This window comes from Zalophus californianus, chromosome 2 (genome assembly GCF_009762305.2).
Source record: "Zalophus californianus isolate mZalCal1 chromosome 2, mZalCal1.pri.v2, whole genome shotgun sequence".
NCBI classification, from domain to species: domain Eukaryota; kingdom Metazoa; phylum Chordata; class Mammalia; order Carnivora; family Otariidae; genus Zalophus; species Zalophus californianus.
In genome coordinates, this window is record NC_045596.1 from 124,922,650 (window position 1) to 125,499,365 (window position 576,716).

A 576,716-nucleotide genomic window follows, 5' to 3' on the forward strand; every position below is an offset into this window, starting at 1 on the left:
GAATTATTTTTTTTTAAAGCAAATGGAAGAAACAGTTCAAAATCTGAAAGTGGTTGCCTCTGGGAAGCTGGAATCAGGGATGCTGTGGGAGTAGTCCCGAGATAAGTCTGTAGTTCTATGTAAAAAAATGTATATGTATTATTTTGAAATTGCTGATATTTGTCAGTTTTGGCTTATGAAAATGGCAATTACACATGGCTCAACTTAATAAAAATTAAAATAGAAACAAATTTTAAATAAATAAGTAAATAAACTACTGAACAGAATAATGATAGTTTACAAAACAGTCCAAAAAACTCTGCTTTAATCTATCTTATTTGTACCTTAAAAGTCATATAGAAATAGTCTTATTGTTTTAATTTAATCTATATTGTGCCCTTGTATAAAAATTTCATTTATAAGATTTGACCTCATTTTGTCATTTAAATTCAAGCAGAAACAGATTTGACCAAATACCAACAGAAATATACAATTCCTTTTCATTCTAGTTGAATTTTCCTTAGTCCAGTTATAAATACATTATTTTCTTTTATTTAATCACCATGATGCTTTCTGGTAACTCTATATTAGAAAATATCTGTTGAGTAAAAAGCATTGCTTAGAGAAGTCTGCAAATGGTTTTGTTTCCTCCCAGTAAGAGTTAATTGTAAGATCAAAATTTTTAAACATTTCTTTTTTATAAATATAAAAATTTGTTAATTGAAGAAAAGACTCTGTTGAGCCTTTGTTAGCCCCAGTAAAAAAGCTGAAAATGTGTGAGTTAATATACTGTGACTATGGAGCTTAGGTACTAGTAACAAGGGGGAAAATGAGTATTATTCTAGGCCACCATCCATTTTTAGTAACTATATTTCTAGCTATTATTTTCCCTATTGAAAATGTACATTAGGATTTGATGTGCTCGCCATGGTGTACAGAATGCTAATACTTTCTAATTATAGGCTGTTTCCTAAAAATCAGGTAGATGCTGCAAGTAATGTCCAATAACCTGCACCTGAAGGGTAGCCCTATTAATTCAATATTGCTGAGAAGGCAAGTGGTCAGTGGAAGATATCACTCCTCATGGCTCTTTTATCTTACTTTTGATTTCCTTTTCAATATGTTCCTCTGACTGAACACTTTCAATTATTTAGTCCTCAAATTTCTTTAGATTCAGACTTAAAGACCTTTTGAAAATTTAAGTATTAGAATCTTAGACTATCTCTCCCAGAATATGAAAATCTCAATGGATATTCGTAAGAAGCAAGAGTAAGGAAGTAAATCAGATTAGATAAGGCTGTGGATAGGCAAATTATTATGGTAAGGAAGCAATGCACACAGCAGAAAAAGCAGAGGCTTTGGAGCCAGCCCACCAATTCAAATCCTGCTTTGGGTACTTTAAATTAAGCTACAATTGCCTCGTCTCTTGTAATGTGATTATAATAACAACCTAACTCATAAGATTTTTTGTGAGGAATAATGATATCGTTTCCAGTACATCTTTGCACTTGGTAAGTTCTCAGTGAATAGTAGGAATTATGTAAATTATTCCATTAAGTTTACTTATGTTTTTCTTTTAGATGACTTATGTTTTTCATCCTAAAATCAATCCGCTGGGACAAGAACATTAAAATTACACACAATGAACTTATTGTGGTAGTGATAAAGGTTTTCCTTGCTTAAATAAAACAAAACAAAATTCTTAGGCTTCTGTTGAAATTTTTAGTTTTCAATGAGGTTTTGCAAAATGTTACAAATACCAAATGGCTATAGTGGAAAAGTAGTTTCAGCCTTAAGGTAAATTTGGCTTCCTACTGCCAAAGAAAAGGGGAAGCCGACTGTCCCACAGAGGCTTTATGGGGAGACATTCATTACCCCTGTTTTCTCCATGCTGCAAGGGATGATCATCTAACTTTCATGCTCAGACATATACTTGTTATGGATAAAATGTTTGAGAGTCACAATTGCCGAGATGTAATTATGGTAGATGGACTTCTTTTTTCTTTAAAAATTGTCTTTACAATATTGCAGAACAAGTAGAGATGACTCTAATATTCCATAATTTGTATAGCTGACTTGCTGTATCTTTGAAGGTTTCAACACAGTTCTGAAAGAACTCTGCAAAATTAGACGTATCCCCCTCCTTGTCTCCAAATCACTGTGTATGACAGAAACGTGATTTTATCCATCTCTCAAGTACAGAATCGTATTAAGCAGTTCATGTATAAAATGGAATGCCGATTTATTAATTTACAATGAATGATCTCTGCAATGTAACTAAAATATTCAAAATCCTTGCATGTAGACCTACATTCAAGCCAAATACGTATTAGAAGTTTTCTTGGAAAGCAGAAATCAGACCAAGAGTAATTAAACTAGAGGAAATAATACCATATGAATCCAGTCTTTAACAATATGCTTCCTTGACAGCATATCCCCACCTACCTATTGTCCCAATGGCACTGCTGTGTTCCCATCAAAGTCTTCAGCAGAGTTTCTAGAATTGTCACAGCTTGTTCTCTCCCCATCCTCTCATTCTTTCTTGAACCTACTCCAATTAGGCCTCCATGTTGCCAAATTGAATGGTCAATTCTCAGTCTACTCTAGCTTGATCTTTCAACTGTGTAAAACTATGTAAAACACAATGATGACATCCTCCTCCTTGAGCATTCCTGCACCGTTTTCCCAGCCATAACACTCCTGGTACCATATCCCCTTGGTTTTCCAACACCATGCTGATTCTCAAGGACTTTTAAACCTTTATTTTGAAACGATTTTATATTTACAAAAAAGTTATAAGAATAGTATGCCCTTCAACCAGATACACCAACTGCCAACACTTTGCCACACTTTATCATATTCTCTCTCATTCATTTTCTCCCCTGAACCGTTTGACAATAGATTAGAGACCATAGGTCCCTTAACTTCTTTGCTTCTCTGTGTAATTCCTCAGAACCAGGATATGTTTTAACATAATTATAGTATAATAATCCAAATCAGGTATTGTAATATTTTTACAATACTATTCTGTATTCTACATCAGAATTAATCAAATTTCACCAGTTGTCCTAATAATACCCTTTATAATATTTTTTTTTCTGGTCTGGCATCCAATCCAGGACCATGACTGCATTTACCTGTTACACCTCCTTTAATCAGGAACTCTTCCTTAGACTATATTTGTCTTTCATGACATTGACTTTTTTTAATTATCATTTCAGTCCTTTTATTTATTTTATTTTTTTATTATGTTCAGTTAGCCAACATATAGTACATCATTAGTTTTTGATGTAGTGTTCATTGATTCATTAGTTGTGTATAACACCTAGTGCTCATCACAACACGTGCCCTCCTTCATACCCATTATCCAGCTACCCATCCCCCCACTCCCTCCCTTCTGTAACCCTCACTTTGGTCCCCGGAGTCCAGGGTCTCTCATGGTTTGTCTCCCTCTCTGATTTCTTCCCATTCTGTTTTCCCTCCCTTCCCCTGTGGTCCTCCACACTATTCCTTATGTTCCACATATGAGTGAAACCATATGATAATTGTCTTCCTCTGCTTGACTTATTTCACTTAGCATAATCGACATTGACTTTTTGAAGAATACAGGCCAATTACTTTACAGAATGACTTTTCTTTTATGATTACATTTAGGTTTGCATGTTTGGTAAGAATATTACAGAAATGGAAGTGTGTCATCTTCAGCACATCTCATTAGGAGACACACAGTATTGGCTTGTTCCATTATTGATAACATTCTCTCTGATCATTTGGCTAGAGTGATATCCTCCAAGTTCTCCCTGTAGAGTTACTACTTTTCCCTTTACAATTAATAAGTAATTAATAAGGAGATACTTTGAGAATCTGTATATATTCTGCTTCTCATTAATTTTAAACTTTTAGTGTTAGTATTTGTTCATGATTCTTGCCTTAATTATTACTATCATGATTTCAAACTGGTGACTTTTTATCTTCAACTACATTTATTAGTTGGCATGCTCTTTGCTTTCAGGTTAAGCTTTCTATTTTCCCCCATCTATTTCATTAATCATTTTTATATCAGTTACGGAGTCATGAATTCATATTGTATTCAATGGGTTCGTTCAATGGGTTTATTCAACCCACTGTTTTCATAATTTGTTTTGCTGCTGAAATTGTTTCATCTATTGAGTCCCTTTTGGCTAGATATTTTTTTTCAAGTGTCTTGGCCTATCAATATTATAATAATTTAGGGCTAGTCCATAACTCTGGTCTCTTTTCTATATGCTCATTCTGGGTAATCTCATCTAATCCAATAGTTTAACCATCATCTTTATATTGAAGACCTTAACTTTATATCTCTAGCCCAACCCCTCCCCCTGAACTCTAGATTTGCATTTCCAATATCCTACTTCCCTCTCTAATATCTAATAGGCATCTCGAATGTAAACTACTCTCCACACCTGTGCATCACCCTCCTTGAGTATATCCCATCTCAAGCAAGTACAATTCTCCTGAACCAGAATTCAAGCTAAAATTTTTGGAGTTCTTCTTGGCTCCTCTGTTTTTCTCACATCCCACATCTGATCTATCAGCAAGTCCTATAGCCTCCAACTTCAGAGAACATCTACTACCTGACTGCTTAGCATCATTTTCATTGCTATCACATAAATCCTGGTAGTCATTATTTGTCACCTGGGTTATTGCAGTAGGCTCCTGAGTATTCTCTGTGCTTCCACTTTTACCTGTTTTCTACTATCTGTTCTTCAATCACTAGAGAGGTCATTTTAAAGTGTGTATTATGACACTACTCTGTTCAAAAGCTTCTAATGGATTCATATTCATTCAAATTAAAATTCAGGAATGTAATCATGGCCTGTAAGGTTCTGCGTAATTTGGCAGGTGATTATCTGTTTGACTTCATCTCTACCTCTCCCCTCTTTCCTTAGTACATTTCATCCATTCTTGTCTCCTTGCTCTTCCTCCAGCCTTCCAAGACAGATCATGCCTCAGGACCTTGGCATGTGCTGTCTCCTCTGCCTATTTGTCTTCTTTCAGACATTTGCATGGTTTTACTTCTCTCCATCTTCAAGTCTCCAGTCAGACGCCACCTCTTCAAAGAGGCTATTGCTGATAACTCACCAAAAATAGTACTCTTGTTTCTATTCCTTTGCTTTTTCCTTAACACATTTCTCCACATGATATATTTATTTGCTCTTTTTTTTTCAAAATGTCTATCTTCCACACTAGAATGTAATTCTGAAAGTAGAGACTTATCTTGATTTTTCAATGTTATGTTTTCTTGTCTATTGAAGAGTGACACATATTAGGCACTAAATTTTGGTTGAAGTAATGAAATATGTTGATGGAATTATGCTAAGATAGACTTATACAACGCTCTCTAGAGATAGTCCTGCTAATACATCCAAAATTCCTGGTGTTTGCTGGTGCCTGTCCCCAGGACAGACTTGGGTGGCACTACCAAAATGATTCTCCCTCTTCTGTGTTTCTTGCGGCCCCCAAATTCCCACCCCACTTCCTGAATGCATGGCACATTGTTTCTCTAGACTGGTCGATACATTTAGTCAGGTTATATATTTTGTCTTGCTGATCTGACAGTCATTTGGTCTATAAAATGATTTTGCCCAACTATGGTCTGTGATCTTATACTTTAACTCTCAAAATCTCACCTTGATGCCTGTTTTCCAAATTCTTGGTGACACCACATTATTGCTTCTTGTTCTCAAACTCACAAATTGTTCCTTGTGAACTCTGCTCACAGTATCATTTGTCACGTAGAAGAACTTGGCCAATTTTCCTTATATACAATAGCAGCTCTGGTTTGGATTTTGTTAGTTGGGTTGTGTTACATACTATCTAAAGAGAGTATCAGTATTCATCTTTGGAATCAGGACATGCAGAAGCAAGTTTATATATGTTCTTGATTATAAGTCATTTTTTTAGCCATAGATGGAACAATTCTTACATATTATTTTGGCATCACTTATGACAATCATTATAATGTACTGTACTCTACATCATATACACACATGTTTACATGTAAGTTTCCAAAAACCTTGTGGAAAGAGTAAAAATTTCCACTTTTATAGATGAAGAAATGGAATCTTGGCAGGTGTAAGTAATTTTTCCCAAGACCATTCAAATAGGACTATAAAAAAAAAAAAACTACTTATATTCAAACTCAATTCATCCAACTCCAAAGCCTGTTCTTTTACTACCATATCATATTATTTCTCTCAACATACTGAGTAAAGAGCCTGGCTCTTTACAACTGTGACCTCTCCAACCAACCTAGCAAATATTCTTGGTGCAAAGTTGCTTTCTCTTGAGTGCCTATGACAAGTGCCTGTGGATTTTTGTTTTATATGACTGAAGCACTTTACATTCTAAGCCAAGCAGAGTGTATAATATATGTAAGCCTCAAACCGCCAGTAATTCTGGGCAGGTTCAATCTTTATCTATTTCTGCTCTTTTCTTGTAATGAATTGATACAGGGCAGCGGTTATCAGCTGGGGGGCAATTTAGCTTCCCAAGGGCTTTTTAGTAATATTTGGAGACATTTTTGCTTGTTATAACTGTGGAATTACTACTGGCACCTATGAGGTAGAAGACAAAGATGATGCTAAACATCCTATAATACATAGAACAACCCTCCACAATAAAGAATTATCTGGCCCAAAATATGAAAAGTATTGAGGTGAGAAACTTCAATCTAGGACAATCATGATAACTCAAAAAGCCCAGATGTTAACAACAGGGTTTGAAGTTCAGACTCTTTCATTTATTAGCTTTCCTAAACATTACTTATATATCCACAAAATGAGAATAATAATATTTACCTGGCATGGAATACTGTGAGGTTTAAATAAGATCATGTCATATAAACAGCTAAGAGTACTGTTTGACACATGGCAAACACTCCATATATATTCATTATTGTTATTACTAGTAGGTGTTCTTTTTACCTCTGTGCCAGACAAGTGTTTCTCAGTTTTTCTTTGAGGGATACAACTTAACCTTGCCTCTCCAAAAGAATTGCTTCCTTGATCTAGGGAAAAACTGAATGTTGATGCTAGTAGAAGTACTTCTTCCTTTATACCACACCATGTCTGCTCCAAAAATTGAGCATCTGTGATCACTTTACACTTTTTCTGATCCTTTCTGTGAACTAGCAGATTGATTTTTAAGCTTATCCTGTTGACATTTTCAGTTTCTAGGAAGTAAGACATTTGTTTTTCTCTAAGCTTTGTCCCTGTGGATAACTCTACCCTGATGGCACCCATCTTTTAGGGATTGCAACAATCCTTCAAATAAACCTAAGTCCATCTGCTAAAGGGCCTAAAAAAGTCAGAAGTGTGATTAAAGGAAATTGAACCTTTTGGTCTCACCACTCCCTCTGGATTTTCTTTTTGTTTGGTTTTCTTGAAACTTCAAATTTCCCAAGGAACAAACACTGTTTCCTTCAGGTTAATGCATGTGTTCTCAATAACAAGAGAAATGGGGGAAAAAGGTGTTGGATAGAGAAAGTTATTACTGGAGAATGTGGGAGGATTAGCTATAGTGAAGAAGAAAAAATACTTCAGCCTAAAGAATTTTTTTAAAAACTTTTCACTCTTATGCTTTAATGTGTGGGTAATCCCATTTTCCTGTGGGAAGACAACTTGACAGAAATTTAGGTACAGATTAGGCTCAGATTTAGGTACTCCTAAATTTTTCCACTGGCTCAGCCTGGACTAATTATATGGTCTGAGCCTCAGTTAGTTTCTTCACCATATCTTGAAGATAATAATATATTCATAGGGTAATTTTGAGAACTAAGACCACCTACCTGCAAGGACCTAATGCATAGTAAGCACTCAACATTACTGTTATTTTACTTTTCTAATATTCCTTTTTGCTCAGAGTCTCTAACCTTCTTTGGGAAGAGGAATGCCTGATATGCTCCAACACAGAAACTTTATCAAAAATTTCTAATTACCTAAATTCTGATTTGTCAATGTTTTTTTTGTTTTGTTTTTTGTTTTGTTCTGTTTGTGTTTTTTAGTTTTTATTTGGTGGTGGTTCTTTCTTTTCTCACAGTTCTCTGATATAGAGCAAAATAAAAGATTTCTGTTGTTATTTTTCAAACTAACTCTTCTTACATGCAAATACTTTAAAGAGAAAATGTTTCTATTCCAGAAATAAATCTTAGGCATTCATTTGTGTGCTGGAGTCCAGATATCACTGCAAGTCCATACTATTAACTACCCCATCTAATCAAAGCACACAAAAATGATAGACTGTGAAAAACAGATTCACATCTCCCTGTACCAGCAACTGAATAGCAACTCAGAAAAATAAAGGGCTGAAGTTATAGGCTTGCTGGGCTCCAAGCCCTGAAGTACACAGAGGTCACCTAAAGGTGACTCTTGAGGGGTAGCAGGAACTGGAGTAGGGCCATCAAATCTGTAATGGGAGACTGGAAAGCTTCAGGAGTCACCTGAGGCTATAGGTTGTATAGAGCTGCACACTGTGTTGGAGGAAGGGACACACACCAATCCAATAACCTGGACTAGAGCTAACCAAGCATTAGGTAAACAACTGAATCCGTAATAGCTCCAAGATCATTTATATTTTGTTGCCATTCTGTCCCTGATGAAATGGGGGTCAGGGTAGGCAACCAGAAAATAACCAATTAAGTAGGGATGACTAAAGAAAGAGGGAGAAAAAGAAAAAGGAACGATAAACAATTAGAAACAATTCCTACTAAGAAGTGTCTGCATGATACAGGAATGTATAGAAAGCTAATACTATGTAACAATCCACAAACTCCACAAAATATGGAGATGGATTAACTAGTAGAAAAAAATTTTTAAATGATTATAAATAAGATAAAAGGAAAAAATAGTAAATATATTTTTTAAAAATACATTATGAAACAAAATCATGAATCAAGAATAAATGGGGAAAAAGAATAAATGGATATATATAAAAGAACCAGTGGCAGAAATCTGCAATTTAATGTTTATTATTTTTTTTAATTCCATGGACAAAATAATACTCTAGAATGTAGGGACAATTAAAAAGAGATTTACCGGGGCACCTGGGTGGCTCAGTTGGTTAAGCGCCTGACTTCAACTCAGGTCATGATCTCAAAGTTCTGGGATCAAGCCCTACATTGGGCTCTCTGCTCAGGGGGTAGTCTGCTTGTCTCTCTCCCTCTGCTTCTGCCCTTTCCCCCATTTGTGCTCTCTCTCTCTCTCTTGCAAATAAATAAAATCAAGAAAGAAAGCGAAAGAAAGAGTGAGTTACTAAATTGGAACATAAACCTGAGGAATTCTTTTGGAATACATTTTGGGAGATTAAAAAAAAACAGTAAAAGCAAAGCAGAGAAAGAAAGGGACATGAAGGATGCAATGAGGCAGCAATAAATTGAGGTCTCATAAGTTTGCCAAAGTTGAGAATAGAGATGACAGAGAGGCAATGTCTGTTTAATGTGGCTGAGAATTTTTCCACCTTTGAAGAATGATGAAAAATGTACATATAAAGCCAAGCCAAATAAATGAAAACAATTACTCCAAGAACACATCCTAGTGAAACTGCAGAATACCAAGAACAAATAAACAATCTTATAAGCCTTTGAGAAAAATAAAAATATTACCTAAAAGGAATGACAGACATAGAGCAGTGATCTCATTGGCAGGAATAAAAGGTAGAAAATGTTAGAATAAAATCTTCTAAGTACTGAAGGAAAATAACTTCCAATTTCACATTCTAGATCCAGCTGAAGTATCACTCAAAAGGGAGAGAAGTGAAGATATTTTCAGATATTCAACACGTAACAGAATTTACTACCCATAGGGCCTCATTGGAGAAACTACTAATGGGTACAATTTAACAAGAATAAAAGTTATTCCAGAAAGAAAAATACCACAAACATTAATAAAATATTTAACATAAAAATTACTATTTTTCTGGTCAAAATATATACAAATCTAGAATTCTAAAAGTAAATTCTGTACAATGAAGAGTGAAACTTGCTAAATGTTATTTCTCATGCAGGAGAATAGAAGTAATGAAAACTTTAAGCTCTGATAGAAAAATGCATTCAAGTATATACATTAATAACTATAAAGGCAATAAACCAGCAACAAAGCAAATTGATCAATCTAACAGAAGGCAGATAGGAGAAAAATCAGCAAAGGAAAAGCATAATAAATGGAAAACACAGAAAGTTAGAGATAATTCCAAATTCAACAACCTAAAATGTGAAGTGAGAGGTTTTTTAAAAATCATATCATACCTTTGAATACTACAATAACCTAAATATCATTAAGTTAAAGATTAAATAAAAATTAAAATTACAAAATATTTACAATGAATAACATAGAAATATTACATATCAAACCCAATAGATACAGCTAAAGTATTGGTTAGATAGAAATTTTAGACAAATTATTCTGCAATTATTATTATGCAATTATTCTAAAAACAAGAGGTATTAAAAACAATTAGCTACTGAAGCTATTAAAAGAAAAACAGATTATACATAAGGCAGAAATAAGGAAATAAAAGAAACAAGAGCAGACAATAATTAAATGGAAAAAAATTATAATCACAAAAGTAATAAAATGTTTCTTAAAAAGACTAATAAACAACCTCTAGCAAGGTTGATGTGGACACTTTACATTAATTTGTTTAATTCTAACGGAACCCTATGTGGTAGGTACTATATAAACATTAATATAGAAAGGAAAAGAAGAACATGGCTATAAATGTAATAGATATTTTACAAATAGTAGCAAATTTTTTGCCAGGACTTTAAAATTTGTCAGTGTCAATTACCAAAAGTAACTTACAAAAAAAACAAAAACAAAAAACAAAAAAAAAACACCACCCAATACCTATTTTAAAAAATGAAACTGGCAGTCTACAGTCTCTCCCTTAAAAAAGCTATTAGTAAGCTGAGGCAATTTTATATAATCATTTTATTAATTTCAAATCCTATCTTATATAAAAATTTTATATAATAGAATTAGGGAGTGGTTAACAAATTAATGTCAGGAAGCCAATGTAACTTTGAAAATAAGACCTGATAGAGAATACAAGAAAATCCAAAATTACAAATAATCACATGTGGTAACATAGATGAAGTAATCCTAAATACAATTTTTATAAATCAAATCCAGCAGTGTTTAATAAATACCTTATAACCAAGGAGGATTTCTCATAAGAACTCAAGAATGATTTAACATCAGAAAATACTGCAGGGGCGCCTGGGTGGCTCGGTCAGTTGAATGCTCCATTCTTGATTTCGGCGCAGGTCATGATCTCAGAGTCATGAGACTGAGCTCCATGCCGTGCTCTGCCCTGGACATGGAGCCTGCTTGGGATTCTCTCTCCCTCTCCCTCTGTCCCTCCCCACTCTTGTGCACATGCACTCTCTCTCTCTAAAAAAAAAAGGAAGAAGAAAATACTGTAAAGTAATTTATACATTGACATTAACCTGACAAATGAAAAACTAAGGAAAATATACATATATACAGTAAAATTTAAGAACTATTCTTATCCATCATAAATAAAGTACTGTTGCCTACTCTCACTCATCATTCATTATTATTCATCATTGTACTAAAGTTCCTAGCCAAGGAAAAGCTAGCAGAAAAATAAATAAATGCATAAAGATTGGTAAAGAATAAATAAAACAGGGACACCTCGGTGGCTCAGTCAGTTAGGCATCTGCCTTCCGCTCAGATCATGATCCCAGGCTCCTGGGTTCGAGTCCTGAATCAGGCTCCCTGCTCAGTGGGGAGTCTGCTTCTCCCTCTGCCTGCCACTCCCCTTGTTTGTGCTCTCTCTGACAGATAAATAAGTAAAATCTTAAAACAACAAAAAAAGAATAAATAAAACAATTACTTGTATAGAGCACATTTATCAATAAAGAGGATATATGATAATTTCTAAACAAACAATTAGAGCTCACAATAAGGTTCAGTAAGATGGTTAGAAGGTCAATATATAAGATCAAAAAGAATGTGTATGTTTTAATATATTAAATATATGAAATAAAAAACCCATAACCAATTAAAATTATAACAGAAAATGATACTGATTATAATAGCAACAAAATTATAATATGCCTAGGAAAACACCTAACAAAAATATGTAAGCCCGTATTTATTTCCTAAGGCCACCTTAACAAAGTAGCATAAATTAAGTGGCTTAAAATAACAGAAATTCTCAAGGATCTAGAGCCTAGAGGTCTGAAATCACAGTATTGGTAGAGCCACACATGCTCTCTTTAAACTCTCAAAGGGAGGATGCTTTGCCTGTTCCATCTTCTGGTAGCCCCGGGTGCTCCGTGGTTTGTGCTGCATACCTCCAATCTTTGCCTCCATTTACACATGGTGCTTCCCCTAGGTCCCTGTGTCTTCACATGACTGCTTTCTTATAAGAACAATCGTACTGGATTACCGTCCAGCTCAATTCCTGTGTGACTTTATTTTAACTAACTACATCTGTAATGACCCTATTTCCAAGTAAGATCACATTCTGGGTGCTTTGAAAATAAGAAGTTAAGGGGCGCCTGGGTGGCTCAGTCGGTTAAGCATCCAACTCTTGATTTCACCTCAGGTCATGATCTCATGGGTTGTGGGACCGAGCCCCACACTGGGCTCCGTGCTCAGCAGGGGAGTCTGCTTGAAGGTTCTCTCCCTCTGCCCCCCCCTCAAATAAATAAATATGTCTTTAAAAAAAAGAAGAAGAAAATAAGAAGTTAGGATTAAGGGGGTTAAGATTTCAACAAATATTTGCAGGGGCACAATTCAACTTATAACAATCCCCAAAATCAAACTATGATTTTTTTTAAAGATTTATTTATTTGAGAGAGAGAGAAAGCATGGTGGGAGGGGCAGAGGGAGAGAGAGAATCCTTGAGAAGACTCCCCACTGAGCAGGGAGCCAGATGTAAGACTCCATCCTAGGATCCTGAGATCATGACCTGAGCTGAAATCAAGGGTCAGCTGCTTAACCAACTGAGCCACTCAGGCGCCCCTCAAGCCATTATTTAAGGACACAGAAGACCTGTGTCTAAGATGCAAATACAAAGACCATTAGAACAACCTGTCTTCAAATTGAGCATCAATTCTCCTACTTACTTGGCTTAGCAAGGAAAACTGCATGCCACGGGGAACGGAGAGAAGAGGATGGGTTTGGGGGCTTTTGACAGGATTTGGGCTTATGTTGGTGATTTGGGAGAGAGCTTAAGGAAGTGAGGGTTTGCTCTGGACTGGATGATGTCAGAAAGCAGAGGTAAGTGCTTGGGGGCTGTGAGTTATTGGAAATCTTGACTTTATCCAAGAGGTGTGAGAAACAAAGAAGTAATTCTGTAACTGGTAAATTAACAACATTCACATGTTATCTGGGAAGGGGATGTTAGGTCATCTTTGTGGTTTGCATGGTATCCTTATTTTTGTCTGTGTCATTAGGTAATTGCCTTGTTTTAGTCTTGCTCCATCACAAGCTCGGTGACCTCATGTGATGAGGTTCTGTGACATATTTGCCACCATCCAGATGTCACCAGGCAGTCACCAGCTGATGGCTATTTTAATGTTCTTTCCTTCATTTTACCTGAACTAGTGATGAAATGCACCATGATTATGAATGAGAATATTATAAAAATATCAATTCTACCCAAATAATTGATGAAATCACTTTGTAGAGTAAATAGACACAGTAAGGAGGACTATGGCAAATTAAAAAGTGCATGCTCCTGGCTAAAAGCATTAGCATTTGCGAAAGGACAAACAATTCATCCTTGGAACTGTTTCAGTCTCCATTCTATAATTAAGGTGGCCACACATTCTAGTTTGCTGGAAACCGTGTTGACTTACACCTATTGTCCCAGCTTCCAATCTAGTTAGGATTTTCCTCAGATTTTTCATTTTTTACTGAAGTATTCATTTTAATAAATATATTAAAAAATAAGCCAAAATTAGTTTGGTGAAGCTCCCCTGTGCACTTCCAGCTTCTGTCATAGTTATCATCTGGCAGTACGTGATGTTTATGTGCAGCAAATAGCTTCATTCAATATGAGGTTAATTCAAGAAATCAGTCTTCAATGACCCATCTCTCTTTTCCAAAGCTTTTCCAGAAATAATACAATTTACATCTTCCATTCAAGAACAGAATGCAGAGTACTCCCTGATAAAGCGAAGTGCGTGCCACAACAACAGCAGCTAGACCCAGCAATTTCTTTTGGTACCCAGCTACATTAGGGAAAGGGTTTTTTGGCGGGGGGAGGACTGAGTATATTTTTATTTACTAAGGACGCTCATCAGGGTGGTCTTGGAAATAGAAATGTAAATTAAACTCACTTTGTTATTTTTAGCAATAGCCTGGCTTTTAGTTGTACTTTCCCAGCTTACTGAGGTATAATTGGCAAATAGAATTGTAATGTACTTAAAGTGTACAATGTGGTGATTTGACATGGGCATACATTGTGAAAGGTTTCCCACACTCAGGTGGGGGATGTATTTGATGCCACCGCCCCTGCAGCCCACATGGTATACCAGAGAGTTGTGCTCTGGCCCCTGTCAGGGTTTCCAAGATGCACTGAACTTCCAGGCCTTGAGCTAGTGGAGTCAGTAAGAAACACGGCAAATTACAGACTAGGTGTATGTGAAACGTGTAAAGGAAATGGAGACTGAGCAGGCAACAGGAAAGAGCAGAGAGTGGCTTTATAACTTACACTTATTTTTGGTAGCATGTATTTATTCAGTCATTTATGTATTATTATGGACTCACAGAGATTTTTTAACCTTAGGGTTAAAATTCAATACTATTATTAGAGCTTGTTCTAGAATTTAGAATTTTTTATTCTAAATCATTACACTTTGCTTATTTGTAACCTCAGAAAGTGAGAAACTTAACTCATAATCTGCAATGTATTTACTTCTTTTTTTTTAATTTTTTTTTTATTGTTATGTTTGTTCGTGCCTAGTATACCTGTAAAATGGCTTCAGAATTGCTAACCCGTATCTTGTACGGTAACATTTTAATTTTGCAACAAACATTTTTTAATAGCCATCGACTCAAGAAATCTTTAACATTCAGTTAAAAATTAAGGACTGAGGGATGCCTGGGTGGCTCAGTCAGTTAAGCGTCTGCCTTCGGCTCAGGTCATGATCCCAGGGTCCTGGGATCGAATCCCATGTCAGGCTCCCTGCTCAGCGGGGAGCCTGCTTCTCCCTCTGCCTCTGCCGCTCCGCCTTCTTGTGCTCTCTCTCTCTCTATCTCTCTCTCTGTCAAATAGATGAATAAAATCTTTAAAAAAATTAAGGACTGAGTTTATTTCTCAAAATTTTTTCCAGTAGTTATTTTAAGAAGACTATGCCCAAAGATGATGACTTAAAATGTACAGACTCAGAAGATACCTTTAAGTATAATACCGTGAAGTAGGACATCGATTTAGATTCATTACTAAATGGATTTTTACTTATTTTCAAATCCAAGTTTTCTTTCACATGTTCTCCAAATTAAGTGATATCTATTAATGTGTTAACTCTATTGGCAGAAAGAGACAATATACAAAGTATATTAATATCATCAGATCTTATAAAGGGAAATATCAGGTAAGATAATTGTAAAAATGGTATGATTTTTTTCAATGTTTCATGGAATTAAAGTAAAGCTTTTTTGAAATTTTATTCTCAAAGGTGAGGCATCTGTTATTTTTTAAGTGCTTTTGTAAATTAAGTTAAAAAGTTCAACATTAAAAAATACAGCTTTTGTTTTTGCAAAATATCAGTAATAATATCAATATACATTTTGTGAAGAATGGGATTACGGCAAAAACAATGTCCTTACAAAATTAAGAAATATTTGGGGCAGAAATATTCTTGGAATTGATTGTAGTACACCCATAATTTAAAATGCAAATAAGCTGCAGTTGTGGAATTTCTCTCTCTCTCTCTCTCTCTCTCTCTCTCTCACACACACACACACACACACACACACACACACACACACTGGTGAACTGAGTTAGAATAACCTTACTACAGGGGCGACTGGGTGGCTCAATCGTTAAGCATCTGCCTTCAGCTCAGGTCATGATCCCGGGGTCTCAGGATCAAGCCCCGCATTGGGCTCCCTGCTCAGCAGGAAGCCTGCTTCTCCCTCTCCCACTCCCCCTGCTTGTGTTCCCTCTCTCTGTGTCTCTGTGAAAGAAAGAAAGAAAGAAAGAAAGAAAGAAAGAAAGAAAGAAAGAAAGAAAGAAAGAAAGAAAGAAAGAAAGAAAGAAAGAAAGAAAGAAAGAAAGAAAGAAAGGAAGGAAGAAAGAAAAAGAAAGAAAGAAAGGAAGAAAGAAAGAAAGAAAGAAAAAGAAAGAAAGAAAGAAAGAAAAGAAAAGAAAGAAAGAATAACCTTACTACAAAGTTTGGGGAATGAAGACAAGATTGAACCCGAAGCCATACTTCGGCATAGCGGTATGTACTTTCTCTCACTCCTGCCCATCATCAACCTGATTTCAGAAATGTTTTGCTTTTAAAGAATGACTTTGTAAATCAATGCTGTGAGTCCTCTAGATTTTCTTCATTTTCTTCAAAATCAATATGAAATCTTTACTAAAAATATTCAACAAAGGGAGTTGTCAAAAAATGCTATCTTTGATTTTATTGATTTGCACTGTATCAGGAAACAAAACTAGTCAACAGGAAGACACTGACATTTATTCATATAAAAGCAAGAGTAGCTTAAATAATATGTAAGATTTAATTCTGAAATTCTATAGTTTTGCTTTGGAGTATCTCGACTGGTAGGAACACTATGTTATGGGAGTTCTAATATTTAATTGAATAAGTTATGTTCTGGGATTCAATGAAACTGAAAAGATGCCTATGATTTTACACCATCTAAAGTTGATAAAACATTCAAAAATCATCTTAACATATTTGATACTTTTTTTCATGTAAAAATATTAAAGAATGGACTCTAACTGGAGGCTAACTATGAATATCTGTGAAAATATTGGGGTTGAAATATTTATGTATACTAATACAAAAAATTTTATGCTTGAGAATATTCTCCATTTAGCAGAATTTGCTTTGAGTTTACCTAATATGATCTACAGAGAAGATTCAATAGAAGGTGTCTATTTTAAATTTGTTAACCATAAATTGCAAAGTAGAAGTCTATTTCAGGCAGTTTTATGAAAAAAAAATTAGTAAAAAGAATGAGACTATATTTGAGAGAAATACCAATGGCATTGTAGCTATTGCCAATTCTTTAAAGTACATGATTTAAAAATGTGAATTAATGCTGAAGGAGGATCCAGTATTGCCCTGACTGACACCATTTTGCCTTCCACTTGTTCCTCTTAATTGCTTTGTTTTTCCCTCCAGCTTACCTGTTAACTCAGGCGAGGGACCAGGAGGACAAAACATCCAGTGATGGGAACTGAAACTACACCCTCAAGCAACAACAGCTACCCTAAGGCCATCAAGACCCTGTGTGATTGACCCCAAGACAATGATCAACCTAACTTCTGCTGCTCAGATGCATATACCCAGCCATCTTTGTTCCTCGTTTTTCCTGTATAAACTTAGCCTATTCACAGCACCTTGGAGATAGTTCTTGGGACACTAGTCTGCTGTCTTGTTGGTGTGGGCCTCCCTGAATTAAATCCCTTTCTTGTTTCACCACCACTGGTGCTTCTGCCCTTAGATTTTGTCAGTGGCAAGTGGTCAAACCTGGTCTGTTTGGGACCCCCGGGTCCAGGTGCTCCCGCACCCTAGGGCTCTGGTAACAATACCAAGAACAGTTATGCTGCGTATCTTCTTTTTAATGTTCAAATAATCAATAAAAAGGTGTTTTTGTATGTTGCATTAAGGCATGTAGATGTATGCTATTTTTAAGAAAGAATTTTATTTTTTGAAAATAGTTTTTAATAGAGTTATTGTATAGGTCCAATATAATAAAATTAAGAATTTTGTGGGGAAAAAATAATTTTAGTTATTTTTGGTGCCCCTTTTACTCTCACAGTTGTCTCAGTTTAGATAACACATTTTTCATCAGCCTTTTTGTGACCTGCTACTGTCTCTATATTTGCCAGTGTTTGGTGTAGGATCAAAGTCGGAAGCCTTTCCTATCTCAGTAAAACCCTTGCTAGCCTGTTCAGCTTGATTGGGCAGTCTGGTGTAAATCCTCTTAATTCAATGAACATTTCTCAAAAACTTGTGCTGGGTTTAGGGATGTGCTATAATCTTTGCTCTCAGGAGTCTTTTTTTTTTTAATTTTTTTCTTTTTCTGGTGAGTTAAAAGTTATGCACATGAAACAGTTCACTGAGACCAGGATAAATCAGTGCAAAATATTATCAAGAACAAAAATAAATGATGCAGACAAATTCAAGCTGGCGGAAGGGAATAAAAACACTAAGGATGACAGTTTTCTAGGAAAGATTTGAAAAGGTAGCTCTAGGACTGGTTGTCTAGACGACTGGCTAAATTTCGAACAGACAAGGAGAAAATGGGACAGGTGCCATGAACTAATGGAGGAGGCTTTCTTTGGGTAGACGAGGCAATGAGGTAAAGGTATATTGTAAGTAGCACAGAGCACCAGGTTAAAGACTTGAACTTCAGCTGAGGGTCTAGAAAGTCATGAACAACAGATGTGTAAGAGACCTAAGTAGAAGGGCCAAGCAATGCTAGGTGGATTGGAGAATGGGGACACTGACATCGGAGAAAATTCAGAGACGTATTAAGAAGTTTAGATTAGAGGTGATAAGGTCCTGGACTAGCAGAATGAATGTGAACATGAAAAAGAAAGGGACAAATCCAGAAAATGTTTTGAAGAGAAGGGAACTGGCTAACTATCTTATATAAGAAATATGAGTTTTTTAAAGAAATGTAATTCTTTGAGATTTAGCTCCGAGAATTGGTATCGGCTAGCCTGGGAGTCAAGATTCAACACGGACTTCCCTTCCATACAACCTGAACTAGTATGCTGTATTGATACAATCATCAGGTCACTAGATGTGCAGTAGGAAGGCGGCTCACTTAGTATCCATCCTAACAAACACACAGAATAAAATTTCTAACAGGGATTTCTTGTGTTCAATGAAGTCAGTAGTAAACCGTGACATGAATGTTGCCAGGATGCCCCTCACCTGGTCTGCACAATGTCAGAATCGGCCAGCATTAGTCACTCACGGGCAGTTCATGGGCCTCGTTAAAATGCAAACAAGGTAATACATGAAGCCATTAGGATCTATTAACACCTTGAACCGATTTAATTGATCAAATTAGCCAACCTATTCTCAAGCCTGAGGAAAAGAAGGATGCTAGCAAGGACAGCAGGGAGATTTTTTACGTGGGAGAAGAGAGACGATCAGAGAAGTCAGAAGGAGGCATCTGTAAGGCAGGGCCAGCGTAGGTTGCAAAGTTGCCTTGTTCTGGCCTGCACTGTGGGTCCTTCTTTCTAGAAAAATTATCCTCATTTTGTCTTCTGGGGATGTAAGAAGGAATAGGATAAAGAAGACCGGCCTGGAATCAGCAGATGCTATGTCAATCCAGCGCAGACGCTACATTGCTGTGTGTTCTCACTGCACCCTCCACTTAAGTTTTGATTTTTATAAAATGAGGTCTTTAGACCATTTAAGTAATGCCTGCTCAGCGACTCAATTCTATAAAATAGGTACCTTTTTATTTTCACAGTGTTTGTTTGTTTTTTGGTTTGTTTTTTTTTTTTTTTTTTTGGTGGTGGTATTTTTCTTCTAGTAAAGGGAGTATTATAAATAAACTCACACTTTTATCAAGAATATCACCTAGTTAAGATTCTGAAGTACCAATGATGTTTCAAAGACATATGTTCAGACTTTTTTACAGATTAGCCTGATATCTTGGTTTATGATGAAAATCTATAGGACCTATATTTGCATAAGGCAATCTCAGTTTTTCTTAAAGCTATATTTCACTTATTACAGAGTCCACATTGTCTGTTGCATTAGTCATCTAACTATATGAGGGATTCCACTTCCAGGCTAACCATTATATCATCATTGGAACAGTACTACATTTACAAATAGTTTAGTCTTTAATAGACATGTCAAAATGCAGAAGATGAAATTGATAAATCTCAGCCTATTCTATCCCTTTCATTCTCGTGGATTATAAGCCACTGTCAAGCTTCTGGAGTTTCATCGAATTATCATCCTGCTATCAAAAATAGAGTTACTTTTCTGATATCCTTGGCTTTTCTTTTATAGAGAATTACTTATAGAAATACCATTTAAGATATCAAATATGTGGGGCACCTGGGTGACTCGGTCGTTGGGCGTCTGCCTTCGCCTCAGGTCGCGATCTCAGGGTCCTAGGATCGAGTTCCGCATCGGGCTCCCTGCTCGGTGGGGGGAGCCTGCCTCTCCCTCTCCCACCCCCCTGCTTGTGTTCACTCTCTCGCTGTCAAATAAATAAATAAAATCTTTTAAGAAAAAAGATATCAAGTATGTTTTCAATGAAGATGAAGCCGCAGTTATATGCAGAGGAAAAGTGGAACTGGGGGGCGCCTGGGTGGCTCAGTTGGTTAAGCGACTGCCTTCGGCTCAGGTCATGATCCTGGAGTCCCGGGATCGAGTCCCACATCGGGCTCCCTGCTCGGCAGGGAGTCTGCTTCTCCCTCTGACCCTCTTCCCTCTCGTGCTATCTCCCATTCTCTCTCTCTCAAGTAAATAAATAAAATCTTAAAAAAAAAAAAAAAGAAAAGTGGAACTGGGATTGCTTGGGACAATGTGACATGTCAGGAGATTGCCTACCTGGCATTTATGCTGACGTAGTACATCCAAAATGTTCAATTTGAAAAATGCATCCGAATTTTTAAATACCTTAATATTGGTAGAATCTTCATGGACTAGCATTAGTAAGTGAAGAAGGAGGGAAGAAAGGAAGACAGGAAGGAAGGAAGGAAGGAAGGAAAATATATGGGTCAGGTTCTCAGTTTCAGATGACAGGGCAACCGTAGCTATATTCACCAGAAAGAGATTTATTAAGAGAGATAGACAACTCAAAAAATTGTTGGCACTGCAGAAGAAACAGATTGAAGGGGTTTCATGAGTCACTCTTTGTATCACCCCAGGAACAAGCTTGCCAAAATCGGGAAGCTCTGAATCAGGAAGCTACCCTACAGCCACTGACCTCAGAACCACCAGGCCAGGTCACTGCTGTGAGGAACCCTAACACGGTAAGTGCTTTGTACTTACTCTTTGCCCCTATCCGACTCATTTCTGAAGCAAAATTTTGTATGGGGAGGCTGAAAATATAGTTTTTGCATTATTATTATTACTATTATTATTATTATATTGGAAATGTGTATTTCACGATGTAGAATACTAGCCAAATGTACAGAGACTGCTCAAAAAAATTGGAAGAGACACAAATCAGAGTCCAATGTGAAATATGCTTAATAACCCCCAAACTTGAATGTTTAAGTATTAATTGCAGAAGGAGATAGCAATTTTGAAGGGAGGAGGCTTCAGCTACCACATTTGTTCAACTTTCTGCAAACCTATTTAGAATTCTGGTTCTTTACATTTTATCTTTCTGTTTTCTCTTAGCTGTTTAAAAGTCTTTTAGAATGAGAATTTTTGTTTTTTCCCCTCCTTTAGAGAGAGAGACGGAGACAGAGAGCATGAAGAGGGGTAGTGGGAGGGGCAGAGGGAGAGAGAGAACCCCAAGCAGGCTCCAGGCCCAGCACGGAACCTCAAGTGGACCAGTCCCTGGATCTGAGATCATGACCTGAGCCAAAATCAAGAGTTGGACACCTAACCCACTGAGCCACCCAGGCGCCCCAGAATGAAAATTTTTAATTCTTCAATATTCTTCCCATTGGAATAAAATGAAGAATTACTTCTGAAATGATGTCAGTCCCACACCATTTTATTGTATTTCTTTTCTTGATTATTTATATAGAAAAGTTTGGAAATGGTACAATTCTGTGTCTCCCTCCACTGTTCTGCAAGTATTAGTTTCTGGTAGCCTATTTCTCCAGACTGGAAATGAGTGGTCTTTTATATAAAAAGAATGGTTCCTATCAACATATTACTGAAAATTATTTACTTGACATGATTTTTATTTGAATAACAAAACCAAAACAAAAATAAAACCCCAAGTTCTTCAATTTCAGGAAAGAAAAAACACATACCTGAGAAATTTAAAAAACAAAAAAGGTTTCCCTTTAAATTGATGCTAGATGTTTGCAGGATTCTTGATGAATTTATTTAAAATCTAGAATTTAAAATCTAGATTAACATCACAATATTGGAAAACTAAAAAAAAAATCTAGATTACTTGGATACTTTTATAATAGAATGTTAAACCAGAATGATGACCATCCAAGTTAAGGCATTTGAAATTTTTCTTGTTCCCTAAAATAAGGAGGAATGCAATTTAATCCCTTTAGCAGCGAGGGGACATATTCTCTTCTTGCATATCAAATAGGCTACATTTCCTAGCCCCCTTGGATTTCAATGGGGCCAGGTGACAAGTTGTCTCCAATAGAATGTGAGCAGAGGTAATGTGTTCCAAGTTCAGACTAAAGCAGTTAAGAAATGGGTATGCTTTCTCCACATTCTCTTTTTGTCTACTGCCTGGATGTGAAGACTGCAGTAGTGGCCCTCAAGAGTGGCAAGGCTATTAAGATGGAAAAAGCCTGACTCTCTAGAAGACTGCATGGGGCAGAGTCCCTGCTGACTCAGGCTGGCCACTGAAGTAAGCAAAAAAGATATTATTACTTTAAGCCTGTGGGATTTTTAGGATTGTTTTTCAAAGCTGTTAACCTACCCTTTGAACATAGTGTGTTTGGGAGAAAGTAGTTAATATAAAAATTTGGTCTGCCTACTGTTGAAATAAATTCCGAGGCCCAAGATGGAGCTGCTCCTGCCTGGACCACCATGTCAGCAAACTGAAACTTAGATAACTTTCAGGCCCCTATAAATGCTCCACTAGACCAGAGAAACAGTCAGCCAATACCCAAATGCCAAGCCAAGTCTGGGCTCAATACTTATTTCCTTGTTCCTTTCCACCCCCAACAAGGTTGACTATGTGGCCCCAGCCGATATCTCCTATTTTTCTCTTCTTTGCTCTTTATTCTTTATCCTGGAAAAGCCTCTTGCCCTCCACCCCATTTTGCAGTTCTCTGAAGGAGATGATTCACTTCATGGAGTGTTAAAGTTTTATCACCTACATTGTCTTCTTTAATCGTTTTTTTCACACTGATAAGAGTTTCCATCATTCATATTTATGCAAAAGTATACTGCAAGTACCGAAGCATATTGCAAACTTAATATATGATTGTTATTAACAGCTTTAATAAAAATATTCATAGTTAGAGAGAATTCAGTATTGCAGTAGTGTGTTTTGGAATGGAAGTTGGGAATAGGAATGGATAGACAAAGAAGAATCCACTGAAATCTGACTTTTCTGAGAGGTAGTCCATGTTGCGAGATCATAGCTGCATGATTATTCTAATAGCTGAATTTATTAAGAAAAATACAGATTCATAAGAGAATGCAAAACATAAGACATAGATGACTTAAAAGAGGTAACAAACCTGAATCTTGACTCTTCCTTGTTTCTGGATTTTTTTTTCTTAATGCACTTTTATTTAATTTGGCTTAGCTATTTTAAAGATTGTATTACTCTAGTCAGAAGCAGCATTTTAGAACTCAGCTGGGTCACAGGGACTTTCTCACCACTCCATCCTAATTTGCAGTTTTGCTATAATAAAAGCCCTAAATATATTGCTACTGTCTAGACGTTTTATCTGAAACAAGTGTCCTTTGTAGTCTCAGAGGACTTTTCTATTTTATTTCCAGTAAATCAAAGTCTGTGAAGAGCTTTGGCTCTTATTAAGACATACCCTTCACAGTCCAGTGACTGCCAACAGTGGCAAGCCATTGACAGTTCATTTACATATAAGTGATGACTTCCATCAGGTAGTTGGCTCAAAAACACAATGGACATTTAGAGCATATCCAATATTTCTTGTTCTTTGATGAGCACCAAGTGCCAATTTTTATATAGAAACTGACTATTGAGAAGTGAAGCCTTCTTTTCCCTGACCTTACACTGTCTTCTGGGCTCTAGAGTGACATATTGTCACTGAACTTTAATGGAGGATCACACCTCGAAAAGACATTCAGTAGCCCTACCTCAGTTTGCTGAAAGTCAAGAACAATAGTCAAATGTAGGAAATAGAAGACAAGAACAATCATCACACTTTGTTAAAGGAAAAATAAACTTCTATATCCTGCCCCCAATTGTCGTAATCATAATTTTTATATTTTATTTTTATAAGGTAACTTGGATATTTTTATATTCATTGCTTTCTCTTATAAGTATATTTGCCGTTTGAATTAGTGACACTCACTAGGAAATCCTGTATTTTAGTTTGTAGGTGCCTTTCATTATAATTCTATGTTTTTGCTCCCAAATTTTTTTTTAATCGTGAAAGCAGAAATCTAGCCAAATTTTTATCCTAATAATGCTATAAAAAGGAGCAGGCTGATGATCTGTTACTATGCTGGAACTCAACTCATGTGTGATTTTTTTCCTTTTTTTTTTTTATTGTGCACTTTCCAGATTTCAACACTGAAAGTATTGAAATAAAAACTTTTTTCTTTAAAATGAAACCCTCTCAATTACCAACAGAGAGAATATGGATAATTTAATTTCATAAATACGCTAATGTCTACATTTTAGCTCGCCATCGCTTATTCCCCCCATCAAATGTTTTACTGCAAACATTTTCTGGTTAGAGGATCAGCATGTTTTTTAACCCAGCTTGGTTCTGGTTTTGGTGAGGCCATGACTTAACATGATTCCTGTAACTGGCTTTTCTAAAGATTTTATTCTAATAACTTCCATATGGATTCTACCCTAAACCCTATTGCATAAAGTAGCCTGAGAGAGATTTTAGTCTTAAACCGGAGTCGATTACAGAAGTAATAGATCAGAGGTAAGAACTGAAAAAATGAAACACACGCAGTTCCTGCCTCTATTCATATCTAGTCTCCACATTAGGTACAGGTTCTGTTCCTTCACTATCCTTCACTTGTTTCTCCAACCCCATTCATAGAAGGAGGGGGCGGGGGGAGAGAGGGATTGATGGACAAATGATGGATAGACAGATTAAAATGAAATGCAAGATTCTTAAGAAATTAGTGTTAGCCGCTGTGCTTCAAATCCTTTCCGAACTAAGGCAGGTAATTCAGGAGCACTTAAACTGACTTCAAGTTTTTCACTCAAGTGAGGAATGAGAATAGGGAAAAATAATAGTATGACCACACTAATAAAGTCATATAGTTTAAAACATATTCTGAGAAACCATATCCAAAAAACTTAAGTGAGTTTTTAGAAATAAAAGTCTTAAATTTTCTTCATGGCATTTATTGGTAATGGAACACAAGAAATTAAAGTCCAATGAAAGGAATACTTGATACTAGGTGGTTTCAACTTCAGTGTGATAAAACAGTAGCTTTTAATGAAGAAGATCCAATGAATGGTTCAACCAAAGATATTTAGAAATTATAAAATGACTTGTTGAAATCTTTCTTTCGCTGTCCAGAGATGCTTGTCATTTTTTTCCTGGTGATATATAATTAACCCATGGCTGATGTTAACATATCTCTTTGGGTAGATAGGTTAAACTCTTAAGATAATAAAATTGTATTGAAACATTATTCTGCTTCTGGTGATAAATGTCTCATTTTTCTTTCTCTTATAGATCTGGATACTAACTTTCCAACAATCCGGATGTTAGCTCTCTTGAGTATTGGATGTCCATTCACTATAAGACAAATATACAATTACATCAGTCAATTTTGAATTAATATAGCAATGTGTCATGCTTTTGAAAACATAAAAATCACATGAAATAAATTACAGTTGTGCTAGAACATTCAGAAGATTTGACTTGGACACATTTCCTTCAGGTGTTTTGCACTACATTCTATATCATGCCAAGACACTTAGCAAGGGTTACTGTGAGACCAAACAGCTGAGAGAGGGATGGCAGAACCTGGATTCCATCAACATACAGCTTGAAATAAATTAGATGCAACGTGTGTTTGACCATAAAAGCAACAGTATTGATTTTTTTTTTGCAATACAATATACTCAGCTCTGATACTGATAGTCAAATCAATATAAACCACTATTCATATAGATTGCTTATACTAGGTCCATCCTTAGGTATAAAATGACTTTCCAAATGAGAAATAAAAGCCATAGATATACTATGTCCACCATTATACACAGCACTAATTTACAGATAGGGCAGTGTATTTTTGCCTTTTGAGACCTTTCATTGTTACAAAACAAAAACATGACTGAAAAATAGTTTGTTATGAAAAGAACAATGCACATTTATACTAAAAGGAATTTAATGACTTGATGTGTTGTAAAAGAAGAATCAGGGCATTGTTGCTGTTTTTTATGTTTATCTATATTGTCATCAGACAAATAGCAAGGCTTATAATAACAAAACTAAATTATACTACATTCAGAGTACTTATAAAATAATTAGTAATTATCATTGCAACTGTGATCATTGGCAACCACCAACTGGTGTTCTAATCTAGTAGTCATACAAGATCAGCATGTTAGTTCTAAAGATCAGATCTTAGGAAAAAATGATCTCCTATTGTGATCTTTCTTAAAATTATATACAATACCAACCATACATTTCATCAGACAGAAGATATTTAAAACATAGGATTTCTCAAAATAGGTAAAATAGAAAAAAGTGAATATAATGGCCCAAGCTCTTGTTCTTATACATTTGTCAGTCAATCCAGATTTAATACTCAATCTTAGTTTCCTTATTTTTGAAATGGGGATAATATCTATCTTGTCTGGTTGTTGAAAGGATCCAAAAAAGATAACATGTGTAATAATACTGTATTAATATTGACTCATCAATTATAACAAATATACCATACTAACTCAGGGTGTTAATAATAGGGAATGGGAGAAGGGGGCTGCAGGTGAGGGGGGATATAGGAACACACTCTACTTTCCACCATTATTCCTAAAAACCTAAAACTCCTCAAAAAAATAAAGTCTATTAGTTTATTTTTTTTATTTTTTTAAGATTTTACTTATTTGTTTGACAGAGAGAGAGACAGTGAGAGATAGTGAGAGGAGGAACACAAGCAGGGAGAGTGGGAGAGGAAGCAGGCTTCCCGCGGAGCCGGGAGCCCGATGCGGGGCTCGATCCCAGGACCCCGGGACCATGACCTGAGCCGAAGGCAGACGCCCAACAACTGAGCCACCCAGGCGCCCTGAGTCTATTAGTTTTAAACAAGATATGTCTGACACTTCATAAGTATTCAAAATATAGTTGCTGTATTATTATTATTTATATCATGATGTTATAATATATAGGCTTTATAAAGGTATTTCACTAATAATTGTGTGAGATAATAGAAAAATACATATATTGGTCTCTGTCCCTGGTTCTTGGCACGGAGCTCCTAAAACCCTTGTAATTTTCTAAGTGATAAGAGCACTAGGAGCCTCTTTTGTTCTCCTGAGGTGACTCTAGGTGAGCTCCTTGATGAGGGGTGGTCACTGGAAAGAACAAGCCATGATTAGAAGCCTGGAACTTTCAGTACCCTCTTCTGAGAGAAGGAAGGAAGAGGGGCTGAAAATGGAGTTAATGATGGATCATGCTTACTTCAGAAAACCTCCATAAAAATCCCAATAGTAGGGCATTCTGAAAGCTTCTAGGTTGATGAACGTATCCACACCAGAGCGTGACTATACCCCAACTCCACAGGGACAGAAGCTCTACACCCAGAATCCTCCCAGATCTCGTCCTATGTATCTCTTCATCTGGCTGTTCAACTGTGTCTTATCAATCCTTTAATAAACTGGTAAACGTAAGTGTTTCACTGAGTCCTAAGAGCTGCTCTAGTAAATTAATCAAAACTAAGGAAAGGGTTGTGGGAAACTCTGATTTCTAGCCAAGTTGAACAGAAGTTGTGGGTAACCTGGGAACCTACTACGTGCAATCTGCATCTGAAGTAGGGGGCAGGCTCTTGGGATTGAGCCCTTAACTGTGGGATATGATGCTCTCTCCAGATAGATAGTGTCAGAATTGAATTAACTAACAGGACACCCAGCAGGTGTCCAAGAATTACTTGTTGGTGTGGGGGCAAAGAAAACCTCACACACTGATGACTAGATTCTTGGTGATCAGAAGTGGGATTGGGAGCCAAATCCTAAATTGTAGCATCCATTATTTCACAAATATTTCAATTAAACAAAGAATCATTTAATTTTAGAGAGAATAAAAATATACATGACATATTTTTAATCTTTCAAAGTAAATATTCTTGACCTTCATTTTTGTCATATGGCAGAGAACAATCCTTTTGACTTAAAAAGTCAAATCCTGAATTAATTATTATATATATTTTAGTCGCATTGCTAAGCTGGAAGAGAAGGAAGAAAATGCAGAGGCCAAAAACAAAGTATAATCAGTAAACTTAGTGGATATTTGAAAGCCAAAACCAGTTTTGTTTTGGTTTGGTTTGGTTTGGTTTTTTTGGTCTGAGGTTTTCTGCAGAACCCTGTGTACTTGAACTTCATTCAGCCTTGTAAGAGGAGTGGGGACAGGAGATAGAGCACAGGGTCCACCCAAAATGGAGAGTTCAGCAGGAGACCACAGTGGAGGGCTTGGGCCTCAGAGGGATAGGGTATCAGAGTAGGCAGGATGAGGTTAAGAGAGAGAGAGAGAGAGAGAGAGGAGGGAAGGGAAGGGAAGGGAAGGGAAGGGGAGGGGAGGGGAGGGGAGGGGAGGGGAGGGCAGAGGGAGGTGAAGAGAAGGAAAAGAAAAAAACACTTCAGAGAAAAACAGCAAGGAAACTTTCTTATCTCTAGGAGGCTGGGTAAATAGAGCAGAACCCCAAACCTGGCCCTGGTTTGATGTTCCAGTTCCTATCACCTGTGTGTCCAAAAATATCTCAATAAATTTAGGGTTTGTTGGGCTCCAAGAACAAATGAAAAACCTCTACAGAAGAAAGCAACTTCAACCAAGGCTTTTAAAATATGTCACAGAAACATATTTAGTAAATACCTATATGTTACAATGTTGCTTTAAATGGAAAAGCAGATTACAAAGCAGTATCTACAATATGATCCCAGGTTTTTAAAAAAGTTATATGCATAGGAAAACACCCATAATATTATATAGCAGAATATTAATAGTGGGTGGAATTATAATTTAGTTTTAGTTCTGTTTATCCATATTCTCAACAGTAGATATTATCTATGTAAAAATAACAATTTTAGAGATTTTTCGAGTTTCTAGATTGGAATATATGGTGGACAGTCATTTTTACTGTAGATAATGAATAAATAATCAGAAGTTAGATATCTTTGTTTATACTAGAATAATTTAAAGAAATGATTTTATATTGAAAAAGTATTCAAATTAAAAAGATAATATGCTAAAAATACGCATTTCATAGGCTGCATTTTCAGAGAAGAATACTAAAATTTTCTCAAAGATTCAAAGTATGCTTTGTGATCTGTTTTCTTTTCAACCACCTCCAGACTCTCATGCTCAAGTCTATTTCATTATTTCTCATACAATCTCTCTGACCTCTTCAAGGTTATTTATTATTCTACACTATTGGCTACTTCTTGTGAACGCTTCAAAATGAATCTTTGTAGAGCAACTTGTAAAGAAAACGAATACGGATTGTGTAAAAAGTAAAATATACATTTAGGTCATTGTATCCATGGAGCCTTATTTGCACAGGGTCATGCTAAGTGCTAGGAGCTAAGACCTCTCTGAGTCTCCATTTCCTAACTCAAAAACAATAAACAAACAAAAAAAACCCCTGCAATTATTATGTTACTCATCGAGATTTAGTTAGAAAAAATAAAAATGAAAGCAACTACATAACTTGGTATTATGGCCCTGCCTGCCAGATTCTTGTAGTCAATATATAGCAAAAGTATCATCGTAGATGACAAATGATTAGGGACATATTTGAGTAGTTACATTTGATGCTAGTATACAGCAGGGGCCCAAGTGTGAAACTACATTTTGTGCACCTTAGGACTTCAAACAGGAGTATGCCCAGCAGACTGGCAGAGCAAATCCTCCATGGACCCCTTTGCAAAGAAAGACCAAGAAATCCTCTTGGGGAAAAACTCTTAATAGAAGAAGAGTTAGCTGAGTATTTTCATCTTGATGGAATAAGACAGTGGCAGCTGCCTGGGATGGGTGTATTTATGTAATCTGAATTGCCTCTTGTTAAGATGATTTTGCTTTGACTCTTCCACTCCCCTGTTCCCTATCCAGCTACGCCCCCGTCCCCGTCCCCCCCCCCCCCGCCCCCCGGGGAGATTCTGGCCAACAACTTTTGTGAGAAAGGCCCCAGTGAGAAAATGGCAGAGCTAACAAATCGGTTTTCTTACACCATGTCCTGGGGTACTGAGAGCACAGGGTATCCGTGCTGAGAGGGAGGGAACAGTGGTACAAAGTCCGGGAAAGAAGCTTTCTCCTTCAGCCGGTTGGAATCAGGGCAGCATGGTCTGCGCAGGTGCTGATGGCAAGGGCAGCAGCAAGACACCTTCAGCAGGTCTCCTGCACTGCAGACTGACAGCAGAATGCGGAATGCTGTGCTACCGCCTCGGGTGGCGTATTTATGAGCGTACATGAAATGTCCTCGAAACAACCACGGTTATGGGGACTGCCTTCAAAGAAACTAGAGCTTGCATAAGTGTAGGTAGAAAATTCTGTGTGAACACTTTTCTACATAGTGTTTCGTATATAATGTCTACATATACACGTGTGCCTATACGTAGTTGGATATTACTTTGAAATATTAAATGTTTGCTTCCGACTCTTCACCGCTCCTAGCTCCTGGCTCTGCCATTACAGGCAACAGTGATGGTTTTCTTGAGGGTGACTGAAAATAAATCACCTCGTTTCTAACATGTATCAATTTTGAAACAAGGAAAAAATTATAAATTGCTAATAAACATTCCATTCTTGAGTTTTTGAACAGTCAGCTTCCTCTTTGTAATCTCTAAAGATCGAAAACATCGCTATTTACTAAGCATATCTATTTATAATGAGGTGAGTTATTTTGCGACATTCTACATATGCACTGCCCAGCAGCAGAAGAATCCTAGAACAAACAGGACAATGACATTTCAAGGAGGAGGTTCTAAAACACAAAGGAAAAACAATACTTTCAAAAGCAAGGCTTCCACTTGGAAGAGTACAGCTTTGCTCAAAATGTATAGCATTTGGGGGATCCAAGACACCAGAATCTGAAGAACTTAGCACATGGAGTCTTTTCCAAGTTACAGAGAATAGGAATTGGACTAGCAAACTGGTGGAAAACAAAAGAGGAGCTACTGATGCTCTCATGAGAAAGGGTCAGGCACCCTAACCCTCTGCACCTTGCCCTGGGGAAATGGAAAAAAGGAAATCTCAATGACCAAAAGCACATAGAGTTTGCGGAAAGATTTAGAGTAAAGGGTTTTGTTTTGTTTTGTTTTGTTTTGTTGTGTTGTGTTGTGTTTTTAAAGGTTTTATCTATTCACCTGACAGAGAGATAGAGAGAGAGCACAAGGAGGCATAGTGGCAGGCAGAGGGAGAGGGAGAGTAAAGGGGTTTTGTTGAAGGGGCTGCCATCCTTTTGAAAAAACCAAGTGGCCAATATGGTGCTGCCAACAGGAGCTGTGGAGAGGGTTTAGATAATGGTCGTGCAGTCTTACAGAACAAACAGCAGCCCAATGTGGTATGAGGAGAGCTACTGAGATGGCTGAGGTTCCCACGTGGGACTTTTGAGAAGACTGGCTGACTGAAGGAGGCAGAGGTCAGGACAGCCAGGGAACTGAGTATATGCACTTCTCTACTGGAGTTATGGCAGAGACTGAGGACGGATGCCCGTGAATGATTCCCAGGGTTCAGGCGGCATGAGTTAGACTTCAGGAGGCCAGCAAAGAGAAGAGATCACACTGAGGATGTCTGTCACAAGATGAAAGGAGATGGGGAGCAGTGCTGTTATAAGTGGGGGCCTGGCACAGAGTAAGTAAGAATCAAGGACACAATTCGATGGTATCTATAGGCAATAAGAGCAACATAAAAACATGAAAGTTAGAGATGTAGCTTATAGAATACTAAGAGGAAAGCAGTCTGATTACTAATAGGGAAATCTTTTCTATGTGAAAGACTTGAATATGAAACTCTACTTACTGTGCAATCTGAAAATATGAATTTCATCAAAATTGGCATCAACTCATTGAAGGGGGAGAGGGAAAAGGAGCTGACCTAAGTAACTTGAGAAAACAATGTTTTGACTGGAAACTGGAGGCTAATAACAAAATGCAAATGGACAGATGCAGATGGATACATACAGAAATAATTATAACTATGTTTACAAACTTGGCTTAGTATTCATATTATATTTCCTAGATCTGTCTACTGAGGGATCCCGGAAACCTTAGCAACAATGAACACATCCAGTGCCCAGACTTTGGTTTCTAAAGACTATTCTCCAATAAAAGGAACCAAGAGTTGGACTGCCTGGGTGGCTTGGTTGGTTAAGCATCTGACTCTTGATTTCAGCTCAGGTGATGATCTCAGGGTTGTGAGATTGAGCCCTGCGACGGCCTGGAGCAGCGGAGCCTGCTTAAGATTCTCTCTTTCTCTCTTCCTCTGCCCCTCCTACTTCTTTCTTCACACACACCGCCCCCCCCACCAAAAAAATAAAGGAACCAAGAGTCCTTGGAGAAATGGCCATCTCTAGGGCAAGCGCAGGGACGAAATGAGTCTGCAGAATCTTGTAATGCCAGAAAGTAAGGAAGTGCTCAGAAAACAAAAAGATAGCAGGAGGGGAAGAATGAAGGGGGGTATGTCAGAGGAGGAGACGAAGAACCATGAGAGACGATGGACTCTGAAAAACAAACTGAGGGTTCTAGAGGGGAGGGGGGTGGGGGGATGGGTTAGCCTGGTCATGGGTATTAAAGAAGGCACATTCTGCATGGAGCACAGGGTCTTATACGCAAACAATGAATCACGGAACACTACATCAAAAACTAATGATGTAATGTATGGTGATTAACATAACATAATAATAAAAAAAAAGAAAACAAAAGGATGGGGGTATTTCAAAGGGTGGAAGGAACCAACCTGAAAAATCACCCAATGTCTGAAACTGGAACAATTTGAACAACAACAACAAAAGAATGTATATTAGATTATAACTCAAAGTATAAAAGAAATATACATGAGTACATGTAAATAAATGATTGAATAAATGGGGGGAGAAAAAATCTTCATTACATAACAATTCTACATAAGTTATATAGATATTCCCACTTTCCAGAGGAAATGTTTCATTTCCCACCCATACCTCCTTGAGTGTGAGCTGGATTTAGTTATGGGATTTCAGAAAATAGACTGCAGAAAGTGGGTCGGGGGGAAAGTAACTAATAGTGAGTGGAGAAACCTGGCAAACACTACCTTGGCCAGTTGATCAAGGTTTATATCACCAGGTTAATAAGTCATATTGGTGGCATGTTCCTGCTAATATGATGTGATGAGAAGGGCATTTCACCTCTGTGATATTCTTTCAAAAAACATATAACCTCAGCATTTAAAAACAATAATGACAATGAGAATAATAGCTTCCATTAATGTACATTTATTCTTTGCCAGGCACTGTGCTGAGTGCTTTACTCATATTATCTCAATTTATCTTTCTACCAATACCAGATGCTATCATTATTATTTATAAGAAATTAAGACTCATAATACTAACATGTCTCATTGGGCTATAGGTAATGTTTGATCCACATATGAATTGCAGAACCTTTTATAACTTACTGGAAACCATAGCACTATTTAAATCACTCATTTTTAAAGTAGGTCTATGTTACATTATATTATTATCTGTCTTTTTTTTAAAGATTTATTTATTTATGTATTTAGGTGGGGGGAGGGGGGAGAGAATCCCAAGCAGACTGCACTGACCGCAGGGCTGGATACGGGACTCCATGACCCTGAGATCATGACCTGAGCAGAAACCAGGAGTTGGATGCTTAGCCAACTGCACCACTCAGGCACCTCTATTGTTTGCCTTTTTATATGTTTGTCCTGTATCTTCAAAATACCAGTAATTTACTTCTTTGTGTCACTGCATTAGTCTCTAAGAGAGTGTCTTGCAGATTAATTAGTGTTCAATAATTTTGATAATGCTTATTTTTGTTTTACAAAAATGACTTCGTATTATGCATATTTTTCTTTCTTCACTCAAGAAGAATTCATGGAAATCTCTCCAAGCTAACTAGTACAGTTCCAATTCATTATTTTATGTGGTGCATAGTATTCTGTGATAGGAATGTACCATAACATTGCTTAATGGATTAGTTTACTTTGTTCCTCAGTTTTTCTAAATAAAAAAATGCTTAAAATAAGCATGCTTGTTTATTTAGTAGTGCTTTCATTTCCATGTGGTAGATTCCCCCAAGATGTAGTGCAGTCAAAAGTATATTTTTAATTTTAATTGATATTGCCCACATGCTTTCTAAAATATTATGAAATTCATACTACCAGCAACATGTGACATTACTTCTTTGCTCACAACCTAGCCAGCAATAGCCACTATTGTTTTATTTCACTTTGTTTTAATTGTGGCCAGTCTAAAGACTGCTAATCCACTGAGTTTCTTGATTTACTAGTGACTTTGAGCAACTTTGCATATATTCAATGGCTGTTGGATTTTTTTGTGAATGGTTTCTCTGCATCTTTTGTCTATTTTGCTATTAGAGTATCCTCTGTTTATTATTTATTTATTAATTTGAGAGAAAGAGCGTGCTCACAGGCATCTGCATGCATGTGGGGGGAGGGGCAGAGGGAAAGAATCTTGAAGCAGATTCCACACTGAGCACAGAGCCAGACCTGGGGCTCGATCCCAAGATCCATGAGATCACGACCCCAGTCAAAACCAAGGGTCAGCTGCTCAACCTACAGAGCCTCCCAGGCACCCCAGATTGTCCTCTTTTGCTCAATTTTAAATAGCTCATCAAAATAAATCTCTGTCTTCTAAAATGCAGTTCTACTCCAAATCAAATTTTTAAATAGATTTGTTTATGGTATTTTTTCATAGAAATGTTTGAGATTAAAAAAAAGAAAACAAAGTCATTTTTCTTCTGCTTTATATTCTTTATTGAATATCTTTCTTGCTCCTAGCTTGAATATATAGTTCTCTAGATTTCCTTGAAGCTTGATTAATTGATTGATTGATTGATTTAGACTGGTTGTTAAATTTTCTCAATTGCTTCTTTCAGTATCTATTGATAATATCATATAATATTTTCCCTAAAAGTATTTATATAATAAACTATGGGAATAGAATTCTGAATTCTTAGTATGGTGTTATCCTTATATTTGGAACAGAATGTGTTTGCACTTAGGGTAATATCCTTCAAGAGATGGCTGGGACAACTTCCTTTTCTCCAAGTACTCAGTGCTCATAACTACTAAGACAAAGAAAGCATGCCAACCTCTTCCACCTTTAGAAACTTTCTTTGGATCTTTCAGGCCCAATTATAAGAAATCCACTCTCAGTAAGAGCCCTTCAGCCAGGTTCATATAATAGTGGCCAGGACCGTTTCCATTACCTGGATCTCATCCTCTGCCCAGTGGCAAAGTGATACAGCTTTGAAGCAAAGACATGAGAGATGAAAATACAAGGGCAATTTTAGAGTTTTCAATTGGAAATTCTTTGTCATATTTTTTCAAGGTGATAGAAAAAGACAAAGTAATAAAAGCCAAAGACTATACAATCTGTGTAAAAGGCACAAATATGAAATTTCTCTGAGCCGGGTTACATCATTTTTTCTGTGGGAGTCATGGTAGTGAATCAAGGCAAGAGCTTAATATTCCAAATAACATGAGATTAACACAAGAAGAAGGCCTGTCCAGAAAACACATATTAAAACCTAGAAAAAAATGTGTACAAATGCATTTTACCCTAGATGTTCTCCATAATTTAGTACATCCCTTGAGCATCATTTGCTTTCCATCTCCCTGTCAAAAGGAGCGTGCTGATCCTGAGCTACCACCGCAAGCCATCAGTCTTCAGGAGGCCACAATACTCATCAGAGCCCCTCTCCTCCTGTCCTGGCTGCAGCAAGCAGAAGCAGTTGGATTCTTTTATTTCAAAACAGCAAAACACCAAAAAGGAAGTTGAAAGAATCCCACTCTTTACTATCCAAGCCACACACAAGCCTTCCTGACATCCTGTAACCGTGCGCCTTGCACCAAGTAGAAAATAAACTCCAAGCAGCCCGTAAAACAAAACAAAAAACAAAAGTGGTATGATATTACTATAATAATATACGAGAAAATACTCAAGTGTTTCATTATTCATTTTAGTCTACTTTGGGACAAAGCAGAGTGAAGATTCAAATTGCCCAATTGCCTCTGAGAAGAAACAATCACAATAAAATTAAAGTTTCCCAATATCTGTGCACAATGGAAAAGAGCAAAGAAGGTTCAGACCATGTGTGTCATAATCTATTGCACTCTAATTGAAATCCAATTGATCTTAACAGGATTTAGATAAGGACATTTAATGGACAAACTTTTCAAAGCAGGATGGTCAATATCTCACCAAGAAGTGATAAAAATTCTTGTGACATTTTTAGTACAGAGTTAAGAGCATGAACTTTGGGATCAGAAAGACGAAAATTCAAATACTGGCACTTTTAACTTAGCACCTTATGGTCTTAAGAAAGATGAGTTTACATTTCTTCATCTGTAAAATGAAGAGAACAGTACCTACTTCAAAGAAATAGTATAGGCATTTAATGAGGAAAGACACATAAAGCATTTGATTTATATTTGAATGTATCATAATTTCTTAAATTGTATCTGTTATTATCCCCTTCTCTTCTTTTTTGTCCTCCTCTACTGAGATGGAGATTAGTTTATCACCATCTGCCCTACCATTTATTTATTTATTTATTTATTTGGTATTTTGTCGTTGTTGTTTTTAATAGTGTGTGTGCTATGTGAATGCCACTTCCAGACAAACAAACAACCCTTTTCCAATGGACCACCATATTGTTTCCTCTAACCTTTTCCTATAGACATATTCTGTATTTACCACTAATCTGCCTACATTCTGATGTGAAAACCCCTGATAATATAATTCTTCCTCCTTTCCTAATTGGTTTTTAACACACAATGCTACTTCCCGCACCCACATACATCACCCAATTAAATTCCAAGGAATATAAATTCTTCATTTTGTTCATTATTCTTAGGTAAATCAGATAGATAAACCTATCTGGTGTTTCCAAGAGGTCTGCAAAACCATCCAATCTTCCTGCCCTTCCACCTCTCCCTTCTTATATGGGCATGACTCTGGAAATCTTAAGACAGCATCTGATGGAGTGCTTCAAAGTTCCTTCTCCCAGAACTTGAAGCTAGGCAATGACACATTCTGAGTAAACATATTTATTGACTATATAATCCCTTTCCATACAGGGTCTACATCTGTGAAAAGGCTTAGAATTGGGTATGTTCACAGAGTAAATATGCTCACAGTTATGTTTTGCCACTTGATGTCACTCTGTCACATCTAAGCAAATATGGGGCCACTTCCTATCACCAAAATGCACTGCAGTTTAGGCACTTGTCCCACGCCTGAGAAATAACTAATAGTTGCCACAGTAGAAGCAAATAATAAGGATTAATCTCCAGTGTAAGACCAAGGCTGGCTCTAAGTATCCTCTGATGAGGATAGAACACCCTTATCTCCACCAACCACGACCTCATTGGATAGGTCTCCTCTTCCAAAGGACAGAGATAGATATACCTGCAGTGTTTCTGTCTCCAAGAGTATTCAGCTTTCCAAGCTCCGTCATGCCAGAGGTTGATGGAATCACTTCTTTTATCTCCTTGTATTGTATTGGTATCACTAGCAACAACTCAGATGGGTCTCTGATTTTATAATGAAAACCAAGGTTAGTCAATATATCTTTCCTATATAAAGCTACTATGCAAACATGATCCAGCTGTCCCTCATTCTCTAAGATTCATTCTACTATTACTGAAAAACCACGGAAACTAATTTTCAGCCTGAGAATCCAGCAACTATTTCTCATTAAGTCCACCCCAGAAAGAATTTTGTGGAACTGAGCTCATGAAAAACCCCAGTTCTAAGCCTTCCAGATTCACACTCGGCATTTCTGCTTCCAAAGATGGCCATGCCTAGAGATTTAACATATTCTACCCATGACAAAGTCTTTTTCTCCATTTGTTATTTCTCATGAATTTCTTAAGTTTAAAAAAAAATTACACTTAGCCTGAACCAATGATTAAAAACAACCAAAACAAATCTTGCTTAATTACAAGTTCCACAGCAGTGAGCACAATCTCATACTCGCAGAGATCCACATCTATCTGACATGAACATTCTCTGAACAGAAGATTTTTTTAAGTAGACTCTACACCTGGCATGGAGCTCAATGCAGGGCTTGAACTCATGACCCTGAGATCAAGACCTGAGCTGAGATCAAGAGTTGGATGCTTAACCAACTGAGCCACCCAGGGGTCCCTGTACAGAAGAATTTTTAAGTCCTTCAGAAACTAGGTCTCCATTGAGACTTGGTTAAAACTCATGTCCCATTGGAAATTTAGTAAAGTACTTCTTTAGACTTCCTCAATTCAGTAAATTCATATGGTGCTGAATACATTTGCTTCTCTTTCAGGCATATCTTGTCTTGAGCAGGACATTCTCAACAAAATTATAATTGGCACAAATTCAGTTTTCTTGACATTCCTCTCCTTTATGCTATCCTTTAATCAGAAAAATAAAAATGGTGAAATATACTCTTGGCTCGAGTACAAAGTAATTTTAATGCTGAGCAGAAGTTGGATTTAAAATTCTGGGTTATAGATCCCACAGTGTAACTCATATATAAGCCAGGGATCGATGTGACTCCATTTCTGGCATAATCTAAGGTAATGATGAAGAATTCCAAATTTTACTCAGTCTCAATAAAATGTCCCAAATGTAGTTTCTTAAAATTATTTTAAAGTAATCTTTAGACATCTTTTTGACAGTCAACACTTTTGCACATCCATTTGAAACTCCCTTTAAAAAATATTCTCTCTCGGGATGCCTAGATGGCTCAGTCGGTTGAGTGTCCAGCTCTTGGTTTTGGCTCAGGTCATGATCCCAGGGCCCTAGCATCAAGCCCGCATCAGGCTCTGCGCTTAGTGCAGAGTCTGCTTGTTCCTCCCCCTTCCCCTCTGCTCCTACCCCACTCCCGCTCATGCATGCACATGCACACTCTTTCTCTCTCTCAAATAAATAAATAAATTCTTAAAAATCTATTCTCTCTGTTTGTTTCTCTACTCATCAGTGCTCCTCAACACCAATCCTACGAATCTTTTTGGTCACTCTAACAAAATTTAACCACATATGGCAACTGCTAAAAAATCTATCCTTCTGTCTCTCTTTTATCCAAACTTCAATAAATGTCCCCATAGTCTTGATCTTTCCCTATTTCTCTTCTTCTATTCCCATGCTGTTAATGTGTTTATGCTCCTGAAATGCTGCTTGTACCTTACAATTCTACCTTCTTCATGTATGTCTCTAGAAAAGCATTTTTCTTCTACTATGATTGATTTTTTAGACAATAATCAGCCTATTCCCACCCCCTTGAATTCTGGAGAATAAAATACTCTAACATTGTAACTGCTAATGTTTCAATGGTTGTATAGAAAAGGAAACCCAGGCTTAGAGGGACTAAGTAACTTGCCCAATTAAGAGGTAGATTATGAAGGACTACTCAAGTCAACATCACTCAGAGTTTCATTTAGACAGGCAGCATTAAATGGTGGTTATGAAGACCAACTCCAGGCCATACTGTCCAGGTTGGAATCATCAATCTGCAGCTTACCATCAGTGTGGCCTTGAAAGAATCTCTCTATGCTTCATTTTTCACATTTTTTAAGTGGGGATAGTGACCATATTGCTATTTATAATTTTTGTGATGATTAAATGAGTTAATACATGGGCAAAACACACATAGTAAATGAGTTAAATGAGTAAAACACATAATAAATACTAAATTATTATTATTAACCACTATACTGTATTGCTTTTCAAATTCAAAAAAGAATTTTTAAATAAGTGTAAATTTGTTAGTCAAAATAATATGTGATTAGTCTACAACTCAGGTTATAAATGGGGACATACTTGGCTTATTTACCAAAGGAATAATTCACTAACTTGACTCTCCATGTCAGATACTTTAGTAGTTAAACCCTCAATCTGAGTTTGAAATATGTAACAGATGCTTAATGATGATAATGATGATGATAGCAATAATTGCTAACGTTTATTGAGATTTACTGGGCACTAGGTGCTTATTTGATGCTATAGTACGTACTTTAATCATCCCTATTCACAAATGAGGAAGTTGAAGCTAACAGGTTGAGTATCTTGTTCAAGATCAAGAAGGTACTAAATATCAAAGTTTGGGCTTTAACCTATTAAGGTAATTACAGAGCTTATACAGCCTAACGTTCACAACCAAAACACAATTGAATATTACATAAATTTTCAGATAAATATGTTTCAATTATTTGTAAGTCTAATTGTATATCTTTGGTTTATCTTCAGATTGTATTACATTTGATATTCTAATGAAGTTGTGCTGTTGGTTACAGAGTCATATATCTGTTACTGATAATGAACTTTGGGTACAAAAAAATTATTTAATATAAAATTTTTCCTAAATCTTAGAGTAAAAAGAACTCCAGATGATGTACCTGCTAAACCTATGGGCATGGATAATATGTATAAATTTAAATGTAATTTTACCAAGAACTCTGTAAGGTGGCCCCATTCTAGAAGGAAGAAAGCCATAGCCCAGAAAGGTTAATAAGTCACACAGACAGTAAGTGGCAGAATGGAGATTTGAATGCAGGTTGTTTTCTGATCACGAAGTAATTTCCATGGAACCAAGTAGTCTTCCAAAGTAGGTATTGTTGCTTAAATTTATGTTATGACTTCAATTTTTTTCTTATAAACAAATCTAACTTTAATAAAATCAATCTGTAATCATACCCTCAACTGCATCATTTTTCCTTGATTTATTCTATTGTCACAGTTCCCTGGTTTTGAGAGACAAAATTAGTGGTGTTACACCTAGAATTTTTATAATTCAGCATTTACTGTATTGGTAGTGAAAAAATTACATATATTATCCATCAGATCATATCTGGTAGCACAGGAATATTGTGTACCAGTCTAGACAGTTTCATGCCTGAGACTATAATGCAATCTGTCCCTATAAGATACAATAAGCAGAATAGGTTTATTCTGTTTCTTCTCAGAAGGACTGCAAAAACAAAGACCTTGTGTTAAATCTCCAGAAAGAAAATGTTGACTAGACTGATGATGTGAAAGCAAATTCAATAACTAAATGTAAGATGTTTTCAAAAATACCCTGGATCTTATTTTGTGTCAGACACTGTTCTAAGCATTTTATGTGCACTGTGTAATTTATTTCTTATCACAACTCTATGTGACAGGTGCCATTATAATCTCAATTTTATACAGGAGGAAACTGAGGCACAGAAATTTTAAGTAAATTTCCCACAGTCACAAGGTTAGTAAATCCTATTTCTGTACCTCAAACCCAAGCAGTAGAGGTGAGGTGACTGACTCCAATATATAAGAACAACAGCATCAGCAGCAACAGCAATGAGTCAGACACCTAGATAAGCACCTCACATGTATTTTTTCATTTATTCTTGATACCAACCCTATGAGATGCTACTATTGAAATTCTCATTTCACAGATGAGAAAGCCATAGCAGTTAAATAATTGTACAGAATCACATACTTATTAAATGGCAAGATTAGGATTTGAATCTAGCTAGTCCACAGACTCCATACTTTGGCCTTTGTCTGAATATTAATTACCTGCATAGATATTTAATTGATACACATTTATATTTTACACAAATATTTTTACACACATTATGATCTTAGCTCCAGGAATTTAAATGTAAAATAATTACACAAGTACTTATATACATTTTCTATTCTTAGATACTGATTCTGCAGTGGATACCGGGGATGGACTCCTCCCTTCAAGCTTCCTTCTAGATTTAGAGCAACTGGAAATAAAAACCTTATTTCTGACATGTCCTTGAAACTAAGACTCTGGATATTATCTTCTACCAATTAGCTACACTTTCAAGGATCTGGAAGGTGAAAGGCATGTGAAGATATTTTTTCTACCTGTTTTTTTTTTTTCACCTCTCTGCTAGCAAAGTAAAAAAAAAAAAAAAAAAAAGTGGGTTCCTTCCACTGCATTGTTCCAAAGACTATTACCTAGATTCTTGAGAAACTAGAAGAATTTGGAACGGTAACAGTAATCCACCTAATTTCACATCCTGATTTCTGGATCAGCTATTGGATGTTTTTGAATTCGCAACTCCAGCGGCAACACTGCCAAGGTGGGAGCTTCCATGGTGGGTCAGGTCTTTACTGCTCTGAGAGCCAATCCTAGAAGTCCAAACTAAAGTCCATCCCTGTACCCTCCAGCGATTTTTGTTAAGTACTTAATTTATTGTATCAAATCCATTTCTTCTTAAAATATCTAGCGTGCTTTTCATTTCCTCTGCTGAGCCTTGAGATACAGTATTCACTGTGAACTGTATGATTGCTCTCTGGAGCAATTCTTGGAACCGATGCCTTTTAGAGACTGTGGGGCTATTGTACCTTACACTTTTGTCTTTTCATGCCTTCCAGTCCTTCCTCCTCGCCTCATCCTCCTTTCCTTCATAAGCCTGTCCATTCACTGCTTCTAAACCATTTACAAGAACCCTTTGATAGTCGAGCCTAATATACCCTTTGCTTCCAGTTCAGGAATATTAGTATCATTTTGAAAGAAAAAGAAAATTCAGGAAATAAAACATTCAAAATCAAATCGATTTTGGTTTGTTTTAAGCCACTTAAAACAATGATGTTTCTGGGGCGCCTGGGTGGCACAGTCAGTTAAATGTCCGACTTTTGGTTTTCTGCTCAGGTGGTGATATCGGGGTCATGGGATCCAGACCCCCATGTGCCTCCATGTTAAGTGTGGAGTCAGCTTGGGACTCTCTCTCCTTCCACCTCCCTCCCTTCTCTCTATCAAATAAATAAATATTTTTTAAAAACACAGTGATGTTTCTGATGAAAGGAAGTTTTGTTTGTTTACTTGTTTTTCTCTCCTCTGGTATATTTAAACTGAGAAATAGGTCCTGGTACTTAGCTCCCATCCTCTTGCCACTTTTCACCATTGGTGCAACACCCTTTGCTGCTGCTATTGTTACTGCTTCACCCTTCTCCTAAAAATTGTTTCAAAAAAGATTGTAGGGGAGCGCCTGGGTGGCTCAGTCGGTTGTGTCTGCCTTTGGCTCAGGTCATGATCCCGGGGTCCTGGGATCAAGCCCTGAGTTGGGAATCCCTGCTCAGTGGGGAGCCTGCTTCTCCTTCGCCCTTTGCCTCTACCCCCTGCTCATGCATGCCCGCGCTCTCTCTCTTTCAAATAAATAAATAAAATCTTAAAAAAAAAAAAAGATTGTAGGTACTGTACTTGATGCTTGGTGTTTGCCACAAATATAAATGTCTTCAAAACTAGAGATCAAAATCATGCCAAGTCCCTTGCCTCTGCCACAATTTTATACAAAATCCTTCGGCAAAAACCGGTTTTAAAAATCCCATCAATTTTTTTCTAGGATACTCTCTATTAGCAATAAAGTTTAGCCTAAGTGTTTAGCCTAGGAGTAGTCATCAAGAAAGCGCCAAATCCATTCAGTTAAAAAGCTCAATAACTTCATATCAAAGAAGAAATACTGGTACCAGAGCACCTTGCTGAATTTGTACTCAGCTGCACACTAAAATAAATACCATACATATTTATACGTGATGGTTGTTGGGAAGAATATCAGAAGGGTAAACAACATTTGGGAAAACCAACAGCCATTTGTTTCTTTGTACCTGACCAAAAATATGTTCAGCTGGTATTTGTGCTACTACATAGATGGGCGCCTACAACCCATCTGATACTTCTGCTCTCATCCTCCTTCCCTGCAGAAGGGAAGGAGAAGACAGATCAAAAACAATGCCTAAGTCCCGAAATGCCACAGCCAAACCAGAAAAGTATCCTAACAAAAGAGAAAGTCCCTGTCACTGGGAACTGGGTTAGCTCCTACTTTTTGTTTCTGGACGGCAAATGGGAAGTGTTTTGTAGAAAAAACAAATATTAAGTAAAATACAATTCCCACTCTCAAATTGTTTTAAACCCTAGTTTGAAAGTTAATCAGGTTAATGCACTTCTGTGGGAAGAACTGGGACTTTTTGAACTGGTTTTTTTCCAGATCTTTTACAAAAATAGAAATAAAATTCCCATTACTATTTTCTTGCTATTCCATTGTGTTTTTACTACATATTGTAATTCATTGATTTTTTCCTCCCAGTTTATGCTTCTTTAAATTCAGATCGGAGGCATGGAAATTCCTCAGCGAATAGTATTTGATGCCACAAGACTATTTTAATTTAAATTTATTATAAATAATCATTCAATGAAACAAACAAATGTCTATTGCATTTTCAATGATAGAGCCAGCAGGGGAATATTTGAGTATTTTATTTCCAATGATTTATTACTGAACATTCACAGACGTACTAAAAATGTAAAAGAATTATACAGTTAAAACCAGTTAGAGTCTACAATTAATATTTTACTATATTTTCTTTATTATGTATCTCTCTACTTATCTGCCCTGTTTGGGGATTATGTAATCGGATAGTAAGAGGAATCAGCTGAAACGCCTTTAAAAAGGGCATAACTGAATAGAAGTCTCCCCACCCTTAATAATGTTTTCAACATTTTGACTTCGCTTTTTCCTTTCTAAAACTACTATAAAAATGTGGATAATGTTTGAAGTGAACACTGGGATTATGACTCATATCTCAAATGTTTTCTGCAGGTTTTCTCATATTTTTCAATAAAGTAGGATTTGTTGAGCAGTAGAGGACAAAAGGTTATCATTGAGTATCAGACTAATACATAAAGCTCCTTACATGCCATCACACTGCCCTCGATTTTTAAATAATGGGATTTTATAAAAAGACTGAATAAAGGACTCTAAAGCGATAAACTACAGAGAGATCCTAGATGCTATTGCCAAAAACAGATAGCACTCAATTAGTTTTTTTAAAGGCATTCTTATCACATCTTCTCCTAATATTAGCTTTCTCAATAAACAATAGCCTGCTGCAATATTGCCAGGGTTGCCCAGCTGAGATGACAATGTGCAATGGCAGATGATCGGGACCATCAAATTGTTGATGTTATTCACAAATGGCACTCACTGGCCCTTCGGTTTTTAAGACTATTCTATGACTCTAACATGAAACCAGATTAATATTTATGTGGTAAGAGAGATGAGAAATGCATTTTCCTGCAATAAAAAAGGAACTAAAAATATTTTGTGGGTCCATTTTCAGCTACTAACTTTTATCTAATTGAGTTTGAGATGTACATAAAAAGCAACAGACACAAATCTTTCTGCTTTTTAAATAGGCCTTAAATCTTGTATGACTATTCAAGAACTTAGTTAAGGTTTTCAGGTTGTATTTGCTATAAACAAAGGAAAAATAGATAGGGAAAAAAATCTCTATAATTTAATGTACTAATGCCACCATTCACACTAGGTTATGCCAGTCTCTGTTTTTTAAACATATTAATTAGTACATTAAACTACTAATCAAATTAAAGTTTAGAATATTATATAATCTGTTCTTTTTATCCAGAATATAGAAAATTTCTAGTTTTCAAACTAAAAAAAAGTCAGTATTTTAAACCATCTAATTAAAAACTATATTTTCAAGATATTTGGGCACATTGGCCCATTTGACAGTATTGAATTATTTGACTTTCTGAAAGGAAATTCAAATTTTATTTAGATTCTAGAGGCAAAGTAAGACATGTCAAAATCTTTGTAACATTATAATATCTCCAATTCAAGACAGAAAGCAATTACTAGCTTATGATAAACAAAAATTTTCTTAACACTATCTGTAATGCCTTAAAAAGTGTGGCCTCTTCCTATCTTTCCAGTCTCTTCTGGAATGATGTTCACAGAGTTTCCAGATGAGTCAACTACCTAGTTTTCTCCCACCTTAATGAACTGCCTCTTCTCAGCCTTTTAAGGATTCTTCCTCCTTCTCTTTGACTTGGTATCATATTCTGTGCCTTGAACACTCCTCTATCTTCACCCCCTTGATGGCCTTATCCAATCCCCTGTCTTTAAATATCATAAATTTGTTAATGGTGATCAAATTTATGTCACCAGCTTCAATAGCTCCCTAAACTCCAGATTTGGTATGAAAGGGGGCTCTAGGATTCACTACATATCAGGCGGGGAAAAATGAACCCTTTCAGTGATGTGCTGCTCTAGTAAGAACAGATTTTACACATCTCTTCCCAATTCTGCATTCAGTGACATCCAATTAGTAGCCTGAAATTGGCCATAATGGGACTATTTCGCCCATGAAAACCAGCAAATGGTACAAATCCTTACCCCTCCAGAACTTAGCAGCACACAAGTGCCTGTGATAGTCTGGAAAGGCCCCAGAAAATGAGGGCCAAGAAAATGCTGAGTAATTAAAATGCCCTTTTTTGGGGGGGGGGATTATTTTGGTTATTCCTTGAAGATCATTTTCTAAATCTATTGTTTCATTTTATTTAAAATATCTTTATACACACAAAGTTCCAAATCCTGATCAGCAGCTAGATTTGGTGGTCTTGGGGTATTTAACCTATTCATTCAGGTGGAATAAAAAGACTGGAGCAATATGTGAAAATAGAAGAAACAAACTTAATTACTTTAATTAAATTTTACTAATAACTATTTTACTAATAATTATTATCTAGATTGGGATCTTATGGTACTGCTACCTCTAACTCTCTCCCAGTGCAGATATTTAGATCCAGGAAGAGACACTTAACACAAGTTGGCCAATCAAATTTTTTTCTTCTGGAACTTGTAGGCCAGTTAGCTCTTGATAGCCAAGTTGGAAAGTCATATTTATATATTCCATCTGACATTAGTGCTGTGAAGAGCAATATGGTGTAGAGCAGGGGAAATCACAAAGCAACAGGGAGAATAAGGCAAATATGCAAAGAGAAACAGCGCCAAGAGAACTCGTGGTCCAGGAAAGAGATGGCAACTTGACATTTCATACCCCATAATCCCATGTAGCATGGCTATTCTCCCTGCAGTTGGGTTTCATGTGCTTCTGTTCTGTTCTTTAAATAAACACTCTTTTAGCTTAGAAGTTCTTCTTATTAAAAACTGCCTTTTAAGATTTAGTTGAGGGGCGCCTGGGTGGCTCAGTTGGTTAAGCGACTGCCTTCGGCTCAGGTCATGATCCTGGAGTCCTGGGATCGATTCCCGCGTCGGGCTCCCTGCTCAGCAGGGAGTCCTTCTCCCTCTGACCCTCCCCCCTCTCATGTGCTCTCTCTCTCTCATTCTGTCTCAAATAAATAAATAAAATCTTTAAAAAAAAAAGATTTAGTTGAGAAAAAAAATATTTCATTAACAGCCAGATATGGTATTAAATTGACCTCTTGCAATCACCACTTAGGTGTGTAATCATCATCTCAAAATTTACATGTAGAAGTGAATTCCTGAATTTCACCCAAAGCTGCTTCATTCAAATTTCATCTTCTTCTTCAGCTCAGTAAATGTCTCCATCTTTTTTTAGTTGTTCAAGCTAAAATCATTAGATTTTGACTTCTTTTCTCTCTCATAACTATATCCAATCCCATAGTACATCCTGCTGGCTCTATCTGCTGAATATATTCAAAATCGGAGTACTTCTCATCATCTCCATTGTCACCAAGCTCTTCCAAGCCATTATTCTCTCCTGCCTGGATTATTGCAATAGCTCCTAATAGTCCTTGCTTCTGCCTCTCTCAGCCTCCACCCTCCCCCAAGTCTATTTTCTACACAGCAGCCAGAGTAAATCATCTCACTCTTCAGATCAACACTACATTAAGCTTCCCATTTCCCTCAGACTAAAAGCCAAAAAACCATATAATGACCCTTCCCTTTAAACTCTGTAACCTCACCTCCAACTATTCACCTCCCTATTTATTTCCTTCCAACTACATGTTCTCCCCTGCTTTCCTGAAACACTCTGGACACCCTTCTTTTCAGGCTCTTTGCCTTTATTGTTCCATTTGTTTCTTAGAATTTCTCCTCAATTATCTGCTCAGTTCAATTCCTCAACACCTTCAGGTGTTTGCTCAAATGTCACCTTATGAATGAGATTTTCTTGGCCATTCGATTTAAACTGAGGTACCACCTTCCCCCTGGGACATCTTAGCCCCTTTCTAGTCCCTTTCTGACATATAATTTACGAGCATATAACACAGTATATATTTAATTCATTTTGTTTGTTTCTCTCCATTAAAATATAAACTCTCTGCTGGCAGAAATTTTTGACTATTTAGATCACAACTGCATCTCCCTGTGCCTAGAAAGGCTCCTTGCATATAGTAGATGCTCAATAAACCCTTGAATAAATGAATGAGTATATTCAGATAATAAATAAAAATACTTGTGGGGGTGAAGTTGGGAGAATAGCTGAATTACACAAACTATTTGCCTCCACTGCCCTAATTCAATGGAATATTGCCAGCTCTTTGTTTTGTTCTATTTAGATTCTGCATCTGTGTAGATTTCGTTTCCAAAATTTGTGGATGTATAGTAATTTAGTCAGGAAAAAAGTTGTTTCCATGGATGCCTGGTAAACTGATTACAATGAAACTGGCACTGAGTTCTATAATATGACACCATGGCATATTATAATTCTAATTTACACTATAAAGTTTTTCTAGTGACAGAATGGGTACTTTCTCAGCTCTTTTTTTTTTTTTAAACAGAACTTAGATAAAAAGCCCATGTTGTATCTGGCATCTGGTCACTCATAGCAATCTTCTCAGATAAAAACACAATGTCAGTGAGAAGAAAGGAAAAATATCCTGCAGAATAGAAGGGAATAATCCCTTGCAAAACTGTCTCTGGATGCTAATGAACCAACAATAAAGGCCCTATTATGAAATTGTTTTGAGTGATATTGTTCACATTAAGTTTCAGTGATGCCAAAGGCAGAATCACCCTGAGGCTTGGATACATCAGTTAGGATGACACATATTTAAACTCATCAATTTTAATAATGTTTGGTGCATCTAGTTTATATCAGAACGAAAAACTGGAAACGAGTTTTATTTTTAGTCTTATTTTTACATTATTGATCATATTCTTGAACAGAAAAAAAAGGAAAATTATACTGAGGCATCAATACCCTGAAATACACACAAACATATATCCTAATGAGACAATACTAGCATTTAAATAATGTGGAGTCCCCCTACCCGTCTCCAGGCTGAAAAAGTAACATGTTTTTGTTTTGAATTTCTCGTATCCTCATACTCTAAGATCTTGAACTCTGGTTAGATTGGTAATTGCTTCCATTGCCATATGTAGACACTTTAAATAATGATGTAGGTGATTGGAACTGGAGACAAAAAGCATAGTCAATATATTTTGACTTGCTCATAAATCTAGGAAATTTAGAAAATCTGTGGTCATTAAGTAATGTTTGAAATCATATGTAGATAATGAATTCCTCTATGGCCCTCCAAGGATAATACAGACTCCAAATTAGACACTAGAATTTTTTACTACATGACTATGATACTGAGATCAGATGGTCAGTGTTTTGGCATATTTAATAAAAAACGTTTGACACAATTCTGTTTTTTAAATGTACAATTAAAGTTATGTCGCAAACTGAGTAGCTGATTTCAGAAATTTTTAAGTGTTCAGCTATAAAACTGAGTATTAAATTTGAACAGCTGGATCTTTTTGGCCAACTCTACTGAAGGGATGGGCTAAACTCTGCCATGATTAATCCTCACATCTTTGTAGAACATTCTGGAATATATCTTATATTAGAAATTCTTATAAAGTTACAATTTCTGTGAATGTGAAGATCATGTAGGACAGATGATGAAAAGTATGTCTTCTAATAAAATTTGAGACCTCAGAAGAACACTAGAGATTCATTTTGCTCAATTTTTTCATTTTCCAGATAAGAAGTCCAAATCCAGAAAAGCAAAGTAATATGGATTCATATTAGTAGTTATAATTGCATAATGTGACTAAAGGGGATCTGAATATGCTATCCCAAAATATGTCAGCCTGGCAAAAGGATGATTTTGAGCTAAAGGCAAGTGAGAAGAAACAGATGCAGGAAAAACTCTCTGCTCTCCCCCTTTCTGCCTAAAAGCAGGATGTAAGTTTCCTTTGGTAAAGGTGTTCTCCTCCCTTCTCCTATAATAGGAAGAGGAGAATGATTCTCAAATAAATCCAAGTTTTTCAAGTTTCTCTATGTCTACTGTAATTCAAAGTGCAATCATCAACCACTTCTACTATTGCATTACCTGAGCACTTTGAAGCATGCCTAGCACACACTAAATGCCCAATAAATATATTTTAATAAATAAATGATTGGCAGAACTGGATTCCTCTCATTTGTTTTGCTTATCCTCTAATTCAGTTTCCAAGGGGCACAGGGATCTTTCCAGTTCTCTGAAATTACCATGTCATTCTCCTATTTAAAACCCTTATTGGCTTTCTATCACTTTTTGAAAAAAAATTAATAAGCCTTAAAAGGTCCTGCATGATTGGATTGGTTAATGCTCTATCTTGTACAAAACAAGATGAGAAATGTGAGTCTGTGCACCTGTAATTTATTACCACCATATAGGATTTGCACTGTGATGTCAACGCCCACATTGAATAATTGGGAACTGTGAGTGTGCCATACTTCAGTGGAGGCAAGAAAAGAGAATATTGGGGTAAAGGTGATCCCACATGGCACATACTTTTTAAAATAAAATTTTGGGGTATGAATATTTTCAGACACAAATAGAACCTACAAGTTCATATACTTATCATGTAGATTTAACAATTATAAATATTTTACATTCCTTTTTTATAGCTAAAAGTATTTTAAGGGAAATGTTAAACCTCACGTCACTTTATTTCACACCTTCGATGGGTACCTTAATAATATGCACACTTCCTTGTAAACTATAATGTCACTATCACATCTAACATTATCTGATTCAAAAGTCATATTCAAAAATTTACAATTTTTTCAAAAAATGTCTTTTTTTTTTGCATATGAGTTATTAGAATCAGGATCCAAACAAGATCCATACATCGTGTTTGTTTATGTCTCCCAAATCTCTGAATAATCTGAGGCAGTCCTCTTTCCCATCTTTTTAAAATCTTATCCAATTGACTTGAAGATACAGGGTTTATTGTCCTATAGAATCTCCTGTATTCTAGATGTTTCAGTTTGATTCCTTTGTGGTCTCATTTAATTTGTTACCACAAAATTTTCTATAAATTGAAAGTTATCCCAAAAGAAGTTAATAAAATCAGATTTAATGTCCTCCTGCAAATCTTCCCACCAAAAACAATGAAATGATGCTGTGTATTTTACATAACATCACAGAGGAGGCACGTAACATCTAATTCTTCTTCTTAGTGATACTAAAATAAGCGTCGGTTCAAGTGGCGACAGACTGACCCCTCTATTATAATATTACCAATCACGCTTTTACCCCATAGCTTCATTCGTTGATGATCTTTGTCTGAATTAGTTTTTAAGGGTTTACAAAATGATAATTTTCTAATTCTATCAATTCTTCCATAGTTATTTGTTGCAATATCTTGTAAAAACCACCACAAAAAAAAAACCTTTCCCTTGTCAACTAAGGCTATTTGTTTATTCTAAAATATGGTTCATATGGATAAAGCAGGATGATGATCTTTGTCTGAATTAGTTTTTAAGGGTTTGCAAAATGATAATTTTCTAATTCTATCAATTCTTCCATAGTTATTTGTTGGAATATCTTATAAAAACCACCACCACCACAACAAAAAACTTTCCCTTGTCAACTAAGGCTATTTGTTTATTCTAAAATATGGTTCATATGGATAAAGCAGGATTAATCCTAATTGTCTTCCCTTAATTGAGAATAGCTGCTGGTCCAGGACCTAGTCTGTGTAGGTGTGTTTATGTTTCTATAGCTTTATTGAGATATTTCACATACTATAAATTCACAGTATACCGTTCAATGGTTTTCTCTCACAGAGTTGTGCAGTCATCATCATAATCAAATTTCAGAACATTTTCTTTCTTTTTTTTAAGATTTTATTTATTTATTTGAGAGAGAGAGAATGAGAGATAGAGAGCACGAGAGGGAAGAGGGTCAGAGGGAGAAGCAGACTCCCTGCTGAGCAGGGAGCCCGATGTGGGACTCGATCCCGGGACTCCAGGATCATGACCTGAGCCGAAGGCAGTCGCTTAACCAACTGAGCCACCCAGGTGCCCCAAATTTTAGAACATTTTCAACATTCCTGAAAAACTCCTGCCCATTAGCAGTCACTTCCCATTTTCCCCACTCTCTAGTCTTAAGGAACCACTAATGTGTCTGTATAGACTTGCCTGTTCTGGCTATTTCACATAAATGGAATCATGTAATGTGTCACTCTTTGTGACTAGTGTCTTTCACTTAGCATAACATTTTCAAGGTTTATCTATATTGGGCCATGTATCAGCAATTCACTCTTTTTAATCGCTGAATAATATTCTATAGTATTGATAAAACATTTTGTTTATCCATTTGGGTGCTATTAACAATAATACTGCTATGAACATCTGTATGTGAGTTTTTATATGGGCTTATCTTGGGTAGATATCTAAAAGTTGAATTGCTGGGTCATATGGAAATTCCACGTTTATCCTTGTGAGTAACTGCCATACTGTTTTCCAAAGTGGTTGTATAATTTTACATCCTCACCAGCAATATATGAGTGTTATGATTTCTCCATCTCTTTAACAACAATCATTATTATCTGTCTTTTTATTTTAGCCATCCTAGTGGGTATGAAGAAGATTTTAATTATGATTTTGACTTTCACTTCCCTAATTACTAAAATTGCTGAGGATATTTTCATATGCTTACTGACCATTTGTATATCTTCTTTGGAGAAAAATTTATTCAATTCTTTGCCTATGTTTTATTTTGCCACAGTACTATGGAATCACAACCCACTGTTACAACCTTATTTAACCTTAGTTACTACTAAAAATCCTATCTCCATATATATTTACATTGGGGGTTAGGGCTTCAACATATGAATATGGAAGGAACACAATTAAATCCATAGCAATCATGCTGGCTTGATTACTGTTGCTTTGCAGTTAATTTTTAAATCATGAATTCTCCAATTCCAGCAAGTGGTCCATTGACTTTCTATTCTTTATTTCATTATTTCCGCTCTAATATGTTTTTTTCCTTCCATTTCTAGATTCTTAGGGTGGAAAGATAGATTATTGATTTGAGATCTTTCTTCTTTTTAAATACAGACATTTCAATCCCTATCAAAATACCATCAACTTTTTTCAAAGAAATTGAACAAATGAACCTAAAATTTGTATGGAACCAGAAAAAACCCTGAATAGCCAGAGGAATCTGGAAAAAGAAAAGCAAAGCTGGTGGCATCACAATTCTGGACTTCAAGCTCTATTACAAAACTGTAATCCTTAAGACAGTATGGTACTGGCACAAAAACAGACAAAAAGATCAATGGAACAGAACAGAGAACCCAGAAATGGACCCTCAACTCTATGGTCAACTAATTTTTGACAAAGCAGGAAAGAATGTCCAATAGAAAAAAGACAGTCTATTCAACAAATAGTGTTGGGAAAATTGGACAGCCACGTGCAGAAGAATGAAACTGGACCATTTCCTTACACTACACACAAAAATAGACTCAAAATGATTGAAAGACCTCAATGTGAGACAGGAGTCCATCAAAATCCTAAAGGAGAACATAGGTAGCAACCTCTTCAACCTCAGTCGCAACAACTTCTTCCTAGAAACATCGCAAAAGGCAAGGAAAGCTGGGGCAAAAATGAACTATTGGGACTTAAGATAAAAAGCTTTTGCACAGCAAAAGAAACAGTCAACAAAACCAAAAGACAACCGACAGAATGGGAGAAGATATTTGAAATGACATATGAGATAAAGGACTAGTATCCAAAATCTATAAAGAACTTATTAAATTCAATACCCAAAGAACAAATAGTCCAATCAAGAAATGGGCAGAAGACATGAACAGACATTTTTTCAAAGAAGACTTCCAAATGGCCAACAGACACATGAAAAAGTGCTCAGCATTGCTCGGCATCAGAGAAATCCAAATCAAAACCTCAATGAGATACCACCTCACACCAGTCAGAATGGCTAAAATTAATAAGTCAGGAAATGACAGATGTTGGCAGGGATGTGGAGAAAGGGGAACCCTCCTACACTGTTGGTGGGAATGCAAGCTGGGGCAGTCACTCTGGAAAACAGTATGGAGGTTCCTCAAAAAGTTGAAAATAGAGCTACCGTACAACCCAGCAATTGCGCTACTGGGTATTTACCCCAAAGATACAAATATAGTGATCTAAAGGAGTACATGCAACCCAAAGTTTATAGCAGCAATGTCCATAATAGCCAAACTATGGAAAGAGCCAAGATGTCCACCAATAAAGATTCCATAAAAATCAATGGAATATTATGCAGCCATCAAGAAAAAAAAAAACGAAACCTTGCCATTTGCAACGACATGGATGGAACTAGATGGTATTATGTTAAGCGAAATAAGTCAATCAGAGAAAGACATGTATCATATGATCTCACTGATATGAGGAATTCTTAATCTCAGGAAACAAACTGAGGGTTGCTGGAGTGGTGGGGGGGTGGGAGGGATGGGGTGGCTGGGTGATAGACATTGGGGAGGGTATGTGCTATGGTGAGTGCTGTGAATTGTATAAGACTGATGAATCACAGACCTGTACCTCTGAAACAAATAATACATTATATGTTAAAAAAAGAAGAAGAAGAAGAAGATAGTAGGAAGGGAAAAATGAAGGGGGGGAATCGGAGGGGTAGACAAACCATGAAAGACTATGGACTCTGAGAAACAAACTGAGGGTTTTAGAGGGGAGGAGGGTGGGGGGATGGGTTAGCCTGGTGATGAGTATTAAGGAGGGCACATATCGAATGGAGCACTGGGTGTTATACGCAAACAATGAATCATGGAACACTACATCAAAAACTAATGATGTAATGTATGGTGACTAACATAACATAACAAAATAAAATTTAGAAAATACATAAATATAGACCTTTGCAGCTATACGTTTCCCTCTAAACACCACTTTTGGTGTCCATCAGTTTCAGTAAGTTGTTTTCATTTTCAGTCATCTCAAAGTATTTTCTAAAATTTCACTTGTGATTTCTTCTTTAATACACTAGTTATTTATGAGGGTGATGTTTATTTTCCACACACTGTGAATTTCCCAAATTTTCTCAATGTTGACTTCTAATTTAATTACATTGTGGTCAAAGAACATACTTGGTATGATTTTAATACTTATAAATTTGTTGAGTCTTGTTTTATGGCCTAGCATATTCTCTATCCTGGAGAATGTTCTCATTGACCCTGAGAAGAATGAGTAACCTGCTGCTGTTGAGTGTTGTGTTCTACAGATGTCTGTAAAGTCTAGTTGGTTTTCAGCCTTAAGTTTTCCATTTCCATGTTGATCTGCCTAGTTTTTCTATCCATTATTGAAAGTGGGGAATTGAAGTCTTCAATTATTATTGCTGAATTACCTTTCTCCCTTCAGTTCTGTCACTTTTTGCTTCATGTAGTTTGGGACTCTTAACAGGTGAATATGTTATAGATCTTTGGCCAATGTTCTCGACAACATCTTATTAGCTATCAGCTTGTTTTTCTAACTTAAAAGCAATGATTCTATTAATATTTCCTGTTGAGGGGTGCCTGGGTTGTACAGTTGGTTAAGCATCCAACTCTTGGTTTTGGCTCAGGTCGTAATCTCAGGGCTGTGAGATCAGGCCCCACGTCAGGCTCCATGCTCAGCTTAGGGTCTGCTTGAGATTTTCTCCCCCTCTCCCTCTGCCCCTCCTGTTGGTGCTCTCTCTCTAAAATAAATAAATAAATATTTTAAAAATATATTTCTTATTGATCCTGATAACTACTTTATTCCTGATTAATAAAAATTAGTGGGGTTTTATTGTACATGTAAAATTTCTATACCCCAATACAAAATTTTCCATTAGGAAATGTGTGAAGTAGGCCATTTCCTGACATATATGATGCTATAGCTCAAATCAATCTTTCTCTTACAAAATAGATTCTTTAAAATAATCTAACTGACTTATAAATATAAAACACCACCATGATATAAATTTTTCTTAAGATTATGCAGTGGAATGAATAAAGGTTATCAAATCTAAACATTAAAATGGCAAAAATCATGCAAAAATTAAACGCAATCAAGAAGTGATCACAAAATGAGGGATGGATCACCTTTAAAAGGTGCTTGATAACTGATGCATAGGCTCTAAGAATACTTTGCAAGTATGTTCTATTAAAACACTGAAATTGTGGAGAAAGGGAGAGAGGAGATAGAAAACTCAGGCCCCATGCAACCTGGAGATTCTATGACCCCTTATTAAAGTAATGAAAATGCACATGGGGCAAATATCAACAGGGAGATATAAACAGGAATGAAAGGCTGAAGACAAAGCTAGAGCTACTAAAAGGTAATTTGTTAGTCTCTGTCATCTGTAACCAATATCCAAAGCTGTGCACAGAAGACAAGAGACAAGCCTTGACTCTCATAAGGTGAAGAGTTGGAGTTATCTCCATATAATGTTCCATATATATTATCTCCACATATAGTTCAACCTCAGTGAAAGGATGGACTAGAAAAAAATCTGTCCATGGGGAAAAGGAAAGGACATAAAAATGTGTCTGATATAACCTGGACACTAGGCAGAAAAAAAAAAAGAACTTCATTGAGAATTTATAACTATAGTTCTTTTCTCATGGGTTTAGGATTATAATTTATGCTAACTATATGGTTCCAGAAACTCCAAACTCAGAAATGAATTTATAGTTGTTCCAGGGTAAGGGTGTCCCAGAAACCTGGAAAGAAGCCATGGCAAATCTTTTCTAAGGGATTTATAGACTCATAATCCAAAATTTACATAATGCCCCAGGAAATAGGCAGCCATCAGAGAAAGCAGAACAACACATAGCAGATCTTGACTCCCAAGAACTTCAAATTTTACAAATATATGCGATATAATGAAAATTAATTAAAGTTTAAAGAAATAAGATTGAACTGAAAAGATGAACAAATAATAAAATACTATTAAAATACCAAGCGATGTGAAAAAGAGCTAAGTGGATTGCTAGAGATGAGAAATATAATAATTGCAATTATAAACTTCCATGTTGGTTATGATGCAAAAGTAGACATTGTTGAAGGAGAAGAGTAAACTAGAAGAAGAAATCGAGAAACTTAGCAAAACATGAAAGATAAGTTATGAGATGCAAAGAAAAGAATGAGAGTTTCCAATATAAACTTAAAGGAGTTTTAAAAAGAAAGTGTATAACAGAAAAGATGAAATGTTCTAAAGAACAGTGGGTTTTTAAGGATAGAATTTTTAAGAACATAATAAAATATAGAAATTTAAGACTCTGGTATCCCAAACAAGACAAATAATTTATCTACATCTAAATACCTCTTAGTGAAGCTGTAAGAAATCAAAGACCAAGAGAAGACATTACAAGAATGAGAAGACAACAGAGTTACATAAAAATGAGTGACAATATAAATGGCAGCAGGGAATGGTTGAGATACTGAGAGAAAATCACTACAGACCAAGAATTAAATACATAGCTTAACTATCATCCATGACCAAAACAGAAATAGAGTAATTTCAGATAAATAAAAATGAGAACATTTACCATCAACATAGGTTCTAAAGGACATTCTAAAGGATATATTTCTGGAAAAAGAAGGTTCCCAGAAGGAAGTTGGAGATGCAAGAGTTGATGAGCAAAAGAAATTAGGAAAAACAAAAAATCTAAACTAGTATTAGTGTATAAAACAATAAGCAGGTGAGTGTAAAAATATTGAATAATAGTTTCTAAGTCAATTTCCAATGCATTTCTCCCTTCTTATAGTATTGTTCTTGGCATGCATAATGCCATTTTTATTCAAATTGATTTTAATATAACCTCTTTTTATTTATGTCTTCTCTTTGTAAGCTTATGGATAATTTAACATAATCTTGATGGGAGGCCTACTGCATTTATTTTGATGGATACATTGAAGGCTTATTTAATTTGTTCTTATCTTAAATGTTCAGAAATTCTCTTTCCATTATTTCTTTCATAATATTCTCCCTTCATTTTTTTCATCTTTACTTTCTGAAATTCTAATATTTCAGTTTCGATTGATCCTCTAATTTTCTTACATTTTGTCCCCATTTTCTCTTTTCTTTTGTATTTTTGTGTACTTCATCCTTTTCTTTTGAGAGATTTATCTTACAAAGGTTTTTTTTTTAATGTTTATTATATTTTGGTTTCTAAGCAATGTTTTGGTTCTTTGTTGCTCTTGGCTTCATTTATGTACTTCCTTAAGTTTGTTCAGTCACTTCTTCTGGGCCCTTGACTACTTATTTTATGAAAAGCTCTGGTGGATCATCTCTCTTTCTTCCTAGAACAAACAAATGTCTTGGCATCTCTTGCACTGAGGTCTCAGGTTCCATGGCCTCCAAGGTGCCTGCCAAGGTGGGAGTCCCTACAGATTGGATGCCCAGGTCTCACTCAACTAAATCCAATCCCGTTACTTGCAAACTAACCTAAAGCTCATTGCGTCTGTCTTCCACAGCGGCAAATACATTACACTCTCTGAAGACTGAATCTGAAATATCTACTCTAAATAGTTTTGTATATCTAAACTCCTTATCTTGAGAAAGGACTAATCTGAATATTTTCACCTAGCTATTCATTAAGGTATGTCAAAGAAAGGGACTTAAATCAAATCTCTCTTCTAGAGAATTTGCAATTACACTGCCTTGAGGTCCATATCACTGTTTCCAGATAAGCTTATTTTGTTTTCTATTGGCTTACAATTTAACTGACACAGAAAAATATTAACAAGAAATCCCACCAAATAAAACCTAGCTAAGAGAACAAGAAAAGCACATGTCCACAAATAGGTATCTAAGGCTGCCCTGGTAAAATTTAAGAATTTAAAAGGGGCCAATTCAAATGGGAAAGATATCACAAAGCAAAACATATAAACATATCTATAGCTAACATTTGTTTTGATCGCACGTTCCTCTAGGAAACACATGGCAACTAGGAAGAAAATCCTATTTTCACTGCCAGCAGTTAAAGGACTAACCTGCCTTGGAATCCAAAGTATTAGGGGTGTTGCATGTGTTTTAAAACTCAGCAAGTGCCACTTTACAGGAATGGTAGAGATTCACATTTGCAGTAACGATAACTATTTCTATTATAGAAATATCATTTGCTGAATATAGCTTTCAGGCAAAAAAGACCAGTATGTGATTTAATAGACTTCAGGTTCTAATTAAGTGCTGCTCTTTGGAGAATGGTTTACATATGGGTACCCTGGATTTAATGTTTTATTTAAGTATAGCTTGTTTTGTATAACAAAGGATGGGAAACATAAAAGCATAAACTGAAAGGTATCCCAAGGGGTTATACATTGCTTCTCTTTAACCACTGGAGAATTGTACAACCCACCTGTCATGGGGTTGTCTGTTCTTTGCCAAAGAATGAGGGTGAATCTTAAATTATTCCAAGTAGCTCATTCGATTTCCTACAACCATTTCTATCAGGAGACAGAAAGTATTTTGGGAACAATAAAGTGCTATGCAAATGCAAGTTTTTATAATTAGTATTAAGACCTGTTCTCTATTCCCAGGAGGGGAAAATGACTAGACATTTTGCATCTTATAAAATTCTTGAAACCCTGAAAACACTAATATGTTATTCTTCAGCTTTCTCTATACAAATAAAACTCACATTTTACTTTTCCCTAATTAGCCTTACTTCTCGGTCTGATTTCATTCTCCCTATTGGACAATTGCCAAACATACCATGCCAGAAATAAAAGACAAGTAGTAAACTAGCAGAAAAGGGGGGGGAGATTTTGTTAAATTTTTGATATTTTCAACAGATAAAGGTCAACATCTAAATCAAGTCAATCATATCTAGTATTTACATTTTAATTTTTTTAAACTTTTAATTATGAATATTTTTAACATGAAAATTGAGAGACTACTATAAGGAATGCCTACATCACCAGGCGGTCAATTTGATTCAACAATTATTACTTTTTTCTTATGGTTGATTATCTATCACACACCCACATGCACACATACACAATTTACCAAATTGTTTTAAAGTAAGTAACAGATACTACCTAATAATAATAATAATACAATTATCTCAACAAAAACCCCCCAAATCTCATGCAATGTCCAGTCTGTGATCAAATTGCCATAGTTGTCCCTCAAATACCTTACCCACAATCTATATTTTATAGTTAATTCGTTTCTGGTATAGCTCTCCAATTTTATATCAAAAAAACAGCACATAAATATACATATACATATTTGTTACTTCAGTAGTTGATACACAATGTTACATTAGTTTCAGGTGTACAGCATAGTGATTCCACAGGTTTATACATTATGCTGTGCCCACCACAAGTGTAGCTACCATCTGTCATCACACAACTCTATTACAATACCATTGACTGTATATATAATATTATAATGTGAAAGGAAGCACACTGTATGCAATTCTACACCTTCTTTTGTTCATTTAAATTGTATTCTTGTGATCTCTGTATAACAGTGTATACCGGTCATCTTCATTTCTCTAACCTCATGGGGTTACTGTGACTATGGGTTAATATATGCAAAGTGCTTAGCACAATGCTCCTAAGACAGCAAGCTCTCCATAAATGATAACTGCTGTCCTTTTAGAGAGATTATATAAGAATCCTGGAATTAGCAGAGAAAAACACAGTGTTGTTTTAAGGGAAAGGTATGTATAAATATAAACACATATATGTAAATTTAATCCAAGATATTTGCTTATTTAATGAAATAGGCCTGCAGACCTTGGATTGGCTATCAAAAAGCAGTAGCACCCCCTTGTTGTTTATCATCTTCAACTTCAGAGGCTGAAAACCTTTACTATTCAACTCTCTAGCCTCCACTGCAGCTAGTGATGTCAGGGAACATTAGTATGGTCAATGAGAGTAGGTGAGCATCCCAGAGCTTCTTATCCTATAAAGAGGGAAAGTGCCACTGGGAAACTAGAAATAAGGTTTTTTGTTTGTTTGTTTGTTTTGTCCTTCCTTCATCTTTCTGCCTAGAACTCAGCTCTGTAGTCTAGTCTCATGATACATGAGCTATCTTAAGACCTTAAGACAAGAAGCTTGAAGACAAAGTCTCACAAGTTAAAGATGGAAGAATGGAAAATAGAAAAAAAGAAAAAAGAACAAAGAACAAAATGTGAGTCCCTATGGCTCTGCAGAGTTGCAGCACTAACTCTATATTGTCTACAGATTTCATGTTATAGGAGACAAATTTATATTTTTTGGAAGCTGCTTTTTCTCTGGTTTCTGCTTTTTTCAGCCAAATGCATTCTTAACAGATACAGATAGAAATCAAAATGAAAATCTTAACAGAATTCCTCAGAAAACATGTTTTTATTTTAAATTCCATTTTTGATCATTTATAGTTGAGAATATCAAAGAACATTCAGAAAAAGAATGATGCAGAACATGAATACTACCAGCCTTTCTTATATTAAGATACATTTGAAGCAAAACTAACTAAATTAGGGGCAACTGGGTGGCTCAGTTGGTTGAATGTCTGACTCTTGATTTTAGCTCAGGTCATGATCTTGCGGTGCTGGGACTGAGCCCTGTGTTGGACTCTGAGCTCAGTGCAGAGTCTGCTTCAGATTCTTTCTCCCTCTCCCTCTACCCCTCCCCTGCTCTCACACTCTCTCTCTAAAATGAACAAATAAAATCTTTTAAAAAATAACTAAATTAGTATATCATTGGGTGCCATATAAATGATACATCAGTGGAAGAGTATTAAAATTAATAAATATCTAAAAGTATAATACATGATAAATTAGGCCTGACCAAATGATGAAGAAGGAAGGGTGCATCCAATAATTTTTAAAAAGTCATCAATTTGAAAAAAATGAGACTTTCCCACAAATCTTCTCATGTAAAGCTTTACAGATTAAGTCTTGTGATAGGCTACATTTACAGAGAGAAACCAGCATGCCCTGTTCTGTGCTATTGCCATAAACTTCGCTCCAGCAATTTTAACATACGATAGAAGTGTTGAGTGGTTTGTCTTTTAACACCAACTCCTAAAATACTACCTGTGGGCTCAGTAAATGAACAATAAATAATTGAATGCCTACCTACTTAGGTGTTTCTGGTTGTGTCAAATTTATATGATAAGACACATCCACCCTCAGAAACCTTGCAACCAATAGAGATATGATGAGGTAACCCTCCAAAAAAAAAAAAAAAAATACTACAAGTAGAATGTGATAAATATCTTGAGATGGATGCAAACAAAATATTCTGTGAATGTACAGTATTCAAATGAAACCAAGAAAGAGGGAAATGTTTGTTTTTGTCAAATATGTGTATGAATATAATTTTAAAACTCATATATATGATTTTTATCACATGTATGATAAATATATAGTTTTTGTCTTTTACTGGGTGTTGGACTACTTTGAGATCCAACCCCTATTTACATAGACCAAAGTTTTGCACACAATTTCAGGAGATTTAAGGATTCCTTTGAAGTTTGACCATGAACAGTTAATTAAGAACCCTTGATCCAGATATTTGCAATAAGAATTTTATCACTATTTATGTAATAAGTAATCTGGTTGTATCCCCAAATAAATTAGCAAATATATAGAAATGTTTTTAACAGGACAGAATCAATGCTGCAGATCTATGATACAATAAATGTTAGGTATTAAAATACAGATATTAAACATTATATTTCAATGGTTAGGGAAGCATTTTGCTTGCAAAACAGGTTAATAGAGCATGATAATTTTACAGTGATAAAATTATTTCTAAATGATTACTTTTCAGCACTGCTAATGCAAATGACAATTTTTCCAACGATTACATCATGAAAACTTAGCATAATTTAAAGGTTACTTTTATAAGGGTTGATAGTTTCCAGGATATTGAGAGCATTTTGTCCATGTGATTTTGATTGAACACTAATTATATTTTAATGCAAAATTATAAATGTTGAATTAGATCATGTGGAAATGCACTTAAAACACTTCTGTGAAAGGGGGAGATTGATGCATTAACATAATTTGTGATTTTTCATAATGACTATATAGATAATTTGGGCTGAATAATCATGTTTGTAGTTGCTGTGACTGCTGACAGATACAGGCATGCAAGCAGAAAAAGAATAGGAATATATCTTTGAAATTCCGACTAGTGAATGTCATTAAGGCACAAACCAATATTTGGGTCCATGGGTCCCTCTTCTCTCAACAACTTTCCTTTTCCTATATTCTGTAGCAGAAAAATACCATTCTTACTATGGGTTCTATGAAAAGAATTATTCCTCATGATCTTCCGCCCATACCTTTGTAGCAATTCAAGGCAGAAGAAGCAGAGAGAGAAGTCTAAGGGCGCAAAATATATAAGGGAGTTTATGGTCAGGTGCATTCAACTGAAAAACAGTACTGTGCCTCTCAGAAATTTGCATTTGCAGGTTCTATACATCCTTTTGGTAGATGTCTGTTGGTTCTGAAAATGTTTCTTTAAACATATATCCCATATTAAACTCCGGGCTGTCACTGACTCTTTGGTCTTTGAAGGCAAGGAAGGAGAGTCTTGGCTTACAGAGGAGAGAGCCGCGACCCAATGGTAGTTCCTCAAGTTCAATTAAAAAAAAAAAAAAAAAAGTTTGTTTTTTTTTTTTTCCTGAAATGACCATATGGGCATCTAGACAGCATGCAAGAAAATTAGAAACTGCCTAACAATGCTTTAATCAAAACGTGAAACTATGTGGCTGTAACATATTTCTTAGCTACTTATTAGGATCTATCTCTGTTCGGAGTACCCCATATCATACAATTTAAAATAATTATGCCCCTATCTGTATGGTGACTCACAATGTACAAGGCATTTTCACAAACACGGTTTTCCATAAACCTCTTTTAACTTTTGAGTAGTTCTCTCCATTTTATAAATGAGGAAAGCTAGGTTTTCCAATGACAAATGCCTAGTAACTGGCCAAGCCAGGACGTTAATCAAGGTCTTTCAACTTGCTCGCGTTCTATTTCTATTTCAACACGGTTACTTGCACTTTGTGATACATAAAAGGTACTTCTTTTTTCATTTTTCATTATGAAATAATTTATCATAATTCTCAGAGGACATTCTTACTTGAAAATTCATCAAAAAATATATCCAGTATAAGCATTTTTAAATGAATGGAATATTTTGATTATCTTGTGCATTTTATTTCTTGAGACCGAATTTAGTTGGTGTTCAGTTCTTAAGAGAGATATTTATAGATCAAAACTACCTTTCCAGACTGCTGGTTTCTTTCCAAACAAAATTTCTTTTTACTTTTTTTCCTCTGGCACAAGTTTCTGCATGTAACAGCAGGAATACAAATTATGTCCAAAGCACTTACGTAGTTGGCAGAAGTATTTTCTCTTCTGCTATAAATTTATCAAACATTCTTCAAAACAGTAAATCCCTGAAAACAAGGGCCGAATTCCAAATAGGATCATCATAGTTATGCCATTTACAATGTTTTAGTTAAGAGAATCTTCAATTATCTATTGTAAAGATCCTAAGTTGGAGAGCAATAACAATTTGCTATGGATCTGAACTGGCAGACTAATTTTCAGCTTCAGCAACTCTATTTTTTTTTCTCAAAACTTTAGGCCAATTTTTCACTATGGGAAATGCATTGCTAATCAGTGATCAGTTCCTGCATGGGTCTTTTTGCACAACCTAAGAATATGCATGGCATTGCCAGCAGCAGCAGCATCACACTGGGAGTATAATGGGACAGATGGAGGAGAAAGAAAGAGCTTTCGGGAGTCAGAAGACAAAACTGAGTGCGTACAACATCATTTATAATGTCCTTATGTGTGCAAATTCAATTAGAGGTAAAATATTGATTAGGTAGTTGATGTCACAGATAATACATTATGGAAAAGTAATTAAACATTTTCAATTTTTTTAAATATTCACAACACTAGAGCGGAATTAAAGATGAATTCGTTAGGAAGTAAATGGTGCTGATATGAGAAATGAGTCAAATACGGACAAACAGCCAAAGCAGTATTTTTTGTTAACCGCGAAGTATTCAGCAAGCCTTTGTTAAGTGCCTAATATTCGTTAGGCGTTCTGTCAAGCAAAATAGATACAGTGATGGACACAGAGTAAGACATAGTTCCTTCCCACAAAGAACTCCCACATCTTCAGAGCAGTGAACAGACACTAGTTCTTTGAAACACCTTGCATCATTGCTCAAATTCACTCAGGATTTATCTGGAGTTATGGGGATATATGACTGGGTATGCTGAGGCAACTCTAGCTGCCACATCTATATTGACCAACCAACACACAAACTTGTTAGAATAGTAGTGCAAATGACCACCGTCAAAGCATGGATTTACTAAGACCTTTCCAGACTCTGAATAGTTGGCCTTTGTCCTTAATTTCTAAGCTGTGCTTGAAAATATTAACCAGATGGAACCTCAGAAAAGAGTTTCTGGGCTCTTGGCTGCTTATCAAATGAAAAGACCTCAAACAAAAGTTTAAATAATCTTAAATACTAAAATACTTAAATACCAAAAGCACTGAAATAAAAAGGAGGCGGAGATGTTATAAGAAGTTCCTATTTATGAATATAGAGGCGGGAGAGAATATAAGACATGCACATAGAGAAGGTAGTGTTTATGTCTTAGGGTACAGAATGAAGTCTAGCAGCTGGTGAAATCTCAAGGAAAAAATCAAATCAGATATGGAACAAAAATCAGTACAGTTTAGCAACCATAGATGGGAAAGTGGAGAATATAAAAAGAAGTAAAAGAATATAGTCTCCAAGGATAAGGAGAAAGAATAGTACAGAAAATGTGTACACAAATAAAGAGGGTTTCATAGCATATTTTTATGGAAAAGGACGAATTAACCAGTTAACAGCAATGCGTTCTTCTGTAGAAAAGGCAGAGAAATATATTTAACAGAAAGATATGGACATCAATCTATACCTTATGTAGAAGAATAATTTGAATAAACTAACACATTGAAATTCTTTGTTAATGTTTCCTATTATGAAAAAGCAATAATTCAGGAAATATATAAATACAATCTACCTTGAGACAGGAAAGTATGTTTTGGGATAAAATGACACATCATTCACTTAGGGGTTTCTGTCTGGCAGACCTGTATGTTCAGAAGAGAAGGAACATTAGGCCATATAAGAAAAGAGAGGGGAGTGGGGGAGAAGGAAGCTTCTAAGCAGCCTAAAAAGATAGGAAGATTGCATAAAATCACTATTTACTTGACAAACAGTTCCCAATACAGTGCCTGAAACATTTATTGATCAATGAATTAGTCAAAAAGGAACTTTCTGGGCCCTCATTCTGTAGCCTCTTAGCTTTTTTTTTCTTTTTTCATAACCATAATTTTTTAAAATTTTATTTTATTGTTATGTTAGTCACGATACAGTACATCATTAGTTTTTTTAAATTTTTTATTGTTATGTTAATCACCATACATTACATCATTAGTTTTTGATGTAGTGTTCCATGATTCATTGTTTGTGTATAACACCCAGTGCTCCACGCAGAACGTGCCCTCTTTAATACCCATCACCAGGCTAACCCATCCCCCCCACCCCCCTCCCCTCTAGAACCCTCAGTTTCTTTCTCAGAGTCCATAGTCTCTCATGGTTCGTCTCCCCCTCCGATTTCCGCCCCCTTCATTTTTCCCTTCCTGCTATCTTTTTTTTTAACATATAATGTCTTATTTGTTTCAGAAGTACAGCCCCTTAGCTTTTATTTTAAACCCTTTCCTAGCTTTGCCATCTGTTTTCTTAGCCCACAAGAGATTAAGAGATGGAGATAAGTAACCTGATAAAAATAAGAAATTGCTGACCTCCAGACACTGAAGGAGGAAATAGGAAATAAAATTTGAAAAAGCCTCAAGAAAACTCAAAATCAGTCACTTTGTGCTGGAATATACCCCTGAAACAACTCTGGAGAAAACGGTGTGCAGGACAGAAACTATTCCTTGCAATCATGAACTTGCTTTAGTCATCTATTCTTTCAATATATATTTACTGATCACCTACCTTAAGTGACCTACCTTCTCAGTCCTTTTCTCATTTTCACCCTATCAGGAGTCTTTTTAGATACCTATATTTTTTTTTCTGAACAACACCCACTGCTGCCATGAAAATGTAATACCACAAAATACACTATCTTTTTATGTATTGTGGCCCTTTGGAGGATCCCAAATCACTGTAATATCTAAGATTTTTTTCACCCCTCAAGAACCAAGGTTTGCCCCCTTGAAGGCAATATCACCCCCACAGAAGATGTAGCTCTACCTTGAGCCAGGCACTGAAGTATGTAATGGTGAACAAAATAGACAAGGTTTCCGCCCCTGTGGAAGTCACTGTCTAGAGGGAGATAATTAATAGAAGTTCAGTATAGTAACAAGTGCAAACATACAGTTCTGAGCCCATATTACTAGTCAGCTAGGTCAGAAAAGACTTCTTTGAGAAAGTGACACTTGAATTGAGATCTGAAGGATGGGTAGGATTATCTGGTGAAGAAGGAAAGGAAAAGCATCCAAGGTAAAGAGAACAATATGTACTAGGATTCTGTGGCAGGGGGCAGTATGGGAAGAGCAAGAGATTTAAAAAGACAAAAATGGATAGAACAATGAGAACATAATGTACAATGAGGCTGGCAGAGGAGGCAGGGAGGTTACAGGTCATATTAAAGCTTTTAGTCTCCATTCTAAGAGCAAGTTGAAAAAAAAATGAATGGCCTTGAGCAGAAGCAGAATCTGTAACGTAATCAGATCACAGTAATCACACACATACAAACTGAATTATGTTCAAAGTGTTCTATTTATGAACGCCTGGAATTATGGAAGTTGTAACATTTTCAATGTTTTCCATTAAAATGACTATGATTTAAAAATTAATGTTTCTATGGTAGATTTTAATTACCTAGGAAATTAGACCACATGAAACAGTTAATTCTCAACAATACCAGGAAAAGCAGGTATTTTTCTATTTAAAATCAGACCAACTCATTGTGACATATGGAGTAATAAAGAAAATGAATAATGAATGTGTGCAACAGATGATTATTATGTTTAAAGTATGACAACTAGAATGATTATAAAATAATTGATGAAGAATAAATTCTGATAAGAGGCATAAGACATGTCCTCCTGAAAGCTGTAAGAGCCTCCCCTGAACTTATTCACTATGCCATCCCTACTTAAATAAACAACAGCACTGCATCTCTTACCTTTGAATGCACGTGTTTCCTATCATATAAGAAATTCCCACCAGGGGCACCTGGGTGGCTCAATCTGTTAAGCATCTGCCTTCAGCTTGGGGCATGATCCCAGGGTCCTGGGATCGAGCCCCATGTTGAGGTCCCCACTCAGCAGGAGTCTGCTTCTCCCTCTCCCTGTGCCCTCTCCGCTGCTCATGGACTGTCTCTCTCTCAAATAAATAAATAAAATCTTAAAAAAAAAAGGAATTCTCATTAGAAACCACACCATTTTAAGAAATGACTTTAACAGTCACTCAAATCCTATTCTTTCATACTAGAACAACAGGAAGGGAGTCTTAAAGAGCTAAGAAATTTGTTTAAACTTAAGGTTCCATTAAGTTCCAAATACATCTTTGATTACTATCCTCAGTACGCTTGTACTTGTCTGTGTGTGTGCACATAATGTTGAATATTAGTTTATAAAAAATCAGAAATTATCCTTTGAGGCTTTTCTACATTTTAATTTTATTTTTTAAGATAATACCATAGTAGAGAAATGTAACCGTTGTTGTTTAAGAGCAAACTGTGTGCCCCAACTGATGTTCTCAGGCTGACCAGGAAGTATGTAATATGAAAAACCGGTAGAGAGGTCTAAAAGGTTTTTTTGTTTTTTGTTTTTATGCTGTTTTAGAAAAACCTCACTTTGCTCAACCTAGCTATTATTCAACACTTTGGTCAGATATGTGCACACAACACAACCTTTGAAAAATCACTTCCTGCGTTGCTTTTATTTTCCAAATGAGGTAGAGTTATATAAAGTGATCAACAGCATTCCACAACCCCCCTGAAATGACAGAAATACTGCTCCATGCCATTCTGGAATACGGGGGTGTGCTCCCATACCAGCAGAGGCCCTGAGCCAATTCCAGGGCCCTTGGAAACTATCCAGTTGGGTGAGAAGCCAGATCAGAAAATATTTACCGAGAAGATTCACAAAAGGTCAGTCAAGATGGGGCCTCCGAGGACATTACAAATGACTCTAGGATGGGCCCAAGGAGTCGTGTGTGAATTGAAGTACTGAAAGGCCTGGCAGGGTTCAGACTGTCGCCCATGCCAGCCATCCCACAGCCCAGAAATTCATGGCCTACACCAGAATGGGCTCCGCTCAGACATTCTGGCACTGCCTACGGCTGCACACTGAGTCATAGGATGTGGCAAATAGTCCAGCAATTATCATTCTGGCATCTCACAAAGCAAAACTCATGGGTTGCTTTTGTTCTCTTTTGTGGAGGCCAAGCTGACAAACAACAAAACAAAAGATGGCAGGAAACTTTTAAAAAGTTTCTTCACCAAATCCCTTTTTGAAGTCAATTAGAAATTTGTGTTGTGGCATTGAGTGTAACTATTTTATTTTATATATAAATAAAAGAAAGAGTGGTGTGTTAAAGGGCTTGTGAACAGCTCTGAGTGTTGCTTAATGATCTGGGATCCTGAAAATGTTCCCATCCTTCCCTGTGGACTTTCCTCCCCCATTTGTGAAGACTTTCCACCCTTCTTCTAAAGAAGTGCACATCTCTGTAGTGGAGAGGTAACACACAGAGGGTGAGTAGTCAGAGGCAACAGCTTTCATTGGGCTGCACCCTGCTGGCCCGTCCTATTCACACTTCATCTTGTAGCACACCCAGGCCTTCCAAGAGGACCAGCTCAACGGCGCTAAAAGGCACCAGAACACTCACATTTGCGCCCGAGCAATCCTTGAAATCACAATTTTTAACTATTACAGTTCATAGTACTATATTTATATAGCATAAAATGTGGTCCTACATTATTAAAATAAGCTTTCCCTCCTGTGGAGAAATTGGTCTGCAAATACAGAGCTGCCTGGATGATAGAGATAATATTTTCAGACATATTTTTCAGATATAATATTTCTATGTTCTATATCATAGCATATGATATATATATCATATGAAAATTCAATTTATATATGTAATATTTTCATTTTTTAATTAATAAACAGCTGGTTGGTGAGAGAAAATGTGTACTTTTATAAACTGGAATTCCAGACCAAGAGGATTAACAATAGCATTCACAGTATCACACATTTTTTTTTTTTTTAGTAGGCAAATTGCTCAGGTATCTCTGCCTTAATAAGAGCTATTTTCAATGACATTTAGGTTAAAATTAGCAAAAGTCAGACTTCTATCTTTATCTGGTAATATCTGATGAAGAAGAAATTTTGTGGCTTTAATTGACTCTCTTAAGGAAGTGAGCTTACTGGCCAGTCATCTCTGTAGGCCAAGGACCTATTCCAATCCCTCAACACAGTGGTCTTTATTGATTTCACCTCACTAGACTTAAATTTTTATATTGGAACTGTGTGTAATATCCTGGTGAACAAATGAGCAAAACCCTCCTTTATTGTTGTTCTAGAGCATGGGGAAAAAAGAAATAAAGAAAACTTAATTAATTATCTTTGTATGTTTCAGAAAGCTAAGAGGTATCCTCCCTGTTACCATGGATATGGGCATCCTGTTTATAATAATGGTCTCTTCAAAGAAATTGAAGCTCATTAAAATCACCAATTACACAGTAGCAGTTCTATTGCAATGTCCCATTAAATTTATAAAATTTATGTACCCTCAATATTTTGCTTTCAATAGTCTTTTGTAGCAGTTTTTTCCTACAATATGTTTTTCAACTGTCATTTTTAAATGATTAATATGTTAGTGTATTTTAAACAAAATACAGATTCTATTCATTACAGTTCTGTTGGAGAAAACATAATTGTTTAACAGTAAAATATGTTTTTATTTTTACACATATTGTGTTCATGGAAAATAGGTTAAAATCTGTCAGTAAAAAAGTCAATTGTAGCTAACATTTTTTGAGTGCTCAGTATGTGTCAAGCCTTCTTTTAGGTGATCTGTATACGTTAACTAATCTGTATTTTGGAATTTAGATTTGTTTGGCAGCCTTAACAGAGGTTGACGTAAGTAATATTGTTTTGACTATATAGAAAAGTGAAATTTATTGATTAAACATTCTACCCAAAGTATTGAAGAAAAAGGAAAGGAATTACTGAGATGTTTTCCCACTAGGTTAGTATGCTTCTAGTTCACCTTAAGATCTATTTTATTAAAGTAGTTCACACAGTGGCTGTACCAGTTTGCCTTCCCACCAACAGTGCAGGAGGGGAGGTCGGTGGGGGATGGGTGAAATAGGTGATGGGGATTCAGGAGGGCACTTGTCATGATGAGAACCAGGTGTTGTATGGAGATGTTGAATCACTATATGGTTCACCTGAAACTAACTGTAATTAAAATTTTCTAATAATCCATTTTATGAAGTTAAAAAAGTAGTTACGTTTACTAGGAAGTCTAATAACGAAGGTCGCCAACAATTACTAGGTATTTTTTTCAGGTATTATGCTACATTACTTTTGCATTATTCAATCGACAAATGCTCTTTTCAAGATTTTTATTTTATGGGTAAGGAAACTGGTGCTGAGGGAAGTAAATAATTTGTCCCAAGACACACAACTAATAGTGATAGAGGTGAGATTGAGCCCAAATTATTCTACTCTTCTACCCTCCAGAACCTAAGGTCTTAACTAAATTATCTATTTTTATTATTATATATAATAATATAAACTACATAGCCTTCCCTTACAGATAACTTCATATATATTTTTATCTTAATATCTTAATACATATAAAACTTAGTGTGTGTGTGTGTATATATATACACATGTATAACATATATATATTTCAGCCCCTCACTCTGCAACCAGGCTTGGGGAATAGAATAGGAACACAATGAAGGTGACCACAGTGGATATCATAATCTAAAAGTTATGTCTTTGGGTTCTATAGCAAAAAAGAAAATGTGAACCTAGGTCACTCCAGGCCTAAAAAATTCCTCAAGACTGAAAAATGACAAGACTAGTGAATTTTTCTTCATTAGAGCATTTAAGTTATGTTTTTACATTTTGAGCATGGAAAATCGAACTGTAGATACCTAGAGCCCTCTCAAAGGGACCTAACTCATATTTGCATTCTATCATCTTCTTGGAGTCCATGTACACTGACTGAACTTAAAGCTATATATTGATTTCCTTTAGTGTTGGTTGTAAGCAGTAGTAGTATCTCTGTAATGCAGACCTGCATTTCTAGTCCATTATCCAGAAGAATGAAGAATGGACTGAAAGAGATCAGGGGCCTCCTACAGGAATGGTGCCAGAAAGCTGTAGGAACTTGAGTTGACCTGTGGCACAGCAAAGGGAGTGACTGATTAGCAACCCTGCACAGGGGGTTTAGGAGTGCCGGGACCATGCTGAGCCTCTAGCGATCCATCAGCCAGGGCTACTGAGAACCATACATACACAACTCCTCAGGAAACTCTTCTGCATGCTTTATATCATGACCTTTTGAAGGAAAAATAAAGAGAAGTATATAAACAAAATTTTAAAAAATTCCATCTGGATATGGGGGACCTGGGTGGTGCAGTTGGTTAAGCCGCTGGCTCTTGATTTCAGCTCAGGTTGTGATCTCAGGGATCTGAGATAGGGCCCTGCACTGGGCTCCCTGCTCAGCATGGAGTCCACTTGGGACTCTCTCTCCCTCTCCCTCTGCCCCTGTATCCCCGCTCTAAAGTAAATAAATAAATCTTTTTTAAAAATTCTACCTGGATAATGAATAGGTGAGTGCTCATTATATTAGTTTCTGTATTTCTCTATGTTTTGAGATACTTTTAAATAAAAATATAACTTATTTACATGCTTACATTTTTAAATCAACTTCATTAAGTAACAGAGGATTTTGATTTCTATGATTATTAAACATTAAATTCTCCTTACAGAAATGAAGTAGTTTTGTTAAATTTAGTGAAATGTTGACATGTGAGAATTTCTTACCTTAAAATGACTAAACATTTCATACATCTGCAGATAGGTGCAAAATTGCTATCAACTCCCCTCTTCTGTTATAAAATTAATGAGTATTCAGTGAAGCCATAACAAAGTATTTTCCTCTAGGCATGTTATAAAAACATTTCTAGTTCTAGTATGAAGGCAAAATCTTGACTGAAATCCAGTGATTTAAAATATGCACATTTTTGAAGATGATGAATGTCACACAAAGTAATTCTTTTGATTTTTCTTATATTTAAAATCCCTGTCCTACCTTATAATGAATGTTTTCCTCAGGGAGGATTGAGGAACAATTAATGATTAAATTCAGAGTATTCTCATTTCATCCTACTACTTAAGGGTATGGAGCTCCAATAAATTCTGAGTATCACTAAAGGACTCAATTGATAACTACTGTATCTTCTTCACAAAGGACAATTTTGTTCAAAACTGATACCTCAAATTATTTGAGGAATAATTTTCTTTGCTTTCACAATGATAGTTTTTCTATGTTATATAATAATGCTGGGGTCTGAATCTTAGCCTCTGATTCATGGTACTTTCATTTTAGTCTTAATATAAGAGAAAAGTAGTGTTGGAAAATGAGATACCAGTCTGTGAACATGCATAGAGTCATACATTCATGAAATACATAATCATTGACGCATTCAGAGTTTGTCCATTATGCTCCTTATGAACAAAATTGAATACGTCCCATTTTCTTTTCCCCCCTCTCCTTTTAAGAGTCCCCATGAGCATTTTCTATATTTTATAGATACTTCTCAATTAAGTAATTAACATTTGTCACTAATATTTATAAATGAAAAAAATAACAATCCAAAAGTATTAACTGAGGACTTCTCCTTCTACCCATCAATAGTCCTATCTAGGAATTTCACTCTCACATTTATAGAATAAGAACCTGAGGTTTCAAATGTAAAATTTAATAAAATAGATAAAAAATGGTAATGGATTCTCACAGAACAGTAAGTCACATGGGGAAAAAACTGCAAATATCAGAATTATTAAAGCAAGAAAGACTCAGTTTGATAGATTCATGGAGAAAATTACATGAAACAGATCTAATAAAAACATATTTTATAATATGGATTCAACTAGATTTATGTTTTCTTTTATAATTCTTATTTTTCTACTTATATTTCATAGTATTTGTATCTGGTTGAAAATGAACTCATTTTACACAACTTCTAAAACTGCCAGTTATGTTGGAAAAAGAAATGGATACTTCGATTAAAAAGCCATCAGGCCACATTTTCATCATATTTTAAAATGCATGCAGAAAAGGACAGCCTTGACACTTGAAGTTTTGAGGTTACCTAGAAAAATTATACTGGAGTCACTGGTTTGTGAAGAAAGCTCAATCACCCTATCTTGCTCATCATTCTTTGTAACTGATGATATCACTATATGAAAAGGAGACTACCATAAACTGACTGGAATCTTGGGCATAATTCCTTAAACCTCAGTTTTCTGCTCTGCAAAATGAAAAAAGAAAAAGGTGTACTTATCTATATATCTGTCTATCTACTACCTATTACCTGCCTCAGTAAAATTGAAGTAATCACAGTCAGCAGTGTGTTTTATAATGCTCTCTTTGCATCACATGACAACTGCAAATATCCACAAAAACAGTAGGAGCATGAGGTCTGTCCTTGCCAGAACACCGAATGGCTGTTACCCTGCTTTATGGCTCCTGATTTTTTTAAAACAGCTGAAGTGTTTTCTACATTTCCCAGCTTAACAGTAATGTTCATCCTGAATCTATTGACCTATTGCAACCAGGCCAGGAACAAGATGGGTCAGGAAAGGGACTGATGCTAGCAGATTCCATCCTGGGATGTGTAAGGCCATAGGTAAAATAGTAGGAAATCCTGCAAGGGTAGCTTCTCACAAACTCCTCTATGGAGAGTCAGAGAGCTGGGTAGTAAGATTGCTGGCCTGGGTAAGAACCTGCTAGGAAAGTTAGTTTAGAAGCCTCCTAGTCAGATGATTGACTGGATCTGACCCATAAACAAATGGTTAGCACTAGCACCAGACAGATATTTCCTCATCCAGGGATGAAAAAAACAGGAAACATAATCACTCTCTCTGTCTCTGTCTACCAGTAAATACTGCAAAACCAAAGTCCTGAATTCTCAGAGGAAAACATATTCCTGATAAATTATCTACTGCTGTATTTAAAATGAAATTCTTGGATATTTTGGTACATGGTATCCGTAAAGTAGGAGCTGAGTCTTCATTGGTTTAAATGAAAGGTTATTTAGTATCTTATATGTGCCAGGTGTTTTCATAAGGCACTAGAATCTCTTATATGCATTAAAATCAACTGTGAGGTCTGAATAAAATAAGTGATGCCTGGGCCCCACCCCAGACTGTATTATCCAGTGCTGCCCAGGTGATTCTAACGTGCAGCCAGAGCTAACCACTTGGCTAGAAGTGTAGGCTACTGCTGTGAACACAGGGGCAAGGTTTCAGCCGTCGTGGAGCCATAGTTCTGGAGGTCAGAGTTGCATCATAAACAGAGAAGTAATATAATATTAGGTAGTGATAAAAGACATGATGAAAACAAAGCAACTCACACTTGAGAGAGACTGGAGGGCATGAAGCAGGACATTTTTGATTGGTTCGTTAAGAAGACTTCCTTAAAGAGGTGACATCTGAACTAAGACCTAATTATCAAGAAAAACCAGGCTTGCAAAGATCTGGGGTCAGAACTTCACAGGAGGAGGAAACAGGTAGTGTAAAGCCTTAAAGTGGTATGATTTTGATGGAGTTGGACAAAAGCAAGAACTCCGGTGAGCCTGGGATGAGTGGTGTGATAGAGATGAGAGAGGCAGGCCAGGGACAGATCAGAAAGGCCTCCTAGGCCTTGATAAGCATCCCAGATTTTTTTTTTTTTTTTAATTTACAGAAAAGACGTAGATTTTAGGCAGGGGAATAGCATGATCTGATTTACACAGAATAGACTATTTTGACTTTGTGTGGAAAACAGACTGTTGGGTGGGCAAGAGGAAGATTATTAAGAGACTTTCAGTGGTCCAGACTAGAAAGAACATAACTTGAACAAGAATGAAGGAAGCGGAGAGAGAGCAAGGAGCGTTCTGAAACCCTGCAAAGATCCTGATAAGTGATGAAGGTGGGTGGTGATGAGGTTCACTAGGCGATTCTCTCCATAACAGTGTATGTCAAAAATCTCTGGAATAAAAAGTTGTCTAAACGAATAAGATAACTGAGAGATTGCTGTAGGCTTTTGCGGGAAAAGATATTGACCTCGGTGTTTCCTTATGTATCCTAGTTTTATGACGGGGACAGAAAGACTTTCACTGGTTATGTGAGGACTTAAAGAATTTTCAAATTACTTCAGACAGACTTCAGCAGATGGAAAGAGCAATAAAAAAACTCAAGACTGGAAAAGTTGTGAATTATAGGTTTTTCCTTATTCAGTTCGGAGCCCAAAATCAAGGGTCTTGTTGGATAACATATTGTCAGAACACTCATGGAGCCTGATCTGACTTTTTCCCTAGCAGTGTTCCTGGTTTCCCTGCTTCCCCTGTCTTAGGAAATATGCTTCTTACGCCACATCCTTCAATCCACAATTTAGGTGGAATTTCTGATCAGGCTGATGATTGCTCAGATCTTCTAGGTTTCTCCCTAAAACGTGGAGCTAGACTCCCCGCATAACCCAGTGCTCCTCTCCCTGCACCTGGGAAATCTCCTCATGCCAACTGAGGACCTGCTGCATGGCCCATACGCCAGTGGGACTCAGCACCGGCTGCCTCCTCGTCTGGGCACTTTGGTTCCACTGGAACTGGTCCTACCTAACGATATTTCTGGGCGTTGCTGATTCTGTTAGCTTCAGTCCACTGGAATTTACTTTAGCAATCTTCTAGTGTGACTAAATTATAAACATAATTCATCAGACATCGCAGTGGATACTTTTGATGGATGTGTCACAGATTGGTATATAAAACCTGTTAGGCTCGACATCCACAATCTAATACTTAAACTTGTACAGTTGAGTCATCCCATCTCTGCTCTACAGGAGAGACACTTTACAGTCTCCTTTCTGGTGACTCACCCTTTAGGCCAGACTGTTCTAAGCTCCTGGGGATATGTTCAGATGTCAAATGCTAAGAAAGCATTCCCTATTTCCTTTTTTACTTTGTTTTCTTGTTTTGTTTTTTGTTTTTGTTTTTGTTTTTTATTGAAGGTACTTTGAAGTTTGCAGAAATAGAAACCTTAAGATTGTGGGAGTATATCAATAGTGATTTGGATTTGTGGGATGAGTGAGTGTCATTACCTACAGACACTTGAGCGTAGCATAGGCAATGATGATTTCTCTTAGCATCTAGAACTTCGCTAAATGGCTAAACAGTTTACACAGTTGGATACTCTGCTGTATTACTAATTCTTTTCCTTGAACATAAGCAAAGGAGCATAGAGAAACAGACTGGCCATTTTCTTTATAGAGAATTGAGAATAGAGAATTTCTTTATAGGGAACTGATGCTCTTCTGCCTCTTTTAGACTCATGTTGAATGCCCCAAATCACTCAATTATTCAATCAAGAAAGCTTACTACACTGTCCCATACCTAACAGTTTCTTTCCATTGCTTTCTTCATTATCATCTTCCATTCAGACATGTGAATATCCATTCCTGGCTTAACTATGATAAAAATCAATATATATAGATGTGTTTAACTTTATTAAAATATGCAGTTAGTAAAATGTCTTATAAGTCATGACACAATTAATAAAAATACACAAAAATTAACAGAGTATTCTAAGTAATTATTTGTAAATGCGTTTTCTACATTTTCCACAATGAGAAGGCGTTATTTTTATAACCCGAAAAACTGATTTTAAAAGTCCTGTGTGCATGTATAATTTATATACACCTTATTATTAAAATTACAGTAATTACCCCTTATCTGCAGCTTCATTTTGTGTAGTTTCAGTTACCTGCAGTTAACTGTGGTCTGGAAGAAGATGATCCTTCTGATGTATTGCAGAAGGTCAATAGTAGCTTAACACTACGTCACAATGCCTAAGTCATTCACCACACCTCATCTCATCAGTTACACATTTTAGCATCTCGCACCATCACAAAGCATAAAGTAAGTTATTTTGACAGCAATGGAAACAGACCACATTCACATAGCTTCTATTACAGTATATTGTTATCCTGTTTTGTTATTAGTTATGGTTGTTAATCTCTTACTGTGTCTAACTTATAAATTAAACTGCACAGATAAATATGTATAGGAAAAAACAGTATATACAGGGTTTGGTACTACCTGCGGTTTCAGACATCCACTGGGGATCTTGAAATGTATCCCCCATGGGAAAAGGGGGACTAAGTATATTTTTTAAAGATATATTTTTTAGAATATTTTATTTATTTATTTATTTATTTATTTATTTATTTATTTATTTATTTATTTATTTGAGAGAGAGAGAGCACGAGCCGAGTTAAGGGCAGAGGGAGAAGTAGACTCCCCAGTGAGCAGGGAGCCCGACGTGGCAATCGATCCCAGGACCCCGGGATCATGACCTGAGCCGAAGGCAGATGTTTAACCCACTGAGCCACCCAGGTGCCCCTAAGTATATATTTTTAAAGAGCAAAACATGAAAATACAGCAAAAAGTTTATAACAGTTATCTCTTGGTGGCATATTTTATAGGTGATCTTAAGGGTTCAATAAATATTTGTTGAGTAGAAGAATAACTTTTTCACCTTTCTAATTTTTAAAGAGTTTTTGGTAATAAGCCAATATTGCATTCTTCTTTAAAAAAATCAATAAAATGTAACTTTGTCATTGGTATTGGCCCATAAGAACTAATTTGTCCCCCCACTAAAAAAGATTTTTTAAATTTTACCAAGACTTAACACTGCAAATAAAAATATTATATCTATTCACAATATACAAGGATTACAATCCAAATAATTGTGTGTTGGCCTTGTATTTATTTATTTATTTCAGAAAGAGAGTGCACATGAGTGGAGTGGGGGGGGAAGAGGGGGCAGAGGGAAAGGGAGAGAAAATCCCAAGCAGACTCTGTGCTGCAGAGCACAGAGCCTGATATGGGGCTTGATCCCAGGACCCTGAGATCAAGATCTGAGCTGCACCAAAAGTTGGACGCTGAATGGATATCCCTACCCAGACACCCCTTGGCTTTGTTTTGAAACTGTTGTTTAAATCTTTTATTCTGATCTTTTTTTTTTAGGTTATATGTTTAATATCCTACATCACTTTAAGTATTTTGAAATCAAGGGCTTAAAAGTCAGGAACCATGAGCTAGTTTTATGTCAAAACACTACCACTTTCTATTTGTATATTTTAAGTACATTGCCTCTCTGTGAATCATTGTTCTTAGGCACGTGGATTTCTATGAGAATTAAATAATATCGCTTACATAAATTTAGGTAAATCACTTAGCACAGTGATTTGCATATAGGAAACATCCAGTACATGTGAAATGTAATTATTTTTCTTTTTGCTTCCTAATAATATAGTGTCTAGGGCACAGATGTTGATTTGAAGAATTCTGATTAACCTCAAACTTAAAGCCAGAAACCGAAACCACAAAGACTATGTTATTCTTAAACTGTGAATGTGGAAGAACACATCTCAGTATATTCTACCATGTGGCAGAACTATTTTACTACTGACATACATAGATTGTACATTACATAAGCACTTTTTTTTAGAGATAGAAATAGTTCTCTAAACTTCTGCTCATACCTATGACAATGTACAGTGATGTTTTTGCAAATAATTAGGCACCAGCATCTACTATAAAATTCTCCTTCTACTCATCTCCTCCACACTTTTCCCTCTTCTGCCTTTAAATTTTACTCTTAAAATCTCTTTCAAGTGCCCATTAGACAGACTGTAAGATGGAGGTTAGTATGTGTAATCATGAAAAGCACAAATGATTTATGATGTCAAAACATGATGTACTTTGCATATTGTTTAGTTCAGAGGTCCTAAGAGTCCACCTACATATTGGCTAGAAAGAAATCCACTCAGTGTTCAGCCTGCTCTATGACTCTGTTATGTCTCTTCATTGCTACAGTTCCTAGTACATAGTACCATAGTATGCACTTCAGAATATTCATCGAATGAACAAATAAATGAAGTTTTGAGCCTTTCCTTTAAATAAGGTCAGATGGCACCATTCACTTTTTTATTTTGCATAGATGTCTGTCAAACTTACTCTGAAAAAAAGGAAGCAAACCAGACCACCAAAAAATGGACAGTATATAATTGTGATGTGAATATTTAAAAGCATGTATGTGGTACTCATGGTCACTGAGTTCTTCCCATGATGAATAAAGGAAGTACAGTTAAAATTGTTGAAAGAGTGCTATTATTCGCAACATGCCACAAAGATTGTTTTTTAAATAAAATTATAAGTGGTTTGTAAAAACAGATGTCAATGTATTTTTTAAATAACTCCAGTATGCAGGTGTTTGCATATCAAATGAAACCTTGGAGCCTCTACGGTTTTTTTTAATTCATCACTCACTACCTTCCCACAATATGCAGTTATAAGCCAAATAAATTGTATTCATCAGTTGATTTTAAGTCTAAATTATCTATATTTATATAGAAACATCTGCTGCAAATTTTAAAGACTTTAAGAAGGAAAGACAACAATAGTTTCAGTACATGATTTACATACTTGTTTAAATTAATGTTAACATTAAAAGCATTTAAAATGTTCCAGGGTAAGCTTATTTAATGGGTTAATTTATTCTAATATTATATAATCAAAACAGGGTTCAGGCAAACTATATTTGAACTGAGATTAACATAATGACATACCTTTAATAGAAAGTCTTATCAGCTCCCTACAATTATCAAATGTTCTAATTTAACTGACAGTCAAACAATACAGAGGACAATTATAAAAATTCCAAAGTATTGTTGGAAAACATTTTTACCTCATTATACTTCAGTCTTAGGTGGAAAAGTCATTACCCTGGGGATATTAAATAATTTTCAGCTTAAACGAAGTTTACATCTAATACGGATCAGTTTCTGTCTCATGTGAGGTTTCATGATGAAGTATTATTTCTTACTATTTAATATGTGTCGTTGGAAAAGGAAAGGAACAGAGCTAAAAATACCCATGCAAAACAAGATTTGACAGGCCAAAACTGCATGGTCAGAGCCTTTCAGAAAGGTTGGAACCCAACGTGTCCACAGGCAAGAGCTTTTACAGCGCCAGGCTACCGCAGCCCCAGGCCTTTCCCTTACCTCCATTCTGAAGACAGAGCAGAAAGAGTGAGTGATACTGTTTTCGGTTTTAGAAAATATTCAAAGGACAAAACTAGCAGCCAATTTTTAAGTTTGAGGAAAACAGGGAGAAAAATAAAGACTAGTACAAAGACAGATGTGGTAATGCTTACTTTGTCCAGAAAAACTACTTTTCATAAAAAGCCAGGATGAGTTGGGGAGCATGTGTATGTGGTGATGGAGGGTGGACAGCAATGGGCCAGATGAGACTCTGAACCTGAATCATCATCACATTTATAATTAAGGTGATGACCTTGAACTAGCCACTTAGCCTCTGTGCCCTCTGCTCAATTCAAATGATTCTTTTCCACTACCTCCTAACTGGTTCCCTGTAAAAATGAAAAGGGAATTGGCAAAATGACATGTAATGTCCTTTCCAGGGCTTAAATATTCTAGTTACAAGTGGTTTTACAAAATACTGGAAGAAAATACTCCAAAATAATAATTACTCACAGTAATATTTTCCTTTTTCACAATTTTGCAAGTTATGTGTAATTTACCTTTATATTAAGTTCATACATAAAAATATTAATGTCTAGGACACTATGGTTGATCACTAATATAATGGAGCAATGTTTACTCCTTAATAAACAAGTGCACTATTTTAAATTATTTTGGAAGGGCCAGTTAAGCATACTATCAATGCATTACTTGAGGGCACCCTTTTCCTGTGAGCATGAAATAATTTAAAAGGCATCCTGACAGTTCTCTCAAGACATCCCAAGTCTCTGCATCAGGGCTTATAATCCTCTCTCTTGCAAAACCCTTACTATGCCCAACCTCTCGAGACTGCTCAGCAGAACAAGTGAGAACACAATATGCAATTGTTTTACATCTCTCATCACTTTATATCTTCTGCTGTAGTTAATTATGTATTGGTATCACTTCCCCAGCCTAAATCATAAACACAAGAGGAAGGCTGTTTTATTTACTTTTGAATTCTCCTCATGTCTATCACAGAGTATTGAACACAAGGCACTCAATAAAGATTTGTGGAGTGACTGAATATGCTCTTATTACCCTGGATTTTTGCCTCCATTATAGTTAAATTATATTTTATTTATTAATAAAAAGTTTAAATATTAAAGAACTGTGCTGCACTATAGTATAGCTGTAACATGTTACAGTAATCTTTGAAGGAATCCGGAAAGAGTAAACAAAAGTAACTTTAATATATTGATGGAAAAAAGTATTTACCTTTAACATGAAAAACAATAGCTTAAATGCTGTAGTAATACTTCGTGTATGATTCATATAACAAATAGTTAATGCATAAATGCCTACTATGTGCTAAGTGGGAATAAGGATAATTAAGTAAAGTGTGTTCTCAAAAGCTTATAGAACTATCAGAGGAAGAGATGTTTCAAAGAAGTATTATATTTTCACACCTGAAATGTAGTTTTAAATACAAAACCATTTAAATGGTTTTGTAAAATAAAATTAGAAAAAGGTTTCATTCATTTCTCCATTATTTGAAATGCTGTATTTTATTTTTATTTGATAAATATTCTTTTCACTATAGTTCAACACAGCAAAATCAAAATAATATAAAGATAAATTTATCAATGAAAAACAATGTAAACATAGACAAAACTTTTTGATTTTTAATATAAAGAATATAGCTTGCATATGGAAGTTCAAAATGATATTTTCCAAGTCCCTAATGATTTTTTGATTATTGTTAAACAAGAAATGTACAGTAAAACGTGTAAAATGTACAGAACAATTAGAAAATTCAGGCATACTAGAATAAAGTCCACTTGATTAACGCAATATAAGATTAAAATTTGCATATTTTTACATTCAATTGATGCAACCATGTATATATAATATACATATCATTCTATTATAAAATGTATTTTTTATTTCCCTATAAGTAAATACTCAGTAACCTAATTTTAATGGTTATATAGAACTTCATTTTATTCATGAACCACAGTATATTTAACCATTCCCCTATTACTGGGACTTTACATTGTTTCAACATGTGCAGTAATTACAAAATTGTAATTACTATCATACATACATCTATACACATGATTTCTTTAAGATAAATTATTATATACCTGAATTCTGAAAGAATAATCATAATTTAATATTTTCTTGATGATTCAAAATAAATCACCACATTTACTGCAGTATATAGTAAGGTGGTAAGTGCTTGCTTAGGTTTAGAATGTCTGAGCTGAAATCCTCGTGGCACTCCCCAGTAGCTGGATGATTTAAGGCAAGCTATTTAGGCTTTCTAAGATACATGTCCTCTGTAAAATGAGTTCAATAAAAACAACTATTATATAGATTATGAAGATGAAATGAGAAAATAATATAAAATGTATAGTTTTTAGTCTTATTTAAACAGTACAAAATGGGGACACCTGGGTGGCTCAGTCGGCTAAGTGTCCGACTCTTGGTTTTGGCTCAGGTAGTGATCTCAGGTTGTAAAATTGAGCCCCACAATAGGCTCTCTGGTCAGCATGGAGTCTGCTTAAGATTCTATCCCTCCCTCTCCCTCGGCCCCTCCCCCCTCTCATGTTCCTTCTCTCTAAAATAAATGAATAAATCTTTACAAAAATGAAGAGTACAAAATAAATAAATATGAATTAATATGACATTAAATGTCATTCTACCATCATAACAATCAGTAGATACCACAAACTGCTAAGCTGTTCAACCCTATTTACCCCTCACTCAACAAACTAAAATTACAATTGGTTTTCAGTTTTAAAATATTATATATACATATATATTTTATAAATTACATATAACAAGATCTGAGTGTCTGTATATATATATATATATATATGTATATACACACATGCATACATATAATTATTTATGTATTTATTTTTAGCACAGAGGATCTTATGAAGTATGAAACCTCTCTTAGGGAATATTTTGGAACTTTGAGAATGTGGTATCACTTATCATAATGATTGGGAGGAGATAAATTAGCTTGTATTGGGTAGGGGCCTGGGATACATTATTTCCTTCAATAAATGACACAGTATGTACAACAAAGAAATGTCCAATATCCTGCACAAATTTCAAATATTCTGCTATAACATTATGTAAGAAAATCACATTTATTTTTTACTGGTTTTATTGAGAAATAATTGACATGTATCACCATATAAGTTTAAGGCATACAGCATGATGAATTGATTTATATACATTGTGAAATGATTACCATAATAGATTTAGCTAATATCTATCTTCTGATATAAATACAGTAGAAGAAAAGGAAAAACAAGGAAAACAATTTCCTCCTTGTGATGAGAACTCTTAGGATTTACTCTCTTAATAAATTTCCTATATATCACATAGCTGTGTTAGCTATAGTAATCATGTTGTACATTACATCCCCAGTAGTCCAGTAGCCTGCCTAGTGCAACTGGATGAGTGGGAGACATATCTCTGATTTGATCAATGAAGTCCAAGAAAAAATGGAATTCACATAGAATGCATTCATTCCATTAAATGAGCAAGATCTAATTCATCACCCTAAAGAATTTGTAATAACTTTCCCACAGTTGCCCTCAGTTGAAAGAATTTGTAATAACTTGACCACTTTCACCAGATACAATATAGCATTCATTTTTATCTCTCTGTGAATCATTTCTGTGAGTATACCAAATGTTGGGAGTTTTAATTAAATGAACCATCATCTAAAAATAAAATACATTGTTCCACCAGCAATTACCCTCATGAAAACATAGTCACATAATTTGCCCTTAACAAGGAAAATCAAAGGGACACTAAATAACATAAAAGTGGAGATGCTGGCAGTTTATAGTTGGTAAAAAGGGAGATCAATGGGTATGTACCCAAACAACTTTATAAGTCCAACTAAATACAAAATATAGTTTTTAATGATATTATTTTCCTCAAGCAAGCAGGTAATCCATAGGCTAAGCAAGACATCGAACTAACCATAGTACATTTAAACTTATCCAAACTAGGGGGGTGGAGCAAGATGGCAGAGGAGTAGGAGACCTGGATTTTGTCTGGTCTCAGGAATTCAGCTGAATAGGGATCAAACCATTCTGAACACCTACGAACTCAACAGGAGATCGAAGAGGAGAGTAGCAACAACTCTCTGAACAGAGAAGCGACCACTTACTGGAAGGTAGGACGTGCCAAGAAGTGAATCCGAGGCAATATTCGGGAGGATAGACGGCGGGGGAGGGGGCCTCCACTGGCCGCTTCTGGGAAGTGATAGAGCCGCAGAGCACAAAATCGGAACTTTTAGAAGTCGGTTGGGCTGAAGGATGTCGCTCCAGTGGCTAAGCGGGGGGGGGGGGGGGGAACCCTTGCAGGACAGTGTGGTCTCAGGACCCTCGGGGTCACAGAAAAACCGGGGGTGCCTGAGTGCAACAGAGCTCCCAAATATTGGAGCAGGGAAGCCAGCTGCAGAGACAGAGCCGAGGTGCGGGCTCTCAGCTCGGGGTGGCCATAAACTGTGATCCACGGCCCAGTCGGGCCACTGCTCCTCCAGCAGGGACCCAACAAGCAGCAGAGCTGGGGAGACTCCCCTTCCTCCCCGGGGAGGAGCAGCGCAGGAGCGCACCGCAGGGATCTGCTGGGTTTGGAGACTCCACACGGGGTCGGGTGCCAGAGATAGAAATGCTCGGTCACAGGCCGGGTGAGCATGGAGTGCGGCCAAAGACCGGGGAGACGGGAGTGACTGCTTTTCTCTGGGGGTGCACTGAGGAGCGGGGCCCCGAGTTCTCAGCTCCTCCAGGTGGAGATTGGGAGGCCACCATTTTCACCCTGGTCCTCCAAATCTGTACCGAGAGCTTGCAGGGAACAAAAGCTCCTGAGAGCAAACCCGAGCAGCTTGCTTAGCCCGGACCAACAAGGGCGAGGCAATTCCGCCTCCGGCAAAGACATCTGGGAACCACGGCAACAGGCCCCTCCCCCAGAAGATCAGCACAGACAGCCAGCAATCCAAAACCAAGTTTACCGATCAAGGAGAATGGAGAACTCCAGCGCTAGGGGAATACTGCACATAGAATTCATGACTTTTTTTACTATGATGCATTAGTTTTTCAAAGTTAAATTTTTTAACTTTTTTAAATTTTTCTTTTTCCCTTTTTCAACCAACATCTTATCAATCCCTTTTTTAAAAAAAACATTTTTTATTTTTCATTTTTAGAGTCATATTTTATCCCTTCATAGTAGTTACCCTTACTTTTGGCATATATATATAAGTTGTTCTCTCTTTAAAATTTTGAGATACAATTTCTTCTCACAGATCAAAATATACCCTAAATCACTAGTGTATGGCTTTGTTCTAGTCTCCTGCCTGATCACAATCTCTCCCTTTTTTTCTTTTTTTTTTAAATCTTCTTCTTTCTTTTTTCAAACAACTTCTTATCTTATCAATTCCTTTCATAAAATCTTTTATAATTTTCATCTTTACAGTCATCTTCCATCCCTTCTTTGTATCAACCCTTATCTTGTACATATATGTCTTTCTTCCTTTAAAATTTTAGGAGGCACTTTTTTCTAACAGACCAAAACACGCCCAAAATCTAGTGTGTGGCACTGATCTATGCACTAGCCTGATCATGTTTGATCATATTCTGTTTATTTTGTATTGCTCTGTTTTTGCTTTTATCTTTTTCTTTTTGTTCTTTTTTCTCTTTCTTTTTTCTTTCTTTCCCTTTCTTTTCCCCTGGTTTCAGGTCTTTTCTGATTTGTATAGAGTATATTTGCTGGGGACGTTGTTAACCTGTTAGCATTTTGTTCTCTCATTCATCTATTCTCCTCTGGACAAAATGACAAGACGAAAAAAATCACCTCAGCAAAAAGAACAAGAGGTAGTACCGTCAGCCAGGGACTTACTCAAGACGGACATTAGTACGATGTCGGACCTAGAGTTCAGAATCATCACTTTAAAGATACTAGCTGGGCTTGAGAAAAGCGTGGAAGTTATTAGAGAAATGCTTTCTGGAGAAATAAAAGAACTAAAATCTAACCAAGTCAAAATCAAAAAGGCTATTAATGAGGTGCAATAAAAAATGGGGGCACTAAATGCTAGGATAAATGAGGCAGAAGAGAGAATCAGCGATATAGAAGACCAAATGATGGAAAATAAAGAGGCTGAGAAAAAGAGAGAGAAACAACTACAGGATCACGAGGGCAGAATTCAAGGGATAAGCAATACGATAAGATGAAACAACATTAGAATAATTGTGATCCCAGAAGAAGAAGAAAGAGAGAGGGGGGCAGAAGGTATATTGGAGCAAATAATACCAGAGAACTTCCCTAATGTGAGGAAGGAAACAGGCATCAAAATCCAGGAGGCACAGAGAACCCCTCTCAAAATCAATAAAAATAGGTCAACACCCCGACATCTAATAGTAAAACTTACGAGTCTCAGAGACAAAGAGAAAATCCTGAAAGCAGCTCGGGAGAAGAGATATGTAACCTACAATGGTAGAAACATTAGATTGGCAACAGATCTATGCACAGAGACCTGGTAGGCCAGAAAGGACTAGCATGAGATCTTCGGAGCACTAAAGGAGAAAAATATGCAGCCAAGAATACTATATCCAGTGAGGCTGTCATTTAAAATTGAAGGAGAGATAAAAAGCTTCCAGGACAAACAAAAACTAAAGGAATTTACAAACACGAAACCAGACCTACAAGAAATATTGAAAGGGGTCCTCTAAGCAAAAAGAGAGCCTAAAAGCAACATAGATCAGAAAGGAACACGGACAATATATAGTAACAGTCACCTACAGGCAATACAATGGCACTAAATTCATACCTTTCAATAGTTACCCTGAATGTAAAAGGGCTAAATGCCCCAATCAAAAGACACAGGCTATCAGATTGGATTAAAAAACAAGACCCATCCATATGCTGTCTGCAAGAGACTCATTTTAGACCCAAAGACACCCCCAGATTGAAAGTGAGGGGGTGGAAAACCATTTACCATGCTAATGGACACCAAAAGAAAGCTGGGGGGGGGGGCAATCCTTATATCAGACAAGTTAGATTTTAAAACAAAGACTGTAATAAGAGATGAAGAAGGACACTATATCCTACCTAAAGGGTCTATCCAACAAGAAGATCTAACAATTGTAAATATCTATGCCCCTAACATGGGAGCAGCCAATTTTATAAGGCAATTAATAACAAAAGCAAAGAAACACACTGACAACAATACAATAATAGTGGGGGATTTTAACACCCCCATCACTGAAATGGACAGATCATCTAAGCAAAAGATCAACAAGGAAATAAAGACTTTAAATGACACACTGGACCAAATGGACTTCACAGACATATTCAAAACATTCCATCCCAAAGCAATGGAATACACATTCTTCTCTAGTGTCCATGGAACATTCTCCAGAATTGATCACATCCTAGGTCACAAATCAGGTCTCAACTGGTACCAAAAGACTGGCATTATTCCCTGCATATTTTCAGACCACAATGCTTTGAAACTAGAACTCAATCACAAGAGGAAAGTCGGAAAGAACTCAAATACATGGAGGCTGAAGAGCAACCTACTAAAGAATGAATGGGTCAACCAGGAAATTAAAGAAGAATTTAAAAAATTCATGGAAACCAATGAAAATGAAAACACAACTGTTCAAAATCTTTGGGATGCAGCAAAGGCAGTCCTGAGAGGAAAGTATAGAGCAATACAAGCCTTTCTCAAGAAACAAGAAAGGTCTCAAATATACAACCTAACCCTACACCTAAAGGAGCTGGAGAAAGAAGAGCAAATAAAGCCTAAACCCAGCAGGAGAAGCGAAATAATAAAGATCAGAGCAGAAATCAATGAACTAGAAACCAAAAGAACAGTAGAACAGATCAACAAAACTAGGAGCTTGTTCTTTGAAAGAATGAACAAGATTGATAAACCCCTGGCCAGACTGATCAAAAAGAAAAGAGAAATGACCCAAATCAACAAAATCATGAATGAAAGAGGAGAGATCACAACCAACACCAAAGAAATACAAACAATTATAGGAACATATTATGAGCAACTCTATGCCAGCAAATTAGATAACCTGGAAGAAATGGATGCATTCCTAGAGATGTATGAACTACCAAAATTGAACCAGGAAGAAATAGAAAACCTGAACAGACCTATAACCACTAAGGAAATTGAAGCAGTCATCAAAAATCTCCCAACAAACAAAAGCGCAGGGCCAGATGGCTTCCCAGGGGAATTCTACCAGACACATTTCCAGAAGAATTAATACCTATTCTCCTGAAACTGTTCCAAAAAATAGAAAGGGAAGGAAAACTTCCAAACTCATTTTATGGGGCCACCATTACCTTGATCCCCAAACCAGACAAAGACCCCATCAAAAAGGAGAATTACAGACCAATATCCTTGATGAACAAGGATGCAAAAATTCTCACCAAAATACTACCCAATAGGATCCAACAGTACATTAAAAGGATTATTCACCACGACCAAGTGGGATTTATCCCTGGGCTGCAAGGTTGGTTCAACATCCGCAAATCAATCAACGTGATACAATACATTAACAAAAGAGAGAACAAGAATCATATGATCCTCGCAATAGATGCAGAAAAAGCATTTGACAAAGTACAGCATCCTTTCTTGATCAAATCTCTTCAGAGTATAGGGATAGAGGGTACATACCTCAATATCATAAAAGCCATCTATGAAAAACCTACAGCAAATATCATTCTCAATGGGGAAAAGCTGAGAGCTTTTCCCCTAAGGTCAGGAACACGGCAGGGATGTCCACTCTCCCCACTGTTATTCAACATAGTATTAGAAGTCCTAGCCACAGCAATCAGACAACAGAAAGAAATCAAAGGCATCCAAATCAACAAAGAGGAAGTCAAACTCTCACTCTTTGCAGATGATATGATACTGTATGTGGAAAACCCAAAAGACTCCACCCCAAAACTGCTAGAACTCATACAGGAATTCAGTAAAGTAGCAGGATATAAAATCCATGCACAGAAATCAGTGGTATTCCTATACACCACCAACAAGACAGAAGAGAGACAAATCAAGGAGTCGATCCCATTTACAATTGCACCCAAAACCATAAGATACCTAGGACTAAATTTAACCAAAGAGGCAAAGGATCTGTACTCAGAAAACTATAAAATACTCATGAAAGAAATTGAAGACACAAAGAAATGGAAAAACGTTCCATGCTCATGGATTGGAAGAACAAACATTGTGAAGATGTCAATGCTACCTAGAGCAATCTACACATTCAATGCAATCCCCATCAAAATACCATCCACTTTTTTCAAAGAAATGGAACAAAGAATCCTAAAATTTTTATGGAACCAGAAGAGACCCCGAATAGCCAGAGGAATCTTGAAAAAGAAAAGCAAAGCTGGTGGCATCACAATTCCGGACTTTCAGCTCTATTACAAAGCTGTCATCATCAAGACAGTATGGTACTGGCACAAAAACAGACACATAGATCAATGGAACAGAATAGAGAGCCCAGAAATGGACCCTCAACTCTATGGTCAACTTATCTTTGACAAAGCAGGAAAGAATGTCCAATGGAAAAAAGACAGTCTCTTCAACAAATGGTGTTGGGAAAATTGGGCAGCCACATGCAGAAGATTGAAAATGGACCATTTCCTTACACCACACACAAAAATAGACTCCAAATGGTTGAAAGACCTAAACGTGAGACGGGAGTCCATCAAAATCCTAAAGGAGAACACAGGCAGCAACCTCTTCGACCTCAGCCACAGCAACTTCTTCCTAGAAACATCGCCAAAGGCAAGGGAAGCAAGGGCAAAAATGAACTATTGGGATTTCATCAAGATAAAAAGCTTTTGCACAGCAAAAGAAACAGTCCACAAAACCAAAAGACAACCGACAGAATGGGAGAAAATGTTTGCAAATGACATATCAGATAAAGGGCTAGTATCCAAAATCTATAAAGAACTTATCAAACTCAACACCCAAAGAACAAATAATCCAATCAAGAAATGGGCAGAAGACATGAACAGACATTTTTTCAGAGAAGACATCCAAATGGCCAACAGACACATGAAATAGTGCTCAACATTGCTCGGCATCAGGGAAATCCAAATCAAAACCTCAATGAGATACCACCTCACACCCATCAGAATGGCTAAAATTAACAAGTCAGGAAACGACAGATGTTGGCGGGGATGCGGAGAAAGGGGAACCCTCTACACTGTCGGTGGGAATGCAAGCTGGTGTGGCCACTCTGGAAAACAGTATGGAGGTTCCTCAAACAGTTGAAAATAGAGCTACCATACGATCCAGCAATTGCACTACTGGGTATTTACCACAAAGATACAAATATAGGGATCCGAAGGGGTACGTACACCCCAAAGTTTATAGCAGCAATGTCCACAACAGCCAAACTGTGGAAAGAGCCAAGATGTCCATCGACAGGTGAATGGATAAAGAAGAAGTGGTATATATACACAATGGAATATTATGCAGCTATCAAAAGGAATGAGATCTTGCCATTTGCAACGACGTGGATGGAACTGGAGGGTGTTATGCTGAGTGAAATAAGTCAATCAGAGAAAGACATGTGTCATATGACCTCACTGATATGAGGAATTCTTAATCTCAGGAAACAAACTGAGGGTTGCTGGAGTGGTGGAGGGTGGGAGGGATGGGGTGGCTGTGTCATAGACAGTGGGTAGGGTATGTGATATGGTGAGCACTGTGAATTGTGCAAGACTGTTGAATCACAGATCTGTACTTCTGAAACAAATAATGCAATATATGTTAAGAAAAAAGAAAAAGAAGAAGATAGCAGGAGGGGAAGAATGAAGGGGAGTAAGTCGGAGGGGGAGACGAACCATTAGAGACGATGGACTCTGAAAAACAAACTGAGGGTTCTAGAGGGGAGGGGGGTGGGGGGATGGGTTGGCCTGGTGATGGGTATTAAAGAGGGCACGTTCTGCGTGGAGCACTGGGTGTTATGCACAAACAATGAATCATGGAACACTACATCCAAAACTAATGATGTAATGTATGGTGAGTAACATAACAATAAAAAAAAAAAACTTATCCAAACTATAAGAGACCATTTCCTGTACTGGCACATATATAAGTCATATAAAGTATATGAAGCTCCCTTCAAAAGGATTTATTTGAGTTTTTCATTTTTCAATAATTAATCTTACAAAACACCTCGAAGAATAGGTTCAAAACTTAATAAGTGTCTATGTCCTAAATAAGTTAAGGATAATCAGGACAAATCAGGATACCAAATTTAAGAAGGCAAAATAGATCATACACAGAGCAATAATTAAAGGAAATATGGCCCCCCCAAAAGGAGAGAATAATGATGGCTAGAAATCCAAATGCTGAGATGTGTATTTTAAAGGTTTATTTATTTGGTGGGGGTGGGGACAGAGGGAGACAATTGTCAAGCAGACTCCCCGCTGAGAGCAGACCCCTGCACAGGGCTTGATCCCACAACCCATGAGATCATGACCTGAGCCAAAACCAAGAGTTGATGCTTAACCGATTAAGCCACCCAGGTGCCCCTGAGATGTGTATTTTAAAAGTTTAAGACAAGTGCAAAGATATAAGCAGAACATGTAGAAGCTGGATTATACTCACAATAAATTAGATATATTGGATTATCATATCTTCCTCTGAGTTCTGTCACTTAAAAGAAACAAGAAAATTTGGAAAATGTTTAGAGAGAAGAGCCAGAAGACATTAAGGATTAGAAAGAGGACTTGTGAGGAATAATATTTTAAAAGACCTATTACTGAAAAAGAAAGATTCTTATTAATCTATGCATAGCCTTAATTTTGTGGATAGTGAAAAAGTTACAACTGTAATGAAGCATGTCTAAGAAAAGAGTCTAATGTTGCAGAGTAGAAAGTTCTGAGAGAGATCATCATCAAAAATCAGACCTGACTGTCAAGGACAATTATGTAATTGCCAGAGTCTTTAAAGATGAGATTCTCATTTGGTTAATGTACATCAGGTCTTGCCTGAAGGCAGTGGAATAAACTGAATAGCATAAAAGATATCTTGTACTTTTATAATGGGTAACAAAACAGTGATTAGGACAGGAAGTCAGTTCCAGTATTAATTACATAACTTAAATAACCATATATTATAAGGGTAAGTAAAATTTACTATATGGAGAGCTGGAAATGATACATGGAAAAGAAGCAGTGGAACTAGAGGTCTTTGCTCATTATTCATGATCTGAACTAATTAGAAACCTTACATTAATATAATAATATGATTCCAGTTAAGAATGCACCATTGGTTTGAGAAAGTAATTTAATCATTCATTTGTATTCTCTAAATGATTTTCTTGAAAGATAATGGCTAACCTACTCTTTTCAAGGTATTCCCATTAGAATTCCAGGAGTTCCTTAATATAATCTACAGCTTCCAGGTGGAGAATCCACCAAAGTCACAAACACTTAATGAAGGTGAAAAACAAGTTCAGCGTGTCTGTGACAGGCCATAATACCAGGAAACTGAAGGACAGACAGCTCATAAGGAAAGGTAACAAAAGATACAAGCCTTCTAAAAGATTTGTTAAACTTATTTTCTGAAAATAATTTTGACAAAACCTATGTTCCTGGAGAAAAATGTAAAGCCTTTTTTTTTTCCTTCACTGATCTAAAAATTATAAAATTATGATTCAGAAGAAATAGTTTGTATATATTAAGCAATTTGAAGTCATGACTTATGCTGCATTCCAGTGACTTTCAAACCACTGTTATAGGAATTATGGGGTGTAAAAACATGGATATAATGAATATTTTTAGAATATGTATGGTCCTAATACTACATAATTTGTTAGCAACCCATGCCATTTATAGAGCATTCAGTAATTCTATTAACTACTCCTCAGTTCTTGCTGATGATACTTCTCTAAATCTACAGAGTGAAATCAATAAACAGGAGTGCTTACATTGTGGAGTATTATTAATGTTGGGACATATAATAAATTCCCAGAGCTATCTTCCCTAAAATGTTTCTAGTGGAGCAGATACTGAGTTTCAGAAAGCAAACTAATCTTTCTCAAGGCAAATGCTGCAAACTATTCTGTCTATCAATTTAATAACAACTGTAATTCAAAAAGATGCAAGACCTTGGTCACTTACTAAAAAGGGAAAAGATAAGCATAAAACCTCAGAAGATGGAGTCTTTACCTTACGACATACTGCCTCTTGCATATTTCCTTTATGTTTGTTTTATTTGTACCAAGTATTCACAAATAGGCTATATAAACAATGAACACAAGTCTTTTAGAATTATATGGGTCACATCGTGGTAGTGTTCAGGTGGAAAATAGCAAAAAGAAGATAAATCGCAACCAGGGTCTTGATTAATCTTACAGAGCCTAAAACCCTCAATTATCTTTTTCATAATTTTCCTTCTCTTTCTCTCCTTTTCTTCCTCTATGCTCTCTATCAGAAAAGAGCACATAAGTAGGCCATCATATGCACTAGCCCAATGAGTGCACTAAATCTGTGGCTCTCCGTAGATAAGTTCTAAAATGCTGGTTTTAAAACTTAAAGAGAAGTCATTTCTCAAAAATATGACCAAAATACAAATTTCAGTATCTTGGTTCTTTAAATTTATGTTTCCAACTTTATTTTTATAGTTTTATTGAAGTATAAATGAAAACTGCACATATTTAAAGTGTACACTTTGATGAATATTGACATATGCATATGTACATGGAACCATCACCACAATGAAGATAATAAACATTTCTATCACCCCAAAATTTTGTAACCCATTACATTTCACTTCCACTTCCCACCCCCATCCCAGGTAAACACAGATTTGCTTCTGTCACAAGGTTTAGTTTGCATTCTCTAGACTTTTTTATAAATGGAATCATACTCTTGTCCTCTTTTTTTGTCTGATTTCTTTCACTCAACATGATTTTTTTGAAATTCAGTCATGTTACCTGTATCAATACTGTCCATAGTTCTTTTATGTTGCTGAGTTAGAAGTATTCTGATGTATATATCACAATTTGTTTATCCTTTCATCTGTAGATAGTCATTTGACCTGTTTCTAGTTTGAGTCTTTCATAAAAAAAGAGATCTATGAACATTCATGTACAAGTCTTTATATGTAAATATACATTCTTTTGTCTTGGGTAAATATCTAGGAGTGGTATGGTGGGGTCATAAAATAGATAAATGTTTAACTTTTTAAGAAAACATCAAACTATTTTGCAAAGTGTTTTTACCATTTTATATTTGCAATGGCAGAGTATTAGTGGTAAAGTTGCTACCCATCCCTGCCAACACTTGGTATGTTCAATTTTTAATTTTAGCCATTATAGTAAGTAGTTATATTCCATTGTGTTTTAATTTACATTCCCCTAATGAGTAATAATGATGCACATCTTTTTGGACTTGTTTGTCATTCATATAAATTCTTTTCTTCTTTTATTTTGTGTTTATTTCTAAAATTTTATTTACAGTAAAATTCACTCTTTTGGTATACAGTTCATTGTGACTAATTTCTAGAGCCATATAACCACTATCATGATCAAGAGACAGAATAATTCCATCACCCTATGAACTCCTTCATGCTGCCTCTTTGTAATCTAACCCTCCTACCAGCTCTAAGCCCTGCAAACACTGGACTGATCTCTGTCCCTATAGTTTGCTTTTTCCAAAGTGTCATTTAAATAGAATCTATATAAAGCCTATGAATTTGGCTTCTTTCACTTAACATGATGCATCTGAAATTCATGTTGTTGTGTACATCAATAGTTCATTCCCTTTTATAGCTGAAAATAATTCATTGTGTAGAGGTAACAAATTTTGTTTATCTACTTACCAGTTGAAGAACATTTATGTTTTTTCCAGCTTTTGGCAATTAGGACTAAAGCAACTATATACACTTATATATAAGTTTTTGGTAAACAGACACTTTCATTTCTCTTGGGCAATTACCCAGGAGTAAGATGGCTGGGTTTATGGTTAGAGTAACTTAACTTCATAAGAAAGAACCAAAATATTTACAAATTGATTGCATCATTTTGCATTTCCACCAGCAATGAATGAGTGTTTTAGTTGCTCTACATCCTTGCCAGACTTGGCATTGTTATATTTTCAAATTTTATTTTAGTCTTTCTAATAGTTGAGTATTCCCATTGTGGCTTTAATTTATATTTCCCTAATGACTAATGATATTGATCATCTTTTCACGTGCTTATTTGCCATCTATATATCTTCTTAGTCTATTTGTTTTTGCCAAAATACAAAGTTAATTCATAGAAAGATAGTCTTTTCAACAAATAGCACTAGCACATTTGGATATCAACACGTTAAATTAAAAACAAAACAAAACAACTTCAACATATACCTTAAGCCAAGTACAAAAAGAGAATAACTCAGGATAGATTATACACTGAAATATAAAACCCAAAAGTATAAAATTTCTAGAAGAAAACTTTGTGACTAGAAGTCTGACTGATATATCTTGACTATCACAGAAAAAACATAAAGAATACAGGGGTAAACTGGACTTCATCAAAATTAAAAACTTCTCTTCAAAAGGCATTATTAAAAGATAGAAAAGATAAGACAGAGACTAGGAGAAAATATTTTCAGAGAATATATGTTAAAGGATTTATATTCAGAATATCTAAAGGACTTTCAACACTGACAAATAAAAAAATATGTATTAAAAAATGGTCAAAAGATTTGAACAGACACTTCACCAGTGATGACATACAATGACAAATACATGAAAACACGTTGAATATCATTATCTACTAGAAAAATGTGAATGAAAACCACAATGAAATACCAATACATATCTATTAGAAAGGTTAAAATTAGAAAAACTGATTACGCCAAGTACTGATGTAGCTGTAGAGCGAATGCAGCTCTCAGATCTCTGCTGATGGGGAATATGAAATGACAGAACTCCTTTGAAAACAGTTTAGTTAAGAGAAATGCAAGTATTTGTCTAGACACAGTCCTGTGCAGGAATGTTCATAGTAACTTTCCTTATAGTATCACATTTTTAAAAGTAACACAAGTGTCTATCATCAGGTGAATGAAAAAACACAGTGCGTTTCCACTATTCTCGAGGAGGCACCAAAGTGTAAAATAGGCATTTTTTTGTTTATTATTATTTTAATTTTTATGTTCAATTAGCCAGCATATAGTACATCATTAGTTTTTGATGTAGTGTTCAAGGATTCATTAGTTGCATATAACACCCAGAGCTCATCACCACACATGCCCTCCTTAATAATGCCCCTCACCCAGTTACCCCATCCCCCCACCCATCCCCCTTCTGTAACCCTCAGTTTGGTTCCTGGAGTCCAGTGTCTCTCACGGTTTGTTTCCCTCTCTGATTTCTTCCCATTCAACTTTCCCTCCCTTCCACTATGGTCTTCCGTGCTAAAACAGCCACTTTTTAAATTGCAGGCATAATACTTAAGAACTGAAATGAGTACTCTATAGGGTCTATGTATTACCCTACATTATCTAAGTGACAAATAAGAGTTCTAAAAAGAGTCGTTTCTTCTACATTATAAAAAGAAATAATAAGATTCAGCATCCTACCTATGTATCTATAACCTTCTTCACCATCTACTATTGGTCTCAGCCAAGTTGACCTAAGTTGTATATTATTATGCACATGGGCACCTTGAGGAGGGTAGAGTGTAAATAGCATTTCAATCGCATTGAACTTCTTGATGAGTTCAGAATATTTCTCATGGTCTTCTGTTAAAAAAAAAGAGAATATTAAAAAATTTTTAAATTTTAGATATTTTTGTCTAATGTGTTTCTTGTAAGTGATGCAACATTAAAAACTATTTAATAATTTGAATGCTGATGGCTATGTTGACAACGTGGGTTTTCTTTAGCCAAAGGTACTCCACCAACAATCTTACTGTTCAGATAATTCCTAGCAAAAATTAAGGAGTAAGGGATTTACAAATATCCTCTTCAAACACTGTAAGTTTAAAGCAGTATTGTTAATAGGTATAGTAAAAAGTAAGGTAACCAATGAACAGCATTCATATTATACATAACATAACCATATATATCTTTAATTGCCAGTAAACAATGAAATCAGATTAATCTGATAAAAATGTGGACTAAACATAGATTTCCCCAAAGTGGAATGACTAAATTAATATTTCTAAGCTATGGTCTATAGGAAAATATAATGATACATATACAAATACTTATATACAACTTACTATATGCAAGGAATTGTTCCAAATGCTTTTATATTAATACAATTAATTTTCATAAAACAGCTATAAGGCATATCCTATTATTATTTCCAATATATAATCTGGTATATATAATCCACCTGCCACTGTCCTGCTTGTGAGACTAGAACACTTTTTTGCCATAAGGCACAATTTTAAGCATCTTCCATAGAGAGCCAAGAGGGAACTAGATGATGAAGGGGCTCTTCCTGCTTCTGGGTACTTCTTTCTGTTGGCTCTTATAGTGCACAGTAGCCAGCAGTGTAGGGCACTTTCTGGGGGGGCGGTGTCTCCTGGAACCACCCCCCACTACATGAATACACACTGGGAGCTTCCTACCAAGTTCATAGTGCAGCACCTTCCACAGTGTGACACCTCGCTATGGACAGTTTCCCAAGAACCCCAGAAAGTGGCTTTCCCATGAGTTGCCCTAGCCTGCTACCTCAGTGAACTTTTCTGCCATTCGCTGGGCCACAGCTATGCCCTCTCCAAGATGTGGCTCCACGGTGGTGGGAGTGGGGTGGGGATAGAAGGTCTTCTTTAAAATTTGTTCTTTCTGGGATGCCTGGTGGCTCAGTTGGTTAAGTGTCTGCCCTCAGCTCAGGTCATGATCCCAGGGTTCTGGGATTGAGTCCCGCATCGGGCTTCTTGCTCAGCACGGAGTCTGCTTCTTCCTCTGCCTGCTCTGCTTGCCACTCCCCCTGCTTGTGCTTTTCCTCTCTCTGACAAATAAATAAGTAAAAATCTTTTTAAAAAATTTTTTGTCCTTTCCTTAGGTGCTCTGCTTCAAACCCAGGAGTACCGGCTACTCCCTATATGTGCTCTTCTCAATTTTTAGAGTTATTTTTACCCCTTAGTAGCAGATCATAATTAATAATTCTTTACATTAAGTTCTTCCTGCTCAAATTACCGTGTAGTTTCTACTTCCTAATTAGACCCACCCAGTTGACATAGACAGACCTGGGTCCTAATGTTCAAATCACCATTAACAGGCTGTGAAATATTAGACAAATCAGTTTACCTTCAGGTGATAATATTGTTCTCATAAAATTGTTGTTAGAATAATCCTAACCTTTAAGTGACATAAGATATATAAAGCATTTATAGGGTACCATGTCTATATGTACTAGATAAATGTCTTATCAATTTTCATCTAGTATTATTTTGATAATAGAAATGATGAGAGAGTCAGAAAATAATAAACAATATGTTATTGCATCTTTCAATTATACCCATATATTAGGGAATTTTCTGCCTCCTTTTAAAAGGGAAATTTCAAAATTGTGCCCTTGTAACTAACAAACAAACAAAATAAACAAAAACTCTTCCTCACATATGCTCACATGTGTGAACAGATTACATACAGATTTTTTTTAAAAAGATTACATATAGTAGAATTATATAGGTGATATCTATGTCAACACCAGCCAACATCATCTGTCAAGAGCAGAGAGGAAGCTGGAACTATTATAAAGCAATGCTGAAGCATGAACCTGCCTTACTTTTTCACTCAGTCATACTTCTTCAAGAAGTTGAAGAGGGGAGCTCCTCAGGCAGGGGGTTACCTTCCGAGTTTGTAAGGGAGGCTAGGGATGCAGCACTGCATCATGAGAAATCACACAGCTAAATAAAATACAATGCTGAAGTTTTCCATGACACACAAGGTAAGGAAACAAAATAGATCAGAGTCTCTGTCTTTGAAACCATAAAGAAAATTAAAGTAGGAAAAACTAGCAATAACTGTGGCTATTTATTGTGAAAAGATAGAATTGCACTTAAGGTTTCTCCCCTCCCCAACATTTATATCTTTCTAACTCCTTTAGTTTCAAAAAGGATGTTTAGTAACATTATTTGATAGGATTATGCTTGTTAATTTCAATAAAGTACTGTATTATCCTAAAAACAAACATTTCCAATTTCAGGCAAAGTAAATGCCTTAAACTAAAATCTCAACAGTGGTAAATGTATAACTGCCACTTTTTCTTACCGGCATATTCTGATTGAAGACTAAGCAGAAACACATGAAGTCAGTGGAATGTTGCACTTGCTAGGATAATAAGACACAGTGTGAACTCTAACAACAGACCCACATTGAAGGTTTCTAGCTCAGAGTCCTGCTAATGTCACCATTTGCCATCAGGTAACACAAACGGAGGCTTGGAGCTTATATAAACGAGGCATTATGATTTTTGAATGATTGTACCTTCCTTAATATCAAAGTTGATTAGAGATAAACACTTTTAATTTTAGAAAGCCTACAGCTTATAAAACGTGTTCTCTTTTAATTTTATTAAAAAATTATCCTCTGTATAGACACAAATTATCCATCCCAAGATTGAAAGTAGGAATTTAACTTTGTTTGTTGATACTGATAATTTTTGTTATCTATGGAGTACCTTCCTTTTACTGCACTGCTATCCAGTATTGCCACATTGGATTCAGATGTAGTGGTACTGTTCTCAGAACTCAGAACAAGAGCTCTTCCGTACTCCTTCCTCCCCAAGCCGTGTGTGTAGTATGTGTATGTCCTAGGTCTGTTTCCGTGGCAAAAGCCCACACAAAATTTCTGTAAGTCTACTGCTCCCAGGTCACCAAGTAGTTAATTATCTTCGGTAGAGATAGCAGTGGTTGATAGCAGAGGCTCTGGAGCTGAACAGCTTGGGTGTGAATCTGGATCTGCCATTTATGAGCTGTGTGACCTGAAGCAAGTTAGCTAACCTCTTTCCAGCTCAGTATCATAGTAAATCTGTCTACATTATAGTGTTGTTATGGGGACTACATGGGTTAATGTAAGTAAAGTCTTTAGAAGAATATCTAGTCTTTAGAGGAACATCTAGCCTATAGCCAGTAGTATTTAAGCATTAGTTATTACTGTCATTATGATGACCTCCATTTAACAGATGCTGGTATAGCCTCTATCCTATTAAGATAATGACAGCAGTCTCCTGTCTCTTCCTCCATCTTGCTTCCTTGTGGGTGGGTGGAAGAAAGGTCAGTTGTCTTGAAACCATTGCTTTTTCTGGTCACTCCTACACTGTTTTGGATGCTCTAAGGGTCAGTGGTTCCTACTGGATGCTGATCAGAAGTTTTTGTTAATTGGTCATTTGTGGGCTACTAATTGGTGTTATGGTGGTCTTCTTTGTTATTATTATTATTATCATTAACAATATTTTGTTGGATCTAAGACATTACAGATGTTGAGGGCCCCAGCAATTTACACACCACTAAGAAATATAAAGGACTAGAAATTTAACTATGGCATACCATTGATTATAAGACATAGCTTAATTTTGGAAACACTAAAATATGAAAGTATATATCTTAGAGTTAACAAAATGTGGCAAAATCAAGAAACCCAGTCGCTTAATTGAGAACTCCACTTAGCTAACGAATAGGCATCTCAAAGTCTATATGCCAAAACGTGTCCTGTGCCAGGGTTTCTTGTCTCAGTAAATAGCATCTATCTTTTTTTTTTCTTTCATGTAGATAGAAGTGTTTTTTTTTTTATGTGTACAGCTTAATGAGTTTAGCAAATGTTTACAGCTATATCATCCAAACCCCTATCAAGATATAGAGCATGTCATCACCCCAGAAAGATCCCTGATACCCATTTCTGGTTAACCTCCCTCCCCTTCAAAGGCAACTGTCATTCTGCCATCTATCTTTACAGTTTTAGTATATTCTTTTTTTTTAATTCAATTAGCCAACACATAGTACATCATTAGTTTCAGATGTAGTGTTCAACAATTCATCAGTTGCATATAACACCCAGGGCTCATCACATCATGTGTCCTCCCTAATGCCCATCACCCAGTTACCACATCCCCCCACACACCTCCCCTCCAGCAACCCTCAGTTTGTTTCCCATAGGTAAGGGTCTCTCATGGTTTGTCTCCCTCTCTGATTTCTTCCCATTCAGTTTTCCCTCCCTTTCCTTACAGTCCTCTGCACTGTTTCTTATATTCTACATATGAGTGAAACCATATAACAATTGTCTTTCCCCAATTGATTTATTTCACTTAGCATAATATCCTCCAGTTCCATCCACATCAGTGTAAACAGTAGGTATTCATCATATCTGATGGCTGAGTAATACTCCATTGTATATATACACCACATCTTCTGTATTCATTCATCTGTCGATGGACATCTGGGCTCCTTCCACAGTTTGGCTATAGTGGAACTAGCATCTACTTGATGGTAGAATCTAGAAAAAATTATCCTCTGTATAGACACAAACAACTTAGTCTCCTAAATAGTCTTCTTGGCCCTTCCAATCTTATCTCTAAACAGCAGCCACAGTAATTTTATAAATTTTCATATTCAATGGTTTCCTGATGCTCTTTTTTTTAATTGGTGATTTTTTAAATTTTTTTATTTTATTTTATTATGTTATGTTAATCACCACACATCATTAGTTTTTGATGTAGTGTTCCATGATTCATTATTTGCATATAACACCAGTGCTCCATGCAGTACATGCCCTCTTTAATACCCATCACCAGGCTAACCCATCTCCTCCCACCCCCTCCCCTCTAGAACCCTCAGTTTGTTTCTCAGAGTGCATAATCTCTCATGGCTCATCTCCCCCTCCGATTTCCCCCCTTCATTTTTCCCTTCCTACTATCTTCCTTTTTTTTTTCTTTTAACATATACTGTATTATTTGTTTCAGAGGTACAGGTCTGTGATTCATCAGTCGTACACAATTCACAGAGCTCTCCATAGCACATACCCTCCCCATTGTCTAATCACCCAGCCACCCCATGCGTCCCACCCCCCACCATTCCAGCAACCCTCAGTTTGTTTCCTGAGATTAAAGAATTCCTCATATCAGTGAGATCATATGATACATGTCTTTCTCTGATTGACTTATTTCGCTACCCTCTAGTTCCATCCACGTTGTTGCAAATGGCAAGATTTCAGGGTGTGTTTTTTTTGATGGCTGCATAATATTCCTGTGTGTGTGTGTGTGTGTGTGTGTGTGTGTGTGTGTGTGTGTACACACATACATATACATACATACTACATCTTCTTTATCCATTCATCTGCTGATGCTCTTAAAATAATGTCAGCTCTTTACTATGTCCTAACAGATTCTGAACATTCTGGCCCTGCCGCCTCCTCCATCTCTAACAACCTTGCCTTTCTTTCAGTTTCATAAATACACCTTGCTTCCCCCTGTTTCAGAACATTTGCTCAAGATATTCTGCCTGCCTGGCATGTTCCCCTCTCCTTCCCTCCATTACCTCAGTAACTTCTATACCTTCTTCATATGTCTCCCAAGAGTCTCCTGTGACTATCACCAGACTAGATCAATATAAGATCCCAGAGTTATTGTTCTCTGCATGTTTTCTCTATTATGCTTACTGAAGTTTGTAATTATATTATTTATATTATTATTTGAGTAAAATCTGTGTCCCTCACAAGACTTTTAGCTCCCGGCAGGCAAGGTCCATGGCCGTTTGCTAATGCACTCACTGCATCTCCTATCACCTAGGAGTGTCTCATATTTACAAAGGGTCAATAAAAGGCTTTTAAATTAAATAAATAAAACAATAACTGATAGTATTTGGGGGGAGCTTAGCATGTGGATGGCGGTGTGCTAATAAGCCAGGTATATACATTAACTAATTTAATCCTAAAAGCACATATATTTAACCTGACAACCCTGTGAGTTTCATATTATCATACTCATATCACATCTTCAGTTACTGAGGCAGAGGAAGGTTGCAGGGCATTTTCATGACCTCACAGTTAGTAAATAGTGAAGCCAAGATCTACTCTTAATTGTCTCACTTCAAAGCCTGTCCCTTTAACGAGGATGCCAGACTGCTTTAAACACAGGGTTCCTGGTATCATGGGACTGTTAGTGGCCTCATGAGTTGCTAGTCACCTGGTGGCCTCTCCTCTTGAAGTTGCCTTCCCATCTTTCTAACTCTTCAGCTGTCCCAGCACAGTCTGCTCATCAGCACTGTGGCTTCTCTCACAGAGGCAGCAGCTCATAGCTCTTTTCAGGCAGTTTTCTGATGTTGGTCTTCTCACAAGAACTTATTTTACAGGGGATATTGATGATCTCTCAGGTCAACACCAGTATTCATCAACTGATTAAAACCCTCTTAGTGTGCTAAGGATGTAAGCTAGCATAAAATCCCAGTGTGACCTCCTTAGCCTCCTCCAGTATTCTCCTGCCTCTCAGATAAGTGAGGTTCCTTATGTTCAATATTTATACTAGATGGTGAATTTTCAGAGAACCCCAAAATGCCCCTTCCCTTTCTCTCCCAAATAGGGCACTGAGTTATTGAGAGCTCATTGCTTCCCTCTTGCAGAGCCTGAATCTGAATATTTAAGGCACTGGTTCCCAGACTTGTACACAGTGATTTAAAAAAAAATTATAAATGGGATCTTACTAATTGAGTTTATTTGTGTTTGGCAAATATTCTGGTTTCATGGTTATTTTAACATTATTTCATGGTTTTAAAAGCATCATGTATTCATGATAAGAAACTTTGGAAATACAAAAAGGCATAAGAAATAATTATTACTTTCAGTATGTGTCAACTCTAATCCAGTATGCATAATTTTTATTCTCCCACAACCCCAAAGAAACCACAATACCGCATAAGTAGGTAATAGGACATTTGGTGGCAGATCACTCCTAGATCAAATAAATATTAAAATATTTCTATTAAAAGTAACAAACTGAGCAGATACTTTAAAAAATAAAATATTAAAAATTTTAAATTGGTAGAATGCAAAGATTTATGTGATCTGAAGAGAAACCAGAGTATAGCCCAAATGTCCATCAACTGATGAACGGATAAAGAAGATGTGGTGTGTACACAAACACACACACACACACACACACACACATAACGGAATATTACTCAGCCATCAAAAAATGAAATCTTGCCATTTACAATGACATGGATGGAGCTAGAGTGTATTATGCTAGTGAAATAAGTCAGTCAGAGAAAGACAAATACCATACACTCTCACTTATAGGTGGAATTTAAGAAAGAAAACAGATGAACATATGGGAAGGGGGAAAAGAAAAAAGGGAGAGAGGGAAACAAGCCATAAAAGACTCTTAGGATAAGGTTGATGGATAGAGGTGGGTAGGTAAAGGGTATTAAAGAGGACACTTGTTATGATGAGCACTGGGTGTTGTATGTAAGTGATGAATCACTGAATTTTACTCCTGAAACCAATATTGTCACTGTATGTTAACTATCTAAAATTTAAATTAAAAAAATTTTTTAAAAAGATTAAAGACGCCAGAGAGAAAAAAAAAATTTAATTGGGAAAGAGACTTAAATTTGTCAGCTTTACATAAAAAGTAAGAATGATACCAACACAGTGATTTGAAGGGGCACATGCAATCCAATGTTTATAGCAGCAATGTCTACAATAGCCAAACTAGGGAAAGAACCCAGATGTCCATGGACAGATGAATGGATAAAGAAGATGTGGTACATATATACAATGTAATATTACTCAGTCTGCAAAAAGAATGAAATCTTGCCATTTGCAGTGATGTGAATGGAACTAGAGGGTATTATACTAAGTGAAATAAGTCAGTCAGAGAAAGACAAATACCATATAATTTAACTCATATGTGGAATTTAAGAAACAGAACATAGGGGAAGGGAAGGAAATATAAAATAAGATGAAAACAGAGAGAGAGGCAAACCATAAGAGACTCCTTTTTTAATTTATTTAAGCTCCTTTTATCTATTTATTTGACAGAGAGAGAGAGAGCAGCAGCAGCAGAGGGAGAGGGAGAAGCAGACTCCCCGTTGAGCGGGAGCCGATGTGGGACCTGATCCCAGGACTCTGGAATTAGGATGTGAGCCTAAGGCAGATGCTTAACTGACTGAGCCACTGAGGCACCCCATAAGAGATTCTTAACTATAGGAAAGAAACTGAGGGTTGCTGGAGGGGAGGTGGGGGGGGGGAAGCAGTAACTGGGTGATGGGCATTAAGGAGGGCAGTTGAAGTAATGAGCATTGAGTGTTATATGCAACTGATGAATCACTAAATTCTACCTCTGAAACTAATAATACACTATATGTTAATTAAGTTGAATTTAAATTAAAATTTTTTAAAAGAAGTAAGAATGATAAAAAGAAAGATCGTCTATTATCATAATTGTCCCTTTCTGTAATTATTATTAAAGGCTATTTTAACACTAAAAATGCAAGAGTAACACAATCTCAGATGAAAAAATAGCATTTACATTGAATGATGAGAAACTTGAGCTTCTAAGATTTTTGAAAGTATCAATTTCTTCCTAATGGGCTTGTCCTCAACACAAATCTCAGCACAGACTCAATACTTAAACAGGGCATGTGTGTAAATTGTTAAGTTCAAGACCACTCCTAAGTGTATCAGGGAGAGTTAGGAAGCTAACAAAGCTTCACTAGTGACCCTCGGTTATTAAACCAGAATGGCAGACCTTGTTATTGAAGTCAATTATTAACAAATATTTATAAGTATGGGTAGAAATAGCCTACCCTTTACCTTTGCCCGGTAACTGCACCACTATGTAACTCAATTTATCACCAAGGTAAAAATACACTTTAAAACCTTCCTACAAGCACAAAGTTCACAAGCTAAAAGCAATGGTGATAGTGGAGGTTTTCGTCCATTGAGAATATTATGCTCTCATTAAAATGCTAATTTATCTCTCATGTGCCACTGACAGTCATGGGAGGTTTCTGTATGGGATTATCAAATATGAGTTTAAACCCCAATGGTGGAATCGCCTACATCCTATTGTAGGTGACCAACCTCTAAATGTTGTACATTTAATATCTTGTCACTGCCATAGCACTTATTTTGTTTTCATTTTCTTTGACTTGAAATAAGTGAATGTCATACTTTTCGTCATGCCATTTTTATCTAAGCTTTTTCTATTTATTAGTAAGTTTAAGAGAAGGATACCAATTTATCAGTGTAAAAATTATTTATGTCTTGAACAGGGAAATGAATCTAAAGCATCCCCATTCTTAAATTAATGAAACTTTCTTAAATTTAACTTCTTTTAAGAAATACAAGATCTTAATTATCATTAATGAAGAGCAGAACATTAAGATTCAAAACCAAAGGGCAAAATGGTTGAAGGCAGTCACACAATATGCCACTGGATGATATAACCAGTAAAAATAAATGCAAGGGCTGTTGATCTTTCATATCATAGTTAAATACTGTTATTACTCACCTTAAAGAAAAGCAAAAATGTTCACTAACATTTGACTGAGAAGTAAAGAATACAAAATAAGGACATGCATCAATTAAAAATTTGTTAAAGTCTAGGCAAATATTAATTTAAAAATTGTTAAAATATAACAAATATTACTACTTTTAAATCCCTCTGTTTATGAAAACAGGCACATATTGTGAATTTTACCAGAATGTTCTTTACTACATAATTCAAAGGTTACTGTGTCCTTAATATATCTTTAAAAATCCAATAAAAATTCTATTATAAAATAGAAAATTATGGAATTGCAGACATTGGATTACTTAATATTCAAAGTACAGTTATTTCAAAAGGTTCACTTCTGCAGTGGAAAAAACAGAGTTCATAAAGAAATATGCTAACATTTTAATTTTATTTCCATTTTATTTTTACTTTTTAGACTTAAAAGCAAATTTAATACATTTTCAAGTATTTGATAAAGAAAGCTAAAAGACTCTTCCCATTTTGTCTTCATGAAATTTAGATAAAAACACAGATCATAATATCATACAGAAATTATATAGCTACATAAAACAATAAAATAACTTTGGTTAATAATTCCAATAGAATTATAAGGATTTCTAATGAGGGACATTTTCTTTCTCCTAAAAGCCTATGTAAAAAAAAAAAAAAATGGTATGTTAAAACCTAAAATAAATTGCTAAGGAAAAGCTGAAGATAAATTTGTATTTTTAAAAAAAGCATCATTATTCAACATCAAAGAGTAAGATAAACTTCACATCTAAAAACCTGAAATAAAATAACATAAAAAACCCAACAGTATATTTAAATACTAATACCTAAGGAGGAAAAAAGTTTTTTTTTTTTAGATTTATTTATTTATTTATTTGAGAGAGAGAGAGAGAGGGAGAGAGAGTGTGAGCAGGGGGGAGGGGCAGAAAGACAAGCAGACTCCCCGCTGAGTATGGAGCGCTATGGGGGCTCAATCCCAGACCCTGACATCCTGACCTGTGCTGAAGTCAGATGCTTAACTGACTGAGCCACCCATGCTCCCAAAGGAGGAATAAAGATTTAAGTTGGGAATGAGATAGATCAAGTAAAATGAAAATTATTTCAATAGATGTTGAAAAGGTATTTAATAAAACTAAAAAACAAAAAACCCTCTTCATAAAGACATATAGTAAACTTGGAAGAGAAGAATACTTAAAACAACCATTAGCAGTACATAATAACATTAAAATTAATGAAAAACAGCAATGTCCATCATTATCATTATTATCTAATGTCTTAAAAGTTCTAGCCAATGCAAAAGTCAAGAAACAGATATCATAAAGTCACATCCTAAAAGAGATGCATAATTATGAAAAGTATCACATTATCACTGTTTTCAGGGTAACAATTACATAATAATAAAACTCAACAAGATCAGCTGAAAACTATTATAATCTTAGCAAAATATGGCTACATATAATAATAAATAGTCATAAGAAAAACTTGCCAGAATGAATAATATAAAAAGAATATGATTCAATAATTTTTAAAAATGACAATTAAAACAGCTGGGAAAAAAAGCCTATGTGTGTGTCCTGTGTGTGACTGTCTATGTACTAGAAATAATGCAAACATTGTCTCATATATGATTGGGGAATTCTGGTTTATCTTAAGTATTCCATTTTAAAAATACACCTTTCATTTTTGTCTGAAAGTCTGAGTCCAGGATGGTCAGATTAAATCCATTAACATGACTCTATTCTGACTAACAACAAATGCTCCTCTCACCTTAGTCTGAATGCTCTTACTTTGAGAGAACACAATAGCACAAAAAAACTCTTAAAACTTACGAGCACAATGGCAGTTTTTATTGAGCTCACCATACATAATTCAAAAGATATTTCTTTTCACTTTCTTGAGGATATTTTAACAAAAATATTTAGCTCCTAGGATGGAAGCATAGAAACTCCAAATAAGTGTAGTTACCTTAAATTATTAAATTAAAAATTAATTAATAATTAATTAAATTAAATATGAATTACCCAATCGTCTTGTTTTTCTTTTTTTTTAAGATTTATTTATTTGAGAGAGAGAGAACACGCCCATGCACATGAGCAGGGGGAGGGGCAGAGGGAGAGGGAGAGAATCTCCAACAGACTCCCTGCTGAGCAGGGAACCTAATTCCAAGCTCCATCTCACCACCCTGAGATCATAACTTGAGCCAAAATCAAGAGTTGGATACTTAACCAACTGAACCACCCAGGAACCCCAAAACATTTTTTAATATACCAAATAGAAATATATTAACATCTTTAGTGAAACATCAAAATTCCCACAACCTCTAATAAATTTCAAGAATATTTGACAGAAACAATGAAATTCAGACCTAAATGAGACAGAATTTCTAGAGCTGATACAAACTTCTTCAGATCTTGGACTGAAAGGAAGAATCATGTTCCTCCATGACATTTTGAAGGAGTGACAAGACCTATCTGTGTATATGGAATACAGGAGAAGCAGAAAAAGTAACTGAGATATCCAGTTCCATTCCACACCTCAGAATGATACAGAGTTAGAGCCAAAGGAAGAAAGATTAATATCTGTCTCAGATGCCAAGTTCATTCACCCCATCCCAATGCCCCTTATGTCACAACCACTGATAGCATCAAGTCAAAGTACAAAAATCTCATCAGCTCAAAAGTCCCAAATTACATCATCAAAATCATCTAAATTTGGTATGGGTTACACTCTGGGTATAAGCCATCTTGGGGCATAATTCCTCTCTATGTATAGACCTCTGAAATTTAAGAACACATTGTCTGCTCCCAAATTACAATGCTGAAACAATCATAAGATAACAGCTAAGACATTTCCATTCAAAAGAAAGAAAATGGGAAGATAAAAATAAGTGTTTTCAAAATCCAGCTGGATAAACTCCATTAGATTTCAAGGTCTGGAAATAATCCTCTGTGGTTTTCACCCTCTGAATAATCTTTCCTTTTTCATGAAAGGTAGCATGGATTTGTAGCTGAGTAGTTTTATCACTGTTTCTTGCCTATATATTTCTGGGGGTCCAGTAGCCTTCTTCCAATTCATATTGTCTCTGTCCTTTTTGGTCCAAACTGACCAGGTTCTGCTGGTATAAAGTTCTCAAGAATCTTGTGGTTCTCCCATGTATGTTACAGAGATTCACTCCATTAGACAAGAGGCTTCTCCACACATCTTTCCTGGAAAATTTCAGCCCGATTTGTGACTTCTGCATAGATAACTGAGAGTTTCTATGAATCACACATTTTTTTCCTCTTTAAAGAACCTTTTTGTAATTAAATTGTATTTTTTTTTTTATCTTTCTGAGGTATTAGCAAAAGGTTATTCAGCCACACTTTTAGCATTTCCTTTAGAGCATGTTTTCCTATAGTGAACATCTTAATTTAGCATCTTTCACAATTTGAGTAAGTTGAGAATTCCCCAAATAATCTATTTTTGGTTCCTTTCTATTTAACAGTTTTTCTTTCAAATTAACCTCTTGCATTTTACAATAAGCTGCAAAAAGTAACCAGGTTACACTTTCAATTCTTTGCCTGGAAATCTCCTCAACTGAATGTTCCAGTCATAATGTACAAACTACTTTCTACATAACTATAGGACATAATTCCACTGAGCTTTCTGCCACTATATAACAAGGATCATCTTTCCCCTAATTTCTAATAATGTGTTCCTCACTTCCTTTTGAACCCACAGTAGCAGTATTTTTAACTTCTATATTTCCACCAATAGTCTGTGATTTAGATATTCTCTCAGGTGATTTAGATTTTCTCTACTATGCTTTTCACTTCCTTCTGAGTCCTTATTAACAGAATCATTAACCTCCAAAATTCTATTATCTCTCTGTTCAAGGCAATCCAGACTTTCATTATTAGAGTCCTCAATATTCTTCTAGCCTCTGCCAGCTGCCCAGTTCTACATTTTTATATAATCTTTATCAGTCAGTGTTAAACTAGAGAGGCAGAACTAGTAGGAGATATACATTAAGAAATGTGTTGTTTATACACTTGTGACTGGGTGGACAAGTCCTAAATCCATAGAGCAGGCCATCGAGAAGGGCAGGCTGGAATTCTTGGGCATGGCTGAAGACACTATCCACAGGCAGAATTTCTTCTTCAGGGAGGTCTCAGCTGTGTTTTAAAAGCCTGCCAATTGGTTGTATCAGCCCTACAGACATTACCTAGGATAATCTCCCTTACTTAAAGTCAACCAATTATGTACTTCAATCATATCTATAAAATACCTTTGTAGCAAAATCTACATTAGTGTTTGATTGAACAAGTGGGAACTGTAGCCTAGTCAAGCTTACACATCAAAAAGACCATGGCAATCTTAATGAACTTAAGGATATACAAAGTAGACTTTTGGAACCTAAATCGCTTCCAACAGGTGGTAATAGACAGCTTCAGTTTTCCAAAACAAAAGTCAACAAAGAAAGAAAAAAACTTAAAAGTTCTGAGAGAAGGTGTAATCCAAGAGTTTTAATTGAAGCCAAGTATAAAGATACAAAAAACGTTCTCAGGAAATACAGCCCCCACAACCTCTTCCTGGAATAAAACAAAACAAAACAATAAAATACCATATTTTGTTAAAATAGAGCCAAATAAAATTGAATCAAAACAAAAAACTAAAGAATGGAGAAGCTCATGGTAAAACATTAAGGAAGGGAAGAAGGAAGGGAAATATTAAACCCATTTAAATATGTAGAACCACAGGCCAACCAACTGTAGGACTATAGAAAAGGTACATATGTTAGAAACCTTGAAAATATTTTCAAAAATCATAAGATATATTTTTAAGATTGGAAGATGTTTGAGAGAAGTAAAAGGAAGCTTAATTTTCTCATTTTATCGGGAGGATATCAATAGAGGATTTTGATAAATTAGGAAATACTTTAAGTATTTATATTTCTTAAAGTATTCTTTAAAAGGACCAAAACCAATGCAGAATAATCTCTGATAAAACTAAACTCCCAGTGGATAACATACATGTATTTTATCCAGATACACTGCTGCTTCTAACAATTTAGAGATTTGGTTACCAATGAAAAGGGGAAAGACCACACATGTATATATTTAACTGTCTTTCCTCATTCTCCAAATTAATTAAAGGCATTTGGAAAGAAACTCTCATGGGATACTTCTCCTATAGATACATAAATAGCACTCTTAACATAGACTTATATCATTTTATGCTGTTTTCTAGATCAGAGCAAACATTTATCAATCAGGTTAACTAATAATTGTATTTAGAAGAAAAGTTCTATGATGTTTAGATATGGATAAGCAGCAAAATTCTAGTGTTTTGTTCATGTTGTTTCTTGGAAATATAAGACAACTTGAGTTATTTCCCCTTGGGTTTTTCCAAAAGAGCAGATTAATTGCTTGAATAAAGATAAGCTTATTACATAATTTATAAATGCGTATGCAATTCACTGTGCTGTATTTAATTTCTTTCATAGGATAACAAGCTTAAAAGATAAAGTAAATTAGAGACCTGCTATCTTTCTATTTTAATGGGGCTCTAAAGAAGACTTTGTAAAAAAAATTATATGGAAACTAAAGAAAAACAGATTAGCAGGCGCTAAGATCAAATGGATTGGCAGAAATAATAAACAGATTGTTTTTAGTGGTCCATGGCAAATTGACAAGACATATTAGTTAAATTGATAACAAATTTGAGCCTAACATATTGTATTATCTTGAAGAAAAGGGGAAAAAGTTAACGTAACATAGTTCAGAAAATGCACTGGAATAATCTTCAGAAATAATACAAAGTAAAGAAGAAAAGATAGATGAATTTGACTACATTAAAATTAAGAACTACTGTTCATCAAAAGACCATCTTTCCCCTTAACATCCACTCCCTTTTGGGTTGGAAATACCCTTTGTAAGTATCACCAAGTATACTAACGTCGTACATAGTACACTGCAATTAGATCACATTCACAATGTTCATTTCTTACCTTTAACCTTAAAGGTAAGTCAAGAGACGCTTTGTTGACAACTAGCCCCTCCCTGTGAATAATATAACCTGGAAACAGACCTTCAGGAGCACTTTTTTTCTATGCTTCAATGAAGTTTTCTTCTTGGCTCAAAAATTAGCATTAACTAGACATAAGTGACTAAGAGAATAGTGGCTAAAAAGTCACCATGACTGTCAAGGTAGGGTAAAATCTGCATTCCTGCAAAAGCTCATGTAGCTATGTGTATCTTTGTGTTTAAATATGTGTATTCATATAAATCTCTGAGTCTTAGAGTCCTTAACAGATGACATAGAGTATGTAAATAGTTATTTCTAATATACATTCTCAAACTTCTTAGTTTATACACATTTGATACTCCAGGTATCCAATTTCAAAATTAGAATTGAAATCAGCATTTTAAACCAGCCATCTGGTGGTTAAAAATGTGATCCTAATAAAAGAAAACAATAAGATAAAATATAGAGCCTCATTTTTGGGTCAAAATGATAAATTACAGGGATCTAATTTAATAGTCCTGCTAAATGCTGTCTATGCTTAGGGTAATTGTTACCATCATTGGGTAGTCACACAAGAAGGTTTTTTGAGTTTAGCATTTTTATCATACTATTACTCTCTGCATCCCTTTCATAACAGGCTAACAGCTGTTTCTCTGATGATTTACCCTAAAATTTTGGAATTTGATTCAGATTTTTAAAGGAAGGTTTATGTTTCAAGCATCATCAACATGTTTTACCTAGGATGGCAGTTGGGAATAATAACAAAATATCTTTTCTTTCTTTTTTTATTTCTGAGTAATACAGCTGCCCATCATTTAGGTTGTCACATAATCTGTGACTGATCTGGATTTAAAAAAAAAATGTTTTTCCCCTAAACGGACCCATGAAAAGATGCTCAACATCACTAATTATCAGGGAAATGCAAATCAAAACTACAATGAAATATAATCTCACACCTGTCAGAATAGCTAAAATCAAGAACACAAGAAACAACAAATGTTGGCAAGGATGTGGAGAAAAAAAATTTTTGTGCACTCTTAGTGGGAATGCAAACTGGTGCAGCCACTGTGGAAAACAGTATGGAGGTTCCTCAAAAAATTAAAAATAAAGCTACCATATGATCCAATAATTCCACTCCTGGGCATTTACCCAAAGAATACAAAAACACTAATTTGAAAAGATATATGCACCCCTATGTTTATTGCAGCATTATTTATAATAGCCAAATTATGGAAGCAGTCCAAGTGCCCATCAATAGATGAGTGGACAAAGAAGATGTGAGACAGATATACATAAAAAACATGGATGGATCTAGAGGGTCTGTTTTACTTAGCAAGTGAAATAAGTAATCCAGAGAAAGACAAACACCATATGACTTCACTCATTTGTGGAACTGAGAAACAAAACAAAGAAAAAAGAGAGAAATAGAAAAACAGATTCTTAAATATAGAGAACAAACTGATGGTTACCAGAGGTGAGGTGGGTGGGAGGGACAGGTGAAATAGGTGATGGAGGATTAAGACTACACTTATCATGATGAGCAATGAGTAATATTTAAAGTTATTGAATCACTTTATTGTAAAAAAAGAATCATACATATAATTTTTTAAAAAGATTAAATGAAATAATCCTTGTGAAACACTTAAAATAGCCCCTGGGACCTACCTGGTAAGCACTCAATGTTAGTTTTAGTACCATGTTCTCATATCTATGTTTACATGGATGATGGATTTGAAATTATTTTTTTCTTGAACTTCCTCCAATATAAAAAATAAGTGTAAGAGTTTCTAATTTCCAAATGGTAAACTATCTCTTTGTAAATAAAAGCATGCAAAAAGTACCCCCACCAAAAAAAAAAAAGTGTCCCCCTATACTCCCATGAAATTTAGAGCATTGTTGCAAACTAAAGAATATTTTCTATTTATTCCTCAGGAGTGTTGGCATGTATGCATTTTCACCAAAAATATTTGGACATTATTATATCTAACTTTCAGAAAAATCACCAAAAACTAAAAACAAATGTGATAATTATTTGTATTCTGACATGTAATATTTTGGATATAATTATCATATTACTGACTTAAAATACTAAAAATACAGTTCAATTATTTTTTTTCTTTTATTATTTGTCATGAGAAATTTGGAATGAGCCATGCACATTCTCTTATTTGGTGACTCTTATAATCCCTGAGATATATTTATTTATTTTTTTAACTTTTTATTTATTTATTCATGAGAGACAGAGAGAGAGAGAGAGGCAGAGGGAGAAGCAGGCTCCCAAAGAGCAGGGAGCCCAATGCAGGACTCGATCCCAGGACCCTGGGATCATGACTTGAGCCGAAGGCAGACGCTTAACCATCTGAGCCACCCAGGCACCATCCCTGAGATATATTTATAAGAAAGCTGTCTTTATAAAGGAATTCATTCTTGTGCAATGAAACAGAATGGATTCTTTGTGTCAAGCTGATTGGCCCATGAAATAATTGAATCTTTCTAACATGCTCCATTCAAAAGAACTAGCTGGCTTGAATATGAATAATACTTAAACTTTTGAACAATTATAGAGATCTGTATCAATGATAGATTTGTTTTTTTTTACAAAGTTTTTAAGATGCAAAGTGTCATTTTATTGGACAGTAAATTGTACAGGAATGGGGGAAATTTTGATAAATTGATATAGCAAACTGAAACATGGATTTTTTTACATTGTACCAAGACCTTAATTTTAATAATCTCTGGAAGTGGTTGAAGGAAATAATGAGTCTGACACTTATTTATCTAGATATAAATTTCATGTTAAACATTCAAAGGAAAGACAGCATGCATTCTTTTAAATTGTACATATAAATGTATTTCTATGAACCATTAATTTTAGTAGAATATTTCATAAAGAAATTTGGGGAAAATATACTGTTTTAGATTTCCTTAAAATCAGGTTAATCAGTAATAACTTCATAGAATAAGAATTAGAAAGCAGAAAGATGGTTTATATTTTATATTTATTAGAGTGAAATTTGAATGTTACCAAGAATGTTAATGCTCCAAAGCAAAATGTTAACACATAACGTTAAAATAGCAGAAATCTGGGGTGCCTGGGTGGCTCAGTGAATTAAATGTCTGATTCTTGGTTACGGCTCAGGCCATGATCTCAGGGTCATGAGATCCAGCCCACATCAGGCTCTGCACTCAAATGCTGAGTCTGCTTGAGATTCTCTTTCTCCCTCTCCCTCCCCCTCTGTGCCTCCCCTCACTCACACTTGCTCTCTCTCTCTCAAATAAATAAATAAAATCGTTTAAAATAAATAAATAAATAAGCAGAAAACTAAAGTAGCTCATTTTTTAATTGAGCAATTATTACATGCTAAACGCTGTGCAAGGTATTAAAAATAAAAAGAGAGCAGAGTGGCACTTTCCTTCATGGACCTGATCATCTATCAGGATATAAGATAAATACTAAAAAAGTAAATGAGCAAATACATGCAAATTATTACTCATGTAACAAAGGGAAAAGCATAGTGATGTGACAAAACATAATATGGTGGGTAGTAGAAGAATTACCCACTTCAGCTAGGTTTGTAAAAAATGCTCTTACAAAGATTGAAAGCACAATAATATTTATAGAAATAAAAGTCTCAAACACCAATAAGGCAAAACCCAAAATGTCTAGCATGCAATAAAAATTACCAGACATGCAAGAAACAGAATAGTACAACCTATACTGAGGTGAAAAGTCAATTGATCTATTGATAGAATCAATAGACATTAAAATGATTATTATAACCATATTCCATATGTTCAAGAAGTTAAAAGAAAGATTAAACATGCAAAGTAGCAAACGAATGATATAATAAGGACTAGAATCAAGTATCTAGAGATGAAAACTACAATGTCTCAGATGAAAATATACTTGATGGGATTAGTGGTAGGTTATGCATTATATAAGAACAGTATTTGAAATTGAAAACAAAGCTGCAGAAACAATGCAAAATGGAACTGGGAAAGAATGAAAAATATACAAAGAGTATCAGTTAGCTGTGGGACCAACTTCAAGCAGTCTAATATATGTGTAACTCAAGTCCCCTAAGGAGAAGAGCACAATAGGGAGAGAGAACAGAATATTTGAAGACATAAGAGCCAATTTTCTAAATTTAAAGAAAACTAAATTCACAGGTCTCAGAAGCTCAATGAACCCAAAGCATAAGAAACATGAAGGAAATACACATAATCAAAATGGATGTGGAGAAAGGAGAACCCTCTTACACCGCTGGTGGGAATGCAAACTGATGTGGCCGCTGTGGAAAACAGTATGGAGGTTCCTCAAAAAGTTAAAAATAGAACTAACCAAATGGTGCAGCAATTGCACTACTAGGTATTTACCCAAAGGATACAAAAATACTGATTCAAAGGGACACATGCACCCCAATGTTTATAGCAGCATTATCAACAATAGCAAAATTATGGAAAGAGCCTAAATATCCATCCACTGAAGAATGGATAAAGAAGATGTGGCACACACACACACACACACACACACACACACACACACATATATATATATATAATGGAATATTACTCAGCCATCAAAAAGAATGAAATCTTGCCATTTGCAATGATGTGGATGGAATTAGAGTGTATTATGCTAAGTGAAAAAAGTCAGTCAGAGAAAGACAATTACCTTATGGTTTCACTCATTTGTGAAATTTCAGAAACAAAAAGGATGAACATAGGGGAAGAGAAAGAAAAATAAAATGAGATAAAAACAGAGAGGGAGGCAAACCATAAGAGACTCTTAACTATAGAGAACAAACTGAGGGTTGCTGGAGGGGAGGTGGGTAGGGGGATGGGTAACTGGGTGATGGGCATTAAGTAGGGCACTTGATGTAACGAGCACTGGGTGTTATATGTAAGTGGTGAATCACTAAACTCTACTCCTGAAACCAATACTACACTGTATGTTAACTTGAATTTAAATAAAAACCTGGAAGAAAAAAATGTTCTAAAATTAGGTTATGGTGATGGTTGCACAGCTCTACAAATATGCTAGAAACCACTGAATTGTACACTTTAAAAAGATGAACTTTAGCAAGGGAAACAAAAGGGAAAATGAACTACTGGGACTTCATCAGATAAAGCTTTTGCACAGCAAAGGAAACAGTCAACAAAACTAAAAGGCAACCTACAGAATGAGAAAACATATTTGCAAGTGACATATCAGATAAAGGGCTAGTATCCAAGATCTATAAAGAACTTATCAAACTCAACACCCAAAAAACAAATAATCCAATCAAGAAATGGGCAGAAGACATGAACAGACATTTCTCCAAAGAAGACATACAAATGGCCAATACACATATCAAAAAGTGCTCAATATCACTCGGCATCAGAGAAATACAAATCAAAACCACAATGAGATACCACCTCATACCAGTCAGAATGGCTAAAATTAATAGGTCAGAAACAACAAATATTGGCGAGGATGCAAAGAAAGGGGAACCCTCTTACACTTTTGGTGGGAATGCAAGCTGGTACAGCCACTCTGGAAAACAGTATGGAGGTTCCTCAAGATGCTAAAAACAGAGCTACCCCATGACCCAGCAACTGCGCTACTTGGTATTTACCCTGAAGATACAAATGTAGGGATCCAAAGGGGCACCAGCACTGCAGTGTTTATAGCAACAGTGTCAACAATAGCTGAACTATGGGAAGAGCTGAGATGTCCATAGACAGATGAATGAATAAAGAAGACGTGGTATATATATATTAGAATATTAATCAGCCATCAGAAAGGATGCAATCTTGCCATTTGCAATGACATGGAGGGAACTGGAGGGTATTATCCTGAGCGAAATAAGTCAATCGGAGAAAGACAATTATCAAATGGTTTCATTCATATGAGGAATATTAGAAACAACACAGAGGATCATAGGGGAAGGGAGGGAAAAATGGAATGGGAAGAAATCAGAGAAGGAGACAAACCATGAGAGACTTTTAACTATGGGAAAGAAACAGGGTTGCTGGAAAGAAGGTGGGTGGGTGGATGCGGTACCCAGGTGACAGGCATTAAGGAGGGCATGTGATGTAATGAGCACTGGGTGTATGTGCAACTGGTGAATTGCTGAACTCTACATCTGAAACTAATGATGTACTATGTGTTGACTAATTGAACTTAAATAAAAAAATAAAAATAAAAAAGATGAACTTGGTATGTAAGTTACATTCCAATAAAGTTGCTCATTAATTTTATGCATATATATATATATATATATAAAACAATTATCCATGAAATTACTCAAATATTTAGACTAAGGAATGCATGGTTCTCTTGTCCTGGAGTCCTCTTCACAGCTATCATCAAGTTGACAAGAAAACAGACACCATGCCCATCTTCCTCTACTTTGTATGTTTAATGCCAAGTTCAACTTTAGATTTGATAAGTATTTGTTGAATGTCTTAATGAATAAATCACTATAGTTTTATTAAATCTATGAGCTTAAAAAAAAAAAAAAGCAAAGAAGTGGGATAACATTTAACACTTCCAACAGCACCGTAGGCATTGCCGTACAGGAGAGCTCATCAATCACAAAGATCTTATATTTTTGTTGTTATTCCCATGTAAAGATTTTTAAAAGGCTCAGTATGGTCAAATTTACAGAATGTTCCACAACTCTAAATGAGGTAGCTCTGGTTCCAAACTCAGATTTGTTTGATTTTATTTTTTTCTCTATGCCACAACAAAAAGAATACCAATCACTTTTTTTCCCCTGAGAATTGATACAATTCTTCCCTATCTCCCTTGGTTATAATTAGTTACCATAAAACATTGAGAAACTTTCTCTACTCTTGGATTGCAATATAATTAGGACTTTCTAGAAAAGAAGTGCCCTATTTGTCCATCGAATGGATATACACTGGCCTTGGAAATCTCTTCTGTGATTATCTTCTCAGCCTTCTGTTAGTTACTCTGGTCACTACTGTTCAAAGAACAAAGGCAAGGTGATATAAATGTGCCCCGCAGTAGAAAGGATAAACTCAACAGTGTGCTGCCCTCTTCAGATATATATTTCCAGAACAGACTTTAACAAAGTCCCATTCACCTTGGCATAGTTGATTTTTTAAATTTATAACAAATCTGAAGAAATCAAAAACAAGGCCATGGAAAGCATTATCTGTTTTTTGCTATTAGTTTGATAAAAGAAAAAAAAAAAACATGTATCAGACGTTGGCTGGCTGAAGGAAGAAAAAAGATACAAAGTGTTATCAAAACTATGTAACAATAATTTATGGAAAAAGTGTACCATGATGCTAATACTGTGTTTTAGAAATTGAGCTAGTAATAAATTTTAAAATTCTACCTTTTTCTATAACTTTAACATTTCCTATTGCAATCATGCTTCTCTTTCATAACTAAGAGAAATGCTTGCATGTATGTTAAGAGGAAGAATGAAAAATCAGAAATTCATGCTGACGTGGCACTTCATTTCCTTTCCTTACAAATCCAAGTTACAGTTAGTTAGTTCAGGAAATGTAAATTAAGCAATCCCACAAGCACATCAGCATGGTCCATCCCAGGGAGAGGAGGGGAAGCAATACAAAGATGAACACAACATGAAGAAATGTAAAATAGGATAGAGGGTTGATGTCACACAAACAACTAACATAAAAGTCAAATGTTTTAAGTACCACAGGAGAAGACTTTAAAAATCTCACTGGGAAAACAAAAGTGGAGTGTTGGAAAATGTTTAATTTTGTGCTGAAAAGTGCTTAGCCATTCAGGCATTGTGGTTAATCATTTAACTTACTCTGGCCATCTGAGAAATAATGTGATTTCATAAGATTAAAATAAGACCGACAAGGAATGTAAAAGAAACTGCCCTAAGCAGTAAACACTGTATTATGTTTAGTAAGTAAATTTTGAATACATAAACAAAATAAATTAAGGAAAAAGAGATGACAAAACCTCTTATCTAAAATTTATTAACATAATATCCAATGAGTAAATTTAGGGGCCAAGATTAATGAAAGGCAATGGGAAATAAATGAAAATATTGAGAGCATTTAAATGCTAAAGTGTAAGATTATTCTCTAATTTTAGTGTCTTTCAATTTTTCTTAAATGCTAATCTTTTAAAATTAAGCAACCCTGTTGTGTGGTAAATTTTAATCTGTTAATATCTAGTTTGCAAGAGAGAAAAATAATTTAGAGGGTAATTTTCTTACAGAAAATATTAGAAAAGAGAGACTAAAACTATTTTATTCAATGTTCTTCTTACACACAAATTAGTTTGATGTCAAACATTTTGAAAGCTAATTCATAATTTAATATTTTTGGAGCAAAATCTTTTCTTCGAGTGGCCAGGAATAGAGAAATTTAATAACTGATTTATAGGTTTCAAATAAACAAATTCAACCTATAAGAACTAGTTTCCATGGTCCTTCGCAAAGTACTAGGTTTGGGGATTATGCTTTACCACAGATTAAATAGTTTATCGTTTGGGTGCCCCAGGCAGCCATCCAGTCTAGTAAATGGCTAACATAAGTCATAACAATAAAGTTGGATGGAGAGTTTCTGTTATTGTTATATTACTTTCAGCACCACTAGATTGTAGTGCGGTGGGAGCATGAACCCCTGCCTGATGTCTTGAAAATATTCTTATATGTTTCATAGAACAGCTCTGGCTATACTGAAACAAAAGGTCTAAATAGCTCAAGAAATTATACTCCCTATTCTAAAAGACTATCATATGATTATATATTCAAGATGAATGTAAAATAATTGTTGATTGTCTCTCAATGGGATAAAACAGACACAGAATGAAAGCAAAGCATGCTCTGTGTTGAGATTATTTATCATACCATTTCCCCTTAAGGTCAGAAAGAGCATTCTCAGCCATTCACCTCCAACTTGCCAATGCCTGGCACTTAGTAGATACTCAGTAAATATTGGCTGTTGGATTAACTGAAAAGAAAACTATGAAGAAGTGCTCGCAAAATCAAATTAATATCTCCCCATTTTCTCCCTTAATTTCACAACCTAATTTTAACTTAGTTTCAAGGTTTTAGAAATGACTGCATACATACATAGCCTTTTTTTTAGCTGTATAAAATGTCCACTTTAGATTACCAAATAAATGCTTGAATTACCCCCAAGTAATATAATTATATTGCCTCAGGTTAAAAAGATCTCTAGGATCAAAGATGAAATTTTTTTGGTACCAGATAGCATGTCATCTAAGAGGATCAACAGCGATATAATAAAAGAAGGAAGAAAGTGGAAAATGAAGGAAGGAAGGAAGGAAGGGAGGGAGGAAGGAAGGAAAAAAGGAAGGAAGAAGAAAAGTAGGACCAAATGATGGGTGTAAAAATTAAACTAGTGGATACAGAAAGTTGTAATGCATTTTATTTTATTTAGTATTATTATCTGAGAGTGAGAGAGCACATGCACATGAGCAGGGGTAGGGGAGAGGGAGAAGTAGACCCTCCGCGGAGCAGGGAACCCGATGCGGAGCTCAATCCCAGGACCCTGAGATCACGACCTGAGCTGAAGGCAGACACTTAAACCGACTGAGCCACTCAGGTGCCCCTGTAATGCATTTTAATACTCACCATTGCCATACAAACAAAAAAATACTTACAGTCATCAGAAAATCTTTATTTCATTAAAAAATAATCAAATATTGATTTTCAAAATTCCTGCTACACCCCTTGACATACTACCATTATACTACTTTGAAAATTACTCTGTTAAAAAAAAAATCAATGTCAAAATATGGTAGTAAAGTAGTGCTTCACTCCAAATAGGTAAAGGGTTAAATGGAACGCTACGGTCCATGATAAGGTAACATCTAATGACCACTGACATCAAGAATTGTATCCCCTTAATAAGAAAAAAAAAGAAAAAAAACATTATGCTTATGAACATGTCTTTTTTTTTTAATTTACATCAGCCTAGATTAGAAAATGCCAAGAAAAAGAAACATGAAGAAAATATAACACCTTTGATTTCATTTCCAATTTTTAAATTGACTGGGGAAAAAAAGAAAGATTCTATTGTGACATGTTTCTTATAAATGGCAACATGAAACCAATAAAACTGAAGGGATAACTTACATATATCCATCTTGAGGCTATCCCTGGCATTGTGGATCATTTTTAAGAGAAGAAATTTCCATTAGAAAGACTGAATTTTAGGGGTGCCTGGGTGGCTCAGTTGGTTAAGCATCTGCTTTGGCTCAGGTCATGATCCCAGGCTCCTGGGCTGGAGCATGGAGCATGAGCACGGCTCCTTGCTCAGTGGCGAGCCTGCTTCTCACTCTCTCTCTGCCCCTCCCCCTCCACTCATGCTCTGTCTTTTGCTTTCTCTCTCTCTAAAATAAATAAATTTTTAAAATCTTAAAGAAAAGAAAAAAAAGACTGAATTTTATCAAAACTTGGATTCATCCCAATGGAAATGTCTTGCATCATCCTATGAGATTGCTTATTACATTGTCAAAGAAACAAAGTGATGAATGACTAAATATTGATGATATCCTGGAGAAACCCTAAAAATGATCAAAATGGCTGTGGTGTGGATGGAAGATAAATGAGTTCCTTTAGAACTACTGGGAGAAACACAAATCTAAGCTAGAGGGAAGGAATAGAAGCCTGAGAACTGTTAAGAAGCAAGCTTGTATCCCTCAAGAGACTTCTTTTTAAATAAAGTATTTTACAAAATGAGAAAGTAAAGATCCTGCACTATAAAAATCAGTTGCTTTTACAGACTTTATCTATTAATATATATTTTGTACCTCTCTAAGATAAATTGTGCCTAAGAGATATGTATTATTTATTAAGTCATCTATAAATTCTTCGGAGATTTTGTTAATGTTCTGTCCATGTGTTACCCAAATGTACATCATGATTTAGTAGGGCTGGGATGGAGCTTAAGATTCTGTATTTCCAACATCAGCCCAAGTGACACCAGCATTGCTGAGATCAGGGAACATTGAGTGAAAAGGTTCTCACGGGCTGCCTAGCTAATGCAGGGGAAGGGTCTTTTTCAGGAATAGACCATAATCAGAATAATGACACTTCTTTAGAAAGAAAATAACTCAGTCAAAATAATGAAAAATAACAGTACAGATTGACAGGCCAGCCTGTTGTCTCATTTGTCCATGTGTTTAATTGACTACTCTAAAGACAGGGGAAGGAAAAGAAGGAACATTAGAGGGTTGGATGAAAAACTACTCGTCTCTTCCCATCTCCACAACAGCACCTACCACCTACAGACAGTACACTGAAGTTAATTTTCAATAAAACAATAGAACTGTTTCCTACTGTTTGAATTTCTGTCCTTTATCTTCTTGTTTATCTTGTATGTGTCTTTTTCTCCATTTTCCACCCAGAGTTCATTAGTTATCATGGAAACAACGACTCTGGTATGCATGAGGAATAGAGACATGAGCATTTTCAAGTGAAGCAAAGTGCCACAAATTACATTCAATTCTTAGAGCTGGGTTTATACCACAGTTGGACAGCAGCAAAATTAAATCAGAAATTAGACTGCTGAATTATTCTGGATTCAACTCTAGAAGGCAGGCTGCTAGTCTCTGCAGGAGAACATATGAGTTTGAGCTGCAGAGAATGATTAGGCAATGTATGACACACTGGGGCAAAATGGATTTGGAGGAGGAAGGGGTAAATAAAAGTTCCCCATCTCTTTTCTACAAATTTCAAAATATCCCTTTGGTGTCAGGAGTTGGAGCTGCCACATTAAAAAACCTGTTAATAAGAACTTAGAAAAATAGCATGATTTCCATCACTTAGAGAACAGCCTTTGGTTAAGGAAAATAATAAAGACATTCAGATTATATAAAAATTCTATTTATATATGCAGGCAAGATTAAGACTACTAAGCTGGAAGTGTCTAATGAAAATCTGAACCTGGTTCATTAAGTCATGAAAACAAATGAAAATCAAAAAAACCCTTTAAAATTAACTGCCATAAACAACAGGAATACACCTTACCCCTGCTTTTAGCCATAATTGGGTTTTGGAAGGAAACAGAAGCCGAATGCAATATAGGTAATTAAAGAACAAGCTTTTGTTACCACTAGCAATCATGGGGTTGTGATTTTACAGACTTGGAACCTATTAAGGTGCCCTGAAACTAGTCTATTTTTAAATAGGTAGTGTATTTCTCTTTCTTACAACACTAAAGTATAATCCTGGCTAACAGACAGGTCGTTTTCTATTCAAAGTATTTACTATCCATTTAGGGCCAAGATGAGCATTTTTAGAATCCAGAATTACCATGGAAACCATATTCGTAATCCCTGAGGGCTGTGGAACAATTGGTTATGAAATCATGATGACTAAATTACAAGTCCCTAAATAGTGCATTACTGTAACTACTATCTCATTATTAAGCATATGGGTTTTTATTTTGTTACCCTTTAAAATGAACTCTTTTTTTATAAGACGGCTATAACATATTAATTAGGTAACTTTAAGTAAATATGGCATTTCAAAATATGATGGCTGAGAATCAAAAATTAAAATCATAATGACTATAAAAGAATGATTGCAATTGTCATGCCAGATGTTCAGCATTTTGGGAGAAATAACATAGACTTAGCTTTAAAAAAAAGTTCAGAAGTAAAACATGAAAATAACACCAGTAGACCCAAGAAGTATGAACCTTTTTAAAAAGTTCCTAACCATGCTACTTGGAAAGAAAACTTCAATCTCAACGTAGTAGCTCTTCAGATAAGAAATTAGTGTACCTCTGAAACAAATAATACATTATATGTTTAAGAAAAGAAGAAGATAGTAGGAAGGGGAAAATGAAGGGTAGGAAGTTGGAGGGGGAGACGAACCATGAGAGACTATGGACTCTGAGAAACAAACTGAGGGTTCTAGAGGGGAGGGGGTTGGGGGGATGGGTTAGCCTGGTGATGGGTATTAAAGAGGGCACGTACTGCATGGAGCACTGGATGTTATATGCAAACAATGAATCATGGAACACTACATCAAAAACTAATGATGTAATGTGTGGTGATTAATATAATAAAAAATTTTTAAAAAACTAATGATGTAATGTATGGTGATTAACATAATAAAATAAAAAAGAATAAACTGTACATTTCTTTCTACATTGGGTACAAAAGCAGAATTATAAAGCCTTGTGGTATTCATCTTTTCCCTCTTTTATCGTATATGTAATATTGCTATTCAGCTAATTATAATGAACTGTTGATCTCAGACTTTCATCACCTACCATCCCACAGAAAGGACACTTAACCCTATCTCAGCATTCTGCTCTGCCTCATATTCTTAATCAGGGGCTGTTTAATTGCTGTTAAATCAGCCATATTCTGAGATTATAATCTAATTCTATTAATTGGATTCTAGACTAGGTCCTCATAAATAAACCTTAGTCTTCATCTAAAAATCACTCCCAATCCAGCACTCACATTCTTTTTGCCCCTTACCTCCACTAGAACTAAATTCTGAACATAATATCTTGCATATTTCTAGTCTCATCTAGAATTAGAAACTGTCCTACTTTGATCTTGCTAGAGCTCTCTGGACTAGACACCTTGACCCTAAATTCTCTCTCTGGCCAGATTTGTCTGATTTCCCTGTATTGACATCTCATTATTGCCTGCTATCATATCCTCAGATGATATACCTTGCTTACCTATGGTAAGCCACTGGGCCCTTCTCATGCAGACTTAACTTACCTAATGGTACTTCCAATGATTGTTTTTTGGGTTTTTTTGCTTTTTTGTTTTTAATTTTTTATTGTTACGTTAATCACCATACATTACATCATTAGTTTTTGATGTAGTATTCCATGATTCATTGTTTGTGCATAACACCCAGTGCTCCATGCAGAATGTGCCTTCTTTAATACCCATCACCAGGCCAACCCATCCCCCCACCCCCTCCCCTCTAGAACCCTCAGTTTGTTTTTCAGAGTCCATCGTCTCTCATGGTTCGTCTCCCCCTCTGATTTCTCCCCCTTCATTTTTCCCCTCCTGCTATCTTCTTTTTTTTTTTCTTCTTAACATATATTGCATTATTTGTTTCAGAGGTACAGACCAATGATTGTTTTTGATGGAACCTTTTGAGACTGCTTTGCCTGACCTGGGAGATCTATATTGTCTGTAGGTTCTAGTTCTACATGATCAGAGATACTTAACAGAACTTCCTAGGATGTTGCAAATGTTCTATTATCTGTACTGCCCAATATGGTAGCCATTAGCAACATGTGGCTCTTGTGCACTTGAAATGTAGTAAGTGTGAATAAGGCACTGAATTTTTAATTTTTAAATTTTTAACTTATTGGTTACCATTTTGGATAGCTCAGGTCCAAGTCTCCCCCCAACTTCTTGGTAGTTTACAAATAAAAATCATAATATAATGTTAAATAGGAATAGTTATGAAGTCTAGATGTAGGGTGTAATACATATACAGATACAGATAGAAGAAAACCATGATATTATTAGTTTTTGTCCTTCCCCATTTCCATTATATCAGTGATACTAACCAGCCTGTGTAAGTACCTAAACCATTAAAATAAGAATTGACAACATATTAAAGATGACATGTAAAGAAAAAGGAGAAAGGATATTTAAATGTTAATCTTTATGCACTTTTCCATATGCTATTTGATATAAATAAGAATATTCAATGAAGAAATAGTTTTACATTTGATTTTCTATTTTATGTTTTTAAGATTTTATTTATTTATTTGAGAGAGAGAGTGAGCAAGAGAGAGAGAGCCTCAGCTGGGGGGGAGAGGCAGAAGGAAAGGGAGAAGCAGACTCCCCGCTGAGCTGGGAGCCTGACACGGGGCTCAATCCCAGGACCCCGAGATCATGACCTGAGCTGAAGGCAGATGTTTAACCAACTGAGCCACCCAGGCACCCCTACATTTGATTTTTTAACCAATTACCTAACAAAAGGTGTGAAATATGTGGCTTGACAAGCACAGTTTATATAAATAATAAATAAGCTTTTAATTGGTCATCAAGCTCCATATAAACTCTTGTGACATGGTCACTAAAAATATAGTGTTTCTGTATATAATTGGATGCTATTAGGGGCCAAAGGGCAAAATTGGAAACTAAGATTCACAAATGAGTAGAAACAAGAAGCTGATATACTGCATTCTAAGTCTAGAAAGCTATAAGCTGTTGAGGCTTGCTGAGAGATGTATGCTGTGCAATCAGCTCTAATTCCCCTCAATGCTCACCTCGCCGTACAACTGCCACCACCAACTGGAAGAAATGAAGGTGCCTTTGACAGAAGGCCACTGTAGGAAAGTTGTTCATTCTCTTTACCTCCTTGCGGGAACCTCCCCATAGTTAAATGAAAAAGATTCCAAAGAACTGGTTGTAAATAATGGAGGTCCCTTCAAGAAGGGGAAATAGGCTTTTTTGTTTCTAGTTGACCATCTATTAGGCATTAATTTTTTTTGGCCATTTCTGTTCATTTATTTTTCTTTCTTTTTTATTATCATTTTCAGTTAGCCAACATATAGTACATCATTAGTTTTTGATGTAGTGTTCAACGATTCATCAGTTGTGTATAACACCCAGTGCTCATCACAATGCAAGCCCGACCTGCCTCTATGCTACCGGAGCAAAGGAAAGAACAATGAGGAAAGATGAAAAGCCACATGGTAGAGAACTGCCAAGGGTAAAAGAAGGGCTGCCTTTTTGTGTCTCCAGTTTCCATGAGATCAAGGCACATAGATAGATTCAAGAAATGGGGGGCAAAGTGGATGTTACCTGGTTTTGTCCCAAACCTTCAAACTAATCATGAACACAGATTTGAGCATCAGAGGAAGATATTAAGACACTAACAATGGAGAGATACCCAGAAGGCAAAGTCTAGCCTAGCAAAGGGCCATCAATGCCTATGCAGACTACTTGGGTATGAGCCCTTCCACAGAGAGTCCTTTTGAAGCTCTCACCATAGATACTTAGTCTATATACAGTAAGTTAGAATGGCAGACACACAGACCAAACCCGACACAGGCAGACAAATAAGGATATCACTGCTTTACCTAGCCAGCCTCCTGCCCAACATTAGGAATCTAACTGCCCAGAAGAAGGAATGGAGAAGTGAAAATACGTTGTAAGCCACTGGAACCATGGTCAACACTAGGCAAGAAAAGCAGGGTCTTAGTTTCTGAGATTGAAAGTATAAAATTAGTTATTCAGAGTCTTACCAAACCAGAATGATGTGGTTTAAGAACTGGAAGTGACAGAAACATTATTGTATTATACTGAGACATAATTAATATAAATGGACTTCCAGCATAGAAAGGGAGGCTGGTAGTTGATACCAGAGAGCTGGAGGTTCTTATTAATATAAAATTATTTCATTTTACTCCCAAATGAGATGACATCCTTGTATTAATCACTAGAGCTAAATCAGAAACTTATATATAGGTATAGGGGTGTGTGTGTGTGTGTGTGTGTGTGTGTATGTGTGTGTGTGTGCGTGTATCACAGAAAATATGTGCCCAAACAGCAAGAGAAGCAAAAAAAAAAAAAAAAAAAAAAAAGTAGTATTCCCAAAAAGAATGTCAGGACATTTGGGAAAAATGCAACGGTCTAGCACATAGGTCATGAAGTTTCAGAAGAAAAGAAGAGACAGACGAGATGAAATTCGTAAATTTTCCAAAAGTGATGAAAAATAGAAAAACCAGAAATTCAGGAAGCACCAGGAAACCCAAGCGATATAAATACAAAGAAAATCATATATAAGTACAGATAATGAATTTTCTAAAAAAAAAAAACCAAAATATAAAAAAACACAAAAACACAGAAAATTAATATTGACTGTATAAAAATAATGTTATATGAGATTTTTAGAATTTAAAAAATTGCCACTCTAGACCACAAGGCAGATTGGCGGTGTTCTAACACATTATACTCTGAGAAGTGTTGAAAGAGTCAATTGAAATTAAACATTAACAAGACAATATTCATGTTGTAATCTCTAAAGTAACCACAGAGAAAATGGAAAAGACAGTATAACTAACAAAGGATAGAGAAGGAAACTGAAAAAAAGTAAAAACAATCACAAATGATTCAAGAATCGAGATAAAAGTGAATGTAGAACAAGTGGAACAAAAAGAAGATGAGTAATGAGAAGGGAGATTTAGATACAAACATTTGGCAAGATATATGAAATAGAAATAGCATAAAGTATGCAGCTAACCAAGATTGTCAGACTGGATGAAAACAAAAGCAAATTTCAAACCATTTCCAAAAGCCACATCACATTTATCAGGACAAGCAAAGCTTAAAAGAAAATACATGGAAAGAGACATGCCATTCAGCAATAACCAAAAATAAAAGGTACTGTAACTATAATTACAATAAAATGGAACAAAATAAATTTTTGGCATGGAGCATGACAGATGTGGGAAAATTCATAATGGTAAAAGTGTCAATCCATAAGTATGACATAATTCTAAATTTATTTGCTACTACTAAAATATAATATATAAAGCAAAAATATTGATAAAACCCAAGAATAAACAGACAAATCCATAACCACAACAGATTTAAAAATACCTATCTCAATAATCGATAAAATATTTATATAAAAATTGGTAAGACTATAGAAGATCTGAAAAACATAATTAACAAATTTGGTCTAAAATACACAATTTTTTCAAATTGTGCATAGCACATTTACCAAAAATGACCATATTCTAGGCCATAAGGCAAATTTCAACACATGTTAAAGTGATAAAATAATTCAAAATATGTTTTCTGACCACAGTGAAATTAAGCTAGAAATCAATATAATTTTTTTAAAAAGGATAACCAGTAAATCCATAAATGTTTGGGAGTTAAGCAATGTACTTCCAAATGACTCATTAGTAAAGCATTTATCTATGATAAATGATCTATTGATAGATCTCAATAGAAATTAGAATGTCTTTTGAATTGAATGATAATGAAAATACAGCATATCAAATGATATACAAATAGTAAAAAATAAAATATTTACAAGCTATGTAACAAAGGATTAATCTATAGAAGTTACTTAGAGCTCTAACAAATCAATAAAGAAGACAATCTAACAAATAAAAAAATAGTAAAAAAATTATCAAGGAATTAACTGAAAACTACAAATGGTTAAAGAATATTTGAATAAGTCAACCTCATTTACAGAGAAGCACATGTTGAAACAACTGAAATATAGTTTTGCTCATCAGCTTTTCAAAAAAGTTAACCAATTGATAATATTGAATAAACTGGAAATAAAACCTAGGCTGAAGGGCGCCTGGGTGCCTCAGTTGGTTAAGCATCTGCCTTCAGCTCAGGGTCCTGTGATTGGCCCCATATCTGGCTCCCTGCTCAGCAGGGAGCTGGCTTCTCCCACTCCTTGTGCCCCTACCCCCCGCTCACGCTCTATCTCTCGCTCTTGCTCTCAAATAAATAAAAATTAAAAAAAAAAAAACCTAGACTGACCCAATACATCCTTTTCACTGCCACAAACGTTGCTTCAATGAATCAGTCCTTCGAAGTAGCTGTGAACAATGTTCATATGCACACTTCTATCCTACCAGCTGGGACACAGCATCACCTTCCTTGTTTATTTGCCCAGCTCCCTCCTACTCGACTGCAAGCCCCTTGAGTGGAAGAATTGTGTGCCATGTACCATACAACCTGAGAGCAATCCTTCCTTGACTTATAACAGGTATAATAACAACAGGGGCACCTGGGTGGTGCAGTCAGTTAAGTGTCCAACTCCTGGTTTCTGCTCAGGTTGAGATCTCAGGGTTGTGAGATCGAGCCCTGCGCTGAGCGCAGAGTCTGCCTGAGATTCTCTCTCCCTCTGCCTCTGCCCCTCCCCCTGCTCTTGTTCTCTTTCTCTCAAATAAAGAAATAAATCTTAAAAAAATACCAACAATAATAATGTTCAATTAGTGCTTAGTTTGCACTAACAGAAATGCAATAATCTGATCAAAGGAGATGCCTGTTTTGTTTATTTCTGCCTGGGTTGAAATGATATCTTCAATTCTATGCATTACACTTTTTGTGGAATTTTTAACAAGAGGAACATAACCAAAGGAGGGCTACATGGAATATTGTAGACTGCTTATTGAAAAAGAGCTGGGGATGCTTCCCTTCAAGCAGAGAGAAAACACAGAGGGCCATATTAGCTATGTACACATGTTAGCAAGAGTACCAGAGGGAAAGATAGGTTAGATTTGACCCTGGAACTCCAGAAGGTAGAGTTACGAGAAAAAGATGTGAGCTTCAGAGAGAGAACATAATGACATATTATTTAATAATTAGTGATGTTTGAAAATGAAAATACTGTCACAGGCAATACTGGGTTTTCACAAACTACATGCCCAGACTAAGTTGACTAAGTCTTTCAGGAATGTTGACTAAGAGAGTAGATGTCCACAAAAATCTCTTCCCACACTGATATGCTCTGACCTTAAATTTGGGAGAATATCTAAATCAGAGTATCAAGAACCATATTATTAGAGGAGGAGAAAAGGCATGATAAGAATCCTTAATTCATTTGCTTATTCATACCAACAACAAATACATACTGAGCATATACTATGTGCCAGGCGCTGCTTTAAATTTTGGGGATGCATCAGTGAACGAAATAGACAAAGACCACTGTTATGGGATACAGACAATAAGTAACATGATGAATAAGTATATTAGTATGTTTTTCAGTTAGGATCTCAGGAAATAGATGACATACTTAATGAAAAGTTTAATAAAAAAGACTACTTAAAAAAGATCAAGGTTTAGAGAAACCAACAAGGGCTAGTGCATAATCCCAGGGCTAACAACTTCAGGGAAGTGTTATACCAGTAGGCCTGATGGAACCAGCGAAGGGCATAGTTATCAAAACTCATCAAGGGCCATATGACAGGAGTTATAGATTTCAGTAGAGCAAAGCAGCCAATGGATGGAGACACAGCAGGGAAGGAGCTGGGGAAATAAATACCCCAGCCTCATAGCCCTTTTGCTCTCTCATCTAGTGCTACTGCCTCCTGTTGATTACACACAACTGAAACCCAAAGGGCCAGGGAGACTCTTGATGCAGTTCATATATTTCATCATTCCAGGGCACAGCGCAGGGTGGAGAATGAGTCCGAGGGAGCAAGTGAAAAATAGCCAGGTTGGCATGTTGGAAGGCAATAAGTATGGAAAGTAGTAATAAGAATGACAGAGTAGGGAAAGGGGGATAAGGAGCACAGAGATCAGGAGAGGGTGTTGCACAATAAAGTGGACAGAGTAGACAGAACTGAGAAGGTATCGTCTGAACTAAGACTTGAAGGACATAGGGAAGTTAGGTGAATATCTGGGTAGAAAATGTTCCAGGAAGAATAAATGGTACAGCCAAAGGATTTTCTGACAGGTTAGATGTGGGAGTGAGAGAAAGAGAGGAGTCAAGGATGGCCCCAAAATTCAGAGCCTTAGAGCAAGGAGAAGGATGCAATTGCCATTAATAAAGATGGGAAGAATGTAGGTAGGGCCAATTTGAACCAGAAGATCAGAAGTTTATTTTGGGTATGCTGCATCTAGAGAATCTATTAGACCTCTGAGTGGAGATATTGACTAGGCGGATACATAAACAAACCTAAAATTCAGAGAGGGGTCAGGACTAGATATAAATGTTTGGGAGTGGTCAGCATACATGTGATATTTAAACCCATGAAATGAAAAAGATCACGAAGATAGTAAGTATAAATGAGGAGGGAAGAGGACTAAGGACTGAGGCTTGGGGAACTGCAACAGTAAGGTGGTAGGGAGTCGATGAGGAATCAGCAAAGGAGACTGATAAGGAAAAACCAGAGAGAGGAGAGAAACCACGAGATGTTTTTGAACAACCACAACAATAAGTCTATCAAGGAGAAGGCAGTGACTAGCTCTTGGAAACACTGCCAGTAGACCAAGTAAGATGATAACTGGATTTAGCAAAACGGAGGTTATTGGTGGCTGTGACAAGAACAGTTTGGGTGGAGGAATAGGAGAAGGTGTGTGTGAAATAGTGGATTTAAAAGAAATAAGAGGAGAGGACTCAAAGACAGTAAGTGCACACAACTCAAGAAATTTTCCTGCAAAAGAAGTAGTAAATGACAGAGAAAGTTTTTGTTTGTTTCTGTGGGTTTTGTTTGTTTGTTTAACCTGGGAGGAAGAGCAGAGTGTTTGTATACTAATGGAAAATACCCAGTAAAAAGAGGAAGATTGATTTGTATGGAAGCAGAAAAGACCTCGAATAGCCAGAGGAATATTTGAAAAAGAAAAGCAAAGCTGGCAGCATCACAATTCCGGACTTCCAGCTCTATTCCAAAGCTGTCATCATCAAGACAATATGGTACTGGCACAAAAACAGACACATAGACCAATGGAACAGAATAGAGAGCCCAGAAATGGACCCTCAACTCTACGGTCAACTCATCTTTGACAAAGCAGGAAAGAATGTCCAATGGAAAAAAGACAGTCTCTTCAACAAATGGTGTTGGGAAAATCGGACAGCCACATGCAGAAGAATGAAACTGGACCATTTCCTCACACCACAGACAAAAATAGACTCCAAATGGTTGAAAGACCTAAATGTGAGACGGGAGTCCATCAAAATCCTAAAGGAGAACACAGGCAGCAACCTCTTCGACCTCAGCCACAGCAACTTCTTCCTAGAAACATCGCCAAAGGCAAGGGAAGCAAGGGCAAAAATGAACTATTGGGACTTCATCAAGATAAAAAGCTTTTGACGATATCGGCGCATCGTCAAGGTGGACCTGAAGTTCCCCGCCTCTGTGCCCATGGGAGCCCAGGACCTCATCTCCAAGCTGCTCAAGCATAACCCCTCAGAACGGCTGCCCCTGGCCCAGGTCTCTGCGCACCCTTGGGTCCAGGCCCACTCCCGGAGGGTGCTGCCTCCCTCCGCCCTTCAGTCTGTCCCCTGACTTGTCCCTGTCAGTTGTGTCTGTTTGTATGCCCGTGTATGTGGGGTTGGAAGGAGGAGTAACTGGCCTGTTTCCTTTACTTGTCTTCTACCTCCTTTTTATTTAATAAAGTCTGAAGCTTTTTATACGGATGAATTTAGGTGCTTTACAGACAGGTGGAGACTGCTGAGGGGTGGGGGCGCTGGTGGGTGAGGATTGCCCCTGCTCAGCTCTCCCTGGCCACACCCACCCTTGCCCTGGTCTGCTTCCTGCTCTCCCCCCCCCTGTCTCCCGTTGTTTCTTCCCCTGCTCTGGCTGCTGGAGCCTCGGCTCCCCTTGGCTGCTGCTGAACCCCAGCTGCACCTCTAGTCTTTCTTTCTGGTTCAGCCCCTGCTAACCTAGGGGCCACTGAACATGGCCTTCCCCTAGAAGCTGTCTTTGTTTTACTGCTCTGCTCAGGATCTAGCACAGGACACAGAGAGGTTGCAGAGTCCACCAAAAGTCACAGAGCTAGTAAGTGGGGAGAGCCCAGTTTTAAAGTCCATATTCCTTAATGCTGTGCTAGGATGGTGTATTGATTACTTTTGGGCAGCACCCACATTTATTTTATGTGCCTATGGATCACAGACCTGGAACAGGAATTGCAGTTTTTACCGTTACTGTGTAGTCCAGGAAAAAAAGGTGCCTTACCAGATTAAGAAAGGGTTTGGTTTTTGGTGTCCTGACTAGATGTTGACTTTCATCAAAGGCTTTCTCTTCGTCTGCTGGTTACTTACTCTTTTAATCACTCTTTTAATCACAATCATGTGAGGTAGGGGAATAAATTTTCTTTTTTAGACTTCATGCAGTTTTGTTATTTTTTTTTTATAAACGTTCTTATTTTGGGGGACGCCTGGTGGCTCAGTCGTTAAGGGTCTGCCTTTGGCTCAGGTCATGATCCCACAGTCCTGGGATCGAGCCCCACATCGGGCTCCCCGCTCAGCAAGGAGCCTGCTTCTCCCTCTCCCTCTGCCCGCTCCCCCTACTTGTGCTCACTCTCTGTCAAATAAATAAATAAATAAATAAAGTCTTTAAAAAAAAAAAAAAAAAAAAAAAAAGATAAAAAGCTTTTGCACAGCAAAAGAAACAGTCAACAAAACCAAAAGACAACTGACAGGATGGGAGAAGATATTTGCAAATGACATATCAGATAAAGGGCTAGTATCCAAAATCTATAAAGAACTTATTAAACTCAACACCCAAAGAACAATGATCCAACCAAGAAATGGGCAGAAGACATGAACAGACATTTTTCCAAAGAAGACATCCAAACAGCCAACAGACATGAAAAAGTACTCAACATCACTCAGCATCAGGGAAATCCAAATCAAAACTCCAATGAGATATCACCTCACACCAGTCACAATGGCTAAAATTAACAAGTCAGGAAACGACAGATGTTGGCGGGGATGCGGAGAAAGGGGAACCCTCCTACACTCTTGGTGGGAATGCAAGCTGATGCAGCCACTCTGGAAAACAGTATGCAGGTTCTCAAAAAGTTGCAAATAGAGCTACCATATGATGCAGCAATTGCACTACTGGGTATTTACCCCAAAGATACAAATGTAGGGATCCGAAGGGGTATGTGCACTCTGATGTTTATAGCAGCAATGTCCACAATAGCCAAACTGTGGAAAGAGCCAAGATGTCCATCGACAGACGAATGGATAAAGAAGATGGGGTATATATATACAATGGAATATTATGCAGCCATCAAAAGGAATGCAATCTTGCCATTTGCAACGATGTGGATGGAACTAGAGGGTGTTATGCTGAGCAAAATAAGTCAGAGAAAGACATGTATCATACGACCTCACTGATATGAGGAATTCTTAATCTCAGGAAACAAACTGAGGGTTGCTGGAGGGGTGGAGGGTGGGAGGGATGGGGTGGCTGGGTGACAGACATTGGGGAGGGTATGTGCTATGGTGAGCTCTGTGAATTGTGCAAGACTATTGAATCACAGATCTGTACCTCTGAAGCAAATAATATATTATATGTTAAAAAAAAGAAGAAGATAGCAGGAGGGGAAGAATGAAGGGGGGAAATCGGAGGGGGAGATGAACCATGAGAGACTATGGACTCTGAAAAGCAAACAGGGTTCTAGAGGGGAGGAAGGTGGGAGGATGGGTTAGCCTGGTGATGGGTTCTGCATGGAGCACTGGGTGTTATACACAAACAATGAATCACGGAACACTACATCAAAAACTAATGATGTAATGTATGGTGATTAACATAACATAATAAAAAAAAAGAGGAAGATTGATGATTTGGAGAGAGGTGAGAATCACTGGAGCAAAGTCATGAAGAAGGTGAGATGGGGCTGGATCTAGGACACAACGGAATGGACCAACTTCAGATTGGAACATGAACCAAGTTGTGCATGTATCAGAGCAAGAGGAGGGCAGGGTAACAGATGGAAGTAACAGAGGCATAGACATTTTTTGTGAGGAATGATGCATTAGCCTATTTGCTTGACATAAAAAAGAAATTCCAAAGCAATCTCCGTTTCCTTACTTAAGTTCCCCCATGTGGCAGGAGGCACATAGTTTCTCTATTAAGAGTGAGGATTTATATTACAATGTGAATTAGATTAATTTATGGGTAAATTGACTTTATCATGAAGTCAGAAAGTGATCAAAACATTACTAAGTCTTGAGTGACCAGCAGTAGGACTGGGCAGTGCAAATTCCAGTGTAGTCACTCTCTGAGTCCACTCAAAGACAGGAAGAGTCTGGGGACTAGAATTCTGCATCAGTGAGCCTCCCTGCCCAGCAGACCCCGGGATCCATCTCACATCAGTGGCACTGAGTCCTACTGCTCTTTAGTTATATTCCTATTAGTACAATAACAGCAATCTTTCACTTGAATAGCCTTTTACAATTTAAAAGGCTTTGTACTACAGTAAATGAAATTTAAGTTGAAAGGAGCCTCACAATAGAGGAAAGACAGAAACCTGGCCTCTGGGAAGACAGCCGGCTTCTTAGTAGCTTCTATGCCATCAGCACTGCCCTATATCATACCCTCCTCCTTTTCATTTAATCACATACCAAAGACAAGAATTTCAAGGGAAAATAAACAGTACTAGATCGTACCCCTATCAAAAGACATTGTTTTTGGTGAAATATAGCTGTGTCCATAAAGTGAAAGCCAAGGGTCTGAATGTCCTTCCTGCCATTTTTGATAAATCAATTGATGATATTCATTTGATGCTTATCTTAGACGACTTTTTTTTTGGGGGGGGGATTAGACTACTCTCTACTAAGGCTTTTTATTCATGTCTCAGCTAAACCTGAGCCAAAACTGACCTTTCGGCATTTTCTGATGAACTGGCAGACTGTTACCTCCCAAAGGGCCTGTTAACAAGAGCTGATATGCACATGAGTAAGGGAGCCTGTAAAGAGGTGCCTCTATGCTGAGAAGGGGAAGAAATGCGAATAACCAGGAGGCTGATATTTACTGAGTATTTACTTTGGACCATACACTATGCTGGGAACTTAGAATATATAAGGAAGAGAAATAGACATGGGTGCGAGCAGCACGGTCAAATGACACAGATCTCTGAAAGCAAAATCTTTTATAAAAAGGATTTATGGTCTGCAAGCAAAAGTGGGATGTCAGAAACATTTCAATCCCATATCTTGTTCTGAGTCTTCTGACTCTTAAGAAAACAAAGAGCCAATACTTGAAAAGGCTACAAGACAACTGGGAAAGCCACCTTTATATTACAGCCAGGGTTGGATGGTTGGGGACCAGCAGTTCCAAGGGCACAGTGGAATAATTTAGGCCACTGGAAAGTGAGAAGAGAAGGATCAGGGAAAGGGAAGTAGAACGTTACTGGAATGAAACCTTATACTGTGGATGTTGACAGATGAAAAGATGGATGTATTCATTTACTTGACATTTTAACAAATATTAAGCATCCATAGGTTCCAGGGCTTGAAGATCCAAGTGAGGTCTTAAAAAACAGGTCCTTCCCTTCACTAAGGAGTAGAAGTCGCGTGGCTAGTAGCATAGACTCTGAAGCTTGGCTGCGTGAGTTTCAATTCTGGCTACAATAGCTATTAGCTGCCCGACCTTGGGCAAATTACTTGACATTTCTAAGCTTTGACTCTCTTATCTGTAAAATATAATACACCTTCCTAATAAGCTTGAGGACTGTGTGAGTTAGTCTATGTGAAGCAGTTAGGACATTCCCTAGAACATAGGAAGTACTATACACAAGAAATAACAACAACAAAAATGGTAAACTTGGTAATTCCAGATAGCAGAGATGCTATGGAGGGACTAGAGAGAGACAGAGGTAGCCATGCAGAAAGCTATGGGCCCCTTACTAAGATATGGAAAAATGGAGGGCTCTGGCATCTCATTGCCTGGGTTCAGGTCCTGACCCTGCACCTTCAAATGTATGACCATAGGAAAATTTCTTAAGCTGTGTGTCTCTGTTTATTAATCTTTAAAATGAGAAAAAAATGGTAACACTTATCTCTTGGAGTTGTTTTGGGGAATTACACAAGTAAACACCTATAAGTTACTTAGAACGGTACCAAGAATGGAATTAGCGTACAATAAGTATTGGCCATGATTATTATTATTTTAGATAAGGGGAGAAGCATGAGAAAAGCCTGAGGCACATTCGGAGCACAGAGAGAAGGCCATTGTGACTGGAAGTTAGGGAGTAAGAGTTTCAGTAGCCTTTGAGAAGAGATGGGCAGTAGCCCTCATGGCCAGAGAACTTGTCTTTCTTGTCTGGATACCAGCAGGTGCAAGATCGTATACACTCAAGATGCTGGATGTAGACCCTGCAGACTCGTGCATTCTGACAGTCTGCAACTATTTTCCAGCCTGAAACCAGAGTTGGTGGACCTCTGTACAGCAGAGGGCTGAAGAGCATTATGATGCACGGGCCACAAACACGTAGCCTAAGTACCAGCTCACAAGAATGTCATGATACATAATTAGCAAGAGGGACAGTCTTCCCATCAAGGCACAAAACACAAAATTCTGGCTCAGACAATATAGCATATTTGGTACCTCTTGAGTTTTGTAGCTTCAGATAACCAGGAGACACACTCATGAGCAATTTCATAGAGAATACAGCAGCAAGGAATGGCATAAGAGCCTGAGTCTTCCTCAAGGGAGTTGAGAATGAAAGGAGAAGACAAATGCTCATATGCCTGAGGATCTACAAAGTCCTTCTAGGGCTTCCCAGGAAAATACTGGGTGAGATTTCTTGAAAGTATGGAACTCCTTGGAATCAGTTCAGGTTACAATTACGGGAAATTTGTGTATTAACGTTAATATGATTTTGTTTATATTTACAGGTTAGTGATGATTAGGGATATTTGGAACATATATGCCTATTATTTTTTCCAGATACAATGTAACCTCTTAGAGTGAAGGAACTTTGTCCCCTAACTCCTAGTAAAAAAGCCATTGATAAATATTAGTTGATGATCAAGGTGAGTCTTAGTTTCAATAGAATCAAATGAGGCAAGAATTCTAGATCTTAGAAGTGAAGAATAATGCAGTTTCACTCTGCCTCAAAATATGGACAAGTGTTGCTGGAGAGAAAATATCACAGCAAGAATAGAAAACTCTCTAGAGTATAACAGGAGTAATTAATATTTGAATGACTTAATGCCGATGACTGGTCACACTGACACTATTAGCTAACGTATAAGGTAGAAATGCCACACGATGAACTATATTTTTCATAAGTGTTCATCCCAAATGGTATGGTGTATAGAAGGAAAAACACTGCTCCAGGTGTAGATGCCATAGGTCCTGATTCTACCACATGGGCTAAGTTATGGTATTTTGGGCATGTCACTTAAATTTTAAAATAATAATGATGACTATAATTATAGACTTCCATCATTTGGGGGTATTTACTATATGCTAGTCACTGTTCTAAGGGCTTAACACCTATCTATCAAACTCATTTGATCTTACTAGCAACTCTGAGGGGCATTCATTATTTCCATTTAAGAAAGAAGATCCTGGGAAACAGATGGGTAAAGTAACATTCACAGGTCACACCGAGGTTAAGTAGTAGAGCCAAGTTAAGAATCTAGGGAGTCCCCTCTTCTTTTCCTTCCTTTCCTTTCCTGAATAAGGCAGTCCTAAAGCTATTAAGTGAGAATGAGCATGGTAGGCATTCACACCAGGCAGGGGGAGCCACAGTGCCCTGGCCTGTCATGGAGCGATGGAGTGAAAACTCTGGGCAGAACCAGGAGGATGTCCTCACACAGCAGCCTGGCACAGGTTCCCAAGTGGAGGGAGGAGGGTGGCCATGTGCAGGGAGCCCTTGATGATGCCCAAGAGATTGTGCCAAAAGCTGATCTCAAATACTGCTTAGATCTTCTGGAAAAACAACTGCCACAGATGAAACAAGATGATACCCCAAAAAATAAAGTATAAGAGAAACATTAGATAATGTATAAAGTACAAACACCAATAGACCTGCAATTAAAGGCCACTTTTAGATATTAAAGGATGATCTTTATATGATTATTAACATGGAGAAGTGTTTTGTTCAACCCTCATAAGCATTGTTAATGTGCCATTGGTGGATCCACCTTTAATCACTGTGATTTAAAAAAGTGTTCTTAAGGGCCCTCTGGGTGGCTCAGTCGGTTAAGCATCTGCCTTTGGCTCATGTCATGATCCCAGGGTCCTGGGATCGAGCCCCACATTGGGCTTTCTGCTCAGCTGGAAGCCTGCTTCTCCCTCTGCTGCTCCCCCCTGCTTGTGTTCTATTTCTCTGTCAAATAAATAAATAAAATCTTTAAAAATATAAATAAAAAGTGTTCTTAAAAGATACATAGATAAATATAAAGATTTTTTTTCTTGGTATTAATTCTTTATTTGTTTGTTTATTGTCTATTTGTTTATTTTCCTGACTGGAGTGGATTTTATTTCTGCAGCACAGGCAACGTAAGTTTAGTCTTTAAAGTGAGTTCTCAGCGGTGAGATGAGTCTCTGAAGAGGACTGAAGCATCCTAAACGCTCAGGGGTCCAGGCTGAGGTATAAGGTGTATGGGTAAGTTACAGTGCTGGAGATTCCTGTAGGTGGTGTTAGGCAGGGCCTAACTAACCCTGCCAGTTAGGCAGGGCCAGTGGCCTGAGTGGGCTTTTTTGGCGGACTTTTGTTTCTTGGTATACAGTGGCAGTCCCTTTTCACTCTTTCCTGATTCTGCACAGAGAGAAACTATGGGAGCAAGTCCTCAAAACATTTCTAGAAGCACAGTCTTCAGCAGCGTGGACTGTCCTTGCCACAGCAGAAGTGAGGAGGCCGTGATGGGGACATAGGGGCAGGCCCGGTACTTGATTCACTTAACATAGAAGATTCTCAATAAGAGTTTATCGGTATTTCTCTAATGTTAATTATCTCAATGCCTGTATTAACATGCGAAAAATATATGGTTGCCATGCAATATTTATCTACTACAAAGAAAGGCACTCGGAAATGCCAGAACTATTAATTTGTCTAACAAATATTTACCAATAATCCGGGACCAAAAGAAATATCCTGATTATAAAACAAGCATTAAAGAAATGGGTTTGTGCTAAAATGAGCAAACTAATTTCAAGATGATGAAAGTTTTGTCTATGAGACTTCTAATTTCTCAAATAGTGATCCAAAGGGGTACGTGCACCTCACTGTTTATAGCAGCAATGTCCACAATAGCCAAACTATGAAAGAGCCAAGATGTCCATCAACAGATGAATGGATAAAGATGTGGTATATATATACACACACACACACACACACACACACACACACACACACACACACACATAATGGAATATTATGCAGCCATCAAAAAAACGACATCTTGCCATTTGCAATGACGTGGCTAGAACTAGAGGGTATTATGCTAAGCGAAATAAGTCAATCAGAGAAAGATGTGTATCATATGACCTCACTGATAAAATTCTTAATCTAAGGAAACAAATTGAGTGTTGCTGGAGTGGTGGGGGGTGGGAGGGATGGGGTGGCTGCGTGATAGACATTGGGGAGGGTATGTGCTATGGTGAGCGCTGTGAATTGTGTACAACTGATGAATCACAGACCTGTACCTCTGAAACAAATAATACATTATATGTTAAAAAAAAAAGAAGATAGAAGAAAGGGAAAAATGAAGGTGGGGAAATCAGAGGGGGAGACAAACCATGAGAGACTATGGACTCTGAGAAACAAACTGAGGGTTCTAGAGGGAAGGGGGTAGGGGGATGGGTTAGCCTGGTGATGGGTATTAAAGAGGGCACATATTGAATGGAGCACTGGGTGTTATATGCAAACAATGAATCATGGAACACTACATCAAAAACTAATGATGTAATGTATGGCAATTAACATAACATAATAAAATAAAATGTAAAAAAGACCCTGTTGATTTAAAAAATATACTTTTCTTGGGAATGTGTATTATGCTTAACCTTTTAATTGAAAAAAATAATGTATGCCAGTGAAATTCAATTATAGAAGTTACTTTTCACATGAGAAAAATACGTATTTTATGATGCAGTATTTCATGGTGTAAGTTAAGCTACTGTGTCACTACTTAATATGCATTGCATTAGGAAATTAAGAAATTTTTACCCACAGACTTTAAATAAACACTACATCTACACTGTGAAACAAACAAACAAAAACATTTCGGATCAACTAGGAAGTAGAAACAACCAAATTCTGAAATCTCTCGATTCATTTTTATATAAATGGCATTTCCGGTCAAGAACACTAATGACTACATTATGAGAAGTTGTTAACACAATCTTTCCAGATACATCATGGCAATAATAACAAAGTTTATACTGCTGTTTTTGAGGTTGTACCTTAATATATAGACTATATAGACTATCTTAGAGAGTGTAAAGAGAAAGGTGACAACATTCTCCATAGGTACTGAAAAGAGGCAGCTGTGACCCAAAAGTGTTCCATTCTATGCTTTACTTTGTGGTATTTTATGAATTACGTGAATTCTAGAAAAAAAACAGAGGCGGCAGAGTAGGTAGTCTAATGGTATTTCCAAGAAGAGGAAACGTAATGGGAGACACTCTCTCAAAAGGTAACATCAGCTGATAATGAAAGTGGAAACTTGAAAACCTGGGTAGTCTTTTTTCTACAGGACAGTGAGAAGGTGGGACTTTGGATGGCATGAATGGCTATGTAAAAACAGAGCAGTAATTTGAAATATTTTTACTAAAACTATAAATCAAATAAATTCTAATGATTTAAAATGAATGGCTCAAGATTTCATCCAGCTAAAAGACTTGGATGATCTAGCCCTCTCCAAATACATTTGGAATAGAGATTTAATTGGATGTTCTATTTAGAGTCTGTGCTATTGAAAAAGGCTTTTATCAACATCAAATGGGCATAGTAACATAATTCAACAAGCAAGCAAGTAATGGAATGAAATTAAACAAAGGAAAACATACACCCACAAAGGTGAACTTAGCGTTGGAGGGCTTCAACTACATTTTTTTAAATGCGGAATTAAACACAAAATGTCCAACATAGTCTTCCCAGCAAGGACATTATTTGTTGGAAGCCAGAATGCTGCTTCAATGCATTCTGATTCCTTATTTTGTTACATAATAATATGCTTTAAAAGCAACACATTGTGAGCTTGGGAGCTGTTAGGCATTTATTTACCATGGTGGGTTAATCTCATTCAGTGAGGTATAGAAACTCAATAATGAGTGCTACAGTATATAAGCTAATTGCTAGGATAAAACCAAATGAATAATTACTTAACTCCAGAATGAGGCCTGCGGGAATTTTTCTTTAATAAAGGTTTAATTCACCAGTGATAATGAATGCAATCTCACATACTACTGAATAACACCATTAGCATAATGGCTGCGATACAAAAACTATAATTAGAACTAAACAGAAACGTTAATTACAACCACCAAGGTACTGAATGAAATACTGTTGCTTAAGAAATTGACCTGCTTTGCTGTCATGCTTTATGGGTTCAAGGATATCTCTGTAATTAAATATATATATAAATAAATATATATGTGCATATATATAATCATCAAATAGAGTTTTTTAAATCATCCCACTGGAATCCTTTTAAGTGTAATAAACATATTAATGAGAAATTGTCTAGAATTTGAAATACAAGCTAAACATAAAAATGATTAAAACCTTTGTTTTTTATCTTGATTAAATGCAAACATCAATATTTGTGTTAAAAAAATCCAATATTTGAGTAGGAGTCTCCAATTTTGCATTTTACTGGTGTTAGCTCTATGAATGCTAGAAAAGCTAAGTTACTAAAAATGAACAGATTAATAAAATGTGAAATATTACTATAATAAGTTAGAAAAATAAGTTGCATAATCAATAAAAAATGTCAAAGTACTAAACTAATGGTTCTAAAAAACTCAGCTGTGATTCTTAAAATTATTTGAATTTCATTTATGTAAATATGTATATAACATTTAATTGCACATATGATAAAGGATTTCTGTATCTGGATAGATATATGTTGATAAGCATTTTGAAACCAAGCATCACATTCTTGTCTCTATTAAACATCAAAAGCAATAACAATAACCATAACAACCCTCTCTTATTATATAGATACTTTCAATGGGATATGCTTAGAAATACTATCAAAAAGAGAAAGCCATATGCCTCTATGTTTTATTGCCCCCTCCGATGATATTAATTTTTCATAATCTTTATTTTTAAGACAGAACTTCAGAAGAAAATAAAAATATCCTAGGAGCCAAGTCAGTAAGACTGGAAAAATGTATCCCTGGCTACTCTTTATCCCTTTCCTCCATTACTCGGTTTTAATGGAATGAATATATCTCCCACTATTTTTCTATCAATCTCTTCCCTCCATTACAATGCATTTTCCAATAGTCCAACACAATTTTTGAGGTCATACTTATATCATCTCCAGTAATGTACCTGGAAAGTGCCTCTCCTCTCACTATTGGCTATCCCATAAAAACTCCATTCTTTAATGAAATATTACCTGGTAATAATTCATACAACAGATGTATTTATGCTTACAACTTTCTGTGACCTGGATGATTCCTCACCATAAGTGGATTGCTAACCATAGCATCCTCCCTGACAATAGTCCATGAGGGAACAGAAGGGAGAAAGTATTAGCTGAGATGTATCCTTTCTCACACTGCTTCACAGCCTCTTACACTAATAAAGTATATGAGTAGAACTGATGGTTTTTGCAAGTTTCTCTTTTGCCATCTACCCTCCTGTGGAAATGTGTCTAAAACAATTACACCCAGGTGGCCAGTTTTGACTTTTAAACTCTGGACTCATGTTGGAGGTTCTAATAAGTGACCATAACTCCTAAATAGGTCTTTGACCAAAGAAAGCTTCTCTTATATCAGGGAATGTCATCTTCTTGCACACTTTTGGATGGGTTACAGAATGTAGGGTAGAAAGGGAGGAAAAGACTACGATCTAGCAAATTAGATAAGTCAAATCAACTCTGGCCCCAACAGGATGAGTGATCGCCCTCATTACTTAGATACTTATCTAAATATCTGGTGAACAGTTCCAACCTAATGATTTACAAACTAATCCCCCCTTACTATTGGTCCGTACACATCTTTTTCCTCATATTCCCTACCTCAGTTGATACTAAACTATCAGCTTCTAACACTATCAACCACCCAAACAGGAAATCCAGAGATTTTTCTCTACATTGTTAAATATAATTGACTAACAACCTTAATCAACCTTTGTCATCCTCAATAATGCTCTCATTTTTTTCTCATTAAGAAGGGAAAGGTATAGAAGAGAATAATAGTTTTCCTCCAACAAAAACTTGAGTTTTAATTTACCTTGAATTAAAATAACTCTTTTTAGACCCATGAAAAGCCAACATTAGGATTTTAAAAATAAGCATGATATTATCATTTTTGGAAAATGTGTCACCAACTGATGATCACAAATGTAGATTAAATACCAACAGTCCATCCAAGCATGCATAAAAATGCCTTTTATCATATTTTAATTCCCCAAAACATACATGTTGAAATTCCCTCTAAACGTACACAGTAAGAGAGATCTCAGGTTTCTCATAATAAACAAGCCTACAATTTGCCTGTCTTTCTAAAGGAAGAGAAAGGGGAGGATACTAATGGCTTCCAGCAATCAGTATACTTTTACCCTTGGGTGATCTCTGCAGTTTGAGAATGCATGCACAGTCTGAAAACATTCACCTTGCTATGGACCTTGAACCATTCTGCAAATACATAGAAAAATAAATTAAGTTAATTCAAGTGCTATTGCTGTTGCCAACACTGTCCTTCATGAGGAGAAAAAAAATTGGGGGGTGTGGGTAGAGAGTAGGACTATAGAGAAGGAAATTTGGAAATGGCACAAAAATCTACATTCTGCCTAGATCTTACTGGCATATAAATTTCTTAAAAGGAGAATCATAATCAAACACAAACCATCTGTTTTGTTATATAAAAATTAGCAACCATGGTTCCAGCATGTGGCTCTATCCAGATACAATGCTTTTCTTCTTTTTTTTTATTTTTTGCATTTTCCACTTCATAATATATAAAAACTCCTGTCCAAACAGAGCCTGATACTATACACAATAAGATTCAGCCTCCTCTGTATTTTTAATTAACTCAGGCCCAGCAGTAGTTTTTAACAGCTAACATTTTGTGTGAGTTACAGTGTGCACACTGCTGAGACATAAATGCAAAGTAATCACTCTAATAAGTAGATATAAACATTTACAATAATTGCCACAAGTATCTGCAACAAGTAAGGGGATGGGAAGAAAAATAACCAGTGGTAAGCCAGGAAATAAGTTTCAATACAACTGCATGAGTACAAATGTCATTCAAAGCTCTGATCTTTTGTTGCATTTAGTCATTTCAATACCCCAAAGTCACTAATGAGCTTGTACTTTCAATGCCAAAAAATGAGTACTCTGATTAAGAAACAAAAACAAAAACCAAGACTTCAATTTTTATGTTTGTGCCAAAGACACCAACAGAGAACCAAGGCACTTGGGTGACTGCATCATTTCCATAACACAGAGAAATTATAACACCTCAGTCCAGAACCAAACAGGGCAAGCCTTCAGCACTTTTTCTGCAAAGAATAATAGGCCGTAAGGTAGAAAGAAGCTGGACAGATGGGAAGAGCAGAGAAAATGCCAAAAGAGCAAGACGAGGTTGGAGAAGCAGGCAGTGATCGGGGTGTGGGAAGTTTGGTAGGGCAGGATAAGGGAAACAGATATTATGCTAAGCACAATGAAAACATGAGAGGGTTTTAAGCAAGGTAGCACCATGACCTTCCTTATGTGTCTTAAAGGTTACCGTGACAGGAAGAGGTGGTGGGGAAGTAGGTGCTTCCTGCTGGGCTGCTCGCTCCTCCGCTTCTGTCCGCTCCCCGGCGGGAAGCGCCTTCCCCACAGGACATCAATGCAAGCCTGAATAAGAAAAACAATTTCTTCCTTCTAAGCCATGGCATATCAGTTATACAGAAACACCACTTTGGGAAACAGTCTCCAGGAGAGCCTTGATGAGCTCATACAGTCTCAACAGATCACCCCCCAACTTGCCCTTCAAGTTCTACTTCAGTTTGATAAAGCTATAAATTCAGCATTGGTGCAGAGGGTCAGGAACAGAGTCAATTTCAGGCGCTCTCTAAATACATACAGATTCTGCGATAACGTGTGGACTTTTGTTTTGAATGATGTTGAATTCAGAGAGGTGACAGAACTTATTAAAGTGGATAAAGTGAAAATTGTAGCCTGTGATGGTAAAAATACTGGCTCCAATACTACAGACTGAGTTGAAAAAAAAATGGCTTTTTTAATGCCATCTTCTGTTATTATTCATCGCTTTTTTGAAGAGAAGCATAGAAGAGACTTTTTTTTTATTTATTCTGGCATCGCAGAAATGACTACACTGTGTTATATACACTATCAGAATTCCAATAGAAAGAAGCCTATAACTCTAGCCTCTTACATTACCTTTTCAGCATGAAGAAACAGAAGTTTTTTTTAATAACAAACACTGTTGCCTTCCTAAGAACATTCTTGAATAAACTCATTTTAAAACTCAAAAAAAAAAAAAAAAAAAAAAAAAAGGTCACCGTGACAGCAGGTTAAAGAATGGGGCAAGAGTGAAACCAAGAAAACCACCTACAGGCTATCGCAGTAGGATGTTTTGTCTTCAGGAATTGGACGGTAGATAGAAGCAGAAAGAACAGGTAGATCGAGGACAGGTATTAGAAGAGAAAATAAAGAAAAAGGAGAGACAAAGAATGAATCCGGGTTGGGACTTGGGCATATGGGAGAATAAAGGATGCCATTCACAAAGACAGGAAATACAGGGACTAGGGAAAGAATAAAAGTTCATACAGAACTGAAGTCAACAATTTTCAGGTTTCTGAGCTATACCAAGCAGTGTCTACTATATACCATAGTTATCACCATTGCCTTTAATTAACAGCTTATAATCTGCTATGACACAGAGAGACAAATATATATGTAATCATTGGAAAAGAATAGCTAATACATAAAATGTATTACATGTGCACTAAACGTGTGCACTAAGCACTAATGTAAGTGCTTAATTCATTTAAATTTCACACAAATTCATTTTACAGGTGAGTACACTGGGGTCCAGAGAAGTAAAGTACAAGCCCACAGTCACCCAGCTGATAAATGTTAGAGCCAGGATTCAAACTGAGGCAGTTTGCTTCCAAAGTTTATGCCCTTAACCTTTTAATCCACACAGCTTTCAAAACATATGAACATACATGTATGTGCACACACACACCCCGAAAGTTCTATGGTAAAGGTATAATAGAATAAAGATTGAGGTTAACTCTAAGCATCTGGGATTGCAGAAAAGCTCTGAGGAGGGCAGTGCGGGACAAGCCCTGATGGCTAGCTAATTTTTTTACAGAAGGAAGTGTGTTTGTTAGCAGGTAAAATGGCTAAGATAAAGGCACCTTAGCTAGAGGATCCAAGAAAGCTTGAGAAATTACTTTCCTTTGGATATAATTTTACCTAAGTCACGATTTGCCTAAAAACAATTGATACTGAAAGTGAATGTCTATTCTAAGTTGGTAGAGTGGTTTTTCCAATAGGGGTGAGAATTTGATAGCTCATTACTTAGATGATCCCTGAGTACTGACTGTTCTACCATCTCAGAGGAGGAGGAGATACTTAGCTGCATGAGATTAAGCAAATAGAACAGATGTGCAGTTTCCCCCTACAGGCCTTTGCACAGGGAAGTGGAAACATCTTTAAGGAAGGGCCAGCAAGAGCTTTTCTAAAGGGACAGTCACATGGGGAGGGCAGAGGGGTTGTGGGAGAGTTGATCACATCTATTTTATCAAAGGTTATACAGTGTTTCAATCCCTTGGCAATTGTGAGTAATGCTACAATTAGCATGGGGGTGCAGATACCTCTTTGAGATACTGATTTCATTTCCTTCAGACATGGAAGGAGTAGGATTGCTGGATAATATGATAGTTCTATTTTTAATATTTTGAGGAAGCTCCATACTGTCTTCCATATAGCTATACATTTACATTCCCATCAACAGTGTATAAGGGTTTTTTCTCCACATCCTCACCATTTGCTATCCCTTGATTTTTTGATAATAGCCATCCTAACAGGTATGAGGTGATATCTCCTTGTGGTTTTAATTTATAGTTCCCTGATGATTAGTGATGTTGAACACCTTTTCATGTGCCTATTGGCCATTTGTATGTCTCTTTAAAAAAATGTCTATTCGGGCCCATTCAATCATTTGTTTTCTTGCTATTGAGTTGTTTGAGTTCCTTGTATGTTTTGGACATTAACCCTTTCTTAGATGTATAGTTGGCAAATACTTTTTGCCACTCCATAGATTGTCTCTTCATTTTGTTGACTGTTTCCTTCGCTGTGCAAAAGTTTGTTTTTTGATACAATCCCTTTGTCCAATTTTGCTTTTGTTGCCTGTGCTTTTGAGGTCATATCCAAAAAATCATTTCCCAGACTGATGTCAAGAAATTATTTCCCTGTGTTATCTTCTAGTAGTTTTATAGCTTTAAGTCTTATATTTAAGTTTTTAATCCATTTTGAGTTGATTTTTATATATGGTGTGAGATGAGTTCAGTTTCAACCTTCTGCGTGTGGATATCCAGTTTTCCCAACAGCATTTATTGAAGAGACTATCTTTTCCCCATTGTGTGCTCTTGGCACCTTTGTTGAAGATCAAGTGACTATTAATGTGTGGATTTCTTTCTGGGCTCTCTCTTCTGTTGATCTATACATCCGTTTTTATGCCAGTACCATACGTTTTGTTCAATAGAGCTGTGTAATATAATTTGAAATCAGGATATCTGATGCCTTTAACTTTGTTCTTATTTTTCAAGATTGCTTTTGCTATTTGGGGTCTGTTGTGGTCCCATATGAATCTTAGGAATGTTTTGTGGTGGTTTTTTGGTATTTCTGTGAAAAATGGCTTGTAATTTTGATAGGGATCGCCTAAATCTGTAGATCTCTTTGGGTAATATGGACATTTTAACAATATTCTTTTAATCCATGAGCATAGACTCTCCATTTATTTTTATCTTTTTAAATTTCTTTTATCAATGTCTTACAGTTTTCAATGTATGATCTTTCACTTCCTTGGATAAATTTATTCCTAAGTATTTTATTTTTATGCTATGATAATTGGGATTGTTTTCTTAATGTTTTTGGATAGCTTATTGTTAGTATATAGAAATGCAACTGATTTTTGTATATAGATTTTGTATCCTGCAACTTTACTGAGTTCATTCATTAGTTCTAATAGTTTTTTGGTGGAGTCATTAGAGTTTTCTATATATAAGACCATGCCATCTGTAAACAGGTAATTTTATTTCTTCCTTTCTGATTTAAATGTGTTTTATTTCTTTATCTTGCCTAGTTGCTATGACTAGGACTTCCAGTACTATGTTGGATAGAAGTGGTGAGATCAGCACCCTTGTCTTGTTCCTGATCCCAGAGGAAAGGCTTTTAACTTTTCACAATTGAGTGTGATGTTGGGGTTTGTCATAAAGGTATATTCCTTCTATGCTTAATTTGTTGAGAGTTTTTGTCATGAAAAGATGTTGAACTTGTCAAATGCTTTTTCTGCATATAATGGAATGATCATATAATTTTAACCTTCATTCTGTTAATGTGGTATATCACATTTATTGATTTCCATATGCTGAACCATCCTTGCAGGGTGTATGATCCTTTTAATGTACTCTCGAATTTGGTTTGCTACTATTTTGTTGAGGATTTTTACATCTATGTTTAGAAGAAATGGATAAATCCCTAGAAATATAAAACTTACCAAGACTGAATCATCAAGTAATAGAATACGTGAACAGAACAATAACAAGCAAGGACATCGAATCAGTAATCAAAGATATTCCAACAAATAAAAGCCCAGGACCAAATAGCTTCATGGGTGAATTCCACCAAATATTTAAAAAATTAATACCAATCATTCTCAAACTCTTACAAAAAATTTAAGACAAAGGAACACGTCCAAATTCATTTACAAGGCCAGCATCTGATACCAAAGCCAGACAAAAACACTACAAGAAAAGAAAATTATAAGTCAATATCCCTGATGACATTCATTCTCTTATTCATTAAATATTTATCAAAACTCAAGGTCTACCAAGGCCTCTTTTGGGCCTAAAATATAATGGCAAACAAGACAAGGTATTTGTTCCCCCAAATGCTTACTGTCTAGTGGAAGGGACAGAAACAATAAATGCAATAACATCTTTTGGGGTGCCTGGATGGCTCAGTCATTGAGCGTCTGCCTTCAGCTCAGGTCATGATCCCAGGGTCCTGGGATCGAGCCCTGCATCAGGCTCCCTGCTCTGCGGAAAGTCTGCTTCTCCCTCTCCCACTCCCCCTGCTTGTGTTCCCTCTCTTGATATGTCTCTCTCTGTCAAATAAATAAATAAAATCTTAAAAAAAAATAACATCTTTTAAGTGATTGAGTGGGGCAACAGTGGGGAGAGAAAGAAAGGAAAGAAGTTCTGCTAGCTATGAGGGGCAGGGAGGTGGTAGGGAGGCTTCATAGAATCTTTCTCCTCTGTCTCTCCTGTTGTCTTTTCTGTGAGAATAACTAAACATTCTGAGTTAAAAAAAAAAAACAACAACAACAACTATGAATTTGTCCTAGGGAGTTACAATAATAGGGGGACAAAAAAGTATAGCCCATTCTCCAGTGAGTCTTTCAGAGAATGGAATGCCAAGGGAGAAAATGAGTGATGGTCGCTACTACCTCCTTGGCTGTGTCCTGAGCTTCCTGGAAGGAGGTGGAGGAACCTCAGAGAGGGCCTATGCCTGAGATGGATGAACAACAGAGAAGCTACAGGACTTTTAGGCCCAGGGATACTCAGCAAAATTAATCCTTCATTTCCTCCCTAGAAGGCCAGATATTAGGGCAAAAATGTCACATTACCCTGAATGTTTATCAAGGTAAAAAATAATGTTAAAATTTTATTTCACTTTTAAAAAGAAAACTACCCCCATCAAAAATCTCTATATTACTATAATTTGCAAATTTGTTTGCGTATTCTGATTTGTAACTTTTCTTTTAATTTTTTTCTTTTTGGTTCACAAGTTGTCTTGTTATTTCCACATAATACTGGATGGCTTTTGTTCTACTGTCATCAAATGGAGGCCAATTACCCAAAGCTTAATATCATAGGTGCAATAAAACAGCACATTCTAAAGACAATTCCAGGCATATCCTTGGGAAACTTCCCAAAAGAAGTTAGAACTAGCCCATTATCCCATCCCTGCTCCATATCTACCATGTTTAAACAGAACATTGTTTAAGTAGAATACTAGGATAAAAAGTAGAATATCTGTCGTAGTGAGTCACTAGTCTAGGGTAATTTGTTTTTCCTCTCTGCTCTCCACAAGGCATATGCTCCTTCCACCCAAAGCCAAGTGATGAACCATAAGAATTGGGTGAGGTTGCAAGAAAGAGAAACCAACATCCTATCTCTGCTTATGTAGCAAAATTGCTCTGTGACTATTAGATCGAAGAAAAAGGAATTGGGTAAGTAGTGAGAGAAGAGGCAAGGGTCAATGGTGGGAGCTGCCACCATTTCCACATATTTGGTGTGGCAAGGATTTCACATTTCTGGAAGATCACATTTACCACAGAAAGTAGCCAGATTTGGGCGGCTTTGCAAGTATTTCAACTTGGAAGCCTACCTTCTGGGCACGAGGATCTTAGCAGCCAGAGGTTCTGAGCTGTACCACAGGGCAGGGCAGAAACGAAGAGGAGGCCAGGCTGGAATCAATGTCCCATCATCATTGACCTCACAGGGTGCTGTGAAGGCCACACACCTCATGAGAGAATCAGTGATTAGAAGACAATTAAGTAAAAAACATCTTCGCGCCGTTTATTTAGACCTCCCACCAGTTCTCCCCCCCCCCCCACTGTGCGCTCCAACCCTGGTAGAGCTAGAAGAGAACGAGAAGGGGCCACAGCCAGGAGGATGAAGGAATGCCCAGGCCATGCTCCTGCTCACCCATGTTTCTGGCCAGGTTGGAAAGAGATGGGATATGGGGAAGAAACAAGACTAGGGGCGCCTGGGTGGCTCAGTCAGGTAAGCACGGGACTCTTGATTTTGGCTCAGGTCATGACCTCAGGGTTGTGAGATCAAGCCCCACCTTGGCTCCGCCCCGGATATGGAGCCTGCTTAAGATCTCTCTCTCCCTCTGCCCCTCCCCCACCCCAAGCATGTACACGTGCGCACACACATGTACGCTCTCTCTCTCTCTCTCTCGCTCTCTCTCTCTCAAAAAAAAAAAACTAAACTAAAATTTCGCACTGAAATAAATGGTAATGGATTATTTTTTTAATATGTGAGAGGACAAGAAAACTATGGAACTGCTTGAGAAATTGTTAAGAAACAGAAAGAAGGCACACTTGAAGGTGGTAAAGGAAGAAATAAAAATAGATGTTTCCCCGCAAACTGTTCAATAACTGGTATTTATCGGCATAGTTGGGTATTTAGAGAGCAACTTTTACAAGTGGTATCTGGCTAGAAATAAAGTTGGAGACATGATTTATCCCCTTCAAATGAGCAGAGAAAAACACACATTCAATTCTCCCGAAGTCCCTAAAACACAAACACAATTTCTGGCTCCTGGGAAGCAGAGTAGGGCAAGTGAAGAATGTTATACAGAGAACGGAAAATGTTAGATGCAAATGTTCATCTGACTATCATATCTGTCAGTTAAATATGCACACAAGTAAATATGTACCTGTTACTTTTTCTAGAAACAAAACAGTACAATCACCAGTTTTATTTAGCTCCTTTAATTTTCTCAAAGAAACAATATTTTTTCATCAAAATATTAGGAAAGAAATAATTTGCCTTAGTAAAGGAGAATGCAAACATAGTAACTCTAATTTGGAAAGACACTGAACCTATATTTATTGGCTAATCAAATATATTGTAAAACCAGAAAGACACAGCAATATTTAAAATCTAGCTGATTACTCTTTGGAGGCAGATGACTAACAGCTTACCTCAGCAAAGCAAAAATTGCTACCAGAGATTTTTTTTTTATAGAAATGGTCCTTATTTATTATCTAAGTAACAGCTGTATACCCCATAGGCAAGAAATGAAAGCTCTTAAAGGCATGATTTTTTAAAAATCCAAAATTTATGTTACAGTAATATGATGCTAATTAAAGTGGTGTCTTGGAAATAAACTCAAGATGTCTGCTCCATAATCCACAGTAATGAAGAAAGGAAATGTAGATTGGCCAAAACAGTGGACAGAGAGTCAGTTGTATTTACTTTGGGATGTGATCTTTATTTGAATATTCTAGCCAAGGGAATAAAAAACATTGCCTCAGAAATTGCCTGAAGACTACGAAAGTTCTTCTGTCTGACCCTTCCTTGCTCAACAACTTCCTGTAACTCAGTCCATCCTGAGAACAAACTGCTCTTTCCCAGCTGACCAAAGGCAAGAGCCTAAGCTTAGCAGACCTTGCAAAGCCTGTCTGGGGAAAAGTAGTTTAAACGAACAGCCAATTAATAAGCTCCCGATTTGTCCAAATCCAAATTGGTTGAGAAATTCTGTTTCAGTGACATTTCAGGATTTCAAAGGTAAAGAATCCAAGATAACAGTAAAGAATGATTAAATGAGAAAGGTCTCAACTATCAATAAAGGGAGATATCCCTGCAGAGTGAATACTTTACATTTGGTCCTTGTAGAAGTCTGCATGATTATGTATGACTTAAGCCAGCAAAGTGCCAAATGACTTGCAGGCTTAAGTTGGTATCTTTTAGGTAGTATACATCCTCTCTCTATATTCATCTAAGAAGGAAAAGAAAATGAACTTCCGTTAGATGTAGTAAATTGAACTTAAGATAACTGAGAAAAAGTTAAAAGAACATTTAAGTGTGGTAGATGACTGAATCAGAGACGGCTGAAAGCATCTATAGATATGAACACATACTACCTTAAATGAAATTTTAGAAACCATACAAACTTGAAAAGGTACCAAAAGATTAAGGCAAAAGGTGTCTTGTCCTTTTTGTTTTAAGGATGGGTCCCAAGAAACAGAAATGTTGACATCAATCTCAAGAGAAAATTTGAGGACAGGTTTTTAGACTGATGGCTTGTATATATTTAGGAAAAAGCGGCTGAAATCAAAGGAGTCCAAGTAGGGTCAGTAAGAAAATTCAAATCAAGTCATCATTTGTTCCTTTTTTGATACCATTTCCCTATTAAAAGAGTAGAAGAATACTCCAGATATACAAGACCCTGATTTCATTAAAATATTCAACAAAAATCACATGGTATCATGGAATATAATGAAGAAATATACAAAACAATGAAATGATATCAACTTGGAGTGCCATGCCATTCTATGCCACTGGGTTCTTTCCTTTGGCAATGTTGTTTCTCAGTGACTTCAAAGAAGACATGGAAGTAATGATTAAAAGACTTTTAAAGGACAAAAATCTATTTAGATTTATTAACATGAAACACTTCAAGTTCTTTCACTTGCATCCTTTGGACTTCTGCACAAGCTGTTACTTTTGTCTGCAATGACTTTCCCCTGCCCTCCCTGGTTTGTTCAACAGAAGAGCTACTATGTTTTCATCAAATCTGTTTGACTTCAAATTATATCCTCTAGGATGCCTTCCCCAAAGAGCTGCTGTAATATTTTCCCATGCCTGAGTGATTGAACTCATCACATTGCATGGTAAACTAGTTGTTTACTTGATGTTCAGCCATCTAGATTGTGACTGTCCTGCAGAAAGGACATTATTCATCCTGGTATCCTCAGTGTCTGAAACATAACAGATATTCAATATTTGATGAATAAAACCAACTTGCATGATTCCAGAAAAAGTTAATGAAGAGGGTGAGAAGCTTCTATCAGAAATTGTTAGTAAAGAAAATTCCTGGTAACACAAAAGGCATTTACCTGTTCGTTGCTTCAGAATCCTACTGAGATGACACAGAGATTGTAAAAAAATAAAATTAAATTAATTAATCAATTAATTAATTAAATTAAAATAGAAGGCATTCTGATCAACAATGGAAGGGGAACACCAACATGACATTTTTAGTAAATTATACAAAAAATAATACAGATGGGATCATATTGAAGATAGGAAATAAGAAATGATTTCCAGGAGTGCTTGGGTGGCTCAGTTGGTTAGGCAACTGCCTTTGGCTCAGGTCTTGATCCTGGAATCCTGGGATCGAGCCCCGCATTGGGCTTTCTGCTCAGCAGGGAGTCTGCTTCTCCCCCTGCAGCATAGGAAAGAGTGTGTGAGGTTAAGAGCCAATGAAGACACAACATCCAGAAGTCAGTTCCCAACATAGCAGTTTCATTAATAAAGAAGAGATTCCTCTATAAGGAAGTTCCCTGGTTAGTTATAGGGGTATATCCTTATAATAAAGTTACAGAACTTCCTATAACTTTTGTTCACCTTGGGCTGTCAGATCACTGGTTACCGAAATTTAGTCCAACAGTCTAAAATCTCAAGATATGATAAAGGATTTTTACAGCTCAGTTTAGACAAGAATCCATCAAACCATTTATTTATGTTCATAGCAGCAATATCCACAATAGCCAAACTGTGGAAGGAGCCGAGATGCCCTTCAACAGATGAATGGATAAAGAAGATGTGGTCCATATATACAATGGAATATTATTCAGTCATCAGAAAGGTTGGATACCCACCATTTGCATCGACAAGGATGGAACTGGAGGGGATTATGCTAAGTGAAATAAGTCAAGCAGAGAAAGTCAATTATCAAATGGTTTCACTCATATTTGGAACATAAGGAATAGCGTGGAGGACCACAGGGGAAGGGAGGGAAAACTGAAGGAGGAGAAATCAGAGAGGGAGACAAACCATGCGAGACTATGGACTCTGGGAAATAAACTGAGGGTTTCAGAGGGGAGGGGGGTAGGGGGATGGGGTATTCAGGTGATGGGTATTGAGGACGGCATGGTTGTGATGAGCACTGGGTGTTATATGCAACTAATGAATCATTGAACACTACCTCAAAAACTAAGGATGTACTATACAGTGGCTAACTAAACAAAATAAACAGAGCCTACATATGAATATTTATTTATATAAAGAGGCCCTGGTTTAACAGAGAGTGAGCCTGCATTTCCTCTTCCTGATAGAGGAGGGGATGCTATCTTCCCACTTACCAAGCCAAGTGCAGGAGTGGGAAGTGGGGAGTTGTTAAAAGTTAAAAAAAGCATTTGCTTTTTTATCTCCTGGTTTGTAATAGTTTCTCAGTCTTTTTCTTATTTTTCATGACCTTGAGAGTTTTAAGGAGTATTGGTCAAACATTTTATAGAATAAGTCTCAATTTGGATCTGACATCTTTCTCATGATTAAACTGAGGTAATGGAATTCTGGAAACAGTACCACGGAGCTGCTGTTCTCCTCACATAGTATCATGCAGCACCTGGTACCATGTGACATCGCTGGTGACAGTAACCCCATCACTTGGGTACCACAGTGTTTGCCAGATTTCTCCACTATGAACTACATCAACCTGAGTGGATAGGGAGTCTTTGTCTCTGAAATTTAAAATTCCATTGCCATATAGCCACGTATTTTTTTTTCTGCATTTATTTTCTTGGTTTTTAGTAATCCCTTTAAATATGCAGATTCAAGCATTTCTGTAGATCAGAAAAGTTATTTTTAATTTAATTTTTAATTTTTATTTTTATTCAGATTTCTCTGCTATCTTTTTAGAAACACAAACATGTCTTTTGGATACCGATTTCATTATATATGAATAAATCCCAGCCTCCACAACATGAGCCACAAGTCTGTGATGGATGTGACCTTGCTGTCTGCCTCAGCCTCATTCACATGCTTATTCCATTCTTTTTTAATCTCCCTCGCCTCTGGTTTCACTGAGTTAAATCCCATTCTTTCATCAGATATCAATTTACATATCACTTTTTTCACAATGTTATTTCATGAGATCTCCAGTTTGAGTCTGGTGATGCATTTCTGTGCTCCCATGGCACACTGTCCTCCCCGTAACAGAGTTTATTGTTGTGTGCTATAATCTTCTACATCCTGCATCAGATTATATATTACAATAGGGCGGTGAGAGTGTCTTTTCTCTTTCCTTTATGTGTCCAGGGTCAAGAATAGTGTCTGATACATAATGTGTATTCAATAAATGTTTCATGAATAAATAAGTTCGGTTTCAGAATACCACGGTCTTGACTATAGTAGCCCTCAAAAGTATTTGTTTATTGCTCTTAATTTTCATTCACTCATTTAGCCAATATTTATTACACACCTTCTTTGTGTCAGATACATGCTAAGTGCCAGAGAGTAAGAGACTATGATCTCCACTCTTATGACATTATAAACATGTACTGCATGAAATCATAAAACTTTTTTAAAAAACTAAGGCCATTTCCAAAAATCAGTCATGGGCTACACATTATGATTGTCAACACTGACTCTTTAGTTTCTGGGGGGAACATGAGCTCTACTCAACAGAAAACATAAATTATATCATCTTATTCCAGTTGATCAACTCTCCCTAGAAAGAACATGTAAGTAGTTTATTAGGGCTGAGGAGTGGGATTGGACTGGGGAGTAAAAATGTGGAAGGAGGAGGGGAAATGGTTTAGAAACTGGGAGATTTCTGCAGCATTTTTGCAGCAATATCATGCAAAACCCTGATCTGCAAGTTTTATTTCAAGCTAAGAAATTTGGTAATAGAAATGGCAGTGGCTTTTTTAAACCTTTTATTATAGGTATTTATTTGGCTTAACTTGAGAGAATTCACAAATATAAATTTTAATGGAGAGCTTTTGACCTTTCAAATTAGGTTTAATTTCTTTCTCTTTTAACTTGTTTGAGTATTTTCATTTGATTCTCTGTTGTCAGTTGAATTATTCTATGAAGTCAGAGGTAAAGCTTACAATTATGAAATCCAAGCATACTTGTGACTTATGACCCAACCACCTCATATTACTGCTGACTGGGTGAACCCCAGACCTCCTAAAATATTAATTGTGTAATTTCCGCTGAGGCCCTTGCTATTTCTCATAAATATGTGTTTCAAAAAAAATGAAGTCACTACAGTCATCCAGTGTTCTGAATAACTTTTATCTCATAAAACTGAACTGAAGTGCTTTTAATAAAGATACCCTTAGCTTCCTACAGTATGATTGCTGGGATTGCTATGTGAATATAGCCACAAGAGAGATTTAATCTAAGTTTAAAATACCTTGTTTAGGTTTTTATTTCCTAGCCTATAAAATACCTCCAGTTCTTCTGTTATATAAATAATGCAGCCATGTCTTAGATGCCATTCTCAAGTATAGAGCTAATGTAGAGTAATGAACTACATGTATCCCAAACCCACTCTAGCTAACCAGTGGACCATAAGTCTAAAGTTGTAGAAAAGGTAAATCTGGTCCCTTTGAAAGATTTACAATTTCCCATATTACATTTTGCTTCTAAAGGTATGGAATAACTTAAAACTTGGACAACATACTAAGTGAGGAGAGGGAGTTGAATATTTCTTAGCATAATGAGCCAATTCCTGAAGGTGAATAGGAGTTCTGCAGTTAGTGACTCATCTTACTTATAATGTCCAAGTTATCCTTATGTTTTTGTCAACATAGCCTTAAGAACTATTACTCACTCCCTTAAAAAACACAAATATGCAAAACAAATACTCCCTCCTAAAGAATAAGTGTGAAATGAAAAGAAAGAAAAGAGGGGTCACATTTATCCATTTAGTTGTAATAAATAATGCAAGCTTTCCAAATGGAAGTACCGGAATAATTAAACTAATTTTCCAAAATTATTCTAGTGTATTCAATTATGGATTTTAATTATTTTAGAGAAGCAACTTGCAGTGTTAATGAACAAGACAGTAGTAAAAATCATGGTGGAGTTAGGTTTCATGTTTCTGCATTCTATAAGCTTTATTAGACAATGTTAATCAAATATTTGATGAATACTAAGAGCCTTTTGGGATAGTAAAATGAATATTACCATCATGACTCTGAGAACTAGGTTGAAGTATAATCACAGTCAGTTAAGGTAAGTGGATTTCACTGCCAAAGGGAACATTGGTTGAAAAGAGGCCTCTGGAGAACTGTTTGGTATTAAATAGAAATAATACTAAAATAAAAATTAAAGCTTTCTGAGTTTATGATGTAAACTACAGGAAACCAAAAATAAGAAGATAATGTTGCTCTTCAATCTTCAACTCATAATGGATAAAAAGATTCAGTAGGATAGAAAAGAGTAGAACAGAATCCTTATCATTTCATTTTCTACATCATATTTGTCTTACATGTCACCCAAATACATCTTATACTTATCTCTGTATGGCATCTTAAAAAAGAAAAAGAGAAAAGAATAAGAGGGAAAGAAAATGAAACCAATGTTTATTGGACTGCTTGCATCACAACTACCTGGGAGTGATAGTTAAAAATACAAATTCCTGGAAGTCACCCAAATCTAATGAATTGATTGCTAGGGCTAAAGACAGGGATTTGTTCTTTAAATGATCTATGCAAGGTGATTCTTAATCACTTTAAGGTTTAAGATCTGCTGAATTAGATTGTTGAGTGAAAAGACAAGTTAAATGTCTATTTTGATTTCCCCCTTTTCCTCTAATATTATCCTGACAATCTTTATAAATTATATGAATTTTACCACTCTTAATAAATATCACATACTGAAATACTTTACTTATTTGAAGTTAAAAAAAATCTGGAGACTTGTACTAAGGAACTATTGCTATGAAACAAATAGCATAGGATATGAGGGACATAAAATGATAAGCTTTTATTTACCTCTCATCTTTATAAGTGGAAATGATAGACGTTCAGTTGGCTCAGGTGAATCAGCTGGGAGTCTCCTAAACTAAGCCAGGGTCAACTAGGCAGCTATAAGCTGAAGGTTGGTTTTCAATCTGTTTCATGTCTCATCATCCTTGGACCAGCGGGCTAGTTGGGGCATAGCATTCTCATAGCTATGACATAGGCACAAGACAACTAACCATCCAAATATATGTCAAGTGTGCTGGTGTCACATTTACTAATATCCAGTTGGCTAAAGCAAGTCACATAGATGAACCCAAAGCCAAAGGGTAATAAAGCACATTTCCCCCACCATGAGGCTAAAGCTAGTCACATGGCCAAATCCAATATCAAGAGTGTAGGTAAGTATATTCCTACCATGGAGGTTGTAGGGAGGAAATGACTAACAAGCCTAAAAGTGATCATTTACCTTAATAAAATTTGATCCCTCCTAACCTAGTACTAACTGGGTAGATGAGGGAGACCAGGCTAGAGTTCTTCTACTCACCATCACTTGTCTCAAATGTCACTACTATGTTTATTCCTTTGAGTTAAGTCTCTGTAACTCTGTTATAATCTGGTTATAACTCAAGCTTTCCAGAAAGGTGGCAATAAATTTTTATGTCTTTTTTTTAAATAAAAGAATATTTAGGGTACTGTCTCAGGAGCATATTCATAAGTTATATAGGTCAGATATAAGGGAGCAACAAAGAAAATAGAAAGGAAGGAAAGAAAGTCAGAGATACCATGAAAAAAGAATCAAGAAAACACAAGTGATTGGATGGTGTGAAACAAGTGGAAAGAATCACAATAGATTTTAGGTCCTAGTGGATATGGGAATGGAAATGATCCATAGAATACTGGAAATGTGAGAAGAGAGCTCAGCCAAGAAGTCAGACCAGAGAGAAAGAGGAAGGGAGGGAGGAAGAGAAGGGGAGGGGGTGTGTGAAAGTCTTAAACATAGAAATGACAGTGAAACTTGAGAAAGGTAATGAGGTCACCTAAGGAAAGCACTGGGGAAAAGTGTAGGAAGTAATTAAAGAAACAGTCTTGGAGAATTCTTACATTTAGGGAAAAACTGGGAAAGAAAACCGAGAATACCTCAATTAAGATTCCTTGTCCAGGACACATCAACCAGACAGTAAATAATAGATAATAGATCTCATCGTTTGATCTAGAGAAGATAGCAGAGAGATGATATTAGATCCCTATTTGTGATTTCTTGTCAAACAGTGCAAGAGACCATTTACCAGTCATTGCTGTTCTTTTGCAAGGTAGAAATCACCTTCCCCAATCCAGTAAAAATAAGAGAAATTTGATGCTATCTATAACATAAAGTATTATGCAAATTTGTAGTTAGCTTTCTACTAGTATTTGGTGGCCGTTTGTCATTTTGGAAAATTGGAAAATATATTCTAATTACTTTGCATGCAAAGATAGTGACATTTGTTTCTCTTTGAATCAGACCATACCTCTGAATACTGCTTTCTTAAAAATGTGCCATTTAATAATGGTGTCAGGCTTTTAAAACACTGTCACTTTTGATACCTGTTGAACAATTTGTAGTAGACTTGGTTAAGACATTCCCACCAAATGGTAATTGTATGGTAACAATGGTTAATATCTGTAAAGCACTTAAGCACTTATGTAAATGCCAGGTTGTACTCAAAGTGCTTTGTGTATATTAAGTAGTTTAATCTACACAACAACCTTATGAGGTAGGTATCTTTATTATCTTCCTTGGCACATCAGAAAATCAGAGCAAAGGGAGTTTGAAGATGCACAGGCTCTCATAAATGGCAGATGCAGAACTCAAACCCACACAACCTGGCTCCATGGCTCAGCTGACAACACATCCCTCATTACCCAGAGGACTCGCAGTTTTTCTTGTTGTCCCAATGTAATTATTAATGGCATGTCATTTAATTCTTAAAGTATCCCATTTGGGGTGACAAATTATATGGTTAGCCTACCTACAGCCCAAACCCTTATCAACTACACAATGCTGCCTCTCTGGCAGAAAGGTAGCAGTGCCGCGGAAGAAAAAAGAAAAATGAACAAAATGCTGCTCAGAGCAGTAGGCAGATTAGATAAATCTCAAGAGGCTAGAGAATATATCAGGTTTCTTTTCCTTACATAGAGACATGTAATTTGAATGTTCCAAGTGTCACCAACCTAATGGCACAAATAGTTTCATTAGCTTTAGTACACAAATCCTAATTGCTCTTAACCCCATCTATATGATTCTAACACATCATGATTTCTACAGACTCCCTCAGTTATATTAGAATCTCCAAAATATATATCACATGACTATAGGCACAATGCATTCATGCTCTTCCATCTTGCCTCCTCATTAGAAGTCTGATGTCCATCAGCTACTTAGCGGGGACATCTCTCCTATCCCATATACCTCATAAAAACACCCAACCTTTCTTGTTGCTCTACTGGACATAGCAAATCTCTGCTAGTCTAGCTACTACAGGACTGCAGGCTCTCAAACTTCCCTTTGCTCTATGAGGAAGCAGGACCAAGGGCAGAATGGCTCACTAACCCAATCTGGGCTGTTGCTTTTTCTTATATGGGCCTATAAGAGTTAGTTTTGACGCCAAGTGTCACCAGGTTAATCATGAAAATTTCTTTTCATCTGTGCACATAACCACTCCTTACACAATGCCTCAAATCAACCTATTATTTGGAAAGCAAGAGGTGCCAAGGAATAATCTGCCGTTTCAATTTTCCTGTTTCCCATCTTTCTTAGCACCTATGTATTAAAAAGAAGAGGAAGAGAAGGAGAACAAGAAATGGAAGGAAGGAAGGAAGGAAGAAAGGAAGGAAGGAAGGAAGGAAGGAAGGAAGGAAGGAAGGAAGGAAGGAAGAAAAAAAACAAGAAAAAAAAATCTTTTCCCTCATTTTTCCAGCATGCAAATAATTACCTCACAATGCTCACAATTTCCATAAAGAATAACTCAGTGTCTGTCTCAAAGACAGAAAGAAAAATTATCCTATTTTTTGTAATTGTTTAATTCTGTTTAAATATATGAATCTTTCAGGGCAGAGCAAGATGGCGGAGCAGTAGGAGACCTGGATTTCGTCTGGTCTCAGGAATTCAACTGGATAGGGATCAAATCATTCTGAACACCTACGAATTCAACAGGAGATCAAAGAAAAGAATAGCAACAACTCTCTGAACAGAAAAGCGACCACTTTCTGGAAGGTAGGATGTGCGGAGAAGTGAATCTGAGGCGATATTCAGGAGGATAGACAGCTGGGGAGGGGGCCTCCATCGGCCGCCTCTGACAAGTGCTAGAGCCGCGGAGCACAAAATCAGAACTTTTAGAAGTCGGCTCCTCTGAGGGACATCGTTCCAGTGGCTAAGCGAGGGGTGAAACCCTCGCGTGACAGTGTGGTCTCAGGACCCTCAGGGTCACAGAAAGACCGGGGGTGCCTGAGTGCAGCAGAGCTCCCAGGTATCAGAGTGGGGAAGCCGGCTGCAGAGACGGAGCCGAGGCGTGGGCTCTCAGCTCGGGGTTGCCATAAACTGTGATGGGTGACACATTCAGGCCACTGCTCCTCCAGCAGGGACCCAACAAGCAGCAGATCCAGGGAGATTCCCCTTCCTCCCCCAGGAGGAGTGGCGCCAGAGCACACCGCAGAGATCTGCTGGGTTTGGAGACTCCACACCAGGTCGGATGCCAGAGATAGAAATGCTCCGTCACAGGCCGGGTGGGCACAGAGTGCAGCCAGAGACCGGGGAGACGGGAGTGATTGACTGCTTTTCTCTGGGGGCGCACTGAGGAGTGGGGCCCTGAGTTCTCGGCTCCTCCAGGGCGGAGACTGGGAGGCTGCCATTTTCACTCTCGTCCTCCAAAGCTGTACCGAAAGCTTGCAGGGAACAAAAGCTCCCGAGCGCAAACCCGAACAGATTACTTAGTCCTGACTGAAAACGGCAGGGCAATTCCAACTCTGGCAAAGACATTTGGGAACCAGGGCAACAGGCTCCTCTCCCAGAAGATCAGCAAAAACAGCCAGCGAAGCCCAAGTTTATCGATCAATGAGAAATGCAGAACTCCAGCGCTAGGGGAATACTGCACATAGAATTCATGGCTTTTTTTACAATGATTCTTTAGTCTTTCAAAGTTAATTTTTTTTAGCTGTCTTTTTTTTTGAATTTTTCTTTTTCCCTTTTTCAACCAACATCTTACCAATCCCTTTTTTAAAAAAAAAAATTTTTATTTTTCATTTTTAGAGTCATATTCTATCCCTTCATAGTCATTACCCTTATTTTTGGCATATATATATAAGTTGTTCTCTCTTTAAAATTTTGAGATACGGTTTCTTCTAACAGATGAAAATATACCCTAAATCTCTAGTGTATGGCTTCGTTCTAGTCTCCTGCCTGATCACATTCTCTCCCCCTTTTTTTCTTTTCCTTCTTTCTTTCTTTCTTTTTTTAATACTCTTCTTTCTTTTTTCAAACAACTTCTTATCAATTCCTTTTATAAAATTTTTTATAATTTTCATCTTTAGAGTCATATTCCATCCCTTCATCATATCAACCCTTATTTTGTACATATATAAGTCTTTCTTTAAAATTTTGGGAGGCACTTTCTTCTAACAGACCAAAATACACCCAAGATCTAGTGTGTGGCCCTGATCTCCACACCAGCCTGATCATATTGTTTTTTATGTTTTGTTCTGTTTTTGTTTTTATCTTTTTCTTTTTTTCTCTTTCTTTTTTCTTATTTCCCTTTCTTTTCCCCTGGTTTCAGGTCTTTTCTGATTTGTTTAGAGTATATTTTCTGGGGACATTGTTACCCTATTAGCATTTTGCTCTCTCATTCATCTATTCTCCTCTGGACAAAATGACAAGACAGAAAAAATCACCTCAACAAAAAGAACGACAGGTAGTACCGTCTGCCAGGGACCTACTCAATACGGACATTAGTACGATGTCAGACCTAGAGTTCAGAATCATGATTTTAAAGATACTAGCTGGGCTTTAAAAAAGCATGGAAGTTATTAGAGAAACACTTTCTGGAACAATAAAAGAACTAAAATTTAACTAAGTCAAAATCAAAAAGGCTATTAATGAGGTGCAATCAAAATTGGGGGCACTAACTGCTAGGATAAATGAGGCAGAAGAGAGAATTAATGATATAGAAGACCAAATGATGGAAAATAAAGAAGCTGAGAAAAAGAAAGATAAACAACTAATGGATCATGAGGGCAGAATTCGAGAGATAAGTGATACCATAAGACGAAACAACATAGAATAATTGGGATCCCAGAAGAAGAAAGAGAGAGAGGGGCAGAAGGTATATTGGAGCAAAATATAACTGAGAAATTCCCTAATGTGGGGAAGGAAACAGGCATCAAAATCCAGGAGGCACAGAGAAGCCCTCTCAAAATCAATAAAAATAGGTCAACACCCCAACAGCCAATAGTAAAACTTACAAGTCTCAGAGACAAAGAGAAAATTCTGAAAGCAGCTCGGGAGAAGAGATATGTAACCTATAATGGTAGAAACATTAGATTGGCAACAGACCTATCCACAGAGACCTGGCAGGCCAGAAAGGACTAGCATGATATACTCAGAGCACTAAACGAGAAAAATATGCAGCCAAGAATACTATATCTTGCTAGCTGTCATTGAAAATAGAAGGAGAGATAAAAAGCTTCCAGGACAAACAAAAACTAAAGGAATTTGCATACACAAAACGAGCCCTACAGGAATTATTGGAAAGGGTCTTCTAAGCAAAGAGAGAGCCTAAAAGCAACAAAGACCAGAAAGAAACACAGACAATATACAGTAACAGTCCCATTACAGGCAATACAATGGCACTAAATTCATATCTTTCAATAGTTACCCTGAAAGTAAATGGGCTAAATCCCCCAATCAAAAGACACAGGCTATCAGATTGGATTAAAAAACAGGACCCATCAATATGCTGTCTGCAAGAGACTCATTTTAGACCCAAAGACACCGCCAGATTGAAAGTGAGGGGGTGGAAAACCATTTACCATGCTAATGGACACCAAAAGAAAGCTGGGGGGGCAATCCTTATATCAGACAAGTTAGATTTTAAAACAAAGACTGTAATAAGAGATGAAGAAGGACACTATATCCTACCTAAAGGGTCTATCCAACAAGAAGATCTAACAATTGTAAATATCTATGCCCCTAACATGGGAGCAGCCAATTTTATAAGGCAATTAATAACAAAAGCAAAGAAACACACTGACAACAATACAATAATAGTGGGGGATTTTAACACCCCCATCACTGAAATGGACAGATCATCTAAGCAAAAGATCAACAAGGAAATAAAGACTTTAAATGACACACTGGACCAAATGGACTTCACAGACATATTCAAAACATTCCATCCCAAAGCAATGGAATACACATTCTTCTCTAGTGTCCATGGAACATTCTCCAGAATTGATCACATCCTAGGTCACAAATCAGGTCTCAACTGGTACCAAAAGATTGGCATTATTCCCTGCATATTTTCAGACCACAATGCTTTGAAACTAGAACTCAATCACAAGAGGAAAGTCGGAAAGAACTCAAATACATGGAGGCTGAAGAGCAACCTACTAAAGAATGAATGGGTCAACCAGGAAATTAAAGAAGAATTTAAAAAATTCAAAAATTCATGGAAACCAATGAAAATGAAAACACAACTGTTCAAAATCTTTGGGATACAGCAAAGGCAGTCCTGAGAGGAAAGTATAGAGCAATACAAGCCTTTCTCAAGAAACAAGAAAGGTCTCAAATACACAACCTAACCCTACACCTAAAGGAGCTGGAGAAAGAACAGCAAATAAAGCCTAAACCCAGCAGGAGAAGCGAAATAATAAAGATCAGAGCAGAAATCAATGAAATAGAAACCGAAAGAACAGTAGAACAGATCAACGAAACTAGCAGCTGGTTCTTTGAAAGAATGAACAAGATTGATAAACCCCTGGCCAGACTTATCAAAAAGAAAAGAGAAATGACCCAAATCAACAAAATCATGAATGAAAGAGGAGAGATCACAACCAACACCAAAGAAATACAATTATAAGAACATATTATGAGCAACTATATGCCAGCAAATTAGATAATCTGGAAGAAATGGATGCATTCCTAGAGATGTATGAACTACTGAAACTGAACCAGGAAGAAATAGAAAACCTGAACAGACCTATAACCACTAAGGAAATTGAAGCAGTCATCAAAAATCTCCCAAAACAAAAGCCCAGGGCCAGATGGCTTCCCAGGGGAATTCTACCAAACATTAAAAGAAGAATTAATACCTATTCTCCTGAAACTGCTCCAAAAAATAGAAATGGAAGGAAAACTTCCAAACTCGTTTTATGAGGCCACCATTACCTTGATCCCCAAACCAGACAAAGACCCCATCAAAAAGGAGAATTAGAGATCAACATCCCTGATGAACATGGAGGCAAAAATTCTCACCAAAATACTAGCCAATAGGATCCAACAGTACATTAAAAGGATTATTCACCATGACCAAGTGGGATTTATCCCTGGGCTGCAAGTTTGGTTCAACATCCAAAGTGAACCAACATCCAGAGTGCAACCACTCTGGAAAACAGTATGGAGGTTCCTCAAAAAGTTGAAAATAGAGCTACCATACAATCCGCAAATCATTCAACATGATACAATACATTAACAAAAGAAAGAACAAGAATCATATGATCCTCTCAATAGATGCAGAAAAAGCCTTTGACAAAGTGCAGCACCCTTTCTTGATCAAAACTCCAGAGTATAGGGATAGAGGGTATCATATCTATATACCCCTATATCATAAAAGCCATCTATGAAAAACCTACAGCAATTATCATTCTCAATGGGGAAAAACTGAGAGCTTTACCCCTAAGGTCAGGAAAGCGGCAGGGATGTCCACTATCATCACTGCTATTCAACATAGTATTAGAAGTCCTAGCCACAAAAATCAGACAACAAAAAGAAATAAAAGGCATCAAATCGCAAAGAAGAAGTCAAACTCTCACTCTTTGCAGATGATATGATACTTCATGTGGAAAACCCAAGAGACTCCACCCCAAAACTGCTAGAACTCATACAGGAATTCAGTAAAGTGGCAGGATGTAAAATCAATGCACAGAAATCAGTGACATTCCTATACACCAACAACAAGACAGAAGAGAGAGAAATCAAGGAGTCAGTCCCATTTACAATTGTACCCAAAACCATATGATACCAAGGAATAAATCTAACCAAAGAGGCAAAGGATCTGTACTCAGAAAACTATAAAATACTCATGAAAGAAATTGAGGAAAACACAACGAAATGGAAAAACGTTCCATGCTCATGGATTGGAAGAACCAATATTGTGATGATGTCAATGCTACCTAGAGCAATCTACACATTCAGTGCAATCCCCATCAAAATACCATCCTCTTTTTTCAAAGAAATGGAACAAATAATCCTAAAATTTGTATGGAAACAGAAAAGACCCCAAATAGCCAGAGGAATGTGGAAAAAGAAAAGCAAAGCTGGCAGCATCACAATTCCGGACTTCCAGCTCTATTCCAAAGCTGTCATCATCAAGACAGTATGGTACTGGCACAAAAACAGACACATAGATCAATGGAACAGAATCGAGAGCCCAGAAATGGACCCTCAACTCTATGGTCAACTCATCTTTGACAAAGCAGGAAAGAATGTCCAATGGAGAAAAGACAGTCTCTTCAACAAATGGTGTTGGGAAAATTGGACAGCCACATGCAGAAGAATGAAACTGAACCATTTCCTTACACCACACACAAAAATAGACTCCAAATGGTTAAAAGACCTAAATGTGAGACAGGAGTCTATCAACATCCTAAAGGAGAACACAGGCAGCAACCTCTTCGACCTCAGCCACAGCAACTTCTTCCTAGAAACATCGGCAAAGGCAAGGGAAGCAAGGGCAAAAATGAACTATTGAGATTTCATCAAGATAAAAAGCTTTTGCACAGCAAAAGAAACAGTCTACAAAACCAAAAGAGAACCGACACAATGGGAGAAGATATTTGCAAATGACATATCAGATAAAGGGCTAGTATCCAAAATCTATAAAGAACTTATCAACACAACACCCAAAGAACAAATAATCCAATCAAGAAATGGGCAGAAAACATGAACAGACATTTTTCCAAAGAAGACATCCAAATGGCCAACAGACACAGGAAAAAGTGCTCAACATCGCTCAGCAAAAGGAAATCCAAATCAAAAGCTCAATGAGATACCATCTCACACCAGTCAGAATGCTAAAATTAACAAGTCAAGAAATGACAGATGTTGGCGGGGATGCGGAGAAAGGGGAACCCTCCTACACTCTTGGTGGGAATGCAAGCTGGTGCAACCACTCTGGAAAACAGTATGGAGGTTCCTCAAAAAGTTGAAAATAGAGCTACCATACAACCCAGCAATTGTACTACTGGGTATTTACCCTAACGATACAACTGTAGGGATCCGAAGGCGTATGTGCACCTCATTGTTTATAGCAGCAATGTCCACAATAGCCAAACTGTGGAAAGAGCCAAGATGTCCATCGACAGATGAATGGATAAAGAAGAAGTGGTGTGTGTATATATATATATATATACACACATATATATATATATATATATATACACACATCCATTCCACGTGGATGGAACTGGAGGGTATTATGCTGAGCGAAATAAGTCAATCAGAGAAAGACATGTATCATATGACTTCACTGATATGAGGAATTCTTAATCTCAGGAAACAATCCGAGGGTTGTTGGAGTGGGGGTGCGGTGGGAGGGATGGGGTGGCTGGGTGATAGACATTGGGGAGCATATGTGCTATGGTGAGCGCTGTGAATTGTGCAAGACTGTTGAATCACAGATCTTTACCTCTGAAACAAATAATGCAATATATGTTAAGAAAAAAAAGAAGAAGAAGATAGCACAAGGGGAAGAATGAAGGGGGAGAAATCGGAGAGGGAGACGAACCATGAGAGAGGATGGATTCTGAAAAACAAACTGAGGGTCCTAGAGGGTAGGGGGTGGGGGGATGGGTTATCCTGGTGATGGGTATTAAAGAGGGCATGTTCTGCGAGGAGCACAGGGTGTTATGCACAAACAATGAATCATGGAACACTACATCAAAAACTAATGATGTAATGTACAGTGATTAACATAATAAAAAAATTTAAATAAAAATAAATAAATAAATATAAACATATATATATATGTATGTATATATATATATATATATATGAATCTTTCAACCACCCTCAGAAAGAGTCAGAGGTTTTAGGTCAAAATGCATTCATATATCATTGAGTTGCAGAGTATCAAAATCCGGTTGACCCTTTAAACAGTGATTTCACTAAGATTTTTAAAAATAGCTATTATTTAAATATCTTTAACAACAACATAAAAGACGTCACTGGATTAACTGGGTGTCATCGAAACAAACACCGAATTTCGTCTCTCCATTTTCCAAACTGGGAGATGAGGGTAATACTCGAAACAACCAATCAGGCTATATTGGCCCTTCGGACTCATACTTGCCCCCCTCGTCTGTCACTCCAGTCCAACTGATTGGAGCACTTGCTTTACTCCCCAGACTGGAGGGACTTGGAGAGTCAGAGGGATACCAGGGGTTCCCTGGGTTCCTCTGGGCTGAAAAAGAGATTGGAGGCTAAGGTAGAAAGTCCTGGGACAAGGATCAGAATACCACCCTTACTCTGAGAGATAGTACCAGGAGTGATCTAGTCTCATTTCACTGGAAGGCTTACGGGGGCGGGGAGGGGGGGTGGCAAGAGTTTCTGACATTAGATGCTGAGGGAGCCTTTACTGTTAAGATCACCAGGGAGCAGTCAGGGTTCTTCGAGTTCTTTCCAGTGCCTTGCCAGCTATTGGCAATTTGCTAGCCAGTCCTTACCACACTATAGTGAAGACAGCTGCTCCCCCCAACACTATCCAGGCTGTCACAACTTCAGGTAACCAGCAGCTGACCCTGGCCACCAAGAACCACACGTGTGAAAAGGAAAATAACTTTACACTCCAGGAACCCAAGAGCCAGACGGAAGAAGAAGAAATAGAACACCCAGACTAGATGGCTTCTAATAGAATAGATTTGCTGATGGAAACAGAAAACCACTTGAATAAAATAAGAAAATGTAAGTACAATTAAAAGTAAAAAAAAAAATACTTTCTATAACAACAACAAAAATACAATTCTCTACTTTAATAATTCAGTTTGTAAATTGAAAAAGAGTATAATCACTACTAAAGCCTAAAGTAGTAGCCTAGAAGATAGTGGATGAAATAAATTCAAGACATAGGGAGGAGAGGGGAAAAGAACAGTATCTCCAGAGAAAAGATAAACAACATGTCAACAGACCCAAGAAGTATAACATGCAAATGGAGGTTTTATAAGAAGAAGGGGGGGGAGGAGGAGAGGGAACGGTAATCAAATCACAGAAAAAAATTTTGCTTGAATTAATCCAGATTTGATTCTACAGGTTGAAAAGGCTTATCAAGTTCCAGAACTCCAATTAGGACTGTAAGAAAAACCCTAAAAATAAGTATATCCTGGTAAAATTCCTGAAATCCAGAGATAAAGAAACAAACATACAAAAATCTTACATGGTTCCAGACTGAAAAATGCAATTACTTAAAAAAGCAAAAGAATCAGGCAGGCATTGGACTTCTCATCAACATAGAAAAGTTTAAAAAGTACCAGAAAATCTGCTAACTGCCAAAAGAAAGGAATGTAATTCAATACATTTATACACAAAGGATGGTTCATATGTAAGAAAAATCTATATTTTGGAAGTGCAAGAATTTTGGCACCACATTTCCCATGTATTCCACCTGAGGATAATAACCAACAAAAAATCAATTAGAAGAAAAACCACAAGACAGAAGAAGATGAAGAGGAAAGAGGGGTGAGCAATAACCCGGAATATCTACGTCAATATTGATAAATGAATGGATATTAATTCAAAATGGACAATAAGAGACTGAGATTATGCATAAAATAAGTACTAAATTAGAATCCTGGAAAAAGAATATTAATACTACATGGGAAAATCAAATAATCTGGATAAAAATACTTACATATCTCTGCCAAACAAGAGTTGGGAAGACAGCAGAGTAAAAGCATTTTAGATTAAAAGAGTGGGTAGAAATAGTACCTTGTTCATACACAGTTGAGGACAAATATATGTTGGATTATGATTAAATAGAAAAGGGTCATTAAAATTGATTGAATGAAACATTGCAGTAAAATAAAAAAATTAAAAAAAAAACATTGCAGTAAAAATTTTCAGTGAAGAGATAAAAAGAAAAAGTGACTTGATTGAACTGCAAATAAAACTGAAAAGGTAAAAAAAGAAACATCGAAGTAAGATATATATATATAATAAACATGATCTAGTTGACTGAAAATACAAAATCCAGTTATATGCAATTTATTTAAAAAAATTTAAAAAGTGATAGAGAAATACTAAAAATAAACTTTTGGACAAAAAGATACCAAGCAAATACAAAAAAAATCTAGAGTGGCAATACTAATTTTCAAGATGGTGACACCTAAGAATAAACCCACTAAACATAATAAAGAGGGACAGAATGGAATGGCGAAGGGCAAGATTTATGAAGAAAATATAACTATCATAAATGTCTATGTATCAGACAATATGGCAGCTAAAGACATAATAAGGCAAGCTCTACTAGAATTATAGAATAATAAATTGAAAACAGAAAGCAGAATCAGACCAATACATACGGGAACTACACTTTCAGAACCAGATGATCCAACAGACAAAAATAATTGCCAAAGGCATACCAAAATTGTGTTTAAAAAATTTTTAACCAACTTGGATATAAATTTTGCCCTATTTCCAAAAAAAATCTTTAAAAAAGTTTATATTTTACATATCTTCTGAATATAATCCAATTACATTGGAAACTAAAAATATTAAGATGAATTAAAATACTTAATGTTTTGAAAATTAATAATAAATTCTAAAGTAATTTTTGAATCAATCCAGTTATTCCATTCCTTAAGTATATACGCTAAAGAAATAAATGCGTCGGCTCATCAGAAATATGTTACATGTTCAGAAGAGTTTGTGTGTAATTACCTTAAACAGGAATAAACCAAACTGCCATCAATGAAAGAATTAATAAGTAAATCATGACATATTCATGCAATGGAATTCCAAACAACAATAAAAAAGAATGAAATATTGTTACACAGGACATAGAAGACTCCTACAGATATTAAAGGTGACGAAAGTCAGACACAAAGAGTACATGCTGGATGATACCATTGGTACAGACGTAAAACTTGTCTCTGGTGATGCAAATCAATCTAGTCGTTATCTCTTAGAAGTGGGTATTGATGTGAAGGGACAAAAGAGAACTTTCTGGGGCCATGAAAATGTTCTATATGTTGACCTAGATGGTAGTCCCACAGGTGTATGGATATGTAAAATTCATCTAGAGTTATACTTAAGATTTGTGCACTTTAGAGCATATAAGTTACACCTTGTTAAAGAAATATTTAAAATAAAGGGACTGAAACAACCCAGTGCCTATAAAAAATCAAAAAGGGAATAATTCAAACAAAAACAATTAGGACAAGATCAAATTTATAGCTTTGTATTCCTTCATTGTTAAGAGGAAATAACTACAAATAAAGGAATTTAATACTGATCTTCAAATGTTTTAAAATTATAAAAGAAGTAAAAGAAAAGTATTAGAGGTAAAAGCTAATAGTGATAAAAAAAATACACAAAAAGCAAAAGTATAAATCCAAACTTTGGTGGTTTGCAATGACTAATAACACAGAAACACTTGCAAGCTTTCAAAGAAAGGGGGGAGCAGAAAATATGAGGTAACCATTTGTAGAGAAAGGAGACATAACCATTTCTAGTAAAAATATTAAAAGAAATTATAGGATAGCATTAAAAACAATTTGATTGCAATACACTTGTAAATCTAAAGAAATCAGTATTTTCCTAAAACTAATATAAATCACTATCAATCCCCAAAAAAGGGAAATTTTGAATAAAGCAATTAAAGTAGATTAAAACAGTGATTAATGATCTGTTAAAGAGACTCCTGGACCAAGTGTTCCATACCTAAGTTTCACCTAACCTTTAAAGAACAAATATTTGAAATATTTTAATTAAACTTTCCTGAATCATAGAACACGATAGAAAAAAAATCTTTATTTAATAAAACCAACATGATCTTAACCTCAAAACTTAGTGAAGTTATTCCAAAATATCTACAATTTAGTCTTATTTATTAAAATAGCTGAAATAGTCTGGGGGCGCCTGAGTGGCTCAGGTCATGATCCCAGGGTTGTGGGATCGAGCCCCACATCAGACTCCTTGCTAAGCGAGAAGCCTGCTTCTCCCTCTCCCACTTCCCCTGCTTGTGTTCCCTCTCTCGCTGTGTCTCTCTCTGTCAAATAAATAAATAAATAAATCTTAAACAAAAAAACTATTTTAAATTTTGGTTGGTATTTACAGAATGCTTTTCAAGAAAGGCTGTAACAACTCAGATTTATACCAGCAAAGTTTAAGTATGCCCTTTTTATCCCAATTCCCAGTGGCAAGCGTACTTGCCAATTTGGCGAGGGCGAAATGATTTAAACTTAGTTTAGTTTACATATTTACATTTCTCTATCTGTGATATTTAATTGCTCTTCATATTTGGGTGCTCTTCTATGATTTGCCTACTTATAGTTTTTATCCATTTTGGTTGTTTCTCTTTGTCTTACTGATTTTAATGTGCTTTTTACTCTATTATATATATAAACGTTTCACTTGCCATATATTTTACAATCATCTTCCAGTCATTTAATTCTGAACTTTGTTTATCTTTTTGTAATACAAAAACTTTATATTTCTACCTCTACACCCAACATGGGACTCGAACTCATGATCCTGAGATCCAGAGTCACATGCTCTACTGACTAAGCTAGTCAGGTGGCCCCTCTAATCAATGTATATTTTTATACCTTTGGCTTACCTTTCTTGGTTAAGAAAATATTTTAAACTCTAAGTTATACATAAAATCTACTAAAATTTTTTTCTAAAATTATTATATTTTACATGTTTAATTATCCGGAATTAATATCTGGATATGATGTGAGTATGGGTCAAACATTCTTCCAAATGATTATCTACTTGTATCAACATCATTTATTAAGTTAATTATCTGTTGACCACTAAATGAAAATACTTTTCTATAAATTAAGTCCCTATATAGACTTAAAACTAATGAAAGACCCTTTAGGCTATTGTATTGATTTATGTGCATATTGTATTAAAGTTTTTGTTACAAATGACTGCTTGATTCAATCTATTTCTGATTCAACATCTATTGATTACATTTTTTCTGTTTTAATATTTTAATTTAACACATTTTTTTGATAGACTGTATGGCACTGTAGTGACTTTTCTAGAATAATCATACTTTTTAATAGTGGGAATCCTGGTTCTATTTGGTGATATTTTATTTAGACTATTTCTGCTATTTTATTTTATTTTATTTTTAAAGATTTTATTTATTTATTTGACAGAGAAAGACAGCGAGAGAGGGAACACAAGCAGAGGGAGTGTGAGAGGGAGAAGCAGGCTTCCCGCTGACCAGGGAGCCCGATGCAGAGCTCCATCCCAGGACCCTGGGATCATGACCTGAGCCGAAGGCAGAAGCTTAACGACTGAGCCACACAGGCACCCCAAAAATATTTATATCTTTTGATCCAAGTTCACTTTTGGGAATCAAAGCACCAACACAAAAAGATGTTTGTAATGGTCCCAAACTATAAACAAAGTAAATTCTCATCAACAGGAGAATGACTGCATAAACTACGGTGCATCCATATCATAAAATATCAGGAGACATTAAAAAGAGATAGAGGGATCTCATGATGTATTGCTAAGTGAAAAAAGATTGGGAGAAATGCATATAATGTGATTCTAGTCTGTAAAATAAAACTAGCCATAAATAAAAAAAAAGAAAAAAAAACTAGCCATAAACATGTCCTTTTATATGCATATATAAGCAAGATGAGCAAAGAAGAAATTTTTTAAATTTCACAAGAATACATTATATCAAAAAATTTTTCTTCACTGTGAAGTTCAAAGAGCTATACAAATGCGAAAAAGTGATTCCTCCTCAAATACTCTGCAGCTTGTTTCTATTACACAGATGAAAATAGAATTCACACAAAATGAAAGCTACTTCTCTGTAATGAGAGACTAATCCATGTTTAATTTATAAATAATTAAATAATACTCTGAAGACAAAATGTTCTACATAGACGTTAACAGTTTGATATTGTTTTTGACATTTTACGTTTGTAAACATTAGAACTCAGAAATTTCTATGAAAATATATTTTTATGGTAATATCTTAAATATATAAACTGAATATGAAGGATTAAAATTCAGAACAAAAAATAAACATTCTGGCATATTTTTATTTACTTTTTTATTTCTTTTTTTAAAGATTTTATTTATTTATTTGAGAGAGTGAAAAAGCACAAGGGGTGGGGGAGGGGCACAAAGGAAGAGGGAAAAGCAGGCTCCCTGCTGAGCAAGGATTGAGAGGCTCAATCCCAGGACCGTGAGGATCATGACGTGAGCTGAAGGCAGCTGCTTAACCAACTGAGCCACTCAGGTGCCCCACTTTTTTCTTATTTCTATACATTTTGTTTACTGATGACTGATAAATTCATTTTAAGGAAATCGTTTACTAGAATTTACAAATAACCAATTCCATTATTTTTTTAGAACTTCTCAGAAAAAGTAATTACACATAAGTTTGGTTGCAGGACATTTACAAAGCAGCAAAGCAAGAACTCTAGTTCTATACCAAAGTTCTTTCCTATATGAATCATGAAATTATGATCTCAGCAAGAACTAAATTATAATAGAGATACCATACGGAGAGGGGAATCACCAGATAAACTTACTATAAATAGATCACGATTATCACTCCCATCAAGTAGGAAGCCCTAAACTAAGCATGAGTTGGCCACAGAAACCAAGGCAGGTTTAATAGTTGAATCCTTCCCTCAGAACAGAAAGAAGAAAGGACACAAAGTGACTAACATTTATGAACCCGTAGATGTGTTGCAACATTTATGAACCCGTAGATGTGTTGCTTTATATATAATATGTATTTCTCTATTGTTAAGGACTGAATTTGTGCCCCCCCATTTTGTATGTTGAAGCCCTAAACCCTAATGTTATAGTATTAGAAAGTGGGGCCTTTAGGAGATAATTAGGTTTGGGTAAGATCCTGAGGGTGGAGCTTCCATGACAGAATTAGTACCCTTATGAGAAGAGAAAGAGACACCAGAGATTGCTCTTATTGCCATGTGAGGAAACAATGAGAAGAGAACCATCTTGAAGCCAGGAAGAGGGTCCTCACCAAGAGCTGAATCTGCTGGCGCTTTGATGTTGGGCTTCCCAGCCTCTAGAATCATGGGGAATAAATGCCTGTTGCATAAGCCACCTAATCTATGGTATTTCGTTATGGCAGCCTGAGCTGATTAAGACATTACATGTATTGGTGAAATAAATCTGTATTTTTAATTTCAAAACTTTTGTCTTCAGAAACTGCTCCAAATAATAAATTTATTGGATATAAGCTGGTAGCTACCAGATTTTAAAATTCATTACATGCAGGACCAACAAAACTAGGCCCCACAAAGGAGATTGCATACCAGTTATCATTCTTATTTTTATTTTAACAATAAGAATAATGCCTCCTTTTAATATTTAAACATTTGCTCTGATTAAACAGTCTATTTCTGCTGACTCATAACAGACACTGGCCTGGTACTGTTTATTAACTTTCCTATGAACATATTGTTTATAGCAGGTGTCTGATTAACATAACTGGTCACTGAAGGCTCATTGTTGGCCACATAAGAGAGTAGCTTTGCCTGGCAGCAGAGCCAGCTCCTTTATCACCTCGTGTATTTGAATCCTAATCAGATTTAATCCCTTCCTAACTTTCCCTTTTGTGGGGTGACTCATACTTGGCTGGCTACACAAGTGTGTCCTAAGTTCACCAGATCATTGCAAAAAACAATTTGAGTATGTCTCCATAGATAGGACCTTAGGATACTTTAAATGTTTTCACCTTAAAAACCTTAAAAACAACATACAAACTAAATAAATACAACAACAAAACGTCCTTTTGGAGCCTGGTAAACAAAGCTGATGCTGATATGATACCAGACCATCCTACAGTCCTACAAAGTGACACATTTGCAATAGATCTACAAGAGATGCCCCACACTTTAAATCATATCCCCCAAACCAAACAGAGTAATCATGAATAAGAAATTATTACCTGGTCAAGCCTATAGGCTCTCCACAGGCTTGCCTTCTGAGGGGAGCAGACTTTTTCTGAAGGGTAGCAGTACTTCTTGGCCCCAAGACATGAGATAAGAGAAGGTGACTGAATAGTCTTACTTTTTTATCATCTCTAGGACTATATGGGCAGATGATACTTTTTTTTCATTTTTTCCTACTCTATTAACTTTAGAGGAAAGTAGGAAAGATTTTCCTTTCATATCTCTTCCCTTAGTACTGGCATGAATCCTTCATTCTGAAGTGGCTGATGACATCTACAAGGGTCTACCCTATGAACTGGATCATGGCAGTGAACAGGAAAGATAAGATCTCTGTCATATTGAAAATCAACAGGCAGGTAGAGGAAATAAACAGTAAACAAACAAATATACGTTTGAATATAAATACATTAAATATGTCAAAAAAAAAATCAAAGAAATGGAGGAGGATAGAGGGCAGAAGACAGTGAGAGGAAAGTGAGACATTACAGAAAGAAAAATCAAGAAAGGTCTTTCTGAGTAAATGATATTTGAGTAAAGATATGAGTCAAACTCTTACAAAGTGATCCACGAGGAAAGAAAATTCTAAGTAGAAGAAATAGCGAGTGCAAAGAATTTAATAAATTCAAAAAAGTAAAGTCATCAGCCTGACGAGAGTAGAGTAAGCAAGGAGGAGAGGGGTAGGAATTGAGGTCAGAAAGGTAGGAAATGTATCATCTGTAAGGTATTTGAAGCTTATTCTATATGTGATAGAAAGGATCGAGACAATTTTGATGTTTTTATTTTTAAGTATTTCAGACATATAAAAAAGAAGTAAAAAAAAAAAAATGAGCATGTGTACCCAGCACCCAACTTAAGAAACATTACAAGAAAACTGAATCTTCCTTCATTACCCACAGCAACAAAAGAAATAAGATGCTTAGAAACAAGTCTATTAAGCAAGATGAATAAGTTCTATAGATCTGCTGTACAACATTGTACCTATAGTCAACAATACTATATTGTGCACTATAAAAATTTGTTAAGAGGGGAGAGCTCATGTTAATTGTTCCTAATATAAAAATATAAAATAAGGGGTGCCTAGGTGGTTCAGGACATTGAAGGTCCAACTCTTGATTTCGGCTCAGGTCATGATCTCAGGGATCTGAGATCGAGCCCCGTGTCATGCTCCATGCTCAGCATGGAGTTTCCTTGGGATTTTTCTCTCTCCCGCTCCCTCTGCTCTTCCCCCAATAATGCTCTATCTCTCTCTCTAATAAATAAATAAAATAAATAAACAAATAAATAAAAAAATCATATATAGATACATTTCTTTTTTGTTTTATTATATATATATAATAAAAATTTCTAAGATCTTTAGGGAAAAAAATGAAGAAAACTATTGAAAAACATAAAAGACATAAATGTAAAATATATAATAAAACATAAAATATAAAAATAAAAAACTTGAAACTTAAAAATAAAAAATAATCTACAGATAAGTAGGAAGATTTAATATCAAAAAGAAGTTAATTTTCTACAAATTATTTTGATATTAACTGCATTTTTAATGCAACTAGAAAGGCTAATTCCCATATTTACATAGAGGTGAAAAGTCCAAGAAGGTCCAAGACAAAAATAAGTGGTGGAACTTTCCCTGTCAGGTATAATGAATCACTATAAAGCTATACCAACTGGGATAATGGCACAGGAAAACACCAAGAAAAAAAAGAAATAGAATTGAAAATCCAGAAACGGACCCGAATTTAGATGGAAATTTGATATATGTTAAAAGCAGCATTGTAAATCAGTGTTCAAAGAGATCACTGATTTGATCGAAGAATCAACAAAGCATGCTGAGATAAATGGTTATTTAAAAGAGAAAAGAAAATCATAATAGAGCACCTGGGTGGCTCAGTCAGTTGAGCATCTGACTCTTGGTTTTGGCTCAGGTATGTGATTTCACCACGGTGGGATAGAGCCCTGTGTACATGGGGCTCCGCACTCAGCATGGAATTTGTCCCAGATTCTTTCCCCCTTTCTCTCTCCCTCTCCTTCTGCCCCTCACCCTTCATGCATGCACATGCTCTCTCTCTCTCGCTTTAAAAGATAAATAAAATCTTTAAAAATAAGTAATAAAAGGAAAAAGAAAATAATAACTTACTCCCACTAAAACAAACAAACAAACAAAAAACAATGCAGGTCTTTTATGGACTCCTTCTCAACTGTATTCTTACTCCTTCCCTCCCTCCCTGGAGTCTTTCTTAACCTGCACACTGAGATGGCCTAGTGTGAGTAAGGAGAACGTCCCCCTTATCCTTTTCTCTACTTCTTCAATCCCATACCCATAACCTTATATGCAGCTCAGAATCAGCCATGCTGGAAAGCTCTCCTTTTATGCAAAAAAATCCCATGATTTCACCAGGAACTTCCAGAAGCTTCACACAGGCTAACCTCAGCAGCATTTCTGACTGTTGGGATATTAAGATGGAGGTTTTAGTTTCACACTTGGTTTTTGAGAGTATATTTCTGTAATGCTGGACTCTTGCCCTGTACCAATATTAGTCTCTCTTCTCTGTGACTGACTAGGGTTCCCTGACATGCCTAGATTCTTAATGAAGCTGTTTCTTCCTTGATGAAGAAAAAAAAAGAGTTAATTGCTATTCCAAATTTATGGTTTCCCTTACTTCACTCATGTCTCTATGCTTTTACTGCAAATACATGTACTCTAAAACAATATAAAATATGTTGAAAACACAATTTTTACATAAATTATGTGTCCTTTTGAAACTTCTCTTTTACTTATAATTTTTTTTAAAAATATGTATCTAAATTGATACATGTACCATTAATGTACCACCTGAGTGGTGTTTATTATATATTTCAGTGATTCTTTTCATAGTTCTGAATTACTTCATAATATGTCTTAAAAAGAAAATGATAGATTGAGAGGTAAGAAGATCACAGTCTTTTCTAATTGGGGCTGCTACATCCATTTTCATTAGAGATAAGTCATCAGCAAGGAGGGGGAAGATAGAGGTACTGAAATTTGAGAAGGACTGAGTTGTGTGAAATATTAACCTGGGAGAAGAAGAGATTGAATTAACTCAAAAAAATGGAATAAAATTGCCTGGCAGTTCTAAGGGTCCACTTGACATTTAAGATCAGAAATTTAAAGTGAAATAAATCAGCATGGTTATGTTTTTCTCCAGTCATGCCATGTTCATCTTCTTGAACTAGGCAGAGACTTGGCTCTGTTAGATACAGCCTTTTGGAAATTAAATCTGAGGAGAGTAAGGAAGTTATTATGTATTGTGAAAAACTGACATGACTAGAGCCATTTTAAATAGAGCTGGAGTGGTCACTGCAGAGAAAGTGGCTTGTCTGCCTTTGAACTGAGCCATAACCTTTGGACTGGGCAAAAGAGCATGCAATTGACCAAGAAGTCAGTAGGAGAACAGACATCCTGATCATAAGACTGATCGTTATGAACTTCCTGAAGATAGAATCAGCAATCAGTGTATAACCCAGAGTAGCTTAGCTTGTCAACATCCATCGAAAACTTCTTCTTTCCTTTTTTCAACTTGTAATCACCCCTCTTCCTTTCCCTTTTAAAAATCCTTGCTTTCACCCTACAAGTGAGACACTACTCGGGTTTTTACCTAAATCTGTGCTCCCTGAATTGCAATTCATTGATCCCAAATAAAATGTTTGTTGGTTTCTCATTACAGCTCTTATTTTCAGGTTAAAAGTATGGGAGGGGTACCATGGAATGAATCCAAGCTGAGTAGGTGGAAGGTGGAAGACCCAAAGGGTTATGAATACTGTAAATATATTTATGCATAAATATATTAAATATAAAATTAATAGATTGAATGTCCCCATTTGCTGCAGATTTATTAAAGGGGAAGAAGAGCCAGAAAGATGTCAGAGGTGGTCAGAGAGAAGGGGGCTTGAAAAACAGATGTTGGAATCTTACGGTTACTGGGAATGACAAAATCCAGTTAGCCAAGAAAGTAAGTCACTATAGGAATGTGACCATTAGAAATGAGAATTAAAGGGAATGAGATCCTGGGTTGCACTCAAAGTGGCTATCTGCAAGCACCTCCAGAAAACTGAAGGAATGCAGACAACTGGGTGTAAACAGAACAAAAGTCCTCAAGTTACTATAAACGCCTCACTCCTGTAAATGGTACAGTTAGGGAGCTAGTTATCATCTGCAGAATAACAAGTTTGGAATATGGTAGTTGGTGATTGGCCTCTTTCTCTTTCACTTCAATGAAAAACATCATGGAGAACATGGTATTAGGAGCATTTCTAACAATGATTGGTTCTAGGAAGCTACAGAAAACAAAAACATGGCATGAGTGAGAGATTTACCCTAGTTACATGAGCAGTCACCTCATCCTTGAAAAGCAGTACTACTCTTTACAATAATCAATTATTTTTCAAGGGCAGATAAAGCAGATTAAGACTGACCTACTAGAAATTAGCCAGCTGATATGGGCCATTAATACAAGACAGGGGTTCTGATGACATTTGTGGCTATAACCACCCAAGGGGAGGTTCACCTTGTGCATGCACAAGGGCTGCCCTTGGGTGGAGCTCCCAGCACCCCAGCCATAGCTCCACCCTTTCTCTCTCAACAAAGTCTTTAGAATTCCAGTGAGTTAGAGTGATGTGACAGGGATTATTTGTAATCGATTCAAATTTCTTTCTTATTTTAAAAATTGGGGTACATTAACTTCCTTAGAATCAAATTATTTGGAACTCACTTTACAACTTATTTAAATGCATGAATATATTATGAGACCTTGGTTAAAAGCCATTAGTTTAAGTGATTGTTTAATGTTAAAGGAAAATCCCAATCCTAGAAAATATGCACAATAAATTGTAGGTGTACAGTCAATTTTGTCTTCTCTGATTAGTACTATGAATTAAACTCCATAAAGAATAAAGAGAATGAGAAGTTTCTGATATCTGCCTTTTTGGGGTAATTAGTGCTGATAGGAGTTACTAAGTAGAACACATATGCTCTGCAAATGTACTTACATGTGTGTACTTGTTTTTACCTCAAAAGACAAGGACATACAAGGATGCAAATGAGAATCAAGTCCACTGTATCCAAACCACTAAGGATCATCAACTGAAAGGATGTTTGGTTGCTCATCATGCCAAAATAATATATAGAAGCATTGGTAGATAAAGAAGCACTAGAAAGAACATTTCTAAAGACTAGAAAACCAACATCTTTATGGTAGAAACATATAGGCCAAGATGACTCACAAAAAAAAAAAACAATAGTGTTCCATACTATTGTTGTGTAAATTTTACAACATCTACAAAAAAGCATAACCTGTGGATTTCAAATGTGGAAACAGTCACAGAATTTAAATTTTGGAAATTGAAATACTAAAATGAAACTAATGAGCTTATCATGACTCTAGAAGTAAACTTTAAGGAAACAAGCCTTTACATTAGCAATTGGCTTCTATGATGCCAAATTGGCAGTTCCCTGAAAAAAAGTTTGGTTTTACATATCTGAATCATTAACTTGCATTTCAGTACCATTGATAATTTATATAGAGCATGATAGAGATTTCACATCCTGGGAACATCCTGGTGCCTTATTGAGAAGAGCATAATTTTTTTAAGTTCTCATTTAAATTCCAGTTAACATACAGTGTAATATTAGTTTCAGGTGTACAATATGGTGATTCAACACTAATTTTTTTTAAAAATCTTGAATCAGAAATGTTAGGAAATGTGCATTCCTGAAGGTGACTTAAAAAGTGGACTGGGTGAGATCTGCACAACTCCTTTGACTATTAAGGGCTGAAAATTACTTTAATTCCTTTGGAAGTTTCACTTCACTGAGGGAATTAATGGGACTCTGGATCAAGTGGAATGCCAGAAAAAAACAGAGCTCTTTAATGCTATGACTATGATGTTGAAATAATTATACTATATCATAAAATTTTTCATTTCATAAGAATTTCTGATGAAATATTTTATATTAATGTTTCATTTATCAGAAATTTGCTAGCAAAGATGTTCCAAATAGGGAATTCATGTTCCTGATATTATAGTAATTTAATCATATAAAACAAAGACTTGCTAGTGGATCTTTGCATGTAAAAAGTATCGGGTATGTAATCTTAATAAACAGTGATATAACAAAAGGAGCCTAAAGCCTTGCCCTCCAATAGACTTATGAAAGTAATTACACCTTTATTGAAGTTACACCCCTCTCAAACCCCTGCTGTTCCTGCTGTTTCTTTAAGATGGTTATTTTCTACTTAACAAAAACAGACAGGCTTTAGAAGAATAGCTAGAGTTAAGTAATATTACAAAATTTAGTCAGATTCTTTATGTAGCTTATATAACAGTGGTACAAATATTTCAACCCAAACAATAAAAGACTCAAAGGCTTAAAAAAAAAAAAAAATCCCAGAATGGCTAGAGTAATTTACTAATTGGAGTAACAACTCACATGACTGCAGGAAGACAGAAAAAAGGGGAAAGGGGCAAATCTTTCACTGGCCCTGATCATTCCCAGGGCGTATCATTAGCATAGGCTTTCCCAGGCTTTGCACAGCCGTAACTGGGGGAAAGAAGGCATTAACAGAGTTAAATAATGAAAGATGAGACAAAATGTCAGGAACCATCTTTAAAAAGTGTTAGGGGAGAAAGCAGGCAGAATTGTGGGAGCAGCTGCTTGGATTAGGTAGCTGAAGCAAGGTGATGATAGAGAGATCTTTCAGGGTTGCTCTTTGCCCCCAGGGTCCGGTCTCTAGGTTGTACAGCGGTATTCAAGCTCTAGGGGAAAATGTTTAAATAGCTCCTACTGACATAAAACTGATTTATATCCAAAATCTAATTTGCATTATGTATTTGAAAACATCCATTTCAAATAGGCAGATGACAGCAGGAGACTAAGGGATTCAAAACAAGAATTCTACAAGGAAAAGCAACCACACTGTTAACTAGATCTCAGTGAATGATCTGGCATCTTTTAGCCAGAAGTTTTAGTAACACCATGCCCTCTCCAGTTACCCACCAGCAGACACAGATTTCTCCTATTTGCTGTTAACCAGCTGACCAAAAAATTCTAATTTGTTTTGTACACAATCTTTCTTTTATAATCTAGTTAACTCATCCTACAATGATTGACTCATCTTCAACATTCTCTATAACCTTCTCTGATTTCCAAACTTAAAACATATTTGTATCAGCTTAGCGTTCCATACTATTGTTACATATTTACATTGTAGTTATCTAGTTATATACGCGCATGTCCCTCCAGTTATTATGTGGATTTTGAGACCTTGAACCACAATATATTTCACAGAACATATAAAGTGCTCAAAATGTATTTGTTGAATATTTTTGCAACAACAATTTTATCCAAAAAGATTCTGGATTGCCACAACCAAGGAAGGCATCCATTTAGTATGCTCTGATGCATTTCTTTTCACTTTATGACATTCCTAACGGCATCAATCAGAGAAGAGAAAGTGTTTTTACCTTCCACGTGGCTGAAAGCATCAGAAAATATCTACTAAAATACCAGGGGGAAAAAGTGGCATCCTGCTCTACAAGGGCTATAGACACCACTGACAAAACCTTTATATCTTCGTACCACACAGAAAGAGTCTATAGATTCGTGGGAGCTGTGCAGTAGAGCCATCAGACCAGGTGGGACAAACATCAAGCACTGCCAAAGTGATCCAGTGTTCTATAACACAAATACATGAAATCCTGCTAAAGATCTTCATGGCAAATCAATTCAGGGACTCTTTTCACTAGCAAGTGGAGGTGATAGTAGAAGGAACATTCTCATTATATAGCCAGTTAGGATAGGTGCCAAACTTTCCTAACACTGACCACATGCCTAAATCATCTTTATTGTGTCATTTCAGATAATCTGATTTTGTGCTAAGAACTCTATTCCTTTACTTGTCTCCATATTTTTTGAGCATTCTGTCCTTCTCCAGTGAACAGAGGTAGACCACTAGGTCATAGGCTTCACTGAATTGGATCATGACAAGAGTATGAAGACCTGAACCACTATCAATATGTCTAACATGAGGATTATTACTTTCCCCCCATAACCAGATACCAACCAGCCAGGAAGCTAAATTGATTTGAAGAGGTAGGAAAAACTCCACATCCATTGGCATTGACGGTACATGTAACACACTTGATAAGAAATAAATGGAGGGAAGCTGCAGCTCTGCTAGCCTGAATTTAATCTCAGCTGGGGCCACCACAGGAAAGCCAAAAATTTAATAGGCAGCTTTGGAAATGAGAAAGCCATAGAATGGCTTGATAACCACTGTACACATCTCAAGCTAATTGGAAAACAATAGGAAAGACCCAAGAGTGCCAGTGGAAGGTAAAATGTGAGGCAGATATAAAATATGAGCACATTTGAACACTGATTGTGCTCCCAACCCACACATAGACCCATAGGCAGAGGGTGGAAACCTTAAGGGCTCAAGGTGTTTGAGTAAACACTTTATCCAATCACAGGCTGACAACTAAATTATACAGAATCAGAGACAGACTTTTGAAAAGCCACTCTAAAAAAAAAAAAAAATTAAAACAATAACTGAGCAGGGAAATGAATCGCTAAACACCTGGCAGGGGTGGAGGGGAGACAGATCAGATTCCAGATATTAAGTCCAGACAAGTTACTAAATAAATAAACCCTTGGAGTGGGGAAGCCAGAATCCATAGTTACAACAACATACTACCTAAAATGTCCAGTATTCAACAGAAATATTCAAATAAATAGCAAAGTGTGACCCACACTCAAGGCAAAAAACAGTCAACAAAAACCAACTCTGAGTGGACTTAAATATAAGATTTAGCAGACAAGGACCTCAAAGATGTTATTATAAATATACTCAAATAATTGAAATAAATTATATTTAAAGAATTAAAGGAAAATATGACAATTACTCAAAAATGGGCATTATCAAGAGAAATAGAATCTAAAAAAGTAACTAAATGGATTCTAGAGTTGAAAAATGTAACAACAAAATGAGTATAGCAACAGATCTGAGAAAGCTGAAGGGAAAAAGTAAACTTGAAGACAGATCAGCAGATACTATCCACTTTGAAGAACAAACAAAAATTGAAAAAATGGTAAACAAAGCCTCAGAGACCTCTGGGACACATTAAGTGTATTCGTATAAGTGTAGTAAGAGTCCTAAAAGGAAAGGAGAGAGAGGAAAGTGTACTAAAAAAATGGCTGAAAATGGACAAATTTGATGAAAAACATTAATCTAGAGATCTAAGAAGTTCAATGAACCCAAGTGTGATAAACACAAAGTGATCTATGATCCACAACCATGTTTGTGGTATTTTGTTATGCCAGCCCTAGCAAATGAATACACCAAGCAATGCCTGTCAAAAGATGATACTGCAGATCAGGTAGACACTCCATGTGCTATTCCCTAGATAAATGCTTTCTCTCCTTATTTAGCCATAGCCTCAGAAAAAAAGAATGAAAAGTCAGATTGACTGACATTCGATTTTCTAGAGGCTAGAAATAAAAATTAACTTGTTATAGAAAAACAGGGAGTTCATGGACTGAGATTTGTACCAGCAACACAAATATATAGTGTGATCAAAAAAAAAAAGAAGATTGTCAAATATTCTCCCCAAATGTTACTCGTGGCACTAGGAGATCCAAACAAGCCCTGACTACCTACTCTAGTTGACCCCTAGTCACTAGCTTCATGTCATTCTACAACATAAAATTGCCAGTATTTTTCATTTCATCTCTTGTTTTTAGTGTGTGTTTCCAAAATGTTTTACAATAAATATGTGCTAAATTTTTTAGAAACTATTTAAAATAAGGCTGTTGTAGCATGTCACCTACAATACTTGTGCTTTTTTTTTTTTACTTCTGCATTTTTTTTACCACCAGAATTTGCCAGTGTCTCACATGTCTTTTACCCTAGAATCTTCTAGTATCTCTCTAAACCCTCTTTAATCCCTTTCCTACATAATTAAAATTTTATTGATAGAGTGCCTGTTCATATGAAAAAAAAATTTAAGGGAAAATCATTATATGTTTCCCATTTAATAAAGCCTTTTCTTTGAAAACAGCAAAAAATAAAATGCAGTGTTTTCTGTTTATGGTGGACAAAACTCTGCCCTGAGGAGCAGAAGGCCCAGGATTTAGTTATAGTTTGCCACTAACTAGTCAGGGAGCCTGAAATAATTCACATTCTATTTTAAGTCACAGTTTCTTCAGATGCATAAAATATGTCAGGTTAAATAACATGTAACTTCTATGTTTCTGATTTCAAGATTTTTGTCTAGTGCTCCATAGTGAAAAGAGACTTCTCTTCGTTGTTGTTTTCTGTTCATTTTAACTGCAGAAGATAAACTAAAAGTTCTATTTACATGCTGGAAAAATACTGGAAAACCCTCAAAGTTCAAATTTCTAAAACATTAGGCAGATACAAGAATAGATGGTATAGAACCACAATGTATTATTTTCCTGACTTTCAGACATGACATTCTATAGTTATTAGTTTCATTTGTTGAGATTTTAAATGAATATCAAACAATATCATGTTTGTATAGTCTTCAGCTTTTAAGATCAGCACATACATGTAGCCTAAAGTTGCTTCATTTTCCCAAAGGAAGAATTTCAGACAAAAATCGTGTCCTCGGTCACAAAATTTTTGTTACCATAGTGATGAGAATAAAGAATGGGGGCGGGTAGCTAAAAATACCTGAACACATACAGACAGCTTTAGGAATTTGACCTACTTGGTGTCATACACTGAAGAAGTTAATCAATTGAATTAACTACATATGCACTAGGTGAAATATTCTACTGGATGAAAAAATGCGTAGGTTGCACATCTGGAGCTATTATCCACAATCAAAGAAGTCAGTATGAATGAAGATGACTGACAACCTAAAATGTATAAAATCAGATTCTTTTAAAAATGGAATATATACAAGAAGCAAGTAGAAAACCATTAATTTAGTTTCATGTCCCATAAATTTTCTGTTTTTCTTCCATTAGTTAGGATATTTCCATTTCAAATGAAAGCTTCTTATGTACCAAAAGAATTTTTTTAACTGGATGGAGCAACATAATAGGACATATATTTGAAATTATGTTAGAGTGGCTCTTTTCTATAAAAGAAAGCTTCCCAATTTTAGGCATTATATTAAAAACAATATGTTTTTAAACTAAGTTTTCTTCTGAAAATTCTAGTTTTAACAAGAAATTTAATAAACTCAGTCATTCACAGAAAACCTACTTTATCGCAAGGCATTAGGCTAGCCTGTGAAAGATCAATAAAAGGCAGTACTTGCTGTCAAGAGTGTTTTAATCATCTGTATAATTGTGCTTTCATAACACAGACTTGTAAAGTATCTCCACATAGTAAAATGGAAACAACACTGTGTCTGACTTGAAGAGACCAGGAATAAAGTTCCAGCTCTACTAGTGAGCTTAGGAAAGTCTCATTCTAAGTCTCAGTCCTCTCATCTGTAAAATGAACATAAATGAGCATCTCACCACCTCTAGCACACACAGGTCATTATGATAATCAAAAGAGAAGGTGGAAACCAACAGAAAACATTCAATAAATAAGCTCTATAAAATGAACCAGTATACAAATAGTTTAACACTTAAACATTTTCAAAATAAAAAATAATAAAAAGAACTAAGTATACTTAAGAATTACTTAAGAATGATAATAGCAAACTTTACTGAGCACTTATATTGGGACACATATTTTACAGAAATTACTTCATTTAAACTTCACAACAGTCCAATGACTTAGATAGCATTATCTTCCTTTTATGGTTGAGAAAAATAAGGAACAGGAGAGATAAATAAATCGTCTGAAGACATACAGCTAGTAGGTGGTGAAGCCAGGAATTAAACCCAGGAAAGCTAATTCCAGAGCCACGCTCTCAATATGTCTTTATGATGTACTCCAAAATAATCAGTGGAGGGAAATATCTCCGTGAAACTATTAATTTGAAAAAAAATTACATTTTAAGTTACTAACACTAATCAGTATAAGTTTCTGAAATGTCTAATTCATGCTATTTTGCTGCTTAATTTTTTCATTATTATTATTATAAAGAAAAATGAAATCAATTCAAAGGTACAACAGTAAGAAAATAATCTCAATTTTCATAAAAATAATGTTATATGTACAGAAAAAAACCTAGAAAGATAGACATCAAATGTTTATAATTGCTACTTCTTAGCAGTTTTGTATATTTCTAGATTCCCAAATTTTCTATAATAAACATTCAAGGTTTTTGTCATCAGGAAAAAAATGACTTAAACAGTCTAGTCATGACTAGTAAAGCCCAAAGCGATTTCAATGCCTCTTTCAGCCTATGAAAAAACAGTTATTAAGAGTCTAGAAAACTCTTCTAGGTACTAAGGTTACAGCAGTGGCAAAGCAAAGTCCATACGTAATAAATTAGGTAAATTTAAACTAAGAACTAACTAAGAAAGAGAACTTCAAATCTATAAGGAAGCTTCAACCTTGTCACTCTGACCTTAATCATCTTTCTATTGGCATGTGAGCCGTTTTTTGTATTTATTTATTTACTTACTTATTTATTTATTTAAGAGAGAGAACAAGCGGAGGGGCAGGGGCAGAGGGAGAGGGAGAAGCAGGCTCCTTGTTGATCAGGGAATCCCGTGCAGGGCTCGCTCCATCTGGATCCCAGGACCCTGGGATCATGACCTGAGCCGAAGGCAGATGCTTAACCAACTGAGCCACCCAGGCGCCCCCTCTTTTGTTGTATTTTAAAAGGGTCCTGAAATGTTTTGTTTATCTTTTCTTCTCAATCAAATTGTAGTACATCATCCATCATCTTTAGAACTAACAGCAAGCCATAGCATTAGTATGGTCACAGACATTGAGAAGAACCTTAAGGAAATTAAGGAAAATTTGTTGAGACTTCCCACATCTTGGTGACAATTTTCACCCCCTTACCAGTCTTTAGAGAAGAGAGGGATGTTGTTCCATTTAAATTATTAAATATTCTCAAACAGCACTATCCTTTCACCTATTTACTGTTCAGAAAAGAAATGATTTTTAACCGTAAAATTCTATTTTATTGAAATAGTTTACAATGTTTAAACATTTAAACTTGGCTATGTTCCTCAGTACCCAATCTAACTATCCAGGAGAAAGCTTTTTATCATCAGTATTTAAAATATAGTAGCTTAAAATATACTGAGTCAGGTATGACTTATGTTGTATCAAAAAATATATTAATATCTTAAAAGCTTAAAATCATCTCCTCCACCCCTCTAAAAAAAAAAGAACTGTATTGTATTAACTTATTTTGACCTGTCCTTTAAATCTCTCCTTTCATATACATTAAGATTTTAAAAATTTTAGGAAACAGATTTATAGGACAAGTTTAATGGGAAAAAAAAGGGACTGTTTTAAACTTAAATTATATTTAAATTAAACAAGAGAAGGAAAGGGAACAGCAAAGAAAGGGAAAAGAAGATAAGAAACGGGAAACCACTCACCTTTATGGACCAGGTCCCAAACCTCATCAATTTGCTGCTGGGTTGGGAAATGACCACAGTCGTTGAAGAACTTGAGGAGCTCACTTCTTTCTAATCCTTGCCAATCTTCTCTCTTAGCAAACATTGTTTCATAGACTAAAAGAAAGAGACAAAATGAAATATTTTTGTTATAAATAAAATGTCAAGAACAAACTACCAGGAAGTTTCATCTAAATTCAAAGAAGGTTTCCCCTCCAGTTTTATTTTTATGTCGAGTGATTAGAGTAGCACTATGTCAGCCTCCTGGGGAAGGTTAGAAGGAAATGGGGCATGCTTCTCCCTCTCACATTCCCTAGTAGTCAAGATTTAGAACTGTTTCCCCAAAGAGAACACTGGCATCCTCTGGTCTGGTTTATATGACAACTGCCCATGGATAATGCATACATCAAGGCTCAAACTAAAGCATAAGACATAGCTTTGATGTCAGGGTTTCTGGGGGCCTGACTTCTACTGACGCATCTCAATAATCATTTTTATTTAGTTCCCCCAATTTTTTCATCTCTTTTTGGCTTCTGTCTACATTCTAGCTACTTGTATTGGTGATTGTCCTTTGGACTGCTTATTCTACTTCTGATTTTGCCCCTAAATGGAATGATGTCTACTTTTGCCCCCTGACTTCATGTATTCCTCCTTCCTAGTTTAAGGTCACTGGATTTGAGTGACCACAGAAAGCGATCTTGCCACTCCTGGCTCAAGGTTTCCACAGAAAACCACTCAGTAGGGCCATCCTTTATCTATCTTTCATACTTGGCAGTAACGGGGGTTAGATAATAAGCAAGAAAATGGATGCATACATTTTATAAGTGTGGTTCTCCATAAACCTTTTATTTTTTCTTTTCATAAAAGGTAATATTGAGTCTCCACTCTCAGGTATGATGGACTGGCCCCATGAAGGTGATTGTCAGTCAGCATTTACAGGATGACAAAGTCTGCTTCAGTACAGGCTTAGCTCTGAAGTGTGGGCTCCAAGTGACAAAGGGCACTAGAGTGGTTTCTAACAGGAGTCAGTGTATGATCCTGACACTCAACCACATGGACTTTCGACTTTCCGTTTATTCACTTGTTTGTTCAGTGGAAGTGGACAGTCATGAGACATCAACAAATTCAAGAAATATTGAGTGATTGCCTAAATATAAGCCACTATTCCAGATCCTGAAACAAAGCAGCAAAATAAATTTATATTTAGCATATCTATGGCTTTTTCTCTCTTTTCTAATGAGCAAACTAGAGCAGTTGCTGTTGATGCCCCATCCATATTGCCTTATCCCTTACATTTTTGTGCTTGCTGCCCTTACTTTCACTCGCCAGCATCTCATTTTATTGCCTCAGGGCTCCCTCTGGTTGCAGGACTCCACTCTGCCCACCTGTGCAGCAAATGTTGAGCAGAAGTGCCAGGGACTTAAGGCCCCCAATGCAGTGGCCCTCAGCCACTGGTTCTCTGTCAACTGGGAGTTGGAGGATAAAGGCCCAGCACTTAAGGAAAGTTGTCTACAATGTTCCCAAGCTCCAGTTGATGGTAATCGGTCTGATAACGCATTGTTTTTTGACTTCTATCCCTTCCCTGTCTTAATTCATTCCATTAACAGTATTTACTGGGATCTACTTGCAAATAAGTTAGTTGTACTTGAATTCTTGTCTGAGGGTCTGATTCTGGAGAAATCCAAACTAGCACACAAAGAATGTCACTTTTTATTTTCTGGTTAAGGAAATATATTTGTCCTTGAAAAGTATATTTACCTTTATTAGTTTTTCAGTCAATCAGTTTTAGATGTTTCTCACTAGATCAAACTAAGAGACATATTAACATTATGGCCATGTAACTATATTAATAGACAATAATGTGTTTAACCTTTATATTATGCTTGAAAAGCAAATGTTCAGCTACACACTAGCAGAATTAATATTCTAGGCAGGTTTAATCAGGGTCAATATAAAACTTAAATCATGAAAATTAAATGAAATTTTCTGGTAATTGAAAGATTCTTAAAAATGTGTAAAGATAGATACCTGCCAAATATCACCCAATTAACAATCCACATATGGAAGGGATGGAGAATTTTCTGAGGAACATAAAGGCAAATAATAACTTGCAAATTCTGTGGACTCTAGAGTTACTTTAACCCTTAGTGCAAATGGATGCCTTAGTTGGCAATTCTTTAAATCACTTTTTTAAAAGGATTTTTAAGTAAAGGAGTCCCAGCAGCTTCCCAATGAGAGAAAGGTTTTCTCTTTCTTTGCCTCTGTCTCTCACTTGCTTTCTTTTTCTCCCTTCTTCCCATCTTTTCATCTCCAACATTTTGCTCCTTCTGTCCCTTTCTCTGGAAACCAAGTTGTGGGGACTGGGTTACTTGATCTAGCTTAATTCTGTGACGTGCATAGAATCTCTTAGACTTCTTTCCCTAACCTCTAGCCACAGAAAAGGCGTCCTTCTAACTCAAAGAATTCTGGTTATCTGTAAATATTTTTTGGCATACAATTTTAGTGTAATTAATAAAGTTAATGAAAACTATCAACAAATACTTCTGAGCCCTTTGATAAGCCAGGCATTTGTTAATAGTGGCTATTCATTAAAGAATGTTAATAGATACAGTCCCTGTCTTCATGGAATGTACAGTCCATTGTGAAATGAATATTTTATGATTAGATGAAACTATACTAAAAATGTAGCACTTTTATATTATAAAGCGGAAAGATGCTTATTTCAATTAAATATAATTTACTTGCATCATTTTGTTTTTTGCTTATTATTTTTAAAGACAGTTTTTTAAGAGTAGTTTTAAGAAGGTACAGAGATTTCTCACATACCCACTACATCCACATAAGTATAGCCTTCTTTCATTATCAACATCACTCACAGAGTTATACATTTGTTACTAAGGATGACACATCAATACCACTAAGGTCCACAGTTTACCTCAGAGTTCACTGTTGATGTTGCACATTCTATGGATTTAGACAAATACATAATGACATGTATCCATCATTGCAGTATTGTACAGAATGGTTTCACTGCCTTAAAAATCCTCTATATTCTGCCAGTTCTTCCCTCCCCTACCCACCCCATCTACTCCTGGTAAATATAAGTTTTTTAATTTTCTCCATAGTTTTGCCTTTTCTAGAATGTCATATGGTTGGGAAGCATACAGTATATATAGACTTTTCAGATTGGCTTATTTTACTTAGTAATATGCATTTAAAGATTTTTATTTATTTATTTGACAGAGAGAGAGACAGCAAGAGAGGGAATACAAGCAGGGGGAGTGAGAAAGGGAGAAGTCGGCTTCGCATGGAGCAGGGAGCCCGATGTGGGGCTCGATCCCAGGACCCTGGGATCATGACCTGAGCCGAAGGCAGACGCTTAACGACTGAGCCACCCAGGCATCCCAGCAATATGCATTTAAGATTCCTCTATGTCTTTTCATAGTTTGATAGCTCATTTCTTCTTAGCTCTAAATACACTCCCTTGTCCAGATGTACCACAGTTTATTGATCTATTCATCTACTGAAGGACATCTGGGTTGCTATTAAGCTTTGGCAATTATGAAAAAACAGATACAGACATCCATGTGTAGGTTTTGTGTGCCTATAAGTTTTCGATGCCTGTGCGTAAACACCAAGGAGCATGATTGCTGGATCATATGGTAACAGTATGTTTAGTTTTATAAGAAACCACCACAATGTTTTCCAAAATGGCTGTATCATTGGCATTCTCATTAATAATGAATAATAGTTCCTGTTGCTCCACATCCTTACCAGTATATGATATTGACAGTGTTCTGGAGTTTAGCCATTCTAATAGGTGTGTGGTATATCTTGCTGTTTTAATTTGCATTTCCCTAATAACAATGATATTGAACATTCCAAATGCTTATCATCTGTATATCTTCTTTGGTGAGGTCTTAAGCTCAATTTTATTCAAGTTGTTTATTTTATTATTCCTGAGTTGTTCTTTGTATATGTTCAATAGCAGTCCTTATCAGATGCATCTTTTGCAAATATTTTTCCCAGCATGTGCCTTGTATTCTCATTCTCTTAACGTTATCTTTTGCAAAGTACAAGTTTTTAATTTTAATGTAATCCAGATCTTCGATCATTTATTTAATGGATCATGTCTTTAGTGTTGTATCTAAAAAGGCACCATATCCAAGATCATCTATGTTTTCTCCTATGTTACATTCCAGAAGTTTCATTTTTTTGCACTTAGGTCTATGACCCATTTTGAGTTAATTTTTGTAAAGGATGAAGGTCTGTGTTTAGATTTTTTTTTTTTTTTTGCATGTGGATAGCCAGTTGTTCCAGCACCATTTTTGAAAAGACTATCTTTGCTCTATTGTATTTCTTTTGCTCATTTGTCAAAGACTGCTTGGCTATATTTATGGGGGCCTGTTTCTGGGCTCTCTATTCTGTTCCACTGATCTATTGTCTATTCTTTCACCAATACCACACTGTTTTGAAAATTATAGCTTTATAAGTAGGTCTTGAAGCTGGGTAGCATCAGTCCTCCAACTTTGTTCTTCTCCTTCAATATTGTGTTGTCTATTCTTGACTTTTGCCTCTCCATATAAACTTCAGAATCAGTTTGTCAAAATCCACAAAGTAACTTGCTGGGATTCTGAATGGGATTTCACTAAATCTATAAATCAAATTAAGAAGAACTGACTTTCTGACAATATTGAGTCTTCCTACCCATGAACATGGAATATCTATCCATTTATTCAGTTCTTTGAATTTGCTTATCAGAGTTTTGGAGTTTTCCTCATAGAGACCTTGTACATATTTTGTTACATTTATACCTAAATATTTCATTTTGGGGTGTTAATGTAAATGTTATTGTTTAATTTCAAAGTCCATTTGTTCATTGTTGGAATAAAAGTAAACAATTAACTTTGGGATATTAATCTTGTATCCTGCCATGTTGCTGTAATCACTTATTAGTTCCAGGAGGTTTAGTCAATTTTCAGGTTTTCCACACATAACAATCATATGAACAAAGACAGTTTTATTTCTTCCTTCCCAATCTGTATGCCTTTTATGTCCTTTTATTATCTTATTGCATTATCAAGGACTTCTAGTATGGTGTGGAAAGGAGTAGTGAGAGAAGACATCCTTGTACCTGATCTTAGTGGGGAAGTTTAAAATTACTTATCATCAAGTATGATATTAGCTGTAGGGTTGTTGTAGATAGTCTATTAAGTTGAGAAAGTTCTTCTCCATCCCTAGTTTACTGAGATTTTATATTACAAATGGATATTGGATTTTGTCAAATGCTTTTTCTGTTCCTATTGATATGACCATGTGGTTTTTCATTTTTAGCCTGTTGATATGATGGATTACATTAATTGATTTTCAAATCCTGAGCCAGCCTTGCATACCTGGGATAAATTCCATTTGGTGGTGGTATATAATACTTTTTATACTTTTTTGGATTTGATTTGCTACTATTTTATTGAGGATTTTGCATCTATATTTAGAGAGATTTTGGTCTGTAGTTTTCTTATCTTTGTCTATTTTTGGTGTTAGGTCTATGCTAGCCCGATAGGATGAGTTAGGAAGTATTCCCTCTGCTTCTAAACACTGAAAAAGATTGTAAGGAATTGGGGAACCTGGGTGATTCAGTCAGTTAAGCGTCCAACTCTTGAATTTGGCTGAAGTCATGATCTCAGGGTCATGAGATAGGGCCCTATGTCGGGCTCCACATTGGGCATGGAGCCTGCTAAGATTCTCTCTCTGCCCCTCCCTTCCTGCTCACGTTTTCTCTCTCTCTCAAATAAATAAATAAATAAATAAATAAATAAATAAATATTTAAAAGATTATAAAGAATTGGTATAATTTCTTCCTTAAATGTTTGGTAGAATTCACCAGTGGAGCCATCTGGGCCTGGTGCTTTCTATTTTGGAAGGTTATTAATTATCAACTCAATTTCTTTAATAGACATAGGCCTATTCAGACTGTCTCTTTCTTCTTGTTTGAGTTTTAGCAGATTGTGTCTTTCAAGGAATTGGTCCACTTCATCTAGTATATTAAATTTGTGAGCGTAGAGTTGTTCATAGTATTCCTTTATTTTCCTTTTAATGTCCAAAGTATCTATAGAAGTATCCCCTTTTTCTGATATTAGTAATGTGTGTCCTTGTTCTTTTCTTCTTAGGCAGTTTTTTTTTCTCCCACCACTTTAAATATTTCACGCCCTTCTTCTTGCTTGTATGGTTTCTAATAGATTGCATATAATTCTTATCTTTCTTCCTCTATAGGCAAGGTGTTTTTCCATCTGGTTTCTTTCAGGATTTTTTTTTTTATCTTTGATTTTCTGTAGTTTGAAGATGATAATGTCTACACCAAAATGTGTAGTTTTAAGAATTTATTCTGCTTGGTGTTCTCTGAGATTCTTGAATCTGTGGTTCAGTGTCCAAGAATAATTTGGGGAAATTCTCCCTCATTATCGTTTTAGATATTTGTTCTGTTATTTTCTCTCTTTCTTCTCCTTCTGGTATTCCCATTATCCTTATATTATTCTTTTTGTAGTTGTCCCATAGCCCCTGAATATATTGTTCAGGTTTTGTGTTTTTTTTTTTTTCAGTGTTTGTTCTCTTAGCTTTTTGGTTTTCATGGATTCTACTGATTTATCCTCTAGCTCAGACAGTCTTTCCTCAGTCATGTCCAATTTACTAATAAGCACATCAAAGGCATTCCTCATTTCTATTACAGTGTTATCTCTAGCATTCTTTGTGGTTCTTTCTTAGGATTTCCATCTCTCTGCTTACATCACCCACTTGTTTTTGCATGCTGTCTACTTTATCCTTTAGAGCCTGTAGCGTATTAATCATAGTGGTTTTAAAGCTCTGGTCTGATAATTCCAACATCCCCACCATGTCCGGTTCTGATGTTTACTTTGTCTATTCAAACTGTGCTTTTTGCCTTTTTGTACACTTTACAATTTTTTCTTGATAGCCAGACATGATAACAGGCAAAAGGGACTGTTGTAAATGGACCTTTAGTAATGTGGTAATAAGGTATAGGAGGAACTGTTCTATAGACCTATGATTAGGATGTAGTCTCTTAGTGACCCTGTGCTATGTCTCTGAACTGTGAACTATACAAGTGTTTCTCGGTTTTTTCTTTCCCCCTATAGGTGGGACAGCATGGCCAAAGTGGACTGAAATTGGGTATTTCTCTTCACCAAGTCAGTTAAGTTCTGAAAAAAACCCAGTAGGCTAGACTCTGGTTGACTAATTTCCTCTTAAGGTAGGCCTTCCTAAGAAGAGTGTGCTCTGGGAAATTTCAAAATGGTTCCCTTTCTCTGACATTTACTGTGGGAATATGGTCAAGCTCCTGGAAGTAAATATCACCATACTGTGGTGGTCTTATGACTGAGTCCTCCTGGAGTTTTTAACTCTCTGAATTGTCACACTGAGCTTCTAGCTATTGTCAATGACAGTTCAATTTTCCTGCCTGGCACTGGTTCTCACATCAATTTCTTTTTTTTTTTACTTTAATTCCAGTATAGTTAACATACAGTGTTACATTTGTTTCAGATGTACAATATAGTGATTCAACAATTCTCTACATTACTCAGTGCTCATCGTGATAAGTGTACTCTTGATCCTTTTCACCTATTTCACCCATCCCCTCACCCACTTCCCCTCTGGTAACCACCAGTTTGTTCTCTAAATAGTCTGGTTTTGGTTTTTCTCTTTTTTCTTTACTTATTTGTTTTATTAAATTCCACGTATGAGTAAAATCATATGGTATTTTTCTTTCTCTGACTGACTTATTTACTTGGCATTTACTCTAAATCCAACCATGTTGTTGCAAATGGCATGATTTCATTCCTTTTTTATGGCTGAGTAATATTCCACAGTGTATATATACCACTTCTTCTTTATCCATTCATTTATCAATGGTCACTTGCATTGCTTCCATAATTTGGCTATTGTAAATAATGCTACAATAAGTATATGGATGAATATATATTTTTGAATTAGTGTTTTCATATTCTTTGGGTAAATACCCAGTAGTGTGATTACTGGATTGTAGGATAGTTCAATTTTTAATTTTCTGAGGCACCTCCATGTTGTTTTCCACAGCAGCTGCACCAGTTTGCATTCCCAACAATAGTGCATGAGAGTTCCTTTTTCTCCACATCCTTGCCAACACTTGTTTCCTCCCACATCCATTTCTACTCATGAGTCTCTGCTCTGGGAAGCTGCAACTCCCTGTATTTATGTGACTGTCTCTTTAATCTTGGGGGCAGTTTTTTGCCCTGTGGCTTCTCTTCTCTTATCGACCCATGAAAAACCGTAAAATTTTTAGTCTGTTCAGCTTTTTTATTTATTGTTAAGATGGAGTGGAGAAAATCAAAACCTCAATGAGATACCACCTCACACCAGTCAGAATGGCTAAAATTAACAAGTCAGGAAACGACAGATGTTGGCAGGGATGCAGAGAAAGGGGAACCCTCCTACACTGTTGGTGGGAATGCAAGTTGGTGCAACCACTCTGGAAAACAGTATGGAGGTTCCTCAAACAGTTGAAAATAGAGCTACCTTACGATCCAGCAATTGCACTACTGGGTATTTACCACAAAGATACAAATGTAGGGATCCGAAGGGGTACGTGCACCCCGATGTTCATAGCAACAATGTCCACAATAGCCAAACTGTGGAAAGAGCCAAGATGTCCATTGACAGATGAATGGATAAAGAAGATGTGGTGTATATACACAATGGAATATTATGCAGCCATCAAAAGGAATGAGATCTTGCCATTTGCAACGACGTGGATGGAACTGGAGGGTGTTATGCTGAGTGAAATAAGTCAATCAGAGAAAGACATGTATCATATGACCTCACTGATATTAGGAATTCTTAATCTCAGGAAACAAACTGAGGGTTGCTGGAGTGGTAGGGGGGTGGGAGGGATGGGGTGGCTGGGTGATAGACATTGGGGAGGGTATGTGCTATGGCGAGTGCTGTGAATTGTGCAAGACTGTTGAATCACAGATCTGTACCTCTGAAGCAAATAATGCAATATATGTTAAGAAAAAAAAAAGAAGATAGCAGGAGGGGAAAAATGAAGGGGGGGAAATCGGAGGGGGAGACCAACCATGAGAGACGATGGACTCTGAAAAACAAACTGAGGGTTCTAGAGGGGAGGCGGATGGGGGTATGGGTTAGCCTGGTGATGGGTATTAAAGAGGGCACGTTCTGCGTGGAGAACTGGGTGTTATGCACAAACAATGAATCATGGAACACTACATCAAAAACTAATGATGTAATGTATGGTGATTAACATAACAATAAAAAATTTTTTTAAAAAGATGGAGTGGAGATTTCCAAGCTCCTTACATGTGGAACCAGAAACAAGAAGTCCTCATTTATTATTTTTTTAATCAAGACACTAGCTATAATCTCCATCCTAATCCTAAACAATGTAAATTCATTAAATTTAATAGGAATATAATAGGAATATAATTGAATTAAATATGATAGGAATCAGGCTCTCTGAAAGCTAAGATATATATTAGGGAAATTGTTCTGTGAACAGAATTTCAACACTAACAAGCAACACATACATAATGGATTTCTATTTAGTCTGCTAGGTGTCCATTAGCTATTCTTATGTTAGCAATATGCAGTTTTACTTTGGGGAGCTATTCCTCCTCCAATGGATAGAGCTTCTGTCCAACTCTCAGACAAAGTTCTCTGTCCTCCCATGGCAGAGTGTTGGACTCATGATTCAAATTAAACCAATCAGATGCTCTCTCCTTGGAATTTGAATTTAAAGCATAGAAACAAAAAAGTCTTAAAGTGATAACAGCTTATCTATCTCTCAAAGGCAAAAAGAGATTTTTCTTTTTTGATCTCTAAATCTCTGAAATAGCACTGTTTTTTGTTTTTTGTTTTGGGTTTTTGTTTTGTTTTAAGATTTTATTTATTTATTCATTTGAGAGAGAAAGAGCATGAGAGAGAGAGAGAGCATGAGCGGGGGGAGGGGCAGAGGGAGGGAGAAGCAGACTCCCCACTGAGCAGAGAGCTGGATGTGGGGCTCGATCCCAGGACCCTAGGATCATGACCTGGGCAGAAGGCATATGCTTAACCAACTGAGCCACCCAGGCACCCTGAAGTAGCTCTGTTTTGAGTTCTGTGTGAAATCTGATTCTTTAGCTACTTTTCCTATATTTTTCTTTTAAATTTCCTTTTTGCTTTGGTTAACTAGAATGGGTTTTCTCTTGCTTATAAACACAGGATCCTAATAAATTAAATCAAATATACATCACTTTAAAATGCAAATAGCCACCGAATGTTGTATGGAAGTATTGAATCACCATATTGCACACCTGAAACTAATATTATACTGTATGTTAACTAACTGGAATTTAAATAAAACTTTTTAAAAAAATTTTTTAAATAAATTAAATGCAAATAGATTTCAGCAATATAAAATAGATTTACCTGTGGTGTCTAGGGGTAATCGCATGTAAATTATATATAAAATTCCAATGGTTAAATCACTTCCAAATTTAAAATCAAACCAGAAATGACGGTATCACTTACACTTTTTTCTGTCCATCCATTCCTCTAGTTCTACAAAGTTTATAATTTGTCTTGTCCTCCAAAGACCAAGTCGATATTTAACACGATGGATCTGTCTACAATACATGTTTATAACTGCTCTCAAATTTGGTCCATGAGACAAAGCCTATAAAACAGAAATATAGACAGTAAAGCCCCATATTTACATATTTCTTCTATATATATTTAATCTGATTTTGCCCTTTTCATTCCATCTATTTCACTCAGTTTCTTAAATTATGGATGTATTTATTAATGTTTATTGCATAGGTTGGCTAAACACATGCACTGTAGAAGAGGGTAATCTCCTTGAAGTTCAGAGAGCCTCAGTATGAGAAGCTTTGTCATCAGATACCCATAATTTCCATAGCAGAGTTTTCAATGATGGATATTTTCATGGAAGCTTCCTAGGTTGGCATCTAGATTTCTATAATAGGTATGTAACCCACTTGGCCAGAAAAAAAAAAGTTTTATTAAGGCATTATTCTGTAATGGTGATTATTGCCTAAGCTATTCACTAGGGGTGCTCAAATCCTTATTTATTTTCTTTCTTTTGAAAATTGTCTTTTACTTATTTTTTACTGGACTTCACATGTTTTTCAAGCTGATTTCTAAAACTCTGTTAAATTAATCCTTTTCAGCATATTTACAAACTTTATTTTATCAGTTTGCCTTTTAACTATGTTTATATATATATGTGTGTGTGTATATAGATATGTGTGTGTGTATATAGATTTTCTACATTCTATTACAATAGGCTTTAAAAATTAAAGTGTAAAAATTAATCTATTTCAAGTGTTTTTTCTTTTCTAAATAAACATTTCCATTTTATTTACCAATTCAATTATTTTTACATTTTACATTTACTAGCTCATTAATTTCTCTACTTATCATTATTAATTCCTTTTTAAAGGATTGTGTTCCTGTTCGTGACTTTTTAAAGACTTAATTCATCTATTTTCATTATTTTTTTAAGAATGTATTTAAGTCCATGAATTTTTATCTGCGTCATCTTTCTTTTGATGTGCTTTGTGTACCATTTTACAAGTGAAAAAACTGAGGCAAAAAATCTTTAAATAACTTTCCCAGTTATTGGGTGGTTAGTTGCAGTAGCTAGTAAGTTAGCAAGTTGCAGAATTGGTTTTGAAACCAAAACAGGGACACTCCAGGGCACATACTTTTAATTATACATTATATTCCTCTTAATTTATTTAAATTTAGTGTTTTTCATTCATTCTATGAATTTTTTTTATTATTATGTTATGTTAGTCACCATACATTACATCATTAGTTTTTGATGTAGTGTTCCATGATTCATTGTTTGCGTATAACACTCAGTGCTCCATGCAGTATGTGCCCTCTTTAATACCCATCACCAGGCTAATCCATCCTCCCAACCCCCTCCTCTCTAGAACCCTGTTTGTTTCTCAGAGTCCACAGTCTTTCATGGTTTGTCTCCCCCTGTGATTCCCCCCCCTTCATTCTTCCCTTCCTGCTATCTTCTTTTTATTTTAACATATAATATATTATTCGTTTCAGAGGTACAGGTCTGTGATTCAACAGTCTTGCACAATTCACAGTGCTCACCATAGCACATACCCTCCCCAATGTCTATCACCCAGCCACCCCATCCCTCCCACCCCCCACCACTCCAGCAATCCTCAGTTTGTTTCCTGAGATTAAGAATTCCTCATCTCAGTGAGGTCATATGATACATGTCTTTCTCTGATTGACTTATTTCGCTCAGCATAATACCCTCCAGTTCCATCCACATTGTTGCAAATGGCAAGATTTCATTCCTTTTGATGGCTGCATAATATCCCATTGTATGAATATACCACTTCTTCTTTATCCATTCATCTGTCGATAGACATCTTCACTCTTTCCATAGTTTGGCTATTGTGGACATTGCTGCTATAAACATCGGGGTGCACATACCCCTTCAGATCCCTACATTTGTATCTTTGGGGTAAATACCCTGTAGTGCAATTGCTGGGTCATATGGTAGCTCTATTTTCAACTTTTTGAAGAAACTCCATACTGTTTTCCAGAGTGGCGGCACCAGCTTACATTCCCACCAACAGCGTAAGAGCCCCTTTCTCCACATCCCCGCCAACATCTGTCGTTTCCTGACTTGTTAAGTTTAGCCATTCTGACTGGTATGAGGTGGTATCTCATTGAGGTTTTGACTTGGATTTCCCTGATGCTGAGCGATGCTGAGCACTTTTTCATGTGTCTGTTGGCCATTTGGATGTCTTCTTTGGAAAAATGTCTGTTCGTGTCTTCTGTCCATTTCTTGATTGGATCATTGTTCTTTGGGTGTTGAGTTTAATAAGTTCTTTATAGATTTTGGATACTAGCCCTTTATCTGATATGTCATCTGCAAATATCTTCTCCCATTCTGTCGGTTGTCTTTTGGTTTTGTTGACTGTTTCTTTTGCTGTGCAAAAGCTTTTTATCTTGATGAAGTCCCAATAGTTCATTTTTGCCCTTGCTTCCCGTGCCTTTGGTGATGTTTCTAGGAAGTTGCTGTGGCTGAGGTCGAAGAAGTTGCTGCCTGTGTTCTCCTTTAGGATGTTGATGGACTCCTGTCTCACATTTAGGTCTTTCAACCATTTTGAGTCTATTTTTGTGTGTGGTGTAAGGAAATGGTCCAGTTTCATTCTTCTGCATGTGGCTGTCCAATATTCCCAACACCATTTGTTTGTTTTGATTTCTTTCCTAATACATTTCCTTCAACATTTAATAACATTTCTCAATGTTTGTTTTTAATCTGCCTTCTAGTCAATAGGCTCTTGTCGCTTTTAGAAAAATTAATGAATTGGTCACACTGGTAACACTGGTAGAGCATTCCCTAACATATGAATTTTAGTGGGAGGCAGAACAAACCTCCCACAATTTGAAGCCACACATCAGATACTAATGACCCAAGTTTCCTCTGTTGAAGCTGTGTTCATTATCTAAATCAGCACCAGACTTTTTAATTGAAACTAGTAATGCTTTGAAGACAAACAGTGGTAAATCTATTTGTGTGGTACAGTAACTGTGGTAGCAATACCCATTTTTCAAGGGCAGCACTCGTGGAGGCAGGAATACCCAGGATTCAGTATCTGCATTAGACTCTTTCTATGTAGGATGTGGTTGGAGGCCTGAGAGCTATCTAGCCTTCATCATACTTTTACATTTCAGAACTTAGTTCTCCAGACCTCTGCCCAATATTCTACTCAATATCTTTCTGCTTAAATCTCTTAGTAGGTTTCTTTTACTTATAATTAAGAATCGAGCAATGTTCTCATTGTGCCCTTAGAACAAGAGTCAAAAGGGCCCTGGTTGGAGTGCCTTTCTGAAATGGATGATGACATTTGCTAAGAGAACAGGGCATTAGGCAGCCATCAAACTCAGCTGCAGTGTCTTTCCCTTCAAATTTAATAAATCCTCTTTTGGGAACACAGCCTGTCTTGTGAGGGCCTCCTTCTCAGATCTGAGGCTTTCAGAAGGTTATCTAGGTTTTCATGTTTAAGAAGTTGAGCAGGAGAAAACTATAAGGGTCCATCTGCATGGTTCTTCCGACAGCGTGCCTCTCTGCTAGTCTTCTTCATGGAAATATGCCTCCATTATGGTGCTATGTACATCTACGTATGTAAATCTTTCATCATATTTCTAAACATTTCTGAGGACAGAATTAGAAAAATGTACAAATTGATGTTTACAAAAACAGTATTGGAATATAAAAGACTCACTGCAAATTAGTAATTATAATTTTCCAATCCATGTTGATTTAAAGGGTAAATGTATCATACTTAGTACACATCAATGTTTAAAAATTTTTCTAGTATGCATTTTTAGCCTGCCTTTTGTTTGATATGGTCATGTCTTGTTTCAAAAAAGTAATGAATGGATTCCTTGTTTGGAGAATTCCACTACCTTATGACACTTAGTGGGGCTTAATTTCTTTATTACAAGGTAGAGTGCTCTCTTTTCCTATTTATTTGCCATTTATGCTTCTCCTACAGTAAAGTACTAGTTCATGTCTTCTACCTATTTCTTCTCTTATTATTGTAGTGTGTTTCTTATCAATTTATAATAGATCTTTACATGTTGAGTTTTTTTTTTTTTAACACTGGGGCAATATCAAATGTTTTACTACAGTTTGACTTTTTAACTTTTTAAAAATGATTTTTAGACATATAAGCAGATAACTTGCCCACATATATTAACTGAGTCTAACCTTGTCTAAACACTTACATATGACATTATCCAAAAGGGTCTTTAAACTGATAAGAAAAGATACTACATTTGATCTTAGCCAAAAGGCCAAGAAGCTATCCAAAAAGGGTCTTTATACAAAAAAACCTTATTAAAGCAGGAAAATGTTTTTAAACCTAAAACTGGGTTTTTAAAACCTAGTTTAGGCTTTTAAACCTAAGCTAAAACCCAATGAAATAAGGATTGAATATTCTGAATTGTTATCTTACACACACATACATAAACATATTTAACAAGTACACAAGCTTCACTTCCCCACCCACTAAAGAATTAGTGAAGCCCTTAGACACACACATGTGGCTAAAGCAAATGTTTCTCTCCTGGGTTGGGTTCTTCTCTCTTCAGGCCTCTTTTCTGTGTCAGCTGCCACTCACTTTGATCTTAGTCAGAATGATTATAATATACCTGAAGCACATGCTTAATTTTTCTACCTCTAATTGCTTAGTATAAAGACTGTGAGTACACATTCTTGGTCAGCAGTATCACGGAATCTTGTCTTACTCCCATGCATCTCTGCAAAATTTAAGTAGCAGTTTCTGATTGCCACACAATTGGTGCTCCTTTATATCAATACAACTGGGGCTCTCTGCATCATCTTCCTGATGTGAGCACACCCCAACTGGCTCTACAATGTCAGAATGGAGTTTTAATCTAATTTTGGCTTTTGGCAAGACATTTCAATGTCTATATTGAGCCTGACCTGAGAAAAGACTCCACCATTTTGCAATGATCATTGAATACTGTTATTACCAGAATGGTCTAATGTTTTAAATTGTCTGGAACCAGGCAGACTTAGGTTTGATGCTCAAAATTCAGCTATGCCACTGGTTGGAGGTGTAACTTTAGACAAGTTTTGTTAACTCTCTGTGCCTTACTTTTCATAGCTAGTAAAGATAATTATACAACTTAAAGGAGGGGTACCACTTCAATTCTTGGTCACCAACCTCACCTGGGTTCTCAAAGTGGCATGAAAATTCACCTGTGTTTTTCTAGGCATCTCTATTTTTGTCATTTTCTGTAGAAACTCAATCTCCTCAAACATTCAAACTCACCTTCTAAAGGCTCACTCTCAGCAAATGACCTTGCTCCCTACTTCACCAAGGGGAAAGCATTAGATTATTGTTATCTCAACTTCCTATCACCAAATCTAAACACTCAGCAACATCCTTTGGTCCTACAACAGAGAAATAGTTCTCTCTTACCTAAGGCTAATCAAGGTCATCCATGAACTAACTGTTGTAAAGACAGGATTAGCCTTAGGTGTCTTATAAACACACTCCCTCCAATATTCTTAACCTTCTAATATGGATTATTCTCATCTCTCTTATATCATCAACCTTCCCCTCTTATTCATTTTTGCAATAAACATTTAAATGTACTTTTCCATTGTAAACTATCCTGCCCTAAAGCTCATAGTGTCTCATATTTATCTACTCTAGATGTTTTCACTTCTTTGCTTTCCACACATCACTCCACTGAAACTTGTCAAGGTCATCCATGAACTAACTGTTGTAAAGACAGAAAATTCTGTCTTAACTTCATTCCTAGCAGCATTGGAGACTACTGACTCCACCTTCTTTCTTAATACAATACTCCCATGGCTCCAGTTAGTATCACTAATAATGATCTCAAATCTACAGACAGGGGCAGAGTATAGGAAGCCATCCTTGGTCAGGGAGCCAAATCAAAATATTTAGGAAAAATTTTTTCAAATTTCACATCCTCTGATCCAAATATGCTATTATACATCTTCCATCATGTTGAAAATTTTATTTATTTTAACTTGTATACTTAATTTACATAACTTAGTTAATTAATTAGGAACGTAATATGTAGCAGGAATTATTCTAGACTTTGTGAATAGATTAATGAACAGAAAAGGCAAAATTCTTGTCTCAGGGAGTTACATTGTAATGGGAGGAACAATAATCCAATAAACAAATATCTATATGTTGGGTGGCAGTAAATGGTCTGAAGTCTTTTAAACAGAATAGGGAGTGACCAGACTGGATATAACTTTTTATAAGGTAGTATTGAGCAGGCTTTTTTATAATTAACAATGAGCACAGACCTGAATGAAGAGAACCATCCTGTCACCTGAGTAAAGAGCTTTCTCAGAGGTAACATGAGAATCACTGCTAAATGGGGCTACTTTCATGAGTGGGAAGATTTTATTGTCTTCCTCAAGTATGTTAAGGTAGAAAAGAATTTAAGAACTATTGATGAAGACTAAATGTTTCCTTATAGCCCAATCTTCCTTCTGAGTTTTAGACCCATACGTTCAGCTGCCTCCCAGACATCTCAAAGATTTACCATGGGTAGTTCAAAGTCAGTGTTGAAAACTGGACTCTATCTCTTTTTCTTTCCTCTCCTCTCCTACTGGCTCTTCCTCTTAAATTCTGTATTTCACAACCACCCACCAGGTTGCCCAAGACAAAATGCGCAAAAACTGAGAAACTGTTCTTGACTCCTCCATCTCCCTTATCTTCAAATCCATTCAAACCCAATGTCCTACGTCTGCTCCATTTCTCCAGCCCTAACCCATGCCACCATTATCACACACCGAATTATTGAAAAAGCATACTAGTTGTCCTCCCTCTAATTCTCTCACCCTCTTCCCCCAATTCATTGCCCAGAGTCAGAAATTTTTCTAAAAGGCAAATCTATAAATGTCACTGATCTGCTTTAAAGTCATCCATTCCCATATACTAAGTAAAAGCATAAACTCCTTAGCATGGCTTTTAAGAACATGCTGAATCAGACTGCTATCTCAGCTTCCTCTACTGCCACTATCCTCCCAACCAACTCTCAGCCCCTCAATGTTCTAGCTCACCTACGGTCACTGATTGTCTTTCACTGTGCCTACAACTCTCTCAGCCTACCGGTCTACCTGACAGAATATAACTACCCCTCATTTTCTGGATCTCAATGTATTGGCACTATCCAACACCCACACCAGACACCGCATTTTGGATTAAATGGTCAAAGTTCTCCAATAGTACCTAAGACTTCTTTTAGTTATCTGCATGCCTCTTCAGATTATATGCTCTACGAGATCACACACCAGGCAAGAAACTGGATCCAATACATAGTAACTGTTATCAAAAAAATTTTTAACTTTTCTGTTCAATGTCAACTGTGCCATGGGGACCATGGATGGGCTTCAGGATTTTCTTATTGTTTCTGTTTTGTGTTTTGAGATAATGAGAGGAAATCCATACTTTATCAAATTTTCAAAGGATTCTGTGACCAAAATGTTAAAAACCACTGGCCTATGCATGGGATACTGTTATGGTAACCTAAAACTCAGATTTTTCCAGAACTATTCCAAGTATATTTATTTAACAAATATTTATTCAAAAAAAATTTTGAACACTTTCTTATTGGAACCACGAGCTATTCAAATGCCCTAGAGTTTCAGTATTTGGGGCAAATATCAAATGAATATATCAATTTAAGACTGAAATTTAAAAATTTAAATTATGAATATTCAGAGAAAAATATTGAAATTAAGTAAAATCTTAGAGGCATCACATTGAGAAAAAAATATTGTTTTTGAACCTTTACTGGGGTTTTTTAGATCACTATTACTTATTCCAAAACACATGCAAATGAACAACACAGAGTTTTTAAAAGGAAAAGGACACTTCAAATGGTGGAAATAAATGATGCTTATAGTTAAACACAGCGATCTCTGTGGTACCCTTACGACTGATATGATAGGTCAGTATTGCTCCATTATTTCGAAATAAACCCAAACGGGAGTATTTCACAGGAAATGATGGAAATTGTACAGTCTCTTGAGGTAATTCAAAGTGACATTCTAGTAGACACTGTCCACAACTACAAGCTCTGAAGTGGCAGCCAAACAATATGACTATGGGAGTTTTCCAGCAGAGGGATTGCCATGGTGCTGACAATTATCCAGTGATTTGCCATGCAGCCTCTAGAGCAGAAAATCTATCAAGAATTCCCCCAACAACAACTTTGCACATAGGCACAGTCCTGGAACCTGACAATGTATGCATTACAGGCCTGCTGAACTAGCTGTTCAACAACACGTAAGACAACATTAACCATACAAACAGAGCAGCCATCAACATACAAAGTCCCATACCAGTGATAGAATAAAAAAGAAATCAATGATCATAACAAATTTTATAACCAAATCAAAGTCAACAATCTAGTTTATATTGGCTCCAACTCTTTAAACGTGCATCCCATTCTTTTCATTTCAAATTCTACCTCTACATAGAAATTCAACATTTTCCTTGTCAGTATCTCCTTTTCACCATGATCTTGGACCCATTCTTGCTCTTTAAGTTTACTAGGCTCATTTTTCTCCCAGAGGTGATGGATGACTCTTCAATAGCAGGAAATGCCATAATTAAATTAAATCATAATATAAATGCATAATCATATATATGTGTATACATATGATATATAATATATATTCTCTATTATATACTTACATATATACATCCAGGATGCAAAAACTCTCACCAAAATACTAGCCAATAGGATCCAACCGTACATTAAAAGGATTATTCACCATGACCAAGTGGGATTTATTCCTGGGCTGCAAGGTTGGTTCAACAACCACAAATCAATCAATGTGATACCATACATTAATAAAAGAAAAAACAAGAACCATAGGATCCTCTCAATAGATGCAGAAAAAGCATGTGACAAAGTACAGCATCTTTCTTGATAAAAACTCTTCAGAGTATAGGGATAGAGGGTACAAACCTCAATATCATAAAAGCCATCTTTGAAAAACCCACAGCGAATATCATTCTCAATGGGGAAAAGCTGAGAGCTTTCCCCCTAAGGTCAGGAACATGGCAGGGATGTCCACTATCACCACTGCTATTCAACATAGTAGTAGAAGTCCTAGCCACAGCAATCAGACAACAAAAAGAAATCAAAGCTTCCAAATCAGCAAAGAAGAAGTCAAAACTCTCACTCTTTGCAGATGATATGATACTTTATGTGGAAAACCCAAAAGACTCCACCCCAAAACTGCTAGAACTCATACAGGAATTCAGTAAAGTGGCAGGATATAAAATCAATGCAGAGAAATCAGTGGCATTCCTATACACCAACAACAAGACAGAAGAAAGAGAAATTAAGGAGTTGATCCCATTTACAATTGCACCCAAAACCATAAGATACCTAGGAATAAATCTAACCAAAGAGGCAAAGAATCTGTACTCAAAAAACTATAAAATACTCATGAAAGAAATTGAGGAAGACACAAAGAAATGGAAAAAACGTTCCATGCTCATGGATTGGAAGAACCAATATTGTGGAGATGTCAATGCTACCTAGAGCAATCTACACATTCAATGCAATCCCTATCAAAATACCATCCACTTTTTTCAAAGAAATGGAACAAATAATCCTAAAATTTGTATGGAACCAGAAAAGACCCCAAATAGCCAGAGGAATATTGAAAAAGAAAAGCAAAGCTGGCGGCATCACAATTCCAGACTTCCAGCTCTATTCCAAAGCTGTCATCATCAAGACAGTATGGTACTGGCACAAAAACAGACACATAGATCAATGGAACAGAATAGAGAGCCCAGAAATGGACCCTCAACTCTATGGTCAACTCATCTTTGACAAAGCAGGAAAGAATGTCCAATGGAAAAAAGACAGTCTCTTCAACAAATGGTGTTGGGAAAATTGGACAGCCACATGCAGAAGAATGAAACTGAACCATTTCCTTACACCACACACAAAAACAGACTCCAAATGGTTGAAAGACCTAAATGTGAGACAGGAGTCCATCAACATCCTAAAGGAGAACACAGGCAGCAACCTCTTCAACCTCGGCCACAGCAACTTCTTCCTAGAAACATCGCCAAAGGCAAGGGAAGCTAGGGCAAAAATGAACTATTGGGACTTCATCAAGATAAAAAGCTTTTGCACAGCAAAAGAAACAGTCAACAAAACCAAAAGAGAACCGACACAATGGGAGAAGATATTTGCAGATGATATATCAGATAAAGGGCTAGTATCTAAAATCTATAAAGAACTTCTTAAACTCAACACCCAAAGAACAAATGATCCAATCAAGAAATGGGCAGAAGACACGAACAGACATTTTTCCAAAGAAGACATCCAAACGGCCAACAGACACATGGGAAAGTGTTCAACATCGCTCGGCATCAGGGAAATAAAAATGAAAACCTCAATGAGATACCACCTCACACCAGTCAGAATGGCTAAAATTAACAAGTCAGGAAATGACAGATGTTGGCGGGGATGTGGAGAAAGGGGAGCCCTCCTACACTGTTGGTGGGAATGCAAGCTGGTGCAGCCACTCTGGAAAACAGTATGGAGGTTCCTCAAAAAGTTGAAAATAGAGCTACAATACGATCCAGCAATTGCACTACTGGGTATTTACCCCAAAGATACAAACGTAGGGATCTGAAGGGGTATGTGCACCCTGATGTTTATAGCAGCAATGTCCACAATAGCCAAACTATGGAAAGAGCGAAGATGTCCATCAACAGATGAATGGATAAAGAAAATGTGATATATATATATATATATACACACACACACACACACACAATGGAATATAATACAGCCATCAAAATGAATGAAATCTTGCCATTTGTAACGACGTGGATGGAACTGGAGGGTATTATGCTGAGCGAAATAAGTCAATCGGAGAAAGACATGTATCATATGACCTCACTGATATGATGAATTCTTAATCTCAGGAAACAAACTGAGGGTTGCTAGAGTGGTGGGGATGGGAGGGATGGAGTGGCTGGGTGATAGACATTGGGGAGGGTATGTGCTATGGTGGGCACTGTGAATTGTGTAAGACTTTGAATCATAGACCTGTACCCCTGAAATAAATAATACATTGTATGTTAAAAAAAAAAAGAAGAAGAAGAAGATGATAGCAGGAAGGGAAAAATGAAGGGGGGAAATTGGAGGGGGAGATGAACCATGAGAGACTATGGACTCTGAGAAACAAACTGAGTGGGGGGATGGGTTAGCCTGGTGATGGGTATTAAAGAGGGCACGTTCTGCATGGAGCACTGGGTGTTATACTGAAACAATGAATCATGGAACACTACAACAAAAACTAATGATATAATGTATGGTGATTAACATAAAATAATAAAAAAAAATTTTTTTAAAAGAAGCGATGTGGTGGTATAAATTTGAAGATATATACTCCCAAATAGGTCACTTATTTGTGTTGCTTATGAGAGACATGTAATTAAAAGGTATAGATAACCTGAGCACAATAATAACCAAAAGAATAGAGAGATCATTTCTGTTTGATGGACCAGGGACAATGTCTTAGCACGTATATTTAAGAAAGATCTTGAAAGATGAGTTGGAATTTATCCAAAGATTAGGGAGGGAGAGTATTCTCTAAGTATTCTTAAGAGAACAGCATTAACACATAAGATATAATAGGAAACAATCAGGGAATTAAAGAATTTGGGCTTTGCTAGAGCACAGGGCATTAGTGAGGAAGTATCATGGGATGAAGATGGACAGTGGGCAAGTGCCAGACCAGGGAAGTCACGTGTACTCTGTTAGAGAATTTATACTTTCTCCTACAAACAATATAGGGCCATTAAAAGATTATAAGAAATGGAATAAGGCAATCAGAGTGAAATTTCCTTAATTGCATATGACACATTAGACGGTAGGTGGCAAGGAGAATAATTAGGAGACCACTGTAGTTCTCCATGTAAGGGTTGATAAATAGAAGCTCTGGCAAGAAACAAAGAGAGGAAGAGCAACACAAGAAATGTTATGGTGATAATCAATTGAACATGGAAATGAGGAAGTTGAGAGTCTAAAACTCCAGGTATAGCTTGGACTATGGGTGATGGAATAGTTCATCAATATAGGTAGTACAGGGGGTGGCCCAAGATGATGGCATAGGAAGATCCTGATCTCACCTATCCTACAAACACACCAAACCACAGCTACATGTGGACAATTCCCTCTGAAAAAGAAAAGAAAATTAGCAGAAGTGTTCCTCTACAACAAAGGATAAAAGGACCATCTCAAGATGGGTAGGAAAACCAACCCATCAAGAGACACAAAGGGTTGTAGGGAACTGAGATTCTCCTCTTAAAAGGCTTACCTAGTCTCACTCATCCCAGGACCCAGTACAAAAGTCACAGTTTGGAAAGCACCTAGACTATATGTGAAGGGAATTCACTTGCTAATCTTAAGGCAAGGGGCAGGGGATGGCTGGGACTCTCTTCAGAGATGGACACACTGGCAGATGCCATTTTGCACTCTCCCCCAACCTAACACAGGCAGGTATGTCAGATTTAGTGCCATCCTGCTGCCTTGCTAAGGCTGGTGGGGGTGGACGGTGGTGGCACTGGGTGGGGCCCATGAGTGTGAGCAGTCACAACATTCTCCCAGTCCCTTGCTAAAGCTTGTGAGCATGGGGGTTTGCAGTACTTATTGCTCCACTCCCTGGCTGGGGCCAGCAAGTGCCAGTGACCATGACATTCTCCCAGTCTCTTGCTAAACCTAGCAGGTACACACAAACAAAGCACTCTCCTACTGCCCCTCTAAAGCCCACAGGCACATGCAACCAAAGCATTTTCCCACAGCTCTGCTGAAACCAATGAGTGTGCCCTGCTCCCTATACTCTTCACCTGCTTTACTAAAGTCAGAGCCTTGGCCACTAGAGCCAGGCAACCAAGGGGATGCCCCTTGGTTGCCTGGCTCTAGTGGCCAAGGGGGTTCATGTTCCTGGGCTGCACAGTACTGCAATTAAAAAGACAGCTCTTGGCACCTCCAGACTACCACAATCAGCAGACTGAAACACACCCCCAGTCTTCCTGTAAAGAAGGTACACTTACTTGTCCTAGAGCTTCAGCCATCTTTTTAGTATCTATTTCACTTATTTCTGCTCTGATCTTTATTATTTCCTTCCTTCTTCTAACTTTGGGTTTCATTTCTTCTTTTAGTTCCTTTAAGTGCAAAATTAAACAGTTTGAGATTTTTCTTGTTTGGGTTTTTTTTTTTTTTTTTTGAGGTAGGCCTGTACTACTATGAATTACTCCTTAGAATTACTTTTGCTGCATACCATAGATTTTGATATATCACATTTTCATTTCCATTAGTCTCTTGGTATTTTTAAAATTTCTCCTTTCTTTTGTTGGCCCAATGGTTGTTTAGTAGCCTGTTGTTTAATCTCCACATATTTGTGATTTTTCTACTTTTCTTCTTGTAATTGATTTCTAGTGTCATACCATTCAATGGTCATGCTTGATATGATTTCAATCTTCTTAAATGTAATGTGACTTGTTTTGTGGCCTAACATGTGCTCTATCCTGTAGAATGTTGTATGTGCACTTAAGAAAAATGTATGTTTTGCTGCTTTTGGATGGGATGTTCTGCATAAAGCTATTCAAACCATCTAATCTGTCATTTAAGGCTGAGGTTTCACTATTAGTTTCCATATGGATAATTTATCCATTGACATAAGTGTGGTGTTAAAGTCCCCTACTATTATTGCAGATTTAATACCTATACTTCTCAAACTCTTCCAAAAAATTGAAAGAATGAACACTTCCAAACTCATTTTATGAGGCCAGGACTACCCTGATACCAAAGCCAGAGAAGAACATCACAAAAAAAAAGAAAGAAAAGAAAATCGAATATGGCAATTTTTTATTATCATTAGTATATTAAAATGTTTATCATTTATTTGTTCACATTGTGCTAAGCACCATGTTAGAAACTTTATATGTTATTTTTAACCTTTTCAACAAATATTTTCCAAGATTCAGAATTCTGACTCTAAATTCATGCTTGTTTTCACATAGTTTTTTTAAATTAGTTTTTAGATATCCATCAACCATTTATATGGTATGCCCACTTACTTACTGGTTTTGTTATATAGTTGTCTGATATTAAAGAATCCAGTTGGTAGAAAAATAGATGATAAATATCAATAAAACAAACAGGGTTCTAGAGGGGAGGGGGTTGGGGGGATGGGTTAGCCTGGTGATGGGTATTAAAGAGGGCACGTATTGAATGGAGCACTGGGTGTTATACACAAACAATGAATCATGGAACACTACATCAAAAACTAATGATGTAATGTATGGTGATTAACATAACATAATAAAATTAAATTTAAAAAAAGAAAGAAAAGAAAAGAAAATCACTGGCCAGTGTCCCTGATGAACATAGACACCAAAATCCACAACTAAATATTAGCAAACTGAATTCAACAATACATTAAGATGATCACATACCATGCTCAAGTGAAATTTATTCCAGGGGATGCAAGAATGTTTCAACACCCATAAATCAATCAACCTGATGCACCACATTAACAAAATGAAGGATAAAAATCATATGATCATTTCAGTAGATGTAGAAGAAGCATTTGATGGAATTCAACATTCATTTTTGATAAAAACTCTCAATAAAATGGGTATAGAGGGACCACACCTCAACTAATAAAAAGGTCATATATAACAAACTTAGAGCTAACATCATACTCAACAATGAAAAGCTAAAAGCTTTTCCTCTAAGATCAGGAACAAAACAAAGATGCCCACTCTCACCACTTTTATTCAACATTACATGGGAAGTCCTAGACACAGCAATTAAGAAAAAAAGAAAAGGAAATAAAAGGCTTCCAAATTGGAAAAGAAGAAGTAAAGTCATCACTATTTGCAGATGATATACTGTATATAAAAAAAAACCCATAGACTCCACCAAAATACTACTAGGTTTAATGAATGAATTCAGTAAAGTTATAGGCTACAAAATCAACATATAGAAATATATTATGTTTCTTTATGGTAATAACAAGCTATCAGAAAGAGAAATTAAGAAAACAATCTTATTTACTAGTGCATCCAAAAGAATAAAATACTTAGAAATAAATTTAACCAAAGAGATGAAAGAACTGTACTTTGAAAACTATAAGACACTGATGAAAGAAACTGAAGATGACAGGAATAAATGAAAAAAACATACTATGTTCATGGATTGGAAGAATTAATATTATTAAGATGTCCATACTACCCATAGTAATGTACAAATCCATTGCAATCCCTATCAAAATACCAGTAGCATTTTTCACAGAACTAGAATAATCCTAAAATTTGTATGGAACCAAAACAACTCCAAATAACCAAAACAATCTTGAAAAAGAACAAAGCTGGAAGTTTCATGCTCCAGGATTTCAAACTATGCTACAAAGCTATAGCGTTGAAAACACATAAATCAATGGAAGAGAATAGACAGCCCAGAAAAAACCCCACACTTATAAAGTCAAGTAATCTGTGATAACAGAGGTAAGAATATACAATGATGAAAAGACAGTTTCTTCAATAAATGATGTTGTTAAAACTGGACAGCTACAAGAATGAAACTGGTTCACTTTATTACACCAAAAACAAAAATAAACTCAAAATGTATTAATGGCTTAAATGAGAACTGAAAATATAAAGCTTCTAGGAGAAAACTCAGGTAGCTCTTGAACATTGGTCTTAGCAGTACTTTTTTAGATATTTCTCCTCAGGCAAGGCCAACAAGAGCAAAAATAAACAGATGAGACTACCTCCAACTAAAAAGCTGTTGCACAGCAAAAGGAAACCATCAACAAAATGAAAAAAAAAAATCCTAATGAATGGCAGAAATTATTTGCAAATGACATATCAGGTAAGGAGTTAACATTCAAAATATGTAAAGAACTCATACAACTCAATATCAAAAAAATCCAATTAAAATATGGGCATAGTATACCTGAATAAATGTTTCTCCAAAGAAGACATACAGATGGCCAACAGACACATGAAAAGATGCTCAATATTACTAACCATCAGGGAAATGCAAATCAAAACCACAATAAGATATCACCTCACACCTGTCAGAATGGCCACTATCAAAAAGATAAGGAATAACAAGTATTGGTGAGGATGTGGAGAAAGGGGAACCCTTGTGCATTATCGGTAGGAATGTAAATTGGTACAACTGCTACGGAAAATAGTGTGGATGTTCCTCAAAAAATTAAAAACAGAACTACCATACAATTCATCAATTCTACTCTTGGTATTTTTCAAAGAAAATTAAAACACTAATTCTTAAAAGATATATGCACCTTTATGTTCAATGCAGCATTATTTACAATAGCCAAGATAGGGAAGCCACCTAAATGTCCATCAACAGATGAGGGGATAAAGATGTGATGATAGATCGACAGATGATAGACAGATGATAAATAGGTGATGATAGATGATAGATAGATGTTGATACATACATACATACATACATACATACATACATACAATGGAATATTATTCAGCCATAAAAAGAAATGAGATCTTGCCATTTTTAACATGGATGGATCTAGAGGGTATTGTGCTAAGTGAAGTAAGTCAGGCAGAGAAAGACAAATATTGTATGATTTCACTTACACGTGGAATCTACAACAAAACAATGAACCAACAAAACAAAGCATAAACATACTCACAGATACAAAGAATAAATTAATGGTTGCCAGACAAAATAGATCCTAGATATTTATTTTGAAACTCAAGACTGTTGCTTATGCAAGTTGCTCAGGTGTGTGTGTGTGTGTGTGTGTGTGTGTGTGTGTGTGTGTGTGTGTGTGTGTGTCTATAGTTCTTTTTGAGTTGAATGTTTATGCTGTACAAGAGTATCCAGGGGTGTGGGAAGTGGAAGAAAGTTGCTTTATATGGACAATAAGCAGCAAAAAAGGTGAAACAAAATTAGTGCAAGGACAGGTGATCCTGGCCTTAGAATAAAAGTGGTCCCAGAACTATTGGGTTAATAAAGATAAACCAGCCCTTTTGTTCAGATTCTCCAGTTTGACCAAATCTGAAACTGTCAGCAGAGTAGATAATTCATAACATTTTCTCAATGAAAAGAATGCAGTCAGAATTTTATTTAGAAAAATCATAGATACATTGACCCAGTGACTATTCAAAACTCGATTAATTTAAAATCTACAAAGGAAAATTTATACACATTATATTTAACACATGCTTTACCTTGATCATTATTCTCTGCAATCTTTTGCGTTCAAGCCATCCTCTGACATAGGCCTGTATGATGATGATCATTCTAACTACTTTTTTGGTATTTACAAATTTGGTCCTTTCCCGGAACACTTGGAAGATTTCTATGTGTGGTCCAATTCTTTTAACTTTATTGTCAAGTTTACCACTTTTACTTAGAATAGACTTTAGCCTAAAAATAAAATATAAAACTTTCTTATTATAGTTAATAACAAAAATAATCACTTCTGAAAAGTCTTAAATTCATTTCAATCATAAATGTGTTAAAATAGGAAATATATTATAATTTGTACATAGATTTCATATACATCACCTGAACATGTCAATAGGATTCTCCAAAGAAGTTTGAACATGCCAGAATCTATATAACATATATAAAATGAACCTTGTGAAGAAAGGAAATCCAAGAGAAAGCAAATTTGTCAAAGCTTATCCATAACTATTCAAAAGAGCAATATATAATATTTAAGGAACAAAATATTTTCATATGACAGAGCAAGTTAGTCAAAATAACGTTCTTATCCCAGAAGCTATTTAAACTAAAGACTACAAAATTATTTGGCACTGATATTCTGCTTACCAATCATCTGAAAAGTGATTTTATTTTCCAAAGGCTTTCAATCAAAAGGCATAGTAGTGTGTTGTTAAGGTCATGGACTACAGGATCACAGGAGCAAGCGACCATAATGGAAACCATGACAAGCCCTGACATACTGATGTGGAAGGCCCTTGCAGTGATGATAAATATGTGGGAATACTACAGACTTTCTACTATAGACAGACAGACTGTAATCTTGGTAATCTTGTAATCTACTTTTTTCATTTATATATGTTGTATTTTTTATATGGTAGTCAGTTTTTTCTAAGTCATCCAAAGTTCAAAGGCAAGTTTCCTTGCAACTTTTAGCATACAAAAATCCTTTTTTTCTTGGTAATTGCTTTTGTTTCTACAGGTTTCACAGCTGAAATTCCAAGGAGATGCCCAGATCAATTCACATACCAGAACTGAGTCTTGCCCTAAAAAGTGACTGCATATAGATCTCTGGAACCTAAGCCCAACTTTCTTGATTCTCAGAGTGAGTATCATGACTCTGTTTCTGCATTATTTTTCCCTCTGAGTTTATTTTGATGTCTGCAGTAGGCTGGTTCTTGAGGAGTCCTGTTCTACTTTGTACAACAGACATTATTTTTCTTTCCTTGGTGACTGAAATGTTGGGAGTCTGATTTGGATTATTTCACCCAGCCATCTAGCCTCTGTTCGGTGGTAGATGATAGATGACAGGGAATCCCAGCTCAGTCTTTTTCATTTGTCTTTACTATGAGCCTTGAAGTTTATGATATGCCTTGTATTACATGTTGTTTGAACACCAGTATAGCTAAAAATATTTGAGACAATTTTGTTCCCACTAGAATGAAAATCAGCTCCATATCAAGAGACTTTCATAACAAGTATTCCTTAGGGATCTTTTTTGATTCCCTGACATTCCTACTCCCAAGTAACCACAACTGAGGAGTGAAATTTGCTCAGGCACAGAAAACTGTGTTCCATATTCATTTTTAAACTATAGTTAAAGTTGTAGAATTAAGGCTGTTCATTCTCTTTGTGCTTGTGTGTATAAATGAAAAAAAAAAAAAGTCCTTACTCTCCTTGCAAAGGAAAGGTTAGCCTTGTACAATGTTCTCATAACTGTAGCTCTTTTGTATCTATGGCTGGTTCTTTCATTCTCTCGAGAAAACTTTTTTAGATTGAGTCAAAACTATATATCATTTTGTGTTCTGGAGAAATATCCCATTTAGACAAAGCTACCAGAAAAGGCAAAGAAAATGAAGCAAATTTTTCAATTTGTTTGTTTAAATTAAAATTGATTTTGAATAGCTTAGAAGAGAGCTCTGCCTTCTAAGAGGATTTTTGTTTGGTTACTACAACAATTTCTATGAATGGGCCTCGATGTCTGAAATAAACTGGTACTGAAGATAAATGTTAATCATTACTTCTGACTGTCCAGATTTTCAAGATGTATAGTGAAATCTAATGAATTCTGAGTTCCCGGCTTTTTCTCAGAAGAAATAAGAGAAGTGTTACAGAAATACCCAAGTGAGCGAAGTTTATACCCTAAGTTCCATGCTCTAACAAGAAGAGGGAAATAAATCTTAAAGAGCTACGTGTGATTGTAAAGTGATGTGTGTCGTAGATTGTTGAAGCACAAGAGCTCTGCCGGTCTCTTAAGTTGCCTCGAATGTCCCAGAGTTCTTAGTTAAAGTGTGTGAAAAGTGAAAAGTGTGTGTGTATGTGTGTGTGTGAGAGAGAGAGAACTGAAATTATTTTGGTTAAAAGCTATAGTTAATATGAGTGATTAGAACTATATTAAGTAAAAGAATTATGAAGAAATGCAAACATGTTTATAAAAGGATGGATGTGTATTGTCTGTTTTTTTATCAACTTAAAAAGAAAAAAGTTTTGGGGTGCCTGGGTGGCTCAGTTGTTAAGCGTCCTCCTTTGGCTCAGGTCATGATCCCAGCTTCCTGGGATCGAGTCCTATGTCAGGCTCCCTGCTCCCCAGAAGCCTGCTTCTCCCTCTCCCTCTCCCACTCCCCCTGCTTATGTTCCTGCTCTTGCTATCTCTCTCTCTCTCTGTCAAATAAATAAATAAATAAAAATTTTTTAAAAATTAAAAAAGAAAAATGTTTTATCTTAGGCCTTAGACATATGGACTCTGATCATTAGTACATCTCTAAATAACTGGAATGCTAAAAATAATGGAAAGGGAAATTTGAGGTTGAAGAATAATTTATAGAAGGCTTGATGTAAAGTGAATTATATTTACAAATAATGGATTTGAAAAGAAGCTATAAAATACATCAAATTTTGACCAAGTTAAGTCAATTTTGATGAGCTTGATCATAAAATAGAGAAATGCTCATGAATCCTTGACTACAAAATGTTATTTAAGTGGTATACAGAAAGAGTAAGATTAGAATTTGATTTACTTTCTGTTACATTGACAGACCGAGTTTTGAGTCTACAGTCTGCTCTTAATTTAACAAAGGAAAAATCATTTCATGCCTTCAATATAGCTTTCCTGGACAACAAAAGTTACTTATGTCACAAAAATATTCCATTTATCATAATTATCTTTTTGTTTTCTTTCTAATCTACTTCTTGCAAAATCTGGTATTCCTAATATCTAATGTTACTGTGGCTGTGTTACATTTTTTTGTACTCTAAAGGCACCTATGACTTTTGGTTCCTTTAACAATTCTTTCCAATATCATTTTCTCCAAGTTCAAACCCCAAACTTAAAAACAAACTATTATGATACATTTTAACCTATCTTTTGGGTGTACCAGATGGCTTCAAGACCACACCAAAGATTTTCTTCTTCACTATATAAAAGGAGGGATGCTAAAAATGGTAAAGTATGTTTAACATAGTTATAGAAATGAACCAAAGATGAATCTTTTTTTGACAGAGAGAGTGAGAGAGCACAAGCAGGGGGAACAGTAGAGGGAGAGGGAGAGGCAGGCTCCCCGCCAAGCAGGGAGCCCGATGTGGGGCTCGATCCCAGGACCCCACGATCATGACCTGAGCTGAAGGCAGACGCTTAACCATCTGAGCCACCCGGGCACCCCACCAAAGATGATTCTTGCATATTGGCCCCTATGTTGTTTACTTCTTACATTAGGCTAACACTTGAAAGCCTGCTGGCTCCAAACTCAAAATTCTTAGACATCCAATTGTTTTAAATATCTCCCAAAAAAAGTATAGTTTCAGTCATTTAGAGACTGTCTGCTTTGCATATCACACAAAACTGCAACCAACATCTGCTAGCCATACATAAGATAAACCTTAGGGCTGTAAAAGACCCCCAACCCACTACAGATCAGAACTCTCTGATCCAGAGACTTCCCATCTTGCTGCTGAGTGACCTACCCAGATATGTAAGCCTTCTCTTTGACTTCCTTCTCTGAGATAGAATCTACTTACCCACCTATTAATGTGTGTTGGCCTTGTGAATTGCTTTGGCCAAAAGAACCCAATGGAAGTTATGTTCTAGTTTTCAACATGTGTTTGAGAGGCCTTGAACAGTTCCATTCTCTGAATCTTACATCTGCAGAAGAACAAGCCAGCAAGCCTCTTAAGGATGAGAGACCACACAGAGAACAGACAAGTAGTACCCACTCAAGTGAACCTGGGTGGCATCAGCTGAGTCTAGACTAGATCATCAGAATTGCCTCATGAGAAACAAGAGTTGTTGTTTTAAGCCATTAAGTCTTGTGATGTTATTATAGCAACAGATAACTGATACACATATTTATGTTTTTACCCAAAAGCTAATACAATAACTGGCAAATTGATTTTTATTTTTCTAAAAGATTTTATTTATTTATTTGACACAGAGAAGGGGGAGGAGAGAGCTAGCATAAGCAGGGGGAGCGGCAAGCAAAAGGAGAAGCAGGATCCCCGCTGAGCAAGGAGCCCGATCCGGGACTCGATCCCATGACCTGAGCTGATGGCAGCCGCTTAATCGACTGAGCCATCCAGGGGCCCCTCAAATTGATTTTTAAAAAGATTTATTTCAGGGCGCCTGGGTGGATCATTCGTTAGGCGTCTGCCTTCGGCTGGGGTCATGATCCCAGGGTCCTGGGATCGAGTCCCGCATCGGGCTCCCTGCTCCGTGGGAAGCCTGCTTCTCCCTCTCCCATTTCCCCTGCTTGTGTTCCCTCTCTCACTGTCTCTCTCTGTCAAATAAATAAATAAAATCTTTAAAATAAATAAATAAATAAAAATAAAAAGATTTATTTCCATCGATTAGTAGTACTCCTGATGAATATTTTATGGGATAAATTTTTTAAAAACTTGAAGTTTATCAGTGCCCTCACTGTGAATAATACATTCTTATTTCAAGGTGATCAATGACTAAATCCTTATGGAATGAACGTTTATGTCCTCAATAAAAGATTCCATTCCTCTCCACTCTGATATTGTTGGTTGTTAAATCAAATATATACTAAATACACCCCTTTTAGTCATATCTTCAACAGGTGGCTTCTTCCTTTCTTTCATACTTGTCCAAAGCCCCAAATACAAGTTATAGCTCATAAATTATGTCTTCTGAAAGAAATATCAAAAGAATGATAGGCTATAAAAAATGCATTTTCCCAACAATTTCTAGTAGAAGGAAAAGACATGACCACAGGCTTCTCAATTTAAACTGATATCATAAACATGAACCTACTGTGTGGCTCTTTTCATCCACAAACAGACAACTTTATGGGGTAGCCTGCCTAATCCCAGATCAGCAGAATAAGACTTAATTATCTTGGACTGAATAAATGAATTAAATTATTATAAATATTAATTTTTGATTTAAAAATATGAAAAAATGCTTTTTTTCTTTATGAGGATCCACTTATAAAATTCAATTTATTTGGCTTTACTTGTACAAATGAGAATGGAAACATCCTTAAAATGGCACGTGAATGGTTCCAAATAACCCCTAAGAACTTCAGGTAAAAAAATCCTAATGAAAATTTTAATGTAGATCATAAGTTAAGAAATCACCAGAAATAGGGGCACCTGGATAGCACAATCAGTTAAGCGTCTGACTCTTGGTTTTAGCTCAGGTCTGATCTCAGGGTCAGACCTAAGCCACCTGCCCACCCCCACCCCGCCCCAGTGCTCAGCACAGGGTCTGCTTGAGGTTCTCTCTCCCTCTTCCTCTGCCCCTCCCCCCTGCACTCTCTTTCTCTGTCTTTCACTGAAATAAATAAATAAACTTAAAAAAAAGAACTCACTAGAAATAATACTATAGAAATTAAGAACACATATTAATTTATTTTATCTACAAAATAATATAGCACAATAATTCAATATATACAAAATGTCTTTATTATAGAAGTATTTATTTATAAAGTTTTAGTAAGAATCAATACTTTTTTTCTACCATGATGTAATTGAAAAATCTAGTTTGTATCTCACTTTCCATACTAAATATCACATTTAAAGGCAAGTCATTTACCTAGATGTGGTGGTTCCTAATTAGGAGCTGGACTCACTTATTAGGTGAAAATTATTGCCACTAAGTCCTAAATAATAACCAACCTGGTCCCTCTGCCACTGCCTAAGAAATTCCCATCCAATAAGATAAACTTCTGGACAAACAAGGAATATTAGGAAAACTTAAGATATTAACAAGAGAAAAAGAAAGCTTATACCTTGTATATAATGTAGGTAAAACCTAGAAGAGGAAAATGGAATGATTCCTGAATATCAGCTTCAATATAGGAATGATAAAGACAAGAAAATATTTATGCCACATAAAATCTCTTTAAAAGATGATGACACTAGGGAATCTGTCAATCTTCTTGACAGAAGTCACTAATGCCTTAGTATCGTATGATTCTAGTTTTGCTAACCATACAGTATAGACATTTTTATGCTTTAATCAACATTTCTGATTCCATCTTTGTTATTGAAGCGGCCCAATTTAAACAGCAAGTTAACAATACTGAATAAAAAGTGCTGAACAAACTTACTTTGTCAAAACCTTAATTAGAAGTGCAATCTGACTACAAAACCAGGCTGAGAAGCAAACTGACAACTCATCTTCCCCTCAATCATGAGCAACTGTACACATATTACCTTACAGTCAGGAAAAGAAAAGCTTCTTTTATCCTGTGATAAACAAACACACGTACAGGCATACTTTGGAGATATTAGCAGATTCAACTCAAGACCACCACAATACAGTGAATACCAAAAAGTGAATACTCCAATGAAGTGAGTCAAATGAATTTGTTGGTTTCCCAGTGCACATAAAAGTTATATTTACACTATAGTGTTGTCTATTAAGTGTACCATAGCATTATGTCTAAAAAAAACCAATGTGCATACCTTAATTTAAAAATAATTTATTGCTTAAAAAATGCTAACCATCATCTGAGGTTTCAGTGAGTTGTAATCTTTGCTGGTGGAGGGGTTCACCTCGATGTTGATGGCTGCTGACTGATCAGGGTGGTGGCTGCTGAAGGTTGGAGTGGCTGAGGCAATTTCTTAAAACAAGACAGTGATAAAATTTTTCATATCGATTGAATCTTCCTTTCATGAATGATTTCTCTGTAGCACATGGTGCCATTTGATAGCATTTTACCCACAGCAGAACTTCATTCAAAATTGGAGTCAATCTTTTCAAACTCTGTTGCTACTTTGTTAACTAAGTTTATGTAACATTCTAAATTCTTTGCTGTCATTTCATCCATATCTTCATAATATCTCCACCAGGATTAGATTCCATTTCAAGAAAACACTTTCTTTGCTCACCCATAAGAAGCAACTTCTCATCTGTTCAAGTTTTACCATGAGATTGCAACAGTTCAGTCACAACTTCAGGCTCTACTTCTAATTTTAGTTTTCTTTCTATTTCCACCACACCTGCAGTTACTTCCCCCACTGGAGTCTTGAATCCCCAAAGTCATGCAGGAGGGTTGGAATCAACTTCTTCTAAACCCCTGTTTATGTCAACATCTTGACTTCCCATGAATCACAAATGTGGCTAATGGCACCTAGAATGGTGAATCCTTACAGAATGTTTTCAATTGACTTTGCCCAGATCCACCAGAGGAATCACTATCTGTGACAGCTACAGCCTTACAACATGCAATTCTTAAATAATAACACTTAAAAGTCTAAATTACTCCTTGACCCATGGGCTGTAGAAGAGACGTTGTATTAGCAGTCATGAAAACAACATTAATCTCATTGTCCATCTCCATCAGAGCTCTTGGATGATCAAGTGCATTGTCAATATTTTGAAAAGAATCTTTATTTCTGAGCAATAAGTTTCAACAGTGGGCTTAAACTATTTAGTAAACCCTGCTATAAACAGATGTTCTGTTATCCAAGATTTATTGTTCCATTTATAGATCACAGGCAGAGTTGATTTAACATAATTGCTAAGGATCCTAAGATTTTTGGAATGGTAAATGAGCACTGTCTTCAACTTAAACTCATCAGTTGCATTCACCCCTAACAAGAGAGTCAGCCTGTCCTTTGAAGTTTTGAAGCCAGATAGTGACTTCTCTCTAGCTATGAAAGTCCAAGACGGCATCCTTTTCCTTAGAAGACTGTTTCATATACAATGAAAATCTATTATTCATTGTAGCCACCTTCAAGAATTTTCTTAGCTGGACTTTCTGGATAACCACTGCAGCTTCTCCATCAGCATGTGCTACTTTATCTTGCACTTTTCTGTTACGGAGATGGCTTCTTTCCATGAACCAACCTCTGCTAGCTTCTAACTTCTCTTCTGTAGCTTCTTCTCCTCTCTTAGCCTTCACAGAATTGAAGAGATTTAGGGCTTTGCCCTTGCTAGATTAGGCTTTGGCTTAAGGGAATGTTGTGATTGGTTTGATCTTCTATCCAGACCACTCCAACTCTCTCCATATCAGCAATAAGACTGTTTTGCTTCCTTATCATTCATGTGTTCACTGGAGTAGCACTTCTAATTTCCTTCAAGAACATTTCCTTTGCACTCACAACTTGGCTGTTTGGCACAAGAGGCCTACCTTTCAACTTATCTGGGCTTTTGACATGCATTCCTCACTAAGCTTAATCATTTCTAGCCTTTAGCTTAAAGTGAGGAATGTGCGACCCTTCCCTTCACTTGAACACTTAGAGGCCATTGCAGGGTTATTGATGGGCCCAACTTCACTACTGTTGTGACTCAGGAAATAGAGAGGCCTGAGGAGAGGAGACAGATAGGGGAATAGCCAGTTGGTGGAGCAGTCAGAACACACACATTTATGGATTAAGCTTGTCATCCATATGGGTGTGGTTTGTGGTGCCCCAAAACAATTACGGTAGTAAAAAAAATCACTGATCACAGAATCATAACAAATATAATGATGATGAAAAAGTTTAAAATATTGCAAAAATTACCAAAATATGACACAGACACACAAAGTGGGCAAATGCTTTTGGAAAAATGTTGCCACTGGACTTGCTCAACACAGGGTTGCCACAAACCTTCATTTTGAAAAAAAAAAAAGCTACTATTTGCAAAGTGCAATAAAGTGAAGCACAGCAAAACAAAGCATGCCTGTAATTCTCTCTAGACTAATCTCTAAAAGAAATAGAAATTTAGAAAAGCTGTATGTATGAAAATATCCATCATAATTTCATTTATGATGGGAGAAATCCAGAAACAAATATCTAAGTAAATTGTGTTATATCCAATGATAAATTATGAGGTCATAAAAGTGATGTTTATGAAGATTATGTAATAACTTAAGAAAATGCTTACAATTCCAAAAAATGGTATTAAGAGAATGAAAACATTAAATTATATGCATTATATGATTGCAACATTATTTTTTAAGTGACATATATAAATAAGGCCAGAAAGAAACATGCCAAAATATTATTAGTGACTGTATTAATGCAGTGGTTCTGAATCAACGGTGGCATCTAAGAAATATTTTCAAGGAACTCCTGCTTAGGGCCTGTCCTTATAGATTCTGATTCATCTCCTCCAATAAAATGAAAATCCATGATTAAATGCAACGTTGTAAAGAAAACCTTAGGTTTAAAGAAAAACGATTACAGTTGACCACCAAACAAATGAGTTTGAACTGTGCAGGTCCACTTACATGTGGATTTTTTTATGATACAGTACCGTACTGTAAATGTATTTTCCTTATGATTTGCTTAATAACATTTTCTTTTCTCCAGGTGAATTTATCGTAAGAATACGGTATATAATAGATATACAAAATATGTGTCAGTTGACTTTTTATTATCCGTAAGGCTTCTGATCAACAGTGGGCTATTAGTACTTAAGTTTTGGGGGAGTCAAAACTTATATGCAAATTTTTTATTGTGTGGGAGTTTGAAATGCCTAACCCCCATGTTGTCCAACAGTCAACTGTATTTGTTTTTTGTTTTCTATTTTGTTCAGATTTTCTGAAATAGACTGATGTGCACTGTACAACATAAAAGAAACATATAATAATTAAATCCATTAATAGCAATAGTAGCTGCAATTTTTTATTAAACATTTGCTTCAGATATACTTTCTCCTTTAACCATCAAAATAATTTTATTGGATAAATGTTAGTAGCTTGATTTTATACATTGATGCAAAAGAAATTAGCTTACTTCTGAAGATCATGAAGCTATAATTAGCAGTCAGAATTCAAAGCCCTTCTTACCTTGTATGTGATAAAATCAAAAGAGAACAAAATCGTCATGACTTCAGAAGGGTTGGCCTTGGAAATCCCCAATCCCCAGTTGGTTAGGATGATTTGGGTGACTGGCTTTAGGTTTTTCTTCTTTTGTGTGTTTCAGCAGTATTGAAAAGATACAACCATATCACATATACTGAGATGGGGGAAGAGCATCGTGGCCATCAAATATATGGAGGCCAAGTAACTTCTGATGAGAGAATCAGTAGGAACTGTCCTTTGTTTACCCTCTAAGTGTAATTTTAAAATTCATCTTCTTTCACAATGTCTTAACACAATTCTGATAGGGAGAAAATTCTCATTTTTACAGATTCTTACCACTAAAGAGTCTCTATAAAACTCTTCTAGAAAATCTTTATGAAGATAAAAATGTGAGTCATTAGAGGCTAGATAGATAATAAAGCCAGTTTTCAGCACTGAAGAGACTACCTGCTTGGTCCTCAGGCTGCCACCTCCTACTAAAGTCACCCTAAGAAAGCTTGAGAGAAAGACCAGGGCTGGCTGTGTAGCTGAATTTGACTTTTTCACTTGAAGTTTGACAAATCTATGACCAAGGTATGAAATCAAATAGTTTTCAGTGAGAGAAGAAATCATTAAGCAAGATTACATGTGAGAAAAGATACAATAAGTTAATTAGTAAGTTAATCATGTCTGAACATTTAGACACTGGGCTTGGCAAGCATTTGAACAGGGAATTTCCTTTCAACTGGTAATGCTTATAGGGTAATATATATTAAACACTAAATCAATTTTAGAGTTTGGTTCAGATATTGCTACTAATTAGTTTTGGCTGATACTGAAGTATTTTGTATGCTCCATTTATAAAAGCACTGCTTGCCCGTCTGTTCATAGGTTGAAAGTGATTAAAGGATACTTATTTTGGCTGTTGTAAAAGCCAAATACTTTTTAAGCTGCAAATATGTGACAAAACCGGTTAAGGTTGCCAAGTTCAGAAATATATTAAAAGAGATTTGTGACGCCTCCCTCCCCCAATTCCTCTTCCAACCTGCATTATCGAAAAGTAAATATCACTGTTTTCCTGATTAGACTAGCATGCCTCTTTGTCCAAATGCTTTGCAATTTGGTTATAATTTTCACAATTTACCCTGATTTGGATCCTCTGCTACCAAGCTGTGTTGGGGGCTTTCATTTCCTGTATGTGCAGCCTTGAAGTAGAAACATGTGATGCCCTCGTGCTTTGAATGCCAGATTTGAAAGCAATGTGGGTAACGAGAGAAATAAGTTTGCAGCCTACTTTAATCCCCCACATGAGGTCTGTTCAGTTTGAAAACAATGCATTAAGTTCAGCATGGAGTTTTTTTTTTTTTAAAGGAAAGAAAGAAAGAAAGAAAGAAAGAAAGAAAGAAAGAAAGAAAGAAAGAAAGAAAGAAAGAAAGAAAGAAAGAAAGAAAGAAAGAAAGAGAGAGAAAAGAAAGAAAGAAAGAAAGAAAGAAAGAAAGAAAGAAAGAAAGAAAGAAAGAAAGAAAGAAAGAAAGAAAGAAAGGAAGGAAGGAAGGAAGGAAGGAAGGAAGGAAGGAAGGAAGGAAGGAAGGAAGGAAGGAAGGAAGGAAGGAAGGAAGGAAGGAAGAAAGGAAGGAAGGAAGGAAGGAAGATTTTTAAGATCAGGGATGCACTACATTTCTGTGAATAATATAGTCTTAATGCTATTTAATACTCCATTTCCAAATCTTCCCAAGGGGTTTAGTACTTCATGCTAGCAAAACCTGTACATTTTGGAAATCAGAGCAGGGGTCCTAGAACTTTTAAAAATAAGATGCAATCTCCTGAAGTGGAAGATAATACCACTTTAATTCGGGCAAAATGTTTAGTTTCAATATCTGAATGAAATGCCTTTCCTTCTGTTCCTTATACACTCCTTTTGAATCTTGATCACTCCTCATGATGTCAGCCTGCCTGACCCCCCTCAAAAAAAAACCCAAATGGCCTCCTATTTTTGGCTGCTCCCAGTTCCACAGCAATCTCTTTAACTAGATCATATTAAAGGGTGGAGGTCAATATTCTATTGAAAGCCTCTAGGGGTATTTGCTTTAAACAATTTACTACCTGAAGTTGTCTAACTAATACCTATCCAGAAATGCAAGTGATATAATGAGCTGGGAGGATTTCCTCTCCCTGCCCCCTCTCACACCTGATTTTCCCCTAAAGGAAATCTCCCAGCCTATTAGGTCATATCCATGGAAAGATGGGTTTTGTTATTACTGCTGCTGCTGCTTCGTTTCAATTTATCAACAGCTTTTCCTCAAAACAATTTAGAAATATCTAAATTCCAAATTCAGTTCAAAAAACACAATTATTCTCTCCCTCACATACAAACATTTTGGAGGAGCACTATTTATTGTGAATTAAAATGACGTTGTCATTTTACATAGTAAAAAAAAAACAAAAGTAGACAGGAAATGCTATTTTTCTTCAAATTTAATTGATTCTGATTTTATGGTCAAGGTAATCTATGATGAATTTTCAGGGAATTCTCTGTAATACAAACATTTAAAATGCCTTTTTACTGTGCCTACATGTTTTATCTGTAGGGCACTGTAAAAAATTACCCTAAGGATGCCTGAAATGACTAGGATGTTCGTGCCAAAAGTGTAAGAGGAGCTGATTTTTTTCTGTGGCACAGTGACCAGCGTTGTCCATTTTTCATGAACTTATCTACGAAATAGGGAACGTGAATTGTCCACTCTTCCTCCCAATACAGTAATTTGCTTATTCCTCTCAGGGCAGCCCTCGGCTCCTGACCCAAACTTTAGTGGGTCATGGAGGAGAGCTGACTCTACCTGCTGCCATCTGTCTCCCTCACCTCTGCTAAAAAGGGCAGGCATTGAAGACTGGTGCCTGTTCACAGATCCCTTGTCCCTGGAAGAGAATTCAGGGGACTCTAGAAACATTTTCTGAGATCACTCTCAATATTTCAGTCCCAACCACATGTGTGTTTTAGGGACTGTCATGGAATTCAGAGACCCTCATGCAGGCACACACAGAGTGACGGTCAGACAGTGGTAGGTCAAATTCTCTGAGAGAAGCAGGAAATGTGCACTGTCTTCAGAGCAAGCTGGAGGAGAGAGAGAGGAGGGACTTTATAGCCCTCTCTCCCCATGCTTCTGCCCCTTACTCGCCCTCAGTGAATTCTTTCATGGAAAAGTAACTGAAAGTCTGATTTTCCCTGTTAGAGACATTCATTCATGTTCATTTTACTTGTGGGCAGGATTACTGTGATTTAGAGATGAGGATTTATGTGTGTTTCTCCTCCCAGGATTCTGCTTGTTGCTCCTCCGACATTTTCATTCTGATTCTATGTAGGAATCACAGCTTCACAGGGCCTTGCCCTTTCTTCAAGTCCAGCCATTCTTTTTCCCAGGTACTGATTCTATGTAGTCAGTTTCTTCCTCGCTCATTGCTGCATCCTCCAGCAGATACCGATGGAATTATGAATATCCCATGCATGTGAAAGGGCCAAGTAAACTCAAGACTTTTCTAGGGTCTCAGCCATCTCTGTTCCAGGGAAGAAAAGCATAAGTGCCCAATTCAGCCTGTAGCTTAAGCCAACATGCTCCAACTCTGTTTTACCAGAGAATCCAGCTATCAGAGCTTCATTGCTTCACATCTTCTTTGGTCTGCCTATTGATGTGGTGCTTTTCCATCCAGTTGGGCGAGATTGAAAAAAACCAGATGGTGCTAGCCTAATGATCTTTGGTGACTCTAACCGATGCTGGATTCTGGACACGTTCAGAGATCTAGGCTGCCAATGGTCCACCACCAGCCTTGCTCCTGCTTCAGTGTACAGCTTTCTTGAGTAGAACCCTTACCCAGGAGAATAAGTAATACAAGGAAGACACCAAAGCTCCACAATTAACTACTAAGAGGAAGTTTCAAAATTCTTGGCAATAGTCATAAGCAAGGGGCCACCAGCTCCCGAAGATTCAGAGTCAAGTAGACGATCTAAAAGCCAGGGAAACAGTCATAGCCAGGAAAGCCAGAGCAGGTGGAGAATCGGCACAAAGGACAAACGAAGCACCATAAAATGGTATCAAGGAAAAGAAATTGAGAATTGAAGCAATTATTTGACCTAGACTTAGATACTTTTATCCTCTTCTGACACTACAAAAGAACAATTCTGAGGAAGGCAGGCCTGGAATAGTGAACGTGCAGCTATATGATAATACTTGACTTCAAGGTGTGTGAGTTTGGAGATAGTAGCGATTCCCAGGACATACAATCTCTTTCCCCATATTTCTTTGCATCACAAGGTTATGGCACTGAAGCACCATCAAGGTGATTCACCATAGCTCTCTCTATTAACTCGATAACCCTAACAAAAAGCAACTATGTCATCCTTGGCATTGACAGAGCTGGGAGTCAAGGTGAACATTGGACATAGTCAAATATGCCCCCTAGCTTGCTACTCAAAGTGTGGTCTGAGGACCAGTGGCATTGGCATCACTTGGTGCTTACTAGAACTGCAGTATCTCGGGCTGTGCTGATTCTATGCTGCTCAGGAAGAATGACCATCAGACTGAAAAGGAAAGAACAAATACTCACAGGAGAGAACTGAAGCTCAAACCAAGAAAACATCTCAGAAAACAAAACTGAAGCTGCTCTTAGTTTGTTAAATTTTCTGGGCTCAGGCAAATAATTTTCCAGATTCATCTGTCGATCTTCTGTCTTTGAGAAACTGGACAATGAATGTGATATGAGAATTCTGGAGAATGAGTAAATGTCTTCACTTTCAGAGAGGAAAGAGTATAAAAATTACAAAGTATGGACAAGTAAGTAACTATGGACCAGATTTTATCAGTTATCAATTGAATGGTATGTAATTAAAGCAGTAATGGTACCAAGAGCCAGAATGTGCATAAAAACAATGTCAAGCCAACTTGAATTTATTTCTTTTATTTAATTTTAATTTTATTATTATTCTTGTTTTGTTTTTTACTGGATTACTCTACCAGGGAATGATTTGTGATGTTTCCAAATGTCAGGAACGCAATTTTCAAGGTTCTCATAAAATCTTTGTAAACCAGGTAGAGAAATATAAGCTGATTGGGAGGTTTTGGATGATAGGATGGACAGTATCATTACTAGCTGAGATAGGGAATAAACGAGAGAAGATTTAGAGAGGGGAATACATAATTATTTCAGTTTTGAGGGATGGCTATCGGATATTCCAGTAAAGATACCAGTAAGCAGTAGAAAACTTGAAATAGAAGCTACAAATGGCTAGAAAGGGAAGAAAATTCATGAGAAGATAGAGAAAAGACCAAAAAAATGTAATTCATGCATTGAACAAATATTCATTCATTCATTCATTCATTCATTCATTCATTCAGTGTAAGATGCTCTTCTAGCACTGAGAACACACTAGTAAATAAAACAGAAAATTCCCTGCCCACATTGGGCTTATATTCTAATGGGAAGGACAAACAGTAATCACAGTAAACAACTTAACTACCCAGTATGTTAGGAGGTAATATTTGCTATGATTTAAAAAATAAATAAAGCAGGGAAGGCAGTTAGGGAGTGCTAGCAGGGGTGGAAGATAAAATTTTAAGTGTGTATCATGGCAGGTGTGGGATTCTTGAAAAGGTATTATGTGAGCTAATTATCTTAGGCAAATGTGACAAGGAGCTAAATCTAGTGTTGGAATGCAATAGCTTTACTTACAAAGCTCTGCAATTGGTTAATATATATAATTGTACAAATAATTCTTCTTGGACCTATGAAAATGGTTAGGTACATTTCCTCCCTCATTACTTTATAGTTATCTCTGGGTCTATCACCCCTCTATACTCTGAATTCCTGAAGAGCAACAACTTTTCTTTATGTGCTTGGCAATATATAGTGAAGAAAAGAGGGGTAGAGAAAGAGAAGAAAGGAGGGACAAAAGGAGAACCAAATGGAGATACATTCGAATATCTAGGGTTAGGGTCTGCTTGTTTAGGGTTTGGTTTTTGGGTTTTTTTCTTCAGAATTAAATCAATGTAAGTACTGCCCTTAAGAAACTGTCCACCAAAAGTGACATAATGGGCTTCATACATTGATCCACAGTGTTGACAGTTTGGTCCCACTCTAGATTGCATAGATAGAATTACATCTGAAATACTATATTTTTTCCTAAGCAACATATTGTAAAAGGGATACTTTTGAGAGTGGTTCCATACCTCTGTTTTATACTTCCTTCTCTTTTGTAGAACTGCACTTCTTCCACTCATGTGACTCCTACATGATTTGTCCAGGGCTGATCATGTCCTCCATGTTGGAAGGTCAGTCAGAATAATCTGGGGGGCGGGGGCAGGGACGGGTGGGGGGGCGTATAATAAGAGACCTTTCCTTTTGGTAAGAGCAGGAAGTAAGTCAGTTGCAAATAGCTGGAAGCCAGCCATTTTCCTTAACACATGGGAAAAAAAGTCCATAGTAAGAGGTATTATATATATATATATATATATATATATATATATATATATATATATCTCGGGCTCCCTGCTCAGTGGGGAGTCTGCCTCTCCCCCTGACCTTCTTCCCTCTCATGCTCTCTCTCTACCATTCTCTCTCTCTCAATAAATAAATAAAAATCTTTTTAAAAAAATAAATAAATAAAGCCAAGCAGGAGCAAGCAGAGATTTCAAATAAATGAAAAGAGAGTACATCTTGAAGACATTACATTTGACCTCTGAACAACATGGGGGTTAGAGGCACTGACCCCCCGTGCAATAAAAAATTGAGTATAACTTTTGACTCCCCCAAAAAACTTAACTAGTAATAGCTTACTGTTGACTGGAAGCCTTACTGATCATATCCACAGTCAATTAACACATATTTTGTATGTTATATGTATCACATACTGTACTCTTATAATGAAGTAAGCTGGAAAAAATAAAATGTTACTAAGAAAATCAGAAGGAAGAGAAAATAGATTTATAGTAGTATACTTTTAAAGATCCTCATATAAGTGGACCCTTGCAGTCCAAACCCACATTGTTCAAGGGCCAACTGTACTTGAGTCTGTTGAACCAGCTGAGCCTGAGATGTTAAACAGATACAAAGAACATATGCCCCCCATACTCTACTCTCTTGGAATCTCCACTTATATGAGCATAAAGATTCAAGTATCATTTTGCTTAAACTAAATTGAATTACCATTCTAATGAAGATGTTGTAAAACCATTTTTTAATATATAAACTGAAGGGCTTAATCTAAAAAGAGAAGACGGATAAGTAGGGTGGTGGCTTCAAGAAGACAAAAATCCAGACCAAGGGGTTACCAGCTCAAGGGACATAGGTGATGAGCTTCACATGGAGAAGTGTCTGAAAACTTAAGCAGTCCTTAGAATTAAATGGGATGCCACTTGAACAGAAGCATTATGAGTCTCTGGATTTTTCAAGTAAAGGCTATGTAGGTACCACATGATAAAGATGCACACTTTGGATGGAGGGTTTCAGGAGAAAATCTTTAAGGTTCCTTAAACTCTGGGATTCTATTATTCTCAAAGGCAAAACCACAAGTGGAAGTATTGTTGGAGAAATATTATTCCCCATATTTTCATAAATGCTTAGGCTGAGTACTGACACAGAAAAAATCTGTTGGTGAAAGATATCTAACCATAAACAAGCTAATGTTACATTATTAGGTAACAAAATTTCCAAAGAGATCAAAGGCCAGTTATCAGGTGGTAATCTGTAAACTTGTGTTGAGATAAAAAAAGAGGATTTGACCCCTTCCAGGAAAAAATGGTAATGAACCATACAGTAATTTCAGAGTTATAAAGGAAGCGTTCAAGTACCCACCTAAATTTCCAGACTCTTAAATGTGAATTTCATACTTACATATGGCAATAAATGTATTAGATTCCATTATATCAAAAAAGAGAAAATTTAGAATAGTGCAATGTTATGTTTTAGTAACATTTTAGCTACTCATATCCTGTTGCTACTCTCCTTTTAGTTCCAGTATGCTACAAAATATTAAGGAAGAAGTATGTAATTATTCCACAACTATCTGGATGCTTAAAATCCTAAAGAATAAAAAAAAATAAGGAATTTAGGGGTTCCAAAATGGTATACTTTTTCATAGATGGTGTATTCAAATAATATTTTTATCACCCAGAATTGAAATAGATGCTAAAAAGGTGAAAGGCTGATGACCAGCCTCTGAACTTATTACAACTAGAAAGTTAATATTATGAATCAACAATAGGATGTTTTTCCTCTATGAATTAAAGATCTGTCAACTGTTCTGTTCTATACTTGCAAATCAGTCATTATTTTAAAAAACAGTTATGTGCTTTAGAAATTCAACAAAAGGAAAATTTATCACTGAGATCATATGAATCTGCAAGGGATTAACAGCTCACTGCAGAAAGACATCAAAAGAAAGTAAGTGTCTTATTCATGGAATACAATAGGTTATCTGAAGGAAGAAGATATTTGCCATATGGTTAGAGGTACTAAACAAATTCAAGTAGACCTCAAAGAAGACTGTTTATATAAAGAAAATCTCACAAAAAAATAAAAGTATAAGGTCATTGCAATAGTACAATAGATTACAATTGATATAGGTCCTGGCTCACAATTTTCGCTTAGATATTGAGAATGGATTCTGTGTATGCGGATGCATTATTTCCCTTTACCTAATAATATAAACTGCATTTGATACTTTACATTAAAAGTACCATATAAAAATAAGAGAAAATAGGTCAAGCATCAAAAGTTAATGAAAAGAATTTTTAAAAGATTGTGGTAGAAGATAAGATCTCATTGCAAAATATCATTCAATCTTTACCTTTACTGAGGTAAAAAAATAAACATATAAACATAATTCATGTACAAATTACATTTTTTAAACTAAAAATTAAGAGTTACATTATTTGTCTTTAATTCTTTCTGGTTTAGAAAGAATTGAACTGAGTTTGCTTGGCTTTCTTTGAAATGATTAACTCAACCTTCCCTTAATAATGGTTTCAGGTTTTCTCAACCATAGTTTAATCTTATGGATTTCTACCAATCTTCCGAAACTTAAGAGAGTTTCTTTTTTATTATTATGTTATGTTAATCACCATACATCACATCATTAGGGTTTTTTTTATAATTTTTATTGTTATGTTAATCACCATACATTACATCATTAGTTTTTGATGTAGTGTTCCATGATTCATTGTTTTCGCATAACACCCAGTGCTCCATGCAGAACGTGCCCCCCTTAATACCCACCACCAGGCCAATCCCCTCCCCTCGAGAACCCTCAGTTTGTTTTTCAGAATCCATAGTCTCTCATGGGTCTCCCCCTCCGATTTCCCCCCTTCATTCTTCCCCTCCTACTATCTTCTTCTTTTTTTTTTAACATATAATGTATTATTTGTTTCAGAGGTACATGTCTGTGATTCAACAGTCTTACACAATTCACAGCGCTCACCATAGCACATACCCTCCCCAATGTCTATCACCCAGCCACCCCATCCCTCCCATACCCCCACCACTCCAGCAACCCTCAGTTTGTTTCCTGAGATTAAGAATTCCTCATATCAGTGAGGTCATACAATCTCAAAATTTATCATTTAAACTGAAATACTGAAGTAATAGAAACCATTCAGAAATCAAACAATTTTATAAATGTTCATCTATGAAAATTATATTCTAGGAATGTTGGGCAAGGATGTGTATGAAATGAATATTTACAGCAGAAATAGAAAATCAAGGCAATAAGATCACCTCTTTTTCATAAAAATACACAAATATATATATATATTTAAGAACCCCAAAATAAAAGCAAGTAGCCACTTTTTGTAGTCTACAACCTACTAAATTCAACCTAAATATACTGGATTTGAGGATTACAGCTCCTTGTTTAGTAATAAGGCTAATTAAAAGTCTTAGTACACCTGTACACATATTTGTATAGGCAAATGTACCTAAGTACTACCATGCCATCTTTTCTTCTCCTTCTAAATTTTGAGATCTTCACAGTTGAAAAACCAGGGAGATAAGACCAAGAAAAAAAAATAGAAATCTGAAAACTTGTCTTTTAGGCTTATGATCATTGAAGATTAGGACAGAAATGATCATGATTCTGCTTTATCAACCTTATCATTTATCTATGTGAGGCAACAGGTTTCATTCCCTCCCGAGAATAGGAGTGGATGCACAAATTTACCATGACTCCAAATCCAGTTCAGCAGCAGCATTTTTAGTTACCTTAACTTCCTTGCCCCACCCTTTAACAGACAAGGGAGTGTCTCCTTAAAAAATACTGCTGAGTAGGTGCATAAACCAGTCCTATATGCCAAATGTAGAGGGTTCCTGCAAAGCTTGTGGGTATGTGTGAATGAATTCCATCATTTTTTCTTTTTTTCTGTAACTAAGAAGAGAAAGGGAAAAAACAAATCTCTTGTATTTACTGTAGCCTGGCAGTGGCAATATATGTGTGACATATTTTTACCCTTGAAATGCAAAAGTACTTTAGAAATTGGCCAGTACCTTATTGAAGTTGACTGATGACTGATGGAAGGTTATAATACACTCTGCCTCATACAGACTCTAAGGAAACCTCTAGCTGAAAATATATGGGAAATTCCTAACAAGAAAGATCCTTTAGGCCAAGCTTATAGGGTCCCAAACATTTGGATTTTAAAGTTTCATGGAATTTCTATGATATAAATGGTGCAAGATTTCAAATAAACAAGAAAATATTAACATTGTTTCACTTAGATATTTGCAATGAAATGTCTGTATGTGATGTATTTACAGTTTTATATTGCTCACCACTTTGCTTTATTTTCACATTGTTTCCCTCTCCCTGAGATTCTGTTCCAGTGATACTTTTTAATCACTGCAGCCACTGTAAGATTTGTTAACTCATGAAGTAAGGTTTCAGTCTACTTCTCTTAAGTAATCATCAGAAAGGATGTTAACATTTAATATACAAATGACATAAAGCAGCATGACTGGTAAGAATACTGAGACTTAAGAGTTGGATCCCAGTTACCAGTTCTGTTTTTTGTTTTGTTTTGTTTTGTTTTTACTTTTGTGACCTTGAAGAAGTCACTTAATCTTTCTGAATCTCAGTTTTCTCAACCAGAAATTAAAAGGATTAAAACAAAGACCTCTAAACTCCTTCAGCCATCATTCCCTAAAATGTTTAAGATATCCCTGCAAAAATTAGCTAGATAACCCTGCAAAACTCTGCCATAGCTCTTTATGCCTGCAACAGATGGTAGACCGTACAGGAAAATGTTTAGCATTCAGATTAGCTGGCTGGCTTCAGTAAAATAACTATAATAAACACTCATCTTTCAGACTGTACAATTTTTTAATCATTGAAAGAGCTGGACTAGATTTTAATTTAGTGACACCTATGAGGAAAAAAGACACCCCAGTCAAACTAACCAGGTAAAGAATATTTACAGGAAAAAGACTTATATAAGAAGTTCAACTGTTTTTAACACCATTAAGTAGTTATAAAAAACAGCCTTCTTTTCTTTAAAGCAAGTCTTTTTGTGGAACAGTTTTTGATAACAAATTCAATTTCTTTAATAGATATGGATTACCCAAATTTTCTATTTATTCTTGTGTCAGTATGGTATGTTATCTTTTTTCAAAGAATTTGTCCACTTCATCTTAGTTGTTGCCTTCATAGTAGGCATGAAGTTATTCACATCTCTTTCATTTTTAATATCAGAATTTGTGTTTTATCTCTTTTTCTTAATCAGTTTTGTTATAACCTTACAAAGTTTATTAATCTTTTCAAAGAACCAATTTTTTGCTTTGTTAACTTGCTATATTGTTTCTCTGTTGTTTATTTCATTGCTTTCTTATCTCTATAATGAATGTTATATGGGCACTGAAAAGAATATTCTAAGGTTGTTGACTGTAGTCTTCTATAAATGTCAACTAGGTCAAATTAGTTGGTGGCTTGTTCAAATCTGAGATACCACTATTTATTCTTTTTACTAATTTTCCTATTATTAAAAGAGGCATGGGAAAATTTTCCAGCCATAATTACGGAGTTGTCATCCATTTTACTCTTTAATCCTGTCAATTTTTGCTTTATTTATGTTGAATCTCTATTACTAAGGCATACACGCTTAGGATTATTATCTAATTTTAATGAATTGACCCTTTTACAATTACGAAGTGTCTGTCCTCTTTGTCTCTGGAAATAGTCCTCAAAGTCTACTTTGATGTTAATATAGCCACTTTAGCACTCTTCTGCTAGCTTTTTTCCATTGCTTATCTTTGACTATTCTTTTACTTCCAATTAATGTTTTTACATTCATCTTTTATGGAGAGCAGAGAGTTGGGTCTTGCTTTTTTATCCAGCCTGACGAGCTTTTATGTTTAAGTATACTGTTTATTCTGTATATTTAATATAAGTGTTGCTACAGTTGGGTTTAAGTCTACCATTTTCTATTTGCTGTTTATTCACTCAATATGTTCCACTTTCGTGTCTTCTTTTGGGTTAACTGAACAGTTTTTGTATTCCATTTTAGTTTCCATACTAACTTTTAGGTTTGTCTTTTTGTATTAGTGGTTGCTCAGGGAATTGTAATATGCATTCTTAACTTATCACACTCTACTTAGAATTAATACTGCTACACATAAAATGAAAGAAACTTGCAAGAGAATAACTCTATTTCTTTTGCTATTATTGTCACACATATTTGCATCTACCTAACTTATAAGTAAAATACTAATGTTATAATTTTGCCCTAAATGGTCAGTTTTAAAGAATTTTTTTTAAAAAAATATATTCTTTTATATTGATCAATATATATTTTCTATTTTCAGTCTCTTTATTTCTTCTTGTAGATTCAAATTCTTAACAGGTGTCATTTCCTTTCAGCATGAGGAACTTCCTTTAAACATTTATGAAGTGCAGATCAGCTGGCAATAAATTCTAATTTCTTTAACTGAAAATTGTTTTTTTCATCCTCAATGCTGTGAGATAGTTTCATTAGATACAGAATTATCAGCTGATAATATTTTTTCTTTTAGTACTTTAAATATATAATTTTATTGCCTTCTGTCCTCCATCATTTCTGATGAGAAGACATCCATCATTCTGAGAATTGTAACCCTCTGAATAATGTGTATTCCACCACCACCACCACCACCACCACCACCACCACACCCTCACCCCCCCGGTTATTTCAAAAGTTTTTTCTTTGCCTTTGATTCTCAACTCTGACTGTGCTGTGCCTACATGGGGTTTTTCTTGGATCTATCTTGCTTAGATGTGATGATCTTGGATATGTAAAGATGTTTTCCATTAAATTTAGGAAAAATTCAGCTATTATTTCTTCAACTATTTTTTCCTGCCTCTTTTTATTTCTCTTATCCTTTTAAGACTCCAGTTCATATATGGTAGTCCACTTGATATTAAATTATAGGTCAGTCAGGGTTTGTTCATTTTTATTCTAATTATGGTTTACTTTGCCTCAGACAAGTCTCTATAGATCTACAAGTTTACTGACCTTTTCTACTGTTCTTCCCAATATGCTGTTCAACACATCCAATGACATTTTCATAACAGATACTGTATTTCTCAGTTCCAGAATTTTTATTTGATTATTTTTTATAGTTTCTATTCCTACACTGGCACTCTCTGTTATTATGAATTTCTTTTCCTTTAGGTCCTTGAACATTTATAATAGCTGCTTTAAAGCTCTTGCCTGTTAATTCCAACATCTGGGATAACTTTTTCTTTGATGTAAGCCATATTTTCCTGTTTCTTCATGTCTAGTATTTTATTTATTGTATATATAACGTTGTACATTGTAGAGATTCTGGGTTCTGTTATTGTCCTTAAAAAAATGTTGAGTTTTTTAATTCTAGGTGGTGGCTGAATTACTGGTTTATCATCTTCAAATTGTCAAGGCTTGGTTTTATGTTTTTGTTCAGGCAAATCAATTTGTTTTGTCCTCAGTACTAAGGTGAATTCCTTACTCCGGCGAATAGTCTCCACTCTTAGGTGTTGGCCTTCTAAGACTTCCATGTAAAGACTGAGGTGTTCACTAAATCCCAATCACTTGGTAGGACTTAAACTCCAACTCTTGTCTCCTTCCATAGTGAGCAGCAAACTGCCTAGGCTTTAAGTTCCACAGATGTAATGAGTCTATTGTGTTCACTCTGTCCTTAAAACCTAAAATAGCAGGTGCTTGATGTTAATTATTAAATGAATAAACTATCAGTACTAAACTATATTTGGTGGATTGATAAATGAATGTATTACCAGTGAATAAGAAAACACAAGTGTGAAGCCTGTCCTTCTAAGAAACTTCACTGTTACCTTTCCACAGTCTCTTCTTTCCACCTCACTGTCTGATCTATCTCACAAAATCAATAGTTTTTCACAAAAGTTTGTCAACACATTTGCTACATATAGTAGCAAGGCAATCTAAAGAATCACTCACAGATTCATTGAAAGGTATGCTTTTAGCATAGTGAACTGTAGTATCCTGTTTCTAATACAAAAAACAGCTGAAGCATTGTATACAATACTGTCACACTGCTTTTCCCAGCTACTACATAGTAAGCTCCAGCCTCATCTACTGAATGATCATTAATATATTCAAAAAAGAAAAAGGATTTTTTTTTCTCCTTGCCTTAGCTGGATTAAATGGAAACACTGAAAATATTATGCTAAAAACTTGAGCTTTCAACAACATGCACTTCTTTACACCTAGATACTTAAGTCAAGATAAAACCCAAAACAAGCACATTAATTTATACTTTTCTGCTATCATATAAAGATACACCTGGAAAAAAAGAAAAGATATACCTGAGTCCTGGCTTTGGTCTTGGCTTTGGTTTGATAGGCTGTTGCTCTTTCTTCATTAAGGTTTTCTAGAATAAGAGAAAGAAGAATTGACTTAAGTAGGAAAACAACTTCATTGTGTGTAAATTTTAATTTCATTAATGTTCTATTATCAAAGGGAGAAAGAACAATTCCATTCTAATATATATTACAAACCTAAACACTGATGTAAATTGGTAAGTATACCATGAACAGAAATATCCAAAATGGAGTCAGGAATGTCAAGGGCCCTAAGATGTCAGGAGGCAGGAGACCACCGGGGAAATGCACGACCACACCTGGATGGGGAACATGAACTTTTAGACTGTGCCAACCACAAATTGCTACATTCTGTTGCAGTTCTCAGAATGAGGCTCACATCACTGAACTCCAGCTTAGCACCTGGTATAGTAACCTATCCTAAATAGACCAACATTAATTATTTTTAGCGACACCAGTCAGAGTTCTTGCAAAACAACTTATATAAGCCTGCAGTTTTGCCTTTGTATGCTCTGTCTTTGTCCTCCCTCCTTGGAGCATATTTTAGTTTCCTCCTGAATCTCTGTCTCCTGGGTTGGAATTCCTAAAGACCCCAAATAAACTTTTGGTTTGCTTTATAGCCTAAGTACTTTCCTGTTTGGCAATACTCAGAGGAGTATGACCATTGAATCCCCTCCAGCACCTTTTGGCACCCAGGAATACAATTCCTACTGATCATTCCAGTGAGCAAACATCCATACAAATCTATTACAGTTGAGAATTTATTTATTTACTTATGTGTCCTCTGTCTTATAAAAAGAGATTCAAGACAGCTTACAGAAAATACAGTACATATGAAAAAGGAAAATAAGAAAATCAGGTTAAAGGTAAAATATGGATAGAAAAATAATGTCAAATATTTTCCGGTATTACTTGATGTGTCACACAGATTTGGCTCTCAAATCCCTAGCTATCAAAATGTTATGGACTGAATTATGCCCCTCCAAAATTCACATATTGAAGCCCTAATCCCCAATGTGACTACATTTGGAAATAAGGTCTTGAGGTTAAATGAGGTCATAAGGGTGAAGTCCTAATCCAATAGAACTTGTGGCCTTATAAGGAGAGGAAGAGATGCCAGGCATATGTGTGCACAGAGAAAGGGCTATGTGAGGACAACCAAGAAGCAGCCATCTATGAACCAAGGAGAGAGGACTCAGGATAAACCAACTCTGCTACCATCTTGATCTTAGACTTCCAACCTCCAGAACTGTGAAAAAATTAATTTCTGTTCTACAAGCTACCCAGTCTGTGGTATTTTATTATGGCAGACCTGGCAAACTAATACAAAAAGTAACGAAGAAAACACAGTAGTTCTAACATTCATAATGTCTATAAGAGAAGCAAACTTCTTGTGAAAATTTCTTCCATGATCTTCCAAAAGAAGCCTAGTATAAAGTGATGGTCAGCTGCAGCAGCATCTATTCAACAATTACACCAGAGTGTTTAATGTGTTTTTTGTTTGTTTGTTTTTGTTTTTACAATCTTTCAATATCGGTCAACAGTAAAAAGAACAACTCAGGAAGATAATTCTACAAGACCTCAGAATAACTGGTCATTCCCTCTCTGGCCATTCAGTGTGATCCAAAGGTTAAGCTGATACCTAGAGGCATTGATGAATTGCATATCTACTTTATAACCCGCCATGACAGTTATTTTGCACAAAATAGCTTTTGAAAAAAATGGTCTCAGATAAGAAGAATTTAAGGTACTCTTGATAAATGAGGAAAAGGTTAATGGATTTTGGGTTGTTGATTTTGTCTTCCCCCTCAGACTCTATAATAAGTCAGGAATAGCAAACATATTGGTTATTGTTACATGGTATGCTCATGATACCACAAGGAAAATGCTTATTTTAGTTTTGCTTTTTAAGTTTCAAATTTGTGTTTAACTACTACTTGACAACTGAAGCAAAAGAAGTCTCTTATATAAAATCTCAAAATACATAAAGGATAAATATAAAGATGAAATGTGGAAGACAGTTGTGTTTGTACTGCAAAAATAGTATTAGGACATAAGAATGATTGTTTTTAAATATTTTAAACAAATTATAACTCTCTCTTTTAAAGTTAAATTCATTCTGTCTCATACTGCTCTCTCAGATACAATCTAACTTGTATATGTTAATTTGTATTTTATGCCATTCATTTTTTTAAGATCCAGGATTAACTTTTCTTCTATAATTATGTTAGAATGCCACAATAACCTTGAGAATTAGTTTGTAACATCTCTCAACTACTTGTTACTTTTAGAATTCCCTGGTGATGTTTTCATTTTCCCAAAGTAAACAATCATCCTCAGGAATAATACTGTACTTTAAAAAAGTTATGTGCAACATGTAGGTGATAATAAAACATGAAGCAGGACGTATATATTTTAAATGTTGCCCTCAAGATATCCCAAGACATGTATTCATGGCTACAAAAATACTAATTGACTATAAAAATTAACTTTATATTATATATATATATTAACCAATATATTTCATACTTTAGCACAAAACAATGTGCTTGGCTTGGAACACACAGTCTGTATGTGATACTACTATTTATGCTTGCCAACTTAATATTTTTTAACTGCTTCCTTCTTGGCCAGACTAACCAAATTGGCATGTTCTCCATGATGAAGGGTGTCAAATGTGAAGGCTGCTATGTAATACAGTCTCAGACAAACATTCTTGAGGATTTTTGTTACTAAGATATTCTCTGATTTTTTCCAGTTACTCTCTTGCAACTTCATTGAATTCACAATCCCCATTGTGTCCTCTCTTGGCATCTAACAGAATTAGAAACTGGTTTTTGTTTTGGATTTTTTTTGGGGGGAGGAGGGTGGTCTCTTTTTTGCAAAATCAGTAGTCCTTTTATTTAAGAAGTCCTATGGGATTTTTTTTATAAGTCTTAGTTTTCTACGTATTTATATATTTAAATTTCTAGTCCATTTTGCCTTACTGTTTCAACTCGATTCTCTCTCAAAATCTTTCCCCTTTCCACAGGTATTACCTGCTTCTTTAAATGACTTCAAGCTCTTAGTCACTTGACGACAATGCATCTGGAGTGACACATTCTAAATACTTGATGTAAAATGTAAGTCATTTGTTAAACTCTCATGTCAAACCTTTCAAAATTTTGTAACAACCTGTGTGTTATTTTTTCCAAACCATTTTTCAGACTCCTTTGCCCCACATATTTTCTCAAATACCACAATTTAACTGGTACCAAGCTTACTTCTGATAATTTACACACTTCTAGCTTCTTTTTAGAAGTAGTTGTCTAATCCATCAATTATCATCTTCTTTCCATATCTCATCTGGATTTTTTTTCCTTTTGACAATGCTGCTAATTTCTCTCACAGCATAATAATTAAATTCTTGATTAACCACAGATGAAATATGGAAGAAAGCCTCTCACTTTGGATATTAACTCTAAGACATATTTCTATATTACTGGTATTAGTGTGAATTCTAGAATATGTCTGCTATAAAAAGGTAATCTATAATTGGCATATTACGCCCCCATACTTACCCCAAATGCAGTTAAAGGGTATTTTCTAAGTAGCAAGGAATTTTCATAGTTTTAAACAGCTTTGTGACCCTACCAGAAGTATATATAAACACATCATTAAAGGTAAAATGAAAGGTTTGTTTAAAAGTAGGTAACTGTGAGGAAAAAAATCATTAATAGCATATACATATAAAATTATAATTATACATTAAAACATGTGAAATAAGCTGAAAATGTTTTTTTGCCAGGCTTGACTATTAACACTTATGTTTCCCCAGTAGAAGTCAGTCATGTCACTAGCACCTTCTGTGAAATAGCAATGAGCTACCTTCCTTACATTGCTCATGCTACTTGTATAAAAAGTGGTTTAAAGAGAAAAATGTCAATATCCTTGCACACATGCAGAACTAGAAGGCACCAAATACATCATTCTGGGATTTTTCACAAGTATTTTTGCATTATTAAATTTGAGAGCTTTCCCAAACACATACAAACCACAGGAGGGTTTTCAAGCCATAGAACCACCCATAGGAAGTTGTGATAGGCCAGGAAATCCACAAAGATTCCCAAAATCTTCTCATGGAGTCAGGAGCCTCCATTTTGGAAGATGGGTTTTTTTTCTTTTTTTAAAGATTTTATTTATTCATTTGAGACACAGAGATACAGAAAGAGAGCATGAGCAGGGGGAGGGGCAGAGGGAGAAGCAGGCTCTCTGCTAAGCCAGAATCCCGATGTGGGGCTCGATTCCAGGACCCTGGGATCATGACCTGAGCCGAAGGCAGATGCTCAATGACTGAGCCACCCAGGCGCCCCAATAAATATACTATAAGTGAAGTTTTCTGCAAACTTACCTGTACTAAAGGTATGTCTAAAGGATGCAGTTTAAGAAGAAAAATCATCCTATAGGTCTGAGATGCTAGATACAATGACAAATAAAAAAAAAAAGAAAGGGGGATAAGCATGTCGGTAAACCTAAACAATGAAGAATAAAACAAAATAACTGTGTCTAATTTGTGAGGTTAAAAAAAGAGAGGAAAAGTACTGGGGAAGATGGCAGAGTAGGAAAACCATGAGCTCATCCCATCCTACATTTAGGTAGGTATCATCCACATCCAGGTCAATAAACTGGAGAATGATCAAAGATGGGCAGAACCAACTCCACAACTAAATATAGAGAAGAAACTTCATCTGAAAGTTAGGAAGATCAAAAAGGCAGAGGGAGGCTGCCCACGGGAGGGAGGGAGCTGAATGCATGGAGAGGACAGGATCCTGGGGAAGACTAACCCCCTAATGTTTGGCTTTGATAACCAGATGGGTTGAATTCCAAGAGTTTGTAAAACCAGTGGGACTTGGAGCCTGGAGCTTTAAAAGTCTCCTGAATCAGCAGTGGGCAAGTGAGAAGGGAGAGTGATAGCTGGGTCCCTACTCTTAAAGAGACAGCTGCCTGCGTGGAGAAGCAGTTTGTACAACACCAGGGGCAAATGGGAGACAAATTTGTTCATACTGCTTTTGGAGTGTGTTGAGGAACTTCTCGAAAAATGAGGGAGCTGGCAGATGCCATTTTCCTCCCCCACCCTCCAGCATAAACACAGAGCCACCTGCAGGAGGCGGGGCTACACACACACTTGCTACTTAACCTGCTAGCATTGTGTCTGGCCCATGAGTTCTCCTGAGGAGTCCCACACTCCAAGACTGCTAGCATCAGCCCCCTGGCCTTAGCACAAATTTTGTTAAAGCTACGCACCCCACCCAGCTGCCCCAGGGCACAGCTGCCTCAGTGCACCCTGCTCAGCTACCCTGCAGAGTCCAGCCACGCATACCCCCAGCTACTGTGGTATGCCAGGCCCAGCTACACCAGCCAACATCATGCACCATACCAAGCCTCACACCCCTGGCCACCCCAGCCTGTAGCCCACAGCTGCCACACTGCTTTGGAGGATCAGGCAAATTTTGCTAACACCAGCTGTCTTGCTCCCAAGTTCGCTGGTGGGCACACTGCCTCAGAGCTGGCCTCCCTGAGCCCCACTAACACCACAGAGAGCAAGGAGAGCCCACAAAAGGCAGAGAGTCAGTGCAAACAACTGCACTGAAAGCAAAAGTGAATCAGACACAAGAGCAGGGCATCAGCAACAGATATAGGATATTCTCCTGAAGTGCCAGGTTCTGATGAACAGAATACACTGCATTGCAGGACACTACAGGACTTCTTTTTCATAAGGTCACTACTTTCAAGAACAGAAGACATGCCTGACTTTCTCACCACACAGAAACAGAAACATAGAGGCAGACAAAATGAGGAGAGAGAAATATTTAACCCAGATGAAAGAACAGAACAAGGCCACAGCCAGAAATCAAGCAAAACAGATATAAGTAACATGCCTGATAGATAACTTAAAGCAATGATCATAAGGATACTCACTGGACTTGAAAAAAGAGTGGAAGACATGAGTGAGACCCTTAACACATAGACAGGAATAACATAGCAGAGATCAAGAGCTGAATAAATGAAATGAAAAACATACCTGAAGGAATGAATAGCAGGATGGAAGAAGTAGAAGAATGCATTAGTGACATAGGAGATACAGTAATGGAAAGTAATCAAGCTGAACAAAAAACAGAAAAAAGAATTACACAAAATGAGAATAGACTTAGGGGACTCAGTGACTCCATCAAATATAGTAAGATTCATATTATAGGAGTCCCAAAAGAAGAGAGAGAATAATTGCTGAAAACTTCCCTAATTTGGGAAGGAAAGAGATATTCAGTTCTAGGAGGCACAGAGAACTCGCATCAAAATCAACAAAGCAGATCTACACCAAGACATATTGTAATTAAGTTAGCAAAACATAGTGTTAAAGAAAAAAATTTTGAAGAGCAAGACAAAAGAAGTCAGTAAATCACAAGAGAAAACCCATAAGGCTAGCAGGAAATTTCTCAACAGAAACTTGGCAAGCCAGAAGGGAGTGGCATGATCTATTCAATGAGCTGAATGGGGGAAAAAAATCTGCAGCCAAGAAATACTCTATCTGGCAAGGCTATCATTCAGAATAGAAAGAGAGATAAAGAGCTTCCCAGACAAACAAACACTAAAGGAGTTCATGACCACTAAACCAGCCCTGCAAGAAATATTAAAGGAGACTCTCTGAGTGGAAATTACAGACCAAAAGTGACACTATAAAAGTAAGAAACACAAAAGCAGTAAAAATGAATATTTCTATTAAAAAATCAATCAAGGAACTCACCAAAAATAGGATATAAAATATAATAACATATACCTAAAATGTAAGGAGGAGAAGAGAAAAGAATGGGTTCAAACTTAAGCGACCATCAACGTAATAGAGACTGCTAGATGCAGAAGATATTATCTACAAACCTAATTGTAACCATATATCAAAACCATTAATAAACATGCAAAGAATAAGAAAGAAATCCAGGGTGCCTGGGTGGCTCAGTTGGTTAAGCGACGGCCTTCGGCTCAGGTCATGATCCTGGAGTCTCGGGATCGAGTCCCTCATCGGGCTCCCTGCTCAGCAGGCAGTCTGCTTCCCCCTCTGACCCTCTTCCCTCTCGTGCTCTCTATCTCTCATTCTCTCTCTCTCTCAAATAAATAAATAAAATCTTTAAAAAAAAAAAGAAAGAAATCCAAATCTATCACTAAAGAAAATCAGCAAAATAAGAAAGACAGAAAGACAAGAAAGGATCAGAAAAAAATCTTCAGAAACGACCACAACACAAGCAATAAAATGGCAATAAATACAGACAAATCATAATTACTCTGAATGTAAATGAACTAAATGCTCCAATCTAAAGACATAGGGTGACAGAATGGATAAAAAAAACAAGTTCCATTAATATGCTGCCTATGAGACTCATTTTAGACGTAAAGACACCCGCAGATTGAAAGTGAAGGGATGGAGAAATATCTATAATGCAAATGGATGTCAAAAGAAAGCTGGAGCAGCAGTTGTTACATCAGACAACACAGACTTTAAAACAAAGACTGTAACAAGAAACAAAGAACGACAGTACATAGTAATAAAGACAACAATCCAACAAGATATAACAATTGTAACTATTTATGCACCTAACATAGGAGCACCCAAATACATAAAACATTTAGTAACAAAAATAAGGGAAGTAATCAATAATAATACAATCATACTAGGGGACTTTAACACCCCTCTTACATCAGTGGACACATCATCTAAACAGAAAATCAACAAGGAAACAATGACATAGAATGACACACTGGAGTACATGAATTTAACAGATTTATAGAACATTCCATCCCAGGCACCTGGGTGGCTCAGTCAGTTAAGTGTTGCCTTCAGGTCAGGTCATGATCTCAGGGTCCTGGGATTGAGCCCCACATCAGGCTCCCTGCTCAGCAGGAAGTCTGCTTCTCCCTCTCCCTCTACTTGCCACTCCCCCTGCTTGTGCTTTCTCTCCCTCTCTCTCTCTCTCTCTCTCTCTGTCAAATAAATAAATACAATCTTTTTTGTTAAAAAAAAAAGAACATTCTATCCTAAAACAGCAGAACACACATTCTTTTCAAGTGCACATGGAACATTCTCCCATAAAACCAGCCTTTTTCAAGAAGATCAAAATCATACTATGTATGTTTTCTGACCACAATGCTATGAAACTAGAAGTCAAGCACAAGAAAAAAATCTGGAAAGATCAAAAATACATGGAGGTTAAATGGGTGAATCAGGAAATCAAAGAAGAAATTAAAAAGTACATGGAAACAAATGAAAATGAAAAACAAAACAGTCAAAAATCTTTGGGATGCAGCAAAAGCCCTTCTAAGAGGGAAGTTTATAGCAATACAGGCCTATCTCAAGAAGCTAGAAAAATCTCAAATAAACAACCTGACCTTATACCTAAAGAAGTAAAAAAAGAACAAACAAAACCTAAAACCAGGAGAAGGAAGGAAATCATATAGATTAATGCAGAAATAGGGGCACCTGGGTGGCTCAATTGTTTAAGCATCTGACTCTTGATTTTGGCACAGGTCATTATCTCAGGGTCATGAGATTGAGCCCTGCATCAGGCTCTGCACTGAGCATGGACCCTGCTTAAGATTCTCTCTCTCTCCCTCTCCCCCTGCCCCCACTTCCCAAAAAAACCCAAACAAAACAAAACAAAACAAAACAAAATGGAACACATCAATGAAACCGGGAGCTGATTCTGTTAAAAAGCCATCAATAAAAATGATAAACCTCTAGCCAGACTTATCAAAAAAAAGAGAGAGAGAGAGAGAGAAGAGACTCAAAAAAAAAAAATAAAATCACAAATGAGTGAGGAGAAATATCAACGAATACCACAGAAATACAAATAACTGTAAGAGAATATTATGAAAAACTATATGTCAACAAAGTAGACAACCTAGAAGAAATGGATAAACTCCGAGAAGCGTATAAACTACCAAAACTGAAAGAGGAAAAAATAAAAAATTTGAGTAGACTGATAACTAGCATGAAATTGAATCAGAAATAAAAAAAATTCCCAATGAACAAAATTCCAGGACCAGATGGCTTCACAGCTGAATTCTACCAAATATTTTTATAGAAGAGGTGATATCTATTCTTCTCAAATATTCCAAAAAATAGAAAAGGAAAGAAAACTTCCAAATTCATTCTATGAGGCCAGCATTATCCAGATACCTGATACATTAATTCAGTAAAGTCACAAGATGCAAAATCAATGTACAGAAATCTGTTGCACCTCTATACACCAATAATGAAACAGCAGAAAGAGGAATTAAGAAAAAAATCCCATTTACAATTGCACCAAAAATAGTAAGATACCTAGGAATAAACCTAACCAAAGAGGTGAAAGACCTGCACTCTGAAAACTATAAAACACTGATGAAAGAAATTGAAGATGACACAGAAATGGAAAGACATTCCATGCTCATGGATTAGAAGAACAAATATTATTAAAATGTCTATACTACCCAAAGTGACATTTAATGCAACCCTTATCAAAATACCAATAGCATTTTTCACAGAACTAAAACAATTCTATAATTCATATGGAACCACAAAAGACCCTGACCTTGAAAAAGAAAAGCAAAGCTGGAAACATCACAGTTCCAAACTTCAGCTTACATTATGAAGCTATAGTAATCAAAACAGCAGGGGCACCTATGTGGCTCGGTTGGTTAAGCATCTGCCTTCAGCTCAGGTCATAATTTCAGGGTCCTGGGATCAAGCCCCACATGGGGCTCCCTGCTCAGCATGGGGTATGCTTCTCACTCTCACTCTCGTCTGTGTTCTCTTTCTCTCTCAAATAAATAAAATCCTAAAAAAAAAAAAACAGTATGATACTGGCACAAAAATAAACACATAGATCAATGTAACAGAATAGAAAACACAGGAATAAATTCATAACAATATGGTCAATTAATCTTCAACAAAGCAGGAAAGAATATCCAATGGGAAAAGGATAGTCTCTTCAACAAATGGTATTGGGAAAACTGGACAGCTACATGCAAAAGAAAAAAAACTGGACCACTCCTTTACACCACACACAAAAATAAATTCAAAATGGATGAAAGATGCAAATGCGAAAAAGGAAACCATTAAAATCCTACAAGAGAACGCAGGCAGTAACCTCTTTGACATCGGCCATAGCAACATTTTTCTAGATACATCTCCTGAGGCAAAGGAAACAAAAGCAAAAATAAACTATTGGGACTACACCAAAATAAAAAGCTTCTGCACAGCAAAGGAAACAATCAACAAAACTAAAAGGCAACTTACACTAGAGAACAAACAGAAGGCTATCAGAGGGGAGGTGGGTGGGGGGATGGGTGAAATATGTGAGGGGGATTAAGAGCAGAGTTATCATGATGAGCACTGAGTAATATATAATTGTTGAATCACTATATTATACACCTGTAACTAATATAACCACTGTATGTCAACCACACTAGAATTAAAATTTTTTAAAAATGTGAAAAATAAATAAATAAGTAAAATAAAATAAAGGCAACTTACAGAATGAGAGAAGATACTTGCAAATGACATATCCAATAAAGGGCTAGTAACCAAAATATATAAATAACTTACAAAATTCAACACCCAAAAAGATAATCCAATTAAAAAATGAGCAAAAGACCTGAACATTTCTCCAAAGAAGGTATACAGATGGGCAACAGATACATGAAAAGATGTTCATCATCACTTACTATCAGAGAAATGCAAATCAAAACTACAAAGAGATATCACCGCACAGCTGTCAGAATGATTAAAATGAACGACACAGAAAACAACAGGTGTTGGCCAGGATGTGGAGAAAAAGGAACCCTCCTGCATTGTTCGTGGCAATGCAAACTAGTACAACCACTCTGGAAAACAGTGTGCAGTTTCCTCAAAAAGTTAAAATAGAACTACCCTATGATGCAGTAATTGCACTACGGGGTATTTACCCAAAGAATACAAAAACACTAATTCAGTGGGATACATGCACCTCTATCTTTATAGCAGCATTATTTACAATAACCAAGATATGGAAGCAGCCCAAGTGTCCATCAATTGATGAATGGATAAAGAAGAGGTGGTATACGTATAATGGAAAATCATTTGGCCATAAAAAAGTAATGAAATCTTGTCATTTTTCAATGGCATGGATGGAGCTGGAAAGTATTATGCTACATGAAATAAGTCAGTCAGAAAAAGACAAATACCATATGATTTCACTCATATGTGGAATTTAAGAAACAAAAAAAAAGGAGCAAAGGAAAAAATGAGAGAGAGAGTGACAAACCAAGAAACAGATTCTTAACTATAGAGAACACACTGGTGGTTACCAGAAGGGAGGTGGGGGTGGGGAGGAGTGAAACAGGTGATGGGGATTAAGGAAGGCACTTGTGATGAGAACTAGGTGATATATGGAAGTGTGGAATCACTATATTGTAAACCTGACACTAATATTACATTGTATGTTAACTGTACTAGAATTAAAATAAAAACATAAAAAAATAAGCAACAACTAAACTTTGGGAGTTAAGGCAATCTAAGATTTCTGTCTGAGATGAAAAGAGGGTAAAGATACTTTAAGTTAAATGTGTATATTAAAATCTATAGGTTAACCACTTACAAAAGTAAAAACAAGACTATAAATGTCAAAACAGTATAAGGAAAACTAGTACAATGCCAAACTAGTACTAGGAAAAATGGAACAAGAAGGAAAAGCTTGTCATTCAATTTCCAAAAAAGACAACAAAGGGGTGGGGGGAAAAAAAGGGAAAAACAGAAAGAATAAAGAGCACAAAATAAAAGGGGTGGAATTGCATCTAAATATATTTTTTAAAAATGCAACAGTATGACATTTACAAAGAAGAAATAATGGTGGCCTAGAAATATGTGAAAAATTCTCAGCCTTATTTGTCGTTGGGAAAATGCAAATTAAAATCACAAAGAAATATTTCATGCCCGCCAAATTGGCAAAGGTTAAAATTTTGACATATTAAGTGTTGCCAAGTATATGAAGCGATGGGAACTCTCATAAGCTGCCGCTGGGAGTGGAACAGTGTTTGCTAGTGCCTGGTAGAACTAAACATATGCCCACTGGCCAGCACAGACATTCAACTAGAGGCGATCAATTATGCACGTAGTCAATAATCAGTTATTGAGCTCCCACTACCGAAGCCCTGCCCAACTGCCTCAAGGGCTGAAGGAATCAATATCCCAGCATCTATATAACCCGTTCTTGATGCAGCAGGATGCAGGTTCATATTTATCCTGGGAATTCTTGCCCTAGATAAACTCTTGCCCTTATATTTCAGAAGACATGGGAAAGAACATAGCAGAATTGTTAATAATAGGAAACAACTACAAGGGGGGGGCAAATACCTCTCAGCAACAGAAAGAATAATCAAATTGTAGTGTAATCATTGGATGGGATGTTGTGCATCAGTGAAAATGAATGAAACACGGGGGCACACATTGACATTTACGAAAATTGATGGATCTCGAAATACAGTGTTGAGCCAAAAGAGAGACAAGACATTCCATATACATAAGGTGGAAAACAAGCAAAAGTAAACAAAATGCTAATTAGAAATAGGTGTGTATGTACTGAAATTCTAGACAAATGAAGGCATGATGAGCATGCAGTTGAGGAGATTGGTTTCCTCAGGATATGAAGACAATGAAAAGACACACAGTTCTATTAATTTCTGTAAGTATTTGCTGTAGTATTATTCTTTAAGACACATAGATATAGAAAGATAAGTATAATGTGCTGTTGTATATAATTGACATATAAAACAATAAGAAATTTTAAAATAATATGGTAGAAAAATTCCTTGAGCTTATAATGAGCATCTCTCCCCTTGAGAAAAAGAAGAATGAAAAGACCTTGGGAACCCATAGTTTTTTCAGGTATACCACTTCCTAGGACATGTTATGGCTCCAAATATCTCCTGTGGTTTGTGTGTGTTTTTGGAAACTAAAACTCAAGAATGCTGAAGAACAGAATAGCTGCTGCCAGGTATGAGTTGTTCATTCTGAAGTCTTAAACCATATGAGTCCATAAATACACGTGTGTGATTTTATTTTTTGGTAAGCCAGAATTAGAAGGACAAATTGAGGAAATGAGTTTCCATTTCACAATCTGGGGGCATTCTGATATGCTTGTGTTCATACTGATGTTGAAGTTGATGCTGCAATAGATAGAAGGTGCTTTTTTGATTTTGAATATGTTTCCCCTTAGGAGTTAAGCTAACCTCCCAGGTAGTTAATTTATCACTAAACAAATCAGTTACAAACTGAACAGTGTTTTAAATTTTTTAAATCAATCGTTTTCATTTGTTTGTTTGGGATTTATTGGAATGTGAAACCACTGTAAACGTGAGTTTGGTCATCATCATGAGATTTATGTACTCTGGTAGATCTGGAATTGTATCACAGAACTAATAAATTCTTATAACTAATAATTAGAACCTATTATGTGCTTTATGTACATTTTCTTCAATCTTCACCAAGACTCTGCAAAATAGATATTTTAATTCCCTTTTGCTAAGGAAGTTGAGAATTTAATATATTCACCTTGATTACACAAGTAGGAAATGGCTTGGATTCAGACTCAATATACTATTCTCTTCAAAAGATGAAACTGGTGACACAAGCAGATTTTTAATCACAGCAAACAGAATATAGTGAACAAAGACAGCACTGGAGTTTGTTAGGTTTTTAATTGATTGACACTCAGTAATTTTGTTTTCCACTTTTATTTCTTTTAGAAAAGATCCCATGATTTTTGTAGGGAGTCAGTAGGACTTACTCACAATGGGATTTAGAACTGACAATCAAATGCATTGTGGTCAAAGGTCCCGGCCCCATAGCTACAGCTTGATGACCACTCCTTATTTGGAGGACTGTTATAGGGAATTATATAAAACAGTTCTTCTCAAACTTTAACGTGTGCGTAAATCACAAAGATCTGATTCCGAGAGACTCGGGATACACTTGGATGAATATATCAGCTTATTGAAATTGCCCAGATTAATCCATTTGGGTGAAAGCTCTAATTATCAAAATATCTGGCATATTTTCCCAGACCAATTTTGACATTCAGTGTAGTTCTATTTCATTATTTGAGAATATGTTTCTAATAGCTGTGATTGGATATATTCTCACTCCTCAACTTTCACAAGAAAATGTATCCCTGTCCCACCACATGACTCTAAATTTAACACAGCATAACTCTACCTCAAGTATTTGTCAAGAAAAAAATTACTCTGTATACACTGTCACTACTTGCCAAAGCTCACCTAAAAGGCAGAATGTAACTGGGAATGATCTAAAGCAGTGTTTCTAAAACTTTAATATGCTTATAAATCACTGCTGTTTCTGATTCAACAGATCTGGGGTGGAGTCCTGAGAGTCTACATTTGTAACAAGTTCCTAGATGATAACAATACTATTGAGCCATGAACTGGGAAGGACCTAAACGATATCCCCCCACATCTCAAGATATCCTAAAATCTACCTCTGATTTAAACTAGCCCTGCAGAGAACTGGATACCATGTTACCTAGTAACCGAGGTTACCTGGAGGGTCTTCTAATGAGTGTTGGAGGAGGTCGGAAAAAAGAAAAAGAGAAACCAACAAGGAACTGCCTGACAAAATGAGAATGATTCCAGAAAAGAGGAATGGGGGGAAAGTCAATTGAAGAACGAAGAATCAACAATTGTACAACTCCTTTTGGTCAACATGGAAAATATAATAATAATTACAGTAAGATTAATGCAGCATTTTTAAGTCATTTTTTTTTCTTTTCCCTCTCCCTAATAATATTATCATGGCTGTTTTTCACTGTCTTGGAAACTTGGGTCTCCTTTGTGTTCCTTTTAGAGAAAATTTCAAACAACCTGTTATTCATTTATTCTGAAAATATTTTCTGAACGTCTGCCTTATAACAGGTACTACTCCAGGCACTGGGGCTGCATCAGTGATCCTGAAAGTCCTCAGCCTTTTGGAGCCTACGTTTTAGAGAAGAAGGCCAGGAGTAAACCAATAAAGAGATACACAATATACTGTCAGGTCAGAGTACCTTGTAGGATGAAAATAAAGGCAGTGATGCTCTTTTAGGTGGGGGTCAGCAAAGGATTCTCACAGGAGGTTGCATCTATCAGCAAGAAATAATCACATCTGCCTAATTCGGCCATTAGGAATCATACAAACATGGGCACTCCAAAATTAATTCCAGGATATCTTGCACCAAGAATCAAGAACAATGAATATATGATCACGATACTTTCCTTAATAATATGTGTGGGTGTTTTCATATAAGTGTGCATATATGTCTGCCCTTATCTCCTTATCTTCCCTACCTACCTTCACCCACTACTACTGCTACAGGTCTATGATTCCTTATCTCAGACTCAGAAATCCAAAAAGCTTTCAAAACCAACAAATTTTTCATAACTTTATGGAGGAAAATCTAACTCACTTGAGCTTTGGTGGCAAAATCTGACGTGAATCAACTTAAAAAGGCCTATATAGTGGCCCCTCTCTCTCTCTCTTAATGAGAACATTCATATGCTTTACTGCAAAATATTAATATGTTTTCATTACAGGTTTCACTGCAAATCCACTTATCTTCTTACCTTTCTAAAGTTTGAGATTTTCTGAATTGCTAAGTATATCTGGTCACAAGAGTTTTGAATAAAGGATTATGGATCTGTACAATTATTACAAGGTAATACTATTAACTATTGTTTCTGCATGTGCTACAAAACTTTACCTTTGAGTAGCCCTGTGTTTGTTACTCCAGATCATTCCATCTCAGTAACTGAAGCCTAAAGAGAAAATTTTGCACCTAATCCACCTGTTGTTTAATGAATACACTTGACTTTTAAACCTTTTTTTTTCCCCCAATCATTTAGAAAAGTAAATTACAGCAAATCTGACTCGATGCAATACTAGCCATGGCAATATCCAAGCCTGGATACCAACACTGTGTATGTCTTCTCGTACTTTCTGCGTCTACTATTAGTACTGAAGTTTTCATTCATATTCAACATCCATGTCTGGTGCATTTTGTTTGATGAAAACAAGCTAATTAGTTTGAACCTTCCCTAGTTCATAAATTTATTCCTAAGAACATTAAAAGGAAGTCAAGTGAGACATGTTCAGTAACAGATGTTTGCCTTTTTTGGCTGCCTTTTTACAGTTTGTTCTCTTTCATTACTTTTTAAGAAATTTAGTTAATGTTCCTTTTACAAGAGAACAAGCGTACCTAGCTTCCCAGCAGATGGGGGGTGCGGGGGGATTCCCCAGGGCAAGCACAGTCTGTTCATTCCCATAACCTAATATCTGCCCAAATGCTCTCTGCATTCAACTTTCATTCTTTCATCCAGGTTTTGGTAACAATCACACTCCAGCTTTAAAAAGAATGCATATGTTAACTGGAAACTGTAGAACTAGAACTACTGTGAGCATTATTACCAACATAATGCATCTCTTAACCATCATACGTGGGTCTATCTCTCAAATATCTTTCCCATACAGGGATATCTCAGAATAAAGGATCAATATGATTGAGAATTTGGTTGAATCTTTTGGCTTCCACAATAAAGAAAGATTGTGAAATGGCTTCCAAAAGTAAAAATTCAATGGTCCTTTATAGTAAATGAGAAGTATAGCTTAAGATTCTTCTCTATACAATTAGATTGATCCAAAAATACAAATTTAAAATTATCCCATTTATTTATCCAACCCTCCACTTTTGAATAGTATTTAGTCTGGGTTGGACTGTGATGTGGTTTAAGCAGTAAGTAGTACACTGGAAATCTAAGTAACATTGCAATCCAAATCGTGCTGTCACCGAGAGTGCTTTTATTTTTTTATTTTTTATTTTTTTTAGATTTTATTTATTTATTTGAGAGAGAGAGAATGAGAGCCAGAGAGCACGAGAGGGAAGAGGGTCAGAGGGAGAAGCAGACTCCCCGCTGAGCAGGGAGCCCGATGTGGGACTCGATCCTGGGACTCCAGGATCATGCCCCAAGCTGAAGGCAGCTGCTCAACCAACTGAGCCACCCAGGCGCCCCCGAGAGTGCTTTTAAAACTTTGTGAAATAGTTAAATATAAGTCTTAACCAATTTATTGTGACTATTCCTTTTGACCTATTCATTGCTAAAGGAATTTTGCATGGAGCACCTCCTTTATTTTTCCCAATAAGTATCATAACTAGAACAGTAGGAATTTTTATCTAAAGGAAAGACTCAATAAAATAAAATAAATGATGGCTATAAAAATATACTTCAAGCCAAGATAATACTGCTGCAAAGCACCGTAACTATCAAAATGTGGGCTTTTAACTACAACTATGTAAATCTAAAATGTATGTATGTATGTGTATACATATACATACACATGTGTGTATATATGTATATATAAAAGTAATAAAAGTAAATATCTACTTCATTATATCATAAAGGTTAAAAACTTTAGAAATTAATGATTTCCAGGGGCCAAAAGGAGGAAGGAATGGGGAGACTGCTAATGGGTATGGGATTTCTTTTTGAGGCTGATGAGAATGTTCTGAAATAGGTAGTGGTGATGGTTGCACAACTTCGTGAATATATATATTCACAACTAAAAACCACTGAATTGTATACATTGAAACATTGAATTCTATGAGTTATATCTCAATAAAGCTTTTATTTAAAAAGATTAAAAACCTTAATATTTCATAGGAAAAGAAATATGCATTTCAAAATTAAAATATGAAGGTTGAAGATAACATACATTAGGCATCACTACTCCTTGTAGCTAGACCAAAACAAATAAAAAAGTACACAGATAAGAGTAAACTACTGGAATGCTATTCAAATTGTTAAAAAATCATAGTCATTTAGCTATTAACTCAGTGCCTACATTAATCCTAATCCTACTGAAGGATTTTCAAAAAGTAACTTTATTTCTACCCAAAATGACAAAAAAAGAATTAGGAAATTATTTGAACAAATAGAAAATTTTAAATTTTGTAATTGTGATAATCTGTGCTAATTCTTACAAATATCGGAAAATCAAATCAGATAACCTTCTTTTAATCAAATGCAGCCCACCAGGGAGAAAACCATGAGTAGGAAAATAATTAAAACACCTCCCCAGTGTTTTGCAGAAGGGAAGGAGAAGCTCAGAGAGAAGAAACTGGGATGGGGGAAAAGAAGTGAGTAAACATGCTTTACATACTAAAACTTAACTATTTTTTATTATGTAATAAAATCCTTCAAATGAGTGTCCACAATCTTCTGACAGTACAATTTGGTAAAGAATTACAAAGTGAGGGGCGCCTGGGGTGACTCAGTTGGTTAAGTGTCTGCCTTAGGCTCAGGACATGATCCCAGGGTTCTGGGATCAAGCCTCACACATCAGGCTCCCCACTTGGTGTCAGGAAGCCTGCTTCTCCCTCTCCCTCTGCATGCTGCTCCCCCTGCTTGTGCTCTCTCTCTCTCTCTCTCTCTCTCTCTCTCTGTTGTCAAGTAAATACGTAAAATCTTTAAAAAAAAAAAAGAATTACAAAAAGATATCTAAATTTCCAAGTTAAAAGAAAAATATCTCCTTAGATTCTTTACCAAAATGTCTCAATAAAATTCTCCAGAGAAAAGTAATTAGAAAGTTCGTGTTAAAATAAAGTCAATCCATTCTATTGATCAAAATTCAGCTTATGTGGATTAAAAGCAATACCACCTCAAAAATTTGGCAGCAGAGTAGGAGGATACTAGGCTCATCTTGTCCCATGAGCACAACTTGATAACTATCAAATCATCCTAAATACCCCAGAAATTGGCCTGAGGACTTGACAGAACAAATTACACAACTAAAGGGAAAGAAGAAGCCATGTTGAAGAAGGTAGGAAGTGCAGAGCTGTGGTTTAAGGGAGAAACAGATCATGGCTACTGCAAAGGGGAGGGAGCCGTGGTCATGATGAAGGGTGACAGAGAGAGGAGCACACAGGGGAACACACAAGGAGAATGTTTCCCCAAAGCTATTAGCTCGGACCTAAGAGGGCCTGAACTTTATGAGTTCTTGCAAACAGCGGGGCTTAAAGCCTAGAATTTTAAAGCTCAGCAGACTTGGCTGGGATAGAACCAGGAGGCCACTGTGCTGCTTCTGGAGGGAAGGCAGCCAAACAACCTGGGGGCAGATAACATGGAAACAGAGATCTGAGAAACATCTGTGGTACACAGGGGAGAGTTATTTGCTATTCTAAGAGCACTTCCCTGAGAGGCAGCATTCAAGAAGATGCTTCTCTGGGAACAAAAGAGCTGGTCAGTGCCATTTTCCTCCCCTGCTCCTCAGTATAAACACAGAGCCACCTGAGGGAAGCAGCTCAGCACAGACACTAGCTGCCTAACTTGCTTACACCAAGGGTCACCCCCCAGCACTCAGGCAGGACTTCCCTTCTCCATCAAGCTTGCCTCAGTCCCAGAAAGTGGGCCCTTCCCACAGAAGACCAGTGCAGGCCCCTGCCCACACCATGTCTCCTGACCAGAGAGTTCTGCAGGGCCTCAGTTCTGGTGGAGTTGGTGTCAAGTCTCACTTCACAAGCAGACCAGAGCACACCTAGTTAAAACTTGCCACACTCAGGCCAGGGACCAAACACTGCCCATAGTAGGCCAGGGGAGCCTCTGCAGACAACTGGCCTGAAGGATAGAGCAGCCAAAAACCAACATCAGAGTGCACACAGCACACACTGGAAACACTCCCTGAAGCATCAGGCCCTAGACACTATATGACCTCTTCTTCATAAGGCCAATACTTTTAGGAGCAGGAGACATAACTGGCTTTTCTAACACAGAGAAGGCAGAGACTTAGGTAAAATGTCAAGACAGGAATTTATCCCAAATGAAAGAACAAGATAAGGCCACAGCCAGGGATCTAAGTGAAACAGATATAAGTAACATGCCTGATGAAGAATTTCAAGAACAATCATAAGGATACTCACTGGGCTTGAGAAAAGAAGACATCAGTAAAACCCTTACCACAGAGATAAAAGAGTTAAAAAAGAACCAATCAGAGATTGGAAACAGGTTTGATGCAATGAACTGGCTGGAAGAAACAGAGAAATGAATTAGTGACCTAGAATACAAAATAGTGGAAAATACTGAAGCTGAACAAAAGAAGGAATTATTCAACATGAGAACAGATTTAGGGAACTCAGTGACATCTTCAAACAGTACATTCATATTATAGGAGTCCCAGCAGAAGTGAGAGAAAAGGGGGCAGAAAATTTATTTCCAGAAATAATGGCAGAGAACTTCCCTAATCTGGGAAAGGGAACAGACATCCAGCTCCAGGAGGCACAGAGAACGCCCATCAAAATCAACAAAAGCAGAGCAATACCAACACATGTTGTAAATAAATTTGCAAAATATAGTGATAAAGACAAATATCTTAAAAGCAGCAAGACAAAAAAAAGTCCATAACTTACAAGGGAAAACCCATAAGGCTAGCAGGAGATTTTTCAACAGAAGCTTGGCAAGCCAAAGGGGAGTGGCATGGTATATTCAAAGTGTTGAATGGGAAAAATCTGCAGCCAACAATACTCTATCCAATAGCAAGGCCTCTCTGGGAGGTCTTCTATTCATTCAGAATAGGAGAGATAAAGAGTTTCCCAGACAAACAAAAACTAAAGGTGTTCATGACCACTAAAGCAACCCTGTAAGAAATATTAAAGGGGACTCTGTGAGTACAAAGGAGAGACCAAAAGTGGCAAAGACAAGAAAGGATCAGAGAAAATCTCCAGAAACAATGGCAAGTAATAAAATGGCAATAAATACATATCTATCAATAATTACTCTGAAAATAAATGGACAAAATGCTCCAATCAAGACATGGGGTGTTAGAATGGATAAGAAAACAAGACCTATCTATATGCTGCCTACAAGAGACTCATTTTAGACCTAAAGACACCTGCAGATTGAAAGTGAGGGGGTGGAGAAACATTTATCACACAAATGGATGTCAAAAGACAGTTGGAGTAGCAATACTTATACTGGACAAATTAGACTTTTTGTTCTTGTATTGTTTTTATCCTGTTTGGTATAAAGGTAGGACTGGCCTCAAAGAATGATTTTGAATGTGTTCCCTCTATTCCATTATTTGTAAGATTTTGATTTTAAGATTATCATTAATTATTTTTTAAGTGTTTGGTAGAATTCACCAAAGAAACCATGTAGTCTTGGGCTTTTCTGTGCTGGGAGATTTTTCATTCCTAACTCAACTTTCATTCTTGTTATTGGTCTAAGATTTCCTATTTCTTGGGTTCAAGATTCATGATTCCATCATGATAACTTGTGTGTTTTTAGGAACTATCTGGATTTTTTTCCTAAGTCTTCTGATTTGTTAGTATATAATTGTTTATAGTAATCTGTTATCACACTATGTATTTCTGTGGTTATATGTTGTATTGTTTTCTCTTCCATTTTTCATTTTGGTTTTTGACTCTTCAGTCTTTTTTTTTCTTAGCTAATGTAGTTAAAGCACTGCACTTCTGTTTATTTGGAAAAACTAGTCATTATTTTCAATGTTATGTTACTGTTTATTCTGGTCTCTTATTTATTTCTGATTTTTCTTTGTTATTTCCTTCCTCTACTAAATTTCAGCTAAGTTTCTTCTTTTTCTAGTTCCTTGTGGTGTAATGTTCTTTATTTGAACTTTTGTTCTTAATTCAAGCATTAATGCATAAATTTCACTCTAACATCTACTTTGCAGCAACCCATAGGTTTTAGAATATTGTGTTTTCTTTTTCTTTTTTTTGGAGACATATTTTGATTTGCCAGTTGATTTCTTTTTTTTTTATTTTTTTATTGTTATGTTAATCACCATACATCATTAGTTTTTGATGTAGTGTTCCATGATTCATTGTTTGTGCATAACACCCAGTGCTCCATGCAGAACGTGCCCTCTTTAATACCCATCACCAGGCTAATCCATCCCCCCAACCCCCTCCCCTCTAGAAACCTCAGTTTGTTTTTCAGAGTCCATCATCTCTCATGGTTCGTCTCCCCCTCCGACTTACTCCCCTTCATTCTTCCCCTCCTGCTATCTTCTTCTTCTTTTTTTTTTTCTTAACATATATTGCATTATTTGTTTCAGAAGTACTGATCTGTGATTCAACAGTCTTGCACAATTCACAGCGCTCACCATAGCACATACTCTCCCCAATGTCTGTCACCCAGCCACCCCATCCCTCCCACCCCCGCCAGTTGATTTCTTATTTGGCCCATTAGTTGTGCAGTGGTGTGTTATTTAATACTTACATATTAAATATTTAATACTTACATTGTAGATTTTATAACTTTGTTTTATTGTTGATCTTTAGTTTTGTACCATTGTGGTTGGAAAATATACTTCGTATGATTTCAGTCTTCTTAAATGTGATATTTGTTATGTCTCTTTTCGTGTGATTTAACCAGGGGATTCTTCTTTGTGTACTTGAAGAAAATGTGTATTCTATTTTTCTTGGATGTAATGTTTTATATATATATATATATATATATATCTTTTAGAACCATATATCCTGAAGTGTGATTCAAGTAAAATATGTTCTTGTTGGAAAAAAATAATAACTTTAACTGAGGGTACTCATTTAAAATAAAGCATATCAGAGGGAACCTGGGGGAGGATGGGTGAAACAGGGATGGGGATTAAGAGTACATTTATAATGAGCACTGAGTAATGATGTGGAGGATTGTTGAATCACTATATTGTACACCTGAAACTAAGACAATACTGTACATTAACTATATTGAAATTAAAATTTAAAAACTTAATAAAAAATAGAAACACAAAAGCAAAAACAAAACCAAAATTAAGGTTATGTGAAGAATTATGTTATATTTGAAATTTTTTTTCATTTCTAAAAAACATGTTTCTATAAAACTAATGAATTTTGTTTATGAGAGGAAACTATAAGTATGTTAAAAAATATGACCAGCAAGTGTTTTCTTCTTTCTTATGTAGGATGTGTTCCCTTAGAGAAGGGGGGAGATGGGCGGCACGGAGGGGAATGAAGCCAAATGCCCAGAGGACTGACTCACAGTTTGCTCTCTGAAACACAAAACAGTTTATAATGCAACCAATTATTAAACTGAATTTTATTTGCTTGTAATCCCTTACTTCCAAGTGTCAAGGTTAGTCAAATTCTTTGTAACCAGGGTCACGAAGATAAAGTGACTGACAGTCTTCCCACAAGGCACTTGATAATAGGGATTTGCTTATCTCTTCAGTTTCATTTCTTACCACTTGCCCCTTCGAATACTGCACTTTTGTCACAATAAACTTTCAATTCCTCAAATGCACCCTGCTCTCCCACCTTAGACAACCACAAGTGCTCTTTCCCCTCTAACCTGCTACCCTGAACCCTATCACCCATCGCCACATGGATGCATGTGCCCACTCTTGTCATTCCTTCACTTGTCACTTCATCCTCATTCTAGGGTATCACCAAATGGCATATGTCCCCTCAGGGAGAGCACTGAAAAATAGTTAATAACCGCTCACTGAGGAGAGGGTTGCCTTACTAACAACTAATGAATAAAAGTTATTTCACTTATACAAATTTCTGTCAATGTTTGTTTTTATCCTAGCTATTTTTAAGAGCACTATTGATAAACATGTTAATTTTTCCTTCTCAGAATTTTGATAAATACCAAGGTTAGAATGGCAAAAATTGACAAGAAAAGAAACAACAACTGTTGGCAAGGTTGTGGAGAAAGGGGAACCCTCTTACACTGTTGGTGGGAATGCAAGTTGGTACAGCCACTATGGAAAAAAGTGTGAAGGTTCCTCAAAAAGTTAAAATTAGAGCTACCTTATGACTCAGCAATTGCACTAATGGGTATTTACCCCAAAGATACAGACGTAATGAAAAGAAGGGCCATATGCACCCCAATGTTCATAGCGGCAATGTCCACAATAGCCAAACTGTGGAAAGAGCCGAGATGCCCTTCAGCAGATGAATGGATAAAGAAGATGTGGTCCATATACACAATGGAATATTATTCAGTCATCAGAAAGGACGCATACCCAACTTTTGCATCAACATGGATGGGACTAGAGGAGACTATGCTAAATGAAATAAGTCAAGCAGAGAAAGTCAATTATCATATGGTTTCATTTATCTGTGGAACATAAGAGATAGCACGGAGGACATTAGGAAAAGGAAGGGGAAAATGAAAGGGGGGGAATCAGAGGGGAGGTGAACCATGAGAGACCATGGACTCCGGGAATCAGACTGGGGGTTTAGAGGGGAGGGGGATTGGGGGAATGGGTTAGTCTGGTGATGGGTATTAAGAAGGGCACATATTGCATGGAGTACTGGGTGTTATACACGAACAATGAATCATGGAACGCTACATCAAAAACTAACGATGTACTGTACGGTGACTAACATAATAAAATAAAAAAGAAGGTTTTTAATGGGTTTACCCATGAGTGGTGTGCCTTTATAATAAAGGAGTGTGGCTCAGGAAAAAGAAAAAAAATACCACGGTTGTTTTCCACAACTACAGTCCTCCAGGTTCTCGGCTTCAAGATTGCCTCATACATTATTATAAAGTTAGCAAACCTTTTTTTTCTTTTTAAAGATTTTATTTATTTTAGAGAGAGAAAGAGAGAGCATGGGAGCAGGCGGGGTTTGGCAGAGGAAGAAAATCTCAAGCAGATTCCCCGCCAAGCCAGAAACCAACCAGGGCTGATCCCAGGACCCATGAGATTACGACCTGAGCTGAAATCAAGAGTCGGACATTTAATGGACTGAGCCACCCAAGCTTCCCCAAGTTAGCAAACCTTTTAAAGAAGAATGATAAAATGAAATTGTGGCAAGAAAGTTGGAGATGGTGGTCTTTCCTATATTATTGCTATATAATATTACATTTTTATGTTACACAAAGGATTACATTTTCAGGTGTTCACTTACCTTGAATAAATATTATCTTTCAAGACAATTAAGACTATAAATATCTCAGTACTTCAGAGACCATAAAAAGTAACATTAGTAACCTTTTCTTCAGGATGCAGTTTCTTTAACTTCATTTAAAGATGTTTTAGGGAGCCATATGCCATTGCTTAAAGTACCTAGAAATTCTATTTTTTTTTAAGATTTTATTTATTTAATTGACAGAGAGAGAGAGAGACAGAGAGAGAGGGAACACAAGCGGGGGGAGTGGGAGAGGGAGAAGCAGGCTTCCCGCCGAGCAGGGAGCCCGATGCGGGGCTCGATCCCAGGACCCTGGGATCATGACCTGCGCTGAAGGCAGTCGCTTAACCAACTGAGCCACCCAGGTGCCCCTGTACCTAGAAATTCTAATAACATATTTCTCTTACAATAAGACTGCAGTTGCAGAAATAAAGCATTAAAACTAAAGACATATAACATTATTAAATTATTATTTAATTAGAACTGAAAACATATAAGGATTCAAAATACTTTAAAAAGGAAACAGAACCGTCAGGCTCAAAAGGGTTGGTATTTTTTTAGTCACTTTCTTATTTGAGTAAATTAAAATTTTGAGAAGAGTATATATGCTGTAGAGAGTGTTTTGAAAGCAGAATGTGCAAAACGTTTCTCTCCTCCTACAAAACCAAAGACAGGATTTTCTATGCCCTCTCTCCTTCCTCTTTTACCAATGTAGGCTTCTACACTCAATTTCCTAGTAACTTTTTGGACTGATTGAACAAACTTCAGATCAAGATTATGTACTACTTCACACCCACTAGTATGGCTGCTATCAAGAAAGTGTATAATATAATAGGTGCTGATGAGGATGTGGAGACATTGGAATATTTATGCTTTGCCACCGAGAATGTAAAATGGTACAGCCATTGTGGAAAACAATATGGATGATTCCTTAAAATATTAAACACAGGAATACAATATGATCCAGCAATTCCACTTCTGGATATATACCAAAGAGAAGTGAAAGCAGGGATTCAAACAATACTTGTAAACCATATCTATAGTAGCATTATTCAAAATTTCCAAAAAGGTAGAAGCAATTCAAGTGTCCACCAACAAATGAATGGATAAACAAAATATGGTACAAGTATTCCCTGCTTTTTGAAAGTTCGCATTCTGCCGCTTCCCTTGTAGGAAAGATCTATAAGGGTGCCTGTTTTTGCTAACCCAAAGTAATCCAAAGAGGATTTTTGCTTTTATGAAAAAAGGTGAAAAGTGAAAATAGCATTCAGCATTTGTTTTGCAGCAAGCCATTAGAAAGGCAGAGTGACCACAGCAGTGAGAGTGGCCTTGCCAAGCTCCCCTGTAAACCATACTCAGCAAGCATCTCGGCATCAAGCCGCCATAGCTTTGAACTATGTCTTGTGAGCATCTGTGCTAATCTTGAAGTATGTTGTTCACCCATTAGCAAGATGTGTCCTAAGATATCAGAAAAGCCTAGGAGAAGTTATTTTTTTGGATCTGGGAATACTCATTTTTCCATATAAAATCAATGTTAATTTCTTCACTTTATGTAATTTCAGCTTACTAAAAAAGTTTCATAAGAATGCTCTACCTTTAGATAGTGGGGAAACTTGTATATAAATACAATAGAATATTAGTCCTTTTAAAAAGGAAGGAAGCTATGACACCTGCTACCGCATGAATGAACCTTGAAGACATTATGCTAAGTGAGATAAGCCAGTCACAAAAGGACAAATCAAAATTATAAGAGACAGAAAGTAGAATGTTTTTTTGCCAGGAGATGAGCAGAGGGAAGAACAAGGAATTAGTGTTTGATGGGTAGAGAATTTCAGTTTGGAAAGATGAAAAATTTCTGGAGAACTTTTTTTATTAAACATATTTTTAATTAAAAAAATAAAAAAGCCATTTAGACTTTCACTGGTGGAAAATGATAATGCAATAAGCTTCAGGAAAGAAATTTGAAGGTTTGACTCTTACTCCCTCTTACCCATTCACGGCCCCACCCCCCATACAGTTGGTTTGCAAGGATAAGATACAAGCCTCTAACTGGACTGATGCAAAAGGCCTATTCATGCTCACCCAGTCTCCCCTCCAGTCCACTCCAACCTGTTTAGACAAGTGCACATACCCAAAGCATTATCTTTTATGTCAAAGCCATAGTTAATAGCCTTATGTGTTCTTAATTTCCCACTCAGCAATTAATAAATACTCCAGTTTTACATTTGGAGCTCTCCACAATCAAGTCTTCTCTTGCTAGATATATTCCCCAAAGAAATACATTTAAATGTAGTTTGTCACACAGCTAGGAGCAGTCTTTACAGTGTTAGTGTAAAACAGAGTAGAGCTGAAAGGCGTAGAAGAAGCAGTTCGTTTTTTTACCTTTACTGGGAAATAATAAAAACAGCCTTCTGTGGGTATTGCTTTTGTTAAAGACATGATATCATTTTCCTTAATGATATTCATATAATGTCCTTGCTTAAAACAGTGTTTAGCTTTAGTAAATGTACTCACAAATTTAGCAATATAACTTAAATCTGACGTGATTCAAAAGTTTTGGTTTATAGGAAAAATATAAAAACTCAACCTTTGTTTTTTAAAATTGTAGATAAGGAACGATTCAATAGATAGGAAAAAATAATTTCTCAATATATTTCAGTTGATAATGGTGTTAAAAACTGAATTATGTCACCTCAAAATGCATACGTTGAAGCCTTAACCCCAATGTTACTATATTTGGAGATAGGGTCTTTAAAGAAGACATTGGGTTAAATACATTCATAAGGGGAGGACCCTCCTCCGATATGAGAGTGTTCTCATAAGAAGAGACAGACAACAGGGGCACATACAGGAAAGGCCATGTGAGGACACAGCAAGGAGGCAGCTGTCTGCAAGCCAACAAGAGAGAGGCCCCAGGAGAAATCAGCCCTGCTGGCTCCTTGATCTTAGACTTCCAACCTTCAGGACATTGAGAAACGCATCTCTGTTGTTTAAGCTACCGGTCTGTGGTATTTTGTTATGGCTGCCCAAGGACACTAGCACAAATGACAAGTCAAAAGGAAAAATAATTATGAAAAGAGAGAAAAAAATCAGAGAAAGGATGAGACAGGCACATTCACACCCAGAAGAGACACACAGAAGATGTAAGAAACCCAGATATATAATATATATACGAGTGTCCTCTACTATTTATACTTGCCGAGATGAATAGTGAAGCTTGGATTCCATTTTCAAGCCCCAGAGTCCCATGTTTCAGTTTAGAGAGCCCTCATTCAGAAAAACATCAATGTGTGGGCTTGAAATCGTCCTTGGATTTTTTTAGTCCTCTAATTGTCACACACTCCTAACGGATGTCTTCATGTTCCACTGGCCTCCATTCTATTTACTTGACAGTCCAGGTACCATTACAGAAACAGTTACTATCACATTTCGGGCAAACCATTGTGATGATCGCTTTGGCTATCAGTACTCTTCAAATAAAAATTAACACACATATTTAGGAGTTACAGTGGTCTGCGCAATGCAAGATTTACACAAGACATGATAACTGAACAAAAAGCACTGTTTCAGGAAAAAGATGAATTTCAATGGAGAATCATTTTAGGACTGAAATAGGTCCATAGGAAAATCTCACATATCAAAATTAACCCAGTAACGTGCCAGAAAAAAAAAAAAATGGTAATTCCACTCTATGTCCAGTCTCACAAATACTCACAGGACAGTAATCCCGAAGCACTGATGATGACCCAAACAAACTAGGCCAGCTGGGTTGAGGAGTCAAATGGGAAGACTTTGTTGGCACGATTCCTCTCCAATCGGAGAATGTTTTGTCTGTTAGAAATATCAATGTAGGTTAAAACAATATTTATTCAAGAAAAGTACACACCGATCATACTTCTTAGTGTTACAAAGAGGAAAGTGAATCATCTTTATGGCCCCATTATTCTGTATTAAAATCACATCTTGTCATCTAATCAGGGAGATGGAGAAGCCATCGTACTGCACAGAGAGGCCTCAGGTAACTGGCTCTCTCATACAGCAAAGCTCTCGTGTTTTTATTGCAAACAGCGTGCCCATCAGAAAACTAAGAGGTTCATTCTTTTGACGTTCTTCTCTTTAAGAACACTGACTTCTTTTTTTTTTTTAAAGATTTTATTTATTTATTTGAGAGAGAGAGAGAATGAGAGATAGAAAGCACGAGAGAGAAGAGGGTCAGAGGGAGAAGCAGACTCCCTGCTGAGCAGGAAGCCCGATGCGGGACTTGATCCCGGGACTCCAGGATCATGACCTGAGCCGAAGGCAGTCGCTTAACCAACTGAGCCACCCAGGCGCCCTGACTTCTTTTTTTAAAGGAGGCTTAAAGCAAAATCGTATTTGTGAGTAGCACTTACAAAAATCAAAGGAAAGCTCCTCTCTCTGTTACATCAGTACTTTAAGAGAAAAATCAGAATTATGATGAAGGCACACATTTTGAAATTGCAAAGTAAGTGAAATTATTAAGAGTGCTTAAGTAAATAGGTTGAAAGAGCAAAAGGTCAGCCAACATATATCCACATATTTCTTCAGTCTCATGACAGTTGTTAACATGGGATTTCCGCAAAGAAATTTTTTTTAAAAGATGACAAGATTTAAGATTTATTTATTTCTCAGAAACATTAATCATTTAAAAGACGGAAAAATTCAGTTCAATCCTACTGTCCAAAATGAATCAAACTATTTTCACATTTCCAATTTTCTTTCTAATACTTATTTATATATTATTTCCTGAAACTTTCGATTTAATAGAGTCATCTATGGACTGGCTAATTTAAGATAAATTCAGAGAAAACTCAGAAGTAATAAATTTTCTCATTTCATTGCTTCAATTTACTTACAGGGTCATAAGTTAAGTGTCTTATAGGGATGCAGAGTAGGAACATAAAAGAATAAAAAATGTAATGTTATCTCAGAGACATCCCAATCAATAACATGCATACATCCTACCCCATTCTAATTTTATATGTATATAATTTCTCCCATTTCAGTCAAAAAGAATCTTTGTCCTCTATCAAAAAGGCAAAGTCTCTAGAAGAAGCAACATAATAAATCATATATTTCAATCACAACTCAATATGAATAAATAAAATTCTTTAGTGGAAGCAAATGCCAATAATGGAAAAATTATGAAGAAAGTGAACATATTAGTATCTGGAAAGAGGCTAGCAAAGGAAAGGCCATACATATTATACTTTAACAGGGGACTTTTATAACCCCAGGGGGATATAAAAGGAGAGCACAGGGTTATTAGAGATGTATAAGCCCTCACATTTCTTATGAAGCTTTCTTGAGTAATTTGAAACACTCCTCAACTCACCCTACTTCCCTTAATGAACTTCTACAATAAGTGTTCTCACATTTTAGATAATTGGGCATCTCACATTTTAGATAATTGGGCATTTCTTTCCAATCTCTTTTTAAATTTATAAACCCTTCCAGGACAAAGACAGTATCTTGGTTGGAATTGCTCCATGCTTCTGGTTCTTCAGCAATGCAGTTAAGGTAGCTATGTAAACACTGGTGAACAAGAATTAGCCTCCGGAGGTGAGATCTCACAAGCAAAGGGAGTCTTCCTGATCACTGAACTGCCCGACCCAAAATGAAACTAAATGCTATACAAATTATTTTTCCAAGACAGTCCAGAGCACTTCAAATATTTTATCTTGTTTACCCACAAAACATACTCATGCAGTTGAGAAGGCCATGCATTATTTTCTCCGGTATATAGGTATCACACCAGAAAACATACTATAACTTTTCCACTTCAAGAAGCAGTAAACCTTCCACTAAAATCCTCAAGGTAATCATTCACATGCTGATGTATGCTAATGACTCCTCTAGAAGCCAGGCACAGAAGGTGACATGCTACAAACTCCAGTTTACTCCACAAAGTCAGTCAAAAGTTATAAACTGATAGTCTGAAGACCAAAGTCATACACCAGACTAAATGTTCACAAACCCTCACGGAGCCAATAATCTTCACAGATAGTGACACAGAGGAACAGAGATTCTGAATGCTGGGACGAGGGTGAGCAAGAGTAGGCTGTATATTGACAGGTGGAAAAATAAGAAATCTTTTAGGTAATCCCAGTTTAACAGCCAGCAGGATGGAAAAAAATATTCTGATATTAAACAAACCTGGGGGAAATGTAATATCAAAATTTGTAAAGAAACCAAAAAGTTTCCATCAGATTAACAAGGAGTCAGTAACTGAACGGGAGCTGACTTGGAACCTAAAAATTTTGTTAAATTAACTACCCATACTGATGTCTTCCTGCATTTGCTTTTCCTCAATACTTATTTAGACTCTTTTTGAATAATATTATATATTTAGTTCAAGTTATTTTGTTGTCTCCTGTATATCTTATTTTCCTTTCTAAACTTAAACGTCTTTGACTTGCTTTGTACTTCCTGTAAAACTGAATATAATGTTGTGCCCCAAGCATAAATTCAATATATGTTCCTGGACTTCTTTGGCATTGACTGAAAGGCCAATCAGCAAAACTGTTAAGAGTGAAAGGCCCCATACAATGCAACTGATATAAATATCTGAAGGAATGAAAAAAAAAACTTTAAAATGGGTTTTTAAAATTCTATTTTTTCCAGCACCAAATATTTTCCACCAGATTACCTTCCCTCACTTTCTAGCATCATCTTGATGTTTATAATGGTAATAGTTCTTAAATACATTTCAGTTGGGGGTGGTTTTCTATTTTATTTCCCATTTTTATTTAAATTTATATAGTTACCAATGAGCCAATTCTTTGCACAGGTGAGAGATAGTTCTAAAATTTAATAAGCATAGTTATTTTAGAAACTAAAATTACTCAAATGACTCACAGAAAACTGATAAGATCCTATACTACGGGGATATTGCCAAGAGAAGGAAGAAAGAAGGAGGAAAGAAGGAAGGAAAAATCCCTACCTAGCTAAAACATTCACCACTTCTGTAATCTTTGTAGTGACAAACATTGCCTTCAGCTGGCAAATGGATAGATTTGTCCAAGTCACCCGAATATCAGCAAAAGACCCAAAGACAGTAAAAGTTCAAACTTTTCAAATACACTGTTTCAGTCAACCATGAAAGAAGAAATAAGACATAGTCTATAATAATAATATGTAATGTAATAATAGAAATCGTTCATAAGAAATAGTCTACACAGCTGCCTCCTACGGAGCTAAATCCAAATGAAAGTGCGAAGTATCTTTAAGAGGACACGACAGAGCCCAAGACACTAGTGGGTTCAAGTGGTCCTGTGTCCCTAGAGCCTTTTTTATGCCAAGCTTGTTCTGTTTCCCTTTTATCAATTCCCTTGTATCAATTAATTCTTTGAGTTAATTGCACATGCAGTTTTAATCTGTGGGTAATTACAAACAATTAATAGTTAGGAGACAGAATTAGCAGTTCTTAGTTTGATTATCTATATAATTAAAAGGGGTGGTAAACTAGAGTTGACAAATAGCATCTTAATCACTTGAATAATCAAACCCCAGAAGCTTGCTTGGGCAGCTGAATTCCATCTGTTATATTAGTTCAAATTTTAGAATCAATAACTGAAATGTCCATTTAAATCAATCATATTGTTAATTTCTAGGCAAAAATGAACAATATGTATTCTCAAATTGCTTAAACTATTTACCTTCTTTCATTTATTTAAAGGAGCTGTTTCCAAAGGATTCAATAAAAATAAAGATTCAACAGACTGACTCACGTATATCTCTTGAATACCAGTTAATATTCATGGCTCCCAAATCTTATATTATAAAACATCTAAGAAATATGGATAAACTCTTTTGGTATCAGATTCTAATTAACGCTTTTATTTAAGCGTGTGCTGAAAGACAGCAAGGAAGACATACCTATAATCCTTTTTTGGCTTCTGATGAGATCAGTTGTTTATAGATACAGAGCAAATACTAAGAAGCAGGATAAGCTTGAAGTGAGTTAGAAAAATACATGAGAACTTCATTTTTATTAGGATATAATACAGAAGAGTGGTATCACTGTGGCATATGTTTCTGAATTGCCAAGTATTTGAACAAGTTTGGCAAACACTTTCATGCTAAAAGTGGATTTTAAAAATGTTTAAAAAGAGGGGCACCTGGGTGGCTCAGTCGTTAAGTGTCTGCCTTCGGCTCAGGTCATGATCCCGGGGTCCTGGGATCGAGCCCCACATCGGGCTCCCTGCTCAGCGGGAAGCCTGCTTCTCCCTCTCCCACTCCCCCTGCTTGTGTTCCCTCTCTCGCTGTGTCTCTCTCTGTCAAATAAACACATAAAATCTTTAAAATATATATATATGTATATATATATATATATGTATATATATGTAGGGGTGCCTGAGTGGCTCATTCGTTAAGCATCTGCCTTTGGCTCAGGTCATGGTCACAGGGTCCTGGGATCCAGCCCCGCATTGGGCTCCCTGCTCAGCGGGAAGCCTGCTTCTCCCTCTCCCACTCCCCCTGCTTGTGTTCCCCTGCTCTCTGTGTCTCTCTCTGTCAAATAAATACATAAAATCTTTTTTAAAAATGTTTAAAAATCATCATTTCTGGTTCAATAGGTCTTTGTGACTTTTGGCTGTGTGGCAGCCCCTTTTACAGTCCCACTAAAATATTGTAACAATAAAGGAAAAGATGAAGATCTCAAGGTCACAAAAAATTAAGTCTAACCCTTTACCAATTTGCAGATGAGAAAAAAATTTTTCTTTAATTAAGATGACAGAAGTGAATTGAGGAAAGCAATTAGTGACCTTTACATAATAATAAAATTCCTAACCCAACTGAAAAATGTTAGAAAAAGGCTTAATATCTCCCAAGAAAAAGATACAGAAAAAAGAACAAAACCCATTTTTCTACAATGTGGGCGTTGCTTTTGGAGAACCCTTCCCTTTCCATTTCCTCAACTACCAGGATCCACTTAGACACCCCTGCTCTCAGGAAAGAACTAGGAGAGGGAGCGATCCTGACTGTAGCACCAGGATTGGACACAGTCCTATTTTAAAGGCACAGCTCTCTGCAGAGGATGGGACCGACAGGATCTGATAGCAGTGCATAATGGGGATTGAATTATCATGCACTGAACAGCTAAAAATAATAAAGAATGAAGGTGTGGAATAGGAACAGCCCCACCTCAGTAGAGCCAGACTGTTCCAGATGGACATCTCCAGGTTACTGAGAAGTAGGCAGAGAAGTGGGCACTGATAACTGCTCATCAACTATAGAACTAGGAAAGGTAACTGACACATCCAAGTGAACATGCAGCAGAGGACAGAAAAATCCGTTATGTTCTGTCTGTTTGTAATCACTGCGCATAGAGCTATTTCTCTTCATTCAAGGCAGACTAAACATACTGGGGCCTATACTGATCATGGCAATGATAGTTAACATTTATTGAGGTCCAAGATTGCTAAATACTTTACATGCATTACTTGATCTAATCTGCACAATAACCCTATTTTAATAGAGAAGAAAGCAAAGTAAGTCACTTGCCCAAGTTCAGACAGCTAGTAAGCAGTTGTGTAAACCCAGGTCATTCTGAATTTGAAGCCCAAATGACAGTGACACAAGGGGAATTGTCCCAGTGGAAGACTGAAAAATGGCCCCAAAGATACTCATCCCAGTCCCTGAAACCTATAAATGTTAGCTTACATGGGAAGAGGGATTTTGCAGATATGATTAAATTAAGAATCCTGAGGGGTGCCTGGGTGGCTCAGTCAGTTAAGCATTCGACTCTTGATTTCAGCTCAGGTCATGATCTCAGGGTCATGAGATCGAGTCCTGCTTTGCATTCCACATTGAGCATGGAGCCCACTTAGGATACTCTCTCTTCTCCCTCTGTCCCTCCCCACCCCACCTCACCCCCGCCCCCCCACTTGCATGCACACACTCTCTCTCTAAAAAAAAAAAAAGAAAGAAAGAATCCTGAGAGGGGGAAGATTATCTGGGGTATCTTAATGGGCCTTATGTGTACTCACAAGGGTCCTCACTTGCCTACAGAAGAGGAGAGGGAAATGGATGACAGAAGCAAGAGACTGAAGTGATTTGGGGAACAAGTCATGAGCTAAGGAATGCAAATAGCCTTCAGAAGCAGAAAAGGCACAGAAACATTCTTCCCTGGAGTCTCAAAAAAAAAAAAAAAATCAGTCCTGGGGAACATCTCCATTTATTTAGTCCAGTGAAATTGATTTCAGGTTTCTGGCCTCCAGATCTGTAAGAGAATGCATTTGTGTTGTTTTAAGCTACCAAGTGTGTAAATTGTTAGAGCAGCCCTGGAAAATTAAAACAGTCAGCAATTCTGAAAATCTAGTAAAAGAGTTTAAGTCAAAAATATTCTAATAGACCCAGAAGAAAATTTTAGACTAGTACTAGCATTCCATTGTACTCTAATAAGCCAAACTCTTTAAAATAGAAGCCAAAAGCAATAAAGGGAGAAAATAAACTAAGACTTTAAACAGTAATAATATTTGCAAGATAAATAAAATTAGAAATGAGTCATTTTTAAAAAGGCAAGAAATACAAGGAAACCTAGAATGTAATGACAGAATTAAAATGTACTTCATACTTAGTAGGAGTGTGAGAGATAGTACAGAGTATCAGATGACTGGATTTAGCATAGTGTTCCTAGAATATGGAAGTATGTAAAGATGAAAATTATGAGAGAAAAGATTATAGATCAAAGAGGACAAAAAATAAATATCCATCAAAGGAATCATATACATTACTGAAGATGAAACCAGAACAATCAGAAATAGAGAAAACATACACTACTGAATAATAATTTCCTGAGCTGAAAAAAAGATAGGAATCTTCTGAGTGTTGGGGCTTATTGTGTGTTAGGAGAAAGTAATTAAAAGAGATTGGTATGCAGTACATTCTGCAAACTTACAGGGATAAAGAAAATTTAAACTACTAGAAAAATTCATACACATTTACAAAGAAAAAAACATCTCAAAGGTGTAAAACACAGGTTGTTATCTAATATCTTCTGTGAAACAACAAAAGAACCAATAAATAATAGGACACCACAAACAGAATTTCCAGGAAAAAGAAAACTTGTGAACCAGAAATTTTATAACCAAATTGTCTTCGATTTATAAAGGCCAGGGGAAAAAAATCAGTCTCAAATATATGAACGCCCTGAAAGTCTGTTGAGAAAAGTCATGTGTTTTTGTTTAAATAAAAAACATCTATCTGAAGACCAAAACATGAATCAAAATTAAGGTTAAAAGAGTTTAAGAATCATGGGCTAAGAGTACCAGCAGCTCTTCCCATAACCAGTGCAGCCATTTCTAGTGGGACCACGTGTAGTCACATGGATTCACAGCTCAGATGTACAGCTTGGCCCCACCAGTCCTAACCTCATAGTTTCTTTTCTGCTTTATTCTACTTTCTTAGGAATGAAACAATTTGTTTCTAGGGTATAAACGTGAACTTAGAGTTCAAATGAAATGTTCTTTCAAATGGAATCTTGTTCTAGGATTATCAAAAATGGGTAACCAGTGACCAACGTTGGTCAGTCATGCGCTTACAATGGCTAAAGATTTGGAATATGTACACAGAGACCCTGTAAACAAGACAAGAATAACAAAGTACAATATAATCGCTGCTTTCATTTTCATAGGACTTAAATAACGACTTTTCTCCTTCTTAAAACTTCAAAAAGAATCACCTAGGTCATGACAACACCCCTCAGGAAGTGTCTCTTTATATCATGAGAACAACTTCTGAGTATTCCTATGGCACTCTGTTGTTTAAGGGGAAAAAAATATACCCAGAAAACAGATTGTAGGAAATACACCAGAATTTCACAGTGAGTATCTCTGGGTGGTAGAATAATAAAGAATTATCTTTTTTGTGGGATAGTGTTCCGTATTTTCCACATTTTCTGCAATTTATTATAACTAATTGCAACTTTAGAGAGAACACATTTAAAATAAGGCTATATAATTTTAGGCAAAAATTATGTAAAAAAGAACTATGAACAAAAGCAAAGTTTAGAGAAGTCATCACAGAACTTTAGGGACATTTACCTCTAAGGAGGCATTTACTCCTTTTTTTCTAACAAGGACGTTTTATACTTATAAAGATGAAAATACAATTTGTTTAAACCTTATAACAAGCATACATACAAAAATAAAGGCTTCCTTTAAATTTGTACTCAATGACCACAACATTTGGGGGGTGGGGGAAGAGATACAATATCTTTAAAGAGTCAAAACTCATATTCCCCTCCCAGGAAGTAAGAGAGACGGTCAGCTGTGCTGTAGTAGCTTTGGGAAAGTCTGGTCTTAGGCTGAGAAAATACTCTTGATTAACTAAAGCAGAAGTCCAGGCACTAGGTATGTCACAGATTTACTTCTGCAATACGAGGGCAGCTATCTGAACACATGATCTGAAAATGCCTCTTGAAGACAGCTCACCTGTCATTTCTGCCAAGAAGCACTATGACAAATACAGCGTGTGCTGGCCACTGACTGCAAACCCAGGTGGGCAGAAGTGGTGTCCTGTGCACTGTTTTATCCTCCACACAACCACAATGCCTAGTACAGAATATGCACTAATAGTTTTGAACAAATGAATGTTAAAATGAACTGGATGATGTTTGTGTTACAGATGGCAATGATGTCATAGGTTTCTAGGCAAAAAAAAAAGACAAGAGTTCTAGGAGAAAAGTGGATATTGAGTGGTAGTGGAGTGTTCTTAGTGGTCCCAGCCCCACCCCTGCAAAAAGAAGCAACAAATAACTAGCCATATGTTTGTCTCACATAATCCTAAATTTTTTTAAATTAATTCTTCCAGGTTTACTATGCACTGATGTTTGGATAATATGGATCTTACTAATTTTAGTCAAGGCTTTGGTGCCAAACATACATGAGTTGGACATGAGGGGGTATGCACACCAAACATATTTAGGTCAAACTCTTCCCAGTTTGGTCTCTGTACCACATGGAAACAATCTGATACGATCAAATCTTATATTTTAACAGTTTAAATGCTAAATGAACAAAAGAGAAGTAGGTTGTTAGCTGAGACGTGAAGCAACTCCTTTACTTGTCTCTGAAGCAAGTCGATAATCCCAACGTTAAAAAATCTGGAACCTAGAATGACTGTGAAGTTGAGGGGATGACTTCCCATGATGTCTTCGCATATATGTATCAGTCAAAAAATATGCACATGCCACTCCCTTCCAGGTATAAGGAGGTTGACCTCAATATTTAGCTTTCCAGAAATTCTGTGATAAAGATATGGTTGTTTTGTAATATAAAAGGATGGCTAAGTTTTAAAAAACAAAATTATCTACAAAATATTTTGTCACAAATCTTTGGTATTTTATTTATTCACAGGTTATGCATGAGATAGAATAACTGTGCAAATTCTGGAATGAGCTGGCCTTTTTAGAAAACAAAAACAAGCATCTAATCCCCTAAGAAAGATTGTTAATTTTTAGTTATTTCCATCTGTCTTTGATGATTGCCTTGCCAGAAGATTGAAGTGCATTAATGTATCATTATTTTTACTAAAATGTATTAAAGCAATACATTAAGGCAGGAGAAAAGATTCTGGTGGCAAAAACAAAAGGATAATTACAAACAGCATTTTAGCTCTGCTTATGTCGGTATTTTCATTCTAAATGTTTCACTCTATTCTTTTCTACTCTCCTAGTCACAGCTAGGAGAGAGTTAGTCTGTCACCTTGAGAAGTATAGACCATGTATGACTGCTGGAAACTTATCTAAGTTGCAGGCAGAGTATTAAAGAAAATTAAGTACAAAGAGATTCACAAAGCCTAAGTCAATAAAGATATAGCAAATATCACACATAGATATAACAAACAGTTAGTTAAATAAGCTAACAAAATGAACTTTGTATTACAATGATAAAAAAGTACAAGTATTGAGCTTAAGTATTAGCCAGTTTCTACTCATCCTTTTCAGTCTTTTCAATCATCATCAGAAAGGAGGCAAAGATAAAACAAAATCAATGTTTCTACTTGTTAGAAATACAAGTAATAGTCTAAGTTCTGGGTGGATGATGAAAATTCTGGATTTTAAAGTGTTAAATATTATCTATAAACCTCAGTAGCCATGTGGACCCTGTTTCCATTATCACTAATAAATGAAAATTGACTGTACTAATAAAATATTTCACAGATGCTCTGTCTTCTTACTCCTACACAGCAACAGATCAAATTCAACAAAATTTCGTTCTTTTGAGAAACATAATATGTATCATTTTAGCAGCAACTTTAAGAATAAATTAGAACAAAATAAAGTTTATTTCTTAATTTACCTTACTGGTTTCATTAATGACTATGTCAATATATGAATCCTCCCTCTGGTTAAAGTGTACACTTGCCTTAACCTAAAAAAGTATTGAAGTCCACTCATTTGCCTATGCCATGGTCTCCATTTGTGACAGTTAATTTTGTGTCACCTTGTCTAAAACACAGTGGCCAGATATTTGCTCAAACATATCTGGATGTGGCTGTAAAGGTATTTATATTAACATTTCTACCTCCTTTGAGTAAAGCAGATTGCTCTCCATAACATGGGTGGGCCTTATCCAATCAGTTGAAGGCCTTAAGAAAAAGACTGACCTCTCCACAAAAAGAGAATTCTGTCAGCAGACAGTCTCAAATTTTGGACTTGTTAACCTCTACAACTGCATAAGCTAATTCCTTAAAATAAATCTCTCCATATATGGAGTCAAGAGGAGAAAGAGAGAGATTTAAGGGATCACATATGAAGAATGAGAGAGAGGGTATCTATCATGCATCTATCTTTCCATCGAATTATACCTCTATCTATCAAAACCTCTATATAAATATATAGATAAATAAGTAGATATAGATAAAGACCTAAGTATATCTATATCAAGAGATAGAGAAAATTGAGGGGGATCTTACTGATTCTGTTTCTCTGGAGAACCCTGACTACTATATCCCTATAAGACATCCTAACCAGTCTCCACCATCCCAAAGCATACTCAACATTCAAGGCCAAATTTTCAAGGTTCATCATCTTTTCTCTCCACTCAAAAAAACGTATTGGAATTCAAAGGAATGTGACAGGCATGATTACAAAGATAAGCCTCAATCCATTCTAATTATTGAAAATTTAAATAATTTTTGAAGTTTTGTCTTTTCAGTATCAAGAAAAATATGCCTTGCAACTACCTCACTGATATGATATAACAATGTGAATGGTCATGGAGCCTGAGACCACTCATCTCCACCACTGGGACAGAACACAACTCATTGCTTTTTCTCATTTATGGGTTACCTTTTTCTGTGTTTTAACTCAGCCACAAGTCCATAAATTCTTTATAAGACATGGCTAATGTCTAAAATTTATTTGTATTGCTATGCCCCACATGCAGAGCATTTTGTATGGTCAGTTTTCAAAAAGCCAAAAAAAAAAAAAAATCTGTAATCAACATCACTTTGCCTTCAAAATTCAGACGATACCTTCTCTTCCATTATGATTACTTATACCAAAATGTCTTTATCACTGTAAAAGATAGAAGCAAAAATTATATAACAACTCTCATCTCCACTTGAATGAAGCCTCTATCAAAATATGATGAAAAAATATAGAATTTGAATAATTACTAGATATTAATTGATATTAAGTTATTAATTTTTAGATGAGATAATGATATTTTGGTTGTGTTTTAAAAATAGAGTCCTCATATTTTATAATAAAACTGAAAAATTTTTATGGAAGGATAGCAAGGAATTTGCTTTAAATAGCCCAAGTTGGGAAGGGAACTGAGTGGGAGCATGGATGAAATAATATGGCCATGAATTTATAATTATTGAAGCTGGGTGATGGGTACTTGTGGGTTTATTATCCTACTCTTTTTATTTTTGTATATATTTAGATTTTCCATAATAAAATGCTTTTTTATCTGTTTATTCCAAAATGCATAAACTTTTCCAATGCCAAGAAAAGTTTGAATTAAATAGCTAATCATCAGGAAAAAAAAAGCAGACCGCAGAGCAAAACATGAATAACAATACTTTTCTATCTGGCAAGATCTAGTTTGAAAAAGAAAGAATAGAACTGCACAATAAGGTGCAAGAAAGCTCAGCTAAGCAAAATCCCCACCAAGTCCTCACATGGTGGCTTGGTTGAAAATATTGTAAAATTCTAGGCCGGAACCTTCCTCAGGGAGAGCAGAGCATCAGAAATCTGTTTATTATCTGTCTTCTCCAATAGAATATAAGTACTACAAGGTCAATAACTTTTGTCATGCTCACCAGTGTCTCTCAAGCAACAAGCAAAGCACGTACAGTAGGTCCTCAAAAGATATCCATTAATTATTTCTGTATATAAAATATGCTGTCCCCTGGCTACTACCACAAGACCATTAACAATTAATTATAGATATTAAACTATTGGAATAAAAATCATTTCAGAGATTCAAGTTTTAATTATATATGTATCTTTCTGAAAATTATTTATCAGTAACTTACATCTATTTAGCATGTTAAGATGAACTTCTATATACACCATCCCATTTTAGCTTCATCCAAAAGGAGATAGATAACACAGGGATTACCTCTCCCATTTTAGAAAAGAAAAAACTGAAGCTCAGAATATATTGATCTGCTGAGATTCCAATCCTGGTTTTATACTCATGATCCTTCACTCCTTGAATTGGAGAACCATCCGTATGTTCTTTAAGGATATCTCTAATTAATCAAGCATTTTCACTCAGTATTATTAATTCTAGGAGAGAAAACATCCTGAAGTTGAGCCCAGAGTCAAAGGATGAGAGACAGAAAATCAAACCTACTATGTAGGCTTTCAGATACAATATTAAGGAATATCATTTCAAATATTAAAAGACATGTAGAGTTTACCTTTTACTTTATATAAAGCCACACACAAAACAAAATCTTTTCCACTCTAGCAATGAGAACAAGACAGATAGTCTATAAAACAATAATTTTTGAGCCACTACGAGAGCTGAGGTCACAAAGCAACTAATAAACAAGTTGACAAGCTCTTCCAAGAAGAGACAGAATACAAGGTTGATAAGCTCCTCCAAAAAGAGACAGAACACAATTCACCTTGGACAGACCATGAGAAGAAGAGATGACCATCATAGAAGCATGCAATAAAAAAACAGCTGAAATTTTTTATACACCTTTAAAGGCCAAATGCAGACTCACCTCATAGTACAGAATTTTAGAAGCCCAAATGGGGCATCTGCATCCACTCTTCTACTCTTTTCTAGAGGCTTCCAGTGAGTCTGATGGAAAAGACCAGGGTAAGGCAAGGGATCTGAGAGAGACCTCCTTTATGATGCAGGTGTGTGGATCTAACCTTAGTTTACAGGTGGAGCAGAAGAACCTAGAGAAACTTGTCTCTAAAAGAGATACTGCATGAGGACAACTTGGTGGTTGGCTGCTGCAGGAGGAAAGCCAGGAAATTCAACTAAGTTTATGAAGCCATTAAAACCCTAATAGCAAAGCCAGACAAGAATTTTACAAGAAATAAAAACAGACCAATGTCCTTGAGAAATATAGACACAAAAATCCTTAATAAAACATTAGCAAATCAAACCCATCAATATATGAAAAGCATAATATATCATGATCAATTAAGTGTAGTCCAAGAATATAAAGTTGGTTTTATATATGAAAAATAATAGTGTAATTCACTACAGTAAAACACTGAGAGAAAAATCAATAATCATTAAAGTATACATAGAAAAAACATTTTACAAAATTCAACACATATTTATGATTTAAAAAAAAATTTACCGCAAACTAGGAAAAAGGGAAATTTCCTAATCCTGATAATGGGAACACACAAAAAACTATAGCTAATGTCATACATTTGGTGAGATATTGATTCCATCTGCCTAAGATTTGAAACAAGATAGGATGTCTGTAATCACTGCTTCTATCTAGCATTGTGCTAGAATTTCTAACCAGTGCAATAAAACAAGACAGAGATAAAAGATATACAATTTGGAAAGAAAAAAGTAAAGCTATCTTTATTCATAATGACATGACTGTGTATGTAGAAAATTCTAATGAATTGAAAAGAAAACTAGTAGAACTAGTAAGTGAATTTAACAATGTTGCAGTGTACAAAATCAATTAAAAATCAATTGTATTCTATTTAGTAGCATGAAAGATTAGAAAAATCAGTTAAGAATAAATTTAACAAATAGCACGTAAAATCTTACATAAAAATAAAGTATATATTTTACAAATATAAAATATTGGTGAGAGATTAAAGACTTACATAAATGAAGAGATACATTATGCTGATGGATTGAAGACTTAATGTTAACATTGTTGTTTTATAACCCTCAAGTGATATATAGATTCAAAGTAAAGCCAATTATAATCACAGCCAGCACTTTTTCTGGAAGTTGACAAGATAACCTTAAAAATTTGTTTGGAAAAGCAAAAGAACAAGAATAGTTAAAACAGTCTTGAAAAGAAACAAAATTGGAGGATGTATACCACATAATTTCAACACATACTATAAAGCTACAGTAATAAGATAATATGGTATTGGCAAAAGGATATATAGACCAGTAAAACAGAGTACAGTCCTGAAATAGACACACAAAAATACAGAGATTTTTGACAAAGGTACTCAATGGAAAAAGAAAAATCTCTTCAACAAATGGTACTACCTTAAGCAATACACAAAAATTATTTTTGAAATGGAATCATAGGTTGAAACATAAAAGCTAAAACAACAAAGCTACCAGGGAAAAAGTATAGAATATCTTCACAACATTGGGACCAGCAATGATTTTTAAAGAAGACGCAAAGCACAAGTCACAAAAGAGAAAATGAAAAATTGGACTTCATCAAAAATAAAACCTGCTCACAAGAAAAGGCAGAAAGAAAAAAAAAGCAAGTTATGCACTGTCAGTAAATATTCACGACACATGACACGGAGCTAAATCCAGAATATATAGACTCTTACAACTCAGTAACAAAAAAACAAATCACTCTATTTTAAAAATGGGCAAAGGAATGAGATCTTGCCATTTGCAATGACGTGGATGGAACTGGAGGGTGTTATGCTGAGCAAAATAAGTCAATCAGAGAAAGACATGTATCATATGACTTCACTGATATGAGGAATTCTTAATCTCAGGAAACAAACTGAGGGTTGCTGGAGTGGTGGGGGGTGGGAGGGATGGGGTGGCAGGTGATAGACTTTGGGGAGGGTATGTGCTATGGTGAGCGCTGTGAATTGTGCAAGACTGTTGAATCACAGACCTGTACCTCTGAAACAAATAATACAATATATGTTAAGAAAAAAAAAAAGAAAAAGAAGATAGCAGGAGGGAAAGAATGAAGGGAGGGAAATAGGAGGGGGAGACAAACCATGAGAGACTATGGACTCTGAGAAACAAACTGAGGGTTCTAGAGGGGAGGGGGTTGGGAGGATGGGTTAGCCTGGTGATGGGTATTAAAGAGGGCACGTTCTGCATGGAGCACTGGGTGTTATACGCAAACAATGAATCATGGAACACTACATCAAAAACTAATGATGTAATGTATGGTGATTAACATAACAATAAAAAAATTTTTTAAAAGGGCAAAAGACACAGACACTTCACAAAAGATATACAAATGGAAAATATGCATGTGAGAAAGTGCTCAGCATCAATAGTCACCAAGCAGAGGAATGCAAATTGAAACCTCAAAGAGCTACCCCCACTGAAATGGCTTAAATGAAAGAGACTGACAACAAATGTTGGAGAATGGGGGCAACCAGAACACTTATACACAGCTGATAGAAATGTAAAATGGTTATCACCACTTTGCAAAACCCACTTTCCTTCTTAGTTAAACATACATCTATTCTGTAACCCAGCAATTCCTCAGGCAGGTATTAATCCAAGAAAAATGAAAACATAGACCCACACCAATATTTGCACCAAATGTCACTGGAAGCTTTGTGCATGAAAGCTAAAAACTGGAAACAATTCAGATGTCCATAAACAGGAGAATGGACAGCTACACGGTGGTATTATTAAGCAACAGCAATAAAAAGAATGAACTACTCTTTCTCTCTCCCCCAACTCTCTAAAAAAAAAAAAAAATTGGGGATTGTGGTGCCTGGGTGGCTCAGTCGGTTAAGTGGTCAACTCTTGATTTCTGCTCAAGTCATGATCTCAGGGTTGTGAGATTAAGCCCCGCTACAGGCTCTGCACTGGGCATGGAGCCTGCTTAAGATTTTCTCTTCCTTCTTCCTCTGCCCCTGCCCCCCTCTAAAACAAAAAAAGAAAAAAAGAATGAACTGGTACATGCAACAACATGGATACATTTCAAAAACATGCTAAATGTGGTGCCTGGGTGGCTCAGTCGCTAAGCATCTGCCTTCGGCTCAGGTCATGATCCCAGGGTCCTGGGATCGAGCCCCGCATCAGGCTCCCTGCTAGGCGGGATGTCTCCTTCTCCCTCTCCCTCTCCCACTCCCCCTGTTTGTGTTGCCTCTCTCGCTGTGTCTCTCTCTGTCAAATAAATAAATAAAATCTTTAAAAAAAACATGCTAAATGAAAAATGTCAGACAAGAAAACATACGTGCTGCATGTTTCCATTTATATGAAATTCCCAAATTGGCCAAACTAAACTATGACAATAGAGATCAGGTCAGTGCTTAATTCTAGAGGCAGAGAGTAGAGTAGGGGTAGATTGATTGGGTCAGACAAAAACTTTCTGGAGTGATAGAAATGCTGTGTCTTGATATCCACTCCTTAAAACTTAATGAATGGTACCTTTGAGATATGAGCATTTCACTAAATATAAGTTATATTTCAATAAAAAATAAAGATAAATATTCTATGTGCCTTCTGTTAGCATCTTCACATAAGCAATTTATATTACTCATGTTATGCTGTCAAATCAAATTTAAGTTATAATCCTAAAAGGTTAAAAGCTCCTCCCAACTATGGACTCTGAGAAACAAACTGAGGGTTCTAGAGGGGAGGGGGGAGGGGGGATGGGTTAGCCTGGTGATGGGTATTAGGGAGGGCATGTACTGAATGGAGCACTGGGTGTTATACGCAAACAATGAATCACGGAACACTACATCAAAAACTAATGATGTAATGTATGGTGATTAACATAACATAATAAAATTTTTTTAAAAAGGGGGGAAGTTCCTCCCAAATACTTTAAAAGTACTTTCTAATTTAAAGTTCATCTTAAGAATAAATCAGTCACAAAACAAATCATTCTGAAATCTAAATAGCCTAATAGTTTTTCTGGGAATAAGCTCTTATTCTTTCACTACCAAATGCAACAAATTTTTAAAAAATCATTTTTTAAGTACTGCATTGAGGTGGTTTTCTGTTAAGGAGAATCTGTATTGTGCGTATTTTAAATTAGCATGGAAGAATCTTCTAACTTCAGAATTTCTGCAGTATTATACAATTCAAGTTATTAATATTCCATTCTAAAAGTAGTAATCAAAGTTCAGCACCTCACAGTTTATACTTAACTTCTACATAGTCTTGTCTGAGTCTCATATTTACCATGAATAGTAGATAAAAGAGGAATTTTCTTCCTCATTATAAATAAGACAAGACATTGGCTTTCTCTTCTTTTACTGTTCTTCCTGATCTTGCTTGCAATTCTTGTTTAACTATTTTCCTCTTTGATTCCTTAAATTCTAACAATATTTTCTAACTCTAGCATCTCCCTTTAAGGTTTTGTCCTTAATTAAGATTGCCACTTTTCCTAAATAAATTATTCTTTTTATCCAAGTATTTGTTTTTCATTTTGAGGCCAATCTCTTGATACAAAGGCAATTTTAATGATGCCAAAAATATATTAAAAGATTTCTAGCAACTAGACATCTTTGATGTATCCCTCAGAATAGATTTGTTCTCATTTTCATTGATAATTAAAAACCTGACAAAACAATAGAAAAACAGAAAATTAAAGAGTGAATTACTGTAATTTTATTTAGCCATTTTACTTATTATTTTTCGCTACATCAATTTATTAATTTTATTGGAAAATGTTTTTAAAGACCTGTGGTATTAGAATCACACATAATCCTATCTATTTTTAATTATGTGTTATTTCAAAAACACTAAAAATTGAAAAATATAAATACCATTTTAAAAATTCATGCTCTACAGATTAATTGTGGAAAACCACTTTCATTCACATACAGTTAAATGAAAATGGTTAGGGGACAATTTAGATCATGAAAAACATAAGAATTCTTTTTAAAAGTCTGTATTTTCCCAATTTTGTAAGTGGGAGATAAATGGTCTCATTTTTTTAAACCACAATAAGAGAAAATGCACGAGTCATTTAAATATTTTTGCAATACATTTCAGAACCAAATTTTGCCCCACAGAGGAATTTAAGACAAAAATTAGAAACCCGGGAAAAGAAGACTTTATAACATTCAATTATACTCATTTTCATGCATTAGCCTTCCATTTGTTAAGTCAGATAAGCTTGCAAAATTTTCTATAGCACACTGGGTCATGAATTATTAAATCTAATTTTTTAAAACTTTTGCCAGAAAAAAAAACTTTTGCCAGAGAAACCACCTTAATTGTAATAAAGGGATTGTAAATCTGGTTGGAAAATCGACTGGAAAAACAGGCAAATTAAGGAATAAGATCTTGCTTTCTGTATTTAAAAAAATAGTTCAAAAGTCACTATAAGTTAGTTAACCAATATTAAAATTTTGGCTATCAAGGACAAAGTTAAATTCTCAGTGTGTATGTTCAGGAAGAAATACTCCAAACAGTGAGGAGAAAGAAAGAGAAAATTAAAAAGCAAGAAAACAAACAAAAACTACCTTCAGAAAATGCTCTCACAGAGGTTTGGCTTTAGAGGACTGATGGTACAAGTAATTAGTATGACAATTAATAAATGGCACTTTGAAGAACTGCTAAACCCCAGTAAATCTTTAAATCAAACCACCTTGGTTTTTATTTGTTTTTAAGCAACAGAATTATAATTTGCCATCATAGTTTCACCTCATGTTTAAAAGATTCATATTATGACATGCTTGAAAGAAACATCCCTTATATACACTGTATTTCCCAGTGGACATAGCTTAGCACAAAATGATAAAAATGAAGGGTCATAAAAGAGAAAATCCGTTTTCATACTCATTGGTGTGTAATTGAATGGATTCTTTGAATAGTTGCTATAAATTAATTCCAACTTAAAAGCAATGAAATATTTTACCTTTTGCAAAGCAGTCAGGAATGACAAAACTATTCTTTTCCCCCTTTAGCAAAGAAGGGATATTCTGTGATTTCAACAGTTATTGCCTTCATCTATCTAAACTATAAACCCATCTCGTGGACTGCACAGGAAAATTTGGAGCTCCTTCAAAGCTCAATCATCCAAATACAACAGAGATTCTCATTGGTTTAAAGTATATTTTAGAACACTAGCATATTGTTCCAGGATATTAAATTTGAAGAATGACTGACTTTGGTTTCCTTATGAGTTAGGACATAGTAATGAATAGTTCTCCTCAGATTTAGGATAGATTTAAAAATATATTTAGGGACACAAATAGGTCTATGGGTCCATAAAATTTGTATCAGTCTTTGCCATATGTATTAGAGAGAAAAAACACATCAGTTATTTTTCTTAATTAGGAATAATAAATGTGGTTATTTAACAGAACTCACACACAACAGAGTATCTACCACAGAGAGGTTTATGTTCTAAAACACATTCAGTAAGAGTAGCCTACAGATCAGAGCTTACTTTTTTTTCTTATACCTCTTTTTTTACAGAAGTGTTACTTACCGCGTTACACTCACTCAGGCAAGCAATACTTACTAAAACTTAGGAATAATAACGTAGTGTTGTTTTCTTCAGGACTAAATACATTGTTACACTAGTATTTCAGGCCGATACATGGTTTTATTGTCTACAATCCCAGCAGGTATTTATTTCATATTTACCAGGTGCAGCTAAACACTGAATGCTTACTATGTGCCAGGCATGTGCTAGGTGTTGAGACTACAAAATGAACAAGACACAGTCCCAGGCTTTGAGAATACATATTCTATTAGGGAAAAGTAAATAAAGACAACTCACTACCACTTTGCAGTAAGTGTTTACTAGATGTAAGTTGTGGAGGTTCACACAGAGACAAAGCAATTCTACCTGAGGAGTCCAGGGATAACTTCACAGGTGATGATTGGACACTTGAGCTGGAGACTAAAGGATGATGAGTAGCTCTAGCAGGAGGTGGAAGAGTTTCCGTCTCACAGAGGAGGACAGCAATAAAATGAGGAGTTAGGGCTCTGAGTCCTACATTCTCAGGGCACTCAAATGCTCTTGGAGGTACAGAGTACTTGAGACTTAGCCAGACTGGAGGGTGTAAGTGAGAGAACTTAGTCAAATTCCGTAAATTGCCCATGATATCCAGAAAAGCTGACCAGCCAGAACAAGACTGGCAGTCAGGGGCTTCTTAAGAAACGTAACTGATGGGGGGTGGGGGAACATGGGCGACTCAGTCATTTGAGCATCAGACTCTTGTTTCCACTCAGGTCATGATCCTCAGGGTCGCAGGATCAAGCCCCATGTCAGGTTCTGTGCTTGAGATTCTCCCTCCCTCTCCCTCTCCCTCCACCTCTGCCCCTCCCCCTGCTCGAATCCTCTCTCTCTCTCTCTCTCTCAAATAAATAAAATTTAAAAAAAAAGAAACATAACTGATGATTTAACAATGTGGCATTTTCCTAGATGCTTTAACTAGAAACTTCAAAATAAATCTCTCCAATGGATTAACTTTAGATTCCTATTTTAAACCTCGAGTTTACTCTGCCTTCCTACTGTTATATTTCCTAGCATAATTTTAAAATAACTGATGAGAAGTTCAGGACTTATCCTTTGTATTTAATGGCCTCTCTGATAGTAAAGTGGTCTGGATGCACAGTCACCAACCAACTCAGTTTGCACAAGACTGCCTCTATTTTAGTACTGATTGTCACAAACCCTGGCAACCTCCTCAGTCCAGATCCAACTGGGCCAGTTGATCACTCTAAGACTTCCCACTCCCAAGGCGCTAGCAGAATAGGTACACAGTAGTGAATTTTTTCTTTTAAAAATCTACTATTTTAAAATGTAACATACATAAGGCACATAAATTATGTGTACAATTTTTAACAAATAGTGGACCACTTAGTACCAGAAACAATATATATGCCACCACCCCAGAATCCTTCTTTCCTAAAGTGTTTTTCTTCCCCCAAGAATTAATTCCTTTCCTGAATTTTCTTGTAAACATTACTTTGTCTTTTTAAAATAAATTTGCCAATGGTATCAAACAGTAAAACTTAGCTTTAGCTTTTTATTTGAACTTCATCTACCAAAACGCTTTTATGTTTTGCTTTTAGTGCTAGCATTATGTTTATAAAACTCATCCACGTGGCTGCGTGTGGATGTAGGTTGTCTACTTTCTTGCTGTATACTCTTCCCTTGGATGCATTTACCATAACTTTTATTCATCATTGTACTGGTGATGACATTTTGTTTCTCTTTTCAGGTTATTACAGACTATGCTGTTATGAATATTCTTGTATGTGCATTCTGGTGCAGTGTGTGCAAGAGATTCCCTAGGGCTGTACTAGTGAAAAGTATGGTCAATGAATTAACAGAATCATCATCACCTGGGAGCTTGATAGGAATATGGATGCTTAGGTCCTAACCCAGACCTGCTGAATCAGAATCTCAATTTTAACAAGACTCCTTTGAACATTAAAGCCTGTGTGAATGATATGCAGTACAGGATGAGAAGCACCATTCTACAGCATAAGCTAAGGAATGGAATCACTGCAATAAAGCTTTACTTGACACCAGCAGGGGGAGAGTTCCCAGCCTTCCACATCCTCACCAACACTTTGTACTGTTAATCTTCTAGATCTATAACGATCTGGTGGGTGTGATCTGGAATCTCCTAGATTTCCTTTGTATATACCTAATCACTAATGAGTTTGAGCACTTATCTATAAGTTAATAAGGGATTTGGATATCCTCATTTCAAATTTCCTTTTCCCGTCTTTTGTCCAGGTTTCTACTGGTTTTTTTCTCATTTTCTCCTTACTTTGAAAACATTTGCTATATATGCTGGGTTTTAGAGAACTGGTGGTTATATGTATTGGGATTACTTCTCCCACTCTGTGCATTGTCTTTTTACTCTTTATGGTGCCTTTGATGAACGGAATTTCTTAATTATGATATTTGTAAGCTAACCAGTTTTTTTCATTTATGTTTTGACTTAGTATATTATTTAAGAAATCCCTTCCTACTCCAAGGTCCCGGATGTATTTCCCTATACTTTCCATGAAAAAAATTCCCATTTCTTAACTTTTTCTTGAAATACAATTCATACAGAAAACTGAACATGAGAATTCAGCTTAATAAATTTTCACCAACATCCTTGTGAATTATGAGATTTCTAGCAACTAGAAACACCTGATGTTCCTTCCCCTTCAGTCACGACTCCTCAAGAATAAGATGATGTGAAGTAATTATTCAATTTTGCCTCTTCTAGTACAATGTATTGGAAAATCCCTTTTATTTCCACTCATATGGAAAGAGGTGGCAGGCCACCTCTTTAGTATGTCAGATACACATGTGAGATATAGATCCCTTGGCAAACTCACAGCCCCAGTCTGGCCTGATGGTCACTTTCCACAGTCCTTGCAATAGAAAGATCACACTCCAGGCCTTCCACCAGCACTGGCACCCTGACGCCCTCTGCTCATCTATCCTCTCCTAATGTGGACACCAGGCCTTTCAGGCCTCCCACCTACACAGGAGCATACCCAGAGCCCCTGCACACCCGTGTACCTGTGTGCCTGCTCCTGCAGATTCATGCGCAACCCAGAAGGTTGTTTCCCTCTTGACCATCTCTGACCCAGGTACACAGTGAACTTTTCTGCCTTCTAGCAGGCTGCAACTACATCTTCTCCAGTGTAGGGGCAGGAAGCTCTTCAAAGACTTTCCATCCCTGGATGATCTCTCTCAGCCTTAGGATACACTGTACAATTCTCTTACATCTCTTTTATCATGGCTTAATAACTCTTTATATCAAATGTCCCTGTTTAAATCACTGGGTACTCCATGTCTCCTGATTGGATCTAGACTAAAATATATCCTTTATATTTTTGAAATATAAATTTTAACATCCTCTGAAATATGAAATTAGAGCTCTTTATTCTTTGAATTCTTGATAGAAATTGCCAGTGAAGCCATCTGCCCCGGCAGTTTTTGTGGAAAGATTTTTCACAAAGAATTACTTTTCTTCAAGATTTTATTTATTTATTTATTTATTTATTTATTTAGAGAGAAAGAGAGAAAGAGAGAGAGCACGAGCCAGAGCAGGAGCACAGAGAGAATCTCAAGCAGACTCTGCACTGAGTGCAAAGCCAAAGGAGGGGTCGGTGGGGGGGGGGGGGGGACTCTATCCCATGACCCTGAGATCATGACCTGAACGGAAATCAAGAGTCAGATGCTTTACCAGTTGAGTCACCCAGCCCTCCTTAGTTACTTTCTTTAATGGTTATAAAAGTCTAAGTTTTGTACTCTTTCATTGAGTCAGTGTGGATTATATTTTTCCAGAAACATTCTCCCTGTGTCTACATTCTCAACATTTCTGTCATAATATCTTCCCTCTCTTCTTCTACATCTATGATATATCCCCTATATCACCTCTTGCATTATTTTTTTTAAGATTAATTTATTTTAGGGCACCTGCGTGGCTCAGTCAGTTAAGTGTCTGCCTTCAGCTCAGGTCATGATCCCAGAGTCCTGGGATCCAGTCCTGCATCAGGATCCCTGCTCAGTGGGGAGTCTGCTTCTCCCTCTCCCTCTGCCCCTCCTCCTTGCTTGTGCTCCCTGTCAAATAAATAAATAAAATCTTTAAAATATAAATATTTAATTTATTTTAAAGAGGGGGAGGAGGGGTAGAGGAAGAGAGGAAGAGAATCTCAATCAGACTCTTCCTGAGCATGGAGCCTGATGCAGGGCTCAATCTCACAACCCTGAGATAATGATCTGAGCCAAAATCAAGAGTCAGATGCTCAACCGACTAAGCCACCCAGGTGTCCCTCACCTTTCATATTCTTAACATTAGTAAAAGGACTGAAATATATGTACTATGCTAACAGAGATCAAAAGAAAGCTGACAAACCTTTTACTTCAACTTTCTATACTCTATGTTTTAAATATATCTCATACATAACATAGAGTTGACTTTTTTCCCTACACTCTAAAATTCTTTGACTTTTAACTGGAATATCTCTTTTCATTTATTTTCAATGAGTAATATTTTTTCTGTATCCACCTAATTTTTGTTTCATATTTTGTCACTTAATTTTTTCCCTTTTTCTCTCATTTGTGCTAAGTACTTTTTATTATGCCATTTTTAACCAACAGTTTGAAAGTTATACATATTTAAAAATGATATTCTTAAAAAAAAAAAAAAGCTTCTGCACAGCAAAGGAAACAGTCAACAAAACAAAGAGGCAACCCACAGAATGGGAGAAGATATTTGCAAATGACACTACAGATAAAGGCCTGGTATCCAAGATCTATAAAGAACTTCTCAAACTCAACATCCAAAAAACAAATAATCAAGTCAAAAAAATGGGCAGAAGATATGAAAAGACACTTCTCTGAAGAAGACATACAAATGGCTAACAGACACATGAAAAAATGTTCATCATCATTAGCCATCAGGGAAATTCAAATCAAAACCACATTGAGATACCACCTTACACCAGTTAGAATGGCAAAAATGGACAGGAAAAGAAACAACAAATGTTGGAGAGGTTGTGGAGAAAGGGGAACCCTCTTACGCTGTTGGTGGGAATGCAAGTTGGTACAGCCACTTTGGAAAACAGTGTGGAGGTGCCTCAAAAAATTAAAAATAGAGCTTTTTTTCAAAAAAATGACCCAGCAATTACACTCCTGGGTATTTACCCCAAAGACACAGATGTAGTGAAAAGAAGGGCCATATGCACCCCAATGTTCATAGCAGCAATGTCCACAATAGCCAAACTGTGGAAAGAGCCAAGATGCCCTTCAACAGACGAATGGATAAAGAAGATGTGGTCCATATATACAATGGAATATTACTCAGCCATCAGAAAGGATGAATATCCAACTTTTACATCAACGTGGATGGGACTGGAGGAGATTATGCTAAGTGAAATAAGTCAATCAGAGAAAGACAATTATCATAGGGTTTCACCTATTTGTGGAACATAAGGAATAGCGTGGAGGACATTAGGAGAAGGAAGGGACAAATGAAGGGGGTAAATCGGAGGGGGAGACGAACCATGAGGGACGATAGACTCTGAGAAACAAACTGAGGGTTCTAGAGGGGAGGGGGTAGGGGGATGGGTTAGCCTGGTGATGGGTATTAAGGAGGGCACGTACTGCATGGAGCACTGGGTGTTATATGAAAACAATGGATTGTGGATCACCACATCAAAAACTAATGATGTATTGTATGGTGACTAACATAACATAATAAAATTTAAAAAAATAAAAATAAAAAAATAAAAATGATATTCTAGATATTAAAGATGCAAACTTAACAAAAACTTTATCTTTTTCTTGGATAAACCAAATTCCCTAGACTACTTTAACTTTTATGTTAATTTAAAGATAATAAAATATAATCACTATTTAATATTTTAATTATATTTTCTAGACCCACTATACATTATTATTGCTATTGCACATCATCAGTTTATTTTCCCATAGATATTTATGACTTCTTAAATCTGTATTTTCCCAGGGCACCTGGCTGGCTCAGTCAGTTAAGCATCTGCCTTTGGCTTAGGTCATGATCCCAGGGTCCTGGAATCAAGCCTCATGGCAGGGGCCCTGCTCAGCAGGGAGCCTGCTTCTCCCTCCCCCTTTGCCCCTTCTCCACTCGTATTCTATCTCTCTCTCTCTCTCAAATAAATAAAATAAAATCTTTTAAAAATAAATCTATATTTTCCCTTGAATTTCAGTTCTTCCTTTTCAGATCATTTTTCTTGTCCTGAAGTACATCTTTAGTATTTCTTTCATGAGATTCAGTTGGTCATAAACACTCTCAGTTTTTGTTTATTTATGTCCTCATTTAAACTCTTTTTTTAAAAAAGGTTTTATTTACTTATTTGAGAGAGAGAAAGAGAGCACACAGAGGGAGAGGGAGAAGCAGACTCCCCACTGAACAGGGAGCCCAAAAGGGGTCTTGATCCCAGGACCCCAAGATCATGACCTGAACCAAAGCAACTGAGCCACGCAGGCACCCCCTCATTTAACCTCTTGAAAGATATTTACTCTGCCTATAGACTTTTAGACTAGCAGGTATGGCTGTAAGCACACAGAGGTTATTATTCCACTATCTTCAGGCTTTCATTGTCACTGTTGAGAAATCGGTTATCTTACTGCTCTTGCTGTGGAAATAATTTTTCTCTCTTTTCCTTTCCTCTTTCTTTCTTTCTTTCTGAGTGGCTTTTTAAAATTCTTTTTGTGTGGTTTTCTTTATCTTCACTATGATTTCAAAGTGTATGTTTCTTTTTATTTATCCAACTTAGGATATATTAGACTTCTTAAATCTGAGGATTGGTGTCTTCCATCAGCTCTGGAATAATCTCAGCCATTATCTCTTTAGATATTTCCTTTGCCATATCACTAAGAGGCAATATGCATGCCTCCTCAGACTCTGATCATATATATATTAGATCTCTTTATGGCATCACTCTTGCCTTCTCTTCCATATTTTGCTATTTGTCTTTCTATTGGATTCTGGGTAATTTCTTCTAATCCTCCTATCAGTTCACTAGGTATCTGTTCTGCTGAATCCAACATGCTACCAAATATGTTCACTGCCAATATAATTATTGGGTTTCTGTTTTCTAGAATTTCTGCTCTTTCTATTCCAAATTTATGTCACTTTTTATAACTTCTTATTCTCTACAAATACCTTCAACTTCTCATTTATTCCTTTTAAACACACTGGTATAATTGTTTTAATATCTAAATCTGATAATTCCAATATCTGAATCTGAATGAGTCTTTTACTATTGTCCTTTTTCCAACTGGTTCTTATACTTTTTGCATTGTTTTCTCATGTGTTTAGCTATTATTGACTCATTGATTGATTTTTAAGAGCAAGGTCTTTGTCCTTAAAAAATAATATAAGTTCCCCTTAGTCAGTAGGGCTTTTCATTTCCTTCTACCACTAGCCAGTTGGAAATCAACTTAAACTAAGTCATAACTTGAGGATCCCTCACTAAGGTAGGCTATGTGTACATGAGGTACAAATCCATGCAAGACCCTGTAGTGGCCACAACTCAGAGAACTTTCTTTCATATTTTTCTTTTCTGTTTAGCAATGAGGCAACTTTAAAAAAGCAAAAACAAACAAAAACAAAAAACAGTTCCTGTAATTGATGGAGAAGGAATGGGTTTCATTCTAGTTTGCTCTTGCCCTGGCTGAATGTGGGGAGGCTTTTTTGTAAAAATCTCAAAAAGACAGATTCTAAACCTTGACACTGTCTTCCTTATCCACATGCTTACTTCTCCCAACTATGCAGCATCAATAATGCCTTTATGGCATAATCAGGTTTGGCACGCCAACATTCTGCTTCCCACTCTAGTTATAGTTGGTCAAAGGAAAATTGGCCTGTGGCATTCCCCACTGTCTTTTTAGTTCTTCAGTGATTTTTTTAATACAGTTTTTAAAACATAATTTTTCTAACATATTTTATTATTTCAAAAGGGATACTTTATCCAGATAATATTTCCTCATCCCATTATGTGAAATAAGTGCCTCATCAGAATTGTCAAATTATTAAAATCCAAGTTTAATAGATTTCATTTATCCACAAACTAAAACAAGATGCTATTCCAATGTCCATATTTCCTTGGCTACATGGCAACATACTTTATAGTCTTATATACATATTTTTCTGTCCATGAATAGATAACTAAGTAACACTGGACTATATTTATATCTCCTGCAATATTAATCACTGGTAGGTCTCCAAAGACCTTTTTCCCAATTTAGGAATGATACAAATGTAAAGATGATATTAAAATAAGGAAATCAATATGTCTCAATGGTTCAATATAACTGTCATAAAATGCACAATGTTTGTGTTTTTTAAGAATACTTTAGAGTTGTTTCACAACAACCTTGTTTATCTGTTAAAAAATAGTGAGTTAGAACAATCAGCTAATCTATTATCTACCAAAAGATACTACCCACTATGCTCTAGGTTGAATTGTGTCCCCCAAAAAGATATGTTGAACTCCTAACCCCCTGTACCTCAGAATGTGACTTTTTTTTTTTTTTTGGAAACCAAGGTCATTGCAGATATAATTAGTCAGATTAAGATGAGGTCATAGTGAAGTAGAGTGGGCCCTTAATCCAATATGACTCATGTCCTTATAAGAAAAGGAGAAACACACAGACATACAGGAAGACAGCAATATAAAATCAGAGGCAAAGACAGGTATTATGCTGCCACAGGACAAGCAGCACCTAGGGATATCACAAACTGGAAAAGAGAAGAAAGGATCACCCCTCAAGACTTCAGAGGGAGCATGACCCTGCTAACACCTTAGTTTCAGATTTCTGGCCTCCAAAACTGTGAGACAATAAATTTCTGTCGTTTTAAGCCATTTAGTTTGTGGTAATTTGTTACAGCAGCACTAACAAACTAATAAACCCTATTAAAATGTTATTGTAAATTTTACATCTTACCAGTAACTTCTGAGGAAGTTATTAGACTATCATTTAATATAAAAGTACACTAATAATATGCTTTCTGTTAAAGATTACTGTATTAATTGTATTTCTCTCAGGGAGGCTTACTTGCTGGCATTTGCCTGAGTTCCTCAAAATATTATCACACCTTCTGGTTTGTAAATTGTAGAGTAAAAATACAATCTTAGCCCCTTCTTCCCTTGAAAATAGTCCAAAGCCAATCATAAAAATTAAACATCAGAAAAGCAAATTCCTTTGATGAAATCAGAAGCCATCTAAAATCCAGAAGTACATTATATGAGACAAAACTTCCAAATATAAATGAAAATTACATGAAAGTGAAAGAAGAGGAAATTAAAGACACCACAGTTACTGATCTCAGGTAATGCAGAGAATAGTTCTCCAACATAAGTAGCCACATCTTGGGGAGCAAATCCCTTTGGGGGGAAAAATGGAAATAAGGTGTTTATTCTGACAACAGAAGTGCACTGGACCACATTTTCACAAGGTCTCAAGAAGTTGGGAAGGTGGGACTGACTAAATGAGAAATCACATAAATGAGGCAGATTTTCAGGACTCAACCTCCAGTTGAAGTGGAGGGTAAGGAGAGACATTCAGCAATGTGAGCTGTCCTTCAGAGTGGAAACAAAATGGCTGGGGAGAAGCAAAGCCTAAAAGAACTCATGCACACCATAGTTCTGTGTCATTAAAGGTATTTTCCATTAACCTGGAACACTGCTCTAGCCACTCCTATCTGCAAACCTCCTACAAATGGCTGGTCCAGGAAGAATGCACCCCATTCAAAGTGAGTAATCATCATCATCACCATCAGCAGCAGCAGCAGCATCTAGCATAAAATATATACCAAAATACTGCAGAAACAAAATGGAAAAGGTATTTTTAAAAATAACACATGAATACCATAAGAAAAGTGTTGCCAGGGGGGAAAAAGGGTGAAAAATATTGCCACAAGAAAGATAAACGTTTTGACCAAATATATTGCTTAAGAAAGGTTTCAGAGGAAAAAATATAATTGCTTCTATTTAAAGAATACTCAAAAAAATGGATATAAAAGCTGAAGAAAGATATGGTGACACAATAGAGATCATTGCTTGAGTTGATGGGAGCCCAAAAAGAAGTAAAGGGAAAAAATTAAATCATTTGCAGAAATGAACACAGAGTGTGGGGCACTGAAAATAGGATTGGTAAAAGTGAACATGAAACATAAAAAAGAAAGTTTAAGGGATTAGAAGAAAAATGAAAGACATAGGAAACAGGCAAAAGAAGAAAAGAAACAAAGTATAGAATAAAAATATATTAAAAACATAGTTTAAGAAATAAACATTGAAATAAAATAAGATTAGAACCTTCAAATTGAAGCACATACTTTATATCAGGAAAAAAATTGTCACAGCATAATGCTCATCAAAACATATCTCAGAAATATTACAAGAATTCAGAAATAAAAAATCCTTTGAATAGCCAGGCAAAAAGAACAATATACCTATAAAAAGCAAATCTGCAAGCTAGAAGGCAGTAGAGAAATGTATATGAAAAATGAGCATGACGTAAGAATTTCATCCTAGCCTAGATGACACAATCAATAAGTAACTAATCAAAATTTTGAGAATGAAAAGAAGTTGGTAAATGATGTAAGTAGCTGATTTCCACATCTTTTATAGTCAAGGGGAAAAATTCTCATTTGGATTTAGTAAATCACTTGGTACAAAGATAGGTGTACTTAAAGTCTGAATACCATGTATACTCTTTTTTTAAGTTTTTATTTAAATTCCAGTATAGTTAACATACAGTGTAATATTAGTTTCCAGCGTACAATACAATGATTCCACACTTTCATACAACACCCAGTGCACATCATAACAAGTGCCCTCCTTAATCCCCATCATCTGTTTAACCCATCTCCCCATCAACCTCCCCTCTGGTAGCCATCACTTCATTCTCTATAGTTAATAGTCTGTTTCTTGATTTTGCCTCTCTTTCTCTCTCTCTTTTTTTTTTCCCCTTTGCTCATTTCTTTTGTTTCTGAAATTCTACATATGAGTGAAATCATTATCATGTGTACTCTTAATGTATACCTATACACTAAGAAAAAAACATATCTGATAAAATGGGGTGGTGGATAAAGGAGACAAGAAGGAAGAATAAATAGATATATACAAATTCCATTACTATTCATAGGAAAGAGTCATAGTTATATATAAAGAAAGTATGTCTTCCACTTTTGAAATATTAACTGCTATGGGAATTGACTTCCTGTCACAAACAGCTCAAAAACTAGACAAAAGATTTATTATAAATAGATGGTAATTAGTAGCATGTGGTACTCTTCTAAGACTAGACAAACAGATCAATGGAACAGAATAAGACACAGCAACAGATTTATGCATATGTGGACATTTAGTATACGACAGAGGTGACCCAGAAGACCACTGGGTAAAGAGAGACTTTTCAATAAATATGTCTAGGACAATTGAGCATCACTATGGCAGCGGAGAGTGGGGAGAATGGGGAGGGAATGAAACTGGACCCTTTTCTCACACCTTGCACAAAAATACACTTCAAAAATCTTAAAACCTAAATATAAACATAAAAACTATGAAAATTTAGAAGACATTAATGGACATTGATTTAATGACCTTTAGGTAGTGAAGGTTTTACACTGAAGTTTACAAACAAGATACAAAAGGAAATAGTCATAAAGGAAACACTGATAAATTCAATTTCTATTTGTCAAGGCACCATAAAAGAGCATATGAAGACAAGCCATAGAGATAGAGAAAGTTTTTTTCAACACATGCAACTGACAAAGACACAGTTTATGAAATTAAATGAGAAATTTTTAAAACTCAATAAGAAAAAGGCAACAACTCAAAAGAAAAATGGAAAAAAGTAATTAAACAAGATTTTTTTAATTATTATGTTATGTTAATCACCATACATTACATCATTAGTTTTTGATGTAGTGTTCCACGATTCACTGTTTGCGTATAACACCCAGGGCTCCATGCAGTACATGCCCTCTTTAACACCCATCACCAGGCTAGCCCATCCCCCCACCCCCTTCCCTCTAGAGCCCTCAGTTTGTTTTTCAGAGTCCATAGGCTCTCATGGTTCGGCTCCTCCTCCAATTTCCCACCCTTGATTCTTCCCCTCCTGCTATCATCATCATCTTCTTCTTCTTCTTCTTCTTCTTCTTCTTCTTCTTCTTCTTCTTCTTCTTCTTCTTCTTCTTTTTAACATATAATGTATTATTTGTTTCAGAGGTACAGATCTGTGATTCAACAGTCTTGCACATTTCACAGCGCTCACCATAGCACATACCCTCCCCAGCATCTAAACAAGATTTTTTTTAACAGGAAATCCAAATGGCCAAGAAGCATATGATAAGAGTGTTCAATCTCATCAATAATCAGAGAAATGAAAATTTAAAAAAAATTTTAAGATTTATTTATTTATTTGAGAGAGAGTGTGTGTATTTGCACATGCACAGGGAGGGGAGGGGCAAATGGAGAGGGAGGGAGAGAGAATCTCAAGCAGACTCCCTGCGGAGCACAGAGCCCCACGAGGGCTTGATCCCAAGACCCTGAGACCATGACCTGAGCAGGAACCAGGAGTCAGACCCTTAGCCAATTCCACCACCCATGTGCCCCCAGTGTTTAAAAATTTTTAAATATGTGGGGCGCCTGGGTGGTATAGTCAGTTAAGCATCCAACTCTTGATTTCAGCTCAAGTCGTGATCTCAAGGTCGTGGGATAGAGCCCCCAGTTGGGCTCTATGCTCAGCGTGGGGTCTGCTTGAGATTCTCTCTCCCTCTCCCTTACCCTCCTGCTTGTGCTCGCTCTCTGTTTCTCTTTAAAATAAATAAATAAATCTTTTTAAAAAAATGTTTTTAAACACTGTATCCCAACTGATAGGCACAAATTTACAATTTTAACAATTTCAAATGCTGAAGAGGATGTAAAACAACGAGACTGTTTATTCCCCACAAGTGTAAACATGAATTAGTACCAACCTTGGAATACTGGAATTATTGAGAAGTTTAAGGTATACATAACCCATGAACCAGAAAATTCTCTCCTTGGTATATACCCTAGAGAACCCCTTGCAGATGACAATAGCAGACATACACAGTAGTACCGATACAGCCCTAAAGTGAAAACAACTCAGATGTCCATCAAGGTAGACTAAATATTACATGATATATTCCTAAAATGGTATACTGTACATTAGTGAAAATGAACAAGCTACAGTAGTCTGTAACAGCATGGAAAATTTTTGCAAGCAGTGTTGAGCAAAACAGACAGGGCATAGGAAATATATGCAGTATAATTTAATTTATATAAATTTTTTAAATAGGCACAAATAATTATCATTCTGGGTGGTAATACTAGAGAGAAAAGCATGGAAATTGTTATCACAAAGCCAAAGCCAGTGGTTAACACTGAGGGGTGAGTAAGAGTGTTCTAATTGGGAAGAGACCGGGTGGGAGTGAGGGTACTGCTCACACAAGGTTAACTTTATAATTATTCATCACATCATACCAGATTTGCATTTATTCATTGGTCTCTCTCAGTCTATCATAGCAGGTTTTATTTGCAATATGTTGTTGTGCTCTCTTGAGTATGGGAACACTTGCTGGGTGAATGCAGATCCTCAGGTGTGCAGGTTGCACTCATTCACCAGACGCTCCTTGCTCTATAAACACTAAATGGGACAGAGGGTGTCTTGACCTTGGGGTCATGAGTTCAAGTCACTAGGCTGGCACCTGGCAGTGGGTGGTCAAGACTCCATCCCAGGAGGGGAGGACAGGTAGGGAGGCAGGAGTTGGAACCACTTGTGAATTAAGGTTCCAAGCTTCCCATGCTTATTCTATTATCCTATCAGATTCATTTACAAACCACAAATTTAAAGGTAAGTTACGAAGAAGTTCAAGAGGGTGACCACAGAGCATTAATCCCCAGAACTGATTCCGTTCTGAGGGTGGAGTCCTGTGTGACAGCAGTGTCACATGCCCATGAGGCCAGCCCCCTCACCATACATGTATGTTTTCTGCACATCTCAGCATATGTGTTGGACTGTGTATGTGTATGTGTGAATGGAGGAAAGAAAAGAACAGATCATGCTTCTATTTGTTACTGCAAGTTCCTGAGCCGTAGGTGAGGTCTGAGCAGAAGGGAAATGAGAAGATCTGAAGTGATTATGCCAGTAACTTTTTAAACTATCACACTGAAGCTTATTTACCAAAATGTTCATACATCTGAATGTAGACCTGCGTGTTTAAAGGATGTTTTATAAATTAAGTATTAAATATTTATAATTAAGATCATGGGCAATTAATTCCACAGCATGCTAAGCGATTTAACATAATTGTCCTTGGCTATAATCCTGATGCCAAGAACCTTCTACTCTGATTCTCATTTCTCTCTTTCCACTCACTTTAACTGAAAAAATGTAATGTTTGGTGGGGCAATTTATAAGATCTAATAAAAGTGGATACAAATAGATTATGTCGTCTAATGTATGACAATTCAGATTTCCAAAGGGAAATGAGATGGAAAGAAACCAAGTAGGTGTTCTACCTTTGTTACCCTCACTTAATTCTCTCACAATAATACTGAATAATATGTGAAGACACATACAAATATCTCATTTCTACAAAAGAACACTGAGGTTGGGAAGGGTAAATATCCTTACCAAGATCATCTATCTAGTAAGTGGATATATATATTCTGATGAGACTACAAACTTGTATGACCTATCTTTGCTACCTTTACTCTTCTTTTTTTTTAAACATTTACTGTCCATTTACTATGTGCCAAGCATGAGGGATCAATGTCCACTGGAACCCAAACTCCAAGGCTGTGTTCTTAGTCCAGTAATGTGTGGCTATGTGCACTTGAAATATGGCTAGTATGAATTGAGTTGTGCTGTATTTTAAATCATACACCAGATTCCAAAGACAGTAAGAAAAAAGGAATGTAAAATATGATACTAATAATCTTTCATATTGATTATATGTAAATGGTAAATTTTATATATATTAGGTTAAAGCAAATGTGTTTAAAATTTATTTCATCTGTTTCTCTTATTTAATGTGGCTACTAGAAAATTTAAATTATAAGTATGTCTCACATTTTATTTCTATTGTACATCATTGGTCTAAAGATGCCCTTTCAATCTTGCTTCAAGATACACAAATGAATTACCTACTTGTGATTATTAGATGTTATATTTCTTTTTTTTTAAAGATTTATTTATTTATTTATTTGAGAGAAAGAATGAGATAGAGAGAGAGAACATGAGAGAGGGGAGGGTCAGAGGGAGAAGCAGACTCCCTGCCGAGCAGGGAGCCCGATGCGGGACTCGATCCCGGGACTCCAGGATCATGACCTGAGCTGAAGGCAGTGGCTTAACCGACTGAGCCACCTAGGCGCCCTAGATGTTATATTTCAAGATTATGTTGAATAAGATGTATCTGTAATACACTATGTAATGTATCTTCCTGCCACCATCAATATTTATAGACGACATATTTAATCTCTTGAAATTTCAGAAATTAGCTTAACTAAAAGTAGCTAAACCCTGTTGGTTTTCCTTTTCCTGACAGAACATACAATGAACAGGCAGAGATACCTGGATTCAAGACACAGGTATTCTTGTAATGGAATGAAAAGGGCTTTTTCAAATACCTCAAGTATCTCTTTGAGATTTGCTGGACACTTTTAATATCATAGTATGCATTTCTCCCAGCATAAAATTTTTTTATTATTTAGAATTGGGTATATTAAAAACACTTTTTACATCTTCCTACAAAAGATGAGGCAAGGTGCATTTTCAGACAATAAAACACTTGTATTTTTATGAAATGTCTATTAACGTGAGCAGTGGGGAATAATGTAAGAAAGCTATCTTTCCTAATATATTGTTACATACTGAAACAGCAATACAAATAATTTATAATTCAACATAAAGGCTAACACTCTAAAACTGTACATGATGTAGTAACATTATTGACAAACTTGTAAGACTGATTGAAAATGTACTTCTAAAAATACGTACAATAGTGAGAAACATTATATTTAGATTACATGGGATCAGATGTAGAAAAACTCTCAAAAATCACACAAATTTACACAAACCCTTTAGTTCATAACATTGTGTGTACTACAAATTACTCATTTTATAAGCCCATCCTATATTGAATCACTCTGTTTTATCATGAAATATAGCCTTAAGATATCCCAATGTTAGGGGCACCTGGCTGGCTCATTCAGTGGAGAATGAGACCTTGATCTTGGGGTCATGAGTTCAAGCCCCATGTTAGGTGGAGAGTTTACTTAAAAAAAGAAAAGATATTGAAGAAATTACCCCAATTTTATATTTAAAGAGCAAAATATTCATAGATACATATAAGACAATATGAACATATATAAAGCAATACAACAAAATGGAATAAGAACTGGAAATCAGAAGCCTGATACTTGTGAGATTTGTGCTACTTGCAAAACTTTTTAATATTTAGTTTTTTCATCTGAACAATGGGAAAAGTTAGATCAGCTATGCCTGAATATCCCATGAGAATCAAGGACACAACATGTAAAAGGAAAATTATTACCAGTAAGGAATGATACAAATTATATTATTATTATATTAAGAACAAATTTATTCTATTATTTTATTATAAACATCTATCCTTCAGTTAATGTTTTTAGTAGCCATTGAGGCAAAAAATAAAATAACAAAAATATTTTATATCTTAAGTTTCAGCTTTTTCAAGTTATTTTTAGAATTGCCTTGGTATAAAATAATAACTGACATTACATCAATAAATGAAAATACTTATGAGAAGGTACTTGATGATCACATAATTGGGGGAGATAGGTGACCATAGAATCAAAAAGGCAAGAAGCGACAGTCTAGGGTGCCTGGGTGGCTCAGTTGGGTGGACGACTCCCTTTGGCTCAGGTCATGATCCTGGAGTCCCTGGATGGAATCCCATATCGGGCTGCCTGCTCAGTGGGGAGTCTGCTTCTCCCTCTGACCCTCCCTGCTCTCGTGCTCTCTCTCTCTCAAATAAATAAATAAAATCTTTAAAAGAAAAAAAAAAAAAAGAAGTGACAGTCTAAACGTACACAAGGCAAGTATCATCTCCCTCCCACTTCACCTGTTATAATATAGTGGATTCCTGAATAAAACTGAATCTATTTAGAATGTTTAGAACTTATTATTTTGGGGCAAGAAAAAGCACCTTATGAAAGATAGCAAAAAGGGAACCAAGAAGAAACTGATTGATCCATTTTCTAAGAAAGATTGGTATGATGGAAAAGCACCAGCTATGTTCAATATAAGAAATATTGGAAAAACACTAGTCACGAGAACTCAAGGAACCCAACTCACATCTGATGGCCTCAAGGGTCTTATTTTTGAAGTGAACCTTGCTGATCTGTGGAATGATGAAGTTGCACTTAGAAAATTCAAGCAAACTACTGAGGATGTTCAGGGCAAAAACTGGCTGGCTGATTTCCATGGCATGGATCTTACCCATGACAAAATGTATTCCACGGTCAGAAAATGGCAGACCATGACTGAAGTTCATGTTGATGTCAAGACTACTGATGGTTATTTGCTTCATCTATTTTGTGTTGGTTTTACCAAAAAAAAAAAAACTAACAATCAGATTCAGAAGACCTCTTTAGCTCAGCACCAATGGGACCTCCAAATTCAGAAAAAGATGATGGAAATCCATGACCTGAGAGGTGCAGACAAATGACTTGAAAGAAGTAGTCAATAAATTGATTCCAGACAGCATTGGAAAAGACATAGAAAGACTAGTCAGTCTATTTATCCACTTCAGGATGTCAGAAAAGTAAAAATGCTCAAGAAGCCCAAGTTTGAATTGGGAAAGCTCATGGAGTTTTACAGTGAAGGTAGTAATTCTGGAAAAACTACTGGGGATGAGAACAGTGCTAAAATTGATTGAGCTGATGGATAGGAGCCACCAGTCCAAGAATCTGTTTAAAATTCAGACATTTAATGGTGAAAAAAAATCTTGTGATGTTTAAAAAAGAAAAAGAATTTATTATTTTTAAAAAATCTACTTTACACTTCTACAATGATTTGAAAATGGCTCTCTACCCCCTTCCCTTCAGCTGGCTTCGCATAGTGTCCAAAGGTAGGAACAAAGAACATGGCTTTTCCTCCTCTGATAAACAGCACTGTGGACTGAATTGTGTTCCCCCCCAGACTCATATGTTGAAGCCCTTACCTCAGGGTGATAGTATTTGGAGGTGGTGCCTTTGGCAATTAGGTTTCGATGAGGACACGAGGGTGGGGCCCTCATGAGACTAGTGCCCCTATTAACATCGACCAGAGAGCTCTCTCCTTCTCTGAATGTATGCTCTCAGAAAAGGCCATATGACAAAACAGACAGAAGGCAGCTGTCTGCAAGCCAGGAAGAGAGCTCTCATCAGAACCTGAACATGCAGACACTTTCAGCCTCCAGAACTGTGAAAAATAAAATATTTCTGCTGTTTTAGCCACCCAGTCTATGGTATTTTGTTACAGCAACCCAAGCTAACTGGTACCTGAATAACCTCTGATGGGGTGGGCAGGTGAAGAAGCTCGAGAGAGTTTTCTGCACTGGCAACATATGGGTGAGAATTCCCTTACAGTTGTTGACAGAAAACGAAATGGATGCTCATGTCCAATTAATGAATGAAAACTATTATCTTAGACTTAACTAGAAAAAAATATTTAAGTATTGCCACTAGGTTTTATTTTATTTTATTTTTGGGGGGGTGGTACCAAATTACTTTATTTGAAGAATGGTACAAATGAAAGAAGTTAAGTAGATGTTTTGGTACAACTTATAGAAAAGGTAAAGGTAACCCCAACATGCATGCACTGCCTTGGTGACCAGGGAAGTCACCCTTGTGGCTATGGGAAGACAGCCTAAGGCTTAGCTTTCACTATCACTGTTTCCCAAGGTGTGCTTGTCAAAGAGATACTCTGCCATGCCAGATTCGGGAGCCCCCATCTTGTGAAGGTTGGTTACGTGGTCGCCCAATTCTTTGATGGATTTCACCTGCTCATTCAGGTAATGAGTCTCAATGAAGTCACACAAATGGGGGTCATTTTTATCAGTGGCCAGTTTGTGCAGTTCCAGTAGTGACTGATTCACGCTCTTTTCCAAATGTAATGCACACTCCATTGCATTCAGCCCGTTCTCCCAATCATCACAGTCTGGTTTCTTGATATCCTGAAGGAAGATTCGGCCACCTGGTTGGTTCTGCAGCTTCATCAGTTTCTCAGCATGTTCCCTCTCCTCATGAGATTGGTGAAGAAAATATTTGGCTAAATTCTTCAAAGCCACATCATCGCGGTCAAAGTAGTAAGACATGGACAGGTAGAGGTAGGAGGCGTAGAGCTCCAGGTTGATCTGGCGGTTGATGGTGGCCTCCGAGTCCTGGTGGTAGTTCTGGCGCACCTGCGAGGGGGACGCGGTCGTCATGGCGGCGGCTGAGAAAAGGCGGCGGGGCGAGCGGCGGCGGGGGTCTTGGAGCGGTCCAAGGGCGCCGCGAAGAGATGGCGGAGGGCTGGCTCTAAACGGCCAGCCGGGGTGGGGGATGAGCACCGGGTTCCGTCCAAACACTGTTGAAGGAGGAAACCGCGGCGACTCTCGGCGGAGACTCGCCACTAGGTTTTAAAAAGATGCAAAGGAACAAAATTGGAAGGAAATAAACCAAGTTGTTAAGTATGGCTGTGAGAGGGTAGTGGCATTAACGGACAAAATTTTTCTTTTTTTTTTTCAAATTGTTCTTTAATATGGTTCTATGTATTTTCATATTTATTTATTTAAGATTTTATTTATTTATTTGACAGAGAGAGACACAGGGAACACAAGCAGGGGGAGTGGGAGAGGAAGAGGCAGGCTTCCCGCGGAGCAGGGAGCCTGACGTGGGGCTTGACGTGGAGCTTGACCCCAGGACCCTGGGACCATGACCTGAGCCAAAGGCAGGCGCTTAACGACTGAGCCACCCAGGCGCCCTGTATTTTTATAATAGAAAAAAAAAATGACATCTAACATTGGGCTAGTGATCTCAATACAATATGAGTCTAATGGCAAGGGTTTTGTTTCTTTTCAGCTATCTTCACAGGGGAACAAAAGCTATTTATAAAGCATTTGTTGAGTTTCCAAATGTCTACCTTTCTATTGGCTCTTTTTAAAGGGGAAGTGCTATCCTCCTAAAACACATCCATTTTATTGAGAGAAGATTCTGTCACAGTAATTGAGAATAATAATAATTACATATGGTAATATGAAACATATTTAAAAAATGTTCATTGTGGGATGCCTGGGTGTTTCGGTCGGTTAAGCGTCTGCCTTCAGTTCAGGTCATGATCACAGATCCTGGGATAGAGTCCCACATTGTGCTCCCTGCTCAATGGGGAGTCTGCTTCTCCCTCTCCCTCTGCCACTCCCCCTGCCTGTGCTCTCTCTCTCTCTCTGACAAATAAATAAATGAAATCTTTAAAAAAATAAAAATATTCATTGTAATGAGTAAATGCTGAAGGAAAATCAAATAAAAAATATTAGGTTCTCAAAGAAAGTGCTCACTCAGAGCTAACCCACATGAGAGCAGGAAAATATAATGTTTAATAGAAATTCATGAAATAGAAAGGAATACACTATAAAGAAAATAAGAAAAGCTAAAAGCGGTTTCTTCTAAAAATAAATAAATAAATAAATAAAATAAATAAAGTTGACAGACTTTCAGCGCAAATGACCCAAGAGAAAAAGGAAGGGAATGTGGGAGAGAGAGAAAACCTAAATAATTAATATAGAAAATTAAAAAGGAGACATCAGTATAAATGTTATTATGGACAACTTTATGGCAATACTTTTGACAATTTAGACATAGTTCTATAAACATAACTTACAAAAACTGACAGAAGATGAAATAGTACGTCATAGTCACTTTTTTGTCCCAAAGAAGGTACCATTTGTGTTAAATTTACTATATTTAAATTGATACTATTTATCAAAGACACCTTAAAGAAAGTGAAAAGACTAGCCACAGTATAACTAACAAAGGATTAGTATCAAAAACTTAATAGAACTCCTCCAAATCTAGCAATCTAGGGTGGAAGCAAAGGGGTAGGATTCCGGAAGGGCACATAAGTAGATGTCAATAGCTATCAATATTATAAAAAAAAAGAAAAGAAAAGAAAAAACAAAAGAGGGCAATCCATGAACAAGTGATAATAATGCATCATGATAAAAAGGAATTCTATTAATCTAATTCTGGATTCCTGAGGCCTAATAAATACATGTATACCTATATATGATTGATTGATAAGAAAAGGGAGAGAAGTGATACCAATGTTTTGTTGTTTGTTTGTTTTAACTAGGAAAGTTCTAAGCTACCAAGAACAGGTATGAGCCCTAAAAACAAACTACTCTAAATAATATTAATTATTATTTCTTAAGGAATCAGACTTTCTTATATTTTCTGGTTTTATTATTTTTATGCTTTCCTGCCAGTTCAGCCAGGTTTTTAATCTTATCTTTTAATATTTAACCAGCATTTTTAAGTGTTCTGTACCCAGAAGTCTTTCTCTGCATAGTTGTTCACCATGTTCTCAGAAACACACACACACACACACACACACACACACACACACAAACTGTATTTTTTTTCAGTTATATTTTTTATTCAAAATGAAAACAACATATTTGAGCTCCATGGGTGAAAATATTTATTCTAATAAATTAGATAAATTTCTTCATTAAATAGAAAAATAAATAAATATGAAAACTGGTACCACTCTTTTAGAAAATAAAATAGTATCTTCACTCATCCAACAAAATATAGTGAGCACTTCCTACATGCCAAGAATGATTCTGGATACAAGGGATTTAGTAGTGAATAAATCAGTCAAAACTATCTGCCTTCATGGAGCTGATGTTCTAGCAGGAGGAAGCAGACAAAATCAGATAAATAAAAGAAGCAACATGTCCCGAGACCTCAAGTGTTAGAGATCAAAGTAAAGCAGGAGAAGTAAACCAGGCTGGCAGGAATGGCCTCACTGATAAGGAGGCATTTGGACAAAAGCCCAAAAGTGGTCAAGGAGTGATGCTTTCTAGGCAAAGAGAACAACACCTACAAAGTTCCTGCATTGGACACATTAGATTTGAAGTGCCTATTTAAAAATCGAGTAGAAATGCTGATTAAGCAGTTGAATGTGAGCTGGAGTTCAGGAGAATAACCAGGCTGGAGATACGTTTGGAGTCATCAGCATATAAATGATATTTAAAGTCAGATTGGTTGAAATTACCAAGGGAATGAATGTATCTAGAGAAGAAATTCCAAAAATTTTCGGCCAGACCTCTATGAGCACTGAGGGCCCCAAGACTCTTAGTAGGACTAAAAATATTGTTAGAGTTGAAAGGGTGATCTGGTTGGATGGTAGTGCTCTCCAAAGTCAGGTTTTGGAAATATTTCAAAGGTATAACTATCAGAGAATATATGTAGTATGATGGAAGGCAAAATCATGGGAGAAAAGAGCTCAAGGAATGGAGAAGTCAATGAATCAGACCGCTTATTGGACACCAAAATCACAGTTCTTACAAGACTAGCACTAGAGAAAGTCACAAGGACCCAGGGGCTAAATTCTTTAAGATATGAGAGAATGGATACAAATCAATCGACTACTATAAAAAGAAGAGATAATGGAAGATATCCTTTGATGACATGGGATTCAAAGCTGGGTGTGTTAGAGAAGAGAAAGGGAGAACGGTCTGGAAACAGTATGAGGAATAAGGAGGTCACTTCCCCATCTCCAATCCCAGATGGGTGAGGCATGGGAGAGGAGACCACCACCATTTGAGAGAGCAGCAGAGGAAGAAATGTCCTCAGGGCTGGAGACAGAGCACAGACTTCAGTAAGACCAAGAAGGGAACACTTAGCAGAGGGTAAAGATTTAGGGTTTTTGCTGGTTACTGGCTATGAGTTCAGGGAGAACAGTAAACATGTTTCAAGAGCAAAAAAGGTAAGGGATAAGGTCACAAAAAAAAGGCATACAGAGTTAGAGAGATTTCCTTGGACAACGATTTTGGAGAGAGATTTTAATATCTGAGAAGCAGCCATACAGGAAAAGGAAATTTTCTAACCTTTCATTCCTTTCATTGAAGGCAGTTCCACTCTTTCCTCAAAGAGTACAGATGATGAAAATATAACCCAGAGAATTGAACAGATTCACACCAAGCCACACAACTGAATTGGATCTCATGTAGAGCAAGGTGGGCTTTCTGGAAACATTTCCCTTCTTCCCAGAACTTTATATTGAAAAATCCTATTAAAGAATTCCTACCATGGGCCTATTCCCTTAGAATCATAAAAATGGAGAAAAAGCTTTGAAATTACTGGTGAAAGGGGTGCCTGAGGAATATCTGTTTCAGTGTGACCTACCAAATTTATTGAAATAGCAGAGTAACCAGGCAGATTCAAGGTCTAGAACAGGATGCCAACAACGACACTGACAAAAATAGCTGAATGCAGGAAAGGCCACAGTGATTGTGTTTATACAATGACAATAAACCTCACTTCCTGTGTTCTGTGCCGTGATAGTTTAAGTTAGTGTGGTACAGAGGTATGTCTTGTGCTTCTAGTAATACATCCTTTAGGATAGGTCACGGAACACCATGTTTTCAAGTCTATTATGTTTTACTATTTACATCTAGGGAATGTAAATAGTAAATCTATTTACATCTAGCTACATGTAGCTAATAGTCAAAGCTCAATTTTATTAAGCACCAGGATGTAATGTTATATACTTTACAAGCATAATCTAAAAATTTTGAGGTTGGTACTGTGATTATTCCCCCATTTAACCAATGAGGAAACTGAGTCATGGAGTGATTAAGTAACTTAGATGAGGTTTCCCAGCTAGAAACTGGCAGAGCCAGAATTCTAACCTCATTAGAGTGACTAGAATAACTTCAGTGCTTGCACTACTGTGCTATATAGGAGTCCCCTTTATCTGCACTTTCACTTTCTGTGGTTTCAGTTATCTGCAGTCAACCAGGATCCGGAAGCAGATGATCCTCCTTCTGACATACGGTCAGAAGGTCAATAGAAGCCTAACGCTATATCATGATGCCTACGTCATTCTTCTCACTTCCTTGCATCAGTAGGCATTTTATCACCTCACATCATCACAGGAGAAAGGTGAATACAGTACAATAAGATATTTTGAGAGAGAGAGACAGCGACCACATTCACATAATTTGTATTACAGTATATTGTTATAATTGTTCTGTTATTATTAGTTGTTAATCTCTTATTGTGCCTAATGTATAAATTAAACTTTACCAGAGGTATGTATGTATAGGAAAACACATACTATATATAGGGTTCGGCACTGTCTGCAGTTTCAGGCATCCAGTAGGGGTTTTGGAACATCTTAACTTGCAGATAAAGGGGGACTACTGTACCACTTTAAAAGTCAAGGCTTCAAGTAGTACAAAGTATATACATTTATATGTAATATAACATAATTATTATATATCATATATAATAATATATATAGGTCAAATGAATAGAAATTATGACTTTGTCTTAACTCCCATGTTCTAATTTCCTTTCCTTTTTCCTTTAATAAGAATAATTCATTTATTCTAAAAAAGAATTGGGCAATTTTAATTTAAGGGCCCAGTAAATTACCGTACACCCCGGAGAAAACCACAAGATCTGCATTCCCTCACAATTTAAGCTACATTCTCTTATTAAATAGACCTCAGTGACTGTTTCAGACATTCACTGAAGATGTAGCTTACCAAACAGTGTTAATAATGGTGTGGAGAAAAAGCTTTGTTGGATAAATTTGTAGATTAAAGCCATAAAATGAACTAAAAAATTAACATGAATTCTAAAAAGTATTTGTAAAGTATTCATCATTTTCACCCGAGACACAAAGCCAGGGCCACACCTAGGTTATTCAAAAAGAAAATCAACATCTTTCATATTTCTCTAATAGCCTACATAAAGTAAGTTGTTGGCCACAAGACTTCAGATATTTCTGCTCTCATTTAAAAAAAAATGTTGCTATTATAAAAGAGTGGTTTGGCTGAAAACAAAGCAAAATAAAACAATACTTCATATACAACAAAGCAATGATGAAATTCCCATTCTTATTTAATTAAAAGTACATTTCATTTTAAGGAAAAAAGAACAGCTACCCTATAGCATTTGGAAATAATATTTTTATTGAAATTTTTTACACTTTCAGCATGTTCAACCTTCCAACTCCCCATGAAGTTATATGAGTATTGAGAGACTTATATCATAATACTAATAATCTGTCCAACAATTTGGTTTTAAAGCATATAAGCTAAATGTATAACCTTTTACTTATTTTTATGGTATCTCTGCAGTCTCAACAATCAGTGTAAACCATAATTGTAAAAAAAAAAGGGGGGGTCCAGTGCCATTCTTTTGCATGTTTATATTCGTTGTTGTTTTTGTATTTTACTTACTTCCCAAATTCAGTTTTCTTTTAGCAGTTATCAAATTTTAGCCTACTATGCACCCAAAGACACACAGATACATAGAAATATATTCCATTTGGGGGACTTCTTTTAATTTGTCTTCATTCATTCATTCATTCATTCATTCAACAAATGTTTATTAATGCCTAATGTGTGCCTGTCACTGTGATAAGTACAAGGAGACTTCAGCTTCTATGAAGCTATGGCTCTATTAGTAAATATTTCAGATATTTCAGGAGAACATTTTTACATGGACAGAACATTTAGCAAACCTCAGAACACATCCTGTAGGTGACTGCCCCATTCTGCTGGCCTTCTACTCACAATTTCACAATAATCTGCAGCTAGTAACTAAGATTCTCTCAATGAATGTTTTAGAAAGATTTTCTGTCTTTTCTTTAGCATTAAACAAACAGTGGTCAAGCCCCTGTACGGTAAGCTCCATGTATATGGAAAAAGACTTAAATTTCTACATTCAGAGTAAAGCCATGAAAATTACTGAGCCCTTCAATGAGCTTAGAGGCAGCTCTGTGAGGGTGCCTCTAAATAAATGTGATTTATCTGAGTTCAATGGTATTTGAAAAGAGAGGCTTTTATCAATGCTTAGTACGATTCTGAATAAACTCTAAATGTCACAGGACTTTCATTTATGAGGTAGTTAAAGGCTGCAAACCTCAGCTTTCAGGATTATCAGATTTCAAGATTATTATCTATTAAAACTATTTCACCCATTAGATCCTACGCTTTACGAAGAATTTTTGACAGCATTTACTTCTTCATATACATATTCAATTCTAGACTGAATTGAGACCCACCCATTATTTATACTACTTCAGGCCTAAACTATCTAATCAAGCCTGAAATTTAAGCTATGGATCAATTCAACATTCAAAAATTTTAAACATTTACATGTGTTCGAGATTCTGACATTATATTCACAATATTAAAAGTTTTGGTGAATATTGGTTGGATTAATGAAAATGTGTTACTTGAGCCTCCATCTGATGCTTGAATTCCTTTTAAAATAATACACACAGCGAAATGCTGGTTAAATTGTAGTTGGATAAAGGAAATTTTATGCAAGTGCCTTAAGAACTCAAGGAGGAGTTTCTTCTGCAAATTTTCAAAAATTTTTTCCAAAATCAGTCAAAGTCCCACTCTACAAGAAGAGTTTTCTCTTAATGACAGCCTGAAGCTCAAGAACATGAGTAACGAGTTAAAAAGAGGAAAACTACAAAATAGTTTCTTTGAATCAATAGCCCCCTAGGTCTTCAAGTAACTCACCAAGTTCCAAAGAATTTTTCAATCACACTTACAGGACTTTAAAGAATTATCTATATTTTCTTTTGAAGAATTATGTATTTTTTAAACAACAATAACTGAACGATAGAGAGACTTTTAAAATTATAAGAATTTATCCTTATAATTTCTTAAAACCTTTAATATCCACACACATTAAAAACATCCAATCTCTTAAGTTCTAATAAAAGAGCTGAAAATGAGTTATTAGTAGTTGTTTCTGAAATCTATCTTTTGACATGGTATTGAAAGGAAATACTAGCTGTTTGACACTACATTTTAAGAATGCAAAAATAATAAAAATCACTGTGTTGCTATTAACACTAATGCAATGAGACTCACCATAATCTTTCAGAAGCCCCATGGACGAGGAGGTCATGGGTTGTAAGGGCAAGCCAAGGTTGATGATGGGGGTGGCAAATGGTGAGATCAACGATCTGTTTCCAAAACATAAAGTTAGAGCTTTGAGTGATTTATAGTCCCTATTTTGTAATACAGACTTTCTAAACCAATGTTATGGGATTAGATGCTAATCACAGAGAGGAAACCACTTGTCTCCTATCAATAGAGACTAAACATGTTATACTCTCAGTGCTCTGCAGAGTAAGAGGCATGCAGTAGGCCCTCTATAAACATTATTGAAAGTATATAAATATCTATATATATTATATAATAAATGTATAATATTTATTGAATGAAGACAAAATAATACCAAATTTTGCTGGCTCTGAGCATAGATAACAAACAGGAACATTTGCTTTCTAAATGAAAACAAAAATCAGGAAAATGAACAAGCATCATATATATTTCTTGTCTGTTTTGCAAGATTTTAAGTAACATGTTTTCCTATCGTGACTTGGCGAGCTTCAACCAAGTCAGCTGAATCAAAAACTATGCACCAAGCAGAAATTTTAGAAAATGTACATAAGCAAAAGGAAGAAAATAAAAATGACCCCTAATTCACCACCCTAATATTTTAGTCATAATTGTAAACCCTTAAAAGCTTCCTAGGGGCCAGGCACTATTCTAAGCCCCATCTGTGTCTTACTACATTTAATCCTCACAACAATACTCTGGGTTTTTACTATCATTACACCCATTTTATAAATGAAGACACTAAGACACCTAGGGGTTAAGTAGTATATAGTTCAAATTATCCCAGCTAGAAATGGGTGGAGCCAGGATTTGAATCCAAGCAGTGGGACCTCAAGAACTAAACTCCTTATTACTATTTTATACTAACTCCATTTGTCATAATTAACATGTGTAATATATTTCATACCTTCTCTATGTTTACGTGCACATAAAATGTACATGAACTTTTTAGCCTATTTTTTGCTCTTAATATCGTGAATATCTTTATTTGTAAATGTACAAAGATGTACATTGTCATTTTGACCCATTACCGAGCATTCAACTCTATGGATTTAACATACTGATGGTTTATTTACCAATCTTCTTTTCCTGGATATCTGGGTTGCTTCTACTTTTTTGGTGTTTATAAACAAGGATGAAAATCTATGAATATTCATGTTGTGAACCTGTCCAATTCTTTCTTATTATAAATGCCTAGAAATGCAATTGCCATTTAAAACGTTATATAAATGTTATACAAATTTTTAGTATTTTAAAACATTTTGCTCATCAGAAACCTAGGGTCTATGAGGGAAGAGTCTGTGGCTGTTCTGTTCGGAGTTCTACATTTGGCATAGAGTAGACACTCTATAAGTAGTAAATAATGACTGACTTATAGGATCTATTAGTCTAGCTGTTACTCATGTGGTCACCACACCCATGCAGTTCTCCAAAGAACTGAGGTATGGCTAGTATGACAAAATCTTATTGTCAAGGGAAAATATAAAAGGCTTGAGTATACAATCAGCTTTGCAAAACTCCATTTCAAATTCTTGAATTTATTTGTATGTCAATGGGGACATGATACACTGATCAATCAGTTTTCTTTGCTCTTTTCCAATATGCAATGGTTAAATATTTAAGTCTCCAAATTAGGACAATTAATTGCATTCCTCAATGATTCCTATTAATGAAAGATTTTAACAGAAGTAGACCACAATTCATCCACTTAAGCAAAATATTTTACAAACATTCAGGTGAAATGGCAGGGTAATTTTAACATAAATGTGAAATGCGATGAGAGATTCTATCATTATTTTAAAATCTCCTCATTTTATTTTTTTATGTTATGTCAATCACCACGCATTACATCATTAGTTTTTTATGTACTGTTCCATGATTCATTATTTGCGTATAACATCCAGTGCTCCATGCAGAACGTGTCCTCTTTAATACCCATCACCATGCTAACCAATTCTCCCATCCCCCTCCCCTCTAGAACCCTCAGTTTGTTTTTCAGAGTCCATCGTCTCTCATGGTTCATCTCGTCCTCCAATTCTCACACTTCATTCTTCCCCTCCTGCTATCTTCTTCATTTTTTTTAACATATAATGTATTATTTGTTTCAGAGGTACAGATCTGTCATTCAACAAGTCTTGCACAATTCACAGCGCTCACCATAGCACATACTCTACCCAATGTCTATAACCCAGCCACCCCATCCCTCCCACCCCCCACCACTCCAGCAACCCTCAGTTTGATTCCTAAGATTAAGAATTCCTCATATCAGTGAGGTCATATGATACATGTCTTTCTCTGATTGACTTATTTCGCTCAGCATAACACTCTCCAGTTCCATCCACGTCACTGCAAATGGCAAGACAGCATTCCTTTTGATGGATGCATATATATATATACACACCACATCTTTATCCATTCATCTGTCAATGGACATCTTGGCTCTTTCCACATTTTGGCTATTGGGGACAGTGCTGCTATAAACACTGGGGTGCATGTACCCCTTCGGATCCCTACATTTGTATCTTTGGGGTAAATACGCAGTAGTGCAACTGCTGGATCGTACGGTAGCTCTATTTTCAACTTTTTGAGGAAACTCCATACTGTTTTCCACAGTTGTTGCACCAGCTTGCATTCCCACCAAGAGTGTAGGAGGGTTCCCCCTTCTCCACATCTCCACCAACATCTCTCATTTCCTGACTTGTTAATTTTAGCCATTCTGACTGGTGTGAGGTGATGTCTCATTGGGATTTTGATTTGGATTTCCCTGATGCCGAGCGATGCTGAGCACGTTCTCATGTGTCTGTTGGCCGTTTGGATGTCTCCTTTGGAAAAATGTCTGTTCATGTCTTCTGCCCATTTCTTCATTGGATCATTTGTTCTTTGGATGTTGAGTTTAAGAAGTTCTTTATAGATTTTGGATACTAGCCCTTTATCAGTTATATCATTGCAAATATCTTCTCCCATTCTGTCAGTTGTCTTTTGGTTTTGTTGACTGTTTCCTTTTCTGTACAAAATCTTTTTATCTTGATGAAGTCCCAATAGTTCATTTTTGCCCTTGATTCCCTTGACTTCGGCGATGTTTCTAGGAAGAAGTTGCTGTGATGAGGTTGAAGAGGTTGCTATCTGTGTTCTCCTTTAGGATTTTGATGGACTCCTCTCTCACATTTAGGTCTTTCATCCACTTTGAGGCTATTTTTGTGTGGTGTAAGGAAATGGTCCAGTTTCATTCTTCTGCATGTGGCTGTCCGATCTTCCCAACACCATCGTTGAAGAGTCGGTCTTTTTTCCATTGGACATTCTTTCCTGCTTTGTCAAAGATTAGTTGACCATAGAATTGAGGGTCCATTTCTGGGCTCTCTACTATGTTCCATTGATCTCTGTGTCTGTTATTATGCCATTACCATACTGTCTTGATGATAACAGCTTTGTGATAGAGCTTGAAGTCCGGAATTGTGATGCCGCCAGGTTTGCTTTTCTTTTACAACATTCCTCTGGCTATTCGGGGACTTTTCTGGTTCCATACAAATTTTAGGATTACTTCTTCCATTTCCTTGAAAAAAGTGGATGGTATTTTGATGGGGATTGCATTGAATGTGTAGATTGCTCTAGGTACCACTGACATCTTAACAATATTTGTTCTTCCAATCCATGAGCATGGAACGTTTTTCCATTTCTTTGTGTCTTCCTCAATTTCTTTCAGGAGTATTTTATAGTTTTCTGAGTACAGATTCTTTGCCTCTTTGGTTAGACTTATTCCTAGGTATCTTATGGTTTTGGGTGCAATTGTAAATAGGACTGACTCCTTAATTTCTCTTCTGTACTGTTGTTGGTGTATAGGAATGCCACTGATTTCTGTGCATTCATTTTATATCCTGCCATTTTACTTAATTCCTGTATGATTTCTAGCAGTTTTGGGGTGCGGTCTTTTGGGTTTACCACATAAAGTATCATATCATCTGCAAAGAGTGAGAGTTTGACTTCTTCCTTGCCGATATGGATGCCTTTTCTTTCTTTTTCTTGTCTGATTGCTGTGGCTAGGACTTCTAACACTATGTTGAATAGCAGTGGTGATAGTGGACATCCCTGCCCTGTTCCTGACCTTAGGGAGAAAGCTCTCAGTTTTTCCCCATTGAGAATGATATTCACTGTGGGTTTTTCATAGATGGCTTTTATGATATTGAGGTGTGTACCCTCTATGCCTATACTCTGAAGAGTTTTGATTAAGACAGGATGCTGTACTTTGTCAAAGCTTTTTCTGCATCTACTGAAAGGATATTATGGTTCTTGTTCTTTCTTTTATTAAGGTATTGTATCACATTGATTGATTTGTGGATGTTGAACCAACCTTGCAGCCCAGGGATAAATCCCACTTGGTCGTGGTGAATAATCCTTTTAATGTACGGTTGGATCCTATTGGCTAGTATTTTGGTGAGAATTTTTGGATCCATGTTCATCAAGGATACTGGTCTGTAATTCTCCTTTTTGAGGGGGTCTTTGTCTGGTTTGGGGATCCAGGTAATGCTGGCCTCATAAAATGAGTTTGGAAGTTTTCCCTCCATTTCTATTTCTTGGAAGAGTTTCAGAAGAATAGGTATTAATTCTTCTTTAAATGTTTAGTAGAATTCCCCTGGGAAGCCATCTGGCCCTGGGCTTTCGTTTGTTGGGAGATTTTTGATGACTGCTTCAATTTCCTTCGTGGTTATAGGTCTGTACAGGTTTTCTATTTCTTTCTGGTTCAGTTTTGGTAGTTCATACATCTCTAGGAATGCATTCATTTCTTCCAGGTTATCTAATTTGCTGGCATAGAGTTGCTCATAATATGTTCTTAGAATTGTTTGTATTTCTTTGATGTTGGTTGTGATCTCTCCTCTTTCATTCATGATTTTGTTGATTTGGGTCATTTCTCTTTTCTTTTTGATAAGTCTGGCCAGGGGTTTATCAGTCTTGTTAATTGTTTCAAAGAACCAGCTGCTAGTGTCGTTGATCTGTTCTACTGTTCTTCTGGTTTCTAGTTCATTGATTTCTGCTCTGATCTTTATTATTTCTCTTTTCCTGCTGGGTTCAGGCTTTATTTGCTGTTCTTTCTCCAGCTCCTTTAGGTATAGGGTTAGGCTGTGTATTTGAGACCTTTCTTGTTTCTTGAGAAAGGCTTGTATTGCTATATACTTTCCTCTTAGGACTGCCTTTGCTGCATCCCAAAGATTTTGAACAGTTGTGTTTTCATTTTCATTGGTTTCCATGAATTTTTTTTAATTCTTCTTTAATTTCCTGGTTGACCCATTCATTTTTTAGTAGGATGCCCTTTAGCCTCCACATATTTGAGTTCTTTCAGACTTTCCTCTTGTGATTGAGTTCTAGTTTCAAAGCATTGTGGTCTGACACCATGCAGGGAATGATCCCAGTCTTTTGGTACCGGTTGAGACCTGATTTGTGACCTAGGATGTGATCTATTCTGGAGATTGTTCCATGGGCACTAGAGAAGAATGTGTATTCTGTTGCTTTGGGATGGAATGTTCTGAATATGTCTGTGAAGTCCATTTGGTCCAGAGTGTCATTTAAAGTCTTTATTTCCTTCTTGATCTTTTGCTTAGATGATCTGTCCATTACAGTGATGGGGGTGTTAAAGTTCCCCACTATTATTGTATTGTTGTCGATGTGTTTCTTTGCTTTTGTTATTAATTGCCTTATATAATTATCTGCTCCCATGTTAAGGGCATAGATATTTATAATTGTTAGATCTTCTTGTTGGATAGACCTTTAAGTAGGATATAGTGTCCTTCCTCATCTCTTATTACCGTCTTTGGTTTAAAATCTAATTTGTCTGATATAAGGATTCTTACCCCAGCTTTCTTTTGGTGTCCATTAGCATGGTAAATGGTTTTCCACCCCCTCACTTTCAATCTGGGTCTTTGGGTCTAAAATGAGTCTCTTGCAGACAGCATATCGATGGGTCTTGGTTTTTAATCCAATCTGATAGCCTGTGTCTTTTGATTGGGGCATTTAGCCCATTAACATTCAGGGTAACTATTGAAAGATATGAATTTTGTGCCATTTTATTGCCTGTAAGGTGACTGTTACTGTGTATTTTCTGTGTTCCTTTCTTGTCTATGCTGCTTTTAGGCTCTCTCTTTGCTTAGAGGACCCCTTTCAATATTTCTTGTAGGGCTGGTTTCGTGTTTGCAAATTCCTTTAGTTTTCGTTTGTCCTGGAAGCTATTTATCTCTCCTTCATTTTTCAATGACAGCCTAGCTGGTTATAGTATTCTTGGCTGCATATTTTTCTCATTTAGTGCTCTGAATATATCACATCAGTCCTTTCTGGCCTGCCAGGTCTCTGTGGATAGGTCTGTTGCCAATCTAATGTTTCTACCAGTGTAGGTTACAGATCTCTTCTCCCGAGCTGCTTTCAGGATTTTCTCTTTGTCTCTGAGACTCGTAAGTTTTACTATTAGATGTCGGGGTGTTGACCTATTTTTATTGATTTTGAGGGGGGTTCTCTGTGCCTCCTGGATTTTGATGCCTGTTTCCTTCCCCACATTAGGGAAGGTCTCTACTATAAATTGCTCCAATATACCTTCTGCCCCCCTCTCTCTTTCTTCTTCTTCTGGGATCCAAATTATTCTAATATTGTTTCATCTTATGGTATCACTTATCTCTTGAATTCTGCCCTTGTGATCCAGTAGTTGTTTCTCTCTCTTTTTCTCAGCTTCTTTATTTTCCATCATTTGGTCTTCTATATCACTAATTCTCTCTTCTGCCTCATTTATCCTAGCAGTTAGAGCCTCCATTTTTTATTGCACTCATTAATAGCCTTTTTGATTTCGACTTGGTTAGATTTTAGTTCTTTTATTTCTCCAGAAAGGGTTTCTCTAATAACTGCCATGCTTTTTTCAAGCCCAGCTAGTATCTTAAAAATCATCATTCTGAACTCTAGTTCCAACATCGTACTAATGTCCACATTGTTTAGGTTCCTGGCAGTCAGTACTACCTCTTGTTCTTTTTGTTGAAGTGATATTTTCCATTTTGTCATTTTGTCCAGAGGAGAATAGATGAATGAGAGAACAAAATGCTAACAGGGTAACAATGTCCCCAGAAAATATACACTAAACAAATCAGAAAAGACCTGAAACTGGGGGAAAAAAAGGGAAAGAGAGAAAAAGAAAGAGAAATAGATAAAAACAAACAAAAACAAAACAATAAAACAGAATATGATCAAATATGATCATATATCATATGATCATATTTGGTGTATAGATCAGTGCCACACACTAGATTTAGGCGTATTTTGGTCTGTTAGAAGAAAGTGCCTCCCAAAATTTTAAAGAAAGAAAAACTTATATATGTACAAAAATAAGGGTTAATATGATGAAGGGATGGAATATGGCTGTAAAGATGAAAATTATAAAAGACTTTATAAAAGGAATTCATAAGAAGTTGGTTGAAAAAAGAAGGAAGATTTAAAAAAAAAAAGGGAGAGAATGTGATCAGGCAGGAGACTAGAACAAAGCCATACACTAGAGATTTAGTGTATATTTTGATCTGTTAGAAGAAACTATATCTCAAAATTTTAAAGGGAGAACAACTTATATATATATATACCAAAAATAAGGGTATCTACTATGAAGGGATAGAATATGACTCTAAAAATGAAAAATAAAAAGGATTTTTTAACAAAGGGATCAATAAGGTGTTGGCTGAAAAAGGGAAAAAGAAAAATTCAAAAAAAAAGAAAGAAAATTTAAAAAATTAACTTTGAAAGTCTAAAGAATCATGGTAAAAAAGCCATGAATTCTATGTGCTGTATTCCCCTAGCGCTGGAGTTCTGCTGTTCCCATTGTACAGTAAACTTGGTCGTGGCTGGCTGTTCTTGCTGATCTTCCAGGGAAGGGGCCTGTTTCCATGGTTCCCAAATGCCTTTGCCAGAGGTGGAATTGCCCTGCCCTTGCTGATCTAGGCTAAGTAATCTGCCTGGGTTTGCTCTCAGGAGCTTTTGTTCCCTGCAAGCTTTCTGTACAGCTTTGGAGGATGAGAGTGAAAATGGCGGCCTCCCACTCTCCACCCCAGAGGAGCCAAGAACTCGGGGCCCCACTCCTTAGAGCGTCCCCAGAGAAAAGCAGTCAATCACCTCCATCTCCCCCACTCCGTGCTCACTCGGCCTGTGACCGAGCGTTTCTATCTCTGGCTAATGACCCCGTGTGGAGTCTCCAAACCCAGCAGATCCCTGCGGTGCACTCCCACGCCACTCCTCCCAGGGGAGGAAGGGGGGTCTCCCCAGATCTGCTGCTTGTTGGGTCCCTGCTGGAGGAGCAGTGGCCAGACTGGGCTGCGGATCACGGTTTATGGCAACCCCGAGCTGAGAGCCCACTCCTTGGCTCCATCTCTGCAGCCGGCTTCCCTGCTCTGATACCTGGGAGCTCTGCCGCACTCAGGCACCCCCGGTCTTTCTGTGACCCCGAGGGTCCTGAGACCACACTGTCCCGCGAGGGTTCTACCCCCCACTTAGCCACTGGAGCAATGTCCCTCAGCGGAGCCGACATCTAAAAGTTCCAATTTTGTGCTCCACTGCTCTATCACTTGCCAGAATCGGCCGACAGAGGCCCCCTCCCCGCCATCTATCCTCCCAAATATTGCCTCGGATTCACTTCTCCTCACATCTTACCTTCCAGAAAGTGGTCACTTTTCTGTTCAGAGAGTTGTTGCTATTCTTTTCTTCGATCTCCTGTTGAGTTCGTAGGTGTTCAGAATGGTTTGATCCCTATCCAGCTCAATTCCCTCCTGGGACCAGACGAAATCCTGGTTTCCTACTCCTCTGCCATCTTCCTCCGCCCCCCTCCTCATTTTATTATTAAATTGATCAGAATAGCCTAAATACAAATTGTCATGTAACACATAAGAAACTCCCAATGATCACAAAACTGGGGGTTGAAGTCCTGTCTCACTTGCTTGAATTACAGAATGCATTTACAGAAATGCAACTGTCATACCTTCAAATGCACCAAATATTATAAACTAAAAAAAATCGTTCTGATAAATAAGTGCATAGTAAATTAATTTCCTTGATGGAAAATTAACATTCAGAATGCACTCACATTTATCATTATTGTCATAAAAAAGTATGTTAATGTATAATAATCTTTGAAGTTAGAATTCAAAGGTACATTGAAGAACTTCACATCTTTAAACTTAAATTTGAAAATGCAGAGCTAGTTGATTTTGTTTTCCCTCCACAAATCAAACATAGAGAAGTCTGGGGAAAGGAAATCATACATTTATAAGATTATATTTCTTCATGTATTATCCAAGGAAATTTCTTTCATTGAGCCAGTATTTTTATGGTCTACCTAAAAATATTATGTGTCACCTTAGAAATTAATATTTTCCCAGGCATCTTCAGGGGAATTGTAGGTAGTTTATACATAGCTTCCTTCACAGGGGTCTATTTGTATTGAACAGAAATCTTCCAAAAGTCTCACAAAGAGTTGGGCAATTCACGCTAATTAGTGCCAGTGCCTGTCCCTGCATTGTTAACCATCCCCTTCCTGATTTCTGATTCTGTTTCCCTTTCTGTTGCTTATATCCTCATTGCTAAGTTTCTTTTATCATTACTATGTGGTGAACTAGATTTCAATAAAAATTTCACTCTAATGGCATCTTATTTGTCTAGCTAAACACCGGTGTTCTAACACCTTGAGTCACCATGTCCCAGAACACTGATTTGTCTTCCCTTCTGTATTCCCATCCCACTTCCAACATTAATGAAATGAAGCTAACTACTAAGGTAGGAAACAAGTTACCGCCATAAGCTAGCTATAAATAAAGACAAAGCAACCCTGGTGGATTGAAGTTCAGGCTTTATGTGCCCCAGGCTGTCCCTGGAAGTACGCATACTTGCTCTTAATTTCAGAGGATGTTGATCTTCCTCATTAAGGAGGACATGTTTTCATTAAAAATGGATGTCAGGGTGTCAAGAGACCTTTATCTTCCACCAGTTGCAGAAGAAACAATTCTTCGAGAAATACTCAACTCTCTGGAGATAGACATACTGAAAGATATTCTATCTGATCGTATTTACTATTAATGAGTGCTCCACTTGTCCTTAAGTCATTATTATTCTTTCTCAAATTTTTTGGCCCCATCTCAAATACTGAAAATGGTAGTTTTCAAATTAGTTCAGTTAATTTTTCCAGTTACTAATAGCTTACTTGAAATTCTCAACTATTTGGTCAAATTGGTCTGCTAACTGCTCTTTTAGGAGTTATCACTCTGCTAGACCAACCTGGGTCTCAGCTTAAACTAACTAAAGGCCAAAAGTAAATTTTTAAAGACTGGTAAATTCCCAATACAATCATTTCTTTTCTTTTGCAATTGATATCTTCCCCAACCATGGATAAAACCAAATCCTTAGTCTTAGAACTGTACCTACATTCCATTCTCCAAAATTTGAATATCATATTATAATTAAGCCAAGAAAGTGGTTACTTGTGAGCATGAATCTTTTACTGTTAAGCACAGTTCACCATATAAATGCTGGAAGGTCCATGGTTAATAGCCAGGGCAATATTTTCTCAAATTTTTATTACTTACAACTGTGCCAATTACCCCAAACTTCTGACAAGGCTACATTGTGAAGTAATGTAAAACAAGCCCCTGAAAAATACATTTTAACCGAGCAGTTTTTACATTCTACAAGTATAAATGTTCCTACAAAATGTGCTGGAAGGGCCTTTAAAGGTTCTGTAGCTCTAGGGTCAACAGTTATGTACACAATTGTAAAGTTATCTTGAAGATGATAATGACAGTTAGTGCAATAATTCAGAAAAGTAACTGACCCATCTCCACACACCTCTAGAAAGCAGAAGCAATGCATAAAGCGCCTATCCTGAAGCTCTGCTCTATAGAATCAGCCTCACCTTCTATTGGAAAAAGACTAACTTTAAATTATTAAATTAAAAAAGAAAAATTATAATTTAACTCTGCTCCATAATTGCTGATGAGTTATTAAAATTCCAAACTTTTGTAATATTATAAAATATGGCATTTTTCTCAAGAAAGCCACAAATTGGATTTGAGTTTATGCACTGTAAAACCCAGATGGTCTGCTTAACTACTCAGACATCCCCCAGTTCAAAAGTTAATTGAACTGAAAACTAAAATTTTGATAATTGATATGCTTTGAGGGACCCAAGCAGAAGGATAAATTAGCCTCATGCATGGGGTGTTAATAGACTTGAGAAACCATGACAATTGGTCAGAAAATATTGGCACAGTAGAATAAAACGATACATTTTCTATAGGTTATAGCTAATTACACATTACCTGGACTTCCCATGGTGCTGATGCTTTTCTTTCTCCATTTTTTTACCCACTGATTCAATATTAGTCACTATTTTACCCAGTTTAACTTGTTCTGGAATTAAAAAAATAAGTTTTAATTGTATACGATTTGTTTTCAAGTTCTAAGTGCATTTTTTGAATTAAATTGCAAATCACAGATTTTTTAATAACAAGAGATACAAAATTTTTCAAACAAATTACTAACACAAAGATACTCTAAAAACACATTTGAGTGTTTTTTTTTCACCCCTTGCTCCTCAGATGTTCTGCAATTACTAAAATTTAGCACTGAAGGTATAGAGTAAATGAACTGCATATATCAGAAAGGAGATAGCTCCTCGAGAAATGTCTGCAATAGCACAGCACATACCAATGAATACCAACAGCCTCATTTATACATATCAGCATTATTATCATCATAAGGCTTAGCTTTTATAGGAGAGTCTGCTATTTTAAAATAATTTAGCAATCATTAGTTAATGTAAATAGGAACACTCATCAACTTGATAGAGTAAGACTGAAGTCCAGGAAAGGCAAAATTCTGCTTAAAAAAAAAAAATCTAGTTCTTGGAGTCTAGAGAGAAAATTTACATAAATATTTTTAAATACCTATTACTTTGTATTTTGTACAGATAATAGAACTAACATAGTTTGAAACATTATAACAAAATATTAAGTTGATATCTCTAAAGCACCTTCTAGCTACCAGCTCAGGTACGTTAAAGATATATTAAAGATACAGGGAACTTATGAAATGAAACCCTCTACTTCGGAAATATTTACAAACTGGTTGGTGTATCAATGCTAACAAATAGAGGAGCATAGTTGACCACATTATGTTAATTTAGATTTAAAACATATAACAGAAAATATAAAAATTTTGGAGAAATGGAAAACAGAATGTTAAAATGTATGGACTATTTATAATATACCAGGGGTATTGTTCAGCATTCCCTGCAAATCATCTCACACTTCAGCCTCAGAACCAGTTCTTGGCATTTTTGTTTGTTTTTGGTGAAGCACAGTGATTACTCTTTTACATGGGAGGAAAGCACCCTACCCAAGATCTGGTAAATTAAAAGGTGCAGAGCCAGGACTCCAACCTGTATCCCTCTGACTATAAGTTCCTTCATCATTACTGCCGGCGTGGCTCAGGGGGCCTCAGGTGCTAATCAGGGAAAGAGGGTCATTTCTGCCTTGCTTATTAATTTGGAGGGTGACTATGGAGCTCAAAAGACACACTTTAAGTAAAGACACATGGCAGACTAAGAAACATACTAAGATGAAGAAGTAGAGAAGGAATTTATAATTTTGAATCTTAAAAATATTTGCCATATGCTATGTGTGCTAATTGCTGTTCCTGGGTTATATTTTATTCTCACAAGCACACCATATATTAGGTTCTGTTATTCTCCCCATCTTACAGATGAGGAAACTGAAGCAGGGAAACAGACATTAACTTCCCCAAGGTTATATAGCTAGCAGTAGGTAGAGTCAATATGCAGGCAGGCAGTCTTTGGAGCCTGCATTGTTAATCGCTATGATACTCAACAGGCGTATTTATTTTATTTATTTCAGAAATATCTACTTAGTGAAAATTGTTGTCCTAACTCCTAGAGAGGGGAGATGTAGGATATACCAATTAATAAAATGTGACTCTCAATGGACAGCATGACTAACAGCAAAAATCACTGCAAAAAAGCAAAGGAGAAAAACAATAGGGAGGAAAGGTCATGAGATGTATGATCCAGAGATCTAAGGAGTGAATTTTACAGTGATGCTAAAGAAAGTAAGTTGTGTTACTATAATAATTAATAAAGCAAAAGATATGCCCATTTTATTGGGTTTTTTTAACTTATTTTTGTTTTTAGTAATCTCTACACCCAATATGGGGCTTGAACCCACAACTCTGAGATCAAGAGTTGCATGCTCCACTGAGCCAGCCACGCACCCCTATATGCCCATTTTGAAAAAAATCTGTTAAAAACTTTGGCCATAATCTATTTAAATGCTAAACTAAAAGCCCCCTTGGTGACATTTAACTAAATCATGTTAGGACTGCATCCAAAATAAAAAATAAGTATAGTTATATCCCTCAAAGAAAAGAGAGATTTCTAGAAAGGCAATTAAAGCATATAAAAAATTCAACATTACTTCTAATTAGTTTACTAAACCTTTGGATGGGGAACCAGACTATTGTGTGACTTTGGGCAAATTATATCATCTCAGAGTTCATAACTATTCCCTTTATGTAAAATCTAGTCTCTAGACCAATTACACCAAACTCTAGAATTCAGTTCTGGAATGTAAATTATATATTTTTTGTTTGTTTGTTTGTTTTTGTTTTTTCTTTTTTTATTATGTTATGTTAATCACCATACATCATTAGGTTTTTTTAATTTTTTATTGTTATGTTAATCACCATACATTACATCATTAGTTTTTGATGTAGTGTTCCACGATTCGTTGTTTGCGTATAACACCCAGTGCTCCATGCAGAACGTGCCCTCTTTAATACCCATCACCAGGCTAACCCATCCCCCCACCCCCCTCCCCTCTAGAACCCTCAGTTTGTTTCTCAGAGTCCATAGTCTCTCATGGTTCATCTCCCCCTCCAATTTTCCCCCCTTCATTCTTCCCTTCCTGCTATCTTCTTCTTTTTTTTTTTTAAACATATAATGTATTATTTGTTTCAGAGGTACAGGTCTGTAATTCAACAGTCTTACACAATTCACAGCGCTCACCATAGCACATACCCTCCCCAATATCTATCACCCAGCCACCCCATCCATAAATTATAAATCACTTCTGGTTAGAATAATTGGTAAATAGGAGACAGAGAGACTGGGAAAAGAAAATGCAGGTAAAACAATAATTATCTGGGGGTTTTGTATGAAATCAAACACATGGAGCATAAGGCATTAGAACTGCCAACCAAAGGACTCTAGTCCTTCACACTATTTACCACATTTTCCTCAGAGTTCAGCTGGAATTGCCCATTCATTCAATTGGAATCAATCAACCATTCAATTTCCATCACTTCTGACTCTTTCACCTGTCTCTTTCGTGGATTCATTTTGTTTAGAACACCTCCAGCTGTTGTGTATGCCCCACGGCTCTTTCCTTGGCTGCCTTCTACCCTTTACCTAAATGATCTGGTTCATGCCCAGGGCTAAATTTATCATCTAAATGCAGATCTCTCACAAAATCTATATATCTTGCCAAAGCACTCTCAAGTGCCAAATCTGACTAACCAACTATCTCTATACACATGTCCCAAAGACATCCCAATTATCATTTCTCCCTCACAATTAATGACACTACCATCCATCCATCTACCTGGAAGTTCCTTATACTCATTCCCCCTCAACCTTCTTCATACAATCAGTCATTAAATCCCTTCCATCCCTTCCCACACAGACTGCCTCAAAGCAGACCTTTATCATCTCTCCTCTGAACACTAACAGCTTCTTCCCTTGAATTCCTGCCTCCAATCATGATACCCTCCAATCCATCCTCCTTACTTTCCATAAGTAATCTCTGATTTTCAAATTATGGGATTTTAAATTATCATTGTCATTGCTTTTAAATTTCATTTCATTGTAATCAGAGAACATGATGTATAATTCCAAATTCTTTGAAGTTTACTGACAGTGTGTAGACAATTTTCATAACGTTCCATATTTGTCTGATTCTATCTCTTATTGTTGTTCTATATTCATCTAATAAATTAAACTTCTTAATGTAGTTGTTTACATCAAATTTTATAACCTTACTAATATGTATATGCACACACATATATGTATATACATAATTTATTTTTTGCTGGACCATTTGAAAGCCAGCTACAAACAGTATGACATTTCACCTTTAAATATTTCATCACATAGCTCCTAAGAACAAATACACCTCCTACACATTCACTATATTATATGTATAAATACACTCTGAATTTCTAAAATTTACTACAAAAATGTAATATATCTAATTAAAATGTTTAATTAAATGTTTAAATATTTTCATATACTGAATTAAATAAAATATATTATTAAATTAATTTCACCTATTTCTCTTCACCTTTTTTAATGTGGCCACCAGAAAATTTTAAATTATATCTATGGTTTGCATTGTCTTTCAAAGGACAGCACTGACTAGAACATTCCTCCTACCCTTTTTCATCTTTTTTGACATTCTTGAAGGTATTCTGAATTCTTCCCACTGTTTCTTTATGACTAAATTAAAATTAAATATTTTTGACAGGAATAGTACAGAAGTGGTATGGTGTCCTTCCTATTACATCACATTAAAAGGTGTTACTAGGGACGCCTGGGTGGCTCAGATGGTTAAGCATCTGCCTTCGGCTCAGGTCATGATTCTGGGGTCCTGGGTTCGAGCCCCACATCGGGCTCCCAGCTCAGTGGGGAGTCTGCGTCTCCCTCTCCTTCTGCCTCTTCCCCTGCTTGTGCTCTCTCTGTCTCTCTCAAAAATGAATAAATAAAAGGTCTTTAAAATTTTTTTAAAAGGTGTTACTAAATTTAATCATTTGATTAAGGTGGCAACTGTCAAATATTTCCATTATAAACATACATTTTTCCCTTTGTAATTACTAAATAACTTCTGGCTGATAGTTTGGCTCTTCCACAACCATCTCTCATAAAAACATGGTTTAGCATCCACTAATAACTCTTCCCTAAGTCAGTCATTACAGCGGTAATTGCAAATTAATGTGTTTCTTTTTAATAATTCTGTGTTTTCTTCTATGTTTATAAACTGGCATTAATCTGTAAAGGAGAGATTTTCCTCTTTTTCTTTCTCCTCCTTTTTGGGACACATTAATTCTTTTTTTTTACTCAGTGTGTTATAATCGACTCCCATCATTATTCTTTTTGATGCTCATAATGCCAAAATCAGCCAGTCAGTTCCTGTACCATTTCAACATATCTCCATTAGTCTTTGAACATTCCTTCCTTTCTGCCACAGTAAGAGTTCTAGGCTCACTTTGTCCTTTCTCTGTCCCAGACCTGGAATCAGGTTTCCAGTGATCTCTTCCATAGTTACCATTCTCCCCATTCTCTAGTGTTTTTTATTAGAAAACTCTGATTAGATCTGTGTTATAAGTTCTCAATATACTCTCTAGAGCTCTTAATCTTTCATATTGTCCATCTCTTTGTGCTTTCTTTTGTAAATTTCTTAAGATACCCTGTCTAGTTTACTGATTCTATCTTCAGCTCTATTAAATCTGTATTTAAAAACTTATTAAATTTCTTATTTAAATTATTATATATTTATTTCTAGAAGTTCCTTAACTGCTTTATCAAATCTTCCTGAACACTTTTGTCTTTAGTTCATTCATGTTTTTAAACATATTAAGCCTACTTATTTTCTTTTTTTTTTTAAGATTTTATTTATTTATTTGACAGAGAGATAGAGAGCACTGGTAGGCAGAGAGGCAGGCAGAGGGAGAGGGAGAAGCAGGCTCTCCGCTGAGCAAGGAGTCCGATGCGGGGCTCGATCCCAGGACCCTGGGATCATGACCTGAGCCGAAGGCAGACGCTTAACTGACTGAGCCACCCAGGCGCCCAAGCCTACTTATTTTCTATTCTATTCTATCAGACAATTCTATTATCTACGGTCTTTGTAAGTCTAATTGCATTTTGGGGGAACTGGAGGGCTAAGTTTCTCACTCAGAGTGACTATTTCTTCATGCATTTAAAAATTTTTTAATTGTAAACTCATATTCCGTAGGAATGGGAATTACTTGCAACCTAGGATTAAGATCCATTCCTCAAGAAATAACTTGTTTTTCCTTCAGGCGGTTAAGGGAACTTTCAATTCAAAATACTGTTAAACTAATTTCTCACTTAGGGATTTTTCTGATACTGGTAATATGGATTTTGATTCAATCCCAGGTGAGCTTGTTTGTGGTTATAAATCATAAGGGGAAATTTCTTTGAATTTTCCTCTCTCAGAGCCAAGGCTGAGAGAGTCAGCTTTCTCTGCCATTTCCTTCTTACAAAGCAAGGCTTTTTATTTTCCTGGTTTAGTCTTTCATTAACAGCATCACCTTTTGAGGGGTCTCAGATTTGGGGAAGTCTCTGACCTGACTTCCCATCTTGCAAGTGCTAGTTATTTTCTGCGTGCCTTCCTTGCCCATGCAAGGTCCAATGGTAGCCATGAGCTAACAGAAATATGCAGAAACTACCAGGAACAAAAGCTGGACTCTGCCCTAAGTTTATATTTGTTCTGTTTTTTTTCATTTTGAATTCTCAAGGGTTCGATTTTAAAAACGTGTTTAATGAAGGAATGCCTGATATACTTTTCCCATTTTGCTAGCCATTCACATTTTAAGACTCAGCTCTTTGGTCTACCTTAACATTGAAGCAATTTGCAAGACTTGTTGTTTACTTGGCCCACCTTCTCATTGTTAGTCTGTAAACTCTGCTAACGATGTGAACTGAATTTATTCCCCTTGAATCCTCAGCATTTCATCACAGTATTGAACACATTCATCAAACATTTGTTACATGAATCAATAAGTAAAATATTGAACATCTCTTATTCAGTTACATAAAATTTTTAATATTACTAGTTTGTGTTTGCCAAGGTAAAGGATTAATTTCTTTCAACTTTTTTCTCCGATATGGTAGACACTATATACGTTCTCCTTCAACTGATCCTCATTGCTCCCCTTTCATAAAGAATCCCTTTTTTCCTCTTCCACAAAAACAAGCAAGCAAGCCCAGGAGCTCTAATTCAGGTGGCTAAAAGCAGCCAAACTTAGTTAAGCTAGACCAATGGAAGTTATGGAACTAGTTTTCTAGAATTTAGAGCTTTAATAGTTCAGAAATTGGATACTATACAAGGGAATGTATTCCCCATCACAGGTGTTTCCTGGCAGAGATTGGACAGGAACTTTCCAGAAACTATTAAGGAATTTTATATATCATGAAAGTAGTTGGGCTAGAAGAATGTTAAGGACTCTTCAACACAGAGACTTAGTAATACTAAGAAAGTACTTCACACAGGCTAAATCCAGATCCTATTCATTCAAAAAATGAGATTTTGGATTTTGTATACTCAGTGATTATAAAATGCTTTTCTCACCCTCACTCTTTTTTTTAAGACCCACTATCTAAATTATATTCAATTTCATATGAATTATAATAAAATTTAAAACTTAATGTTGCAAATTTATAGACACATTCATTAGTCAAGAATGACAGATTGCAATTTACTGACATTTCACATTCTAGTGTGTGGGCTGGGTGGATGTCATATGATTTTCTACTGTTGGAATTTCTAGCACATGTGTGTTATATAGAATGCCAATTCCTCCCTACATTGTGAACTCTTTCATGATCTCTTGAGGACAGGGATTGTTTTATCCAACATCCACTAATTCAATCATTAATTCAATAAATGTTTACCAAATGCCTCTAATGTGACAGGCAGTCAGCTAGGCACCAGGGACGCAAAAACCTAATGTGGGGATTATGAAGGCTATGTCCTAGGGAATTCAGTTAACTGAATAATTAATTATACAAATAACTGAGTAATTCCAAATGCAGTACTATGAAAATCTATTTCCATTATCTCATACATTTAAGACAAGGGATTATGAGGCTACTGGTGGACAGTTAAAGGGAAAGATAGAGGTGGAGACAAGATTTCATTGATTTGAAGGAATAAAGTTATTGGAGATAATAAATGTAGACTCTCCCTTTGAAAAGTACGGTTTGAAGGGGAGGGGAGAGGTGAAATGACCATCACAGAGACATAACTTTGAGAAAGAATGTTTTGGTGTCGATATATTTTTAAGATGGAGAGACTTTAGGATGCTTATATATTATTGGAAAGGAGAAGGTAGAGGCATAAAATAAAGAAATAAGATGTAATAGGTGAGGTAGGTTCCTGGCAGGAAGGGAAGGGATGGGATAGAATTTAGCCATAATCTAGAGAAAATAGGTATTTTCTTCTAAAAGAAGGTGGATAAAGTGTTGGGTGGCTATGAGTAAGTTTCTAGAGGGTTCACCATCAAGACCTTTATTTTTTCCATGAAGTAGGAGGCGAGGTCATTTACTGGGAGAGGGGTAGAGAAGTTTAGTATAGAAGTACAGAAGGGGTCTTCAGGAGAATGGCAAAGATTTGAAAGAAACAGTAAGTGGGATAGGTAAACGAACTGACCAAGGTCAAATAAAAGGCTCTAACTTCGATTACCTCTCATGCAGTCATCATCACAGCTATCACTTAAAAACAACACAAAACCTCTTTGCTTTATAGGAAAATGTTTAAACTGACCATCTATACATATTGTTTGTACTTCCTCACCCCACTTACCCTCCGGTCCACTCCCAATATGCTTTGCACAGTCACGTATCAAGGACACAATGACTTCTGCACTATCATGTCCGCTGGATAAATCTCTGTCTGCTTTTTACTGGGCCTTCAGCAATACACAATGGCAATGGTGACTCTCCTGTGAAGGGACTACGTGACACTTTCTACTGGCTTTGCTCCTATGAAAACCAGGCTGCTCATGTTCAATCTCCCTTGCTGACTCATCCTCTTTTATCAAACTTCTAGAGAATGAAGTGCCTTGGGCCTCTATCATAAGCCCTTTTATGTTAACATCACTTTTTCCTTAGGAGACTTCAACCAGCTCCTTGGACAAATTATGTCCACACACCAATGACTAAAACTTTATTCTCTATACCACACCTGTCCTCAAAATTTCACTCATGTATACAATTGTCTTACATGTAAACTTGCATGTTAATAAGTATCTCAAATATATTTAACAGAACTCTTGATTTTCTCTCCCAAACTGTTCTTCCTTGTATTTCTCATGTCTGTAAATGATATCATCATACAGCCACCCATTCAAATCAGAAACTCATTACCTATCACTAAGATGTATCTCCAATTTGCCCATTTCTCTCCAATTCCATTAATTCCACAACAATTGCCACTATAATGCTGCATTAAAAACCGAACCAAAAATCAGTGGATTACAAGCTTGGAGTTTGCTCACAGTTCCTGGACTTGGCCAGAGCAGCTCTGAGTCACCTGGCTTAGATGGGCCAGGTTGGAGGGTGCATCTACCTGGGGCACAGTCTTTCCGTGGCAGACTGAGGAGTATAGAGACAAGTTAAACCACTAATATATTTAAATGTATTGTTGCATCATGTCTTCTTATTTTCTGTTGGCCAAAGCAAGCACAGGTCAATCTCACAATCAGTGGGTCAGGGAAGCATACTCTAATCCAAGGTGGAAGAGGAAGAGAGTGCATATGTGTTGAACAATAACCCTATCTAAGCCAACATTATCTTTTGCCTGGACTGAAAAATATCTTTCTGTTTAGTCTATTTCCTTCTAGCCTCTGTGACTCCATTTTACAAATAGAGGTCAACATCTCTTGTTAAAATGGAAATCTGATCATAACACTTGCCTTAAAACCATTCAATCACTTCCCACCACTCTTAAAACAAAAATAAGTTCCTTGCCATGACCTACGGGGCTGTACATCATCCGATTCCTGGTCATCTCGCTCACATGATTTCACATCGCTATCCTTACTTTCTCTGCCATTACTCTACATCCACAACGGTTTCCCTTCAGGACCTTCAATAAGTCCATTCCTGTCCCCTCTCAAGGTTTTTTTCCACTGCCTGGATTTCTCTTCATATTGCCAGTGATGAGCTGCAGCTGGCTTGTACCAGCTTTCAATGGTCAACTGTTGAATTTTTAGAAACTTTTGCAATCCAGATGTTAAACCCTTGGTAGCCTGAAATTACTACAGCAGCAATATTTACACCATGAAAGTCAGGACACGTTATATTGGGCTTTTTTTTCCCCCAGTGCCAGTTTACCAGCACGCCGCTCATCCTCCTCTCCTTGAGATGGCAGATCAAATATAAGTTCCTCAGAGACGCCTTCATGACACTTGCATCTAAGTGTGTCCCCACAGTCTATTATATCACTCTATTTCCTTCATTGTGATCTTTGTGTTTTGTGATTATCTTTCCTGTTTGTATGCTTTTGGCCAATCCTTCCCCACCTGAATGTAAGCTCCATTTTCATAACTACACCGTCAGTGTCAAGAGTGGTTGGCATATAATAGATGCTTAACAAATACTGAATGAATGAATGAATGAACAAACAAACTTTTTTCTGGTATGTTATGAGCTATTAATGAATGGAGACATTTTTATTCCCTTTCTAACTCACACATAGCATTATAAGTCAGAAACCCAATAAATATTAATTGAATAGGGGCGCCTGAGTGACTCAGCCAGTTAAGTGTCTGCCTTCAGCTCAGGTCATGGTCTTGGGGTCCTGGAATCAAGCCCCCATGTCAGGATCCCTGCTCAGCAGGGAGTCTACTTGTCCCTCTCCCTCTGTCTCTCCCCCTGCTTGTGCTCTCTCACCTGCTCTCTCTCTCTCAAATAAATAAATCTTTTAAAAAATATTACTTGAATAAATGAAATAATTTATCAATGCATTTACTAGGTACAGCTACAATGAATTTTTAGTCAGAAAGGGAAATATGCTAGACAAGTTGTCTGAATACTTCAGATTTCACTATATATTTTTGTACCCCACCCTCCTGTAGGTATTATTATTCTCAATATAACACCATTCAGCTAATAAGTGGTAATTGACCATCTCCTTCAGCCATGTGCCAGAGACCATGGCAGTTATAAGAAAAGGGGAAAACGTCATCACCACTTTCCAAAAGCTTATATTCTATTAATCCCACAGTAAAGATATTCATTCATTTATTGAACAAATACCTCAAGTGCCTACCTAGCGTGGCATGTATCAGGTATTCAATAAATGCTGAATGAACAAATAAAACTCATCCAGGAACCAAAAGCAGATTGAATTAAATGCAAGAGAATATAAAGTTCTCTCTGATGTCAGAAGAAGAATACTGGAAATCAGTACATGTTTTGTCAGTACAATGTAACTCCACTATGAGACCTCAGTGTGTAAAACAATAGTGCAAAATGTACTAAAACAACAAATAGATAACTATATTCAGAAATCTAAAAATTTAATGTAATAGTAATGAAAAAGAAGACAAAGATTACACAACTCTAATAAAGTTTAGGACAATTTATTCAAGTATAATCAATTCAATATCTACCAGGTACAAAGTATTTGCTAACTGATATGATGTTTCAGGAATCTGAATCTCATCCTTTAGGTGGCTATGCTGCATTTTTTATATTGGATCACACAGAGTAGTTAAGAGGGCAGAGAGACTTGAGGGGATATAAATTTGAAATTTATCACCAGTATGACCCTCAGGAAGTTACACCATGTCTCTGAATTCACCTTCCTCATTTGTAAAAATGGGTATGATGACAATAGGTTACCATGAGGATTGGGTGAATAATACATACAAAGTACTTAGCACGATGCCTGGTACATAGTAAATGCTCAATAAAATTAGTGGTGGTAATGGTTATAATAACATGACATGGATTATAATCCATACAGGAGATGAGGCAGACATAAAACATGTTATACAGTGGAGGCTACCTGTGCCATAAAATAAAGTGCTACCAAAATACTATATCAAGTATGTAAACTTTTAGGAATAGCACAGATATTGAAAACAAAACACAAAGTCATATTATGCTAAATACTCTTATGCCTAAAACTTTTCTATCAAGCATTCATTTCTCTCTTATCCAGTCAAAAAATACAGCAGTACTCATTAAGGCTTTAGCAAATTAGGTAGCATACACTCTTCCCCCAAAAGCAAAATAATGCCAGATATCCTCTAGTGAAATAGCTGAATTTCTACCAAGTAAACATCATAGCCAAAGGCTTAACAAAATTGCCCAGAAGAAATGTGTTTATTTGATCTTCTTGGGTCACCCTGTCCTACAAAAAATAAAACAAATGACTAAAAAAACCAAACAGCAACAAAAACCAAAGAGCTGGCTCCATTGAAATGACTCTTGCAAATCTGACCCTTCGCTCAGGCTTACTGGGCTCTGGTCCACCTGATGGAAAAAGACTGGTGTATATCCCTAGTCAGTACATCTTGATCTTTCCTTTAAATGAAATTAAAACAGGTGTCAGGAGATAATTCTCAATGAATATTTTTCCATTTGTGCACTGTCAGGGCTTTCTGAGCAACACATTCTGGCACCTGGGTTAAAGGATACTTGAACGGCAAACAAGCCAGGGAAGTTAAAGACAGAGACTCGGGAGAGATTTAGAGGCACCTCCCCTCAAGCCATTTATTTACATTCCAAAGTGTAATATATATAGGGAACTTCACTTCACTTCCTTCTCCCAGAATGGATTTACTTAACATTGAAAAAGCCTTTGTGCATTTTCTTGTTCTCTTGCGCCACACACCCCCACCCCACCTCTCCAGGGAAGGAAGGGCAAATGTGCCCCCAAATAAGCTCTAAGATTCATAATTTCTAGAGTTCCTCTTCTTCTGTGGTACTAACTCCACTGTACATGAGGCATGGGGAAAGTGAGGTAAGATGTGCTCTGAGTCATTACAAGTCTGTCTCTGATCCAGAAATCTCACGTTGTTTCTTATCAAGATAGATGTGGATGAATGGATGGATGGATGGATGGATGGATGGATGGATGGATGGATGGACAGATGGGCAGATAGGTAGATAAATATATAAATCTTAACATGAGCAGGGTTGACACACGCCTTTCCTTCACAGATAACCCACATTGAGGGAATTAAAGAACTGACTGGCTGATGTGAGGATTCTATCTAGCTCTGTCAGGACATGACCCTTCATACCTGTTCCCCATGCTCCCTCCGCACACTACAACAAAGTCCATCATTGGGTTATGACTTCAAAAACCTCAGCACTATTCTCTTTTAGCTTACAGCCGGGCACCTACTAAAAACTCTTTAGTACTAACCATGCTGTTGCAATAATTCTCAAGAGTTTTTGAAAACTTGGTAAGAACTCACTCCTTCAGGCAATGCATCCTACCAGAGAGTGTGAGAAACGTAAAGGGAGCAGCATGGCCTGAGGTAAGCCACTTAGCCTCTCTGAGCTGCAGTTTCCTCCTTCTTAAAATTAGGGAATGATACACCTGAGTGTTATAAATTAGACTCTAATGCATTAAATAAGTTGTAAACTATCTGCATAGAAAGCACTGAGTTTATAAGCACTCAGGAAAGAGGGATCTGTTGCTGCTATCATTAATGTTTGTATGGTCTCTTTTGCTTTTCAGAGACAAAACATCAATTCCCCAGCACTTGCCTTACCTAGTAGGACTCCCGTACCACTATGGACATCGCCAGGGGGAACCCATCCTTCCTTCCCATTGTGTCTAACCTAGAGAATATAGGAGACTTCACTAATAACCCCAAATCCCTCTGAATATATTTCCAAAAAGTGAGGCACAAAAATTCGCAAACTGAGCTTCAGAAGCAAGTAAATACATAAAGACACTCTAACATAGGCCCTGAACTCGATTTTGAGGACTCACTACTTGAGTCTCCCTAGAACACTGTCTGAAGAAGCCTGGGAAGGAAGCAATCATCAGGAGTAAGGGACAGATATAAAAGACAAACCAATGTAAAGCTGATGAAATTCACGTTAGGAAGAAAAATACAAGCACTCATGGAGAAACCTAAAATACCACAGCCCTTAATCGTTACCATTAGTAACCTTGACATGGCAAGAATATTCATTTATATCTTACTGCTCACAGCAGATATTCCTGGGGTGAGAAGGGTGTAATTACCAGGGCAGGGCTGCTAAACATAGAAGGTGGTAACTTTGAGGCATTAGGGAGTGTTTCCAAATGGAGATTGCTTTATTTATTAATTTTTGTAGCATTAATCATGCTGCATCTTGCAATGGTGTTGTCATTTCTCTTGCATGCACACACTGAATTACTGAGCAGTGCTATGCAATGTGTCTCACACGCTCTGGCACTTCCATTTCATACTTCACAGTTTTAGTGTCACTTTGAGGTTTGAAATGTTTCACAGTTATTTGCTATATGTGGGTGCCAAAAAAAAAAAAAAAAGTCAGCCTATATCACTGAAAAAGATACTGCAAGAATAGAAAATGGTTAGAGTCAGATGGGAATGTTTGTCCCATTAACATTCAGAACTTTATCAAGAATCAATTTACTTTTTATCAAAATCTAATTTATGCTTTACAGATGCATGGGTGCATACAATTATTTTGCTCACGACATACATTTCGTACAAAGTTAAATATAAACTTTTATTGATATAGATAAGATTCTATAATTAGAAGGAAATTGAAAACACCATAAATCTTGCCCATATGCTCTAACATAACAAACCCCAAATCCTCAATCCAGTCACCTGATCTAATCCAGTATAAATATTGAGTGAATTTCTATGTATATATCTTGATACATGTTTCTGTACAAAAGTCAATCTATTTAAACAAAGATAGAATGACTTATATCTGCCATAAATATAAATGTGTTAAGACTGATCATATGCTGAACAATATACAGATTGACATCTACAAATAATGACAGGCATTTTCTTACCAATTTTTTTTTTAGATTTTATTTATTTATTCATGAAAGACAGAGAGAGAGAGAGAGAGAGAGAGAGAGGCAGAGGGAGAAGCAGGCTCTCAAGGAGCAGGGAGCCCGACGCGGGACTCGATCCCAGGACCCTGGGATCATGACCTGAGCCGAAGGCAAACACTTAACCATCTGAGACACCCAGGCGCCCCCTTACCAATTTTTGTAACGCACTAATACACTTGATGGCTTCCTATTTCTGCACTCTTACTGATAACTCTCTGACTTTACACATACCCACAGCACTCTGGCATATGACCACCCAAATACCACATGTGTATTTTTATTAACATAATCTGTCTAGTTGTCAACCACAAAATAAAATAAACAAATAAATAACAAACATGTTAAGACACAAAAAAGGAAGCTTTTCACACAAAAGAAGTGTCTAGAATGAGCACTGGGCATGAATCAAGCACTGGGTAAAGATGTGTCTTCTTCCTTTCCTTGTCTTTCCAAATGCACAAGATGCTCCTCCAGTTTAAATGTCTGGTTTGTTTCATTACAAATAGAATCTGAGAGCCTGGTAAGCATGAGAAGAAAGCAAAAAGGGAAATAAGCAAATACAGATGGAAACTCAAGTAGTGACACGTTTAGGCTTTGCTCTGAATACTGTTTAAAAGATTTTTTCCCCTCATAGGAAAGAGGGAGTTTATGCCTACAGTGTGGCTATCTGAAGGATGACAAGTAATTGCTAGAAAGTAAGAGAGTACCTTTTCCACATAGCCCTTAACAGAGAAAGAAATGACGGCTAACAATACTGAAACGCCAGTACTGCAAAAAGTCCAAAGGGTCTATTCTGGTTTCCAATGTTCCAACAGGAATGCAGGGTAATCCTGAAACTGGGCATGCACAAATAGAGCCAATCTCCACAAAATGGACAATGGGCACAAGAAAAGCTGGTCACCATAGAATGCAAGCATGATCTGCTTTGTGTGCCCAACTTAAACTAAACTCTAACTTGGCATGGCCACAATAAACATGCAAAGCTGTCTGTATTTATTATATTTTACATTTGCAACTTTTTCTCTAAGTGCATGCACCATTAAATGCATAGCAGTGACAACAACAAAACTTAAAACATACAACTTCTTAAGTATAAGCTAAAAGGTTACCAGAAAGCAATAATATGACACTGTGTAGAAGGTTTTGATTGGTTACCTCTGCTAGCTACCTATAATGGACATTCTGACCCGGGATTTATTATTGCCCCAAAGTACTGACATTGTATGGAACAGCCTCATGATATTAACAAAAACATTCTCACAGTAAATCAATTGCATTTCCTGTTAAAATTAACACTTCCCAGTGGCATGTTTAGAACTAGGTGGGGAGAGGAAGTGGAAGAAATGGATCACAAAATGCATGCCAGAACTTTGTAACTATCACAACTTCCTAAAAAAGATAAGACAAGTATCAGTTTAGACAGTAGGCCAAAGCCTCTTAACTGCGGTCTCTAAAGAGACTGATAGGGCCTTCAGTCAATTATGTTTTGTTTTACACTTTAGTTATAAACATGTTGTTTTCTGGGTATCAGACTTTCTGTCAGATGCTGTTGGGTTAATAAAATGATAAAATATATGGTCTGAGCCATCATCAGAACTAGAGAACACCTTATACAGAATAAGTAATTTTAACAATATTTAGAAAGTAGTAATTCAGAGTATTCTTGAGAATGCCAAGGGGAAAATGAATACTGTTAATGGGAAAATCAGACTAATGATTAACTATTAAGTAGATGAGGCAGCTCTGTTTAAAATGTTAGAATATGAGAGAGAGAATTCATAAGATCCTAACATTCTCTAGAACCCTCTCTCTATTTCACAACTCCACACACCCCTCCTTCTACTGAGAATGCCTTTCTTGTGTATAAGCACAACAAAGGTATCTTCCCCAATGCATGGTATTTGAAGAACATGCAAAGTTGAAGTACAAGTCTCCAATTTTCCAATATTTTTTGCACACTACTATCAGTACAAAATTTTTTGAGCAGGGGTTCCAATATATGTAAAGTTGTTTATCTATAAATTACATTTGTATTCAACTTTATTAACATGTACATTATAAAACAAATGAAAATAGACATTTTAATCAGAAGATACAGCAAAATATAAACAGGATCTTCTTCCTATACAATGAAATGATATCTTGCTCAACCCTTGGAGTAAGCACTCCCTACTATAACACCAATGGATTAGAGTAGGGGTTGGCAAGTCATGGCCAGGACCAAATTCAGCCCATCACCTATTTCTATAAATAAAGTTTTATTGGAACACAGCCACATGCACATGTTTACCTATTACCTATGGCCACTTTCGTGCCACAAAAGCAGAGATCAGTAATTGTGGCAGGCACCACATGGGCCACGAAGCCAAAGATTTGTACTATCTGAACTTTTATAGAAAAAGTTTGCCCCCCACCCCCAGATCAGGATTAATTTCAAAGTATCCAAGAAAGGAGAGTTCTGCAGATAGAGCAGTAAGACTGAGCATCTAAAATGAAGGGAAAGAAAAAGACCCAAGTGACAAATCTGCAAGGGATGCCAACCAAGTTACAAAACAGGCACAGGAGAGGAATCCCTCCCAGAATAAAACTTTTAGGGTAAGACTGACCACAGCATCACAGAGCATGAAAACAGGATTCAAATACTGGTGAAAACAAAACATAAATCAAAGGTATAGAGGGATAGTTTATTTTTCAGAACTGGTATTTCTTATAATACCTCAATCAGAAGGTAGGCATCTCTCTCCACCTTAGCCCAACTTTAGTTGGCATACCTTTTATATCTATGTCAGCACTTGCCAGAAATTTCAGATTAGGGGCCAACCAAATATTTAAGGTGTCAATGGTCAAAAATTATGATTTAACATGAAGAATGAATAACACAGATTCAAATTCAATCTCTCTCGCATGCACACACATGTACACACTAATTCTAGTAGTGGCATCCTCTAACAAATATAATATTCCTTTGGCTGTGGCAGGGGGTTCTCTTAAATATGCTAATAAAGATAATTATTAGAATATGGAGAGTTGAGGCTTTCAAGTTTCCAGTCATCTCCCTTCTTTCTGAAGTTTTCTTAAAGTCAGTGCCAAAGATCCTAGCATTTACTTATTCTGTAATAGTAGTTTTGACTTTCCCAACTAGAGAAGACAGAAATGAAAAAATAAAGATATCTGATATGTCTTAGTAGATCTCATGTCACTGAGCATGGGTCTATGGTAACACACCCAATAATTATTAATTGGTTCCTGAGAGGTTACCTGCAAAATGTGTTGCTCCATGTTAAATCTGATTCTCTCATCACTTTGATTACAAAACTGAATACTCTTTTTAAAAAAAACGTTTCAAGATGGGGCACCTGGGTGACTCAGTCAGTTAAGCGTTCCACTCTTGATTTCGGCTCAGGTCATGACATCACGGTCATGGGATCGAGCCCAATGTTGCGCTTCACCCTCAACACTGGGTCAGCTTGTCCCTCCCCTCTGCTCCTCCCCCTGCTTGCTCTCTCTCTCTGTCTTTTAAATAAATAAATAAATAATAAATAAAATCTTTTAAAAATGTTTCAAGATGAAGTAGAGAGAACACTGGACTAGGAGTCTTAGAAATTTGGTTCTAGTCACAGTTGGTATGACAAACTAGCTTTATTGACTTGAGTCAATAAAGTCACTGAACCTCTTTTGTTTCTCTTTCAGTATGATGATGGGTTAGAGCAGCTGAGAATACCTTATTTAGCTTTAAAAAGACTGTGACAAGATCACACTGAAAGATACAGCAAATCTTTTAAAACAATGTTATTCAAGTCAGGTGTTATCAAATGGCAGCTGAAGGGTCAAATCCAGACTCAGATATACGGGTGTGGGGGGTGGGGGGGTTGTATACAATGTTCAAGATGTTGAATCAGAGTGTGTCTGGATGGGTGTGCTTTCTCTAGCTCGCCATAGACTCCATTCCTCCCATTGATCACAATGGCTATTTCACAGTTACCGGGGATCTTAGAAGGGCACTTAAGTTTGTAACCCTTAATTTAAAGGAATTATGATTCTGTTGTCATTTCAATACCTGGGGTGATTTTCCTGTACATGAAAAACAGAAGTACTACTGTTACCAAACAGAACTTTAGAACACATAATGAGAAGGTACTAAGCTTCTACCAATATCCTTGAATTCTTTTTCATTCAGAATGCAATGTAGTGCAGTGACAAAAACACTGTATTTTAGATACAAAAAAACTTGGGTTTGGCTCTTTCATTTACCACTAATAAGACCTTTGACCTTGGGTGGCAATTCACTGGGGCTCTCTGGACCTCTGCTTTCTTATTCGTAAAATGGAGATGGGGTGGTTAGGCTAAATTGCATCTGATGTACATTTTATCTCTGCAATTCTGCAATTCTATGAACAGTCAATTTCATTGTTTTGACCTTATTTCCTAGAACTCTGGGGGAGCTACAGGCCTTTAGAAATAAACAGATTTATCTAGGCTAAAGGGAGAAAAAGATGCAGGAACACTCTAGTCTGATAAAATCAAAATGCAGCAATAGATGAACAAAAGGAGTAGTCATTTCCTGCAATGTACACAGCAGTAAATAAAATAACGGAAAAGCCCTCACTAAAACACAGAGCCAACATAGCCTGAAAATTCTTTAGCAGTAATGCAAAACCAGTCTAATGGTAATAATATTAGGCTATGAATTAAAAACACTGTTGTAATCTCTGCTGTGCCATTTATTTGTGACTTTAGCTTCTTATTTAAACACATTGAGCCTCAAATTCCTTACTTGCTAAAAAGAGGGAATAATAATGCTTTGAAACCACAAATATATGTGCAGAGAATTTACACATGCTACAAAAGATACATATTGTTTGTAAGATAATTGTCTCAAGTTCCTAAGGGTTGGAAAAGGCAATCCACCATGGGTCCTATGCACCCCTGATAACTGCATTGGGTGCCAAGAATGCCAGATTCTAGCAGTTCTTTGCTCTTTACCCAGACTCAGGGTTGGATTTGCAGCAAGCCAACTTTGAAGAAGTAATGCCACTCCCAGGACAGAGAGCATGCTTTCTCTAAAGGCCACAGATTCCCCCAAGCTCACATCTCTCAGCTGTAACACAAACCCACCACATGAACAGCATCCACCTGAGTCTTCCGCATGGCCACCATGGGGCTTGGGGGCCACAGGAAGTGCTATGGACAGGAAGCTCAGCCTGAGTGCTGTACCATGAGTAACAAGGTCCTTGTCTCTGAAAGGTCCTGATTCTGTCTCCTGCCTGTATCCATGAAACTGTGGCAGGCTAAGTTTTTAGCTTGTAAATAGGGGGAAATCCCAGACCTTCCTGCCTTATGAAGCATCTGTGAAGATGCTTCATAAATTGATGATTGCTGGATGAATGCAAATTAGGGTATTTTGTATGCATTTCATTTCCTTTTCTTAGTACAAATCTAAGGTGAGTTTATTGTGTATTCTTAGGAGAATAGAGAGTGCTATATTTTAATCTAGAACCAGGAAGAGAATTTGTGTGGTGTTTGTGATCTGCCTTCTTCCTGGTTCTCACAAACTCATCTGTTAGGTAACTCACTGCGCTCCCATCAACATACCATTCTGGCAACCACTCAACATTACCTATGATAAATGCCAGCACCTCACCTCTTCTTTCCTCAGTCAGAATTTTCCTGCACTCAAAGCTAAAATCATATAGCCTCACTACTAAAGGTCTCATCCTGAGCTAATCCTAGAGCTGCCATGCAAATTATAAAGCAAGTTATTGTAATGTTATCTAGCACCAATACCCAAAATATATTCTCTTTGTGGAAACTTTACAATGATACTTCTGTGCCTTAATTGCACTTGAAATTGTTACAGAAAACAGGTATAGCTGAAAAGACTGTAAAATTGCTTAGGATTGTAGACAGGAACTTAAGAGATTTAAGTGCCACCTCTACTATATTTTGTCAGAATGTAAATATAATTGCAGGTGCTTAGAAAAAAAAAAAAAAAGACAAGTATACCAATAAAAATCTTACATGCCGAACACCAGGAAAGCAATAACACTTCTATTATAAGCCATTTTATGTGATAATTGCCTTTTGAGAAATAGGGATAGCGATATTATCACTAACAAAAAGGCTTTAAAGAAATGCAAATTCCTGATTAGGATCATTTTCAAGTGAGGTAAACAGTTATTTGTAAATGATTATTTCTTCCTTTGTTTTCTCACCAGCTCTTAGCTTTCCTCACATTTTATATCATTACTTGTTTTAGGTAAAATATTTCAAACACCTTGACATACTTTCTCACCTTGCATTAAGAGTCATATTTTTCCTGTGCCTAAGTCTGCGTGAAAGGACAAGGGATGGCTCGCCAAACCATGATACACTGTTTGTCCTCAAATGGATTTGGCAGTCTTTTTGTTGTTTATCTACATAGACTTGCCAATGGTATTAAACCACCAGACAGAACAGGAATCTGACTCATTTGCAGCCAATCACGAGGCTCGAGGCTGTAAAGCTGACCAGTTTTGTGACATGTCGCAGAAGCAGAAACCAAGGTGAAATAGAGGATGGAACCTGGCCCCACTCCTAATTAAGACACTTCTGCTATAAACCCTATTTCCCAGTACATTTGATGCCAACATCATTTGTCACAGTTGTTCCCGAGCAGTTTATTAAGTACTCAAGGTTTTATTAACTCTTGAAAACCACATGATACACAAAACTCTAAAACTAGATGACACACTTGGGCACCAACATAGCTCAAAGACATTCACGTAAAACTAGAATATTTGTTTTCAAGTAACCACCAGGTAAACGTATCACACTAAGCTTTAGATTCCCTACCAAGTGTGATGTTTGAACATGATCTGCTAACTGAGGGGAATTAAAGGAAGGGAGGGAACACAGCCAACCCATTCATATTTCTAAGAAAATTTTCTTTTTGCAACAGCATTTTGTAATTGCTTTGCAAGGATAAGACAGCCATCGGCTCTTCCACATAGGCATATATGTTCTTTTCATATATAAGTCCTTCACTGAGCCTTTAATAACATGCCTAGTATTTTACCGTTTATGTTTTCACACAGATATCTTACTTGGTCCTCACAGCAATCTAGTCAATGGTCATTTTTATCACTGCCATTTAACTGAATAGGAAACTGGGGATCCAGCATACCAAACAATTTGGCCAGGATCATGTGGCAAGAGAACCAGACCTTGATTTTTTATTTTCTTTCTAGTTCTCAGATTCTTTCCCCAAGCACACGCAGATTAGACTCCCATTATTATCCACGTACAGACCAGCATCCTAGACTACTTTCAGAGCATGGAAGCGCAACTGCAAGGTCTTCTTGTCTCACCCGCTCCAACTACAGAAGCTGCTTCTTTGAGCAGTGCAAATATTTCCTCATGGACAGGATGTTTATATCAGGGCTACGAACACAGGAATAAATCTAGGAAGATGTGAAATTCCCTCTAGGTTTAAGAGAATAAACTTTGGAGGCCAACCACAAAAGGAGTGCAACCTCTAGTTACAATGAAAATCAAGACTTGAAAAACATTCCTTTGTCAAGGGGAAGAGAGACCCAAATCTACAGATCTGGACAATCAAAATTTCTGTAGGGAATAGAGGCACCTGGGTGGCTCGGACGGTTAAGCTCCAAGTCTTTGATTTCAGCTCAGGTCATGATCTCAGGGTTGTAAGATCGAGCCCCCGTGTAAGGATCCACACTGGGCGTTGGAGCCTGCTTAAGATTCTCTCTCTCCCTCTCCCTCTGCCCCTCCCACCCTCTCTAAAATAAATAAATAAGTGAATGAAAATAAAAGTGTTAAAAAATAAAATAAAATCTCTGTAGGAAATGTATGATTAGAAAAAGTATACACTCATTTGATTTTAGTGCTGATGCCATAAAACTTTTTCTAAATGTGATTATGTCTATAAGTAACTAACATCAGCTGTTAAAGGCAGATTTCAGCAAACTGGAGTTTCAGTTATTGTGATTTTTTTTTTCCTCTAAAATAGACAAAGGCACTATGTACAAATTAAAATCAGACTTCATTGAAAAGCCAGGCAAAGAAATGCCTGGTAGTTCTAGCACTGGGTCCTAGATTATAAACGTTAAAGTGTCATTGCTAAGTTCTAACTACTCACCTAACAATTCTACAGAAGAAACCATCTAAGAACATCAAGAACACCTTTCTAGCCATCTTGGGCAGCTCCTTATTGTTGGCCCAGCAAAGTAATCACGCCCTCCCCTCTTTTACAGAGACGGTCAATCCTTCCCCATATTCCTGCTGTTCCTCCCACCCAAGGAACCCATCTGTGCTCTCATTAATGAATGTGATATTATTAAAAAGCGCTTTCTGGGTAGATGTAGGAACAGTCACCATTCTCATAAAAAGGAAAAAAAAAAGCAACTGCCAAAGCTCATCCCAAAGCTAATATCATAACCTTTAAAATATCTGTGTAACACTAGCTGGCTTTTCATTTTTACGAGCAAAAACAGATTCATTTCCTGGGATTTCTTGAGCTCTCCAATACATTGCACAACAACTCCCCCCACCCCCACCCCCATGTCATTTCTTTTTCTGGTGAAATTTCTAAAATGCATCAGGTCTCTGTGGCTTTGGTCAGACAGGAAGGTGAATGCAGCAGCAGTACTGGAATATTTCACTACTGATCCAGACAATCAGTGCTGAATTACCTCATGGTCACTGCCTGACATTCTCTGTCTTCAACTGCAGGATGCCTCTGTGAGGACCTATTAAAAACGATGCTGCCCCTTGGGAACATGTTTGGAAGAACGAGGAAAGCCTTCAATTGCTATAGGACATAAATGACAATGGCGTCGTTTTCGTTATTAACTAAGATGAATTTGGGCATTTTAAATGTCACCCATCTTTTGAAAGATCATAGTTCTACATGAAAACAGAATGGGCCTCCAAAGCAGCATGGATTAGATCCATTTTATGAGGCAAACTGAGATACAGAGAAAAGTGAGTTACTCAAGGTACACAACAAATTAGAAGGAGATGTAGCACTACTTCCCACACTCCCAGAGCACTTGGGAGACCCTCATTCCTCCAAGTAACCTACCTATTTGCTCCTAATGCCACTGAGAAACAGGATGTAGCACCGTGCGTGAGTGGAAAGAGTGCAAACTCTAGAGTCAGAATCCTGGTTCTGCCATTTGCTATCCATAACAGGAGCTTGGGCATGGCTCTCTCTGAGCCTGTTTTCTTATCTACAGAATGCAACCAATGACAAGCCTATCTTGCAAGACTTTGGATAATGCATGGCTTAATACAGTGTCTAATAAGTAGTAGGTGCTCAATATATGTTATTTTTTTAGTTCCTCTGTCCTCTCCTCTATTAATTGGTTTCCAATAGAAGCATAGTGGAAACATTTTCAGGGTTTTTTTTTTAAGATTTTATTTATTTATTCGACAGAGAGAGAGAGACTCAGAGAGAGAGGGAATACATGCAGGAGGGAGTGGGAGAGGGAGAAGCAGGCTTCCCGCCGAGCAGGGAGCCCGATGTGGGGCTCGATCCCAGGAGTCTGGGATCATGACCTGAGCCAAAGGCAGATGCTTAACTGACTGAGCCACCCAGGCACCCCTATTTTCAGTTTCAGGTTTCTTAAAACCAAAAATTAGCTTGTAGAGAGAGAGATTTCCAAACTTTCACCGAGAAATACAAAAGCAAAGGTCATTTATTTACAGTGCTACAACCATATATCTCAGTCTGTTTTTAAATGCTATTTAAAGGCCATTCTTAATGGTTTAGTGTAGCTGGAAACCAAGAACTTAAGTAGAAACTGCCATCAACTCAATCACATTGAAGTACTTATGAGCACCTCTTAAATATGTGATGCTAACACGTTATATGTCTTCATGAATGTCTCTACAGTGACTGCATGAAACACTTCTTAGATCCATCCTAAGTATAGTCAGAGTACTCACTGGACTTCTGGAAGAGTTAAAAAAAAAAATAGTGTCTCTAAAATAATGTTTTGATTCATTAAGAGCAATGGGATCAAAACCAGATGGATTTGGCAGAGACTTGTTCCCCTGGTTCTCAGGCTGTTTCAGAGCGGTGCCAGCTCAGAGAGGAGATGATCAATGTCACACATTCTACACTTCAGGCACTAATAGATCCTTGGCTCCAGGTTCCCCAGTGTTCAGAGGGAATGCCAGAACACACATGCTGTGACAGAATCATTTTGGAAGCATCCATGCAGACCAGAGAAATGAATAAACTGCCTTGGGCACTGAATAGCTCAGGCAACAACTGTTTCATACCGGACAGTGATTAGGATCGATCTCTTTATTCTCTACAGTGACTATTACATTTCACAAACACACACACACACACACACACACACAAACACAAACACACACACATTCGGTCCTCCTAAGGTGTAACACAGGGATCAGCACCTTGCAACAGAAGTATCCACTCAATGGTACATGAAGGAGTTTGAAAAAACACCAGGTTTACCTAAAGCTGGTTAGTAATTTACACACACATTCACACTCACACCTATCATTCCATTATCCAACAGACACGTATAGACAAACTTTCAAAGGAGCCCATCATTCTGCTGTTCAGGCACTGAGGATATAAGTGCAAATGAGATAGAAAAGCTCCCTGTCCACTAAAGGCTTACTTTCTAGCAGGAAATACACAGATCAGTACACAGGCAAACCAATCTGATGGGAGATGTTCTTGGAGCCATAGATTGGAGGAGACCTAACACCCCTCTAAAAGACAATGTCTGCTCATCTTGGAAGACTGCTGATGTCTTGTGAAGCTACTACCCAGGTTCCCCTTACAGAGCCTGCTTAGTCAGTACCTCTGCAGTAGGAAAGTGATGAAAAAAGATTTTTTATTTTAAAACTGGCTGGCCTGAAAAATAACTTAACCTGGCATATTGCCACCTTCATACCTTAGCCAGCTGAAATTCCAAAGCCCATCCCTATATGCACTCTTCTCTCACATACCCTCAACTCCATTGCCCCTCCCACATTTTGTCACCTTCACCTGAGGAAACACAAAACCCTACTTGAATCAAAGTCTCCACCTCTTCCATGGTATTTGCATCTAGCATGACTGATGTGAAAGGAGAAAACATGATTGGCCTCATTTCACATTCATGAACGAGAACCCAAGGTAGCCTAATGTATCCAGTAATCATAGCACAACTCCTTAGTCCATTCACTCTTCCCTCTCTATTTCACATTTTCTACTCTCACCTCAAACCTTCAACACTTCCCTTGACCTTACTGTCAGCTGATATCCTTGCTTCCAATTTCACGGAGAAAACAAAAGCAGTCAAAAGACACCATCAAAGCTCCCCTCCTGACAGCATTGGTACCCATAACACTCGGTGCCCTTTCCTTATTGCAGGTGAAAACATCCACGATCCAATGTAAGGCCAACCCCTCTACTTGTCCAATAGTTCTCCTCCACTCTCACCTTCCCAAGGGCATTGCCCCAATGATTCCCCCACTCCTTCCTTTATTCTAATCTTTCCCTCTCCTCTTGAATGTTCTGATCAGGAATGTTGTCATCTCTCTCATCTTAAAACAAACAAGCAAACAAAAACACCACTCTCTCTTGATCTCACCTCCCCCCACAGGCACCCAGCTTCTGTGTTCTCCTTTATAACTCCTTGAAATAGTTCTTATGCTTGTCTCACTTCTCTCTTCCCATTCTCTCTCTCTTTTTTTTTAAGATTGTTTATTTATTTGACAGAGAGAGAATGAGAGAGCACAAACAGGGGAGCAGCAGAGGGAGAGGGAGAAGCAGGCCCCCCGAGCAGGGAGCCTGACTCACGGCTCCATCCCAGGCCCCCGGAATCACGACCTGAGCCAAAGGCAGACATTCAACTGACTGAGCCACTCAGGTGCCCCTTCCCATTCACTTTTGAACTGACCACTCTACTAAAACAGTGGGCGTTGAGGTCATCATTGACCTTCACATGGCTAATCCAATGCCAATTTTCAGTCCTCATCTTACTTGGTCTATAAGCAGAATTTGACACTGTTAATCAATCACTCCCTTCTTCAAACACTCTCTTCACTCAGTTTTCAGCACATCCCGGTCTCCTTTTTTGGGGTTTGTTTGCTTGTTTTTTTCCTTCCTCACCTCCTTCTCCTTTCTCAGTCATCTTTGCTAGTTTCTTCTCATTTCCCTGACCTCTAAATACTCCAGGGCTTAGTTCTTTGACTTCTTAACTCACTCCTAGGCCCATATCATTTGGCTTGGGGCATTAAATGCTGTCTATAAGCTGAGGTATCCCAAAGTGATATCTGAGCCAATTCCTCTGCCTTAACTCCAAACCCAGATACCAACTTTCTATTCAATATCTCCACCTAGATGTCTAACAGACATCTCAGATTTTATATGACTAAAATTGAATTTCTGGTAAGAGTCAAATCTGTTCTTCCCATAGACTTCCTCATCTTGGCAAATGGCAACTCTACCCTCAGTAACTTGGGACAAAAGCATTTAGGTTTCGGATTTGTTTTGAAGTAGAACCTTCAACAGCATTTGGTGATTAACTGGTCATCTTTGACTTTTCTCTCTCTCCAGTAACATCCAATAACCAACTCATCAGCCATTACTCTAATCCAAGTAACCATCTCACTATTTCTATTTTACAGCAGTAGCTTCTGATTTTCCTGCTAAACTTTGGCTCTCCACTGGTAATGAATCCAGATATTTTAAGGACTTAACTCATAAAACTTGTGGGGACATACTAAAGAAAGTGTCTGTAAAAACATAAATACAAAATGAGGTGTAAATGTGAATATTTAGAATTAGAGAAGGTTGTCACCATAAATAACAAATTCTTAAAAACAGACAAGCAATCACAACATTACAAAATCCAGACAAATAACAGTATTTTTGTTAACTAACTACCAGAGATACCTCTGTAGTACTTTTTGCCTCCTTTTTTTGGCTCTGTACTCTTTGATTACATCTTCATACAATAAAAATTTCATATTTTCCATAGTGAGAATAGAAGGATAATTCAGTCTTTCTTCTATCATGATTGATCAAACTTTTAAAGAATATTCACAGTTGGGGGGCACCTGGGTAGCTCAGTTGGTTAAGCATCTGACTCTTGATCTCATCTCAGATCTTGATCTCAGGGTTTTGAGTTTAAGTCCCATGCTGGGTGTGGATCCTACCAAAAAAAAAAAAAAAATTCATAGTTGGGATGCATAAAATATATAATTTTACCTCTGTTATCCTATAGGCCCTGGGGACACATTGAAGGATTTTAGAAAAAAAGAGAGTGTAGGATTTGCATTTTATAAAAATCACTCTGGCATAAGTTTCTTTAAAGATTGAGTCAGGTTTAGACCAGAGGCAGGGAGACGAGTTAGGGGAGCAAATTAATACTGTAGCCTCAAAATGACAGAAGTCTGTCTCTTACTGAAAATGGGGTTACTATCTTAATAGCATTCTTTAGCTTATGTGAAAGTCATTGAAAAAAATAATAAAATCTCCAGTTCAAAATTAGTAAAAAGAGAAGGCAATTAAGTTAGCCTCTGCTTATTTCTTTTATATAAACATATATCAATCTCAGAAAGGTATTACCTCAGAAAAACAATGAAGATCTTAATAAGAAGTTCAGACTCAAATGTTTAAAATTAACATTACTTGATTTTACTAATTAGCAAGTGACCATTTCTGTGTCTGAAGAAGGGCCAAAAAATACACATGTTAGTAGTTAGGGTTGACTAACTTCCACACAGTAGGACAGAAATAATTATGGGTCCCTTGGCTACAAATAAATCACTGAGAGGAAGGAAATGTTCCATGGCTTACATTTTTTTTTTTAATGTCCCAAAGGGCCCAACATTGCTAGGAGAAAATTATATGCCACTCCAAAAGACTTAATTACCCTAATACACAGTTTATGGCTGTTTCTTTTCCAAACCCCCCAAAAGATATGTAAACCTCAGCCTACAGGCAAATCCTGCCAGTAGTGAATAACGTGGTGGCCTCTAATGATAAGAAACTACATCACCGGGGAGCACACATATTTTTATGTTTTCCTTTACTGCAGATATACAAGAGAGAGGGCGCGGAGCAAGATGGTGGAGAAGTAGGAGACCTGGATTTCGTCTGGTCCCAGGAATTGAGCTGGATAGGGATCAAACCATTCTGAACACATACGAACTCAACATTAGATCGAAGAAAAGAATAGCAACAACTCTCTGAACAGAAAAGCAACCACTTTCTGGAAGGTAGGACCTGCGAAGAAGTGAATCCGAGGCAATATTCGGGAGGATAGACGGCGGGGAGGAGTCCTCCGTCCGCGGCTTCTGGCAAGTGCTAGAGCAGCAGAGCACAAAATCGGAACTTTTAGAAGTCGGCTTCGCTGAGGGACATCGCTCCAGTGGCTAAGCGGGGGGTGGAAACCTCGTGGGACAGTGTGGTCTCAGGACCCTCAGGGTCACAGAAAGACTGGGGGTGCCTGAGTGCGCCAGAGCTCCCAGGTATTGGAGCGGGGAAGTGGCTGCAGAAACGGAGCTGAGGCGCGGGCTCTCCGCTCGGGGTTGCCATAAACTGTGATCAGCAAAACAGTTGGGCCACTGCTCCTCCAGCAGGGACCCAACAAGCGGCAGATCCAGGGAGACTCCCCTTCCTCCCCTGGGAGGAGCAGTGCGTGAGCCCACGGCAGGGATCTGCTGGGTTTCGAGACTCCACACGGGGTCGTGAGCCAGAGATAGACACGCTTGGTCACAGGCCGGGTGAGCACGGAGTGTGGCCAGAGACCGGGGAGACGGGAGTGACTGACTGCTTTTCTCTGGGGGCGCACTGAGGAGTGGGGCCCCGAGTTCTCAGCTCCTCCAGGGCAGAGATTGGGAGGTTGCCATTTTCACTCTCGTCCTCCAAAGCTGTATGGAAAGCTTGCAGGGAAGAGAAGCTCCCAAGAGCAAACCTGAGCAGATTACTTAGTCCCAACTGGCAAGGGTGGGCAATTCTACCACCAGCAAAGACATTTGGGAACCATGGCAACAGGCACCTCCCCCAGAAGATCAGCAAGAACAGCCAGCCAAGACCAAGTTTACCAATCAATGAGAACAGCAGAACTCCAGAGCTAGGGGAATACTTCACATAGAATCCATGGCTTTTTTACCATGATTCTTTAGTATTTCAAAGTTAATTTTTTTAACTCTCTTTTTTTTTTAATTTTTCTTTTTCCCTTTTTCAACCAACATCTTATCAATCCCTTTTTGAAAACACATTTTTATTTTTCAGTTTTAGAGTCATATTCTAGCCCTTCATAGTACTTACCCTTATTTTTTGCATATATATATATATATATATATATATATATATATATAAGTTGTTCTCTCCTTAAAATTTTGAGATACAGTTTCTTCTAACAGATCAAAATATAGCCTAAAACTCTAGTGTATGGCTTTGTTCTAGTCTCCTGCCTGATCACATTCTCTCCCGTTTTTTTTTTATCCTCTTCTTTCTTTTTTCAAACAACTTATCAATGCCTTTTATAAAATTTTTTATAATTTTCATCTTTACAGTCATATTCCATCCCTTCATCGTATCAACCATTATTTTTGTACATATATAAGTTTTTCTTTCTTTAAAATTTTGGGAGGCACTTTCTTCTAACAGACCAAAACACACCCGGGCGCCTGGGTGGCTCAGTTGGTTAAGCGACTGCCTTCGGCTCAGGTCATGATCCTGGAGTCCCGGGATCGAGTCCCACATCGGGCTCCCTGCTCAGCAGGGAGTCTGCTTCTCCCTCTGACCCTCTTCCCTCTTGTGCTCTCTATCTCTCATTCTCTCTCTCTCAAATAAATAAATAAAATCTTTAAAAAAAAAAAAAAACAAAATACACCCAAAATCTAGTTTGTGGCACTGATCCATGCACCAGCCTGATCATATTTGATCAGATTCTATTTTTTTTTTGTTTTGTTCTGTTTTTGTTATCTTTTTCTTTTTTTCTTTTTCTTTTTCTCCCTTTCTTTTCCCCCGGTTTCAGGTCTTTTCGGATTTGTTTAGAGTATATTTTCTGGGGAGGTTGTTACCCTGTTAGCATTTTATTCTCTCATTCATCTATTCTCCTCTGGACAAAATGACAAGATGGAAAAAATCACCTCAACAAAAAGAACAAGAGGTAGTACCGATTCCAGGGACCTATCAATGGACATTAGTACAATGTCACCTGGAGTTCAGAATGATGATTCTAAAGATACTAGCTGGGCTTGAAAAAACATGGAAGTTATTAGAGAATCCCTTTTTGGAAAAATAAAAGAACTAAAACCTAACCAAGTCGAAATCAAAAAGGCTATTAATGCAGTATAATCAAATATGGGGGCACTAAATGCTAGGATAAATGAGGAAGAAGAGAGAATTAGTGATATAGAAGACCAAATGATGGAAAATAAAGAAGCTGAGAAAAAGAGACAGAAACAACTACTGGATCACAAGGCCAGAATTCGAGAGATAAGTGATACCATAAGACAAAACAACATTAGAATAATTGGGATCCCAGAAGAAGAAGAAAGACAGAGAGGGGCAGAAGGTATATTGGAGCAAATTATAGCAGAGAACTTCCCTAATGTGGGGAAGGAAACAGGCATCAAAATACAGAAGGCACAGAGAAGCCCCCTCAAAATCAATAAAAATAGGTCAACATCCCGACATCTAATAGTAAAACTTATGAGTCTCAGAGACAAAGAGAAAATCCTGAAAGCAGCTCAGGAAAAGAGATCTGTAACCTACAATGGTAGAAACATTAGATTGGCAACAGACCTATCCACAGAGACCTGGCAGGCCAGAAAGGACTGGCATGATATATTCAGAGCACTAAACGAGAAAAATATGCATCCAAGAATACTATATCCAGCTAGGATGTCACTGAAAACAGAAGGAGAGATAAAAATCTTCCAGGACAAACAAAAACTAAAGGAATTTGCAAACACCAAACCAGCTCTACAAGAAATATTGATAAGGGGTCGTCTAAGCAAAGAGAGAGCCTAAAAGCAACAAAGACGAGAAAGGAACACAGACAATATACAGTAATAGTCACCTTACAGGCAATACAATGGCACTAAATTCATATCTTTCAATAGTTACCCTGATTGTAAAGGGGCTAAATGCCCCAATCAAAAGACACAGGCTATCAGATTGGATTAAAAACCAAGACCCATCCATATGCTGTCTGCAAGAGACTCATTTTAGAAACAAAGACACCTCCAGCTTGAAAGTGAAGGGGTGGAAAACCATTTACCATGCTAATGGACACCAAAAGAAAGCTGGGGTAAGAATCCTTATGTCAGACAAATTAGATATTAAACCAAAGACTGTAATAAGAGATAAGGAAGGACACTATATCCTACTTAAAGGGTCTATCCAACAAGAAGATCTAACAATTGTAAATATCTATGCCCTTAACATGGGAGCAGACAATTATATAAGGCAATTAATAACAAAAGCAAAGAAACACATAGTCAACAATACAATAATAGTGAGGGACTTTAACACCCCCCTCACTGAAATGACCAGATCATCTAAGCAAAAGATCAAGAAGGAAATAAAGACTTTAAATGACACTCTGGACCAAATGGACTTCACAGACATATTCAGAACATTCCATCCCAAAGCAACAGAATACACATTCTTCTCTAGTGCCCATGGAACAATCTCCAGAATAGATCACATCCTAGGTCACAAATCAGGTCTCAACCGGTACCAAAAGACTGGGATCATTCCCTGCATGGTGTCAGACCACAATGCTTTGAAACTAGAACTCAATCACAAGAGGAAAGTCTGAAAGAACTCAAATATGTGGAGGCTACAGAGCATCCTATACTAAAGAATGAATGAGTCAGCCAGGAAATTAAAGAAGAATTAAAAAAAATTCATGGAAACCAATGAAAATGAATACACAACTGTTCAAAATCTTTGGGATGCAGCAAAGGCAGTCCTAAGAGGAAAGTATATAGCAATACAAGCCTTTCTCGAGAAACAAGAAAGGTCTCAAATACACAGCCTAACCCTACACTGGAGCTGGAGAAAGAACAGCAAATAAAGCCTGAACCCAGCAGGAAAAGAGAAATAATAAAGATCAGAGCAGAAATCAATGAACTAGAAACCAAAAGAACAGTAGAACAGATCAACGACACTAGCAGCTGGTTCTTTGAAACAATTAACAAGACTGATAAACCCCTGGCCAGACTTATCAAAAAGAAAAGAGAAATGACCCAAATCAACAAAATCATGAATGAAAGAGGAGAGATCACAACCAACATCAAAGAAATACAAACAATTCTAAGAACATATTATGAGCAACTCTATGCCAGCAAATTAGATAACCTGGAAGAAATGAATGCATTCCTAGAGATGTATGAACTACCAAAACTGAACCAGGAAGAAATAGAAAACCTGAACAGACCTATAACCACTAAGGAAATTGAAGCAGTCATCAAACTCTCCCAACAAATAAAAAGCCCAGGGCCAGATGGCTTCCCAGGGGAATTCTACTAAACATTTAAAGAAGAATTAATACCTATTCTTCTGAAACTCTTCCAAGAAATAGAAATGGAGGGAAAACTTCCAAACTCATTTTATGAGGCCACCATTACCTTGATCCCCAAACCAGACAAAGACCCCATCAAAAAGGAGAATTACAGACCAGTATCCTTGATGAACATGGCTGCAAAAATTCTCACCAAAATATTAGCCAATAGGATCCAACCGTACATTGAAAGGCTTATTCACCATGACCAAGTGGGATTTATCCCTGGGCTGCAAGGTTGGTTCAACATCTGCAAATCAGTCAATGTGATACAATACATTAACAAAAGAAAGAACAAGAATCATATGATCCTCTCAAAAGATGCAGAAAAAGCATTTGACGAAGTACAGTATCCTTTCTTGATCAAAACTCTTCAGAGTATAGGCATAGAGGGTACATACCTCAATATCATAAAAGCCATCCAGAAAAACCTACAGCAAATATCATTCTCAATGGGGAAAAACTGAGAGCTTTCCCCCTAAGGTCAGGAACACGGCAGGGATGTCCACTATCACCACTGCTATTCAATATAGTATTAGAAGTCCTAGCCACAGCAATCAGACAACAAAAAGAAATAAAAGGCATCCAAATCGGAAAAGAAGAAGTCAAACTCTCACTCTTTGCAGATGGTATGATACTTTATGTGGAAAACCCAAAAGAGTCCACCCCAAAACTGCTAGAACTCATACAGGAATTCAGTAAAGTGGCAGGATATTAAATCAATGCACAGAAATCAGTGGCATTCCTATACACAAACAAGACAGAAGAAAGAGAAATTAAGGAGTCGATCCCATTTACAATTGTACCCAAAACCATAAGATACCTAGGAATAAATCTAACCAAAGAGGCAAAGAATTTGTACTCAGAAAACTATAAAACACTCATGAAAGAAATTGAGGAAGACACAAAGAAATGGAAAAATATTCCATACACATGGATTGGAAGAACCAATATTGTGAAGATGTCAGTGGTACCTAGAGCAATCTACACATTCAATGCAATCCCCATCAAAATACCATCCACTTTTTTCAAGGAAATGGAAGAAGTAATCCTAAAATTTGTATGGAACCAGAAAAGTCCCCGAATAGCCAGAGGAATGTTGAAAAAGAAAAGCAAAGCTGGCGCATCACAATTCCGGATTTCCAGCTCTATTACAAAGCTGTCATCATCAAGACAGTATGATACTGGCACAGTAACAGACACATAGATCAATGTAACATAATTGCCCAGAAATGGACCCTTAACTCTATGGTCAACTAATCTTTGAAAAAGCAGGAAAGAATGTCCAATGGAAAAAAGACAGTCTCTTCATCAAATGGTGTTGGGAAAACTGGACAGCCACATGCAGAAGAATGAAACTGGACCATTTCCTTATACCACACACAAAAATAGACTCAAAATGGTTGAAAGACCTAAATGTGAGACAGGAGTCCATCAACATCCTAAAGGAGAACACAGGCAGCAACCTCTTTGACCTCGGCCACAGCAACTTCTTCCTAGAAACATTGCCAAAGGCAAGGGAAGCAAGAGCAAAGATGAACTATTGGGACCTCATCAAGATAAAAAGCTTTTGCACAGCAAATGAAACAGTCAACAAAACCAAAAGACAATCGACAGAATGGGAGAAGATATTTGCAAATAACATACCAGATAAAGGGCTAGTATCCAAAATCTACAAAGAACTTATCAAACTCAACACCCAAAGAACAATGATCCAATCAAGAAATGAGCAGAAGACATGAACAGACATTTTTCCAAAGAAGACATCCAAATGGCCAACAGGCACATGAAAAAGTGTTCAACATCGCTTGGTATGAGGGAAATCCAAATCAAAACCTCAATGAGATACCACCTCATGCCAGTCAGAATGACTAAAATTAACAAGTCAGGAAACAACAGATGTTGGTGGGGATGCAAAGAAAGGGGAACCCTCCTACACTGTTGGTGGGAATGCAAGCTGGTGCAACCACTCTGGAAAACAGTATGGAGGTTCCTCAAAAAGTTGAAAATAGAGCTACCATAGGATCCAGCAATTGCACTACTGGGTATTTACCCCAAAGATACAAATGTAGGGATCCGAAGGGGTACATGCACCCTGATGTTTAGAGCAACAATGTCCACAATATCCAAACTATGGAGAGTCAAGATGTCCAACGACAGATGAATGGATAAAGAAGAAGTGGTATATATATATACAATGGAATATTATGCAGCCATCAAAAGGAATGAGATCTTGCCATTTGCAACGATGTGGATGGAACTGGAGGGTGTTATGCTGAGCGAAATAAGTCAATCGGAGAAAGACATGTATCATATGACCTCACTGAATGAGGAATTCTTAACCTCAGGAAACAAACTGAGTGTTGCTGGAGTCAGGGGAGGGGTGGGAGGGATGGGGTGGCTGGGTGATAGACATTGGGGAGGGTATGTGCTATGGTGAGCGCTGTGAATTGTGTAAGACTGTTGAATCACAGATCTGTACCTCTGGAACAAATAATGCAATATATGTTAAGAAAAAAAAAAGAAGAAGATAGCAGGAGGGGAAGAATGAAGGGGAGTAAGTCAGAGGGGGAGATGAACCATGAGAGATGATGGACTCTGAAAAACAAACTGAGGGTTCTAGAGGGGAGGGGGGTGGGGGGATGGGTTAGCCTGGTGATGGGCATTAAAAGAGGGCACGTTCGGCATGGAGCACTGGGTGTTTTGCACAAACAATGAATCATGGAACACTACATCAAAAACTAATGATTAACATAATAAAAAATTTAAAAAATAAAAAATAAAGAAATACAAGAGAGATGAGGGTATGGCTAGACAGAAAGGTTCATGGTTTTGGTTTATGAGAGGACGAGGCATGCCTCACCCCACCCCCTTCTCACTCTGACTAGAAGAGCCAAGCTGGGCTTTGTCCCTTCAAAGTGTCTCCAGCCTGCCACATGGAAGGAGTAAATACATGCTGCTCTGCACTACAAGGTTTAGTTAGAAGGCAGGTGCTGCTCTGTGCAGGGAGCAGGAAAGGAAGGGTCGCTGCTGTCAAGTTCTGTCTATGGCTAGGAGATGAATTTAATTCTGGGAGAGGATTAACAAGCCACAGGGCTATTTATCCAGAGCCATATTCTCCCATCAGCTTTCTTTGTAACAAAAGGAATATTTTAATCTCCATTTGTCCAATTCCTGTGTCTTATTCTTCAATTCGATCGGTTCTAAATTCAGAAGGGAAAAAGGCAATATTACTCATAACCCTGGACTCACCCCCTCCCCCCACCAAGAAAACCCTGCAATATCTATATTTTTTTGAGAGAGAGAGAAAGGGAAAGTAATCTGTGCTAAACTAAAAGCGTCATGAGGGCAGGGACCACAGTACACATTATCTGATTATTAAGGAGGAGCTTAATAAAACTTCTGAATAAACATATAAGGAAATGAAAGTTGAAACAATTGGCCCTATTGATCATGCTTCTGCACTCATTATAACAAAGAAAATTATTTTTTTACATGATGTCTAGAATTGAAACTTATTTTTGGAAGGACATTGTATTAGTTCTATATGACCATTGTAACAAATTACTGAAAACTTGGTGGCTTAAAACAACAGAAATTTATCCTCTCACAGTTTTGGAGGCCAGAAGTCCAAAATCAAGGTGTCAGCAGAACTGTACTCCTTCAAAGTTTCTACAGGCAAATCCATTCCTTTCCTGTCTCAGCCTCTGGGAGCTGCCAGCAGTCCTGGGCCTGTGGACACATCTTTCCAATCCTGCCTCCATAGTTACGTCATGTCTCCTTTTCTGTGTGTCCATAATCTCCCTCTGGTTTTCTCATACAAAGATACTTGTGTGGCATTTAGGACCCACTGGGATAATCTAGGATAATCTCTTTAGCTCAAGACCCTTCACCTAATCACATCTGCAAAGATCCCTTTTTCCAAATTAAGGGAGAACATTTATAGGTTTTAGGAATTATGGGATGTGATATGTTTAAGCAGCTATGATTCACCCTGTTATGCACACCTTAAGTGGAATTTTTCCTACAATGACAGGATAAAGGTGTTTGCCTGAGACTACCAGTGAAAACCAACAGAAAACCAAATTACCTTAAACAAATAGAAGAAACTGAATAAATAGTGAAAGTTGAGATTTGGATCCAGGGAGTTGAACTCCCAAGTTCTGAGCCACTAAACTATACTGCCTTCTCCAAAGGGATGAGATCACCGATTCACATAAATTGGAAATTCCAGGTAAAGTCTGTCTTCAGTAAAGCTTGGGTCAGAGGCTTAAACAGTGTCATCAAGGCTTATTTATCTGCATCATTCAGCTCACTCTTCCACATTGACCCTATTTTAGAATTCGTGCTGTTTTCTCAGGTATCTGCAAGCTCACATCATCTTTGCTGGTTTAAGCCCAATCACTCCGCCCATCACTGTGGTCAGGAGAATAAACTCATCTCTCTGGCTGTGCCTGAACCACATGCGGAGGCTGGGGCTGGGGGAAGTGGGCGACGGCGACCGCCCTTTCCAAACTACACAGAGTGGGAGGGAGTGTTTCTCCAAAGTCAAATCTGAGCACTGCAACCAGAGGTAAGGTTAAAGGATGCTGAGAAGCCAAAAACAACAAAGGTTCTATAAGGTTTTCACTGCAAATAGGAAACCGTTTCTAGGAAGCAGCTGCTCTCATTTTGGTTCCCCAGAGAAGCTCGTATTACATTACTTGTACAGAAAGCTTATGTACAAATGACTTAGGAAAAACCCTAGCCCACTGTAAAATATTTCACTAGCCTCAGCTCTTCTCTGCTTATGTTCCTGGTCCAAAGCAAAACGTGGAACAAATATGTTTAATCATAAAACCCCTGCAAGTCACTACTTTATCCTGATTTGTTATTCCCCAAATTATCCTCTGGGTAATAAAATAATAGAAGGCAGATGGTAAAAAGAATGCCTTTTAATTGCCTCTAAATCCTTTATAATATTTGATAATTTTAAAAGTTAAGATACTATTGCTTTATTAAGAGTTAATGAAGTTCATGACTACTTCAATGTAGTAAACCACGTTATTACAGAAGCAATGAGTCTCCTGTCTCAGAGTCCCTGCCCTGCATCTTTCTCTTTTAGAACTTACCAGGTCAGCATAAAAAAAGAAAAAGTATAAGGAAGAAAGAACTGTGTTCAAGACATATGTCACTCAGATATATAATTTGCTAATCTTAATTCTGTTTAAGTTCCTTTTTCAAGAGCATAGGTAAGCAAAACAAAATTACTGGCAAGAAATAGGAAGAAACATAGCAATCTAAACCAGAAAGAAACTAAGAGAAGCAGAGAAGTAGTTGCAAAATTCTGTGATTATCCCAAATTTATTCCCTCATTTAGAAATTCCTCAAGTAGGAATACTTAAAATCACTAAAACATAAAATAGAAGATTTTATATACATTGTTGATCAAAAAAATCTGTTTGGTAAGTTTTTACCACTCAGCAAAAAAATAAATAAACATAGCACAAAGTCATTTTTCCTCATAGATTTCTCCAGTGCTTTCTAGCCACGTAGTTATTTTAAAGCATTATTAAAATTCATTATGCCTTCGTTTTATATTTAAAGGAAGATTTGTGTTTGGAAACCAAAGAATACATATGCACGTGCACACACACACACACACATCTACTCCTTTCTAAACTGGTTAAGGAACAATCCAGTATTGAACCTAAATATAGTTGCTTGACATGAATACCAGGAAATCTCACTGGGTTTAATTAAAATCTGTTTTTAAATTTAAATGACTCAAATTACACTTAAGTATTTTTTGTTCCCAAGTGGATACATAAATAGATGAATATTATATATTATGTGATATCTACAATCTAATATTTAATATATATTAAAGAAACAGATTTTTACATGTAATTTCTAATTATCAAGATCTATAAATTGTTGGCAGCTTGACAATAGAAACTGGTTAAGTAGTACTGTAGATGTCTATATGCTCAAAGAAGAAATCATTTTTTTTCTAATTTTGCTCTATTAAGAAAAATATGGACATGTATTATATGTAAGCACAAAGAGAATATTTACTAAAAATATTTGATATTATAATTGTTACAGTGTATTTTTAAAGTTGATATCCTTGGATCAAATTCAAGGAATGTTTGGCCTGTTCTCATATATATGTTTAGCTTATAGCAGATAATGCAACCGATTTGTCAGTGCAGCGTGAGAAAAGGTACATATATCATAGACACAGGACTCACTTTTCTTTCTAATGTCACAAACTTTAATCAAGTTCTGGAATTAATACCACTGATATCTTAGATCATGCTTCCATTCACACTGAAGTGAATATTGGGAATATGTTTAAAAAACAGATCCAAGTTACAGACTTAATATACACTTCTTGAGATAAGAACTTTGAGAAATGAATTCCAATTTTAATTCAAATATAAACTGTAAGATCAGCATTTCACAGCTGTCTGAGTGGGACACATGCAAAGGCTCCCAGTAAAATGCCTCTGACTTCAACAGAGCCTATAATAGGATTTTTGGGAGGACCGCTGTCCTCCTTGTGCTCTTGATAAAACCTTGACTCCTTTCTCACAGCCCTGACCCCCAACATCCTTGGCCTCCTGAATACAAACCACTAAAGAAAACAATCCCCAAACAGAGACTACCATTAGAACAAATTACCACCTTCTATAAAAGACCCTCAGAACTAGTCTTCTCACTCTCTTTGCTGTTGACCTTAATCTCTACAGACCCTCACTCTTTCATCCTTCCTTAAATCACCTCCCCAAACTCTTCACTGTACCCTAAGAAACCCCAGATCTTTCATCAGCTAAAGTGATATTCTAGCTATGTTCTCACTCTAACCACCCTTATTTTTCTAAGGGCACAACTTCTTCAACAGCTCTCTGAAAGGGTAACTATTCTTCTCTTCTACCCTTTCCATACTCCAGGGCTATGATAAAGTCAAATTCTTCCTTTATCCTTATTGACACTTCTCAACTATTTCTCTTTTCTCTTAACAAAAAAAAAAAAAAAGGAGGGGGGTATATTTTTTACAGCAAATTATCATTTCATAGTCCAAGCACTTCCACACTTTCCCAGACTATGATTATTTAACCTTTTTCCTCACTCTTCAAAACTCAATACTTCCCATTCCATCCTCAAGTGAAGACCTCACTTCTAATTGCACTGGAAAAAAAAAAAAAAATAGTAGTAATCCTTCCACCTACCAATCATCCTGTGTCTGTGCCCATGGCCCTGTCTTCCTTCTAGGACAATGGATAAGCTTTCCTTGCTGTCTAAGGGATTCCTCCTACTTGACTGAAATGTGGGTAACATGGGGCACCTGGGTGGCTCAGTCGGTTAAGCATCTGACTCTTGGTTTCAGCTCAGGTCATGATCTCAGGGTCGCGGGATAGAGCCCCACTTTGGGTTCCATGCTCAGCTGGGAGTCTGCTTAAGATTCTCCTTCTACCTCTGCCCCTCCCCACCTCTCATGCATGCTCTCTCTATCCCTCTCTAAAATAAATAAATAAATAAATCCTGAAAAAATTTAAAAAAAAGAACTATGCGTAACATATTTCACACACTCCTGATTTCCCCCCTAGCTGTTTATTTCCACTTCCTTTGCTGGGTACCCCTCTTCTTGCCCTCTAAATGTTGGCAACCGCCAGGACTTAGTCCTTGGATTTTTTTTTTCCACCTGCATTTATTTCTTAGATGATCTTATCTAAGTCAATGATTGTAAATAAAATTGATATCTATGTTGTTCAACACAGTAACCACTTGCCAACTGTAGGGGCTTAGCACTTGAAATGTGGCTAGTCCAAGTTCTAAAATATACACTGGATTTGAGGGATTAGTATGAAAAAAACTATAAAATACAATTTCAGATTAGCTATTTTCGATATATTAGGTTAAATAAATCTATTAAAATTAACTTTCCAGGGCACCTGGGTGGCTCAGTCAGTTAAGCATCTGCCTTCAGCTCAGGTCATGATCTCTGGGTCCTGGGACTGAGTCCCACATCGGCCTTCCTGCTCAGCCGGGAGTCTGCTTCTCTCTCTCTCTATCCCTCTGCCCTTCCCTCCTCGTTCTCTCTCTCTCTCTCTCAAATAAATAAAATCTTTTTAAAAATTTAAATTAAATTAAATTAATTTTCCTGTTTAAGTTTGTTTGTTTGTTTAATCTCTATTCCCAGTGTGGGACTTGAACTCACAGCCCCAAGATCAAGAGTCACATGCTCAAGGGGCGAGGTGCCCCTTGCCTGTTTCTATTTAATTTTTAATGTGGCCACTAGAACATTCTCAATCACATCTGTGGTTCATATTATATTTATATTAGACAATACTGATCTGTACCTGAGTGACTTCAACCTTTCTTTCCTTTGAGCCCATACTTACATTACACACTACCTATTTGACACCTTCATTTGTGTATAATTGGCATATTAAACATAATGTGTCCAACTCTCAACTCTAGTTTTCTGCCCATTGAAAACTACATGTTCCTCTCCTCCGTGTCTCAGGAAATGGCAATTCCTATCTTCCAGTTCATCAGGTCTAAAGTCTAAGAATCATCCTTCCTTGACTTTCTTTCCCTCATACTCCACACCCAGTCTTTCAGCAAGTACTGACAACTCACTATCAAAATATTTTTAAGAGAGTATTTTAAGGAAGAAAGAAAACAAGAAAGAAAGGGCTAATCTAAGAATCCTTTTTGAGTTGACCATCACTCTAAAAAACTGTTTGGGACATTCTGAGAAGCTTTATAGAGTGTAACTGAGACCCTTCTGCCCAGGGAAAGAAAGGAAGAAACAGTTATCCATTGGCTCTTATCCTCCCTTCCTGGTGGCTCATGTGTCAGTGTTGAGCCCATTCCTATTGGTGTCCCAAGCCAGGAAGGCATCAGGGAAGCCTGGAGAAGGAAGCAGCCTCTACATCAGAAGCTGGAATAAGAAGTGAGTCTGAGAGGATTTCAAGTGGTGTATGAAAGGTATTTGCCACAACTCTCAGAACAGTCCATGAGCATCTCTTCCCAACTCGCATATTCGGTGATGTAACATTGGTAGCTTGAAATTGGCTACTTCAGAGTATTTACACCATGGAAACTGGCAAAGCTATAAATCAGGCTTCCTCCCTCTTACCCACCATAGCCAGTTATTAAACATTCGCTAGCACCGCACTGACTACAAGTTCCGTTTTTCAGAGAGCTACAGTTTACCCCTCTCCTGCTCCCTCTCAGAACTGCAGCCACATTAGTTCTTTTTGTACTTCTTTGAAATCACTTCTGTGCTTCCCTCCTTTGGGCCATTGCAGATGGTTTTCCCATGGCCTAGAACTCCAAGCAGGAATTACTTCTTGACTGAGTAATTTCTCTACATCTTTCATAGCTTACAATTGTCATTGCCTCTGGAAAGCCTTTGCTGACCCCCAGTCCAGGTCCCATTCATTTGTCAACTACTTTTAACTGCATATAAGTGATTATTTAATTGATACCTGTTTCTCCAGCTAGACTGCAAATTCCACAAGGGAGCAAGTCATCACCATTTTTCTCACTTTTGCATTCCACATACTGAGTTTGTACATTTACTGAATATCTCAACAAAAATTTTTCAATCAACAGTTATTAAAAGCACTTTTACCATTCTCCCATGGGTGGAATTGCAATTGTTTTAAGAGTATTAGAAGAGTCCTTAAACTTGAAAATGGGGGCGGGGGACCATGTTGAGAGGACAACACAAGATATTTTTTGAATGGGCATCACTGCCACCTATAATCCATTGATATAAACCCCCAGTCACGTAGCTCTACCTAACTGTGAGGGACATGAGAAAGGTACGTTAGCCAAGTGCCCAAGAAGAAAGGATATAGTAATAAGTTTGATAAACTAGCCAGTCTCTGCCACAGTCAGCCCTTTTGGACATCAAATATCTATCCATTTTTATTTCCTGACAAATCACACTCTTCCTCCCCGCAAAGGAGGACCTAGAATTCAACCTAAGTACACATCCAGCTCAGAGTCCAGGATCTCTGGCTGTTTGCAGTCTTCCCCATCAGGTCCAGGTGTGGCTCCTTCTGGCCAGGTAATAATGTGTACCAAACATAAAAATTATTTCCACCTTTCCCCAGAAGCACACAACATTCAGTAGTGGGGCAGGTACAGAATAACCTCAGGAAAAACTCCCTTAGTGAAAGGAAAAAAGAGAAGACACATAGCAATCACCATACCAAAGAAGTTATAGAATCTGCTGGGGAGTCACTGAGAAGCCCCTTACCCTGGAGGTGGCGAAGCTCTTTGAGTATACAGTGATTCTGTTCTGGGAGTAAACTCCCATATTCATTTTTTTAGTGGCCCCTGGATCCACTCTGGGAAGTTTTTTCCCTGCTTGTTGGCCATATCTTGCTATTATCCTCCTTCAGAACTGTAAAGCTTTTGTGGGTCACTTCCAAATAAAGCCTCCTTATTTTACTTTTGAATATTCAATTAAACCAAGGTTCATGGTTTTCACTGGCAATAAAAGTCTCTAAAATATTTGGTAGATTTTTAAATCTATTTTCTTCTAATTAATTCTTCAAGCCAATAACCACATTGAACGTGTTTTTTTTTTTTTTAAGCATAGTTTTAAATTTTCTTTTTATCTTCACTTCTTCACCCCTTGTCTTAGTCTTTCAACTTAGTAAGTGCCTGGAGGTGATCTGAGATAATGGGCTGGGTTAGGAAGGACATAGCCTTAATCTGATTTTTGCTGCATTGATAAGTCTTAGACATTTGTTCAAAACCAAGGACCCAGATACCTGGTATGACTATGCCCTTTCATTTCTGCTTGCAAACCAGCCAATGCTTTTGTTAGTTCATCTCTTTTTTATAACTTCCCAAAGGCAGCCAGAACCACCAACATATTTCAATAATGCTATTTCCCAACTTCATCACCTAGAACAACAAAGCTCAGTAGATACATGGTCTAGATTCCAACTGGTTTCTGGCGGCAGTTTTACCATTACATAAGATACATCTCCAACCCTTTAATATGCCGTATCTGTTTCCATGCTGCCACTTAGGACAAACCACTATGCCAGTGAATCCCACAGCTCTTTCCCTGTGTCTTATGTTCCATCCATTGTTGACCAAATCTAGATAACTCTACCTCTCAAATATCTCTAAAATCTCTCCCCTCTGTTCTGTCCCCAGGGTTGCTACCTTAATTCAAGTAATCCTTTCTCATATAAATTAGTCCCCTCATTGGTAGACACTGTGCCTCCAAAAGTCACCACATCTCATCTCTGCTCCCAGAAATGTTCTAAAATGCCAATGTGATCACTGCAACTTCTCATTAAAACATCTGGATGGTTCCCATTGCTTTAAGGCTAAAATTCAAAGTTCTCCAATATCTAATCTCATCTCTAATTACTCTTCAATCCTCATTTCAGTTATGTAAAATAATTTTAGCTCCTGCAAATATATCACTATCACTTTCTCGGATATCCATTATCATGTAGAAGTTAGACCATTGGACCAGATAGAACTTTTCTTCTTTCTTGAGTAAACTTATTCATCCTTCAAAATGTACCAAAGACTTTATTTTTTTTTAAGATTTTATTTATTTATTTGACAGAGAGACAAAGCGAGAAAGAACATAAGCAGGGGAGTGGGAGAGGGAGAAACAGGCTTCCTGCTGAGCAGGGAGCCCGATGCAGGGCTAGACCCCAGGACCCTGAGATCATGACCTGAGCCGAAGGCAGACGCTTAACGACTGAGCCACCCAGGCGTCCCTGTACCAAAGACTTTAAATCTCCTAGGAATACATCCCTGATTACTATATCTGAATTAGGTATCTTTCCTACTGATTTCAAAGCAGAAAGCTTGTTTTTAATTACAGTATGGGTCACACTATAATTACATATATCAAGTTTAAACTTCTTGAGGACGAACAGCATATCTTTTGTCTCTATACATCTCACATACACCAAGTAAATATTGGTTGAACAAATGCATGACCCCCACAATTATGGCACGGCGGTGACCCCCAACATCAATCTTCAATCTCCACCTGTCTCTTTTCTCTTAACTGCCAGATCTTCAATTCCAACTTCCTGATGACTCTCTCCATATGCGTGTCTACTTAGCAGATCTAAAATTGAATCCATTATCTTTCCCATCCCCTTCTCCACCTGCCTAAAATCCATCTGTCCTCTGAATTCTGATCTCAACTTAATGATGTCTATCTACCCAGTTTTCCAGTCTAGACACTTCAATGTCTTTCTTTAGGAATTCTTTGGTCAGGTGAGTTAGTGATAGGTTAAAAACAGCAAGCAGAGTTCTTTTCTGCAGCATTTCATACAGCTTTCAATATGTTAATGCTCAATATGAATCTCAACCAGTAAATGCATTTTCTTAAACTTACCTAACTAGAGATCCCTTTTGCTGAGATGAATCCCTCAGAACTAGTATTCAGAAGACTACACTTTGAGAAACGCTGCTGTAAACCCCTCTCCACCTTCTTCCCTGCCCTCAGGCTTGAAGCCACCAGTCACCAGCGGCTTTCTATTATACACAGGTTCAAATCCTCGGCCTATTATATTCTCTTCTAAATCTAGCCTCGCTCACCTTCCTAACCTCACTTCTTATCACATCTCTCCTTTCCCAAAACGCATCACATTCTTGCTTCCTTCAGAGCTTTAATATTTTCCTCCCATGGCTCAAAATGGCCTCTTCTTTTCCAACCCTACATTTAACAAACTTCTCCTTAAAACCCCTTCCTAATGAGATCTCTTCTTTTTTTTTTTTTTTAAGATTTTATTTATTCATTTGAGACAGAGAAATACAGAGAGAGAGCATGAGCAGGGGGAGAGGCAGAGGGAGAGGGAAAAGCAGACTTCCCCGACGATCTGAGATCCCGATGAGGGGCTCGATTCCAGGACCTGAAGATCATGACCTGGAGATGCTTAACTATCTGAGCTACCCAGGCACCCCTACTGAGATCTCTTCTGAGAAACTTTCATTCTGGCACTTGGTTGGTTACTCTTCAATGTCTCCATAATGCTTTGCACTTACCTCTAGTACAGCATATTCACAGACAGCTTGCCTACCCTATCTATCCCGCTCAACAATAGAATTCAAAGCCATAAACTTCTCACTGCTTTATTAACTGTGAACTACACAGTCTGAGGTCTTATATTAGAAGAAATATCACTCTGTTGGAAGACGTGGCTAAGCAATTTTGTCCCAGTAAATTCCTCGTGCCCATTAGCATACTCTCTCCTCTCAATTTCTGGTGGCCCCAGAGCTTCATAACTCTTTTAATCATGGCTCCCCACCTTCCACTGCTAAGAGTTAAAGTGTGGGCTTTTGTTTCAACAAGGAAATTCCATTAAAAGCACACCAGAAGCAAACAGTTTTGCCTGTTGGTTTACTGAACCTCTTTGCTACACCAAAAACTTACCTTTTGCAATCAGATCCATAGAGTCCTTGAATTTTTCCTTTACACTAAAAATGTATGGCTCCTTGAAAGAAGTTCGTTGTGAGGGCTCCTTAAAATGTTCACTTTTGAACAGGTGTTTGGGAAAACAAATACATTTGTGTGCTGTCCGAAATTCTTGGACCACATCAAGTGTTTCCTTTTCTTTAATCTCCAAAGGTATGAATTTGCCAGATTTTGGTTTTTGATGTTTATTTTTAAAAACATTTATAGAAGTACCTTGAACTTTTTTCTGTGAGTAAAACAAAAATAAATTTAATAAAATTTAATTTTAATATTAACCATATAATAAAATTATACATTTTATTAATAAGTTAATAAAATTATATCCACTAAATGCATTTTACAACATACCTTACTATATAAGATATTTACTAGAAAGCATATGACAGTAATCAGGTAAAGCAGATGCTATCCTTTATAGTTCTCCAAAAGCCCTTAACAAGAATGAGGGTTATACTCCACTTAAAATAAAAATGTAAATTCTCCAATAGTAATTTTCTCCTCATATGTGATATTTTCAAATACAACTTTAAAGTCCATTTTAAAATAGAAGTTTTCAAATAGTAAGCATATAAAAATTTAATAATTTTCAAGTATCTTTTAAGCATTTTCAAATGTCCATAAAATGCTAACACTCTCAAACCTCTTTCCGTTGAATGGAAGAAATTATAGCTCATACACGGAAATAGGTTCTCAAGAAAAGTATATTAATAATCAGATATGTATTTCAGATCCTTTCAATCACTTAATTCCTTCTTAATTTTGACTACCTTGAGTAATAGAAAAATAATACAGCCCCAGGTCTCTGACAGGTAATTATCCAAACAATTATAATTGTTCTATTCTAGACATTCTCTTGGTCCATAGATAGAGCTATAGTTCCCTGCCCTCGTCACTCCCCTCCAAAAAAAAGTTGCCAACTCAAGACATCAATAAGGAGGTTTTAATATGCTAGTACTATGTTCTGCCAAGCAACCAAAGATGGAAGAGTATACTCTTATGATTGGATAAAATTCTTTAAAAAGTCACGTACATGTATCTGAAGTACATCTATCTAACTCTTTAGACTGTGAAGTTTTCATCCCATGTGCCTACTAGTGAGATCAATATAATTTAAAATTATTTTTAATTGGCTAGAGGAAAAACTTAAGCAGTGTTAACAGTGTTGATTAGAAAATTAAAACCACCTATGACCAGTCGCAGCCTAGAGGACCATTCAAATGAAACATGTAACAATTATAATCCCCCTCCCCTACACCATAAGCATTGAAAAATATTTAAAATCGTATCTAAAATTCAGTTTTTTAAAAAAAAGTATTGGGGCGCTAAACAGGGAGTCTGCTTCTCCCTCTGACCCTACCCCCTCTTGTGCTCATGCGCTCTCTTTCTCAAATAAATAAAATCCTTAAAAAAAATGTTTTAAAGTATTCAAAAGGGGATGGTATAGTGTGGCACACAGTAAGTCATCTTAAGATCCCCTTTCGTCACCTATCTTCCCAAAGACCCATTTGTCACAATAGCAGCTGCTCTCCCAAATTTCCCATCTCCTCTGGAGATGCTTTCCTCTAAAATTTCATCCTGTAGTGACTCTCCTATCTCTTTGCTGACCCATTCCCTTACACTCCTTCTCACCTTCCAAATCTATGCCATTCAGCAAATATTTATTGAACCAGCCACAAAGCTTGTTGCTGGAGATGCAACAGTCAAAAAGAGTCACTGCCCTCAAGGAACAATCAGACTGGTAAACGGCTCTAATGCAAGATGATATGAAAGAAGATACAAGGAAGCATGCCATGCTGGGGGCACACAGCTCATGGCATATTTCCTAGTTTAGCTTTATCTAATAGTGTTTAAAAACAGATATTTATTTGAGATATGTAATTCAAATATTTCTGTGATAATTCATCAAAACATTAAAAATTGGATTAAATGTGCAAATATACAGGTAATTAAATAATCTGTATACCTATAAAAATCTTATTTTTAAATGCAATCTAAAATCAATTTTTATAGCTAGTAAAGATTTCATTTATCTCTTCTATTCAGAATCTATTAGGGTTCATGCAACCATTTGGAACAATCATTGTAGTATACAAAAACAGTTATTAGTTTCCTGAAAAATAAGTTAGATAAAGCCAGAGCATTAACCTCATTTATTTTCTCATAATGTTGGGCAATGAGAGTTTTCGCTTCTTGAAAAAAATCTTGCTTGGTGATCTCTAATACAGGACCTAAAACAGAAACACAAAATGTTTTATTTTTTTAATGTAATTAATGTACTTTCTTAATCACAAATGGCAAAACTATGAGATTAAAATTTGGGCAGTGATGATTCTTGCAGAACATTATAAAAGATAAGTGTTCCAAGTGGACGTTAACAGTGGATGCAAAAGAAGTATGTAATACTCCTTCAATGTAATATTTTACTTTAGAAAACATCAGCTTACAATGGTGAGAGTGATAAGGTAGATTATCCTAATTTATTAAAGTCTAGGGGAAAAGATACAAATGTAGGGATCCGAAGGGGTACATGCACCCAGATGTTTATAGCAGCAATGTCCACAATAGCCAAACTGTGGAAAGAGCCAAGATGTCCAACGACAGATGAATGGATAAAGAAGATGTGGTATATATATACAATGGAATATTATGCAGCCATCAAAAGGAATGAAATCTTGCCATTTGCAACGACGTGGATGGAACTGGAGGGTATTATACTGAGCGAAATAAGTCAATCAGAGAAAGACCTGTATCATATGACCTCACTGATATGAGGAATTCTTAATCTCAGGAAACAAACAGGTTTGCTGGAGTGGTAGGGGGTGGGAGGGATGGGGTGCCTGGGTCATAGACATTGGGGTGGGTATGTGCTATGGTGAGTGCTGTGAATTGTGTAAGACTGTGGAATCACAGACCTGTACCTCTGAAACAAATAATACATTATATGTTATAAAAAAAAAAAGAAGAAGAAGATAGCAGGAGGGGAAGAATGAAGGGGGGGGAAATCGGAGGGGGAGATGAACCATGAGAGACTATGGACTCTGAAAAACAAACTGAGGGCTCTAGAGGGGAGGGGGGTGGGGGGATGCGTTAGCCTGGTGATGAGTATTAAAGAGGGCAAGTTCTGCATGGAGCACTGGGTGTTATACGCAAACAATGAATCAAGGAACACTACATCAAAAACTAATGATGTAATGTATGGTGCTTAACATAATATAATAATAAAAAAATAAAAATAAAAAAGTCTAGGGGAACCAATTATAGTACACAAAATTTAAATCCCCTTCAGCTTTTAAAGTTCTTTAAATGTTACTACACAGACACATAACACGACTTGGGCACAAAAATTATTAACAAATCTAAGTGTGTTTTCTATACCTGATGACTAATTCATATGGCTGTACATTTCTTTACAAATATTTACCTTCCAACTAGTTAAAATTATAACTGCAAAATAAACTCAATAGGTTTATTAGGTAGGAATAGCATTGACATAAAAAATACACATCTACAAATGGATAACATTATAATAACTCTAATCCCATTTATATTTTCTTAAGATTCTTACTCCTTTTATCCCAAGCTATGTATAGAATTCTATAGCATGGACTACGTCATTCTCATTTAGTCTTGTCTAAGTTTTTCTCCTGATATATTTCCTTCATTATTAGCTGATTCTGACTTTTAGAAGTGTTTCTTGGCTTCTTCTTCTTAACCTGGACTCAGTAAAGTTTAAATATATTACCAAATTATTGATTCAAATTGGCTTTTCAATCTAGCCAGTGTGATCCCCATTCCTGTAACTCTACCTCCTTTAGTACTCAGGATCAAGATTTTCTCTCTTCTTTTCACCCTCTCATATTTTAAGCAATTAAAAAATTCATCTTGGGCGCCTGGGTGGTTTAGTCAGTTAAGTGTCTGCCTTCGGCTCAGGTCATGATCTCTGGGTCTTGGGACCGAGTCCTGAGTTGGGCTCCCTGCTCAGCGGGGAGTCTGCTTGTCCCTCTCCCTCTGCCCCTCTGCCCCCCGCTCATGCTCTTTCTCTCTCTCCCCCTCCCTCTCTCTCTCTTTCAAGTAAATAAATAAAATCTAAAAATTAATTAATTAATTAAAAAGTCATCTTCATGCAAACCAAAATCATGAGCTACTGTCTTAGTCCATTTGGGCTGCTGTAACAAAATGCCACAGGCTGGGTGACTTACAAACAACAGACATTTATTTCTCACAATTCTGGAAGCTAGAAGTGCAAGATTAGGGTGTCAGCATGGTCAGGTGAGGGTCCTCTTCCAGGTCCCAGATATCTCATTGTATCCTCACAAGGTGGAAGGGACTAGGGAGCTCTATTGGGGCCCCTTTTATAAGAGCACTAACCCGTTGATTGAGGGATCCACCCTCTGACCTAATCACCTTCCAAAGGCTCTACCTCCTAATATCATCACCTTTTGGGGTTAGAATTTCAACATTCCAATTTTGGGGGGGCCCAAACATTCAGATCACAGCAGACACCACCGCATACTCACCAGAATGGCTAAAATTGAAAAGACTTATGACAGCCAAAATTGGTGAAGCTGTGGAGCTACTGGAACACTCATGTGTCTTTGGCAGAAATGCAAGATAAGATAATCAGCTTGGAAAAATTATAGCAATTTCTTATAAACCTAAATATGCACCTAACCTAGGACCTAGCAATCCCACTCCTAGGTATTTATCAAAGAGAATGAAACATATTTTTACAAAAGCATTGTACAGGAATGGTCCTAGAAGCTTTATTCATAAGAGTTCTAAACTCAAAACAGCCCAGATGTGTATCAACAAGAGAACAGTAAACAAACTATGGACTATTCACAAATGAAATACCACTCAGCAATAAAAAAGAATCAAGCTACTGACATACACAACATGGATGAATTTCAAAATCATTATGCAAAGTAAGCATCCTTACACACACACACACACACACACACACACACACACACACACACTACTTTATGGTTCCACTTATATGAAGTTCTAGTGCAAACACAGCTAATACATGGGAGATAGAAAAGAACAGTGATTTTTCTGGTCAGGGATGGCATGGATTGAGTGAGAAGGGAAAGGAAGGAAATTTCTGGGGTAACAGTAATGTTCTATACTCTGATGCACAGTGGATCAATCGCACAGGCATATGTAATTATTATAACTCAGTGAATATATACTGAAGATTTTGGCATTTTGTTGTCATACATTTTATATCAATAGAATAAAAAATATAAGCAAATAATGAATCCTGACTAATGATATGCATGTGGATGGATGGACACGAAATAAATCAAATGCAGTAAAATATTCATGGTAAAAACTAGGTGGTAAGTCTATGGGTATTAATTTAAAATTCGTTCAAGCTTGCTGTATGTTTGAAATTTTCATAACAAAATATTGGGGACAAGTTCTCCCTTCATTCCTTCACAAAATTTCCCCTGACTTTTCTCCATGTAGATTTCAGGGGCCACAGGCAGCTGTTAGTTTGGGGGCAATACCATCCTGAGGACTGAAGCCTGAGGGAGACCCTTGCAATAAAGGAGGAGCCACTTGGACTCTAGGCACCCCCTTGAAAGTGCTGGGTTAGGAGAAAAAGCATCTACTAAGGTGTCCCATCACTGGGCAGTGGAATTGCTGCTCTGCAATCATTCTAGAAAAAAACAACCTCTTTTCTTGCTCCCTAGCTTCTTCCCTCTTTCCACTCTCACCTATGTAAAGTATGTAAGTCATCGACAAACCCAAATCTCCCTGTCCACCCACACTTGCCTCTGTATCGCCCCACATTCAGAGCTATCTACATATTTCTAAGGATATAGATTGGTGGATTTTTTTCTTCTTTCTAATAAAAAAATACTTGTCAAGACTTCATGCACGTGCTTCAAGACGTATACATGTTCCTTGTGTAGATCACAGCACAAAGTCACATGTCAATCATTATATGGTTCACATAAATGTCACCACTCAAAGCCATATGATGCACGGTCCTCACATGGAAGAGACAGGCGTTCTGGAATGAAAACTGTTTCATCAAGTTTCAACTAAAATCTAAATCTACTTTGAGGAGGCTTCTAACCAGACCATGTGCCCCCCAGAGGAAAAGCAGTAACGTATTCTGAGGAGTGATGCCACAACCTCTCCTCTGTTTCTTCCTCTCCTGACCGTCTTTCCTCCTTTAATTCCCTTCTTCTGACTACCTCCCCTATAATTACTTATAATTACAGTATTGCCAGGTGTCATACACATGACAAACAATAAAACTTATTCATAATGAAATGATGAAGTCACTGGTTTTTGGTGAAAATGTAGCTTTATAAAAACTATCATGTCTTCATTCTAAATGAAGATCTAGTCTTCATTTATAGGCAAAGCTGACACGCAGAGGGCCCTTCCGAAGTCAGCCATGCTGGAAGCCCACCCAAGGAGCTGGTCTCCTGAGTTGTTTCCTGATTTTTTTCTACATATCTGCTGCTTTTCCCAACTTCATGCACTACTTCTTATGAGTACTGGAGACTCCTCTGAGGTCTGCCTGGTCACTCTAGTGAAATATTTGCCTTTCATCGCTACTTTCTGCTATGGACTGAAGACATGTATTCTCCCAAAATTCATATGTTGAAACCTAATGCCCAATATGATGGTATTAGGAGGAGGGCTCTGAGGGTGGAGCCCTCATGATTGAGATTAGTGCCCATTTAAGGAGCCTCCAGAGAGCTAGGTAGTCCCTTCCACCCTGTAAACCTACAGTGAGAAGACATCCGTCAGTGAGGAAGCAGGCCTCGCTGGACACCAAATCTATTGGCACCATTATCTTGGACTTCCCAGTCTCCAGAACTGTGAGAAAAAAGTTTCTTTTGCTTAAAAGCCACTCAGATTATGACATTTTGTTACAGCAGCCCAAACAAACCAAGACACTTTCATTTCAAGCTGCCAGTCCTGAGCCCTTATTGTAATTTAATGTGCTGATAAAGCTGTTGATATTTTCCCTTCTTAATTGGCCTTAGACAGAGGAGTTAAATTCCCAAGGCAGCATCTTACTTCTCTCTGGGCTCTTTGATGACCAGTGTGTCTGGTTTTCCCCATCACCAATAGCCACCTGTCACCTGTGAACTGTGGAGAAGCTACTATACACTCTAGCAATGCTAATGGCCCTCTTGGAGCCAGCAAGTAGATTCTGACTCATCAAGGTACTGCCACCATAAACCCATACAGTCAGGCAGTGAAGTTCTTGAATAGGACAAGGCCTGGGACTGTTCTTAAAGAGGCAGAGAAAGGCAGCCACCACCCGAAGAGAGCAATTTCTCACAGATCCTAAAACGGCTCCAGCTGAAGGCATGTTGACACGCTGACTCCAAGTTGGCACTTAAACCTGAGCCCTCGTTGGCATTTAAGATGCTGAGGCAGCTGTTTGGATTTTCTCCTATAACTAAAAATTAGCCTTTGAACCAAAAAGTTAAATTCTGAAGGTAGCACAAGAGCATTCATATCTCAGTGCCTTAGGAAAGGCAAATGGCTGGTGCCAGTTTGCCCCAGAAAAGAAAAGAAAAAAAAAAAAAAAACAGAAAAGGCAAAGCTAGTGTGTGCTATTTTTATAATTTCAGTTGAATATATATGTTCAACAAATGAGTCTAAAATTATGAGAAATTAAACAACTTTGATGATAAGAATCCATCCAATTAATAATCTTTGAAGCTTCTGTTTCTTTGTTCATAATCTGTTAAGTATACAAGCATTCAGCTTTTATACATTGACGTGCACATTGGAACTTCAATTATTAAGAGGAAGTTGTCAAGGTATGCTCCTTCTCTTAAAAAAAAAAAACCTGTAATTAAGGCTTTGTTTATTTGCAAATATGTACCCATAGCATATAGAGTGACTTTTAAGAGCTCTCATTCCTGAGTCACACTATTTTGGTCTTGAATTACAATTTGCTCATGAATCTTAGTTTATTGTCTTAAGCCTTCATTTTCTCATTTGTAAAATGAGGATAATAACAATAATAGTATATCTTGCACAGGGTTGTGAGGATTCAATTGGACTTGGTTACGAAGCACTTAGCACAGTGCCTGGCACATAATAAGTTTTCAATAAATATGAGCAATTATTACTGTAGTTATTGTATTATTACTATCATTGAGCTAAGCTCTTCTCCAACCATGTTTATATCATTAATTTCGTTAGTCAATCCTCATTTCTTCAGTAGCACAAAGATAAATTTCAACTTTCTAAATTGGTTTGAATAAATCTGGTATTATAGTTCTTTTTATCCAAAACTAATTAATTAACAGATTTGCAAATAATAAAATTTCATTATACTTTGAATCCTTCAAGTTAGCAACCCCCCAAAAGCAATAAAAATTATTATAAGCAATCACAAATATTTTATGATAAAGTTCATGAAGAGATTGAAAAACTTATACTACCTACATAAAACATGAGTGCAAATATTAACATTTCCATGGGGAAAGATAATGAATTTCTAATGCCAAACAATTTCACTAGGCTAAAATATTTTCTTACATTTATTTTATATTTGAAAAAAAAAACTCACTCTTCGTATATCATCAATTTAGTGGTATTATGACTGGTAGTTCATAAAACTTCAGAATTCTCTTAATGCTTTAGAGCTCTATGTAACTGCTCTAGTAAATCTGTGAAGTGAAAATACCAGAAGACCTGATTATGGAAGCTATAACAGGGAACAAGCCACTGGCCATCTCTTGATTGTATCATTGAGCAAGTCTTTTCTCCCCTAGAAAGACCTAGGGACTTGCAAACATGTGTTTTTTATAAACATAACAAAAATAACTGGCCTTACTAAGAGGCTTTCTAACCTTCCTACAAACAGGCTGCACTCTCCAGAGACTTCACAAAAATTTACTAAGGAGCTATCCTAAACAAAGATGTATGACTACATGGCTAAGGCCCTCTTTGCCTATATAGTCAAAGTAAGTGCCTGTGTGTTTGATTTCACAGGTGTTAGAAAAGCCATACCTCAGACTCAATGAGGTTTAGTATATGCTCATTAAGTACCTACTAAGTCCCAGATGCTAAGTGTGCTAAATTTGGTGCTAATTTGGTGCTAAATGTGCTGAAATAAATAGGACATTAGGTATCCCTACCTTCCAGGTATTTAGAGCCTAACTCCAGAAAAACTATTGTCAATAAAGGCCATGACATTCGGTATGATCCATATGCTATGACATAGGCCAGCATAAGTCACCAACATCCCACCAACTGCCAGCTCATGAATGTATGAATTCGCCTTTAAAGATATAAGACTTTGCATTGTATTATTAGAGACAAGGTTTAAAACAGAAATATCCCAAGAGAAATAAAACAATAAAACAGTGAATCAAATCCAGACTAAGGCAGTGGTTTTAAAACTGCGCTTTGTCAATTTCATATGCCTTCCGGGCTCTTCCATCTTTCAATCAGAGCATCTCAGACCTTATCTGTTTTACATATTTGAGCTCTTCCTAAGTTTTCATTTTGTAGGAAATATTCCTTGGCTAAAAATAACAAACATACAGCAAACGAGTGAAAAACAAACTAACAAAGGATTGAATATTACTGTGTGTGCTGAAAGATCTTCTCAAAGCAGGTTCAGAGGAAGGGCAGAGTTAGATTAAGAGCTTTAGGGATGAGGAGCAGGAGAGGGAAGCCGGAACAAAGATGGTTTAATTCATTCCAGGGAAAAGAGTTGTAGAAACTAGGAAATGGAAGGGAAGCCCTTCGAAGAGGAACCTCAAAGAAAATAGTTTATATTCAATTTCATTACACGTAAGTGAGGAAAATATAATTTGTCTAATTTCTTTTCAAAAAGAGTTCAAAAGCCAAGTGAAACCCAAATTCCAAGTGGTATATGCCTATCACCTCCTAAAACCTATATTTGACAATCATTTCCACAACACATTCTGCATTAAGACCCAACTCTTCACTTCCAATGAAACAGCATTCTGTTGAATTGTCTCTTACACACTTTTCCTCACTCCCCCACTTTCTTTATTCCTTCTTTAGCAAAGTGGCTTATTGTCTTTGCAATAATAAGGATTAATAGGTTGCCTACCTACCTGAGGGAGAATTTACAGTGCACCTCCCCTCTAAAAACAAAACAAAAAAATCTCTCTATGTTAATCTCTCTCAGAGTGGGACTCGGTTGCTAAGGAAATACAGGGGAATTTCCAGCTTTCAGGATCAAGCCTTCAAATATAATTTAAGTAATTATGGGCATGACCCAAAGGCAAAATGGAACTTAGAGAACATTCTTCCTTTCTGCCCTTTCCATCTAAAAATGTGCTGTATTACCCAAATAGAGAGTTACAGTAATCCACATGGCACTCTATTTGTAGCCTAGAATAGAAGCCCACTGGCTTGTACCATATACTGTCTGGGGTCACAAGAGCCAAGGGGAAGTTGCTTAACCAGAAAACCTTGATAATCCCAACCCTCTATTCAGCACTCTATGTTTCTCAATCAGGCTAGCTAAGCCTAAATTTAAGATTAACCGAAGTGTTGCCAAGTCTAGATCAGCTCTAAAAGAAATACAATGTGAGTCATATATGTAATTTAAAATTTTCTAGTAGTCACATTTTTAAAAATGAAAAGAGATGAAATTAATTTTAAAAACATACAGTAATTATTATAGATTTTATTTAAATTATATCCAAGTATTATCATTTCAACATTAATCAATATTAAAAATTAATGAGATACTTTACATTCTTTTTTGTTCTGTCTTCAAAATCTTGTCTTTTGTACTTATATACCTCTCAATTCAGATACTGGCCTTAGATTTTCTAAAGTATCCACTTGCAAAAATATATTCACATACTCAAGTTGTTCCAAACAGTTGTTCCAAACTGTTAAAAGTTTTCTGATGACTGAATTATCAGTTTTTTGTATTGAAATTAAAATGAATTAAAATTAAATATTCAGTTCCTTAGTTTCCCTGGTCACACTTCAAGCACTGAATAGCCATATGTGGCTAGTAGACACCATATTAGACAGCACCCTAAATTAAAACCTGCTATAGATATCTCAAATTTGGTGATATTGAAATAAAGGGAATGAGATGAATTCTTACAAGGTACACCAATAACTTTAGTGTTCTAAGGATTAATAATTAAAAGTTTCCTCAAAGCCGGTGGAGCATGAAGCATTATGCACTGAGTTGTTACGGAAATGTGATACTCACATTCTGCCTTATCAGGCATAGCCTCTGCAGCAACCATGATGGGTGGTTAGGGTGATCTTCTTTTTTGAAAGTTGGGCTCCAAGTCCCTAAACACAATTACATTAAATAATGCATTGATTATAAATACTAATTTTTAGCTATTTCTTTCTCCCACTCATAAAAAAAATTGGGTGAATTATTAACACTTGTTATACAGCACTCCTCTGCTCTAAAATCTTCCATGCCTACCCCTCCGAAAGACAGTGATAACAACAGCTAGTACTGGGTGGGGCTCTGTGGTTTACCAAGTGCTTGTATACGTATTACCTTACTGGTTCCGAACAACCTGACAGGAACTATTGTCCCACTTTTGGCAGATGTGGAAACTGGAGCTCAGAGATGTGAGACAACTTGTTGAAGTAAGCAGTTATTTCATAGCACATACAGAACTCAAATCCCCATCTTTGGGCCCGAGTCCTAAACAGGCTTCTCTGATTTCTCACTATTTTCCAAATAATATCCTGTTAATACCTGGCACGTACCTTACACATCCTTGCCTTGAGCTTACACACTTGAGCTTAGGTTGAGGCTAGCCTTCTACTCAGAATGCACTGCTCTCACATCTTTTTTTTTTTTTAAACATATGTCCTACCCATCCTTACAGCATAGGTTCAAATCCTACCTCCTTCATGATCACCCAGGCCTCTAGGGGTCTGTTCTTGTAAACACAGTAGTCATGATGTCAATGTCTCATTTGAAACTTACCAAATGCTTCTGTTTAAGGAGCAAAAAAAAAAAAAAAGAAAAGAAAAAAGAAAAAAATAGAGTGATGAATATAAATAGAAGTCCTATATTCTCAATTAAACTCCAAGTGCCTTGAAAACCAAACTATACTTCATACCAGGGGCTCCTCAACGCTGGATGTCTAGTAGAATTGCCTGGGTGGGAGGTGGTTAAAAATATATCCGTCTAGAGTGGAACCTAGGCATCTGCATTTTTTAAGTTTCCCAAAAGATTCAAACAGTCAGCTGGAGGAGCGAACCGCTGCCTTTTGCCTTGACCTTCATGTTTCCCAGCTCAGTGCATCCCATTCTGGAGGTGCTCAAAAAGGGCTGATTAATATGTTTATTGAGCTGAGCCCTTCCTCCTACATTTGAAATTATCATTACTTCCAAAGGATTATTCAAAATACATCAAATGTTGTCCCTACAGCCAGGGAATCAGTTCCACCAGTGCATACTACTGTGTGCTCACACTGCTTTATAATTGGAAATAGTAATATTAAATGCTTTACAGAGTCTCATGGAGCCTCTTGTTCTAAAACTCTAGGTATAATTTTCAGTTAGCTGACTAGAGCACCAAACTGTAGTGAAGTGTTCAAGACCTGTTAAATAATTTGGGGATTATTTGAGTAAATCCACAAGCCGTGGCTCAGTGGGTTAAGCGTCTGCCTTCGGCTTAGGTCATGATCCTCGAGTCCTGGGATGGAGCCCCGCATGGGGCTCCCTGCTCGGCGGGAAGCCTGCTTCTCCTTCTGACCCTCCCTCCTCTCATGCTTTCTCTCTCTCTCTCTCAAATAAATAGATAAAATCTTTAAAAAAAAATCCACCAACCATCATGGCCCTGTGGAAGTCATGACTCTATAGCCACATGCTCTTAGATAAAAGGCTACGACACTTTCCCTCAACTTCTACCCAGAGGGAGTAAAATTTTATAGTTACAGTTTTAAAATAACAAATCTGGAACATCCAAAAATGATTAATTCTCAAGTTGTCAGCATTATACCATGGGCAAGAGCACCAACCATGTACCTCATCTGCCTGGTTCTACAAATGAACTGGGACAAATTAAAATACTGCACCTCTCTTAGCAATTAACTATCAGAACTCATCTTCTGGTCTCGCTTAATTACTGTCTTCTTTTCATTTAAATATGAGAAGAAAATAAAGGTATTTTGTGCTGTCATTTTCTTGTTTTAATCTCCATAGAAATGGACTCTTCTCTGGGGCGTTTGGCTCCTCCACCTTAATTCAGTGTGCCAGGAGTGTCAGCCTGCATTAAATTGGCTGGCAAGCAAGACATCCCACAGCCCTTTTAATGCACAAAACTAGCCAAGCATCCTAAAGGGGTGCTGGCATGGTAATGCCCCCGCAAACCGAGGTGATAGAGGATGCTGAGACAGGAGCTGGGGGTGGAGGAAGCCCTGGAGGATGGAATTACTTAAAGATAAGCAGCACACTGACATGGAGTATCAGCAGATAGAATCCCTCTCCACTTTACATCCCCAGCAGACAGTTAGGAAACGCTGAGTCCCTCCTGATACGTTGATCGACTAATAAGTGCAAATCTAGTGTCTGGGTTGTACAAGGGGTATGCCATCTATTTTGGAAGAAAAGGCAAAGACGTAAGTCAAAATTTTAAATAAAATGCAAACACCTGTATACCAGATGTCATAAGAAAGTCTGTGAGCTAGGGTGCCTGGCTGGCTCAGTGGGTAGAGCATCTACATTACGTAAGTAATGTTCTGGAATGTGACTTCCATAAGGAAGGACTTTGTTTTCTTCCCTGCAGTAGTCCCAGTGCCTTTAAGAGGACCTGGCCTAAAGAAGGATTTCAAAAACTGTTTGTGGAAAGAGTAATTATGGCAACAGCATGCTGGAACAGGGATGCCCTACCTTTTCATGTCTTTTCAGGCACATCTGTGAAAACATCCTTCCTCCCTTTCTCCTTCAGGAGGTGCAATCCAAGGCTCTCCTATTGGGTTACAGGAAGGCTAAGGGCTTCTAATTCTATTTCTATGCAGATAAAAAGCAAACAAACGTAGAAACAGTATTTCCCTTCCTTATCTCCTTAGCTTATCCCTCCAAAGCAGATGACTGGTAAGAGTTTATCATGGTACCCTGTATAATTAAGGATCCTAGTGACAAAAAACTGCCCTATGGCCTTCAGCAGGACTTGGGGAAACAGGTCATGATCCACGGATCGAAACAGGCAGTTTCAACAGTTGACAGAAGGGTGCATGAGAGCAATCTTCCTGACGTTCAATCACATGTTACTCCCTTCCCACTTCTCCACGTTAGAAATTGTACCTATATCCACCCAGTTGCGCAAGCCATAAAACGTTGACTCCTTCTATATTTTACCTACCACATCCAATCCATCAAGTCTTCTACATTTTAACTTCAAAATATCTCCTTCTCCTCACTTCCCTCTCCCAGCCACAATCATCTCGTTCTTGGAATGTTGAAACAGCCTCCTAACTGCTGTCTTAATCCCCACTCTTATCCTATTCCAATTCCTTCTCCACACAGCAGGAGTTGTCTTCTTAAATGTGTATCGGAGTGTATCATTTCCTTTCCATGACTTCCAAATGCATTTATTATAAAACCTAGCTCCTTGCCTTGGGCTTTTCTCGCTCTTGCAACTGAGTAAATATGGATGAAAAATATAGGACTGACATCCCACTGCTCCACCGAGAACTGAGCCAAGGGGCTTGTTTCGACTTTTCTTAGCCTTTAGTTTCCTCATTTGTAAAATAAAACTGTTGGGCAAGAAGACCTCAAAGGCCCCATTACTTTCTTAAAATCTATTATTACATTGCTTTTGTAATGTATATAATTCTAACTGGCCCCAAATTTCAAAAAACTGCGTGGTTAAGAGTTCCTGTCTCCATCCTGTCCCTGTCCACTTTTTCTCTGTTCTCTGGAACTTGGGAGCAGAATATACAAGAAAGTGGCCTAGGCCTGACCTCTTTCCATCATGTCCATGGTTGCAAACCGCGCCCCCCCGCCCCGCCACCCCGGCCGTGTGCCTCTCAACCCTTGGCCACTACGATCGCCCTCTGAGATTTTGTCCAGTCATTTGTCCTGTTTCATTCTTTAATAAGTGTGAACCCTCCTCCACTTTTTCTCCTTCAAGTCAACAAGGACCTTTAGGTCATTTTCCAGATCTGCTTCCTGACTTCTCTCTGCCGAGTCTCTTTGTCCCTCTGACCAGACATCAGATATGCTGGTACCAAACAACACGAATGAGAAAACAGAAAGGAGTGCAGGGAAAGAAAACAAAATGGAACAAGTCCAATATAGCAGAGCCAATATTAGGCATTTATAATGGGTAAAAAGATATACCAGACAATAGGAGACTAAAAAAAGTACAACTGCGTAATTAAAATTATGAACCAAATTAGTCAGACGGCCATAAAATGAGTTGGAAAGAAGATATTATATGCGTGATCATTAATATCAGCTACGCTGGGATCCCGGGGAATGTGTGTGACCGTGGCAAGCACACTCCCTTCCCAACACGGAAACCTCCCTATGATTCTCTAATTAACTTGGGTGAATACACTTCTCAGAGCCAGAATTGGGAAGGAAAAGGACATAATTGAATTATTAGGATATTGCTCCAGCTGACACAAACATCAGAGTCTCAGAGCACTGTGGAGAGAGCAATGTTGGATTTCAGTCCTGATTCTGCCATTGCACAAGTGTGTGATCTTGGCCAAACCACTTAACCTCACTGAACTCCACCTCCTTTCTCAATTCCTGTCTATAAGTGAAGGATTTAAAATAGACACACAATTTTTAAAAGAGGAGCTTCAACCTATGTTTAAAGGAACTCTTCTTCAGAAGTCAATGAGGACAAGAGATGAAAGCCTTGCTGTTCTGACTGAAGAGGGTCTCAGGGCTTCTCCCGGCATGGGGGTCACTGCCACCAATCCCAACCCCAACGCTACGGGATCAGAGACACCCAGTCGATGATTTCACAGGGGCCTTCTGGATATAAGGTTCAACTTCACCAAACAGATGTTATGCTCTATTTCCTTGTGGGCTTGCATGGACACTGACACTAATGAAGAGATCCCAAATATTCCTGGTTTTACATACAATAGTTAAATCTTTAAGTCACAAAAGAAAGCTGTTAATTTCATCTCAATTCTAAAGTCATGAAAAAGAAGATGCTAAACTGGGAAGACTCGCACATGAGACTTTAAAATACTCTTTAGCTAAAACACACGAATTCTTTCCCATTTGGCCTCAATGTGTACAACTGGTCCTTCTGAGCCATAATCAGTAAGCTATAAAGTTTTTCTGTGATCTTACCTTAGGGTTTTGATATACAGATGTATAAAGTAGGATCTGGCAATACATGAACATGTACATTGAAGGCCACCGAGAATCAAAGCTTACTGACAGAAGATGATGGGCTGGCCTTGGTGACATAAGACTATCATCCCATAGTGGTTAAGTGGAATAACGTGGGGGGGGGGGGAAGCAAGCAATGTCAGATGGAGCCATACCTCAGTAAAGAGATCATCTACTGAAGGGAATTGAAATACTGACTTTTAGTCCCCATACTTTCCAAAATTATAAGCACAAAAATATCATATAAAAAAATAAAACTTCTACAAATCAAAGAAAAAATGGACAATCTAATATAAAAGTAGGCAAATGATTGCAATAGACACTTTGCAAAGGGGATTTTCAAATGGGAAATCAGCATGCAAAAAGATGCTCAAAATTCATCAGTCATTAAGGAAACACAAAGTAAAACCACAAGTACCACACCCCCAAATGAATGGCTTTAACAAAATCCTAAGTGTTGGCAAGGATATAGAGCTACTGAAATACTCATTTACTGCCTGTGGGGAGTCTAAATTGGTAATCTTTGGAAAACTATTTGGCACTACCTTCAAAACCTAAATCTACAACTAGGTATGGCTCAGCCCTGCCACGCCCAACAGAAACACTTTACATTGTGTACTGAAAGCCACATGTAAGAATGATCACTGCAGCACTCTTCTGTAACAGGTGAAAACTGGAAGCAACCCAAGTGCCCACTGACAGTAGAATAGATAAATCACAACAGATTCATACAAATGAATGTGTCTCAGCAGTGAGAATGAACTGCCGTATACACAGACATAACTGATTCTCACACACATAATCTTGAGAGAAAGCATAAAAGGGAACATACTGTATGCTCCCACTAATATAAAGTTCAAAAACAGGCAAAACATTAATGGTGATAGAAAACAGAATAATGGTGACCTTTGGAGAAAGGGTGTAGAGTCTGATGGGGCACAAGGAAAGCCTCTAGGGTGCTGGTAATGTTTATTTATCAGATGGTGGTTACACAGGCGGGTTTACTTTGTGAATATTCCTTGCGCTGTGCACTTAGAAATCGTGTACTTTTTTGATTATATGTTACACATCAATTTAAATTTATTTAACAATACATTTTAAGGTTTTTTTAAAAAAAAGATTTTATTTATTTATTTGAGAAAAGAGAGAGAGCACGAGTTGGGTAGGGAGAGGGAGAAGCAGACTCCCCGGGAAGCAAGGAGCCTGACGCAGGGCTCAACGCAGGGCTGGATCCCAAGACCCAGACATCATGCCCTTAGCTGAAGGCGGCCACTTAACTGACTTGAGCCACACAGGTGCCCCCAATTTTAAGTTTTAATTATTAGTTTTTCAAAGTAACCTACTAAAACTCTAAAAACACTATTCTCATCATTACAGATAGTTTTATTTCTCCTCTTCTCTTTCTCAAAAGAAAAATGAAGCATAGAGCTTTGCTAAAAGCCAACAATATCTGTGCTAGTCTAAGCCTGACTGGGGAAGAAACTAGTCTTTTTTTTCTTTTGTGTCTTCCATAAGACCAAGTACATGGCTAGCCAAGCAATAAATACCTCATAAAAAGCAGTTGATTTGAATTCCTGCAAGAAGTCCTCGATCATTATAATCTGCTTGTTTTCAGAGCTATTAATATCTACTTAGAAATTTCACTACCACTAAATTTTCCATGTAACGTGTCATAATTTTTTGCAATGTGGCTGATGGACTTTAATTTTTTTTTTAATGGAGTTGATGGTGTTCTAGTGGGTCACGCTGACATTAATAAATGAACAACAAAAAAACACATTAGGAAAGGCTTTCTCGAAAAAGTGGCATTGTGAAATGATGGCTAAAGTGTGAAACAAGAGTTTCTTGGGCAAGAGAGGAGCGGGGGATGTGCATTCATACATTATCAGGTTTACTCCTTCCAGCAGCTGCAGGAAGTAGTTAGGCTTTCACTTCACTGCCTGAAGAAACTGAGGTTCAGAGAAGTTTGACCAACTTTTCCATGTTCCCACAGCTAGGATGGGGATTAAGGAGTGCCCTTGTCGTGATGAGCACTAGGTGATGTATGGAATTGTTTAATTTTATGCACCTAGTTACCTTGATAGGAAGACCACAATTATCCAAATGAGAAAAGGGGCTAATTGCTTCGGCCCAGATTGAGCAGTAATCATACACACAAACACACACACGCGTGTGTGTGCTCACACGCACACACACGCGCGCACACACACAAACTAGTTTCAGAAAGGCGGGCACTATTCCACATTTTTCTTGCCTCAAATTCCTAGTCTTTGAATTCAACCTTAAGACACAAACAGAAAGAAAGGGGTGGGGGAGGAGGTAATAAGGAAAGTATGGCTTTTCTTGAATGAAATGTTAAAAATACTGGAAGTTATATCTTATAAGTTTTATTTTGGTGAAATTTTAGTTAGAAACATATCAGATATGATATGTATGTCCAGGAACAACAAAAAAGGTCATAGTGCCTTATTTCTTAAGTTCTCTATTATATCAGAAACGCTTTCAAAATATCTTCGGAAGATTCACATGTCAATAAATGCAGCTATGCCTTCAATAATAATTGTGGCATGTTGTGACTGTTTTTCTTGTAATTTTCACAGATTAAAACTGTGCTGTTATAGAAGTATTCTCTCAGCTATTAATCACACATGCCTTAAATAGAAGACATTAACATTTTAGAAATAACAATAAAGAGTGAAAACCGGATTGAAAAAGCAGCTCCTGCTGAGATGTTTGGGACATTATATAAACAGTTAAAGACAACAGTGAAAACACCATAAAGTTAATTACCACAAATTAAATAAAATAAATTAAAGGCCAAAACTGTTAAACTCTTTAAATGAAATTTGGCTGTGCTCAGAAATACTAGTTGATGTTAGAGATGTTAATCTAGAAATTTGAGCAAAATCATGAAATACTATAAATCTTGGCATCTACTTTTGGATTTCTTCTCTCTCGATCACCTTGTAAAAATATTTACGGGTTATGAAATGGTTTTGGAGTTGATTTTAAAACTGGAAACAATCTTAGGAGTTGTCTTCTTGTTAGCCCCTCATTTTATGGGTGAGGACACGGCAGTATGGGGACGTAAGTGATTTGTCCAACTCAACACTGGGTTTGCCGATGAACTGAAACCAGAGTTCGGGTCTCCTGACTCCTGCTAAAGCACAATTTTCCCTAACAAAATTCCTTCCAGGAAACAGTATACTTTCATGAATTCTTTCATGCCTTTACCTTCTACCTCCTCTTTGAATCAGTCCTTTTTCTTCCTACTTTATTCTAATAGAGACAATATAACATGGTGGTGAAGAGCAAAGATCTTAGGCTCAAGGGGGCCTGGGTTCAAGTCGAGGGCTCCGCCATTTCCTAGTCATTGACTGTAGGCCTCAGGGGACCAATTCATTCCAGTTTGCCAAGTACTTTCTTGTTTAAAACCAAAGGTCCAGAGTCCTGACAGCTACCTCAGTCCCAGACAAATTAGGTTAGCTACTTACTTAACTCGATAAGCTTGAGCTCTTTTATCTGTAAAATATGGATAATAATCATTCTTATGGCTCATAGCTGCTGGGAGATCAAATGAATAAATGTATAAAAACATTCAGCATAGCTCCTAAACCTGGCCCAGGTAAGCCCTCATTTCCATACCTGTCACTTCCTCTTCTGCCTCTCCATGTTAGAGATGTAGCTCTGAAAGTCTTTAAGACACAGGTGATATGTAAAGCCAAGAGAGAATGAGTTTTCTGAGAAAGAGGACAAGTAGCTGATTTGTGGAGAGTGGGAATAGCACAGAAATAAAGAAGGAAGGAGAGTGTCTCAAGGCCATATTGGTCAACATAATCAGACCAGAAAAGAAGGAATTTCAGGGCCATGGCATACATGTGAAAGCTTAATAATAAATTCTATTCTTGAGTCTATAAATATATGCAGATTCTATAAAAGATTTTTTAAAAGTAAGTAGGAAAGAGGAAGTGAGGATAAGGGATAAAGAGGTATAATACTTTGTCTACTATATGGGATAACTTTAGAAACATGAAGAATCATCAAAGGAGACCAAAAAATATTTAATTACCACATCACTGATACATACAGTACCATATCTAGCATTTATATCTTCCTAGAAAAAAACAATCTCTAAGAGGAATAACACATTGAACAACAAATATCAAAACACTAGTCTTTTTCTCACCAATATCTGGTTGAAGGCCATAAGGTAGGGATCTTCAGGAACCAGAAATAGAAAATAAATGCACAGTGGTGATGGGATGGAAGCTGAGGATGCTGTCCCAGCTCCTAGATGCAGGCAGAGGCTACCTGGAGTTCAGCTCCAGTGGGATACCCAGAACTCAGTACAATTCCCATGTCAGGTACAGGATTAGGGCCAGGCCCTGCTAAAAAAGCCACCAGATGAGAGGAGGCAGGAAACAAAACTTCCAAACCACTGTTTGGAGCAAGGGCTTATCAAAAGCTCCATAAGTGGGGAGGCAGAAGATACACACATGTCTCACCACCAGGACCTAGCCACACCAGCCACTGGCTCAGAGATAGGATTTGAAATACATCAGTATCACAAGGGCAGGAGCCCCAAGGAACCAATATAAGACCTGGTTCTGCAATGGGAAACATTGTGTAAGTTACAATATTGTGAACCAGAATGTGGTGGGTATAGAAGTAAATAAAATATAAAAATATAATAAAACTTCTACTCCACATAAGCCTGAAAATTATTATAAAATAATTTCAAAATTATAAAACACATGTCCGAAACTAACACTAGGAAAGATAGTCAATAAAATCAACAACTAGAATAGTAATTCACTTCATAGGAAATGAAAATGATAAAAGAATATGAAAAAGAATTTAAAATAAGTAGGTTAAGACTCCACCAAGAGGGGCACCTGGGTGGCTCAGCTGGTTAAGCATCAGTCTTTGGTGATGGGTATTAAAGAGGGCTCATTCTGCATGGAGCACTGGGTGTAATACACAAACAATGAATCATGGAACACTACATCAAAAACTAATGATGTAATGTATGGTGATTAACATAACATAATAAAAAAAGAGAGAGAATCAGTGACTTAAAAGGAATTTCTGAGGAATTTCTCAGAAGATAACAAAAAGAGATATAAATAAAAAGATGAAGTAATGAGTAAAACATATAAAATATAGATTGAAAGATCCCAACATGTGTATAAAAGAAGTTCCAGGAAAAAAAAAATGGAGAAAAAGCAATGTTTGAAGTGCCAGTATTGAAAAATGACATGAATCTTGAGATTGAAACTACACTTGGATGCCAAGCAAGAAGAATAAAAATAAATCCACATCCAGACACGTCCTAGCGAGCAACAGGAATGAAGAGCAGAGTCATCTGTGCTCATTGTCTCTGTTTTCTGTCTTCCCATTCTTTTTTGAACCCACTCTCATCAGGTTTTTGCCCTCCCTACTCTATCTAAACTGCTTCTAATGGACTCTGTGATGTACTAGCCAGAGCCTCACAAAGAACTTACTCCCCAGCTGCTGGAAATGCACCAGAAGAGAGCTCTCAATTATGACCCTTCCTCTGATTGCACTGGCTAAAGAATCACCTTGTCCAAAACCATGCCTCCTTCCAGGACAGCCCATTTTCGATGACTAGTCAACAAGAGGTTTGTGCAGGTCCAGATATGTCACCCCATCTCAACATTAGAGCTCCCCATGGGGTTTGCTACAACCTTCACTACACTGCATCACAGCCCAACTTGCCCTAATTCCTGCTTCCTCCCCTCCCCTTCCACAGATGACTATTCCAAAAGTACTTCCTAACAAACCTCTTGCTCATCTCCACCTCAGGGTCTGTCTCCTGGGGATCACAACCTGCCATTCCTTCTATCAAGGTCACTGCTGACCTTCATGCTATTAAATCCAACTGACGATTCTTAGTCCTTATCTTGGTTCACCTATTAACTGCATTTTATACATTTCATCACTGACTCATTCTTTTTTTTTTTTTTAAGATTTTATTTATTTATTTGAGAGAGAGAGAGAGAGTACAAGCTCGGGGAGAGGCAGGCAGAGGGAGCAGCAGATGCAGGGCTCGATCCCAGAACCCTGGGATCATGACCTGAGCCAAAGGCAGCTGCTTAACCAACTGAGCCACCCAGGCGCCCTATCACTGACTCTTTCTTGACATATTTTCTGCAGTTGGCTCCTGGGAACCCCCGCTGTCCTAGACCTTCTCTTACCTCCTCCTTAATGTCTTTTGCTAGTTCCTCCTCATCTCATTGACCTCAAAATAGCAAAATGTCCCAAGGCTCTGAACTAGAATTTCTTTTCTTTTCCACCACATATATTTACTTTGTTATTTTGTCCAGCTTCGTGGCTTTAAGTACTATCTTTGTGTTTCTGATTCGCAAATACGTATTTATAGCTTGGTCCTCTCTCCTTGGCTATTTCACATTCCCATTTGAGTGTCATGAAAGCATCTCAAATTTTACATTTTGAAACTGAGTTCCTAATTTTCCTCTGATCATTTTTCCAATCTCAGCAAATGACAGGTCCACTCTTCCAGTTACTAAGGCTGAACAACCACACCTGACTCCTTTTTTTTTTTACATCCCACATCCTAGCCATTAGGCTAATCCTAAGCCAGCAATACTTTCAAAATATATTCAGAATCTGATAGCTTCACGCCACCTTCACTGTCAACACTCTAGTCCAAACCATCACCATTTCTCACCTATATTATTAGAGTAAATCCTAACTGGCCTCATTCTGTTCCCTACCCCTTTCCTTCAATCTATGCTCAACCCAGCAACCAGAGCTATCCCACTAAAACGTGAGTCAGATCATGCCCTCCATTCAAAACCCACTGATGGCTCACACAACCCTACATTATCACTTATGTCACTGACCTAATTTTTATCCCAGCACCTGTTCACTGTCCTGGAGCTACACTGCTTTCCTGGTTGCTCTAGCTGACCACGCTTGCCCCCAACCTTAGAACATTTGCATTTGCTATTCACTATGCCTGAAATGTTCCTTCAGATCTCCACAAGGTACCAACCCCTCATTTCTTGTAGGTGTATACTCAAATGTACCCTCTAAGTAAGGACTTCACAGCCACCTATATACAATTGGGATCCCGACCTCCCACAACCCCCCCAGCCTCCTCCTTGATTTACTTTCCTCCTTAGTATTAATACTATTTAGCAAACCATGCATTTTACTTGTGGCATGGCAGAAACTGCTAGCTGATTCCCAAATGTGTTTTCTCTTCCTCCTAGGCCCACAGCTGAACTACCTTTACCAGGCATCCTTGAAGTTAAATGTGAACAAATGACTGCATCCTAGCCATGAGAATATGGGCGCAAGTGGTGAGTGCCATCTCTAGGCCTAGTCCTTAAAAACCTCCTATGTGATCCTCCATGCTCTTTTCCCTCTCTGGCTGCTAGAACATTGGTGACCCCAGGACAGCATCAGAACTAAATGTTAAAGATGACACAGTCACAAAGTAGAAGAAGCCTGTACCTTTAGACCTCCCTAAGTAGGAACATCCATAAGAGACAGTGTGAAAAATAAAAAATAAAATCTCAAAGCATTAAGCCAGTGAGAATCAGGGGTTTAATTTATTACAGTGACTGGCTTTATCTTAGCTAATATATTCACTTGTTAGACTGTAAGATCTATGAGTGCAGGGCATTTTTACTGCTTTGTACACTGATGAATACCCAGTGCCTAGAGCGCTCACTGTCAATCAATAAATATTTGAAGGATAATGAATAAATGAATTTAAAAAAACATAAATTGCCACATAGAGAAAAGATAGGCTATATAGAAAAGGATGACAACTTTGGCAAAACCTCTCATCAGCAATGATTGTTGACAGAAGACAGTATCTTAGAATATTGGAGGAAAAATAACAAGAAACATAAAATTCAAAATCAAACTATCATGTAAAAGTGAGAACAAATAAGGACATTTAGAAATACTAAGTCTAAGAAATCTTGACAAACACACACACACACCCCCTGAAAATGAGTGGTTAATGGACATACTTCAGGAAGAAGAAAGTGATCCCAAAAGGAATGAATAAAATGCACACACACACACACACACCACACAAATATATATATATATATAAAAGCACAGAAATTTGATAATGTTTGTAAATTTAAATAACTATTACCTACAAAACTTATGAGCAGTTAATATGGATTTTTTTTAATGTGGAACCAAAATTTTAAATATAATAACCAGGAAGGGGTAAGGAAGATCCAGAAAGGAACAATTTTCAATGGATTAGAAGTTCGGGGCCTTTGTTTTGCTTAAGAAGAGAATAAATATACTGACTAATTTCTTAAGAAAAAATTAGAGACAAATATTTCCACTAACATGTTAAAGAACTTCTAATAGAATGGCAATACAATGAATAGCTCTGAAACCACCAGAGGAATCGTATAATAATTACTGAAAACTTTATCAAGCCTAAAGAAGGCAAGAAAAAAAAAAAAAAAGCAAGGGAAAGAAATGGAATTTAAATGGAAACCTAAAATAAGATGGTAAAATAAATATAAATTGTTAATCAGTGCCATAAATACAGATGGTACCCATCTGTTAATAGACAGAGATTATAGAATAATACAAATAAAATTCAACTAAAGGGTTGGTTATAAAAGATAGACTTAAAACCAAAGAACACATAAAGATTGGAAATTCATGAAAAAATATTTACCTACCAATAATAGCCCCCCCTCCAAAAAAAAGCCATTGTAACACTAGTGCTAGCATGCAAAAATAGATCTTAGGTCAAAATTATTAATAGGAATGAAGAGGTACACTAAATCATGGTTAAGGAAACAATGCTTCAAGAAGTTAGGATGATCATGAATTTGTATAAACCTAACAAAATGCTCCAAACTTTCAATTAATAGAATTACATGGAGACACCTGGGTGGCTCAGTTGGTTAAGCGACTGCCTTCGGCTCAGGTCATGATCCTGGATCGAGTCCCACATCGGGCTCCGCACTCGGCGGGGAGTCTGCTTCTCCCTCTGACCCTCTTCCCTCTCGTGATCTCTATCTCTCATTCTCTCTCTCTCTCAAATAAATAAATAAAATCTTTAAAAAAAAAAGAATTACATGGAAAAAATGTAAAACAATTGGACAGGGAAATTTTAACATACCACTATTAGAAACATGGATCAAGTACATACAATATAATAAGGATATATATTTAACATTAGATGCTTGATGTAATATATATTTTTAGAATCCTGAACAAATATACACATTTTTTTCAAGCACATATAGAGCATTTAAAAAATGTTTCCATATACTAAGTCACATGAAATGTCCCAATAAATGTTAAAAATTTGAATAACACAATTGTTACAAATCACGGTATAAAGATAGTTTTTTAAAGTGTACTCCTGAATAACTAATTGATTAAGAGTAGATCAAAATGGAAATTATGAAATATTTAGAACAGGGACTAAATGGAAGCACAACAAATTAAACCTATGGAATGCAGGCAAAGTAGTATCAAGAAGTAAATTTATTGCCTTAAATGTATTTATTAAATGAAGTATTTAAAATTGTTATTTAACTTTAACACATATAAAGCAAAAATTATTAAATTCAAAGAAAGTAGAAGAAACTAAGAGAGACAAGAAAAAACAAAAACAAGTGCCAAAAAATGAAACAGTAGAGACCGTCAACAAAACAAAAAAACAAGTCCTTTGTGAATATTGACAAGATCTACAAGCCACAAAGAGAAAGACAGAGAGAGAGGTGTGGGAGGGAGGGAGAAGAAGAGGAGGAGGAGGAAACAGAGAAGGGAGGGAGGAAAGAAGGGAAGGAGGGTAGGAGGGAGGGAGGGAGGACAGATGGACAAATAAGCAATATTAGGAACAAAAGGAAAAGCTGAAGAGGATGGGAAGAGAAGTCTAGATTTGTTAGGGTGCTGGAAGACCCAAACAGGCCCAGGTAAAGCAAGAAAGTGAGGAAGGCTCAAACACCCAAGAGCAGCATGAAGGCACTGAATCCTACATGGAAGAAGAAATCACAGAAAATAAGGAAAAAGACCACAGAGAAGAGCATGAAATGCACTAAAGGAAGAAGCAACTGAAGAGCAGCATAAGGTAACCATATGCTAGCTCTTCAAGCATGTTCCTTTCTAAGTGAAAAACTAGCATTACATAAAATAAAATCAATTTAGAAAATGACTTTATTAAGAACTATTTATATAAAATTATAATAATATAGCAGAAGGCTGAAAGTGAACTTAATTGTTCTTTTATACATCTGAGTAGCTCATTAACAGAAATCAAGGTATTCGTTAAGAAAGAACAGCTGATCTTCCTCCAGAGAAAAATCCCAAATCCAACAACCCGCTAAGAGTTTGGTTCCTAATTTCATGTGCTAGGAAACACCTTTTAGGTATAAAACATTGATCATTTTGTTTCATTTTTATTAAATAAAAATAATATAAAACCACCAATGAACTCAGTGTGTTGTATTTATATATTTTATTTACATGTATGTACGCATTTATTTATATTTGACATTCCTGAGATATATTAAAACAGTTAGGTTAGGCAAAATTGTGAAGTCAGTCAAAAAAATAAAAATCAGTGTTTGCCTAGATTTTCTTCCAGAAATGTTCTTCCCCCTTGGAGATATCCTTTCCCTGCACAATGCTCTTGAACTATGCCCAGAGGCTTTTATATTTTAACAGGGGAAAAAACATCAAGTATTGATCACTTGTCTTCAAGGGATGTGTATAAGAAAATATCAGATATTAGCACACAGAGGACTTTGTTAAGTCTTTGTGAAATGAGCTTTTCTCGTATCCCTAAAATCACAAAATACAGAACCATGACTATTCTGTCAATTCCCTGGAACTATGCCTATGTCAATTCTTATGCCTATGATATATAGGCCAGGATGTGAAAATGAGTAAGAGTGTTTAGAGACAAATAATACATGAATTCAGCTCTTCCTTCACACGTGGCCTTATTACTCAACATCAAAAAGAAAAAAATCCCCCCACCTTTATCCACAGAGGACACTTCTAAGTCCCCCAGTGGATGCCTGAAACAGTGTATAGTACCAAACCCTATAATACTGTGGTTTTTCTTATGTAAACATGTTTATGATAAAGCTTAATTAAAAATTAGGCACAGAGATTAAGCAACAATAATAATAAAATAGAACAGTTATAACAATATACTGTAATAGAAGGTGAATGCGATCTCTCAAAATATCTTATTGTACTGCACTCACCATCTTCTTGTGATGGTGTGAGATGGTAAAATGTCTACATAATGAGATGAAGTGAGGTGAATGACGCAGGCATTGTGATGTAGCGTTAGGTGTTATTGACCTTCTGACAATAAGCCAGAAGGAGGAACATTGCTTCCAGACCATAGTTGACCACCAGTAAGTGAAAAGACAGAAAGGAAAACTGGGATAAAGGGAGACTACCAGGGGCGCCTGGGTGGCTCAGTCTGTTGGGCGTCCAACTCTTAGTTTCGGCTCAGGTCACGATCTCAGGGTCATGTGATCGAGCCCCACATGGGACTCCAGCTCAGCACAGAGTCTGCTTGAAATTCTCTCCCTCTCCCTCCCCCTCTGCCCCTCCCCTTGTTCACATATGCACACACGCTTACTCTTTCTCTCTCAAAAATAAAATCTTTAAAAAAAAAAAAAGGGAGACTACCATATTCATGTTCCTCTTCTGACCAAAGTGTCAGTGTTTATAAAATCATAGGGAAATAACCCAAAGCCAGAAGTCCAACACTAAGTCCCAGCGCTCTCACTTACACAAAGCAAGCAAGCTCCCCATTTCCTATTCCCACCTGTGCTTTCCTTCTTCCTCAGTTTTGCTCACTCTGCTCTTGCCACCTAGATAGCAACTTCCCTATTTTCCAAAGATCAAACAATCCAGATTTTCCTTAGAGGAACGTATCAAAGGCCTCCTTCTGCACAAAGTTTTCTCTTATTCTCCACATTGGAGGTCTTCCTTGTCTCCTCAGAATCCCACAGCCCTTACACTATCTCTCATTTATGACACTTGTCCTTTTAAATCTTGTGTTATGGTTATTTGTGTGCAAATGTTATTTCCTCTATTACACTACAAAAGTCTTAAGAATAATATTTCTGTCTGAATTATCATAATATCCCTCACAGATCCTAGCAAAAATCTCTAAATATAATGTTCAAAAATTATTTGTAAAACAATTGACTGTAGCAATTAATTATGGTAGTTTTTTCAGTAGTACCAAAAACCAGTTCCCCAGAAATATATGTACCAAAACTAGGTTTAGCTGCTGACTTCCTGAATGATATAACTTGTTCTCTGGGACCTTGATTTCCCAAATCTATAGCATTAATTAATGGAAAAAGTTTTTAACTTATAAAATTTATGAAAAAAGTTACCTGCAATATAAAGTGAAAATTAAGTACCTTAGAACTAAAGGAGATGTCATTATAATTACTCCCAAAAGAAGCAGTCTGGTAGCTTAGAATAACAAACAGGAATTGACCTCCATTAACAAGGAGGTAATTATTAATTGGGACCATATATACAGGTAAGGAGATAACATTTAAGAAAGTGAAAGACACAAGAGCAAGACCTCACAATTTTTTAAAAAGCGATAATAAAAGGTATAAGTTTCCCCAAATAAACATCGTGATTAAAGAATAAAAGATCTAGACATGGTTCTTCAGGAGGGGAAAAAAAAAAAAAAGACTGAGGCAGGATAAAGGCTATCAAATTTAAGGAGGAGAGATGAAAAATTAGTCTAGCCAAATAAGAATTCCAATGGCATTTTTCACAGAAATAGAATAAACCCTAAAATTTTGAAACCACAAAAGACCCCTTATAGCCAAAACAATCCTGAAAAAGAAGAACAAAGCCTGAAGCATCATGCTTCCTGATTTCAAACCATGCTACAAAGCTGTAGCAATCAAAATAGTATGGTATTGGCATAAAAACTGACACATAGATCAATGGAACAGAATAGAGATCCCAGAAATAAACCCATGCAGATAGAGCCAATTAATTTACAACAAAGGAGGCAAGAAAATACTATGGAGAAAGGACAGTCTCTTCAATAAATGGTATTGGAAAAACTGGACCACTACACACAGAAGAATGAGATTGGACCACTATCTTACATCAGACACAAAAATTAACACAAAATGGATCAAATACTTGAATATAAGATATAAAACCATAAAACTCCTAGAAGAAAACATAGGCAATATCTCCTTGACATTGGTCTTGACTATAATTTTTAGATTTGACATCAGAAGCAAAGGTAACAGAAGCAAAATCAACAACTGAATCTACATCAAATTAAAAATTTTCTGCACAGCAAAGGAAATCATCAACAAAAATGAAAAGACTACCTACTGATTGGGATAAAATACTTGCAAATAATATACCTAACAAGAGGTTATGTCCAAAATGTATAAAGAACTCAAAAACCTCAATAGCAAAAAAAACAAACGATCGTGGTTTAAAAAATGGGCAGAGGATCTGAATAGACATCTTTCGAAACACATACAGACGGCCAAAGGTACATAAAAACGTACTCAACTTCACCAATCATCAAGGAAACGCAAATCAAAACCATCATGAGGTATCACCTCACATCTGTAAGAATGGCTATTGCTATTATCAAAAAAATAAGAAATAGCCAGTACTGGAAAGGATGTGGAGAAAAAGTAACCCTTGTGCACTGTTGGTGGGAATATAAACTGGTGTAGCTACTGTGGAAAACAGTACGGAGGTTCCTCAAAAAATTAAAAATAGCACTACCGTATGCTCCAATGATTCCACTTTTAGGTATTAACCTGAAAAAATTAAAACACTAACTCAAAAAAGATATATACACTCCTACATTCACTGCAGCATTATTTACAATAGCCAAGACATGAAAACAAACTAGGTGTCCATCGATAGGTGAATGGATAAAGAAAATGTGGTGTATATATACTACAATGGAGTATTATTCAGCAATAAAAAAGGAAATCCTGCCATCAGCAACAACATGGATTTGAGGGCATTACGCTAAGTGAAATATGTCAGACAGAAAAATACCATGTGACCTCACTTACATGTGGAATCTAAAACAAACAAACAAAACTGAACCCATAGATACAAAGAACAGAAAGGTGGTTCTCAGAGGCAGGGAGTGGGCTGTAGGATAAAATGGATGAAGGGAGTCAAAAGCTACAAACTTCCAGTTACCAAATAAACAAGGCATGGGGATATAATATACAGCATGGTGACTATGGTTAATAATATTGTATTGTGTTTTTACAAATTGTTAAGAAAGTAGATCTTAACTGTTCTCATTACAAGAAAAAAACAATTTGTATGTATGGTGATGGATGCTAAGCTAGGCTTACTGTGATCATTTTGAAATATACACAAATGTTGAATCATGTGGTGCACCTGAAACTAATATAATGTTATACGTCGATTATATCTCAATTTAAAAAAAGAAGCAAGTTAAGCTACACTATGATAATTTTAATTAAAATATAAAGAAAAACTGTACAGTGATTTTTTTTAAAGATTTTATTTATTTATTTGACACAAAGAGACACAGCAAGAGAGGAAATACATGCAGGGGGGGAGTGGGAGAGGGAGAAGCAGGCTTCCTGCTGAGCAGGGAGCCCGATGTGGGGCTCGATCCCAGGACCCTGGGATCATGACCCAAGCCGAAGGCAGACACTTAACGACTGAGCCACCCAGGAGCCTCTGTACAGTGATTTTTTTTTTTTTATTGTATCTATTACTTAAACAACATAACAGAAGTTCCTCAATGGTGGAGAAATTTAGGAATATATGAGTTAAAAAATAATGGACAGAATAAGATATTTGGAGAATGATCCTTCTAAGTCAGTCTTGCAAGCTTCTCTTCAATGACAAGGCAGATGGAGGGAAGGAGAGTGGGTTAGAATATTACACTGTTAATGGGAATGCAAGCCTGGTGCAGCCACTCTGGAAAACAGTGTGGAGGTTCCTCAAAAAGTTGAAAATAGAGCTACCCTATGACCCAGCAATTGCACTACTTGGTATTTACCCCAAAGATACAAATGTAGTGATCCGAAGGGGTTCGTGCACCCCAATGTTTATAGCGGCAATGTCCACAATAGCCAAACTATGGAAAGAGCCTAGATGTCCAACAACAGATGAATGGATAAAGAAAATGTGGTGTATATATATACAATGGAATATTATGCAGCCATCAAAAAATGAAATCTTACCATTTGCAACAACATGGATGGAACTAGAGGGTATTATACTAAGCAAAATAAGTCAATCAGAGAAAGACGTATCATATGACCTCACTGATATGAGGAATTCTTAATCTCAGGAAACAAACGGAGGGTTGCTGGAGTGGTGGGGGGTGGGAGGGATGGGGTGGCTGAGTGATGGACACTGGGGAGGGTATGTGCTGTGGTGAGCACTGTGAATTGTGTAAGACTGATGAATCATAGACCTGTACCTCTGAAACAAATAATACATTATATGTTAAAAAAAAATAAGATAGTAGGAAGGGAAAAATAAAGGGGGGAAATCGGAAGAGGAGACGAACCATGAAAGCCTATGGACTCTGAGAAACAAACTGAGGGTTCTAGAGGGGAGGGGGCTGGGGGGATGGGTTAGCCTGGTGATGGGTATTAAAGAGGGCACGTATTGAATGGAGCACTGGGTGTTATACGCAAACAATGAATCACGGAACACTACATCAAAAACCAATGATGTAATGTATGGTGATTAACATAACATAATAAAATTAAATTAAAAAACAAAAAGAAGAAGATAACACCAGGATCCAGTCTGGGAAAAAAAGTTACCTTCTTCCAGACTTCATATTCAAATCACTAGTAATTATAGCATCGTGCTTTGCAAGAAACTGTATGGAACTCTTGATAAAAACAATGACCAAGTATTTTATTTCATCTTCTATGAGGTAGCACTAAATGCTAACAGAAAAGGACATTCTCACTTCATTAAGATGTGAGCACTGAGGACAAAGGCAGCAGTATTTCTATATTATAAAGACATCTCGATCCTGTAGGTTCTGCTCATTTGGCCCTCTCTACAAGGCAATCAATGCTGCCAGTAGGAAAATTATATTTAATTGCCCTGTTATTTAATAAGTTTTAGGTGTAGTTTCACATGAGGGAGTAGAAAAAAATAATTTCTAATTCAGATTAATTTATTAAAAGCCTATTCAGTTGTAATTCAATGATAAGTTTCTCCACAGATCTCTACAACCTCTAACAGACAAATCCCAAAATACTTTTTTATTTAAATCACCTTTCCTAATTATCTTACTAGGGGATCCCAGAGATATTAATCTCTGTCCCATGCAACAATTTTCAATAGCAGCTTAGTAAAAATGTTAGATTTAAATACATATAAACATGGAGTACAACTCTCTCTCTCAAACACACACACACACACACACACACACACACACACACACACACACACACACACACACACACATCATGCCCATGTTCTGGTAACACCATCTGAAGTAAAATCACAAAGGCTATTGAGTTTTCAATGAGTGAAGCTTAAATATAAGTAAATCTTATTTAATATTGGCCTTTATCCTAAAAATATAATGGCTACTTATTTATACAGAGTCCATCACCTTCACTGTCATCATCAGAAAGCAGTAGGACGGACAACACATTATGCTGCTGGTGCACTGTGTAGCAGGATTTATACAACACCAGAATGAACAAACATGTGCAGTCATTGCAGAGTGTTATATTTTTGCATGTTAAGTTTAGGATGCATATGAAAATACGTGGAAAAGGTAGGATGTTAAGAGGCTCCAAAAGGAGGAAAAGAGGCTTAGAGCAACACAAGAGCCAAGGGGCTCCTTCCCTAAACTGGAATATCAGAGAGAATCTTACAGAGGTTTGTAAAATAAGGGTAATTGGTGTGTGAAGCCCCCAGGGCACCATCTTCACTATGCCAACCCTTTAAATCATGACTTTATTGAAGATCCACAACAATGCTCTGCACTTAGTACTAATCATATCAACTTCTTAGATAAGGACACTGGGGCTTGGAGAGGTCCAGTAACTTCTTCAAAGCCAAAGACCTATAAGAGGCAGAGCCAGGATTCAACCCAGGATCCTCTGACTCAAAACCTCTTAACCATTGGCTTACTGCCTCTGGCTATGAAAGGAATGAAGAGAAACTCCCACAGAAAGATGCAATGCCTGAAGAATCTAGAACTCATTTCTTCAGTCTAGAAGATTCTCGGCAATGAAGAAAAGACAGTAAGAACAGAAAATATTTGGTAGTATCAGTGGTAGAGTTAAGCAATGTGCCCTATTTGCCAGGGAAGGGATGCATTTTCCTCAAAAGAAAGAAAGAAAGAGAGAGAGAGAGAGAGAGAGAGAAAGAAAGAAGAAAGAAAGAAAGAAAGAAAGAAAGAAAGAAGAAAGAAAGAAAGAAAGAAAGAAGAAAGAAAGAAAGAAAGAAAGAAAGAAAGAAAGAAAAGAAAAAGAAGAAAGAAAGAAAGAAAGAAAGAAAGAAAGAAAGAAAGAAAGAAAGAAAGAAAGAAAGAAAGAAATAAAGAAAGAAAGAAAGAAAGAAAGAAAGAAAGAAAGAAAGAAAGAAAGAAAGAAAGAAAGAAAGAAATAAAGAAAGAAAGAAAGAAACTCCAAATTTATCCAAAGGGGATGTTAAATGAGCATGCTGCTGTGCGGAAACGGGCACCATAGACATCATAGCTGGATAAAAGCTTTACATCCTACACGTGGTGTCTTAACAAATATAACAAGTCCCAGACACGTGTCTCCTGCTGGCTATGGTTTAAATTATTTACCTAAAATTTTATATTTAACTTTTTACTACAGTAACCTTAGCTCAAACTCATAGAAGGCATTGCTTTAATATTCATTTCAAATGAATATTACAGAAAGAAGGAAAGAACAGAGTAAAAGGACCATGGAGTAAGATTTGAGTAGGCCACCAACCTGGAAAATGATAAAAATGAAGGCAGTGACAGCTGCTAAACATAGGGACATGTTTTCCTCTGCCTAACCACCACACCACCACTTTAAACATGTGAAGTACCCCCAAGAATATTTCTTCATGAAATTTAAATTTGTGACTAAAACTTATGAACCTTATGTGATGGCAAATACTGGGCTCAGGGAAACCAAGAAAAGAAAGAGTCTTTCTGGAAAAGTGTTCTCCTACACGAAGTGCTTGTAAGGAGCAATAAAGAATAAAAAAGGCTTTGTTGTGAAGTAGGATGCAGTGGACACTGACCAAGATAAGACATTGTAAGAACTACAAGAGAAAAATCAAAGATGAAGTACTTTTGAAAATGAGAAGAAAAAAGATAAAGAGCTCTGTGTCATCACTGTTTTTAAAATTTCTATGATTTGCTAAAAAAAAAAAAAAAAAATCACAGCAGAGACCTGGGTGACTCAGTCAGTTAAGCATCTGCCTTCAGTTCAGGTCATGACCCAGGGGCTCCTGGGATCTAGCTCCATGGCAGGGAGCCTATTTCTCCCTCTCCCTCTGCTGCTCCGCCTGCTTGTGCATATGTGCACTCTCTCTCTGTCTCTCTCTGTCAAATAAATAAATAAAATCATTTAAGAAAAAAATCACAGAACATTTACTACTTTGCAACCACTACTCCATAACTGGCAAATTTATTATGAGGGCATCTTAGCTTACCAAAGACAGTTAATGACAACAGGAAATTCAGTTAGTCCCCACAGCTACAGGATTTGGTTCTCAGGTTTGCAAGTCAAAAAACTCACTACACATTACTTTCTGATTTTTACATTTAACATCACTACTACTGTTCTTTCCACATTACAGAAAAATGCTGCAAAAGAAAGGATTAATATTGACCTGAATAGTAGTAATCACATTTTTTGTTACTTTACCTAGGGCTAATTAAAACATTTTTACCTAATGATATTATTAACAAAAACAAATATTAGCTTCAAAATAATATGTAAGGAATGACCATATTTTGTAAAAATTAAAAATAAATTTGATGCAATTTCATGATCCTTTTTTCTTTTTCTTTTTACTTTTTAATTTTCCTAAAAAACAACATGCATTACTCATAATTTTTAAAAGAGGGAATAGGAAGAAGTAAAAGCTAATGAGATGCTTTTCATTAACCAAAATAATCTATCACCAAAATGGCAATTTATCCATTTCTTATAGTAACTATCATGAAGATCTTCACAGGGACAGATGTTGCTCAGACATTACTATCAGAGTATTAAACTGGATGACATCTTGCCTGAAAAGCCTTGGCACACACAGATTTTTGTGGTTTTGTTGAAATTCTTATTCTATAGCTCTTGACTTTTCAAAGATCCAAGACTATTACCTTTATTCATTTCAAAATACCTCTAATATATTTTTTCTTTCATTATAGTTAATTATATCTTAGTATGGTTTGTTCCTGGTGTCACATTCAGCTTCTGTCATTTCAAAATTACACTAGCTGAGTCACTTCTAAAAGAGATGGCTGTAAATAGCAAATTTCATCCATGCATGATGTTAGCATCAGTTTTAAAAAGGTAATATAACCTGAACTTGACCCTAGTTTCAAGAGTGCATCTTGTCTGAGGGCCTGTGGTCTTTTTTCCACTGATTATGTTGGTTACAGTAAAAATGTTAGTATTGTAACTGCATGCTTTAGCTCTGAATACTTACTGGTCTGTTGAGCTGTGCTATCATCATTGCTGATCATTAGTCTCTGTCATTAAGATGACAAGTTAATCTGGCTTTTGAAGAATTGCAATCTCTATGTGTAAATATTCATTTGAAAAATAAGAAGAGAATGAATGGCAGTGTAGGAGGGACTATAGATACATTTAACAAAAAGATAGCATAAAATGGCTTTTTATAAATGTATATGTACTAGGGATATGTTTTAGAGTTTAGAGTACTTACTACTTTTAACTTACATACCTGGCCTAATTTTAGTTACATGGGCCAAGACAACTCTATATAAAATGGGTGGGACTACTAGTCAATGTCTCAAGGAAAGTAACTCACAGCCCTGACATAAGAAATTTTACCACCTCTCTAAATTCCTAGAAAGATAACTCAGCAGGAGATGAGGTTCTTTTAGCACATCTTGCATTTTGCTTCAAATTAAACTTTTATTTCACACACAAAAAATGTGAAGAGGTGAGTAGATTAAACTGTTAGTAATCATGCTTTCAGCAGAGACATAGTTTCACAATCACTGTGAAGCCTTTTACAATTTGAAGACTGGATTAACTGCAACACCAGGAGGCAGAGTGACCTTGCCCACTTCACAATCTCTGTGATAACAAAACCAGGGGTAGAAATTGAAAAGTTTATTCATTAGAAAAATCATTTACAATGAATCATCTGATTTTCTAGCCTGTCTTTGGACTGTTACAGGCATAATAAATTATACCAATAACAACCAGAGTCAACAAGAAAAAAAAAATTAAGTAGAGATAGAATATCAAATGTCATTGCATCACTTAAAAATTTCTAGACAAGTGAACTTTAAAGTTAAAATAAAATCTTATTTAGGATCAATTGTCTGAACAGCCCACACACCCTCTCTTGAACATCTGCTGCCAAGAGTTCTAACATGCAGAATCCAGCCTGTGACATTTCTGTCTATAATGGGATTATCCCAATATTTTCCCCCACCCCGATCAGGGTAAGGTTACTCAGCAATGGTAGGACTTAAAGAGAGATCAAGGGTCATTAAGGAAAATAGAAGATTTAGCAATTGAATCATGTATTTACTGAAGGCTTAAGATATGTAAATCCTCTGCAGTATTACTTGGCACTAAGAATTATGAACAAAACAGCTGACAAGCTTGAGCCTTTGGGCAGTTTATATAACTTGCTCACCAGGACAACTGAATTCTTTGCAGCATCTGAGACTAAATTTACAAAAATATTTATGGGTAATTTAAACTATTTAGGGTATTACATTTAGATCAAGCACTTTATTAGGAATATTAAAATCTCCACAGATCTTAGAGTGAAATACCCAATTTTCCATAATAAAGGATTCACTATCATTTGCACTTAACAATTCATGCATATAAGAGACTTTCATTGCCGTAAGTATCCCTAATATATTAGAACTTACCTAAACTACACATTCTTTCTCAATAAATATCCATGCTTGCCAGGTTTTCATTCTTGGTCTTTCTCTCATTCTGAACAGCTTTTAGTGGAATTCATTTATACCCATAAATTCAAGTACCTCCTAGGGACTGATATCGCCTGAGTTCTAAAACCATATATTCAACAGCCTGCTGGACACAGGCCTTGAGGTTTATCCAGATTCACAAACTCAACTGGACCAGATAAAACCCATGATCTTTTATATCCAAAATGTGTCCTTCTCCATATCCTTACAAATAAAACTACCAACCATTCAGACCCAGCATTTTAATGGGGCACAATAGAGGAGAAAAGATACTGGCCAGGACCCCAAAAGTGCAAAGTGAGATCAGAAACCCACCATGTAAAACACAGAGCCCAAAAATGTGTGATGTTCAATAGCTAAAAGAGGTTAAAAGTAAAATGATAGAAAGGCTAGACTTTTCTACACTTACCAGAAGAAGCTGGAGTGGCTATATTAATATTAGACAAACTAGATTTCAGAGCAAAGAATATTACAAAGGATAAAGAACATCACTTCATAACAATAAAGAGGAGGACTTGACACTCCTAAAGGTTTATGAACCTACTGACAGAACGTCAAACTATACAAAGTAAAAAACTGTTAGAACTGCAAAGAGAAATAAATCTACAATTATAGTTGGAGACCTCAATATCCCTCTTTTAATAACTGATAGACAAAATAGAAAATGAGTTAAGGACAAAGAAGATTTAAATAACACTATCAAGAGAATAGCAAATGAGACCTAAAGTAAGCAAAATAAAAAACCAGAATAGAAATCAACAAGAGAAAACAAAAACAACAACAACAGCAACAAAAATCAATGATGTATTGTATGGTGACTAAGATAACATAATAAAATTAAATTTAATTTAAAAAAATCAATAACTTCAAAAGCTAGTTCTTTGAGAAAATCAATAAAATTGATAAACTTCTATCCAGGCTGATAAGGAAAAAGAAAGTGAGGACAGAAATTATAAATATCAATAATGAAAGAAGTCACATCAACACAATTCTACAGAAAGTAAAATAATAATAAAGATATAGTAGCAACAATTTTATGCCCATAAATTCAACAACATAGATAAAATAGTATCCTTGAAAGAACAAGCTACCAAAGCTCACTCAAGAAAAAATAGATAACCTGAATGGCTCTATATCTATTTTTAAAATTGAATGTGTAGTTAAAAATTTTCCATAAAGAAAACTCCAGGCCCTGATGGCTTCATTGGTGAATTCTACCAAATTTTTGAGAGACTTATCAGTTCCATACAAGCTCTTCCAGAAAACTGAAAAAGGAAAAAATGCTTCCCAACTCCTTCAATTAGGCAAGCATTAAGACAAATCAGATACAAGAAAAACAAAATAAAACCTACAGATATATCCCTCACAAACATATATTAAAAAGTCCCCCACAAAATATTAGTAAAATACATCTAATAATATATATAAAGTATAACACATCATAACAAAATTAGGTTTATTCCAATAATACCAGAATAATTTAACCAAATATCAATAAATGTAATTCACCATATTAACAAATGAAAAGAGAAAAACCATATGATCGTTTCAAAAGATTCAGAAAACAATTTTTTTGACAAAATCCAACATCCATTTTTTAATCATCGTCATCATCATCATTTGTCAGCAAGGCTATGAATAGAAGAATAGAATGAATAGAATTTCCTTGACCTGATAAAGAGCACCTAGGAAAAAATTCCACAGTTAACACCATACATGATGGCAGAAGACTGAACAACTTTCCCCCAAGAGCAGGAAAAAGGCAAGGATGCCTGCTCTCATCACTGTTCTATAGCATTGTACTGGAAGTTCTAATCAATGTAATAAGGCAAAGAAAATAAAATGAAAGTCATCCACATTGGAAAAGAAGACAAATTGGCATTACTTGTCCAGTGCTCTTTCCACTGTACATCTAATTTTATATTTTCTTTCTTCATTTTTTTGGTTAAGTTTATTTCTAGATATTTTATTATTTTTGGTGTGATTGTAAATGAGATTGTTTGCTTAATATCTCTTTTTGCTAGTTCATTACTAGTGTAGAGAAATGCAACAGATTTCTGTATATTAATTTTGTGCCCTACAACTTTACTGAATTCATTTATTAGTTCTAGTAGTTTTTTGGTGGAGTCTTTAGGGTTTTCTATATATATATGGAGTATCATGTCACCTGCAAATAGTAAAAATTTTATCTCTTCCCTACCAGTGTGGATGCTTTTCATATATTTTTCTTGTCTGATTGCTATGGCTAGGATGTCCAGGACTATACTGAATAAACATAGACCCTAAGTTCTTTCTTCATATATTATAAACAGTAAAAAAATAAATAAATAAAGTTCTACAATTAAATTAAAATTAGAACAAGAACATTCATCAGTGATTATGTATTTCCTATGAAGAAGCACAATTTTTTTCGTTCAGATGACCCCAAGGAACTTCTGTTAAATACACTGAATATCACTGTGTGCCAAAGAATGCTCATGGCAATCACTTTAAAATCTGCTGTTTTTAAAAATGTCTTACTTAATTTTCTTCTTAGAATTAGCATTTAAATATCTGCCCCTGTCAAATACAATGCATTATCACAGGATGGAAGTAAAATGAAGGCAAAAGAATAAAGACTAAAGACAAAGACTGCCTTAAAATAGTTGTGGCATACTTAAATGTCATACTGTCTCTTAAAGTGTCCTCTTATTACAAGCCAATGAATTTATTCACTTCCAGTGTGAAAGTTCTCTCTTCAAAATTGTCCATAGTAGAGTATAATTTCTTTCTCATTTTATTAGACAGACTAATAGAGTTCTTTCCTCCTTCATTATTTATACACTTGCTGGTTGGTTATTTAGTTCAGGCTTCCTCTTTATAATAATGCTTTGAAATGTGTTATATTCAAATACATTTATAATCTTTTAGAGATTACTCTGAGACTTAAATGTTCAAATCTTCTGATCTAATAATCCCTCAAGAAATCTATTCAAAAAAATAATCACAGATGCAGAGATGTACACTTGTATATAAACATGTCCATTATGGGATTATTCATACTCGCAAACAATGTAAACAATTTAAAGGGCAACAACTGAAGAACTGGTATTTAAGAAATGATTCATAAATAAACAGAATATATTCTAAAATAATTGAGAAAGCTCAAAATATAATTTTAACAGAAAAAGTAAAGTAAAAAATATATTTATAATATAATCCCTTCTCTACTACATATATTTCATAGATACACACACACCATTTATAAAAATGGAAATACCCAAAATGATGAATGGTTACCTCTGAATAATGATTATGAATCATATTTTTCCTCACATCTTACTGTATTTTTAAATTTTTCTTTAAGAATAATTTTATAATCAGAAAAAATAAACATTACTATGAGAGCAGGAAAGACAGAGAATCAGAATGATGAAAGATCCACCAGGTTGAAGTTTTGGCAATGGAGAGACCAGTTTGAGCAAGTAAATGAAGCATAAAGCAAGAATCATTTTTAAAAACAACATGGTAACATTGGCTAGTAACATAGATCATTTTCTGTGCTGTCATCCTTTTCAAGCATTACTAATTCCAACAATAATTCAAACAGAAAAGGTATCTAAAACCGATATAGTATATAGACTTACTTAAACTTACAACAACCCAATGTTATCTTGAGTTTTACACTGTGGGCACTTTAAAAAGAAACATTTTTTTTTTAATGGAATATACTTAGAGGACAGCAACTAAGATCAATATTTTTTAAACTTGAATGTCTTAGGAAGAACACATAAGGACACTGGGAATGCTGACCCTAAGAAAGAAAAATTTAAGCAAACAAGGTTTTGTGTCATCTAGTGAGGAGAAGAGCTAATGGTTAGAGCTAACTAAGGATGAAATGGCATCTTCCTATCCTCCCTACCCAGTTGGGGACCACTATCCATTCATTAAATACATGTAAGGTCACTGGGCAAAAGAACCTACTTGACAACCAATTTGGAATCCGCTGTTGTTTGTAAAGATATTCTTAATCTTGTTTTAGAGAGAAACTTAAGCATCAGGTGGGTATTTAGACTAAGTGTTCTCTAATGACCCCTCCAAATTGGCATGACATGGCTTTAGGTGTTCTAAGACCAATTCTAATGTGAGGGCAGGGGCTTCCCTCACACACAACACCAAGCAATTGTTGAACACCAGTAGGGTGTCCAAAACTTCAACTCCATTCTGATACTACCTATGCTGGAGAAACCACCAGATTGCACAGATTAAGGATTCAGTCCCACAACACTGCCCCTACAACTCTCACTTTAGATGCCAGCTGTAAGCCCAAGGCTGTTTCCTTGTGCTTCCCATTGACCAGCTACATATTGGAAGTTCCAATAATCTCCTCCTTAGGTTCAATTATTGGCTAGAAGGGCTCACAGAACCCAGGGAAACACTTATTTACATTTACCAGCTTATTAAAGGATATTATAAAAAATACATATCAATAGCCAAAAGAAGAGATACTTAGGGCAAGATCTCAAACAAAGGAGTTTCTGTCCTCATGGAGCTTGGGACCTGGTTTGGTGACACATAGAAGCATTCTGGTTCCCCAAGCATGGAAGCTCTCCAGAAAAAAAAAAAGGCCAAAAGCTAGTCTCTTTAAAATTTTTATGAAGGCTTCATAACATGGTCATGATTTCCTAAGTCTTTGGTCATTGGCTGATTCAGCCTCTAGTCCTTCTCCCCTCTCTGGTGGTCAGGCAGTCAGACTGAAGTTCCATCCGTCTTCTCTCATGGTTGGTCCTCTTGGCAATTAGCCCCTGCCCATGGGTGGGGTCCAAAAGTTTTTGCCTTTATAAGCCTGCACTCCACTCACAGTTCAGATTACACTTTTAATTTCAGTTGACTCTGTCTCTCAGATTGCAATCCCTAGGACCCCAATTAAATGCTTTTGGTTGCTGTAAACAGCTTCTTCTTAGCCAACACCAAATATGTATTTTTTATAAATCATTATATCGCAATATGATGTTATATTTCTGAGATATGATCCACATTACTCACATTTAGTTTTATAGCAAACTGTTAGGACACAGCTGATGTTCCATCATTTACTAGTCAGTTAACGATCATCCTCAGCCACTTCACTATTCATTAGCACTCCACTATAAATGGTGGAGGCGGAGAGTTCATTCAAATGAGTTGACTCCTGTGCATATTAAAAGTTAAAATGAAAGACTTCATGTAAGAGTTTAGTATCACTGGACAAAGTGGTAAATGAGTATTATGAGTGTGCTTCCTTAACGACTTTATCCCTATTTATCTCCCTTTGCATGAGGTGTTTTCCATTTGTTAACTAAGCATACCGTTAAGGATATAGAATATAACTGTCATCTTAGCTTCCCTGAAACGCCAAATCAGCAATAATAATAACATGATAATGCTGTGTTCATCTACCTAACTCAGAGTTCTGATTTTATCACAACTGAATATGTATTTTCAAATGACTGATCTTTTGTCCTACTGTGTCATGACTTTTTTTAAAGATTTTATTTATTTATTTATTTATTTATTTATTTATTTATTTATTTGAGAGAGAGAGGGCGCTTGAGTGTGAGCAGGGGGAGGGGCAGAGAGGGAGAGAACCCCAAACAAGAGAGGAGGGGAGAGGCAGAGAGGGAGAGAATCCCAAGTAGACTCCACATTGAGCACAAGCTGGACTCGGGGCTCCATCCCACCACCTCGAGATCATGACCTGAGCTGAAACCAAGAGTTGAATGCTTAGCCAACTGAGCCACCCAGGCACCCCCCTATCATGACTTCTAAGGTAAACATCATTCACTAAGAGAGTGGGCCATAAATATCGCTAGGCTGCATTACTGTAGATTTCTGGGTAAGTTTCTCTTCCAGAAAGTTTATTTACAGAAAACAGACTACATTGACCAGGTGAGGATTTGCTTCTATTAACTACTGTGGTTAAAAAATAATAATAATATAAAATATACCATCTTAACCTTTTTAAGTTTACAGTTTAGTAATGTTAAATATACTTACACTGTTGCAAAACTAATCTCCAGAACTTTCTCATCTTGCAGAACTGAAACTCTATACCCATTAAATAATACCCCTTTTCCCTTTCTGCCCTGTCCCTGGTAACCACCATTCTACTTTGGTTTTAAGAATTTACTTTTTGTATATTTTTCCGTGTACTTCTTACATGTTTGTGAAAACAGGGAAAAAATGCACACTAATGTTTCATCTCACATCTTAAAAAAAAAAAAACACAGTCATTATTCAAATATTAGGTTTCTCTGTCATAGTATATATTGTTTTAATGCTACTGTAACTTTAAAAGCAATTTGAAAAGTAATGGGCATTTTTTTTCTTATCATACCTAAAAAGTGACTGTTACAAAAAAAAAAACCTCAAACGGCATTTAAGCAGTTTTTCTCCTTAGTTCTGTTCAAATATAGCAAGAGTATAATTAGCTGGACAAGCTGCCTAACTCTGTAATATACATCACCTCCACAACTTACAAACCCGCAGCAGTAACAAGCTTTGCAGTAAATTAAAATCTCCACCTCCTTAAAAAAAAAATTACATTCAAAAAGATGAAGTAAACACCAATTTTCTCTTTCCCAAGAGTGAAGTATATTTAAGGGTGAGGTTAAAAATTTTTTTTCAATTTTTTTTTAATTTAGCAAGTTAAGATGCTGCAATAATGAGGAGACATTCATTTTTTCTTACCACCAAGTAATCGCTTCCACATTATTGGACAGTTTATGGGTCTGACTACTTCACTGCCACTTAATGATCCTAGAAAAAAAGCCCACATTTTTCTTGGGTTCTTTTCGCTCAAAAAAAAAAAAAAATCCAAAAAGTCACTTTGTCAATGCAGCAATTCAAGTATTTCACTTTGGATTATTCCTCCTTTTTTGTGAACATTTAAAAGATAAATTGCTTTCTTTCATTCTAACCTAAATTCAAAGTTTCTAAGATAGATCTCTTGATTCCACCCATGTTCTTGAAATGATTAAATACAAAATCTCTAAAGTAAGTATCTGAATGCTGCTTCTCCAAAAACAAATGCTTCAAGATATGACCCAGAATACATATTTCTCGACTGAATAAGGAAGTAATGCCTAAAATTTTCAACATCTACAGAGAGGAAGCTAGTAATAACCTAGCAAGTCATGCATAAAAGCTCAACAGAACCTTAAATCTCTGATGATAAAAAAGCAGTAAGAAAATGGATCCCTAAAACTATTCAAATCTACTACAGAATGTGAGATAACACTATCATCTCTTCATTTCTGATCTTACGATGTTCTTTTCAGGAGTTCTATTTGTCAGCACAGGTCACAGACTCACTATGTGTTTTACAGGTCTTTTAACCAAATTAATGATTCTAAAAGCATATTTTCCAGTTCATTGCAGATACATCTCTAAATTATACTTGGCTCACAAGTTGTAAAAAGCAGTATATTATATAGCTTATAAGTTCCTCCCACTCAACCTATTTTAAGTTCTGATATCAGCCAAGGTAATGTTAATAATGCTCATCACAAAAAACTATCACAGTTCAATACCTATTTAAAAATATTCATTAATTCAAGGGTTAAGAGTCCTAAGTGAAAGGCACTGGGCTAGGTGTTGCAGGTGACACGAAGCTGGAAAACCATTGTTACCTTCAGTCAGTTTTCAGTCTACCCAGGAAGACAGGTATAAAGAAACAATGACATTTGGAGTGACAAAATCTATTATTCTAATTAGGACACTTTTAAGAGTGGGAGAGGTGCTTCTAGAAACTAACCCAGGATAACAGACATAAACAAGTCTGTCCCAGGAAAACTGGGACATAGAGTCACCCTAACTATGGTATTCAATGTTTTGCAGTTTAAATGTTTTCAAAAATATTATTTAATTTTTTGCCTAGAAACAAAGCTATGAGATAAATAACATAATACTATCCCCACTTTTAGATGGGAAAATGAAGGCTCAGGGAAAGTAAATGATTTACCTAAGTTTACACAGCTAATAAATGATGGGTCCAAGGCCTGCGCTGAAATTTTCTAATTCTGCATCTAATATCTTTCCTTTATAACACACTGCTTCATCAATAGCTGTAACTACTAGATTCGTAGATATATTCTATAATGACAACCTGGGGGAAGCACTGTTCTTGTGATTATAATACCCATATTGAAATATAGGGAGATAACATGTACCAGTTTGACAGTATTTTCGCTTTCATGGTAAAAATTACATGGATAAATGAGGACAGATTAATCAAAGGAAATTATATGACACAGAGTTGACCTACAAAAAAAAAATAAAAGCTAAAACAGTTTCAAGTAAAATCAGAGTCTAAAAAGGGATATCCTCATCATTGTTATTATTCAAAATTGTCTTGTAAGTTATAATGGATAAATATTGGATAAGAAGAGATAAAACCATCTCCTTTTGCTAATAAGACTGTATAATAATAGTGACTATGACCAGAATTTTAAAAATCGGTAAGATGGTTAGATTCAAGATAAATATTTTAAAACTCAGTGATATTTGTGTCTTCCAGCAATAAGCTCCCCCTCCTATCAATCCGAAGCTCCTCTGGACCACTTCTGTTCCATATAGACTTCTGCCCAGTCATATGATTTTTACAGTTCTGAACAGAATACAGAACACCCTATTCTGAGGTGTCTGGTTTGGATGATTTCTCCACATTCCAGAGCTACCAACAGAATAATGATTTATCCTGTATCAATGACCAAGAGGACTTAACTTATTCGCTTTCGGAAAAAAGACTGCCCCTAAGACAAAATTCTACTTAGTCTTAGAGCCCCTGGCAGCAAATTCCTGGACATTTTGAAATTGCAAATTTCTTTCCAGTCTTCAAGAATGCATAACTACTGACATCCAGTCTCAGAACACTCAATGCATACAAAGAAAAAATATCCATGATTAAAGGACACACGTGTGGGGTTTTTTCAGAAATTGTCCAGCTCAGTATTAGGTCCTTAACAACCTGATATAACCTGTTTCATATGCCTCTTTCAGCCACTACAATCTATTTCTAAAATGACAGAAGTTTCTACAAAATTCAAAAGTTAAATGATTTATCAGTGAGATTTCTATGTCACCCTTTTAAAGAACAACAGTAACATTAAAAGAATTTTCATGTCATTGCTGTGTTGAGATTTATTCTTTGAGACCTTGCATCTTTGTGTCTGTAACAGGTATTTGTGACTCTCCTTGTGGGCTTGATGAAGTAAGCAGCCATATGAAGAAGCCCACATGGCAAAGAACTACAATAGCCTCTAGGAACTGCATGTGGCTTCTAGGATCTGAGTTAACTTCAGCTAATAGCCAGGAAAAAGTTGGGCCCCTCAGTTATACAATCACAAGGAAACGGATTCTGGCAACAACCTGAATGAGCATGGAAGTGGATTCTTCCCCAGTCAACTCTCCAGTTGAGAAAGCAGCCTGGCCAATACAGTGAATAAAGCCTTGTGAGACCCTGAAGTATAAAACATATTCAAGCCATGCTGAGAATCCTGGCCCATAGAAATTGTGAGATAATAAATGTGTGTGTTGTTTTAAGCCACTTAATTTGTGATAATTTGTTACACAGCAACAGGAAACTAATATATCTTCCAATGTCTTTCTGTCTTGGAGTAAAATCCTAAGTCATTTTCACAGTTTGGCCACTTGCTACGACACTATCATCTTCCATTTCACCATCGCAAACTTTGCTCTAACTACAATGGCCTCTTTGCTTTTCACATAGGACAGACTTGCCACATTTTCCATTTGACAGACTGGCTCAGAGTCTTCAATATTCTGTCTGGAATGCTGTTCCCAGATACCTGCTTAGCTCACAACTCACCTTCTAGGTACCTATTCAAAGATTACTTTGTTGGAGACACCTTCTCCTGAAAAAAAAAAAACAGGAATTCCTAACCCCACTCAACAGGCACTGCTAGCATCCGACTGCTTTATTCTCTCCACAACACTCTCATATCACCACTTGATAGGCATTTTTATTCATTTGTCTGCTTATTGTATCTCTCCCTGTACCAGAAGGTAAAGTCCAAGGTGGCAGAGATTATTTTGTTGTTATCTGTTGTTAACCTACATATGTGGAACCTGTGTTGAGTAAATAAATAAATTGATAGATAAGTTAATGAATGAATTAAAGCAAATGCATTATTAAAGAAATTAGAGAGACATTAATAGATATGAGTAAACAAAATGACTTAATAGAGAGATAAATTTAACAAATGGAACAGAAAAAAAGCATTCAGAACTATAATAAAGGATAATTTCCTAATTCCTCATGATCCAGGTTCGAAAGATAATATAATCTTTTTTCTAATCATGGGAATTAGACTAATTCCATACTTCTTCACAGCATCTTCCAGATGACAATGGAGCAATGACTAAAATGTTCTGAGAGAAAAAGAGTATGACTTTAATATTTTATACTCATTCAAATTTTCTTTTGTGATTCAGGCAACTGACTTTATTAAGCACACAAAATCATAAGAAATATAATTTCTACAATAGCTTTATGAAAATTAAAGTCCTACCAATCAAGAAATGGATGAAATAAGGGATTCAGAAATGGAAAAGCAAGAATGAATAAAATAAGTGTTGGTGGGCATTGAATCAATTTAAATAAATCTATTTAAACAACTACACTAATTTGTTAAGAGAATATAATTTGGATGTTTTAAACTTTGACAAAGAGAAATAATATTACTGACAAAGCTGGAAGATTGGTGTAGGAGCGGCAAGAGGAAGTAAAAGAGTATTCCTTCATAATTCACATCAGGGGGACAATTATAATATCTTAAAAATTGAAGCATGAAATTTTTTTAAATGACACAAACAACTAACTTATCCTTTGTAATAATTTTAGTAACCTTAGATCTTCTAGGAATTTTTTTTTACAAATCTTTCCTATAGACACAAAGTGAATATTTAGGCTTTGTGGGCTGCACACAATCTCTGTTGGGTTTTTATTTCTTTCTTTTATAACCTTTTAAAAATGTAAAGACCAACCTTACCCCCCACACTGTACAAAAACAGGCCTTGGGCTAAATTTGACCTGCTTGCTATATTTTGTTGACTTCTAGCTAAATAACATTGAGCCAAAATTCTGTCGTTCTTTCATTTTCACTCTGGGATCTTTTGATTCTGTTAAATGTAAGCAAAACTAATTGTGGTATTTTGTATTTAAAACTATATGATAATTTATAGGATTTCCACTTTTGGTCAAGATGTACCCAGCAGGTATAATTCACATTGTTTGACATCCAATCAAAAGTTATCAAACCTGCAAAAAAATAGGCCAATATGACCCATATTGAGGGAAAAAAAAACTGAATCAAAACTAACCTGGAAATTACACAGATGATAAAATTTGTAGACTAGAACATCAGAATAGCTATTACAGCTGTATTCCATATGTTCAAATAGCTAGAGGAAAGAGTGAGCATGTTATGCAAAAACCTAGAAGATATTTAAGACTTAAATACAACTTCTAGATATGAAAACTACAATGTCTAAGACAAAAAAGAAATACACTGAATGGGATTAACAGAGATAAACACTGCAAGAGGAAAGATTAGTAAATTTGAAAGTGTATCAGTAGAAATCATCCAAACTGAAACACATAAAGAAAAAAGGCTGGAGACACCTGGGTGGTTCAGTTGGCTAAGCGTCTGCCTTTGGTTCAGATCATGATCTCAGGGTCTGAGGCTCAAGTCATGATCTCAGGGTCCTGGGACAGAGCCACATATTGGACTCCCTGCTCAGTGGGGAGTCTGCTTCTTCCTCTCCCTCTGCCTCTCCCCTCCCCCCACCACTCATGCTCTCTCTCTCTCAAATAAATAAATAAAATTCTTAAAAAAAAAAAAAGAAAGGAAAAAGGCTGGGAAAAAAATGAACAAAGTATCAGTGAGTTGTGGGAATATTTAAAGTGATCCTACAATTTATCAAAGTTCTGTTAATTGTTTAACTGAATCCTTTAAAGAGAGGAGAAAACACAGAAAAATATTTGAAGATACAATGGCCAAAAAATTCCCAAATTTGATGAAAACTATCTTACCACAGATCCAAGAAGCTCAATAAACTCAAGCACAAAATAATGAACCACAAGAAATCATTTAAAACCAGTGATAAGGAGAAAATCTTAAAAGCAGCCAAGGAAAAGACATATTACAAACAGGGAAACAAAGATACAAATTGAACCAGTGAAAAGCCAAAAGGCAGTGGAGCCTTTAAAAGGCTGAAAGTAAAGAACTGGCAACTTAGAATTCTAAACACAAGGAAATATCTTTCAAAAACAAAGGTATATACCTATTAGAATGGCTAAAATCTAGAATACTGACAACACCAAATGCTGACAGGGATGTGGAGCAACAGGAACTGTCTATATCATTGGTGGGAATACAACAGTACAGCCACTTTTGGAAGACAATTTGGTTTCTTACAAAACTAAACATACTCTTACCATACAATCCAGTAATCATGCTCCTTAGTATTTACCCAAATTTTCCTTAGTATGGAAAATTTATGTCCATACAAGAACCTGCACAAGGATATTTACAGCAACTTTATTGATAATTGCCAAAACTTGAAAGCAATAGTATGTCTTTCAGTAGATGAACAGGTAAATATATGATGGTACACCCAGACAATGGAATATTATTCAATGCTAAAAAGAAAAGAGCTATCAAGCCATGAAAAGACATAGGGAACATAGGGAACCTTAAATGTGTATCACTACCATATGATTCTAACTATATGACATTCTGGAAAAGGCAAAACTGTGAAGACAAAAAAAGAAAAATAAGGTCTTAAAAAAGTATGACTTACTACTGACCAATAAACACATGAAAAGATGTTCAGCATCATTAGTCATTAGGGAAATGCAAATCAAAACTATAATGATTTACCACTTCACACCCACTAGAATGACTACAATTAAAAACAGACAGTAACAGGTGTCAACAAGGATGTGAAGAAATAGGAACCCTCATACACTGCTAATGGGAGTGTAAAATGGTATACCTGCTTTAAAAAATAGTTTGTCAGTTTCTCAAAATTTTAAATATAGAATAACCACATAACCTAGCAATTCAACCCTTGGATATCTACCAGGAGTAATGAAAACATATGTTCACACAAAGTCTTACACACAAATGTTCATAGCCACATTATTCACAACAGCCAAAAAGTGGAAACAACCCAAATGTCCATTCACCTGATGAACAGATAAACAAAATGTGTTTACACCCATACAACAGAATTCTATTTGGTGATTTAAAAAAGCAACCAAGTCAAAGCACCAGGGTGGCTCAGTTGGTTAACCATCTGACTCTTGGTTTCAGCTCAGGTCATGATCTCATGGGTCGTGAGATCAAGCCCCATGTCAGACAGTCTGCCTGAAGAGTCTCTTCCTCTGCCCCATCCCCTGCTCTCACTCTCCCTCTCTCTCAAATAAATAAATCTCTTAAAAAAAAAAAAGGCAACAAAGTCTCAATACTTGCCACAACATGGAAGAATGTCGAAAATATTATACTTAATGAAAGAAGCCAAACACAAATGAACCCATGTTCTATTATCCCAGCTATCTGAAATGCCCAGAAAAAGCAAATCTATAGTGACAGAGAGTAGATTAGTGATTGCATATGGCTGGGGGAAGGAATGAGGAGTGACTACAAATGGGCATAAGATTTTTTCTTGGGATGATGGAAATGTTCTAAAATTAGACTGTGGGGATGGTTGCACAACTCTGCAAATACGCTAAAAATCACTGAATTGTATACTTAAAGTGGATTTATAGTATTTTAATTGAACCTTACCTAAGCTGTTAAAAAACACAAAAGTGGAATAAAGAACTTTTCAGACATATAAACACAGAAAATATCACCAGCAAACCTGCACTATACTAATTATTAAAGTAAGTACTTCAGGCAAATGAAAAATGATATAATATAGAAACCTGGATCCAAACAAAGGAATAAAGAAAATAGAAAATGATAACTAGCGTGTAAATATAAAAGACTTAATCATTAATTAAATCTCTTTAAAACAATTGTTTAAAGTAAAAATATTAACAATGTATTGTGGCATATATAACATATAATAGGTGATGGGGATTAATGAGTGCATTTGTTGTGATGAGCACCAGGTATTGTATGGAAGTGTTGAATCACCATATTTTATACCAGAAACTAATATTATACTGTATGTTAGCTAACTGGAATTTAAATAAAAACTTCAAAAAAATAAGAAGTAAAATATATGAAAATAGCACAAAGGCCAGGAAAAAAGTGGAAGCAAACCTGTAAGTTACCTATATTATTCATGAAGTAGTATACTATTATTTTAAGGTAAAATGTGTTAAGTTAAAGTTGTATACTGTAAATTTAAAGCAATTACTAGGAAAACACAACAAAGAATTATAGCTGATAAACCAATAAAGAAGCTAAAATGGAATAAAAAAAATAGAATCCAAAACTCAGTAGAAACAGGAAAAAGAGAACAAAAAATGGGAAAAATAGAAAGCAAAGAGCAAGATGGTAGCTTTAAACCCAAACATACTGGTCTCAGGAATTCAGCTGGATAGGGATCAAACCATTCTGAACACCTACGAACTCAACAGAAGATCAAAGAAAAGAATAGCAACAACTCTCTGAACAGAAAAGCGACCACTTTCTGGAAGGTAGGACGTGCGGAGAAGTGAATCCGAGGCGATATTCAGGAGGATAGACGGCGGGGGAGGGGGACTCCGTCGGCCGCTTCTGGCAAGTGATAGAGCCGCGGAGCACAAAATCGGAACTTTTAGAAGTCGGCTCCGCTGAGGACGTCGCTCCAGTGGCTAAGCGGGGGGTGGAACCCTCGCGGGACAGTGTGGTCTCAGGACCCTCGGGGTCACAGAAAGACCGTGGGTGCCTGAGTGCAGCAGACCTCCCAGGTATCGGAGCTGAGGCGCAGACTCTCAGCTCATGGTTGCCATAAACTTATCAGTGACAGTCGGGCCACTGCTCCTCCAGCAGGGACCCAACAAGCGGCAGATCCGGGGAGACCCCCCTTACTCCCCCAGGAGGAGCGGCGCGGGAGTGCACCGCAGGGATCTGCTGGGTTTGGAGACTCCACACCGGGTTGGGTGCCAGAGATAGAAACGCTCAGTCACAGGACGGGTGAGAAAGGAGTGCGGTCGGAGAGTGATTGACTGCTTTTCTCTGGGGGCGCACTGAGGAGTGGGGCCCGAGTTCTCGACTCCACCGGAGGCCACCATTTTCACTCTTGCCCTTCAACAATGTATGGAAAGCTTGCAGGGAACAAAAGCTCCTGAGAGCAAACCCGAGCAGATTGCTTAGCCCGGACCCGGTGAGGGCGGGGCTATTCCGCCTCCGGCAAAGACATTTGGGAAGCATGTCAACAGGCCCCTCCCCCAGAAGATCAGCACGAACAGCCAGCCAAGACCAAGTTTACCGATCAATGAGAACGGCAGAACTCCAGCACTAGCGGAATACTACACATAGAATTCATGGCTTTTTTACCATGATTCATTAGTTTTTCAAAGTTAATTTTTTTAACTGTTCTTTTTTTCAAATTTTTCTTTTTCCCTTTTTCAACCAACATCTTATCAATCCCTTTCTTTAAAAAAACATTTCTATTTTTCATTTTTAGAGTCATATTCTATCCCTTCATAGTATTTACCCTTATTTTTGGCATATATATATATATATATAAGTTGTTCTCTCTTTAAAATTTTGAGATACAGTTTCTTCTAATATATCAAAATATACCCTAAATCTCTATGTATGGCTTTGTTCTAGTCTCCTGCCTGATCACATTCTCTCCCCCCCCCCTTTTTTTTTCTTTCTTTCTTTCCATTATTTTTAATCCTCTTCTTTCTTTTTTAAAACATTTTCTTAACGATTCCTTCTTTAAAATTTTTTATAATTTTCATCTTTACAGTCATATTCCATCCCTTCATCATATCAACCATTATTTTTGTACATATATAAGTTTTTCTTTCTTTAAAATTTTGGGAGGCACTTTCTTCTAACAGACCAAAATACACCCAAAATCTAGTTTGTGGCACTGATCTCCACACCAGCCTGACCATATTTGATCATACTATTTTTTTTGTTTTGTTCTGTTGTTTTTTTTTTATCTTTTTCTTTTTCTCTTTTTCTTTTTTCTTTCTCTCCCTTTCTTTTCCCCTGGTTTCAGGTCTTTTCGGATTTGTTTAGAGTATATTTTCTGGAGAGGTTGTTACCCTGTTAGCATTTATTCTCTCATTCATCTATTCTCCTCTGGACAAAATGACAAGATGGAAAAAATCACCTCAACAAAAAGAACAAGAGGTAGTACTGATTCCAGGGACCTATCAACAGACATTAGTACAATGTCACCTAGAGTTCAGAATGATGATTCTAAAGATACTAGCTGGGCTTGAAAAAAGCATGGAAGTTATTAGAGAAACCCTTCCTGGAGAAATAAAAGAACTAAAACCTAACCAAGTCAAAATCAAAAAGGCTATTAATGAGGTGCAATCAAAAATGGGGGCACTAACTGCTAGGATAAATAGGGCAGAAGAGAGAATCAGTGATATAGATGACCAAATGATGGAAAATAAAGAAGCTGAGAAACAGACAGATAAACAACTACTGGATCACAAGGGCAGAATTCAAGAGATAAGCAATACAATAAGATGAAACAACATTAGAATAATTGGGATCCCAGAAGAAGAAGAAAGAGAGAGAGGGGCAGAAGGTATATTGGAGCAAATTATAGCAGAGAACTTCCCTAATGTGGGGAAGGAAACAGGCATCAAAATCCAGGAGGCACAGAGAACCCCTCCCAAAATCAATAAAAATAGGTCAACACCCCGACATCTAATAGTAAAACTTACGAGTCTCAGAGACAAAGAGAAAATCCTGAAAGCAGCTCAGAGGAAGAGATATGTAACCTATAACGGTAGAAATATTAGATTGGCAACAGACCTATCCACAGAGACCTGGCAGGCCAGAAAGGACTGGCATGATATATTCAGAGCACTAAAGAGAAAAATATGCAGCCAAGAATACTATATCCAGCTAGGCTGTCATTGAAAATAGAAGGAGAGATAAAAATCTTCCAGGACAAACAAAAACTAAAGGAATTTGCAAACACGAAACCAGCTCTACAAGAAATATTGAAAGGGGTCCTCTAAGCAATGAGAGAGCCTAAAAGCAGCATAGACCAGAAAGGAACACAGACAATATACAGTAACAGTCACCTTACAGGCAATACAATGGCACTAAATTCATATCTTTCAATAGTTACCCTGAATGTAAAGGGGCTAAATGCCCCAATCAAAAGACACAGGCTATCAGATTGGATTAAAGAACAAGATCCATCGATATGCTGTCTGCAAGAGACTCATTTTAGACCCAAAGACACCCCCACATTGAAAGTGAAGGGGTGGAAAACCATTTACCATGCTAATGGACACCAAAAGAAAGCTGGGGTGGCAATCCTTATATCAGACAAATTAGATTTTAAACCAAAGACGGTAATAAGAGATGAGGAAGGACACTATATCCTATTTAAAGGGTCTATCCAACAAGGAGATCTAACAATTGTAAATATCTATGCCCCTAACAAGGGAGCAGCCAATTATATAAGCCAATTAATAACAAAAGCAAAGAAACACATCGACAACAATACAATAATAGTGGGGGACTTTACACCCCCCTGACTGAAATGGACAGATCATCTAATCAAAAGATTAACAAGGAAATAAAGACTTTAAATGACACACTGGACCAAATGGAACTCACAGACAGATTCAGAACATTCCATCCCAAAGCAACGGAATACACATTCTTCTCTAGTGCCCATAGAACATTCTCCAGAATAGATCACATCCTAGGTCACAAATCAGGTCTCAACTGGTACCAAAAGATTGGGATTATTCCCTGCATATTTTCAGAACACAATGCTTTGAAACTAGAACTCAGTCACAAGAGGAAAGTCAGAAAGAACTCAAATACATGGAGGCTAAAGAACATCCTACTAAAGAATGAATGGGTCAGCCAGGAAATTAAAGAAAAATTTAAAAAATTCATGGAAACCAATGAAAATGAAAACACAACTGTTCAAAATCTTTGGGATGCAGCAAAGGCAGTCCTGAGAGGAAAGTATAGAGCAATACAAGCCTTTCTCAAGAAACAAGAAAGGTCTCAAATACACAGCCTAACCCTACACCTAAAGGAGCTGGAGAAAGAACAGCAAATAAAGCCTAAACCCAGCAGGAGAAGAGAAATAATAAAGATCAGAGCAGAAATCAGTGAAATAGAAACCAAAAGAACAGTAGAACAGATCAATGAAACTAGGAGCTAGTTCTTTGAAAGAATTAACAAGATTGATAAACCCCTGGCCAGACTGATCAAAAAGAAAAGAGAAATGACCCAAATCAACAAAATCATGAATGAAAGAGAAGAGATCACAACCAACACCAAAGAAATACAAACAATTCTAAGAACATATTATGAGCAACTCTATGCCAGCAAATTAGATAACCTGGAAGAAATGGATGCATTCCTAGAGATGTATCAACTACCACAATTAAACCAGGAAGAAATAGAAAACCTGAACAGACCTATAACCACTAAGGAAATTGAAGCTGTCATCAAAACTCTGCCAACAAACAAAAGCCAAGGGCCAGATGGCTTCCCAGGGGAATTCTACCAAACATTTAAAGAAGAATTAATACCTATTCTCCTGAAACTGTTCCAAAAAATAGAAATGGAAGGAAAACTTCCAAACTCATTTTATGAGGCCACCATTACCTTGATCCCCAAACCAGACAAAGACCCCCTCAAAAAGGAGAATTACAGACCAACATCCTTGATGAACTGGATGCAAAAATTCTCACCAAAATACTAGCCAATAGGATCCAACAGTACATTAAAAGGATTATTCACCATGACCAAATGGGAATTATCCCTGGGCTGCACGGTTGGTTCAACATCTGCAAATCAATCAACGTGATACAATACATTATCAAAAGAAAGAACAAGAATCATATGATCCTCTCAATAGATGCAGAAAGAGCATTTGACAAAGTACAGCATCCTTTCTTGATCAAAACTCTTCAGAGTATAGGGATAGAGGGTACATACCTCAATATCATAAAAGTCATCTATGAAAAACCTACAGCCAATATCATTCTCAATGGGGAAAAACTGAGAGCTTTCCCTGTAAGGTCAGGAATACAGCAGGGATGTCCACTATCACCACTGCTATTCAACATAGTATTAGAAGTCCTAGCCACAGCAATCAGACAACAAAAAGAAATCAAAGGCATCCAAATCAGCAAGGAGGAAGTCAAACTCTCACTCTTTGCAGATGATATGATACTTTATGTGGAAAACCCAAAGGACTCCACCCCAAAACTGCTAGAACTCATACAGGAATTCAGTAATGTGGCAGGATATAAAATCAATGCACAGAAATCAGTGGCATTCCTATACACCAACAACAAGATAGAAGAGAGAGAAATTAAGGAGTCGATCCCATTTACAATTGCACCCAAAACCATAAGATACCTAGGAATAAATCTAACCAAAGAGGCAAAGGATCTCTACTCAGAAAACTGTAAAATACTCATGAAAGAAATTGAGGAAGACACAAAGAAATGGAAAAACGTTCCATGCTCATGGATTGGGAAGAACAAACATTGTGAAGATATCAATGCTACCTAGAGCAATATACACATTCAATGCAATCCCTATCAAAATACCATCCACTTTTTTCAAAGAAATGGAACAAATAATCCTAAAATTTGTATGGAACCAGAAAAGACCCCGAACAGCCAGAGGTATGTTGAAAAAGAAAAGCAAAGCTGGTGGCATCACAATTCCGGACTTCAAGCTCTATTCCAAAGCTGTCATCATCAAGACAGTATGGTACTGGCACAAAAACAGACACAAAGATCAATGGAACAGAATAGAGAGCCCAGAAATGGACCCTCAACTCTATGGTCAACTCATCTTTGACAAAGCAGGAAAGAATGTCCAATGGAAAAAAGACAGCCTCTTCAACAAATGGTGTTGGGAAAATTGGACAGCCACATGCAGAAGAATGAAACTGGACCATTTCCTTACACCACACACAAAAATAGACTCCACATGGTTGAAAGACCTAATGTGAGACAGGAGTCCATCAAAATCCTAAAGGAGAACACAGATAGCAACCTCTTCGACCTCAGCCGCAGCAACTTCTTCCTAGAAACATCGCCAAAGGCAAGGGAAGCAGGGGCAAAAATGAACTATTGGGACTTCATCAAGATAAAAGGCTTTTGCACAGCAAAAGAAACAGTCCACAAAACCAAAAGACAACCGACAGAATGGGAGAAAATATTTGCAAATGACATATCAGATAAAGGGCTAGTATCCAAAATCTATAAAGAACTTATCAAACTCAACACCCAAAGAACAAATAATCCAATCAAGAAATGGGCAGAAGACATGAAAAGACATTTTTCCAAAGAAGACATCCAAAGGGCCAACAGGCACATGAAAAAGTGCTCAACATCGCTCGGCATCAGGGAAATCCAAATCAAAACCTCAATGAGATACCACCTCACACCAGTCAGAATGGCTAAAATTAACAAGTCAGGAAATGACAGATGTTGGCGGGGATGTGGAGAAAGGGGAACCCTCCTACACTCTTGGTGGGAATGCAAGCTGGTGCAACCACTCTGGAAAACAGTATGGAGGTTCCTCAAAAAGTTGAAAATAGAGCTACCATACGATCCAGCAATTGCACTACTGGGTATTTACCACAAAGATACAAATGTAGGGATCCAAAGGGGTACGTGCACCCAGATGTTTATAGCAGCAATGTCCATAATAGCGAAACTATGGAAAGAGCCAAGATGTCCATCGACAGATGAATGGATAAAGAAGAGGTGGTATATATACACAATGGAATATTATGTAGCCATCAAAAGGAATGAGATCTTGCCATTTGCAACGACGTGGATGGAACCGGAGGGTGTTATGCTGAGTGAAATAAGTCAATCAGAGAAAGACATGTATAATATGACCTCACTGATACGAGGAATTCTTAATCTCAGGAAACAAACTGAGTGTTGCTGGAGTGGTGGGGGGTGGGAGGGAGGGGGTGTCTGGGTGATAGACATTGGGGAGGGTATGTGCTATAGTGAGCGCTGTGAATTGCGCAAGACTGTTGAATCACAGATCTGTACCTCTGAAACAAATAATGCAATATATGTTAAGAAAAAAAAAAGACAGCAGGAGGGGAAGAATGAAGCAGGGGAAATCAGAGGGGGAGACGAACCATGAGAGATGATGGACTCTGAAAAATAAACTGAGGGTTCTAGAGGGGAGGAGGGTGGGGGGGATGGGTTAGCCTGGTGATGGGTATTAAAGAGGGCACGTTCTGCGTGGAGCACTGGGTATTATGCACAAACAAAGAATCATGGAACACTACATCAAAAACTAATGATGTAATGTTGGTGATTAACATAACAATAAAAAATTTAAAGAAAAAAAAACCCAAACATATCAATAATAATATTAAATGTAAATGATATAAATACCCCTAATTTAAAAGCATTATAAATGAACTTTTTTTATTGGGTAAAAAAGGAAGAACCAAGTGTATACTGCCTATAAGAAACCCACTTAAAATATTAAGAGAAACAGATCAAAAGGAAAGGAATGGAAAAATATGCCATGTTAACACCACTCAAAATAATGCTGAAGTGGTTATATTAGTATCAGAGAAAACAGATTTTACAGCAAAAAATATCACCAGAGATAAAGTTATTTCATACTGATAAAGAAGTCAATTAATCAAGAGGACATAACAATCCTTGACACTTATGTACCTAATAACAGAACTCTAAAATACATTAAGCAAAAAATGGCAGCACTAGAAGGAGAAATCAATAAAATCAAAATTATGGTCAGAGATCCCAAACCCTTACCTTAGTAACTAATGAATAAATTGGCAGAAAATCAGTAAGGATATACAACACTTGTACAATACTATCAACCAACTTAATCTAATTGACATTCATAAAACATTCCACCTAACAACAGATAAATTCACATTCTATTCAAGTAGAGTATATTTGGGGGAATAAAACCAATCTCAATAAGTTTAAAAGAATACAAATCATATAAAGTATGTTTTCTGACAACAATAGCACTAAGTTGTAAAGCAATAACAGAAATATTGGAAAACCTCTAAATGTTTGGACACTAAGTAACACTCTTCTAAATAACTCAAAGGTCAAAGAAGAAATCAAAAGAGAAATTAGAAGACATTCTGAACTGAATAAAAATGACAACACAACATACTAAAATTTATGGCTTTCAGTTAAAGTAGTATCTATGAAGGAAACATAGCACTAAATGTCCGTATTAGGTAAAAAGAAAGTTTTCAAAACAATGGCCTTAGCTCCCACCTTAGTAAAAAGAAAACACACACACACACACACACACACACACACACACGCTCAGAAAAAGAATAATGCATTAAATCCATAGTAAGAGAAAATAACAACAAAGATCAGAATTAAAATCAATGATATAGAAAACAGAAAAAAAATAGAGAAAAATCAATGAAATCCAAAGCTAGTTCTTTTGAGATCAATAAAATTGATAAACTTCTAGCCAGATCAGCAAAAAGATAAAATGCAATTTACCAATATCAGCACTGAGGGTGATGACATCACTAGAGTTTCTACAGAAATTAAGAGAATATTAACAACTTTATTCCAATAAATTAAAAATTTAGATGAAATGGACAAATTCCTTAAAAGACACAAACTATCAAAGCTCATTCCAAAAAAAAAAAAAGATAAATGAATGGCAAAGAAGTCTACTAAATAAGTCAAATTTGTAGTTAAAAATCTTCCTAAAAAGAAAACTCCTATTTCAGATGGCTTTACTGGTAGGGTGCATGAATACCAGAAGGAAGGCATAACTAGGGACCATCTTAGAGTCTGTCTGTCAGAAATGGTATATAGTTTGATCCTATTTTAATAAAACTATATCTAAGTACCCGCCACTCACTTGATCTGGCTATGCATTCATCTTGTAATGGAGAAAATGTTTATTTAATAATGGAGGCTATTTCTGAGTGGATATTTAGCAATTTTCAGCTTTCTTTGTAAATTTACATGGAATGGGTGTATATAATTTTTTTTTTAAAGATTTTATTTATTTATTCATGAGAGACAGAGGGAGAGAGAGAGAGAAGCAGAGGGAGAAGCAGGCTCCCAAGGAGCAGGGAGCCCAATGTGGGACCCGATCCCAGGACTCTGGGATCATGACCTGAGCCGAAGGCAGACGCTTAACCATCTGAGCCACCCAGGCGCCCCTGGGTGTATATAATTTTTATAAAACATTCTAGCAGAATAATAAAATCTTTATTCTTTTAGAAAATAATATTGAAGACCCAAGTTAGTGTAATATCATGAAGGTCAAAGAACAAGAGTATTTCAAGTAGGAAGATGTGATCAATGATTAATTCAACAGAAAGTTTGATAAGAGAGCTGAGAAAATGCCATTTGGTTTAGTAACTGGGAGAACAGTACAGCTTCTACAGAGTAGAGACAGAGAAACCAGATTACAGGGTGTTAGGCAGTGAGTGAATGGTAAGGCAATAGAGAAAATGGTTTAAAGCACTTATTTGAGAAATTAAGCTCTGAAAGGATGGTATCTATACTCCAGTGTAGCTGTGGGAGGAACTGGAAAATTGTTACTTTTTTTTTAAGATTTTATTTATTTATTTGCTGAAAGACAGAAAGAGAGCACAAGTAGGCAGAGCAGCAGGCAGAGGGAGAGGGAGAAACAGACTCTCCACCAAGCAGGGAGCCCGACTTGGGGCTCGATCCCAGGACCCTGGGATCATGACCCGAGCCGAAGGCAGCCGCTTAACTGACTGAGCCAGCCAGGCGCTCCTGGAAAATTGTTACTCTTTAACTTTACTCTTAAACAAAAAATTACTGGAACACCTAAGGAAAACCATCTAATTAATTCGTGCAATTGCTGGAAAATGTCAGTGGAGAGAGTAATATTGGGCCAACATCCAAAAAGGAGAGAATGGGTTTCCTCATGTAGGGGACTGGACACAATATGAGATAAAAAATAATTCTAGATTCAAGAAGAACAAGTGAGATTATATTCGTTCTGAAAGTAAGTGAATTATTTTTTTCTACAAAATAAGGTTATTACAAAGGACAAGAATAAAGGTATCTTAAAAGTAATCAATTAAATGTAGAGAACACTGTGATCAAATTAGCCTTACTGTATCATTAAGACTGTATATTCTTTACAAGAGTATTTTGTATACAATACTGAAATAACTTCCTGCTTTCCCAAGTCTGTCTATAGAATTTCAAATTTTTCTTTAAATCTGTTACTGTAGATGCAGTGGAAATCCCATTCTCCACCACATCTTTAAAAGTGATTATCCTCTGACTTCAGTTTTTAAACAAGGAAATCAGTAGGCTGATTTCAGTAAATGTAAAAAATTCTCAGGTGCATCATATTAAAATTCAAATCCATTAGCTATTTTAAAGATGATTCTTAATTTGCCAAGCTATATTTAGACACTTTTTAAAAAAAATTTAAAGCTCCTGAATGACTAGTAAATTTATACTATTTTTTAATAAAAACACTCACTGTCATATTGTCATTTATCTATTTGAATAAATCAGAATTTAACAAATGCATTTTCCCTAAGGTAAATTTTCAATGTAACCATTGAAAAGAGGCAGATGATTCCAATGGTTCCATATTTTTTGTTTACTGAATTTTTCTACTGGAAACTGAATGAAGAGAGCCAAATTAATCCTTTGAGTCTTCTCTTTATATTCCATATTGTTCACGGACAAACCTTCCATACAATCCTTGGGCCTTTGGCTCCAACCTGGCATTGTCCACAGCATATTTAGCTGGGTTCATGCCCTTAGCAATCTAGTTTTAAAATATAGAGGTGAAAAAAAAATACAGAGGTAAAGCATTGTATCCATATCTATATTTCCTCTTCATTAAAGAATTGTCTATAACGATCAGTATTCTAGTCACTAGATCATGATATATGACTTTTTGGTGGATGATATTTCTCAGGAAAATATCTGCTCAAATTTCTTAATCATGTACTACAGAAAAGGGCAAGAATTCAGATCAAGAGATAAACATCTTAATTACATATGAATGTTGGAAAGTTTTTTTTACTGAAAAGCAAAATACACTATTGTAAAAAAAAAAAAACAGAAATAGCTATCATAAAAAGCAATAGCTTATTAAGCCAAAAGGTCCTTTGTACCAATTATCCCTATATCAACTATGTAACCTTAGTTTATCTGTACTTATAGAGTGCCATTTTAGTCATTCAGAAAGTATATAATTTGGCATTCAATAAAATTTGATTTTTATTTCATCCTCTATCACGGTTTAATATTTACCATTTATTAATTTTGTATGCCTGCCTTCCACAAACAAAGAAAAGTGGATCTCTTTCTGTAGCAGGTTTCAGAGAACAAAGTGAAACTTAAGGTCAACAACAGAGAAATGCATTGGTTCATGAAATTTAAACAAAGTGACACATTTCAGGCTGGATCTGGGGGCTTAAAATTTCATCAGGGCTCATTTTTCCTTCTTTCCATAGCCTCCCTGGTGGTCTAGTGGTTAGGATTCGGCACTCTCATTTTTCCCACTTTCCATCTCTCAGCCCTTACCTATGTCAGCTCCAACCCCAGCAAGATCCCTATATACAATGAAAAGATGGCTTCCAACAGTTCTAGTCTTACTTTGTCAGAGCTCAGGATACTCTGATGCCCTTAGTTTTAGCAAAGGTCCATTTATAAATTATCACTCACTCTGAAGGCCTTGGCTTGGGCCACACATTCTCTTTGTTCAGCAGAGGTTAGACCCTCCCCTGGAGATACACCCAAACTACATGGACTGAAAATAGATGACATGTAGTTCTACAAGGAACATTAGAAAAATATTACTAAAAGATGGACCAAAAAAAGAGATTATTTGGTACCAGAAACTTAGATTTTCACTATCCAAGGCTAATAGCCATATCATATACAGATCAAATTGTGGCCTCTACAAAAATACCATGATACTAATATCCTTTCATTTTGGGTTAACCTGAATTCATGTGTTAAAATAACCACCAGAAACCACCATGTTCTTATCTGATAAAACAGGTCAGAAGAAAAACAAAACAAAACAAAACAATTACCAAAACATTCTGTGGTAAACAGTATTAAGGAGGAGGTGAAAACAAAAAAGAAAAAAACTTGTTCAGATTCATACCTATTTGCTACAGCAGCCCAATGAGTAGCTTAAGGCAATATAAAAGTATCTGATACAAGCAAAAAGCAGAAGAAAACAATCAGAAAACAAAAACAAATAACACTCTTGCTGATTGAACCAGAAAATCGGTTTAGGAAAAGGTCTGCTATTATGATGACTCACTCTGTCATCCTTCTAATTCTTAAATCTGAGACCTCTTATCCCCCAACTACAAGATCAGTTCCACAGCAAGATTTCTAATCCTGAAGAATTTAAGGACCCCCAGATAAGCAATCCTGTATTGATTCAGCCTTGCTCTCAGCCTCTTATTGACTTTGTTCCCAGGGCGTAGTAATTGGATTCCTACTGCATTCCTCAAAATGAAAACCCCACTTGCATTGCAATTCCAAAGCTTCCATGTTCCTGAGTTTCTTTTCCTGTAGGACCCCAACCCTAAATCACCCCCACTTCATTCTTTCATTTTTTTCAATAAATTTTTATTTAGCTCCTGCTAGTTTCTACACACTCTACTAGGCACCATGGACATAGCATCATCACTGTTGTCATGCTGCGTAATGTCTGCCTTCCCAGACTCTTCTGATCCCATGCTTTCCCCATCCACTGGGGTGAGAATGGCTTTCCACTATCCCTGCTAACAACTATCACCTGAATGTCTGCCTTCACAAGAGGTCTAGAGAGCACAAAGAACAACCAGGGGTCAGATGTACTATCTTTGTGCCCTCTATGTGCCATAATAGAGTCTGTATACAAATTAATAAATAAACTTAATTGATAAAATTAATAAATAAATTGTGTGTTCATGCATTTTTCAACATCCCAGGACAAAATTGAGAACAAAAATTATTTAGGAGATCTATGGCTCCCTCTTATTCCCTTTGGTATATTTCTGATGTTCACTTATCTCCATCTGGTAATTTCCCCCTCCCTTCAAACCTTCTAGACACAGACTTCACCCCTACCATCAAGGACGCCTTTTTAGTAATCAGATTAGGGTCATCACATGCCTATTCAGTCCTGCCACTAAGAAGTGAATCTTTGCTCTTTCCTAGGAGGGAATCTGAGGTATCAGAAAGAAGAAAGCTATCTACTGTCCATCAAATTGAGTGATAATAGACCAACTACATTGGATTGACACTGAATATCAAGCTTTGGTTTATAAAAATGCCTGGCACATAGCACTTTATAGTTCTAGAAAGGACATTCACACATATTATACAGCTGGAAAATCTTAGAGAACCTCACTAAAATGTTAGCAAGTTACAAGCAAAGAGGGAACAGAAACCCAACTAGAGGACTCTTTGCAAGTGTGCTCAACAGAAGTTGATAATGAAAATGTCCACCATATCTATGGAGGTCTCTAAAGAGCTCAGCTGCATAATATTCTCATAAAAGCTCACCTCCATTAATCACAATAGATTTATCACAATGATTAGATATCATGCCACTGGCTGATTGTTAAACCCTTCATGGCTTCCCAGTGTTCTTAGTATAAAGAAAAGAAAAAAAAAAAAAACACTTTTTTTATGTTATGTTAATCACCATACATTACATCATTAGTTTTTGATGTAGTGTTCCATGATTCATTGTTTGTGTATAACACCCAGTGCTCCATGCAGAATGTGCCCTCTTTAATACCCATCACCAGGCTAACCCATCCCCCCACCCCCCTCCCCTTTAGAACCCTCAGTTTGTTTCTCAGAGTCCATAGTCTCTCATGGTTCGTCTCCCCCTCCTATTTCCCCCCTTTATTTTCCCTTCCTGCTACCTTCTTCTTTCTTTTTTTTTAACATATAATGTATTATTTGTTTCAGAGGTACAGGTCTGTGATTCAACAGTCTTACACAATTCACAGCGCTCACCAAACACTTTTAAAAAATCAGCCTTATTTTGCATCTTTCCCCAGACTCCCAAAACTATACTCCCTCAGTTTTCTTCTTCACCTCAAGTGTCCTGCCCTACATTTTCATCTCTAACGCATCACGCTTTCTCCTTCCATAGGTTTTTTGCATTTACTCTTCCTTCTGAAATTCTCCTGCATCATTGCTCAGAAGTCAATTCCTACTCTTCCCATCTGAGTTCAAGCTTCTTCAGTTAATACTACTCAGGCAAAAAAAAAAGTTGTGTCTTCTTCCCTCAAAGCATTTATCACAGTTGTAGTCTTACTTTCAATATTAATATAATATTTGGACATTATCAATGTTCTCCAATGAGGCTGTAAACTTAAAGAGAGGAGGAACTGTATTTTTACCTACCAATGAATCTGCAGAACCAACTTACTACTACTTACTGTCTTTTAGGGAGTTGGCATGTTAGTGGTTGAAAGCAAAGTCTTTAGAGTCAGAAAGACATAGCTTCAAATCCCGTTTCCACATTTGGCTAGCCCATGCAATTTTGGACTGGTTACTTACTCCCTTAAATCTTAATTTCTTCATTTTAATAGTAGGAATAATAATAGCCTAACCCAACCATACCTTAGATTAATTTTGGAGATTAAAAAAAATCACAAAGTAGGCAAACATAAATGCATAGTTCCTTTCCAAGGTCCACCACCATTCAAATATACACTTTATATTTGGAAGGAAGGTGAATGATGCTTTGAATTTAATTAAAGAGTCCTGTCAAAATTATTTAAGTATAACCTCTACTATGGATCGGGTACTGTAAAAGGATAAACTCAAATGAAATGTGTTCTCTGATGCAAGAAACCCTGAAGTGTTAGTGGGATGAATAACTTACATGATATAACTTGTGGGGGTAATTAGACAATGACAATCTGGGCTCTAAATTAAAAGATAAATTAAAGACTAAGGGAAAGTCATTGCATAATTAAGAATGAAATTCTCCCTATAACATAGGTTGAAATCGTAATATAATATCAAAAATGACAGTGAAACAGCACAACTCAGCAACTATAAATTCCACTCTGAGATAACCGAGGGATCAGGCCATATGCACACCGGCTTCCCTTTAGTATCAATTAAATAGATGCCAAATCTAGCTCTTATACATTTATGCTAATAAAATCTGATGATTTGAAGTAACAGTCATCCAATTTTAATGGCTTTTCTATTTTAAATTTATCATCTCAATATTAACATAAAGATACATATTATGAATTTATACTCCTTAATACTCTCTTATATGTTAGATCATTGACTTCATTTTAGAAAGAGCAATGGTTATTTTAGATAATCAAACTTTCAGTAATTAAAAAGCAAGGCAATAAAAAGCAAGGGAATAATTTTATTCAGGCACCAAAATTTCCAATAAATGGATTAAAAATGAGATTTATGCTTCATATTTCATTACACATAAATAGCTTTTGTAGGTAACATTATTTATTGACTAAATTTTATTACTCTCTTTTGTTGTCTTTCTCCATCTTTCTTTCACTGACTCTAACTATCCTTTTTACCTAGAAAATTTTTAATGTGCATTCGGCAGTCATGCTATCAAATGGCTGAGAATTCGAAAAAGTTCATTCCACATCAGAAACATAACCATACTTCATATGATGTCCTTATTTTACACCACGGGGATGTTTAAATGAAGAGCCTATAATAGAATAAGAAGCAAAACTCCAGAATCCTGTTCGACTACTTGGAAATTGTCACTACTGCAAACAGTACACATTTTAACTATCACACTGGAATCCTAAATCTTAAACTCAGCATAGAGATTAAATAACAGTAGAAAAATAAATATGGGTTGAGAACTAAAGTTGTTTTTTCTTCCACAACATGAGGAGCGTATATATACAACGGACATCAAGAACTGGCTAACCAGAGACTAAACAGATGCAAACAGGATGCCAAGCAAAACTGAGCTTTCTGCCAAAGGTTTTCCCTAAGAGGTGAATAACATTTTCCATAAGTCTATGGAAATTGCAGAATTGGTTTGGTAATGAAATAACTCTTAGCCACTTTTTAATGTATGATTTAACATTTCTGTTCTCTACTGAATAGTACAGGTTATATTAATTACATCAGACGGAAACCCATATTTATTATTCAATGAAAAGATAACAGTATTTTAATTTACTTGAGAAAGTTTTACCATATGTAAAAATGAAAACATGCATTTTTGAACTTACTTTTGATGGTTTAAGACTGTACAATTATAGTGTAATGCTGCAAGATTTAAATTAAATATAAAATTTTCAGGCAGGAACACTTTGTATTATGTGATGCTAATTGCAAAGTATTACAATTTAAAAAGCCATATTGTAGTTTTCATAAAAGCTACGTGTTTGGGTCAATTCATCATTGTAAGGTTAGATAGCCATATAGGGGAAGTTGATTTTTTTAAAATATTTTCTGTCCAATTGTTCATAGGTGCATCATAGGTGATTTTAAAACAACAGGAAAAATGTAATATAACAGTGATACCTATTTTTGTCTTTGACCAATCGTCAGTTATCTTCTTCTATTATTACTGGTGCTCAATATGTTTATAAACAGAAGCCAAATGTGGCTAGTGTGCTTACTGTTTTTATTTTACTAGATTATTTCCAGAGATAAGAAAAGCAAACAATCCAACCAAGTCATGAAATATACAGAAATCCTGCAAAATTGTTGTGAGTCAGACAGTAATGCACCTGACTGGTCTCCAAAGTGTTCAGAGAAACAAAGGCTTTCAGAAGTTTTCAACCATGGCATAAAAGCAAGCTCTACACTAGGCCCCGTGCATTTCAGTGCCAGAGCAATGGTCACATGTCACAGACTATCCTACAAAGATACATAAATTGTCTGTATCCTTGACTGGGCACCTGTGACTTTGGAAAATTAAATTTCACATTCATCAGTTATGAGGTCAGCACAAATCCCTTGATGGAATTTCAGCCTAATTAGGAAGTGTTAAGAAACGTTTGAATCTCCGAACTAGTTCACATAAACGCTCCACTGGTATAAAAAGTAGATAGCTACCTTCTGACTGAGGACAAGTCATGAATCCACATTATTTATACCCAAGAGCATCTAGAGAAACTAAAATTTGCTTTTCTGTTGCAGTTTTGAGTTTTAAGTGTTCAGGGCTACCTCCAAATTTCTTCCATATCAAAGGAAGCAGGAGACAGGAGAGCAGGTATTTTCCTTTTTTACTCTGCCTTGTGGTACCTCTTTCCTCATCGTCTGTCAGTTCTTTTACTTTACGCCTCTTCATGCCTCTTTGCTCTAAGAATTCCACCAGCTTCGGGGCACCTGGGTTAGGCGTCTGCCTTCAGCTCGGGTCATGATCCCAGGGTCCTGGGATGGAGCCCCACATCAGGCTCCCTGCTCAGCGGGAAGCCTGCTTCTCCCTCTCCCACTCCCCCTGCTTGTGTTCCCTCTCTTGCTGTGTCTCTCTCTGTCAAATAAATAAATAAATAAATCTTTAAAAAGAACAAAAAATAAAATGCACTTAAACCTTATCATAAATAATACATTAAAAAAAAAGAATTCCACCAGCTTCCAACCCCTTCCCTCTAGTCTCTCCTGGATCCATCTATAAAATCAGGCAAAACTGAAGATTATTTTAAGTAAAATTCATTTGAAACATATACTGTTTTACATATGGATGCTATATGTTGGTTGTTTTTCTACTTTTGCCAGAACACAAATTTGCTGCCACAAAATTTTCACATGTTTTGTTAAAATACTATCATGGTTTCATGTTAGTAGGGTCATTCATGTTGAATCAGTCATTCAACTTTTTTACTGGATCTGTCCAGTATTCAGTCCATGACAGAATTCGTAAGGGATATAGTGGAGACAGGGAACCGGAAGATACTTAAACCTTTCACTGCCCCTAAAATTCTTTAAAAACAAACCAAAAAAAGTAAAAGCATAAATATTTCAATAACAACATAACGTTCAAAATGAGTGCTACTACTGAGGTAAAATGGCAGCCTGAGCACACTTTCTCTTCTCCCTTTCACATCACACTGAAATGAATCTAAAAATGCAGGAAAGGGAATATAATAGCAAAAAGTGAATGAGGTAGGAAAGCAGAGCAGGTAGTGTGTTCTGAGCGGTCTACAATGTTGCATGGATTTAGAGATGACAGGATGCAGACGGGATTACTGGGCTGATGATATGTGTGACGACAAAGCCAGAGGTAGCAGATGAGGGCTGCACAGAAGGTAGGTCTATTTTGAGCTACCTTTGAGGAAGGCAAAAACAGGTTGTACAGTAGTATTGAGGGTATTTGAATAAAGGGCTAACTACTGAACAGCTGGCTAAGTCCCCCCTGCTTTCACTTTCAGACAAGGGGAGGCAGAAATACCATACAATACAGCCTAGTCCTAAAGAATTTAGAGGGTTTTTTTTTTCCTTGGGAGGCTTACACGCCAAAGGAAAGCACCAGAACTGCCCATTATATAGTACACATCTTAACTTCAACCCTATCTACTGGTCAACATGCCTACTCAAAAGTTTATACTCAGGCGGACATAGAGGTATACAATGGCAAAGGAAAGCTACACCAGTGAGTTATGTTAATAAAACTTCCCAATTAACAAGTAAGAATGATCAACCATACATCACCAGACATTTGAAGAACATCAATAGCACAAGAGAAGTCTAAGAAATATTGTAGCCATATAATAAAAATAGACTTCTATGGGGGAAAAAAAGGAGTAATTAGAAAAGAAGATTTTAAGGGAAATTAAAAATATAATTACTGAAATGTAACGTGTGTCAACTATACTCAAAATTTTTTAAAAAGTATAACTACTGAAATTAAAATTCAATGAAAGAACTACAAGATAAAGTCAAGAAAACATGGAGTAAAAAGAAAAATAATAAATTAAAAGATTAAGATAGACATATAGATGTAGCTATTTCAAACTTCATTGTAAAAGATAAATAATATACAAGATATAATTTTTTGTAACTACAAAACTAGCAAAGAGACAAGAAACTCAAAATCAAGAGAATACATATTTTCCTTGGTGGGGTTACATCCCAATAAACCCAGCATACTTTGAAAATATCCTAAGTTGAAAATGCCTTTAATACACCCAACGTACCAAATATTGTATCTCAGCCTCGCCTAATTTAAACATGCTCAGAACACATACATTAGCCTACTGCTGGGCAAAATCATCTAACACAAAGCATATTTAACATAAAGTGTTGAATATTTCATGTAATTTATTGAATACTGTGCTGAAAGTAAGAAACAGAACAGTTGTGTGGGTACAGAATGGCTGTGAGTGTGTATTGATTGTTTACCCTAGTAATCACGTGGCTGACCGGGACCTGCCACTGCGCAGCATCATGGGAGAGTATAATACTGCATATCACTAGCCTGGGAAAAGATCAAAATGCAAAATCCAAAGTATAGTTTCTAGTGACTATGTATCACTTTTGCATCATCATAAAGCTAAAAAAAAAAATGTGAGTTGAACCATCAAAAGTCAGGAAACATCTATATTCAATACAAGCAAGATAAAATGATTGAAAAAATGGAGTACTCAGAAGATAAATAGAAGCTCTAAAAAAGAACTAAAGGGAAATTCTAAAACTGAAAAATGTCTGAAATTTAAAAATTCTTTGGATGGACTTAACTTCTGGATTGCACACTGCAGAGGAAAGAGTACTAAACTTGAAGAGAGGTCAGAAGTAATAAAGTTTAAACTGGGCATAGAGAAAAAGCATATGGATAACACTTTAATTATTTTAAACATCACTTTTCACTCTCAAAATTATCTTGATTTGGATTTGATGATAAATCATAGTTAGCTTAACTATCACATATAAAGTGGTAGCTTCCGACCTTCCAGATTTGATTTTGCCCAACTGCTATGAATGAAGTCATTTATTTCTTTAGAGACAATACATATGTAATTAAGATAAAAACTCAAAAGTGATAGGGGTGTCTGGACTCTAGTATAGCTGTCAGTTCCCCATCAGTGTGATTAGCCAAGAATATGTTAGCTACTCACATATGCTATTTCATAAGAACAATATGCCCAGTAATTCCTAAAATAGATTATATTTCAAAGGCTTGACAATTTAGAACAAGCTATTAAAAAAAAGAAAAACAGAAACACCTGTTTAAAGTAAAATATTTCTCAAGTCTACCAGAGACACAACTACATTGCATTATCCCTGCTACATGGCCAAACACAAGGAAAAAAAAGATAAATTTCTGAAAAGAAATATTTCTTTCAATCAAAGAGTTGCTGAATTGCTCTCCTGAATAATTCTGATATCTCTGCTTTGCTTTTGACAACAATTAGTCTGATAACCCTGATTATTTATTTCCTTAAGTTTAAAATAAAAAAGAGTTTAATTAAATTGCTTTCCTCTAGTTAATGGAAGTTTAATGAATAATGTTTAATTGAATTAAACATTTGTTTGCTTATAAATTAAACATTTAATAAATAAAACATAATAAGCACCATATATGTTTCATGGCATCTAATACAGCTTGTCTGTTTTTTTAAGAGTCTACAGTCTCTTTCCCCCAAATATTAAGACATACATTACACAAAACATTAACACAAATTCCAAGCAAAAATACAAAGCCATCATTCCTCCATAGTATCCAATAACATTAACTTAAAGGCCTGTATTATAGAGAATGATTCTGGCCCACAATATTTCAAAGTTCAAAGCCTGTCTTTGTCATTGTCCCATTTGTCTTTCTTAACTCATCTCCCAGCTCCTGGGGCTCACCTTCCCAGTCCCAGTTATCCACGCCCTCATGGTGCCCTTGAGATGTCAAGTGAGCCCACGTTAGTGCCCTCTGCTCAGGACTGCCTTACACTGAAGAACCCCAGAGACTCAATTACTTCCTTCTTCTCTCTTTCTGACCCCCATCAAAACTTCCATTAACTAGAGAAAAGCAACTTAATTAAACTAATCCACACTGAATTACGAATGATTGATTAATAGACTACTCAACCCTCCCAGGGACATTTTTATTTAAAAAAAAAAAAAAAGGAGACTGAAATCTAAGTAAATCTGTAATAGACAGAATTAGAAACAGTTCAAAAAAGTAGGGGGAAATATATAGGTTTCTTCCAGGGAGATATGTTTTGATAGAAGGGCCTTCTGAGGGTCCCTTAAATTACCCCTGTTGGTGGCCACCTAACTCAGCCTCAGTTCCTGACTGGGGAGAATAAAGCATTGACTGAAATGCCCTTTTCCAGTTTTATAAGTGAGCAGCAAAGTACTCTCAAAGGAAGACATTTGACTTTGAAACAGACTTCAGAAGTTGAGGTATGGTTTATTACTCCTCCGGGTGAACTGAGAAATATAAATGCTTCTTTTAACTTGGAGTCAAATTCCCAAGAGCCATCCTTAAACACCAAATATCACTGTGACAAAGGTCAAATCCTCTGTCATGTGGAAATGACCCTACAGATACTCTTTTTAGATTAATCCCATGTTTTTTTAACTTTTAATTGGAGGATGAGAGTGAGCACCAGAAATATATGATATAACCACATATTACGGAGACACAAATGAGAATATAATGGCAGAGGAGCCTCTACAAACTTCAAGGTAAAGTTCAGGCTCTCACCTCATCTATCCTACCTTCTAGATCATCTACACACATGCGTGCGCGCGCGCGCGCGCACACACACACACACACACACACACACTCTCAAGTGATGGTAAAAATTACCATTTCCCAAATATTATTTACAGAGTATCCTCTTGAAATTTAGCTAAATATTGCCTAAACAATTTGGAATAACACTGATAATAAAAATGCTAACATATCTTTATTGTGACAAAATAGGTTAGAAGTAATTACAACTCCCTTTTTGCTTTATTTGACAGTGTATTTTTTTTTCCTGCCTTATCCCAGGTATAAAATACAAAGAGAAGAAACTGTTTCCTTTTCTCCTTCAGTTTGATATATGTAAATTGAAGATGATCCTCCGCTCTGGCTAATTATAAATTTTGCCCTCCTCCACAACAAGGTGACAACACAGACCTCTGTGGTCATGATAAAGGTCTTTAGCATTTTACTTGTTGTAACAGTTGTAAAAATCAACAACTTGACCCTCACCATGAGTCAACTGCATTAATATCTCTGGGTTCAAGATCCTTTCTGAAGAAATGTCAGGCTATACATATACCTATTCCTTGGTGAACTTTTTCACCGCATAAAAATATTATGCTTTGTCTTAATATTCAAAATTCACACAGTTGGCTGGATAAAAAACTACCACCCGAGAAAGAGATAGTTCCAATAACTATACCCCGAACAAGAAAATTTTAACTGATATTTTTTTTACTTTCAGCTCAAAAAGTAAATTCCTCTAAGTAAACTTTCTACCCCAAACCCTGTGCACCATTAATTTAAGATCTACCTTCTGAAAGCTTCCTATCCAATTGAATAGAGTGTTCCAGGGCAAGATAGCATATTTAACAAACGTATCTAATTTGTCCTGTTTTTTTAAGACATGAACCAATAAAGATAGGGAAGAACAGGAGAGAAAACAATAGCAGCTAAGTTTTGGAAGGTGGAAAGCAGGTCCACGAGCAGTAATTAAATTACCAGACCCAAGAGAGCTCAATCTTAACTGGCAGTGGGAGAAGTCAAGAACTAACTAGTTACACAACAGATTCCCCAAAATGTTCAGCAACTGGTAGCACCAGCTTTTCTAGAACTGAGAGTAAAGTGGGGGAGGCAGGTGGAAACCTAGGATCAAAGCAATTTGAAAAGTGGTTAGATACCTCCATGTCTTCCCCTACTCCACTCTACTGAGTAATGCCCCTCACCCCTCCCACTGAAGCTTGAAAAGCGTAAAACAGAAGGTCTTTGATTCAACAGTCTTACACAATTCACAGTGCTCACGTACCTCTGAAACAAGTAATACGTTATATATTAAAAAAAAAAAAGGAAGATAGCAGGAAGGGAAAAATGAAGGGGGGGGGAATTGGAGGGGGAGACGAATCATGAGAGACTATGGACTCTGAGAAACAAACTGAGGGTTCTAGAGGGGAGGGGGCTGGGGGGATGGCTTAGCCTGGTGATGGGTATTAAAGAGGGCACGTACTAAATTGAGCACTGGGTGTTATATGCAAACAATGAATCATGGAACACTACCTCAAAAACTAATGATGTAATGTGTGGTGATGAACATAACATAATAAAATTAAATTAAAAAAAAAAACAGAAGGTCTTTAAATCGGGGAAATCCCAAGCAACTGAGGACATGGGAAACTTACTGAAAACAAGGAGATTAAGTAACTGTACATATACATACAAGGTGCTGAGATATCTTCCTTCCACCCCCACAGCCCCTTTCCCCAGATAGCTGACAGTTAGAACTTTTCCCTCCAGAAAGGAGATTGATTTCTCTAGGGAGTTAGATCAACCCAACCAATGACCCACTCCTGTCTCCCACAGTAAAAGTTAAATTTGACATTACTAAAATGCTTGGAGCTTCCAAGAAGCTTTTCAGTCCCCTATTTAGGGAAGACAGACCAAAACAAACATCTTATTTAAGAAGCAACCTGTAGGACACAGAGGTTATTCAGGGAAAAAAAAAAAACTTTTTTAAAAAATCAGAGCAAGAAGTCAAAATATCTCATCCGTGCAACAAGAGATCAAAATGTCACAAATAAGAAACATTCAAAGAACAGCCATAAGAACTATTAGAAACTAAAAAGCATGATTTAAAAATCAGTATAAGGGTTAGAATATAAAATTGGAGTGAAATTTTTTTTCCCAGAAAGATCAAAAGGATAAGAAGATGTGAAAAAGAGAGAGAGAGAGAGAAGATACAAAAGGTAGGAGACCAGTCTAGGAGGGCAAACGACTATAAAGCAGGATTTCGAGGAAGACAAAACAGAGGAGAGAAAATCATCAACAAAGTAATTTGAGAATTTTTCATCTCTCCAACCAGACCAATTGAAATTCAAGAAAGAATTGAGCTGGATGCTGGCTGCTCTCTAGGGCAGTTTCTCCACATTTAATTTTAAGTAGAAAACAAATCTAGATCTAAGCGGAATATCAAATATCTAAGCCGAATAGAACAGTTTTCACTTAAATTATTAGAATCTTATTTGACTCATCTTTATACTGAGCTGGAACAAACTGACCCATCTCTCAATAAGGAATACTGAGAACTCTCAATATTTAAAGAACTTTCATTGGTTAGTCCACAATAATGTTTTTCTCTCCCTAGAAAAACAAAAACCAGCAGGTGGCAAAATTATTATTCCGGAGTCTTTAGCACAGATTGCCTCCTAGATTTTCTCATAACTTGACAAAGTACGAAATCTGCTCTGACCCATTTAGAACCCCAAAGCTTCATTACAAACATCCCTAAAACTGGAAATCTGCGATTCATTAGGAACATGCTGGGATCCAGGGCTTCATGAAGGAGTTGCCTAAATTGTTTGAGGCAGTTGAAAAGAATCTTCTGAATTCCTTCATATTTCTAAAAATAAACAGGAGACTCTCTGGATAAGCTTAAGATACAGAAAATCAAACAGAGGCTGGGTCCTAAGTTCTTTAGTGCTCATCAGAATAAAACCTTTTGCACACTACCCAAACTTCTCAAATACAGAGAATTATGTTTAAAAACTGCAAGACATTCCAAAAGGAAATATTGAAAAGCAAATTTCCATCAGATATTGATCACGTAATTTCACTCCAAAATAATTTATGTTGATATTTCCCTATTATAAGTCATAGTAGAAGCCTATAACTTCCTCCCCTTGAAAACATATAATTGGCTATGCTGTCCTGGAAACAGTTCTAGAAAACAATGATCTCTTATCACCACAACTATATTCGCAACCTGTTCCAGAAGAACCACCCGGTCTCTATATCAAGCTAATTGCCTTAGGTCGATAGGGTAAATTACTAAAGATGGACAAAGTGATGTTTTTATACTTTATCACTTCAAAAGTGTAAACATTACATTTTTTAGTACATTTTCAGAACTCCAGGACAGATTTTTTTCATAGCAAATCACAAATACCAACCAGAGGTCTGGAATGGTTACTCTGGTTATTCTAACAATCACTATTCACCTCTGTTCCACTTCACTTAGGAACATTTGGGAATAATTTCTCTAAATGATTTCTCTGATCTATCTCTTTGGTCTATCATTAACATTAGATCCAATGGACAGAGACCATCAATAGTAAAAAAAAAAAAAATGTATAATGCTCACATAGATCCTATATATTAGGACATGGATTGTTTAGTGATGGAACTGACTTTTAAAGGAAAGTGACAAAAACAATAGTGTCCTATTCTTTGAAAAATGACATAATTTTATTTTCTCAAAGGAGTGTTGGTCTCTGCTGACAACGGTTGTAACAGCTCAGCATTAACACTAAATGTATTTAATCTGGCAAAATTCTTCAACTTTTAAGTGAAAATTTTTAAGTACCCCAAACTAGTGAATTAGCTCACAAGGCTACAAACTCTGAGAGCTAATTGACAACATTTTTCCATATTATAAAACAGAAAACACTGTTAATAAATCTCAACACCTCTAAGCAAAAGATTCTATCAATATAATTTTGTCAAATCCTAAAAAAAATGTATTTCTTCGGACAAATTCCATGACAAAAAAAAAAAAAAGTACCTTGCAGAATTGAAAAGCTTTTAAAAAAAAAAAATTAATACTACTTACCCCAATTGATACTGCTTAACTACTTACCTTTTGCCTTAGCTCCAATGAAACTTATAGAAACACTGCCCCAAAGTGATAATGATCTCAGTTGCTTGATAGTACCCAATCCCTATATTCTTCCTTTATTCTTCTTTTAATCTGTAACTATCCAACCTTAAAATTTTTGTTTAAAATTTTTAAAACCAATTCCAAATAAGTCATGAATAATTGAGATAGTTTTCTAGATCCTGACAACCTTGTGGTTATTTCCTACTTCTCCCATATGTCTGTCTTCATTAGACACCCAAAGAATTCTAGAATCAGAATATTTCCTTGTGATGTACTAGATGATAACTGGCTGCTACTATAGAACTACTTATATCACGATGAGCCCTTCTGTTCCAGACAAGAATACAGGCTAACTTCCTTGGTGAAGAATACCAAATCTGACCACAGAAAAGAGTAAAATGCCTCACAGAAGGAAAACTCCACTTTCAACAAGATTTCAACAAGATTTAAAAGAATCAATAAAAGTTAACTGAAGGACGAACACTCCTTATTTTTCATTTCTTAAAATATTTAACATCATGTAACAGTATAAAATTACAGTTGTCCATGATGATTAAAACTTCAGTATTTAGGGCGCCTGGGTGGCTCAGTTGGTTAAGCGACTGCCTTCGGCTCAGGTCATGATCCTGGAGTCCCAGGATTTTCTCTTTCCTGCAACATTGTTGGTTATCACAACTGGGTGTAGGGCTACTGACATCTACACAGCTACCTATCCATACATGCATAGGAGAACTCCCCTGCCCCCCATAATTATCCAGCCCCAAATGACTGTTCTGTGGAGGCTGAGAAACCCAGCTACAAGGACTAACACTCAAAAGCTCCTATTAGGTGTTATGCCTCAGGCTGCAATAAGGAAGGAGAAAGGAGAACTCGGGCTGACACATAACTCCTTCTATGGTCAGGTTAACCCTGGAACTTATTCTACATTTTGGTACTCAAAGCCCATACCGTAAGTTCTCACTCTAGTCACAGAGAATCTTCTTTATGCCTTTCCAAACTAATGCTAGACGATTCTTCTGTATAATTAAAATTAAGTATAATTTTTAATAAAAGCCCTTACACTTATGTCTGTTTTTAACAAAAGCTCGGAGAAGTTCAAATAGAATACATCTTACCAATCACTAGTTTTTCAAGGTCCTCCCTTTAAACCATTTAACTTTTACTCGCCAAATGAAGTTGATTGTTCATCTATAACTTTCATGTTTTTATTAGAGTTCTGACAGTTCTTAGAAACTTCAGCATTGATCACAGAGAAAGATGTTCTAAATTGCAAATCCAATGTCCTCACTATATTAAAAACTGAATAGCGTCACAATAGAAATAACAGAAGTTGAAGTCCTCTGATCAGATGCTTCCTCTAAAATATGAAAATACTAGACAAACTTTAAGCTATGCCTCAAATTTATATGCTTCCAAGCTATTCAAATATAAAACAAGCACTAACAAATGGGCAACCTTGTCCATTGCAAGGCTAATAAATCAAAATCACCAAGGTAAGTTAACTGCATTTCCAGTGGATGCAGATTTATCATCAGAGACCTGATAATCATGCAACCACTAGAAAAAGCAATGTGTTTTCCATGACCTTGGTCATAATTCACCAACACTGACTTGTAACTTTTCACTATTATGTCACACTGGGCACACTCTAAAAAAGATTTCAGGATTTTGGGACTTCTGAATAAAAAATATGCATGTGTTCATCTGATTTCTTTTTTACATTAGAACTCAGTATAGAAACCATAAACATCTGATACCTGAAAAATAGAACAGTGGATAAGAAAGCTGCAGAAAAGCAGGACTTAAATGCCTTGGAATTTTCCTGAAAATGAAAGGCTGGCTAGAAATTTGAGTTAGTCCAAATGCAGAAGCCCCCAAACTTTCACTTTTTCAGCAATAACTGTATCTCTTACATCTGGCAATTTCTTTTAGTTGAATTCCCCACACCAAACTGGTAATAAAGCAAGCAGGAATGTCATCAAGATTGAAATAAAATCAGAGAAGCTTTCAAGCATTCCATTCTATAAGCAGTTTTATTTTGATCTCCACAAGTGGAGAAAGGCCTGGCTGCCACAAATGTTTCCAAGACAGGGAAAGTGGTTAAGAGAGGCTGATACCTTTCTAGGCTTTTCAGAGATTAATCAAAAGTATAGCAAATCCCTTCAAGAATACAAGATGGAGGAAACAGGGAATAAGTTGTTACAACACTGGGCAACAAGTCAAGGTAATATATTTACCAAACTTGCACCTTGGCTTCCAAGCTTAGAATGAGAGAGAATAGAAATGATGAGATTTTTTTAAGTATTTAAATAAAGAGGTTTTTGTTTTGTTCTGTTTTGTTTGCTTTTTGTCTTAGAACAACAGACCAAATATCCAGAGGATAAAATGATGGAGAAGCACACTATTTGAAGAGTTGCTTAAAATTGAAAGCCTGAATTGGAATCCTGATTGGAATTCTTGCTGGATGCATAACTTTAGGCTAGCTGGTAATCACTCAGAGCCACTGGTTTTTGCTGTTGTTTGTTTTTTTGTTTGTTTGTTTTGTTTTAATTTTGATTTTGGTTTTGGTTTTAAGCTATAAAATAGAGATTATAAAATCTATCTTTCAGAAGGATTATATGGGCCAATATATGTAAGCAGTCTGAAACATGTGTTATATAAGAAAGTGTACGGCGTTATTAACTCTCTACAAAGTTAATTAGGGGTCTCTGTGTCAGAAGACAAAAAGCAAAGACAGAAGGTGGGCAGGAGCCAGCATATTGGGTTCCACATGCCTTGCTGGCCCTGAGTTTTGATGAGAGCCCAGACAGCAACTACTATGGAGCTCTTCTGACTGCTGGGTGGGAAATGAGTCTATTGGAAAACTCAGGATTCTAACACTAGAAGCTAATATGCCAGACATAACAATCCAGTTAAGGTGGTTTTATCACTACCTATTAGAATTCTCATTTTACAGCTGCAGGAACTAAAGATCAAAAAAATTTAAGAACTTGCCGAGGTTACAGGCAGCAAATTGGAGGCATGGATCGTAGAGATATACTAGAAACAAAAGCAAGCCCAGAGTAAGCATCAATGGGCATACACTGGGTTTTATCCATAATGAGTCCTGAACGCTGGCTTCCCATTAAGAGCTTGAAAGGTGGGACTAACCATCCTTCTAGACACACCTTCCCTTTGGCACCTTACCCTCCCTCACTGGGTCAGCATCTGATTCTCCAAGCAGGGCTGTGGGAGAAGACCAAAGTTTTCACAAGGAAGCAAAGATGAACAGCAGAATTAGGTTTCAGGAGAGTCAAGCTTGAATAAGTGAGATGGCCAAAGCAAGTATACAACACCGAGACAATATCTGAAATTATTTTTGTTTTTGTTCTTTTCCCATAATATCTGAGAGTGCAAAGAATTAAAACTGAAGAAGTCAATTTTCACATCAGCAGGACGAGAAACCACAAGGGCTGGAAAACTCAAGGCAAAGCCCAGAAATCAGGAACTAAATACACTTGGGTATGAATTAGAAAACCAGAAGCAAAAGCAGAGTGAGAAGGTGCAGACAGTTTCCTCTGAACAGGAGGATTCAGACACACTGATGAGTGGAGAGGAGTCAACATCCTGGACGTCAACTCTCAACCAGTGGATAATGGAAGCCCATGGATTCTGCTCCAGTCTCCTGTTCTTAAGGTAGATAATTCTGAGAAGCACTCTGCAACCTTCTCAGAGGTTCAGATGGAAGACTACCTCCTCTGTCTATAGCAGCAACCTTAATAACACATCCTTACATTGTTGGGGTTTTTTTTTTCTCTTTCTCTGCCCCACTATCTCCACTCTCATTCTACAGTGTCTCAGATAAGGTAAGAAATTTCTGTTTAGATGTCCCAAGACAATAATTTCTGCTGATAAGGAAAGTTTTTTATAAAAGAGACCATAACTCCTACTTTGCCAAACAGCCCTATTCCTTGGTATGATAGACATGTAGGGTCTGCAGAAAATTAGCAAAAATGGAAAGAAAACCCCACCATTATCTACCCTGTCCCAGAGGAAGGCACACTGCTCTGGGTGACTCAAGATCACTATAAATGACATCAGAGCCCAGGCCCAATATGGTTAGTGTATATAATCTACTTAGCATTGCACTAACTAGCAGATAAAAAAGAGGGAATCATTGTGGCTTCTTTTGTAATTCGGCAATTTGTGTATTATTGCAATAAAATAGAATTTGTGGTTCTATCGCAATAACAGGATCTTTCCTGGAGACAGAAGGCCTTCTCAAAATTGGCAAGCCCTTGGATAGGAAATTCTTTTGGGACAAACATGAGGGAAACTGGCAAAATAGACGCATTGGAGTGGAAGGAGGAAAATAGATATAGAGCTCTATGGATCTGATGACCAAGTTCTGTCCTCAGGAGCACTGCAAATGCCATCAAGAATAACATAACTTAAAAAAAATAGACATACAAAAAAATTGCAATGTCCAAAGAAAACAGATTGGTTAAATAAATTATTATGGTAAAAAAAAAAAAAAAAGAGTCCAGGCCTAAAACCTCCCAGTTTGCAGAAAGTCGAGGTGGAGAAAATGCACTGGGATGAGTCATATCAGAAGGCTTCCTCTGAGCTTGCCTCACCTTGGCCTTCTGCTGAGTGGTGGTAGACCCTCTCCTCTAGGCATAATGGGCACCCCTAAGTGCTATTCAACAGCAGTGGCAGACTTGGCAGAAGGGACAGGAGATGGATAGACTTTGTCAGGTCAAGTAGAGTTCTCTACCTCCTTAAAATTGTCCAGCCAGAGGATTCCCTCACAGTCTGGACTCTGGCATCTGGGATTCTGCACGAGAATACTGGCATGGCATCTATGATCTCCTAAGTATACCTGCTGCAAACATATTCTGTGTATATCTTTATAAACTTCTCCAAATGCAATAAGTATTTATTATCAAATTTTTAAGCATCTTAAACGATACCTATCAAATATTTTATTACATTTGCAGTAATTTATAAAGATATATATGGTAAAAGGACAAAAATGAGAGGACATCAGGGTAGAGCATATAATGGAAGACAATAAGACAAAACAGATGTAACAGATAAACCACCAGCTGGCCTAATATTTTTAAGGGAGAAAGGGAATATCCACAAAATTAGGGACAAGTAATAATAATAATATAAACATTTGTGGAGTATTTATAAATGCCACTGTTCTAAGCACTTTTCACATACATTGCCTCATTTCATCTTCACCACAACCCTATGAGGTAGGAACCACTTTTCTCTCCATTTTATAGTTGGAGACGCAGGAGAAATAAAGTAATTGACCTGAGGTCACACAGCTTATAAACAGTGAAGCTAGGATTCAAGTCTAGGCCGTGTGGCCCCTATGTGCATACTCTTACCTATTAACGTGCTGTCTGCTGACCCAGAAAGGGAAGGAATCAGAAACGCAAAGGTTTTGAAAAAAAGTGTAAGAGGCTACTTTGAACAATACCATGCTAAAAATTTGAAAACCTGGGGATATTCTTACAGGAAAATGCACACTCCTAAAATTGACCACATAAAGGAGAAGAAAAAAAAAAAACCTAAAACCATGGGGAAAAGATGAGGAAATTGTCACATATCTAGATTCAAAATTATTTCAATTTTTCAAGGAAGATACAATTAAGATATTATTTCAAAAATTTCAAGGCATAGAAGAAAAAAAAAGAAAGAAAAAAGGTATGTAAACGTATTTTCTGAGTCAGGCATAAACTTGTGGTGGGGGGGCAGGGCGCTGGGTGGCTCAGTCTGTTAAGCATCTGCCTTCGGCTCAGGTCATGATCCCAGGGTCCTGGGCTCAAGCCCCACATCGGGCTCCCTGCTCAGCAGGGAGTCTGCTTCTCCCTCTCCCTCTATCCCTCCACCCTGCTCACGCTCTCTCTCTCTCAAATAAATAAATAAAATCCTAAAAAAAAACTTGGTATCAAAACCTGACAAAAAGATGACAAAGGCAGAAAACAATGTGTCAGTTTTGCTTAGAAATATAAATGCAAGCCTTTTATGTAAAATATTAAAAATTTATATCCAGCGACTTACTTATGAATAACATTAAAACATTTAGTTTTTATACTGAGTGCAAAAAAGGTTCAACAGTAGGCTATCTATCAATAAAAATCATTATAGTGCAAGACTAAATAAGAACAATAATTGGGTCGTTCTAATAGATCCTGAAAAATGCATTTGAAAAAAAAATTGACATCCACAATGATATACTGTTTAAAGATTTTATTAAAGACAGAAATTCCTTCAACATGATCAAAACATTTTCAAATAAACACAAAAACAAATATTCTTAATGATGAAGCACTAGCCTCATTCTCATAAGAAATAGAAATAATCAAATCTTCTCTTATTCTATTGTAAGAATATAAATGAAGGAGAACAGAAAATCTAGATATATTGGAGAACTAAGTGGAAGACAAAAGGGTAATTTCAAATAAGTGGGAAAGAATGAATTATAAAACCCCAATTATAATTGTGACAATTATCCTCTATTTAGAAAAAAAAGAAATACTACCTCACACCATAATACACAAAAATAAATTCCAGAAGCAATAAAGTTTTATGTGTTAAATCCAATAGCATATTTTAAAAACTACAACATGGGGGCACCTGGCTGGCTCAGTCAGCGGATCATGCAACTCGATCTTTGGGTTATAGGTCTGGACCCCAAGTTGAGTGTAGAAATTACTTAAAAAAAAATCTTAGAAAAAAATTTTAAATAATAGAAACTACAATATTTTTATTTGACACTGTTCTTTCTAAGCATGAACTGAAATTGAGAAATCATAAAGGAAAATATTAAAAGATTTTACAAGTAGAGAGGGGTTCCTGGATGGCTCAGTAGGTTAAGCACCGACTATTGATTTCAGTTCAGGTCATGATTTCAGGGTTGTAAGATCCAGCCCTGCATCAGGTTCCATGCTGGGTGTGGAGCCTGCTTAAGATTCTTTCTCTCCCTCTCCCTCTCCCCCAGCCCCCCCCTACTCCCTCTCTCTCTCCCTCTCTAAAAAAAATTTTTTTACATGTAAAAATTACAATTTCTGTTCAAGAAAATACACCATAGTGTGCCTGGGTGGCTCAGTCAGTTAAGTGTCTGCCTTCGGCTCAGGGTCCTGGGATCAAGCCCCACATCAGGCTCTCTGCTCAGCAGGGAGTCGGCTTCTCCCTCTCTCTGCTCATGCTCTCTCTCTCGTTCTCTCTCAAATAAAGTCTTTTTAAAAAAAAGAAAAAAAATACATCATAAACAAAATTAAAAAATAGAAAATATTGGGGAAAATATTGTAGTACACATGACAAAACGTTAATATCTTTAACCAATAGAGTACTTTAAATCTATTTAAAAAGATGAACACTACAGTTTAAAAATTAAAAGACATAAACAATTCATGCAAGAAAAGCAAATGACCAAAAACTATAAGAAAAGATATTCGATCTCACTAATGATTGAAAGATAATGATTAAAACAACAATCTGATAATCACCTATCTGTAAAAACTCAATACAACTGTCAATGCACAGTGTTTGTGGGGAACGTTATAGACTGATAATGGGCATATAAATTGGTACAACCTTTCTGGAAAGAAATCTGGCAATCCGTATCAAATTCAAAAATGTGCATGCCTTCGAATGTGGCAATTCTGCTAGGAATGTTTCTAAGGAACTAATCTAACAAGCATTCAATGAATTATATACAAAGATATTCCTGAAGAATTACAATGGCTTTTTAAATTTAATTTAATTTGTTGTCAGCTTTACTGAGATATTGACATATCACATATGTAAGTTTGAGATGTTCAATATGATGATTAGCTACATGTATATATTGCAAAATTATTACCACAATAAGATTAGTTAATATCTCCATCTCTATTCCTTTACATAATTATGATTCTCTGTATGTGTGCGTGTGGTGACAACATTTTAAGATCTATTCTTTAAAAAATTTTCCTGGGTGACTCAGTTGGTTAAGCGACTGCCTTCGGCCCAGGTCATGATCCTGGAGTCCTGGGATCGAGTCCTGCATCGGGCTTCCTGCTCAGCGAGGAGCCGGTTTCTCCCCCCCTCTCATGTAATCTCTCTGTCTCTCTCATTCTCACTCTCTCAAATAAATAAATAAATCTTAAAAAATTTTTTTTCAAGTATATAATACAGTTTTGTTAATTATCGTCATCATGCTCTGCCAAACAATGGCATATTTAAAACAACATAAATGGCCCTCAATTTATTGGTCAAATTATAGTGTTTCCATAGTATGAAATGTTATTCATTTGTTTGGAAAAATAAAGTGGATCCAGGGATGCCTGGGTGGCTCAGTCGGTTAAGCATCTGCCTTCGGCTCAGGTCATGATCTCGGTCCTGGGATCGAGCCCCGCATCGGGCTCCCTGCTCAGCAGGGAGTCTGCTTCTCCCTCTGCCTGCTCTGCCTGCCACTCCCCCTGCTTGTGCTCATGCTCTCTCTCTCTGTAACAAATAAATAAAAATTTTATACAATAAAAAATTTTTTAAAAAAAATTTTTTTAATAGAATAAAGTGGATCCAAATTTAGAAATATGTTCATGACATACTTGATTAAAGTAGGCTAGGAAATAATTATTAATAACATAATATATTTTATATGTAACTAAAATGCATTTTTTAAAAGTCTGGAATGGTGCAAACAAAAAAGAAGAAAAGAGCTTGGAAGAATGTAAACCAAGGTTTATATAAGCATGGTTGTCTATAAATAGTTGGATTATGAATATTTTTTGTTTTCTTCCTTTTGTTTCCATAGTTCCTGATTTGTCTTTAACAAATGTGTTTTGCCCTTGTAATAATTAAATTTCTTACAATGAAAGAACCTAGATTAAAATATCAACCTATTTTAATAGACCCATAAACAATTACAGAAAACCAATCTGTTTTTATAGCAGAATACTGGGGTTTTTTTGCTATTATAGCAAAATACACCTACCTTCCTAGTATTTTTTTGCATTTAGGATAATTGATTAGTCACTTTTAAAAATGTAAAGTCAAGGGATACAGTTAATACAAAATACTTAACCTAGCCCTTACAATTTTAGGTTTTTTCCAAAGTAAAATTATAAGTTTCTTCACACATCAACTTGATTTTCAAGTGACATGGGTAACTCAATGTTGGTCTCCACCATATGCTGTTGATGGGCTGACTCATGTTCTACCAATGTAGAAAAGTGTCATTATCTACTGCCACACTAAAATATGAGGGCAAATTAATTATTTACTGGATGAACTATAATTACAGAAAACAAAAATAAACAGGGGAAAAATAAAGGATCCTGAAATGGACCACATCAAGAACTTTGTGTAAATGTGGAAGACAATAGGTTTTTCTGTTCACAGATAATAGCTGGATACCTCTGCAATTAATTTTTAAAGTCTCAAATCATGTTCTGGAATCACTCAATATCAAAACAAATTTGTTATTTTAGTCTCCACACTCATTGAGTCTTTCTCCAAAGAAGCTGCCAAACCCAGTACCAGCTGGCCCCTTGGGAACAAGATGAGGCTAGCTACAGATATTTCTTTTTGAACTCAAAATAGATATTAAAAGATAGCATTGAACTAATCAAACCTATTAATCTAAACTAAACCAATCTAATAGGGGCGCCTGGGTGGCTCAGTGGTTAAGCGTCTGCCTTCGGCTCAGGTCATGATCCCAACGTCCTGGGATGGAGCCCCACATCGGCTCCCTGCTCCACGGAAAGCCTGCTCCCCCCTCTCCCACTCCCCCCTGCTTGTGTTCCCTCTCTCACTGTATCTCTCTCTGTCAAATAAATAAATAAAATCTAAATAAATAAATAAATAAATAAATAAACTGATCTAATAAAGGTTTACCATCAAGAGAGTTTGAATTGTACAGTGAATATTTAAAACATTTCCATTTTCTTCCCCATAAATCTTTATCTCTTTTAAGTGTTCTGGTTTTTCTTAAACATTAATTATTGATAAGGGGCCCAGCAATTCTCCCGCTGCCCTCTGCCTGGCTCTCCTCATGTCATCAGAGGGGATCTTGGAAGCATTAGTGAAACCTGGATAAAACAGACACAGTAGCTCATCTTGTGGTACACAAGCTTCCTTCCTATCTTGCCACTTCCTTACCTATCTTGCTGGACTCTGTCTACAATGAAATTTACAGAGATTCAAGTTAATAGAGAGAAAATAGTAAAAGTATATGATTGCTAGAATGCTAGGGAGAATATAAATTGGCCCAACCACTCCACAGAGCAACACATAGCAACACTCTCTAAAATCTTCCTGCCCTTTGAGCTGGTAATTCCCCAGAACTATTTACATTCAACTAGGCTCAGCACAGCATTATTTGAGTCATAACACCCTCATTCTTTTGCCAGGTCTTTTCTAACTTTGATCAGGTGGTACTCTCATCCAAAATATACTCACTCGTCCAGAAGCAACAATGTTAGATCCACAGTAGACTGAGCAATGCTTCAGCCTAGTGATCTCCTATGATCCTCAACCAGGGTCCCAGGGGTTGTTTGGAAATGTGGAGAATGTTTGATAGTCCTGGTGGGTGGGGCCGGGGATGCTACATGTCTGCAATGCCTGGGCTATTTGTACTTAACAAAGAATTGTTCTGCCCAAAGTACTAGTAGTAGAAGCTGGTATTCTGCCCAGAACTTCTCTTCAAGGCCAGTCTCCCAGGGGCTGGGAATATTGCCTGCTTATGGTTCACAGCTATGATCCTCATTGAGCATTGCTCAAGGTTCCTGCACCTCCCAGGTGGAACCCATAGGTGATATTTGGCAGATAAAGGCATGCAAAGGCCTGCTTCCACTTGGGACAATTCCATAGGGCCTTTCTTTCCCTGTGGCTCCCTGTAGGATTGGCTTAGACTTCAGTTGGCTATCCTGCTGCAACTTAGCTTCTCCCTCTGCCCCATCCCGCCATCCTAACTTCATCCTAGGAGTATCTTTTGCAAACATCTACCAATAAATCTTGTGCACTCAAGTCTCCCTCTCAGAGTCTGCCTGCACAAAACCTGATTTATGATAATCCCCACTGAGATACACACACTGCTTTAGTTCATCTCCTTATTTTCCAGATGAGTAAAGAAGGGTCTAGAAAGGGTAAAAATCATGTTCAAAGTGCAGATGTGGCTAGTTCAGCACTCACTGCACACACTACACATTAAAAACTGTGACAAGCTTGAGAAATTGGGAGAGAACAGAAAGAGAAGGAAAAAAGACATGAAAATCTTTACTGTGGGTGGGGCACCTGGCTGGCTCAGTCAGAAGAGTGTATGACTCTTGATCTCAGGGTCATGAGTTCGAGCCCCACATTGAGTGTACAGATTACTTAAGAAAATTTTTTTAAATCTAAAAAAAAAAAACTTCATTGGGGGAAATCTTAAACAAAAATTTTAAAAAGTAATTAGATTTAACTATATGGAGGGGCTCAATTGGTTAAGCATCCAACTCTTGATTTCAGCTCATGATCTCAGGGTCCTGAGATTGAGCCCCACGTTGGGCTCAGCGCTCAGCGGGGAGTCTGCTTGAGATTCCTTCTCTCCTTCTGCCCCTCCCCATCCCCACACGCTCTCTCTAAATAAATAAACAAATCTTTAAAAAAATACTTCGACTTAACTATATGGAGAAATGCTTAATAATGACAGAGTCTGAGAATCAATATTACTAACTCACCGCAGTAACAGAAATCAAAAGAAGACTGCCCAAATATCTCAGTTTGGGGAAAACAATTTACTGGATTCCCTAACTACTATTAGTCTGCCTAAACTGTTCATATTTAGTGTGCATCACTGTTATGGAGCCAAAAAATGATAATTAGAAATTTTCCTCTTAAAGGAAACAGCTGGAAAGATACGGAGAGTATCCACAGAGGTGAGAGTGAAAAAATATCCCCTTCATATCCAACTCTTACTCCTCTTCCCTCTGAAAACATAGCTAGTTCTAGACACCCACTATCCACTAAAAAAGAAGTCTTTGATTTCCCCAGTGCTCTCTTCTAAGCCATCTGTCAATCTCTAAAGACATGTCTCTACCATAGCCAATTCCTCCACTCCTATTTTAACATAGTTTTTAAGTATGGCATTATAATATTTTCACCCTGCAACTTTTATACTTACAACATCTTGTTCTGTTCCCAGCGAAGAAATTTCCCCTATTATTTTCAAGAATCATGTAGACAGAATGATAATATTGCTTAAAGTTCCAGTCATAGCTTAACAATTACCTGCTAACCCCCACAAAAAAAAGAAAAACAAAACATACAGGTTTTGAAAGATCTTTTTTAATGTAAACCCATACTTGGAATGCAAAACTAAGTTGAAAATTACTAAGATTTTTCATTTTTTGAGTAAAAGAAAAAATCTCTTTATCACACATTTTTTTTAATTTTTTCAGAATCAAAATTAGTATTTAAAAGGGCAGAAAATAGGGGCACCTGGATGGCTCGGTCGGTTAAACGTCCGACTCTTGATTTTGGCTCAGGTCATGATCTCAGGGTCATCAGATCGAGCTCCATCTGGGGCTCCACGCTGGGTATGGAGCCTGCCTAAGATTCTCTCTCTCTCCTCCTCTGCCCTTCCCCCCCACCCCACACGTGCATGCTCGCTCTCTCGCAATCAAACAAATAAATAAATAGGCAGGAAATAAAGCACACTGAATGAATGGAATTATTACCAAAGCCAATATGACCAAAATAATTTTCCTCAAACCTCCATTTGAAAAGAATTTGATATTTTAATGCAAAAACTCACAGAAGTCCTTGTGTTTAACTAAGCATCTCAAAATATTGTGCCAAATATTTAACATTTATTTTAAAACATTTTGAATGGTACTTTTACCACATACATGTCCCAAAATAATCCTGAAAATGGTATTTTTTCTAACATATAATAAAAAACTTCCTGGCTTTCAAAGTCTGAGAGGCAGCCTGCATAATATACTAGATTCCTGTTTATTAGCTCATGATATGAAAAGAATTTTGTCCAATAGCTTCAGAGAAAATTACTAACTAGAATTTACTATTAATAATGTTCTCATTGTCTTGGTCATCTACATGAAGTACAAAAGGAAGCAGTTAGACTTACTCTTTAAAGCTGAAAAATGACAGGAGTTATTGCCAGACCCCACTCTGCTACATAAACTGGTTTTACTTCAAAGAGCACCATGATACTATTTTAGTCATCCTCCGATTCAACGGCCATACTCTCTTCATATTGCATAGAACAATCATATGTTTAATTAAATCAGGAAAAGTAATAAGCATTCTACATTTGGGGGTTAGGAGTATGGGCCTCCTCCTGTGTGAAACATGTCCCAGTTTATAGCTCAGTTGACAATTCAAAGGCTAAACCAGAAAAGTCAGGACAGCTTGACTTTGTTGTTTCCCAATTGTACAGCTTGCAATCTCTCTATTTCATCGAGGTAGCAGGGCACCATAACAGGAACAGATTGTTCCATGAGCAGAACAAAAACTGAACTGACAGCAGCTTTCTCCAAAAGTGTGACTGTTTTCCAAATGTGCATGCTCTAGTTAGGGCTAAGGTTATTTATTCAAATGCTAATAGAAATTATTGTGGCCACTAGCTTTCTAAGTTGAATTTAGAAACCATTGCTTTTCTCTCCTGCCTAAAAGATCTGGTCACATTTCTAGATCTTTTTCCTGGCTGTTAGGTCCTGAACCAAATATCCTCTTGTAGCTGTGCAAAATTGCGATCTGATGTTGATCACTGTTTAGTTTGGCATCAGTCCACAAACACTCACACAGTTAGAAAATAACTTCTTTGATATCTTTATAATTATGATTTAGTTCTTCTTTACTAGGTCACTTTTAAGACCAGTTCTAAGATGAAAGCAACAAAAAAAACTGGAAAACTTTGGATCATGGAAACAGCTTTCTGATAGATATTCTTTGTTAAGTCTCTATTAAATCATCCCTGGCTTTCCATTGTCCTTGTGATAAAATCCAAACTACTTAATTTAGCTTACAAGCTCTCCACCATCTGCCTTCTGTTACTCTTCCAAGGCCTCATTTCCCCCCTTGAACTCTAGCCTCAGCTTCAGGAAACGTCTTCCCATTCTGGAATGTACCATATTCCATCCTGCCTTCTAATCTGCACACACTCTTCTCTCCACCTAAACACTCTTGCTGGCAGTACTCCCACCCCTTTTGCCTGACTACCTCCCTTCTCACCCTATTTCTCTCTCTCTCTCTCTCTCTCTCTCTCTGATATATGTGTGTGTGTGTGTGTATGGAATTTATAAATATTTATGGAAATAATCAATTTCTGAAAGAATCAGTGATGCCACCAAGAGACTTACCTCTCTCAAAACATCTCTCTTCCTAAACATTCTCATAAAGATGCAAATACAAATTTTTAGAGAATTAACAAGGAGTCATTTGCCTGTAATCAATTTAGTAGTAATCAAATTAGTTAATAATGTGATGTGCTTTGTGAATATGCCAGGCAGAGAACAAAGCTTCAAGGTAAGAAGTGGGGCCTGGATAGGGAGCCCCCTTAGAGGCCCTGATCATCTATATCAGCACTATCAAACAGGGGACTATAGACTGGTGCTTGTCTGTGAACTCTTTGCTATAGCATAGTGAGGAGATAGGAGCTTGCACTAGAGTGTAAATCAACACACTGCTTCCTTCATTGAGAAAGTCTTGCTGCCAAAAAAAAAAAAAAACTAAAGCTGAATTAAACAGTGTGTTCAGTGACTTTGCATACCATTGATCGACAGCAAAATCTGAAGGTCCTAGAAACAAGAACTAAACATAATAGAAAGAACCATAAAAGCAAGAATAGATTTACTAAATAAAAGTTTTCCGTCTGTCAATTCTATTTAATGCCAGGCTTTAAATTATATCCATAACTGCATTCTTTGTTTTCTCTTACCTCTGGCACACTAGACCTAGCTATAATACTAACTAGGTAAATGAGGAAAAGTTTCTTAACTCAGAAAACATCAGTAAGACATTATTTTGCCACTCCCCCACCCTCAGGTAGCTTTGGCAATATTGAGAATTTTTTATTGTCACAGTTGAAACTGGGTGGAGGGGTGGAGGGCGGATGGACTTTTTTAAGAGGATAGCATTTAAGTGGATAGCGACTAGGGGTACTGGTAAATGCCCTACAAAGCACAAGACTGTACTTCCCCAAACAAAAAACCATCCAGTCCAAAATGCTACTCTTGTTGAAGCTAAGAAAGAAACCTTGCACACTAGATGGTCTCTAAAGTCCCCTTCATCCCTCACATTCTCTGATTATTTTGATGTTCACAAGAATTGTATTCATATTAGTGACCTAATTACAGAGCGCAAAAGTGACTTCTTTATCTAATGTCAATTTCTGCAGTGAAATATAATTTAGGCTATAAAGAGAAAAGGATAATCTAACTTCAGTACACATTCAAAAACAGAAATAGTTATAATGCTCAGCAAATTTCCATAATGTTATTTATTCTAATTGAATTAAAAAAAATAACAAGGGGGAAAACTGCCAGAAACTTCCGCCTAAACTGACTTAATTTTCTCTATCAGCTATTTGCTCAGTCCAGCTGTATTAAGAAGCTAAAAAACATTTAAGAAACCTAGATTCAGTCAGCACCTCTGTCCTGCTCTATTACGAAGCCTTAAGCAGGGTTCTATATTCTGGGCTTTAGTTTTTGTTTTTACTGGAAAACAGAGATACTACTTAAAGGCTAAAACCAAGAATGTTTGGCACAAAAATAACATGGTTTGTTGTATTCCTTGAGGCCTTTGTTTAAATTTTTCCGCAGTTAAAAAAATAACTACCATGAAATAAGTTTTACTCTGACATTCTCATGAGTGCCCTGCACTCTAAATAGAATGACTATTCCTTTTAGATACATTTTCTAGTGTATGGTAAATTTTCCTTTTTTTTTATTAAGTTAAAACACTACGTTCAAAAGAACATATATCTTATTGCATATAAATATTATTTCCTGATGATTTCTAGCGCCTGCTTGCTTAAAGATATCATTATGTCTGTAAGATTCACCAGACGTCAGATTTAGAGCCACTATGCTTTGGTGAAAGACCAAAGATTCTCACAAAGGAGTCAGTTGTGCCCCTGGAATTACACCCTTCTATTTGATCTGTTCCAGCTTTCTCAGCTGGCACGTGCATACTTGAAAAGAAAAAAAAGAAAAAAGAAAACCTCAAGTTCCCAGGATGGCCTTTTGTCTTTGGTCCTTTTTTGCAGAGAGAAGTAATCTTGCCTCCGCAGCTTCCACTATAGTTTTGTCGAGTGTTTCCAAAAGCACTTATCCCTAAATATTTGGATACTGCTCTTAAGTGTTCTTCAAAGTCATTAGATCTTTTATGTTCACAGCCCTAAACAGATAGGGTTTCGTAAGCCTTATATAAATATGAATGACTACATGCTAGGCATCAAATGCAAAATGGGCAATCAGGATTTTTATTTAAATTTAAAGGTGCAGGATAGAAATGTCAAGCCCACAAGCAAAAACTGCAGACCAGATCTCAAAAGGCAATATGGATTACTGGAACGGTAACAGATAAGTTTCCAAGTGTATCAGAATGAATAATGAAATCCAAATAAAATAATACTGGCACACTTTACAAAACAATAACCTCATTTTGACCTATTAATAGAATGTATTTCACAGCAAAGTCTCTGACGCCCCAGCTCTGCCTGTGAGATACGTGAGTAACTTGAACTCTGTATATTTTGATTTCCTTATCTGTAAAACAGGATTTTAAAAGTACTTACATCATAGAGTTAGTGTGAGTATTGAATGAGTCCACATGTTAACGTGTTTGCCCAGTGCCTGACACAGAGCATGCAGTTGATATACGTTAACTATTATTCAGAAAAATGATACAGAAATTACTCAAAGATCTAGATCAGGGGTTGGCAAACCACAGTCTGGCTCACAAGCCAAGTCCAGCTGGCCACCTGTTTTTGTAACCAGTTTTCTTGGAACACAGCCATGCCCCATTCATTTATGTATTGTCTAGGGCTGCTTTCACCCAACAACAGCAAAGCCGAGTCCTTGTGACAGAGACCATATGGCCTGCAAAGCCTAAAATATTTATTCTTTAGACCTTACTACGTCTATAGATCTACTGCCTTCAAAAAAAAAAATGGCAATGAACATGCTGATAATCATCAAGAAGCTGCACACAGGTCCCCTCTGCTTAAACATGACCAAGCTTTTTGGAAGTTCTACCCCTAAAAGGTTTTGATTCGAAAGGGGATTTGATTCGAAAGGGATGGGACTGGTGAGGGAGAGAAAACAAGGACATCCTACACAGATTTCTTCTTCCAATACTGGATTCTTGAGATTGAAAACCACTGTCGATCGCTTCTCGGCCTTTTGGCTAAGATCAAGTGAAAGCCACTATCGGGGCTGTTGTCTCTTTTAAGTGTTTAAAATAAGACCCTTGTGAAAGTAAAGTGTTCTGTAGAAACTACATAGAGTTGTGGTTAAGAGCACAAACACTGGAGCTAGGTTTCTTGGGCTCAAAGTCTGGTTCTACCATTAACTAGCTGTGTGACGTTGGCAAATTAATTCATCTCTCTGTGGTAAGGATTAAATAAATTACTAAAAGCACCTCCTACTTAACATCCGTAGTCCATTCCTAAAATTGAAAGCTGTGTTGCACAAATGCTCACCAGACTGTATTATTTTTAAATGAGAAAATCCCTATGTGTGTCCCACCTCACACACCTCACCCACTATACACACCTACACAACTACTATGTTCTGGCTCCACAATAACCAGTTACAGACAACACTAACCCTTCCTCTGGGTGTGCCAGTCCTAGCTAGGGCTTTTGGCACAATGCTGTCACCTTCTTAAAAAGAAACGAATGCGGTAAAACTGCCTCTTCATAATTATCAAAGTATCACTTAGAATTTAGATGTTCAAAACATCTTTCTGATCACTAAACATCATTCACAATTTGTTTTAAAAAAAAAAAAACTGTTGGCTTTGTAGGAAGTAACATCTTCTTTTCCATTTAATTGCTTTTCTCCGTTGCTCTGCTATTTCACTATTTCCTTCAACACTCTCTCATAGCACAGTTTTAGGCAAGGCCTCAATTCAAAAAAGGCACTGTGGAAAATTTGTTCGGGACCACAACACAGTGACACGATCGCACTGTGCACGAGGCGGTGAGGCCCCTCCTGGAACCTGCAGCATCCTAGATGCCCAACATTTCGGCTGTGCGAGACGTCTGCTCAAAATTCTGATTTTCTATCACTCTGGATTAACTCCAGACTTTTTCTGCACATCCTTTTGTTTAAAATGTGAGTTTTGTAAATATAATTTTTCCCATATAAATGCTGCCTGAAAAGTATACCCACTCTATCGAATTTAAGTATTAAAAACCTAACCATATGACCCCAAACCACCCCACGCCCCCAACTCTCGCCCAAACCCTCCTGCAACGGGGGCGCACTCACCAGGGAGTCCTAAAGCTCTGCTAGACATCACCACCGGCCACCTGGGCGTTGGGCGCCTTCAGCTTCCGGTCTGACCAAGCCCCGCCCCCAGCACAGCCCTCTTTCCTTCGCCCCTCCCTCCCTCCCTCCCCCCACCTCGGACCTCCACTCCTGCGGCTGTGTCCCCAGGGTGGTGCATTGTGTGCCCTGTGGTGTGCCATGTGGTGGCGCTTCCCAGAGCTCACTCAAGCCCACCCCACCCCCGTCCCTACCCTCCCCCATTACGTCATCTTAATACATACGTTTCTATCATATCAGATTGTTTAAAAATATCGTTTATATGTCTCTGCTTTACTGGTTTTGGTTCTTCCCATTTTTTATTTCTTCTTCAGGTCACTTCATATAATCAGGAGGCTGACATCAGTCACCTGCTGCAGTTTTAGTGGACATGCCTCAGTGACCAACCCCTCAGTGATTGGAGCGTTGGGAGAACAGACACCTTTTCTCATTGCTCTGGGTACTCCAAGTTCCAGTTTTTCAGAGCATATTCTCAGTCTCCCCCTCACACATCCCACCTGCTACATACAAATATCAACACATCCTCTATAGCCTCACTCCACAATAACCAGTTACATATAGTACTAACCCTTCCTATTGTGTGTCAGTCTCCACTGGGGCCTCAGCACAGTACTTTCTCCTCAAAAATAACCTAACAGTTTTGTTTATTAAGTAGTTAGGTCTAAACAACTTAACAGGCACTTATATACTAAGGACTTAGTAGCCTCTGAAAAAATAACGAACATTAATTGAAAGAAAATACTATTTCATTCTTAAATTACAGCAATTGCTAATGGGATTATGAACCTTTGGGGCACACTAGATTCTCAAATCTTAGAATCAGATTGTACATCACACCTTCCTTTCCTATTCCATATTGATTTTTCCGTGGTAATTTTTTTTTCTCAAAGGAACCACCCAAAACCCAGGGTTGTAACGATATGGCATCACTGAAAGGAATGTAGCAGTAATATTGAAACTGTGAACTACTTCAAGCTAATAGTGTGAAATTTCTGATAGATGCTAAGTATTATTGTGTTTCCTTGGATATTTTAAATATTCTGCAATGACCTTGTGAGTTCTTTCCAGTGCTTCATACAGGGTATGTCAGCACATGGTTTGAGAACCATGGGTTTAAATTCTGTGTAATGAAGCATAATGTCATGACACTGTGAACCAATTTATGGAGCAGAAGAGTATGTGTGCATAAGAGTGTTTGCAGTTACATTTATGTTTACATCTTTGGGTGCCATGTGATTATGGGAGCAATTCTTACAACCTTATAATAAGTTGACACTCTCAGAGTAAAATGTCCATCATGCCACTACAATGCATACATGTTTTAGATTTAAGATTTTTATTCCTCCAAGTAGGCACATTTTCTAGGTCCCAGGTTTCATTTTCTAACTCTCTCAGTTAACTTAAGGAGAAGAATATCAAGGAAAGATATTATTAATTACTAGATACAAGATTACTCCTTGCATATACCTAGAATGTGGGATTGTTTTGTCATTTGTGCCAATCAATCTGAATTATCAAATTAAAACAATGTTATGATGTCAAAAGCTGATTTTAGAATTCTATTACAGTTTATTTTGAAGAGAACCATGAAAGTAGAATAAATATATGAACATATTTGCTAATTCTGAATTATATACATCCCAGATGCATATGCAATTATGTAAGTTTGAATGTCTTATGCATAAAAAAGAAAGATCAAATTTCTTTTCAACTGTACCTCAAAGGATAACATGCAGTAGTTCTTCAGGCTGTGATCATTCACTACTCAAAAAAATGCATTACTCCTTTTTATAGATACCAAGTATATTTAAATTAAACATGTCTATATTATGACTGGATCATTTGTGGTAAATATAAAGCTAAGTCATAAGTAATTCAAAGTGGGCATAAGTTTCTTGTCTCTAAGCTGATCCAAACAAGCACAACTATATTTTAATAAATAAGACTTTACACAACTGTGCTAAAAGACTTGTATTTCTTCTCATTCTTCCAAATGATCTTTTGAAGCATTTTCTGGTTGATATAGCAAACAGATTTTATATTTGTAATTTCACTTCAGTTCAGGCTTGAACATGATTATTTTTCTGTTTACTCTCCAATATTACTCTAGTTCAAAGGTACTAACTCTTTGAACAAGTAAAAAATCCAATTATCAGTTATCTATATGTAGAAAAATATGACAGAATTTAATTTGTCTTACTGTATGCAGTTATGAAATCTGACATCAGTAGAATCTATATTTTTAAGCAGTTTATAGAAGACAGGTGAAGGAATGTTTACTAATATGATCCTCCTTGCTATAACCATCTTTAAGCCCGTTGAGATTTCGTTCTGAGCTTTATTTTTGCCTCCAAAACTACTGCATGTTGAACTTGTCTGTCTCACACTAGTCAGGAACTGGAGGCCTCTCAGAGACTGTGCTACAAAAGAATGGCAACGGGTTTTCAGCTCAATCCTATTTTATTTCTAACATAAAATCAGAAGTGCAAAATGAATTTGGAAGATTCCCCAAGCACATTCCCTTTCTTAAATAAAAAAAAGTACAGAGCGACAACAACAATCAAAAAAACAAAACAAACAAACAAAAGCAAACAAACAAGAGGTGTTCTGCCTATAAATGCTCAAGAGGGAGACTCTCTATAAATTTCTTAGAACAGTGTCTTGCACTAGGTAGCTATTAGTTATTATCATTTTTTTATTATTATGAGTATTGCTGGCTCAGTTCTTCCTCCCATCATTGCATGAAAGGCTGAGATGGCAGGAATTAAGAGAAATGGAAAATATCTGAAATTGTTTCAAAATAGTATCCCTGCTATGCAGACAACGGTGGATGGAAGATTAGAGTAAGCTAGGAAAGAAAGTTGTTCCATATATGCCCTCCCTCTGACAACATACTTATATTCCTTTATAAAGTTCACCGTCTGTTCAAATAATTATTTGGCAGAGGCTGAGGAAGAACACAATCATTCAGTTGACATACCTATATATTTCTACAGAGATGGGACCCAAGAAGCTGTCTCACCATGAACCAGCTTTTTTGTATTGCTTCCATCCCTAGCACCTCGGTCATAACATGAGATGAGAAACAGATCCATATCTCACCCTGTGTCTTCCCACAATCTCTCCACTGTCACCCCCACCTGGAGAGTATTCCGCTCATTCCCCAAAGACCTCTGCAGAGTAAGAGCTTCCCTCTGTATTTCACAGTGACTTCTTTATCTACAGGTTAGAAGTCCTTCACATACCTTCAAGATCAAAGGACACTGTATCAGACTTGCAAAAATACACACGACAACTTTGTTGCATGAGATGTTAGTGGGCCCATCCTCATTCCCTGAATCACCACCTCACTGTCCTCTCTTTCCCATAGGGTCAGGAGTACCACCCAGCAAATCTCACCTGCGTAAGGGCATTCTTATCCAGCTCTGATTCCTATCAACTAAGAGCGGGAGTAGAAAGTCAACAGTTGACAGTGATTATTTTAGCAAGTCACCTAGATTTGTTTTGTCTTGTTTTGGACACTGTCTTTAGTGGTGGGTGGTAATAGAAAAGTAGCATTCCACGACTTTACTGGGTAGGCCTAAAATCACAAGGCTGTTTGTCCCCTTCTTATAGCTATTAGCAAAATACTCTATATCTGAATGGTGATTCGCCTGTCCATATCACTGTGAGAAACACTAATGTCTAACACAGTGGTTCCCCACCTTTTGGTATTAAGAGCTCTTTATACTCTTTAAAATTATTGTGTACTCCCAAGACTTTTACTTATGTGGCTTATATCTGTGATATTTATCATAATACCGATTAAAACTGAGAACTTCTTGAAACACAATAAAACACAAGCATACATTCGATTAACCACCACGACAATTACATTATCACTGTACACTTAAGAAGAAAGACACTATGAGTTTTAGGAGTGCTCTCGTACCCAAAAATTTGACACATCCCCTATAATGCACAAAAAGGGTTGGTCTTTTTAGAAATCTTTGGACTAAATATAAACATAAAATCACTTTCCATGTATCCCCCCTCTTCTAATATATGTTGAGGAATTATGGAGAAATTATGATGTGTGGAAAATTCCAGTAGGACTACAAAGTTAGGGCTCTTCCCTCATGACTAGTTGCTTCCCAGAAGCTGGAAGCCCACCTGCAAAAATCTCTCTAAATCTAACTCTTATCTCAGTTTATTGGTATTTATCAAGCCAGACATGATCTCTAAAAATCCCCATCCATATTTCATGAGCCAATTCTCTAACAAAGACACTGACATTGTCCCAATTTTAGGCCTTCTCCCAGTATTTCCAGGGCCTGAGGTAAAAGGATATCTGAAGATGCTAGTTCCATGGCCCACTGCCCTTCTCTTCCTGCTTACAACTTTTTCTTGCAGTGTATGGAGCCTCAAATACATCCATATGCATGCTCCAACCTGCAAAGCCAACCTTCATCCATACCTCTCTAGACAACCATCTTTTATGGTCACCTCTTGGGCCTTGGGGTGCACACGCAGTAGCATGGTCTGCCCTTAGGACACCCAGGTCAAAGAAGACTATACTGGCTCTTGAAGCAGGCTTGGGGTCATTTGAGCAAGGAGTGCCAAGATAACTCAAGTGTAGGGTAGAGTGGAGGACACAGGCTCTAGTTAGGCACAAATCCTGGTGCTGCAGCTCCTCACTCTGTGGGGAGGGCCCACAGAGGAGGACCAGAATGGGGTCCCCCAAATCTTGAGGCCTTGAGCAAGGGCCTGGTCGCCCAGCTTTAAGGATAATTCTGCTAAAGAACAATAGTTCTACTTTTCTTAGTGGGAGTACTAGTTGTGGATATATATTGCATAAGGATTGACTTTTATAAAAATCCTGGAAGAGATTCCAAAAAATAATGAAAGCATCCTTAAAGCTCTGTTCACTCTTGAAGACCAGATTTCGATAATGTTATTTCTCAATAAACTAGTGGAAAATAGTTATTCCCAAAATGTCCTTCAGTTTTTCTGGAGTTCACAAAAAAATTGCCTCATATATGCCCACAAATCCATTTGTCACTGGAATTACCATTCTGTCTCCAACTGGACAATGTCCACTACCCATAAAGCCAGGAAGAGAGGCTCCATTGTTCACACTGTCTGCCTTTGGAACTTCAAGGTCCAAGCCAAGGGTGCTGACTACAGAGACTTCTAACACTTCTTGGGATCTCTGATGTGTTTTGGGATCCTTGTAAAAGACAGAACAACGACATCCTGTCCAACTTTTTGTCACATTTGTCTCTCGCATAACCCAACAGCTCTGTTTATGCCCTGAATCTCAAAAAAGCCTCTCTTGTATAGTTCTGCAAATTTCTTCACCTCTCTTCTCTGACCAAAGAGCTCAAACCCAATGCCACACATTAAAATAGGAGCAGAAACCATACTACATGCCTCAATCCATTCATTTTAACCCCTCATGTCTCTTATAAAGAAAAACCTGCGTTCATGTGAATGGATATAAACATATATAAGGTTCAAGGAGTAAGGTAAACAGCTGTGTGCCCTGTTATGAAGGTATTAAGGAACACAATTTAAAGCCTGGTTTGGGATAAATTAAACTATTAGAATATATAATAACAACAAAATAAAAGTCATTGTGTCCAAGTATTTTAGGCTTGAAGAGGTAAGAATGTCCAGATGTGAAGAGACAGCTAACCAAATAGCTCCTGGGGTTTCTTTTTTGTATCCAAATTCTATCACTTCTATGTCTGTTAGTGCTCTTGTCACCAGAGATTCCAGGAGTATTAACTCCCCCTGAAAATACCCTGGCCCACAAGTGAGCAAAACCACATGTGGACAAAACCTTCAGAAGTACATGCCAAGACATGACTAGATATGCAAGAGATTTATTGGGGGAAACACTGGTGAGGAAAAATGGAAAGGGTCTTGAAAGAGGCCAGGAGAGCTTCAGATACTGATAGGGGTTTGACTGCTGTGAAGGAGAGCAGGAAGGAACAAGGGAATTACTCTACCTCAAACCACTTCCTCATGCCTCCCCATCCCCAGGCATATAATATTACGAGTGGAGCCTGACCATTTTTTTATTCAGTCTTGTCTCTGTAGATGGATTCTCTTATATCTATACCCTGACATTTATTTTCTCCTCTAGAACCTTCACTTTTGGTCACTTTGCTGACTCCTGGCTGGGATTTAGAGAAAAATCTACAAATCTTTCTCTGTAGCAGGGGAAGAAAAAACATGGATATTTTCAATACAGGAAAATAGAATGAGACAGACAAATTTACTTCCAACCACAAAATGACAAACAACTTACTAATACCAATTTAAGTCACTTTTGGATGGATCTCATATTTAGATTATGTAAGACTCTATTCCTTCCCATTTCCAATAATAAAACAGCTAATTAGAGAAAATATAATAAAATGTCCTGAGTCTCCTTTACACTAGACTGAATGCTCCATATAGTATGATCACTGATGGTTAGTACATTGGAATCAATATGGTAATTAAAACTTAGACCCATTTAATATAATGTATGTCAAGGTAAGAACAGTAATCAGCAGTGAATCACTGGTTCTGAATCAGAGAAAACCAAATTATAATGCTGCTACATTTTCAGTGCTTTGACTAAAGCCAAAAATTCAAAAGTGTCATTTATGGTGAAATGGCAAGTAGAGGATAGTGCTTGGTTCCTCTTTAACAGATTGGCAGCCTTTGCTATTAGAAAAATCAGGTCACTGGGACACCTGGGTGGCTCAGTCGTTTGAGTGTCCAGCTTTTGGTTTAGGCTCAGGTCATGATCCCAGGGTCCTGAGATCGAACCCCACATCATCACGCTCCCCGTTCAGTGGGGAGTCTGCTTCCCCTCTCTTTCTCTCTCTCCCTCTGACCCTCCCCCACTCTCTCTCACTCTCTCTCTCTCAAATAAATAAATCTTTTTAAAAAAAAAGAAAAATCAAGTCACCTGAGCATTTCATAATGTAGAGATTTGTTAAATCACTGTGTTGTATACCTGAAACTATAATATTGCATCAACTATACTTCAATAAAAAAGAAAAGACAAAAAGAAAGATCAAGTCATCTTAGAGAAAACAGCACATAAGTTCTAGAAAAGTCCTGGACATAAAGATCTTGGATCTACTTCTTTTATATGAACTTGCAGAGCCCTTTTTAAAGAAAATGAATTAAAATGACCATGAAGAGGTAGAAAAATGGAAAATTTCTGTTAAACTGTACAATTTGCCTATTACCATAAGTGAACATCAAAAAAATTACATCTCCCAACAGTGATTGCAAAACAAAAAATGAAAGAGAGATGAACAAGCCACACATTTTTAACAGCCAGGAAAATAAAAACACTTCTTACACCTGAATTTGGGTGTAGTAAAGTCACTGTTTTACTACACAGGGTGGAAAGAAAATCCAAAGTGAAAACTTTTGGTTCTGTAAAACATGCTGTGTTGTTGTTGTTTTTTTAAGATTTTTTTATTTATTTGAGAGAGAGAATGAAAGAGAGAGCATGAGAGGGGGGAGGGTCAGAGGGAGAAGCAGACTCCCTGCTGAGCAGGGACACTGATGAGAGACTGGATCCCGGGACTCCAGGATCGTGACTGAAGGCAGTTGCTTAACCAACTGAGCCACCCAGGTGCCCCTGGAAAACAGGTTCTTAATGCATTTTGCAACAGAGTAAAAGATTCTTGTATTTACTCATGTGTTGAGACACATATAGATGTTTTCTTCATCTGAATATTGTCCTCTTTGTTTTTGTACAACTTTTAAAATACATTGACTTGAACAATAAGCAATAATACCTACAAAATGTCTATAAACTAAATCTTTGCATTTTTAAAAATAATTTAGCATTTCAATAACAAGTAGATTTTCGGGGTCCCTCAGTGGCTCAGTCAGTTAAGCATCCAACTCTTGATTTCAGCTCAGGTCACGATCTCAGGGTTTTGAGATCAAGCCCCACAACGGGCTCCTCGCTCATCACAGAGTCTGCTTGAGATTCTCTCTCTCTCTCTCTCCATTTGCCCTTCCCCCCCTAAAAAAAAATAGATTTTCATGAACCATTTAAAACTCTTAAAATATAAACAGTGAATCTACTTTACACTTATAATTTTTACCATTGCATCATACAGCCAATTCCTCAGGGAAAAAATTAACTATTTACTTTCATTTTACTATTTCATTAAGGTTTATTTTTTCTACTTACAAACTCTTGCATATTATTTTTTTCCTCTAATTCTGACTTACTCCATAACCTTGCAGCAATTCTAATGCTTGCAGTGGCAGGGCCCTGTTGATCAGCATAAGTTCCTGAAAACCTTTCCAGGTAACTCTGAATCTATAAAGCTTAAGAGGAACCAAAAGTAGCCTCAAAAGATAAAAGTCAGAGGATTCCCACCCTTAAGATAGCAGAACAAAAACATCATTGAGGCTGTTTTCCTCTGAAACCACCTGCAAACGACAAAGGATGAGAAACAGAAATAGACGGGAAGTGCCACAGTATATTTGAATAAGTGTTGCAGTAAAATGAGCCCAAAATACAAAAGGATGCTGAGAAAGGACCCATAAAATCTATGTGAAAATACTGAAAGAAAAAGGAGGAAAGAAACGTGCATATGTAGAAAGTGGACTAAGAATGCACACAAGAAAAATTTTCCCATGAAACAGGTGAACATCCTGCCAAACCATTCTTTAGCAAATATAAATATTAGAAATGGCCTCTATGAAATAGGAGTTCAAAGTACATAGAAGGATTCAAGGGAGAAATAAGAAGACAAAAGAAGGGTTATTTTTTCTTAATAAGATAAAATAACTCATGGGAAAGAAAAATATCATCATAGAATTTAAAGCCACAGATATGAAAACATAAAATAAATTGATTAGGATAGTTTGATAATGGAACGTATGGACAGCCCAGAAAGAGACCCAGATATATCAGTTGTGTATTATTCAATAAAATGGCATTTCAAATTAATAGGAAAAGAGGGATTATTTAATAAATGGTGTTGAGGGGCGCCTGGGTGGCTCAGTTCGTTAAGCATCTGCCTTCAGCTCAGGTCATGATCCCAGGGTCCTGGGATTGAGTCCCGCATAGGGCTCCCTGCTGAGCAGGGACCCGCTTCTCCCTCTCCCACTCCCCCTGCTTGTGTTCCCTCTCTCGCTGTCTCTCTTTCTGTCAAGTAAATAAATAAAATCTTTAAAAAAAAATAAATGGTGTTGAAAAAAACTGGATAGTCATCTGAAAAAAAATACTGTATCCTTACCTCACCCTTTATGCTATAATATATTATAATAGGTCAACTATTGAAGCACAAAACTAAAGTAAAAACCATGCATTTACCAGAAGAGAAAATATTTTTTAAAAATTGTTTATTTATTTATTTCTTTAAGAAAGAGAGAGAGCATGAGCAGGGTGAGAGGCAGAGGGAGAAGGGAGTCCGAAGCAGGGCTCGATCCTGGGACCTGGGATCATGACCTGAGCCGAAGGCAGAAGCCTAACCAACTGAGCCACCCAGAGGCCCAGATTAAATAGTTATCTATTGAGCATTTGCCATATACCAGGAAATACTCTACTGAGAAACATTCTTTGCAATGAAAAATAACATGCATCGCTCTCAATTTGTAGTCTAAAGACGAGATGGATGCTAATAAAATAATTACATAAATCAATGTAAAATTGCAACTGTGACAGTGCTAGGCAGCAGAGATATGTCTTAATAGAGAGACTCTGATCCAGTCAGGGATGGCAGAAAGAGATTCTTGGGGATAGGAAGATCTGTAGGACATATGATAAATAGGCATTAATTAGACAAGGAAGAGAGGGAATGATATCTTATCAGAGGGACAATTTGTGAAAAGACTTTGGTGGGAGGAGACATGGCACAGTGAAGGAGTTAAAGGAGGAAAGCATGGCCAAGGTGTAGAATGTGTGTGAGCTGTTGCTAGACAATAAGGGGAGAGGGGCACATAAGCTACATAAGGCATTTGTCTGTATTCCAGGAGCACCACTACCAATGTTCCTACATTGGAATATAGCATCCGTGGTGTTTATACTGAACAGATCACTAGCTTCTGGATGAGACTAGATTGGAGAGGCTGATGAGAGTGGATGGAGGTTAGCAGGCTCCTGGGATCGTTCATATGGGAGACAAGGGTGTCGTGGCATTCTTTGGCTGCGGTGGAGATAGGAAGGAGCGGACATATTTAAAAGACATTTAAGAGGTTAAGTAGACATGATTTTGTGATGGATTCAGGGGCGGAGAGGAAAGCGTCAAAGATGATTCTGAGGTATCTGGCTTTTGCCATGGATAAATTATGGTAGCACTTAGTAACATAGGGAACACTGGAAATGAAGCCTAGATTTTTGGGGAAGATTATGAGGTAATTTTGGACATGCTGAATTTGAAGTGCTTTTGAAACTTCCAAAAGATGGTGGTCAAGGAGAGGTGCTGGCCAATTAGGGAGCTGGATGGGCCAGGCATGTAGGAGTCTCATTAGGCTATGGGGGATAACTGACAGTGTAGTGTATTTTCGCCTAGGAAGAGAGTAGAGTGAGGACAGGAGATGGCCTAAAACTGAGACTTGAGGAACTCTAAGATCTAATTGCCAGGCAGAAGGCAGAAATAAAAGGTTATCAAAGTAGAAGAAAAACCAGGAATGCCTTCCAACACAGAACTCAGGAAGAGCATGCTGCATGGTAAACAAGACAAACAAAGAAGATCACTGGTTGGAGAAAAAACTTCATATGTGTCCAGTCATATGAACGATATTGATGATTTTACTGAGGGCTGTTTTGTTGAAAGGATGAGAACAAAAACAAATGAGAGGGTTGAAGAACGGGTTCTGGTTGAGGAAGTATGTGAACTCTCTTGAGAAGTTTATGCATGTATGAGAAGAGAGAGATAGGGCTTCCAATGAAGAGCAATGAAGGGTGAATGAGGGATATTTTTTCTTTCTTTTTTTTTTAACTGGGGAGAGGGTTGGACATAGTAGCATGGAACAGTTTGAGAAATACAAACAGAAAGTAAGGTATCTGAAATATGGAGGAAGGTTTATGTAGTTGTTAAAATGAGTAATTGAATAAAATGAATATCCAGATCTGTATATCCTAAAAGGAAACAATCTCCAAGATAACATTTTAAGAAAAACAGTAGGATGTGAGGGCGATCTGGCTGCGACATCTGTCACCCCATTGATCGCCAGGGTTGATTCGGCTGATCTGGCTGGCTAGGCGGGTGTCCCCTTCCTCCCTCACCGCTCCATGTGCGTCCCTCCCGAAGCTGCGCGCTCGGTCGAAGAGGACGACCTTCCCCGATAGAGGAGAGGACCGTTCTTCGGTCAAGGGTATACGAGTAGCTGCGCTCCCCTGCTAGAACCTCCAAACAAGCTCTCAAGAAAAACAGTAATATGCAGAACACTATTATAGATATTACCATTTGTATATGAACATGTCAGCCTGGGTGGACATTTAGATTGTTTCCAAACCTTTGTCCTTTTTTTTTAAGATTTATTTATTTATTTTTAGAGAGAGAGGGAGAGAAAGAGAGCATGCACATGTGCCAGGGAGGAGTAGGGTGACAGGGTGAGGGAGAATCTCCAGCAGATGCCCTGCTGAGTGCTGAGCCTGGTGTTGGGGCTTAGTCTCAGGGTCCCGAGATCACGACCTGAGCCAAAATCAAGAGTCAGATGCTTAACCAACTGTGCCACCTAGGGGCCCCTCCAAACGTTTTTCTTAAAACTGTAAACAATTTTGCAGTGAATACCCTTGTTTATATCTTTGCAAACACAGATGTGCATATGTGTAAGATAAGGTTAGGGTTAGACTTGTGCGGAATTATTTTTGTTGTGTTAAAAATTTAAGTCTTATTTTATAAAGTAATGTTTATGAGTTTTATATATTGCCCTCCTCTGAAACAGTTTAAAAATATTTTTTCTGGGGGCACCTGGGTGGCTCAGTCAGTCAACCCTCTGCCTTCGGCTCAGGTCATGATCCCAGAGTCCCTCCCCCTGCTCATGCGCTCTCTCTCTCTCAAATAAATAAATAAATCATCTTTTTTAAAAAAAAAAAACTAATTTACAAATAAATAAGCGACTGTTTAATGAATCCTGGAAATCAGTTATACACAAAAAAGCAGCAGTCACTATAATTCAGTTCTACTGAATTGGAGAAAGAATGAGATTCACAAAAATAGTGAGATTTTTCTGGATATGAGGAGCAATGTCTCTGAAAGAGTCAAAGACTTCTTGAATTTTTCAAGGATGAGTGACCAGAGAAAGAATGGGGCCAGTAATTGATAAATGGATATTTGGGGTTATCAAGTTAAAATAAGAAAATGAGTTTTAGTTTGTTGGGTTAGATGTTGTGGTGACATCTACCACAGCTGACACTTTCAGAGATTCATACCCCTGGCTGCTTCTGAGGAACTGCTCACACTGCAAGCCACAGTTTCTAACAGCTCTGATTACAACATGCCTACCTCTCAGTCTTAATTGCAAGTCCTGGCTAGCTCTTCTGTAATTCATTCAGCATGCCTTCATTCCCACTCTTTTTCAACCTCACAAGCTTCCAGATGCATTTCACATTTTACTTACATTCTTCTCTGTTCTTAGAGTCTTAAGGGGCTCACCACTCTTAATTCTTCCAATCCATAGGCACAGCACAGGTTAGCATTCGATCTTAATTAGGAAAGCACAGGATAGGCAAGTGGAGATGTCTAGCTGCCTGGTGATACGACATTCACCAGCAGAAAGATTTATCTGGTAACTGAGATTGTGGAAAGGGCTGAGTTTGCCAAAAGTACAGAACACAAAACCAGAGGTCAGACAACTCAACCTTCGGAAATAACTACTTTCAGGGATTAAGTAGAAGATAGACAGCCATTGTCTATAAACTCATTCTCTACGTAGATAGCAAGCAAGTCCATCTCTGGAAAAAAAAATTCAATTCATCAAACATTTTGAGTCCCTACTATGTTAACTGATGAGGACTACCTATATTAAAGAAGATGAGAATAAGTCATAGTTATTCGATATTGGGTGTTTTTAAGCTGAGTTCCTTGGGAAACAGACTCTGAGATTGAGATGTATGGAGAAGGTATACTGGGGAGTGTTATTTAGAATGGTACCTGTAAAAGAGTCAGGGAAACTGAGCTGTGATACAGTTCCAGTTGATCCCGGGAGTAGCTCTGGAGCTGAGATGACCCTTCAGAGGTGTCCTCAATGGAAGAAGAGGGATCTGGCCTTTGGACACCCACATTGCTCCATCATGGGATGCGGACTGTGGTTGGGATGAGGTGTACCCTCAACTGAAGGCAATTCCCAGACAGAGACTTCTGCTGTGAGCCACCAGCCGTCCACACCCTGAGCAGCTGGGAGAATAAATCCTTCGGTCTTTCAAGTGTGGTTCTGAGTAGTGCATCTCAGCATCCACCATAGAGAATATTCAGTGGCATCTTTTCTTTTCTTTCTTGGTGGGGAACAACTAAATCCCTTTAACAGCAGAGTGGAGGTTTTGCTTTTGTTCTTTTAAAACAGCATTACTGAAATATAATTCACATACCATATAATTCACCACTTTAAAATGTACAATTCAGTGGCTTTTAATACATTAACAGAGTTGTGCATCCATCACCACAGTTAATTTTAGAACATTTTTATTACCCCAAAAAGAAACCCCATACTCATTAGCCATCACCCTTCTGGTCACCCACTGTGTCCCCCAGTTGCTGCCCAGTGCTAGGCAACCACGACTTCCTGCTGCTATAGATTTGCCTATTCTAAACATTTCATGTAAATGGAAGCAAAGAATATTTGGTCCTTTGTGAATGGCTTCTATCACTTAGCATAATGTTTTCAATGTTAATCTATGTTTTAGCATCTATCAGCATTTCAATTCTTCTTATTGTCAAATGATATTCTATTTTACAGATATATCACATTTTATTTGTCCACTCATCAGTTGATTGACACTGGAGCTGTTTCCACTTTTTGGCTATTATGATTAATGCTGCTAAGAACATTCATGTACAATTGTTTCTATGAAGCTATTTCTCATAGATATATATCTAGTAGAATTTCTGGATCATATGGTAACTCTATGTTTAAACATTTGAGAAACTGCCAAACTATTTTCAAAGCAGCCGCACCATGTTACATTCCCACTAACAGTGTGTGAGGGTTCCAATATCTCCACGTTCTTGCCAACACTTGTTATTATCTCTTTTTATTACATATAGCCATTTCAGTGGCTAAGTGGGTGTGAAGTCATACCTCATTGTGGTTTTGGTTTGCACTCCGTGATGACTAATGATGTTGAGCATCTCTTCATATGCCATTTGTGTATCTTCTTTGGAGAAATATTTAGTCAAATCTTTTTAGTTCTGTTATTTGTTTTTTTATTATTGAGTTGTAAGCATCTCTTATGTGTTTCAGATACAAATCCTTATCAGATATGATTTTCAAAAAAATTCTCCCATTCTGTGGATTGCCTCACTCTTTGATGGCGTCCTTTGAAGCACACAGGTTTTTAATTTCGCTGATGTCCAGTTGATTTATTTTTCCTTCTGTTGCTTGTGTTTTGGTGTCATATCTAAGAAACCATTACCTAACTAAAGATCACAAAGATTACAATAGCACCTTTTTAAACAGAGATATAAGCTGGTAGAGAGGGAAAGTGTAGCCAGTGAGTAAGATGCAGTCTGGATGGAGAAAATCCAAAATTCCACTTGGGAAGTTTTACCTCAAGTCAAATCATTTAAACACACATTTTATTTTATGGCCACAAGAGCTCATTATTAAGTAACAGAGATACATATATACTCATGAAACATTTTAAAAATGGGTTCATAATTAAAGAGCTCAACTATTAGAAGAGGTCAGATAGAAAAGGCAATACAATGGAACTAGAAGTTGATAAAGGTTTAAAAACTAGAACTTGATCTAGATCTAGTTAGGTACGTAGGATCTAGACTATAGAGGGGAAAAAAAAGCCCTTTCCAAATCAGGTGAATAGCAAGAAAAAGAAAAATTGCAGAGGAGAGAATGGTCATATGAGGTGAGCAGATCAGCCAGGTTGGAAGAGGAGGTGGGAGAAAAGAGATACTACAAAACCTAAAAATGAGTTTGCAACACAGAATGCAAGAGCAAAATAAACTTACATATTGTTCAGGCAGACCTCAGAACTAAAGTTAATCCACAGAACAAGACATGGTGACAAGAGTCTCTGGTAGTTCTCTGAGAATCAATGAGAATTGTGTGTGGTTCTGGGAGACCTATCCATTTATCACAGGGGGGAAAAAAGTCTGTACCTAAGACTAAGTAATACCACCCTCCAAGGTAACAAGAGTAGGAAGAACTATGTGGATTGGAGATCAGAGCAGCATCCTCAATCCTCAAAGGATGCAAAATAATTGGCTGGTGTGTGGCATGGGGTGGAGCTAGAAACCCAGTCCAAGGTGCAATGCCATGATGCCAGGGATCATTAAGGAAGTTTGGAGGGCTTGTCTAGGTGCCCCAGGTCTTGGAGTCTGGTAGGCAATAGGACTTAATTCTTTTTTTAATTTCAGCTTTATTGAGATATAATTGACAAATAAAATTGTAAGATATTTAAAGTGTACATCATGGTGATTTGATACACACAATAAGACTTAATCCTAAACCCCATCTGATGATGGTGCTGAAACTGTTGGTAGACCTATAGGCCACATCAGGTCTGTATAATATGTGGAATAGCCTTCATCCCACTGATGGATACATCCACAGGGGCTGGGCAAAAGGGAAACAGGAGAACCACCTTTAGGCACTAGGAGCACAAAGTGAGAAATATGGTTAGATGGGGCCATATCCTGGAGGATTTTGAAAAGTAGGCCAAGAAGTTCTGACTTGACTCAGGATTAAAGAGTCATTAAATGTTAATAATCCTAACAGCACTATGGTACCATAACAATATGATGGAAGCAGCATCCAACAGGATTAATTTCAGAGTTTCATTCCACCATTTCACATTTTAATTATCCACTCTTAAGTGCTCTTTAAAGTGAAAATACCCATTCCCTTAGCTATCACACCCATGCATATTCCCCTACCATATTCCTTTTCTCGTTCTGTTTCTTTAGAAGCACAGTCGCCTACCTAATTAAGATAAAATCACCCAGCTCCCAAATCCAAGAGAGTATTTCTTACTTAAATAGGCCAATTATAGCAAAACCATAATGACATCAGAGAATTCATTTGATTCAGAGTTTCAAACTGACCACTTTGCTACAGCTGGCTGCTGCTTTGTGTGGGGTGATCTATTAAGGAGCTTGAAAAGTTCAAGTTCTGCCCATCACCGCCTAGTCTCTAAATATCTGCTACAGCAGATCTGCTGACTACTCGGGGAAAGTACTTCTGCCTCTGACATCAGCAATGGTGACATTTGTGCCTTAGTTAGAATTCTAGATTTCTTTTCCTTCTCAAGTCCTCACTATCACAGTAAATAATACCATTTTTCACCTGTTAAGCAGGACAAAAACGTAGAAACCATCTCTGACTATTTGTCACCTCTGTCATCTCACAATAAATCCATTATCAAGGTCTTGTTGGCTCTTTCCTTTTAATATCATAAATCTGACAGCTTCTTACTACTTCTGTCTCTATTACCCTAGTCTAAGTTCCATCATCTCTCCGTGATTCCTGAAATAGCCTGCAAACCTGACCCCTATGGTAGTAGACACTGCTAGTTGTCTATGCAGTATCCATTCCCCACCTTCTTTCTTACTAACGGAGCCCTGCTTTTGTTCGGAGATGCACAGTAAGCAGCTCAGGACTCACCTTCTGAGCTGCTCTCATACTTAAAGGTGACCATTTGACCCAGTTCTGGCCAAAGAGAAGTAATCAGAATAATCCTGAGTAGACTTCCAAAAGAGCTTTCAGAAAGGGCAGACAAATAACCACACACTTTCAGCCCTTTGCTCTCCTCTTTCTACCAAGACTGTGGTTATGATATCCAAACGTGAAACAGACATATTGCAACCAAGATATAAAAGCCACATGCTAAGGATGGGGCACAGGAAAGTGGCAGAAGCCTAGAACCTCACTGATATCACTGAACCAGATTTGGACTGACAATGTACAGTGTTCTTATTGTGTGAGACAAATAAAACCCTGGCTTATTTTAGGCACTGTTTGTAGAGTTCTCTGTTGTTTTCAGCTGAATGCATTCTCTTTTTTTATGATGACAAAATATCTTATTTATTTTTTAAAAATATGTCATGCAGAGACACTTTGATATTATTCTGAAACTCCTAAGATCAAAAAAGATTTTACTTTATTTTATTCTATGATTGATTGATAGATTGCTTTATAGTGAGGTAAAGTCGGCATATAACGTTATATTAGTTTTAGGTGTACAACATAATAATTCTACATTTGCATATAATACAAAGTGATCACCACAGTAAGTCCAGCTACCATTGTCACCATACAGTTGACTTCCTTTACCCATCCTCTCTTCTAAGTTAAGCATCTAAAGCTATAAATTGTCTTCTTTTTTAAAAACACTTTTATTTTATTTAAATTCAATTAATTAGCATATAGTGTATTATTAGTTTCAGAGGTACAGTTCAGTGATTCATCAGCCTTATATAATACCCAGTGCTCATTACATCACATGCCCTCCTTAATGTCCATACCCCAGTTACCCCATCCCCCCACCCATCCCCCCTCCAGCAACCCTCAGTTTGTCTCCTATGGTTAAGAGCTGAATGCATTCTTAATAGATAAACCCCCTTGCGTTGAAGTTTCTAGGTAATAGCCAACATGAGCTTTGCAAAGACCGGCTTTCCTTCAAAGTCAGAAAACAATCCAAATTACTTACGCGGCCTAAAAGGCCCTTTATGATTTGTATCCTGCCTACCTTTCTAAACTCATCTCCTACCACTCCTCACTTTGGCACACTAGAATTTCTGCCAATTAAACAATGTATAGACATACATTGTTTTAGGGATGGCTGGGTGGCTCAGTTGGCTAAGCGTCTGCCTTCAGCTCAGGTCATGATCCCAGGGTCCTGGGATCAAGTCCTGCATCAGGCTCCTTGCTCAGCGGGGAGCCTGCTTCTCTCCCTGCCTGCCATCCCCCCTTGCTTGTGCTTTCTCTCATGCTCTCTCTCTCTGACAAATAAATAAAATCTTTAAAAAAAAGAAAGAAAGAAATACCTTGTTTTATTGCACTTCACAGATACTGCATTTTTTACAAATCGAAGTGTTGTGGTAACTTTGCCTTGAGCAAGTTTATCGGCACCATTTTTCTAACAGCATTCACCCACATCATGTCTCTGTGTCACATTTTGGTAATTCTTGCAACATTCCAAACTTTTTCATTGTTCTTATATCTGTTACAGTGATCTGTGAGCAGTCATCTCTGATGTTACTATTGTAGCTGTTTTGGTGTACCATGAACCACACCCATGTAAGATGGTGAACTTAACTGATAAATGTTGTTTGTGTTCTGACTGCTCTAGCAACCAATCATCCTTCCTTGTCTCTCTCCCTCTCCTCAAGCCTTCCTATTCCTTGAGACACAACAATACCAGAATTAGGCCAATTAATAACTCTGCAATGGCCTCTAAGCATTCAAGTGAAAGGAAGAGTCACACATCTCTCATTTTCAATCAAAAGCTAGAAATAATTAAGCTTAGTGAGGAAGGCAGGTCACAAGCCAACACAGGCGGAAAGCTAGACCTCTTGCACCAGTTAGCCAAGTTGTGAGTGCCAAGGAAAAGTTCTTGAAGGAAATTAAAAGTGCTACTCCAGTGAACACACAAATGACAAGAAAGAAAAAGAGTCTTACTGCTGATAGGGAGAAAGTTTGAGTGGTCTGGATAGAAGATGAAAACAGCCACAACATTCTCTTAGGCCAAAGCCTAATCCAGACCAAGGCCCCAACTCTCTTCAGTTCTATGAAGGCTGGGAGAGGTGAGGAAGCTGCAGAAAAGTTGGAAGCTATCAGAGGTTTGTTCATGAGGTTTAACGAAAGAAGCTGTCTCCACCACATAAAAGTGCAAGGTGAAGCAGCAAGTGCTGATGTAGAAGCTGCAGCAAGTTCTCCAGAAGATCCAGCTAAGATAATTGAGGAAGGTGGCTAGAATGACCAACAGATTTTCAATGTAGATGAAACAGCCTTCTACCAGAAAGAAGATGCCATCTAGTACTTTCATAGCTAGAGAGGAGAAATCAATGCCTGGCTTCAAAGTTTCAAAGGTCAGGCTGAGTTTCTTGTTAGGAGCTAATGCAGCTGGTGATTTTAAGTTGAAGTCAATGCTCATTTGCCATTCCTAGGGCTCTTGAAAATTATGCAAAGAATTATGCAAAATCTACTCTGCCTGTGCTCTATAAATGGAACAATAAGTCTTAGATAACAACACATCTATATACAACATGGTTTACCGAATATTTTAAGCCCACTGTTGAGAACTGCTGCTCAGAAATAAAGATGTCTTTCAAAATATGACTGCTGTTTGACAATGCACCAAAAGCCCTAATGGAGATGGACAGTGAGATTATGTTTTTTCCATGCCTACTAACACAACATCCATTCTGCAGCCCATGGATCAGTGAGTAATTCTGACTTTCAAATCTTATTAATTAAGAAATACATTTCATAAAGCTATAGCTGCCATAGATAGTGATTCTTCTGATGAATCTGGGCAACATAAATTAAAAACCTTCTAGAAAGGATTCGCCATTTTAGATGTCATTACAAACATTCATGATTCATGGGGAGAGGTCAGAATACCAATGTGAACATTAGTTTGGTAGAAGTGGTCTCGAACCCTCAAGGATGACTTAGAGGAGTTCAAGACTCCAGTGGAGGAAGTAACAGCAGATGTGGTGGGGATAGCGAGAGAACGAGAATTACAAGTGGAGCCTGAAGCTGGGACTGAATTGCTGCCATCTCATAGTAAATCTTGAACAGATGAGGATTTGCTTCTTATGGGTGAGCAAAAAAAGTGGTTCTTGAGATGGAATCTACTTCTGGTGAAGATGCTGTGAAGAATGTTGAAACGGCAACAAAAGATTTAGAGTATTATACGGATTTAGCTGATAAAGCAGTTGCAGGGTTTGAAAGGATCAACTCCAACTGTGAAAGAAGCTCTCCTGTGAGTAAAATGCTATCAAATAGCATCACATGCTCCAGAGAAATTGTTCATGAACAGAAGAGTCCACTGATGTGGCAAACCTCATTATTGTCTTATTTTAAGAAATTGCCGCAGCCACCACCCTGATCAGTGAGCAGCCATCAACACTGAGGCAAGACCTTTCACCAGTAAAAAGATTATGACTCACTGAAAGCTCAGATGATGGTTGGCATTTTTAGCAATAAAGTATTTTTAATTAAGGTATGTATATTTTTTCAAAAACATAATGTGATTACACACTTAGATGACAGTATAGTGTAAACATAACTTATTTATGCACTGAGAAAACAAAACATTCATTTGACTCACTTTATTGCAATATTCCAGCTACCCAATATCTCAACATATTTAACTATATGAAATGCAGGGCATCTCTGCAGGACTGCATGCATTTGGCCTCCTATCCCAATCTTTCCACCATTTGTTTCAAGATAGGCCTAGATCACTAAGGACTTAATCTTTGGCAGAATCAACATTTGTCCCATACTCCACGTGGACTCTCTGTCTACCAGCAGTGAAATGAACAGCATGAAATTGCATCCAGAGGTTGATTTACAGTGTCAATAAATTTATTATCTCCAGGGAACTCCTGACTACAAAATCATTATCTAATTAAATTAAAGGGTAAAAGCACAAAAGTCTTCCTAATTTAGGTCACAATAATCCCAGCAATGAAGAGAGCAATGGTGGTCCACTAACTATCTTACCAGGAAAACAAAAACAAAAACAAAAAAAGCCAAACCTTAGGTCATTGGCTGCTTTGATGAGATAGCCCTAAAGCCCTTCGTATATTGTTGTGGGCTTATAATTTTTGCTTCTTAATGTAGGAAAGATTTTATTTCCAAAACAACCCATCAAAATATGAATAATTAAATTTCCACCTGAAAAATTCATTTGAAAAGTTTTTGTTGCCTATCACAATAGAAGGAACATTTCCTCAATACAGAAATTCTGAAAGCCCTGTTTTAAAATGTTAATTTAGAAACTTAAAAGACCTAAATCTTTAAGTACGTGCATGGACATCAACTTGCATGCTTATACTCTCTAAGCCTGAAGTATATACACAAAAGAGTTTGGTTCATGACTTATTTTACATCATAAGATCTTAAAAAGACATATTATTCTGTTAAAAACTATAGACACGGTTTCCTTAAGGAGATCTATAAAAGTCTGATCGAGTATTTGCAAAGGAGAGACAAAATTAAAGTGAATTAATGCATTTAAAGGGAGGACTTTAAATCATAATTTATTTAAAATTTAACACATGGAAAATTCTAATTCTTTTGAGAAATTTCATTTTAAAAACTTTGCTACTGCATTCTGATGAAATAAAATAATACAAAGCCAAGTAAATTACAGTACCACTATGAACATAACACAAATTTTTACTAGTATACACTGACAAAAGTTAAGAAAAACTTTTTAAATATATACCAGGATGATAACAGCTTACTTGTGAAAGCTGCCAAACAAATTTCTCTATAGTGTTGTTTTCAAAAATGTCTAGAGACATCAAGCAGAGAAAATCTTTTAAAATTAAACACAACACACAGCTAGGAATCATTTGTGATGTGTCATTTATGGCCCTTAAAAATGAATGAGAGAGACTATAAAATGAATTTGCCAGTAGTGCTAAGAGAATCTGGTAAAATAATCCTAATTATCTTAATAATAATTCATAGGGGTTATCGTCAATAGTTACCTGGAACATCTACATTTTCAGGAGAGATTTTTCTGAAAAACAAATATGAATACATTACATTTCTGGAGTCAAACAGCTTCTAGCAACCAATTTTGTATAATAGGTTTAACCTATCCATGTTTGTGATTTGAAAAGCACACAGGCCAGTTCCAATTGGAATGAAGGATTTTTTTAATGCTTTTGGAAGAGTTTGCCTGGCGATAATTTTAACATCTTGGAAAAGAATCATTACTGATTCCACTTACCTTCCCCAGGATCATCATAATCGTAAGTCATTCACATGGGAAGTACCTAGAACAGTGCCTAGGACAAAAGAGAGACTCAATAAATATGTTTTCCCCCTTTTCCCTCACCCCTCCTCCTTCCATACCACATGCTATGCAGTGGTTTCCCTGTGGTGCTTCAGGAGCCCCAGCCAGTGACAAAGCAAGATCAGGAGGAGGTCATCTCTGTCCTTCAGAAGTGAAATTCTGTCCCAAGCTTTCTATTTCCAGGGTGATCCCATGTCCTCCCATAGTTTCAACTCCCTCTATACAGTGATGCCCAGATCATTATCCCAACTCATTATCCCCAGTAGCCAATCAGTCAGAAAGTCCTGTGAATCCTAAATATCTCTTGCTCTACTTCAATCCTACCACGACTGCTTTACTTCAGGTCCAGATTATTTCTGTGTATTAGCGGAACAGAGAACTCACTTCAGCAGTGATATGTAGGCTGGACTGGGAGGCAGCAGTCCAGACATGAGGTGCTGAAGACTTAGATCAGAGGGTAGCAATGAGAAGGAAGGGCTGAGTGTGAAAGATACCACAAAGGAAGATCCAAAAGATTTGTTTACTGAGTAATTATGAGGGGAAGAGAGAGATCAAGGAGGCAAGTCACTCTAAAACTTCTAGATTAAGTAAATTAGAAAATGCTTACAGAAAGTAGATTATAGAAGAAAGTAGAGTCATTAAAGATACAGAAAATTGACTTGAAAATAGAAGGAGAACCAGAATTTCACAGTTCTAAGAATTAAAATAGCAATAAGTATTGTTAAAAGTATATATTATATAATTTGTAATTATGTTTATCAATAATAATTTTACTAATCATTATTACTATTATTGTTCCTACAAAGAAACACAAGGGCCATGGGGAAATGATCAATAACATGAAATGATGGAGACATTAGAAAGACATGAATACAGAGAAATGTTCACTGGGTTTGCCAAAGAAGAGACCATCAGTGACCCCAGAGAGGGGAGTGGGAATGGAAGCCAGCCAGGCTACGAGGAACTGACAGGAGTGGGTGATGAGAAATGCAGGCAGTAATAGATTTAAGAAGGACAACAGAGAAAGGAAGTTTGATAAAGGAAAATATCAGGATAAGATGAATGCTTAAAGGGATTATGAGCCATATGAAGTTTGCAACCATTTAGAAGGGAGAATAGGAAAGAACTATTCATTTTACAAAGCAAGAAATTTTGCCTCCAGTGTTCCTTTATAAATAAGTCACAACAGGAGACAGCATGCTTTCATATCCAAGAAGATATGTAGAGATCTCTGCACTGATGTGACATAGACCATATTCTTTAGCTTTTGAAGAGCCATCTCTGAGTCACTGGCCAAGAGGGCAAGGGCAGGGATATTGCAAAGCTATCCATTGCCTTACTAAATGACACAAATAATGACACAGGTCTGCTACTTTTCAAGGTAATATTTTCCTCCATACTTTCAATTTAACATTTTAACATGTTTTTCAAAAAATAGATTCTATATGAAGTTATTGGATGATACAAAATATTTAGAATATGACCTATATTTAGCCAAAAGTCAGTCAAACTTTAGTCACCAAAATGGCCAGATGACGGACAGCATATCTGCCATTCAGCATTCATGATGTTATCTCCATAAAAAGAATTCATACTCTTAAACTCAGCGGCAGTCAAAATGAAATTAGAATAAAGTGTAATAATCCCCAACACATGCAGTTTACTGACTGGCCCTCACCATTTCATAAATAGAGGGTGCTTGAAACCTGCCCTTCAGTTCTTAATAATAGCCTGCCAAGAGCTTCTAAAGCAAGTAGGAAGGAATGGGGGAGTGAACTTGTGATCTGAGGAGGAGATACTGTATATTTGGAAAATTCCATTTAAATAACCCAATTGTAACAAATCCCCTTCCTAGATCCCCATTCTAGGAGACTGAAAAGCAGTAATTAGAATGGGTGAGCTGAGAAAGTCAACTAAACACAGATTGACAGATAGGCCTACCAGAAGAGGCATCCCATGAACTTCATTATTCCAACAAGAATGTCTTTATTTACATAGCGAAGTGGGTATATTGTGTTCAGCAAAGCTTTTCAATAAGCAGAAACATGCTGCTGAAAGAATAGCCCACCACTGCCGAGAACTTCTAATTTAAAGATACAAAAACCAGTGTGACAATTATTTCTGTAATCCCCACAGAAAACAGTGAAATAGCTTTCTTCATGAGCCTTGCAAATCACAACCATAGCAACTTAACATGTGCAGTCCCATATGGGTCCACTGCTTCGCAAAATGAGGCCAAGAACTTGGGAATTCAAACTTTTACATCAGAACTAGAGAAAAACTGGACACTAAATAATTTTGCATTGAAATTAAATTTTAGAAATTCTAAAAGCAAATATCAAGTAATCATCATGTATATTCTTGCATTTTGTTATACTGTTTATATGTGTGTAGTTGGGTTTTCTGGCCTGTCCTATATTCCCGCAATGATCAAAGGGACTCACTTTGATTGAGAATGGTCTTTGCAAGTGTGTGTGTGATTATGTGTGGGTATGTGTGTTTTATTTGAGATTTTTCTTTTCTGATTCTGAATTAAAGAGAATTTTCAAAAGAAAATTTCTCTTGCTATGAACAGCCACTGAATAAGGCTAACACTGGCTATGGGAAAGGACTATTTCCAATGGTCCACGGGTTTACAGCTCATACCCTGAATAAATCAAAAAGTGCTGATGTACGACCAGAAGCCAAAAATGTAGGACTGGGTCCCTTGTAATTAAGACCCTTGATGGGTCTTAGTTTTCTCATATATCATATGAACAGACTGAACTAGATAGGTCCAAATCCTGGTTCTACCACTTAATTTCTATACTTCTTTTAAAATTTCTATACTTTTAAACAAATTACTTAACTTCTCTATGCCTCAGTTTCCTCATCTGTAAAATGAGGGATAATAATAGTGCATACCTCATGGAATGAATTAATATATGAAAGCAACTAAAACAGCACCTGTCTGGTAGTAACTGTTCAATAACTGTTCTCTGTAACGTGTTCTGTGTTGATCAAGAGAACACTACAGAGCACTTCCCAGCTCCCAGGCCTGTAATTGCTTGAAAAGTGTGCCAATGTGTTGTGTTGCCTTTAATTGAGCAATTAAATATTAGGGCTAAAAAGGAAATCATTCTGATGAAATATCACTTTCTAAATATTTAGTTCCAACCCATTGGAAAGACCAAATAAATTAGAATATTTATCTGGTATTTTTAAATCAGTACCTTGTGATCACAATTATACTCTTAAAATAAGCTCAAATGTTATTTCCATTAGAAAAAAAAAGAGCCGTATTTGTAGTTTACCTTTCTTCCTTATCACTACCCTTTTGTTGTTTGTATCTCTTTTCTGAGTTTCCATAACTGGAATTACTAGAGTGATTCAAGAGTATAAAATGGGAACATCCTGTAAATGATTACTCAAAGACAAAAGAATGTCGACAAAGGAATTAAGGTAAAGAACCTGGCAGATGAGACTCTTTTAAGGGCCCCAACACTTTTAGGGGAAAAAAAAAAAAGAGAAACATGTTTATGCACTTCAAACTAATCCACACATTTATTCATTGAATAGATATTTTTTGAAAATGCTACACACTATTCTAGAAACCACAGGTACATATGTAAATACACAGTCCCTGCCCTTAAGGAGCTTATAGTTTAGTGGAAAGATGGTCTGGTAAAACAACAATTACAATACAGTATGACAACAGAAGTATTAGAAGTATGTACAAGATACAATGAGAACACGAAGGAAACAGGACCCAATGTCTGCCTGGAGGTGTCAGAAAAAAATTCACAAAGGAAAAAAAATGAATGGAAGAGAGATTTTTTTCTTAGCCTGGGAAGGATGAGAAGGCATTCCAGGCAAATGGAATAGCATCTGCCCAAATCCAGGAGCATGAAAACGCCTTCTTGACGTGCTTCAAAGAGACTGATGTTGCTAAAGGGTGAAATATGAGTGGAGAGTCAGAGAGCTAAGAGAGAAAATGGGGCCAGTTGGTAGGAAACAGATCAGTCATGTCTGGCTACAGAATTCAGTCTTTATTCTGCAGCTGATACACAAAGAACCAGGACAAAGGGACCAATACTAATTTCAAGTTTAGAAAGGTCACTGTAGCCATAAAACAAAGCCTGGAGCAGAGTAAAAGCAGAGTAAGAACCCCAGGCTGGATATGGTAAGTGCCTAACATAAATCAGTAGTCACAATAAATAGAAATGCGGGTATGCTCAAATACACATTTAGGAGCACAAACTTACAGAATTTGGTAATTGATAGGATAAAGCATGAGAAAGAGGCAGGAAACAAGAATAATGTCAAAGTTTCTATCTTGATTAAAACAGATGAAATATCAGGGCAGAAAGAGGAGATTTGTGACTTCAGATTAGGACACTTGAGGTGTCTGTGGAATTTGCAGGTGCAGATGTTGGATCTAGAGGTCAGGAGAGAGATTTGGGCTAAAGATAGAGATAGAGATTTGGATATGAAGAGGGCAGAATGCACAGTTCAAGCAGTGGACATAAATGAGTTTGCCCAGCTCGAGGGTATATGAGAGAAGAAAGGACCCAGAAGTCTGTCATGATGAGAGGTGAGCTACATCAGCAGAATTCCAAAGGAGAGACCGGAGGCCACAGAGACCACAGAGAGGGGGAGCAATTGATTGTTGGTACCAAATATTACTGCCAGGACATGAAAAAAACACAGGAAAAAGAAAAGTCTACTGGATTAGATAACTAAGGAGCCATTAGTGACTTTAAGCAGAGTGTGGAGGTAGAGAAGCTGGGTTGTGTGGGTTGAGGATTAAGTAGGATGTGAGCTAAGAGAGTAGGCAGACCCAGCTCTCTCTAGATGAACACACATGTGGCTTATCTTATGCACATGACAAATATACAGTCACACTTTCAGCCCACTTGTTAAAACCATGCTGGTCTTGCATAGATGTTTATGGTAAGCAGCTATCTATGTGTTAGGCCAAGAAGCCCCTTTTCCCCTGCAAACACCTTTCCATCCATTGACTAATGCCTGAAAATCTGATAGAACACAAAGCCTTTCTTCATACAACAATTAGAAACAAAACTTATAAATTCCTTTAGAAGCAGTAAAACATGGGCAAATTTCAATTTAAGCTGAACATCACCTTTGCTGACCCTTCTCTAAGAGAAGGTTTGTGTGGGGCAAGGGACCAGGAAGAATCTGAGAGCCCTGAGAGAGAGGACAGAAAGTGAGACCTGAAGGTACTGAAAACAAATTTTGCCTTGTCCAAAATTGTATTTAGTGCTACCCTGTCTTCCACGGTTTTAGAGGTCACATTGTCATAAGCACAGACACAGATTCCTAACCACTGGGAGAAGAATTCTTTCCCCTGGTTGCCAAAGGAGAGAATTACACTGATTAGTAATTTCACATTGTCTAAATTCTAGATAGCTTTAAATAAAAGTCTACCCTTATTCTCCAACCCACATACTCATTTTCAGCTTCTACCTAATAATCTTGACACATTTCATTTGGTTTTAGGGTTTTTTTTTTTATATCTCTTTAGCAATAGTTAATTTTTTAATTGCCAAGAAAAGTTTTTAAAATCTATTATGGGTATTATGATATGGAACTATTAAGTTTGAACATATATACTGACTTTCAGGTATTTTTGAAACTTGTCATAAAGTCTTAACTCTTATAAATACTCCGCTGCTTTCATGAGCCTTCTAAAAAACCACTCATCAGAGCCATTTAGAAAAAAATATGACATTAAAAGGAGGTAAATTCTCCATGTATTATACTGCGATTTAGTAGTGCTCTCCCATTAACTCTAAATCTGTCTTCCAGCCAGTGTGAAGTAGTCATGGTTTATTTGAGCCTGATGGAAAAGGCCTATTAAAACAATAACTTGAAAATAGTCTTCAGAGCTAATGTGTCAGTCATCGAGGAGATTAGGGCAGGAATTCCACAGAAGGCTGTGAGTCCATCTGTATCAAGGAAATGAACAACCAACGGGACTACAGATGTCTGACTCTTCATGCACAGAGAACCTTACTCTCAGAGGGTCTCAGAGAACTAGGGGAGACTTGGAAACAGTCCATGGAAGGGAAGTTCTCAGAGCCTGTGCCTGCCACAGGCTGTGAACTGTCCTCTGCATTTAAAAAAAGAAATGTTTGCAGTTGGATAAGAAAAACAAAAGGAACAGCTTTAAATTCTTTAAAATAATATCCAGCAGAGTTGCCTATAATACAGCTTGCTGGCACACAGATTTAGACATTCTGAAGATCAAATTCACGTCCCCCAAATCATCACTGTTACATTAGTTCAAGCCCAGGAACACACAGCTATAAGGTAGGTTTTCACCAGGACCACATCTTCCATACTCTCTCGTAGCCTTTGCAAGGTTAAGGCTTTTGGTATTTCGAGTCCACCCACTCCTTTCACCAGAGGTCGTCCTTTTCTATTGCTGTACGCCAATTTTATCACCAAACTTCTGAGAGGCAAGTTCTATCCTCACTCTCTACTTTTTCTCAGTATAAGTATATTCCTCAGTTCATTGCCTCCCTAGCCCCCTGAAATTGCTCTAATTAAAATAACCAGTCACCTTCCAGTTGCTAAATCCAACTCCATTTCTGTCTTTGCCTTTCCTGCTCTCCCGCAGCATTTATGATGTTGATTGTCTCTTTCATTGCTCTCCAGAACCCCATTTGATCCTGCATCTCCTCCTCCTGCTCTGATCATTTTCTCTCCTAGCTGACCTCTACCTCTACTCTTAGTGGTTCCCAGTGTTTACATACTGAGTCCTCTTCTCCATTCACACCACCTCCTCTCCCTTTATGATCTCAGCTACCATCTACACAGAGCGTGAGTTCCAAATCTTCATCTCCAGTCCCAGTCTCTCTCAAGATCCAGACACAAAGGTCCGTCTTTATGTTTCACAGGTTCTTCTCACATACTGTGACTAAAACTTATTTTAGTTTTGTCCCACCCCACCCCTCTTCAAAACCTATTCTGTTTTTCTTTATCTCAATTAATGGTGGTACTCCGGATGTAAAATCCTGGGAATATTCTGTGCTTCCTCCTTTTCTCTCACCTCTGACACCCCAATGAGTCACCAAAACTCATTAGTTCTATCACAGAAAAGCTTCACATATCAAATCTCACCTGTAACGCTGCCTCTGCCTTAGACCAACCACTCCTTATCTGTCAAATGGATTGACGAAATAACCTCTGAACTGGTCTTCTACCCTCCATTTCTCCCCATCCTGCAAGCATTCATATACCTGACCCTATAAGCAACTTTTGGTCCCGTCAGCCCCCAGTATAAAGATCCTCACTGCTACACCTCAGCTGCCTTCAGATGTAGTTCAAGCTCCTTAAAGAGGCATACAAGACCCTCAGTCTGGCCGCACCCTACATCTCCAATCTTAACTACTGAGGCTCTTCTCACAGAGTATCTACATGTAGTCATGTAGGCCTTCTCATTTATTCCCTCTGAAATCTTAAATAAATTATTTTACTGAATGACCAACACTTCCTAACTGTCCAACTTATTCACTACCTTGGCATAGTGTATCTAATTCTTTACATCGTTGAAACCTCTTGTCCGTCCATAACACCCCCTCCCCATTTATTTCCAATCAGTTTAGCCTTCTGAGCTAAAGGCTCGTCCCTATATGCCTTCAGTGAGAGCCTCAATATTTCCTCAGCTCTCTTGTCTTCCTGGTCTTCTTATTTATTCTACAAAACCCAACTCTGGATCATTCCAAATATATGAATTCTTTGCTCTTATTCTCTAGCAGTAATCACCTTGATTAGTTCTGTTCTCAGAAATAAGTCCATTAAATTTTATGGAAATAGCTTATAATAGCAATAGGTGTCATTCTACTGCATGAGAAATTAATGAAATGGATGATACTCAGAATATTCTCTGATGCTGCCACAAGAGTTTGAGCTTTTTGGTGGGGAAAAAAAGCACAGATGATTTCTTTGTCCAGGAGAAGCTTTGTCTTAGTTAATGAAAAGTTTGAGCCCAGAATCAGTATTTTAGGTGAGTTGGAGCATCATCCTATGGCTCTCTTTCCAGCCAGCCTATATGGAAGTCTCATTAGATCAAATCCTATTTACCAGCCTTTTCAGATGAGTTTCTGACTAATTAATTGATCAGAGAATGACTAAATAATAGAAAGTTACATTCTTCTTTTGGTTCTCTGGTATGAATATGAGAAAACATTGTTCTTTGAGTAGCAAATTAACTTACAGAGAAAGAGGACTGGCTTCCTTTCTTTTATGTGGGTGGTATCTTGTTAAGATCCATTACCAATTTCACCCAGCACACAGTGAGCCAACCTGGGTTGCAGGTGAGGATCCTGAATATTGTCAATGGGCAAGTCTTAGAACAAAACACAGAAAAGAACTCTTTTCTACTAGGAAAGGGGGTTCAGGTTGGAGCCTTACTTGAGGTGAACCAAAAGTCAAAGAGTATTTAGTATATTTGTTATTCTGTTCAAATAAGAACAGAAAAAGCCAAGGAATTATAAAGACAACAAGCACCCACCACAGAATGCTTCAAAGAAGCAAACTTGTTGTAAGCAATAGAAAAAAATTCCAAGGGGGAGCTGGGGCACTTCAACCCAAATTTCAACAGCTGGGATTCAAGAGTCAGAATCAGGCAGTGGAAGACCCCATCCCTGTTGCAGGTAGGTACCCTAGAAGAATCCAATATGGCCTTGGAAAGAAACTTCATGAAGTGCTTGTCTCATATTCACTGTACCAGGCAATCTCTGAACACCTGTGCTTGATCACTCTCCCCACAAATGGACTTAGCAGTTCTGGCCATCTGTATTTGTGTGGATTACCACAGGGACCCATTTCCTTGCCTCCTCAGGGGATATCAAGGATATTTTTTTTTCCAGCAAATAGTACATGCATCCTGAATCACCATCACCAAAACTAAGGAATTTTAGTTTTATTTCCTCCTACCAGTATCTGTGCTAGCGTGTTGGCCAATTAAAAAAAAAAAAAAAAAGTAGCCTTGTTTTCACACATGATTATTTAGCACCATTTTGAAAGACCCAGTGTCAGTCTCCCTTTAGAAGGCCTAAGACACAGCCTTCCGGAGAGAGAGGAAAAGGAAAAGAAGGGTAACAGAGGGACCACCACCATGCCAGAGAGAGAGAAAAGAAGGAAGTCATTTATTTGACTCATTTTCCTGGCAGCATTAATTTATGATTCTTGGAAACTTTTGGCAGGAAAGTGGGAGGAAGGATTTCAAGAATTCATAGAATCATTAAAAAAAAAAAAAAAGGAAGCAGGGGGAGGGGTATGCACAGTGCACCTAGTCCAGTTCTATCATTTCATAAATTCAGACACTGAGGAAAAGGAAAGGGGAAAGAGGATAACATTTACTGCAATCCCAGTATTAGCCAATTATTTGATATGTTTGTCATTTCATTCATCCTTTTAAAAAAGTATGAAGTAATGACATTCCCATTTTACAAAGATAGAAATTAAGGATCAGCAAGGTTAAGTACATTTCCTAAGGGCACACAGCTAGTAAGTCAAAGAGCCAAGATTTCAGATTTTTCTGGTTCCAAAGCCTCTTTCCACGTAGAGGTACTAGAAGGTTAAAAGATTGTTTCAGGCAATGTAACCAGTTAAGGGAGGGCAGCCAGGTCTCCTGACTCCCCACCTCATAGTCACTGTAATACTGCAATTTCCATTTTTTTTTAATTAGGGACAAATGACACTGTAAATTAAATTATTCACATGGTGAACATTCAGAGTGGTGAACATCTGTTGGGTTTTGCCTTGCCCAACCCTACTTCTCCCACCTTGTCTCCAGCCCCTGCTTCATGTCTGCGCCAGATTCACCTTTGTACTAGACCACTCACTGACCCTTACTTGACAATTTCCCTTCTCACTTCCTTCCCTTTCAAAGTATTTGTCCTTTCTCTTATTCCCTGAAGACCAGGTGTCTCCTAAGAGACTGATACATTCATTCAAGGAATATGTTAACTAATAAAGGCTTAATGCTTTAATGTATTGTAACCACCCAGCCATCATTTACATGTTAATATCCAGCTACATTGTAGTAGCTCAAGGGATTCAAGTGTAGGGAATTTCAAGCTTCAGGCTAGCCAATGAAGAGCACTTTAGAGGCTTGGAGGTTTTTTAATCAGAAATTTTAGAGTTAGGCTACTACCTTCTTCCCCCAAACCTGGCTTCTAAAGTAAAATGCGGTGTCAATCAATCTGTATTTCTTGCCTACCTGTAGGGTGCTCAGCACTGTGCTAGCACTCTGGAGAGATGAGAGGTGAAAATGAAAGATTTCAGACACCCATTCCTCACTTTAAGTTGCTCACATAATAATATTCATGAATTAAACAAGTTGGCATCCAATAACCTACTAGAGAGTGACGCTTTGATGAACTCCTGAAACCATGTCAGACTCAACATTCCCTCCCTTCTCCAGTAAAAGCTCCTCTTTCCTCATACGTGAAAACCTGCGGATGAGTTTTGGCTCATGAGCACCATCCTCCCAATAACCTCGACACAGCAACACCTCTGCCCTTTTCCCGGCCAGTCAGTTGTCTGGTCCCGTCCGTTCTGTCTCAGCCATGTCAACCAACCACCCCACTCTTTTCTTTCCCTACTTGCTTCTGTTGGGATCTTCTCTTCGCTCAATTGTTGCCCTGAACTCCTCGTTTACAGTCTCTTTCCCTCTTAATCATCCTAGTTACACGCTGGTTTAGTTTAATCTTCCTTAAGTGCATCTCTGTCCGTGTCACTCCTCTGATGAAATGTTTACAGCAGCGAACTAAATGCTGTGGCCTGGTCCTCCGAACCCTTCATGATTTGGCCCAGGCCTATCTTTCCAGTCCTAGCTCCCGTTCACTTCCCTTTGATAAACTTTGAGACACTGTATTCATTGAGCCAACTTCTGTTTCTTACAGGAATTCCTGCTCGAATGCCTCAGTCTATCCCTTACCCTGCAAGCCCTTCTTTCCTCTTCCTCTCTGCCACCAACCCCCCAAATTGTGTCCATTCCTGAAGGGCCCCCGGTGAAGCAATCAGAAGCTACTGCTCAGTCTCTAAATGCTCACAGGAGTTTATGTGATTATCTAAAAGGATATACCAATCAACCACTACTCAGTATCATAGTTACTAGCATATATGTCTTATCTTCTTGCTGGCCTGTAAGCTCCTTGAAATGCAAGACTAACATTTAATGCAGAGAGAGTCGAAATGCTTTGGTGGTGGAGAGAAGATAGATATTGCTTTCTATCTGGAGAAGTCAGGAACAGAAATAAAGAAGGGGTAACCTTTGAACTGATCCTTAAAGAATGAGGAAAATTTGCATGTGTGAAGACTGAAAAGGTCTGTTCAAGAGAAGGGGCAGTGGGGGCAGGGAGGGATTTTGAAATAAGGCTAAATTATAAGGGATGTTTATAAAGAAAAGGGGGTTGTCCAGTGTGGTTAAAGTTCTGAGTATATGAAAATTTGCTTTCTAGTTCACCAGATAAAGTGCTATCAGAATACTTCTCCTTAAGTATAAAATTTTAACTTGCATTGCTTTTAAACACATAACCTAGACAAACACCTCAGATGAAGCACTTTGACTAGTGATCGGTAGAACATGTTGTGCCTCTCACACTTTTCAAGATTGGCCTGGAGAAGGAAAGGAAAGGAGTGAGACTAGCCAGCACGTCCTCGCAACACTGTCTAGTGACTTGCCAGCCAAATAATCCTTGCAGTCTCCTAGAAGAAACAGTGAACAAAGAAAAATAAACTCATCAATGAGAAGGTACAAAAAGATCTAAACTGGCCTTAATCTGCATCTGAAGATTCTATTATTAAGCCTGTACAGCAGGTTATTAACACATGTCTTATATTGCCACAGATTTTTCTGTAGATTGTCTTTGGTTGCCTTATAAACACAAAGAATCTTCATGAAATATTTTTAAAACATCCACCGTGTTTTAAAAGCATGTATGCTGCCTCACTGCATTGGTGTTACTTCTGTTATTTCAAATAAAAGGAAAGAAGAAACATATTCTGTTTGGAAAATTCCACTGAAGAAATTCAATCATATCTTCATTCAACAAATATTTATTGCATGCTTCCTTTGTGTCACGCACTTCTTTTCTAGGCGCTGAAAATGCAGCAATTAATAAAACAGACAAAAATTCCTGCCCTGATAGAGTTTCCATTCTAGTATAGAGAGACAAGCAATAAACAAAATCAATAGGTAAGTTATGTAGTTATTAAAAGGTGGTTAGCACTATGGAGAATAATAAAATGGAAAAAGGGGAGGGAATAGCAATTCCCAATAGGACGATGAGGGAAGTCCTCACAGAGAGTCACATTAGACCAAAAAAGATTTGGGAGCACTAAGAAAATTAGGCATATGATTATCAGAGGGTGAACATTCCAGACAGAGGGAACAACAATTATAAAAATCTTGACACGTCCAGTTATGAAATGAATAAGTCTTAAGGATGTAATATACAGCATGGTGACTATAGTTAATAATACTGTATTTATTGCATTTTTGAAAGTCACTAAGAGAGTGGATCTTGAAAGTTCTCATCACAAGAAAAAAATTGTAATGATGTATTGGGATGGATGTTACTGGACTTATGGTGATTGTTTTGTAATATATACAAATACTGCATCATCACGTTGTATGCCTGAAATTAATGTTATCTCAAGTATACCCCAACTAAAACAAAATCCTGAGACAAAAGCAGATAATGGAGGGAAGACAAGAAAGTCATCATGACTTATTGCTGCCATTGCAGATTTGAGGCAGTAAGGGGTGCTCCTGATACAATATAGGAAGATACCACAGATAGTGGAATAGGTAGTTTAGACTGGTGGGATTGGGGATGGAAAAACCAAGGTATAATGATATGGAGTGACCCTTTCTATAAAATAATAGCCTAAGAGAGGAGTTGGCCTCATGAAGGAGGACAGTGTTACCTAAACTGAAATTACAGCCTTCCTGCTACAAGATCCACAGTAATTGGGGAGCAGGTTGACAAGCATCGAGGGTGGCAGCCCAGCAGTACAAGGGCTGAAGGCTTTGATTTCCACGCCTGGAGAGGCCCTCCTACTCTCCCACACTGGTCTCTCTCTTTTGCGTGTGAGCTTCATGGAAATTACAAACGCACAGGCTCCTCTGGGGAAGGGGTTTTATAACAGTGTTAGCATTAACATATAATCTGCATGCTTCATCTTTAGCATGGCTGGTTCTGTTTTCTCTTACTTTAATCCTTCTCAAAAACTTTTAGAAGGACAGAAAGACAATTTGGGTTGGAAGACTGTTCCATATAGAAGATATTCCAAGAAATGCTGAGAGGAAAGGTGTATCCCATTAAAAGGTAGTATACCTAATCTAGGAACCTGAGGGGCCCTGAGGGAATATTGTACCTGACCCAAGTAAAATATATTAAAACAGCATGAACAAAATCTTGACTTTCCAAATGCCCTTGCAGTCGGCTGCTTTCTTGAACAATATTCTTCTAATATGTTGATAAATAAACAATAGATCACAAATTTTACTTCATATCTTAAGCCCAGTATAAGCATTTAAGTCTTATTCAATATTTTAAGATAGAACAAAGACTGAATTATTAAATTCCATTACCAAGTGTTAAAGATAATTTGTCTAAAGCCCATTAAAATATATATGCTTGAATGCTCCCTCATTTCAAAAAGTTGGAAAACAAAAAAAAATGAAAAACTTTGCTTCACTAAAAATATCCATGCCAAATTACAAATATGTATGGGGAAGTTGTCACTTAATAATAGGCAAATGCTTTCAAAATACCAGAAACCAATATAACAATAATTATTATTCACTTGAAAGTTCTGAGCTTTGCATGACTTCTATATTTGTGTGAGCGTTAGGTGATCACATTTGATTCTGTCGCATTTCACAGTAAAGCAATGTCATGTATAATGATGTTATCAACCACAGAAAAACATAACTATTGTAACAGGATATCTTAATCCTGCTAAATTAGTGGTTTGTCACTAATTTGCTACAGCACTAATTTTATCAAAGTACAAACACCTTGTATAGCAATCCACCTGCATTTACTAGGATTAAAATCTAACCCTTTTCTTCAACAACACTGCCACCTTCTGTTTAGTGTGAACATTACTTTTATTTCTATGCCTTAAAGAGTCGTGAAATTTACCTTAGATTCATATATACTTAACCATAAAGAGGCCGTAAAAAATATCTAATTGAGTCCCCACATTCTATAGATGAGGTACTGAGGCCCCAAAGTAGTAAGTCTTGCAACCATTTTGCCCAAATTAGAACTCACAAATAAATGATTCTCTCTGGTTCTCTTTGCATGGACTATCTATTATTAAATCAGAGTGGAGGTGTGTTTTTTTGGTTTTGTTTTATTTATTTTTTATTAACATATAATGTATTGTTTGTTTCAAGGGTACAGGTCTGTGATTCATCAGTCTTACACAATTCACAGCGCTCACCATAGCACATACCCTCCCCAATGTCCATCATCCAGCCACCCCATCCCTCCCAACCCCCTCCACTCCAGCAACCCTCAGTTTGTTTCCTGAGATTAAGAGTCTCTTATGGTTTGTCTCCCTCTCTGGCTTCATCTTGTTTCATTTTTCCCTCCCTTCCCCTATGATCCTCTGTCTTATTTCTCAAATTCTTCATATCAGTGAGATCATATGATACTTATCTTTCTCTGATTGACTTATTTCACTTAGCATAATACCCTCTAGTTCCATCCACGTTGTTGCAAATGGCAAGATTTCATTTTTTAATGGCTGCATAATATTCCATTGTGTGTGTGTGTGTGTGTGTGTGTGTGTGTGTGTGTGTGTGTGTATATACCACATCTTCTTTATCCATTCATCTGTTGATGGACATCTAGGCTCTTTCCATAGTTTGGTTATTGTGGACATTGCTGCTATAAACATTGGGGTGCACATGCCCCTTTGGATCTACCTTTGTATCTTTAGGATAAATACCCAGTAGTGAAATTGCCAGATCATATGGTAGCTCTATTTTCAACTTTCTGAGTAACCTCCATACTGTTTTCCAGAGTGGCAGCACCAGCTTGCATTCCCACCAACAGTGTAAGAAGGTTCCCCTTTCTCCACTTCCTCACCAACATCTGTCGTTTCCTGACTTGTAATTTTAGCCATTCTGACTGGTGTGAGGTGGTATCTCTTTGAGGTTTTGATTTGTATTTCCCTGATACCAAGTGATGTTGAGCACTTTTTCATGTGTCTGTTGGCCATCTGGATGTCTTCTTTGCAGAATGTCTGTTCATGTCTTCTGCCCATTTCTTGATTGGATTATTTGTTCTTTGGGTGTTGAGTTTGATAAGTTCTTTATATATTTTGGATACTAGCCCTTTATCTGATAAGCCATTTGCAAATATCTTCTCCCATTCTGTCAGGTGTCTTTTGGTTTTATTGACTGTTTCCTTTGCTGTGCAAAAGCTTTTTATCTTGATGAAATCCCAATAGTTCATTTTTGCCTTTGTTTCACTTGCCTTTGGCGATGTTTCTAGGAAGAAGTTGTTGCGGCTGAGGTCGAAGAGGTTGCTGCCTGTGTTCTCCTCAAGGATATTGATGGATTCCTGTCTCACACTTAGGTCTTTCATTCATTTTGAGTCTATTTTTGTGTATGGTGTAAGGAAATGGTCCAGTTTCATTCTTCTGTATGTGGCTGTCCAATTTTCCCAACACCATTTGTTGAAGAGACTGTCTTTTCTCCATTGGACATTCTTTCCTGCTTTGTCGAAGATTAGTTGACCATAGAGTTGAGGGTCCATTTCTGGGCTCTCTATTTTGTTCCATTGATCTATGTGTCTGTTTTTGTGCCAGTACCATATTGTCTTGATGATGACAGCTTTGGAATAGAGCTTGAAGTCCAGAATTGTGATGCCACCAGCTTTGCTTTTCTTTTTCCACATTCCTCTGACTATTCGGGATCTTTTCTGGTTCCATACAAATTTTAGGATTATTTGTTCCATTTCTTTGAAAAAGGTGGATGGTATTTTGATGGGGATTGCATTGAATGTGTAGATTGCTCTAGGTAGCATTGACATCTTCACAATATTGGTTCTTCCAATCCATGAGCATGGAACGTTTTTCCATTTCTTTGTGTCTTCCTCAATTTCTTTCATGAGTATTTTACAGTTTTCTGAGTACAGATTCTTTGCCTCTTTGGTTAGATTTATTCCTAGGTATCTTACGGTTTTGGGTGCAATTGTAAATGGGATCGACTCCTTAATTTCTCCCTCTTCTGTCTTGTTGGTGTATAGAAATGCAATTGATTTTTGTGCATTGATTTTATATCCTGCCACTTTACTGAATTCCTCTGAGTTCTAGCAGTTTTGGGGTGGAGTCTTTTGGGTTTTCCACATAAAGTATCATATCATCTGCAAAGAATGAGAATTTGACTTCTTCTTTGCTGATTCAGATGCCTTTTATTTCTTTTTGTTGTCTGATTGCTGAGGCCAGGACTTCTAGTACTATGTTGAACAGCAGTGGTGATAGTGGACATCCCTGCCGTGTTCCTGACCTTAGGCCGAAAGCTCTCAGTTTTTCCCCATTGAGAGTGATACTCGCTGTGGGTTTTTCACAGATGGCTTTTATGATATTGAGGTATGTTCCTTCTATCCCTACACTGTGAAGAGGCTTAATCAAGAAAGGATGCTGTACTTTGTCAAGTGCTTTTTCTGCATCTATTGAGAGGATGATATGGTTCTTGTTCTTTTTTTTATCAATGTATTGTATCACATTGATTTGCAGATGTTGAACCAACCTTGCAGCCCAGGAATAAATCCCACCTGGTCGTGGTGAATAATCCTTTTAATGTACTGTTGGATCCTATTGGCTAGTATTTTGGTGAGAATTTTTGCATCCATGTTCATCAGGGATTTTGGTCTGTAGTTCTCCTTTTTGATGGGGTCTTTGGTTTGGGGATCAAGGTAATGGTGGCCTCATAAAACAAGTTTGGAAGTTGTCCTTCCATTTCTATTTTTTGGAATAGTTTCAGAAGAATAGGTATTAATTCTTCTTTAAATGTTTGGTAGAATTCCCCTGGGAAGCCATCTGGCCCTGGGCTTTTGTTATTAATTGGCTTATATAACTGGCTGCTCCCATGTTTAAATAGATATTTAAAATTGTTAGATCTTCTTGTTGGATAGACCCTTTAAGCATGACGTAGTGTCCTTCCTCATCTCTTATTATAATCTTTGGTTTAAAATCTAATTTGTCTGATATAAGGATTGCCACCCTAGCTTTCTTTTGATGTCCATTAGCATGATAAATGGTTTTCCACACCCTCACTTTAAATCTAGAGGTGTCTTTGGGTCTAAAATAAGTCTCTTGCAGACAGCATATCGATGGATCTTGTTTTTTTATCCAATCTGATACCCTGTGTCTTTTGATTGGGGCATTTAGCCCATTTACATTCAGGGTAACCATTGAAAGATATGATTTAGTGCCATTGTATTGCCTGTAAGGTGACTGTTACTGTATATTGTCTCTGTTCCTTTCTGGCCTATGTCACTTTTAGGCTCTCTCTTTGCTTAGAGGACCCCTTTCAATATTTCTTGTAGGGCTGGTTTGGTCTTTGCAAATTCTTTTAGTTTTTGTTTGTCCTGGAAGCTTATTATCTCTGCTTCTATTTCCAATGACAGCTAGCTGGATATAGTATTCTTGGCTGCATATTTTTCTCATTTAGTGCTCTGAAGATATCATGCGAGTCCTTTCTGGCCTGCCAGGTCTCTGTGGATAGGTCTACTGCCAATCTAATGTTTCTACCATTGTAGGTTACAGATCTCTTGTCCCAAGCTGCTTTCAGGATTTTCTCTTTATCTCTTTAGACTTGTGAGTTTCACTATTAGATATCAGGTGTGGACCTATTTTTCTTGATTTTGAGGGGGGTTCTCTGTGCCTCCTGGATTTTGATGACTGTTTCCTTCCCCAAATTAGGGAAGTTCTCTTTTATAATTTGCTCCAATATACCTTCTGCCCCTCTTTCTCCTTCTTCTCCTTCTGGGATCCCAATTGTTGTTTCGCTTTATGGTATCACTTATCTCTCGAATTCTCCCCTTGTGATCCAGTAGTTGTTTATCTCTCTTTTTCTCAGCTTCTTTATTCTCCATCATTGGGTCTTCTATATCACTAATTCTCTCTTCTGCCTCATTTATCCTAGCAGTTAGAGCCTCCATTTTTTATTGCATCTCATTAGTAGCCTTTTTTATTTCAACTTGGTTAGATTTTAGTTCTTTTATTTCTCCAGACAGGGATTCTCTAGTATCGTCTATGCTTTTTTCAAGCCCAGCTAGTATCTTTATAATCGCCATTTTGAACTCTAGTTCCAACATCTTACTAATATCTGTATTGATTAGGTCCCTGGCAGTCAGTACTGCCTCTTGTTCTTTTTTTTTGAGGTGAGTTTTTCCATCTTGTCATTTTGTCCAGAGGAGAATAGATGAATGAGAGAACAAAATGCTAAAAGGGTAACAACGACCTCAGAAAAATATACAATAAACAAATCAGAAGAGACCCAAAACTGGGGGGAAAAAGAAAGGAAAAAAAAAAAAAGAATATGCTCAGGCTGGTGAAGAGAACAGAGCCCACACTAGATTTTGGGTGTGTTTTGGTCTGTTAGAAGAAATTGCCTCCCAAAATTTTAAAGAAAGTAGAACTTGTATATATATATGTATATATATATATATATACACACACACACATACATATGTATATATATATATATATACTTATATAAGTTGCCTCCCAAAATTTTAAAGAAAGTAAAACTTATATATATATATATATATATATACATATATATATATATATCTCACAAAAATAAGGGTAAATATGATGAAGGAATATGACTGACTGTAAAGATGAAAATTAAAAAAGATTTTAAAAAAGGAATTGTAAGATAAGAAGTTGGTTGAAAAAAGAATGGAAAAAAAAGAGAATGATTGGGCAGGAGACTAGACAAAGTCATACACTAGATTTAGGGTATATTTTGGTCTGTTAGAAGAAGCTGTATCCCAAAATTTTAAAGAAAGAAAAACTTATATAGATACAAAAAATAAGGTTAAATACAATGAAGGGATAGAATATGACTGTAAAAATGAAAATTAAAAACATTTTTAAAAAGGAATTGATGTTTGTTGAAAAAGGGAAGAAGAAAAATTCAACTAAAAAAATAGAAAAAGAAAATTTAAAAAATTAATTTTGAAAGACTAAAGAATCATAAGGGAAAAGCCTTGAATTCTATTTGCTGTATTCCCCTAGCTCTGGAATTCTGCTGTTCTCATTGATCAATAAACTTGGTCTTGGCTGGCTGTTCTTGCCGACCTTCTGGGGGAGGGGCCTGTTGCCATGGTTCCCAAATGTCTTTGCCGGAGGCGGAATTGCTCCACCCTTGCCCGTCCAGGCTAAGTAATCTGCTCCGGTTTGCTCTCGGGAGCTTTTGTTCCCTGCAAGCTTTCCATACAGCTTTGGAGGACGAGAGTGAAAATGGCAGCCTCCCAATCTCTGCCCCGGAGGAGCCGAGAACTCAGGACCCCACTCCTCAGTGAACCCCCAGAGAAAAGCAGTCAGTCACTCCCGTCTCCCCGGTCTCCGGCCGCACTCTGTGCTCACCCGGCCTGTGACCGAGCGTTTCAATATCTGGCTCATGACCCCGTGTGGAGTCTCCAAACCCAGCAGATCCCTGCGGTGTGCTCTCGTGCCGCTCCTCCCCAGGGGAGGAAGAGGAATCTCCCCATATCTGCTGCTTGTTGGGTCCCTGCTGGAAAAGCAGTGGCCTGATTTTGCTGCGGATCATGGTTTATTGGCAACCCTGAGCTGAGAGCCCGCTCCTTGGCTCCGTCTCTGCAGCCGGCTTCCCCGCTCCCATACCTGGGAGCTCTACTGCACTCGGGCACCCCCGGTCTTTCTGTGACCCCGAGGGTCCTGAGACCACACTGTCCTGCGAGGTTTCCACCTCCCACTTAGCCACTGGAGTGACGTCCCTCAGCGGAGCCGACTTCTAAAAGTTCCGATTTTGGGCTCCGCGGCTCTATCACTTGCCAGAAGCGGCCAACGGAGGCCCCCTCCCCCGCCAACTATCCTCCCGAATATCGCCTCGGATTCACTTCTCCGCATGTCCTACCTTCCAGAAAGTGGTTGCTTTTATGTTCAGAGAGTTGCTGCTATTTTTTTCTTCGATCTCCTGTTGAGTTCGTAGGTGTTCAGAATGGTTTGATCCCTATCCAGCTGAATTCCTGGTACCAGACGAAATTTAGGTCTCCTACTCCTATGCCATCTTGCTCCTCCCCCTCTGGAGATGTTTTATCAGAACCTTAATAATGGTTTTCTCCAAGTGTGGGATTGGCTTATTTATAGTCCATAAATTTTGTACCATGAACAAACATTACGCTTTCAATTTTAAAAGATTTGTGTTTTCTCAGTGTCTGGCCTTGAATAGAAAAGTTATTCTAAGCTGGGAAAGCAGGTGATAAGTGAAATAATTTTTTTACTCTTTTACTTTCCTTCACTTCTCAGTTATGAAAACTTTTGTCAAATAGGGCACAATTCCAATGTACTGAAAATGTTCTAGAAAAACAAGGGACAAGAAATATATATATATTTAGGAATAACTAAACAAGAATTGTGTTATATTTTTTAAGTTGGTAAACCTATAGATATATTTAAAAGTAGGTAATTTTATATTTAACAAACTCTCAGCAGGGTGGTTTTTTTCTCCTAAGTTTTGTACAAACTTAAACGTCTCATTTAGCTAGGTTGGGTGTAAATAGGATTAGCATTTCCGGTATTACCCCACTGAGTGATTCTAGCATATTACTTATTTTTTTTTTAAAGATTTTATTTATTCATGAGAGACAGAGGAGGAGAGAGAGAGAGGAGAGAGAGAGACAGAAGCAGAGGGAGAAGCAGGCTCCCAAGGAGCAGGGAGCCTGATGCGGGACTCGATCCCAGGACCCCGGGATCATGACCCGAGCCGAAGGCAGACGCTTAACCATCTGAGCCACCCAGGTGCCCCATATTACTTACTTATTAATATTTTATTAAAGATTGTTGCATTTGTGCCCAGGAAAGGATGTTGTTCAGTTTTCTTTCCTTGTAATGTTGTCTGGTTTTGATATCAGAGTAATGTTGGCCTCATAAAAGGAGTTTAACCTCCTCTTCTGTTTTCCAAAAGAGTTTTTGCAAGATTTGGAATATTTCCTTCATAGGTTTTATAGGATTCACCAGTGAAACTATCTGGGTCTGAAGTTTTTTCTGAAGCAAGTTTTCTGTTTATGAATTCAAGTTCTTTGATAGACTTAGATATAGATCTATTTTGATTTTCTATTTCTTTTTTAGTTCATTTTAGTAATTGGTATCTTTCAAGGATTCGGCCATTGCATCTAAGTTGTCACATCTGTTGGCACAAAATTGCTCATAAGTGTCCTCTATTATCTTCTCAAAGTCTATAGAATCTGTAGTAATATCCTCTCTTTCAATCTTGTTATTGGTGATTTATCTCACTTTTTTATAGTCTGGTCAGAGGTTTATTGATTGTATTGGTCTTTTCAAAAAACTAGACTTTGGTTTTATTGTTTTTATCTAATGCTTGTCTGATTTTTATTTTATTAATTTCTTCTCTTTATTATTTTCTTCCTTCTACTTACTTTTGGTTGTTCTTTTTCTATCTTCTAATGGTAGAAATAGAGATCACTGAATTTAAATCTCTTTAAATATTACTGTTTAAAGGTAAATATATGTCTAAGCCCTGCTTAGCTGCATTTCACAAATTTTGATATATTGTATTTTCCTTAGCATTTCAGTTCCAGTTGCTGATTTCCCTTGTTTTTTCTTCTTAGACCCATGTGATTTTTAGACTATATGGTTTAATTTCCAAATATTTTAGGATGCTTAAGATGTTTTTGTTATTGATAACTTATTTAATTCAATTGTCATCATAGAACAAACTGCATAATTTTAATCCTTTAAAAGTAGTTGAGAATTGTCTTATAGTTCAGCATATGGCCTCTTAGAGAATGTTCCATGTGCACTTGAAAAGAATGCAAGTTCTCCCATTGTTTAAAGTATTCTGTTAATGACATTTAGCTCAAGTTGGTTTACTTATTTTTTCCTATCAAACAACCCAAAACTCAAGGATATATTTAATTTTTAAATTTTGTTTTCATAATTTTTAGATCACTGGACTCACCCTGGAATGTTACCATATCAGAGCTGAATATCATTGCCTAAGGCAATAAATTAGTTTGAAAGCTAAAGACTACATGATTTCTTAATGCCCCTTATTGTTCTGAAATTTTATGATTAAGCTTAACACTAGAAAATGTAGATTAGATATCTTTATTGAATGACACTGGAAATTTGTCATAAAATATAAGATTAATAAAACTAAAAGGTAAAACTAAGAATAATTTTATTTATAATCTTAATTATTTATAACCTTAATTATTTATAACTTTAATTATTTATACTTTTCTAAGAAGTATTTATAATTTTAATTATAACTATAATTAAAGTAGAATAAAATTGAACTTGTATAGTGGTCAATGCATTTAGCCTTATGGGCTTCATTCTAATTAACCTAAGTTTCATGAAAAAAAATTAAAGAGTCTTTGCCACCAAACCAATGGATTACTGTGTTGCTTCATTTTCCTAAAGCCTACTGATTCTTAATTTCCTTATTTATGCTGTAGTTTCTTGCATAGTGTATGCCATAAAATCTAGACTGTAAATAGGATTAGAAGATAATATAGAAACTGATCTGGGTATCCCACTGGCAAAATTCCTTCATTTCAAGGGCGCAGCTTTACCCAGCTGTTCTAATTTACTTCCTTTTCTACAGTCACCAATCATGGCAGGAAGGCCTAAAATAGCAAATGCTCATGCTCCTTTTCTTACATTCAAAGCCAAGACCTTTGAGAGTCCTTTAACAGCCCAAAAGGCTATAGCTAAGTTCCTTTTCCATCTCATCCTTCCTCACCAGCCCACAATGACTACACCTGCTGGAATACTGAAACTATTATTTAAAAGCTGAAGAAATCATCATTAATTGAGAAACATAGAGGATGGGAAAAACATCACAGAGGAGTCAAAGTAAAGCAGCATCATGTCATCAAAAGATTATGAACTTTGGACATGAATCAAAAAATCACGACTGGCTTTGAATTCTAGGTCTTTCATTTAGGAATTGTGTGACATTAGGCTGTATTTAAGGCAACTTTCTCATTGAAAATGAGCATACTAAACGTTTCACATATATAGCACACTGCATGGTACACAGTAGGTGACTAATAGTGATTCCCTTCTAACCACCCTCTAGCCCACCAGTCCAATTCTCCAACTGGATATAATTAGTTGGTGTTTAAGAACATCTCTGTCATATAGTTTATCTTCCAAATTATGAAAACAAAGATCAGAAAAAGTAGCTGTATTTCCCAAACAGACTTAAGTAATTCATTTTGACCAACTCAAAGTACCTAAAATCACTCAAAAAAGGTTTTTGTATTATTACCTGAATTCCACAATGCACAGTCCTAAGTCCTATAGTTTCCATTGCTCTTTCAGCAACCAGTCACTATGCAATTTAGACTTATGGTGATGTTACAGGGGACAGTAGTGAGTAAATATTAGTTAAAGTGAGGAAAGTAAGTGTGTCTTACAGTAGTAAGAATTGGAAAGTATTTACTTCTAGACTTTAATTGCATTATAATCAAATTATTTGCACATTAATGAATCATGACCCAATCAAGGTATTCTTCCTTCTTGTATGATTTTATTTCTAAAGGGAAGTTCCTCATTGCTTAATAGATCAACATTTTGCTGGAAAGCTTTTACCTCCTAATATATAATGATGGACACAATTTGATATTTGATTGCAGATCAACAGAAATTGTTACTGGCTCTTACCAGCAATTCAAAGGGGGGAAAAAAACCACCACAGTAAAGATCCATAAGACAATATGTAGCAGCTTTTGCCATCCATTATTTCACAGCTGAGGGAGCAAAGCAGGGAGGGAGGGAACTTGTCTCCAAACCTCCAAGATTTCAGTACAGCAATAATCACTTTTTGTTGGGAATTGGTGTATCCTAATTAATAGAAATAATTTGGGGTAATTAAGACTTACCATATAATGATGTAGAGAAATTACCAACTTTTAAATTACTAGAATACAATAAAATACACTTAATACCAAAATTCTTCTGAACATAATTTAATTTTTTTTTCTGGATGTTGAGGGGCTTTAGATCTTCTGCTTCTAGGTCATGGTTATGAAAGCAGTAATTATTAAATTATACATAAAGGAGGGATTAGAGATTATATAGTAACTCAATTTGTTAATCATGCTACCTGCCATGCCAGCAGCCCCTTCAAATGGAAAGTGCCCATTCCCACAGCCTCTGCACAGTGGCAGGCTAAGGCAGCTATGTTTCTTTTTTTTTTTTAACTTAAATTTTGTTAGTGCCATTGTATTCAAAACCTCAATGAGATACCACCTCACATCAGTCAGAATGGCTAAAATTAACAAGTCAGGAAACGACAGATGTTGGTGGGGATGCAGAGAAAGGGGAACCCTCCTACACTGTTGGTGGGAATGCAAGCTGGTGCAACCACTCTGGAAAACAGTATGGAGGTTCCTCAAAAAGTTGAAAATAGAGCTACCATACGATCCAGCAATTGCACTACTGGGTATTTACCCCAAAGATACAAATGTAGGGATCCGAAGGGGTACGTACACCCAGATGTTTATAGCAGCAATGCCCACAATAGCCAAACTGTGGAAAGAGCCACGATGTCCATCGACAGATGAATGGATAAAGAAGAAGTGGTATATATACACAATGGAATATTATGCAGCCATCAAAAGGAATGAGATCTTGCCATTTGCAACGATGTGGATGGAACTGGAGGGTGTTATGCTGAGTGAAATAAGTCAATCAGAGAAAAACATGTATCATATGACCTCACTGATATGAGGAATTCTTAATCTCAGGAAACAAACTGAGTGTTGCTGGAGTGGGGGTGGGGTGGGAGGGATGGGGTGTCTGGGTGATAAACATTAGGGAGGGTATGTGCTATGGTGAGTGCTGTGAATTGTGCAAGACTGTTGAATCACAGATCTGTACCTCTGAAACAAATAATGCAATATATGTTAAGAAAAAAAAAAAGCAGGAGGAGAAGAATGAAGGGGGATAAATCAGAGGGGGAGATGAACCATGAGAGATGATGGACTCTGAAAAACAAACTGAGGGTCTAGAGGGGAGGGGGGTGGGGGGATGGGTTAGCCTGGTGATGGGTATTATTTTTTTTTAAAGATTTTATTTATTTATTTGAGAGAGAGAATGAGAGAGAGAGCAAGCACATGAGAGGAGGGAGGGTCAGAGTGAGAAGCAGACTCTCTCCTGAGCAGGGAGCCTGATGCGGGACTCGATCCTGGGACTCCAGGATTATGACCTGAGCCGAAGGCAGTTGCTTAACCAACTGAGCCACCCAGGTGCCCTGGTGATGGGTATTAAAGAGGGCACGTTCTGCGTGGAGCACTGGGTGTTATGCACAAACAATGAATCATGGAACACTACATCACAAACTAATGATGTAATGTATGGTGATTAATGTAACAATAAAAAAATTTAAAGAAAAAAATTTTTGTTAGTTAACATTTAGTGCAGGATTGGTTTCTAGCGTAGAATTCAATGATTCATCACTCATGTACAACACCCAGTGCTCATCGCAACAAGTGCCCTCCTTAATACCCATCACCCATCTAGCCCATCCCCCCCACCTCCCTCCATTAACCCTCAGTTTGTTCTCCATCATTAAGAGTCACCAATGGCTTGTTTCCCTCTCCTGTTTTTCTTTTTCCCCTTCCCATATGTTCATCTGTTTTCTTTCTTAAATTCCACATATAAGTGAGATCATATGGTATTTGTCTTTCTCTGACTGACTTATTTCACTTAGCATAAAACACTCTAGCTCCACCTGCATTGTTGCAGATGGCAAGGCACCATTCTTTTTGATGGATGAGTAATATTCATTCATATATATATCACATCTTCTTTATTCATTAGTCAGTGGACAATTGGGCTCTCTCCATAATTTGGCTGTTGTTAATGCTGCTATATACATCAGGGTACATATACACTTTTGAATCTGTATTATTGTATCCTTTGGTTAAATACCTAGTGGTGCACTTGCTGGACCATAAGGAAGTTCTATTTTTAACTTTTTGAGGAACTCCAAACTTTTTCCCAGAGTGACTGCACCAGTTTTCATTCCCACCAACAGTGCAAGAGGTTTCCCCTTTCTCCACATCCTCACCAACACCTGTTGTTTCTTGTGTTGTTAATTTTAGCTGTTCTGACTGGTGTGAGGTGGTATCTCATCATGATTTTGATTTATACTTCCCTGATGATGAATGATGTTGAGCATCTTTTCATGTGTCTGTTAGCCATCTGGATGTCTTCTTTGGAAAACTGTCTATTCATGTCTTCTGCCCATTTCTTCACTGGGGTGTTGAGTTTGGCAAGTTTTTTAATAGATTTTTGGATACTAACCCTTTATCAGATACGTCATTTCAAATATCTTCTCCCATTCCATAGGCTGCCTTTTAGTTTTGTTGATTATTTCCTTTGCTGTGCAGAAGCTTTTTATCTTAATGAAGTCCAATAGTTCATTTTTGCTTTTTTTTCCCTTGCCTCCAGCGACATGTCTAGTAAGAATTTGCTATGGCCAAGGTCGAAGAGGTTGCTGCCTGTGTTCTCCTCTAGGATTTTGATGGATTCTTGTCTCACATTTTAGGTCTTTCATCCACTTTGAATTCATTTCTGTGTATGGCATAACAAAGTGGCCCAGTTTCTTTCTTCTGCTTGTTGTCGTCCAGTTTTCTCAACACCATTTGTTGAAGAGCCTATCTTTTTTCCATTGGATATTTTTTCCTGCTTTGTCAAAGATTATTTGACGATAGAGTTGTGGGGTCCATTTCTGGGTTCTCTATTCTGTTCCGTTGATCTATGGGGCTCTTGTTGTGCCAGTACCATACTGTCTTGATGGCCATAGCTTTGTAATATAACTTGAAATCCAGAATTGTGACACCTCCAGTTTTGTTTTCCTTTTTCAGAATTGCTTTGGCTATTCAGGGTCTTTTGTGGGTCCATACAAAATTTTAGGATTGTTTGTTCTAGCTCTGTGAAAAACACTGGTGGGATTTTGATAAAGATTGCATTAAATGTGTAGATTGCTTTGGGCAGTTTAAGCATTTTGACAATGTTTGTTCTTCCAGCCCATGAGCATGGAGTGTTTTTCCATTTCTTTGTGTCCTCTTCAATTTCTTTCATAAGTGTTCTATAGTTTTCAGAGTTCAGATCTTTTATTTCTTTAGTTAGATTTATTCCTAGGTATCTTACTGGGTGTTTTTTTTTTTTTTTTTGGTGCAATTGCAAATGGGATTGATTCCTTGATTTCTCTTTCTACTGCTTCATTATTGGTGTATAAAATGCAACAGATTTCTCCACATTGATTTTATATTCTGTAACTTTGCTGGATTCATGTATGAGTTGTAGCAATTTTTTGGTGGAGTCTTCATATTTTCTACATAGAGTCTCATGTCATCTGCAAGGAGTGAAAGCTTGACTTCTTCCTAAGGCACCTATGTTTCAAAGTTAGGGCAACACCTGCTCATTGAACCAAAGTGATCATTTATTTGATCCATAAGAAGCCAATCCACAGTCTAGCCAGCAATCTATAATGTGTTTTGACATGAAAAAATCAGCCTCTATCTTAGGGAATTTAAACTTCTAAAAATATATATATTATAGCGTCAGAGAAAGCCAGTGAAGACTCATGGAAAAATATAGGGTATAGGAAACTGACAGCCTAGTTTATGAGTAAACCAAAATCATGAGTAAGCAAAAGTTAGAGAAAAAATATACAGAGAATAGAGGGTGAATAATGTAGCCAAGAGAGTGAGCAGAATTGAGCAGACATATGAAAAATAACTGAATCTCATTGATAGTGAGTCTTTGACTCAAAATCCTTAGTTTCCTGTTGTCCAAATCCTTGGAACTGCCTGGGATTCTGAGCTGACATCTAGTTCTGGTTTCCTTTCCATTCTTTTTTTTTTTTTTTTAAGGGACCAAGGTAAAACAAATTTCTTTTGGGGAATAATTCCCTTTAAAAGTAGATCTCTATCTTTAGGAGACAAAAGGAGACTGTGCTGAACTCATGTTCCCTGGTCTGGAGGGCACCTATATTCTGCTGTGAGCTCTGGCCTCAGTAGCCAGACCCAGATAAACCTGGAATAAAGATGAGCCCACAGACACACAGTGCCATCAGAAATGACACCCTGTGAGAAGGCTCTTTTCTGTATCATCTCCTCACTGCAAGGTAAGGCAGGTGCACCCAACCAAACTTTTGATTCTCATATATTATTTGTGTCCTAACTTCATCTCAAATTACCTGAAGTAAATTGATTTTCAAACCTTTTCAATCAAATCAGTATGCAAAAATAAAAAGATTAAACTGTTTACTGCTTCCCTGGCATTCTTAATTGCCTTGAATAATCCTCTGATGGTAATTTATCTATTGAGGGTATCTATTGATATTTCTCTCATAGAAGATTAGTAAAGTAATAGTAATAACATTTGTTTTTGTTACTGTTTTGGGGGACTTCATTTTAAGTAGCATGTAGACTCTCTGTGAAGGGCAGATTGAATCCAAAAATATAGAATGTAGACTGAGGATCAAGGTTAAACTCTCCATGTAGACCAAAGCCAGCTCCACAAAGGGAAGAATACCAGGTACTATTATTAAAACTATTTTGAAAAATTCAGGTACCATTGGTCTTAGATTCCCAGGAAAAAAAAGAAATAAAATTTGCATCGACTTTCATACATAGTTGTATGTTAAGTTCACAAATCCTTAATTCCAGTACATAAAATAAAAATGGAGAAATCTAATGAAATTGGACACAGGTACAATACCTGAATTACCAAATTTGAGAAATAAATTAGATAAACTAAATATAGCACAAATGCCAAGAGAGGAGAGAGAAGGGGGAGAAAGAGCAATGGAGAGAAGAAATTCTAGAGCTTAAAATTTATGGTCCAAAATCTATATACAAATACGTTTTAGACTCCACAAGGCAAACTGGGTAGTTAGACCTAGAGAAAAGGCAAGCTGAAGAAAGGAGAAGACTAATGTTTCATTTATCTTTAGCCTCTCGGCCTTTTTTATGAATAAGGCAGTAAAAGTTTGTGTTCTTTAGCGCAATGTTATAATAGGTTTGGCTATAAAGAGGAATTAAAGGGGCTTTTATAGTCAATGTTGAAAATAGCAACATGTTACTCAGGAAACCCTAACTACATTTTTGTTAAATTATGTTAAGGCACTTATATATTTACCGTATATCTAAGAATCCTTGATCTATATTATACTCTTCTAATTCTCACAACAACTAGAGGTTACCATGTGGCTTTGGTTTTTCCAAAGATTATCCTATTTCCCCAAGATATGTGATGTTATGCATTCCATACAAAGAACAAGTAAAATCACGTCGAGTTTATATGTAGCTAGTTATGACTAATTCAGATTCTGACTCTAGGTGGTCTTCACCACTCTCCCTTCCCAGTGGAGTCCAAGGTCATTCAGTAGGGAGATGTCACTTATAGGCCTTGCCTACCCTACCTCATAACCATCATAACTACCAGATCTCAAAAGGTAGTGCTCATATAAGCACATTATCGATGGCTGTTAGACACAATGATATAGCACTGAAATTAGGACTGAAATAGGCTTTAATGAAACATAACCACCACCCACTTTATTGCTATTATGAGGAAATGCATTCTAGATCCTAGTCAATGAGCCAACATTTTAACTTCTGAAAGGTGCAAGTTGGGGATTGCATGCATATGGCCATATGTGTGTGATATGTAAGACCAAGATTTTCTCAGGGAATATAAGCAGAGCTTTTAAAAAACTTAAAGGGAAAAAACATTAATATGTTTAGCTTTTTTTCATTCAGAAACATTGCATTAACACATTTGTTTTGAGAAGTCAAAGATTTTACCAAAGTCAGAGAAACACTATCTTTACACATTGCCTTAAGGTAAGTCCAAAATAAAAAAGTGCCAACTGTTCGTGTTTTAAATGTTAAAAGTTTTTGTAATCTATTATAAAGTTTAAATGACAGGGTAAATAAATTTTTTTAATGGCAACAGAGAAAAAAACTGAATTCACTTTTTGGGAGTCTATTAAGCTAAAGTGATTTTTAGCACACTCTGCATTCTCCTTGCTTCAAAGAGAAATAAAAATTCAGAGACCAGCCCTTTTTTATTCCTCTGAGAGGCATAAAGAACAATGACTGAAATGACTTTGAGAGAAGAAAAAGAACTGACAGCCAGCAGGGAGAATGGATACTGCTGTGAAAAAAGGAGCTGGAAGGAAAAAATATATCTTCAGTAAAGGAGTCAAAGTCTAGTGGAAAATGGAGAAACAAGCACAAAAGAATGGATGGGTCAGGGGAAATCAGAAATACTACAAAAGTTTTGCATTCAAAACATAAAATATAATGGGCACAATACTGGCCAGAAATAAAGTCTCAAAAAAAAAAAAAACCTGACCAAAACTTACCTTACTTCTAGTGCCCATAAAATATGTTCATATTATGAAATTCTGTTTTATTAGTATACCAATTATTTCCAAATCTAGAATCATGGCTAAATAAATTGTCACATTTGCTGTATTTATCACTTATTCTTTTACTAAAAGCTCCATGTTGCATTTCATTAAGGGAAAGTAATTAAATGGGAAACAATTCTGGACTGCTTTAAGAAAACATACTTGCTTCCTTTTTCCATTGCACTGCAAGAATAATTTCATGAGCAAATCATCAAACCTTATAAGTTTCTTTTTTAAACTTCTTTAATATTACAGCTGACGTCCAAAGAAAAATTTGGGAGTTAATTAGCTGCCCTCATCTGAAACATGTTTCTCCTTTTTTATGAAGTAAACTGAGAACAGCAAATATCAAGTACAAGTTTTGTAAAATACAATCTTAACAAGCCCCATTATATATACTAACAGGAATCCCAAAACTTGGCCCAATGATACAGTAAATCTTTTACTAATTTTAAAGAAAGTATATCTTCATTGGAATGACTTCTTTCTTTCCTCAGAATCTTACAATGCAGGTACCTGTTTGCAGCATTAAATACCATTGTACTACATAAATCGAGAGAAGCACCATTCACTTCGAAGCCCATATCGATGGTGCCCTCTGGAGTTGTGCAGTGTATAGGCTATTAGACAGTACATGAAAGTTCTAGCAGTATTTATATTTACCATAGTCAATTTTCTTAGAAGCTTGTATCATGAATCTCAATTTCAAAAAATAACATCAATAAAATTTACTACTTATTGTCAAAACTGATTCTCAGTCCTTATTACACATTTCCCAGTAAGATGTAACAATAAAAAAAAAAAACCACCTTTCTTTCCCTCAGACACATGTAATTTAAATCTCAAATCTGCCACTCACTACTCATGAGATTTTATACACGTTATCTAGCCCCTAGGCTTTACTCAGGTGTAATGGGATTAGCCAACTCTCATGGGATTACTATAGGCATTGAATATAAAAATGTAAGTCAACTTCCTGACACAGGATAGGTGACAATAAATATTAATTGCTGTTATCATGCCACCAACATGCTAAATCTGACATGTTTCGATAATAAAATATTCCAAAACTTAAGGGGTTCAATATTTACATAAGCACATAGAATTTAAACTTATGTCCCTGGTTAGATAATTGTCATAAATAATATGTATGGCATTACATTTTTTTATATGTTAGAGTTGTGTCATGAAGAGATTGGTACATTTTCATAATCACACAAATAAGTCTCTGTAACACATAAAAATTTAAATGAGAGGACATTAGTAAATATAACAATAGTTATTAAAAGATTATGTTCAATCACAAAAAAATACAACTCTGCACTCAGATGCCTTTACAAGGGAGAGGTGAGTTACACCAAACATTCAAAGAACAGATATTCTAATTCTATACAAATTGTTTTACTAATTGAAGAGGGGAGTGGTAGTGCTGGTACTTAAGTCATTTAATGAAGCTAACAGTAACTTTGATACAAAAATCAAGATATTTAAAAAACTAAAATTACAGATTAATTTCACTTATAAGCATGGACAAAAAATCCTAAACAAAATATCAATCTAAATCTAGCAATGTATTTTCTTTCAGTGTATTTAAAAACAAAACAAACCATAATTGTCATGCAAGGATGATAATGCAATGCAAGGATGATTAAATGTGATAAAAATGCATTTATGTAATTGACTACTTTATTAGATTAAAAGAGAAGTTATATGGGGGGTGCCTGACTGGCTCAGTCGGTAGAGCATGCAACTCTTGATCTCGGGGTCACGAGTTTGAACCCCATGTTGGGCATGGAGCCCACTTAAAATGGGTAAATAAACAAATACAAAAAAAATTTTTAGAGGCACCTGGGTGGCTCAGTCGTTAAGCGTCTGCCTTCGGCTCAGGTCATGGTCACAGGGTCCTGGGATCGAGCCCCGCATTGGGCTCCCTGCTCAGCGGGAAGCCTGCTTCTCCCTCTCCCACTCCCCCTGCTTGTGTTCCCTCCCTCGCTGTGTCTCTCTCTGTCAAATAAATAAATAAAATCTAAAAAAAAATTTTTTTTAAGAGAAGGTATGTGATCATCTCAGTAGGTAGAGAGGGACGAAGCATTAGATAACATTTATCCTATCCATGATAAAAAAAATTAAAAAATAAAAAACCAACCTCAGCAAAATAGTGCTGTTAAAAAAAAAAAAAAAAAAAACTTCACTAACCCAAAAAGGATACATACCAAAAACTTGGACCGACCATTACACTCACTAATGGGAAGCTGAAGTTTTCCCTTTAAAGTCAAACATGGGACAGTGATGTTTCTATCAAACTGGTTCTACTTAGCCATGTTCTTGACGTCTTAACCAATCAGTAAAAGAAAACAAAACAAAGGGGGAGCCTGGGTGGCTCAGTCGTTAAGCGTCTGGCTTCAGCTCAGGTCATGATCCTGGGGTCCTGGGATCGAGCCCCGCATCGGGCTCCCTGCTCGGCGGGAAGCCTGCCTCTCCCTCTCCCACTCCCCCTGCTTGTGTTCCCTCTCTTGCTGTGTCTCTCTCTGTCAAATAAATAAATAAAATCTTTAAAGAAAAAAAAGAAAGACTTAAGGATTTGGAAAGGAGTAAGCATAGGTGTCACTACTTTACAGATAATAGGATTTTCAGCCTAGAAAACTCTAAAAGAATCTATAGACAAATTATAATAAGAGTTCAGCAGAACTATGAGGTGAAAAGAACTATATATAATCTATAGCATCCCCACATGCCAGAAAACAATTAGAAAGTAATTTTTAAAAGACCTCATCTACAACAACAAACAAAAACTACAAAGTAAATAGGAATAAATTTTTTTAATTGGGTAGCATTTATATGGAGAAAATTTCCAAAACCTTATTGGAAAGTAGAAAAGTTTGGCAAAAATGAAGAAATAATGTGATGCTCATGGATAGAAAGAATCAAACTATAAAGATTTCATCTTGCTCAAACTCATAAATAAATTAATGTAATTCCAATAGAAATACCAACAGATATTTCTGTAGAACTTGAAAAACTGATCCTAAAATTTGGAAAAGCAATGAAACAGTAAGTCTGAGGCAATTTTGGAAACAAAGAACAAGCTGGGGTAACTTGACAGAGTCATAAGTAATCAGCATTCATTACAAAGCTCTAATAGTTAAGACAATGGGTTCTTGGCAAATTAGCCCAATAGAAAATAAATAAATTGGGCTACCATTTACAAAGGTTGTTCGTAGTTTAAAAGATCAAAACAACTGAAAAAAAAAATGTAAAACATTTATAGGAAGGGGCAATAATCTTTATGTCTGCAGGGTAGAAAATGATTTCTGAAACAAGATGCCAAAGTAAAAACAAAAAAAGAACTTATACTACTAACTACATTTTTTTTAAAGATTTTATTTATTTATTTGACAGAGACACAGCAAGAGAGGGAACACAAGCAGGGGGAGTGGGAGAGGGAGAAGCAGGCTGCCCGCTGAGCAGGGAGCCCGATGTGGGGCTCGATCCCAGGACCCTGGGATCATGACCTGAGCCAAAGGCAGACGCTTAATGACTGAGCCACCCAGGCGCCCCTACTAACGACATTTTAAAAATAAAACTTGCACACAGCAAAAGACAACTTAAAAAGAAAAGATAAACTACAGACCAGGAGAAGATACTTACAACAAAAATAACTACCAATGGATGGTATCCAGAATTTACCAAGAACTCTGAAAACTAAGAAGGAAAAAAAAGCTCAATAGAAAAATAGCCAAAGGATATAAAGAGGCAAGCTTTTCAAAGAGGAAGAAATATGAATGACTAAGGAAGAAATGAAAAGATGTTCATCCTAACCAGTAATCTGGAAAATGCAAATTAAAACCACAGTGTGGGGGGTTCCTGGGTGGTGCAGTCAGTTGAGCCTCTGATTCTTGGTTTTGGCTCAGGTCGTGATCTCAGGGTCATGGGGCTCCACGCTCAACGTGGAGTCTGCTTGGGTTTCTCTTTCCCTCTCCCTTGGCCCCTCCCCTCCCTTTCTCAAATAGATAAATAAATAAATAAAATAAAATAAATAAAAAACCACAGTGTGGGACTGTTTCATACCCATCAGGTTAACAGTAAATTTAAAGTACCAGGTGTTGGCAAGAATATGGAGCAATGAACTCTCATAAACTACCGAAGGAGGTAGTTACAAATTAGTAGGCCCTTTGAGAAAAATTTGACCATATCTAAAAGGATTGAAGATAAGCATATGTTTCTGTTTCTGCAGTTCCACTCCTAGGTTTATATCCTAAAGAAACTCTTACAAGATAGCTGAAGATACTTGCATGCAATATTCTTTGTACTGCTACTTATGACAGCAAAATAGTGAAAATAACCCATATGCTTACCACTAGAAGAATGGACTTTAAAAAGTGTTATGTGATTAAACTAGAATAATATTTTTGTCATATTAGTCTGTGTGGGGTTTGTTTGTTTGTTTTTTGTATATTTGCATTATTTCCATTTTTTTAAAAACAAGCAGTGAAGGGGTAAACAGAGTAGTTATATTTGAAAAAGGAAATACTTCTGGATATTTCAAATCCATGAACCATGCTAAAAAATTGCTAGAAAAAATCATTACACAATAAATTCACAAACACCTTGAAGGCATCAGAATATATGATCTATAAGGAACAGGTCTCATCAGACTCACCTAATTTTCTAACAAGGCAGAATAATAGATCTGGTGGGTCAAGAGGAAGCGATAAATGCTATGCCCCAACTTTAGCAAGAATTCTTATCTGGTACCATATGGAATTTTCATCAAAAAAGGGAGGAGGGCGCCTGGGTGGCTCAGTTGGTTGGGCGACTGCCTTCAGCTCAGGTCATGATCCTGGAGTCCCGGGATCGAGTCCCGCATCGGGCTCCTTGCTCAGCAGGGAGTCTGCTTCTCCCTCTGACCCTCTTCCCTCTCGTGCTCTCTGTCTCTCATTCTCTCTCTCTCAAATAAATAAATAAAATCTTTAAAAAAAAAAAAAGGGAGGAGAGAGAAAATTTATATAGAAAGTGGGAATAGCATAGTCTAGAGCTAGACTACAATCAACAGAATAAAATTACACAACACACAAGAAGATGGATAATTTTTCTTCCTTAAAGACCATTGTCAACCTTTGGGAGCAAAATTAGAGGCAATCCTGAGTTCATGTGTCTCTTGGCTTCAGTGGTAAAATAAAGACCATAGAGGCCTTAAATGTGTAGTTAACATCTATCTAACAGGGAATGAAAAGAGTTCTTTCATATGGAGATATATTTATTAAATTAAGAAAGTGGTCAAGACCAATCTAACGTTTTAAGAGAGGATACCAAAAAAGTACATCTCAGGACGAGAAATTAATATTCTATATATAAAATATGAAAAATAACTGAAGCTCTAACTAGGAAGCACAGTTCATAGTCCTTCACATGAAAAACAATTTTGGCAAGGAAAGTGGTGATTTTCCATCAAGCAATTAATTTGATGAGAGACATGAGATAGCAAGGGAGGGACCGGCTTCTCCACAGCTGTGTCTTCATGCTATCTGATGAGACAAAGCCACACCATTGACCAATCATGTGGGTGTCCAACCAGATGGTCTCACATGCCGGGACTGATCAGTTGAGAGTATAAATCAATTTAGAGGTCAGCTTGGACATCAAATTGCCTTATAAACATCAATATGTCACTGAGATCTAAAAGTCAATTCTAATAATGGGATACAGAAATAGGAGCCCTGCTCTAAGAGTCAGTCCAGTTATTCTCCACTTTTGTTCCATAGTGTGTCCACTTCTGTCTCCACTACTTAAAGGAAATGTAAAGGTATAAAATGGGCAAGGAGATTCATCAAAATCAGCAAGTATGCCAATGAGAAAAATTATTTTAAAATTCATATTATCAGAGAATTTTAGCCGGCCATTTCACATTTACGCCTTCATCCTTACTCAGAATGTTGTTCCTGGCTGTTCTTCATCTTAGGAAAAAAGAACATAAGGATTTAGAATAAAACATGAGATATTTAGGTCACGATTAAGAACAATTTTCTGACAGAGACCAGCTGATAAACTTTAGAAAGGGTCCATAGGAGAAGTTGTAGAATTTCCTTTTAAGGAGATATTCTTCAATAACATGTATTCTGTTCTGCCTTGGAAAATACTGTCAAGATTTCTCTCAGTTCTCAAGTAAGAATCTTCCTAGAAATAGCACCCCCCCACCCCATGAACAATTACTAAAAATTATTTGAGGAAATATTTCAAGAGAAAAAAGTTATTATAAAATAAGTACTTGGCAAAGTAAAGTGTGCATTGTACAATGAAGGTGTTTTACCTTAAATTACACACCCACACGCTAAAAGAAAGATCAGCATTAATGCTTTTAAAACAACTAATGCTTTACAGAAAAAATATATAATTTCAGAAACCATCTGCCCATGAGTCATAATTTCTTTGTTACTTCCTTGTGTTTTCTTAACTACTTTGCTAATATTTGCATAGAAGCAGGACCTTTCTTTCATGAAAGCACAGATATTTAATCAATTTTTATAATATTATACAATTGTTGAAATTAAACTGAACAAAAGCACATATGTATTTCTGAGGAGTTCACATGCTGGAAGCGTGAGCATTCCCAGAATAAATAATATGTGTGTATTCAACACCGTAATTGCTGGTGTTTCTGTATTCTCTAATGTCTATCTTTTACATGACAAATGGACTCAAGTCTTCTCCTCCTAGGGTGGAGTGGCAAAGAGGAGAAATGGGGAGAAGGATATGTATGTGCACAGGGGGTGGTGGTGCCTCTCTCTGTGTGATCCAACCCTTCCTCCCTTAAAAGAACCAGGGCAGGTCACTGAGGCACATACACACTCAAATTGCTACAGAGAGACTGAGATTGGGTTGGGCACTGAGCATCCTGATGCCGTAGACTAAGAATACATGCGAGCGGGAAAATGCTCTGAGTACAGGATTTCATCTATCTTCTATAACCTTGAAGAGTCAAAAAAACAAGAAGACTAAACTTCATCTTTGAGCAGAACAGAAAATAGTGACACCACCAAGGAAGCTCTGGCAGGCTTCCTCCCCTTTCCTCCCTGCCCAAGGCTGAGGCTGGGCAGAGGAAGAACTGCCCATGCCGGGTACAGGACTCAGGAAAAGAAGAGCCGGTGTCACTTAGATTTTGTCAGTTGCAAACAACAGAAACTGATTCTAGCTAGCTTAAGGGGAAAAGAATGTTTTACCCATAATAAGAGGTTGCCCATAGATTTAAAGAAAAAGCAGGGGGCAAAAAAAAAGATTTTTTTGAGAAAAAGCTAGAATCCCAGCCGCTCTAGGAATTTGGTTAAACAGACAGTTCCTTCTCGACCACCACAATCACACCACAATGATGACGAATGTGTTCTAGTCCTATTCACTTGGCCCTGTGCCACTCAGGACAAAATTCAAGTCAAGGAGAAAGGACCCGATCTCGAGTTCTTGCTCACCCCTCAGTCAGGAGTTGACAGGGGTACCTTGCCTGACAGTCTCACTGAAACTGCATTCAACAGGGAAGGGGTCATTCCCCAAAAGAAAAAATAAGCTGCTATTCGAAGAAGTAGGAATGGATGGTAGGCAGACAAAATCGACGAGAGTATAGGCACCAACCAGCCAGAGTAGGTGGGTGGCTGACAAGGGAAGGAGGGCTAGAGGCGTGTGCCTAGGCGCAGAGTAGACAACAACGCCAAAAATCCACAGGTTCCAGGGACAACGGGTTTACTGAGCCCCTCTCGCATGACTCTAAGCAATCTAGAACATTATTTAGCATGCAAGAATTTGCTTGTCTATCATTCGGCTTTCACCTATTTATATTTCAGCTATATCTTATCCTCATGCCAACAACCTCATTTCAGTGATGGATTAATGGGGACTTCTTCATCTTACACTCTCCTTCCAATGAAAACACACAGACCATTTTAAATATTATATTCTCATTCATTCACTCATTCATTCATTCAGCAACAGCTGTTTGAGCCAGAAAGTGCAGGTTAGAGTGCAGTATTGGGCTTTCAGCATCAGCAGCCATGTCCTTGAGGCATAGCTCTAGCGGTTGAATAAGCTATTGATACAAATGTGCACACAAAGCCGTTTCTAAAGACTCCTCCAATTTAAACGTGGTCACAAAGAACATGTTACATTTGGAGGCACTTCCTCAGTTCCAGACCCAGCCAAACGTCACATCAGAAGCAAGAGTTGTAAAGCATTCAACACAAGAAAATACTTGGAATTTTTGAAAATGACAACTCTATAGAGATTAATACATGTGTTTATGACATTTTCAAATGTTCCCCAAATTAAATGTCATTATAAAAGGTCCATTATTAAGTCATTGTTTATACGCAAGTATGGATGTCAGCACCGTACATACAGTCTCTCAGTTATAAGTGGCACCTACCTTAAACAGAACACCCCAGTTCTATTTTTTCTGGCTCCTTTTCCACGTAGAAAGTGAAGAGATGCTTGTCCATACACACATATACAGGTACGTACACATTCACCTACATAACACCTTGCATGTTCTTACACTTGAGGTGGAGACTCTATGCTTGTAGCATGTTTGTAAATGATTCACTGAGGAATAAAATCCCCCTTACCCTTTCTGAGCTTAAAGAGCATTAAGCAGTCAAAGAAAAAAAAGAAGAAGAAGAAAAACACACAGGGACTTGGCAAAAAGCTAAAAATAACAAGAGCTAAAAATAACAAGGAAAATTTTGAAGAGACAATTATAAAAGTATGGTTCAAAGGGAATAAAATTTTCCCAACAGCAGAGGAAAGACACATTTCTTCCTTCGGTCTCCAAATGTGAGTTAAGTAGGCAGGCAAACATGACGAACTGCGCCTCAGCCTCTAGCAACTGAGAATGGAGTGAAACCTGGACAGGCTGCTAGCTAGAAAGTCTACTCTGGAATAGAGAAATAGATATTCCTAATGAAACGTTAGTACTTTCAAATATCTATAATAATCCCAGAAGGCCAACAAATGGTTAATATGGAGAACCTGGATTTACAGGATTTCTTATCTAGCTCTCAAATATTCTTATTTCATTTAAAGCATATCAAATTCAAGTTAGATTTTTTAAGTATAACCTTCCACACTGTTTTTTAAGCTTAATCACAGAAAATCTATAACATAAATGCTTTAAATCCACATTCTAATGTATTCAGACATTCAGAATCACAAATGTTTCAAAATTGTGCCAAAATCTTTTTTTTTTGGTATTTTTAATTTGCAAGAGCTTATGAAGCACCATATTTCCCTACCCCCAGCCCTTGGTTCACTACCGCCATGAATAAAAATTTCCCCAGAATATCAAGGCAATTGTGGGAAGGATATCAGGGCTTGTTCCCGCCTTCCTCAGAGAGGATGCTATTGATTAGCTGTAAGAAGAACAGGAGGCTTAGTGGTTGCTACAGTCAGGGTATAATTTAGCCCTAATTGAGGAGAGAGCTCTACGAAACCAAAATAGGTAAAGTGTGTGCTTTAATTCATAAGTACCTGTTTAATGGATCAAATAACCTTTATTGCGGTAGAATCTCCTTTATTCCTGAAAATTTTTTCTGGGGAAAGTTGGTCTTCTGCTTTCCAACACTAGGTTGAGTTGGTCAAATCCAATTAAAAATCGCTTCCAAATATAGGAATTGGCTTTGACTGATATGCAGAAATATTATATTTATTTTTCACACAAATCCATGATTTCCTGTTTTACCTTTTTTATTTTTTTCTTTTTATTGTAATAATATATGCAACATAAAATTTGTCACTTTAATCATTTTTAAGTGTACAATCCAGTGGCATTAATTATAATACACAATGTTTTACAATCATCACTGTATCTATTTCCAAAGCTTTTTCTTTTTTTTTTTTAAAGGTTTATTTATTTATTTGAGAGAGAGAGAGAATGGGAGCACAGGGAGGGGCAAAGGGAAAGGGAGAGAGAGAATCCCAAGCAGATTCCAAGCTGAGCGTGGAGCCCTCCGTACGGCTTGATCTCACGACTGTGAGATCATGACCTGAGCTGAAACCAAGAGTCAGATGTTCAACTGACTGAGCCACCCAGGTGCTCCCAAAATTTTCTCATCACCCCCAAAAAATCTATACCCATTAAGAAATCAGTCTCCCATTTCCCCTTTACCCCGGCCCCTCGTACCCTCTAATCTACTTTCTATGAATTTGCCTACTCAGATATTTTACCTAAGTGGAACATACAGTATTTGTCATTTTGTGTCTGGCTTATTTCATTTAGCATAATGTTTTTAAGGTTCATCCGTGTTGTATCATGTATTAGAATTTCATATTTTTTACAGTTGAATATGTTTCTTTGTATGAATATACCACATTTTGTTTATCCTTTCATCTATTGATGGATATTTGAGTTGTTTCCACTTTGGCGATTGTAAATAATACTACAGTAAACATTAGCTTGCAACTATCTGTCTGAGTACCTGTTTTCAGTTCCTTTGGGTTTATACCTAGAACTAGAATTGCTGGGTCATATGATAATTCTGTTTAACTTTCAGAGGAACTACCAAACTATTTTCCACAGAGGCTGTACCATTTTACATTCCTACAAGAAATCTTTTCCTTTTTTCAAGCAACTTTTTCTTAAGCCTCAGAACAGAGAAAAAGAAAAGGAAGAAATAAGGAACTAGCCTGGATCTCAAGGAGCCAGCCTACAGAGCCTTTCATCTTGTCATGCTCTCCTGCAGACTTTTATAAATGGACTGTAAAATAGCCCTCATTTTAACACTTGTTTTTTTTTTTTTTTCTATTACACAGTAGTGTGTAATTAAGTATATATTTCTCCCTTTGGTTCACCAGCCCATATTATTTCCATTTTCCATGCTAAGGCTGTAGGAAAGCACTATTTTAGTTGAATGGAAGGAAGCATGTCCAAGGCCTATTATTAGGTTACCATATATATATTCTGGGAGTTGTTCTCTGGTCCCTTAAACACCCAGATCCTTCCACCTCACCAGCCTGCAGTTACACTTTCCAGTCTTTCCTCCCTTAACAAGTTTCCCCATGTCATTTCCCAGAGCAATTGCAGGCTTCTCTTCCTGCTTCTGGCAGATTGATTGTCTCATTTAGTGGTGTGGTTTTGCTTTGCAAAAAGAAAGAATTTCTTCTGCATTAATCTTTTGTCTTAAAATTTTAGGAATAACTCCACTAAATATACAATTTAATGGTTACTAGGAATGTGAACTGCACAAAATCGCAACCAAAAGAACCACAGATGGCATTTTTGTGAAAACTGCACTCTTTACATCTTTTTGGCCCATTATGTGCCCCAAGAAGAGGGGTTTCAACTGATTGATACATTAAGTTCTCAGAAAGCAAGAACCCCACCAGAGGGTACATTCTCAATGTGCAACCAAAAGTAGACCTTCTCATATTGCTAGTTAGGCAACAGATAGGAATCACAAAGTGTTATTGAGTGGCAAACAGTGAGGTACTCTCCTTGGGTGCAAAACTTAATGGGTGCCAGAAATCTCAGTAATTAAGATAAATAATATTTTTATGCAATATTTTCAAAAATGAAATTTAATGCAAAAATGTCCATGATGAACAGTACCTTAAAATTTTAAATAAAAATAGGATTCGTATTACTGATTTTTCCTTTTGCCTCTAGCTCCATGTGGTTCAGCACAACACTGGTGGCTAAAAAGTTTTTTATTATGAGTATGATTTAAAAAAAGCAGCATTACTATAATATTTCTATGGTTCCATTACTCTACTTTCTTAAATTTCTCTCTCATAGAAAAAACACTCATACAGAGCCCTGGGCAAAACTGTGAACCAAGTAAAATTTATCCTCAGTGGCTTCCAACTCCTTCTTTTTCCTCCATACCCACCCACAGATTCCCAGTAGATCCCATGCTGTCTCCCAACTTCTGAGGTCTTCCCACCTGGGCACCTTAGCCAGACCTACTATCTCACAAAATAGGCCAAACACTGCACCTCTTGTAGCTTTTGTCTAGCCCCAAAGCAAAAAGAATCTACCCCAAAGGAAAAGAAAGTTTGATATCAAAAAAGGCCAAAGATTCTTGAGAGAGAAATTCGTCTTAAATAAAATCATAGAATTTTAGAATGAGATCACAGGGATCCACCAAAAGTATTCCTTTTATTTTACTAATAAAGTAACAAGCCAAAGGGGTTAGGAATAGCTTGTGCACTGAATTAGAATAGAGGCATAGCAAAGACTAGAACTCAGGTCTACTCATCTACAAAACTGGCAGAGCTTAATCTTTATTCTGTGTTTTTGACATTTGTAGCTGAACATGAAAAAAAATCAGAAATCATTGAGACATGAAACTACTCAATTTCTTTCTGAGAGTTTATTGCACAATCACCATCATTAATGACTTCAGATATTTATCCAGAGATGATTTTGTGTCTAGGATACTGTGCTGAAAACTTGAAGTCTTGGTATAGGAGGTAAAATTTCAAATAATCATTCCATAACTAAAAGAGCTTACAGAGAAAAGAAAATGGGCAAACACAAATGGGGAGATTGAGGAAAATGAGCAGTAGGTATTTTTGCAACAATAATTTTTTTAAAAAAAGCCAACATTTAAGAGGGTTACAAACTGTGATGTTAGAGACCTTTCTCAAATATTTTAGTAATCTGATTATCTTCAAGGTTTGGCCCAGGAATGCAGATGGATTTGCTAACAAGAATATCCATCATACCAAAAGGCATCACAGCTTCAGACTTCTTTCTCTTCTAACCAGTTTCTCATTATTCTCTAATGCAATATATAAAATATGTTTACATATATCAATGTCAAATAAAAAGCAAACACGAACCATTATCTAGAAAATGTATGTCACTGCACTTCCATACAATAAACAATTTGGGAAGTATGGGGAGGAGGGACCTGAGTAGACCCAATCCCCATATGGCAAAAAACATATCAAACACAGTTTATGGATTGGGGGATGGGGAGTGGGCATGGTTCTTACTTTTCTGAGGTTCTTTTCTGAAAATGAATACTCTAAATCCAAGAATTTTAATTGGCCTTTCTTTCATCCTATAATATTGGTGGTTTTTTTACTTCATTCAAATGGTTGCCTATTTTCTGAAAGCTATCAAAAGCCAAAAGATTCTACCTTTTGGGACCATCAGAAGTTTCTGATCCATTTTTTTAATCTTTAAAACATTTAAAAGTAAGCAACACTTTTTATATTATTGCCTCAAGCTATCCTTCTAGATTTACTATGATAATAATTATTGAAGCTATCTCAAGTGGTATATAATAAACGAATACAATGACAAGATCTGTGAAGATCTGTGAAGAAATCTAAGCCAACAAATGATGAATGTATTGAAATCCACCTCCCCATCCCCAATCACCCCCATCCATTCCCACCAAAAATTGCCAGGGCTTTCTCTCCCCACTCCATGGTTTCATTACATTTTCAAAATTCCCAGAAAGTCTACATTTCTATCCAGGATTTAGATAATGAATACAAAGCAATTATCATGTCTTTGAACACTCTGTTTTACAATTTTATACAGCACATTTTTCCCAGCTGCTACCCTGACTCTGATCTAGTAGTTTCCTTGATAGTACTTTTACCTGTGTTTACCCAAGTGTCCTTCTAACATTATTAAAGCTTATCCATGGCCAGTTTTTACATTCTTTCCTAGAAAGATGACAACACCACTCAGATGCAACATGACAGAACCATTGGTTGCTAAATTGCCATTTCAGGGAACAAGGAGAGAGTATCACATACCAGCTTCAAAATGTCACATTAAGCTGGGAAATAGAGTTTATCGTTCAACTTGACTTTCAAATGTTTGATTTTGCACTTGGTGGGCAGGCATTTATAATCAATATCATTGATAAACACTAGGCGGGTGGTGAGGTGTAACTAAATGTACTATCGTTACACGCAGAACAGTGCTTCAAACAATGAAGTGCCAGTGCTTCAAACAATGAAGTGCCCAAGTTGTTAATGCAAGATTGCTTCACATTTCACTTAAAGCAAAACTGTTAAAAGATGACTCAGTGATTGTTTCCTACAGACAACACTCTCTAAACTGTACTCTAATGAACAGAAATGTTGAGGTCAGTTCAAGCATACGTTAAGGGGACTAAAAGCATCATATAAAACTAAAATAGAAACAAGTTTTATACTATGGCTGACATGCTGATTAGTTCTTCTTCAAACAAAATGTTCCTCAAAGTTTCTTTCCAGATACTTTACAAACTAAATATTAGAGTACTTAAGTGGTTTTTTCTGATAGCATTGTTACATGCTAGAATAAAATGAAGGTTAAGTATACCAAAAAAACATGAAAATGCTTGGACATAAAAGGTTTTAGTTTTTCAGTTTTTAAGTGAACTATATTGTGAATATATTTGTCTCCAATCTGACCAAAGCTGAAGAAATGTTGAATGAAGTGAAAGTAACAATCTTGGAATTATGATTATCATGCTCGAGTTTATGAAAGTCAAAATAAACACTAAAATATTTATCTTAGATTTTAAAAATTTATTAATTGTACTCTTCTATTAACTTCCAAAAAATAATTTATGTAGACAAAAGCCTACATAGCAAATTTCACAAGATCAAGTAAAACAAGAGGAGGTATAATGCTGTGCCATATTTAGAGTTAAGTTTACTATACTCTTGGGAAATTTGCCAGTGAGAACCTACCTCTTGGGCCACATCTAATCCAGTAACGGCCATCTGCCAGCTCGCCTGAACCTTATATGAGGATCTGGCAGAAGACCTCTCATCACTAGAGATGTTTTCTCCTAGATGGAGACTGACCCACCTAATCAGACCTCTCTCAGGAATCTGAATACAAGACATATATAAAGTGTTGGTAAATGTTTGTGAGGGCAAAACCCAAGAGACAACATTAAACCAAGACCAGAGGTCGGTAAAAAGTAATACACTAGCAATTCAAGTGATTGCATTTAAGGTCAAATAAAATGACTCTATTTAGTTGCATCACCCACCCCATAAAATAGATAATCTTATCACCTTTATCTAGAACATTCTGGAAATTTTTTTCTCATGCCTGTGGCTGATTCAGTCCTCCTAACTACCACCTGGCTTCTTAACCATTACTCTCACCTCACTGGAGATCTCTACTTACATGCTGCTCTTCCAGACTGGAGCTCCCTTAGCCTTTATTTCACCAAACACCTTTAACCTAAGGTCATTATGTATAACATATATTTACTGAAGGCTAAGGATAATGGAGGGTAAAGTTGCAAACAAGTTTAAACTATATATTAATTAGCAATTTCTCTAGCAATTCATCGGACATTCCTTGCCCACAGGTAATTTCATTGGCCATTTCCCTAGGTAAGCCCTGTCTTTTCTCTATCCTACTAAGGAAGCCTTCTCTCCAGGCTCATGTACAGATGGGTGCAAGGCAGGTAAAGTAAGTGACAAAAGGAAAGCAAATATAGTAATAGTTTTTATTTTCACAAAGAAAAAATTTTAAACATAGAGCTCTGTCAATCTCATTTCCCAAATTTCTATCTCATTCTTCTTTTTTTAAGTGGGCTCCATGCCCAACATGGAACCCCCAAATTTTTATCACATTCTTAAAGCTACTGTTAAGAAAATTTACTTATATATGTGTACACGTGTGTTGGGGATGTGTAATGGTAACTAATTTTGGCCTCATCTCCTGGTAAGTATGGGATGGTGAGCGTGAGAGCAAATGAGGGAGTGCCTCCCTTTCTAAAGGGGACAACTCATCTCCAGCTCCAACCTCTTTGCCAAATCGAATGCCAGCCCAGGGCTTCTAGATTTTTAGGCTTTTCAAAAGAAACTAGAAACCCAGTGTGTGGAAATTTTCCTAATTTTTAAAATTCTGAATACTAATTTAATTTTTGTAAATAGCACGTGAGCCATACCAAATCCATATGCAGTGCCAAATTCAGCCATAGGAAGACCCTGTCATTCATCTCACATCCTAGGGTTTCTCTCCACCATTTGGGTTGCCAATGGACAGCTCTAAAATTACTATTTTAAAATACTGAAGTGATACAATTTGAACTAGCTTAGGAAAGGAGAATTTACTGAATATATCTTATGGGTCCTAGGCTGAGGAAGGTGGCTAGGTCTTAAGAACACTTGGTCCAGGAATTCAAATTCCATCAGAGGTTGTAGTGGCCAATTGCCTTGTAAAGATGCTCCATCTCTCTGTCCCTCTGCCCCTCTCTCTGCTCTGCCTCTCTCTGTCTCTCTCCTACTCTTCAGTTGATTTTACTCATGTCTTCTGCCTGTATGGCCACAGCCATGGACAACTCCCCAGCTTTTCATTTTAAGTCTCCTAAAGTGAGATAGCCACCTCTTTCTCAATTTCCAAAATTTCCAGGTAAGTACTCTTGTCCAGCTTGGGTCAGGTGAGCAAACTTGAACCAATCAAATATGATGAAAGTGGGGTCTCATTACTGGTGATATATAATGAGAAAAGGCAGAAATGGTAGAGAATATTGCACAGGAAAAAAAAGAAAAGAAAATAGTTGTCACCGTGCAAACATACATTGCAAACACACTCCTACACTCATAAACCTTTAGATAACAGTGGAAAGGAGCCCATAATTAAATGCCCAGATGTGTGATACAAGCAACTTACTCTACAGGACTTAAAAAATATTTAATGTAGCTTGGAGTTAGTAGAGAAAATCTTTCTGAAGGAGGAATGTTATGAGCTGTCCTCAGAAGTGTACACAAGATTTTGTTTGCAGAGAGCCAAAGACTCAAAATGCTGAACAGTAATAAAAAGATACATACAACCAAATAGTTCAACTGAACTCTGTCAGGGACCTGTGCTCTGTAAGGGATTATACAAGGAACAAAGGCCCAAAGATGATCATGAAGGGTTAGGGAGTAGTGTGATCATTCTGACTGCACTGTACTTGGTTGAACAACTGTGCTTAAAAAATATTAATAGATTTTTGTCAATAATGAGGGAAGTCCCTACTTGCATTTTATAGAATATTACACTCAACAAAATCTGCCAAGAATATAAATTTGAGAAAATTTAATAAATCAAGAATACTTCAAAATGTTAAATTAATAGTTTCCACGAGCATAATAAAATTTAATAGGAATCAATATGAAATATTGCAACCAAGGATCAAAATGAAAACTGGTATGAGGCTCAGAATGTGGCAGACCTTGCAAAATAGCAATTGTGTGGGGAAAAAAAAACAAAATTCTATGATCTTTCATTAATTGCAACATTGCTATAAGCCAACCTCTGACAAGGCACTAATATATTAGATGCAATCTTTAGCAGAATTAATAGAATTATTGTGCCTAGAACAAGAGTGTCAGTAGTGCTGCTACTGGATCTGATTACATCTAGATTATTCTGTTCAACTCTGGATTCTGCATTTAAGGGACACATTGACAAACACTTCTACGGAAGGGGACCAGAAAGTGGAATTGTCTAGAAACCATATCATAAAGAATAACCGAAGGGGTCTGGAGGAAGGGGGGGAACAAAAAGGAAATAGTTTCATGAGAATAAGAATATAGACTAATCCTGAGGGTCCCTAGAAGGTGGAACTATTATCAGTAGAAGGAAGTTACCAAGAGGCAATGTTGTGTTTACTTTGAGAAAGAAGTCAATCACAATTACTTCTTTCCCACAGAAGATGGATTGCTTTTTAAAATAGTGAACTGGACAAATATTTTCCAAGACTTGTGGACCATATTCTTGCAGAGGGGAAAAGTTTGAGCTCAGTGACCTAACAGTCTCTTCCGACATTCTATATTCCATTAGCTTGTTTTTCTTTACAAATTTATACATAAAATTTGGTGGGGGGGAATTCCTTGGGCCATGCTGAATAAAGGAACCAGCCTGTCCTTCACCTTCATCACATTTAGAATTTAAAAACTAATATCAGCTTGGACAAGATGTTTGGCAAATTTATTTTATTCGAAAAACCTCAAGTTAAATTTATCCAGAAAATAGCTGTAATAAATGTAATAATAACAACTACTTGGTAGGAGTAGACTTGGGTAGGAGTGAACTTGGACTACTTGGGTAGGAGTGAACTTAGAGGAACCAAACGTAAATTTTCTTCCTGAAGATTAAAACTGTACCAGTGTCGACAACTCATTTCAAGACAAAATGAGCACTCCTACATGCTCTTCTATGAAACTTCCATAGGCTGCTGGCAAGAGACTCTTCCAGTAGAAACCAGAGTTGAGTACCAGCTATGTTGCTTACAAGTTGTGTTAACTTGGGCAAGTCATTAGCCTATCTAAAGCCCAACTTTTCACCTCTAAAATAAAGCTATCAATACAGTAATATCTCCCACAAACCTTTTAGAGAATGCATACAAGTCAAACTAGATAATATACGTGATAGGTTTATAAGGTATAAATATTAGCTGTTATATGCAGAGGTAAAACAGCATATATTCAATTAAAATTTTCTGCAGCTGGGATTTCTTGCACTGAAACATTTTTAATGCTCCATAAAATCCCTGCTTCTACTCCCAAGGTTGCCTGGTTTTACTATACTGAGTTACATTTTTAAGATATAACAATTTCCTAATTACAGTAGTTTCCTATATCATAAGATTAACTATTCCACTTGAGCGCTGAGTTTGGCAGCTGGTACAACCTTAATGCTTTTTACTCAGACCACACACTGTGGTATAATATTCTTTCATTTTATTCTACTGTCTCACATGAATTTTATATTTCTTAATTGTCCTTTACGGCATTTTGTCTTAAAAAAAATATGGAGTCAAATGAAACATATCCTGGGACCAGGGGCTACCACACAATCAGAACTTCAACTTTTCCTAATGAGCCACTCAACAATTTTAGAAAGGATAACATTTTATAAAAGATAATAAAATTGCTCAATGCCAAAGCTGGGGTTTTAATCTAAATTATTTATAAAGCAGAAAGAAAGGATTAGATATTGCTGAAACAAAAGGATTTTGCACTTGCAGTTATTTTAAATGATTTTACATGCACAGTATGTTTTTAAAAGTTTACTTATCCCACATTTAGTAATAAACTCCATGGGATGTCTGGCAGAAATTCCCTGCCAGAACAGTTTACATCAACCATCTGTGTCTGCAAGAAGCTTCCAGATATTCTGCCACCTGATTCACTGTCCCAACTCTTCTCACTTCTATTCACAGGCTTCTTTTCATTTTCATCGTATGCTATATCTGCCCTGAGAGGAAGAAAATATTACCAAAACAATACAGTGTTACATATTCTGAAACCAAAATAAGATTGAAGAGCTTTTAACAACCAATTCAATTTGTAATGGATTGATGATTCTCTTGCTCTTCAGAATGAGGACACATCAGTACCAGAGAATGTGTACAGAAGGAGAGGTCTTTAGAGATTGTTTGGTCCACCGCTTTCCTTTGACAGATGAAGAAACTGAGGCCCAGAAAGTCAGAGGCTTGCCAGAGGCCCCGCAAACTGATGTTGTTGAGCAGAGAGAGAACTATAGTGCAACCGACTCCCATCAGGGCCCTTGTCAGCACATCGATCCAATTCAGGGATCCTCCGTGATTAGTGACTTCCCTTGTTCCAGCCCAGAGAGCAGCCTCTCAGTTAGCACACGGCTTGCGAGAGTAGACCTACCTGCTAAGAAGGAGGACATTTCCAAATAGGACAAGTCTGGCTGCCCTCAAAGGCCTCTTCTCACCAACCCCATGGCCCTGTCTTCCCTCACTCAGTACCCTAAACTCTTTTTATTGAGGTATAATTGACATATTATATTAATTTCAGGTATATAATATAATGGTTCAATACTTGTATATATTGTGAAATGATTACCACAATAAGTTTAATTAGCATTCATCACCTCACATAGTTATAATTTTTTTATGATAAGAACTTTAAGGATTTACTCTCTTAGCAATTTTCAAATGTGCAATACAGTATTAACTATAGTCCCAATGCTGTACACTACATCTCCGGGACTTGACAGAGCAGTGGAAAGAACACTTTGGAGTCAAGACACCAGGGACCCAAGTCTCAGTTCTGTTACCCTTGGGTATTTGTTACCCTATCCCTCCATTTCCTGCTCTCTAGAAGGGGCTTAATATACCCACCTCTTAGGGTCCTGTAAGATTTTAATGATCTATTTTTGGATTTTTTTTGCTATTTTTTTCAACTTTATTGAGATATAATTGACATATAACATCGTATAGGTATACAACAAGACTTGATAAATGTATATATTGCAAAATGATTACCACAATAAATTTAGTTAACATCCATCACTTCACATAGTTATGATTTTTTTTCTTATGAGAATTTTTAAGATCTGCTCTCTTAGTAATTTTCTAATATATGATACAATACTGTTAACTTTAGTCACAGTGCTGTACATTTCATCCCCAGAATTTTAACTTAACTTAGTGTTTTGGGATGTCTTATATGTAGATATTTAAATTTCTTACAGTAGCTTTAATGGAACCACAGAATTGAAATGGACATTAAAGAAGTATCTGATTCAACTCTACAAAGAGAGTTCTAAAAGTCTACCAAGTCTCTTAATCCTCACACACAGAGACAATTCTGCAATTTCATATTGTCTTCTCACTACTTACTACTCTCTAATCCAGCCTAATACAGGTCTACTGTGTCCAAATATCAGTTTGGAAAAATAATGACCCATTGCAACACTGCTTTCATTGATCATGATCTCCATGTAAGAGGAGCAGAATAAGTCAATACATTATTGATGTATCTCATCTGTTCACTACCCAGATATTTGCCAGGTACTCAATTATTTTAGGCTCTTGGGGAGCCTCAATTATTGCAGATTGTTCCAGTCTACCTTAGGACCATGCATATGAGAAGATGAATCTATAACTTCTCTATGTAATACAGACCAAAGTCTGAAAATTCTTCACTATAATTATCTGAGTAGCCATGAGAAGGGGAAAAAAAATGGTAATTGCTAAGGAAATAACTTTTATCTCAACCTGCCTGTACTCAAAAAAATCTCGCCCTATCACCACCCATTTTAAAACTTTAGTATTCTATCTTAAGGTACATGGGTGCCTACAGGTTTAAGAGGAGCTGGGTGACAAGAGAAACCTGGGTTTGGAAAAAAACCAGCACTTCTGTGCTTCACACAGAAGGTATATTAAACATAGTTTAACATACTTCTAACATTCTGCTGTCTTGAACTTTATAGGTCCCTGGATTTATTGATTAAGACTTAGCCATTCTGAAAAATCTGGCAACAGTTGTAACAATTCCAAATTAAATCAATGCAAATACAGTAAAGAGAATTGGAGAAAGAGCTAGTTAGCTAATGAATAATTTTATAAAGTGTCAAAAGCAACTGACAAGAAAATAGTAATATTAATTAATACCAACTGGCTTCTCAAAAACTATCTAGCAGCCCCTCTCAGTGATTACTGGGTCATAGTCCACAGATTCATGTGGCATTTGGAGTAAGTCCTGCAGCTCTCAACATTCTGGACTGCGAAGAGCCCTCAGATGGAGCAGTGATCTCACTAGCATAAATTGTGCCAGGCCTTGAGTAACTCCTCATCTTGTACTCCCTGGAGAGATACTGCCTCCCAAAAACTGCAAGATATAACACATTAATGTCTCAGGAGGTGGGGGTGAGGGCACACTTGGGTTTTCTGTGTTGAGATGTTAATATATATGAGTTAAAATGTTTACAGGAAGATAATCAGGACGTTCAGAGCAAGTTAATTATCTTTTTTAAAATAACTTCTTTAGTTGCAAAAGTAATGATCATTTATTGCATAGAACTTGGAGATAGAAAGGCACAAAGAAAAGAAATTAAATCCACCAATAATCCCCTCCATCCTAAAATGACCACTCTAACAATTGTTTGTGAATTTTGCAAGGTGGTTGAACCAGGACCATGATGGGAAAGGGGTAACTTTGACTGAGCCAGATGTGCAATGATGCTCAGGGCAAGAAGAAAGGGGCTTAAAAAAAAAATTTTTTTTTAAGAAAGCAAAACCTTAAGGGTTATTTTGACAAAAACTAGATAGAACACTGCAAGAGATTTTTGACACCATGTCTGTCACACTCAACTAGCTCGTGGGACAGACACTGAAACATTCACTTTGTATTCTTAGCACCAAACACACCTGAAAAGAAAGAAGAAAAGAAATCCTTGCTGTTCCTCACTCTGGAGGACTTGCCTGAAACAGAATGCCTGTCTGGGATTTTTCCAGTTAAGATTCATATTCTATACCATTTTTGCTTTCTCAGTCCAGAGCATCTTAATACATAGCATGCTATCCTTAGAGCAGTCTCACTGCCATCCTGCCCTTGTTTTCAAATGACATCTCTCTCTTTGAGGTTTTCCCAGAGCCCTCCCTGCTGTTGAATGTTGCATACATCACATACTCCCTATTTTAAGTCAGAAAATCACAAAAGTACTACAAAGTTGGGAGATATTTGTTCAGCCATTTTCTCACAATATCACAGCAAACAAATAAGATAACGGTGGTTGAGTTCAGTTCAGTGCAACAAATATTGATTATGTACAATGTGCCAGCAACCATCCTACTATGAGTATATAAAAAGAAATGCATTCTCCCAAACTATGGAGAGAGTCCAAATAGCCATCAGCTGATGAATGAATAAAGAAGAGGTGGTGTATATACGTATATACATGTATATAAAATACATACATACATGCCCACATACATACACACAATGGAATATTACTCAGCCATCAAAAAGAATGAAATCTTGCCATTTGTAACAATGTGGATGGAGCTAGAGTGTATTATGCTAAGTGAAATAAGTCAGTCAGAGAAAGACGAATACCATATGATCTCACTCATATGTGGAATTTAAGAAAGAAAATAGATGAACATATGGGAAGAGGGGAAAAGAAAAAAAGGAGAGGGAAACAAACCATATGAGAGTCTTAACAATAGAGAACAAACTGAGGGTTTATGGAGGGAGGTGCATGGGGGATGGGCTAGGTGGGTGATGGACATTAAAGAGGGCACTTGTTGTGATGAGCACTGGGTGTTGTATGTAAGTGGTGAATCACTGAATTCTACTCCTGAAACCAATATTGCACCATATGCTAACTAAAATGTAAATAAAAAATAAATAAAAATAAATACATTCTCCCTGCCCCTGAAAATCTCACAGTCTGAAGAGGGGACATGGGCACAGAAACTATTTTTGTATAAGTGTGTATTAAGTACAAGTGTTTCTGGTACATGGAAGACAGAAAAGGGGCATTGTATTAACTTGTTTCAGTTAACTTTCTCTTCTTTATAAAACTTACTCCTTGGTTTCTTTGGTTTCGGACTTTTTGGCTTGAAATTATTTTTAATTCATTAAGTACTTATTGTATATGGTGGGCATTGTGTTTTTTATAAACATTCCCTCAACTCTCAACAACCCTGTGCAATAAACATTACTTCCACATTTTAAAGATGAAGAAACTAAAACTCAGAGATTAGGTAACTTGTCCCAAAGTATAGAATTTGTTAAATGATAAAGTTAATATTTAAATAGCAGTCTGTCTCCAAAATTCATTGTCTTTTCCATGTAAACATGATGCTCTCATATAAATGTAGTAGATCATGATTAGAATGGCCATCACCTCTATTTGAAAAAGTGGTAACTTTGAATCCAGATGCAGTATCACGGTGCTCAATCTTGCTTTTTTCAGGATCATGTTTATCTGAGCCCACTGAAGTGTTTACTCTTAACTCAGTCTCACACATTCCATTTTCTTAATATGTAACCATGTTACAAAGGTAGTTCATTTTGGGGATATCAAAATCAAATAATTACAGAAGAAAAGTATGCTTAGTGTGCTTTGAATGTGTAATCTCCCTCAATTAACAATTTCCAATGATTCACCATTGCCTTTAAGAAAGATTTCTTTTTTTTTTTAAGATTTTATTTATTTGTTTGACAGAGAGAGAGAAGGTGAGAGAGGGAACACAAGCAGGGGGAGTGGGAGAGGGAGAAGCAGGCTTCCCGCGGAGCAGGGAGCCTGATGCGGGGCTCGATCCCAGGACCCTGGGATCATGACCTGAGCTGAAGGCAGACGCTTAACGACTTAAGGCACCCAGGCGCCCCAAGAAAGATTTCTATCTAAAACATAAACCCTAGCAATCAAGACCCTGTCATAATCTCTCCCACCTCCACTGTGAAGCCTGTCTTTACAAAGTCCATTTTAAGCCCTCTTCCTCCTTAGATAAAATTATTTATCAGGAACTTCTCACTTACTATAAACTACTCAATAAAAAGTTCCAATATACAAATGTTTGAATTATTGATGTCAATATAGGGAAAACAATTTTATTTGATAATGTTACAAAATGACAAAAATACTTGTCATTTTCATTCCAGCCATCTATATTTAACTAATTTAAGAGGAAAAAATGAGACTTTATTAAAAATTCAATTTTGTTGTATTCTGCCTCCAGACTAAAGAATTTTTAAGTTCCTCTCTTAGGATTAAGTTCAAATTAAATAAAATTTTTATTTGATCAGGACAATAATGTTACAACTACAATGATTTTGAGTTGATCCACTGTGTTCTCTTGTTTTAAAAAAAATTTATGTGTACTATATAGAACATTAGAAAATATAGACAAGCAAAATTAAAATTAAAATGTCATGTTCTTATACCAAGAGACTACTATCTTAACCTTTCATATATATCCATGTTCTGTGTGAGAATATGTGTCTCAAAATTCATGTTTTGAATACTCAAATAAAAAGATTGTGTTTCTTTATTATTAAATAAAATCTATTAATCATATTTTTGTGTCTGTGCTAATGAGGAAGTAAACTCTAGTAGAGAGTGTCAGAGAGGGAGCTGATGAGCATAAGAGAAAGAGACTTGAACTTCTAAAGAGATATAAAATCATTTGAGAGTGAATTGCTCTCTTTTACAAATAACTTCATGACCATCCACAGATTCTGCTTAGCAACACAGCTGGAGGTTGCCAGTCTAGACAGGTTAGATAAGAATGTCCAAATTGTGGGACGCCTGGGTGGCTCAGTTGGTTAAGCGACTGCCTTCAGCTCGGGTCATGATCCTGGAGTCCTGGGATCGAGTCCCACATTGGGCTCCCTGCTCAGCAGGGAGTCTGCTTCTCCCTCTGACCCTCTTCCCTCTCATGTTCTCTATCTCTCATTCTCTCTCTCTCAATAAATAAATAAAATCTTTAAAAAAAAAAACCTTATTTCTAAAAAAAAAAAAAAAAAGAATGTCCAAATTGCTTCTCAACCAAAATGGGAATTTTTCTAAACCCTGCAGAACATGAAGAAGCATGGAGAAGTCTAAAGTAGAAAAGGAAACCATTCATTCTATAGTTCCAGTTTTTAAATGGCAATAAAGTTGGCCCCTTCCTTTTTGCCTGGCTTTCTTTAAGCACCCTACATGTATTAAAGCATTTTATACTCACACAAACCCTATGAAATCAATACTATTATACCTTCTTTCACAATGAGAAAAATGAGGCACAGAAAAACTAAATGACTTACCCATGGTCACACTGCTAGTTAATAAAGGAGTCAGGAATCAAGTTCTGGCAGTCTGGCTGTAGAATCTAATCTCTAGCAACTACTCTATTTTACTTTTTTTAACTATTAGATTCTCTGAAGGTCAAACAGAGGAATGGGAAGAAGAAAATACCTGCAGGAAAATATTTCAGACAAAGGTAAGGGAACATAGTTCTCCAAACTAAGTGGACAATTTTGAAGTACAAAGCCTATAATAATTTGTTAGAGAACTTCCCTGACAGAGAACAAACAGAGGTGGTTTTAAATGAGTAATATCAAAGATACATTATCTTTGCAAGACTGCAACTCCAGAATATAGCCCTCACCCTTCCATAGTACAAATCTCCCACAAATAGCTGGTCCAAGACGAACCTTCCTCATTCATTTTTTTTTTTTTTTTTTTTTTTTTTTTGTCAGAGAGAGAGAGAAAGAGAGCACAAGGCAGGGGGAGTGGCAGACGCAGATGGAGAAGCACACTCCTTGCCAGGCAAGGAGCCCGATGTGGGACTCGATCCCAGGACCCTGGGATCAGGACCTGAGCTGAAGGCAGATGTTTAACCGACTGAGACATCCAGGCGTCCCGAAACTTCCTCATTCAAACATTATCAATAGATCCACCACTAGATTTATACTAAGGTACTGCATTAAAAAGGGGGGGAGGGAATCACACATGAAGCTCAACCACTGGATAAATGTGGCCATGGAGCCAATGAAAATTGTGACCAAAACTCTATGGCATCAAAAAAAAGCTTAAAGAAGTAATAAAGACTTTTATACAGTAAGAACCATATGACCTCACTGATATGAGGAATTCTTAATCTCAGGAAACAAACTGAGGGTTGCTGGAGTGGTGGGGGGTGGGAGGGATGGGGTGGCTGGGTGATAGACATTGGGGAGGGTATGTGCTATGGTGAGCGCTGTGAATTGTGTAAGACTGTTGAATCACAGACCTGTACCTCTGAAACAAATAATACATTATATGTTAAAAGAAGAAGAAGAAGATAGCAGGAAGGGAAAAATGAAGAGGGGGAAATCGGAGGGGGAGATGAACCATGAGAGACTACGGACTCTGAGAAACAAACTGAGGGTTCTGCGGGGGGGGAATGGGTTAGCCTGGTGATGGGTATTAAAGAGGGCACGTTCTGCATGGGACACTGGGTGTTATACGCAAGCGATGAGTCATGGAACAATACATCAAAAACTAATGATGTAATGTATGGTGAATAACATAACATAATAAAATATATATATATAAGAATTCAAAGCAAAGATCCAAGAGTTTAGAAAAGTTGTAAAGATACCAGCAGAAAAGATGAAAATATCCTGGCAAATCTTAAGAAAGAAGTAAAAGAAGAAAATAAACCACCATGGAAATGAAGAATTGTTTTGAGACAATAACACACTGCTGGAAACACAGTAAGGGACACAGAAGACAGGAATAAGAAGGGGGGCGGGGACTGCCAAAGGGAAAAAAAAATTGAGAGAATATGGCTGATATTAAAGATAAAGGAGATCCACCATCAGTGTTTGGTGCCTGCCTCTAAATAAGAGAAATGAATTATTTTTTTTAAAGTTTTAAGTCAAAAAACAATGAATTAATCAAAGAAGATATAAATCTAAAAACTGAAAGATACACTCAGCCTAGGAAAAATTAACATACAAATCTTAGCACTCAAAATATCCAAGTAAAATGAAAGGACTTCAAATAAAGAATTCTTTATGCAGTGAGGCAGGAAAGAACAAGCCATGTATAGGTAAAAATTCAGGCTCAACTTAGACTTCTCCTCAGCAACATTGAACACAAATACATGATTGGGAAATACCTGAAAAATCCTCAAGAAAGAAAATGTAACCCAAGGATTTAATCCTAGTCAAATAAGCCTCAAGTAGAAAGATAACAGAAAACTCAAAGAATACATTTCTCCCTGAGCCCTTCTGAAAGATGCTATTAGAGAACAAACTGCAACCAACTGAGAGATGAATAAAGAATTTCCAGGGACACCTGGGTGGCTCCCTTGATTAAGTGTCTGCCTTCAGCTCAGGTCATGATCTTGGGGTCCTGGGATCAAGCCCCACATCCTTAACAGGGAGTCCACCTCTCCCTCTGCCCCTCCACCCTGCTCATCCTTTCCCTGTCTCTCAAATAAATAAAATCTTAAAAAAAAAAATTTCCAATAAAAAGAACTGACAATGGAGCATTGACTGTAGCCATAGGACTAAGACCAAAGTAAGTCTTGGTATTACGATGCTGAAAGCCAAAAGAATTTAGTGAATTAGTGAAGTAATATATAGTACACTTAAACACTTGGAAAAAAAATGTGAACAACTAAAACCAAATGGTTGGGTAAAAGTAGTCAGAGTGGGACGCCTGGTGGCTCAGTCAGTTGAGCGTCTGCCTTGGGCTCAGGTCATGATCCTGGGGTCCTGGGATCAAGTCCTGCATCAGACTCCTTGCTCAACAGGGAGCCTGCTTCTCCCTCTGCCTGCAGCTTCCCCCACTTGTGCTCTCTCTCCCTCTCTGTCTCTCTCCGACAAATAAGTAAATAAAACCTTAAAAAAAAAGTAGTCAGAGGAAATGGAAATCCCTCATTTTGTCATTGTTTGTAGTACAGAGTCAAGAGATATTTCCTAAAGAAATAGATGATTAAGAGTATTTAATAAAGTTTTAATTAAAAAAGTAACAAGATTTCCTTTCAAATTATCAAAAGAAACACTCAGAAAGCGAAAGCAGACCATTTCTGAATATTTTAAGTTATAGAAACAGAGTGAAATATAAAACAAAGAACAGAACTAACAAATACATCATATAGGGAAACTCACTTATTAAAAAAAAACAGGGATGAAAAAGTCTGATTGGACTCAACAATATGCTGAGAGACAAGAGAAACAATTTAAAAGTGATTCAAAAAGGCTGGGAGTAAAATAATGAACAAAAATATGCCAGACAAATGTAAACATAAAGAAAGAAGAGGTCATGGTTTTAATAGTCAGACCCAGTTGGATTCAAGGTTAATATTTAACCAATACAAGAGGTTATTTTGTCATAATAAAGGATACAATCACAATGAATATCTGCAATAACCAGTACCTATGGCACCTCATAACCAATGATCAACTTGCACTAAGCAAAAGTATGAGGCACTATAAGAAGAAATATATTAACGGTAGTAGATTTTAATTCATCTCTCCCAAATTATGAAAGCCCAAGTGAACAAAAAGAAGAATTTAGAAAAACAAAGCATACCTGATAAGATAGATATATTTGTTATATTAAAAAAAACACATTGTGCCCTGAAAAGAGATAATAAACTCAGTTTTTGAATATCCATGAAACAATCACATTAAAAACAAAATAAAACATAAAGTTCCTATAATAGGCCACAGAATAAAAGTGAATAAATTCCAAAGGAAAAAAAAGTATAAATAGTATTCTCTGATCATATGATATAAAACTAGAAATGAAAACACAACAGGCATATGAAGAGAAGAACAGAAAATGAAATAGAATACAATGTCCAAAATTAAACCCAATAGATACAAAAATTAACAAAGTGGCATTTCAAAAGAGTGGGTGAAAACGAATTACTTAATAAGTACTGTTGGAACAGTACTAGCCATCTAGAAAATAAATAAAATAGGAGCCTGTGGCGTCCACTACCAACTATTCCTCAATATCCATTCTTCTTTCTGATTAAAAACAGTTTATACGAAAGGAAATGTTGGTAACTTAAACATATGAAAAGCTGCTCAGTCTTCTTATAAGAGAAATACAAATTAAAGCTACAAAGAGGTATCATTTTCCACCTATTAGACTGACAAAAATCAAAAACTTCGATATAGGGGCGCCTGGGTGGCTCAGTCATTACGTGGCTGCCTTCAGCTCAGGTCATGATCCCGGGGTCCTGGGATCGAGCCCCGTATTGGGCTCCCTGCTCAGTGGGAAGCCTTCTTCTCCCTCTCCCACTCCCCCTGCTTGTGTTCCCTCTCTCGCTGTCTCTCTCTCTGTCAAATAAATAAATAAAATCTTAAAAAAAAAACTTCGATACATTCTTTATGCAAGATTTTGAGGAATAGGTAGTTACATATTCCTAAGTGTAAATTAATATAACTTAAACGGAGAGCAGGTTAACAATATTTATCAAAAATACAAAAGCACACACCTTTGACTCAGAAATTCCCCTTCCAGAAATTTCTTCTACATGTGAACATTTGCTAAATGATGCACATACAAGGATATTCGTTGTTGTATTATTTGGAAAGATTGGAAAGGACCTAAATGCTCATCACTTAGAGCTGGTTAAATAAATACAGTATATTTATACACTGGAATCATATATAGCTATTAAAAAGAACTCTCTACATACTGAGAGAGAATGAAAAGAAATACATCGTTGGGTGAAGGAGTGCAGAAAAATATGCGCATTGTAATTCTTGTGTTTGAAAAAGCAAAGAATATGTATGTGTATGTAAATGTATATATTTGTTTCTGTAACAAATATTTTTTGAAGTACACACAAAAACTCATAACCATAGTTTGCCTCCAGGGAGAAGAATCTGGCTAGAAGAGAAGTAGAGAATTACTCTTACAATTCACACCTCTGTGCATGTTTTTAACATTTCAAATGTTCATATAGTACCTTAATTAATTAGGTTTGAATGAAAGAGAAGAAAAAGGAAATTCTCACACCATGAAAAAGATTCAAAAAATATATAGTTTATAATCTCTATTTACATATAATCTCTATTTACATTTACATGTAATAGAGATTATTATATAGAGTCTGGGCTCACATAAAGGATATTTGAAAGGATATTTAGACTTTCAATCTCAGGCAACATCCTAGATAAAGAGTTGAAAGATTTAAATTAGATAGCTCTATAAAATGAATTGTTGCAACAGACAAAATGTTAAAATAATTTATTAATAATTGAAATTTAAAATAAAGGGATGATGTTCATTTCATTATATAAAAGCAATAGTGACAGCAATTCCAAAATAGCCTCAACATTCTTTCATTTAAAGAAAATCAGTAAATTCCATGAAAGCAGATCCTATGTTTTGTTTCTGGCCCATCCCCCAGAGCCTGTGACAGGAGCTGACACAGCATAGCGGCACAACAAATATTTACAGACTAAATTAAAGATTTAAATGGAATTATAACTTTAAAAAATACAAAAAAGTAATACTATAATGTATCATTGAAATTCACTGTACATCCCTCAGGCCTTAGTATTAATCCAAGTTTCTGCTGTTCTGATTTTCATGATGTCCAGGGTCTTACTGACTTTTTACCTGGCACATTTACTGTACTGTTAGCTCTGGAGAACAGACTGTAAGGTTTACAATTTCTTGGGCAAATGTTCATGTTGTGGCATTTGCTCTCTTTTCACACACACACACACGCACACGCACACGCACACACATCTCAATTTTACTGTTGTCAGGCTGCTCACTTCTCATACCAGCTGCTTCTCCCGCCTGCTCCCCCAAAACATAATTTAAAGCCTCCATCTGATGCACAGAAGGGACACCAACTAAGATAAGGGTAAATTTCTGAGTATGGTTCTATTCTCGATTGAGGCAGAGGGTGTTAAAAGACCTCAGAAGTTAGGTAGCAGGCAGATAATATGATTTCAGTTCAGACACAAAATTAGAAACACTCTGGCATCAATCAGAAAGTAGAGGAAGCTCTAATCTTGGGGCAGGATTTTTCCTTTTTGGCTGAAGTTCAAAATCCCAAATCTCTTCCTTAGAATGAAGGCATTTAGTGAAGAGGACTTTTTAGTCTTTTCTGAGAGAGCCACGAGATTCCTGATAAGAATTCTTCCCTTAATTTCCAGGGTTTGCCACTAGTGAGGAGGTTTAATAAGGACATTTTAGGCATATGTCTCATCACATAAATTGACTCAGAGAATTTGGGCCTCTGAGGTCGTTAGAGAACATGATGTAAATGTAGATATTTTTTCTAGAGAAACTTTCAAAAGTTGCCCACAGTAGATTTGTCAAGCGTCAAACCGGAATATGGAACTGAAAAAGTAGTTTGTGTATTTTTAAAATTGTGTTTAATTAAGGTGAAGTTACTGATATAAAATTATGCTAGGATCTGCTGCTTCTTGTTTTTCTTTTGCAGGAGTATAGCTTATTTTTGTTCAATAAATTATTTTTATCTTAATTGGAACTCATCTGCTATGAGAATTTAAAGCAGAAGAGAAGGAAGACCCAGTCAAGTCAGTGACAATGACAGGAACCACTGCTAAGAATTAAAGCAGCAGAATTTGGGAAAAACCAAGTTAAGCAGCTAAAACCAGAGGCAGAAGTTGTGGTGGAGAATCAGGTTGACACAGAGACAATAAAATAATCTTCGGCAGAGCTGAAGACTAAGGCCCAGTCAAATGAATATAATAATATGAAAAGAATCCTATTAAAGCACCATGAATATAAGCACAGAGGTGTTTTTTTCAAGCGTACCCCTACCGAGGGGAGGGAAAAGGAACTGCAATTGTACATCCATGCCTGCTCCGAGGAGTTTCATTCATACATTACCCAACAGATACTAATTAATGACATTCTCTGTGCAAAACACTATGCCAAGTGGGGCGCCCGGCTGGCTCAGTCAGTGGAGCGTGCAACTCTTGCTGCCTGTGACTCTTGGGCTGTGAGTTCGAGCCCCATGTTAGGCATAGAGATTACTTAATTTAAAAAAAAAAAAAAACAACACTATGCTGAGGACTGGAGTAAAAAAAACAAATATGGTCTCTAACCTCATGGAGCTTACATTATGGCAGGAAGGCAGGAGGAGGGCAAATCAAATAAATAAGTAACCTGAAGAAAAAGTAAGCAAATAAAATATTGAAAATAATAATGCTACAATGGAGGAAATAAACAGGATGCTGAGATAGTAGATCAGGGACGGAGGGGACCTATTTTAGAAAAAGTAGCCAGGAAAGACTGCCTAACATGACACTGAACTGAGGCGTGGAGGATGAGAAAGAGCCAGCTATGAGGCAAATGGAAAAAGAGATTTCTGGACAAAAGGCCCAGCAAGTACAAAGATCCAGAGCTAAGAACAGCTCAGCCTATTCAAAGCACTGCAAGAAAATCCGTGCAGCTGCAAACTGCGGTTCTTCCTGTAGCTACCACCTCTCCATCGCGGTTTATCACACAGCTCACAGCCATCTTGAAATCACTGCCTGGAGTATCTAAATGATTCCCCCCCTTTCATTCCTCCTTGAGAAAGTCTGTCTAAATCATGACCTCAAGCTGCTGATAAATAGGAAGGAAATTTTCTCCAAAAGTTGTCTTTTGTTTTATTTTGTTTTAGTATAATGATACACTTCAAATACTGAAAAACAACAGGAAGTTTTCTAATCAATGCCTCCGCATGTGTACATGTCTCTACAAAGGCCCACCCACCTGACTCAGAATCACTGGCCCTCGTTCATGAGGTTACCATGACATCCATCTTCATAGAGTGCACAGCTCACTTGCCATCTCGCCGTGTTTCCCCCGTAGGGATCAGTGGGAAAAGGTCTCTTTAGAGAGCCCCACAGCTAGGGAGAATCAGCAGGCACTCTAGACCTGACGAGAGAACAAAATATGCAAGATTAAATTAATCATGCGGTCTCAAGTTCACTCCTCCCCTGTATTGGTTGGTGGTAATGCTAATATTTAGAAAATAAGTTATTTTAGATATGAAAAATGCTTGAATCTTGGTTCACAAACCAGGAATATAAGAAATGTCACATTTCCTTATTTCCTTTCCATGAACCTAAATAACAGTCAATCTCTGCCTCACCAGGTGGTGGGAAATTTAATTTTAGTCATTGCAGGGTTTCTTTTTTCTCCTATTCACTGCCACCTCCAATTCAAGGTCATGCAAAGGTCTCCCAGTGTCATTTAGGAGAGGTCCAAAATGACATTCCTTGAAGGTTCTGAAGCCACATTACCTAGATATATATCTTGGTTCTGCCACTTAACTAGTGTGTAACATTGAGTAACTTACTTAACCTCTTGACGATTAATGGAGAGTAACGGCAGTAACTACCTCACAGGGTTATTTAACAGTTAGATGAGTTAATGTATCCAGGGCTCTTAGGATAATGTCTTGCACTTAAGTGTGCAGTAATTATTTATCATCATCATCATCATCACCATTTTTACATGATGCGAAAGTATCAGAGTTTCCTCCAGTAACTGGCCACTCTGGTTATCAGATATGCCCAGTTTCCCAACCCAAAGCACTTCCTCATACCTGCAGGCCCTACTGCTTCTGGCTAGAAGCCGCTGAAATGTGGTCTCCACCCCAGGACAACACCTTAGAATGAGCCACAAGCCTCCACCAAGATTCTAACTATTCCCCAGGAACTTCTCTGCTGGTATCTCCCCATCTTCCCTCATAGGACCCTCAAAAGCCTCTCCTCCCGCTCAGAACACCCAGCAAAATGTCTTCAGTGGGTTCAGTCTCAAAAACAACAAAACTAAGTGTCAGAAACTAGCAGAAACTTCAAGCAATTTTTGCTGCTTGAAAAAAGGCTGGCTACTGGCTTGCAGAGGGGTCAGGAGGGAAATGGGATAATAGAATAAACACAAATCTTTATTTTCCCACCACACTGATTCTGTCATGCTTGTTTAGACGACACACACTCCAGAAGACTGCAAATATTGTGCAGCTGATGGAGTGTCACAAGTGGAAACACACCTGTCCTCAGTAACAGCTTAATTGGTCAGGGCTAATTCTCACTTGGTGGAGGTCAGCAGGATCGGTCCTGATGGTATACCCATGTGGAAGGGCAAAAAGGACTGTGAAGCAAGACTAATAAGTACAGGAGCTTGGGAAGCCCCACGTCACTGGGCAGTGTGGTTGCAACCTTCACTTGAATTTGGGTACCATCAGAGTTTGAAGATTCACCCACTTTCAAAACCAATCCCAAAGCAACTGTAGTATAGATAACAATGAGACCAGCACATTGGGAGGGGACAGGAGTGTCTGGTAGATTCCGAAGACCTGTAATGACAATGAGCTGAGGTTGGAGGTCAGCTACGGGACAGGGGGCGACGTAGTGGAGATACAGGCAGGAAGTCAGAGGGGACAGGGGGCGATGTAGTGGAGATACAGGCAGGAAGTCAGAGAGTACAGTCATCCATGAAGCATTTGGGGAGCAGAGCCCAGGAGGGAGGTCACTCCAGATGGGGAGCAGAATGAGACACCCTACACCACAGCACATAGCTCTATACTGAGCAGAGGAGGTTCGCTTTATGCCCAGTCCCATATAAAGGCAGGCAAAGACACAGATGTGGGCCCCACACATGCCAAGGGATACTGATTACTGGAAGATGGGGGATTTAGCCTCGTCTCTATTTCTTATGGCACCAGTTGGGCCTCACTCTGAACGCTTGAAAGTAGTTTAGCTTTAGGACACATTAAGAGGTAGTGCAGAGAGTGTGGATTTAGTATCACTATTTGCTTTTTTACCTTGGTGAGGTTACTGAACCTCCCCTGAGTCTCAGTTTCCTCATGTATAAAATCAGGACAACAGAATCTGTCTCATGGATATGGTGCACAGATTTAATGAAATCATGTGTATATAGCTTGTAGCAAAGTTCCTCTCACAGAATGATCATTCAACAAACACTAGTTTCCTTCCTTCACTTTTTCTTTTCTATAGAGAACCCCACCTTTCTTTCTGACTTCAAAGTGTCATTACAAAAACCACTCCTTTGCATTTATGCAAGGTGTGGTCTGGAGAAAACATTAATTAACGTAATCGATTTACTAAACAAGGAAAAGGGTTGGGGTTTTACCCTTTTCCCAAAAGCACATTAACCTGGATTTGGTTTTATTAAACAAATTATTTGTCTACTATTTATCTTATTAGTCAATTTTGCGGAGGTAGCAAGAATTGCCTAGGAAGAATGGTGCTCCAGACTAAAACACTGGTATATACAGACAGAAGTGAGGGAAGAGGGCAAGTTCAGTGGCCTCCACCCAAGGGACAATTATCAAGTCACAAGGGAGAGAAAATGAAGACACAGTTTCCTGAACTCAGAATTCTGTCTAGAATCAGCCCTGGTAACCGGCATGGGAAAACGAAATAAAATAACACAGATCATTAATTGCATAGGCAAGGAGGTATTTTAATCCACTCTGCTCAAATATGTCAATAAGTACTTACAAGCAATGCTTCTTGTCTTAAGAGAATTAACTATATTCTCTTTCATTGACAACATCTCTCTAAGACTAGCGAATTCAATTCAATTCAACTAGCATCTATCATGCCCCTATTATGTGCCCTCATGCTACAAGCCCTTGCAGTGACAGGGAATCAATCTTTTGTCCACTAAAAGTCAACTCTGAAAGGCCCATTCTAAAAGACCAAACAAGGTTCAGGAGTAATGTGCTATTCACATAACTTTAATGATATTTAAACAGAATTCACTATTTCTATTCCGCTTAGAGTTGGCTTCAGGCTATCATATTGATGAAAGGGAAAATAAGCTCTAATGATTAACACAGTGAGGGTTAACTTTTTTCTTTTTTTTTTTTGGCATATTCTTTATTCTCTCACACTGCCCAAGGCCAGGAGCGTTCTCCAGGTAACTGATACCTTTAACAGACGATGGCTGATGAGGTCATGGTGTTCTAAAGCCTAGCATGTTCTTCAAAAGAAAAATCAGGACTATGAGAACCCTAGCCCAGCAGATTAAAAAGTTGTGGAAGATGGGGAAACTATAAGGGCGTGGAGAACTGAAGAAAGGCATGAACTGCATAGAGACTTCAAGAACACATTACCGGTGAGCTGCGTGCTAACAAATACGAAGGGAAAGCCGAGGTATTATTAACCATGAGGGTCTCGGTCACAGAGAGAAGAGGGATGGCGTTCAAGATGTGGGGAGCAACACAGGTAAACGCCAATAGGCAAAAATGAGCATAGACTTTTGGAGAGGCAGGTCCAAGGAAAAAGTGCCTAGAAACAAATTCACTCCACAAGTCCACCTCAAAATCTTGACATTTTGATCTTTGGTATTATATGTTGCTGTCATTTAATGCTCGTCTTATTTTTTATATGTGTAGAGTCTAGCTTATATTAATTTAAGGGTATGTAAGGGTTTGTCTTATACTTTTTGTGTATATTTCTCCCGGTACAGGGGCTTGTAGATAATAGGCACTGAGTACAGGTTGGATTGATGCCCAGTCATTGGGAGATGGATCATCAACTGCTTACCTTTATCCCCCTGTTAGCATCACCCCATCTGTTCTACATTCCCACCTGACTGTTGTTCTGAATGTGTACTACTAAACTTTCAGTCATTGGTTCACAGACTTGGTGGCACTGGAATCATGTGAGATCCTGGAGATTGGTTCTGCCATGAGAGATTCTGATAATCAATCAGGATATGACCTGGGCATCAGGATTTCTTGAAAGCTCCAAAAGTAATTCCAATGTATATTTGAGGTTGAAGACTACTACTTTAGAAGGAAATAGAGAACAATGAAAAACAGAAAGGCTAATAGGGAAAAGGGAGTCTGGAAATTTCCCTTACTTACTTTGAAATCATTTATCACAATTTGTAAGTTGTATTAAAATGACACTTATTAAGCAACCATATCAACAAAAATGTCTTTGGAAAAATATGAAAAAATATTATGTATATTTAGGTCATTATTATTACCTGGTATTAAAGACAACCAATTTTTAATTTTTGGATTAAATGAAACTTACATGTTATGTCTATTATTATAAGAAAAATATTTGAATATATAGTATGTTGTTTTAACAGCAGGGCCATTTTAATAAAGTCTATATAGAAACTTCAAAGCATGAACTCTATCTCAACTGTTTCAAGAAATATGTATATTATCATATCAACTAGGGCACAATATCTGTATACCATGCCTCAGATTGAATAATTGTTAGGCCCCTAATAACCATAACAGTAATAATAATTATTATTATAAGAAGAAGAAGAAGAGATATATTTATGGAGGCATGGTAATAAGTACTTTATGACCACTACCTTACATAAGCCTAACAACAACCCTGGTTATAGGGATCGTTACCCTCATATTATGAGGAAATAAATAGGATGTGGCTAAGGAGATCAAAAAAGTTCAGTTGTACACTCAAAGTTCTATAGCTTGTAGGTGGTGAATTTGAACCCATGTTCATGGGATTCTAAAAAGGTTAGTTGTTGATCGCCACACTACACTTAATTCTAACATAACAAGATGGATTCAAAGCTTTGTATTTTTAGTATTAATTAACAAAAGAACCTCAAACCTTTAAGTGTAATTATATTTACCTTTTAAGAAAGCTTCAGCTGGTCAACATTGCTTTTAATATTGGGTACAAAATTCTTAGCCTGGCATGCAAGGTCCTCTATAACATGGACTACAGCCTAGCTTTTCATCTGGTTGCTCATTAACCCCCTACACTTTTTCTGTGCTCCATTCAAGTTCTATCCAACTTTGCTGCCTGAATAATCCAGTGATATTTTTCTCTCCCCATTGCCTCTGCTCATGCAGTTGCTCTGTTTAAAACACCCTTCCAGCCTTGTGCAATTTCTATTTTTCCTCATCTCAAACACCACTCTTTCCATGAGGTCTCCCTTGATCCCTTAGTTTTAATCTATTACTCCTTAGAAATGTCTAGAACTATCACATTTTCAGCATCTGTATTATACCTACTTGTCATATTATTTTACTTTTTTATTCTCAGTAAATTATAAATATATTGACCATGGAAGCTCTTACTTTTTGTCTCCATATTTCCCACAGTGTGCCAAGAGTGCCAGGTGGTTCTCAACACTGGCCGACCAGCAGACCAGCAGCAACTGCAACATCACCTTAGAACATATTAGAAATGCAGATTTTCAGGCCTCATTCCAGATCTACTGAATCAAAAACTTTGGGGGCGGGGCTCAACACTCAGGGTTTTTTTTTTAACTTTTTATTTTGAAATAATTATAGATTCGCAGGAGGTACAAAGAAATGTACAAGGAGGTCCCATGCACTCTTTACCCAGCCCACCCCCATGTTAACATGTTGTATAACTAGAACAATTTCAAAACCAGGAAACTGACATTGGTATAACCCATAGAGATTATTCAGATTTCACCAGTTATACATGTACTCATCTGTGTGTGTGTGTGTGTGTGTGTGTGTGTGTGTGTGTGTAGCTCTATGCAATTTTATCATATGTGTAGCTTCATGTACCCATCACCATAGTCAAGATATTTAACTATGCCATCACCACAGGACTGCCTTGTACGACCCCTCTATAGCCATACCCACCTTTCCCCCCAATCCTGACTCCTGGCAACCACTAATCTGTTCTCCATTTCTGTAATTACTAACTCATGAATGTTATTCAAATGGAATCATGCAGTAGGTATCCTGTTGGGTTTTTTTTTCACTCAGCATAATTTCCTTGCAGTTAATCCAATTTCTTATGTGTATCAATAGTGCATTTCTTTCTATTACTCAGTAGCACTCCATGGTATGGATGTACCACAGGTTGTTTAACAATTCATCTATTGAAGGATAATTTAGGTAGTTTCTAATTTGAGGCTCATACGAATTTCTACATTCAAATAAGTTTTCACTTCTCTGTAGTATGTGCCTAAGAGTACAATTGCTGGATCAAATATGTTCATTTTTGGTTTTAAACAAAACTTCAACTGTTTTTCCAGACTGACTATACCATTCTATATTCCCACCAGCAATATATGAGTGGTCTACTACTTTCTCCATATTCTCACCAGAATTTGTGTTATTATTATATTTTTCTTTTAACCTTTAGTCATTCTGACAGGTGTGTAGTAATATCTCATCATGGCTTTAATTTGGATTCCTCTAATGGCTAGTGATGTTGAGAACCTTTTCAGGTGTATATTTGCCATCTGTATATCTTCTTCAGTGAAATGTCTATGCATTTAGCAAATATTTGCTCTATAAAAACAGAGAAAAAGTTTTAATTTTGAAGAGGTTCAACTTACCAATTTTTCCCTTCATGGGATGTTATTTTGTTGTCAACTCTTTGGTTAGTCCTAGGTCCCAAAGATCTTTCTCCTATTTCTTTCTAGAAGTTTTATAGTTTTATACTTTACATTTAAGTTCATGGTTCATCTTGAGTTAATTTTTGTATAAAGTGTTGAGGTTTAGATTGATTTGAGGGTATTGTTGTTGTTGTCATCTGTGGATGTCCAATTGCTTCAGCACTATTTATTGAAAAGATTGTCACTCTTCCCTTGGATTGCTTTTGCTCCTTTGTCAAAAATCAGTTGGTCATATTTGTGTGCATCTGTTTCTGGACTCTCTACTCTGTTTCATTGACTTATATGCGTCTAGCCCTCTGCTGGTACCATACTGTCTGGCTTACCATAGCTATATTGTGAGTTTTAACATCTAGAAGAGTGTTTCCTCCCACTTAATTCTTCTTTTTCAAAATTGTTTTGGCTATTTCCCTTTCATATGAATTTAGAATAAGTTTGTTTGTGTCTACAAGAAAATTACTTGGATTTTAATAGGAATTGTTAAATTCTAACAATCAGTTTAGGGAAAATTGACATTTTTTACTATGTTGAGTTTTCTAATCCATGAAAACAGTATGTCTTCCCAAGTATTTAGGTCTTCTTTGATTTCTTTCATCAGCATTTTATCATATTCATCATACCAATCCTGTACAGGTGTGTTAGATTTATATCTAAATACTTTATTTTCTGGGGCGCCTGGGTGGCTCGGTCGTTAAGCGCCTGCCTTCAGCTCAGGTCACGATCCCAGGGTCCTGGGATCAAGCCCCGCATTGGGCTTCCTACTTCCTGCTCTGCAGGAAGCCTGCTTCTCCCTCTTCCACTCTTCCTGCTTGCATTCCCTCTCTCGCTGTGTCTCTCTCTGTCAAATAAATAAAATCTCTAAAGAAAAAAAAAAATTCATTTTCTTCAAAACAACTGTGAATGGTCTTGTGTTTTTTAATTTTAGTTTCTATTTGTTTGTTATCAGTATATAGAAAAGCATTTGATTTCTTTGTGTGCTGATCTTTTATTCTGTGACCTTACTGAATTTGCTTAGTTCTAGCAGTTTTGGGTGTGGGTGTGTGTGTTTAAGATTGCCTGGGACTTCTGCATAGAAAATCATGTCATCTGCAAATAAAAACAGTTTTATTTCTTCTTTTCCAACAGGTATGCTTTTATTTCTTTTTCTTGCCTTATTTCACTGACTAGGACTTTAGGCACTGTGTTAATAAGAATAGTGAAAACAGACATTCTTAACTTGTTCCTGATCTTAGAGGGAAAGAATTTAGTCTTTCACCATTAAATACAATGTTAGCTGTAAGGTTTTTGTTGACACTATTTCTGAATTTGAGGAAGTTCTCCTATATTCCTAGTGTACTGAGAGTTTTATCATGAATGAGTGTTGAATTTTACCAAATGCTTTTTCTTTACCTTGATACAGTCGTGTAATTTTTCTTTTTTAGACTGTTGATATGGTGCCTTACATTTTCAGATGTTGAGCCAACCTCATATATGTGAAATAAATCCCATTTGGATTATAATTCCTTTTATACATTACTGTATTTGATTTGCTAAAATTCTGTTGAGGATTTTTACACCTAAATGTATGAGAGTTATTGATTTGTGGTTTTCTTTTGGAGGCATTTGTTTAGTTTATGATGTCAGGGTAAAACTGGACTCATAAAATTTTTGATTTGGGACATGTTCCCTCCTCTTCTATTTTCTAGGAAATACTGTGTAAAATTTGTGTTACTTCTTTGAATATTTGATAAAATTCTCTAATAAAGCCACCTGGGACTGGATATTTATATTTTTTATAGTCTTTCAAATAATAAATTCAATTCCTTTAATTATTGTAGATCTGTTTAGGTTTTCTAGTTCATCTTGACTTAGCTCGGGTGGTTTGTGGGTTTTGACAAACTGGTTCATTTCTTCAAAGTTTTTAATTTATGAGTAAACTTATTCATAATTGTTCCTTACTATCCTTTTAATGGCTGCAGGATCCATAATTACATTCCTTATCATTAAAGATATTGATGATTTGTTTCTTCTCTGTTTTTATCTTTGCCAGTCTTACTAGGGTTTATCAATTTTATTGACTTTTTTTTCAAAGAACCAGCTTTATACTTCATTAATTTTCTCTAATATTTTCCCATTTTGACTTCCACTGACTTCTCCACCCTGATATCTAGTACCCATCCCTCTGTTTGCTTCGGGTTTGTTTTTATCTCGTCTTTCTAATTTCTCAAGGTAGGAATTTAGATTATTGATCTGAAATCTTTCCTCTTCTCTAATGTAAGCATTGTGTTCTCTCAGTACTGCTTTAGTTACATCCCACAAATTTGGATATACTGTGCTTTCACTTTCACTCAGTTTTATCTATTTTAAAATTTCCTTTGAGATTTCCTCTTTGACCCATGGATTATTTAGAAGTGTGTTGTTTCATTTCTAAGTACTTGGAGATTTTCCTGTTGTCTTTCTGTTAGTGATTTCTATCTACTCCATTATGGCCAGAGAGCATACTCTGTGTGATTTCAATTCTTTAAATTGCTTAATGTTTGTTTTATGACCCAGGATATGGTCTATCTTGGTGAATGTTCCATGGTGCTTGAAACAAATGTGTATTCTGTTTTTGTTGGGTGGAATGTTTTATAAATGCCAATTAGATCCTATTGTTCATTGGTGTTGTTCAGTTCTATACCCTTGATAATATCCTGTCTAGTAGTTTTATCACTTGTTAGGAGTGTGATGTTATCTTGTGCTGTTGTAAGTAATCTGGGTTTTATAAGCCCTCCAGGTAATTCTGATGTACACTAAAATTTGAGAACCACTGGCCCAGAGCAGAGTAACTCAATAAAGTTTGTTGAATTGAATAAGTCATTTTATACACTCTAAATTAGAAATTTTTTTGTATGAACTTGATACTGTTTTCAGTGAGTACAAAAAATTATTTAGTTAGGAAGGTGGGAATATAATGGAGCCCTCACCTTGATTGTTTCTTCTGTATAATTAAAATAAGCAATCAGTTGCACAACTACCCCCACGGGGACAGGTTTGCCACAAAAAACGCTGCACATGGAAGAGTACCCAGAAAGCTCTGGAGTTCTAACTAGAGCCAAGTTTTATATTTAAAGCCAAATTTTAAACTTAAGACCCAGCTAATCCCTTAACTCATCATTTCTGAGAGTGGGTAGTTTATTTATATGTGCATTCAATCAATGAGTACTTATTGATCTCCTCTCATGATCCAAGAACTGAACAGGTGCTAAAAATAAAGCAGAGAACATATAGCATAGAGTTCACTATATATATATATATATATACATATATATACACAAATAAATATTTTAATTATAATTGTAATTAATGCTAGGCTTAACTTATTTTAGTTTAATTTAAATGAATACTAATTTAATTATAATTAAAAAGAAGGGTAGAGTATTAAGAAGGTATATAATAGCAGGCCTAGTCTAGTCCAAGGGGAGTAGGGAAGTTTTCCTGATAACTTGATAGGAAATCTGAGATTCAAAGGATGAGTTAGACTTGGCCTAATGAAGAAGAAGGAAATGAGGTTAAAAATCAAGGAAACTCCATTATCAGGAGCTAAAAGAAATATTTTGACTTTATACTGGGAATGGAAGTAAAGATGCACTAGCAAGAAAATCCAGGGTGGTGATGGGGCCTAGAGGAATTGCCCATCTACTTGAAGTGGTCCATATGGATATCACAGCTTCCAGCTAACCCAAGTACATCTCACCAAGTCCATGAGACTGAAAACCTGTGAAATCGTGATAAGTTCCATGTACCAAACCCTACTGTGTTATGGGAACAGTAGCAGAAAATGTCTGAACATTCACACCTGCAATTTCTTGGCTCTGTATCAACACATCTTGGTTTCTACTAGAATGAAGGCTATGGAGGAGCCCCTGTTTAAAAAGTGAATAGGAAAACAATCAAATTCTGCATTTGGACACTTTCCTGCATTAACCCCTGGGCATTGGGAAGGATAAGAAAGTAAGCCAGAGTTAGGAAAAAAATACCATTTGCCAAGTGCTTACTGTCTACCAGTTCTAGACAGAAAGTTTTACACGTGTTTTCTGTGTGTATCTCTTCTAGTCTTCACAAAAACCTGGGAAATTGACATTACTTTGTCATTTTAAGACATGGAAAGTAAAACTTGGAAAAGTGAAGTAACTTTCTCATGGCGAAAGCTAGTAAATACCCAAGTCAAGAGTCCAGAGTCTTGTGTGAAACAGAGCAGGGCCAATCTATAGTTGGGGCTTGTCCCTTGGCAGCTGAGTTCCATCCCAAGGACATTTGTTCACTTTTTGCTTCCACCCTCATGTCGTTACTTTTTCTTCTGTCCTCCTGGTCAGCCACTGGGTTAACTCAAACCCTCCCCTGGTACCTGTCCCTCTCTAACTCTCCTTCTTACATCCACTGAAACTTCTTCCGGAACAGTCAACACCCAAAGCTAGATTTTTTTCCCCTGATGCCTGAAAGTCTACTTTATAAGTGTCATATTGAAAATTCATAATGCCAACCACATCACCACAAGCCCGAATCTATTATATTACCCTCCTTCTTTTACCATGAGTGATGTCGACAGAAACTTAGGACTCCAAGTCTAAGGGAAACGTTTTTAGCTCTTCTACTGATATATTACTATGTTTCGAGATGTTATTGCAATTGTATTGGTAGGATTTTATTTGGATTCCAATATGACTTTGGAAGAATGAGAGATCTGTGAAATATATTTATGCAGCTGCAATACAAGAATTGAGATGCCTGTGAAGGGGACAAAAAGAGAAAAAACACCAAAAGGAGCTGGGAATTACTGTGGATTTTCTCTTCCTGCTATCTGGTATGGAACTCATACAGGAGCAATTTCCTAAAGTATACAGATAAAAATTGAAAAGTGAAAATATAACTTCAGTTGGGAATAAAATTGTGGGTAGTGGTTTTTTTTTCTATTTTGGGCAAATTTATGCTCCAGAAAACTATATTTTCCAAGTTCTAGTGTACACATTAGTAGTGGCTTTAAATTTTAATCAACTGTAAAAAAAAACAAAAAACAAAAACAAACACACACACACACACACACACACACACACCACAATTCATGTAAGTTGTCATAAGAACTACCAAGTAGAATGAGTGTAAACACATGTGAATATTGTTCTCAAAATGAGTGGCTCAGTTGGACGGAAACAAAAACTGAAAATCTATGAAGCCCGTGTGTTTTTTTTTTTCTCTTCATCTCTAGAACAAAGCCCCGGTAAGCATTACGTGTAAAATGACCTGATTTTGAATGTTATTTCAAACAAAGTTTCTTTTTTATTTTATTCTTCAGATGAACAAATATACTATGGATAGCATGATGTCGGCATCACTGCCCAGGCAGAGAGTCTGAGTAAAAGGAATAGAAAGCCAGTCCCACTTACCCTCATAGCCACCTGACAATCCCGACCGAGTCTGATATTGCTGAGAAATAGCGTGAAGTATTTGGCTTCCTAGGTGACATTTGGTTTTGAATCTCTACATTATACTGAGAATATATATTTGCATCCTTAGAGAAAAAATCTACCAAGAGAAATATTAGCCTGAGTCCTATCAGCCTAAATTCAAATGCTCATTCAGTATTGATGGGCAGACTAGGGAATACT

At 36.7% G+C, this 576,716-nt stretch overlaps 2 protein-coding genes and 3 pseudogenes across 4 annotated transcripts; 2 read left to right on the forward strand and 3 right to left on the reverse strand.

The window, feature by feature from the left end:
* Window positions 1-25,396: 25,396 nt before the first annotated feature.
* On the reverse strand, window positions 25,397-478,639 carry IQCM (IQ motif containing M). 3 transcript variants are annotated; one of them, XM_027599769.1, is made up of 14 exons: window positions 478,585-478,639; window positions 425,147-425,291; window positions 393,788-393,873; window positions 384,724-384,806; window positions 382,537-382,804; window positions 335,956-336,046; window positions 324,608-324,702; window positions 277,322-277,437; window positions 248,609-248,673; window positions 223,549-223,747; window positions 206,222-206,366; window positions 195,632-195,766; window positions 98,469-98,630; window positions 25,397-25,794 (listed from the first exon to the last, which is right to left on the reverse strand). In XM_027599769.1, exons 3-14 carry the CDS (start codon window positions 393,822-393,824, stop codon window positions 25,685-25,687), a joined length of 1,506 nt encoding a protein of 501 aa, XP_027455570.1. In that variant the 5' UTR covers window positions 393,825-393,873; window positions 425,147-425,291; window positions 478,585-478,639; the 3' UTR covers window positions 25,397-25,684. The 3 variants fall into 3 exon arrangements, with proteins under 3 accessions (XP_027455570.1, XP_027455569.1, XP_027455571.1); XM_027599768.2 differs by lacking the exon at window positions 478,585-478,639 and adding an exon at window positions 460,085-460,302; XM_027599770.2 differs by lacking the exons at window positions 98,469-98,630; window positions 478,585-478,639 and adding an exon at window positions 460,085-460,302.
* LOC113925171 (transcription initiation factor IIA subunit 2-like) lies at window positions 149,681-150,203 on the forward strand. The gene has a single exon (XM_035725494.1). It carries the CDS (start codon window positions 149,815-149,817, stop codon window positions 150,142-150,144), a length of 330 nt encoding a protein of 109 aa, XP_035581387.1. The 5' UTR covers window positions 149,681-149,814; the 3' UTR covers window positions 150,145-150,203.
* On the reverse strand, window positions 210,448-210,565 carry LOC113926150 (annotated as a pseudogene).
* LOC113925170 lies at window positions 316,217-316,927 on the reverse strand (annotated as a pseudogene).
* An 18,586-nt stretch (window positions 478,640-497,225) lies between the features above and the next one.
* On the forward strand, window positions 497,226-498,960 carry LOC113924204 (annotated as a pseudogene).
* Window positions 498,961-576,716: the final 77,756 nt, after the last annotated feature.

Coding starts and splice junctions, on each gene's coding strand:
- LOC113925171 (XM_035725494.1), top strand. CDS start 149,815: ATGGCATATCAGTTATACAGAAACACCACTTTGGGAAACAGTCTCCAG.
- IQCM (XM_027599769.1), bottom strand. CDS start 393,824: ATGGTTGCTGCAGAGGCTATGCCTGATAAGGCAGAAT. Junction 324,703..335,955: donor CAGCACCATGGGAAGTCCAG/GTAATGTGTAAT, acceptor TTTTGGAAACAG/ATCGTTGATCTCACCATTTG. Junction 248,674..277,321: donor TGCTTCGGGATTACTGTCCT/GTGAGTATTTGT, acceptor CTCTTATTCTAG/AAAACCTTAATGAAGAAAGA.